A 463,226-nucleotide genomic window follows, 5' to 3' on the forward strand; every position below is an offset into this window, starting at 1 on the left:
AGGATAAAGTATACGTTGATAAATATGTAAAAATCATATAAAATTGTATCATTGCGTCCTATAATAACTTAATATGAGGGTAAAAAAAATCTTTTTATATTGATAAATATTGGTAATAGAATAGAATAATTAAGTAAAAATAGGTAAACTTGAAACATATATTAATGTAATTAAGGTAGCACATAATGTTTATACTTTATACTTTATATTAATCAGGAAATACCATAAAAATAGCTAATATGAACTTACCACTTTTACGCGTCTTTGTTCGTATCACAAGTCCTCGCTGCACGTTCCATAGCATTGTCCATTTTCCATTGTCCCACGATGTTCCATCTCCATACTATTCCATTTTCAGCTCCGCGTCGGCCTGATGTCTCCATCCATTTTACATATACCACACTGTTGTCTAAGGTGGTCTAGGTGCCTGAACATTGACGTGTTTCTTCATACCTGTCCTGTTCACCAGTCCTGAGTTCTTCCCTGGTTCTGGATCGCCATATGACAGCCCTGGGCACTAAGGCTATCTTCTCCCGGTGAGGGTGGTTATCCCTTATCCGAGGGGTGGAATAAGTGATACGCTTTTACTTGTTGAGTTGGTTTATTTACACTCACATGAGTATAAGCTGGTAGCACCGCACCCAAAGAACATCTCGTGTAGAAAGAGACACTATCTTTAATGTGGAAATATTACGTCTGATCACCAAAATAGAATGACGAATGTCTAATATAATAATAAAGAATTCCCTTGTTATAGTTTTGCTGTTTATATATTTAGAAATGCCTATTCAGCATCGACCATGAAAAGTGTTTATAATTGACTCTGCAATTATTAGTGAATCGTGATCTTGGCTAACAATATTTATATAATCGAATGAAGGTTGTAATATTGTTATGATGACATAAATAACTGAAAGTAATTATCGTAGATAATTACAGGGTGTTTTTAAGATATATCTACTGAGTACAGATGAATTCTTGTACATCGGTAAGCTATGAGTAGATCGCTTGTCATTAATGAACTTCCAAAATAATTTAGGGTTATTTTTTAAGCTAATGTCTACTCCACCCATATAGCCACTAAAGCATGTATCAGACAAACGCTTACACTCAGCCCTAAGGCGAGAAAACCTAACATATTCAGCATCAGACTGACTTCTCATGTACATAGAGTGGGCACGTTTTTTCTCCTGCGTTAAATTCCTGAGTTCGTGGGAAAACCATTTAGGGAAGGTAGATGTTCTGAATCTTTTTAATGGTACAAACAATGCTATCCCCGTCAACAGAACATCATAGAACAAACCCACAGAATTATCAACACCCTCAACCAGACAGTTCTGCCAATCTATGGATGCAAGGAAGTTATTGAGTTCAGCGTAGTTTCCATTTACAAAATCATAAAAAAATTCATCATATTTTAAATTTTTTGAATCAGTTAAATCTAAGTTTAAAAAACACTCATAACCCACATGGTGTTGGCTAGGGTCTACCAAAGGATCTTTTGCTTTCAAGACATTTAATTCCCTAACATTTGAAAAAACCAAATCTAAAAATACATTACGATTATTAGGAACATTAATGTGTTGAAAGAATTTTATAAACCCCAACTCTTGAGCAACATCTATTGCAGGATCCCCTCCAGGACACTGAACCATTAATCCATACTCGTCATTGAGCCAAGTTGCATTGGGTAGGTTGTAATCACCAAATATGTATATGTTAAGTGAAGTGTAACGTATGGTAATATCTTCTATAGATTGACAATGCAAACTGTAAGTATCTCGTGAAGATTGTGGAGGAATGTATACTCCACCCACCACAAACCTTGTTGTTTTATATTGGCATAGGATATAGATTTGCTCAACTCTGTCTTCATTAATAGAGATACGTTGAGATTGTATCTTCTTGCTCACAAAAACCAGAACACCACCACCGCTTTGTTTGGGACTCGTCCTTAAAGATCTGTCAAATCTGTAGATATTAAAGCCAACACATGTAATCTCACAATCGGTTATATTATCATTAAGGTTACTTTCAGCAAATATTATAATGTCATACGAACAACATGAAATACTCTTTATCACATCAAATAATTTGGTTCGCAGGCCACCAACATTTTGATAAAATACTGCTAATGGGGATGAAACTAGTTTTTTTGCTTAGTTTCTTTAACTACTGGGGCCCCATTTTGATATATAATGCCCAGATTTACTTCACCAGCAGATTTTCTTTCTTCCAGTTCTCTTTTTGCTGCCTTGTAAGCATCTATTTCCATTCTGGTTTGATCTCTAGAGATGCTGTAGATTGACCCCCTAAGTTTATTGCCTGATTTAAGGGCTAGTTTCACAGTATTAGAGTTACATACTACCTTGACTGGTCTAATTCGATTAGAATCTGATGATTTGCCAATGCGAACTACATGCTCAATGCTGGACTCTTGTTGTTGTATACCGAGTAAACGAAAAATCTCATTAACCTTACCTTTATCATGATTAATACGTTCTGACAGGATATTAGAATTAGATTCAGGCATCTTATAGATTATTAGGTTGTTAGCTCGTTCAATCAAATCAAAGAACATACCTTTTTATAAATGAAATAAACACAATTGATTTGTTTTTATACCAAATTACGATTACGTTTCTGACAACTGTCAGATTTAACTAAAATGTCATGCTATGATTCTCTACATTCTTATCATCATATATTACGTCATTAGTAACACACTGAAAGACTGGGAAGAACTTTAAATAATAGTCTTATATGTATATGTCGTAATAGGTAAATAATGAGTAAATCATTTCTTTTCCGATTATAGCGCCATCTATCAACAAATGTAATAAATGTTATAAAATGTATATGTATCACGGACGTACCTTTTTTCTGTCACTTATGTCGCACTGAAAAAAGCCTCTGAGAAGCACCATCCCTGTTTCTTTATAACACATCCGATACATGTTATTTGTTAATAACTCTAGCCATATGGGTCGTGGCTATTGTGATGTTATTAATTTCTTCCTTTCGTTGTGTAGTTACGAAAGTGCCTTTGTTTTCTACATTTAGTAGTATTCTTTCTTCTTTTGGCATCATAACCTTGGATGGCTATGTCCTTCCATTTGTCATAAATATGTTCCATAACGTCTTTCTGGTCCATATTAATTAAAAGTCTGTTGTTCTACTAACATTATATTTACATCGTATAAACGGTGATTCAACCATAATTGTTTACAAATACAACTCATTACCTAGACCACTACATTTGTACATATTAAGTATCTAATAATAACTCTCCCTCGAATTTACCTACGCTGCATTTTTATACACGACATAATATGTAAACATCACGTATCTAATTCACGGTCAGGAGTCATTGTCTTTGTGCCGGGCTAATACCCTACATTATATTTTGATAAAGTTATTTACAACTTAAAACATATTTTATATAGATTGTCCTAACTACTCGTATATTACACATTCCGATCTCTTTTGTGCCCTTCTTCTCCATTGTCTTATGTTCATGGTTTTCAGGCCGTCTTCCACGTCATCCAACCGTCTCGTTCTGGGCCTTCCTATCGGCTTGCATCGTAATATTTCCTTTGTTGTTTTTGCATCGTCTTGTCTCTGCACATGTCCCAGCCATTACAGTCTTCGACTTTTCACAAATCTTACAATATCATAACCTTCATTCAATTCATTTGTAATGTTTTGTTGTTTATATGGCCGTTTACATTGGTTTTTCTGATGACTGCCTCAATAACTAGGTTGAATAGCATGGTTGATAGAGGTGCCTCCCTGCCTCACTCCTATGCTGATGTCAAATAGGAGGTCAGTTCTCCATCTACTCTGACTGCGGCTTTTGAACCCTGCAACGTCATTTTGGTCAACGTCACCCTGATATATTTCTTAGGTATACCTAGATTACGGAGGTCTTCCAGCATTTTGTCTCTTTTCACACTATCAAAAGCTTGTTTAAAGTCTATACATATACATATTAATATATGTATGTAGTTATATATATAATATATACATATTAATATATGTAGTTCTATGTCGTATTCATACGCTTTTTCTTGTATCGTTCTTAGTATGAATATATTATCTGTAGTGGCTCTATTTGGTCTGAATCCATTTTGATAATCACCAATTTCTACATTTAGTAGTAAACAACATTCAATCATTCGCAATTTTATTTCAGGAATTCCTGAAAACCATTTCCTGGAAATCTCATATTCAGTGAAAAACATGCTACAGGAAAGTATCTGCAGAACCATAAAGAATAGGGCATAAAATAAATAATCTGAATGTTATTTCAAATGACAGTACTTATTTAACGAAAGGTATTTTGATAGTGGCAATGGTTTATGCATTTTGTCTAGACTGATAGACCACAGGCGCGTCAGGCATCTGAACGTTAATACCCGTTTTTATTATTCTCAATATATTGATGGGTACTTAAGAATGTAATTAGGTTAAAATCATTTATTTAATTGAAGAAAATAAAATTGCTGCATAATCTGATGACTCATAATACTATATTGATCGTTAATCGAAAGAGTCCAATGTGTGAATAATTACATTACTTTCTGGAATTGCAATTCTAACAGCTGAGAGCGAGGTTTTAAAAAATGGATTGTAATAAAAATTATTTGTTCGAAACTTATTTTCAAGTAAAGTAACAACTATATAGTTGAAAATAGAATACGGGAGGAACTTGAGACATTAAAACAGGAAAATCAAACAAAAAAATTCTATAAAATTCTGAATAATGCAAGAAAGGAATTCAAACCAAGGCTAAGCCTATGTAAGGATAAGGAGGGGCACATACTCAATACAAAAGAAGAAATATTGAAAAGGTGGGTGGAACACTATAAAGAACTACTTACTATCAAAGTAGAAGATCCAAATCAACCCCCTCCAGGAGCAAGAAACAATACATCATTAGAACCTCCATCAATTCAAGAAGTATGGGATGCAATAAAACACCTAAAAAATAATAAATCTCCAGGAAGTGACGGTATACCCGCGAAACTTATTAAATATGGAGGTGCTACTCTGGCTAATCTAATATATAAAATAATACTGAGAGCCTGAAATGAGGTACAAATCCCGGAAGAGTGGTGTATTGTAATCGTTTGCCCACTACACAAAAATGGTGATCAATTGGAATGTAGAAACTATAGGGGAATAACTCTCCTTAATACAGCCTACACAATATTTTCGAGTATCGTATATAGTTGCCTAAGTGCACATTTAAAAGAGTTTCTTGGAGAATATCAAAGTGGTTTTAGGCCTGGTCGATCAACAACAGACCAGATCTTTGTGCTAAGGCAAATACTGGAAAAAACTAATGAATTCAATATCTACACATACCATCTTTTCGTAATTTTTAAATCGGCCTATGATAGTGTTCTAAGAAATAAATTGTATGAAGCCATTGATCAATTCCACATCCCTGATAAACTAATAAGATTGGTTAAGGCTACAATGCGTAAAGTTGTTTGCAAAGTCGAAATACATGGTGAACAATCACAAGCGTTTAAAACGCATGTTGGGCTGCGACAGGGAGATGCGTTGGCGTGTCTCCTCTCTCCTCTTCAAAATTGCTCTCTAAAAGTCAGTCATAGATCGCCCGAAATAGACAACATAGGAAATATAGTTAATAAATCATCCCAAATTTTGGCATATGCAGACGACGTGGACCTAGTTGCCCGCACAACACGCAAGCTGGAAGAAATGTATACCACCTTCTCAAATGCCTCAAAAAATATGGGCCTGCAAGTAAACGAGGAGAAAACTAAGATGATGGCATCAACACCCAACAATAGAGCCAGAAACATCGGTCACCAATTCACGGTTGATAACTCTGCCTTTGAAGTGGTGGACAAATTCACATACTTAGGCTCCCTGATCACCAATAAGAACGTCATGACAGAAGAAATCAAGCGAAGCGAATGCTAAGCCAAAAACCAAAAATAACAATCTACAAACCCTTATACAACCATATGGATGGGCCATCTCCAATGCAGATGAAAACCTTCTGCTTATATTTGAACGAAGGATCCTGAGAGGAATATTCGGTGGTATCTGTGAAAATGGTGTTTGGAGGAGGAGGTACAACTACGATATATACCACAGATATAAACAAAAATTTGGTGGTAAAGACGTAGTATCTCTTATAAGAATAGGAAACTAAGATGGGCAGGACATCTAGCAAGATCACAGCAGAACAACCCTCCTAGAAGAATCCTTATCTCACAACCTGTGGGAAGTAGAAATAGGGGTAGGGCAAAACTCAGATGGAAGAATGGTGTATATGTAGATGGGAGAAAAATAGGCGCGGCAAACTGGCAACGATTGGCAATGGATAGGACTGACTGGCATAATAGACTTGGGAAGTTCGAGGCTCTTTCATAGGGCTGTAGCACCATTGATGATGATGATAAAGTAGCAACTATAAACTAAAAACCTTAAAAATATAATAAAACAGCTGTATATAATATACATTCACCGGCACAATCCGATTGGAGGATATTGTGCCAATCCTCTACCGCAGCCGTCTTGAGCTCCCCAAAGGACGTAGAGCTGAACTACGGTACGATGCTATCAGACGATTTTGGGAGACAGGTTCATGTACCCCCCGTCCAGGTTAAGGCCGAGATCGATGCATTACAGTTCGAGATGACAGCTTCATTATATCAGCAACGTGTTGAGAAATCGCTTTTGCACCACTCCTGAAGCTAGTGTGAGTGAACGTACCGTTAGAAGAAGACTGACAGAAAGAAATTTCAGGGCTTTTCTTCCAGCTCACGCCTCACAGCTGCTCCCACAACACCGTAGAGCTAGACTTGGGCTTGTGCGAGAATATGCTGACTTGACTGTGGCGGAATGAAAGATCATACTATTCTTATATGAGAGCAGAATAGCTTCAAGAGGTCCAGATGGACGTCAGCGTGTCTACAGCAGTCAAAATGAAAGGTTTGCTCCATGCACTATAACTATAACCGAAACAGAGGCTTATTCTTATTACCGGGGAGGGCCAATTAATGATTTGAGATCTTACGAAGCTTGTACTGATCTTGTTCTGTTCGATAGAGGCAGTTTGGATGCTCAAAGATACGTGAGAGAAGTTCTCCAAGATCATGTCATGTCAAAATTTGTGAAAACTTTCGATTAAAGCATGACAATCCGCGTTGTCACACCGCAAAATTCATCCGTGAGTACCTTAATGAGTTGGGATTCATGTTTTATCATGGCCGGCACGCAGTCCCGATCTTAACCCAATTGAACGCATTTGGGATAACCTCAAAAAACGGGTAAAAGCAAGATACCAGTACCTACATCCTTCTGAGAGCTCAAGGAGGCTGCGGTAGATGATGGCAAAGTTGGAACCATATCCCCCAATCGGATATCGTCCATGGATTGCCGAACCGGCTTCATGAGGGCCAGAGCGGCTTTTCAGTCTTAATGGCCAGAGGTGACAACACCCATTAGTAATACTCATTTTTTTTTATATAGACCATGAGTTTCAAAATATGTTTGTTTGAATTTTCTTGGATTTTAAATATTGAATTTTTGCTCAGCAAAGACTAGAATAATTATGGGCTGGCGTAGCTCAGCGGTAGGATGTCTGACTCGCATGCTGGTAGGCCGGCATGCGGCAGAGAACAACTAGACATTGAGTAAAACCAGGGGCAATAATAGGCGGTTGAAGCGTAACACTGGCCCTGTTACCCTCCTTGTATACCGTAGGCCTTAGATATAGCAGACTACCCAAAGCCACGTCAGCGGTATAAAACGGAAAACTCTTATTAAAGACTAGAATAGTGAAAAAGACTAAGTTTTCACTCTAATGGCATGTAAAACAACATAATGTTACTCTACATCCCACCAGGACTGAAAACAATGGGTTCAACCTTCCTTTCCAACGGAAAACAACCTTCTCTGGTTACACCTCCGAGGTTTCTACAATTTGCAAGCCATACGGATGCTGAGACTAAGGAAGATGAGGGAATTTTACAATTTATAATTCACGTCCCATCTGCTCAGCGCGGTAAAGTTCCAACGAGAATGGTTCACTTCGTACTCCAATCAGAGTAAACATGCAAATAAAAAATGAATACCATTTTCAGTTTCGTTGCAAAACGAAAATACAGCCGCACCATATTCTAGTCCAATCAGGGAGCGCAGCAACCACCTCTACCGGTTTCGAAACTTATTAGTCTCTCATCAGGAGGCGCATATGCTGCTCTCTCTGATCCAACCAAAACAAGCCCCGGCGTGCAGTCCCGGATTGCAACGAACGAAATGGCATAGATGCCCTAGCGGCAACTGCTAGCAAAAGACTAAGTTTTCACTCTAATGGCATGTAAAATAACATAATGTTAATGTTTACTCTGATTGGAGTACGAAGGGAACCATTCTCGTTGGAACTTTACCGCGCTGAGCAGATGGGGCGTGAATTATAAATTGTAAAATTCGCTCATCTTCCTTAGTCTCAGCATCCGTATGGTTTGCAAATTGTAGAAGCCTCGGAGGTGTAACCAGAGAAGGTTCCCATTGTTTTCAGTCTGGTGGGATGTAGAGTAACATTATGTTGTTTATTTACATGCCATTAAAGTGAAAACTTAGTCTTTTGCTAGCAGTTGCCGCTAGGGCATCTTTGCCATTTCCTTCATGCAATCCGGGACTGCACGCCGGAGCTTGTTTTGATTGGATCAGAGAGAGCAGCATATGTGCCTCCTGATGAGAGACTAATAAGTTTCGAAATCGGTAGAGGTGCTTGCTGCGCTCTCTGATTGGACTAGAATATGGTGCAGCTGTATTTTCGTTTTGCAACGAAATTGAAAATGGTATTCATTTTTGACTAGAATAGTGTTTTATATAAAAATATTAGTATTTTATTGTAGTAATTATATGAGTTCAACGTAATAAAAATAATATAATATATTAAACACGGTTTGATTTTATTTAAATATTAAACTATTAACGTTGATTGATGAATAAAGGGGGTATATCCCAAGGTTAATAGATTGGGCGTACCTCCTATCTATGAACCTTGGGTACTTGGGTATATCCAGTATATTCATCAATTATTAACTCTATTAATTTTTATATTTATTAAGTATCATCTCCATCTGTCGTCAAAGTTCCAAGTTTTGCTGTAAGTGTATCGATATATTGTTAACGTACTTATTTGTTAATAAATTAATTTCAAACTGTACTCAAAATTTTATTTTGAAACATCTTTTTGACTATTTGGTTTTTATACTCATTAAATTTAATATCAAAAGATATAAAATTATATTTTATTTTTGATTTAATATTTAGTCTCATACTGCCACCATCTATACGACATATGCTAAAGAAGCCAACTAGTAAAGAAGGAAACTGTAACAGGTACATTTGGGACCATTGAAAATTTATTCTAGGGCTTCCCGATCTACAAAAATATTTGTAGTTAACTACAATACGTCAAAGCACTTACAACAAAACTTTGGACCGTTGATGACAGATGGCGAAAGCAGTTAATACACAAATTAGTTTATTATTGAATTAAAATTACAAATAAAAAAATTTAAAATATATTTTATTACGTTGAAATAATCACTGGCGTAGCCAGGGGGGTGTGGGGGTTCAAACCCCCCCGAAAATTTAAGATCTTTCAAATTTTTATTATGAATATAAAGGTTATTTCATGTAGTTTTAAGTCGTTTTATTTTTTGAACCCCCTCCGAAACTAAAACCTGGCTACGCCTGTGAAAATAATATTATAATTATAATTATATAGTTTATATTTACATAAGTAAAGTAAATTCTCAATAAATAATGTTTATCCATAATTTTTTGACGAACTAACAAATGGAGCGTCCCCGCAATTTCTTTTCTTTTGAGAAATCCTATAAACTCTAAAAAACGTAGTTTTTCGACAAAAAAATCACACTATTATTTTTTTGGGCTATATATAATATAGCCTTTCAATTTTCTGCTGTATTTTCATCAAATTGTGAAATCATTAAAAATGGTAAATTCTCGATAAATAATGCTTATCCGGTATTTTTCGAAGAAACTGGAGTGGCCGCGCAATTTCTATTCTCTTGAGGAATCGAATAAACTCTAAAAAACGAAGTTTTTCGAAAAAGTTTTTGCCTATAATTTTTTCATGGGTTATATATATAGCCTTTGAATTTTCTGCTGTATTTCCATCAAATTTTGAAATCATTAAAAATGGTAAATTCTCGATAAATAATGTTTATCCGTTATTTTTACATTTCGCGTCAGCGTCAATGTATTATTGACTGTTGCTTCTGCCGCGTATTTTCTAACCAGGTCTCCGGGCATTCCTTCCGCTATATACGCTGTTTTCAGTTGTTCTTACCAATTCCTCTATTTCTGTAGCGTATGTTGTTGCGTCCCTATGGGCTTGTTTCTTCCTATTCAGCTTAGCTATTTCACATTTAGGGCTATCTCCTTTTATGTATATAATGATGTTTTCTTGATCACAAAGCACTTTTTAAAAAATTACTTTTATTTATTAATACAAAATAAAACTTTTACAACAAAATATTAACTTTGATACAATGAAAAGTAAATGATGACTAAAACATGAATGCCTGTTTACTAACTAAAATGTCTTTTTATAAGTTTACATTATCTTAATGACCGTGGTCCAAGTCCTCTTGATAAAGGGTTCAGTAGCGTGGTTATGGTAATATCTCTCCTTCCTCCATAAGCGAATCCTTAGTTTGTGAGGATTCAAGAAGTTCTTGTAGAGCTAGAGCTTGCTGGGCTGGAATTTTCGGGCTGAACAGCAATTTGTAGAGTCGTCGTCTTTTTCTTGCTATTATGTACATAATAATCGCTATGGCAAGGACTATTAAGAATGTAGAAAATGAACTAAGTCCTAGCGATACTAATGGTTGAAGGTTAAGTCTCTCGATTGGTTGTATTTGTCCGTGCGTTTTTGGGACTTCTAATTTTTCCAACAATATGGAATATTGTGGCTTTAGTTTGATTGGTACTATACTGGGTATTTGAATCTCTTGGGTTGTTTTCGGTTGTATTTTCTGACCAAGTATGTATAATGTTTCATTGGTTATGACAATGCTGGAGCGGGAAATTCTTCGTTGATTTATTGTTAATGGTTGAACTATTCCCAATAGGGTGGCATCTTTTGTTTCTTGGATAAAGTTTTCGGAGACGTCGACTATCGTGCATGTTTCGACATTTGGTATCTGGCATTTGGATTTTACTTCGTTTTGGCATACAATATGGCTGGATTTCTGCATACAATCTTCGTACCAGGTATTGTTAGAGTAGTATCTCGCAGGTGGAATAATCATCTGATGTTCGTCATTAGGTATTGGATAAATTTTAAAAGTAGGGTAGTATGAAGGATATAGGATAGGTATTTTTAATATTATGAGCATATTATTTTGAGTAATACATACAAAGGCATGTGAAGATTCTAATAATTCGTAAGGATGTTCTTCGTCAATAAGTAATGCATCGTGAGAATAAAGAGGAATTAGCATATTTTGTAAAGTTTTTAATTCTTCAAGAGTAAATAATTCTACATTTGGTATATTTAGTTGAGAAAGAGTGATTGTTCTAATTAATTTTTGAATGTATCCGTTTATTGATTGGATTTCAAATATTTCATTGATAACGGCTAATTGTTGAGATAGGTGATCTAATGCATTCGAAAGAATTTTATTATTGTCGTTTATTTTTCTTAAAAGGTTATCTATTCTAGTATTAAAAGTATCTCCAAAAGATATTTGTTTATTATATTTTGAGATTAATTCGTCTTGTTTTGCTTCAATTGCGTTGATATGTAAATTTAATAATTCCATATCATTATTGTCTGGATTACCAGTGATAAATTTAATTGTTGTCCCTAAAATGTTAAGTAAACCTCTTTTTAATCTTGGTTTACGGGTTATCTTATTTAAATTGTCTTCTGTTTCCGTTAAAAGATGTTTGTATTGATTACTTAGTAAGTTAATGCCTGTGACTTTAGGCAATAAATTTGAAAAGGTTAACGAGCTATTTGTTAATATCTGTTCTATGTTTGATAGATTAATTTGAATAATGTGTTTGTGATAATGGGATATTGTCTTAGAAGGTCCAATTAATTCTTCGTAATAACCATTATTTGGAATTTCTTGTATTAGGGTCATTGCCTGAAGATGTCGAAGCATTGACCTGCAAAGGGAATTTTTTATAAGTTTTTCGTAATCGTTTAGCGTTTTTAAGATGAGCGGTAGTTGTGTTATTCTTATCTGTTAGACCGATAACTTTAGTTTTAATTTGTTTCGTTGGCTTAATAATTTGATAAGGGGCTTTTAACTTTGCTTTATTTTTAGTTTTTCTTACGTAAATATTTTCGTTAATATCTGGGATTGTTTCTGCTGATTTATTTATTTTTGTTAGGGCGTCGTTTCGTTTTTTCTTTTGTCTTTCGTATAAATCGTTTATGAAGGGAAGTAATTCGTCTTTGTGTCTTTGATTATAAGTATCGTATATTGGAAGGTCGAAATCAAAATTAATTTCTTCTGCATAGGGGCCATAAAGTATAGAAAAAGGTGAATAATTTGTTGCTGAATGGATGGATTGATTGTAAATTAAAATGGCATGAGTGAAAGTATCATCGAGTGAGTAATTTGGGTTTTGCGCTTTAAGAGTGCGAAGTTTTTCTAATAGTGTGGAATGAAAACGTTCTATAGGTGAATTTGATGAGGAATTGTTGACTGTGGTAAAATGTACCTCGATTTTATGCATTTTCATGAATTCTTTTATGAGACTAGCGTTGAATTCTTTTCCGCTGTCAAAGATTACTTTTTTCGGATAATTATGGTGACTAAAGAAATGTCTGATTTTATTTAGGACTGAAGTTGATGATTTATCGGGTAATTTATAACATTGTGCATATTTTGAAAATGAGTCAATTATTGTAAGATAATATTTTTTGTCACATTGAAAAATGTCTAGATGTAGGATATCGAAAGGTTTTTTGACCTAGTAGCGGTCCTAACTGGGGTAATTGATATGGGTGTCTTTCATATTTATTTTGCAGGCAAATTTCGCATTTATTGATGTAGTCTGCTATTGTTGTCTGCATTGACGGCCAGTAAAATTTATGTCTAAGGTGTTTATATGTCTCGGTTATACCGTTGTGATTTGATGTATGGTATATTTTTACGCATTCTATTTGTTTATTTTCGTCTTTTATGTCTTGTAGAATTGTATTGCAGAAGTTTGCTTTTACTGTACTATTAATATTGTCTCTAAAATAATTACAAATAAACGGTCTGTATTCGTGCGGGACTTTTATACCGAATTTTTGTTTTGGTCTTAATATTTTTCTAAGAGCGTCTAGGATGCAATCTTCCCAGTTGGCTGTCAGGTTAATTGTGTATATGTGTTTATTGAATATTTTTGTATAATTAACGTCGTACTTGTCGCAATTTGGTAACATTATTATCTGATTTGTAGATAGATTTAAAGGTTCTTCTGAGGTTGGGATTCCGTTTATTGGATTTTCTCTCGAAGTATGTTGAGTTTGTGTATCGTCTGAGTTATCATGTTGTATTTCGTCAAATGTATTTAGAAAATCGTTGGGGTCAAAATCTGTACTGTCAGGAGGTTCGGCGCAAACTGAGGCTCGAGTGAGTGCATTAATTTGCACACGCGAAAGGGCGTCTGCTACCTGATTTTCTTTGGCTCGTTTATACTTAACCTCGAAGTTGTAATCTTCTAATTTTAGGCGCCATCTAGCTAATCTAGATGTCGGATCTTTGATCTTGTATATCCAAACTAAAGGATTGTGATCAGTTTCAATTAAAAATGTTTGTCCGTATAGGTATGGGCGAAAGTGTTTACATGAGTCGATTATAGCTAAAAGTTCTTTTTCTATGGTTGAATAGTTTTGTTCTGCTGTATTTAAAGTACGTGAGTAGTAAGCTATAGGGTGATTGTCTTGTGTTAATACAGATCCTATTGCAATGTTTGAGGCATCTGTAGTTAGCGTGAAACGTTTAGAAAAGTCGGGGTATTGAAGTACAGGGGTATTAGAAAGTAGCTCTTTGCATTTTTCGAAGGCTTCTACGTATATGGCGTTAGTGTGATCGATGATGGAATTTTTTCGTGTGCATCTCGTAAGGGGTGAAGTAATTTTTGCAAAGTTTGGAATGAATCTGCGGTAATATCCAATTAAGCCTAGAAATGACTTAATTTCTTTTAAAGTTTTGGGAATTGGGTAATGTTGAATTGCTTCGAGTTTTGCTGGATTTGGCATGATACCTTGGGGAGTCACGATGTGGCCTAAGAAAGCGACTTCTTTTGTTAGAAATTCTGATTTGTCGAGTTGGACTTTAAGATTATTTTCTTGAAAGGTTTGGAAGATAGTTTTAATATGTATTAGATGTTCTTGAAGGGATTTGGAAAATATTATGACGTCATCCATGTATACGAAACAATATTTGTATAGAAAAGGTCGTAAAATATTGTCCATTAATTTAGAAAAGGTTGATGGGCTGTTTTTCAGACCAAATGGTAATCTAAGGAATTCAAAATGTCCATGGGGGACAGTAAAGGCAGTTTTTTCAATTGAAGAGGGGTGCATTTCAATTTGATGAAATCCTTGGGCAAGATCGAGTGTCGTGAAATAAGTAGCTTTACCTAGATTGTCGAGAATCTCGTCTATTCTCGGAAGTGGGTATTTATCTTCTATTGTGTTTTCGTTGAGTTTTCTATAATCTATAACCATTCTAAATTTTCGCTTTCCGGAAGCGTCTGCTTTTTTGGGGACTACCCACACTGGCGCAGAAAATGGGGATTTACTGGGGCGAATAATTTTATTTTCTAATAATTTATTTATTTGTCTAGTTATCTCTTCTTGCATACTTTTAGGATGTCTAAAACTACGTGCATAAATAGGGTTTTCGTCTTTTGTTCGTATTTCGTGTTTTATAGCTGAAGTGAAACTTAAGTTTGTTTTTTCATCATAAAAAATATCTTTATATTTATGACAAAGATTTAGAATTTTTTGCTTTTCTTCTTCGTTTAAATGTTGGGTGCGAATTTTATTTGGGTCAAAGTTCGACGGTAGGTTAGAATGCAAATCGTAATCATTGATGGGTTCTACTTGTATAGGATCAATTTGAATCGGTTCATCTAACGAAACGTTATTTAAAAATCCGTTTGTTACCGAATGAATTGACTCAGGTATTACTAAATTATTTAATTTCGTTTCAGGTAGTAATATTTCTCCGTTTAAAATACTTACTGGGATCTTATTAAATAGAGTTTGAAATGGTATACTTATTCTAAATAAATTAAATGTTAAATTTTTTGATTTATAATTTAATACCGCTTGAAATTTTTCTAAATCGTGATTTCCTAATAATATGTCAAAATCATGGCTCCAATCTGCAATACGTGCATCGATGAAGTCATTAATTTTAATTTCCTTAAGTAAATTTGTTTTTATGTTTAACAAGTGTTTAGTTGTCTGTTTCATGGAAGTTAAAGTGAAATCTTTTTTATAAACATGTTGTGGATTAAAATATTTTGCGGCATTGGGCGTAATAATTGTATCCGATCCTCCAGTGTCGATTAATACCTTAAGTCGACTTTTTGGTAGGCTGAAAAATGGAAGTTTTGGATAACTTCGTAGATTATTTAATACTACAGAGGAGGGGGGTGTTCGTCTAATGCGAGGTCGTGAAAATTTTGCTCGACGTATTCTGAAGGTTCATCAGACACTGAATTGTCTGTAAATTCTTCGTCTACATTATTATGTTGTGTATGCGGCTCGTTATAATAATCTGTTTCTACATTAAAATTTTGTGTTGAAATTGTCATAGGTCTCGTTTCCGTATTTATAGATTGCACACCACTCATAGGCGTAGGGGTATTAATTTGTTGGTGTCTTAGCATAGGGCTTCTATAAGGGGTTCTATTATTAGCGAAATTATTCCTATAATTATTAGAATTATTCGAAGTAAAAGCAGGTCTTGAATTATTCTGAGTGAAGACGGGTCTTGAATTGTTTTGATTAAAGACAGGTCTTACATTATGAAAATTTGGATTTTGTGGAATAAATTGATTTCTTTGGTTACTAAAATTAGAAATATTTTGTGCATAAGGTCTAAATTGATTATTACTAAAATTATTTGGGGCTCTAGCGTTAAAATTTGATTTGAACGCGGTTGGAAAAGAATTATTTGTTTTTGGTTTTTCCGTTTTTTGTTGGGATTTTAAGAAATTCATATAAGATACTTGATTTTTATGATTGTCTAAAGCTATACATTTTTGTAGGGCCTCGTCTAACGAATCTAACTGAAAGTGCGACAGGTGTTCGCAGTAAGGATTGTTAAGACCAGTACAAAAGGTTTTTAGTGCTAATTTTCTAAAGTAAGGGGTTTTAAAATTTAAATTTTCTGGAGTATTATGTAGCGATATATGCTGTAATAAATCGTTTAAATTATCTATGATTCTATGGTGATAGTCGTCATAACTTTCAGAAGCTTTTTGTACCGTTGTTGTTAATTGGGTAACAAGGATCTCTTCAGATCTCCTGTCGCCGTATTTCGTAAGTAAAGCTGGACGTACATCTGTCCAGTTAGTTTTATTGGAGTAATTTAGATAATCTCGTGGTTCACCTTTAATACGTGATACAATGTGAGCGTTAATAATAAATTCTTGCGGTGCAGTAGTATTCTGTTGTTGCAAAAATATTAATAGATTATCTACGGATTTAATAAAAGTAGAAAGATTTTGTCCAGCAGTAAATTCTGGAAGCGTAGCACAGAGGCTAGAAATGTCGGCATTGGTAATGGGCATTGTTCTTTCAGATCTACTAATAGGACTTCTGTCGCGAAAATTATTTGAAGGTGGCTGAGAGAGAATTGCGTTAATTTCTTCGACCGTATCAAAATATGTGCTCATAAGTGATAAGGAAAATGTAAAAAAGGAAAGACTTACAGTATGATGATCGTAGTTGATAACATCTGTTGTTCTTCTCTAACAGGTGGATACTCTGCTAAACAATTGAGATTGACCAGGAATTGCGGAAGATTCTGTGCAGACTATCCTGTTCGCAGCGCCAATGATGTTTTCTTGATCACAAAGCACTTTTTAAAAAATTACTTTTATTTATTAATACAAAATAAAACTTTTACAACAAAATATTAACTTTGATACAATGAAAAGTAAATGATGACTAAAACATGAATGCCTGTTTACTAACTAAAATGTCTTTTTATAAGTTTACATTATCTTAATGACCGTGGTCCAAGTCCTCTTGATAAAGGGTTCAGTAGCGTGGTTATGGTAATATCTCTATATCTTTCTTTAATGTGTCTATAATTTTCTCGATGGAATCCTCTCTCGTTATTAGACTTCTTGCTTTTCCAATAAGCCTTGATTTTACCAGTGTTATTACTGTATTTTCGTGCCCTTTTTGTATTGATTTTACAAATTCTAATGCATCCACGAATGCTTGCAGCTTCCCGATTTCTCCATCGAATTCTCTGGGCAACACCCTACTCGCTGTAGTTAGAAAGTCATTCATATTTAAGGCCATGTTTTCCTCAGTTTCGCTGTCGCACTGTGCTTCTACTATATCTTCTTTTATATGTTGTGTAATCGTCTCAGGAACTATTATCCTTGAGTCTAGAGCTTGGAAAGTTCTGGTAACCTTATCCCTGATTTTGCAGAAATAATTGCTACAAATAGTAAGCTGAGCGTCGTTAAGGATTCCTTCGTTCTTGCTTACCAGTGCAATAAACGCGTTATATGTAGTGATTAGGTTGCTGATTATGTCCAATTGTACTTCTGTATTTTTGGGTATTGCTTTTTCAATGCTCTTTTGCTCTGTTTATCACTTTCTTTTAACAGGCTATCTAGTTTATTTTCAAAGGTTTCCCAGTTGGCCGACATTTAAATTAAATCTAATCATTGCTCATTATATTAAAAAAATTATACTATATTAAGTTATATCATTAGTAAAATGTCATGTTAATGAATATTAAAGAATAATGTTATATTTTAGATTCCCTATAAATAAATAATGTCAATATCTTATACTCGGGTCCATCATGATAATAAAAATTTGAAAATAATAAAAGTTCGATAAAGGAAGTATAAAAATAGGATAAATTCTTACTTTGTCTCTTTACACCTGGACCGGTTCTTTGGATTGTCCTCTTAAAGTTTCTCCTCAGTATCGACTTTGGTTCGGGTCTCTATTGGACGTTTTGCTTCCCATTTATAGTTTATAACAGCTATTTTCTGCATATTTTTCCTTCGGGTCCAAAAAGGCTAGAGCTTAGCTTGCTTTTCCAATTAGGCAGATCACCATGATGTGGTAATACGTCAGGTGGCTGAGCTATAGCGCCCTAAGTCCTGGATTTATTTGGATGTATAATAAAATACCATTCTCACTACAATTATATTTGAACTTCACAGTGTGCGTTTGAACAATTAAACAACGGTCTATTTGTAAACAATAACTACGGTATTATTGCTTCATCGTGACTAATCGATTGATCTGAATGTCCCGTCGCTTCTCTGGTTGGTTTATATATACAATTCTGAATAATAACATATATAAGTTCAATAGCGGTCAATGCCGATCATATGTACATTAATATAAACAACATTATATTTCATTTCGTAGAAGTTCTGTTCAATGCTAAGGGTTAACATACCATGTTACATCGCACCACGCACCTTTCACCTCGCACATCACACCTTTCACAACGCACCTCACACCTTGCATCTCGCACCTGTCACCTCGCACCACGCACATCGCACCTCGCAGATCGAATCTTACACTTCGCACCTCGTACTTCGCACCTTGCACCTCGCACCTTTCACCTCGCACCACGCACCTCCTACCTCGCACCTTTCACCTCGCACCTCACACCTTGCACCTCGCACCTTTCACCTCGAACCTCGCACCTTTCACCTCGCACATCGCACCAATCACCTCGCACATTGCACCTTTCACCTCGCACCTTGCACCTCGCACCTTGCACCTCGGACCTTTCACCTCGCACCACGTACTTCCTACCTCCCACATAAAAATGATGTTCGTATCATGTTCTAAGCATATACTACCAACATTCGTCGGAGTATATTCTTTTTAGTATATGCGTAGTACAAGCATAGCATGTACCTTAAAAAACATTCTAAATTTCCTGTTCTTTGCATATACTTTAAAGTATATTCTCGTACCGAATATACATTCGTGTACGTAGTAACTCGGAATATTCGTAAAAGTTTATTCTTAGAATATACCTTTATCGAATATTCTTAGCACATACTTATAAGTACATTCTTAACACATACTTATAAGTAGATACTTTTAAAATATCTTAAAAATAATATGTATGTATAGGAAGTATAATATTAGCCTTATAGATTAACAACTTCGTTATATTTTAGAATAATTAATAAAATTTATGTATGTAGGTAGTATTGGACGAATTTCATTTCAAAATTGTTGTATGGCAAAAAAGTTTAAACATTAATTGTATTAATGTTTATTATTAAAAATTCGTTTTCATAATTGAAATAACTTTACCATTTCGAGTTTATCACGAGTATTTTTATGTACATCGTTGGAATTTGAATTTAGGTACATTCAATTCAATACGGGAGGCTGTGATGCGGACCATTCCAGAACCAAAGCGTGCCAAAACCCACAACCAAAGGCTTTGGTGTTGCCAACCATCGAGTAAGCTTTTTCCGTCAACCTTAAAAATTCCCACTTTTATAAAAAAATTCCCTCTTGTTTACAAAATCTGAGAAGATACCTATATGTTTAATTATTTTCAAATAGTTTGATTTTTTTTAATATTTTACAATTTGGACTGGAACAAAAATTCCCTTTTGAGTTAACTTTTCCCTTTATCACCTTTTATGTTGAAAATTCCCGCAAAAAGTGAAATTTCCCTCCGTTTGGCAACACTCACCGGTGCACTGATGTTGTTATTCCACTTCCACAATACATATCCCCATAACCCCGTCTTGTCTTATTCTATTTCTTACCTAAATGGATCAGGGTAGGAAACAACGGTAAAACATGAAATCGAAAATATGTATCTATGCAGTGTGACAGTGTTAAGGATGAAGACGAATGATAATAAAGTATATACTAGGACTAAAGAACATACATAATCTCTTTATTTAAATAACAAATTTGTTTGCGGTGCTTCAAAATATAGGTATAATCTATTTTGGTAACTCAATATTATTTAATAAATATATATAAGTAAGTACATATAAGTATATAAATTTTAGTTACTCATACATAGTTTAGTTTAGCTAAATATTATAATATAATAGTTTATATAGACAACTAAAATTTATAAATATATACTTACTTTTTAAGTAATATTGCAGAATGTAGGTACTAACTACATCCTCATTTGCCATTAAAATATGTAAATATAATAGGTATTTGGTAGAACCAGTAGAACCTAAGATGAGATTAGGTGATGCTGAAAACATACTTCTGAGCAATATAGCACTTGATAGCACTTTCTTAGAATATCCTTAAAAATATATTCTTCTAATACAAAGATGTGCAGTAGTACGTTCTAAGTATATAAATAAAAGGTTTATAGCACTTCCTTGGAATATTCTAAAAAGTACGTTCTTAGTATAAACTAAAAATATGTGCGGTAGTACGTTCTAAGTATATAAATAGAAGGTTTATAGCACGTCCTTGGAATGTTCTAAAAAGTATATTCTTAGTATATACTGAAAAGAAGTGCGGTAGTACATTCTAAGTATATACATAGAACGTTTAAGTACTGCAATGTAGTATATACTCAGTATGTGCTATGCACATTCGCAATGGTAATTACGCATATTCTTAGTATATACTTTTTCTGAAAAATATGTTCTATGAATCTACTAAGAACATGAAATTGTTATGTGGGCTCGCACCTCGCACATTGCACCTTTCACCTTTCACCCGCACCTCGCACCTTTCACCTCGCACCTTGCACCTCGCACACTGCACCTCGCACCTTTCACCTCGCACATTGCACCTCGCACCACGCACCTCGCATCACGCACCTAGCACCACGCACTTCGCTCCTTTCACCCGCACCTCGCACCTTTCACCTCGCACCACGCACCTCCTACCTCGCACCTCGCACCTCTCACATTTCACCTCGCACCTTGCACCTCTCACCTTTCACCTCGCACCTTGCACCCCGCACCTTTCACCTCGCACCTTGCACATCGCACCAATCATCTCGCACCTTGCACTTCGCACCTTTCATCTTGCACCTCGCACCTTGCACCTCGCATCACGCACCTAGCATCCGCACCACGCACCTCGCTCCTTTCACCCGCACCTCGCACCTTTCACCTCGCACCTAACACCACGCACCTTTCACCTCGCACCACGCACATTGCACCACGCACCTCGCACCTTTTACCTCGCACAACGCACTTCGCACCTTGCACCTCGTACTACGTACCTCGCACCACGCACACCGTAATCTCGCCCCTCGCAACTCGAACTTCGCACATGGCACCTCGCAACTCGAACAACGCACTTCGCATTTCGGATCTCGCATTCGTACCCTGCACATTGCACCCGCACATTGCACCTCGCACCTCACACATCGCACCCCGCACCTCGCACGTCGCACATCGCACCTTGCACCTCGCATCTCGCACCTTGCACCTCGCACCTCCCACATCGCACCTTTCACCTCGCACCTCCCACATCGCACCTTTCACCTCGCACCACGCACTTTGCACCTCGTACATCGCACCTTATTTAACTGCTTCACCCTTGATAAATCATAAAAACTAGGAAAAACGTAGATTTTCTTAGCGACGGACCCACAAGGCCTGTTAGACAGTATATTAATTGATTTCATTTATCTTTTTATAATTAACTCTGTCAAAAATCTTTTATTAATTTAGGTATTTCTTTTCATAAGTCTACGAATACGAAGGATACAGAGACAACTAAATAATGGAATTATCACCTCCGTGCAAGAAAGTGTATCTATATGCAAGTTCTTCCTAGCAGTTTTTTTCTATAACTGAAACACTTAATTATAGTTTATCCATAAATATATGACGTAATTGTAATAAGATATTGTATATTTTTGTAATATGTAATAAATAATTTAGTTTAAAATGTCTTGTTTCCCTGTCCTAAAAGTTCCTTTTTGTAACCTAAATTTGCTACTCCCCTACTCGAAGTAGTTGGCACCATCTATTGGTTAGCACCTCTAATTACAGATTAATTTCCGTTTACTACAATTTAGTTTTCGTTTTAAAATTTAGAAACACGTCCTTTGCATATGCCCACCCAGCCTATTCTTGGGTAGGTGGGCATATGCAACATTTTCTAGACATTACTTAACACGTTGACGGACAGAACGTCTATAGACGTCTAATTTCGATTGATGTAATGTGACACATCGTCTATAGACGTTGCATCTTCCCTATTCTACTTTGCAAAATACATATAGTGTCACAACCTCCTCCAACTCGTAAGTGGCACCATCTATTGATAATGTCTCGAACTACAGATTAATTTCCGTTTACAATTTAGTTTTCGTTTTAAAATTTAGAAACACGTCCGCAGCTATGAAGTAAAGATTAAATGTCATTGGGAAAAATAATACCACCAAGTTATTTTATACATTTATTAAAATACTATGAATATTATTTACTACAACGATATTTTACAAATTATTTTTACTTATTTCTATAACTATATCTTAAATTATTTTATTACATTCTATATCTAGCCTTTGGGTAGAAACCTTTCCGCTATACTTGACAGCTTCATAGTTACCTACAAATAAGAAAAGCTATTAATCAGCTGAAAACGAATATGACGATATTTTTGTGATAGTGACTGTTCACAATCACCGATTCTTTTATTCTTCAGCATTCCATGATCTTTTATTCGTTGTTTTTCTCTAAAATACGTAGATTTTCTTCAAAAAATTGTATACCATCATTTTTTCACTTCATTGATTTTCTGCTGCACTTTGGCATAATTTTAAAAACATTAAAAATGGTAAATTCTTGATAAAAAATATTAAACCCTTAGTTTTTGATGAACTGTAGCCTTTGTTCAACTGCTTTTTCCTTAATAAGTTGTACTTGGTTTAAAAAACTTACGATTTTCTCCAAAAAAATGTATACCATCATGTTTTCATGCACTATAAGGCTTTGACTTTCTGCTGCATTGTGGCAAAATTTTAAAAACATTAAAAATGGCAAATTCTCGACAAAAATTGTTAAACCCTTGTTTTTTGATAATCTGTAGCCTTGGTTCAACTACTTTCCTCTTAATAAATCGTACAAAGTTTTAAAAATGTAGATTTTCTCCAAAAAATTTGTACCATAATTTTTTCATGGACACCTTTGATTTTCTCCTGCATTTTGGCAATACATATTTTAAAAACAGTAAAAATGGTAAATTCTTCGATTTTCTGCTGCATTTTCGCAAAATTTTAAAAACAATAAAAATGGTAAATCCTCCATAAAAAATGTTAAACTCTTATTTTTTTAATGAACTGTACCCCTTCTGTAACTGTTTTTCCCTTAAGTCTATAAACTGTAAAAGACATTTTCTTAGCCTTTGTCTTTTTGCTGTATTTGCCAAAATTTTAAAAATAACAAATTCTCGATGAAAAATTGTTAAACCCTCGTTTCAAAGAGTTAAGTTAAAAACAAGGATATAACACAAGTGAAAAAAAAATCTGAGGTAAAAGAATGTGGCGAAATTGAAACATGGGTTAAATAAAAAACAGATGCGACACATTTTTTATTAATGCACAAATACGGTAGGTAACATTTAAATTGTATACATGTGTATTAACATTATTTTAAATGGTAACTTGCTACAAAAAATATGGCCTATGTTTTGTTGAAACTTTTGATCCTGGAGCGATTTTAACAAATAAACATATATGCAACCAACAATGTTGACAAAATGGAACTCCATATTTCAGAACGAGATAATAATCAATTACCTTGATGAAGAGATCAGCAGTATGATAGATAGTTTAGTCTACAGTATGTCTCAACTAAATCACATTAGGTATATCACCGCAACAAAGTTAGCTCCGTGATACTAGAGTCATTCGTGAAAAAAGGAACCCTATACCGTTGAGAAAGATTGCGACTTCTAGGAAAAATCTGGCAACACTGCCTTACACATCAACTATTCCTCTCTCGTACCACATAACCTTCGCCTCATTCCATTACTCAGTGTCGGCCTAGCAGCCTTTGAAGATGGAGTTCACGGTCACAAATGCAAAATGGATTTCACCTGTTGGCAATCATCTTAAACATAAACCTCTAGAAACCTAACAAAACGCCCTGGTTTCGACTCCAACAAGAAATCAAAACAAAGTGTAATGAAAAACAAGAAGCCAACTTAAAGAACAGATCACAACAAGCACCAGAAGCTTACAATAACTACAAAAGAATAAGAAACGAGACTAAAGCATTAGTAAAGAAGACCAAAGACGAATACTGGCGGGTTTTCTCATCAAAAATGGAAGCCGACTACTAGGGACTGCAAAGCAAAATATGGAGATTTATTTGAACACAGAGAAAAGAAATAAGCGAATTAACAGAAACCAACAAATAATAGATGTCGATACCTGGACCTCCTATCTCACTCAATTGTTTAAGACAGGCGAAGATCAGACCTTACCAGAAACGCAAGAGATAACAACCGAAAATGTAATCGTCACAACGGAGGAAATTACTAAAGCATTAGAAAAACCGTAAATCTCCAGGACCGAACAAGATTGCAAACGAAATGCTAAAATACGGTGGAAAAATATTAATTGAACAACTAAGGACACTTTTGTACAAAAAATTCTTTCGGGACATACAATACCTAACAGCTGGCGCACTAAAACAACCATCTTAATGTTTAAAAAGGGTGATAAAACGGTACCCGAAAACAAGACAGGAAACAAGAAAGTTCAACATGATAATATCACTAAATAAAACAAAAATTATGCAATCTCTAAAGATCCAATAAGGTGCAAGCTGGAAGTGGACAGCAAAATAATCCAGCAATAAAGAAGTATCAGCTACCTGGGAGTACTAATGCATAGTTATAGAGATGCAGAAGCGAAAGTTGCCTAACAAATAAACAAAGCCAACACAATAGCAGGATGTCTTAACACACCATCGGGCGCGACACACATCTACGGACAGAAACAAAGGCCAAGATTTATAAGACAGTAGTTAGTAGGCCAATTATGACTTACAGTGCGGAAACCAGACCTGACACCACAAGGACAAAAAGACTGATGAAAACGTGTGAAATGAAAACGAGATATCACAGTAAAATCATTATGGGACAGACAACGTAGCACAGACCTCAGCCAAAGCTGTAATATGAGAACATAGATGACTGGACAATGAAGAAAAAAAAATGGTATAGCCATATAAGCAGAATGGGAGAAGAAAGACTGGTAAAGATAGCACGAGACATCACCGAACGGTCGGAGGAGTATACGAACAGGAAGGCCAAGGAAGAGATGGAGTGACTACCTGGATATCTGATGAGGAGGCATCCGGAGATGGAACAGGCGCGAGCCTATTAAAGAAGCAGGAAGAAGAAGAAGCATTCATCGTCAGCCAATCGAAATTTATGGGTAAAAGTGGATGTCTGTTAAATATGTTCGCAAATGGTGTAAGTGTAGAGAATGCAGTGAAGTCCGCACGGAAATTTACGATGAATCTGAGGGCCTTCCGCCCCATCTTTATCGTGGATTTCTATTCGCTGTGAACATGTTAAACAGATATGCACTTTTACCTACAAACTTCGATTAACTGACGATGAATGTCAATTCATCAGATGTTTTGCTGAAGATGGGGAAGGAATGCGAAGTCATAAAAACCATACAAACGAAAAAACTGGAATATCTAGGCCACATAATGAGAGGAGAAAAGTACTCTCTGCTAAGACTCATAATCCAAGGAAAAATCTCGGGAAAGAGAAATGTGGGACGTAAGAGGATTTCCTGGTTGCGAAATTTAAGGGAGTGGTATGGGAGCAGTTCAATACAGTTGTTCAGAGCTGCGGCCAACAAAGTTAAGATTGCTGTGATGGTAGCCAACCTCCGATAGGAGACGGTACTGCAAGAACAAGAGTGTCAATTGGTGAAATCCATTCAGCATTTAAAAAACGTATCACAGCATCAGGGAGAATTAATGTGTAAGGCAGTGTTGCCAGATTTCTCCCAGCACACTCACACTATTTCTCAGCGGTAAAGGGAACCTTATTTTACAAATGGCCTTCGTAGGTTTACATTATTTGTAGGATTTTCCTGCGACCATACCGGGTGTGACGTCATTTAAAAGAACGTTTATAGTACGAATTTTTGCTTTACTTTATATTTTACTGAGATTTAAATAATCTTATTAATTAATACTGTACCACACCTCAATTTATATTTTTAGATAAAAGTACTGCTTTTATAAATGTTTTTCGAAGTAATGGGTTTATTCAGTTTACAATGGAAAACTTGAAAACAAAAAACAAAGTCCAGTCAATGACCATTTTGCCGCATGATTTTTCTAAGCCTTGAAAGTTTTAAAGAAGTCAATGCATAAATATAAAAATACTTCATGGAAAGTTATATCCATGGAACATTAAAACTGTTCACGAGTGAGAACAAAATTTAAACTAACTTTTAAATTCTTAAACGAATTTTCTGTTTAAACATTCTCATTGAAACAAGAATAGTAAACCGACAATGCAAATTTTATGAACTCATACCTTAAATACAGCTTTATTGAGAAAATAGGAAGATCATTTGCCGAAGTAATCTTTATAGATAAATCAAATAAAAGAGCTATAAACAATAGTTTAATGAATATATATATATGAAAAAATATGGTAGAGCTTAATATACTGATGCTTCAAATGGATGAATTTACAACATTTATGTTGCTAAATATTGTGAAACCAATAATGATGTACCGCCCTTCATGCAGAAATAACAGAAAGATACTGAAATTCTCACAGACTTGTGAAAGACTCATTGGAAAAATAAAGATGGATTATACAAGTAGAAAGAATAAGAAAAGCTTATTCTAATAGTCGAAACAGAAGTTAACATGACATTAAACCACATCATTTTTTTATATACCTACCTAACGTAATAGTTTTCTTACTCTAGACTTAAGTCAACATTCCTTAATATCTAAATGCCCATTTATTCCGCCAAGAAAAGAAATTATATATACAGGGTGATCAACATTTATAACAAAATTCGTTAATAAATAAAACAAACTGTAACAAAAGTTGAGCACCCTGTGTATATATGTTTATATAAGAAAAGGAGTACGGCTGTCAATTTTAATATAAGTTTCGCAAGGTTACTTGTCTAATGATTATCAGTCAGTCAGAAGTGGAGAAGAAAAAAATAATATTGCTACTTCATCCTTTTAATGGAGAATGCTTTGTACATGAATCCAAACACATCACTTCCAATCTGCAATATAAAAGACATAGAAATTACTATAATTAACTATTTAGATGGGAAATAAGCCACAATTAAATTGAAAAAATAATTTTAGTAATGTTTCGACGCCCAAATCGGGAGTCGTTGTCAAAATACAAAATACTACTAGATTAAACAAAAATCTTGTTGCTTAATAAAAAATTCGTCTAATAATTTATTTAATCTGAGGCATTTATATCAGCAATTCAGACATATATTATACATTTTAAAGTAGAAGACTTTAAAATGATATTGCCAATATTTATGAGTTGCGTTCCTGGGACGACTTTACTGAAAGATAGTTCATTCGATTACATGAAATCAACCCCAACCCAAGAATATCCGTCACAAAAATATCATAGCATGTGATCTGTCTTTAAAAAGACCACCAAATGCAACGGTGACAGTAAAATTCTCGCGTTAGAGATTTCATAGTAAATCACGAGGGAAAACCAGGAAAAACCTCGTGATACTATCCCGACATCGTAAGTATTTGGTCTTACATTTAGTTTACTCTCAAAACTAATACCAAATTCCGACTAATATATGGCTGCCTCAGTACTAAACTGTGACATCTCAAAGTAAGTTTGTGATTGTCACTATTATATTAAATCAAAGGTACAGACATGAAAAATAAATAATAGTTCATGAACTAAAGTGATTTGCGTAATATACAGTCATAAAATAGCTTATTATATTTTGAATTATAAAACTAACAAAGAAAAACTAGAACCAAAATTAAAGTCAGAATTTGGTATTAGTTTTGAGAGTAAACTAAATGTAAGACCAAATACTGACGATGTCGGGATAGTATCACGAGGTTTTTCCTGGTTTTCCCTCGTGATTTACTATGGAATCTCTAACGCGAGAATTTTACTGTCACCGTTGCATTTGGTTGTCTTTTTAATGACAGATCACATGCTATGATATTTTTGTGACGGATATTCTTGGGTTGGGGTTGATTTCATGTAATCGAATGAACTATCTTTCAGTAAAGTCGTCCCAGGAACGCAACTCATAAATATTGGCAATATCATTTTAAAGTCTTCTACTTTAAAATGTATAATATATGTCTGAATTGCTGATATAAATGAGTCTTATTAAATAAATTATTAGAAGAATTTTTTACTAAGCAACAAGATTTTTATTTAATCTAGTAGTATTTTGTATATTGACAACGACACCCGATTTGGCCGTCGAAACGTTAATAAAATTATTTTTTCAATTTAATTGTGACTTATTTCCCATCTAAATAGTTAATTACCTAATACGGTACCGAAAGAAGAAAGAGAAAAGCATAACATTTTTATCTTCTTCTTGAGATGTTGATGTCTAGTTGAAGGACTTTACTCACAGAACTACAACTTTCATAACTATCTCAATTAAGTAATCTTTCGCTGATTTTAACACTTAGTATCTCAGTTACCTAATTTTTTAAGTTTATTACCCACATTCTCTATTTCTGGGCCTAACAATTTTAGTTGTAGATTGATACTGATGGTATGTATGGATTCATATATGAAGTGTTTTCCATTCCATTAAGAGGAGGAAGTAGCAAGATCCTTTGTTTCTCTTTTCCATTTCCGTTGATTCGGTAACCCTCTCACAAGTACCCTTGTAGACCTGTGTAAATTTATTCCAGATTAAGTTGAGCCATTCTGTATTTTGTATAACATATTTGACTAATATATGGATACAATGAAAACATTATATTACATACGACTTATACATTATTATGAAATGTTTTCTTAATTTAATTTTATATCTAAAGTATTGTCATGAACCAGATATAAATAAGTACATTTTTATATAGGTTAAGTGTGTTTTATATTAGACAACACTGTCCAAAGGAGCTATTTGCTTCATTTTCGTCTACTAATAAAGTTTAGTAAAATCAACCGATTTCGAAAACGCATTTAAAAATTAAAGATTATTTACAATTATATTACATCATTTTATACATATCTCATTAACAATTCATAAAATTTTTATATTGTAACTTTATTATATTTGAAAATTATTATACAAATAAATACAGAAATAGAGATGCTATGCAACTATGCTCTTTAAAAACTATGGATATAAATATTTGGGATTTCTGATATGAACAATATTGCTCCTTTGCTATTATACACTATGATAGCTCTGTGTCTTTAGAAAAGCATACTTTGATCTAATTTTAAGTTAACAATATTTATTCATTTCCTAGATTCTTGTTTAGAGGAGAGGCACTTTGAGACTAGAATCAGAAAGGTCAACCTAAGTCATATTTTCATGTCTTTTATATAAACTTACGTGCATAGAAATCGGCCCACTTAAAAATTTGGTCATTTTTGATGTCTCATATTTCTTAAACCTGTTTGCCGATTTAAGTGATTTTTTGAACATGTTATAGCCTGATTCTTTATCAATACGACTGTAATAACATTGTTGCTAAACATGTAAATTTTCATTCTATACCGGGTGTACCAATTAAACTGTGTTCTTTTCTCAAAGTTCGCATCACCCTGTGGAATATTCTAGCATTTATAAAATACTGAAATTAAAACCCAACTATAGCCTCAGGTTTTCTTAACATTCTCTTTTTTGATTCATTCGTTTATGTTGGATAATAAAATAGTTATTTACTTTAACAACTAGACATGTTCTTCATCAATACACGGTGTTTCTAAATAAGTATGACAAACTTTAAGGGATAATTCTGCATGAAAAATAATGACAGTTGGCTTTATAAACGTATGTCCGCAAATGTTTCGTTTCCGAGATACGGTATGTTGAATTTTTTCTTACAAACTGACGATTTATTTTATTGCTTTAAAACCGGTTGAGATATGCCAATGAAATTTGGTGGGTTTTAAGACGTAGTTATTGCACATTTCTTGACATATAATTAAGAATTTAATATTCACCATTACCGGCGCATATGTGTAATATGACCGATCATATTACCCGTATGCACGCCAATGGTGAATATAAAATTCTTAATTTTATGTCAAAAAATCCGCAGTAACTATCTCTTAAAACCTAACAAATTTCATTTGCATATCTCAACTGGTTTTAAAGCAATAAATAAATCGTCAGTTTGTATGAAAAAATTCAACATCCCGCATCTCGGAAACGAGACATTTGCGGACATACGTTTATAAAGAAAACTGTCATTATTTTTTCATGCAGAATTACCCCTAACAGTTTGTCGTACTTATTTAAAAACACCGCGTATTGATGAAGAACATGTCTAGTTGTTACAGCACCTAACTTTTTTATTATCCAACATAATCGAATGAATCAAAAAACAAAATATTAAGAAAACCTGAGGCTATAGTTGGGTTTTAATTTCAGTATTTTATAAATGCTAGAATATTCCATAGGGTGATGCGAACTTTGAGAAAAAAACACAGTTTGATTGGTACATCCGATATACAATGAAAATTTACCTGTTTAGCAACAATATTATTACAGAGGTATTGTTAAAGAATCAGGTCATAACATGTTCAAAAAATCACTTAAATCGGCAAACAGGTTTAGGAAATGTGAGACATCAACAATGACCAAATTTTTAAGTGGGCCGATTTCTATGCACGTAAGTTTAGTTCATTCCTTAGAAATAGGCTAGAGACTCCATTGAAATGTTTTTTCGTAAGAAATATGAACTTTTGGACAACTATACTACTTCTACTAAAAATATTGCCACAATATTAATGGGAAAAATTGCAGACGACACAGTACTACTACCTTCTACTCTAGAATATCTGCAAACATTCCTTGACAGTGTCGTTGATATCTATAAGGAAGCAGGTCTGGATCTGAACAGAATATAAAACCGTCTATATATTTAAATAGTACCAAACTTGAGCAAGTTGATCAAATTATTTACCATGGATATCAGTAAAATTGTAACACAGAGAGTCACGGTGAAATTAGATTCAGAACTTAGCATGCCAGAGCTGCTTTTAGAAGGATGTGCAACGTATTTTGTAACAGAGATCTAAAATTGGCATTGAGGATCCATCTACTTCGCTGCTACGTGTTCTCGGTCTTACTTTATGATGTCGAGTCTTGGACTGTGAATAAAAGTGATCTAAATCGCCTTGAGGCTTTTGAAATGTGATGCTATAGAAGAATTTTAAAAGTTTCTTGGTTGGAGAAGATTCGAAACTCCACAATACTAGAACGCCTCAGCAAGACTACTGATATTATAAAAAGCATCAAGAAGCTGAAGTACTTAAAACATGTAATGAGAGGTCCCAAATATAGGTTGCTACAAAATATTATGTCAGAAAAAATAACAGGCTAACTCTAGGACGAATAAATACTTCATGATTGAAGAATTTGTGTTATTGGTATGGCATTGATACAAATACTTAGAGTGGCAGTGAATAAAATTAAGATAGCTATGATGATAACCAACGTTCTGAAAGGGCATGGTACATAAAGAAGAAGGTTTAGAAAGCTTCCAACAAAAGGCCATATAAAGTAATGATATATTTTTACTTGTTTAGTACATCACTTTTCTCGACACCTCACGGTAGAAGAGAACCGGATTTATATATATATATATATATATATATATATATATATATATATATATATATATATATATATATATATATATATAGACAAATAAGAATAAATATAGATAAGATTCAGAAGATTTAGAAGTGGACTGGGAACACGGGAAGCTTTGTTTGGTCTGAATGTGTTAATGCAAAGATGGTTGGATGTAAACCAATAAGACCTGTATGTAGGTTTCATAGATTTTGAGAAGGCCTTCGATAAAGTCAGACACCAAAAGCTGTATGAAATACTAAGAAGCAAAAACATCGAAAGTCGCGACATTAACATCATATCCAAGTTGTACTGGGGACAAACAGCAAAAGTCAAGGTTGATAATGAGTTAACCGAAGAAATTAAGATTCGTCGAGGTGTGCGTCAGGGTTGTGTGCTTTCTCTACTACTGTTCAATATATATAGCGAAACAATATGTCAGGAAGCGCTCCTAGAGCAAAACATTGGTATGAACATTAACGGAGAGTTAATTAACAATATACGATACGCTGATGATACGCTAATAGTAACACATAACCTAGCAAATTTACAGTATTTGATGGAAAACATAAACACTCATATCAGTAAGTATGGTCTAAAACTGAACATCAAAAAGACTAAATTCATGATTGTAACAAAGAAGCTATACACCAGTGTGAATTTAACCATAAATAATCAGCCAGTTGAAAGAGTTACGTCCTACAAATATTTAGGGGTTTGGTTCACTGATACTAATGACCAGACAAGAGAAATTAAGAGGCGAATTCAGATAGCGAGACAATCATTTGTCAAAATTAAAAAGTTCCTATGCAGCCGGGACAGAAATATAAACTTAAGAACGAGAATGTTAAGGTGCTATGTTTTCTCCGTTCTGCTGTACGGCATGGAAGCTTGGACACTGAAAAAGATAAACATCAAAAACATTGAGGCATTCCAGATGTGGTGCTACAGGAGAATGTGGAAAATACCATGGACAGAGAGAGTAACAAATCAAGATGTTTTGCTGAAGATGGAGAAGGAATGCGAAGTCATACAAATGAAAAAACTGGAATATCTAGGCCACATAATGAGAGGAGAAAAGTACTCTCTGCTAAGACTCATAATCCAAGGAAAAATCTCCGGAAAGAGAAATGTGGGACGTAAGAGGATTTCCTGGTTGCGAAATTTAAGGGAGTAGTGGTGCAGTTCAATACAGTTGTTCAGAGCTGCAGCCAACAAAGTTAAGATTGCTGTGATGGCAGCCAACCTCCGATAGGAGACGGTACTGCAAGAAGAAGAAGACAAATAAGACTCCTGATTGACCAAATGTGCATTCTTATAAAATTTAATTCTTATTATAATATATTATGAATGTTTAAAGTTATAGAAAATGACTAAAACCTGAAAACTTTTCTATAAAATATATTACTAAAGACACTAGTGCAGTTTTTACACAATCAATAAATAACAGCACATTATATCCAAATTGAAAGGATTATAAAAATAAGTTTCATTCTATTTATGATATACAGTTGTCTGTAATCAAGTTTATAGGCAGTACCCTATAAGCAATCACTGGTTTAGACAAAACTTTTGGATGTGTTCGAAAGATAATATAAAACACAACGTGAACCGGTAATATCTGGTAGGTATTAAATTCACACAATTATGATACACCTATAGCATGTCGAATGACGAGATTAAACAATTTTCCAATATTTCAGCTAAAACTTTATAAATAGGCTAGGCTAGGGTAATAAGGCAAAAATATACCTTGTTCATACTTCAACAGTCAGGGTGTTCAAACGTTTTTTTCGACAGGTAATACCTATAAGAACAAATTGTAATTATTTCCTGCGTAGGACCTGCCGGCCATTTTTATTTATAAACAATTTAGTGCCAAACAACGACGTTTTTCCTTTTTTTAAATCAATGGAAAACAGTGAAACTTATAGTTTTTTAGTACAATCGTCTTCGAGAGCATGGAAAAAGCTTTAAAATGGCGTATTACAAAGTTTGATATACTCATTTATTGTTAATATAATTGCGAAAAAAGGTCGAAATTGCAAAAAAAATATTTTCGCAATAGCTATTGTAAAAATTAGTGTAAAGCTTTGAAATTTTTGTCGAAATGAGGGTTCTTTGGCTCTTAATATGTGATGAAAAGTTCAAAGCGATTCATTCAATTATTTAAATTTTATTCAAATTGTTTATCCCAGAGAGCTTTTTTTTGCAATAACATAAGTCAGAAAAAAATGATTTTAGAACCATTGTACAGATGTCAAATGACAGAGCATGAGGTAAACTTTCAAATTGGTTTAAAAAAAAGTGAATAAAAAATGCATTTATTAGTAATAAATAATTATGCACAGTTATCGTAAATGTTTCCTTATAAACTTTTTGAATAACTTATTTCAAAAAAATCTATTTTTTACCGTATTTTAGGTGCACAACTACCAAGTAATGTTATGTATATAATAATTGATAAAAAATTGTAATAAATATATATAATTTATTATATAAAAAATAAAAAGTTTATGAGGAAAAATTGATGATACTTTTGTATAATTATTTATTAGTAATAAATGCATTTTTTATTCACTTTTTTAAACCAATTTGAAAATTTAGCTCATGCTCTTTCATTTGACACCTGTAGCATGGTTCTAACATCATTTTTTTCTGACTTATTTTGTTAAGAATCGTTCCTGAAAAATGTTGACTTTACTAATAGCGACAATAGTGCGTAATGATTAAACTGCGTAGAGCTTCGAGATCGCAGCATTTTTAGATGAAAAATATAATGGAGAATCTGAATTAATAATTTTTAAAACTTATTTTATAAAATTATCTCGAAAGCTAGAAAGATTGTGAATGACAGTAGATATCCTGGTAATGCTAATGACAATCAAAGTTTGGTCAGTGACGTATATGGTGGGGGGCTAAGTTTAAGTTACCTCCAATTCCAATAGCAAATTTTGACGGTTCTGTAGAAAATTGGTTAGAGTTCAAATATTGTTTTCAGAGTCTTATCCACAATGATAAAAGTATTCCTGATATTAAAAAATTTCATTTTTTAAAGCGAGCGTTACAGGGTGATGCCGCTAAAGTTTTGCAGAAGCGGCAAACGTCAGCAGTTAGTTATAATATTGTTTGGAAACTTTTGTGTGACAGGTATGACGATACTCCCATGTTGATTGATTATGATTTAGATGCGTTGTTCTTGTTTCCAAATATGGTAAAGGAGTCAGCTGATCATTTGAGAAATATGTTGGATACTATGACAGAAACCCTGTTAACGTTGGAAAAGCTAGATATTTCAGTGGAAAATTGGGATCTAATCGTTATACACTGCCTAACAAAAAATTTTGACATTACATTTAGATGTTGGGAGGAAAAGCGGCCAAAGGGAAAAGTAGCTACTTTGGATGAATTCAAAACGTTTCTAAATGAAAGGGTAGATACTTTAAAAAATATTGAGAGGAATTCAAAAAAGGTTAAAGAAAATAAGGAACATAGCGCTGGTAGCCACAATAACAGTGGACATATTAAATCGCAACGACATAAATCATTTGTGAACACAGAGTCAAACTTAACAGAGACTAATACATTCAATTTGACAACTCAAGATCCGTTTTGTCATTATTGCAAAAATAAACATTACATTAATAACTGTGTGGAATTTGGGAGATTAAGAACTTATGTGAGGTACGAACAAGCAAAAAAGTTGGGCCTTCGTCTAAATTGTTTGAAAAAGGCAAATCATACAAGTAAATACTGTAAAGCAGGTAACTGTAGGAAATGTGGACAAAAACACAACACAATGTTACATCATGATGTAAGACCAAATACAGAGACGGGAGTTGGTCGACCTGGTGGTAATAAAGAATATGATGGAGCGAAAGCTGGAAAAGCTAGTAATGGTGGTGGTTTGCAAGTTGGAACGTCTTCTTCACAGGCGTTAGAGGTTACACAACATGTTGGGTCAGTTGTTTTGGATAATGGAATAGAGGTACCAAGTGAAATACTATTAGCAACCGCATTGATACAGGTGATGGCAAAGGATGGCTCATGGCAAACATGTCGTGTTTTATTGGGTTCTGGGAGTCAGCCAAACCTGATTACTTCTGAGTTAGCTGGTAAGTTGGAACTTCAACAAGATACAGTCATAATGAGAATATTTGGTATCAATCAAAAGTCTTCTGGTGTTAGTGGCAGATGTATGGTGTCATTCAAGTCATTGCATAGTAATTTTCAGAAAACAATTTCATGTTTGGTTGTGGCAAAGATCTGTGGTTTGATACCTAGTCAAAATCTAAATATATCTCAATTAGATATACCCCCTCATTTACCGCTATCTGATGCTGAATTTGGATTTTCGGGTAAAGTGGACATGTTACTAGGTACCGAGATGTTTTATAGTCTTCTTTGTGTGGGACAGATTAAAATATCTGAGTTTCAACCCATATTGCAGAAGACATTGCTGGGATGGATACTGGCTGGACCGATGCAGAATCCACAGACGTATAACTCAACTATGTGTAGTTTCAAGTTTTACAATAGTTATTGCGATATTAATTTTCTGCACTTCTGCAATTATTATGTAATATATCCATTTAAAATGATTTCAGGATTTTTTGTAATTAGCAACAAGGTCAACTTAGATATTTGACGTAGATAATGACGTGCAATGGTATTTATACTGTAAAAACAATACAGTAGTAGCAGCTACAAATTAAATTTGACTAGTTAGACGTTAAATGGATGTCAAAATAATAACAAGAATGAGTTTTACAATGTTCAATAAAACGCGTTATATATTACTAGGATGTTAAAATCTACTGTTTATTTGTATATCTCATAATACAGAGCAAAGGTCGGGAAGGCCGGAAGAAGAGGCCCAGGTACAAAAAAGAATATTAAACCGTAAACTTTCAAGCTGCCGTAAACAAAGTTATGATCGCAAATGTTCGATAATCGATTGGGCACTGGACACAGGGCACTGATAGAAGAAAAGAGAGCACTTAAAAAATTACAGTATTTGGTCTTGTTTCTCTTATATTATGATCACCCTTTATATGTTTAGTCACTTTCAACTGCGAAGTAAACATGCTGCCATATACGAACAAATTGAGACCAAAAAGGTTGGAAAAGTTGGTTAAAGAGGATAGAAGATAATAAAGATGGAATGGAGAACAGAAATAGTGAAAACAATAAAAATTCGAAAGTTACAATATTTCAGTTATGTAATGAGACATTCAGAAAGATATAACCTTCTATACTTCATAATACAGAGCAAGATCGCCGGAAGAAGAGGCCCAGGCCCAAAAAGAACACTCTGGCTCCGAAATCTCAGTGAGTGGTATCAAGAGACATCCGATATCTGTTTCGAGCTGCCGTAAACAAGGTTATGTATGATCGCCAATGTTCGATAATCGACGACTAATATAAGAAGATAGAATACTTAAAAAATTACAGTGTTTGGTCTTGTTTCTCTTATATATTATACATGATCACCCTTTATACGTTTAGTCACTTTAAGTTTTAGTAGCTACTAAAATTTAACATAAAGGAATTTTTAATCTCGCTCGTTACTTTCCAAATAGGCTTCCTATCGGTGACTCTGACGCACCTTGTATATTGTGGTAGGCACTAAAACGTGTCAAAGATAATGGATCGTCTAATCTTCTCAACTTACTTGTGTAATAGTGAGTGATAAAGCTTCTTTCCAGTTATTTTTTATTCATATGAACATACATCCTTTTAGTAGTTAATTTCTGGAAACTTGTTAAGTCTCTATGAAAAGAAATTATAAATCCAACCCTGCTTTTATTAATTTAACACCTTAAAGACACCTTATATAAACACGAATAAGAGATTAAACATTAACACTTCCTATCAATTATTATAAGGGTTGGACTTACAACACAATTGTTTTTGCAAAATAATCACATTAAAGTTAGATTGAATCGTCCTGTTGAGCAATATGTTGCTATAAAAGCTATTCTGACACTTTACTGTTTACAATATTTATACAAACGTTAGATTTACAGAAAAAGTAAGATTATTCATTTTGTATGAGGTTATGTGGCAACATGGCGCAGTGCACATTGTTAAACGACGAACAGTATTTCACATAAAAAGCTGGCCAAAACGAAAATTTCAGAAATTAGCAATTCGGTCCAATTCTTGTCCTTAAAGCAGGTAGCTTTATATAACTTCGTACAGTGCATACAGAAGAAGTTGTTGCTGGTATAGAGCGTAGCATAGAGGAATATGTACCTCAATCATTCTATCCGCCATCTTGCACAGCAGTTGAATATGTGTCCATCCATTTTATGGAAGTATTTGCGGAATGATCTTGGTTTGCGTGCTTACTAAATCGTCTAACTCGTGTGAGAATTGAAGCTATACGATCACCTAGCAAGGCGTAGATTCGGTGAAAGGGCCTAAAACGAGATTACCGTTGATTCCGATTTTTCATAAGCGAATTTTGGTTAGCGATGAAGCTCATTTTTGGTTAAATAGCTACGTCAAACAAAACTGCAATATTTCGAGTGAATATAATTCTCAAGTGTATGTTATGACAACATTACATCCAGAAAAACTGACTGTTTGGAGTGATTTATGTGCTGGTGGAATCAGTGGTCCGTACCAATGATTGACGATGCTGGCCAGAACGTTAACAGTCAATGATGACAACTATAGAGCCATGATTACTGACTTTTTCATTCCTCAATTGACAAAAACATGATGTGCAGGAGCTGTGGTTTCAACAAGACAGCACAACATGTCACACTGCTCGTGCCACAGCTGATTTATTGACGGAAACGTTTGGTAAACGCATAGTTTCACGTTTCGGACCCGTGAATTGGCCTACAAGATCGTGCGATTTGACACCGCTAGACTATTTTCTATGGGATTATGTGAAGTCGCTTGTCTATGCCGATATGCTTGAAACGATTGACCAATTGGAGGACAACATTCGCAGCGTTATTGACGATATACGGCCACAAATGTTGGAAAAGTAGCGGACATATTATGCCAGAAATCATATTTAAATTATAATGCTAAAAAATTGGAGGGTATTGTGACGAATTACCGACCGCAAATAACAGGTTTCATCTCGACAGCACGTCACGTAAGGAGACATCTGGAACAATGACTCACCGAACGAGCGAGGAAACGATTTCTCGTGATTGTTCGACAGTCAAGGCCACGGATTACTAGTGATGAGCGGTTCCGTTTTTCTGGAACGTTCAAGAAAATGTCTGGTATTTTGTATTCAATATATAGGGTGTCCCAAAAGTAGCGGAACGGTCGAATATTTCGCGAACTAAACATCGGATCGAAAAACTGAAAAATACTGTGATACGTGTTCAATCATTTTCAAAAATCTATCCAATGACACCAAACACCAATCCCCTCTACACCCCCTGAAGGTGGGGTGGGGGGTAACTTTAAAATCTCAAATGGAAACTCCCAGTTTTTCTTGCAAATTTGGATTCGTTACGTAAAAGTAGGCAACTTTTATTCAAGACATTTTTTCGAACTGTGGATAGATGGCGCTATAATTAGGAAAAACGATTTATCCTGATACCATAGGTAAATTATAGAAACGGTCTAATATCTCACGAAATAAACTTCTAAATGAGAAACCAGAAAACAGATTTTTAATCTTTTTCGAAAACCTATCGAATAACACCAAACATGACCCTCCAACGCACCCCATGGAGGTTGGGTGGGGGTAACTTTAAAATATTAAATAGCCATCTCTAAAATCCCCCACTTTTTATTTCAGATTCGAATTCGTCATAAAAAATTAAGCAACATTTATTCGAAACATTTTTTAAAATTTCTGATAGATGGCGCTAATAATTCGTATTTCTCCAATTAAAGCGCCATCTATTAACAATTCTAAAAAAATGTTTCGAATAAATGTTGCTAAATTTTTCGTGACGGATCCGAATCTGTAATAAAAAGTGGGGGTTGCTATTTAAGATTTTAAAGTTACCCCCACCCCACATCCAGGGGGTGGGTTGGAGGGTCACGTTTGGTGTTACTCGAAAGGTTTTCGAAAAAGATTAAAAATCTGTTTTTTAGTTTCTCATTTGGAAGTGTATTTCGTGAGACATTAGACCGTTTCTATAATTTACCTATGGTATCAGGATAAATCGTTTTTCCCAATTATAGCGCCATCTATCCACAGTTCGAAAAAATGTCTTAAATAACAGTTGCCTACTTTTCCGTAACGAATCCAAATTTGCAAGAAAAACTGGGGGTTTCCATTTGAGATTTTAAAGTTACCCCCACCCCAACTGTAGGGTGTGTAGTGGGGGTTGGTGTTTGGTGTCATTGAATAGATGTTTGAAAATGATTGAACACCCATTTTTCAGTTTTTCGATCCGATGTTTAGTTCGCGAAATATTCGACCGTTCCACTACTTTTGGGACACCTTGTATAAGGAACGAATTTTGTAAATAGAGACAGTCTGTAAAATAAATTCGACTGTACAGTTATATAAATAAAGTCGTATATAAATAGCGCTAGTTTCATTGTAATTATAAGTTATTACAGTAAAAAACCGCTACAGTATAGTGCTAGATGCCGTCACATCACCTGCTTAGGGACAAGAATTAGTCCGAAATGGCAGTTTTTAAAATTTTCATTTTGGCCAGCTTTTTTTGTAAAGTGTTAATGTTAAATGTAAAAAAGTATTTCACAAATTACCTGCATATTGTTCTTTTCATCGATACGATAAATATTTAGACAATAAAAACAGGATAATAAATAAATCCTGGCAAGGAGAGATGTGTTTATATGTACTCTCAATGAATAACACCAAGGTAAGATAAGTTTGTAATTTTGAAAAATCCAACTTAGCAAATCCGTTATTTTTCCTTTTGATACTTCCTCGATAGAAAAAGTTCTCCGATCTACATATTTATATATTCACACAAGTGTCCTAAATACGTATTAGAACAGCTGGTTTAGTTGATAGTTCATGTATAAAATATAAAGTTTTAGCCGAAATCCTAGCATCTAATTTAAAACATCAACAGAATATTTGGTTACTTTATATTTTTAAACATTAACTTTTTCCATGCAAATAACATTTTGGCAAGTTGTAAAAGGTTGAGACTAGTTTAGTCTTCAAACAAACAGTATTTAGATATATAATTGTCATCAAACGTTCCACAACTTAGAAGAATAAGGCTGCCAGTGCCATACGATTATATTCATTATAAGTAATTTTTGTTTAATTTCTTGGTATATTATTTGAAAAACTATATATTTTAGTAACAAGTCATAATGTATTGGAGCAATATTTTTAATTTTCGACCAATTTTGTGGGGAGAGGATCCCCGCGGACCCCCTCCGCCACAAAAGTGGTCGAAAATTAAAAATATTGGATTGATAATAAAAACAAAGCATAACGAACGACTAAATAAAAGAGACTAACCTAAATTTAGGTACTTAATATTTACAACTAAAATTAATGTTGTCCGCATGATTCGTTCATAATATCACCCTTGTTGAGCTGACCCCCAACTTGGAGGAATTAAAAAACAAATAGCGCTAAATTAAAAATTAAATTAGCTAAAATAATAGCTATTTATGAGTTTTCATATCCCGCAGATTAAAAATTTTGATCTCATTACAAGGGACAGGAATTTAATATTTTTTATGGGGAGCTGAGTCAATGTCAGCTCAGCCCCCCACTACTTAAATTTATTTGTCCCTATTTGCGGCAGAATCGAGATATTTATGCGCTTTCGAAGTGATATACACTCACCGTCACAAAATTCCGACACTCAAAATTATTGATTAAGTTTGACAATTTATAACTTTATTATTTGTGCTCCGATTTTCAAGATTCTTGCATCAGTTTGTAGGTACGTGTATTGATATCGTTTGGTATTATTCCGGCAACACAAAAATTTTGCTTGCATGGTATTATTTGTATTTTCTCCTAATTTTAAAAAATTCTGTGCAAAAAATGGAAGAGCTGATTTTGTTTCATGGTCCTGTCATATTATCCCAGAGGCATCACTAAAATTTTTGTTTTTTGCATAATGAATATCTCTTTTCTTGTAAGAGATGTACCATTCTTTGTAAATAAAAACACTGATGGACTCCTAAAATAGAGGTTGGATTGATAAGATTGAAATGGCCCGCATGCAGCCCAGATCTCAATCCTATTGAGAATTTATGGAACGACTTAAAAAAAAAGGTATTCGCCGTCATCCTAGGCGTCCAGAAAATTTGGTACAGTTATGGCCTTGGTAGAGAAATATCGGGCTATTCCCCAGGCAAGGACAACACATCTTTATTCGATGCCAAACAAATTGCGAGCAGTCGTTGTTGCGAGAGGTGAACATACCCGTCATTGAATTCTTTTGTTTTGTTGTTAATTTTGTTTTGTGTTGTTAATTTTAATGCGTTTGATATTTTAAATTAAATAAACCATTGTGTTTTTAATTACAGCTCTTGCAAGAAAAGAGATATTCGGATAATTCAAAAACAAAAATCTTAGTGATACCTCCAGGATAATACAAAAGGAGTATGAATCAAAATCAGCTCTCCAATTTTCCACATAATTTTTTAAAGTTAGGATAAAATACAATGCTTCCATTCACCCCCCGTATAATGCCATCTAAACAAAAAAAATGTTACCGGAATAATAACAAACAACCTCAATACATATATCTACAACAGGGTGCAAAAATCTTGAAAATCGGAGTACAAATAAGAAAGTTATAGATTGTCAAACTTAATCCAAATTTTTGGGTGGCAGAATTTTGTGCCGGTGAGTGTAGTTTCCATTCTTGAGCTCATCCCTTTAACCCCAAAACAACCCTTTAGTTGATTCAACTCAAGAGAAAATGTTGAGAAAAGTTAAAATATATCGAATCACGGGTAGAATTCGTATAGCGTATAAATTCCAAGAATAAACTCTTAAAAAAATACGAGCATTTCGATCAATGAGAAATCCTTTCGCAAGAAAACCTCCCCATCTTCCCGGCTGAAGAGATAAAAATTGTACTTAAAATGAATAAAATTGATTATTTTGCGACTACATATCGTATAATAATTTATGAGCTCGCAAAATACGCCCATTTCGATTATTTAATTGCAATTTCTTTTAAAAAATATACAGGGAAAATATATTTTAAACACAATTAATTTAATTTTCTTTTAAATTTATGATTTATATAATAAATTTAAATATGAAAAGCTCATAAATAGTTCGTAATTCTGCCACAAATATCGATTCAATATCTCTATTTTTTAGTAGTGGGGAGCTGAGTCAACGTTGACTCCGCCTCCCACAAAAAAATATTAAATTCCTGCCCAGTGTACCGAGCTCAAAATTTTTAATCTGCGGGATATGAAAGGTCATAAATAGCTCGATATTTAGCGCAATTTGTTTTTTAATTTCTGCAAGCTGGGGGCGACAGTTTGACAGGGGTCATAATATCTTTTTTCTTTCAATAAATGACACAATTTCAACTGCACACAACCACACATACATTCTATCGATTTAAAATATTTTTAAAAGTAATTAAAAGTTTTTAATGTACGTTATATACTATATGTACAAAATGGAAAAAAACTTTAATATCAGGAAGATTTTTAACACATTACAAATTCAGTACCTTTTGTTTCTATCTAACTAAATTAAATGCTCTTTTAATCACTAGCATATAATATACATATATGGCCTAATCTCACTTCTTGAAGTGCAGTTGAAGTTAACTATAAACAAAGTATTTTTACAAATGGCAAGTAAAAGAAGAGTAACGTGCACAAAAACATCTAAATAAATATAAGGGGTTGTTCATGATTTCTGTTAACCGGTGATTCATGGAAGTGGGACATCCACTCTTACATAATTTACTGGAAAATAACCTGTACGTCCGTTGACGCTTCCTTCGAACCAGTTCTCGTCGATTTTGTTCATGAGCATTATGACTTCATTTTCCTGAAAAAATAAATTCAATATAAGTGATAAATTTTTTCATGTAATAATTTGTATGTATGAAGCTACTATATTACTGCATTCAACCACGATATGTACGTCTGTTTCATAGATTACAACAAGGCTTTCGATAAAGCGCGCCACAAAGAGCTAATGGACGTCCTCAAAGCAAAACAATTACAATACAATGACCTTCGATTTACAACAAATCTATATTATAAACAGCAGGCACACATACGCATTAACGAACACACATCAGAAGGGTTCTTGAACTGCAGAATATCTACAAGCATACGTTTGGTGGAAAAGATATTATCACTATAATTAAGCGAAACCGCCTGCAGTGGGCAGGACATGTAGCCCGGGCCCTTGAATCGAACATGATAAAAAATATTCTAACAGCGCAACCCGTGGGAATGAGAAGACGGGGTAGACCAAAGCTGAGGTGGATGGACGGGGTAACACAAGATGCCGAGAAGATCGGAGTCGCCAACTGGAAAATGCAAGCAACGGACAGAACCTAATGGCGTAGAAAGCTTGAGAAGGCCGAGGCCCTCTAAGGGCACCAAGATGATGATGACACATCAGAAGGGTTCGAAATTAAAAGAGGAGTGCGACAGGGGTGTGTATTGTCACTACTACTATTCAATGCATACACTGTAGAAATTATTAAAAGAGGAGGGAGAAACAGCAGGAATAAAGCCAATTAACAACATTAGATATGCGGACGATACTATCATAATAGCGGACAACCTCCAAGACCTTCAAAAGCTAATGAACAAGATAGTTGAGTATGGAGAAGAATATGGATTATCAATAAACATCAAGAAAACTAAAATGAGGGTATCAAAAACCAGAATAATGATAAGAAATTAACGGTAAAACTTTAGAACAGGTTGAAAACTACAACTATCTTGGCACAATAATTAATCACACAAACGATTACTCCAAAGAAATCAAAGTTCGAATAGAGCAAGCACGAATAAACTTCAATAAAATAAGAAAGGTACTTTGCGCAAGAGAACTCAAATTAAACTTGGGAGTTGGGCTAGCAAGGTGTTATATTTTCTCGACTCTGCTTTACGGGATAGAAGCATGGACACTTACCGCGTCGACTACTAAAAATATGGAAGGATTTCAACTGTGGGTGTATAGAAAAATCCTGAAATATCATGGACCGAGCATGTAACAAACAACGAATTTATGAGAAGAGTCAACAAAAGAATGGAAATATTGGAAACCATCAAGACACGAAAGCTGCAATACCTGGGGCATGTTGTGTGTGTAGAGAGGGGATTGGCTTCGGACTTAATCCATTAGCCACAGATCGTAGGAACTGGTTCAGGTTTTCCGTAATGAGAGATACAACATACTTCAATTAATTATACAATGGAAAATCCAGGGCAAAAGAAGTGTAGGAAGAAGAATCTCATGGTTGAGTAAATTGAGGGAATGGTACCGATGCACATCAACCGAACTATTCAAAGCAGCAGTCGTGGAGAAGGCAGGTAAGGAAGAAGAAGATAAAGCTACTAAAAGACCGCTCTGAAGGTCCGACCAAATATCCCAAATTGACCAAACAACTACAAGCAAGGATCTAAGCTTCTCCACGGGCGAGTGCGCATGCCCTGTCTGGAATAGGTTGGAACACGCTAAGAAAGTGAACGTGGCCCTATCATGACCCTGACCTAACGAAGCTAAACGAAGCCTGCTGAATAGCAACAGGATGCCTGAAAGCAACGCCTAAAATGCCTATGTTAGCACCATTTCTTTTTCCTTCTTGTACATGTTAAAGATATCATATAATACCTTTTCTGAAGGTTTTAGCACCCGTGACCACCTATATTGGCAATGAAGATCCTTATAGGAAAAGCCAACGAGTACAACATACCCATTTTCATCGCTTTTGTTGACTTTGAAAAAGCCTTTGACATTGTTGAGCACTGGCTATAAAAAGCTCGCTACACAGTAGCATAATATATTACCGATACACAGAATGAATAGACAACATCTACAGAAATGCTACAACCAGAATAAAACGGCGCGAATATACAAATTTTATAGCGATAAAAAGAGGAATAAGACAGGGTGACACTATATCAGCGAAGCTATTTAATCAGGTATTAGAAGACGTATGCAAGAAATACTTGGACACTAACCAAGAAAAATATGGATAAACTTATAAAAACACAGAGAGCAAAGGTAAGACGGATGTCGCAAAAATACACCTGAAGGACAAAAAAAGGAAAGGAGTGGATTCGAAATATTACAAAGTTTGAAGAATGTATGAGAAAAAGTAGCCGAGAAATGAAGACAAGAAGGGGAGGCCTACACGTCCTAAAATGGATAACGTGGGTTACATAGAAATATAGAAGTCAAATAATAGTATATCTGCTATTATAAATAAAACTTTACCTTGAATCCAAGTTCACCAGGATTTTCTGGGTCAAAGTCGTAAAGTGCTGTACAACATGGTTGCCTAGTCATCGGAGTCCTAGCTGGAGACTTCATGGGGGACGGCAATGGTGATGCTAAAAGTATATAATTATAGTAACAATAACGACAATTAATTTTCTTATAAATAAAACAAAATATTTCCTAGGAAAACAGTATCTTGCTTTACTGTAAAGGTGAAAAATAAGGTTCAAATTGCTACTTAGGCTATGAAACCATGTGCAATGACACATAAATAAAAAGCCAAAGCATTCAGTAATTTCCTATAACTAAAAAGGTTAGTAATGCTATAGCAAATGAGCCACTTCCTATTAAAATATAATTTTCTGATCATTTATACCATGTTTACAATTCGACAGATCTTAAAAATACTACCTAATATAATTCAATTATACCTTATAATGACTAAAATAGACGTTTGTTAATGTTTTTAACACGTTGAGTGCTACCATATACATAGATAAAAAGGTTTCAGGCCGTTACACATTTTTGAAAGATCCCACATGGCACTCACAGTGTTAAACATGTTGCTGCACTCTTCATATTAACGTATCTGAAGTCTCATTTTAACCTGTCGATTGAAGGCCTTGGGACCAGAAGGGGACAAGCCACAATTTCGTCAAAAATGAGTTAAAGTAGAAATCGCACACTTTAAGACCACATTAATGTCCCAAACAGAAAATTTCACAATTGGATATAGTAATTGAGTCAATACTCGCAATCTTAAGTTTGTATTTTATTAGTTGTTATATAATCATGGGGCAACCGGTTTCGAGTCTTACAATATATGACTCATCATCAGGCCCAGTACAAAAAGTCTTCACAATACAAACAAGTTTTCTTTGGCTGTAGAACAGTTTCAGTAGCTGTTATGTAAGTACATACCGATTACTACTAACTTTATATTATGTTGTTTGATAGCGTAACATCTTGTCAGGACTCCATCAACCCTTAACTATTTAAGGATTGATGGTAGTATATATTAAATTATATACCAAGCAATTCTCATCATATTGGTCGCTCCCAATGGCAAAATGTCTCAGTTTACATGCTATAGACTATTGAGTTCAATACTATACAGTTGTTTGGCTTTATTGTATGTGATTAAAACCAAGACAAAGTTGTTTTTTATGTTTTATATATGTATATGTACATGTCTCTCGTTTTGTGATTTTAGCTTGTAGTTTGTATTGTGAAGACTTTTTGTACTGGTCCTGATGATGAGTCATATATTGTAAGACTCGAAACAACCGGTTGCCCCATGATTATATAACAACTAATAAAATACAAACTTAAGATTGCGAGTATTGCCTCAATTACTATATTCAATTGTATAATGGACTCGCATTGGCAACCCTTTCATCATTTAGAAAAGTTCAGCTGTTTTTTCATAAATGGCGCCGCTGCAGTAAGTCCCGTTGTGTCACCATTACTTTATATTGCAACAGAAGGAGACAAGCCACAGTAGTATTCAACATGGCGGCGGAACATTCCCGTGCATGTAAACGGAAAATAGATGGTTCTGAATTTGATTCTGAAGACAGTGACCAAGATTCGTTTTTAAATGAAAGCGAAGATCACAGAGACTATACAGTTTACGGAAGTAGCAGCGATTCATAAAATATAAACTTAGGAACGGTAAGTTTATTAAATGTGTGGCTTGTCCCCTTATGTTATATTTTTCGAACCTAAAAATATTAGGATTGTTCTAAAGGTTTTTTGTGGCTTTATTGTAGGAAAATATAGATTTCTCGAGGTGTCTTGCAAACTCCACAAAAGAAGGCGCCTTCTGGATGGAGACACAAGGATACCCAACGACATCAAAAAATTAAGCGCAAGACTAAAAGAAATCTAGGTTACGAACATACAAATACAAAAGGGAAGAAAATGGAACCAAAAAAATTAGGTGCATTTTGCGGTTGCACAAAACAGTGTAGACAGAAATTGGTGCTTGCCAACAGATTCTACCAGATACTGAGAATAATGAACCACTTGAAGACACTGAACATTTGGACCATTTTTCAGCTATTGAAAATATTGACAACTGAAATATTTTATTGTTGCATTTTGTGTTAATTTTTTAGAATATAATTTTTTAGACAAAAGGGGATAAGCCTAATATTTTTTCAAAAAATGTTCAAAAACTCAAAAACCGTTAAATAAACATTTGTGTTACTTTTATTGTGTATTTAATAATATATTTCCAAACGATTATGGGCCTTACTTCTGAGAAAAATGTAGAAATTGGATTTCAGGATTTGAAAATAAATTTAAAATGTTTTCTCCAAAATATTGTTTGGTGGCATGTCCCCTTCTGGTCCCAAGGTCTTCAATTCATTCTTCGCTTTTAAGCGATTTAGTATCCACCTGTCACAGTATTTTTTACAAGGAAAAATCAAGTATCGTATAGTGATTGAATTTTTATTTTTGGAAGGTTTAAAAGCAAAGGAAATTTATGAACGACTGTTGAAAGTGTAAAAGAACTCTTCGCATTCAATTAGTAGAGTAGAAATATGTACTGCTGAATTTAAACGTGGTCCTACAAGCTTCGAAGAAGATCAACGTCAAGGACGCACAAAGACAAGAACACCAGAAATCGTAGAAAAACTACAGGAGTCGCATTGGAAAGTCGAGGAGTGACTGAAAGAGATACAGTAGAAACCCTAGACATCTCATTGGGCAATGTAAGCAATATTTTGACTGAAGTATTGGGTTTCAGAAAGATGTGTTTATAATGGGTGCCGCATTCGCTAAAAATGGAATGAAAACACATTCGAATGCGACTTTCTCAGCAACATTTGGAGCGTCTTCGAAAGGATAAAATGGATTTTGTGCGTCGATTGATCACTATGGATGAGACTGGAGTCTATTACTATGATCCTGAATTAAAACAAGAGGCTAAAGAGTGCTGTGAACATGATTCTTCGCCTCCAAAACTAGTTCGTGTCCAGAAATCGGCCAAGAAAGTGTTTTTTGTGGATTACTTGCAATCTGGTAAAACAATAAGTTTTGAATATTATTGTAACCCTTAACACCAGCTGAAGGAAAAAAAGTTGTGAACAAAGATCCGGGTTGTAGAAGAAAAAAAATTAATTTTTCATGAAGACAATCATGTCACATGAACATTTTGACAATGGCTAAAATTCAACTTCGAATTGTTGGAGCATCCACTGTATTCACCAGATTTGGTCCCTAGCGATTTGCATCTGTTCAAATAAACCAAAAATTTATTATATAACTTGAGGTTTGAAGTTAAAAATATATGAGACGAAACATTAAATACGAAGTTTTTAGAAAACAATCGTGTAATAATAAATCATGTGCTCATAATAATCTTAATATGTTATAAAAATAACACCTTTCATCTTGAACTTAGAGTTCACTGTCAGACTGCAAGGTTGGACTATTAAAAATATAGATCTACAAACATATATATTTTTTATTTTCATATTGTTTTGGTTTATAAAAATAGAAATTGCCTCAATACAATTACAACATCGTTTTTTAAACGTAAACATACAGACTGGGTCAAATTTTGTTGAATATTGTAGGAATATATTTTGTCTATTCTTCTTAATATTCATCATTTACCAATATTATACCAGAACTAGTGAAATGTTCCTAATGCCAGCATTGATTTTAAACCTTTACTAATATTTTATTAGCGGGTAGCGGGTAGGAACTCCTTTGGAGTCCCTTGGATTCTATTGGATAGTCCTATCAGGGAAAGTGAATCAATCCCTGCCCCCTGCAGATTCCAGGAGCTTCCTGACCCGGGAAGCTAGCACCTGCTAAGGGTCCCTTGTCCAGGGTCACGGATGAAGTCCAGAACGGCATCCAAGGCGACGAACAATACTTCCGGTACGGCGAAGATGGAGGAGCTGGCAACCCTTGATTTTAGGGATAGTATAATCTCACAAACCAGTAGCGTCTGTCTCAGAGTGAGCGGCTACAAACAGCGTCTGACCCAGAGTGGGCGGCTGAATAAGAACTCACCAACCCGCATGGCAAGCGTGGTGTTTTAACTGCCATTACCCCCCTCTTTTTATCATGGCGAATAATAAAACAAACGGAAATGGTCCCCAGGTGGGTAAGGAAATTTCTGAATCCCACACCTCAAACGTCTGCCTCACGGATTCTGGGGGAGGCAATAATTCGCTCTTGATAGATAAAAACAAAAACCCACTAAGACGAACACAACAGAAACCAAGAAAATCTATCAATCTGTCAATAGGGACATACAATATTAAATCAATGTCCACGGATGAAAAAGTACATGAACTGGAGGAAGAACTAAAAAATATAAAATGGGATATCATAGGCCTATCGGAAACTCGAAGGAAAGAAGAAAACCGAATACAGCTAAACTCCGGGAATCTACTGTATTATAAAGGAAATGAAAAGAATAGTAATTTTGGAGTAGGATTTATAATAACTAAAACCATAAGTAAGCATGTTCAAATAATCAAAGGTATATCAGATCGTGTCGCCTATGTCATACTCAAAATAAGAAGAACATCAATTAAAATTATCCAGGTATATGCCCCCACGACAGCTTATGATGACGAAGACATCGAACTATTTTATGAAGATATTTCAAAGGCTATGGAAGAACATAAAAATCGTCTCACACTAGTAATAGGAGATTTCAATGCTAAACTGGGTAAGAAACTAAACAAAGAAGAAACTAAAATAGGAAATTTCGGATACGGCCAGAGAAATGATAGAGGTGCTACTTTGATGAACTACCTAGAAGAAAAGCGTCTATACGCAATGAACTCCTTCTACAAAAAAAAGTCCCAAAGAAAATGGACATGGATCAGCCCTAATGGGTCCACAAAAAATGAGATCGACTACATACTGTCCACGGAACGATATATCATTAAAGATGTAACAGTTCTTAACAAATTCACAACAGGTAGCGATCACAGGATGGTCAGAGCAAAAATTAATATCGACGGTAACTATGAGATGAAAAGAAAAATAATAAGAAACTCGGATATAGTAGATAGAAACAAACTAGGGCAATATAAAGAGAAATACAAAGACCTGTTAAAAGAACAATTCACCGAAAAATTAGACAGTGATGATAAAGATATAGACGAAATAAACAACATACTTACAGCAACGATGGTTACATCAGGAAAAGAAATAGCAAAAAAGGATGTTAAAAAGGACAACTATGTATCAGAAGAAACAAAGAAGCTTATGGATAAAAGAAGAAAGCTTGTCGAAGAAGGCAAAAGGAAATCTATAGAATATGTAGAAATCAATAAGACAATAAGCAAAATGATAAAAGAAACTAAGAGAAAAGAACAAGAAATAAAAATAGAAGAAGTAATACAGAACAACAAGAATATGAAATGCTTAAGACCGAAACTCGGCAGATTTGAAATAAACAAAATAAAAGACGTAAACGGAGTAGAAACAAACATTAAAGACGACATCATAAATATAATCCAACATTTCTACTCAGAGTTATATAAAACAAAAAAGGAACCATCAGAAGAAATAAAAACCCAACTTAACTCGAAAATAAAAAATGTCAATTCAGAATTACAGCCAGAAATAAGCAAATCAGAAATAAAGAAGGCATTGAAAGAAATGAAAAACAACAAATCGCCTGGAAAAGATGGAATAACTACAGAGATGCTGAAATATGGTGGAAAAGTGGTAATTAATACTCTCTATTCCCTTTTTAACAAAATATTAAAAGAAAAAAGAATCCCAAACAACTGGAAGGAATCCGTAACCATTATCTTACACAAGAAAGGGGACAAAGCAGATATAAAAAACTACCGTCCTATAACACTCCTCAATGTAATGTATAAACTCCTAACAAAAATTTTAACCAACAGATTGACGACAAAATTCGACGGATACCAATCGAAAGAACAAGCTGGTTTTAGAAAGGGATTTAGCACAAGTGATCATTTGTTGAGTATGAAAATCCTTATAGAACGAGCAAATGAATACAACATCCCTCTATATGTAGCGTTCATAGATTTCGAAAAGGCTTTTGACAGTGTCGAACATTGGGCAGTGAAAAGTTCTTTGATTAACAGCAGAATTGACCACAGATATACAGACCTAATAGCCAATATATATAAAGATGCCACAACAACAATTAAAGTATACGAAGGAACACAATCAATTCAAATAAATAGAGGCGTAAGACAGGGTGACACAATATCACCGAAACTTTTCAATCAGGTTCTGGAAGATATCTTTAAAAGATTAGAATGGGAAGAAAAAGGTATAAAAATTTGTGGACAACGCTTGAACCATCTAAGGTACGCCGATGACATCGTATTGATAACCGACAAAAAAGAAGAATTGTTTGAAATGATGAAAGAACTGGACATAGAAGCCGGAAAGATAGGCCTTAATATGAATTACAGCAAGACCAAAATCATAACAAATACAGATGAGGACATCACAATGAGGATCGGACAAGATGAAATAGAACAAGTTCATGATTATATATATCTGGGTCAAATTATAAAACTTAACAAGGAAAACCAAACAGCAGAGATCAAAAGACGAGTTAGACTGGCATGGGCGGCATTTGGAAAACTAAGCTACATCCTTAAAAACAAAAGATATCCACAACATCTTAAGACCAAGGTATACAATCAATGCGTACTCCCTGTTCTCACTTACGGTTCCCAAACGTGGACGTTTACAAAAGCAAACATGGACAAGATCATAAAGACGCAAAGAGCAATGGAAAGGCAAATGTTGCACATAAAACTATTGGATAAAAAGAGAAACGAGTGGATAAGAGAGAAAACCAAAGTTAGGGATGTTAGACAAGAAGTTGCAAAGTTGAAATGGAGATTTGCCGGACACACTATAAGACAAAAGGAAGACCGATGGAACAAAATTCTCATAAATTGGAGACCGTGGCAATATAAACGAAGCAGAGGAAGACCACAAATGAGATGGGCAGATGATGTCAAGAAGCGCGTGGGCTCTAGGTAGATAACTGTAGCGACAGACAGAGAAGAATGGAAAAGGATTGGGGAGGCCTATGTCCAAAGATGGACCGAAGAAGGCTAATTAGATAGATTAGACTAATATTTTAGTGATACCCCTATATTTAGTGAGACACTGGTATTTAAACATTTCCTTTAATGCCGAAAACCCTCGAAACTCTAGAAGACGACGTCCGTTGAAGGTCAAGGTCAAAGTAAAGGTCGCCATTGGATAGCCAGGAAAAAATCCTAGACTACTAGTATTTTTCTTTGATCCAAACTTCTACATGTTGCCAGATAACCAGTAACTCAGGAAATTGGTATACCCACTAAATCTTATAATTTTCCGAGTTTGTGCCTCTATATCTTGAAAATCCTCCATACGATCGAGTTATGCCTATGAGAACTTTTTATCAGGATGCTTCAAAGGGTATTTTCCCAAAGTATGAACTAAATCCACTGGGACCTAATTTCCATAAGGTTTGTGCGGGGTACTTTACGGAAAAGATCGCCAAGTACAGAGATCTGGAAATTTAAATACGAAGACAATGGAGAATACAAAGTAGCCAGACGACACCTATTATTATATCTACTACTGGAGTCATTCCGAAGAACCTCCTCGAAAACATAAAACAGCTTGGTCTAAATGAATGGTCTATCTGTAAGACCATGCAGAAAGCTGTACTACTCTCGATGGCCAGATGTGTACGAAAATTTTTTGGAGATACAAGTCATTCCAAGTCACCTAGGGCTCGATAACACGGAAAGACTCCCACCAGAGCTCAATCCTTTTAATACCGTAGGTATCTGGGAAATTTTCCCCCTAGAGGGTTATGGTTATGATTATGGTATATCGAGGCAGGGCCAACTTGTGAGCCCTTCAGACACTTAGACCTCCTACGGCGGGTCCATTGTATCACCCCTATCTTATAAACCAGGTCCACCCTAGAGGGAGTGTGAGCTGTATGGCTAATCTGGATATATTTATAATTGGAAATTATCTAACAATAAAAACAATTTTTTTCTGCTTATGTTTTTGTGTCCAGATTCGGACAAACCATTATGTCTCTTAATTAATTTGTTTCAAATCAATACGAAGTTTGTCAAATACGAAGACAATGGAGAATGCAAAGTACCCAGACGAAAACTATTATTATATCTACTACTGGAGTCATTCCGAAGAACCTCCTAGAAAACATAAAACAGCTTGGTCTAAATGAACATCTTTATAAGACCATGCAGAAAGCTGTACTACTCTCGATGGCCAGATGTGTACGAAAATTTTTTGGAGATACACCTGCATTCCAAGTCACCTAGGGCTCGATAACACGGAAAGACTCCCACCAGAGCTGAATCCTTTTAATACCGTAGGTATCTGGGAAATTTTCCCCCTAGAGGGTTATGGTTATGGTTATGGTATATCGAGGCAGGGCCAACTTGTGAGCCCTTCAGACACTTAGACCTCCTACGGCGGGTCCATTGTATCACCCCTATCTTATGGATCAGGTCCACCCTAGAGGGAGTGTGAGCGGTATGGCTAAATCTGGATATATTTATAATTGGAAATTATCTAACAATAAAAACAATTTTTTTCTGCTAATGTTTTTGTGTCCAGATTCGGACAAACAATTATGTCTCTTAATTAATTTGTTTCAAGTTTCAATATACCTGTAATAAATTTCAATTTTCTTTATTTTACGTTATACGTACTTACTACATAAATAAAATACCTTATACTTACTATATAAATATAAATTATATGTACTTTGCTTGATTAATATAATTTTCTAATAAATGGTAAACGATTTTGGATTTCTAAAGCCGTGCATCCATTTCGCGAGGCTGTCACGCGCGACCTGGCTCGCAAAAAAATTGGCATTTGCCTCGCACGAGGCAACGACAACGAACATGCCGCGCGCGGCAACCTCGCAAAATGGATACTTGGCTTAATATTCTACTTGTACACAAACATAGCAAAACATAAAAGAAACACACCAATAAGCTAATCTACAAAGAAAGAAGGCAGTGAAAAGAAAGAGTTTACCATTAGCAGATTGTTGTCCTGGGTGCAACTCAAGGTTGTATGGTTTATGCTGAGGTGAAGACACTTGCGAAGAGCCTAACAACACATCTTTTTCAGAACAGCAAGTCAAGCATTTAAGAAACAACGGAAAACGAGCATTAAGAGACGTCATTCTATCTACTTATATTAAATTATATGTAAAGATTGAGTAAGCTAAAACCAATCCTCTATTATTAACGTTTATAGTTCGTTAAGACCTCAACTGCTTCTTTTCTAGGACAAGATTTAAATTTTTCACAAATTTTCACTAAACTTTACACTACTAAATGTCAGATTGTTCACTCTGAAAGCAGAATACGGCTTGGTTTTTGGTTACTCTTATTATTTCATAGATAACATTTTTTAAAGCCTATTAAAAAATGTTTCCAGGTGTGATCTGTGTTCGAAGTGTTCAAATTTACTAATATTTATACACATAGACATCATCTTCAAGTTCAGTAATATCAAACTTATTGTAAGTTGTGCATAGTGGGGTTATTTTATGGTGATCATAGAACATTAAAGGTGCATTGAAGTAGTAAAACAGCTCACATACCTGAGCGTACAGATAACTGAAGCGAATAGAAGGTAATACGGAAACGGATAATGCTTGCTATCAAATGCTCTGGCTAATGACCAAGAGCAACACATGATGTAGAAACATGAATCATGATAGAAAAGACAATAAGAGAGAAGAGAGAGAGAGAGAGAGAGAGAGAGAGAGAGAGAGAGAGAGAGAGAGAGAGAGAGAGAGAGAGAGAGAGAGAGAGAGAGAGAGAGAGAGAGAGCGACGCTCTACCTGCCTCACAATGTCCAATTATGAGTTCATCCAGGATCAGATCAGATTTACCCCTGAAAGCTGTTTTAATCATATTGAAATTTTGATCGTTTGTTTATTTTTCTACCCTGTATAATTTCTGTTACAGTACATTACTTGTTCCCTTCAAGGCAATTACACCTATCTATATAAGGATTTTTACAGCTGTCACCGCCTTCCTTCTTTCAGCCAACGTCTCCAGTTCTTCCTGTTCTGCCATTCTCCATCTCTAAGGTTTCGTCTTTCCATAGCCTCGTCCACTTCACCCTTCCTTGATCTTCGGGGTCTACCACTTCTTCTCTTTCCTATTGGGCTCAAATCCTAAATCTTTGATATCCACATTGTACGATCTGCTCTTCTCACATGTCCATACCAAATTAAACGTTTTTTCTTCGATGTAGCTGAGTATGTCTTGTTCTACTGCCATTCTTCGTTTTACCTCATTTCTAATGCGATCTATTCTTATCACTCTGCAACTTCTTCTCGTGAATTCCATTTCAGTTGCTGTAATTTTGGACCTATTTCGTTTGTTTATTACCCAATTATCTGCTCCGTAGGTCATTACACTACGTACCAATGTGTTATATATTTTCTTGTTTGTATTTCTGGTAATCTGTCTAGCCCACAGTACCCCGTTCATTTGTTTAATACATCTTCTTGTCTGTGCTATTCTGCTGGTTATCTCTTGTTCGGTGGTTCCATTCTTTAAGAGTATGAATCCTAAATATTTGAATTTTGCAGTGCCGTTAATTTCCCTATCATCGTCCATTTCCACGTTTCTCATTGGTTCTTGTTCTGTTGTTAAGTATTTGCTTTTCTAGGTTTATTTCCAGTCCATTTTTTGTCTATTCCTCTTCTAATTTTCGGAGCATATAGGAGAGAACTTCTTCATGTTGAGCCGTTACCACTTGGTCATCTGCAAAACTTAATGTGTACAAGAGGTGGGATTGGTATTCCCATCCCGTAACATTTCCTTTTCCATGGTTTTAATATTTTTAGGCAATGATATAAATTTATTCCATTTCTTTTAGTCTCATAGCTTCTTAGATAATTGTTTTATCAGTGTTAAAAGTAAACACCCCGCATAAACAACATGTCGTCATGAGCAATAGTTCTATCTATAAAATGGATATGCGTAGGCTGTTTTAAAGTTATTAATACTTTTCGTTATGTTAATTTTATAAATAACGCAAACGCATCTGAAATACGGAAATAAACATAATTTACACCCACATTTCTGTTTGTGGATTATATAAATCTAAGATATATAGGTTCATAATATTACTATTAATATTGTTTTAAATGCCAATTTATATATTAGTTTTCATTGTTCTCTTTACGATAATATTCCTAACCTTCTTCTTAGAGTGGAGGTCTTCGTATGGAGGTCGACAATCATAATTGGACAATCATCGGAAGGTTCCACATCCGCAGAAGTAGAAATTAGGAGGGGAGTTCGACAAGAATGTGTTCTGTCGCCCCTGCTGTTTAATCTTTACTCCGAGTTTTTATTTAAATAGACACTGGACGATACCAAGGATGGAGTCAAGGTGAATGGCATAAATATTAACAGCATCAGATACGCCGATGATACGCTGTTAATTGCGGATTCCGACTTGGCGGGCACGTTAAGAAGAAGAATCATAATGGCTATTTTTATTTTTGTTGTTACGACTGTGAACAAATCAATCGATCAGAATTTATACGAATCCTGCAGATTCTTCAACCAAAAATTCTGTCTTCGACGTACAGATCTTTTTCGTTTAATCTTTCCCTGTATTATGAGTATGAATATTTCATATTTTGACCCCCTCATCACCTTAATATCCACTAATTGTTATAAAACTGTAGTTATCACAAACCTATTGAATGCTTTGCAGACACAGACCAAATGTCTAAGAAAATAGACATACTATAGTTAAACAGAAAAGACATAGCCTTACTGTATCACCTGATTCTTTCAGTAATGGTCAAATGACGAGCCATGTAGAATCACTATTAGTATAAAATACTAATACCGATATACGTTAGATGAGAGTGACACAAAGACACGACTGTTATGGAAAAGGCGTAAAATAGTAGACTACAAACTGGCCTAACTGGCAAATGTAAATATAAACATGAAATGTTTACAAAGCCTAATTTTTTAGCTTACGCCATCTGTTGGAGTACAGAAAAAGTTAGTTGAGCTACTTTGAAATCAAAGATATTATGATGCACAACTTACACCTTACAATAACATAATTTTTTGAAGTTTGTAATACCATATATTTAAAGATGTATACAGTGATGGCCAAAATTATGGAATAAAGTCATTTTTGTCAAGAATAGGCGACTTTGCAGACCAATCCCGAAAGAGGAAAATTTTTATTTTTAAATTATGTTTTTTTGACATATATAGCATACTAGTGAGTGACGTTATCCATCTGGGCATGATGAGGTGACCGATGATTTTTTTAAATGAGAATAAGGGTCAATGCTTGCTCATTTGAATGTTTATTCAATGATCTATTCAGTGATATAAACAATAACGCTAAGAATAGAATTACAGAACCTTTTATCTTCGATGAGCCTTGTACGGAAGAAATATATCTTGATTTTTTACAAAATGAACTTATACCCGCCCTTTCAGACATTTTTGTAATAGAATGAAATGAAAATGATCGTCATTTGATAAATGAAAAAATATAGTTCCAACAAGACGGTGCACCTACACACTTTGCATTTTTTGTTGGTGATTAGAACAGATATTTTCCTAAGAGATGAATTGGTAGACAAGGTCAACAGAGTGGCTTCCAAGATCTCCAGATTTTATACCACTTGATTTTTTCCTATGTTACTTAAAATTAACAGTTTATATCAATCGACTACAAAACTTACAAGATTTAAAAAATGGAAGTAGGCTGAGGATCTGAGAACCTTTCTCAGTATGTCTGCTTTAGTTTCTTTATTTTACAGTTCACCCTGTTTCTCACTTCCTTGTCAATTTCGTATGTCTCCGGGTTTTTATTGCTCATGTATCTTATGTAGAAAGATTCTCAGTAGAAATGGAGCATGACATGGATGTAGGTCAAGTCAAAAGAAGGTATGGAATATGCTAAGAGGAAGAAAGAAGAAAATAAATGAGGAAATTAAAAAACATGAAACCCTGATATATACAGCGAAGAAAAAGACCAAAGTACCATAGATATTGACGAAGATATAACTAGTGAAGAGGTATAACAAATAGCAATCAAGAAAATGAAAAATAGAAAATGGTGGCCAGTGGCCAGGAACTGATTGTACCAATAACGAGCTGATTAGGTACGGTAGCTCACAAATTATGACAGAATTAACAAAAACAATTAGAAAAACAATAACCTACAAGAAGAAGAAATAGACTGAAAATTCGTATTATAACTCCAGAAATGATCCACAATGTTTAAGAAGATTGTGGTAGTCGGTTAAGTTACTGCTAAGAGGCAGGTGGGAGGCATATGAACATTTTATCTAACAATAAAACACTGAAAACCTTTTGTTTTCTATACTTCCACAAAATTTATTACAACTATGTGACTACAGCTGTTTCGGCAAAGTGCCTCTCTCAAGTGATATAGTTTACAATGTGTTTGCCTTTTTAAGTCTTTAACTGAAGAGGTTGAGGAGTGGGGAGCTGTTTTACTCGAGTTGGTCATTCAGAATTATATCTGTATTTTTCAATTTATTAATTTCCATAGATTCTAAAAAAGATAGCCTTTATTTTGAATATGCAGAATTTTGAAACTCTTCATTAAAAGAATGATTATGATCTAGAAGGTGAAGTGCGCATGTAGAAGTGTCTGATTTTCTATTGTTGAAAGCCCTTTTGTGTTCTGCTATCCGTTTGTCAAAGGTTCTGCCAGTTTGACCGATGTAAGTTTTCGGACAGTCACCACAAGTTAGTTTGTACACACCACTCTGTAGTTGCTTTCTCTTTCGGCTTTTATTGTTCTTAATATATTTGCTTAAGTTGTTGTTAGTTCTGGAAGCTGGTGATATTCCTTTCTTTTTTACGTATCTGGCTATTTTAGTTGTTATTTTGCCAGTATATGTGAGAGAGCAGAAGGTACTGGGTTCTTTCTGTGGTGGTGGATAAACTAATTTCAGGGCTTTCTTATGGAGTTTTGGATGAAAATTTTGTTAACTGTTTGTTCGTTATAGCCATTGTTTACTGCTATTTGTTTAATGATGTTTAGTTTTATCTCGAAGTTATTTTTTGTCATGGGAATTTCTGTCAGTCTATGTATCATGCTATGGTAGGCTGCTAATTTGTGTTGTGTAGGATGGGATGATGAATTGTGTATAGTTGTGTCAGTATGGGTTGGTTTATGATATATGGAGAAATCATGTTTGTTGTGTATCATAAACTTACCCATATTGACACAACTATACACAATTCATCATCCCATCCTACACAACACAAATTAGCAGCCTACCATAGCATGATACATAGACTGACAGAAATTCCCATGACAAAAAATAACTTCGAGATAGAACTAAACATCATTAAACAAATAGCAGTAAACAATGGCTATAACGAACAAACAGTTAACAAAATTTTCAACCAAAAACTCCATAAGAAAGCCCTGAAATTAGTGTATCCACCACCACAGAAAGAACCCAGTACCTTCTGCTCTCTCACATATACTGGCAAAATAACAACTAAAATAGCCAGATATGAGAAAAAGAATAGTAAAAGTAGTAAAAGTAAAAGTAGTAAAAAAGAGAGTAAAAAAGAAAGGAATAACACCAGCCTTCAGAACTAACAACAACTTAAGCAAATATATTAAGAACAATAAAAGCCGAAAGAAAAAGCAACTACAGAGTGGTGTGTACAAACTAACTTGTGGTGACTGTCCGAAAACTTACATCGGTCAAACTGGCAGAACCTTTGACAAACGGATAGCAGAACACAAAAGGGCTTCCAACAATAGAAAAAAAGACACTTCTACATACGCACTTCAGCTTCTAGATCATACTCATTCTTTCAATGAAGAGTTTCAAATTCTGCATATTCAAAATAAAGGCCTTAAGCTATCTTTTTTAGAATCTATGGAAATTAATAAATTGAAAAATACAGATATAATTCTGAATGACCAACTCGAGCCAAACAGCTCCCCACTCCTCAACCTCTTCAGTTAAAGACTTAAAAAGGCAAACACATTGTAAACTATATCACTTGAGAAAGGCACTTTGCCGAAACAACTGTAATCACATAGTTGTAATAAATTTTGTGGAAGTAAAGAAACCAAAGGTTTTCAGTGTTTTATTGTTAGATAAAATGAACTTTCATCAAGTAACGGTCGAATCCATCAATTATATGAAGATTTCTTCTTCTTCTTGTTCAGCCTGTTTGCATCAACTCCTGGACAATGATTTCTCCCTTCTTCTGTGTTTTGTGCTATTTTCTCCCCAATTTTGCTTTGATGCCGTCTAGACATCCTTATTGTGGTCTTCCTCTACTACGACTGTGCTCGCGTGGTCTCCAATGTACAATGATTCTCGTCCACATTTCGTTGTTTTGCCGTGCCACGTGTCCTACCCAGTTCCATTTCATTTGCGAAATTCTTCCAATTACATCTTTTACTTTCGTCATGCTTCGCACGTCCTCATTTCGTATATGTTTCCCCAGGATATTCCTAACATAGCTCGTTCGATCGCTCTCTGTGTCATTCTCAATCTATTGGCTGATACCTCTGTAAGTGTCATGGTCTCCATTCCTTAGGACATAACCGGTAGAATACAACTGTTGAATACCCTTTTCTATAGATTTATTGGTATATTTTTGTTTTTCAACACATCACTGAGTCATTGAATATTTAATTTAAACGAAAACCAATTTTTATTTGCCTATTTACATAAGTATGTTTATTATTTAAATTAATTTAAATTTCAAAAAGCCACCCTGCATAAATAATTATGGTAATGTTTTTATCACTGCATATAAAATTGAATAACCTTTCAAATGAGTTAGCACACGATCCCTATTTTCATTTAATCGCACTAGTATGATAAATAAGCCAAAAAAATCACAATTTAAAAATAAACATTGAATTTTGCCTCCAAAGTCGTCTATAATTTTGCTTCGCTGTGTATAAACGTGGTATTAGTAAATAGTAATAACAATAAATAAAGTAAATAGAACTTGAATTTGACAAAAAAACCTCTGAATCCTTGAAAGTTTTGCTTCGTACTTCGAACACTAGTTATCACCCTGCAAACACGACACAGATAGACTACTTTATTCAACACTGTTGGAGATATAAACATGTCTCTTTTTTTAATTGGAAATAACTCCACGCAACATCACACCCCGGTGAGGTATGAGTTTGGAAGCTCGCCAGTTCGGTTTTTTTTTATTTTATCTAAATATATTCTCGATTCACAATAGGTACACGAAGAAACATTCTAGATGAACTGAATGATGTTTGAAATTTGTACGGATTCATTTTAAAATTTTGTATGCATAATATGTTCTTATTGTCATGTAAAATGTATCGAATATACAGATAGTTTATTTTCCATGGTTAAATAAAATATCAAATTTTGAATAGAATGAATTACTCAAGGACGATGTGCAAAAAAAGGGTGAAAGACAATGACAGCAGGTAGCAAGGGACAAATTAAAAGGGCATGTCAAAGGGAGGCTTACGGCCAGAGGTGGACACTCAAGGGTTGTTGAAAGAAGAACAGATAGGAAAAAAATCCAATGAAGGACAAAAACATAATTTTTTCGTGCATCAGAAGTCGATCTGTGACCTCAAAAAAATAATGCCAGAAAATGCTCACAATATTAATTAATTAGCCTGATGAACAACACTCTAAGATTTTCCTAAGAATACTTCAGAGTAGAATTGGATGCAAATAAAAAAAATCTCCACGATGCCCAATTTGATTTAGAAATGCTATGGGAACTAGGGAGTCATATTTTGAGCTAAATATCAAAGAAAAGATGTATTTGCATGCTTCGTAGACTTCGAAGAGGCATTCGATAAAGTACACCATGTAAAATTATTGCAGATGTTAAAAAGTATAGGTATAGATGACAAAGATATTCGTGTCATTAAAAATCTGTGCTGGAATCAAACTGCTATCGTAAAAATTGAAGTTGTTCTGAAGCTATTTCGTTGTGGCATTTTTATAAATAACTATTTAGATGGGAAATAAGCCACAATTAAATTGAAAAAATAATTTTAGTTATGTTTCGACGCCCAAATCGGGTGTCGTTGTCAAAATACAAAATACTACTAGATTAAACAAAAATCTTGTTGCTTAGTAAAAAATTCTTCTAATAATTTATTTAATCTGACTCATTTATATTAGCAATTCAGACATATACTATACATTTTAAAGTAGAAGACTTTAAAATGATATTGCCAATATTTATGAGTTGCGTTCTTGGGACGACTTTACTCAAAGATAGTTAATTCGATTACATGAAATCAACCCCCCCAAGAATATCCGTCACAAAAATATCATAGCTTGTGATCTGTCTTTAAAAAGACAACCAAATGCAACGGTGACAGTAAAATTCTCGCGTTAGAGGTTCCATAGTAAATCACGAGGGAAAACCAGGAAAAACCTCGTGATACTATCCCGACATCGTAAGTATTTGGTCTTACATTTAGTTTACTCTCAAAACTAATACCAAATTCTGACTTTAATATACATATATGGTATTTAAATTATAAATAATATTAATAATACATAGATATACAGGGTGTCCCGAAAAGATTGGTCATAAATTATACCACAGATTCTGGGGTCAAAAATAGGTTGATTGAACCTCACTTACCTATATACAATAGTGCACACAAAAAAAGTTACAGCTCTTTGAAATTACAAAATGAAAATCGATTTTTTTTCATATATCGAAAACTCTCAGAGATTTTTTATTGAAAATGGACATGTGGCATTTTTATGGCAGCAACATCTTACAAAAAGATTAAAGTGAAATTTGTGCACCCCATAAAAAATTTATGGGGGTTTTGTTCCCTTAAACCCCCCAAACTTTTGTGTACGTTCCAATTAAATTATTATTGTGGCACCATTAGTTAAACACAATGTTTTTAAAACTTTTTTTGCCTCTTATTACTTTTTCGATAAGCCAGTGTTTATCGAGATATTTTGAATATTTGTCGAATCCACCACATATTTGTATATGGTTAAGTACGATTATAGAGACCTGTTAATAATCTGAAAATTTATTTATAATTTACATTTTTAGCTATATTTTGAAAAAGAAGCTACATCTCGATAAAAGGTGACTTATGAAAAAAGACTAAAATTTTTAAAAACACTGTGTTTAACTAATGGTACCACAATAATAGTTTAATTGTAACGTACACAAACATTTGGGGTTTAAAGGAACAAAACCCCCATTAAATTTTTAGGTAAATATATTGAAAAAGAAGCCGCATCTCGATAAAAAATGGCTTATCGGAAAAATAATAAAAGGCAAAAAAGTTTTAAAAACATTGTGTTTAACTAATGGTACCACAATAATGAATTAATTGGAACGTACACAAAAGTTTGGGGGGGTTTAAGGGAACAAAATCCCCATAAATTTTTATGGGGTGGACAAATTTCACTATAATTTTGTTTTAAGATGTTCCTGCCACAACAACGATACATGTCCATTTTCAATAAAATCTTTAATAGTTTTCGATATATTGAAAAAAATCGATTTTCATTTTGTAACTTCAAAGGGCTGTAACTTTTTTTATGAGCACATTTGTACTAAGGTAAGTTGGGTTCAATCGAACTATTTTTGACCCCAGAATGTGTGGTATAATTTATGACCAATCTTTTCGGGACACCCTGTATAAGTAATACTAAAATAAAATATGTATGTATGTAAAATAAAGTATGTTACCCATACTGAAACAGGAAGTCAATAGAAAGAAATACCACGATTAGTAAGTCAATAACATATCGAGTTAGTACATATTTTATTTTAGTATTACTTATATAACGAGCGATCCACAATTATTGGGATCAAAGCAATCCGTGGAAAAAATTACGTATGTCTAGTTTTAATCTGAAAGACAGCCGGAGTGTGACGTCACGACCAATTGCGGCTATATTCAGTGTTGTTATGGTCACTTTCACTTTCCAAAATAAAGAATAAAGATTGAAAACACGTTGAAAAGATACCCATCTCAAGACCTTTTAATTCGTATAAAGTTAAAATTTTGCTTCCTCTGCTACTTTTTATGTTCAATTATAGTGTTTTTTAAGTTGACATACGTACACTGACAAGTATCTGTTAAAGTTGACGTAAACTGGAAAGTATATCTGACTTAATAATAGACATGCACTGTATAGCTATCTCTGTCGTTCAGAGCCACCTATGGTGACAATAATTTTGGATCACACGTTATCTATGTATTATTAATATTATTTATAATTTAAACACCATATATATTAAAGTCAGAATTTGGTATTAGTTTTGAGAGTAAACTCAATGTAAGACCAAATACTTACGATGTCGGGATAGTATCACGAGGTTCTTCCTAGTTTTCCTTCGTGATTTACTATGGAATCTCTAACGCGAGAATTTTACTGTCACCGTTGCATTTGGTTGCCTTTTTAAAGACAGATCACATGCTATGATATTTTTGTGACGGATATTCTTAGGTCGGGGTTGATTTCATGTAATCGAATGAACTATCTTTGAGTAAAGTCGTCCCAGGAACGCAACTCATAAATATTGGTAATATCATTTTAAAGTCTTCTACTTTAAAATGTATAGTATATGTCTGAATTGCTGATTTAAATGAGCCAGATTAAATAAATTATTAGAAGAATTTTTTACTAAGCAACAAAATTTTTGTTTAATCTAGTAGTATTTTGTATTTTGACAACGACACCCGATTTGGGCGTCGAAACGTTAATAAAATTATTTTTTCAATTTAATTGTGGCTTATTTCCCATCTAAATAGTTAATTGTTAAAAATTGAAGATAACTACACCGAATAAATGTCAATACAACGGGGAATCAGACAAGACTGTATTTTGTCGCCAACATTCTTCAATGTTTACTCGGACCAGTTCTTTAAAAAGGCACTTGAGAACTACTTAATGCAATTAGATACCCGGACGATACAGTAATTCTGTTAGAGAATATGGAAGATCTCCAAATTCTGCTTGATCGTATTCACGAAGTAGAAGAGGAAATTGACACTAAACTAAACTCAAGTAAATCCAAATTTTTAGTATTTAGTCGTTATCCACATCAAGACAGCAAGACAGCAAGAAAAATCAATTAGGAAGTAATAAGGAGGGCCACCAAAGATGGAGAATTGCTAAACACTGTTCAACACTGGAAATTGTCTTATCGGGTACATACAGGGTGGGGCATTAGTATGACAAAGTCCAATTACTCGTTTGTCGTAAGAGATACGAAAAAAAGCTATTTAGGTAAAAGTTGGGGCACTGATAAGACCATAATTTAAAAATATTTTCAAATATACAGGGGCGTGCGTATTGACAGGGTGACACAAACTTATGTTTTTTTAAACCCTGTATATTTTTACATTTTTGGATTATCCTCAATGTTTCCATTCTTAAAATATATGATTTTGTAATATTATATGAGGTGGTTTAAAAGATAATTACGTTTTTTTGTTAATTTCTTAGCAATTTTTACACCCTGTAGAATTGTAGTGATTTGCCATCAATTTTTATTTTATGTTGAAACGATTTTTAATATATATGCGAAATGTTAAATTTTAGTATACAGGGTTAGTCGAAACTCGGAATGAGTATTTTGTTAGTTTTCTTAAATCGTATTTTAGTATTGTAGTGAAATGACATTTTATGGTACTTTTTTATTTTAAGCATTCCCTATACCTAAGTGCTTTAATTTGTAAGTTATTCGTGATTCTTTAAGCCAAACATTAATTGCAAGAAAAATTACGTGAAATTTTATTATGTGGCCGTGAAACTATTCAATCAAAAATAATTTTTCGAAAAAAATACATCATAATCCTTAATTGCCTGCCTGATCCTTAATTTATTAATATTGAATGAGATATCCAAATAAATTCGTAGTTAAGATTGTTGGTGCGCAAAATATTAATAAAAACATACAATATTCTACATAGTCGGCTATGACACTAAATTTCCTTAAAAATTTGACATTATACTATTTTTATAGTTCCAGTTGCTTTGTTACCATTACTAATATGAATTTTTCTAATGGGAAACTGATAAGATTTTTGTGCTAATGGAGTATAAAAAAATGTGCTACTAGCAATAAGAATTTTTCATCAGAAATTCCCTGATAGACGACGGACGACTAAGAAGAGAAACGTTTAAAAATATACTAGAACGGTTTCAACGGACTAGACACTTAGATTATGATAAATCTGATCGAACAAAAACTATTGTAAGTGAAGAAAACAGGAATTAAATGTAATGCTTAGTGTCACTGAAGATCTGCATATTAGACCTTTCTTACAATCTAAGTATCTAGTCTGTTGAAACCGTTCTAGTATACTTTCAAAAGTTCCTCTTTTTGGTTGTCGTCTATCAGGGAATTGCTGATGATAAATTTTTATTGCAAGTAGCTCATTTTTGTTATACTCTCCTAGCACAAAGCCATTTTAATCAGTTCCTCATTAGAAAAATTAATATTAGTAATGGTAACAAATCAACTGGAACTATATAAATAGTATAATGTCAAATGTTTAAGCAAATTTTGTGTCATAGCCAACTATGGAGAATTTTGTATGTTTGATTAATATTTTAGGCACCAACAACCTTAACTACAAATTTATGTGGATATCTCATCCAATATTAATAAGTTAAGGATCAGGCTAGATTATTATGTATTTTTTTCGAAAAATTATTTTCGATTGGATATTTTCACGGCCACCTAATAAAATTTCACGTAATTTTTGTTGGAATTAATGTTTAGCTTAAATAATCACGAATAACTTACAAATTAAAGCACTTGATATGGGGAATGCTTAAGAAATAAAAAAGTACCCTAATTGCAATACTAAAACTACCCTCATTTAATTGCAATACTAAAATACAGAGTGATCCATTTAAGAAAACTCAGAAAATACTCATTCTGAGTTTCGACCCACCCTGTATACTAAAATTAAACATTTCGCTATACTGTTAATGATTAACAGTAGTAGACTATATTAAAAATCGTTTGAATATAAATAGAAAATTTAATGTCAAATCACTGCAATTCCACAGGGTGGAGATATTGCTACGAAATTAACAAAAAAACGTAATTAACTTTTAAACCACCTCGCATAATATCACAAAACCATATATTTTAAGAAAGGAAACATTGAGGAGAATCCAAAAATGTAAAAATATACAGGGTGTTCCATTTTAAAAAAACATAAGTTTATGTCACCCTGTCAATACGCACGCCCCTGTATATTTGAAAATATTTTTAGATTATGGTACTATATGTGCCCCAACTTTTACCTAAATAACTTTTTTTCGTATCTCTTAGGACAAACGAGTAATTGGACTTTGTCACACTAATGCCCCACCCTGTATAGTGAGAGGAAATCGATATAGGATACTACAACTGATCATTAAAGGCAAAATAGAGGGCCGTAGAAGAGTAGGAAGAAACTTCTTGGTTAAAAAACTTTTCGTGAATGGAGTAAGATGTCAAATGCAGGACAAAAGAACTAATATTATTGTGCAATATTGGACAAAATGAAAGAGGAAATCAATGAGAAACGGTCCTACATGCAGGTTGTTTCTTTAAGACAATGCACCGACTCACAAGATGACAATGGCAAAAATTCATGAGTTGGGCTTTGAATTGCGTTCTTATCCGGCTTATTCCCCTGATTCAAGCCGCTCTGATTATTATGTGTTCCCAAATCTAATGAGATGGCTCGTAAATAAAAAATCAGCTCGAAGGAAGAGATAATTGATGAAACAAGCGTTCTAAAGTAGTTGGACTATCGCTAGGATCGTGGTACTTGACTAAAAGGATACTATCGCATAAAATAACTTAAAAGTACTTTCTCGAAAAACGTGTTTTTCATGTCAAAGGTACTACCTAGTATATACATAGTTTTAGTATTGCATGATTCGCAAAACATATTTACTGTATCCGAAAATTCACATGTTTATGGTCCAAAGAATCCGAATGATACCTTATATTACACACAAAATATTGCCAAAGTCCAAATACACCAAACGGGCAAGTTTACTAATAGGTTTGTTCCAACTCGATACAAAACCGTTCTTGAATCGTTACGCGCATGCGCGATAACGAATAATTATGCGCAGTAACACATGTTTCGTTACTGCGCATACTAGTAACCGTTCAAAAACGGTTTTGTATCGAGTTGGAACAAACCTAATAAATTTTCTAAAATAAGCAACAGTGAACAATGAATCCACAAATGCATTTTACGCATTTCTTTCGAGGTGTTTTTACCTCTACTAGTAAGAGACAATAACTACAGAGTAAGATAAAAATAATTCTGAAAACCGCAGAAAAATATAAATGCTTTGTTAAATGCTAAATTACTGTGATAAACATATAATCGTTGGGCTGAAAAGTTCGTAGGCTAACATAGAAAGAATTTTTTTTAATAAAATTTGATTTTATTATTCAATATAGTGTAGCAAAACAATGAATCACCGGCCGCAAGTAGCACCTCGAAACGTAAGCCGAGAAAATTCTGGTAGACGCGCGGTATGTGGAAGGTCACACCATAGCTAGGTGGCGAAGTCTGGAAATATCGAGTATAACGTTATTTGCTATTTAATGGGAGCGCGCTTTTATTTGAGTTTAGGGTATAATATAAATTCGTCTGTAACTTTTATAAATAAATTCGTATAAATGAACCGAGAGTATTATTTTAACCGTAATCACGTTATATTGATGTCCGGTGTGGGAGTGTAAATAAATTATATTTTTAAAGACTTTTGAACTTTATTCGTCAGGAATAATCGGAGTGCGTTAATTGTTCGGTATTCGGAAAGACTTTTGAACTTTGTTCGTCGGGAATAGTTAAAGTGCGTTGATTGTTCGGTATTCGGAAAGACTTTTAAAAGACATTTTGGAAAGTACGTGTGTGCCGACCAAACATGTTGCTACAAGAATTTTCCGTAAAACAGCTCCGTGAACTGATACAGGAACGGGATGAAGACAGCAGTGGGATCAAGAAAGTTCTACAAGCACGACTCGAGGAAGTCCTCACGAAGAACGGAGATGATCCAGAGACGTTCCACTTCCAGTCAGCAGAACAAGCAATCTTATCGAAATTAAAAACTGTTTCTCAAACGATTGATGAAACTTCTACAAAGAATAATGAGAGATTCGATGAGACTTCTCAAATAATTAAAGACGTATGTAGTCAAAATAATGAGAAATTCGAAATCATTTCTCAAAAGATCGATGAAACTTCTATAAAGAACAACGAACAACTTGAAGAAGTTTGTAGACAGAACAACGAGAAACTTAAAGAAGTTAGTAGATAGAAAAAGCGACGAGAAATTCGAAAACGTTACTAAAAAATTTGACGAGACTTCTCAAGTAATTAAAGAGGTTTGTAGACAGAACAACGAGAAATTCGAAGAAGTTCTGTGAACTGTAAAGATGATGTAAGAAGATGGTGCCGGAAATGTGAACTGTGTGCATCCGGTAATGATCCAGTTGGTAAAAAGAGAGCACCCATGAGAGAGTACAATGTTGGCAGTCCTATGGAGAGAGTAGCAATCGACATTGCAGGTCCATTTCCAGAAACTGATGCTGGAAATAAATACATCCTGGTAGCCATACCGAATCAAGAAGCTGCTACCGTTGCAGAGGTACTTGTTAAAGAATTCTTCAGCCGATTTGGTGTTCCCTTGGAGATCCACTCCGACCAAGGGCGAAACTTTTAGTCAGCTCTTTTCCAAAACGTTTGTAAATTGATTGGTGTCAATAAGACCAGAACAACACCCCTGCATCCTCAATCAGATGGGATGGTCGAGAGGATGAACCGAACGATGGGTAAACACTTGTCCAAAGTTGTATCTGAACATCAGCGGGATTGGGACCAACACATTCATTTATTCCTGATGGCCTACCGCTACTCACTCCCTACGGTAAAACATGGCGGATACGATGCGTATCGAGTGTACGTAATCCGGGCCCCGTAATGCCATATATGTGTCAGCCTACGAACTTTTCATCCCACTTGTTAAGATGTTTTACACGCTAACAATAAAGTAGAAGGAATCTGTGAATGTTTTAATCTCTGTCAAAAGTCATGGACTCCAACAATTGTTAAGCTAGTAAATATTATCTTATTCCATTTATCGTTACAGGGTAAATATATCAAATATATAATTCGAATATCTTAAATACTATTAAATAAAACTGTTTTATATGCTAAAACAATGAGATCATGATACCATCATAGCTACGTCATCTAAAGGAACTTTTATTGGGTCAGGAAAAGGGATAAAATAAACAAAACAAACTAAAGAAGAGAAAAATATGCTGGGTATATCACTACCAGCTATCTAAGACACTTATTAATATTCAGCTCAGTGGGCTCCTATGCTATTGTCTGAGGTGTGAAATTACATAAACAAGGGAAAATTTGACAGGTAGATCCCTTGTTTATGGAATTCCACACCTTGAACAATGGCACTTTATATAAATATACTTACAGTTTATGTAACTATTGATAAAAATATGTTGTACCAAAATGGCAATTTGTTTTAACTATTTAATAAATATGTACCTGTTTTCCATCTGATGAATTAAACGAAATAATAACAGAAAAATATACGTAATAGTTAGTAAGTTAGTGGGATTAGTAAAAAAACTCAAACTTAATAATACCTAGGAGATGCCGATCACTGTTTTAGAAAATATTTTATAAAAATATATTTTATATTGTCAATATTTCAATAATATTGATAATAAATTGCTTTGAATTAAAATAAAAGCAATAACTAATGAACCTGAACATTTTTTGTTACTGAAGTCAAAGCTACCTCTACTCAAGCCGTGTTGTTGTACATTTGGCAATGATGGATGTAATGGAGGCAAATCAGAGGTTCTCAAACTTTTTTTGGTGGGGAACCCTTTTAAAAAACTGATTTTTTAACGGTACCCTAAAGCCCGAAACTAAAAGCAAAATCTGCTTCCTCCTTTGTAGTAATTTGCCTCCAATAATTGGTATATCAGGGACTGATTAAAACCAACACGGTGGATCAATTCCGTGGTATGGAGCTAATCTCTCGATATGAACGACCTCGGGTTTACTGCAAGCTGACAACTTGATGAGGTAGATAAGTTCGTTTATTTTCTGCAGGACTGTGTACTGGCCTTCCCAGTTTCGTTTGAGTTTTGGCAAAATCCTTTCTTACGTTTGGGAATGTATTACTGGGTCACTTCTTTTGAAAGTTGTCCCGGTAGCATGCTTGTCGAGTCTTGAAGCTTCAAACTTTTACGAGCAATTTCGTATACATTTTCCAGTTTTTCTTTCACATTTTCGATGTATGTCAGACACGAACGTTCTTCTTAGCAGGAAGGTAAGAAGGTAAGGTCTTCTTCCAAAAACAAGATATTAAGGAAGCCTCATTTCTTTTCCAGTGATGATCATCGATAGAGAATATCCGGTCGCTTCATGTTTGGAGCACTTATACGTTAGCAGGAATAGAGGATTAAAGTATCCCAATCTTTTTTGATTCACAGTTTTTGAAACAGTTCTAGAGAAGCGTACTCTGAGTTTTCTTAATACCAAGATTTTCATTCAAAATTCGTCATTGATCAGAATGTAGCTCTAAAAGAACTCCACTTCTTTATACGACGTGTGTTATGAATACTTCTGCTACAGTAGGCGCATCTTGATTAGGAAGAGGTGCAATTTCAGACCTTTTTGAAAAATAATCCATTGTTTCCATAGAAGTAATTATTAATTGATAATACAAGATCTGCTGAATTTGATAAAGAAAAATGGGTACGTTCGGATCTCCACATGTTTTCTAAAAATGGAAGACCGAAAGGAGAAGAGTAGGGAGGTAAAAGAGAAGCGTAGACAACAAGAGGAAGGGCTGAAGGCGGAGCGTAGGCAAGAAGAGAAATAGGTTATGGAGTAGCATAAATAAGAAGAGAAAGAGGTGATAGTGAAGCGTGGACAATAACAGAAAGAGGAGGAGAGTCGTAGAAAAGTAGAGGTAGAAATCATAAATAGTTTATCTCAAATTCACGAACATTTAAATTAGAGGTAAGTTAAATTACTAGTAAAATAGGAAAATTATAAGAACAACACGACGAAAAAACTCAATTTAGAAAATAAAACAGTACAACAAACGATTTAGAAAGACAAATAGTTGAAATATAAAGAAAAATTGGTGCCCAAACTTCTGTATCTAATAATGTTTCATTAACTATTGTCGAGCCTGAACAGCCTCATTATATTCCATAGTTACACCAGACACAATCAGAACTAGTTAACTTTTAAAACCACCCACATTCAATAGTCAAATAAAGAGAACTTGAAGCTGCAGCTAGAGCAAATAGCTGGACTGTAAAAGAAATGACAGCTTCCTTGGTAGAGTTGCTTCAAGGGACTTTTTTTTATTTGGAATAAATCTTAGCTGTTGATATTTTCATCCTGTAGTGCATCATAAATATCAACAGCTAAGACCAAATCCCTGGTAGTGTCAAGGGAACCCATAAGATGCAAAATAGTAACTAACAACGAACTAATTAACCAAGACTTGAGATTCGAATATCTGGGAGTCGAAATATGTAGTTATGGAGATGCTAAAGAGAGCATCCGAAAGCAAGTAAATAAAGTCAATTAAGTGTCAGGATGTCTGAGGGATGTCATCCGGAAAAATAAAGATATGAGGCTGGAAGGGAAAGTATGCATAAGGGAAAGTGGGGGAATGGTGCGCACTTAAGCAGTAATCGCTTCTGCTCTAAATTCTTTAAATCTATCATAACGGCCAGAACGTTTAAGTAAGCTCTAATTATTCTACTTTGAAAACGTAAAATTAATTTTAGAGAAATACAAAGCGCAAAAGCATGATATTAAAAAAAGAAAAGAAATGCCTTTGCGCACGATTGCCCATCCATGAGGGTAATCATGCGCACGGATTGGAAAATGGTGTGCACTAAATTAATATTGGAAAAAACCTTTCTTGTTGCTATCTGTTCCTTCTTTTTCTTCAGGTTTTCGTCCCTTAATCGTCTTTTTTCCTGAGCTTCCTCCAATTTTGTCTTCAATGGTGTGCTTGTAAGGATTTCCGATTGTTACTTGTTACGAGATTTTCTTTTAATTTCTGGTTTAACTGTTTTTGCTATTATTGGAGCAAAAGCGAAAAATGAATTTTCCTTAGACCTAGGTTCCTAAGGCTGAACATTTGTAATATCTAACATTAACTCATCAGTAAATGCATTTTGTTTAGACGTTGTAGAAGCCCCTGGTAGAAAAGCGACTTTTACTATAATTTCCTTTGCTGGATTGGCAGGAGCAAAATCATCCTCATTTTTATCGGGATCTAACGGACATATTCCAGATGCACTAAATCCTGACACTATCTGCACCATAATGGCTACTTTCATAAATGCTTTATTTAACAGCTCAGCGACGTCACTTTATGTTATTTTTTGACGGCCTGTTAGACTGATAAAGATCATATTCTCTATAATGGATATTCTTTAAACGACTAAAGAAAGTCATGTCCGGTCCGAAGATGATGATCCTGAAGATGATCTGAGGTGTGTGGTGAAAGTGACATCATATGAATGTTTTTTAACAAAGATTATATGCATCAATAGACATATGGCTGGAGTGGTTATCCAGCACTAAAATGATGGGATCATTTGCTTTGCATGTCTTACAAAATGACACAGCCACTCATAAAAAAGTTCTATATGCATCCATCCGTTTTGGGGACATTTGTATAAAGCATCAAGGAGTCCATTTTTCACAAGTGTTAGAGACATTCTTTTACTAGGATAGATCAACATAGGGGAATATAATTTCCTGCAGCTTTCATGCAGAAAACGGCTAAATGGCTAAAAATGGTAATTTTAATATTTACCATTTCATTGTTTGTGGGGGAATCGTGCGCACTCCTGCGCACTATTACCCCTTTATGTCTGAAACAGCAAACATCATCACAAACAGAAAACTGATGAACCATATAAAGCAACCAATGTATCAAAATGTATGGAAAACAACATGATTTAAATCAATAATAAGTTCAAACCGACTGAATAAAGCATACGAACTTAACGTCTTAATTTTTGAAACAAAAAAACTAGAAGAATTCTTGCAATTTTCAATAATTGGATCTCGCTTAGTTCACATGCATCGATCGACTGAAGATAATGGCGTCAACTGTTCAACAGATCAGCCGAAAGGTGTAGGACTGGCTGGATCCATAAAATCTTCCACGGAATTTGAAATATAATGCAGCGCACGATTACCCGCCGCGCACCATTCCCCCACTTTCATGTGTAAGACCGATCATGACTTAGAAACAAGATGTGGCACAGCAGAAAGCAAGAGGATACTGAGATCATCAGAAACGAGAACGTTGAGGTCAATAGATGGGAAAATACTGAGAGACAGAATACCGAACGACAGAATAAGAGATCTCCGTAACATACAACACATAGTACGGTGGGGAAGACAGAGAAGACAAGAGTGGAATCAGCATGTGAAGACAATAAATAGCGAGATAATAGCTCGTATAGTTAGTGATTCAAAGCCAACAGGCAAGAGACCAATGGGAAGGTCCTTTAAAAGGTGTGGCGAGATAGCTGGCAGTCAACATCACAGCTACGAATACAAGCTCAAAATCGCTTAAGAACAGGTCAAGAAGACTAATATAAGAAGAAGAATTAAGAATAAATCTTACCGAAGAAAGGTAACACTCAAATAATATAACACATAAATTATGTGACCTGAGATAGTTCTGCTGGAAAATTGAAATTTAAGCCCGGTGATCTGACTTTGCGATTGGCCCACAGCAGATTGGCCTACTTAAGTTAACATTGCAACGTTGCCAGTTCTAATAACACGACTTATGAAGTAGAGATGGATGGCATTGGTTAAGTCAATCTTCTTATATTTTATTTTCTTAAAAGTTCCTGTGTTCGAATTGGAGGGAATATCTTAAAGTTTCTAGTATTATATTGGGTATATTTTAATAGTTGATTATTTTTTCTTCTACTATGTCTTTTTTAATTAAAGTTTCTTGAAGTCTTAAGTGTTTTAATACAATGACCAGTTTTGAGCCAACGTGCTATATCTCTCTCTGTTGTCGTGTCCCCATTACTAAGGATCGTGATTTCTTCCAATATTCCTAACAATTCTTTTCCATTGGTCTCTATCTTCAGCTGCTCTAAGAGCTTCGCAGAATGAGTTTCCAGGTAAATTCTTAATTTGGTCGGACCATCTAGTTGGTGAACATCCTCTTGATCTTCTCCTCGAACCGTTTCCAGAAACAATTAATCTCTCCAAACTATCGTCACCTCTGCGAACCACATGACCGAAGAATTGCAGAATTCGTTGCAGACATATTGTGCACAGCCTCTTTTTAATCTCGAGTTGGTTTAGAATGAAAACGTTTGTCCTGTGAGATGTCCAAGGTATGCGCAGCATTCTTCTCCAGCACCACATCTTAAAGGCTTGAATTTTTTGGCGCCCGCATACGCGACGAGTCCAAGTCTCTGCCCCGTACATAAATATTGAAAATACAAGGGCATTCACCAGTACAATCTTGATATTTAGAGAGATAGATCTGTCTTCCTGAACTTTAGTTAGGCGACTCATCACATTTTTTGCCATAACGTGCTATGTACGTTTCGATAAAAACCATTTCTTATTTTACTTCACAACTAATCTACACCTTTATTGTAAAACTAATCTTCTTTAACAAATGTAGCTCTAATCTTGAAAAATGGATACAAAATATTAGTAATCTCTTGTTTTTTGAATGCAACTACAGAATCCATACGTCAATAAGAACAATTTCTGTCGGGATGAATTCTAGATCCAATCCCTTTTGCTTGTTTTTATTCCACAACTCACATCAAAAAATTTCTATGTAAAACCCAATAAATTCGTTTCGTGACACTAGTTTTAATCGTACGATTAATGTGAATCCCTGTGCCAGATACCCAACTGCACTAAATCAGCACGTTTCGTGTTGAATTCATCTCTTTCATATGCATCTATCTTTTGTGCAGTTTGTTTTGAATCCTAAATTTATCTCTGCATCATGTGTACTACCCGAATACTTAAAATTGTTGAAGTAACAATTCGAATATACAGGGTGTTTCAAAAAAAGTTAACACCGTCTCTAGGATAGGTAAAAAACTGAAAAATACTTGGGGTTTGCTTAGTAAAATATTTTTGAAACGCCATTTGTTTTCAAGATAAAGGGAGTTGCAAAATAAATTGCGCATTTTTTATGATTTTTCCGCAACTACTGGCAACATTGTAATTATACGAATATGTTTTGGAATCTGATATATCCCATAAATTTGTTTTTATATCGGGTATTTGATTTGTGTTGTTTTTATATCTGTATTGCCGGATTTATACTCAGCCTTTGCCACTGCTAATGCCGCTGTCGGAAATATTGCCCAAAATACGATATCGACGCGAGTGAAGTGTTCACACCAGGGGCCTGATTCTAAGTCATTTCGACAGTCGCAATTTCATTTCGACACCGCCATGACAGCCACAGAGTATAGCGATTCTTATTCATTTCGATATTAGTTACAACTGGGGATATTAACCTTATCATGTTGACACTGTGTGACACTGCTCAGAATTTGGGTTGGCGCTCCGTTTTATTGGAATTTGTTGATAGTCTGGGAAAATTATCGAAAAAATGCCATTTTTGAGAAAAATTATTTACCAGCTATTTTATTGCTAAAATCGAATCTTAAGATTGCATATATTAGTAATATGGGGTATGACAAGTCCGCAGAAAGTGTGTTATTTTATTTATAAACAAATTAGCACTCCTAAATCTTCTTTTTTTTTCAATTAGTGGTCTGTAACTCCTAAAATTTTTCCTTTGAGCCAAAAACACTCAAATAAAAATTCACCGTAATTTAGTTCTGCACAAAGTTATTTTTTTTTCCGATTTCCTTCAACAAAAATTTTACTCAGAAAATCCGAGTTTTCCCAAAAAATCTGCAATTTTCAATTAAAATTTTAGGGAAGTACCTAATTATTTATCAATAATTAAATAATTGATGACATGAAAGATTTATTATAGTAGATTATACAGAGGGGCTAAATTATGGAATAAATTCATTTCTTTAAAACGGACGATTTTGGAGCAAAATCCCGAAAGAGGTCGATTTTATTTTTAAATTACAATTTTTTGGCATATATTTTATACTAGTGACGTCATCCATCTGAGCGTGATGACGTAATCGATAATTTTGTTAATGGGAATAGGGGTCGTGTGGTAGGTCATTTGAAAGGGCGTTCAATTCTCTATTCAGTAATATAAACATTAATATCATTAGGTATTTATACAGGGTTGCCAAAAATTTTTTTGAATTAAATTAATTGGCGCAAAAAGAAGAATGTATGTAATTTATTTAACTCAAAATACATTGCACTGCTGTCAGAAAATAGAAAAAAAGGTTTATTTCACGAATAAACATTTCTTTTCGCTTAAATTAAATCACAAACAGCCTCCCTCCTACCTATTGGCAGTTTGAACATTTAATTTAAACTAAAAGCAATGTTTATTTGCAAAATAAACTTTTTTTTCTATTTTCTGACAGCAATAGAATGTATTTTGAGTTAAATAAATTACATGCATTCTTCTTCTTGCGTCAATTAATTTAATTCAAAAATTTTTTTGGCCTCCCTGTATAAATAATGATATTAATGTTTATAATACTGAATAGAGAATTGAACGCCTTTGTAAATGAGCTACAACATGAACCCCTATTCCTATTTAAAAAAATAATCAATTACGTCATCACGCTCGGATGGATGACGTCACTAGTTTGAAATATATGCCAAATATATGTCAAGAAATTTAATTTAAAAATAAAAATCGACCTGTTTCGGGATTTTTCTCTAAAATCGTCCATTTTAGAGAAAATGAATTTATTCCATAATTTAGCCCCTCTCTGTATATCAGGAGACCGGCGACAATCTAACCAATAGTTTAGAAATAATAACCAGAAAGATTATGATACACCAGAATAACTATGATTTTCGTATAAAAAAGGATATACCTATTCAACGTACCATACAGGATTGAAATTGGACCATTTGAGCGGTATCAGGAATGTTATAAAGAAACAATTTTTTGGCTTATAAACAAATAGAACCCCTCAGAAAATATTAGATTAAATTAAATTAAGTTAACGCTGTTGAAAAGGGCACGGCTTCTGTGTCCTTTTCGAAGAAAAACAAATTGAATTGCGAGGAGTGATTCCAGGTATAACCGGTCAAATTTGACCGGCATTTGCGACAGAGTTATAAACAACAGGATTTTAATCTTTGAACCATTAGATAAATACCTTTTAATTCCGGTCCTCTTTGTACATACAAATATTCATATCTTCAAGACACTCATAACAAAAAAGATTTATGTCACTGTCGCCAAATTATTTAATTATTGATAAATAATTACTTCCCTCAAATTTTAGTTGAAAATTAAAGATTTTGTTTGGAAAACCCGAATTTTCCGAGGAAAATTTCCGTCGAAGAAATTGGAATAAATTATCAATGTGCAGAATTAAATTACTGTCAATTTTTATGTGAGTGTTTTGGTTTAAAGTTAAAATTTTCGGAGTTATAGAGCAATAATAAAAAAAGAAGATTTCGGAGCGCTAATTTGTTTATAAACAAAATAGCACACTTTCTGTGGACTTTGCACAGCTATATTACTAATATAGGAAATCTTAAGATTTGATTTCAGCATGTCCAGCAATAAAATAACTGGTAATTAATTTTCCTTGTTTTTTACTAATTTTCCCAGAGATTATTACCTTACATCTTTCATTGAGTTGATGATTCATGTTGTGGACATTCTCAATTATTATATTTCTAATTTAATACTATTCTATCTAATTCCTTAAAACAAGCAAATTTCAATTAAACCCAGCTATATTATAATACCTTTTGCTTTACTTTTCCTTGCAAGAAATAAACAAAACACATCTAAACTAAACCTAACCTCGCTTTTGGCCATTCATTCATCTCCGTGTCAAATAATTTCGACAGTCGAAATTATAATATCAACACCCTTTTTAAAGTCGCTATTAATTTCGATAGTCGCTATTTCATGACGTCACATCGTTAGTTCAACTAAAATCCACAAGGCTCGCACAATCGCATTTCAACCGTCGCCATATTGAAAGCGACTTGTTTTTGGTCGAAATTTGATTTAGAATCAGGGCCCAGTCCTCACCAATGTCGGCAATGTTCTCATGACTAATACTCACTCGCATTCGCGCTGCCTCTCCTTTGACGTCCGACCCAAAAACCGACTTTTTGGGGAACGCCGTGCAATGGCAGTGGCATGAACAGCGGCAGCGCGGCGCGAGTGAGCTATTTACACATTCACGCTGCTTAATTCCCTGTCCCACAGGACTGAGTGTAAATCCGGTATATATTGAGAGTTTGGGCAGCCTACGGAGCGCTGAGACACATATTTGGGAGCAGTATACCGATTAGTTTAAAAAGACAAGTGTTTGATCAATGTGTGCTACCGGTATTGACATATGGAGCAGAGACACGGACTCTAACCAAGGCAACAGCGTCGAAAATGAGGGTTGCTTAAAGGCGTATGAAAAGATCCATGCTGGGCGTAACCCTACAGGATAAATTAAGAAATGAAGATCTCAGACAAAGAACTGGTATCACAGATGTTATAGAACGTATCACCAAGCTCAAATGGAACTGGGCCGGACACGTGGCCAGGCTGAAGGATTCAAGATGGATACGAAAGCTAATGAAATGGAGACTAAGAGAAGATAAACGCGGTAGAGGAAGGCCGCCTACACGATGGACATATGATATCAGGCGGATTAGTAAAAACTGGCAACAATCAGCATAAAATCGTAAAGTGTGGAAACAATTGGGGGAGACCTATGTCCAGCAGTGAACGTAAACTGGTTGGATGATGATGATGACCTTTTTGGTGTAAAATTGTATGATGTTTAAGTTCACTTGTAATTTTCATTAATAATTCAAACCTTAAGAAAGTTATGTTGAATAACACTTGGTAAGAACCTTGTACCTAGCGCCCTCTATGAGAGTCAGATGTAAAAACAAATTCATGGGGTGTATCAGCTTTGAAAATAATATAATATTCGTATAAAATTTCATTACAATGTTGCCAGTAGTTCGGGCAACATCGCAAAAATGTGTAAATTTTTATTTCTTCAACGCCCTTTATCTTGAAAACGGATGGCGGTACAAAAATTTTTACTAAGCAAACCCCAATTAATTTTTAGTTTTTTCTATCCTAGAGACGGTGTTACTTGAAACACCCTGTATTTTTAAAACGTTTTTATATACTTCACTTGTTCTTTGTCCATTTGTCCAGGAAAATATTGTAATCTTTTTCAAACGTACTTCCTGACTAGCTAGATATCTGAAATTTTCAGAATAGCTCACAACTCGATGACAATGCAATATTCAACAGCTTTTACATGACTGCATTGAGTTTTATTATTCCAAAAAATCACAGATATTTTAATACTGTTGTACTAGAACTCAAATGCGAAGTATTTATCTCCATACCTAACATCCAATATGGTCTAGTGGCTAGGATACCTGGCTTTCACGCAGAAGGATCGGGTTCTACTCCCGATATCGGAAATCTTTTTTGTTTTTAAAATTGACACTTTGATTTGAAAAACAATTGTATTTATAGTACTGTTTTATGTTATGTTCTATAAATAATAGTAAATAAATAATAAATTATTATTAAATATTTTAATTTGAAATAAATTGTTAATATCGGCATCTCCTTAAAAATAAACAACTAAAAATAAATAAATAAAAATAAAATAAAATACCTTGAGGGTAGCTCCAGGGATCAAAGGGATCTGACAGTTGCTGATGTTGGTAATTTGGTTGTTTGATGGGGATGGTTTTTGGGGCGGGCTTCCTATAAATATAGCCACTGCCATAACTATTGTGATGGTTACTACTGTGATTAAATAAATTAGTGTGATTATTTGTACCATTTAATCCGTCCTGTACTGTTTCTATGTGTAGATCTTGGAGAGTTTTGGGAACAAATTCAACCTTTGGACGATTTGCAGCCTCATCTTTCCTGTAACAAAAAGTAAATTAGTACAGGTTTTGGAAACCATGTATAAGAATATACTTTCCATGCAATATAGTGTGCAAGGAAAGAAGATATTTTCATACATGGTGGTCAATATTTAAGCCATGTTAGTAAATGTAAGTTCAATAGAAGAAAAAGTAAAAATACTTGATGGTTCTTAAAAAAAAAAAAAAAACAAAACAAAACAAAAGAAAAGATCTACTACTACTCCAACTATCTCTCGAGGGTGCACTGATGCCGCATAAGATGCTAAGCGAACTGAGTCTACCAGAAGTGTTCCCTATGAGAAAATTTAAAACATTTCACTCATTTCATCATTCCCCGTTAGAGGACAGTCTAACCATACTCCGGTGCAAATATTTTAATATTTACCTCGAGAAAAGATTATGGCTGTGAAAATTACAAACCTGTTCTAATGGACATTTAGACAGCAGTATCCACAAGAACGAGACGGCCCAAATGGTGTCCCAGAACAAAATAGGTCCCACAAATGATCTCGAAATAAAACTTAAGGGAGAAAATGGTGAAAGAGCTGCTGACGTGAGCCAATATTAACTATGTTAGCAAAGTGGGGACGTCACGATCATTTATTTCATTGATTGGGATTAAGGATATCAGTACAAGAATTCGGAAAATTCGAGTGGAACACTACGTCTTCTGGAATTGGCTCTAACCAAGGAAATTGGTTATATCGCTAGAAGGAAAGAGGTCATAGAAAGACTGGTCATCAAACGAAGAGTCGAGCGCAGAAGATCAAGAGGCAGATCTCTTTCACGCTGATCTGACCAAAATAATTTAGACCACTATATAATGATTCGTAGTAAGTACAAACATTCTCGTAAAATAGTAGTGCACAGAGAATAGAAGACATTAACGACAAAATTGTTGGGATAAAAGTAGAGTCTCTCTGGGAAAGAATAAAGCAAGGAGTAAAATGCAGACGTTAGAGGAACGAGAGAAGATTGGTATGACGAAGAATGTGCACAAATAGTTAACAGGAAGAATCAAGCCTGGAAACCGATACAGACCAGATGCACTAGAACAACAACTGAAGAATACAGAAGATATCTTAGAGCAGCAACAAAATGTATAAAAACAGAGCTTTTAAAAAGAAAAAGACTGAAGAGTTAGACGAACTAAAAGAAGCAAATCAAGCAAGAGACTTCTATAAGTAGGTAAAGAACGAAAGGAGAGAAAAGAACATCATTGGAGATAAAAAGTTATCCTTGAAATATGGACAGAGTTTTGCAGTGACCTACTGAACTATACGAGAGAGAGGTTACAGAGGCCATCAAAGCCTTGAAAACCCTCAAAGCCTCAAAAGCAGATGACTTATAATACCCTCGGAAATTGGTGGGAAAATTTACACCGAAAATAACAAAATTCACATTGGCAACACTGTGTGAATGTTGATATTAATTTCCTTTTAATATAATCCTTTCAAGATAAACAGAAGTGTAATTTAGTCCAGACAAATTAATATATGTATTTTTTTGCCAACAGAAATGAGATGTTTCAACCAAATAATGTTTCAAATACACTAAGCGTCAAAATTAACGCATCACCTTAAAAATGTGACATTTTTAATGTCTCATATTTCCTAAACCTGTTGTCCGATTTTAGTGATTTTTTAATATGTTATAGCTTTATTCTTCAAGAATATTGATGTAATAATATTGTTGCTAAACAGGTAATTGTCATTGTATACCGGGTGTAACAATGATAGTGTGTTTTTCGTCAAAGTTTGGAACACCCTGTGGAATATTCTAGCGTATATAAAATATTGAAATTACAACTCAACTGTAACCTTAGGCTATCTTAACATTTTGCTTTTTAATTAATTCGCTGATGTTGGATAATGAAAAAGTTAGGTACTTTAACAACTAGCAACGTTCTTCATCAATACAGGGTGTTTCTAAATAAGTACGACAAACTTTAAGGGGTAATTCTGCATGAAAAAATAATGACCGTTTGCTTTATTAACATATGTCCGCAAATGCTTCGTTTCCGAGATACGGGATGTTGAATTTTTTTTTACAAATTGACGATTTATTTATTGCTCTAAAACCGTTTGAGTTATGAAATGGAATTTGGTAGGTTTTAAGAGGTAGTTATTGCGCATTTTTTGGCATACAATTAAGAATTTTATATTCACCATTGGAGTACATACGAGTAATATGACCCATATGCACGCCAATGGTGAATATAAAATTCTTAATTGTACGTCAAAAAATGCGCAATAACTACCTTTTAAAACCTACTAAGTTTCATTTGCATATCTCAACCGGTTTTAGAGCAATAAATAAATCGTCAGTTTGAAAGAAAAAATTCAACATCCCGTATCTCGGAAACGAAGCATTTGCGGAAACATGTTTATAAAGTAAACGGTCATTATTTTTTCATGCAGAATTACCCCTTAAAGTTTGTCGCACTTATTTGGAAACACCCTGTGTTGATGAAGAACGTTGCTAGTTGTTAAAGTATCTAACTTTTTTATTATCCAACATAATCAAATAAATCAAAAAGCGAAATGTTAAGAAAGCCTAAGGCTACAGTTGAGTTTTAATTTCAATATTTTATATACGCTAGAATATTCCACAGGGTGTTCCAAACTTTGAGGAAAAAACACACTATCATTGTTACACCCGGTATACAATGACACTTATCTGTTTAGCAACAATATTATTACATAGATATTCTTGAAGAATAAAGCTATAACATATGCGACATTAAAAATGTCTCATTTTAAAGGTGGTGCGTTAATTTTGATGCTTAGTGTATGATGTGCAAAATAATTTTGAATTGGGTTCTGCTAATGAGCTTGCTATTTTTGTCATTAAAATAGAAAAAACTTTAAATTTATCCTTTATATTCATTATCGTCCAGTTCTCGTCTAATTATTTTCACTGTACTAATATCCGTCGACTAATTTACAATGATTAATGCGATGTTAAAACATCTTATCGTTAGCGGCTTCTGGAATGTCTTAGACATATCTAATTTCATTGATAAAATGCGCATTCCCACCGATTTCCACTTCGACTATACCAGCTAAGCTCTTAAACAAAAAGAGGAAGCACTAGACATAATGCATGAGCTGATTAAAGAGTAAATAAGTTAGGGTAGAATTGAAGGGTGGAATTACAGAGACTTAAATTTATGACGGATATTTCATGATTTGCTCATATGAAAAGTTGTTAACTAGCATTTTTTTTAAGAAAAACAGAAGACTTTTTAAGTTAGCTATGATTGTAATTATAATTCCACATTTGAGTCTATATTCCACACATAAAAACACTATATTAATCCACTTTTTATACATAACTTTTGAATTCTCCAAATACAGATTTGTTTTTTGCTGCTGTTTTAATGATCAAACAGTAATAAATCTGATGACATTCACAAACGGTTCATAACTGTACATAAGTTATTTTTGTTAATTTACTTTTCCATATAGAAATTGGAAAGTTCAGAAAGTTATATAAGGCTACCCACACAAACTAATTTATCTTCTCTAATACTTAACCTCATTATAATTTCCAGACCCAAAAAGCTCCAACCTTAATTACTTCTTTACGGTCTGTTTGAAAATACTCAGGAATAGTCGGAAACAGATTTGTTTCAAATATAACTCTATAATACAGAATATAATACAGAATACAACTATAATACAGAATAAGCCAAATAAAAACGGGGCATATGCAGTTAATACAGTGTATCGGAACTATATTTGAAATAGTCAACCAATAGTACTTTTCAACGCATCTCATTTGTTTCGAGCTTCTACAGTATATCCCTGTAAGTTGTATCCATATGGAAAACATTTTTATTATTAATTTTACGAAAAAAAGTTATTCTTCATAAAAAGCTCTGCATGGTCAAAAACCTAAGATTTAACCATCAAATATCAAATTTTTTGAATATTATACGAGGTATGTCAAAAAGTTTGAATTTCACTCAAGAGTAAAGTAGCTTTATTTTTCACAATATTGAAAATTGCTATTATGAAAAGTTGTTTGGAATTAAAAACTATATTCTACTATGCAATTACATCCTTCTAATTTGAAAAAAAATTTTCAGATAACTCTTTTATTATTAATTTTACGAAAAAAAGTGATTCGTAATAAAAAGTTCTGCATGGTCTAAAACATAAAATACAACCATCTTATTTCAAATTTTATCAATTTTATATGAGGTATGCCAAAAAATATGAATTTCGCTCAAGAGTAAAATACGTTTATTTTTCACAATAACGAAAATTGTTATTATCAAAAGTTATTTAGAATTAAAAACTATGTTTCAGTATGTAATTACATCCGTCTAATTGAAATATTCTGAACTATAAAGGTACTTTACTTTTGATCTAAATTTATCTTTTTTGACATACCTCGTATAAAATTGATAAAATTTGATATAAGATGGTTGTATTTTAGGTTTTAGACCATCCAGAACCTTTTAGTAAGAATCACTTTTTTTCGTAATAATAATAATTAATAAAAATCATTAATAATAAAAGAGTTATCAGAATTGAAATAACTGAAAATATTGTTACATTCCACAATTTTTCAAAAAAAAAATGTTTTTCAATTAGAAGGATGTAATTGCATATTAGAATATAGTTTTTAATTTCAAACAACTTTTCATAATAGCAATTTTCAATATTGTGAAAAATAGTATTAAATAAATAAAATAAATACTCTTGAGCGAAATTCAAACTTTTTGACATACCTCGTATAACATTCATAAAATTTGATATCTGATGGTTGAATCTTGGGTTTTGGACCATGCAGAATTTTTTATAAAGAAAAACTTTTTTTCGTAAAATTAATAATAAAAAAGTTTTCCATATGGATACAACTTACAGGGACATACTGTATAATATGTCGTATAATGCGTGTATAATATTAATATACGACATATGACACAAGCTCGAAACAAATGAGAAACGTTGAAAAGTACTATAGAAAAGTTAGACACACATAAATCATAGCCACATTAAGATCGGCATGTCTAAAATATCGTTCAACTACCTGTCTCCTTTTACGAGCAAGCTGCGGTATGCGACACGCAACGTAGTTGAACGATATTTTATACATGCCAATCTTAACATTGCTATGATTTATGTGTGTCGAACTTTTATATTCGTCGACTATTTCAAATGTACCTCCGATATACTGTATAACTGCGTATGTCGTATGTTCCGTTTTTATTTGGCATATTCTATATACATCTCGTAATTCACAGAATCAAAATTAGTATAAATAATTATTTCCACGTATTGATAATTTCTGTCAACATTATTTGTATGGTATAGCTTTGCTTTAAATCACATATCTAAACTTTAATACTAACTAGGGCTCTCTACAAAATTACCACTCATAATGCATACAATAACATATCCTTCATTTGCTATTTATCAAAGGATAAATTGGTGATTAACTATCCAAGGGTTATACATACAGAGAGGATTTAAATTATGGAATAAATTCATTTTCTCTAAAATGGACGACTTTGGAGAAAAATCCTGAAACAGGTCGATTTTTATTTTTAAATTACAATTGTTTGGCATATATTTCATACTAGTGACGTCATCCATCTGAGCATGACGACGTAGATTTTTTTAAATGGGAATAGAGGTCGTGTGGCACCTCATTTGAAAGAGTGTTCAATTCTCTATTCAGTAATATAAACGATAATATCATTATTTATACAGGGTGACCAAAAAAATTATTTTTGAATTAAATTAATTGACGTAAAAAGAAGAATGTATGTAATTTATTTAACTCAAAGTATATTGTACGGCTGTCAGTAAATAGAAAAAATGTTTATTTCACAAATAAACATTTCTTTTCGCTTAAATTAAATCACAAACAGCCTCCCACCTACCTCTTGGCAGTTTGAACATTTAATTTAAGCGAAAAGCAATGTTTATTTGCCAACATTTTTTTCTATTGTTTAACGGCGATAGAATGTATTTTGAGTTAAATAAATTGCATACATTCTTCTTTTTTCGTCAATTAATTTAATTCAAAAATTATTATTTTGGCCACCCTGTATACATAATGATATTATTGTTTATATTGCTGTATAGAGAATTGAACACCCTTTCAAATGAGGTGCCACACGACCCCTATTCCCATTTAAAAAAATTATCGATTAAGTCACCACGCTCAGATGGATGACGTCACTAGTATGAAATATATGCCAAAAATTGTAATTTAAAAATAACAATCGACCTGTTTCGGGATTTTTCTCTAAAGTCGTCCATTTTAGAGAAAATGAATTTATTCCATAATTTAGATCCTCCCTGTATACAGGGTGTTTCATTGGGAAACGGAAATACTTTAATGGTGAATAGAGGTCACCGAGCCGGTTCTAGATATAATTCATTTTTTGCCCTACCGACTTTTATAACCGAGTTACAGGGTGTTTTATCGATTTTGCCCATTTCTTTCCTAAGCCATAACGTTAAAACCACCCTGTATATTTTTTTTGATATTTGGTACACATATGTCTCATTCAAAACCCAAACGACCGACATACCAACCATAAGAAAAATCCAGGTCCGGATTTACAAAAAATTATAAAGTAATTGTGACCTTAAAACAACACCCTGTATATTGAAATTTTGAAAATCTGTTTGCATAGTTGAAAAGAGCACAAAAAAGTAAGTTTAATGGTTCGCTTCAATTTTTCGGCCAGACAATTTTATGACTTTAATTTTGAAATTATATTGAATCTTTTAAGAACTTTGACATTAAAAATCAGATATTATTAACTTTTAGTAATAAATTATTAAAGTTAATGAATAAATACTCATTTTAAAAATAATTAATACTTATTTACCACATTGGAACGACCCAATTACTAATGACAAGAAAAATCCAGGTCTGGATTAAGAAAAAAATACAAAGTAATTGTGACCTTGAACATACACCCTGTATATTGAAATTTTAAAAATTTATCTGCGCATTTTAAAAGAGCATGAAAAATTGTGATTAAAGGCTTATTTTAATTTTTTCGCCGTTGATTTAATTACATCAACTTTGAAATTATATTGAAATTTTAAAGAACTCTGAGATTAAAAACCAGGTGTTGTTAACTTTTAATAATAATTTAATGTTAATGAATCAATACTTATTATAAAAATACTTATACTTATTTACTACGCTGGCTTCATAGATTCTCTGGATTTGTAGCTATATGCACATCATTAAAAATTAGAATTGCGGAAATTGGGATATTTTAATGATTTAGTAAAGAATTAAAAAAACTGCTATATCTAATAAAACAAAAATTCGTTACAATTCAACAATTTAACATAAATTAAAAATATTTGAACTATAACAGTTGCTCAAAATGTCCGCCATTTTGTTCGATGCATTTCCTTGCTCGTTTTAAAATATTTCGAATCGATTTTCTAAGTACATTGGGATTGTTCTTAATTTTTCTGGTAACTTCTTGTCACCTTAACAGAATTAATCAATATGGTTTCAAAATTGCCGTAATTAAATTATCTGCGCAAAAATTTGACATGCACCTTTTAACGTAGTTGTTTATGCTCTTTTAAAATACACAAACTAATTTTCAAAATTTCAATATACAGGGTGTTGTTTCAAGGTCACAATTACTTTATATTTTTTTCTTAATCCGGACCTGGATTTTTCTTGTCATTAGTAATTGGGTCGTTCCAATGTGGTAAATAAGTATTGATTATTTTTAAAATTAGTATTTATTCATTAACTTTAATAATTTATAACTAAAAGTTAATAATATCTGCTTTTTAATGTCAAAGTTCTTAAAAAATTCAATATACATAATTTCAAAATGAAAGTCATAAAATTGTCTGGCCGAAAAATTGAAGCAAACCATTAATTAAACTAACTTTTTTGTGATCTTTTCAAATATGCAAACAGATTTTCAAAATTTCATTCTACAGGGTGTTGTTAAGGTCACAATTTTATAATTTTTTGTTAATCCGGACCTGGATTTTTCTTATGGTTAGTATGTCGGTCGTTTGGGTTTTGAATGAGACATATGTGTACCAAATATCAAAAAAATATACAGGGTGGTTCTAAAGTTATGGCTTAGGAAAGAAATGGGCAAAATCGATAAAACACCCTGTAACCCGGTTATAAAAGTCGGTAGGGCAAAAAATGTACTATATCTAGAACCGGCTCGGTGACCTCTATTCACCATTAAACTATTTCCGTTTCCCAATGAAACACCGTGTATACACTCACCGGCACAAAATTCCGCCACCCAAAATTTTTTATTAGGTTTGACAATTTATAAAATTATTATTTATACTCCGATTTTAAAGATTCTTGCGTCAGTTTGTAGGTACAGGTTTTCATGTCGTCTTTTATTATTCCGGTAACAAAAACATTTTGCTTAGATGGCATTATACGGGGGTGAATGGAAGCGTGGTATTTTTTCCTAACTTTAAAAAATTATGTGGAAAAATTGGAGGGCTGACTTTGTTACATACTCCTTTTGTATTATTCTGGAGGTATCCCGAAGATTTTGGTCTTTGCATTATCTGAATATCCCTTTCCTTTTAAAAGCTGTAAATAAAAAGACTGCTTTGAAGGATTACTTGATTAAAAATATAAAACGCACTAAATTTAACAGCGCAAAACAAAATTAACAACAAAACAAAACAATTCAATAGCGGGTATGTCCATTTCTCGCAGCAACGACTGCTCGAAACCTATTTGGCTTCAAAGAAAGATGTGTTATCCTTGCCTGGGGAATAGCCCGATATTCCTCTACCAGGGTCATAACTGTACCAAATTTTCTGAAGGTCTAGGAGACGGCGAATAGCTATTTTTAATTTATCCCATAAATGCTTAATAGGATTGAGATCTAGGCTGCATGAGGGCCATTCTAATCCCCGCCTTATCAATCAAACTTCCATTTAATATATTTATGTTTATGAGCCAATCAGCGTTTTTTTTTACAAAAAATTGTACAGCTCTTACAAGAAAAGAGATATTCGGATAATTCAAAAAGCAAAATCTTGGGAATATCTCCAGGATAATACAAAATGAGTATGTATCAAAATCAGCCCTCCAATGTTTTCAAGTTAGTGGAAAATACAACGTTCCATTCACTCTCGTATAATGCCATCTAAGCAAAAATTTTTTGTTACCGAAATAATAACAAACGACAACAAAACATGTACCTATAAACTGATGCAAGAATCTTGAAAATCGAAGTACAAAATAATAAAGTTATAAATTGTCAAACTAAATCAAAAATTTTGGGTGGCGAAATTTTGTGCCGGTGAGTGTATAATACATAGATATGTAGTATCTTGTATGACATCTTGTATCTACTATTTTGCCGCAAAAAGATCCCATTTCCTATCTCCCTAATTTAAGAGTTTTCTCGAATTCATTCTTTATAAGACCAATCGATAAATCTGAACTGATCCAAACGATCAATAATAGTATCAAAAGCAAATCATCCTGTAGTACTGATGGACTATCCATCAAAATCTTCTCAAATCTCACAGAAAATGTGTTGGATCTACTCGTCTCACTAATTAATGATTCCTTTGAAAGAGGCAAATTCCCAGAGTGTCTAAAGATAGCCATTATTATTCCTCTTCATAAGGGTGGTGAAAAATCTAATGCTTGCAACTATAGACCTATTGCCTTACTACCGGTACTCTCCAAAATTATTGAGAGACTCATAAAAACTCGACTTATGTCCTTTCTCATTGATAACAACATCTTATCCCAAAATCAGTTCGGCTTTTTAACTAATAAATGTACCACTGATGCCATGTTTTCTGTGTTTCATGAGGTTTACCAAGCACTAAACAATAATCTTTATACAGCCACTGTTTTCTGTGACTATGCCAAAGCTTTTGATTTTGTAAATCACGACATTTTGATTAAAAAACTAAATTTCTATGGAGTTCGAGGTATTTCTTCGAATTGGTTCCAATTTTACTTAAATAATAGGAAACAACTAATTAGAGCAAATGATACTGACTCTAGTCTCAAAAACATTGTACGTGGAGTACCACAAGGTTTAGTATTGGGTCCTCTACTGTTCCTTATCTTTATAAATGACATCACTAATTTAAAAATCGATGGAAAATTTTTTCTTTTTGCTGATGATACCAGTATCACTTGGAGCAACTCAACTATTGCATATCTTCATGCAACTATAACTTCTGATTTGCTTACGATAAAAACCGGGTCTGACTCTAATTTACTCTCTATTAACGTGGATAAGACAGTAGCATTATCCTATAAAAATGCTCTTCAACCCCTGCTAATTAATAACAGCCAGATCTCTACCGTTGATTCCGTAAAATTTCTTGGTATTTTTTTGGACAGCCACCTCAAATGGTCCCTTCATATCGATTTGTTAAGTAAGAAACTCGCCTCAGCCTGCTATGCTATAAGATCTGATTCGAAAGAACTCAATTTAGCATCTTCTAAACTAACATATTTTTCCTTGTTAGAGTCTCATCTTCGATATGGTCTTCCTTTTTGGGGTTCTAGCACAGCTGCCCAATTAGATGTTATTTTTAAATTCCAAAAAAAGCAATAAGGTATCTGTTTGGCCTCAGAAGAACAACACATTGCAGAGGTTACTTCAAAGATCACGGAATTTTAACCCTTCCATCTTTATATATTTTAGAAACTGTTTGCTTAATTCGTAAACACATGCATGTCTTTTCAGCAAGGCCTCATCATGACTACTCCACCAGAAATTTAACTTTTGATGTCTATTTACCGATCCCGTCCTCTGAGTTAGTAAAGAAATCTATATTATATTCCGCAAAAAAACTATACAACCATCTCCCTTTACAACTCAAATCTGCAACATCTTTCCCCAAATTCCGTAAAATGACAAAAGCTCATCTATCTAAAAGACCATATTATTCAGTAGAAGAGTTTCTTAATGACTAAATAAGAAATTAAAGTAATGTACATTGTACAAGTAACCAAACTTATCTATATTTGGGTGTCACATGCAGCAGCTTAAATTTATTAGTTCCTATGTCTGTAGTTTACTTTGTTGTATATTCACTTTGCAATTTCTATTAATTGTTGCAATATATCGATTTTGTTTTTTTTTACTTTATTAACTTGTATTTTTTTTATATTGACGATTTATCAAATTTTAGAAAATTGTATTTGTTATTGTTATTGTTATTATTTATTTATCTTTTCTGACTTTATATTAAGCTTTGTCCATAAAATTTGTATAATTTTCAGCGACAATAAAGCATATTTCTATTCTATTCTATTGACACTACGGAATAATATTGAAATATCGGGATTGCGGTGTGTGGCTTAGATTGAACTAAATTTATTTCTGTTGAATTAGATATTTGGCTGAATATTTAGTTTTTTAACTTAATCAGTTTCACAAACTACAAAATTAACTAATAATTAAATACAAACATAATATTACAATAATATGACTTACGAAATGACGTCCATCAAGTTAGCAGAACAAAGTCAGCAGAACACAGTTTTTTTATACCATATTTAAGTGTAAATAAAATGCAAATTTAATGTTCCAAGAAAAAATTTATTGCTCTTCTTTCTTTAAAGTTATCGCATGTTCTGCTAACTTGATAATCAAGCTAGCAGAACAGTAGTTCAAAAATTTGATAAATCATCTATAATTGACTGCCAAAGTATTCTCTGAATTAAATGCAATTTTAATGTTCCAAGAAAAATTGCTCTTTTTTTTAAAGTTATCGCATGTTCTACTACTAAAATCTACTATATTTTCTACCAGATTCTAAAATATACTAGATTTAAAATTTTCCCACTAAATCACAAGAAATTCTACTAGATCTAATAGAAAGTCTACTAAATTGGCAACCCTGAATATGGTACAAAAACTTCTAGTGTGAAGTGAAGGAGAATGGCTCTAGAGTTTCTAATCGCATCTGCTCTTGGTACTAATTATAGGTAAAAGTCCTACGGTTTATTATCTTCTTAATAAAATTTAATGTTCCAAGAAAAAATTTATTGCTCTTTTTTTTTTAATTTATCGCATGTTCTGCTAACTTCATAATCAAACGGGCAGAACAGTAGTTCAAAAATTGATAAATCATTTATAATTGAATACCAGAGTATTCTCTGAATTAAATGTAAATTTAATGTTCAAAGAAAAACTTCATTGTCGTTTTTTTAAGTTATCGCATGTTCTGCTAACTTGATTTCAAGCTATAATAATAATATAATAATTACTACCAAAAGCAGATGCTATTAGAAACTCTAGAGCCATTCTCCTTCACTGCACAATAGAAGTTTTTGTACCATATTCAGGGTTGCCAATTTAGTAGATTTTCTACAAGATCTAGTAGAATTTCTTGTGATTTAGTAGGAAAATTTTAAATCTAGTAGATTTTAGAATCTGGTAGAAAATATAGTAGATTTTAGTAGCAGAACTGCGATAACTTAAAAAAAGAGCAATCAATTTTTTCTTGGAACATTAAATTTGCATTTAATTCAGAGAATACTTTCGCATTCAATTATATATGATTTATCAAATTTTTGAACTACTGTTCTGCTAGCTTGAATATCAAGTTAGCAGAAAATGCGATAACTAAAAAAAAAAGAGCAATACATTTTTTCTTGGAACATTAAATTTGTATTTAATTCAGAGAATACTTTCGCATTAAATTATAGATGATTTATCAAATGTTTGAACTACTGTTCTGCTAGCTTGATTATCAAGTTAGCAGAATATGCGAAAACTTAAAAAAAAGAGCAATACATTTTTTCTTTGAACATTAAATTTGCATTTTATTTACACTTAATTATGGTATAAGAATAACTGTGTTCTGCTAACTTGATGGACGTTACGAAATGCTGTATTCTATATTATGAAACTATTTAGCTTAAAACCACACCTGTTGTTTTTCACGACCGCCCCAGACGACAACTGATTTCGGTATATTTCTCAGATGTGTTAAGGGCCAATGAGTTCCATTATCGAACCAGTTGTTAAATATTTTGCTTTTTCAGAATTTTAAAATATTGCAATAAATTTCGCTCAACCTGCTGGTATATGTCTTATAATTAATTGACTTTTTATTTTTGTTTATTTAGATTTCGAGAAATAATATTTATTATAATAATTATTTTCTGATCTTGATATCGGATAAATTAAATGTATGGCCTGTTGTGTTGGAATGATGTGTTACAAGAATTTTTCTGTGTACAACGGAAGACAGGAAACAGAAATTAATAATATAATTAAAAAACTATAAACCTATACTATGTAATGAGCACTAAATTCATAAATAAACAAGAAATAACAAGAAAAACAAAAAATAATTTGTTCAAGTCAATATACAGGCCAGTATTAACCTTTGGTTGCGAGTCGTGGGTACTAACAGAACGACAAAAGAGTAAAATACAGGCAGTAGCAATGAAATACCTAAACAGTAAAATAAGAGAAGATTTGGAAATAGAGTCAACCTTAGAATTTATAGAGAGAACGTAACTCAGTTGGTGGGGTCATCTTCAGAGAATGGATCATAGAAAATCGGTGAAAGAACTCTGGCAGGCAAACACGCATAGAAAAAACAAGGAAGGAAAACCACGAAAACATGGGATAGAACCCTAGGACAAAATATTCGAAAAAAGGGAAACAACATGGATAGAAGCAAGGACGCTGGCCAGAAATAAGAAGCAATGGGTCAAATTTGTACATAATGTTAATATATAGCAGAATATTCGTTTAGTTTACGATTAAGTTTGATATTAATATTCAGTTGTTTTTGTAATGTATTATAATTTATTGTCGCCCTACATCACTATGTGGTAACAGGGTTTTTTTTTGAAAATATATACAGTAACCACCAAGCTATTACACACACGGGAACATTGAGCTAATACAGTCCTGGAGCGTTCACTTGCTTCACTGTTTACTTTTATGTCTAGTGACGTTTAGAACGTCAGAAAATGTATAGAAACCGAATATTAACAGAAAGCTGACAGTTAATAGAACAGCTGTATTTGACGTTTATAGTTGTCATTGTGTTAAATATGTAAAAATTTTAAAGTATTGTAATATTTTTGGTGTTCGAATAAAGTTATTTTAAAGCAGAGTAACAATACTATTAATTAATGTATTTTTTGTATGGAAAAACAATCATTTTGAATGGTTTCTTGACAGTAACATGACAGACATTAAAGTCACATCTGAGAACGGACCGGATTAGCCCATAAGCACAGCAATTAAGTACCTACGTACCTACCCATGTGTCTAGTAGCGTAGCCCTTACTGTATAATACTACTCCTGAGTATTTTAAACACACCGTAGTAGTAATTAGACGAAATCTATTGTTGAAATGGTATGCTACTTACTTTTCCAATAAAGTTTCAGTAAGGTGCTTCAAAACTTCTGTACACTGGCTATGGTAATCTAATAATCCCTCGGCGAATGTTGCTAATTGTGAGATCTGCTCGACCTGAAAATTCTTTAATCATTAATTTGTATCTCAAATTAATAATCTGCTTGTATTTGAAACGGGTACTGGCAATTCCTTGCAGTACTTTCGATTGGCTTCGTTCGTGTGTCCACACACCAAAATAAAAATGAAAGAAAAACGAAACTGAAGCTTCGTGAAGATAAGTAAAAAATAAAATAAAATCAAAATTAATAGAAAATAAATAACTGAATTATATAAATGAATAAAATCCTATTCACGTCTAGTTAAGGGAAATAAGTAATAGACGACCATGTAATAATCCAGGGTTTCAGGTAAAATTTAAATATGTTTCCTAGTAAAATGTGTCAATCTTCATTTCTTAATGTTGATTTAATTGCGTACAATCCAAACTCATTATCATTTCATTAATACAGTCAGTGTTAAATGTTAAAAGACCAACTCTGTCTACCTCGTTTGCTTATCGCTCTGGACCGGTCTTAACAATTGGCCAAGTCAGATAAATTTAGTAATCTTTACGACCGCACTAACTGAAGTCAATTACTATGGAATATTACAGACTATGGAATAATCCAGGTATCTAGAAAGTTTTTAGGTAAAGTTTGTTTAGCAGTAAATGGTTGACTTCAATTAGTACCGACTATAAACATCCTGGGTTAACCGATAATAGTATACAAGGCCCGGTTTCAGGTAAAATTTAAATATGTTTCCTGGTAAAATTTGTCAATCTTTATTTCTTAATGTTGATTTAATTGCGTACAATCCAAACTCATTATAATTTCATTAATACAGTCAGTATTAAATGTCAAAAGACCAACTCTGTCTACCATGTTTGCTTATCGCTCCGGACCGGTCTTAACAATGGGCCAAGTCAGATAAATTTAATAATATTTACGACCGCCAGGGCCGTAACTACCATTGGGGCAACCGGGGCAGTGCCCCGGGGCCCCCGACCAAGGGGACCCCGTGCATAGATTTTAACGAGGAAAATAAAAATATGTATTTTAAAAGCCGATCCCATCGAAATATTTTCAAATGACACAATTTTAAAAAGACCACAATATAGTTTTAATTTTTCACTGGGGAAATTAATCTTTTAGACTAAAATGCAATTGGAACAGAACAAGGCCCCTGAGGCCTGAGCTAAGCTGGGGCCCCCGAGACCTTAACATAAAAATTTAAATTATTACTTAAGAAATTAGTTATTTCGGCGTAATAAAACCTAAAATGCCATTGGAAGAGGGGGTACCGGGCTAAGTTGAGGAAATTAGTTATTTTGGCGAAATAAAAACTAAAATGCAACTGGAATAGGGACCCCAGGTCCCAGCTCCGTTGTCTTAATCAATTTACTCCAGACCACATCTTGGTACGTGAAAGGAACCACATATTGAAAAGAAAGGTATACTTAAGATAAAATGAGCACATTAGGATCAGTCCCACCAGTACACTGACCAGCTTCACTGAGTGTGCTTGGCTCACACTGCAGTAGCTTAAGGCACCTTAAGGTGCTTTTAAATCAAAGTGAACACGAACGAAGAAACTAATTCGTAGGTGTTCGCTTGGTTATTCGTTCGGTATAAAGTAAGACCATTTACATTGTAGCGAACGAACGCATTCGTTGATAATCCTTCCGCAATGTCAGATACAGATGAAGCTGTAATTTTATAGTTATTGCAGGACATGCTAAAAAAAAAGAAAGAAGAAAGTGTGGTGATCACATTAGTGATGTAACGAATATTCGTATTCGCATTCGCATTCGCGAATATTCGCATGTTTTTGCATATTCGCATTCGCATTCGCGAAATTTGTGCGAATGTTTTGCGAATATGAAAACCAGAAAAAAAATAATTTTAAGATAATATTAGGTTAATAAAATCAAAATCTATTCACTTTTCATCTTTTTTTATTAAGAAAAGGTAACTACCTCAAACATGTAGCTACTCTCAAATGGAAATATGCAGGACACAACAGCAGACAAAGAGACGGAAGATGGAATGAAGCGATAACTCACTGGAGACCTTGGGACTACAAAAGAGGAAGGGGCAGACCACAGACGAGATGGTCGAATGACCTAAAGAGATACGCAGCGACCAGATCGACAGCATTAGCACTGAACCGAGAAGAGTGGAAAAGTAAGGGGGAGGCCTACGTTCAACTTTGGACAAATGAAGGGCAATATATAGATAGAACTTAACCTTGTATAATCACATTATTAGCCTTCACTTTTTTTATTATTTGGTATTATGTAATAAAGCTTAAGATTCAGATTGATTTACACTAAATATCAATTAACTTTTCATTAAAAATTTAGGAAATATTACAAAAATAGAAACAAATTAAAAAAAACTGGACATTCGCATCCGCATTCGCGAATGTCAGTAGCAGATATTCGCATTTGCATTCGTATTCGCGAATGTTAAAAAAATGACATTCGTTACATCACTATCACATAGGAGGGAAAATGCGCTTTTAAGGGGTTAAATATCAAGCATTTTTCTGGACCCCCTTGCGCTGGGGGTACATTCCCCAGACCTCCCGGTAGGGGGCCCCCAGATCACATTTGCCCCGGGGCCCCCAACATCGTAGTTACGGCCCTGTGCTCCGGACCGGTCTTAACAATGGGCCAAGTCAGATAAATTTAATAATATTTACGACCGCACTAATTGAAGTCAATCATTTTCTGCTAAACAAGCTTTAATAAACATATTAATGTGGACCTGATGATGGGCTGAATTTGTAGAGTCCGAAACCTTTTTTTCTCTTTTAGTTTTTAAAAATTACCTAATTTGCTTTTTTGGATATAAAATAAGCTTATGGTGCAGTAAACTTTATAAGGTATATTACTACCGGTTTACATAAACAAGGGGGATATACAACAATGCATAAACTGCAGGGCCATAAACCTACTTACTCACACCATGAAAATATGGAAAAGACGAATTGATAGAATATGTGAAGAAACCGAAATATCCGATAATCACGGCAGATCAACCACAGATGCAATTTTCGTTGTAAGGCGGTTGATGGAAAAATACAGAAATAAAGAAACAAACGCTCATATGATATTCATTGATCTTGACAAAGCATATGACAGAGTTCCTCTAGAGATTATATCATCATCAACCCGTACACGTCCACTGCTGGACATAGGTCTCACTCAGCTCTTTCCATCTTCCATCCTCTGCTCCGTAGTGCTTCTTCTCGTGGCTTCCACTCGACAATACGTTTTGTCCATCGGTTGTCTGACAATCTGGCGACGTGACTGCCCAATTCCACTTTAGCGACGCGATTTTTTCGACATTGTCTGTTGTTTTTGTTCTACGGCGTATTTCTTCGTTTGGGATTCGGTCTCTCAGGGAGACACCCAACATCTGGCGCTCCATAGCCGTCTGAGTTACGCGAATCTTGTTAACTACCTTTTTTTGTTAGTGTTAATGTTTCGGCTCCATAAGTGAGTACAGGCAACACACACTGGTCAAAGATTTTCCTTTTGAGGCATATGGGCAAGTCCGATTTAAATACATAGTGCAGCTTACCAAACGCTGCTCAGGCTAATCCTAAGCGACGTGGGAGCTCGCACGTCTTGTTATCTCTTCCCAACCGAATTTCATGTCCCAAGTACTTATAAGATGCAGTTTGCTCAATATCCATTCCATCAACAACAATAGTACGATTTAGCACCAGATTAGTCATTATTTGCGTCTTGTTGATGTTAATCTTCAGTCCGACCTCTAAGGAAGCGTGATATAATTTGTTTAACATTATTATTGCATCATCCATATTGAGCTTTTCTCCATTTATGTTGATACCGTAATCGTTTAGATCTGCCTTCTTAAAAGTGTGTTTTAAAAGGGTTGTGAATAGCTTTGGTGAGATGGTGTCTCTCTGCCGTACTCCTCGCTGTATATACTATATGTATTTGTTTGTTGTTCAGACAGTCTTACGCTAGCCATTGCCTTTTGGTAAATATATTTGATCATGTTAGTGTCTCTCTTCAATCCTGACCCCCCGGAGGGAGTGTGTAGTGGTCGACGTGATGTCGTGTATTGTCCGTCTCCAAAGATCTCTGTCTCTGGTCATTTCTTTTAACTCATGCATAGGTCTTTTGAATATTCCTGTAATTTGATCGATCCATCTTGTTGGGGATCTTCCTCGTGATCTTCGGCCTTCCACCTTTCCTTGTATAATGAGTCTATCCATGTTTTCTGTGTTGGCTCTCATAACATGTCCAAAGTATTTTAATTGTTGGAGATGGACTTTACTGGAGAGCCGTTGGCTAACTTTTAGTTCTCTTAAAATCGAATTATTTGTCCTATGGTCGGTCCAAGGAATTCGTAGCATTCGTCTCCAACAGAACATTTCAGTGGCGCCTATCTTTCTTCTTTCCGAATTTCTCAGGGTCCAAGATTTACATCCGTAAGTCAGTATTGGGAATATTAAGCAGTTGATCAACCTCATCTTTAACGCTCTTGAAATTTGACAGTCCTTCCATATTGTGGTCATTTTTGCTGAGGCGACTTTTGCTAGATCACATCTACGTTTTATTTCTTCCTGTAGTGACCCTGTGTTTGTGATTAATGATCCCAGATATAAGTATGAGCTCACAACCTCAAACCGATCAATTGTGGTTATATGTGGATGATTGTTATGTAGTCTATCCACTATCATGATCTTTGTCTTTGATATGTTTAGTTGCAGACCAAATATTTGACTTTCGTTTTCAACCAGTCGTATAAGATCAATCAGCTTTGCTTGACTATTTGCAAGAAGAGCTGTGTCATCTGCGAAACGTAGGTTGTTTATTTTATGGCCATTTATTGAGATGCCTTTTTCCCATCCTTCAAGTGCTCTTGTCATAATATGCTCTCCATATATATTGAATAATTGTGGAGATAGTATACATCCCTGTCTGACACCCCGTTCTGGATGAAATTCGTTTGAAAGTGTGTCAAGCACTTTAACTGATCCAGTAGTGTGTTCGTATAGTTCAGTTCATATAAGCGAAATAAGGTGTTGGGGTACGCCCACTTCTTTCAGTATTTGCCATAAGTGTCTCCACTTGACCCTGTCGAACGCGTTACGATAATCCATAAAGCATATGTACAGTGGAATATTGAATTCCCTAGATTTTTCGATTATCTGTCTGGAGTGTTCTCAAGTACCTCTACCTTTGGTAAACCCAGTTTGCTCTTGTGGAATTTCTCTTTGAAGGAATGTTTTTAGTCTCTCATTGATTATAATATAATGTAGCATAGCTCTCATAATTACATATTATGTAGCATTATTTTGCTGGCATGTGATATAAGAGAAATAGTTCTATAATTGTCGCATTTATGAAAGCTGCCTTTTTTATGGATTGTCGTTATTGTAGATTTTGTCCAGTCTTCAGGCCATTGTTTTGAATGCCATATTTGGCTACAGAGTAGATGAAGTAATTTTACGCCAGTTTCTTCTGTGGCTTTGAGCATTTCTGCTGTTATCATATCTGGACCTGGTGCTTTATTATATTTGAGCTTACTGATCGCAAGTCTTACTTCATTTTCAAGTTTATCAGGTTCTTCTTCCACCTCGTCAGAGATTTGGTTAACAGGTTCTTGGCGTTGATCATCTTTATATAGGTCCCTGCAATACGATCTCCATGTCTCTGCTATATCTTCTCTGTTTGTTCTCAGAGTTCCAGTATTGTCTTCAATGGCCCAAGTTCTGGCTTTAAAGTCTCTTGTTAAGTAGCGTATTTTTCTAAATAGATCTCTCGGCTGATTATTCTGATCATGTCTCTCAATTTCTTTGCAATTTTCAAATGTTGTCGACTAATTTTTCGTCGACGAAGTGTTCTCGACCAACTTTCCTAGACCCGTATAAAGTAGGATAGATTTTGGACGAAAAGTCTGTGGTAGAGGTGGTTTTATTTCCTAGCCTCTACTGCCCGTCCCCAATGTTTTAGGGGGCCGAAAATTTAAAAATTTATTCGAATTTTATTCGTATTTATTTGTTAATCACTACAGTATTATATGCAGGATATAAGTTCTCTTCCTCCAGGTATATATTAACTAAAAAACTTGCTAGATATCTGGTTTATTCTAAAATTCAGAGAATAACTTACATCCCTAGAGTACTTAAACGATTTTGGAAATTTGTAGATACGAGTGCACCGAATTATGATTATTATTAAAGGGCTTAGTAGTTAATTGCGGACTAATTAACAATTGATTAATTAAGATTTATCTATGTATTCAAGTCTATTTGTTTGCAACTGGTAACTCATTATAAATGTAAATCTTCAAATGGAGGTTAAGGGTTACTATCAAGGCCATAAACCGTTGCCGTACGGATGTAATTGAGACCAACAAGGTTTTTTTTGAAAAATTACGAGTTATGCATTAATTTGTATAGTTACATTACTTTAATCAGCGAAAAGATGTGTTTCTCTGTTTTTATCGACAACGAAAAAGCGTTTGATAGATTAAACCACACAGAACTCATAGAAACCCTAACGCAACGTGGTATAGACTATACCGGGTGGTAAATTGGAAAACGGGCTATAGGAAACTCAATGTAATATTTTAAATTGTTGAATTCCTGCTTCCCTAATTATTTTAAATCAAAAGTCATGAGAAACTTACATATTTTATAGAGGATTAAAATCTGTATTAAAAACAAAAGTTAAAATTGTTCTACGATTTAAACACATTCCAAAATTTTGAAAAGTATAATACATTTGCCATATTAAGTAAGTGCGCAAAACTAAGACCACACGTTACTATTTCTGACAGTACGCATACTATTGAGTGAATAAAACATCTTTATTGTTACTACTTTCTCCTCAACTGAGGACATATTTTCAACTTTATTGTTTTTTTAAACAATAAATGATAAAATAAAAATAATGACAGTTCAAAATATTGTTAATATAATAATTTCATTGTGACCGAACGCAACCTTATACACATTTTTGCACTGTGTGCGGCCTAAATTGGGCAAATACTTTGATAAAATTTATTATATTTTACAAAATTTTGGAATGTGTTTAATTCGTAGAACAATTTTAACAATTGTTTTCAATAAAGGTTTCAATCCCCTACAAATAGATTCTCATGTCTTTTGATGTAGAATAATTAGGGAAGCAGGAATTCAACAGTTTAGAATTTTACATTGAATTTCCTATGGCTCGTTTTCCAATTCACCACCCGGTATAGACCATAACAATGTGGTCCTTATTAAAAACCTATATTGGGATAAAATGTGGTCAATCAAAATAGACAATCGTCTGACAGCAGAAATGTAAAAAAAGAGCAATTCGTCAGGGCTGTGTACTTTCCCCACTATTATTTAATATATTATTGTGTATCATTTTATCAATCAAAGATAGAATAAAATTTTTATTTTTTTTAATATAACGCAGGCACATAAATTTGATACACCCTGTATATTGATTTGTAACTATTTATTAGAAGTTAGCTTTTAAGCAGTGGGTTTATCCTTAATGAGTTTTTCCCTGAAGAATTAAACACATTAGTAAATAAAGTGATGTGAATAGACAATTTGTTTCGGGATTATAATTTTTAAAACGGTTGCTTTGTTACGGGAGAGGACAAAAGCCACAGGTAATTATTATACTTAGAAAAGTAATGTAGAGAAAGTTGGAATTTTAAGTCTCTTCGTTTAAGCCCCAAGTAAATTTGTAGAATTCCCGAAAAGTAATCATCATGAGTAGAAGTATTTGTTTGGAAGGATGCATGGGTTTTTCGAATGAAAAAAGAGGAATGGGGAGAGAGAAATGTTTCTGATTGGTTTAGCAATTCGGAATGGGGATGAGAGAAGGTTGAATGTTCAGATAGTTTGAAAAAGGAGATTATTATGTGACCGGCATCGGAGAAGAGCAGTCAAAGTTTTCGTGAACAGTTCAGAAGCAAGTACTAGTGGTTGTTAGATAGTGAAGAGTGTAGCTGAAAAGTGGAACGAGAGACAGATCAAATTGAGAAGAAATACCTCTTTGATTCTGTAAAGTCCAAGGGAGAGAATATTATTGTGAGAAAGAGAGGGGAGAATTTTGGAGTTTTTTTAACGAGTACTGGTTAAAAGAGGCCTGGCTCGTGTTTTGGAGAATTAGTTGCTGGTATGCTGCTGGATTGATGCTGAGAACGGAGAGGGCTTTGATGGGTAGCTTAACATAATCAACAAGGAAGAGCTGTTTGAGTCAAGAGGAGACATCATTGTGTGTGAATCAAAAGGTCAGTCAATAATTTATGTGATAGATTTTCTTTATGTTCAGAAGTTAATTTTTTTTTGAGTAAAAGCATATGAGCTAAGATTCCAATATCTCAAAAATTTAATAGGAAGTATAAGTAGTTTTGCGAATACCTAAATGTGTTTGTTTAGTTTGTTTTATCAATGTTATCAAGAACAAACCGATAAATATTTGTTGAATTAAAATTAATTTATGTGGTAAGAGTTTCATTGGGACAGTTATGCCCACAGGATTTAATTGATACATTTTCAGAGTATTGCTTTTGTTAATAAAAGATATTTGTATGTGCTTATTTATGGTATTTCTATGTATTTGCTTTTCCTATTTTATCCCGATAAGGATCAACTAAGAGATACTGAAGCCACGAGAAAGGATAAGTATAACCTAAGATAATTTAGTTATTTTTTTGTATGATAAAAAGGCACCCTGAGATTTTTCTTAATTTTAATGTATGATTTGCGACAATTGACTAATTAATTAAATAAATACTAACTATTATAAAAGTAAGAGAAAGCAGATCATAACAATATATTCCGCAAATATCTTTCAAAATGTCCTCGAAAATATCGAAGAAGGAATAAAAATCAACGGAGAATACGTAAACAGCTTACGATACGCAGACGACACCGTTATTCTTGCGGACAGTTCTGAGGGTTTGCAACGACTTATTAATGTCATAACCAGAGAGGAAGATAGCTTGGGGCTGAATATAAACACAAATAAAACAAAAGTAATGGCTGTTACACGTGCACCAAATTCCGACATTAATATTCGTATATATAACAAACAGATAGAACCCGTACAAATATTCCAGTATCTTGGTTGCTGGATAACAAACGATATTGACCACAAGGTCGAAATACGTGCTCGTATAAAGTATGTTAGGTCCGCTTTTCAAAGAATGAAAAAATTCCTAATAAACTCTACCTTATCGTTGGATATCCCATATCAATTTGTAAAAACATTCATTTATTCCATATTGCTATACGGAGTGGAAACATGGACTCTCGGAATAATTACAAGTATGAGACGTATAGAAGCCAGTGAGATGTGGGTTTAATATTTTAATCAGGTGGAAGATAAATTAAATTAAAGTTGGTAGGTAGTGTTTTCTCTGAACCGTCGACGTGGACTGCTTGATGCCAACTTTAAATAAAATAAGGTTACGGGTATAATCCCACTCGAATGAAGAATAAAAGGAGCAAACCGGAGTATGATAATTCGTTTGACGAAGAGGAAGCATTTAAGAAAAGTAAGTCCACAACAAGAACATCACCCCAAAAAGACGACAAGAAAAACAAGAAATGGATGAAATAAAGAAAATATTAGCAGAACTGAAGCAGGAGATTAAAACAGAAATAAATAACTTAAAAACAGAAATGAAGGCAGAAAATAAGGAGACCAGGATATAAAAGAACTAAAAGAAGAGATAAAACAAAATAATGAAGAAATAAATAATATAAAACACGAAAAGCCCCAGATACAAAGTTTACTACTTTTTAAACAATTAGAATAATTGAAATAAAAATATAATAAACAATATTTTAAATCTAAGACTTTTCGTTAATAAACTGCTTTCTGGCTGCATCCCATATCTCCGGATTCTACAATATATAATCACGTAGAGACGACGAAAATAGGAGAAAGCAAATAGAGGACACTTAGGCCACGCATTTACCTTCTCTTCGTCTAGGAAAAGGACCGAAAGACAGTTTCTAAATACTTAAAAACTGAGTAAAATGAAAAAGATAAAAAAGGGTTCAAGGCAGGTTTTGTTTATATTCGATTCAGAGTTGGACTACCATCTCCATATAGCAACTATTTCAGCATCCTTATGCATCATCAGTGAAGTTTATGCAGTCACAACTCTGAAGGGAATATAAAGATTCTGCCTCTTTTAAGGCAAACCATCGCGATGCAATGAACCCACCTTTTGAGACGCAATCTAGCGACATCTCTCGTATTACGAGGAAAACAACGAAAAGCCCCAGATACAAAGTTTACTACTTTTTAAACAATTAGAATAATTGAAATAAAAATATAATAAACAATATTTTAAATCTAAGACTTTTCGTTAATAAACTGCTTTCTGGCTGCATCCCATATCTCCGGATTTTACAATATATAATCACGTAAAGACGACGAAAATAGGAGAAAGCAAATAGAGGACACTTAGGCCACGCATTTACCTTCTCTTCGTCTAGGAAAAGGACCGAAAGACAGTTTCTAAATACTCAAAAACTGAGTAAAATGAAAAAGATAAAAAAGGGTTCAAGGCAGGTTTTGTTTATATTCGATTCAGAGTTGGACTACCATCTCCATATAGCAACTATTTCAGCATCCTTATGCATCATCAGTGAAGTTTATGCAGTCACAACTCTGAAGGGAATATAAACATTCTGCCTCTTTTAAGGCAAACCATCGCGATGCAATGAACCCACCTTATGAGACGCAATCTAACGACATCTCTCGTATTACGAGGAAAACAACGAAAAGCCCCAGATACAAAGTTTACTACTTTTTAAACAATTAGAATAATTGAGATAAAAATATAATAAACAATATTTTAAATCTAAGACTTTTCGTTAATAAACTGCTTTCTGGCTGCATCCCATATCTCCGGATTTTACAATATATAATCACGTAGAGACGACGAAAATAGGAGAAAGCAAATAGAGGACACTTAGGCCACGCATTTACCTTCTCTTCGTCTAGGAAAAGGACCGAAAGGCGTGGCCTAAGTGTCCTCTATTTGCTTTCTCCTATTTTTGTCGTCTCTACGTGATTATATATTGTAAAATCCGGAGATATGGGATGCAGCCAGAAAGCAGTTTATTAACGAAAAGTCTTAGATTTAAAATATTGTTTATTATATTTTTATTTCAATTATTCTAATTGTTTAAAAAGTAGTAAATTTTGTATCTTGGGCTTTTCATTGTTTTCCTCGTAATACGAGAGATGTCGCTAGATTGCGTCTCAAAAGGTGGGTTCATTGCATCGCGATGGTTTGCCTTAAAAGAGGCAGAATGTTTATATTCCCTTCAGAGTTGTGACTGCATAAACTTCACTGATGATGCATAAGGATGCTGAAATAGTTGCTATATGGAGATGGTAGTCCAACTCTGAATCGAATATAAACAAAACCTGCCTTGAACCCTTTTTTATCTTTTTCATTTTACTCAGTTTTTGAGTATTTAGAAACTGTCTTTCGGTCCTTTTCCTAGACGAAGAGAAGGTAAATGCGTGGCCTAAGTGTCCTCTATTTGCTTTCTCCTATTTTCGTCGTCTCTACGTGATTATATATTGTAAAATCCGGAGATATTGGATGCAGCCAGAAAGCAGTTTATTAACGAAAAGTCTTAGATTTAAAATATTGTTTATTATATTTTTATTTCAATTATTCTAATTGTTTTAAAAGTAGTAAACTTTGTATCTGGGGCTTTTCGTTGTTTTCCTCGTAATACGAGAGATGTCGCTAGATTGCGTCTCAAAAGGTGGGTTCATTGCATCGCGATGGTTTGCCTTAAAAGAGGCAGAATGTTTATATTCCCTTCAGAGTTGTGACTGCATAAACTTCACTGATGATGCATAAGAATGCTGAAATAGTTGCTATATGGAGATGGTAGTCCAACTCTGAATCGAATATAAACAAAACCTGCCTTGAACCATTTTTTATAAAACAAGAAGTCCAAAAAATGAAAAATGAATGGACTAAGGAAAGACAAGACTTGATAGAAGAAAATGAATTGATTAAAAAAGAAAATAAAAAGATAACAGATGATATAAAAGAACTCCAACGAGCAATAGAAATAACGGATAAAGACAAAAGGAAAAATAATTTAATTATTATCATCATCAGTGGCGTTACAGCTCTTTATGAGCCAAAGCCTTCTTCAGAACAATCCTCCATTCGCCCCTGTCTCTGGCAACTCTTCTCCATGCTCTAATTCCAATAGATTTCAAATCATTTTCTATGTTGTCTTCGTAACTAAGTCTCGGTCTTCCTCTTGCTCGTTGTCCTATCGGCCCTCTTCGGTCAAAAACTTTTCTGACTATGGCATCTTCCTCTCGCCTGATTACATGACCTATCCATCTAAGGCGTGCTACCTTAATGAATTGTACAACGTCACGTTCTCCAAAATTTCTATACAACTCAAAGTTGTAACGCCTGCGCCACAAACCTTGTTCTTTTATGCCACCATATATTCGTCTTAGAATTTTTCGCTCAAAACGTTTGAGAAGTTCTTGGTCATTCTGAGTAAGTGACCAAGTTTCTGAGCCATATGTTAGCACTGGTCTTATTAGTGTTTTGTAGACAGTCAATTTAATTTTTCTAGGTATTTTTGAGGCCATCTGTCTTCTTAAGTCATAGTAGCACTTATTGGCGAGCACTATTCTTCTTTTAATATCTTCACTGACATTGTTATCTTTAGTTAGCAGCGAGCCTAAGTATATGAAGGTGTCGACAACTTCCAGTCCTAGGTCGTCAATTATTATTCTTGTAGGTATCGGGTTGCTTGACCTAGTGCAACACATATATTTGGTCTTTTGAACATTTATATTTAGCCCCATTCTCTGTGCAGATGCTCTTAACGACCGAAATGCTTCAGTCAGAGATTCTTTAGATCTTCCTATGATGTCTATGTCATCTGCGTATCCGACAATTTGTACTGATTTGTTAAAGATAGTACCATTCGTATTAATTTGGGACTCTCGAATTATTTTTTCTAATGCCAGGTTAAATAAGAGACACGATAATCCATCACCCTGTCTTAGTCCATTTTTGCAATGGAAGGGTCTTGAGAAATCGTTCTGGATTTTTACCACGCTCTCTGCTCCTGTGAGCGTAAGTTCAGTTAATTGGACAAGATGAAGCGGTATTTTAAATTCTACCATAGCAAGTAGAAGTTTGCCTCTATTAACTGAGTCGTATGCGGCTTTGAAGTCCACGAATATGTGGTGGGTGTCGACGCCGAACTCTAGGGTTTTTTCAAGGATCTGCCTCACTGTAAATATCTGGTCCGTTGTTGATTTATTAGGACGGAAACCGCACTGATATCCTCCTACTATTTCTTCAGCGTAGGGGAGAAGTCTTTTGTACAGAACGTTGGACAACACTTTATATGCCATATTGAGTAGAGTGATGTCTCTATAATTATCACACACCATCATGTCTCCCTTTTTGTGTAGAGGACATAGTTCACCCAACTTCCAGTCTGTGGGTGTTTCTTTCTGTTGCCAAATTGCAGTTATCAGTTTATGCATGTGTTTCAAGAGGGTGTCGCATGTCGCCGCCGTTTTTGAAGAGTTCAGCAGGGAGATTATCCGAACCGGGGGCTTTGTTATTTTTAAGTGTTAAGATGGCTTCTCTAATTCTTCTTCGGTGGGGAGTGGCTGCCGATCATCTTCAATAATTTGAAGCATGGGATCCTCCATCTCGCCATCTTCATAATTGCCACTAAGCAGTTCTTCAAAATGTTGCGCCCATCTGTTTAGTATCTGTTCCTTGTTACTAATTATAGAGCCTTCCCTATCTTTACAGGCTATTATTCTGGGTTTGAAGTCGTTTCTGCAGCTATTTATCTGTTGGTAGAATTTTCGTATGTCTTTTCCATTGTGGTAGTTAACAATTTCGTTTAGAGCGTTTCGTATTGTTCTTTCTTTTTTCTTCTGAACATTCTCTTTTCTTCCCTTCTAAAATTTTCATAATCTTCGAGAGTTGATCTCGTTCTGCGCTGCTGGAGTCTCTTATATGCTTCATTTTTTTGTTGGTTAATATGTCCACACTCTTCGTCGAACCAATCCACGTTTTTTCTGGTCTTGATAGGTTTTAATACAGTGTCAGCCGCTGTGTGCATGGCTTCTTTACATTTAGTCCAATGCTCTTCTATACTTAAATTTTCACCGATGTTTGGTAATGTTTCGTCTAAGATTTTCATGTAATTAGCTCTAGCAGTTTCAGATTTTAGCACCTCAGTATTATACAGGGTGCGCCAAACCTCTGGTCTTCTTTGATTACGGCTAAACTACGAGATATACAAAAAAATGTTTATAACAAAACTAATGTGTATCAAAGAGGTCTATAATTTAAAATTATTTTCAATTATACAGGGTGAGTCAGAATGACGGTATGAACCAAAGTTGTATTTTTTTAAATGGAACACCCTGTATATTAAATCATTTTTGAATATATTATTTAAAAATATGAAAAATTTGTATAAGGTCTTATAGGCCTAAAGTTAATAATTTTCGAAATATTTACATTTTTATTGAGAAAAATGGTAATATTTATAGGGTTGTGGATTATGTTTCCAAGGAAATAAAAATTTAGGTGATAGGTCAAAGTTTTTAAAATATAGTGTTATTTTTAAATAATTTAATATTTTTTACTTTTAGCCATAAAATATACAGTGTGATCACTATTTGCAAATACAAAATTTTCTCATTTTTTTTAAATGGGACACCCTGTATATTAGTTTTGCGTTTGGTAGTAAATATCACAACCTTTCTTTTGGTATAAGGTTGTATGTACCTAGCATGTTTCGTTTTGTAGATATTTTAAAAAAACTATAGATTTTACGTTTTAGCGGATTTTTTATTTAAAAATTTTTTTGCAAAAAAAAAATTATAATCTGGTTTTAGAAACATACACTAAAATATAAAATATGAAAATAAAAACGTAATTAAAGATTAAAATAAATCGTATGCTAGTACAATTCAATTGAATTTAATAACTTTAAATTATTTTACAAAAAATATTTTACCATATTAATGAATACATAAATTAGTTACTAAATTAAATAAACAACCAAATTTTAAATCAATCGTAGTAATTCTTCTACCGCAGCAACTTTCCTATACCAAATTAATTGTTAGTTATATTGTATTTACGAGTAAGATCAGTTAATAACTTTTTAATTTACCTACATCTTGAGAACGTATAAAGTATGCTTTGAAACAAATGAACGTTATGGAAGTATATTAAGAAGTAAATAGTATCTATGTACCTACTCGTGTCACAAAATCTGGTAATAATTTCTAATGGTTTCGCCCAAAACAAATGTCATATCCAAAAATGTTTCGGTTAAAAAATTAAAATTTAAAATAAAAAAAATTGTTACAAAAATTTCAACTACAAAAGTATTCCCAGTTTTTGTGACACCAGTAAATACTAATTATATTAATAAATAATTTGGATGATACATTTAACATTCATTTGTTTCAAAGCATACTTTATAATAATTTTTATATTTTCAAGATGTATGTAAGTAAATTTAAAAGGTAAATTAAAAGTTTAACTAAATACAATTTAACTAACAATTAATTTGGTACAGGAAAGTTGCTGTAGTAGAAAAATTACTACGGTTGATTTAAAATTTGGTTGTTTATTTAATTTATTAACTAATTTATGCATTCATTAATATGGTAAAATATTTTTTGTAAAATAATTTAAAGTTATTAAATTCAATTGAATTGTACTAGCATACGATTTATTTTAATCTTTAATTACGTTTTTATCTTCATATTTTATATTTTAGTGTATGTTTCTAAAACCAGATTATAATTATTTTTTTTGCAAAAAAATTTTTAAATAAAAATCCGCAAACACGTAAAATCTATAGCTTTTTTTAAATATCTACAAAACGAAACATGCTAGGTACATACAACCTTATACCAAAAGAAAGGTTGTAATATTTACTACAAAACGCAAAAGTAATATACAGGGTGTCCCATTTAAAAAAAATGAGAAAATTTTGTATTTGCAAATAGTGATCACACTGTATATTTTATGGCTAAAAGTAAAAAGTATTAAATTATTTAAAAATAACACTATATTTTAAAAACTTTGACCTATCACCCAAATTTTTATTTCCTTGGAAACATAATCCACAACCCTATAAATATTACCATTTTTCTCAATAAAAATGTAAATATTTCGAAAATTATTAACTTTAGACCTATAAGACCTTATACAAATTTTTCATATTTTTAAATAATATATTCAAAAATGATTTAATATACAGGGTGTTCCATTTAAAAAAATACAACTTTGGTTCATACCGTCGTTCTGACTCACCCTGTATAATTGAAAATAATTTTAAATTATAGACCTCTTTGATACACATTAGTTTTGTTATAAACATTTTTGTGTATATCTCAGCCGTAATCAAAGAAGACCAGAGGTTTGGCGCACCCTGTATTTTGTGGATTTTGTGCTGCGACCTTTTTTTGCGTTAGATATGCGTGCTCTGTGGTAGTGGTCGGAGTCTATATTAGCACCTCTACATGCTCTTATGTCCAGTACATCAGAGAAATGTCGACTATCTATAAGATTCTTGGTCTGGCCGTCTGGTGATTGCCACGTGGCTTTGTGGATGTTTTTGTGTGGAAAGCACGTACTTACTACCACCATTCCTAACGATGCCGCGAGTTCAATCAGCCGTAAACCATTTTGGTTACTGACCGTATGGAGACTATGTTCGCCAATAGTTGGTCTGTAGATTGTTTCTTGGTCAACTTTAGCATTAAGATCGCCGATAATAATTTTTATGTCATTGTCCTGACATTTCCTATAAGTGCTTTCCACTTTCTCATAAAACAGGTCTTTCTCCTCGTCTTCTTTGTCTTCAGTTGGAGCATGAACATTGATAATGCTGTAGTTAAAGAACCTGCCCCTAATTTAATTACCCATTAATTTAATTATTAGTGGGTTAGAAATACTTACTGACGATTCAGCAGCACTGAAAGAAAGAGCAACAAATATGATTGGAAAGCATTTAGGAGTAAATATTAATATTAAAAGAGCATGTAAGATTGGAATTAGAACATGCTTAATAGAACTAGGAAACGGAGAAGAAAAAAACAGCCATTCTACGAAATAGGAACAAACTAAAGAATGTTGAACCCAAAAAAATATGGATAACATATTTTGGACCTTACCAAAAAAGAGAGAGAAAAAAATGAAATCTCTAGACAAAGCAAGGGAGATGAGAGATAAAGGAAAAACAGTGCAAATTGGGTACAACAAAATTACAGTGGATGGTAAGGAATGGAGATGGAACTACAATGAGGAAAAAGTAGTGGAGGTAGCGAGTCCAAAAACTAGCAGAGCGACAGAGAAAAGGCTAAGTAGAGGCCAGACAAGGATCAGAAAACAAGGAAATTACGAATACACTGGACAATGAAAATAAAAGTATAGACTTGATTACGTGATAAAATTAGGTTTAGGAATTCAAATGTTAAACATAATAATATAAATAGGATGGGTGATGGAAATATTGGTAGTATAGGTAGTAGTAGTAATAATAACAATAATGAAAATTCAAATACTAATTTTGTAAATGACGAATTAGAACAAATAGGAATAGCGACATGTAACGTGACCTCTCTAAATGGAAAGGAAATAGATAAAATGTAGCTAAACTAAACCCAAATCCGACACCTGAAAGGGTATAAGGAAGGGGAGAAAGAAAGAAAGAGTGGTGGGATTTTCGAAGGATGCTCAGGATCTCTTGGATAGAGAACGTTACCAACAACACGGTTCTGAGAACAATAGGGACTGAGAGAGAACTCCTAAATATTGTAAAAAACAGAAAAACGAGTCTATCTAGGCCATATTTACAGAGGAGAAAGATACAACTTTTTACGACTCATAATGGAAGGGAAAGTGGAAGGAAGAAGAGATCCAGGAAGAAGAAAATGCTCCTGGCTGAAGAATGTAAGAGACCGGACATGCATGGACACACATTCGATAAGAACAGCTCAAGATAGAGAGTAATTTGCTGTAGTTGTAGCCAACCTCCAGTAATGGAGAAGGCACCTTAAGAAGAAGAAGAAGAACCTGTTGTTCGCAAATTAGTGAAGATTTTCATTTGTAATGAGCTGCCAGTTGCAAAAAAATACAGTACATATATTTATTTGAAAAGTTTGTCCATTCACTTTCGCAGTGAAAATATGTATTTTTCATTTCAGTTGACTATTTCTTTGTTGTTTTTTAATTTCCACCAGAATACCAAACTAAGAAATAACATTTATTAAAATATTCTAAATTCAACAATAATAGAAAGACCGTAACGTATAAAAGTAAGAAATTTCCATGTTGCAATTAAGTTAATAAAGTACCAAAAGCATACTTTTCTGATAATCTTATTTAAAGATATGAAATAACTTTAAAGTCTTTCAAGAGTATTTGTATAACAAGTAGGAAACTACACAGAACTTATTACAATATTGGCTTCGTACTTAAAGTGCCTGGAGTATGTAATAAAAAGTATCCCGATAAGAAACACAAAAGAGTGAATTATGAGAAACAAAGGAAAATATAGTCCAAGCAGACAACCGCAACTGTACTTGAATCTTTATGAAGCTTTCTTTTAAAAAGAAACAACTGAATGAGAAACTGCAACATGCAGCTTTAAACTTGTTATATTCACATGCATTAACATACACTGCCCATAAAGTATTATTTTAGTACATAATAATAAACAGATATAGAGAGTGGTACAGCGAAATGGAATGAATTCGATAATAAATAAATGGGGGTATATTAAAAAAACTTCTAGATGACGACAATGTCTCAGAACTAACAAACAATTCTGTGGCTTGGTTCTAAAAGGGCCAATGTCAAATTTTTGTTTTTTTGTACAGCTTTCTTTTGAATTTAATATTGACCAAACAAAATGCAAAAAAATGACTCTGGCCCTTTTAGCATTAAGCCACATTATGTGACTTGGTGTTAAAATGGCCAATTTAAATTTTTTTGCATTCTGTTTGGTCAATATTAAATTCAAAAGAAAGCTGCACAAAAAAACAAAAATTTCACATTGGCCCTTTTAGAACCAAGCCACAGAATTAAAACTACATATACGAAACTATGCAGATGATACAGTAATAATAGTCGATAGTTAACAAGACCTGGAAAGACTCCTGGGTAAAAGAGTAAGGTGTAGTAGGGAGTACGGACTCTCTCTCTCTCAATATCAAAAAGACGAAGTTTATGAAAATTAGTAAAAAACAACCATAATACTAACGAAATCTTGATAGCAGAGGGCCAGCAGTTCGGAAGAGTAAAAAAGAACACTTACCTAGGAATACTTATAACAGAAAATAATGACTATACTGCAGAAATCAAAGTCAGAATCGAAAAAGCACGTTCTAATTTTATGAAAATGGAAAAGGTTCTATGTAGCAAAGATTTAACCTTAACTCTTAAAGTACGCCTAACAAAATGTTACATATAGAGTGTACTATACTATCAAGTGGAATCATGGACATTGATCTAGAGACAATGAGACAACTAAACGACTTTAAAATGTGGACCTATAGAAGAATTATGAGGGTTTCCTGGGTAGATAGAGTTACGAACAATGAATACTGAGAAGAATAGGTAAAGAGAAGGAAGTTGAACTTACAATTAAAGAAAGAAAGCTACAGTATCTCGGACATGTGATGCGGGGCGAGAAGTATGGCATCCTGCGACTCATTATGCAAGGAAAGATAGATGGTAGAAGAAGCATCGGAAGAAGACGAATTTCATGGCTGAAGAACCTAAGAGAATGATTTTGATGCAGCTCAAAATAACTATTTAGAGCTACTGATTCAAAAATTAAAATAGCTATGATGATTGCCCACCTCCGTAGCAGAGATGGCATCTGAAGAAGAAAAATATTCGAAACTGGACTAATGCCACAAATATGGTTCGAGTCTAAAATCCCACTCCCAAAAAAGTAATGAATTTAGACTAATTATTAGTCTCATAAGTCAATCTCTTCCAAACTGCTTCTCAAGATAATTCTTTATAAATTTAAGCAAAATGAAGAAACAATGGGAAACAAACAACTCCGTTTCAGAGAAATATTGGGAACAATGGAAGCTTTGTTCTCAATGCTAACATTACTTCAAAGATTATGGGAAGTACAGAATCCAATTTACGTCTGGTTTATAGATTTTAAAAAGGCGTTTGATAGTGCCCAACATCATAGGTTGTTTGAGTATCTAGAAATGATTGGAATATATGATAAAGCTCTGAGACGTTTACAACATCTACATTAGAATCAATAAGCTTCTATTATGAAAAGACGGCAAAAAAATAAACAATATTTTCATTCAAAGAGGTGCCAGACAAGGTTGTGTGTTATCCCCAACTTTGTTTACATGTACTCGGAAGTAATATTTTTAACAAAGCCTTGGAAGGGCAATGTGGAGTTCGAATTGGGGGAGAAATTATTAACTAACAACATGAGATATTCAGATGATACCGCGATCATGGCTGAAAGTATCGAAGATCTTCAATTCCTTATAGATCGAGTCACTAGATAATTCGCTTCAATAACGAACTTGGCATAGATACATCAAAGACAACGTTACTTGCGGTTAGTAAACAAGACGTTGGCCCTATGGAACTAATTATCAAAATTGAGCCGATTACAAAAGTTAACCATTTTAAAAACCTAGGTTTGGACAAACTAGACACTAAATCCTGATGAAGTAAATAAATCGCGTAAAAATAAATAAAATAAACTAAACAAAATTTTGTCCAGTAGATCGGATGTTTCAATTCCAACATACAAGCAGATTAGGAACCTTTTTCCTTAATAAAAGTTAGTAAACAGGTCAGAATTGAACACAAAGTTTTGAACATTTTGAAAGTTTATTTAGAGACATTTTTAATGATTGCGAAAAATAACAGGAATAAACACTTAAAATTACATCTTATACTTACTTGCTTTTCTCCAGGTTTGCTTTATACTACCTAACCCTTAGCTGACCGATTTATTGTTAAAGAATGCAAAAAAAAAATGTTATAAAGACATCAAGAGGTTTTATTAGCATTAAAGATCGCACTAAATCCACATTTCCTCATAAATTCCGGTCCATACGTTTCTATCAGAAAATATTTAAAAGCAATTAGTCCTTGGGCTCCCACCATTAAAAAAAATTACCTCCCTTATGAGACTTTTCTACCATTCTCATATATACCATCCTTCCATCTGGGTTTTGTCCTACCCTATTTTTACTTCCCACAGGTTGTGGCATAAGAATTCTTCTAGAAGGGTTGTTCTGCTGTGATCTTGCTAGATGTCCTGCTCATCTTAGTCTTCCTAGTTTTATAAGGGTTTTGTATATGGTTATTTTTGTTTTTTGGCTTAAGTTTGTGCTTTTCATGTATGTCTACTCAGTCCAAAATAGCATTTGTTTGCTAGAATTATCCTTCGCTTGATTTCAACCGTTATGACGTCCTCCTTGGTGATCAGGGAGCCTAAGTATGTGCATTTGTCCATCACTTCAACCGTGAATTGGTGACCGACGTTTCTGGCTCTATTGTTGGGTATTGATATCAGCATCTTAGTTTTCTCCTGACTTACTTGCAGGCCCATATTTTTTTAGGCATTTGAGAAAATGGTATACATTTCTTCTAGCTTGCGTGTTGTGCGGGCAACTAGGTTCACGTCGTCTGCATATGCCAAAATTTGGGATGATTTATTTATAGGTGATAAAACTACATCCTTAGATTTTAAAAGGGAGGTAAGACTGAAGTAGCAACGAACAAAAAAATTGCCAAAAATTATAATTTTTGTTGACACAAAAAAATTCTAATTACAAAATATAAAGTAACACATCAAAAATACCAGACACATATACATAATATATTACATTTGCCACAGTTTACAGTAATTTATAACGTCGGGGTACATACTCAACTATTCACTTTGTGTTCAACCCTTTTATTTTACAAACGATTGTATTGGATTGTATGATAACATTTCTACCAGTATATTGCCAATACTGGTCATTATCGTCACAATCACAATGCAAAGTTTGTTATGTTAAAACGCACAGGTCGATAAAATATAGGCGTATCCAGTGGTAATCAATTTTTCTGCTATACATAATTTATTGTTTATTTAAATTATATATTTATTATTTTCTTTTTATTTTAGAAGGTTAAGTTTGTATTAGGTACTTCTATAGTAACAAATATCTTTGAGAAGTGCAAGAAAAAGGAAAATATATGAGTGTCGATCCCTTTGGTTCACCTCCACTCATGAAAAATAAAAACAATGGCAAAAAGTTCTTATTTTTCACCATAGTCTTCATTCAGGTTAGGTTACACACATTTTTTCACCTATGTTGTAATACAAGGTGATTCGAGGTGCGATAGTGTGTAAAAACTTTATTAAAATTCAGCTAAGTACTTTCAGCATATCAAAATGCCATCATCAGAGCTATCGTCTCGCGATGATGGCATTTTGATATGCTGAAAGTACTTAGCTGAATTTTAATAAAGTTTTTACACACTATCAGTTTTTTGAAAACATACACCAGTTGCCGTTTTGATTTTTAAGGTTTTTTGTTCATAAAACATTCGGATTTTTTATTAAACTTTTTACATACAGTTTCATTACCGAACTGTAAATTTAAAAGGAGAGACGATACTTTTACATGAACAGCTGCTAAGTTGGCAAAGTTATCAACGGGCCCATAAAGTTCCTAAGTAAAAATAAAAACTGATATAAAAGAAATTTTCTATAGATTAAATATTTTCTTTCGCTGCTCCAAGCTTTATATTATATAAGGTTTGTAATATTCGGCCCACAACATAAAAGTGTTGCTTAGAAACAAAAAGTATTCAGTCATATATGAAAATAGGGAGTGTGGCAAAAGTTGCTAGAAACTCTAAATTCACGCTTTCGAATAAACTTTACAAAAATGAGTTTAACTCATGTAGTATATTGGTTGGTCCTAAAATTTGAAAAAAAACAACGATTTAAAAAAAGTTTTTTTGATCTGTGGCAAATTTTTAATTTTGATTTTAAGCTTTTAAGAACTTTTGAACAATAAACAAAGAAAAGAAAGTTTTACCAGAAACTGAATAAAAGCAGAAAATAATTCAAACCGAAAACAACGGTGTATAAGGATGATTAGAAGGGTAATATATTGACAACAGCAAGTAATACTAAGAACGTGGACAGAACATTTTAAGGAAAACTTGAGGGATATAGGAGAGGTGAACCATGATATCCATTAGACCAGGGGTCACCAGTTAGCGGACCGCATCCGGACCGTGAGCTAGTTTTGTGCGGACCGTCAATAAATTACCAGCGGAATATGCGTGCTCAGTTTGGGGCAGATCTGCTGACACCAAAGCAGTTGATACTGCGCTAAACGAGACATGCAGGATAGTAATGGGGTGCATGAAACCAACGCCACTCTGAAATCTATATAAAGCAGCATGTTTTGCAGGAACCTCAACACGCAGAGGTGTTGCAGGGCACATAGGGAAAATTAAACAGATCGCGGACGAGCGGCATGCCCTATACAAAGCTCGAATACCACGGAAGCGACTAAAATCCAGGAAAAGCTTCCTTGGAACAGCGGCTTTCCCAGGTTCAATGCAGCGACCAATCTCTAGACTTTAAAACGTGGAAAAGAATGAATAGGATAAGAACGGGGTAGCTCTAGTAAAATCAAATATGGTAAAATGAGGGAAACAGACTAAGATGATGTGAACTGTGATTGTGGAGGAACACAGAATATGGAATATCTTCTTAAATGCAGAAACTGTCCTTATCGGTGTATCCTCGAAGATGTGTGGCTAGCCAACAAAGATGGAACCGACTTAGCCCTATTCTATAAATGCTAATGATCCGGTGTCCGGTGATGATGTCCGGCAAGGCCGTGCCGTGCTATGATGCGGTGAGGCAGCCGCATCAGGCGGCATCAGAAGGGGGCGGCATAATCAGTAAAATCTAATATAATAATGGATAAAATTCAACATAATTGGAGAGAAGTTTTGAAAAGAATTAGACTTTTGGCCTCACAATATTTAGATGTTCGTGGAACACCTGATCATTTGTTTCAACTTAATATTGGAAACTTTTTTAAGTTAGTACAATTGCTCTCCGAGTTTGATTCAGTAATGGATGAACATATCACATATCAGGATAGTTCAAAGAGAGTCTGATACGTGGTTTTTGACTTATTTAAGCAACAATAGGCAAGATGAATAATTGATAAGTTTAATGGGTAATATTATTTTAAACAAAATTGTCGAAATAGCAAATATCGCTAAATATTTTTCGATAATCGCCGATTGTATACCAGAAGTAAGTCATATTGAACAGCTCGCATTGCCGAAAAGAGTTACCGCTTTTAAATCTTGTTAGAACAAGTGAAGGTTTAACAGAACTTATTTTGACAAATTGGGAAAAGTTAGATCTTGAGTTATAATGGCTTAGAGGACAAGGCTATTGTAACGAAAGAGTTTCGAATCGGCGCAATAAACAGTCCCCGGCTTGGGAGAATTCCAACCGTCGGAATAACAGTAGCCGTGACGTCACAGAAGCGACGGCGCTGTGAGTGAAGATCTCCAGAATATTCATTAGGCCGAGGGATATGTAGACATTTCGAGAACAGGACCTATTGGCTATTTAAGCGGAGCGCGCTGTTATTAGAGTTTAGTCTTAAGCTAAAGTTTGTAAAGTAAACTTGTATAAATATAAATAAAGTCGTATATAAATTACGAACCGCTAGTTTTATTGTAATTAGAAGTAATTACACTAATCACGCTACACTATGATAACGGGACCGATATGAAAGGAATAAAAAAGGGTGTGCAAAATAAAATAACTACTTGAAAGAGCGAGAACTACTACGAGAGCGCTTTACGTGCCCTACGCATGCCACTCTTTAAAATTAGTTATAAATGACGCAGCGTCTTCTTCTACAGAAATAAAAACCTTTTTTTGTATTATACAAGAACTATACACTTTTTTTCTGGTTCTACAAAGCGTTGGGAATTTCTGAAAAAACGTGTTTCACAACAAACTAACTCTAAAACCGTTAAGTGCTACTAGATGGTCAAGTCGAATAGATGCATTGAAATCTTTAAGATTTCAATTTTGTGAAATATATGATGCCTTATTCGAAACAATAGAAGATATCAATAAAGATCCAGAAACTAAAGTCAAAGCACAAGCACGAGTATTAGCAAAAAGTATTAAAAATTATAAATTTATATGCGGTGTAGTTCTTTGGCATGATATTGTATTTCATATAAATTCAGTCTCGAAGATGTAAAATTTAATGTAACTATCAATTTGTCAGATTGTATAAAAATGTTAACAGAAACTAGTGGTAGGGGAGCAAAGTATGTTAAATTTGCAGTCACTCGGTCGCGTTATGGGGACCTATTGGGTTGTGATTATTAGGTCCTAAAACCAAAAAAAGTTAAGTTAAATTTTCCATTTTAGTGGGGACTTTCCATTTTTTAATTTAATTTTCCATTTCCAACAATCTTTTTTTCCGATTATAGCGATTATAGCGCTATCTATCCATAATTCAAAAAAAAGGTCTCGAATAAAAGTTGCTTATTTTTACGTAAAGAATCCAAATCTGCAATAAAAATTTGGGGGTCCCATTTAAGATTTTAAAGTAAACGACCCCCACCCCCCCCCCACCTCCGTGGGGGTCGTGTTTGGTACCATTCGATCGATTTTTCAAAAAACATTTTGAAAGTGTATTTTGCAGTTTTTCGATCTGATGTTCATTTTGCGAAATATCGCGGGGTTTGTATTTAAAATTTTAAATTTACCCCCACCCCTATTCGTGGGGGTCATGTTTAGTATCATTCGATAGATTTTTGAAAAATATTGAAGATGTATTTTTTATTTTTTTGATCTGATGTTCATTTCGCGAAATATTCGCGTTTTTGTGAAACTTTTTGGCTCACCCATTTCCTTACGCCCCGCTCAAATCGTCAGATTTTTGAAATATACACTCTTTTGAATGTACTTAACTTACCTTATCTTAATCTGACAATTTCGAGTATTTTTAAGGATAGATTTTTTTTCGGGCCCTCCTTAACGAACTTCCCTGTGTTAAAGCCAATATGGTAGAGGTACATCTGCAGGATACCAGGTTCCTCCTCATATGATAATCTGACGCACTCGACTAACTGCAAAAATTCCCGCTTGGGCTCCCCTACCATAGGGAAAAAAAATGAAAAGTGACAGACAATCTGGCTAAGACCAAATGAAAATTATAGTTAATGAAATTGCAGAAAATCTTGATATAAGTTCCGAATTTCCAGCTGAAAATGAAATTCGAGCCAGGAGAAAAAACCGCCAACTTGATTACGAAAAATCTGTGGATGAGTTCTTAAAAGAGGAAGATAAATTTAAAATAAATAATGTTTCATCTATACTTTAGACATTACCATTAATTCTTTAATTGGCCGATTTTCTTTTCTTGATATTCATAACACAAATTTTAAATTTTATTTTTAATGGAGGAAAATAGATGATAAAACACTAAAAAAATATTGTATAAATCTTCATTCAATACTTTCAATAGAAAAAGAATAAGAATAGCATATAGAGTCAAATGATCTAGAAAAACTGCGTGATATATCTCAAATTATACCATAACCATATCAATGAAACCTTTTTTTAAGGTTTTGAGATTTTGAACTATTTGTGCCAAGCTAACCTAATTTCTTTATACCTACCAAATATAGTTGTACCACTAAGAATTTTATTAACACTCTCTGTCTCAGTGTCTCGGTAGCTAGTGGGTAAAGTTTTGCAAAATTAAAAATTATAAAAACTATTTACTAAACTCCATAAGACAAACAAAACTAAAATATATAGTACTTATTTCAATAGGGCTTTTCATCGATTGTCATTTGTTTCGAGCTTCTGTCATATGTTGTATAATCTGTGTATAATATTAATATACAGAGGAATTAAACGACATATGACAGAAGCTCGAAACAAATGACTGTGAATGAAAAGCCGTATACAGTCCTCACTACCTTAACCAATCTGATTGACGAGTTTGCCAAAATTAAAGTCAGTAAAGAAGGGCAAAATTGTAATTTTTGTAAATGTTATTTAATGTTAATATTATACATATTTCATTTAATGTAAAGTATGTTTTGCTTTTAAAATAAAAGTTGGCCTTCATTTTGTGTAGGTTCGTTTAATAAAAATAAAAGTTAAGTTTCTATAATACTTAAGGGGCGGCATTTCGAAGACTTGCATCATATTGAAAATATGTACCGCACAGCTCTGATGTCCGGTCACGAAAAAGTAAAAGTAACCAGCGAAATGGAACAGCGATATTAATGTACCATTATATAAAAAAAGCAAATACGCAAATACCAATGTGGCTTCTCCAGGAAGAAGTCAACGATAGACTAAATATTGATCGACACACATCATCTCTTCATAGACTTCGAAAGCGCATATTTATGTTCTCTACCTTTTGTATTGGTTAGTCTTGAACCCAAACAGTGATGCTCCAATGACGAATTTTTCCCAAAGTAAAGTTTTCTCCTTTCACACAAAGTTTTGGTGGAAAACTGCCTGTAGCTTTAGTCTCTATATGTTACCTTTACTTACTATTACTTCAACTAAACAAATGGCTGTATTCCTGCTTGATATATCTGATATCTTCTCTGTTTGAGGATAATACGAGAATTTAAAGTGAAAGAAAATAATTAGGAACATACAATAAATTATTCTTAACTCATTTGGCTGTACAGGAAGACTGAAATAAAACAGCCAATTATGGTTGAGATCAAACAGACAGGAAAAACAAGGCAAATATGGATATGTCAGTCTCAATAACAAATTACAAGAAATAAAAAGGCAACTGAAAACACATTAACAACATGTGAAAACTGTTAATATGATTAAAATAAAATAAACGGACAAGAAATGGTAAATAATGTGTGCATCGGTAACAACGAGAAAAAATAATATTTCCACGCCAATGCATTCGAATAAAAGTACATTTTAGTTGCAAGTGTCGTAAAGAAGGTTAATCTCATATTCGTAATCTCCTATGATGTATTATATAACGGTTTTATTAATTTTTGAAGACTCACGGTAAAATTTCGCAAGGTTATTGCAGTTCTCAGTGGCGTGTTTATGTATGTAGAAGAAAACTTTATTGGTTAAACATTTGTCAATTTTACCACTATATATGGGGAATTTATTAATGACTTTAAAAATTTTATTTAGTTTTATTTTAATTTATTTATACTAAATTATTTACACTAACAAAACTAAAGACGGTAAACTGTAGTGCCTGACAGAATTTCTGAAACTTATGGATGAACAGGGAATAAACTGGATAACAACTATACTTAACAAAAGATATGTATCTGGAAAAATCCTTAAAACTGGTTAAAGTCAACCTTTGTAAGTAGAGCAAAACAAAATGCAAAGACATCAGAAGACTGTAGAATAATTAGCGCAATGAACCACTTAAAACGTTTTTAAAAGTTATTCACAGCAGAATATAATAATTATTATAAATGCGATGAGTAAGTGTCATGGACAGAATTTGGATTCCGCGATGCCTTAAGCATCCGAGAGGTTCTATTCGCTGTGCACGGCACAGGTGCGCGGATGTGACGTATATGTGTGATTTGTCGACTAGAAAAAGGCATTTGATTGAGCCGACTAGCGACTGTGAAATATGATAAGCACAAGAATATTATCATAATTATTATAATTTATATTACGACCCAGCCAACATTAAAGTGGATGATCAGTTGACAGAGACAATCCCCTTATATAGAGGACTTAGACAAGGATGCATTCTGTCCCCGGTGTTTTTTAAGATGTACTCTGAACATGTCTCGAGCAAGCACTGGGAAAACTACAGGAAGACGTCTTAGTAGACGATATTAGATATGTCGACGACACAGTAGTTTTTGTAGATAGCTTAAATGGTTTACAAACAATAATGAAGCACATATCAGATACCTATAAGAAGAGAACATAGAGTGGATCTCAATACGAAAAAAAAAAAACAAGCTACATGGTAGTCAGTAAGTGCGAAATATTAAATATGCGGCTTTTAGTTAACCAACAGCGAATTGACAGGGTAAACGACTAGACATACCTTGGTACCAATATGAACAGACAATGAAACCACTCTATTGAAATAAAACAACGCATAGGAAAAGCAAGATCAGCGTTCGGAATGAAGTCTCTTTTCAGAAGTCACGATTTACAGCTTGGTACCAAAATCTCTACCATCAAATGCTATGTATTTTCTACGATATTATACGGAGTACAGGATTTGAAACTTTCTGCAGCTTCTTTATGAAAGCTCAAAAGGATAGATGGTGTGACTAATGTCGAAGTCCTACGTAGAATGGACAAGGAAATCGAAATTGTTAACACAATCTTCTTCTTCTTAAGGTGCCGAGACCGCTTGTCGATCGTTGGCTCTCATGTTGCGCAGCATATTAACAATCATTGTCTTATTTACAGCCGCACGAAATAGTTCAGTTCTAGTTTTCCCAAACCATTGGCGTAGGTTTTTAAGCCAAGAAGTTGTACGGCGGCCCACACTTCTTTTTCCCATTATTTTACCTTGCATGACAAGGTGAAGTATGTCATATTTTTCTGGGTGACGCATTATATGACCAAAATATTCCAATTTGCGCCTTTTAACCGTGTTCACTACTTCGCAACTTTTATTCAAACGTTGCAAAACCCTTTCGTTTGTGACTCTTTCTACCCAACTGATCTTCAGAATACGGCGGTAGACCCACATTTCAAATGCTTCTAGGTTTTTTAAAAGCGATTCTGTCAGTGTCCATGCTTCAACCCCGTAAAGTAGTACTGGGAATATATAACATCGGACCATTCTTATGCGAAGTTCCAAATTTAGATCATGACTGCACAGGATTTTCTTAAATTTCATAAAACTTGTTCTTGCTTTGGCAATTCTACTTTTTATTTCTGTACTAGGGTTCCAGCTTTCATTAATATGAGTACCCAGATATACAAGATTACTTACTCGTTCAATTGAGTCATTACCGATTGTTACGTTATAGTTATTATTATTTACGGCTGCCTGTTTACTAATAACCATAAACTTTGTTTTTCTTGCGTTGAGTTTGAGTCCATATATCGCGCAGAATGCCACCATTCGATTCAATAACGCTTGAAGATGTTCAATTGATCCAGTCAGCAACAAGGTGTCATCTGCGTATCTGATATTGTTCATAAGCATACCATTAATGAGTATTCCCTCTTTTGCGTTTTCCAAGACTTCATTTAAGATTGTTTCAGCGTAAAGATTAAACAACATTGGTGACAATATACAGCCTTGTTAACACAATCAAAGAGTGCAAATTAGAATATCTTAGCCAGGCACGTAGCCAGGAAATGTGCTTGAGGGGGGGGGGGTCCAAACACAACTCAAATTTTTCGTTCGATTGGGCGGTAAGGTATTGAAAAAATATTCAGAATACATTTTAGATCCATATGCAAAATTTGAAAAAACTATTTTAACCCTAGAATACCAATACTCTTAAAATATACGACGCCGCATTATTTTCTGCGAAATTTTTGAGCAACGGAAAATCCCAATAACTAGGGTTCCAGAGGTCTTTAGTACTAGAGTAAAGTTGGTGTAAAAATGTCAGTTAAATTTTGTGCAGAAGTGTGTGAATTAGGTATCCTGTCGTAAATATTACGACGCTAACGATAGATACATAAGCCGTCTATGTACAAGCATAAAGATTGCTATGCTTTGCGATTCATTCTCCAAATATATGATTGATGCCAGTCCCTATCTTGGCAAAAACTTCGATACCGGAGGATTACCTCTTACTAATTTTTAAGTGAAGGTATTGACAAAATCGGTCCATGGTAGCAACCGTATCATTACCATGGATACTGTGTGTTTTTTAAGGGATAATAAACATAAGTATGTTCTATCAATCATATGTGATATATTTCCATAATTCGCGCAAAGCAAATAGGAAGCCAGTTTTCCACTATCAGTCTATGTTTGATTTGGGCAAAAGCCTTGCTGAGTCATAGATGCGCAAAAGATTAAACATATTAAATTTACGGCGCAATATTCGACAGGACATAAACGAAATCCTAAATAAACAATCAGTTTCTCAACCGAATAATCCTATCGAAAGAAAACGGACAGTATGCTAGTTATGCCCTACTAGCCGTCTAAGAAGAATGACAACAAACTTTTGTGTACAGTGTAAACGAGAAATCTGCGGACAAATATTTCTAAATTTAAAATATTTTAACCATGTAAAACTTACATTTTTAAAATTTTTCAAATTATTTTTACTAAGTGCAAGATAGAATGTACGGAATCGGAATGTAGAACGGAATCCTATATTTTGTTAGTAGCCAATAACATCATCAGGGACGCTAAAATGATATTAAAGCTATAATGGTGAAATTAGGTATTAAAAACAACTTACTAGGGTAAGATATAACATCTACATATGTATATGACGACAATGTCACCCTAGTAAGTTGTTTTTAATACCTACAGATACATTGTATCTTTAATATCATTTTAGCGTCCCTGGTGATGTTAGTGACTACTAACGAAATATAGGATTCCATAGAAAAGAGTAGATACACTTGGTCTTCTATAAAAAGTAAACGGTAAAAAAAATTGAAATGCTGATAGAATACTTTCGTTTTTGGTAAATCTGATGTTTAAATTGGATATAAATTGATACGTATACTGAATAAAAATAGAAATAATCCTAGTAAAAAATAATAATAATTTCGTAAATAATTGATGGATTCGACCGTTACTTGATGGAAGTTCATTTTATCTAACAATAAAAAACTGAAAACGTTTGTTTTCTATACTTCCACAAAATTTATTATATCTAAGTGACTACAGCTGTTTCGGCGGAGTGCCTTTCTCAAGTAATATAGTTTACAATGTGTTTGCCTTTTTAATCTTCAACTGAAGCCGAAACAGCTGTAGTCACTTAGATATAATAAATTTTGTGGAAGTATAGAAAACAAACGTTTTCAGTTTTTTATTGTTAAATAATAATTTCGTTCACTTTTCCAAAAAAAAAATAATAATGACTTGGGATAAACTTGCTGCCTTGGTACCAAAGCCGAGACAGTTTTGGGAGGGGTCCGGACCCCATGAACCCCTCCCTTGGCTACGTGCCTGATCTTAGCCATGTTATCACAAATGAACAGATGTATGGCTTGTTGCAACTCATTCTTCCGAAAAATATACTTGGAAAAAGAGCACCAGCGAGTAGAAGAATATCTTGGTGTGAAAACCTGAGAAAGTGGTTCAATACGTCTACAACCGGATTATTCCGAATAGTTCCAAGCCAAGTTAGGATAGCCATGCTGATTGCCAACATTCGGAACGGATAGACACCTTAAGAAAAAGAAGAGCCATATCTTGTATGGAAGTATTCAGCAATATACTAGAGGGAGAAAAGTGGATAAAAGAGGGTAGAACAAGGAGAAAAAGAAGGAAACTGAAATAAATACAATTCAAATTCAGACCTAGTCTTCAAAATACCCTGTATAAAATTGATTACATTAAGTTTTCTACCTTTTCAACCCAACCTTCCTGGTTTATCTGAATTGTACGTAAAATAAAGATAAATGCAAAACTAACACAGTTTATACCAGTACACAGCTGAGTCAGACAAGGCGACTCGTTAAGACCACTTCTCTTTAATATAATAATGGACGAAATAATAGAAGCAGTACGTAAAGGTCATGGTTACAGAATGAGGAACAAAGAAATCCAAATATTATGTTATGCAGACGACGCCGCATTAATCGCCGAGACAGAAGACGATCTCCAAAGATCACACATATTCAATACAACAACTAAGAAATACAATATGATAATATCAGCAGAAAAAACCAAATGTATGACAACATTTAACTACCCACTACGATGTAAAATCGAAATTGATGGGAAAATAATAAAGCAGGAAGCAAGGTTTAGATATCTGGGAATAGATATAACCAGTTGCGGAGATGTTGAAGAGGAAGTACGACAACAAAGCTTAAAAGCAAGTAAAGCGGGGATCTCTTAATGACACAATCTGGAAGAACAAACACCTAAGACAAGACACAAAAGCAAGAATCTATAAAGCAGCAATTAGACCTATGTATATTGACATACACGGCGGAGACAAGAACTGACACATCTAAAACGAGACGACTACTAGAAACAACAGAGATGAAAATACTTCGACGAATATCAGGGAAAATCTGTTGGATAGGGAGAGAAGCGAAAACATAAGAAGATCACGCAATGTAGAAGACATAAAGGGATGGGTGACAAAACGGAAACAGGAGTAGAACGAACACATTAGTAGAATGGTAGATATGTAGGATAGTACGAATAGCACGAGATAAGTCACCAAATGGACGAAGAAGTATTGGCAGACCAAGAAAAAAATGGTGCGATAATTTAAACAATTTAGGAGGCTAATATTGCAGAAGAAACGGGCTTTAAAGCCTACATACAAGAACGAAGAAAAAGAAGAAGTACAGTGGAACCCCGATAAGTCGGCCCCCGATAACCCGGAAGTCCGGCTAACCCGGACCGATTTTTATCAGACAAACATTTCAACAATAAAAATGTATGTAATATAATATTTGAGAGATAATGGGTATTTGTGTAATTTGAACTACATATACGATAGTAAAAATGACTCATGGCACACGACGTTCATTCTCTGGGGTTATCGGAAACAACAGGCACCTGTAGTATCCTTTATTTATTTCAAACTGTCAGCATTGGTTAAAAAAGACTAAACGACTATTAAAAAATTCTTTTTTAAACAATGGTCTAGTCTTCACTGTTATTAAAAAACATAACATCGTTGCGATTGAGACCGTATTGTGTGTAGTACAGTCGTATTGTTTGCTTTCGTTCTGTAATCGTTCGTAAATCTATTCAGATTTTGTGTTTGCGTGTTTTTTTGTCTACGTAATGGCAACAAAACGTAAAAATATTGTAGTGACGATGGAAAGAAAACTAGAAGCATTAGGTAGAATTGATAAAGGCGAATCTTTAAAAACAATTGCAGCAGCATATGGTGTCGGTACATCTACAGTATCGGATTGGAAGAAAAATAGAACTAAAATTGAAGAATTTTATTTCAAAATGATAACAAAAGACAGTTTGGATAATCCGTGCAAAGTTAATAAAGCTAAAAATGAGACTCTCGATGACGCTTTGTATGTGTGGTTTTGTGCGGAACGCGAACGTGGTTTACCAGTGCCTGGACCAATTATTCAAGAATCAGCACGTCATGGAATACGCCAACTATCTATCACTGGATCACTGCACTTTTATGCATATATATTTCATGTTATTTCAATTATATAACGGAGTTTATCTGTAAGTATACCGTATTTTATTAATTTTTACCATTTTCTCCGGCTAACCCGGATTTTCGATAACCCGGATCGGCCGAGGTCCCGATTAATCCAAGTTATCGGGGTTCCACTGTACGTAAAATATATACCGTTTCATAACAAAAGCTATTACTACCACCTAGTAAAGTTTTTACCACAAATATTAATGATTACATCTGGATACGCCCCTGGCCCCTGGAAACAGATATTAAATATATGACAAAGCAGATATACTTACGTCATTTTCTAGTAAATTGAACATTCCCATTTGAGCAAGTTGTAGGGATTCAGCGAACTTCTCCTCCGCCATTCTAATCTCGTCATCTGGAATATTTGATCCTGTTATGTAGAGTAACAGGCCAAACATGCGGAATTAATTCATGCTCTAAACAAATGCCTTAAAATCTAAAATTCTAATGACAATAACAAGTAATATAAGGGCACAGGATTGGTTTCTACGGCGAAATAAATAGTCCCTGTTGTGAGGCAGATCCCGTATGAAAAATTTCTGATTCGGTTTCTTTGCGGATTCCTGTTCAAACATGTCTTCTTTATACGAATCAGAAGGATGTCGGGCGAAATTTTTTTGCAGAGATTGTTTAAACAATTTTTTTAAACAAATTCAATCGATCACCTTTTTTGCTCCAGAAAATATGTTTTTTAGGTTTGTTGAGTCATTTAGCACAAAGAGGTAAAAGGAAAAGTACAAATAACAGGGGGAAAATCGGAAGAATTTAATTGGAAGAGAGGTAATAAACAAGGAGATAGTCTCAACCCTTTGCTATTCATACTAGGAATGAACGAATTGCTAAGAAATACTAGAGTAAAGAACCAACCAACTACAGGCAATAATAGGATACCATAGATGACAACCGGTAACAATAGAGTCCTTAATGTATGCGGACGACATTGTAGTAACAGCAGATTCCGAGAATAAAATGCAGAAACTAATGGATAATGGATATATGGGTAGAACAAATAGAAGAACTAAAAATAGAAATACACGAGGAAAACAGTAACATAATGATAATCAACGGTAAAGAAGATAATAAGGAAGATCATGAAATAAAGATAAAATGTAAAAACTCAGAATTACTAATGACGGAAAAATAGACTGGGAAATAAACAATAAAGCGCAGAGAAATCAAACAAGTTATACTATGCGTTAGCCCCAAAACTGGGAACAAGATAACTTACAAAAGAGACAAGGATAAAAATATGTAACACAATAGTTGGTAATATTTACTGTGCTAATTGATGTATTCGACCGTTACTTGATGGAAGTTCATCTTATCTAACAATAAAACACTGAAAACCTTTGTTTTCTATACTTCCACAAAATTTATTACAACCATGTGACTACAGCTGTTTCGGCAGAGTGCCTTTCTCAAGTGATTTAGATTACTATGGGTTTGCCTTTTTAAAGTCTTTAACTGATGAGGTTGAGGAGTAGGGAGCTGTTTGTCTCGAGTTGGTCATTCAGAATTATATCTGTATTTTTCAATTTATTAATTTCCATAAATTCTAATAAAGATAACTTAAGACCTTTATTTTGAATATGCAGAATTTGGAACTGTTCATTAAACAGACACTTCTACATATGAACTTCACCTTCTAGATCATAATCATTCTTTTAATGAACAGTTTCAAATTCTGCATATTCAAAATAAAGGCCTTAAGCTATCTTTATTAGAATCTATATAGAAATGAATAAACTGAAAAATACAGATATAATTCTGAATGACCAACTCGAGACAAACAGCTCCCCACTCCTCAACCTCTTCAGTTAAAGACTTAAAAAATGCAAACCCATAGTCACGTATCCATTCTTGTCAATACCGACATACTAATTCCGAAACAACCCAACCCTCCAAAATCTATAAGAGACTATCGTCACGCTAACTGGACTGAATTCCAAAACTTCATCACACAAAATCTTCCTGTGTTAGGCGAACTCGACACTAATGATAGTATCGATACAAGTGCATCTCAAATTGAGAGCCTCATCACCGAGGCTATCACGCACGCAATCCCACTCAAACAAATAACTTATACATCTCCGGTACTTCCACAATACATCATAGCCAAAATCCAACAAAAAAGGCGTCTTCTACGCCAATACAAGGCCAACAGAAATCCGTTAATCAAAACAGAATACAACCGAATCTGTGCCAGGATAAAGAGAGAGATATCCGACCTAACGGCTCGCCGGTGGGAGGATACTACCTCAAAACTGGACTACAGGGACGGAAGTAAATTCTGGAACAAATTCAAAGTCCTAACGAAACAAAAACAATCTCAACCATCCCATCTGTTGGTCAACAATCACATTGTCAATTCCCCAGACGGGAAAGCCGAAGCATTCAGAAACTCGCTTCAAAACAATTTTCAAACTCCTGACAACCCAAACTTTGATCTCTTAGTTAAACTCCACACAGAATACATAGTAAATATTACTCTCAACTACCACATTCCAGTCTATGATCCAATCATGGACCCCCTCAGAAACAGGGAAACGGAGAGCTTTTGCCAACAAGGTAAAAACAGCGCTCCCGAACCTGATGGCATCAACCGAAGGTGCCTCAAGAAACTTCCTGAGAGTATTATCCCTCTTCTCACTAAAATATTCAATGCATGTGTCAAAAACAGCCACTTCCCTACTCCTTGGAAAGTGGCTAACACTATCATGTTTTTGAAAAAAGGCAAACCCCGAACCGACGTGGAATCCTACAGACCTATCTCTCTAATAAACACACTGGGAAAAGTTCTTGAGCTAATCCTAAAAGAAAGGCTCAATAACTTTCTCGAAGCCCACAACATCATTCCAAAATATCAATATGGATTCCAGACCGGTAAATCTACTAAACATGCATTAATCGATTTCACAACTAAAGTTTCTCGAACCATCGACGATGGTTAATTCGCCATAGCCACCTTCCTAGATGTGCAGAAAGCTTTCGACCAGGTCTGGCACGACGGACTTGTTCGGAAGCTTATGGACATCGGGCTACCATTACAATTTACCAAAATTGTACACTCATACCTTCACAACCGAACTGTCAGAGTAAAAGTAAGCGATCACAAGTCTACCCCCTTTACTCCACAAGCTGGAGTCCCCCAGGGTTCAGTCCTAGCACCACTGTTGTACATCATCTACAACAGTGACCTCTCAAATAAAAATATCCCAGGTACTCGTCTGTTCCTGTACGCTGACGACACCGCTCTGCTCACAACAACCTCGCGATATAACCCACCACTTATTCATAGAAGAGCACAGACTCTGTTGAACGTGGTCGAAGAATGGTGCAATAAGTGGAGAGTCACACTAAACGCGAATAAAACAACAACCATTGTGTTTCGCGCTCCCTCTGTGTCACACAAAATCATCAGAAATGATCACGACCAATACCCACTGAGTTTGATGGGAGAAAGGCTCTTGCTCAGCCCGACTGCTAACTACTTGGGAGTCCTGTTCACCAAGACTCTCAACTGGGACGCAGACCTAAAGGCAACTTTAGATAGGGTAAGAAATAGAGCCAGACTCCTTAATCCTCTCGCTGGGGCAATTGGCAAGACACACAGAAAGACTCTCATACACACTTATAAAACCTATATTCGACCCGTCATCGAATACAAATCAGGCCTTTACTGCCTATTCAATCGTATTCAAAATCGCGCGTTGTTGCGAGCGGAACGTAGAATCCTGCGTGCAGTGAACTACAAGCCCTGGAGATATCCCAGCAACGAAATCCATAACATTTCAAACGTCCCCAAAATCACTGAGAGGATACTCTCACTGAACAGGAACTTCACAACAAAAGTTATCAACGGTCCCCAATCCTGACACCCAAAACACTCTAAAATGTTCCTGTTCTTCTTCTGGCCACGTACGCAGCCGAAAGCCCAAACGGAAAAAACTACATCCACCGTCCATTCTAATGCAATCATGCATTGACGATCTCCCGGCTGAGTACGAAGATATCCTCGAGGCTACCCCGCTAGCCTTCCGCACCCTCCACATCTAATTCTCATCCTTCCCCGAACAGGGAGAAGTTGGTTTTTTGCAGTTTCCCAACTTCATTGCATAATTATACCTGTTCGTCCCAAGAAAATAGCCGCAACTATTTTCTACATTCGAACTCACACTGTCCACGCCGCGCTCAAAAGCCACCTCCTGACCGCCGACGAGGGCTGCTGGCTTTGCCAGTTGGCGTACAATGGTTTCTAGGGAGATTGGTCTAGAGCAAAGCACGGACAGTACACACATATGTCAATGGAACCAACACCAACTCCATAATTCTTTCTTCTCTGTTGTCTGATAGTCTCTGGACCACCACCGTCCGGCATAACCCAGGAACACCAGGACCACCACACTTGCCCCAGTGTGTTTTCGGACTGTTTGCTTTTGCGGCCATTGTCTCATGTTTGACTACATATCACATTCACTACAAACCCTGAAGAGGACAAAATCCTAAACGGGGACACTCAATGTAAGCATTTCAACAAAGGATACCAAATCTTTACACGCAAATCTATACATTGATGATGAAACCCATAGTAATCTAAATCACTTGAGAAAGGCAATCTGCCGAAACAACGGTAGTCACATAGTTGTAATAAATTTTGTGCAAGTATAGAAAACAAACGTTTTCAGTGTTTTATTGTTAGACTTACTGTGCTGTATGCAAGTGAAAATCCGACAATTCTGGAGAAACACAAGAGCAGGATAAATGCAATGGAGATGAAACATAATTACAAGAAAAGTCCACGAAGCAAAAAACATCGTAAAAAGAAAAAGAGGCAGACCAAGAACAAAATGGATTCAGCAAGTAGTAGAGGCGGGAAAAGTTAATCAAAAATCGTTCGAGGAATTGAAAATAATGGCCGGAAATAAAAAAGAATAGAAGATATGGGTGAATGGAAATTTAAATAGCTAGCCCAAATCCGACATACTGATAGGGTAAAAAGAAGGGAAGAAAGAAAGGTCATTTTAAACAAAAAAGGTCTGTTGTCATTTTTCTCAAAAGTTGATAGTTTTCGAGTTGTAAGCAATTTAAAATCTGAAAAATGCGCATTCTCGAGGCTTGAAATCTCATATGTAAATTATTATTTTTGAAGTTCAATATTCTGACGAGTAATCGGGGCTTATTTTAATTCAGATCGTTGTTTTTTAATTGTTAATTATGCGCCTCCACCCGACTTAAGCCGCCGCGCGTCGTACTGTATGATGGGTCTCTGTCGCACTATATGATAGGCGTATTTGATTAGCACATTGGCGATAATTAATTGAATAAATAAATACATTATTAACAAACAACTATGTTAATAATAACTAGTAAAATTTTAATAAATGCCAAGTATTTTGTTGGGAATTTGTATAAGTGCGACAAAGATGCGCCAAATAGTGCGACGCACTAACAATTAAAAAACAACGGTCTCTATTAAAATAAGACGATTACTCGTCAAAATCTTGAAATTGAATGTTTAAACTTCAATTTAGGCACTTGTCTACCTCAAAAATAATAATTTACATGAGTTTTCAAGCTTCAAAAAGAGAATACATGCGTATTCTCGCATTTTTCTTCAGACTTTTATATGCGCTTAGAACTCGAAAACTATCAACTTTTGAAAAAAATGAGAAGATACAGTTTTTGTTTACAATGACCCTAAAAAACCTAAAAAAATATTTTTCGGTGCAAAAAGGTGATCCATTGAATTTGTTTAAAAATATTGTTTAAACAATTTCTGTCCAAAAATTTCGTTTGGAACCGAATCAAAATTTTTTATACTGTAGCGCCCTCACAACATCGACTAAAATGTTTTTGATGGTTTGTTTTCAGGCAAAAAACTGATAACATTTCAGGGATTAAAACAACACTGGAAACAAAATCTTCTGGTTCAATTAATATTTTATTATACAAAACCATGTTTTCATATTTACTTTAAAGCAAAAACTAAGCCAAGCTCAAAATGAGGAATAGAGGTTAGAAAGAAGAAAGGATAGAAATTTTTTCAGGTAGTGATAGATTCTATATTTTTTGATCCTCTTCAAGTTTACTATCAGGTTAAATGAAAAAAACTTAATTTTTTATTTAACACTCAACTCTGAATCACTAGAATTTTTGTCTGTCTTGTCTTGTATTTGTCACATGCATGTTGTGTCTTAGTTGACCGTTTTCCTGATCATTTTTATTTCACTTCTGTGCAGAACCATACAGTGCCCTAGGTGGACCTTTTGACACGAAAACCATATTGGCGGTCATTCTTCTTTCTTCTCTTCCAGCTCTCGCTCAAGGCAGCCCTTCAGCAGCAGTTCGTATAGTTTGGATACTGAACTGGGAATACATATCGACCAAAAGCCACATCTCTTCCACATCTTCTCTCCACCTTTCACGACAGACAGCCTTTGCCTCTTTCAACCGAGTTGGAAACTGCTGATGTCCTGCTGATGTTCCAGTAGTTCATTCAATAATTTCAGAAAGACCTGCGGATATCTTGATGCAGCAAGCCTCACCGTCTCAGGCATGACACCGTTTTAACTCAGTAAAGGGTTCTCGTCTAACGTAACCGGTAACCCTTTCACCTCTATCGTCCAACTGAGGAAAGACCTCCCGTATTAAACGAAGTCTCTCCTCCTCAGGCAGAAGGTAGCGTGTTTCTTTTCCCCTTTAATTCGCTACACGCAATCTTGAAGCCCAGTTCCCAGATAATCCCTTTCGAGATTCTGTAGCAGATTACACCTTTTTCTCTTTGATCTTCTGATAGAGGAATATATTTATTCTGCCTCCGTTTTGGCTCATTCACATTATCTTCCAAATATCCTGCTTGTACTCTTCAAAGCCTCTTATACTCCCGACTTATACAATTCATCCTCAGTTGATCAAACCTCTCATTCCATCAATACGGTTGTTTCCTCTCATACCTCTCGTTTTACGCCACCCCTTGCGTTGTGTATTTCCTCTGCCCCATTCTTCTTTTTCATTTACCATGTCTTTTCACAACGTTGGTTACCATCGGAATTATCTTCAATTTTATTCACTGCCACTCTAAATAGCATGTTTGTATCAACAACATCCCAATCTCGCAAGCTCTTCAACCACGAAGTTCTTCTTCCTCCTGGACTGCCTTTGCCTGTTATTTTCCCTTGCATAATATTTTGTAGCAACCTATATTTAGGACCTCTCATTACGTGTCCGAAATACTACAGCTTTCTCTTGATTTTATTGATTTTTATAATCTCAGCAATCTTGCTGAGACGTTCTAGTATTGTGGAGTTTTGAATTTTCTCCACCCAAGAAACTTTTAAAATTCTTCTATAGCACTATCGATTTAGATTGATTTTATTCACAGTCCAAGACTCGATACCATAGCTCTCTGTTAAGCTGGGCATTCATGGTCAATCCATTTGGAGATACGCCAAATGGCGTAAGTCAAATGGATTGACGCCAAAATCATAGCTCATTCTCGATCACTCCAAATTGGTTATGATTTCGTATTTGAAGTGGTTAAGTGAAGAGGCACAATGTCGGATTCCGAGGATTGCCGAAGAAGAACTCAGCGTAGAATGAAGGAAAAATGGACGTGGGTTTGGATATTGACGGGATGGTGGCGCGATGGCATGACGCGGTGTATCGCCACTCACGAGCAGACGGCATTATGGCTTGGTGTCAAGCAACGGCATGACGCGATGGATTACGAGGCGAATGGAAATCCTGATTTTCGCATCAAGCCAAAAAAGCGATCATGATTCAACACTCACGATCAATATTTGGCTGTATATCACCCCATTTGACACGATGGCATGACCGTGAATGTCCACCTTTACATAATACTTTGGACATCCTTCTAAAAGCGGCTCTGACCTGCTCTATCCTGGATCTAATTTCACCGTGACTCCGCCCCATTATTAATTGTAAATAATATAAGAAATACGATTTAATCTAAAGTAAATACAGTAAACAAAATATGTGATGGCTTAGTTACTGCTTTTATATAAATTATTTATAGTTAATTGCCTGATACATTTTTCGAATATTTCGAATATCGTCAATGTAGATGAAAAACAAAAATAAATAAAAATAAATAATGTACGGCAGAGACTAATTATGACAGTGTAAAACGCTAATGACAGGACGGTCGAGAACTGATAAAAATTGACATAAAACAGTTTGGCTCATAAAACACTGCTTGCGTCATATATTTTCTATGAAGCAATTAACTTAGTTGAAAAAGCAATAACCTGAACGCTTTGATGTTAAAATACAAAATGGATTTTTGATTCTTCAAAAAGGAGGTTAAAAGGTAATATAGTGAATCGATTTTTAATAAGTTATCATCATAAACTATATTAACTTGTTATGATACATTTTAGTAACCGTGACAATACTTAATAATTTTTTTATTATTTAACAAAAACTCTTAAAGGATATTTTTTATATTACAATCTGGGTAGGTAGGTTCTATTCTAGGGTAGTCTATACGTCTATTCCCAATCCATCTATAAATCCAAAATTCGTTTCACCTTGATCTTTTTCACACTTATTCGTTATTCTACGGTGAATGATACGTAAGATTCATAAGACTTATAATCTATAGTCGTTACAGTATTTCGGACGTTGTTTTCTTAGTTAAGAATTCAAACTTCGATCTGCCCTGTGAAATTTCACCAGTTGAGTACACGTGACTGAAAAGCTTAACGGACGTTTTAATGTTTTTTTCGTTAATTAGTTTTCGAACCAACAGCTTTCTTGTTCTTTGCCAACTTTACAGCATGCAGTATTTCTACGATTGTCAATTTCGTTTTTTGTCTTATATCAACGCATAATTATATTTATCTTATATACGCAATCTATCGTACCTTGGTAGATATTTATGACTTATGGGATAGTGACGAAAAAAGATAGAAAAAGAATAGAAGTAGTAGAAATGTATTATCTACGGAGAGCGTGCGGTATATCCAAAAATATCACATCAGGAATGAACAATTAGAAGGAGGACAAATACTGTATATTCAACTGTAGATAGAATTGAAACGAGACAACTAGTGTAGTATGGTCACGTGAAACGAATGAATGAAAATAGATGTCCAAAGAAAACTTTAAATTACACACCACAACAAAGAAGAAGAGGAGAACCTTCAGTTGCCTGGGAAGAAAATGTACGGCACATCATGAGAGATAGAGTCATCAAAGAAGACGAATGGATGGACAGAAAACGATGGCGGTCAAAACGCGAGAAGCGGCAGGGGCTGTAGGAACCTCGTTTATGGCCGGGATACACGAGGCTAGTTTTTCAAGCTAGGATAGCAAGCTAGCACTTTTAAACTAGCAAGCTAGTATTACTAGCTTCATGTATACAGAACTAGCTTAGCTTTTAGGCTAGTAAGCTAGTGAGAAAGACAGTAAGCCAGTGTCTTAAGCTAGGATAGTTTAATAGCATGGAGTTCTATTTTGTTAAGCTACTTGCTTCCCCCTCTACTAGTTTTACTATTGTGACATTATTTATAATGCTGCTCACAACCCGGCCTATTTATTTCCGAAGCTTCTCGGCGTTACGAGAAAAGGCCAGTCCTTACCAGGGCGTTCGAGGCGAGCGCTGCCGAAGTATATATAAAGAACCGAAATTCGTCCGCAGGCCAGTCAGTTAATATATTCGACGCGATATATTGTTACGTTGTTGTGAGCGGGTTTGAAATGTATTATGTGTTATTTTTAAAGTAGATAAATAAATATTTGCAAATGAATTAAATAAGTTAGTAAGTGTAAAATAAATTAGATATATTGTTGTTAAATAAGTGTTAATTGTAAGTGTTATAAATAAACAATTTCAAGTAAGTCTTTTATTTATTTAATAATAATTAAAAGTCAATTCGCGTAACACTATCCTGGCTTGTGCACCACCCTCGTCTGGCCGGCGAAGCTAGTGTTTTCGAACTGCAAGTGCGTATTGTCAACCTGTTTTAGTTGTTCAAACAGATAACCCCGTGTCGCTAAAACTAATATGCCAAAATTAAGAGCCGAGATTAATTTAAATTTTGTACAAATGTATTGCAAGGATAAGTGTATTCGTGATTCAGCGTTGTCAAAACGCATTTTTTCGATAAATCTTCTGTTAATTCATCCAATGCAATTTGACACAGTTTCCAAAGTATCTGTTCACTCGAACATTGTTTTTTTAGAAATATTTACCATTTTTAGTGGATTTGTTGCTCTATTGACCTCGCAATAGTACTAGCTACTGGCTGAAACTTTCCTAGCCACATGTAAACCGTTCTAGCATGCGCCAAGCCAGGACAGTAACTCAGGCTAGGATACCGGGATATCTAGCTTGCTATCCTAGCTTGAAAAACTAGCCTCGTGTATCCCGGCCATTATAGATAGATAGACTTTCTGGTCCTTTGGCTTCACCTTCTGGTCTGACGCCGTTAAATAGTTCACTTATGTATGTATATTAAGTTATCATCATTTTCCCTCTCGAGTCTACAATAATTATTATATGATGAGCTTTCTTATAATAAATGCTGTTTCTTTGCTTTTTTGAGCATATTGAGTGAGTCGTCTTAGTATTCTAACTATTTCATTTCTATGCATTTCTCCATTAATATGCCATATAAGAAGAGATTTTTTACATGAATACGGGTTAAACATATTTACAATACTTCCTGCATGGTTCGTCAACTTCAAATCAGTCCTATTCCGAGGCATTTTCCGGAACTGTGAGTATGCCTTCTTTTTACCCCGGGTAACAGGTACAGGAACGATCCTGTAACGATGCAGTTTTTGTCGTCAGGCAAGTCTTGAAAAAATCACTAGAATACAAAGTCCCGGCTTACTGTTGCTTCATAGATCTACAAAAGGCATTCGACCGTGTAGAGCTGAATGACGTAATTCACCTGTTATACAGGGTGTCCAGAAACTCTACCGACAAACGAAGATAGGAGATTCCTTATATAATTTTAAGACAATTTAACCCAATTCGTCTAGTCCGAAAATGCTTCCTAAAGGAGCTAGAGCTATTTTAAGATGGCGTCTGGTAATTAGCTTTTCTTAAATATCTCCACAACGATTTTATTTAGAAAAACGAAAATTGGTACACATATTTATCTTCCAGAGATAAATCGACTCCATCCATTGCACATTTCTAGTACCGGTCGTAGGCGTCCGGTTTGGGTAGGGCAACAGTTATATTATCGCATAACTTTGTTGTTTTTAATTTTTAAGCATTTTTGAGTCTCGATTATTAAAATGTAAGGTATTATAGTACTAAAAGCTACTCTTACTTTAAGTCGATTGGATACACCGTTCTCTAGAAAAATCAATTTGAAAATTTTTCGTTTTTTGAATATCAAAAAAAAAAAATAAAAAAAACTATTTAGGAAAACGAAAACTGGTACGTTATTTATACTCCAGAGATGAACCGATTTCATTAATTGCGAATTTCTAGTACCGGGCATATGCGTCTGTTCTGGGTAGGTGAACAGTTATTTTATCGCATAACTTTTTTGTCTTTAATTTTTAAGAATTTTTGACACTAGAATATTAAATTATGAGGTATTCCAGTACTAAAAGTTACTTTTGCTTTAAGTTGGTAAAATACACCGTTTCTTTTTGAAATTTTTTTTCATTTTTTTTTAAATTCAAGAAACGAAAAATTTTCAAATTGATTTTTCTAGAAAACGGTGTATCCTACCGACTTAAAGCCAGAGTACCTTTTATTACTAGAATACCTCACAATTAAATAATTCAGTATCAAAAATCCTTAAAAGTTAAAGACAAAAAAGATATGCGATAAAATAACCGTTGCCCCACTCAAAACGGACGCCTATGACTGGTACTAGAAATTCACAACGGATGGAATCGATTTATCTCTAGAAGATAAATACGTGTACCAATTTTCGTTTTTCTAACTAGAAGCGTTCTGGAGGTATTTAAGAAAAACTAATTAAAAGACGCCATCTTCAAAGAGCTCTAGCTTCCCTAGTAAGCACTTTCGGACTAGGTGAATTGGGTTAAATTGTCTTAAAATTATCTGAGGAATCTCCTGTCTTCGTTTGTCGGTAGAGTTTCTGGAAACTCCTGTATAAACGAAATATACCATCAGATATTATCAAGAGTATTGAAAACATCTACAGTAGAAACAACATACAGGCCAGAATTAATAACAAACTACACAGCCGATACCAGTGGAAAGAGGCATACGTCAAGGAGACTCGTTGAGCCCGCTGCTGTTTATCCTCATCATGGATGAAATTATTCATAAAGTTAAAAACCTGAGTAAACTGTACAGAATGGGCGAAGAAATCATCTCTATAGTATGCTATGCAGATGATGCCATACTTATTGCAGAGAGTGAAGATAAACTTCAGAGACTTTTATATCAATTTAATATATGTAACAGCAATAAAGTTCAACATGATAACACCAAATAAAACAAAAAGTATGGTAATCTCTAAAGATCCAATAAAGTGCAAGCTGGAAGTGGACAGCAAAATAACCCAGCAATAAAGAAGTATCAGCTACTTGGGAGTACTAATGCACAGTTACGGAGATACAGAAGCGGAAGTTGCCCAACAAATAAATAAAGCCAACAGAATAGCAGGATGTCTTAAACACACTATCTAAACAAAGGCCAAGATTTATAGGACAGTAGTTAGGCCAATTATGACTTACACTGCCGAAACAAGACCTGCCACAAGGACAAAAAGACTGATAGAAACGTGTGAAATGAAAATAGTCCCGAGATATCACAGGAAAATCATTATGGGACAGACAACGTAGCACGGACCTCAGGCAAAGCTATAATGTAGAGAAGATAAATGACTGGACACTGAAAAGAAAAAAAGGGAGAAGGAAGATTGGTAAAGATATCACGAGACAGATCACCAAACGGCCGAATGAGTATAGGAAGGCCAAGGAAGAGATGGAGTGACAACATGGATATCTGATGAGGAGGCATCCGCATCCGAAGATGGAACAGGCGCGAGCCTATTAAGGAAGCAGGAAGAAGAAGAAGAAGACAATACTTCTTAACATTCCAAACATCCGGAATAGAATAAATTCGCATATTAGTTTGTTCTTCTTCGTCTTCTTTTTCTTTTATACAGGGTGAGTCATGAGGAACTGTACATACTCCTACCTCGTATAGAGGCTCCTATGGGGAATAACAAATGACCATTAAAAAGTGTCTGCTCCCATTGTTTAATAATATACAGGGCGAGTTACGCATTTTGACAGAAATTTGTATTCGTCATAATTATTGAACGGTCAGATCGATGTGTCTCTTATTTTGGTCAATCGTTACACTATTACCACCTAATCAACTGATTTATTCAAACTAGAAAAAAATCAGGTCCAGCTTTAAAAAATTAGTTCGTTTGTGTCTTAGAAAAAATTTCACCCTGTATACGCTTTTTGAAAACTCTAATATTAATTTTACAAATTAGACAAATAGACAATTAAAATGACATACTAATTTTTTCCCCGACACGATTACTTAATTTTTTATAAAAAAATCAAATTTGACTATGAATTAAAAATTTGGTAAAGTGAACCATAGATTTAAAAAAAATTAACTTTTATTACAAAAATTAATTTTTTTAAACAAATATTTGATTTATGTTACCACCCTATCAACTGATTTATTCAAACTAGAAAAAAATCAGGTCCGGCTTTAAAAAATTAGTTCGTTTGGGTCTTAGAAAAAAATTCACCCTGTATACGCGTTTTGAAAACTCTAATATGAATTTTACAAATTAGACAAATAGGCAATTAAAATGGCATATTTATTTTTTCCCACACGATTACTTAATTTTTTGTTAAAAAATCAAATTTGTCAAAATCGCAATTTTACCATAAAAATTAAAAAAATTAAACAACGTTTTTCTTAAAATTAAAAGTTTCACCATTTTTTTTTCTATAACACGTCTAGATCTAAAACTCCCCATAACACTTCTCCTTGGACTCTATAGTTTAACATAGACGTGATCAAATAGATAAATTTTAAATTTTTTCACTTAATTTTTGCGATTTTGCAATTCACGAATCTGCACCTGTTATTTTTAAAAATTCATAACTTTTACGAGAAGAAGACTGAAAGTCTACAACAATTGTCATAGTCTTCACAATGGTAAAAGATATGTGCTGTAATAATTTCAGAAAAAAAAATTAAAATGGAACGTTGTAGCGAGTTAAACCGTGATTTCATCTTTTTTTTTTCATTTTTAGGTTAAAATTCCGATTTTGACAAATTTGTTTTTTTAATAAAAAATTAAGTAATCGTGTGGGGACAAAAATAAATATGCCATTTTAATTGTCAATTTGTCTAATTTGTAAAATTCATATTAGAGTTTTCAAAAAGCGTATACAGGGTGAAATTTTTTCTAAGACCCAAACGAAATAATTTTTTAAATCCGGTCCTGATTTTTTTCTAGTTTGAATAAAGCGGTTGATTGGGTGGTAACATAAATTAAATATTTGTTAAAAAAAAATTAATTTTTGTAATAAAAGTAAATTTTTTTAAATCTATGGTTCACTTTACCAAACTTTTAATTATTATTCATAATCAAATTTGAGTTTTTTATAAAAAATTAAGTAATCATGTGGGGAGAAAAATAAGTATGCCATTTTAATTGCCTATTTGTCTAATTTGTAAAATTCATATTAGAGTTTTCAAAAAGCTTATACAGGGTGAAATTTTTTCTAAGACCCAAACGAACTAATTTTTTAAAGCCGGACCTGATTTTTTCTAGTTTGAATAAATCAGTTTATTGGGTGGTAACATAAATCAAATATCTGTTAAAAAAATTAATTTTTGTAATAAAAGTTAATTTTTTAAAATTTATGGTTTCCTTTACCAAACTTTTAATTCAGAGTAAAATTTGATTTTTTTATAAAAAATTAAGTAATCGTGTGGGGAAAAAAATAAATATGCCATTTTAATTGCCTATTTGTCTAATTTGTAAAATTCATATTAGAGTTTTCAAAAAGCGTATACAGGGTGAAATTTTTTCTAAGACCCAAACGAACTAATTTTTTAAAGCCGGACCTGATTTTTTTCTAGTTTGAAAAAATCAGTTGATTAGGTGGTAATAGTGTAACGATTGAGCAAAATAAGAGGCACATCGATCTGACCGTGATATTATGACGAATATAAATTTCTGTCAAAATCCGAAACTCGCCCTGTATATTATTAAACAAGGGGAGCAGACACTTTTTAATTTAATGGTCATTTGTTATTCCCCATAGGGGCCTCTATACGAGGTAGGAGTATGTACAGTTCCTTATGACTCACCCTGTATAGGCAATACTGCCTGTTTTTCTTCAACGGTGCCTTTCATTCTGTCCCTAAGTTGTCAATCCATCTTTTCCTTAGATGTCCTATACTTCTTCTGCCTAACGGTGACTTGTCATTGTATATTAGTTCATTAAAAACTTATTTATCGTATATAGTCACTCTTACTAATGGTTCTTATTTATTAAATTTATTGACAAACTTACAAAAAAAGTTATAAATAACGTGTAAAGGAAAAAATAATAAGAAACGACGAAACAAATAAATATTTAAAAATAAAATCTTTGGATTTCTTAATTCGGAAACAGATTATCTCTTATACCTATTCCCCATCCTTCTAAAACTTGCAAGGAACAAAGGGTGATGAATGCAGAGACATGGGAAGTCTATATAGTTGCACTCCACAACACATCAATTCAACGAGGCAAAGATCAACAAATCTTAAACGACGAAAATCTTAAATCTTAACAAACGAAATAATAATAATTTAATTATATAAAAATTAATTTTCGTTGATTAAAATGAAAAGCGACTTCACTAATTAACTCGTTCTTCCGCTTTCAATTTATACGTTATTAAAAAAAAAAGAGACAAAAATAAATTGAGTTAGGCTCCCTTCGGAAATTACCCTTATTTTTAATTCTCAATGCTGACAACTTTTACGTATTTTACCGTGAAAACTTGTAACATTATTAACGCCAATGTTTTTAATTTTATTTAAATAACTATTTTATTCCAATTTCTATTGATTTTAATTAATTTGTTAACTTTCTGTTTTTTACTATTTTTCTTCTAAAATTAGTTGGCGCTCAACTGCAATTATCAAGTACATAGTCTGTAGTCTGTGTAATCTTTCACTGGAGGTATCCGAATTGCGTCCAAAATTTTGAGGGATTTTCAGGTAATATCGCTAATGTGTTTTGTATGGTCAATTGCGTTCCGTTTCTAACAATAAAATTTAATCCTACACAGTATTACCTGGGTTTACAGGGTTTACCTAATTAGATTCTTAGTAAAAATAAGAGAAAGTGGAGGTTAACTTGATAGGGTGGAATTTTTAAAATTGCAGTTTATTTCCAAACAGTAAAGAGTGAACTTAGACAATCGCACCGCGCAATGGATTTTGAAATGATGTTAAGTGAACGGGGAAAACCACTTACAGTTTTTCAAAAATTCAAATTTAGAAAGTTTCGTGAATTAAAAAAGTTTGGTGAAACTGTGTGGTATTGTACAAATAAGAAGTGTAAAGCAAAACTATACATTAAATAATGTGTTTTCAAAAGTTAGTGGTGAACACAATCATGAGCTTGCTGAAAAGTATTAATTCGCCAGAAAGTTAACAATTCTCTTAAAAGAAAAGCAACAGAAGATATTGCGGAACGACCTGCGAAGTTGTTACACAAGGAAATCGAAAAGCAAAGCGAAGTACTTACCTCTCTGTCAACAAAAGATGTCCAATACATAAAAAAGAACAATAATCGCACGCGATTGAAAACGGTTCCAAAATTGCCAAAATCAGCCAAGGATGTTCCAAGAATTTTTGAAACAAATTGAAATATTTACTATCAAAAATGAACAGTTTTTGTTGATTAATGATGAACAGTTTAATATTGTTGTTTTTTCATGTCGTCTAATCTTTCATTTATGTGTAACAATTCCACTTTATGGATGGAACATTCGATTATTGCACAAAATTTTTTTTTCAAATGTTTACATTACATACATTGATTAATGACACTTATGTTCCGGTTGCATTTTGTTTGTTACATAATAAGCAAAAATTCACTTACAAATCATTATTCGAATTATTAAAGAAAAAATGTCAAGATTTGGGATGCAATTTAAATCCAATGAAAATAGTGATTGGTTACGAATTAGGTATCCACTCCAGCGTGCGAGAAGTTTTTCCGGAAGCAAATGTTGTTGGTTGTCGATTTCATCTTGCTCAAGCTTGGTAAGTAATACGTATAGCAATGTAACTGGCAAATAGTAGATTGTTAAGAAAAACTTGAGTTATGAAGTCATCATATTTTTTTTGCTGTAAAACTAAACATTTCAATATGTTTTTATTTCAAACTTCACTGTAATTTCTTTTTTCAAATATTTATTTTTTCAATTTTTTTTTTACAAAAAACAGCATTTGATATAAGTTAAAACAAGAATTGTAGGTAAAATATCTTCAAAAAAATTTATTTTTTGACATAAAAAAAGATGTCGTCATAACCTCTGTCAAAAAATTGGCTCCTAAATATTCTCATTATTTTTTAAAGATGTATTTTTTTTATAAAATTTGACCTGTTTCAAACTTTTTCTTGAATGCAAGTACTTTCTGAAATAAAGAACTTATTCTATAATTTGTTACAGGTGGCGTAAAGTACAAAATGTGTGGTTGAGTTCTGAGTATAAGAACGAGAACTCAGAAATAGGTAAATGGCTGAAACATATTTTTGGCCTAATGTATCTTCCTCCGAGCCAAGTTGGAGATTGTTTTGTGGAAGATTTGATGCCTGAAAAACCAGATGATCATCGAGTTGACGCATTTGCAAACTATCTAGTTGAAACGTATATCGAAGATGACTCCACATTTCCTCCACAAATTTGGGCAAAGAATAGCGCATCTATATATAGAACAACTAATTCTTGTGAGGGATTTCATTCAAAATTTAAAAATTATTGTTTGCCTCCACATCCTAATATTTTTTTGTTGAAACATTAAAGCGCATTCAAACCGATTCTTATATAAAAATAAATTCTGTTAAACAAAATATTTTTAGAAATGTAGATAAAGCTACACCTCCAGCAAATATATTTTTCTTGAACAGAAAATTAACCAGTATAACAGGGGTGAAATAGACCGTGATAGTCGTGACGTCAAAACGTCAAAAAAAGTTTTCCAAACACGTTGTGTCTAGGTACACGCTAAAATGTACGCAAATAAAAAAAGTTAAACTTCATCAAGCTAGTGACTATTTAGCGTGGGCAGTGACTGTATATTTTGATATACGCTATTTTGATATGTTTAGTGTTTGTTTAATAGAAAAATATTTGTTATGACGTTTAATTCTACCTAACTTTTTTATTTGCGTACACGTTAGCGTACATCTAGACACAACGTGTTTGGAAAAAATTTGACGTTTTGACGTCACACTATCACGGTCCATTTCAAGATACAATTTCGTTAAATGTGTTAGTTATAAATTCGGTGCTTTTTAATATAATATATTATATAAAAATAAACTGTTATTTGATATTACGTTTATTATATTTCCCTGCTTACCTAATATTTATTAAGCTATCCTCTGACCGCAATTGGGTTGGCTAATTAAGAAATGAAACGCAATTCGGACTAGACGTTATCGGTGACCAGGTAAGCAAAATATTTGGGATGCAATTCGACAAGGCCCAAGAAACGGAACGCAATTCGGACTAGACGCTTTCACTTATTTTCTATCCTTATCTTTTAACCGTATTCAAAAGCAATAAAGCTTAATTATAGGCACATTTAAAATGATTGTGGTGTCTACCTAACTCCAAGCAACAAAATATATTTGTCAGCTGACAAATTTTGATTACATAATATATAAGATATAAGCCTTAAAATGTAATTACCTGTTGAATAAAGAATATGTGTTGAAAACTTGTTCCACTAATAATTCCTGATTTCTTCAATTAATGAGTTTGTACCGAACACCCCTGAGGGGTTTCCATTTGCAAGAAGGTGAGCTAGCCGTTACACAATTGGCGCCCAACGTGGCTTAAGGAGTTTTATTATTATACTTACGTTAACTCCCGACTTTCTGTGGAAGTTCGAATGTTACAAACTGAAAAATGTTTTAAGAGCCAAACTGTTAATGTTCCACAAATTGACACTATAGGAAATACCAGGGACAAATAAAATTTACTAAACATACCATGAGATGTTCCTTGCGTTTTTATAGGGCTGGAATAAGGACTTAAAGCCCCTTTAGTTGCTACAAACCATGCTTATTATTGTAACATGCTTTGTGTGTCATATGAATAGTGTTTTTTGTGACGCGATAAAAGAAAAATAATTCTTTGTCTGTAAATAATTCTTTGCCAATTACATCATGTACATGTCTGTGACAATGGAATGTATGAAGAAGAATTGTTATAGACTAATTATATACACCAATCACAAAAAAAAGTTTAAAAATAATTTTTAATTTTTAGCAGAATGTTATAACACTCGTCTATCGTCTTCTTTAGGTGTCTATCAACCCATAACATTTCAAGTTGAAGCGTGTTTTTGCAGAAAAAAACAGTTAACAAAACGTTGTTAAAGGAGAACATTAATTTTGGACATTTGTGTTCGAGAATTTGATCTGTGGACTATGTCTGCTTGAGTTTTCAATGACGAGGTGCGTTCTTACAATAAATGAGTGGAAAAAATTGGAAATCGACGATAGCAGCAATATCTTGCTGATGTTATGAGAATCCACCAATCCAGCGTTTCAACAGCTTTAAGAAGGTATAGAGAAAGTGAAGGGTACACAAGAAGACCAGTTCCAGGACGTTCCAGGTGCACGAACCCCACAGATGGTTATTTACACCTACATACTTTGCGTACACATCATGTTACAGCTATATAACTGCGAAATAATCTTTCCACAGCACGTACTGCTCCACTGTTAACGCCATTCATCGGAATTTCTTCCGATTGCCATATTTCATTTATAAGTTGATGTATTTGTACATGAAGTGGTTCTCCCCCTTTCTTAATCAGTTCCTCATGGATGCAATCAGGGCCCGAGCTTTGTTATTTCTTAGTGCCAATAGTACTGCATTTACATTCTCAAGATTTTGTTGTTTTTTCGATTTTTGTTGTTGTTGACTCATCAGTATTTAACAATTGTTTGAAATTCTCTCTCCACTGTCGGTTTATGTCTGTATTCTCCATAAGAAATTATCCTATTCATCCTATTTACTTTATTGCCCTTTAGTGTTTTTATTTTTTTATAAAGTCCTTTCCGGTCTAGACTGACCGGTTTTGTGGTTACTCTCAACTTGCTTTATCCAATTTTCTAGGTACTGTTTTTCCTTCTTTCTACTTCTTAACTCTTTTATCGTTTCTGTTCGGATTCTATGGTATATTGTCTATGACTTATGTGTATTTAGTATGCATGGTACTTTTTATTAGTTTCAACTGTTTGTTGAATTTTCCGATTGAAGTCATCAATGAAAATTTCAAATACTGCCGAAAATCTTCAGGATGCTGTTTATCAAATGAAGAAGTTATGGGAATTTCAAATGAATGAGTTTCCTATGACATATTTATAGAAAGCAAAAGAGAAACCGATAGCAGTAAGAGTTACTGACCACACAAAAAACAAAAATTGACCGATATTAGCATGTTATTTCCAATCACCAATGAGAAAAAAATCACCAACATTGTTGCTCATGTCTCAATCATAGAAGGAGACAAGACAAGAGCAAAATATTTTTAACAGGTAAAGGCACGTATCCATTACGTTGGTGTTCCGTGTAACTGCTCCAATGGATACAGCATGCGCTCCTCTACATATAAACCGCCACCGATTGGAGCACCGAGGCGGATCGCACACTGTTGCACCAAGGAAGAGCGCCAACGTATCCACTATTAAAGCAGTTAGGCCAGGCGCAAATTGAACCTAAGCGAGATACAACCTGCGCCGACGGGACAGGTGACCCGTGCATTTATTTTTCTAGCGCACCGCATATTGAACACAACCCAACCGTTGGCCATCGACGTGGAGAATAGAGACGGGCAAAATCAGTGCGGACATGTAACGGTTACTTTTGATACCGGTTCTAAGTGGTACTGAGTACAAATACTGATTACAAAATACTGATGTATCTGATCCTTGTACTGAATTGAGTAGACAACTTAAAATCGATATTTCCGTACTTGTAACTAGTAACGTTTTAAAAATATCTTACACGTCCCTAGTAGTCGTAGCGGTATGACTTTCGAAAACATCCAATTTGATCATAAGATGGTGCATAAAAAGATATCTTAGACTGAGTATTTTATTTCTACACATAATACCTACATATTTAAAATACTCTCTCCCCTACTGCTTGGTCATAACTCATATTCCTCAATTTACTGCTCGGATCACAATCATTGACAATTACTGCAGGATCGCAATTATTTACAATTACTGCAGGTCATAATTCATATCCCTCCGCTACTGATCGGTCATAAAAAGTAACACTATATCATATCTCGTTTTTAATTGTTAAACAAAAATGATGTAGATAATAAACAATAATGTAATATGCCGACAAGTTGAATTTGAGGGTAATACGATATTTTTATCGATCACGGGTAACATGAATCATTTTTCAACTTATTTTTCTAATAATGTGATTTTGTAAAGGCATAACTTTGATTATTAATTTCGTATCGTCGCTTATTTAGTCTACCAAAAGTTATCAGAATTTAATGACAAAGACAACGCAGTTTTCACTTGGGGTGTTGACTATGCTAATATTTTTATTTATCATAATAAATAATTGTACTTAGGTATTTACCATCCATATTCATTTCAGATACTTCCATCTCGCAAAGAAAAAAAACACGTAAAAATAAACATCTGGCGGTGAGTCATGCGTCCAACGGCCCAAGAAAACTGTACGCTGATGACAAACGTTCCCAAGCCAGACCTGCGAACGCATGAACTGATAGTAGGATGCGCAATACGGTCTACGCGGTTCGCCGGCACAGGTTGTGTCTCACTTAGGTTCAATTTGCGCCGGACCTTACACGGAGCACCAACTCAATGGATAGTGTCTTAAGATATTTTTCCATTGTCACCAAAATCAGGTTAATTTTGCAAAGAGAATTTGACTTTTGAAAGGATTTTTTATGCATTAACTGTATTTCTTATTTTAATTTTTTTATGCAATTACCAGGAACAGAATAACTGTTAATGGAAAAAATCCAAACGAAAACAAAATACATAATATGCTTATTGATATACATATAATTGATTATTGTTTATCTTGTTATAAATCAATTAGTTGAAAAATAGGATTATTTTTGCTGCATGATATATATACAGTATGTCCCTGTAAGTTGTATTGTTGTAAGTTGTAAGAAAACTTTTTTATTATTAAATTTACGAAAAAAAGTTATTCTTTATAAAAAGCTCTGCATGGTCCAAAACCCAAGATTTAACCATCAAATATCAATTTTTTTTTAATATTATACGAGGTATGTCAAAAAGTTTGAATTTCACTCAAGAGTAAAGTAGCTGTATTTTTCACAATGTTGAAAATTGCTATTATAAAAAGTTGTTTGGAATTAAAAACTATATTCTAGTATGTAATTACTTCCTTCCAATTACAATTTTTTTTTTGAAAAATTATGGAAAACTATCATTATTTTCAGTTATTTTAATTCAAATAGCTCTTTTATTATTAATTTTACGAAAAAAAGTAATTCCTAAAATACAACCATCTTAGGTCAAATTTTATCAATTTTATACGAGGTATGTCAAAAAATATGAATTTCGCTCAAGAGTAAAATACGTTTATTTTTCACAATATCGAAAATTGTTATTATGAAAAGTTATTTAGAATTAAAAAGTATGTTTCAATGTGTAATTACATCCTTCTAATTGAAATATTCTGAACTATAAAGGTACTTTACTTTTGATCTAAATTTATCTTTCTTAACATACCTCGTATAAAATTGATAAAATTTGACATAAGATGGTTGTATTTTAGGTTTTAGATCATGCAGAATTTTTTATTAAGAATCACTTTTTTCGTAAAATTAATAATAAAGAGTTATCTGAATTGAAATAACTAAAAATAATGCTAGTTTTCCACAATTTTTCAAAAAAAAAAAATTTCATTTGGAAGGATGTAATTGCATACTAGAATATAGTTTTTAATTCCAAACAACTTTTCATAATAGCAATTTTCAATATTGTGAAAAATAAAGCTACTTTACTCTTGAGTGAAATACAAACTTTTTGACATACCTCGTATAATATTCAAAAAATTTAATATTTGATGGTTAAATCTTAGGTTTTGGACCATGCAGAGCTTTCTATGAGGAATAATTTTTTTTCGTAAAATTAATAATAAAAAAGTTTTCCATATGGATACAACTTACAGGGACATACTGTATATACTGAAAATATTATTTTCTCTATGCGTTCGCAGGAATTAACTATTTATTTACCAATTTTGATTTTATCTCGCAATATAAAAGCTAAAAACGTATTGTGTGCAAAAAGGGTATCAACAATGTGTATGTATGTACGTATGTTATGTAATTATGCATTATTCGATAATTATGCCTTTGAATGATACATTGCATTTAAATTAAAATATTTGAATTAATTATTAGAAAATAATATCATATATCAACTAGGGAAATTATTTGTCAAAATTTATTTGGAACTAGTTTTAAAAACGTAAAAAAAATAAAATTAGTTATATACAGGGTGATTTATAAGCATTGGAATAGACCAGTATTAGGTTATTTAGACCAATTTATCAAATATGTCTTGACTGAAATGTTACTGTGAAAAAAATACAGTGTGTTTAAGTTTTTATTTCATTTTTGCTAATAATTTCGCTGCATATTTTTATATGGTTGCCAAAATTGACAAAAAGACACAAATTTAGACAAGGAATAATATTTTATGTTTTATTTTACATTTTGTTATATGGGAAGCGTGTTTTATTGACTATAATAAAGCATTCGACAAAGTACGATATGAAGTCACAAAATCAAAGAAGATAGACTACAAACACAGCTCAGCATTATATCGAATTTTTACTATAACAGCGACAAAAAGTACCCGTTAACGAACAGCTGTCGGAGGAAAGTAAAATCAGACGTGGGGTGAGACAGGGATGCGTGTTGTAGCCAATTCTTTTCAATGCCTACTCGAAAGAGATCTCGAAAAAAGCTCTTGAGAGTGAAACAGCTAGAATAAAGATAAATTGAGTTCTCACTAACAACAATCGATATGCGGGTAACACTGTCATCTTAGCTGGAAATATTGAGGATCTTCAGAGGCTGGTGACCAGAATAGCAGAGTATGGACAATAATACGGTCTAACAATGAACGTCACGAAGACAAAATTCATGAGAATATCGAAAACTCACAAGAAATAACAAGAATCATTTCATAAACGGAACCAATGTCGAATGACTAGACCAATATGCATATCTTAGAACAATTATCTTCTTCTTCCTGTTTCCTTAATAGGCTCGCAAGAAACATTAATCTTACACAATCTGTTTAAGGGATAACATTCCGTTTCTCGAAATCAACGGCATATGGTTTGTATATCACATGTGGATTTTAAATGACCAATGCCGTTTCGTTTTGAGAAAAGTTATCAAAAATTAAGAAAATAAAATTAGCAAAAATAGTAATTAAAGCGTACCGCTATACACCCCCGTTCGAGAGAATAAGACGATAGATAATACATATGATGAAAATTGAAAATAACAGGAAATAAAACCACGTAATGTTTATACGAGGAGAAAGAAAAATCACTGAATTCACTGTTAACCGACACTTTCTTGATAACTTCCGGTAAATCTTGCTTTTCGCTTTGGTCTACTGTTTGTTTTGCTGAATACTGTCATGTTTTCTGGTTCGTGATGGCTACTTTCGTGAAGCTCGTACGCCGGCTTCAATATGTCTATGATAATTGTTGTTTCTTTTCCATTTACACGGACGACAAAAGTCTTGTCACCTCGCTTAATAACTGGAAAAGGACCGTGCTATGGGTTTTCTAAGCTGCTTTTGATTGTACCACGTCGGGGTCACCAATATTCCGACCGGGTGAGTTGACGGAATTAATTAAAAATAATAAAAATAAGTGTAACGACGAACAGTAATATATTTAAAAATGTATAAACATTCTCAATTTCTTTGCAACACGAAAATGCAGCAGCTGCATAATACTATGGTCAAATCTGAGAGTGCAGGAAGAGTCTATACCGGTTTCGGGGGTTGTTTCCCCCTCATCAGTAGTCCCATATCCTCTTCTCTCAGATTCTTCCACGTACCACACTTTGGGCCTTTCGGAATTGCAAAGAAAGAAATGTCATGGATGAACTAGGGCCATCTACCGAACAACAAAGTAAGTTATCAATCGAAGTAGCACAGAAAACGACAATAAATATCGTGATTGACAACAGGTGGAATACTTTCTTTGGTTACACCTCCTGAGATTTTCAAAATTTATAAATCATACAGGATGCCGAGGAAATTAAGATGAGAGAATTGTAAATAATTCACAACTCATCTGCTCAGCGTGGTAAAAGCTCCAACAAGAAAGATTCCTTAATACTCAAACAAAAGAGTAAATGAATTAAAAATGTATATACATTCTCAATTTCTTTGCAACACGAAAATTCAGCAGCTGCATAATACTATGGTCAAATCTGAGAGTGCAGGAAGAGTCTATACCGGTTTCGGGGGTTGTTTCCCCCTCATCAGTAGTCCCATATCCACCTGTTGTCAATCTGGTGGTATGGAGACGATATTTATTGTCGTTTTCTGTGCTACTTCGATTGATAACTTACTTTGTTTTTCGGTAGATGACCCTTGTTCATCCGTGAAATTTCTTTCTTTGCAATTCGGAAAGGCCCAAAGTGTGGTACATGGAAGAATCTGAGAGAAGAGGATATGGGACTACTGATGAGGGGGAAACAACCCCCGAAACCGGTATAGACTTTTCCTGCACTCTCAGATTTGAATATAGTATTATGCAGCTGCTGTATTTTCGTGTTGCAAAGAAATTGAGAATGTTTATATATTTTTAATTCATTTACTCTTTTGTTTGAGTATTAAGGAATCTTTCTTGTTGGAGCTTTTACCACGCTGATCAGATGAGTTGTGAATTATTTAAAATTCTCTCATCTTAATTTCCTCGGCATCCTGTATTATTTATAAATTTTGAAAATCTCAGTAGGTGTAACCAAAGAAAGTATTCCACCTGTTGTCAATCTGGTGGTATGGAGACGATATTTATTGTCATTTTCTGTGCTACTTCGATTGACAACTTACTTTGTTAGTAATATATTTATTTATTTTGGGCGAACAAGCGGTGTGTTTGCTTATATCTCGAACGAGGGTTGATTGTCAGCGAGCCGAGGGTTTGTCTGCATCGTTTGCATTCGGTGTAGAGACTGGCCTCCGGACCACCACTTTTATGTCAACTGGTTTTGCGGTTTTGAGATAATGACCAGAAAGGGCCATAAATTCTGCATCTGCCTTATAAGAACCTTTTTGTATTTCAAGAAGTTGACATAACGAGTGTGGCACTCTGGGTGCGTCGCAATCTATTAGGGTTTCCTTGAAAGAAACATTAATCTTACACAATCTGTTTAAGGGCTAACATTCCGTTTCTCGAAATCAACGGCATATGGTTTGTATATCACATGTGGATTTTAAATGACCAATGCCGTTTCGTTTTGAGAAAAGTTATCAAAAATTAAGAAAATACAATTAGCAAAAATAGTAATTAAAGCGTACTGCAATAGGCTAGCGTCTGTTCCATCTTCGGATGCCTCCTCATCAGATATCCAGGTTGTCACTCCATCTCTTCTTTGGCCTTCCTTTACTCCTTCGGCCGTTTAGTGATCTGTCTCGTGCTATCTCTGCCAGGCTTCCTTCTCCCATTCTGCTTATATGGCTATACCTTTTTTTTTCTTTTCAGTGTTCGATCATTTATGTTCTCTATATTACAGCTTTGCCTGAGGTCAGTGCTACGTTGTTTGTCCCATAACGATTTTGCTGTGATATCTCGGACTATTTTCATTTCACACGTTTCCATCAGTCTTTTTGTCCTTGTCTTTAACTCCACAATGATCAACTCCACAAATGATTATTTCCAGGAAATCAAAATCAGAATAGAAAAGGCTAGAGCAACTTTTAACAAAATGAGAAGAGTGCTGTGCACAAGAGATTTGAAGTTGGAGCTAAGAGTTAGGTTGGCTATATGCTTCGTTTTCTGGACTTTGTTTTATTATATAACAGAAGCTTGGACCTTAAATGCGGCATCAATGAAAAAACTGGAATCATTCGAGCCGTTTGTGTACAGAAGAATACTGAAAATATCGTGGACATAAGACATAACACGTCACAAAGAGATTCTGAAAAAGATGAATAAAAAAATGGAAATCTTAAATACCATTAAAACAAGAAAATTGTAATATCTCGTACATATTACACGTAGAGAGAGATATAACTTACTCCAATTGATTATGCAGGGAAATATTCAAGGAAAAAGAAGCATAGGGAGACGCAGAATATCGTGGCTGCGCAACGTGAGAGAATGGTACAGATGTATATCAAATGAAATTTTCAGAGCAGCCGTCTCCAAAGTTCGAATAGCTATGATGATTGCCGACTCCCGTCGCGGAGATGGCACTTGAAGAAGAACGTCACATGTCGAGACTTTTTAGTAATTTTGATTAGAAAATATGACGTAAACATTACTTATATGTAAAATTGGTTCTCTTGTTTAAACACGATAATTTTATCTGTTTTCCAGAAAAACGCATTTGAACAGTGTAAGAGTCTGAGAAGAAGATTTCAAATATTAAGTATTTCTGTTATGGAAAGTGTGCGTTGAATTAGAGATAATCTTGTTAGTATATTCATTTCTTGTAAGAGACTTTTAAGCAATTGAATAGATAGTAGCAGAATGACATTTCCAATAACAAATAATAAACAAATCTTTACCGCAAGGCGTCTATTTTGACGATAACTTAACGTTAGCCAATGTTTCAGTAGTTATAACTCACCCTGTACAACGACAGCGTTCTTTATTCTCATCAACACCTATTTGATATGTAGATACCCCTATTTGATGTATCAGATATCATCATCATTAGTAGCTCGACAACCCTTTTTGGGTCCTGGCTTGTTCTAGGATTTCCCCCATTCTGTTCTGTTCCTTGCTTTGTTCTTCCAGTGGGTAATCCCAAGTGTTTTCAGATCTTGTTCCACTTGTTCCATGTATCTAAGTTTGGGTCTTCCCTTTGACCTTCTCCCTACTGGTGCTTGCCTCATTATATATTTTGGTGTTTCGGTCTCCAACATGCGTTCAACATGGCCCATCCAGCGGAGACGTCCGATTTTTATGGATGTTATGACGTCGGGTTCGTTGTATGCTGCCTATAGTTCAAAATTATATCTTCTGCGCCATACGTCATTTTCTTTCACCCCCTTATATATGTGTCTCGAGGATTTTTCGTTCAAACGTACCTAATAAGTTCTCATCGCTTTTCGACAGTGTCCATGTCTCTGATCCATATATAAGGACCGGTTTTATCAGGGTTTTGTATATTTTGCATTTGGTTTTTCTCGTGATGTTGTTAGATCTTAGATGTTTAATTAGTCCATTATATGTTTTATTAGCAATATGTATTCTTCTCTTCACTTCTTCGCTGACATTGTTATCTGCATTGTTATCTTAGTGAACCTAGATATGTAAAATTGTTTACGCTTTCGATGTTATAGTCTCCTATTGTCAGATTCTGTAGGTTTCTTGGTCTGTCGATTTGCTGGCCTTCATGTATTTGGTTTTTATTTCATTAATATTTAGGCCACTGTTTTGCGCCGCTCTTTCTATCGCATTAAATGCTTCTATCATTTCCCTTTTGCTTGTAGCTATGATATGAACATCATCTGCAAATGCCAATATTTGTGTACTGATGTATCAGATACGTAGATCATCAATATTGATGTATCAGATATACTTATTTGATTTCTACAGAGAACCTATCAGTGTGCAGGATCTGACCACAAATGATTTTGATCAGGAGTTGCCTTAATTTCTCCAACCGGTTCCTCCACTCAACTCTATTCTGCCATTCTTCTTCTCTATGGTTCCGTCAACTTCGTCCATCTAGAGTCTAGAGGATTTACCTTTTTTTTTTTTTTTTAATTAATTTGATGGCTTTGGTAGGGACCAATTAGCCAGACAATTTTTTCTTTAACTATAACAATTCTTTTTGTTTTTTATTTTTTTTTTAATTTAAAACTCATCCTTCCTCACGATTACAATGCTCAAAATATTAGTAAGGTAAGATTAATGTGTGCAAATTTTTCTTTTGTTTTCTTTATAATTTAATTTTTTACTTATCTTTTTATATGTATAATTTATTTTGCTTTTTTTTTTCTTTATATTCTTTTTTACTATTGTTTTTTTTGTTTTTTTTTTATTATTATTTTTTTTTAATTTTTTTTAAATTTTTTTTTTTTTAATTTTTTTTTTATATTTTTTTTTTATATTTTTTCGGTGCACACGTACAAAATATAATTAGTTGCAGAATTGCTAACAAAGATGTGGTTAGTAATTTACAATTTCATTTTGCACCTCTTGGTGTGATTATATAAGAAATACAATATATTATTATTCGTATTGAAAATTATACAATTTAAATTTATGGGTAAAAAAATGTTGTTATTAACTATTTCATTATAGAATTTATCAGTGCTTGCACTATTTAATGAACACCCGAGTATAATATGAGTTAAGTCTCCCAGTTCACCACATAAACATGAAGAATCATCAATTAAACCAATTTTAAATTTATAAGTTGGTGACATTGCATGATTTGCTCTTATTCGGTTAATGGTAATAATAAAGTTTCTGTTGTTTTGGTTGTGGAACCATCTTAGCCTCGGGATCTGGACTTGACATGATTTGTAATTTAGTCCTGTTTGTTTGCTGTTATACAATTCTTGCCATTTGGTTTTGAGCTGAATTTTAAGTATGGAATTCAAATCGGTATAAGGAATACGCTGATTAATACACTCTCTGTCTAAGTCTGACGCAGCCTTTGCAAACTTATCGGCAATTTCATTTCCTTGAATACCCGAATGTCCTTTTATCCAAACTATTATCACCTTTCGTTGTGAGCTACGTATTTCGTAATTGGTCTGTAATATTTCTACTTCTAGATGATTTAAGTTCTTCGACGCACCTATATTCTTTAGTCTCTCCACGACACTTTTGCTATCTGTAAATATAATACTTTTCGATCTATCAGTCCTAAGTATATACTTTAGAGCTTCACTTATTGCAAACATTTCTGCTGTATATATCGTTGCCTCATCTGGTAATCTGATCTCTTCGTGATATTTTGTGGTGTGATCGTAAAAAGTGGCGCCTGTACGAATTTGTTTTGATCCATCGGTGTAAATCTGGTTGTAGTCGGGCCATCGTTGATTAACCGTTTCGAGAAAGTGGTGTTTGTCGATCTGAAATGTCTTGATTTGTTTAGAAAACAGAATATGTGGACGTTCTGAAAATATTGGTTGGATTTTTGATGTGTATAGTGACAACCTGTATTGAGAAAGAGTGGTGTAACTTTCACAGATAAGTGGAGTTTTCTTTTTTAGCCAATACGACTGAGTGAGTACTGAAACTGAAAGTTCATGGATAAGTGTTATATAACTTGCGGATTTGGAAAATGCTTTCGTGATGAACTTGTTACTAATTAGTTGCCTTCTCAGTTGTAATGGTGGTTCTACGGCTTCTGCTTCCATAATATTTATTGGAGTTGACTTGAGATATCCAAGACATATTCTCAAGCTTTTGTTTTTTTGGTTTTCTATTTTATCTAAATGCGTTTGTGCCGCTGATCCATACAAATGGCTACCATAATCCAGGATTGATCTTATCATAGTTCTATAAAACAACAAGGCAATATTTGGGTCAGCTCCCCATTTGGTATAACAGAAAGCTCTCAGTATGTTAATAGCATTCTCAGACTTTTTAGTTATTTGATGTATACAGTCTTTCCATAGCAGTTTCCGATCTAGATATAATCCTAAGTATTTCACTACATTTTTTATTTGGAAATTATAAGGTCCCAGTTTTACATGATCCTGCTCAATGTTTCGTTTTCGGCTAAATACACACACCTCTGTTTTTTGTTCAGAGAGTGTAAAATTATTTTCATTCAGCCACTCATTAAAGATGTCATAGGTTTTGTTCAGTTCATATTCACATGTTTCAAAGTTTTTCCTGGTACAATAAAAAACAATATCATCTACAAATTGTATTGTTCGTATATTTTTGAGTTTAACACTGGCATCCATTGTATATAATATAAACAAAAGTGGACTTAAAATGCTGCCTTGGGGGAGTCCAAGGTTCGTGATTCTAGGTTTGGTGATTTCTTGATTTATTTTTAAATGAATTTTTCTGTTGGTGTACAGGGAAGTTATAAAGTTCGCTAATTGTTTATGAAATCCAATTGAAATCAGTTTGTTCGTTAGAACATTTAGGTTAACGTTATCAAATGCTCCTGTAATATCGTTGAAACCTGCCATAGTCATAAAGTTACTAGAAAATCCAGCTAAAGTGTCTGTTACTATTACTGTTAATGCCTCCAATGCTGACCTAGATTTTCTGAAACCATATTGTGTGTCAGGCAGAATATGTTCTTTCTCTAACCATTGCTCAAGACGATTTTTGATAAGCCTCTCAAAGGTTTTCATTACACATGAAGCTAATGATATGGGTCTATAAGAAGTTGGAATGGAATCCGGTTTATCATATTTTTTTATTGGGATGATAATATACTCCTTCCAGCTTTCAGGGATTGTTGTTTGTCCTGTCCATATTGCATTATATATACTTAAAAGATATTTTTTCTGATTCATTGGCAAATTATAAAGCATGGAATATGAAATATTGTCTATACCAGGAGAGCTATTGTTGGTATGTTTCATACATCGTTCCAGTTCCCACATAAAAAAACTATCGCTTAGATTGGTCATGTTCCTTGGTACTGACGAAATTTGGGGATCATATGCAACTTGGTTGGTTGGTACCCATGGCGGTGAAATTTTGATGTGAAATTCTTCTATCCAATTCACATTTGGGTCTATTGGTAGTCTATTTTGGACTTTCCGATTTTTATATGAGTTTACCTTTTTCCAAATTTGTGAAATTGGTGTATGATGGTTTAAACTTTCACAGTACTCAATCCATTTTTGCCTTTTTGTGAGTTTGAAAGTGCGTTTGGCAAAAGCGTCCATTTTTTTGAATTCTATTAAATTTTCACGATTTGGAGTTCTCTTATATTTGATGAAAGCTATTTTTCTTTGATGAGCAGCGTTGTTACAAGTTTCGTTCCACCAAGGCTTCGGACAGTGATTACGGTGCTTAGTCTGACTAGAGACTTTTCTTGGGATGGAGATTTCTGCAGCTTCATTAATCATAGAAAGGAATTCATCATAATTTTGAGCTATATCTCTGGATTCAAGAATAGCTACATATAGATTCCAGCTTGCATTTTTTAACTGCCATCTGTTGTGCTCCGAGGATACAGCTACTTGATGATCATCTTCCACATCGAGTGTAATTAATATGGGTAGGTGATTTGATCCATGTGGGTCCTCAATTGTGGTCCATGTAAAAAATTGTACAATATCGTGAGAGCATAGAGTTAAGTCGATTGCGCTTTTACAACTTAAAGGAACTAATGTTGGAGATCCGCTGTTTAGATAAACAAGGTTACATTGATTTATTGCATCAGATAAAATATTCCCATATGTGTCATTAAAATCGCAACCCCAAGAAACATGGTGGGCATTAAAATCACCTGCTATTACAAAAGGTTTTGGTACATTATCAAAAAATTCAGTCCACTCTTGCAGCGCTATCTTCTTTCTTGGCTCAATATATAATGAAACTATATGAATTGTTTTTTTATTAGGTAAAAGCTTAAGAGCAATGCATTTATGAGAAAAATTGACTTTAGTATTTATTATTATTTCTTTATATAAAATGTTTGCTTTAATTAATATTGCTACCCCTCCAAATCCGTCTGGGCGATCCTGACGACTAACATTGTAATTTTTAAAGTTATAATACTTTCCTTGTTTGAACCAAGTTTCAGATAACACTGCAAGAGCAGCATCATACTCGTGAAGAAGGAATTCCAAGTTCTCTTTATTTGAAACTGCTGATCGGCAGTTCCATTGAATTATATTTATTTTTTGTATTGTATCTGCGAATTTAATGTGTTTTCTGATGAGTCTATATTTAATTGTTTACTAATTATATATTCTAGTTCCGTTTTTGAAATATCATAATTATTGGTTCTCCTAATTGTTGAGATAATGTTTGCCACTAATTCTAAAATAATTTTGACATTTTCTGAGCCTAACCCTGAATGATGAGTTGAAAAATCTGAGGTGTTTAAATTCTTAACGTAACTGTTATTGGTTAAAATATTAGAATCTGGCCCTAGAGTCCTAGGTTGGGAAACAATATCTCGATGTGCTATTTCTATGGGGTCTGGGCTATTTGGCCTCAGCCTTTTAACTGGTTTGTGAAACGTACCAGTTGATTGTTTATGATGAACTTTACTGTATGTTTGTGTGTGGTGTGAAGGGCTTTCTCCGAAGATGTTATAGTTTGGAGGAGGTCGAGTTGAACATGAGGGTAGAAGCTCAAAACGGGTTGGAGGTGGGATGGACATATTTTGAAAGGTCATGTTTTTATTTGGGATGTTGCTAGTGTTATTTGAACGATTTGCAGTAATAGAAGCGTAGGTGTTTCTAGGGATTTGTTTATTAGCATCATGATAATTTAAATTTGTTGATGACATAGTTTCTTTGATTAATTTTTGTCGGTGAAACTCCGGGCAATCTTTCAAATTAATAGTGAAATGATCTCCCATGCAACTGAAACATTTTGGTGATATTTCTTCTTCCGTACACTCTTTTGAATTATGATCCTTATTGCATTTGAAACAGCGGGGATGAGACTTACAGTGCCCCCCCAGGTGCCCGTAACGCAAACAATTGAAGCAAAGCAATACTTTTTGTTTGTATGTCTCTACCTCTTTAATAACTTTATTGATAATTACATATTTGGGTAATATTTGTGTTTTGAAACTGACAACACACGATTTGGTTGGCACAAATTCTGTCATTTCATCTTTTGTAACCTTACGATTTATTCTCTTAACATTTAAAACCTCGAAAGGCAGATGATTATCATAAGATTTAATTTTATTTTTGAGATACTCTTCAGAAAATTCCGTCGCAATATCTCTTATTACTCCTTGCCTGACAATAATAAATTTAGGAACATAAATATCTAAATTGTTGTCGATAAATACTTTAGCGTTTTTGTTACTGACAAGATAATTAGCATTTTTTGGGTCCTTCATTTTTATTCGAATTCTATTGCGACCTATTGTATCTATACTTAAAATTTTATTGTCAAGTTCAGGAAAATTTGATAAAATTAAATCCCCGACTTTTAATGAATTTAGCCTACCCGAAAAGTTCGTTTGATTATTTTCAACATATAAATGGTAAGGTCCTTGATCGTTTGATTCATACTTAAATACCTGTTTCTCCCTTTGGGGTTGTAATTGGGAGGTGTTTCCGTCTTTCAAAGGATTAGTTTGCTCGATATTTGAAGAAATTGGTGTACTTACGTTTTGATTTCCCTGTGTATTAAATATACCTGAATCCGTAACTTGCATATTAATATCTTGCGGTTCTGTAGAATCGATTGGAGGATGAGTGGGGGGGTCTTTCCCCCCCAAATTGACACTCATTGTGTGTCCCTACACTACCACTATTTCAGTTTGTTTTTTATAGAAATAATTTAACAAGTTTTAATACAAATCTGTTGACTATTAAGCACTCGATATCACCGGCCGATGTAAATAGATACGTGTGGTTCTCTCGAAGATCCGTACGAAACTGGAGGATTTACCTAACAAAAAGTTTCTAAATATACTAAACTTCCTGGTAGGAGTGAGCTGATCTAATATCCTGAGGAAGTATTACAGAAGGTACGAAACGGGGAGCGGCATATAGCGAATTTTTAATAAAGGTATATGCCAGTTAATATAATAAATGTCAACTCAGAAGTACTCCCTAATAAAGAATCCTTCGAAATAAAACAAGTTATGGCACAACTAAAGAGCAATAAGGCTCCGGGCCGCATAATTACAGATGCTCCTATACTACGGCACCAGAGTGCTGAAATCGTTTAGCCTTTGAAATATACTATTACGCTACAAACCCTCATTGATTTAGGCACCTATTAAATTATAAGACATCTATTAAATTATGGTGCCCAAGTTTTTATTGGAATTCATATTATTGTAAGTATTGTATATTTCAATTTATTGTATTCAAATAAAAATGTCGAAACTGCAATAAACCTAGCATACTTAAGAATGTGTTTTTGACCCTAACCCGAGAAACAAATAAAACAAAAATTAAAAAAAAAACGCTAATGTTTATTTCAAATATAAACATTACTTTTTGCTTAAATTCAATGTTTAAGCTGCCACCCACCTGCCTCTTGACAGTTTGAACATTTAATTTAAGAGGAAAGGAACATTTTGACGCCTGTCAAAATTTTCAAAAAAAATCATTGTTTTCGAATTCTGAGAAAACTAATAAGTATTTTTGAAAAATTTAGACGCAGAATGCAAGATTACTTTATTACCGAGGGCCGAAAGTCCCTTAGAATGAATAAAAAGTTTCTTTTGAATGAGATATTTGAATTAAAACTCACACTAAATTTTCTCTTAGTTTTTCACCCCTGTAATTTATTAAAATAAACATAGAAGTTTTCAGGGACTTTCGGCCCTCGGTAATAACGTAATCTTTCATTCTGCGTTTAAATTTTTCAAAAATACTTATTAGTTTTCTCAGGATTCGAAAAAAGATGAATCCCATTTAAATAGCATTGAAGCCGAAAGTTCGTACCCATCCCCTTAAGCGAAATGCAATTTTTATTTATCAAATAAAAATTTTATTTCTGTTTTATGACAGCAGTAAAATTTATTTTAAACTATATAAATTACGCACATTCGTCTTTTTGTGTCAATTAGTTTAATGTAAAAAAAATTGGACACCAAAAGTCGACATTTCGGTAATTTCTAATACTGGGTGCGTTCGGACGACCATAGAGGCTGGCTGGCAGCAGAAATCGGCTGAGTGGTTGCATCCAGCCGTGATAGGGAAAGCTTAGTAAATCTCTCAGCGGCTGGCTTCCAGCGGTGACGTCTGACAGCTAGTGCTGGCTCAGCTGTCCAGCCGCTGTGGTCGTCCGAACGTACCCAATGTTGTTTATTTAGCTAATAATGAATTTATGCGATGCTTTATGGACGCACTGTATACTAGTAATTATATCTGTACTTATAAATAAATAAAAATAAAAAATATTTATTTCTTTTTTATTCAATGGCGTTTTTTTTATAATTTTTGTTTTATTTGTTTCTCGGGTTAGGGTCAAAAAACACATTCTAAGTATGCTAGGTTTATTGCTGTTTAGACATTTCTATTAAAAATTTCGACATTTCTATAAAAAAAAATGAAAGTAAAGCAATAATATGTACTTATGTATCTATAAAAATAATATTGTAGTACGTATGTTATGAAATAAGAAATTTATGACTATGAATCTGCAATCAATCACAAACAGGTCTGGCTAATTGGCTCTGGCTAATTGGCTCTGGCTAATTGGCTCTGGCTAATTGTCTCTGCCAAAGACATTTTTCAGAAAAGAAAAGACATTTCTATTCCTGTTTTTCAAGCAATAAATTGAAATGTAAATATACAATACTTATAATAATACTAATTGCAATAAAAACTTCGACATCATAATTTAATAGATGTCTTATAATTTAATAGGTGGTGCCGAAATCAATGAGGGTTTGTAGCGTAATAGTGTATATCAAAGGTTAATGGATTTCAGCACTCTGGTGCCGTAGTATAGGAGCATTTGTAAATATGCCTCCGGGCCCAGATGCCGAAATTTTGAAGGAGGGAAGTGAAATTATTCTCGAAGAATTGAAAAATCTTTTCAACGAATGCCTTCACAGAGGAGAAGTCCCAGATGATTGGAAAGAAAGTTTGACAATAATTCTCTTCAAAAAAGGAGACAGGGGAGATCTGAAGAACTATAGGCCAATCTCCCTGCTGTCCCAAATGTACAAACTGTTTATGAGAGTAATAACTAAAGTCCGGATTATAAGCATTTTGCTTTTCTTTGCTTTTTTGCTTATTATTAGGATTTTTAGTAAAAATGCTTGTTTTAAAGATATGTTGCTTATCTTTGTTTATTTTGCTTATGATAAACTATAGTTAAATTTCATGTATTACTTCCTGTCTTAAGCAAAATTCTATAAGTATACAGAGCTATAAAACTCTAATAATTCAATAAACCCTAAGAATTTTAATTCCTTAGGCTTAGGATATAAACGGGAAAACCCATCGTTATACCTATCCATGTAATAAACTAATATTTGTCTGCAGAAAGCCCAAATTTATTATATTGTTCTAAAATACTTTTCGGTAGTATCGGTACATTTGTCTAAATTTAAATACCTACGCACCAATCACATTTGCAGATGTTGAAAGAACTTTTTCTACGTATTAATAATATGTCTACAGATAGAAGACACAGCTTTTTATAGGAAAATTTTGAAAAACATATTTTGTTAATTGTTTTTATGCTAATGGCCATGAATAAAAAATATATTAATATGTTAATCATTTTTTGATTTTTTTATTATATTATAGTTTAACACTTTTGTAATTTTTTATTTATTGTTAATAATACGATATATATATACATATATAATGTTCTTGAACTCCTAAGTGGAGCATAGAGCTTCAGTGAAAACGCGCCATCGGGTTCTATTTTGCGCTACGGCCTTCACCTCATTCCAAGACATTCCTTGACTTCTTATCTCGTCCATGATGGATCTTCTACAAGTTTGTGCTGGGCGACCTCTTTTTAATAATAGGATAATTAAAAATAAATGTAATTTAATGTTAATGTCCTTTATTCATATTTATATCATATCCACGTTTACTTACAGGTTTTTTATTTCTTGAACCTTACTTATTTCATAAAAACTTTGCTTATTTTTGCGTCATTTTTTGCTTATATTAGTGCTTATTTTGACCTTTCTTTCATGCTTATAATCCGGGATTTAGTAATAATTAATACATTAACGTCGAAGCTTGATAGCTATCAACCGGTAGAGCAGGCAGGATTCCGAAAGGGTTAGAGCAGCGGTTCTCAACCTTTTTTACTCAGCGACGCACTAACGTACTCCTTACAGATTCGCGACACCCTTATAATATGTACAAATTTTTGCTAGTGGTAGGTAAGTACAGTAAACAAGATCTCCCGCTTTGCGCAACTATTCATAACGCAAGTTATGTCGGTTAAATTTCAAAACCAGTTAGAGAGGAAACAATTACAGATTGGCACTTTATTGATTGGTATAACGTGGTATATACCTAATAGTTACAAAATGGTTGAATGCATGATTGGTATATTATAATAAGTAAAAAAATATAAATAAAAATATCGTATTCGTAAATCTCGCGACACACCTGATAGGTTCTTCCGGCACACCAGTGTGTCGCGACACGGTGGTTGAGAACCGCTGGGTTAGAGTACAGTCAGAACGATAATAGATAAAGCCTATGAATATCACTTGAACTTATACGTTCGCTTCGTTGATTATGAAAAGGACGACTCCATCGTCCTTTGACTTCGACTCCATAGAACTTTGGGCAATAGAAAGAGAGCTATGAACAACTGCAGGATACATTCACGATACAGAATGCTCATACATAAAATTTACAAGAAAGTTACAATGAAAATACAAATAGTAATGACGAATACATTAAACATTAGAAAAATAATATTGAACGACATAAATTTAGAAATAGTAAGCGACAAGGGCGTCGCCAGAGAGGGGCAGGGGGGGGCAGCTGCCCCCCCCTAGAGGTTAACGTGCTCTCCGGTCACCCTGATATTTAAAACGATAACTCTATCGTGCTGTACTACTTATCTATGACTTTGAGCGAAGAACTTCCGAAAGCAGCGGCAACACTGGTTCGCGAATGAAATCCTCTCCACTTCTCGACCTTCAGCGGATGAACGGAACGGGAACGGACCTGTTTTAGTTTTGTTACAGCCGCTTTCGCGTAGATATAAGTGAAGTGTGATTGATTTAAACGTGGTATTTGTGCCTTGTGGGATTTGTCTTACGTTACATTTTTTCAGTTGCAGTTTAACTTAAATACATGGATATCAGGAAGTTTTTTGGTAAGTATGGTATATATGTATATATATGTATTATATATGTATTTGCCGTATTCGGTGTATATGTATGTTGAATATATAGGAGGCAAAAAAATATCCTTCGGTCGGGAGGGAGATAAAAACAGGGGGATGGGTAGGTTTGTGAGAGCCCAAGGTATAAATTCAATTTATTTTTTCTTTGCAGAAACTTTGAAAAGAAAAAAACCTGAAGAAAGAAGTGAGAGTGACAGTAGTGGTAGTGACAGCGATGGACAAACTAGTCATAAAAAAGGGACGACAACAGCAGATTCTAATCTTCAGAATTTTGATAAAATCACCAGCAGTGTGATCAGTGCTAGTGCACGTTCTTGCAATAGTTCTGTGACTTCGCCTAAGCCAAGTTGCTCCAAAGGTATGGTTTTATTGGTCGGAGTTAAAGGATTAACGGTCGCATGAATTTTCACTCTCGGCAAAAAAAGGGGGTTTGGTTTATATGTCTGTCTGTGCATCTGTCCGTATCTAAAGGTACGTTTTTACAGCGTTCATCGCCGAAAGATCGTCGCTGAAGCTAAGCGGTGATTGCGGTGTACTGCTTGTGTGGTACTTGTACTGGCGTGTTTCGTTGTTTCAGAGTTTTTTATTTGAGAGATTTTTAGCAGTTTGTGAAGTGAAGCTTGTTTTTATAAGTATGTCTCATTTAATAATTTCCTAATAAATGGTTGTTTATCACAATATTGTGATATAAGAAGTATCCTTCTTTTTGTTTTCTTTTAAATATTGCATGTTTTTCTAATCTTGGAGCACTTTACATTTCTAACATTTCTTCGTCCTCTATTTCCTCTGCTAGCAGCTATTTTACAAATAATCCAGTAAATTACGCTCCAGTAAAAACGTACCTTAAGCAAGCACAAGACGCAGCTACGTTCTATTCTTATTTCTCTCAGTAAGAAATAAGAAATAATATATGTATTTATTACAGATTTGGATGATGAGGTAGATGTGGATTCAACAATAGATGATAGCAATGAAAATGACGTCGGTCGATTTGTAGGTCGAGTTGCGACTTTATCAACCGAGCGGAAAAAAGAATTACTTGAAAACTGTTGGATACCACCTAAACAGTACGACTTTGCCCAAGATGCCCAGCATCAGCATCTAAAAAGAAAATTCAATCATTCCTGGTTGCAAATGTACTCACCATGGTTAGCATACTCCCGCCAACAAAAAGGAGCTTTTTGTAAATTCTGTACACTATTTCCACCCAATCTGAGCTCCGTTAGAGGTGTTTTAGGTTCATTCATTATAAGGCCGTTTTGTAAATTCAAAGATATTCATGAATATTGCAGAAAACACGCAGATACTCACTTTCATAAGACTGCATTGGAAGCAGCTAGGTTATTTCTTGCGAATATGCCGGTGGATGTGCAAATTAACAAATACTCTCAGGAAAGTCTTGAAAAAAATCGGAAAATTATAAGATCGATTATTTCCTGCATTGCTTTTTGCGGATCCCAAGACCTAGCATTAAGAGGGGCAAACTATGGTGATGGAATTCTGGAAGGTTTGTATAAGATGCGGATTGACGCAGGAGACACGACTTTAAAAAACCATCTTGAGTGTGGAAAAAAGAATGCAAGTTACCGATCAGTGGATATCCAGAATCAGATTATCAGTATTTGTGGAGATGTTATTAAGGCGGCTATAATCAAGAATGTGAAGAAATCGGAAGCATATAGTATCTTAGCAGATGAAACAGCGGATATATCTGGTAAGGAACAGCTCTCAGTTGGCATAAGATATTTTGATGAGGAAACCAGAAACATTGAAGAAGTATTCCTCGGATTTGCTGAGCTTACAGCTTTGGACGCAAAATCGATCGCCACGGCAATAGACGAATTTCTGACAAAAGAGGATCTCGATCCAGATAAATGCGTTGGTTTGGGATTCGACGGTTGTTCTACGATGTCTGGAAAAGAAGGTGGCGTTCAGGCTATTTTGCGTAAAAAATACAATAAAGCACTATTTTTTCATTGCTCGTCACATAAGCTCAACCTGGTTATCAATGACCTGAACGCTCTGCCTGACATCCGGAATACAGTTGGGACCATCAAAGATATAATTACATTTTTTCGTGAATCGGTTCTAAGAAGAAAATTAGTAGCCAATATTGCCAAGTTGTGCGAAACAAGATGGAGCGAGAAATACAAGAGCATCAGAGTTTTTAAAGAGAATTTTTGTGCTATAATGGAGGCACTAGAAACCCTGTCTCGAGATGGCAATAATGCGACAAGGAAACGTGCATATCAGCTCCATGCTGCAGCTTCCAAAGTTTCGTTTGTTTTTAGCCTTGTGTTGATAGCCAAATATTCCGCTCTTTTAGAACCCACTGTAAACGTGCTCCAATCAGTCTCTTTGGATGCGGTTCAGGCATCCCAGCATATTGGTCGTATTTTAAACCTAATCAAAAATCACCGTGAACAACCCGAAAAAGTTACAGAAGAAATTTTCAGAGATGCCACTACTATTGCGGAAAAAATTGGATTGGCGGAAGATATGAATTCAATACCCCGTACTGCTGAAAGACAACAACACCGTAGCAACCACACGGCAAAAAGCCCCTCAGAATTTTGGCGTAGGTCCATAACAATTCCTTATTTGGACTCAATTATAAATTCCCTTCAAATAAGGTTTTCTGAAGAAAATAGACCATCATTTACTTTAACAAAACTACATCCTGCGCAAATGAAAAACATTTCTTTGGAAGAACTTGAAGAAGGTTGCGAGGAATTCAAAAATTTTTACGGTCTTACAAATATTAAAAATGAGATAGAGCTTTGGAAAAAAATATGGGAGGAAAAACCAGAATCTATCAAACTGAGTATGAGTGTTGTGGAAATCCTTAAGGAAACGGAAGATTTTTTTCCTGAAATTAAGAAGGCTTTGAAAATCCTTGTTGCTTTACCTTGTACGACTTGTACAGTTGAAAGGTCATTTAGTAGCCTTAGGAGAATCAAAACCTGGTTGAGGAGCACCATGTCTGAAGCTCGACTCAATGGCCTCGCTATGATGAGTGTACACAGGCAACATATTTTCAAAAACTTAAACGATTTCGTCAACAAAGTGACCAACGAATTCGCAAAGAACCCTAGAAGATTATGTTTTAATTGATTTTATATATAGATATTTTGTTAGTTTTCTATTTTTTTTATTAAAACATTTCTTTTTTGATATTTCTCTTTTATGGTGCCCCCCCTAGCTTACCGGCTGGCGACGCCCTTGGTAAGCGAATACATCTACCTGGGACAGATAATCAAAATTAACAAAGAACATCAAACTGCCGAAATTACCAGAAGAATAAGGTTAGCGTGGGCAGGATTTGGAAAACTAAGTTAGATCTTGAAAAACACTAAAATAGAACAATATTAAAAAAAAACAGTTTAAGATCACTGTATCCTCCCTATACTAACGTATGGTTCACAGACATGGACTCTCACCAAGGCCAATATGGATAAAATTGTAAAAGCACAAAGAGCGATGGAAAGATCAATGCTCGAGGTGAGACTCATAGAGAAAAAAAAACAAATGGATAAGAAGCAAAACCAACGTAAAAGACGCAGGAGAACATGCTGCCAAATTAAAGTGGAGCTTCGCAGGATACAATGCCCGACTGAAGGATAAAAAATGGAACCAAGAAATACAACAATGGACACCATGGTTACGAAGGAGAAGCAGAGGAAGGTCACAAATGAGATTTGCTGATGACATTAAGAAGATTGGAGGACACAAATGGAAGCAAGTTTCGCAACATAGAAAACACGGGATTGAATTGGGGAGGCCTATGTCCAAAGTTGGATGACTTAAGGCTGAAGAAAAAGAAGGTATGCCAGTAAGAACTATTTTTATTTATCTCTTCATCATTTTTTAATTATTTAAAAAAATTATCCTTATATAAACAGTAGCATAATTATCGAAAAATGTTTAAAAACTGTATAAAGAAGATATAAATTAAAAAAGAAATGTTGAAATTTACCTTTTGCTTGTCGTCGTCGTTTGCAGTCAAAGTCTAGCCTTCTTCCCTGTAATTTTTTCCGATGATGCTAAAAAGAAAAAATAAATAAATAAATAAATAAATAAATAATAAAAAATAAGAAAATATATAAATTGTATTTCTGGAATAAATTCTTTAATTTTGAGAGAGAAAGAAAAAACCCTAGAGCATAAAAATAAGTTGTTCCTCTGTTTTATGGACGTGGAAAAAGCCTTTGATCGTGTACCACGAAACAAGATCTGGGAACTATTAAACCGCAGAAATGTGAAACCGAAGCTAGTCCAACCAATGAAGAGTACATATACCGTAAAATGGGGTGAATATGAACGGTTTTCAACTTTCAACTGAAAAAAAATCGCACTAACACATGTTGCCAAACATAAAACTTAGGCATTGTTATTTGGGTCTTACCTTCCTCTTTTGATATTTAGATGTTAAAGTTAATACTTTAATCACAAAAAAATAAAAGCCTGGTGTTCCTATTCACCCCACCAAGCGGGGTGAATGGGAACACCTGTATTAAAAACTATTGTGTTCTTATTCGTACATTTGTAGGGTCAATAGAAACAGGTAAAAAGTGTCTAAGGTATTAAGTAAGATACACATATAAATATGAAGTTTGTATTGTGGAAAAATACATTGTTGAAATGAAAAATATTTTTTAAACTCTGATTTGGCATTTTTCTCTGAAAGACTATTAACCAGTTTCTTTAATAGTCTAAGAAACTTGTTTTTAGCTATTGTGGATTCATTCCTGCCCGGCCCTGTTTTCCATTCCTCAACTATTTTGCGCCACATAATCTTCATGGGTCTTGTTGCGTCTTGACATACATTTAAACTTTTTGGACAGCAGTTCTGATGATTGCAGAAAACCGTATCAATATTTATTTCAAATTTACGGAATCCACATTTGGTCCTTCGAGCCGGATGCTGATAATTAGTGTCCATAATAATTGTAAAAATTGTGTTCATTAATACCACGCGTAGTTGAGAAGTTTGTTTCGGATTGGAGAGGATAGCTAACCGCTAGAAACACGTTTTGCAAGGTATGGTTCTTTCTATTCTCTTTGTGTGGATCAATATAATATGTATAATTTGTCGTTAGATGAGATATTGTTTCGTTTGGTCCTAGTCTATGGAGATATTAGATAAAAAATAATTTCTAATGTGTGGGGTTAATGGCAACACGGTAAATATTATGTTCCTATTCACCCACATATCTCAAATTCATGATGTGAACAGTAATACTTATACAGTGAACAAAATACAATAATGTTATATTGTTGTAAAGGTTAGAATAAACAAAAAAAAAGAGTACTCTTCAATCTATTTTGACAGAGATTTTGTACTTGCTGAGAAAGTTTTATAGGATGAGAAATTTCCTTAAAATTAACGACTTTGTTTTCACGTCGAGAAGATAGGAACCAGTGACGCCAACAACACAAACCTAAATTTCCTAAAGCCATATCACGTTAGCCAACTTGAAAAAAATTAAATAGCCCAACGAAAGTAATATATATGTTTAGGAAGATTATTGTTATTGGTTAGCGAAGTTTTGTTCCTATTCACCCCATTTTACGGTACATGAATCATTTACGTACATGAAAAATCGACTTAACGCGTTTGAAATATGGACATCTAGAAGAGTGGATTTCATGGGTAGATAGAGTCACGAATATAGAAGTGTTACGGAGAATAGGCAGAGAGAGGGAAATTGAAAACACGATAAAAGAAAAGAAATTGCAATATCTCGGTCACGTGATGAGAGGCGAAAGATATAACATCTTGAGACTCATAATTCAAGGAAAAATAGAGGGTAGGAGAAACATAGGAAGGAGACGCGTCTCCTGGTTGAAGAACCTGAGAGAATGATTTGGTTGCAGCTCAAGGCACCTGTTCAGGGCAGCTGCCTCGAAGGTAAAAATAGCCATGATGATTGCCAACCTTCGTCGCGGAGATGCCATTTAAAGATGGCACGAAATGACGATGACGGAAATGTAAGAACGAACAACCGCACATCTCTAGAATTCTAAACAAGGACAGGTGTAAGATAAGGTGGTGTCCTAAGTCCTTTGTTATTCATCACTCTAATGGACAAAACTGCAAAAGAATATAGGGGTAAGGTAAAGAGAACTAGGGTTGGGGTGTATAAACTTCAACAAATATACGCGTCAGAGTTGATGACCTGGTAATTATGGTAAAATCAGAAAAAGACTTGCAAGTGAACGTGAATATTTGGAATGAAGCTTTTAGCAAAAACGGGATGAAAATAAATATTGAAAAAACCTTAGTAAAAAAGAAGCTTTAGTAATATCGAAAATTCAAGAAAATATAAATGTAAAGCTAAATAAACAAACCGTTATAGTCCAGGGCGATTCTGTTTTGAGATGGACGTTGAGAGGTAACTCATATTTTTTTGCAGAAATTGCTTGGAATTAACTCATATAATAATAATTGAGTTATCCCCCCACTCAAAAAGGTCCGAAACATTGTTTAAATACTCAAAATGTCAAAAAATGAAGGAAAAATTCGATATTTTTCTTCGTTTTTTGATTATAACTTTAAAAGTATTCACTTCCGAGAAAAGTTGCACTGACATAAAAGTTGCGCAATTAAATTTCCTACAATATAGGATTGGTTAAAAATTTTAAAAATTCTCTAAAAAACAAGTATTAGCATTTTACGTTTTTCAACCATTTATGCTACACTTAGGACCTTCATATTTTACCCAGAAAAACTTTATGATATAATAAAACAATATTGTAAATTTCATTAAGATCAGATCAATAGATTTTACAAAATAAATTTTGCAATCCAGCTTTCGCAAAAAAAATTCAAAATGTTGCAGGACTGAAAATAAAGCAGATAGAAAGTTGAAAGCAGTTTACATATACAAGAATACTGTACCTTTTATTTGCAATTTGCAAAATTAAAATCGATTAACTATCACGGCGTCAGGAATATTTTTAAATAAACATTAATTTTTGGTGCTACGCGCAGGACAGCGGTGTTCGATTCACACAAGTTGATTTCCACCAAAATTTCTTCCAATATTTATCTAATATAATATTTTCTTACTCTATATTTTGTTGTATTTTAATATTTTAATTCCACAAAAATCAAACTACTCGTAATTTGATTATTGTTTGTGAAATATTGTTTAAACAATTGCATATGTTTAAAAATAATAAATTTTTATTCTCTAAGTTAAAATATACAGCGTGTGTCAGCCAAATGAAATAAATTCAATAGTTCAAATACTAAGAGTTTTTTTGAAAAATGCTCAGATCTGTCAATTAGTATTTTAAATCTAAATTTTTTACATACAATAAAAATGTATACAGAGTGTCCCAATATAGAGATATGACGTCATCGTTAATTTTCTTAAATGGCAACACTGTTATTTTAATGGCTATTTAGATAGAGCGTGTCAAGCTATACATAACTGCAAAATATGAAATTTTTACTTTCTAACATTTCTAACATTACTAAAAAAAGTTATGTCTGTAATGTGGAATAAACTTAATAGATCAAATAATAATTGTTTTTTTTTGAAAAATGCTCAGACCTGTCAATTAGTATTTCAAATCGAAATTTTTTACATACATTAATAATGTATACAGGGTGTCCCAATTTAGAGATTTAATATTATTTTTTATTATCTTGTAAATGGTAAGGAATAAAAATTTGATATTTTGTAGATATGTATATTTTTACACACCCTATCAAAATAACTATCAAAATGACAGTGTTGCCATTTAAGAAAATCCAATGATGACGTTATATCTCTAAATTGGAATACCCTATATACATTATTATTGTATGAAAAAAATTTCCATTTGAAATACTAATCGAAAGATCTAATCATTTTTCAAAAAAAAATTAGTAATTTGAGCTATTGAATTTATTTCAAATTATAGACATGACTTTGTTATTTTTTATTATCTTGTAAATGGTAAGGAATAACAATTTGATATTTTGCAGTTATGTATAACGTTACACACCTATCAAAATTGCTATCAAAATGATAGTGTTGCCATTTAAGAAAATCAATGATGACGTCTTATCTCTAAATTGGGACACCCTGTATGCATTATTATTCTATGAAAAAAATTTCCATTTAAAATACTAATCGACAGGCTTTTTCAAAAAAAAAAAACAATTAGTATTTGAACTATTGAATTTATTCCATTTGGCTGACACACAGTGTATGAACAAAGAAAGTTTTTGCTAAAAAAAGTGTTATTTAAAAGGACAGAGTATGTGTTTTTATTTTGCAATAAACAAATTTATTTATTTATATCGAAATTTACTAAAAATTAAAATTTATCAATCATTATCAAAGGTCATTGAAATGCCCAATCAGAGCAAACGTATCCGCTGCGCTGCGCGTAGCTCCTAAAATTAATGTTTATTTAAAAAAATCCTTACGCCGTGGTAGTAAACCGATTTTAATTTTGCAAATTGCAAATGAAAGGTACAGTATTCTTCTATATGTAAAAAAATTCAACTTGCTTCTTCTTCTTCTTCTTCTTTAAGTACCGTGCCCAAATTTTTAGGCGTGGGTAGCTTCCATAACAATTTGCCGATATCGTTCTCGATCTTGTGCGGTATCAACTTGCTGCCTGCTTTATTTTCAGTCCTGAAACATTTTGACAAAATGAATTTTTTGCGGAAGCTGGATTGCAAAATTTATTTTGCAAAATCTATTGAACCGATCTGAATGAAATTTACAATATTGTTTTACTATATTATAAAGTTTTTCTGGGTAAAATATGAAGGTTCTAAGTGTAGTAAAATGCGAATATTTGTTTTTTTATGGTTTTTTCGCAATCATTGCTATTTTGCAACAAGGGTGACAATTTTTAAAAATTGTATCGAATTTTATATTGTACAAAATTTAATTACGCAACTTTTATGTCAGTGCAACTTTTGTGCAACAGTGCAACAGTTAGTGAGAGTGTTAGTGAACAAATAAACCATCGAATAAGGACGAAAAGTTAAGAAATTTTGTGAATATAAGGTGTTGTGACGTCGATTGGTAGAAATTACTCATCCGCAAGGTTGAATTGTGGGTAATTTTTGGCGCTGGTCGATAGGCACCACATTTTACACTAGACCTGTATAGTAATTGCCTACACATTCCAAAGGCCTCATTTGCGAGTATATTTAGCACCAATTAATAGGCAACATATTATACATTAGACACTAGGAATCCTGGCGCTGCGCGCTGGGTGACGGATAATCCACAAAAACACCAAAAACAACTAATCGATACCCAACAAAATAAAAAGTAAACAATTAGATTTTTAACTACATAATTATTGATAAATAAATTCACAAATTAATATAATCCTTAAAAATGGCCAGTGGTGGAGGTGGAGCAATTAAGAAGACGGGACCGGCAAGAGTGGAGTATGAAAGCAGCAGCGAAGAGAACGGGAATAAGAGAAGTAGGGATGGGTACGATGCGGAAGATTTATTCAGAAAAAGCAAGGTAACGAGGAGAACACCGACTAAGAGTGATAACCAAAATGAACAGATGATACAAATGATGCAGACAATTATGTCAAGAAATGAAGATATGATGATGGAAATAAAAAACTTGCGCAGAGAGCAACAAGAAACATTGGATTGTGTCAGACAGCTGGAGAAAAAGAATAAGGAGTTAGAAAAACGACTCAATGAAGCAAATGACAGAATAGAAAGAATTGAGAAGGATAAAAGAAAAAAGAACATAATAATTAAAGGATTAACTTTCGATAGCAATGATAACAGGTCCACTAAACAAAAACTAGAACAGTTTATTGAAGCAAATCTGCAACTAAAGGTTAAACTGAGGGAAGGAAATAAAATTGGTGATAAATCATTTCTGGCAGAAATGGAAAATATGACGGATAAAATCTCGGTATTAAGGAACAAAAGTAAACTTAGAAACATAACAGGGCAAGGAGTATATATAGAGTCTGACATGACAAAAATGGAAAGAGAGATACAGGCTATAATTAGGAAAATAGCGAAGGAGGAAAAGATAAGGGTAATACAGTAAAAATAGGGTATATGAAGCTAAATATTAATGGAAAAGATATGAAATGGGATAAGGATAATGGTAAACTGACAGAAAGCACACATAACAGCCAGAGAGGACTCCCAAAAAACTAAAAAGGAATGCAGAAAAGACTCCAATAATTATAACGACTAAAGCAACGGACAAGTACATGAGATTGGAAAATGATAATACGAAGTATAAACAAGATAACGAGGCAAAACAAAACCATAAGACAGAAAAGCCAAGAGATCAAAAGTCTGACTCCGTAGAGAATGATGAAAAAGGTAAAGAAATGGGTAAAGAAAAAAGAAGATTTTTTATTTTTTATTATCTTGTAAATGGTAAGGAATAAAAATTTGATATTTTGTAGTTATGTATATTTTTACACACCCTATCAAAATAACTATCAAAATGACAGTGTTGCCATTTAAGAAAATCCAATGATGACGTTATATCTCTAAATTGGAATACCCTGTATACATTATTATTGTATGAAAAAAATTTCCATTTGAAATACTAATCGACAGATCTAATCATTTTTCAAAAAAAAAATTAGTAATTTGAGCTATTGAATTTATTTCAAATTATAGACATGACTTTGTTATTTTTTATTATCTTGTAAATGGTAAGGAATAACAATTTGATATTTTGCAGTTATGTATAACGTTACACACCTATCAAAATAGCTATCAAAATGATAGTGTTGCCATTTAAGAAAATCAATGATGACGTCTTATCTCTAAATTGGGACACCCTGTATGCATTATTATTCTATGAAAAAAATTTCCATTTAAAATACTAATCGACAGGCTTTTTCAAAAAAAAAAACAATTAGTATTTGAACTATTGAATTTATTCCATTTGGCTGACACACAGTGTATGAACAAAGAAAGTTTTTGCTAAAAAAAGTGTTATTTAAAAGGACAGAGTATGTGTTTTTATTTTGCAATAAACAAATTTATTTATTTATATCGAAATTTACTAAAAATTAAAATTTGTCAATCATTATCAAAGGTCATTGAAATGCCCAATCAGAGCAAACGCATCCGCTGCGCTGCGCGTAGCTCCTAAAATTAATGTTTATTTAAAAAAATCCTTACGCCGTGGTAGTAAACCGATTTTAATTTTGCAAATTGCAAATGAAAGGTACAGTATTCTTCTATATGTAAAAAAATTCAACTTGCTTCTTCTTCTTCTTCTTTAAGTACCGTGCCCAAATTTTTAGGCGTGGGTAGCTTCCATAACAATTTGCCGATATCGTTCTCGATCTTGTGCGGTATCAACTTGCTGCCTGCTTTATTTTCAGTCCTGCAACATTTTGACAAAATTAATTTTTTGCGGAAGCTGGATTGCAAAATTTATTTTGCAAAATCTATTGAACCGATCTGAATGAAATTTACAATATTGTTTTACTATATTATAAAGTTTTTCTGGGTAAAATATGAAGGTTCTAAGTGTAGTAAAATGCGAATATTTGTTTTTTTATGGTTTTTTCGCAATCATTGCTATTTTGCAACAAGGGTGACAATTTTTAAAAATTGTATCGAATTTTATATTGTACAAAATTTAATTACGCAACTTTTATGTCAGTGCAACTTTTCTCGTAAATGAAAACTTTTAAAGTTATAATCAAAAAACTAAGAAAAAAATCGAATTTTTCCTTAATTTTTTGACATTTTGATTATTTAAACAATATTCCGGACCTTTTGAGTGGGAGGATAACTCAAATATTATTATATGAATTATTTTCAAGCAATTTCTGCAAAAAAATATGAGTCACCTCTTAACATCCAAATGTACTAATATTTTTACAGATGCGCCCTGGTCTATTACACAAGTGGATGACTTCAAGTATCTAGGATTAACAATGAATGGACAAGTAAATATAGAACCACAAATAAATAGCAGGGTAACAAGTGCAACAAAATTATCCATTAACTATCCATTAAACAAGAGTTTTATTAGAAAAAAGGAAGTAATCCTGAAAACAAAAATGAAAGTATGTATTTAAAACTATATACGAGCCCCTGCTCGTATGGTAATGAAACTTAGACAGTGAATGACAAAATTCGTAGTAAATTCAAGCATATGAAATTCGATATTTGCGAGCGGTAACTGGGGTGAGCAGACGTGATCGTATAAGAAACGAAGAAATACGTGAGAGGTGCGGTATCGGAATAACCTTATGATTTAGTTGAAACGAAACAGTTATCGTGGTTTGGTCATATGGAAGGAGTGAAGGTAAATCTATCAAGAGGGTATGGAAAGCTGCCTCAGATAAAAAACGACGAAGGGACAGCCAGCAAGTACACGGAACGCAGATATTGGAAAGGGTTTCGCAAAAAGAAATATTGGGTGGAGAAAGGCAAAGAGACTAGCTGCAGACCGAAAGGCATGGATATAACTCGATACCTAAGATATAAGAGAACAGCTTAAGTAAGTAAGAAAAAACTTTGAATATTGACCACTTACCATTACTTCTTTTAAGTCTTTAGTCTGGAGGTGATGCAGAGGTTCCAAAAAGTTTTGTTTAATATTATCATCTAATGAGTATTTAACATCGGCCATTTGCTTTAACGACTCTCCCATTTCGATTAAAGCCAATCCAAAAGGGCTATCGTCTCCTAATTTCTTACCATAGGTCAGCATACAGTCTCCTAGTACACCTTCTGGCTGGGGGTAAGTATTCGATTTCGCTTGACCGCTAAGTTTACTGATACCTTTGACGGCAGCCATCTTGGCTCGTGCCGTAGGGTTTGGCTGTAGGAACTCTTTTGTTTTTACTTGTAACTCCTCCACCAGTTCTACCGTCACGTCCGTTTTCTAAAACAAAACATTTTTGCTCAGAAATTTCACTCTACAGGGTGATTGATTCGTGGGGTAAAGCTCAATAGATCCGCTATAGTAATAGATAGCAGTAAAAGTTAATAACAAAAATTGTAGCCAACTTTGAGCTTCACATTTCAAAATTAATTAGAATGTTACAGGATGTTCGATAACATCGTGGCAGACCAAACTTATGTTTTTTTAAAAGGAACACCCTATATTTTATCTTATATTCGAAATCTTCTTAACTTCCCCATTACAAAAATATAAAATTCTGTTATGTTATACGGTGTATTTACAGAGTTATAGCCAATTTTCTATGAAAATTCTTCAATCGTAACAAGTTCAGCTCCCTGTATAAATAAAAATAAGCACAACAGCGATGGTTTATTGATGCCATATTTTTTTATTTATTGTCAAAATTTTTAAAAATTACTGACATTGCTAATTTTCTTTATATCGAATACAGGGTGAGTCCAAACGCAAGAACATTATTTTCTCAGTGATTTTAAATGGAACACGCTGTATTTTATATCACTATTGAAAAGTACCATTATCGTAATTTAATTTATATACAACATTCCCTATGTCTAAGATTATTACATAGTTTTCGAGATATTTTCATTTTTCAATGGACCAGTAGCGTGGCCAGGTGGCCACCCAGATTACCAAAATTTAATAAACTGGACTATTTTTTTGGGGTTACGTTAAGAATGAAGGTTATAAAATGCCTCCAACAACATGGGATGAGATGAAAAATAGAATACAAAGTGTATTTCGAAGTATTAATTTACAAATGCTTCGCAGTGTAAGTAATTCATTCACTCAACTCATTTTGAACACCTTCTGTAATTAAATATATAAAACATTTTACTAAAAGTAGCTTTTAATTTTTTCAAAAATGTTGTATTTTGTGCTCATGTTTTTTTTGGTAAAATTTTTTACTGATAAATTATTTTTCGTTCTTTAATTGTAACATTGATACATTTACATACAAAAGTAGTTTTTAATTGTTTTCACAAAATGTTATATTTTGTGTTTGTGTTTTTTTGTAACATTTATAACTAATAAATTATTTTTCTTTCTTTATTTGTTACATTTACATACAAAAGTAGTTTTTAATTGTTTCAAAAATGTTGTACGTTGTGGTTGTGTTTTTTTTGTAAAATTTATTACTAATAAATTATTTTTCTTTCTTTATTTGCTACATTGTTACATTGATTACCGGATTGATAATCAGTAATCTTAAAGTATCAGTTTTAAAAAATTCAGTCATGGCTTACTTAAAATTTGGAAAGATTTAGATCCCTAATTAATAATTTGCTCTGAAAAATGAAAATATCTCGAAAACTAACAAATTCAGACATAGGGAATACTATACAAAAATTAAAGTACGGTAACGGTACTTTTCGATACTGACATAAAATACGGGGTGTTCCATTTAAAATTACTGAGAAAATAATGTACTTGCGTTTTGACTCATCCTGTATAAAGAAAATTAGCAACATCGACCATTTTTAAAAATTTTCACAATCAACAAAAAAATATGGCACCAATAAACCATTGCTGTTGTGCTTATTTTTATTTATATAGGGAGCTGAACTTGTTACGATTTTCATATAAAATTGGTATTAACTTTGTAAATACCCTGTATAACATAACATACCTTGGAAGCTAAGAAGAATTCGAATATAAGATTAAATATAGGGTGTTCCATTTTAAAAAACATAAGTTTGGTCTGCCACGATGTTATCAAACACCCTGTAACATTCTAATTAATTTTAAAATATGAAGCTCAAAGTTGGCTACAATTTTTGTTATTAACTTTTATTGCTACCTATTACTATAGCGGATCTATTGAGCTTTACCCCACTAATCAATCACCCTGTATTTAAATACTAACATCAAAAAAGGAATAATTTTTTACAACAAAAATAACTTTTTTATTCTGTAAACAAAGATCAGATGACTATTATTCTGAAACGTAATATTTTCAAATCTTTTCCATACGTTCCATAATCCAATTTTTTAGAACTGACAAGGGTTTAAGTATTAATCTCTTAAAAAATATAAAATATATATTTGACTTACCCTTTCCATATCCATAAAATCGAGATCCAGTTTGGTGCCTTCCGCACCTCCCATTTTTTCTGTGACATACTGCAACAAAAAATACTAAATGAACTATCTGCAGTTAATAAATAATAAAAATTAAAAACAAGATAATTAAATGTGTGGCAAGTAATAAAAAAACAATAATATATACGAGTCTATGAAACAAAAAACAGAAAAATGCTGTAAATATTTTTGGAACCAACATTACAATACTCTCAATGTCTGTAGTAAATGATGATGAATCTATACCTACGAAAAATACGTTTTATTAACAACTAAATAATAAGATAATTAACTTCAATAGAACAACAAGAAAAACATAAAATAAACAGACAGCCCTATGGTGGGATGAAGATATTGAAGATAAAAAAAATAAGAAATACGAAAATTTTCAAGGTTAGCACTAAAAAAAATTAAGGGAGGACAGTCGACAGTTAATAGAAATATCGCCTAGAAAAAGATAAAGCATGGCCACGTACAAAGATTTTCCGATACAAGACTTCTCAAACAAATTAAAAAACGGAAACCAAATGGAAGAAGAAAAGCCGCCGATCCGGACGAAACAAATCTTATGGAATATGCTGGGCTTGCGTGGATCACCCTGTACATTAAAATTTATTAACCACGAAATTAAAAAGTAAGTTTCGCAGGGTAGTGTCCTGGGGCCGATTCTCTATTTACAATTCATAAGTGACATATCAGAGTTAGATAACAACACTATAGCCACTTTCGCTAACGACACTGCCATTCTGGTAGTTAGTAAAGATAATAAAGAACTTAACCATTAGTCTACAAAATGCAGTCAATAAATTCCATAACTGGATCAGGAGTGGAAAATCTCCCTAAATGAAGGTAAATCGGTTCGTATGGAATTAACTAACTAACGTGAGGACACTGAAACGGTTCCAAAGAACTCAATCAATTTGCCTTATCCAGAAACCAAAAATCGTAAATGTCATTGTTACATATTTTTGTCTCACCCTGTAGACATAAGAATATCGCTTCATATGCTAAGTAAATTCATTGAATTTATCTCTGTTCCGAATTTGTAGTTTATCTGTCTTGTTAAAGATATACGTTATTATATTTTACGGTCATAGGTATCTATATTCGATTTCCTGTGTTCCGTTTGTGATGTAGAAAAGAGTTACAATGTAGCTAATGATCGTTTTGGCTCCACTAATCCTGGTAGTTAGATACATAAACGTGCTGCTTTGAGTATTAAAAAGCGCAGGTGTAGGAGTGTGCACTCAGCAATATCTTTACTTAGAACTGTAGAACGAAGTGAGTTTTGCTGACTTTTCAAACTAATTTTGGATGATTCCCTACTATGTAGGTTGGGCTTAAAACATGTTTTGTTTTTTTCTATTGGTCGATAAAAAGTGTAGGAAGCTTAGTTATTTTTTTTCATTAGTCAATGATGAAAGAGGGAAGGATTAAACTTTTTTCTTATTGGTTGATTGGATGAGTAGAGTAGAATTAGAGAAATGGAGTGGGTTTTTGGAAGGAAGCGTTTTGGTTTAAGGAAAAAGATTCAAGTGGTGAGATTGAGGATTCAAGTTTGAGGTTTGTCTCAAGAGAGAGGTTTGTTGAGCCTCGGCGGGAACCGCCACGGCGCGGTTTCTGAAGGGTTTAGTTTTCTGAGAAAGTCAAGTTCGAATATTAAGTTCCGGCATAGTTCTTAATCAAGTTTTTTAAGTTCCTGAAAATGGAGTGTGAGAAGCTGTTCTCCTTTCGTGACTTCCTATTCACAAGCCAAATGACGCTGTTAGGAAAAGAGCCAGTTTATTTTAGTGTATACTACACTACCTAAGAAAGCAGTCATGGATAAAGTCATGCATTAGGTGTCAATATTCATAATAAATACTTCAAGAAGTTAATTAAAAGTTATTTAAATATTTTAAAAAGTCAATATGAGCAGATTTGGAAGTTTATTTATTTTTTTTGGCTGAAACTTTTCATAAAAATAAACATTTTTGTACTATTCTTTATCTAAATTCAGTGAAAAGTGCGTGCTTTGGACATCCACAACGTGAAGATAAGGACAGGACTATATGACAAGGTATTGTTTGTAAACCTTTTTATTGTTTTTGTAAACAGAATCTCTTTTATTGTCTACAAGAGATCCATCATTTCATTTTTTATTTTTAAATTTTAATAAAATTTATTTAATTTTGCAATAATGTTTTTTGCTTGATAATATTATTATCTGATCCCTTTCTCTTGTTCATAAGTGAGAAATCAACATGAGAACACTAAGGTAGGTCATGATATATTTATATTTATGTAAATGTGTTTGTATCTTATGATGACTATATATTTTTATTAACTTGTTTTAAGTTTTAAGTATGTTTCGTCTTTTATTTTCTTTTAATTATGGCGCCCCCCGAGCAATTGAGTTTCTATTATATTTCAAATCTATTAAGAATCCACACCCCTAGATCTCTGAAGACTTAGAGCTACCGAGGTACTCCGTAAGGTTACGTAGCACCAAGTATATTTTTATTTTTGTTTAATTTGTCCATTTGTCGAGTTACATATTATTTTTTTTTGCCTTTGTTATCCACGCTGAGGCTGTTACACAAAAATGGCTTCAATTCGTGACGCAGGTGTTACAACACAAACCTGTAAATATAAACGGACATGAGATGACATATGATAATTGTAATCTAATGGCATATTTGGATGTTGAGATTCCAACAGCCAAATAGCTCTCTTTTACCGTAGATAAGACAGTAGCATTATCCTATAAAGGAGCTCTTTAACCTTTGACTCTTAATGACAGCCAGATAAGTACCGTTGATTCTGTAAAATTTCTTGGTATTTTTTTAGACAGCAACCTCGCCTTCAAATTGATTCGTTAAGTAAGAAACTCGCCTCAGCTTGCTATGCAATAAGATCTGTTTCAAGGGAAATCAATTTAGCTTCTCATAAAATAACATATTTTTCGTTGTTCGAGTCTCATCTTCGATATGGTCTTTCTTTTTGGGGCTCTAGTACAGCTGCTCAATCTGATGTTATTTTTAAATTGCAAAAAAGAGCAATAAGATATCTGTTTGGTCTCAGAAGAACTACACATTGCAGAAGTTATTTCAGAGATCACGGAATTTTAACAGTTCCATCTTTATACAGGGTGAGCCACGCTCAACGGGACGGAGCCTACCGAGGAAACGGCTAAATATATTAAAAATTCCTTCCGTAGGAATACGTTGTGAAATATATACAGGGTATCCCAATTTAGCGTAACGATATAAAGTTATATATTTTTAAATATAACAACCTATATTTCACTTTGATTTTGCATTCTACTGAACAAAATAAAGTTATTTTATTCAACATTCCCTATACCTATTTTTGAGAGGTTTCGATTTATTTGGGTTTTTCTGAAAATGTACTATTCGCGAAATTAATTAATTACACATTATCGCATGAATTTTAATTAACGTCTATTTGTCAGTTAATTCTCAACTGTCCATGCTTTACATCATAATAATTACCAATTGAAACTAAGCTACAGAGTGTTCGCAATCTGAAGTGTCAGTGCTGTACAATATTTTGTATAATTACTTTTTTAACTTAAATGGGACACCCTGTATTTTACTTTAATTTTGAAAAAAAATTATATTACTTTATTAAGCAATCCCTATACCTATCTTTAGTGTAGTGCATAGTGCAAGCTAAGTGAAAAAGCTATTGAGATTGGCGCACAAGAAAAAAGTGCTTTAAGAATCAGAACAAGCTAAGAATACACCACTGGATGTGTTAAAAAGTTACTACAGTCGACTTTCGTTAATTCGAAACTCTAGGGACTCTTAAAATATTACGAATTATTGAAAGTTTGAAATATCAAATGGTTCGAAATTTGTTAGAGAAAATAAATAAAACTTCGGATTATTAAGTGTTAATTATGTATTTATTAACTGCTACATATTCTATAACAATGACAAAAGTTTAGAGGTACATTCGTGTACATACATACATGTATGTATTCCTAATGTGAATTAATCAATCTTTCGAAAGAACTGTATTATACTGGTTTGCTTCAAAGCACATTGCTGCTGTTCAGACTGCTCAATAATTTTTTTAAGAGAAAAAGTGCCCGAAATGCTTTTTCATCACTTTCGTTTTGTAGACAGAAGGTTTGTAAGGTATCGAATGAGGATCTTGCTTCCTTAACTGACACCTCTGCCAAAAGTTCTGATGTATCGTATTTATCTTCATCGTTACTCTTTTCATTCGTATCTGTCGCAGATAAAATTTCGCCATCGGTTAGTGAACCTGAGACAGCAACATCTTCATCTACTTGAACAAAGTCAGAAAAACTCACACCGCTGATGTCAACTAATAGTTCTATTGCTGGTTCTTCATCATCCATAAGTACAGGAAGATTTTCCTGATCTTCTTTTAAGAAACAGGATTTTTTGAAGCAGTTGAGAATAGTTATGGGTGTTACACCTCTCCATGCCTTGTCAATCAGTAAAATAGCTGTCAGAACCGTGATAATTGGTCTTTGACTATATTGTAGCATTAACTTTTTCTTCTTCTTAAAGTCCCCTCTCCTCAATAGAGGTTGGCTACTCCAATTGCAAACTCTTAGTTGCAAATGTTCAAAATTTAGCCCTGTCCATTATTGGATGTTTCTTAGCCACGATCGTATTTTCCTTCCTAGCCCTGTCTTTTCCTCGATCTTTCCTTTCAATATTAGTTAAGCATATTGGTACATATTATTTCTCAGTATGTGGCCTAGATATGATGTTTTTCTAACTTTCACTGTGTTGAAAAGTTCTCGTTCCTTGTCTATTCAATGCAGCATTTCTTCGTTTGATGTATTAGTCCAGAGAAATAAGGTTTTTGTCGAGACACTTGAGCAGACAGGCTGCAAATGGATTTTTTGGGTACTATATAATACATTATAAATACAAAAATGCCCGTCACAGTTCGGACGAGACACTTAGTTATTAACAAATAAGGGTCAAAATGGCAGTTTTTTCGTTTAAATCGCTACAGGTAAAAATAGGGTAATTAAATATCTTATTTATAATATTTTTCTTTTAGTAGATGAGCCCAGGTTTAAAATGGCACTTTTTTAATTTTGGTCTGATCATTTTTTGCTTCGGAAATTGCAAAATAAGACTAAAGTTTCAAAAATAAACAATGTGCTATAACTTTTGCGAAAATGGCCTTAAGACTTTATTATTGCATGAAAAGTTGAGTCAAACATTCCGTATAATGCACAAAAAAATTTAAGACGATTCGTCAATTAGTTGAAATTATATTCAATTTGTTTATCGCAAAGAGCTTTTTTTTCGCAATGTTATTGTTCAGAAAATAATAATGATATAGCAATTCTGTGGAAATCAGGTGCAAGAAGAATAGTTATATTTTCAAATTATTGAAAAAAATCATTAAAAAGTCGTTTTTATCACTCCGAAAACAGTTTAGTAAAATAGTCATTTTTGGCTTATAAACAATTTGAATAGCTTTGTTAATATTGACTATAGAGTAAATCTACTTTAGGATTTCAAAAGCTGGTATTTTTACACGAATTTTCAGAAAAAACTTTTTGCCTAGGTTAATTAGGGTCAAAGTTAGCCACTTTTATTATTTAATTCACAGTTACTTCTATACAGGGTGTAACAAAAATACAGGTCATAAATTAAATCACATATTCTGCGACCAAAAATAGTTCGATTGAACCTAACTTACCTTAGTACAAATATGCACACAAAAAAAGTTACAGCCCTTTGAATATGGCTTTGATATATCGAAAACTATTAGAGATTTTTTAATGAAAATGGACATGTGGCATTCTTATGGCATGAACATCCTAAAAAGAAATTATATTGAAATTTGTGCAGCCCATAAAAATTTAATGGGGGTTTTGTACCCTTAAACCCCCCCAAACTTTTATGTGCGTCCCAATTAAATTATTTTTTGTAGTACCATTAGTTAAACACAATGTTTTTAAAACGTTTTTGCCTCTTAGTACTTTATCGATAAACCAGTTTTAATCGAGATGCGGCTTCTTTTTTAATACGTTTACATAAAAAATTTATGGGGGTTTTGTGCCTTTAAACCCTCCAAATATTTGTGTACGTTCCAATTAAACTATTATTGCTGTACCATTAGTTAAACACAGTGTTTTTAAAACTTTTTTGCCTCTTAGTATTTTTCAGATAAGGCACCTTTTATCGAGATGTGGCTTCTTTTTTAATATGGTTCAAAGTATACCTCAAACTGTAATTAATTTATAAATAAATTTTCATATTATGTATTACCAAGTCTCTAAAATCGTACTTAACAGTACACAAATATATGGTGGATTTGACAAAATATTCAAAATATCTCAAAAAAAAACTAACTTTTCGAAAAAGTACTAAGAGGCAAAAAAGTTTTAAAAGCATTGTGTTTAACTAATTGTGCCACAATGATAATTTAATTGGAACGTACACAAAAGTTTGGGGGGGTTTAAGGGAACAAAACCCCCATAAAATTTTTATGGGGTACACAAATTTCACTATAATTGTTTTTTCAGATGCTCCTATCATAAGAATGTCACATGTCCGTTTTCAATAAGAAATCTCAAACAGTGTTCGATCTATTGAAAAAAATCGATTTTTATTTTGTAACTTCAAAGGGCTGTAACTTTTTTTAGGTGCACATTTGTACTAAGGTAAGTTAGGTTCAATCGAACTATTTTTGGTCCCAGAATATGTGATTTACTTTATGACCTTATTTTTGTTACACCCTGTATACATCAAATTCTCCCGTAACAGTGTTAGTTACTACTCCGAAACGGCTTGGCCGATTTTTATGAAATTTTACACGTATATCCTAGAGGACGGAGAATAGGTTTTAATCTATTTTTTATACCCATAAGTTATAAGGGGGGTTGCCGCCCTGACATTTTTTTTATATTTTTTTGGATAAAATTATCTACCTTAATTTTATATGATGTAGAGTTAAAAAATACATACAACCCTTAATTTTCACTCTTCTATCACCAACCCCTATTTGTTAATAGTCATCTACATATTTACATCTATAAAATTCTCCTGTCACAGTGCAGTGTTAGTTTCCATACTCCTCCGAGACCGTTGGACCGATTTTTATGAAATTATATATGTATATTCGGTAGGTCTTAGAATCGGTCGTAATCTATTTTTCATATCCCTGAGTGATAAGCAGAGTTCCCCCTAACATTTTGTAATGTTAGGTGGAGATGTACGTACATAACGTACTCTATAAGATTATCAGTACATACAAATTAAAAAAATTATGATCAAAATCCAAAAACAAGCTCCGGCGACATTAATCGTAGCATATGTTTGAAGAATTAGTTTCATTTTTTGAGTGCACGGATTTTAATTATTCCCCTCCACCGACCACGAATCCGTTCCGTTAGGACGCCATTTTTAAAACTTTATTAACCACTCTATCGAGGTTCAAAGTTTACTCAAACTTTTACACATAAACTATATACATATATATATATATATATATATATATATATATATATATATATATATATATTATATATATAATATATATAAACATTTTCGAAAGCTTGGAACTATTATAAAGAGTTTTCTTTGAGATTGCTGCTACCCCAATATTTCAACCTTGTTTCCTAACTGTTCAGCAAATATTATATACCTGTTATATATATATATATATATATATATATATATATATATATATATATATATATATATATATATATATATATATATATACCTTCAACTTCAAAATGGCTCTAGTTAAGTTGCTTAATTGTTATAAACAAAGTAGCCGTCAATTAAATAAAAAAAAAGTGGCTAACTTTGACCGTAATTAACCTAGGCAAAAAGTTTTATTTTGAAAATTCGTATAAAAATACCAGTTTTTCAAATCCCATTGTAGTTTTAGCCTACAGTCAATATTAACAAAGTTATTCAAATTGTCTATAAGCCAAAAATTACTCTACTTTAGTAAAATGTTTTCGGAGTGATAAAAATGACTTTTTAATGATTTTTTTAAATGCGTTGAAAATATTCTTCTTTCATGTTGTTTCCACAGAATTATATATATATATATATATATATATATATATATATATATATTTATAATCATTATTATTTTCTTAACAATAACATTGCGAAAAAAAAGCTCTTTGGGATAAACAAATTGAATAAAATTTAAACTAATTGACGAATCGTCTTAAAATTTTTTGTGCATTGTGTGAACTGTTTAACTCAAGTTTTCTTGCAATATGAAATTCTTAAATTCATTTTCGCAAAGGTTATAGCAAATTTTTTATTTTCGAAATTTTAGTTTTATTTTGCAATATCCGAAGCAACAAATGATCGGACCAAAATTCAAAAAGTCCCATTTTAAACCTTGGCTCATCTACTAAAAGAAAAATATTATAAATAAGATATTTAATTACCTTATTTTTACCTGTAGCGATTTAAACGAAAAAACTCCCATTTTTGACCTTTATTTGTTAATAACTAAATTTCTCGTCCAAACTGTGATGGGCATTTTTGTATTTATAATGTATTATGTATACAGGGCGAGGCAGATAAAGGGCCTATTAGAAATATCTTGAGAACTAAAGGTAAGAGAATCATGAAAATTGGAATGCAGGGGTTTTGAGTAAAATTTAATGAAAATATTTTAGCCTGTTTGCTACTTCCGGTTATACCGGAAGTTGATTGTAACTTCGTTTTTTAAATGGGACACCCTGTATATTTTTAAATTTTTGGATTCTGCTCGATGTCTTCTTTCTTAAAATATGAGGTTTTGTAATATTATACATGGTAGTTTAAAAGAAAATTACGGTTTTTTATTCTTTTTCTTAAATGGCAACACTGTCATTTTGATAGCTATTTTGATAGGGTGTGTAAAGGTGTACATCACTGCAAAATATCAAATTTTTATTCTCTACCATTTACAAGATAATAAAAAATAAGAAAGTTATGTCTGTAATTTGGAATAAACTCAATAATTCAAATAATAATTGTTTTTTTGAAAAATGCTCAGACCCGTCGATTAGTATTTCAAATTGTCATTTTTGAGATAAAATAATAATGTATACAGGGTGTCCCAATTTAGAGATATGACGGCAACGTTGATTTTTTTTAATGGCAACACTATCATTTTGATAGCTATTTTGACAGGGTGTGTAAAGTTATACATAACTGTAAAATTTCAAAATTTTTATTCCCTACCATTTATAAGATAATAAAAAATAACAGTTATGAAAAACAAGTAATCAAATAATAATGAAATTTAATTATTTCAATTAAGCAAATACTCATAATATTGCCCATTGACCATTTGACAATAATTGAGGGCAACATTATGAGCATTTGCTTAATTGAAATAATTAAATTCAATTATTATTTGATTACTTATTTTTTATTACTTTGTTATTTTTTATTATCTTGTATATGGTAGGGAATAAAAATTTGAAATTTTGCAGTTATGTATCACTTTACACACCCTATCAAAATAGCTATCAAAATAACAGTGTTGCCATTTAAGAAAATAAAAAATGACATCAAATCTCTAAATTGGGACATCCTGTATACATTATTATTATATGTCAAAAATGACAATTTGAAATACTAATCGACGGGTCTGAGCCTGAGCACTTTTCAAAAAAACAAATAGTATTTGAATTATTGAATTTATTCCAAATTACAGACATAACTTTGTTATTTTTTATTATCTTGAATATGGTAGGGAATAAAAATTTGAAATTTTGCAGTTATGTATAACTTTACACACCCAATCAAAATAGCTATCAAAATGAGAGTGTTGCCATTTAAGAAAATCAACGATGACGTCATATCTCTAAATTGGGACACCCTGTATACATTATTATTGTATGTCAGAAAGGACAATTTGAAATACTAATCGACTGGTCTGAGCAATTTTCAAAAAAACAATTAATATTTGAGATATTTAATTTATTCCAAATTACAGACTCTCTCTCTGTATATAAACGTCGACGGATCTCAGCGTTTTTGATAATTTTTTAAAAGAAGGACAGAAATAATTTTACTCCATAAGTACAATAGACGGAATCCAAATAAACGAGGCGTTTTTAAACGAAACTTCTCCTAGCTATCCAGGAGTTTAATTTAAAAATAACTAGCGAGTTATTCAATCTCCTCTATATCCTTTGTGTACTTTTATATCGGGTCAAAGGTGAGCTTTAAATCCATATAATGAAAAAATTTGTGACTTTGACTTGCTTTTTAGCCGTCCACGCAATTTTAGTACGTACTAAAATTTCGTGGTTTGATAGAATTACCATCATTAAGTAACAAAGGGAATAAACAAGAAAAAAGATCTTTCAATCACCATAAAAAAGTGAGGCTAAGAAATTGTATCTGGTATTGGTTTTTATGAAATCTCACAGTACTTTTTCAATATGGCATCGATTATATTTTTAACCGTGATAAATTGGATATACAAAAAAATATACAGGTTGAATAATAAAGTAGAGAAATAATATATAAGAAGGGGTGTTCGACAGGGATGTGTGCTTTCCCCTCATTTATTTAACATTTCTTCGGAAGCCATATTTCAACAGTATTTGGAAGATGCAGAGATGGGAATCAAAGTGAATGGAGTATTAATTGATCAACAACATACGATATGCTCATGATGCTGTCTTAATTTGTGACAACATATCAGATCTTCAACAACTTGTCACTATAATCGGAGAATACAGTAAGCCAATGGGATTAGAGATTAATACAAAAAAGACCAAATTCATGATCATCTCCAGAAACTTGGATGCACTTGAAAACTCCACCGTAACACTGAATACCAAGTCCATTGAAAGAGTGAGCAAACTTAAATACCTGGGAACGTGGCTTTTTGAAGACTGAGCATCGTACAGGGAAGTAAAATGTCGCATTGAGCAAGCTCGACAAGCTTTCGTCAAATTCAGAAGGTACTGACCTGTCCAGAGTTCGATCTTCAACTGAGACTAAGGTTTACTAAGTGCTACGTATGGTCGGTGCTGCTATATGACGTAGAAGACTGGACACTCAAAACGAGGGATATAAACAGATTGGAAGCCTTCGAAATGTGGCTTTAACGCCGTATCCTAAAGATACAAGATATAATCGAGGGCAAAATTAAAAAAAAGAGAGGAATAGCACGCAAGAAAATGTCCTGGTTCCGAAACATAATGCAATGGACAGGGGTTAACGACATACAATATCTTATACACTGTAACGTTGTCGTTGTATTTGATGCTCCAGGTAACACAATTGAGCAGAAGACAAAGGTTCGCTTTTTGAGACATTTATTTAGAATCAAAACATACAAATGATAAGATAATTAGCCTTAATTACTACTCGTTAATTTCGTTAATAAAATATATTTATAACCTACGTATCGAACATTAGGTACGGGTCGATGTGACGATATCTGGTACATGAATCAATACTACCGACGATCGCGTGGATTAGGAATTACATTTATTAATATGAAACGGACATATAAGGATAGGATATCTCGCTCAGCTCGTCAAAGGAAAAGACATGTAGGGAAATACGATCACCGCCCGTATCTTCTTCTTCTTAAGGTGCCGAGACCGCTTGTCGATCGTTGGCTCTCATGTTGCCCAGCATATTAACAATCATTTTCTTATTTACAGCCGCACGAAATAGTTCAGTGCTAGTTTTCCCAAACCATTGGCGTAGGTTTTTAAGCCAAGAAGTTGTACGGCGGCCCACACTTCTTTTTCCCATTATTTTACCTTGCATGACAAGGTGAAGTATGTCATATTTTTCTGGGTGACGCATTATATGACCAAAGTATTCCAATTTGCGCCTTTTAACCGTGTTCACTACTTCGCAACTTTTATTCAAACGTTGCAAAACCCTCTCGTTTGTGACTCTTTCTACCCAACTGATCTTCAGAATACGGCGGTAGACCCACATTTCAAATGCTTCTAGGTTTTTTAAAAGCGATTCTGCCAGTGTCCATGCTTCAAGCCCGTAAAGTAGTACTGGGAATATATAACATCGGACCATTCTTATGCGAAGTTCCAAATTTAGATCATGACTGCACAGGATTTTCTTAAATTTCATAAAACTTGTTTTTGCTTTGGCAAATCTACTTTTTATTTCTGTACTAGGGTTCCAGCTTTCATTAATATGAGTACCCAGATATACAAGATTACTTACTCGTTCAATTGAGTCATTACCGATTGTTACGTTATAGTTATTATTATTTACGGCCGCCTGTTTACTAATAACCATAAACTTTGTTTTTCTTGCGTTGAGTTTGAGTCCATATATCGCGCAGAATGCCACCATTCGATTCAATAACGCTTGAAGATGTTCAATTGATCCAGTCAGCAACAAGGTGTCATCTGCGTATCTGATATTGTTCATAAGCATACCATTAATGATGGTATGGATTATACCGCCCGTATAAGGATAGGTAAAAGGAAATACCGTCGGATTCCTTCAGTGCACCAAAACGACGGCGGAAAATGGTCGGGATAACTTACCTCTTATATCTCGTTGTTGTTTATTATTCTTCGATCAACGCTCCAAGAATAATAATCAACTAGGCTTTTCGTTCCGACTTTTATATCGTCCGAGACGGTACAAAAACACGTTTTACTTAATTCATTGGCGTACTCTAGACTAGACGATAAAATTATATTATCGTCACAACACATTGCAAGAAACAGAGAGTTAATGGAAAATGTGATCGCTAACATCCATTATTGGATTCGCATCTGAAGAAGAAGAAGAATAATAACAATAAGATTTGTTTGGAAAAGTGTACATACTTCTTGTTTTATTTTCTCGAAACTAAAGTTTATATTTTTTAACAAAACTTTCTTGGGAATAAGTTCATTTAAAATTAAATATTATTAAAGCTCTTTATTTTAGTTGACGTTTCGACAGGTATACCATGTCTTTATGAAACCGATGTTGTAAAACGATATTCTATTTTAAATAAAACTGTTTCCAAGAAAGTTTTCTCACAATATATACAGGGTGTTTCATTAATTATTGTCCATATGTAACTTTACAAACGTCACATCTTTGCTATTTTATTTTGAAATAATTATTTTACTTTATTTTCTTTAATATTTCATTAGTAATAATCTTCTTCTATTTGTTTTACCTGTTTTTCTTCGTTAAAAACTCGTTGGCGCCCTCTTTTATTGTCCTCTATTTCATATCTCTCTTTTCATCTAAAATCTAAATCATCATGCGGAACGTACTCTATATATTCTTACTCTGTAAGTATCTGTCTTTTAATATGGAACATGGTTGTCCATCTCCTCATACTTTGCGCTGTCATGTCAATGAGAGTGACAATTAGTAATGGAGGGGAAAAATTTATTTATTTAAAGACATGAAATTTCAATATTAGATTTATTTATCCATCAACACTTATTCTCTTGGGGTGAGTTTTTATTCTTATCATATTAATTACAATCATTATATTCCTACATGTATTTCTATTCCTACCTAGCTTTCTCCCATCTTCTAAAAGCATGTGTTCTGATATTTTAGTTTTAAATATATATTTTTAACTTACATATATCCATGTGAGTAATCAAATTATTTAACTATTCCCCTCATCCTAATTCCATTTAATTTACCCTTGCCATCTACCAGTTTTTGAATACTATTTGGCAAAGGTACAATTTGGTTATTAACTTCTTAATTGTCACTTATACGCATTATATTTTCTAGTTTTTGGGATAAAGATCACCGTCCTCCCTCCGGGAGCTTCAACAATCCTCAATCGCCGGCGATACAAGAACGAGGAACATGTCATCTAGACTGCAACCAAATCATCTGGACTGCAACAACCAACACCTGTAGGCTTGGTGGCCCAGAACATCCACGTCGCCAGCGCCAGTTGCAGAACCAACAGCAGTACCATTCGACATCAAGAAGTTACCATTGAACCAACACCACAAGCCATGCATAAGTATTGGCTGAAAACTGATTTGTTTCCAACCCTGTAAATTTCAACGTGTTCGTGCAATAAAATCTTTCTTCACGTTTTATATATTTTATTGTGTGACGTGAAATTATTAACGTCACAGATCGAGTTCTGCGTTGCTAATGAGTTTATTTATTAACAAAAAATCATATATAAGAAAAAAGTCTGTCATTAGAAAAGACTGAAAAATAGAAAATAGGGTGTAGTGATAGATCGCCTCCACGTGGTGCACCCTGGGTAACGCTAAATGGTCTATCAATTTTTGGACGCCAAACTAGCCGCTAAGCTCTCCTGGCAACCAGTACGATAAAGAAAAGCAAGGAAAGGAATCTCCATATAGGAATATGGAAAACTACAAAGGTGTTTATCAACACCATTTGACGAGACGTATCGGACCAACCCTCCGTATATGTCAAATAAACATAGAGGGAATTAGTAGATCAAAATATGAATTTCTTTCAAAAATACTAATCGAAAATAACGTCGACGTCATAGCCATTCAAGAAACTCACGCATCATCAGAAACCGAGCTTATTAAGAGGGGTAAAATTCCGGGATATAGCATGATTGGAGCCACTTACAGCAATGTTTACGGAACTGCAACTTACGTGAATAACAGTATACAAAATTCCAAGGTGAAGGACTGCAGCTGCGAAAATAGTGTATCCATAATCTCTACAGAAGTGAATGACATAACCATAAAGAACATCTACAAACCACCATTAACTAAATGGCCAATAAATGTAATCAAAACTGAGGGCAACCAACCTACAGTTTACATAGGGGACTTTAACAGTCACCACAACAAATGGGGGTATGAAAACAATGATGAAAATGGGGAAAAACTCCTGGAGTGGGCCGAAGAAAACAATATCCACCTTATCCATAGTCTGAAAGATAAACCTACTTTCTTTTCTAGAAGATGGCGCAAAGGCTACAACCCTGATCTATGCTGGGTTTCGAGTAACTCACAGTTGCAACCACTCCCAAGCTCCCGAACTGTACTGCCTAGTTTCCCTCGCAGCCAACATCGACCTGTCATAATCGAAATAGGCATACAAATTTCTATCGTTGAATCCACGCCGAGACCCCGTTGGACCCAGCGTGGACCCACGCTGAGAAAACTCATACATCGATGGTAAAAAAAAAGCTCTTAAACAACTTAAAGCAAATACCCCCGCATCATCAGAATACTCACGTGCCTTCTCATTGGATGAAATAAACGAAGCGCTTAACCAAACCAAAACGGGAAAAGCAGCTGGATTCGATGGAGTATATCCTGAGTTTATAGTCCACACTGGTACAAAAACAAGACAATGGCTCAAAGAATTCTTTAGCGACATTGTGACTACAGCTATGCTACCCCCAGAATTCAAAAGAACAAAAATTATCGCAATCCAGAAGCCTGGCAAAGACAACAAGCTGCCTGAAAGTTACCGGCCTATCGCCTTACTCAGTTGCTGTTATAAATTACTAGAACGACTCTTATATAATAGAATATGTAACACCATTGAGGACGCTGTACCAATTGAGCAAGCTGGATTTAGAAAAGGACGAAGCTGTTGTGACCAAGTGCTGTCCTTAACTACATTCATCGAAGCTGGCTTTGAAAGACGTGAAAAATCTGCCATAACATTTATAGACCTTACGGCTGCCTATGACACTGTGTGGAGAGAGGGTCTTATTTATAAGTTGATGAAAATCATACCCTGTCTCAAAACTTGCCAGCTGATAAACAATCTACTAACTAACAGACTGTTTCAGGTATATATAAATGATGCACGAAGTAGCGTTAGAAAACTTAACAACGGCTTACCTCAAGGCTCAGTGCTAGCTCCTTTATTATTTAACCTTTATACGGCGGATATACCTGAAACAAAATCGAGAAAATTCGCTTATGCAGACGACCTGGCCATTGGCTTCCAAGATAATAGTAAGGAAGCTGGAGAACGAGCTCTAAACGAGGACCTAACTACACTTAGTAACTACTTTAAGAACTGGCGCTTACGTCCTAACACAAGCAAAACTGAAACCTGTCTCTTTCACCTGTCGAATCAACTTGCGGGCGATACCCTCAATGTAACTCTAAATGATGCAGCTATCAAACATAACAACAACCCCAAATATCTAGGCATCACACTTGATAGAACACTCACCTTCAAAAGCCATCTTACAAACGCAGCCGGTAAACTGAGAACAAGAAACAATATAATAACAAAACTTGCTGGAACAACTTGGGGTGCTTCTGCAGATACTCTTCGGACCTCTGCTCTAGCTTTGGTTTTTTCAGTGGCAGAATATTGTGCACCAGTATGGTTAAATAGTGCACATACAAACAAAATCGATGTCCAACTTAATCAAACCATGAGAATAATCACTGGAACAATAAAATCAACCCGTGAGATGGCTGCCTACTTTGAGCAATATTGCTCCACCAGATCTACGCCGTACAGCAGCATTAGTGAGAGAGTATCAGAAAATTGTAGCCAACATACAATTACCAATCCATCAAGACATCCCAGACATCTCAAAAGAGCACCAGCGACTGAGGTCTAGAAATCCTCCAATCAGAACTGCCCGAACAATTGGTGATTCCTATGATATACAAAGGCAATGGTCCACAAGATGGATGCCAACAATAGCAGCAGACTATATTCAGATATCCATCCCAACCCAGGGTTTCATCGGATCGGGTCTGCCCCGGCCCACCTGGGCGAGGCTTAATCGCATACGTACCGGACATGGTAAATGTGCTGATTCTCTGTTCAAATGGGGTCGTGCAGAAAGTCCACAGTGTGATTGTGGATCGCCTAGACAGACCATAAGTCATTGTGTTTCAGATTGCCTAAATCGTGCCTACCGTGGAAACCTCCAGGACTTTGTGGAATGCTCCCCAGATGCAATTGAATGGCTATGTAAATTGGACATTAATATTTAGATTCATTCATTATGTTTTGGTGTTTGAATAATATATTGTGTACTTATCGTACTGAAAAAGTCCATACGCTAAATAAATAACTGAAAAATATCCTCTCCCTATGAATCTCAAATACTAACTTACAAGAACCAGAATTTGTCACAGCGATTGCGAAAATAATTCAAAATTAGTGTATCAACATATTCGATATTGTCACCCATACCTGTTCCTGTTACCCATAGTGCGTAAAGAAAAAAAAGTTTATATTGTGTTACTCTTATCTTTACGTACTAAGAGAAACTCCCAATAATACAGTCCATTCAATAACCCCAGACAAGACAAGGTGGTTGAAGATTCTCAAGAACGAACTAAACAACTCAATCTCAAGCCGCCTGCCTTTTCTCCAAGTATAATCCAAGAATTATTAGTTTTTGGCAATAATTTGAATATATTTGTTAATGCATTTAATAAGTCACATTTTTATTATATCATTATCGAACAATAAACATGATTGTTTAAAATATTGTTTTGTTTGCTTCCATTCTGAATTTTCATAGTTCATATTTAAGATTAGGACAAGGCGAACACACACTTTAAGAGACTGAGCTAAGGTAGGGTGAACGATAACTATCTTAGTTGGTTGAAATATTATCTTCGGATGGTATTTCGATTAGCTGGGGTAGTCTATCGTTCTTTTCGTTTCACAAAATACGAATATTCAATCTGAAAAATTTAAATAAAATATTCCTCCTTACCGAGATACAGAGTGTTTTATTACAAAAATATTCTAAAACGATTTTAGCCCATTAGGATACTTTAGGATACTTTAACTAGTGATGTAACGAATCTCATTTTTTGAACATTCGCGAATATGAATGCGAATATCTGCTACCGATATTCTTGAGTGCGGATACGAATGCGAATATTGAGTTTTTTTTTTTTAAATTTGTTTCTATTTTTGTAATATTTTCTAAATTTATAATGAGAACTTAATTGATATTTAGTGTAAATCAATTTGAATGTTAAGCTTTATTCTTCTTCCTCTTGATGTGCCTATCTCTTGACGAATGTTGGCGATCATCATGGTAATCGTTATCTTATCTGCAGCATCGCGGAAAAGCTGCACAGATGTTGTGTCGAACCCGGTTATTTAACCAGGACGTTCTTCTTCTTCCTGGACCTTGGTTTCCAAATATTTTTTTGCAGAATGCCTTGTAGGAGGGCATATATGGATTCATTTCGAATAACGTGTCCAAAGTACTCTTACTTTTAAGATTTGATGATGGTGAGTACCCCTCGGTTCTTCTTCTTTCTTCTGAGGACTTCCTCATTTAAGACTCGATCAATCTACGGGATTTTAAGAATTCTACGGTATAGTCTAATCTCAAATGTTTCCAATTTTCTGCACATATCTTCGCTAAAGGTCCACGATTTAACACGATAAAAAAGGACAAAGAAGACGTAGCATTGCAGCATTCTTACCTTATACTTTTAAGCTTTAATACATGATACCAAATAATATAATAAAGTGAAGGCAGATAATGTGATTATAGGAGGTTAAGTTATCTTTTATTAACCTAATATTATCTTTAAAATATTTTTTTATGATATACATATTCGCAAAACATTCGCACACATTTCGCGAATGCGAATATGCAAAAACGTGCGAATATTCGCGAATGCGAATACGAATATTCGTTACATCACTGCCTTTAACTACTGTTCAAAGATAGTTGTTCGCTGTTACCAGAGGCGTGCTGTGGGGATAGATACTTCCTTTTCCCCCCTCACAACCTACGCCACTGTCGTAACCATCATTACAGCATGTTTTTTTATTAGATACCTTTTTCTTAAATATCATCCTTTTGTCTCAATGCGATAGATAAAGTAGTTTTCAAGTTATAAGATTATGTATTTTAAACATTACCTTTACACGCAAATAACTTGAAAACTGCTTACAAATTATCAAACTTCACGAGAATCATATTACGAAGTCGAGTATCCTCCGCTAGATGGCTTTGGACAAAACTTTTAGTGTGCGCCTCGTATTTAAGAGAGCGGATGAACCAGCACTGAAAGTAACTGGCTCTTCTAGTCCCGTAAGACAACCAATATAAGGGAAAAAAACTTACGACACAAAAATAACTTGAGTCTCTAGGTTGGAGGTGAAATCAACGGATCTGCCTTATGTCACTTAGAAAGGACAAATCACAAATTTGAATGAGAAAAGATAAGAATGTTTATAGCTGATTCCAAAGGCGGGAAAATCTATGTTAAACAACGACCTTGGTGAAAACAGTCGAAAACAGTCTCAAACGCTCTACATACTCTACAACAACGCTCGAAACAAAAAATAATTAATCAACTAATTACCAATCAATTATTGTTTACTTTTTATAAAGAATGCACCTTAAAAAGAAGATACTACTTCATATAATCTGTTAACGTTTTATTACACCTTTTTATAGTTGCGTGTATCACATTCATGTAGAGGTATAAAGACAAATGGTATTTTATAATTATTTTAATGTTGGTCATTCAACAATATAGGTCAAACCGGCAAACAGGTGTATGTTCTCAAAGAAATTGAAAGTGTGTAAAAAATTTTTTTAATAATCAGCTAAGTACTTTCAACACATAACGTGCCATCATCAGAGCTTCCTAAAAGGACATTTAAGATAAGAGATTTTTTATAAATAAAAGATTGAAAAAACTTACGTCCTCTTATAAATCCTTTATAGAAGAGCAATTGTTAAAATTCACATGATAAATCATGGATACTGGGCAAAAGCCACAGATATCGGGTATAAAACCCTTAAATTAAAAGTTTATCACATCTAAATTCTTTTTTAGTTTAAAATTACAACATGGCTGCGTCAAACCATTGTGAGTTCACGTGAACAGCTGAGCGCTGTCATTCATTAAAATGATAAAGAAGGAACCACTAATTTATGCGCCCTCTATATTGGTATGTAAATAATAATTAAAATTAATTAAATTGAAAATGGCTAAAAAGCCATGTGTTGGTTAAATGAATTCTAAGTGAAGATACTAAATTTTTAAAGTTACATTTTCAAAATTACAATTATTAATATTGAAGTGAAATGCTAACGTGTATGTAAGTTATCAAAATTCTTTTAAAAAACAAACCGTTATGGGTTGACCAAGTGTGGAAGAAGTTAGATGAAAACAAACCAAGGAGAAGTCTCATTTGTCAAGTTCAGAGTTCGAAAGCTGTTATTTTATAAAATTAACAATTTTACCAATAGATTAAGTCAAATCTCAAATATTCTACTTATATGTAATCAATGAAAGAAAACTCAAGAATACCGAAAAAGTAATGTTCAAAAAACCTACAGCAATTGTTGGGTATACTGTATACTAAACCAAAATTATTAAAGAAATTTCTTAAAGATAGGATCAAATTTACAATTTAATTGAATCTGAGTGTTAACACAGTTTTGAGGATTTCTTTTCATTTCTCTACTTATTTCTAGATCTTCTAGTAGATTCATTTTAGTATAGTTATTATTAGGTATGCTATGTAGGATCCTACTATCTCTTTGGGGACTAAAGCTGTGTTTCGATGCATGCAAATGATGACCAAAGCTAGATTTATCGATCTTTGAAAGATGTTCTTTAATACGTGTATCCAACGGTCGCATCGTTCTACCCACGTAGGTCACAGGGCAGTCACCACATGACAATTTATATATGCCACTTTTAGAAGTTTTTTTAATTCCGTCTTTAGTATGAGAAAAAATAGACCTGATGTTTTCTTTACATTTCAATGAGAGTTTTAAGTTAGGAATGTTATTTAAGATTTTGGCTATATTGTCTGAAGGATAACCTATGTATGATATAGATCTATACATAACTGCTGAATTGGAATTGTCAGGAGCAGCATTATAAGCTAGAGATCTGTTCTTTTTATTCCTTAATTTGTTGAGTATGTTGTCAACCAAAGTAGGGGAGTAACCATTACTATATGCAAGTTGTTTAATAATATCTAATTCAGAAGTAAAATTTGTGTCTGATAATGGTAAGCTAAGTAAACGGTGGATATAGCAATAAAAAGATGCCATCTTCTGTTGAAAAGGATGATTAGAAGATCTAGGGATAGTGTGGTCAGTCTGAGTTGGTTTTCTAAAGACTGAAAAACTTAATTTGTTCTCTATTCTAGTCAATGTTAGGTCTAGAAAATTAATAGAATTGTTAGACTCTGTTTCTAAAGTGAATGTTATGGCTGGATGTAAATTATTGAGTGAAACTAGAATATTTTCTGCATCAGAGGAATTTCCATCAGATGGAAATTCCTCTGATGGTGACTGCCCTGTGACCTACGTGGGTAGAACGATGCGACCGTTGGATACACGTATTAAAGAACATCTTTCAAAGATCGATAAATCTAGCTTTGGTCATCATTTGCATGCGTTGAAACACAGCTTTAGTCCCCAAAGAGATAGTAGGATCCTACATAGCATACCTAATAATAACTATACTAAAATGAATCTACTAGAAGATCTAGAAATAAGTAGAGAAATGAAAAGAAATCCTCAAAACTGTGTTAACACTCAGATTCAATTAAATTGTAAATTTGATCCTATCTTTAAGAAATTTCTTTAATAATTTTGGTTTAGTATACAGTATACCCAACAATTGCTGTAGGTTTTTTGAACATTACTTTTTCGGTATTCTTGAGTTTTCTTTCATTGATTACATATAAGTAGAATATTTGAGATTTGACTTAATCTATTGGTAAAATTGTTAATTTTATAAAATAACAGCTTTCGAACTCTGAACTTGACAAATGAGACTTCTCCTTGGTTTGTTTTCATCTAACTTCTTCCACACTTGGTCAACCCATAACGGTCTGTTTTTTAAAAGAATTTTGATAACTTACATACACGTTAACATTTCACTTCAATATTAATAATTGTAATTTTGAAAATTTAACTTTAAAAATTTAGTATCTTCACTTAGAATTCACTTAACTAACACATGGCTTTTTAGCCAATTTCAATTTAATTAATTTTAATTATTATTTACATACCAATATAGAGGGCGCATAAATTAGTGGCTCCTTCTTTATCATTTTAATGAATGACAGCGCTCAGCTGTTCATGTGAACTCACAATGGTTTGACGCAGCCATGTTGTAATTTTAAACTAAAAAATAATTTAGATGTGATAAACTTTTAATTTTAAGGGTTTTATACCCGATATCTGTGGCTTTTGCCCAGTATCCATGATTTATCATGTGAATTGTAACAATTGCTCTTCTATGAAGGATTTATATGAGGACGTAAGTTTTTTCAATCTTTTGTTTATAAAAAATCTCTTATCTTAAATGTCCTTTTAGGAAGCTCTGATGATGACACGTTACGTGTTGAAAGTACTTAGCTGATTATTAAAAAAAATTTTACACACTTTCAATTTCTTTGAGAATATAAACCTGTTTGCCAGTTTGACCTATTTAGAAGTGTGTACAAGTCACACAGTCTGTTTCAATTCAACAATATGGTTAAATATTTATTGAATATAATTTATGACGATCCGATTTTAGTCCAGGGATATAAAGTTTTTGTCGGGATACTGACCTAGCCAGGTTGCAAATAGGTTTTTGGGTACTATGTACTTAATACATTTAAAATACAAAAATGCCCGTCACAGGTCGGAGGCATACAAAGGTTATTAACAAATAAGGGGCAAAAACGGCAGTTTTTTGTTTAAATCGCTACAGATAAATATAGAGTAAATAAATATATTATTTGGAGAATACATCTTTTAGTAGATGGACAAAGGTTTAAAATGGCAATTTTTGAATTTTGATCCCATAATTTGTTGCTTCAGAAATTGCAAAATAAAGCTAAAATTTCGAAAATCAAAAATTTGCTATAACTTTTACAAAAATGATCTTAAAATTTAAAACTATAGTATGTATTACATGAAAAGTTGAGATAATTACACAAAAAATTTCAAGACGAATCGTTAATTAGTTTAAATTTTATGCAATTTGTTTATCCCACAGAGGTTTTTTTGCAATGTTATTGCTCAGATAATAATAATGACACAGCGACTCTGCGGGCACCCCATGAAAAAAGAAGAGTTATGTTTTCAATATATGTAAAAACATCAATAAAAGTAATTTTTACCATTGCAAAAAAAAATTTACTAATGTAGATTCATTTATTATAAATAATTTGAATAACTTTGTTAATATTGACTGTAGCCTAAATCCACTTTGATATTTGTAAAGCTGGTAATTTTATACGAATTTTCAGAAAAAAATCGCCAAGATCAATTAGGGTCAAAGTTAGCCACTTTTTTTTTATTTAATTCATAGCTACTTTGATTATAACAAGTAAGCAACCTATCTAGCGCCATTTTGAAGTTCAAGGTTTTGTGTGTTATGTGTAAAAGTTTGAGTAAACTTTGAATTTCAACAGAGCAGTCAGTAAAGCTTTAAAAATCCTAACGAAATCTATTAGATTGGCCGATGGAGGGGAATCAAAATCCGTGCTCTCAAAAAATGAAATTCATTCTTCAAATGCATGCTGCTTTTAATATCTTAGGAACTTGTTGATGCATTTTGATCATACTTTTCTTAATTTTTATGTATTCGTAGTACATATTTTTTAGGTACATATTTATATGTCCCCGCCTAAAATTACCAAATTTACGGGAAACCCCTCCCTTATGGTCGTCGTATGAAAAATAGATGACGACCGATTCTGACCTACCGAATTTACATATAAAATTTCAGAAAGGTCGGTCAAGCCGCCTCGGAGGAGTATGGCAAATGGCAACTGACACTGTAACATGAGTTTTATATAAACAAAGTAGCTATGAATTAAATAAAAAAGTGGTTAACTTTGACCTTAACCGACCTACGAGAATATTTTTTGAAAATTCGTGTAAAAATACCAGTTTTAAAAATATCAAAGTGAATTTAGTCTGCAGTTAATAACAAAATTATTAATACGTCAAAAATGACTCTACTTTAATAAAATGTTTTTCCTTCTTTCATGTGGTTTCCGCAGAATAGCTGTATCAATATTATTTTCTGAGCAATAACATTGCAAAAAAGCTTTGTGGGATAAACAAACTGAATAAAATTTAAACAAATAGACGAATCGTAATGAAATCTTTTGTGCATTATAAGGAGTTCTTGACTCAACTTTTCTTGCAATATCAAAGTCCTAAGTTCATTTTGGCAAAAGTTATAGCTAGCTAATTTTTGATTTTAAAAATTTTAGCCTTTATTTTGCAATTTCCGAAGTAACAAATGATCGGATAAAAATTCAAAAATTGCCAGTTTAAACCTTTGCTCATCTACTAAAAGGTGAATATCCTAAATATTATATTAAATTACCCTATTTTTACCTGTTGCGATTTAAACCAAAAAACTGCCATTTTTGACCATTATTTGTTAATAACTATTATATGGCTCAGAACTGTGACGGGTATTTTTGTATTTATGATGTATTACGTCTTTAGACAAGGAGACATGATGTCACTAAAGCTTTTCATGTCTGTCTTAGAATATGCGTTTAAAAAACTGTACTGGGCCAACAAGGGAATACGCATAGACGGAAAGCAACTCAGCAATCTCAACAAAGCAGCTGAAGAGGTTGGTTTGCAAATAAATAAAGAAAAAAAGAATGTGTGTACTTTATACGCACGTAAGAAGTTATACTTCTATTATATGAATTCAACGAAATCAATGTACTTTAAACAGTTTATTTATATTTAATTTAAGTATTAAACTAATTTTAATACTTACTACTTTCCAAAAATTTTTATTAAAACAATACCAAAAATAAAAAAAAATAAAAGAATAAAACACACACAAACACATTGAAAAATGCAACAAAGAAATGATTTCTGAACAATAATGTTGCCAAAAATTTTAACTAAATACGTATTTTCTGAAATAATAATATACTTACAATTATGAAATGTATAAAAAAAATAAAAAAATAGTAACTGGCATTGGGGATCGAACAAACTTCCCGTCGATCCCGCCGATCGAAAATCAAAGTTCTTTCCCATTGCGCCACCTTCGCGTATCTGTCATGTGGGAATATACACCAACTGAACGTTTACACCATAAACTTTTGACAGTTATTTATTATTTATATGAATTTACAGTGGGTGATCATATTATTAGAGCCACCTCAGAAAATTTTACTTTTGTTTAATAATGGTATGTAAGTTTTTTCTTTATACGGTCCACGTTGTCTTTGAAACTTTAGAAATGGATGCTATGTTTCTGTTGGAGTGATTAATATTCAATGTTAAAGTTTTTATTTCTGCTATTTTCCTTGGTGAGATGTCTTTGGATTTTCCATATGTTCTGGTACCACTAATGTAACGAACTCGCAATTTTTACTAAATTCACAAAATATAGTATAGGACTGTCAGAATATCACTAGAGAGCAATGGAAACTCACAAAGTTTATTATAACTCTAAACACCAAGAATACAAAATAATAGGCACACGAGTTGCAAGCTAGGCTGGGCAGCACTGACGAACAACGGCATCTGAGTCACGCATTGCCACACATACGTGTTGCCACTATTGTCAGACTATTTATTGCACTTTCATAAAGTGTAACAAGACAGCCAAATCGAAACAAATGCATTAATATATGATACAGCTCAATTATATACCCTTCCTCTAAAACATTGAATTTTACTAGGTGGCTCTAATAATATTATGATCACCCACTGTAATCAAAATAGTTTGATTTTTGTGGAATTAAAGGAATATTTTGTGAAATAACAATATATTAGGCGAATATTGGTAGAAATTTTTATGGTAATCAAATTATGTAAATCAAAGTATTACATACTATTTTGGTAGGTTTATTTTAAATTTTCCAAATAGGTAGGTACCTATGTAATTTTTTATTAGGATACTGAAACATTTACAATTATTACGTACCTGTCGCTTTTAAAAACTATTTAAAAAGTCACTACAATTATAAACTTGCTTTTTTCTCTGCCATCACAACAATAAAATCTAATATACACAACATTTGTTTATCCATAATCTCCATATTGAACAATTATTGACATGGGTCAGTGTCCCGACAAAAACCTTATTCCCCTGGACTAATAGCCAAATGGTATTTTATAATTAAGTTTTAATGTTGGTCATTCAACAATCTGTTTAAATATTTATTCAATGTAATTTATGATGAGCCGATTTTGTATAAAAACTATTACATATACGATTTTCTTTTTTTGTAAAATAACAGACTTCGTCGAACATAATCGGCTTATTTTCATCAATAGGATACTAATAACGGTATTTAGGTACACAATCATTGATGGACTGACTATATTTAGCATATCGTTCATTATTTTTCCGTAAATACAAGATTGTTTATATGCACTGGAATTATTATGAAACCTACAATCAAATAAATGCACATTGTAAAATAAAGATAAAAATAATTCGTGACGCTATTATTAGCATAAATATAAATAAACCCAACACATGTGCACATTAATAATCTAGTTTCTTATTTTTGTTTACAAGACTTATAGTAGTCTTGTTTTAATGTTCCTCTTCTTCTTTTGGCATCATAACCCTGGATGGGTCTTTGCTTGGATGGCTATTTCCTTCCGTTCAGATCTATATTGTACCCTTTTCAATCGGAATGTAGAAACTATATGGGAATGAATAGCCCTCCTTAATACCGCCTACAAAATATTTTCGAGTATCTTATATAGTCGCCTAAGTGCAGATTCAGAGGAGCTTTTTGGAGAATATCAAAGTGGTTTTAGGCCTGGTCGATCAACAACAGACCAGATCTTTGTGCTAAGGCAAATACTGGAAAAAACCAATGAATTCAATATCGGCACATACCATCTTTTCGTGTGAGCGGCCGTGGGTAACGGCATAAACGCTGGCCTCATACGCCAGTAGACGTGGGTTCGATCCCTGCCAAAGACAAACCATTTTCATTTCCAATAATGACACGAGCCGTCTCACCGTGCCTCGGAGAGTACGTTAAGCCGTCGGTCCCCCTGGGCTAGTGTACATCGACACTAGTTACTTGAAACAGGGTTAAAGATGTAATTGGCGCTGGAACTATCCGAAAGGATCTCCCCGGCAAAAATGCCATACGATATTATTTATTATAATCTTTTCGTAGATTTTAAATCGGCCTATGATAGTGTTCTAAGAAATAAATTGTATGAAGCCATGGATGAATTCCACATCACTGATAAACTGATAAGATTGCTTAAGGCTACAATGCGTAAAGTTGTTTGCAAAGTCAAAATACAGGGCGAAAATCACAGGCGTTTGAAACGCATGTTGGGTTGCGACAAGGAGATGCGCTGGCGTGTCTCCTCTTCAACATAGCTCTGGAAAAGGCGGTCAGAGATGCCCGAATAGACAATAGAGGAAATATTTTTAATATATCATCCCAAATTTTGGCATATGCAGATGACGTGGACCTAGTTGCCCGCACAACACGCAAGCTAGAAGAAATGTATACCACCTTCTCAAATGCCTCAAAAAATATGGGCCTGCAAGTAAACGAGGAGAAAACTAAGATGATGGCATCAACACCCAACAATAGAGCCAGAAACATCGGTCACCAATTCACGGTTGATAACTCTATCTTTGAAGTGGTGGACAAATTCACATACTTAGGCTCCCTGATCACCAAGAAGAACGTCATGACGGAAGAAATCAAGCGAAGGATAATCCTAGCAAACAAATGCTATTTTGGACTGAGTAGACAGACATATGAGAAGCAGAAACCTAAGCCAAAAAACAAAAATAACCATATACAAAACCCTTATACAATCAGTGTTGACATATGGATCAGAGGCATGGACCATTTCCAAGGCAGATGAAAACCTTCTGCTTATATTTGAACGAAGGATCCTGAGAGGAATATTCGGTGGCATCTGTGAAAATGGTGTCTGGAGGAGGAGGAGGTACAACTACGAGGTATACCACAGATATAAACAAAAATTTGGTGGTAAAGACGTAGTATCTCTTATAAGAATGGGCAGACTAAGATGGGCAGAACATCTAGCAAGATCACAGCAGAACAACCCTCCTAGAAGAATCCTTATGTCACAACCTGTGGGAAGTAGAAATAGGGGTAGGCCAAAACTCAGATCGAAGAATGGTGCGGATGAGGCTGGGAGAAAAATAGGCGCAGCAAACTGGCAACGGTTGGCAATGGATAGGACTGACTGGCGTAATAGACTTGGGAAGGACGAGGCTCTTTCATAGGACTGTAGCACCATTGATGATGATCGGTTTCCAATAAAAAATTTTCTTTGCTGTTTTTGCATCTTCTTGTCTCTGGAAATGTCCCAGCCATGACAGTCTTTGACTTTTCACAAATCTCACAATATACCCTTCATTCAGTTCGTTAACCTCGTCGTTTATCCTGATTCTCCATGTGTCTCCAGTATCTTTCTCTCAAGACCAAGCCTTAGGTATGAAGACAGCTTAGAGGACAATTTAAGATCTACTGGATTAGAACAACGTTTATGCAAACATTAATACAGAATTTTTTAGATCAAAGAAAGGATGTTTTTATCTGTTTCATCGATTATGAGAAAGCATTCGATAATGTAAAACACGAACTGATGATAAAATACCTACAAGAGTTAGGATTTGATGCCAAGGACATAAAAATTATCGCCAACCTGTATTGGAACCAGATAGCAAGAGTACGTCTTCAAAATTTCAACGAAACAAAAGACTTCGCAATTAAAAAAGAAGTAAGGCAGGGTTGTATATTGGCTCCAATGTTGTTTAATTTATACGTCGAAAAAGCCTTCGCGGAAACAGTGGCAGACTCTAACAAGGGTATTAAAGATAACGGCTTATTTATTAATAACATCAAGTATGCCGATGACACAGCGATAATGTCAGATAACATCTTAGATCTTCATTACCTTTTGAATGATCTAAATCTAACTCTTTCAAATGAAGCACGGGGTTTGAAAATAAATATCAAGAAGGCAAAAAGAATGATTAGAAGTAAAAATAATTACCTTAACGCAAAGATATGTGTCTCTGGAGAAGAAATTCGAACAAGTCAGGTAATTTAAATAAAAAAAAAAAATAAAAAAAACAGTAAAATCCTGTATAAAAGGTATATTTAAAAACCCTAGTCAAAATTTCAATATCTTTGTATTATTTTATCAGATTATATTCATTTTAGGTAAGCACTGATGATGACTGGTAAACCAGTCGAAAACTAGTTATGTGATTTTGATGTGGCCCTTTTGAGGGTTTTCAAATATACCTTTTATACAAGATTTTACTGTTTTTTGTATTACATGGCATACAGCCAACCACAGGAAAAATTTTTCCTTGTGAATTTTTGTAATTTAAATACTTGGGTTGTCTGTTGAACGAGGGTTTGGACCCTGAGTATAAAATTAAGAGCAGAGTAAAACAAGCCAAAAATGCTTTTTTGAGGCTTCGTAAATCTCTGACCGATCGCAAGGTAGATTTCAACCTCTGATACAAGATGCTAAAGTGTTAACTTTGGCCTGTATTCTTGTACGGAATGGAAGCATTGACGAAAGGCCAGTTCCATTAACAAAATTGAAACCTTTGGAATGTGGTGCCTGCATCGAATGCTTAGAATATCATGGGCGGACAGAGTCAGAAATGAGGAAGTAGGTACTAAGAAGAACGGGCTTACAGGATAGGGAACTTTTTAATTGTTAAAAGTAATAAGACTGCATACTTGGGCATTAGGGTGCATCGAAAAAATAAAAGTTGGAAATGTTATATCTAATAGTGTGAAAAAGTTGCTAGTATCATTTTTCAGCATATTAGTATTTTTAATTTTTTTTTCTAAGCGAATTTTCTGCCCCCCCCCCCCCAACGACCTTGAATTTTATTAAATATCTGATTTTTATGGAAATTTCAATTTATATTATTTGGAATAAAATATGTGCTAACTCGATCTAAGATCAATTAAAGAAAACTTAAAATATTGTCAATTACAAATCTAAACGATATTTATAGTATTATTTGTTTTTTCAGTCTCTCCAACCCCTTTGAAATGTCCCGCTTCGTGAGTCCGTGCGTGTAATTTTCACTTATGTTTGGTGCGATGTCTTACTTTGTTATTATTGTTGTTTGTAAATTAAAGATTTTTAAAATAGATAAACCAGGACCATGGGGAATAAAATCAAGATGTGCTGTTGACCGCCCCATTTTTGGGCAACCACCAAATATACCTGAAAATGTTTTACCGAAATACAAACAAGCGATGAAGTTTTGCGGTTGCAAGAGGATAAAAAACTCAGCAAGAAAGAGCCAGAATTTTCTGGTATTGCCGAACAGGTTGCAATTAAATTGGAGGAAATATGGAAAAAGGCTTTAATTCCAATAATTTAACACACAGGAATTATTCAGCTTTTAAAAGCGTATCATGACAAAAATATGAAACTTATTAAACCATTTAAGAACAGGCAAAAGAGTGAATTTTACAAAAATAAAATTCAATGCTTTAAGAACAAAAGTAAAACTACACGTTTCGATCTTGCAGCATGCAAATATGACACTCTGATTAATTGCCTTTGTAGCAACTCTCAAAAAGTGCCTCTGGATGCGAGCGAATTTCTATTAAATCAAAGAGGTCCCAGAAAAATGGTGATAAGCTTAATTGATAGGGAAAACAAAAACAAATATAATCAGAGAGAACAACGGCAAAAGAAGAAAGTTACCGACGCAAAGGCAAAACTTTAGCTCAAGTAAAAAACAGTACCAAGTTTTATGGTCAATCGATCGTGGAAGAACACATAACACTTGTGCATGAGCCAGGATGCAAATATTTCGGATATGGGTATCCGCTGTCTGGTATATCAGAAAGTATCAAATCCAGCTATTGCATGTGACGAAACAGTCGTAAATACTGGCGTTAAGGGTGATGTAATACGGCTGTTAGAAGAACATCTTAAAAAACCGCTTCAGTGGTTTATATGTCTGCGACATTCAAATGATCTACCTCTTGGACATCAAAAGAAGTTTGCCAGTAACCAAATAAAAAAACGTGAGGGTCTTCCAACATTCTCCTATAAAAATTTTAATTCAAGTGACTACTTTGAGTTAATTAACTAACAAGAATATCACCTTACAGAACCTCCTATATTCTCTAGATTTTCGAGTGACAATCTGCGAGATTTTATTAAGAATCCTAACTTAGACCCTTTTAACATTGAGATTGAGAAATAGCACTGCCACAAACAATGTGTAGAACGATGTGTCAAGCTTGTGACACAAGCTTCTCTAGCAGTTTGTGGAGCGTATTCGAGGGATGGATTTATAAAAACTCGAATTGATTCCAGAAAAACTATGCCTCACTTTAATGCTAAATCAGAAGACATCTTCAAATAGAATGCTTTTAACATATTTTTTTGTAATATTTATATACCTAATTTTGTGCTTTGCTTTATATTTATTTTAGTATTAAAAAACTTGGTTGACGTCAGGGAGACGGATAAGTTATGATATTTTGTTATAAAAATAATGTTTTAGTATACTTTTCTTAAGTAAAATTTTGAATTGCCTTGTGACACCAGAAAATATTTTCCAATTTAAACCGAATTTATTTATTCAAGTTCTATAAGGATAATTTGCCTTACAAAAGAAATTCGCTAAAAAAGAAATAAAAATTTTTTTCGTCTGTTAACATTTTTTCAAAATTTTACCAAAATACTTAACAGTTGATTGGGCAACTTTTGTGAGGTATTACTTTCCATCAAAAAAAAAAATTTTTTTTCGCCTTTTTCGATGCACCCTATTGGGCATATCTTACGAGGAAAACGATACACTTTTCAGCAACTGATACTCGAAGGGCCCATTATATGTATAAAATGTGAAACCAAAAAAAATGAGAATATTAACAAATGGTGTTTAAATATAATTTTGTGGCAGTTGTGTTTTTTTGCAGAGTTTATTTATTTAGTTAATCCTCTGTTTATTTAAAACAAATGACTTTTGTAAGCATAATTAAATGTTTCCATATTTTAAATAGGACAACCATGCGGCAACAATGTTCATGGGATAAAATGTTTTTACTGATTTGAAAATTTTCGAGAATTTGGTGAACGCACTATAAGTGCATTCACCAAAAATTAGAATAAATTTTTTTCAAACAAGTTTAAAAAATATTTTTATAAATTACTATTGCAGTCGTTATTGCAAAATATTGTTAACAAAATTGCATTCGATCGTTTCTAGAATCATTAATCATCCTAAATGGTCCCTCGCTACAGGGAACATACAAGCTCGATTAATTTAATAATATGCTTAAAAAACAACAAAAATCAATATATTTGTACCCCCCTTTCCCCCTTTCGACAGAGCTAGGGCGCTGATACGATCAGTGCCGTGTTAATTTACTATGTAGTGGTATAACTACGTTGTGTTCAGATTTTTATCAATGTTGTGTTACCGGCCAAACCCGGTTTCAGGACAAACTAGTTTGTCTAAGCGCGTTAGGATAAACTAGTATGGTCTAGGCCAAACTAGTTTGTCCTATCTCGCGTAGGCCAAACTAGTTTGTCCTGATATAAATACACACACTTCAGGCCAAACTAGTTTGTCCTAGGCCAAACCAGTTTATCCTGATATAATAAAGACTCACACTTCAGGATAAACTAGTACGGCCTAGTCTAAACCAATTTAGCCAAGTCGGAAGTAATTTAGCGAACATGTAAGGACTTTTACATGCGGGGAATTCCTAAATCACGTCCCAACAGGGATGGCAAAGAAATTATACATCGATATTTTGTATCATATGATACATCGAATTTTATGTACGTAAATAGCAATAGCATTGATACATGCTATAAATCAATATATTCTTGTATAGTTAAATTAAAAAATAATAAATAAAAGGATGAGGTTTTCTCCAAAAATTAAAAGAAAAGATACACTTACGAATAAAATCGAGTACGAATTAATATTGTTTTTACCAATTTTGAAAAAATGTGGAAACGTTGAATTATGCACGTCCGTCTGTCTGTCTGTCCGTGAACTCAACTCCTCCGTCGTTATATCAGGTAGAATGACAAATGAGGTGTCAAACGAAAGCTTATAATCCAAGGATGGTACTAAAGGTGAGAAATTTTACCTAGGCTGTCTGTCCGTCTGTCCGCGAATAAAACTCAATATTATTATTTGTCTACAACATCAATGGGAAAATCTCAGTAGCTGGCTGTATACCATAATTAAAAAATCATACAGAAGTAAAAACTTCGTTTGTATAATACCATTATACAAACGAAGTTTTTACTTCTGTATGATTTATTATTTGTCTGTTACGAATAATTAAAATTTTAATAAAAATTAGTATTTTTCCTAGAACAAAGTATTTTATTTAATTTATTATTTATATTAAGCCGTACAAGTTCGCTGAATTACTTTCTTCTTCTTGGCTTTTTCTCATTATGAGTTTGCCGTTTTCGTCTTCCATAGCACTCTATTCTCCCAGTCGCCATCTCTGAGGTCTCTATCTATCATAATTTCCAATGTGAGTTTTCCATCTCACAGCAGGTCTTCCTCCCAGCGGGTCCCAGTCCAGTAATCTTTTCGGCCACCTGTGCTCCGGCATTCTTTGTACATGCCCGTACCATTTCAGGGCTCACTTTTACTACCACAACTTTTTTGTAATTGAGCATTCTACTTCTATTCTGTTTCATATTTCCTCTGTTCTTATTCTATCCTACCTGGTAATTTGTAGACACCTTCTCATATACTCCAATTCAACTGTTCGTATTTTATTTCGTATTATTGTTGTCACTGCATCATTCTTCCGCTCTTGTAGGGTAATATTCAGCACTATGCCCTGAAAAATCCTTTTTTGTTTTCTTTAGTTAGAGTGTTCTTCCATATCACTCCATGAAGTGCTTTCGTGGCTTGTTTTCCCCGTACTATTTTCATTTCTATATCTTTCCTACAAGTGCCATCTCGGTTTATCATTTACCCTAAATACTTTAAAGTCTTACAACTCTTAATAGTGTCTTCTAAACTTACGTTTAAATCAGCAACCAATCTTTAACTAGTTTATCCTGATATAAAAACATACACTTCAGGATAAACTAGTTTGGCCTGAAGTGTGTATCTTTATATCAGGATAAACTAGTTTGGCCCAGGTGAAACTAGTTTGGCCTGAAGTGTGTGTATTTATATCAGGATAAACTAGTTTGTCTTGAAATCGGGTTTGGCCGGAAACATATGAATTAACCAACTTAATTCTATCGCCCACACTGGCGCACAGTGTGTTGCTTATAACAAGCTAGGTGGACAAAATTATTTTTCATCTTATTTACATTTGTATCGACCAGTTAAGTAATTTGATAATAAAATAAATCATTTTTATTAGTCAAAGACTAAATCAGAGGCGTTCGTCAGGAGAACAAAAAAAATTAAAAGATTTTCTATATTTAATGCATATTTTATGGTAGATACTAAATAAATACAAATATAAAATAATTTTTATATCTATATATACACATATATGTGTAACCATAACAGTACAAAGTAAAAGACGCTATGAAAAAAACTAAATATTAAAATTTTTAATACAAAACTTATTCGTCTGATGACGACGATGATTCAGATGCACTTGTTTCATTTTGTAGTAGACTTGACAGAGATCGCGGCTCTATTGTAGGAGCCACAATTAACTTCAAAACCTCTGGGCACAATTGACCAGCCTTCCTTTTTGGAATTTCTCGAAGGCTATTGATCAGTGGATCAGATGTTACGATCAACATCGATAGTAAATCTGTACTCGTGGCAATACGAGAATACTTTCTGGTGTTGTGCTCCCGGAACCTGCGACAATCTTTGTTTCTTGATTCTTGAGCTTCTTCTGAAAGCTGCTCAATTGAGGCTTTCTTTGCAAAAACCCCAGTAGTCCTTTTTTTTTCCGAAAATGGACTTATGCCATCTATGGATTGTAGGACTAATTACCTACGTTCCTTGCGTAAGAAACTTCCATTAAAGTTACAGTAGTCCAAAATATAAGCGACAAAAGTATAGGCGATTCCGCATAAACCCCATATGTCAAGCGCAATTCCCTTTATTAATGACTATTGGTGTTTTTGCGGGAAACTTTATCGCTTGGCTGTCAGTAGGTTTTTATAGGTTAAAGTTCCTTCGAATAGTTGTGTTGTGTGATTTTATAAGTAAACACCATTTTTCGTTCATTTTTTATTTTGGTTTATTACTATAAATATTGTTTTTCCTATAAATTAATGAAAAATTCCTGCAAAAACCCCATATGTCAAATGAATAAATGTCCTTCATAAATAAACAAAAGGAAAAAATAATGTTATTTATATTGTAAACTGTGTGTAATCATCAAAATAATAAATCACTAATTTGAGAATTTCCGTAAACTTAATAGGGTTCAATTAAATAACTTTTTTTTAAATATCTCCGACGTTGTAAAAAGTGACATATGGGGTTTTTGCAAAGAACGCCTCAATTGGAACTATTGCTGCTTTAATTACTTCCGTGCTATGAATAAGTATTTTATGGACAGTGGCTGGCATATAGTACAATGAATATTGGCTTAGATAAAGTTCTCTGGATTCGAGACAGAAGTTTTCAAATTCTTCTGTATTTATTTCGAAACCAGAGGACAATGTTTTGAATATAACATCAAATTTTTTGATGAGCTGAACATCCAAACCTGTAATTTGTGCACTTAATTCAGGGTTGCTGAAAAAACGGCGAGCGGTATTTCCGTCATTACTTGCTGGCTTTGGTTTGTCCACGATCAGTCCCACTTCTCGTTTAAATCGTTGTTTAATTTCCTCGGAACGTTGTTTTACACTTGCCTTTTCTTGAGCGCTTCTAGCCTGCCATTTTTAATATCTAACTTGTAGCTTCTGTGTAAAAAACATTCGAAACAACGAATCCACGCATGAAGTGTGGACAAACCAAAACCAAAATGGTCTTGATTGCTGTCAAATTGCCTTAATGCATTGTTCATCATTTTTGGAGTTGCACCACAAATGAAACAAGCTTGCGAGGAATGAGTTTCCGTCAAGGCGTTACATACTTTGCCATCTGTCATAGTTAGCAGAAGATTGTGCTTTACGGAAATATGAGACTTACTTGCGTTAAACATTATTGTTGTTGGAAGTAAATTGTTTATTTCTTCCAATACCTTGTTGGTTTCTACTATCGTTAATTCAGAGCTTTCCTTTGCAAAAATGAATTTAATCGGACGACAAAACATTGTAGAGGATGGCCGAGGATTCTGCCAAATGATGGTGTCGTGGCCGGTATCGGTACTGCTACGCAAACAAATGGGAACAAAAGAAAACACAAATAGAAATTCATCATTATCTTCCCTGTTTTTGTTTGTAAGCACTGTGACCGGAACTTCCATCACAACCCCATTTACTTATTAGAGTGAACAACTAATCCGGAAGCACACTATTTACAACATCTTTTTGAGCTTCTATTAACCGCTCAACTGTTTTATCCAGTATGGCTTGTAACTTTATTTCAGCACGGGTTTCTGTAACGAAAATATGTTCCTTTGGTGGATAACAGGCTTGTTTTTGATTTCTTTAAACAGAGATATGACGGCAAGAAGTCATAACCCGCCTTCAAACCCCACTTCCTAGTCTGCTTGTATGAATGCGTTGTAGATTTGGAGTCTATGTAATAGGCTAATGCTTCATCTCCACTTAATAGCCTACCATCCTGCAAGCTATTTGATTTTTTGATAATTAGGAGATGTAGCACCTACTGAGCATTCACGTACGCTCCTAATTGAATTAGCAACGTTTCTTTTCCCTACTGCACGATCTGCTACTTCTGAAGTAGTTACCAACTCCCCCACACTGCGTGATTCAACGAGGTCCTCAACTATACGTTTTTTTGTTTTAAACGATGCCTCGTCAAAAATTTTCCGTTGTCTTCCTATATTACCGGAACCTTGAAATAATATAGACGATCGCGGCACAGTACATTGAGCTTCAAATTTGATGTGCTCATTCAACCAACTTTCATTAGTTGCCAAAAAAACGCTGTTTTGATCATCCCGCAGCAACCTATTTATCAGAAATTTTGGAGGCATAATTTGTATCATCATTCTGATTTTCCTGTCAGAGTCCTCTGTTAGGTCTCTTAAATTAAATTTTGTAGAAAGGAACTCGAATAGAAAACAATTTTTTTCTCCTTCTGTTGAGCATTTTACCCATTCTTCAAAAAATTCCCTCCTCGGAAGACAGTACTCTAAAAAAATGATGTGCTTGAGTATGCAGGTTTATAATAAGTCTTATTATTAATGGGAAAGGTGCAGCTATGACAAATTGCAAATTTAACCCGGATACAAAAGGTACAAGTCATTACCACCCTTCCACACTTTGAAAACGAAGAAAATTTCCTTCGTTCATCATACAAACTTTTTTTAATATTCTTTGATTATCAGATAGAGTTGTTAAATTAGAAAAAATTATCAGTTACTAGCATAAATATTATCCAGCTTCAACAATTAATATTTATAAATTAAGGAAAACTTAAATTTCATGTGATTTATATGATCTACGGAATTCAACTGATTTATTCTATTACAATAAAAACACGAACCTTTGGACGCTATTACTCAAAAAACAAAATGATGTGTAAGCGTGTGCAGTTTATAATAGGCCTTATTATCAATGGGATAGGTGCAGATATGACATATAAAAAATTTAGCCCGGGTACAAAAGGGTACAAGTATTTCCCACCCTTCCAAAGTTTTTTTAATAGTGTTTGGTTATCAGATAGTTTAAATTAATAAAAATTATCACTTACCAATATAAGTATTATCCATATTCAACAATTAATCTTTATAAATTAGGGGAAACGTTAATTTCGTGCGATTTAAATGATGTCAGGAATTCAACTGATTTATTCTATTACATTCAAAATACTTACTTTTGGACGTTATTACTCACACGGTGGATGTTTCACACACAAATAAATATTAGAATAGGATGTTTTGATGTATTCTTTACAATATTCAAATAATAATTCTTTTAGTTTTGAACATGACTTTGTCCAGCTAGCTAGGCTTAACGACACACTGTGATGGCGGTGTACCTTGATATTCTTGGGAACATGATGGCCCGAGAGATTGTATCATAAAAGTAAATATTTATTCATTTTACAGTACTTAGGGGGTGCCGATTGTGTTCTATTTCTTTTGCATTATCATATATATTTTCTATCTCTCTTTCCCGACGTTTAAATAGGTAAAGAGGTGAAGCGCGCTTCAACGCGTCGTTGGTTCGAACCTTAATATATTCTTTTAAAGTCATATCCTTTAACATCGACTTAGTGACATAACCTTTTTATATTATTTGTCATGTTTACATAACGGTTTTTACAACCAAAAATGTGGCTAGTTTCAATTATCTCAGATATTTCACTAATGATGGTTCGACTGGATCGAAAACGTTTTGAAGACGTTTATAATCCATTTGGATAATTTTTAAAAATTTAATAAAAATATACCATTATAAGTAAGAAGTTTTTAATTTATTGTAGGTTTAATTTGAAAATTTTATGTATATTTAATAATATAATATTTGTTACCGGCCAAACCCGATTTCAGGACAAACTAGTTTGGCCTAGGCCAAAGGAGAGACTTCCTGAAGTTGGACTTGTACGAGGACCTAGAAATAGTCAAAGAAAAACAAAAAAGCCCAAATTGTGTCAACCGCCATGTTTCGTTCAACCGGGACTTCCATCCACTTCATCGACAACTTTTTTCTTAACTTCTTTTTTAATTACAATAATAGTACTTTTCACCTCTTTATTACTTCTATCGCTTTCATACAGTCACATTTACAGTTGATTTGACACAATCAATCCATAATGATTTTCTTTCCTTATTCATCTCTATCCATCAACCACTATCATCTATCCAATTATACACACACACACCAACATCTGTTATCATCACCCACATACATACCTTTTCATCTCTAAATTTTCATCAATAATCTTTCTATGACTGTCTCCACCCCATATATTCATACTGTAACTAAATTTAATAGTCTCACTACTCTTTCTGGGTCCCGTTCATGTTACATTTTAATTATAATCTCATAAATTTCTAACACCAACCCTCTCCCCTATGTTTAACTATATCATATACTGATCTGTTTTGTCGAACCCTTAGAGTTCCAGGCGGTATGCAGGGATCTTGAGAAATGGTCGCATGTATCTTAGCTTGTATTATATATTAGGCCGGGCCGAAAAACTTTTTTTTTTTTTTTAATTTTTCTACACGGCTAGTTTCCAAAAGTTGGGACTAGTATTTATATAATCCTAGACCAAATTTGGGCCGGTTTAAAAAATATTTAACCGGGCCCCCTGGCCCTTAAAAATTTTTTTTTGGGTCGAAAATTTTCTTTTAAATTCTTGTACAAGGCTAGTTGCTAAAAGTTGTAACTAGTATTTATATAATCCTATACCAAATTTGGGAAGATTTAGAAAGTAATTAACCAGGCCCCCGGCCTTTAAAGAATTTTTATATTGTTAAAAAAATGTTTGGGGCTATTAAAAAAGCTTCTGTTGTCATATTTTATTATTAAGCAAAAGAAAGATAATACAGTAGACAGAAAAAATACTTAAGCTTTTAAATGCCGTTTTAGACGATCTTAACTAAATTTCAAAGATAATACAGTGCTAGTCATCGACAAAAATAAAATTCGGAGAGGAGTTAGGGGAAAAGTCAATATTGAAGGGCTACACTTTGATGAAAGGAAAGTTCAAACCATGGTATTCGGAAAGGCGAGACGAATTATGAAAACTAAAGACCATATAGCTTTAATTGAAGGACCCGGTAGTTTATATTTTGGGTACTTGGATCTTAGCCAGTCTCATGTCATAGATATTGTCGAAGGAATATTAGACTACTTACAAAGCCATAATATAGATCTAAGCAAATTAGGTGTTATGGGATGTGATGGTTCAAATGTAAATACGGGGCTGGAAGGTGGAATCATACGAATTATAGAAAGGCGAGTAAATAAACCATTACAGTGGAGTGTATGCCCATTGCACGCTAATGAACTTCCCTTGCGATATTTGCTGCAAAAACTAGATGACCACACAAAAGGTCTCTATTCATATTCTGAGCAGATTGGATCCCTTCTTCCCAATTACGAAAAAAAGTCTGTTATTAAATATAACACCATAGAATCTGTCTTTCCTCTTGTAAATGAAAATGATCCAAGTTTAGATCAATAGTATTTGTCCAACCTATCCTAAGCAATAATTGGAGATGGAATATGTTCTCAAAGTTTGGCAGAGAAAAGTCCGGGGAAGATGGCACAAACACGTTGGTTCACGACAGCTAACCGCATTCTTAGAGTTTATGTAGCTACAACTTATCCTTGAGAAGGCTTAAAGATTTTAGCTGAGTTTGTAATACAAGTATATTCACGTATGAGGTTTGAGATAAAAACACAGCCAAAATTGGAATACGGTGCCAGGCATCTATGGAAATCAATGCAGCCTTCGAGAGATTTTCCGAATAATGTCTCATCAATTTATCAATAAAGTTAATTAAGACAATGCTTACTTTGCGCACCCGGAAATCATTCAAATTTGTATGTTAACAGATTAACGTCAACATATTAGAGAGGATGCTCTCAGAAGGATTTTAAAATGTAGGAAGGCCGGTATAAAAATTGTGCTTTCATAGTATCCCAAATCCCTAAATCAATTTCGATGCACAAGATTACATAGATCTCATAGACTGGATGAATAGTATTGTAACAGGTCCTCCTCTAATACAGCGTTTAGCAGACGAAGAATAATTGTGCGACATGGTGAAACAAGTTCCAAAGTTTGACAATTTTCCTTGCCATACTCAAGCGGTGGAGAGGTGTGTGAAGATAATTACTGATGCATCAATAAAAGTGTGTGGTGAAGAATCTAGAGATGGTTATATTCGAGCTAAACTTGATGCCAGAAAAAATTAGGCAATATTTGAAAGTAAATGTCGACACTATGCTTCAAGGAATGAGTAAGTAAAAATGTTGAGCAAAGGAGGGTGGGCGAGTGGAACTCACCGTGCAGCAACCTTATCGTGGTGAGTTCTGGGTTAAATGAATATACGAAATAATGTTAAATATGTGCATAATAGTTCAATATAAAAACCTTTTGTGCCGAATATTCATTCAAGCAAAAAGCTGCACAGTTCACAGCGCAAAAATAGTAAATAAATATGCATTGGTTAACCCTCTTTTATATTTTTGGTCCTGGGGGCCGATTAAATATTTTTAGATCATGATGAAAATTTTCTAACAGGATAGTAGCATTGATAATAATATCTTAGACACTAGCCCGCTCCAAAAATAAAGCAAAAAAATAATTTTTTTAGGCCCCCGGGGGCCCGGTCAAAAATAATTTAATTCGGCCTATGTTTGGTACACAGTATTAGGACTACCATACACAACTTTTTTTTACTAGCCCGTTTAAAATTTCCCAAAAAAATTTTTTTTGTCCTTTTTCGGCCCGGCCTATTATATATCCCTCCCAGATCAGAAAACAGTTCTACACCTCTGTCACCCACACAGTGATCTTTTATGGTACTTCCACATACTATAACAACTTCCAATTATTCTAATATAACTGATAACTTTAAATAAACATACAATTGCTTTTCTAAGCCCTAGATATCACATATAAATAAGGCGCAGAGGAAACCTCTGTTGAACGTAGTCAGTGCCTACAAGACTACGTCTACCACGGCCCTACAAGTGATAGCGGGCGCCCCTCCTATCTACCTGCTAGCCAGGGAAAGAAAATCTCTATACGGGCAACAAAACGGTCACCTACCGGAAGTAAGAGCGGCTACTTATGGACTGGCAGGCAGAATGGGAGGCGGAAATAAGTAAAACCCAATTGGCAAAGCCCAAGCAGCTTATACCGAATGTGGGGACGTGGTACGCTTGCAAGTTTAAGCGGGTTAATTTTTATTTCACCCAATTTTTAACCGGGCACGGGTCCTTCCGGGCGTTCACTTGCAGAATCGGTAAGGCAAACGATGACCTGTGTCGGACCTGCCACGTGGGGGAAGACGCAAAACACTGCGTTTTCCGGTGTAGCGTCTTCGCTTGCGAGCAGGCCAGGCTCAGGAACAGATTCGGCGATATAGGCCCCAATAACATAATTAACGTCGCGGTCGAGAATAAGTCCAACTTTGAATTTATTATAGACGTAGTCACGGGCATTGTAAAGCGCAGAGCGGTCCTAGAACGAGCGGAACAAGATGGGTGAGATAGGCTACACGTAGTTGACAAAAAATAAAAAAAAAAAATAAAAATAATTTTAAAAAATAGAAAAAAAGAGAAAAAGAAAAAAACTCCCTCAACAGACATAAACATTCACAGGCACATTACCCTAAATTTTTTCCAAGGCCTACCTATTTATAATTGATGGATTCGACCATTACTTGATGGAAGTTCATTTTATCTAACAATAAAACACTGAAAACGTTTGTTTTCTACACTTCCACAAAATTTATTACAACTAAGTGACTACAGCTGTTTCGGCAGAGTGCCTTTTTCAAGTGATATAGTTTACAATGTGTTTACCATTTTAGGTCTTTAACTGAAGAGGTTGATGAGTGTGGAGCTGTTTGTCTCGAGTTGGTCATTCAGAATTATATCTGTATTTTTCAATTTATTAATTTCCATAGATTTTAAAAAAGATAGCTTAAGGCCTTTATTTTGGATATGCAGAATTTGATATCCGCAGATATAATTCTGAATGACCAACTCGAGACAAACAGCTCCCCACTCCTCAACCTCTTCAGTTAAAGACCTAAAAAGGCAAACACATTGTAAACTATATCACGTGAGAAAGGGACTCTGCCGAAACAGCTGTAGTCACTTAGTTGTAATAAATTTTGTGGAAGTATAGAAAACAAACGTTTTCAGTGTTTTACTACCTATTTATATTTACCCTTAAGTCTCCCTACACCTTAAGCAAGTATGTTTTTTCTACCATTTGTAGGCAGGCTCCACTGGGCCGATTATCAATTAAGTAATACCCACCTTCAGTAGTAAACTCCCCCTATCCGTGTGTCATTTTCAGGCAGGCGAGAATAGCGTAGCTAATACTATACTACTATTCAACTCACTATCCACAGACCCCCCCTGTCCGTCTGCTGATCTTAGGTAGGCGAGCCTGTCCTTTCATTTCATGAGTTTACCCTCAAAGACCTCCCCGTATCCGCCTCTCCGTTTTTAGGAAGGCGAGAATAGTATAGAAGGGCCTATGCCAATCTTCTCCTTTAGCCCTACTTACATAGACTGCGCGGGATATCCCCATGTATCGTTCACTAATGAACACGTCCAGGGATATTCCGGGTCGGAAGAGGGGGTGGTTTTAGTTGGTAGGCGGCTGGTTATGGGGGGCACGCGGGACGCATGGTCTGTGGGCCCTGGCGTGTTCTCCTCTCCTGTTTGAGTCCAACAGTACTAGGGACACCTTCCCTAGTCTGCTAAGAGCGTTCCACCTCAATCCAAAAAAAAGATATCACATATAAAGGGTTTGATAACGTTTATTAAGTTTTCCGTATTATGTGTAATGTGGTTTGCCTACTTCTTTCATTACAATATTTTAACATTTACATCAAGTCTATTTCCATTTTAATAGACTATTTACCACAGTGGGAACGACTGTTTTTATTGTTATTAATTGAACAAATTTTACAATAAATATCACAAAACAACAGGGAAATTATATCTTCCTGTGGAAATGTCATTCCTGTCATGTCACCATTCAGAATTTCCGTTATCAAAACCACTTGCTTAAATACAGCCATGATGTGAACTTGTCAGATTGAGCTTATTGGTACCTCGGGCGTAAAACATTGGATATTTTATGCATCCATGTTATAAATCACATCTTCTTCATATGTTCCTATGACGGATCAATTATAAAGGGTTTATACCCAAATATTTTTACTTTGGTGGTTAGCATGTAGATTCTAAGTGAGTATAACCTATAACTTTTTATAACCTTAGTCTACATTTTAAATACTTTGCATCATTTTATCTGGTTGTACACATTTTAGGATTACACTGATGATGATCTAGTTATGTCTTTGATGTGGCCCTGTATAGGGATTTTAACAAATATACCTTTTATAAAGGATTTTATGTTTTTGTAATGGTATACAGCAACTACAGGAAATTTTTCCTCGTGGATTTAAAAGATTCAATTTATATGAGTAAAACTGCTTGATCCAGCAAGTTGTGTTTTTGTCGAAGTAAAACTGCTAAGTTGCGTTATATGGGTGTTAATTTATGTTTCTACTCGTCAAGGAGTGTGATTTGATGTTTATTTCACTATTTTGAGTGTCGCTTTAGTTTACAACATAAAATCGATTGGATGGTATGCCAAGCGTAATTCAATCTAGTTCAAAGAAAAAAATTAGGAAGGAACAACAAAATGTAATATATTTTTGACGGAGTAAGTTCAACATTTCAGGACGGCAATAATTATTTTTTCAGTAATAACACAATATTTGATTTTTGAGATTTCTCTAGCTGTTCATGAAATAATTAAAATTGTATATAAAAAATGATTGTCTCATTTAAAATAAATATTTCTGCCCTGAGGCCCTGCGTCCGTCTGTCTGTCAGTGAACTAAACTCCTCCGTCATTATACCAGGTAGAATGACAAATGAGGTGTCAAATGAAAGCTTATAATCCAAGGATGGTACTAAAGGTGAGAAATTTGACCTAAGCTGTCTGCCCGTCCGACCGCGAATATAACTCAATATTATTGTTTGTTTGTTATGAATAATTATAATTTTAATAAAAATGATTTTTCCAAAAACAAAGTGTTTTATTAAATTTATTATTTATATTAAGCCGTACTAGTTCGCTGAATTACTTTCTTCTTCTTGGCTTTTTCCCATTATGAGTTTTCGTCTTCCATAGCACTCTATTCTCCCAGTCGCCATATCTGAGGTCTCTATCTATCATAGCATTTCCTATGTGAGTTTTCCATCTCACAGCAGGTCTTCCTCTCCGTCTTCCTCCCCGCGGGTTCCAGTCCAGTAATTTTTTCGGCCACCTGGCCTCCGGCATTCTTTGTACATGCTCGTACCATTTCAGGGCTCTACTTTTACTACCACATTTTTTTTGTAATTGAGCATTCTACTTCTATTCTGTTTCATATTTCCTCTGTTCTTATTCTATCCTACCTGGTAATTTGTAGACACCTTCTCATAAACTCCAATTCAACTATTCGTATTTTATTTCGTATTATTGTTGTGACTGGCCATTCTTCCGCTCTTGTAGGGTAATATTCAGCATTATGCGCTGAAAAATCCTTTTTTGTTTTCTTTAGTTAGTGTTCTTCTATATCACTTTATGGAGTGCTTTTGTGGCTTGTTTTCCCCGTACTATTTTCATTTCTATATCTTTCATACAAGTGCCATCTCGGTTTATCATTTCTAAATACTTAAAAGTCTTACAACTCTTAATAGTGTCTTCTAAACTTACGTTTAAATCAGCAACCAATCTGTAATCAATTACTTTCAACTAGATTTAATTGGTTTAGACTAGGCTAAACTAGTTTATCCTGATATAAAACATACACTTCAAGATAAACTAGTTTGGCCTAACGTGTGTGTCTTTATATCAGGATAAACTAGTTTGGCCTAGGACAAACTAGTTTGGCCTACGAAATGTGGACCATGCCAAGAATGTTCCGCATACCATGGACCGATAGGGTGAGAAACGAAGAAGTCTTAATAAGAGTAAATACTAGAGAGAATTGCTCAACTTGATCAAGGCACTAAAAATTGGATACCTGGGCGATATCCTGAGAGGGGAAAAATACTCAATCCCTCAACTAATCATCCAAGGAGAGCTCGAGGGCAAGAAAGGAGTAGGCCGCAAACAAACGTCGTGGCTGCGAAATATAAAGAACTGGACAGGCACAATAGGGAACTTGCACTAAAAAATTTTTTTGCATAAAATTGTTAATTTATGTTTTAAAATGTTATATTCAAAATATTACGTCTTAACAATGAATAGTGTACGTACACCATATGGTCAAAGTTCCGAGCCTAAAATTTCCGTTTCAAACAACTTCAAAAGCGAGAGCTAGGCTCTGACGTCACAGGCCACTCGTATCGTTTGCCCGTTCGGTGGGATATTGCATTTAATGCAATTTGATGCAATTTGATGCAGTTTTCACATAGATAAATAATAATATAGTTGAAATATCTTGTTTTACTCTGTGGCAAAAATGATTTTTTCTGTGACAGGCAAAATATTAACATTTTATCTCTGTTGACATGTATCAAAAAGTTCTTTTTATGAAATTACTTTTGTCGTTTCTTGTGTTGAAAAACAAAGAAGAAACAAGTAACTTAAAAATAAACAAAACTTTTAATAATAAAAGTCAGAGTAACTAAAAAGTATTGGTGCTACTATACTATGCGGTCTACAGTCGGGTTTCTACTATAGCTTGCGGTCTACCGAGGGATGCGGTGTAAGTATAAGCTGAGATGATAAAGATATTAATTTGTAAAATTACAATAATGATTATTCTTATTTATGCGGATTATTAACTTTGTAAAGAAGGATTTTGTTGGCTCTGTACACGTTCTATCGGTACGTCTGCTAATCACCATAATCTTTTCTCAGAAGGCTTTGAACACAATAATGAAAGGCTCCAGTAGGTACTAATAAACATTACAATAAAATATAATCTTTATTATAATGCAAATTACACCGTAATCTTTTCCAGGATATACGAAATCCTTCGATTAGAGGTAGGTAGATCAAACCCACGGGGCAAACCGTATACTATAATATAATATGGTACCAAACTATTGTTATAAACGGTTTAAACATGCTTATTAATAATCAAGTATATTCAAATAGGAAATAAGCCACAATTTTACCTAAAAATGATTTTATTAACGTTTCGACGCCCAAAAATCATTATTTTGTATTTTGACAACGACACCCGACTTAGGCGTCGAAACGTTAATAAAATCATTTTTAGGTAAAATTGTGGCTTATTTCCCATTTGAATATACTTGATTATAAAAATGCCACAAGAAAATAGCTTCAGAATAACATGCTTATTAATAACTCTTACTTATTTGCCTTGATACCTCGCATTTCTCCAATAGAATAGCTTTCACTACTTTTTATAAAAGTTGCTGGTTTAACCATGCGGTTTAACCAAAACGGTTTAAACATGCTTATTAATAATCAAGTATATTCAAATAGGAAATAAGCCACAATTTTACCTAAAAATGATTTTATTAACGTTTCGACGCCCAAAAATCATTATTTTGTATTTTGACAACGACACCCGACTTAGGCGTCGAAACGTTAATAAAATCATTTTTAGGTAAAATTGTGGCTTATTTCCCATTTGAATATACTTGATTATAAAAATGCCACAAGAAAATAGCTTCAGAATAACATGCTTATTAATAACTCTTACTTATTTGCCTTGATACCTCGCATTTCTCCAATAGAATAGCTTTCACTACTTTTTATAAAAGTTGCCACCATGAAGACATCAACGGTAGGTAAGTTGTCAGACTTACCCTCGTCCGTCATATTATGCGTTTTAAACTCTTTACAAAGTAGCACTCAACTTTATCAATTTCAGTTTAAAACTAAGCTGATTGGGGAACTACTTATTACAATATATAAGATGAACATAAATAATACCTAGGAATTTTCCATTATTAAAGACGATTAAAATGTAATATACCCGTGATACCTACCCTAATCGCGTTGTTTCCGACTGCTAGGCCCGTGGCCCGTGACGTCGAACCAATAGAAGGACGTTCAAGAGCCTCCTAAGATATTTGAATTTTATAGCATTTTCAAAGTGTCGTAATTAGCGTACGGGTTAAAAATATTTGTTTTTTTCGCATGCAAGCGTTTTAAGATCATGTTACCTTATGTTTTTTAATATCATTTTAATATTTAAAAATTTATGCAAGTTCCCTATTAACACTGGCGAACTTTTGCATGCCGCAAAAGACAGACGTCTGACCTAAAGATAATTCGCCATCAGAAGAAGAAGAAGCGAAAATACTCAAAAAGGCACACAGATGCCTTTATGCCTTTAGTGAAAGATTTACTTTATGCTCTCAAAAAAAAACACTGAATAAAACGTGAAGCTCACTACAAAAAATCGCAAATAAATCGAACAATAAATTATTAATGCAAATTATGAGCTTTCAATAACCAATCAATTGGAGATTTAAATCATATTTTCTTCAAATGCTCTCTCAATATCCAATTTCGCTTCTATATCATGAACCAATCAATATTAAGTTTCCAGTGAATCTAAATATAACAAATCTCCCGGATTCATCAGGTAAAAGGTATTTGATTGTATTGTTAATTTTACAAGAAACAAGAATGAAAAAATACAAAAAAAAGGAACATAAAAATTTAAGGTATACAGGGTGTTAGTAAATAAGTATGAAAAATTTTAAGGGCTTATTCTACATGAAAAATTAATACCAGTTTGCTCTATAAACATATGTCCGCAAATGCTTAGTTTCGGAGATACGGGGTGTTGAAATTTTTATTTCAAACTGCCAATTTATTTATTGCTCTAAGACCAGTTGAGCTATGAAAATGAAATTTGGTGAGTTTTAGGAGGTAGTTATTACGAATTTTTTGACATACAATTTAGAATTTTGTTTTCATCACTGGCGCGCCTACGGGCAATGGTCTGAATTTTTTAAAGAAAAAAATAGTACGCCACTGAGATATTTCGAATTAAAAATTATTTTTAAATTCCACGTCTAATTTATGATAAAATACCTTTCTTGCCTTTTTTTTCATATGTTGCACCGTTTTTATGCAGAAAAATAAAACATCTTGGCGCGTATTTTTCATTTCTTAATACATCATCAAGAACTATCCAATATAATAATACTAAACTAGAACAATAACAGGAAATATTACTAATAAGATTTCAACTAGGTGCAAAGCTGCAAGAAATGTTTAAAATGATCTCCTTTACAGATAACAGAAGAATTTTATATTCATCATTGGCGCGCGTACGGGTAATGGTCTGAATTTTTTGAAGAAAAAAATAGTACGCCACTGAGATATGTCAAACTAAAAATCATTTTTGATTTTCTCGTTCAATTTACGACAAAAAATCTTTCTTTCCTTTTTTTCATATGAGGCGCCGTTTTTATACAAAAAAATAAAACATCTTAACGCTTACCAAGTATTTGAGGTAGTTTCCATATGCATAGAAACTTAGTTCAAATACTTTGTAAACGCGAAGATGTTTAATTTTTTGCATAAAAACGGCGCCGCAGATGAAAAAAAGGCAAGAAAGATTTTTTGTCGTAAATTGAACTAGGAATTCAAAAATGATTTTTAGTTTGACATATCTTAGTGGCGTACTATTTTTTTCTTAAAAAAATTCAGACCATTACCCGTACACGCGCCAATGATGAATATAAAATTCTTCTGTTACCTGTAAAGGAGATCATTTTAAACATTTCTTGCAGCTTTGTACCTAGTTGAAATGGTATTAGTAATATTTTCTGTTATTGTTCTAGTTTAGTATTATTATATTGGATAGTTCTTGATGATGTATTAAGAAATGAAAAATATGCGCCAAGATGTTTTATTTTTCTGCATAAAAACGGTGCATCATATGAAAAAAAGGCAAGAGAGGTTTTTTATCATAAATTAGACGTGGAATTTAAAAATAATTGCTAATTCGAAATATCTCAGTGGCATACTATTTTTTTTCTTTAAAATAATTCAGACCATTGCCCGTAGGCGCGCCAATGATGAATACAAAATTCTTAATTGTATGTCAAAAAATTCGTAATAATTATCTCTTACAACTCACCAAATTTCATTTTCATAGCTCAACTGGTCTTAGAGCAATAAATAAATTGGCAGTTTGAAATTAAAATTTCAACACTCCGTATCTCCGAAACTAAGCATTTGCGGACATATGTTTATAGAGCAAACTGGCATTAGTTTTTCATGTAGAATTAGCCCTTAAAATTTTTCATACTTATTTACTAACACCCTGTATAATTAATTAATAATATATAAACGTACGTGCATAGAAATCGGCCCACTTAAAAATTTGGTCATTTTTGATGTCTCATATTTCCCAAACCTGTCGGCCGATTTAAGTGATTTTTTGAATATGTTATAGCCTGATTCTTTATCAATACCAATGTAATAATATTGTTGCTAAATAGGTAAATCTTCATTGTATACCGGGTGTACCAATCAAACTGTGTTTTTTTCTCAAAGTTCGCATCACCCTGTGGAATATTCTAGCATTTATAAAATACTGAAATTAAAACCCAACTATAGCCTCAGGTTTTCTTAACATTCTGTTTTTTGATTGATTCGGTTAAGTTGGATAATAAAAAAGTTAGGTACTTTAACAACTAAACATGTTCTTCATCAATACACGGTGTTTCTAAATAAGTACGACAAACTTTAAGAGATAATTCTGCATGAAAAAATAATAACAGTTGGCTTTATAAACGTATGTCCGCAAGCAAATGTTTCGTTGCCGAGATACGGGATGTTGAATTTTTTCTTACAAACTGACGATTTATTTTATTGCTATAAAACCGGTTGAGATATGCCAATGAAATATGGTGGGTTTTAAGACGTAGTTATTTCACATTTTTTAACATACAACTAAGAATTTAATATTTACCATTAGCGCGCATACGTGTAATATGCCCGATCATATTCGTAATTCTTTTCGTAATAATTCGTAAAATTTGGCGTAAAATTCTTAATTTTACGCCAAAAAATTCGCAATAACTATCTCTTAAAAACTACCAAATTTCATTTACATATCTCAACTGGTTTTAAAGCAATAAATAAATCGTCAGTTTGTAAGAAAAAATTCAAGACAAAATCAAATTTGCGGACATACGTTTATAAAGCCAACTGTCATTATTTTTTCATGCAGAATTACCCGTTAAAGTTTGTCGCACTTATTTAAAAACACCGTGTATTGATCAAGAACATGTCTAGTTGTTAAAGTACCTAACTTTTTTATTATCCAACATAAACGAATGAATAAAAAAAAAAGAATTTTAAGAAAACCTGAGGCTATAGTTGGGTTTTAATTTCAGTATTTTATAAATGCTAGAATATTCCACAGGGTGAAGCGAACTTTGAGAAAAAAACACAGTTTGATTCTGGTATACCTGGTATATAATGAAAATTTACCTGTGTAGTAACAATATTATTACAGGGGTATTGTTAAATAATCAGGCTCTAACATATTCAAAAAATAACTTAAATCGGCCAACAGGTTTAGGAAATATGAGACATCAAAAATGACCAAATTTTTAAGTGGGCCGATTTCTATGCACGTAAGTTTATAATAAATTAATAATAATCACTGTTGACGTACTACTAAAAAAACATGTTGTTTATTAATTATAATATTTTTACATGCTAAAGTGAATTTTTACAGCAGACAAATTAGCAAAAAAAGTTATCTAAAGTGAAATGAAGCTTAAAAAAAGCTAAAAAAAACAAAGCTAAATCAACTGTATGTCTTCATATTATGACGGATAGCTGATGACAACTATGTGAAAATGTACAGCTAATTTTGCTTTGTTTATTTATTAAATAATCGTAAAAAGTGAAAAAAAAGTTTTTGCCTATAAAACGCTTCTTATACTGACAAACGTGTGACATAAAAAATGTAAAAGTTGTCATAAATGTTTATCAGCTAAAGAGTAAGCTCTTTTTCAAACAGTTTTTTTAATAGCAAATTTAATAACATTTTAAAGATTTTTTTAATGTAGTATCTTAAAAATAAAGTCTCAAAGAATTTATTACCATTTACAAAAGACCTCTAGGACTGTTTGGGTAAGTACAATTGTTTAAATAATTACTCTCTGGTATAAACAAATTTAATTAGTATTTATAAACTATTTGGACGATCTGTTTTAAAAACATACTTTAATAACTAATTATACCTGCACAAATATTGCTGTCACAAATTTGGCAGCAAAACTGCCACATTTGGAGTGGTTATGTTACATGTCATTATATAAAAATAAGGTTATTATGAGAGCCCTGCGGTACATCTTTTCAATATGATGCCAGTCTTCGAAATGCCGCCCCTTAAATATTATTGAAACTTTTATTTTTATTAAAAGAAACTACACAAAATCAACGAAAACTTCTATTTTAAAAACAAAACATATCTACTTTAAATTAAATGAAATATGTATTATAACACTACATTAAGTGGGTAGGCGCAAAATTTGCTTGCAATGCTTTTTAAATGCATTCTTTTTTTCCAATCCTGAGAAAACTATTTAGTATTTTTTTTTAATTTAAATGCAGACTAAAAGATTACATTATTACAGAGGGCAGAATGTCCCTGAAAATCTCTATAATGTTTATTTGAATAAGTTAACTTTATTTGAATAAGTTAAAAGAAACCTTTTGTTTATTCTAAGGGACTTTCGGCCCTCGGTAAAAATGTAATCTTTCAATCTGCGTTTAAATTTTTCAAAAATAATTGTTAGTTTTTTCAGGATTCGAAAAAAAGTAAATCCATTTAAAAAGCATTACAAGCAAATTTTGCGCCTATGCTCTTAAGTAACATTTACAAAAATTATAATGTTACCCTTCTGACTTTAATTTTGGCAAATTAGTCAATCAGATTGGTGAAGTTTAGTTGGGAGAGACAGGTGTAGGAGTTAGTGAGAACTCGATTGAAATACATGTTAAATTTGTTAGTTTTGTTTGTGTTATTGAGCTTTGTAAATAGTTTTTAATTTTGAAAAACTTCTTTCCCCACTGGCTACAGAGACAGGAAGTGTTAATAAAATTGTTAGTTTACAACTACATTTGGGTATAAAGAAATTAGGTCATTTTGGCACAAATAGTTCAAAACCTCTAAAGATTTCATGGAGTATGGAGTATGGTATCATTTGAAATATATCACGCAATTCTTCTAGAAGATCATTATATCATCAGATTTTTTTTCTTTTTCTATTGAAAGTATTGAATGAAGATTTATACAATATTTTTCTAGTGTTTCATCACATATTTCTCTCAATTTAAAAATATCATATAAAAATTTAAAAATTTTATTATGAGTTTCTAGAAGCGAAAATCGATCAATCAAAGAATTAACGGCAATGTTTAAAGTATAGATGAACAAATTTATTTTAAATTTAGCTTCATCTGTTAAGAGCTCCTCCACATATTTTTCGTAGTCAAATAAACGCTTTTTCTACCTACCTCTACCGAAAGTATACTTTTCCTGACCTGATTGTAGGGAGCAAAGCCGTACTTTTCCTCCCTAGGGAGGAAAAGTAAAAGTGATGTCATGGTATGTCAATGATGAAATAACTTATGACGCCGTATACAGTTATCTATAATATCTACTACGTAACATTTTAACACTATACATTTTAACATTTATTTATAGAGCACCCTGTATTTTGCAGAATGGTAAAAACAGTAAAAAGTTATTTTGATTTAACAATGTTTACATTAATAATTTGACTTATATTTGACAGTTGACAGTTATACTGCACTTACTTGTTAGTTTTAGTGCTCTAATAAATTTTGTCAGTTAGTCACATAAATAAATTATTTAAAAATGAAAAAATTGCTTGATATTTGAGGAAGGTGGAAAAATCATATGTATAACATGGGAGTAAAATGCTTTTTCCGCCTACCTCTATCGAAAGTATACTTTTCCGGACCTGATTGTAGGGAGCAAAGTTGTACTTTTCCTCCCTAGGGAGGAAAAGTAAAAGTGACGTCATGGTATTTCATTCATGAAATATAACTTATTGACGCCCTGTACAATATCTATTTTCTATTACGTAAGTATCTATACATTTTAACGTTTATTTATCAAACGCTCTATATTTTGCAGAATGGTAAAAAACAGTAAATTATTATTTTGATTTAACAATGTTTACATTAATAATTTGACTTATATTTGACAGTTGACAGTTATATTGTACCTACTTGTTAGTTTTAGTTCTAATAAATTTTTTTGGTTAGTTACATAAATAAATTAAGTAAAAATGAAAAAATGACTTGTTATTTGAGGAAGGTGGAAAAACCATATGTATAACATGGGAGTAAAGTGCCTTTTCCTCCCTTGAATGATTACTGCCCTCCGCTACGCGTAGGGCAGTGAACTTCATTCTCGGGAGGAAAAGTAGCACTTTCCTCCCTTGTTATACAAATAGCTATTTTCTCCTGGCTCTAATTTCATTTTCAGCTGGAAATTCGGAACTTATATCAAAATTTTCTTCAATTTCATTAAATTTTTATTTGGTCATTGGCCATATTGTCTCTAACTTTTAATTTTATCTATAGTTTCTGACAACATTTTTACACAATCTGACAATTTTTTTTATTTTACTGATTATGCCGCCCCTTGTGATACCGCCTGATGCGACTGCCTCGTCGCATCATAGCACGGCATGGCCCTGGTTATTATCACTATCAACTACTTCGGTTTTTTTGGAATTATCTCGGTCAATTGTTTATGTATTTTAATTTGGAAATTTAAAATGAAAGAACTTCAGAAGCTACTTCAAAGATCACAGGATTGTAACACTTCCTTCTTTATATATATTTTAGAAACTGTTTGCTTAATTCGTTAACATCTACATGTCTTTCCAGCAAGACCTAATCATGACTACTTCACGAGAAATTCTACCTTTGACGACTATGTACCGACGACCCCGTCCTCTGAGTTAGTAAAGAAATCTATATTATATTCATTAAAAACTGTACAACCATCTCCCTCTACAACTTAAATCTGCAACATCTTTCCCCAAATTTCGTAAAATGACAAAAGCCTACCTATCTGAAAGACCGTATTATTCCGGTATACTGTGATTGCGCGCAGCGGTCAAATACCTCCTGGGGTACTCTACACACTAATATTCGAAAGTTAGGTTTGGACCGAAGGGTTAGGTCTTCCTCCTTTGAAAATTGTACTGTATAATATATAATATATATAATATATTAATTTTTTAATTAATTAATTTTTTAAAATTAGCATAATTTCCGTTCAAAACGAATAAGAAGTAAATAAAACTTAGACACCCTGTTGAGAACCCTGACCGCTGCGCGCAATTGCAATCTGCCCTATTATTCAGTAGAAGAATTTCTTAATTAATTACTAAGAATTTTGTACAGGTAGTAGTACCCTTTGTACAAGTAGTACCTATTTTTTATCTATATTTGGGTCTCCTATGCAGCAGCTTAACTTTTACACTTATTAGTTACTAAGGTAGAATAAATTTGCAATTTATTTAAACTTTGCAATTGATTGTTTCCGTTTTACTTCATTATTTTTTTTAATTATATGGACTTTTGTCCATATAATTGTTATTCTCGATTAGTCCCGATTATTTTATTTCTTGTCATACCATACTCTGTAAAGGCGGGTTGACATTACTAGTGAATAACGAACGTGGTTCACGCTTACGTAGTTTGCCCGTGGTATTGTTAGATATTTTATTATCTATTTTCAAACTTGAGCAGTACATTTGTATTTATGCATTGCATATAGTATTTTTACTACAAAAACGTTATTACGTAGGTCAAAATTTTTGACGTAAGAGAACTGTCAAAACATTAGAATGTGACTTTTCATTATTGTCATGTTTATAAAAATATGGCAATAATGAAAAGTCACATTCTAATGTTTTGACAGTTCTCTTACGTCAAAAATTTTGACCTACGTAATAACGTTTTTGTAGTAAAAATACTATATATACAAATGTACTGCACGAGTTTGAAAATAGATAATAAAATATCTAACAATAGCACGAGAAAACTACGTAAGCGTGAGCCACGTTCGTTATTCACTAGTAATGTCAACCCGCCTTAATAGAGTATAAAATGACCACGTTTCATATAAGTAATCTGCGACGCATTATTGGAGTGTTCTCCTAGCGGCGCCGCTGGGTACTATGTACCTCGGTTAACAGATTACTGGATTCGTGGTCGAAATTATTTTTTACTCATTTCATCGTTCCCCGTTAGAGGACAGTCTAACCATACTCCGGTGAAAATATTTTAATATTTGCACCATCTTCTTCGTTTCGTTATGGTCCAATTAACTATTCTTGCAAAGCCTCTTTGACAAGGAATAGATTCCGAAACATCAGGTGTCAGAGGATGGCAAGAGACTCGAATTGAATCAAAACGAAACGATTATTTTCTTTCTTACAAAGATATATGCCACTGGAAAAGAAATCGAACAAGTTAGGCAGTTTAAATACTTGGGTTGTCTGCTGAACGAGTGTTAGGACTCTAAGACTGAAATAAAGAGCAGAGAAAAACAAGCTAGACAATAATGCTTTTTTGACGCTTCGTCATCGGATACATCGCACACATCTGCGGACATCGCACACATCTTATGGAAAATATAATGTCACTCAAATTCAATAAAATTTATACGATTAGATTCGTTTTAAATTAACGATCAATTCTTATCATTGCGCCAACTCTTAATTATGATTAATTACGGCGCAAATTGCCATTAAAGTTTATCGAAATCACATTTTTGGAATCCATAAAATGTTAGTTACAATCATTATTGCTCTGAGTGCTATTCATAACAGCTTAAATCCCGCTGGACCTAAGCGGATTAGTGAAACTAATCCGCTGATTTATGGAGTACCTAAAATCTGGGAATTTTAAAATATTTTTTCTCTCTCTAACTTATGTACCTACCCATTTGATTTCAGATTTATTTATATCAATTTCTGCTCTTATTTTTGAAAATAGAGAGTTGGCGCAATGATAAGATTTTATCGTTAATTTAAAACGAATCTATTGGTATAAATTTTATTGAATTTGAGTGACATTATATTTTCCATAAGATGTGTGCGATGTCCTTTCTGACTAATCGCAAGTTGGATTTCAACCTGAGATATAAGATGTTAAAAGTATTACGTTTGCCCTGTGTTCTTGTATGGAATGGAAGATGGACGTTAAAGGACAATTCCATGAACAAACTTGAACTGCTTGAAATGTGGTGCCTGCGTCGAAAACCTTTAATTACATGTATACCATTTTTTCATGTTTTTTCCTTATTGACTGGTGTAATTTAAATCGTTTGTGCTTTGTGACAGATAGAAGTTGTCTAATGTGATCCTCACACACACAAATGCACAATAATGGCTAAAGCTCAATACCGACACTAATTTAATACTATTCAGGATATTGTTTACTATAACGTACTAGCAGATAAATTATTATTCTATATTGTCATTGCCTTCATTCGTGATCGATTTCTGATTAAGTTCATTCATAACCATCCAGCGCAGCGTATACATTCTACCGATACATCAATGTATTTTTAAACTACACGAAAGTAAAAGCTCATTTAATTCCAGGTAGTAGAGGTGAGTCGGTCCAGAACGAATGGATCACTAGGAACGATTCACTGGGACGGTCAAAGGAACCGATTATATTTCGTTGATTCGAACTCCAGCAAACACGTTCATTTAAGGCCGGGACACACATATCCGCACCGAGCCCGAGCCGACACACGACAGAGTGTGGGACGTGCTACGCCGAGAAAGAAAAAGTAAGGCATTTTATCCATGATACTACGACAACCAGAGATAAAGCCACTTCGAGAACAACTTTTAACCGGTGCGCGCATGACGTCAGCGCCCGACAAACTTGTACGGAGACTTAAGGGAAAGCATAGAGTTTTATACGGTTTTAAACATTCTTGTATTATTAAATAACTGAAATTGCCGTTCGTACATTTATACTTTGATGAACTATTATAATCATACCAGTAAAATAATACAATATATTATGTAGGTACTGTACTAAAAAACGTAATAGTTTTTTCACTGCAAAAATTTAAGAGGTTTCTTGACATGCAGAAAAACTTTAAATAAACCGCGTCAAATAAAAGATGGTTTATTAACAAATAATAAAAAAACTAAAGTTTCAAAAAAGTATTAAAACTGCAAAAACAAAATTAAGTAGATATATTTAGATGGATTTAAAGAGGTGGCCGTTTAGCCTATTCCACTGCTACCTTTTCAGATCTATTGTGGTCCTCTAATTCTAGATTACATTATTTAGTCTGGCCCTTTTTAAAAGGTCCAATAAGCCCCAATTCTCATCGCACATTCTTCTACATTTGCCCAAGGACATAGTAGCTTACTGTGTTGTTTTCAGGATGTGAGTATTCCATTTAAGCCTATGATCAGTATAAACCCCAAGGTATTTTGTTTTTTTGGCAAATGAAATCTCTGTTCCTCCCAGCACCGGTAGTTTTAAGCCTTCTAGTGCTGTACTTTGGGCGGGTGCAGTTGGCGATTTGTTATCTGAGCATTGACTATCAGTCTCTCTTATTTACACCGGTCGTCAACTATATTTGGGGCTGCTTACATTCTCCCAGACACCAGCTGGGCAAATTGCCCCTGATGACGATTGATATATCTCAGTGTATCCTAGACAAAAAAGTCTTCTGTGGAGAGATTTTTGAGATCATCTACCAAGGTTGCTCAAAGTAGAGGTGACAGAACTCCTCCTTGTGGACAGCCTCCACCTAATCTTGCTTTGATGGTTGCTTTAACTAGAGTTGATATTACTATCCTATTCTCCAGGTATAACCTTATCTATCTGCATATTACCGCAGGGATTGTTTATCGACTATCTATGTAGTCTAGATCCGCTAAGTTTAGTTTCAACAGGGTCACCACGAGAAGGGTGCAATCAAAGATTACACACCCCCAATCAACGTTGGGAGCATCCAGCGGTCTTGGGATGGTTTAAGGAGGTGCAAAGTCCTAACACTCTCCAAGCAAAACTCATCCCCTGAGATTAGTTCTTTTCGCGCTCAGCTTTACGCCGACTAGAAAAAGAGCACATCCCTCGGCCCAAAAAAAAAACAAAACAAAAAAACAACAAAAAAAAACAAAACAAAAACAAAAAAAAAAAACAATACATATTACATTTGAATTATTTTACTTAACGATTTTTGCAATTTTTTTTTTTGTATTTTAGACTTTTCTTTCAACTTTTGGTTCAAAACTCGCATTCGAAAATACATCCGATATCTAAAACATAATTTTTTCACATCACCAGATATTTTAACATGAACTGATCTTTCTAATAAAGATTTATGATAATTTTTGATGCCAACTTTAATAGTGTCCCCATTGAATTGGCAAAAAATATTTTGTAGTTCACGACAGTTCGTAAGTAATATTTCTGAAGGCTTCACCAAACCCCCTTCTGAGAGATGATTTACTCACGAGGAAGAAGTGTTACTATTTGTAGAACTGCCCAAACTGTCTTCATGTCGTAGCTTGAAAGCTATGAAACTAGCTAAATTTTCTAGTCCATCATGATACAACCCTTCCATTTCAAAATCTGTTTGATGGTTTTCATTTTCTGAAGTTACTGGAAGGTTTAATTGACTAAAGAGTAATTCGGTTATCATCACTGAATCTACTACGTCAGTGTTGTAACAATCAAGATTCAAAGAGCTTTCTGCTTTCATGTTTTGAAGCGACATGTTTGTTGTTTCTGGTAGGTTACTTACATTAGCTGAGAGTGAAATAACTTCATGGTTCCGATCCATAATAAAATTACGAAGACGGTATTTAAATTGCAAAGGAGACGGATGCTCATGTAAACCTCCAATCGCACGTATTACTGAGAATAGTCCTTCTAAGCAATCTTGATTTAAATTATATATGTTGTTATATAATTGATGTTGATTTTTTTAATCTAGAAAGAGTAGTCGCAAAGATTTAATACTAACAATATTACCATGCTGAAAGGGCAGTAATGACTATTTCTAATTATATTTAAGAATTTTATCCCGAAAATATAGCTTTATGCTTTCCGAAAACTTTCGCAAACTGCATAAAAATAACAAATTCAAGTTAAAAATCGAACATTTGGCCTGGCGTTTGTCGGTCAGTGACGTAGGCGTAGAAGAGAAAGAGAGAGACAGGCTTATTCATGCGCGTGGCTTTATCTCTGGTCGTCGTAGTATCATGATTTTATCTGTGGGGACACATAGTACCGCACCGCGTCAGCACCGTCCACCGTAGCCACGCTCGGTCACCGCATCCATGTCGCTGTCTCTGCTCAGTGCGGATATGTGTGTCCCGGCCTTTATTCTTATCTGGTCTTATGTCATCATTCACTCTTCGCTTGTCCACTGCTGGTCATAAATCTTCCTCATAACTTTCCATCTGTTTAGATCTTGTGTCTCTTGCGTCCAATTCCTATGGCATCGTTTTATATCGTAGGTCCAAGGTATTGGTGGACGACCTCTGCTTCGGTAGGCATCATCTCTTGGTTTCCATTTCAGTATCCGCCTGACATTCGAGTCACGTGACCTGTTCAGTTCCACTTTAGTGTTACTATTCTCTCTACAGCATCAGCAGTGATTGTGTCTCGCAGTGAAACGCTCTATAGCCCTTTGAGCCACACCGATCTTTTGCACTGTTCTCCTGATCATGGTCAAGGTTTCCGCTCCGTAAGCCAACACTGGCAAACATACTGATTAAAGGTTTTCTTTTAAGACATATTGGTATGTCGGACGATTTGAAAATGTGGTTAAACTTGCAGAAGGATAGCTAAGTCAGTCTTATACGATGGAGAAGCTCAACGGTTTGGTTATCTTTTCCTATGCGAATCTCATGACCTAGGTATTTATATGCCATTATCTGGTCTATGGATCTTGTTCCTACGCATATATCTTCGCTGACTACAAGATTTGTCATCACCTGGGTTTTAGATATATTTATTTTCAATCCCCCCTCTAGCGAGGAAGGGTAGAGCTGATCTAAAAGTTCTTTGGCCTCATCTATCCTATCAGCTATTAGTACAATATCATCTGCAAATCTCAGATTGCTAAGCTTTTCTCCGTACTTCACGTTGTATAGGGAATTTCTGAGTTTCACGACCATCCACTCTAACAGTAGCTGTTGCGTTTTGGTATGTGTTTAATTATCTTTATATCTTCTTCTTAAAGTTCCATCTCCTAGCGGAAGTTGGATATCATAACGGCTATGGTCACTTTGTTGGCTGCTGCTCTGAACAGTTGTAATGAACTACAGTTAAACCATTCTCTAAGGTTCCTCAGCCAGGAGATGCGTCTTCTTCCTTGGATCCTTCCTTGCATAATAACTCTCAGCAGCTCATATTTCTCTCCTCTGGTAATGTGACCCACATATTCTAGTTTTCTTGTTTTTATACTGTTCAAAATTTCTAACTCCTTATTTAAACGTCGTAGCACTTCAACATTGGTAATCCTTTGAACCCACTGAATTTTCAACATTCTTCTGTAACACCACATTTCGAACGCTTCTATTTTTCTTTACTATCTTTTCTATCTTTATATACAGATAGTCAATCCGGCATTCTGCCATGACTTTTTTGTTGATTTATGGTGTCAAAGGCCTTTTCATATTCCACAAATATTTAGGCTAGTGGTTTATTATATTCAGTACATTAGTACATTTTTCTATAAGATTTTTTATTGCCAATAGGTGATCGTTTGTTCCGTAGCCTTTTCTGACCCGGCTGTTCTATGGGCTGATAAAGTTACAATTTCTTTTCTAATTGTTTCGTAATTCTTCTTGTAAATAGTTTATAAATATGGGTAAGTAGACTTATGGGCTTGTAGTTTCTGAGATCGGTAGCTCGCCTATTTATGAAATAGGATAATTTCTGCAGATTGCGTTGGTGTTATTGCTTCCTGCAGACATCTAGTGAACAGTTTGACAAGGACCTGCCACTTTGAAGGATTCTGCCACTATCTCATCTCATCCATGGACTCATCGTTTTTCATTTCTTGCACTGACCTTTGATCTTCATTGGGTGTTATGTCTGGTAAAATTTCAAATCCCTGATTAATTATCTTTGGTAATGATCCATTACGGATATATTGCTGTTCTTTGTATAATTCGCTATAAAAACTTTCGATCTCGATTCTCAATGATTTGCCACTGTTCAGGAAAAGGATATCAGGATGTTCTTTCTTCCAATTGACAAGTTCTGTCTAAGAAGCTCTTTTTTTCTTCTATTACTCTGGAAATTTCCATTGTACTGTATCGCCTCGGATCATTTTTTACCTAATTTTTAATTTTTTTAATCAAAATTCTCAGTTTCTTTTTGCTAGGATCCTTGGTTTTCTTACTGTTCCTCTTTCCTCTAGAATAGAAGATGTTTTGCGCAAATTTTTGGCTTACTTTTTTTTTGTTTTTAACAAGAGGCAGTATTTCTTTTCAGGTTCTTTCAATGTTTGAATAATAATATTTTTCATTTCATTGATGCTAAGCCATGTATACAGTATGGTGCAAATGTCTGGAATAAATTAGATATTTCGTAAACCGACGACATTAAGGAAAAATCCCGAAACAGGTTGATTCTTATTTTTCAATTACGATATTTTGGCATATACTTCATACGAGTGACGTCATCCATATGGACACGATGACGTAATCGATGATTTTTTTTAAATGTGACTAGGGGTCGTGTGATAGCTCATTTGAAAGGGTATTCAATTCTGTATTCAGTAATATAAATATTAACATAATTGTCTGTACACAGTGTCAAAAAATTTTTTTTTAAATTAAATTAATTGACAAAAAAGGAAGAATGCATGTAATTTATTTAATTTAAAATACATTTTACTGCTGTCAGAAAACAGAAAAAATGTTTATTTGACAAATAACATTGCTTTTCGCTTAAATTAAATGTTCAAACTTCCAAGAGGCAGGTGATTGACGGGAGCTGGTTTGAACATTGAATGTAACCGAAAAGCGATGCTTATTTGTCAACTAAACATTTTTTCTGTTTTCTGGCAATATTAAAATGTATTTTGAAGTAAATAAATTACATAGGTACATTCTTCTTTTTTGTCAATTTACTTAATTTAATTTTTTTTTTGGATACTGCGTATAAACAATTATGTTAGTATTTATATTACTGAATACAGAATTGAATACCCTTTCAAATGAGCTATCACACGACTCCTACTCTCATTTAAAAAAATTATCGATTACATTATCACGTCCATATGGATGACGTCACTCATATGAAATATATGCCAAAATATCGTAAATAATATTTAAAAATAAAAATCGACCGCTTTCGGGATTTTTCCTTAAAGTCGCCGGTTTACGAAATATCGAATTTATTCCAGACATTTGCACCATACTGTATAGTTAAACTAGTCTAATGTTTTCTTCAAAAAGTGGAAGATGGAATATCCATCTTCAGAGGATCAATTTTGTTTCTTTGTCTTCATGTTAAAAGTGGTTTTTGCTTTTCTTCCAATATTAAAAGTTATTTCTTGCACCCTGAACTATATCTCTTCGATTTGATGAGATCAATCTAACTTTTTGTTCTTTCCTCTGTTCAAAGAAATTCTTCTAATGTAAGAAGTCAAGAATGCTGTAGCCTCTCTCATTTCGATGATTCTGCCTCATCTTGTTTAAATCCCATTTTGGCGTTGAAATCTAAATTGAGCGTCAATTGGGTTTTTGAAGTTTGTATAGTTTGTATAGTAACTTCCTCTTTTGAATGGCTTGTAGTTGATGCGTAAACTTGTATAATTTTAAGTTTGTAGCTTGGATTTAATTGAATAATAAGATGTTATCGAGTACCTCTTGCATAAAAACTTCCGAGTACAAGTTAAATAGTAATGAAGATAGAATACAATCTTGCCGTACACCTCTTTTTCTTGTCTATTTGCTTTTGTTTCAGAATTTTCACGGGTTGGTCGTGCCTTACTCGTGCCATACACAAAGACGAATGACTTTATTCACTAAAAGAAATATTGTGGCTCAACTCTATCGCAGCACCGCCAAGAAAATAGAAAATCAATATACAATCTACCGACATTTCAATGAAACGTAGCATGCCAATAGTACATATTTAAAGAGGTGGATTTTTCATTTTCTAGAAATATTTATAGAATTGATATAATATACATATGATTTATTAAAATGAGATTTTTTTCAAAAAAGCGTTGAATTTGTTTCACTGTTTTGTTAAAATGATTCTTCTTCTTTAAGAAAATATGTATGTACTTAACTTTAACGTATGTCTCGACTATAAAATCTAACCCTAGAAATCCAGCTTTTCACCATGCAGTAGCTAACAGATTCCAGGAAGTATATCAAAAAAGAAATAGGGGTCATGTACCTTTCTATGAACGAGCTAATAGATACTTAAGATTTTAATATTGAACTACCTCCTATTTATCCTACCTGTGAAATAAATTTATATTTTCCTTGGGTTATTTCCTCTCCGCTTTGCAAACTTAAACTTACGGCATATAACAAAAATAATATGATTCCCAATTTCTTTAAAACTCACTTTCTTCATGCCCTCAGGCAATACAAAAAATACCATCTCATATGCACGGACGCCTCTAAGACCATAAATGGAGTAGGAGCATGCTTTTTGACATCACATGAACATTCCATCTGTAAACTGTCCCCTGGACAAGTATTTTTACAGCAGAACTATTTTCAGGTTTATCCCTCTCATCCAACATTACAACAGATTAAATTAACTTTATACCATATATACCAAAACCATTTGACAGTAGAGTTTTTCCGGGTACCGTCACACGTTGGAATAGATGGTAACGAAAAGGCAGATAGTCTAGCTAGGTCTGCAGAAACCAGTACAGCCTCATCAGTGGAAAATCTAACGGTGCATTTAGATTTAAATTAAGAATACTAAGAATTTCCACAGTTTTCACTGTATTCCTTCACTCAACCGTTCTCTCCAGCTCTTTCTGTCTTGCCAGTCCCCTTCCTGTAGATTTCTTCTCTTCATTGCTTCGTCTACTTCATCTCTGAAGGATCTTCGGGGTCTGCCTCTCTTCCTTTTTCCTATCGGGCTCCACTCTGTTATTCGGTTAATCCACCGATTTTGGTCTGCCCTTCTGACATGTCCGTACCAGGTTAATCGCTTCTGTTCGATGTAGTCTATTATGTCTGAGTTCACTCCCATTCTTCTCTTAATCTCTATGTTATTTATTTTATCTCTCCTTGTTACTCTGCAGCCTCTCCTTAGGAATTCCATCTCTGTTGCTCTTATTTTATTTTTGGTTTTCTTATTTATTGTCCAATTTTCACACCCATAAGTGAGGATACTTCTTGTCATGGTATTATATATTCTTCTTTTTGTTTTTATGCTGATGTTCTTATCCCACAGTATCGGGTTAAATTTTCGTATGCAGTCTCTTGTTTGTCCTAGTCTACTTTTTATATCTTCCTCAGTTGTTCCTTTGTTTGATATTATAAAACCTAAATACTTGTACTTATCTGTTCCTCTGATTTGTTTACCTTCGTCTATTTCCAGTTGTTTTATTTCTGTATTCTCCGTTGTTAGGTATTCAGTTTTCTTTAGGTTTATTTCCATCCCATTCTTTGTATATTCCTGTTCCAGTTTCCTCATCATAAAACTGAGGTCATCTTCGTCTTGTGCGATCACTATTTGATCGTCAGCAAAACTTAGGGTATATAAATGCTCATTCCTTACTTTTATACCCATTCCTTCGCACTTTCTTTTCCATGGTTTCAGGGTCTTTTCCAGGAATATCTTGAATAGGGTAGGGGACGTGGAGCAGCCCTGTAGTAGTCCCTTTGTCGTCTTAAATGGACTGCATATTCGATTGCCCATTTTGATAGCTACTGTGTTATTTTTGTAGAGTGCTTTTACTGCTTTTATTAATCTTCGTGGGATTTCGATGTCTTTCATTGCTTCCCATAGCTTGGTTCTAGGTATCGAGTCATACGCCTTCTTAAGATCTACAAATGCCAGATGGGCCGATCTATTTTTTCTATTAGTTTTATTATTTAGATTATCTATTTAGACGGATCTATTATTCGTTTTTCTATTAGTTTTATTATTTAGATTTAAAACCATACCTAAAAGCAAAACTGCACGATATTTGGCAAAACCAATGGAATACAAGCAACACTAAATTGGTAGAAATAAAATCATTCGTCCTTCCCTGGAACTTCTGGCCGCCAAAACGACAACATCAAGCCGTAATATCACGCCTCAGATTAGGACACACGACTGCAACGCACGAACATCTATTGAAAAGAGAAAAGGAACCAGTGTGTTTTGTTTGTGACTGTAAAGTGATTGTGAAGCACATCTTAATTGACTGTCCAACATATGAAGTCGAAAGAGTACATCATCATCTTCCAAAAACATTAAAACAACTATTAGGAGAACCTAAGTACACAACGAATTTGGTAGTTTCTAAAATCAATAAGCCTTTTTAATAAACTTTAATATAATACCTACACCAATAATATTGTTTAAATGTATACTGTATAATGTAATTATTATTTTGTATCTGTTTATTATGTTATGTTTTTCTTTATCACTTTTTGTAATTTTCTTTTCTATACCTACTTTGTTATGCTATACCTTGTTATGCTAATAACCCTAGTGGTTGAAGCAAAAATAAATAAATAAAAAAAATTCTTCTTCTTTACGTGCCATATCAGAATTATCCGACGATGGCGATCACCATTACGAAGGCTTCTCGATATTTTGCAATATATAATAATTGTCATGCATTTGATATCTGTCCATTCACGAATGTTTTTTAACCAAGAAACTTGTTTTCTTCCTACACCTCTACGGCCCTCTATTTTGCCTTTTAAGGATCAGTTGTAATATTTTATATCAATTCCCCCTCAATATTGTATATCAGATAAGACAATTTCCGGTGTTTAACATCGTTAGCAGGTCTCTATCTTTGTGGACCTTTCTTAGTACTTCCTCATGCTGCCTAAGGGTAAGAACAGAACAAGTGGGTCGAGGTGGAGGTGTAGGTCGCGGTGGATGTCACTAGTTAAGTCGCGGTCGATGTCGACAGCACATAGCAAGGAGGTCACCTGCGCTGTCAGTCGAGCTAGAACTACTATCAAGTGAAGTAGTTTATATGAAATTTGAATGACAAAAATACTGTGCTTTTGCCATGTTGTGTCAGTCAAGTGATGATAGCGGTGAAATGTCAGCTGTAAATAATCAGATCCTCCTTCATATTTCAAAAATTTACTGAATTTAATTACTTTAGAAATTCAACAATAAATTGAATACAAAAAAGGGATTATATTATAAAAAGTATCAACTCAGATAGCGCAGTTAATGACAACTTGGCTTCGAACGGACCAATCACAGGGAAACATCCTTGTAGGCCGCGCAGTAGACATCCATGTAAAACAAACTTATTTTATTTTCAAAAGCATCGATGTAAACCTCCTAGATAGCATCGCGCTAAACCTCCACCGCGACTTACCTGCTCTGTTCTTTTCCATTCACTACAATGTGTTTTTTTACATGGATATCGACATCGACCACGACCTATACCTCCACCGCGACCCACTTGTTCTGTTCTTACCCTAAGGTATCTTCAGCATCCGTCTATCCACATTCCCAATGCTTCAATTATGTGCATACTTGATATTTTTAATGTCCACACTTCTGCACAATACAAAAGTACAGATCAAACACTTAACCATTCTTTGTCTTAGTTCTAAAGTGCGATGATTATTGTAAAGAAACGACTTCATTTTCATAAAAGTAGTTTTAGTTATTGCTATTTTGCGTTTTATTTCTGTCTGTATCTAGTTGGTCCATTATGACAGTCCCTAAATATGACATTTTGTGAACTTTTTCAACTTAAACTCCATTTTATTGAAGCTCTGCATCTGGATGTGGGTTATGACTAAAAACTAAAAATTTGGATTTGTTTGAGTTTATTTTAATTGGCCATTTCCTCTTCTACTTCGTGAATAAGATCAAGCAGAATTTGGAGACCTTTAATATTATCTGACAGAATTACTGTATTTTTATTCCATATGACTGCTCTCAAGTACCTTTTTAAATAACTGGTCTAAGTAAATACTGAAGAATGTTGGCGACAAAATGCAACCTTGTCTTACTCCCCGTTGTATGGAGATTTCGTCATCTTCAATTTATACGATATCAGTTTGATTCCAGTATAAATTTTTAATGACACGAATATCTTTGTCATCTATTCATATATTTTTCAGCATCTGCTTTAATTTTATATGCTGTACTTTATCAAATGCCTTTCCGAACTCCACGAAGCATACAAATACATCTTTTCTTTGGTCAGGCATTTTTGTAATAGGATGTTTAGCGCAAAAAGTGCCTCCCTGGTTACCATAGCATTTCTAAAACTAAATTGGGTATAAAGAGACTAAGTTTTCACTCTAATGGCATATAAAACAACATAATACTATTCTACATCTTACCAGAATGAAAACAATGGGAACCTTCTCTGGTTACACCTCCGAGGCTTCTACAATTTGCAAGCCATACGGATGCTGAGACTAAGGAAGATGAGGGAATTCTACAATTTACAATTCATGTCCCATCTGCTCAGCGCGGTAAAGTTCCAACGAGAATGGTTCCCTTTGTACTCCAATCAGAGTAAATGTAAATAAAAAAATGTGCCTCCTGATGAGAGACTAATAAGTTTCGAAACCGGTAGAGGTGCTTGCTGCACTCTCTGATTGGACTAGAATATGGTTCGGCTGTATTTTCGTTTTGCAACGAAATTGAAAATGGTTATTCATTTTTTAAATTGGGTATCTTTAAGATCTTCTTTGCATTTGCGTCTAATTCTGTTGTGAAGTCTTTTATAAAAATCTTAAGAGTGTGGCTCATTAGGCTAATTAATCGATATTCTGAGCATTTTCTAGCATTGTGATTTTTAGGTATTGCGACAAAGGTGGATTTGAGCCAGTCTGAGGGAATCATTCCGGTGTTATATACTGCAGATTGCCCTTCAATGTCCCTGTAAGTTGGTACCATATGGAAAACTTTTTTATTATTAATTTTACGAAAAAAAGTTATTCTTCATAAAAAGCTCTGCATGGTCAAAAACCTAAGATTCAACCATCAGATATCAAATTTTATGAATATTATACGAGGTATGTCAAAAACTATGAATTTCGCTCAAGAGTAAAGTAGATTTATTTTTTACAATATTAAAAATTGTTAAAGAAAAGTTGTTTGGAATTAAGAAATATATTCTAATATTCAATTATATTTTTCTAATTGATTTTTTAAAATTTTTCTTAAATTATGGATAACCAACATTATTTTCAGTTATTTCAATTATGATAACTCTTTTATTATTAATTTTACGAAAAAAAGGTTATTCTTTATAAAATGTTCTGTATGGTCTAAACCTTAATATACTTTATTTTTCACAATATCGAAAATGGTGATTATGAAAAGTTATTTAGAATTAAAATATATGTTCCAGTGTGTAATTACATCCTTCTAATTGAAATTGTCTGAAGTATAAAGGTACTTTCCTCTTGAAATTCATATTTTTTGACATACCTCGTATAAAATTGATAAAATTTGATATGTATATTAGGTTTTAGACCATACAGAACATTTTATAAAGAATAACTTTTTTCATAAAATTAATAATAAAAGAGTTATCATAATTGAAATAACTGAAAATAATGTTGGTTATCCATAATTTAAGAAAAATGTAATTGCATATTAGAATATAGTTCTTAATTCCAAACAACTTTTTATAATAACTATTTTCAATACTAAGAAAAATAATGCTTCTTTACTCTTGAGCGAAATTCAAATTTTTTGATATACCTCGTATAATATTCATAAAATTTGATATCTGATTATTGAATGTTAGATTTTAGACCATGCAGAGCTTTTTATGAAAGATAACTTTTTTCGTAAAATAATAATAAAAAAGTTTTTCATATGGTTCCAACTTACAGACCTAATGTATATTGCAAAATGATTACAAATCTTAAAATCTCACTACCAAGCATATAATGTTCATAATATATCCGCTATATTACTATAACGAGTCTTTCGAGAAAAACCATAATTGTGATAAGCCATCGAAAGCCTTCCTTCTTTTGGATGCTTAGTCACTCCCACACAAAAAATGCTCAATAAATATATATATATGTATAATCTAACTCCTGTAAAGAACGTTCACAAATAAGAATAATCCCCCTTATAAATCTTCTATTGAAAATCTGTAAGTTATCAGGACCGACTAAAATCCCAAATAAATTATTCTGCAAATGTATAAGGTCTAAATTCTAAGAATTTGAACTTGGTAAAATACGTAATTTACAATCTTTACTATATTGTTACTAGCCCTCAACCGTTTGATTTTTAAAATGGTTTAAAATATCTGATAATTTCTAGTTAGGATATTATGAGTGTTAGAATTAATTTCATGTTCTTTTTTTTTAAATATTTATTATAGATTAACATCCAGATAAGAAAGAAGGAAGACCGTCTCTAGACGGTCATAACGGTTTAGGTATAAAAAATTAGAAGATGTGTTATTTGAATAAACTAAAGAAATCATTTATATTGTTAAAATAAAAACAAAATGTAACAAAATATAGAAGAGCAGATGGAGAACCCAAAAACTGGCCTACCTCAAGGAAGCGTTCTGGTGCCGTCCATATTTAACATCCATACCTACCAACGACCAACCAAAGCATCCCCAGACTGAGAGTTTTGTTTACGCTGACGACCTCGGTATCATCGTAAAAGGGAAAACACTCACGCAAGTCTCACGCCAGTGAAACTACTCTAGCTAATTGAAATACTATCCGACAATAATATTTCAACCAACCAATATAGCTATCGTTCACCCTAGCTTAGCTCAGTCTCTCAAGGTGTGTGTTCGTCTTGTCCTAATCTTAGATATGAACTCTGAAAATTTAAAATGAAAGCAAACAAAACAGTATTTTTAACCAATCATGTCTATTGTTCAATAAAGATATAATAAAAATGTGACTTATTAAATGCATTAACAAATATATTCAAATTCTTGCCAAAAACTATGCAAAAAGTTCCAAAATGTTAAATATACCAATATTTGCAACTGTAAATGTAATTTAAATTAATAATATTATACTGAAATATATATTTAAATTATTGAAACTGGTAATACCTACTTCTTTAACCCCACATATGAAAATTAGAGTTTAATGTATAAAAATTAGTCCAAAAAGTACCAAAAAAGTATGCAAAATAAATACATATACAGATTTACTGCAAAAATTGAATCTAAAATGAAATATATGAAAATAGTATTTATTAATGCTTGTATATTTGCACCAAACCAAAAATTCAACGTTCAAATCTTCGAATAAGACAAGTGGCGTTGGAGCGCCAGTGAAACGAAAAGAACCTCACGCAAGTAGAGTCGACAATGGAATAGGCTTTAAACTTACTACAAACAAAACTAATCAAAGCCAAACCCTACTAAACTCTTCAAATATAAACAAAGTATATGCATTCCATCTCAACAACCATTTGGCGCAAGTACCTAAAACTTAATGTATCTTGGGAGGGGCAACGCTTGGAACATACTGATAGGCTCAAATATTTTGGAGTGATACTAGACCGGTCACTAACATATCAATTCCACTGTCAGAGTACGAAACAAAAGGTTTCTACGCGAAACGACCTTCTCCGGAAACTTGTAGGGAGCAAGTGAGGTGCACACCATCATCATAATCATCGGTGACCGCTGACAGTCCATGGAGGGCCATGGTCGCCCGTTGGGGTTTCTAGGCTCTAAAGTTTTACATGGTGTGGAGGCCAGCCACACGCACAACTCCTCAAAAGTTCTAAACGATATTTATCTAAAATATTACTTTCTGGTTTCTTTTTTGAGGAGGTCTTTTCGGCGTTATGTGTGTTTTGCTTGATGGACTATAGCTGCCCATGTTTTTCTTTCCTTTGCTTGTTTTTCCCATTCTCGTATTCCTAGGTCTTTCAAATCCTGATTAATACCATCAATCCATCTCTTTCTAGGCCTACCTCTCGGTCTCTTCCCATTTAATTCCTTTCTAAGTACTTTTTTTGTATTTCTCTTATCATCCATCCTTTCTACGTGTCCTAACCAACTCAGTCGTTTATTTCGTATTTCTTTTATGATAGTCGGTCTGTTAAACATTCTATTTATTTCGTGGTTCATTCTTATACGCCATTCTCCATTCTCCTGTATAGGTCCATATATTTTCCTTAAGATTTTTCTTTCCCATCTAAGAAGTTGTTCCTCTTGTTCACTAGTCAAGGTCCATGTTTCTGATGCATACATTACTACAGGTCTCATTACTGTTGTGTATATTTTTAGTTTTGAATTAATAGATACAGATTTTGACTTTATGATATTTTGTAGGCTGTAGAAGCATTTGTTCCCAAGTGAAATTCTTGCTGTTACCTCATCACTGTTTTTATTTCCTTCTGTTATTGTTGATCCTAAATATTTGAAACGGTCTACTTTTTCAAATATTTGCCCGCTCAGAGATATGTTGCCTTTCGTTTGTACTTTTTCCCGAGTTGTTATCATATACTTTGTCTTTGAGACATTAACTTCTAGACCCATAGTCTGTGCCGCTTCTTTAAAATATGTATAAATTTTTTCTAGGTCTTTTAATGTCCAGCTGATTATGTCTATATCATCTGCGTAGGCAACGACCTGATTGGCCTTTGTAAATATTGTACCATCCCTATCTATAGGAGTTTTCCTGATTACTTGTTATAACGCAAGGTAAGTGTTGTTGACAGTGCATCCCCTTGTGTTAGACCTTCATTAATGTTAAATTCATCGGTTGATTTTGGATCCTTACTTTTGCTTTGGTGTTGGTTAGGCATAGTTTTACTAATCTGATTAGTTTTTTGGCACATTTAACTTTTGCATTGCTCTATATAATTCCTTTCTAATTATTGAGTCATACGCTTGTTTGAAATCTACAAATAGATGATGTAGTTCGGTATTCCGCTCATAGAATTTTTCTAGCGTTTGCCTTACTGTAAATATTTGGTCTATAGTTGACCTGCCTTTCCTGAATCCTCCTTGATAATCCCCTGTTGTTTGTTTCATTATATTATTTAGTCTTCCTTCCAATATCTTGCTAAATATTTTGTATCCAACGTTTAGTAGTGATATTCCCCGGTGATTATTGCAATCTAACTTGTCTCCCTTCTTATGTATAGGGCATATCACTGCAATTTTCCATTGTTCCGGCATTATTTCTGTGGTCCATATTTCTAGTATTAACTTTGATATTTCACTCTGTATTCTATGTCCTCCGTATTTTAACATTTCTACCGTTATTGTATCGCATCCTGGGGCCATGTTATTTTTCATTTTTTTTATTACGTCTTTTATTTCTGCTTCTGTTGGTGCATATTAGTCTACTTCAGCCTCTCCTACTAATATTAGCTCTTTTATTTCGTAACGTTGATTTTGTTTATTCAACAGTTCTTTAAAATGTTCTCTCCACCGTTTTAGCACTCCTTTTTCGTCTGCTATTAAGTCCCCATTTTTGTCTTTGCATAATTTTGTTCTTGGTTGGAAACCTTTTTTTCAAGATTTATTTCCTTATAGAATAGTTCTATTTCATGTTTTTGTTCATGTTCTGCCTTTCAATCTTTTCTTTATTGTGTTTCCTCTTTTTAAATCTCAGATGTTTTTTTAATTGTCGTCTTCTTGTAGTATATTCCTCTTTGGTTTCTTCCGTACTGTTGTTCAGCATTTTAAGCCTAGCTTGGTTTTTTTGTTCCATTAGTCAATGGCAATCTTTGTCATACCATCTTTTTTGGCTAGGTTCTTTGCTTTCCCCCACTACTTCTTTTGCAGCTGTTATCACTGCTTCTTTTAAAACCCTCCATTTATCTTCGATATTTCTGACCTGATTTTCATTTACTTGATTACATTGTTCAATTATGTTCTCTATTTTCGTTTCATATCTTGCTCTCTTTTCCTCATTAGAGGCCAATATATCTGAAGCGTATTTGATCTTTTTTCACCTTTCTCTGTTTCCTTGGCGGTAATTTTTTGTTTATATTTAATTAGCACAATGTGGTAATCGGAGCTGCTGTTTGCCCCTCTATGACTTCTCACATCTGAAATGTCTGAAGCATGTCTTGCTTCTATTAAGACGTGGTCGATCTGGTTTCTTATTTTCATATCAGGGGAAACCCATGTTTCTTTGTGGATATTTTTATGTGCAAATTTTGTACTGCTTATCACCATTTTTTTGTCTGTTGCAAAATCTATGATTCTTTGTCCGTTGTCATTACTTATTTCGTGCAGGCTATGTATACCTATTGTTCTCTGATATAATTCCTCTCTTCCTATTTTTGCGCTTAAATCTCCTAAAATTATTTTAACGCTATAATTGTTTATATTTGACACTTCTTGGTCTAATTTGGCATAAAAATTTTCTTTTTGAGGTCTCTTTAGAGGTGCACACCCCTAGGTCTCAAAGTCAACAGCTGAGGCCTTATGTTTTTCAACAAAGAATATGCTTGTCTGGGGTAGATCTAGACACCCAACAAGTCAGCACGGTGTTAAATGAAACATGTAGATTAGCTACCGGTTGTATGAAGCATGCCCCTCTACTACCCCTACTGTACCGGGCAGCTGAATTCGCATCACCAGAGGACCGTAGATGCGCCTCACAATATGTGGAGAAGTTCAGGCAAACTTTCGATGAAAGGCACCAATTATACGGGTTTGACGAACCGCCTGGAACCAGCCGACTTAAATCAAGGAAAGGTTTATGACAAATGTCAACGTCGAACCACCCGAACTGTTCCCCCTACATCTAGTCTAGAACGACCTAATGGAATGAACCTGGCGGGCACTCGGCCAGATACTCACCGGTGTTGCCCCTGTAAAACAGAACCTCATAAGTGGGGCATCAAGACAGATAACGACGCACGTTGTGAATGTGGGGAACTACAGAACGTGAAGCGCATGAGAATATGCAGACTTTGCCCATCACAGTGCACCCTCCATGATTTATGGCTCGCAAATACAAAGGGTGAAGACGTAGCCCGATACTCGGCAGAAAAACTGTAATCGGATCCAGACTCGAAAAAGTAAAGTAAGTGTCGATCTTATCATTGCTACAAGAACAATTAACTAAAGTTGACTCTGGAACATTACACTTTTTAATTTTATTGACCTTCAAACAAAATCGATACTGTTCATGTGTAATTTGATTGTGATGTTGAAGTGGGAAATTTTCAACGTAATTACATATTTTCAGTTTCCTACTGAGGCGCAAGAAATATCAGATATATTTTTAAACCAATTGCTAAACCAGTAGCAATTACCGACCGATAACAGAACGATAAAATGCTTTTCTTTCTTGTGTTACCAAGAGAAAATCAGTTGTTTGAAAATAAACACCTGACAATAAGTAATCTGAGTAGACGGTTATAAGAAATAAATTAGAAAAATGAAATTAAAATACTTGTTTTATCAATACGATGGAAATAAATTTAAGTTAATATTGTTCTGAAGCTATTTCTTTGTCGCGTTTATGTAATTTAATATTCTAATTGGGAAATAAGTTAACTTGAAACATGATTTTATTGACACTTTGAAGGCCGTTATCGAAATACAAAATATTAATAAATTAAACAAATTTTGTTACTTAGTAACAAAATTCTTTTAATAATTTAATTTAGTCTGACTCATTCATATCGACAATATTACCCTAGGATAATATGACCCTGATGTGCGCCAATGGTGAATCTAAAATTCTTAATTGTATGTCACTAAATGCACAATAACTACCTCTTAACACCCACCAAACCTCAACCGGTTTTAGAGCAATAAATAAATCGTCAGTTTGTAAAAAAATATTAACACCCCCCTATCCCGGAAACGAAGCATTTGCGGACATACGTTTACAAAGCAAACTGTCATTATTTTTTTTTTCATGCAGAATTACCCCTTAAAGTTTGCCATACTTATTTAAAAACACCCTGTATTGACGAATGAGGCCAGTTTTTAAAGTACATAACTTTTTTATTATCCAACATAAGCGAATGAATCAAAAAACAGAATGCTAAGAAAACATGAGGCTATAGTTGGGTTTTAATTTCAGTATTTTATAAATGGTAGAATATTCCACAGGCTATAACATGTTAAAAATATCCCTTAAATCGGACAGCAGGTTTAGGAAATTCGAGACATTAAAAATGACTAATTTTTAAGGTGGTGCGTTAATTTCTTGGAGAAGTGTATTAGTTTAACATCTGTCATGTACTATGAACCAGTTAAATATCTTCCCTTGAACGAACTATATTATTACAATTTGATGTCTAGTAGTAAAATTGTCTGTGGTTCACTAAGTATAAAGCTCCTTAATTTTCGAGCCTCTCTTTTATTAAGTAATTCGTAAGGAAAATCCTACCCCAGAAGTGTAGACAAGATTGTGTTTTGTAGAGGATCTAGAGACACGCAGATCGTATATATGTTATAGGGGTGTATTTAGGTCGCCGCCGACAGTTTTACAAAAGCACGGCAGACGATCGCGATGTGGAGATGGAGGGGATCGATTACTTGTGGCTCATTAGTGGTAGAAGCTCTCAAATAACAGTATCTTGCCAAAACAGCTGAAGCATATGCATTGCATGTAATTTCACTGTTAAATTTAAGTGTGCTGTACACTAGATTATCCTTGATAATTTCTTGTATTATAACTAGAGACCCACATATATGTGTTACCGGCCAAACTCTATTTCAGGGCAAACTAGTTTGTCCTAAGCGCGTTAGGATAAACTAGTATGGCCTAGGCCAAACTAGTTTGTCCTATCGCGCGTAGGCCAAACTAATTTATCCTGATATAAATATACACACTTCAGGCCAAACTAGTTTATCCTGATATAAAGACGCACGCTTCAGGCTAAACTAGTTTATCCTGAAGGGTATGTTTTTATATTTAATCTAGTCGAAAATAATTGATTACAGATTGGTTGCTGATTTAAACGTAAGTTTAGAAGAAACTATTAACGGCCGGTTTCACAGAGTAAAGTTAACTTGTGGTTAAGAGATAACCAGAAGAAACGTCAAAATATGCGTTTTAGTTTCAGGTCAACGGCGAAGTATGGTTAACTCACAGAATTTTTAACCAGAGGTTGGAGTTAGTTACTCTTATGGGTATACCTAGAAGGGTATCAATTATGAAACTGAAACGCATATTTTGGGGTAATTTTGAGGTTATCTCTTAACCACAAGTTAACTTTACCTTGTGAAACTGGCCGTAAGAGTTAAAAGACTTTTAAGAATTTAGGGTAAATGATAAACCGAGATGGCACTCTTGTATAAAAGATATAGAAATGAAAATAGTACGGGGAAAACAAGCCACAAAAGCACTCCATGGAGTGATATGGAAGAACACTCTAACTAAAGAAAACAAAAAAGGATTTTTCAGGGCATAGTGCTGAATATTACCCGACAAGAGCGGAAGAATGGCCAGTGACAACGACAATACGAAATAAAATACGAACAGTTGAATTGGAGTTTATGAGAAGGTGTCTACAAATTACCAGGTAAGATAGAATAAGAACAGAGGAAATATGAAACAGAATAGAAGTAGAATGCTTAATTACAAAAAAATTGTGGTAGTAACAGTAGAGCCCTGAAATGGTACGGGCATGTACAAAGAATGCCGCAGCATAGGTGGCCGAAAAGATTACTGGGCTGGAACCCACGGGGAGGAAGACGGAGACGAAAACCTGCTGTGAGATGGAAAACTCACATAGAAAATGTTATGATAGATAAAGACCTCAGAGATGGCTAGAGTGTTATGGAAGACGAAAACGGCAAACTCATAATGAGAAAAAGCCAAGAAGAAGAAAGTAATTCAGCGAACTAGTACGGCTTAATATAAAGAATAAATTGAATAAAATACTTTGTTCTTGGAAAAATAATCATTTTTATTAAAATTATAATTATTCGTAACAAACAAACAATAATATTGGGTTGTATTCGCGGTCGGACGGACAGACAGCCTAGGTCAAATTTCTCATCTTTAGTAGCATCCTTGGCTTATAAGCTTTCATTTGACACCTCATTTGTCATTCTACCTGGTATAGTGACGGATCAGTTGAGTTCACGGACAGACAGACAGACGGTCGTACGGACGGACAGACAGACAGACGGACGTACGGACGGACAGACGGATGTGGATAACTCAACGTTTTCACATTTTCTCAACATTGGTGAAACACATATTAATTCGTACTCGATTTTATTCGTAAGTGTATCCTTTCTTTTACTTTTTGGAGAAAACCTCATCCTTTTATTTATTATTTTTTATATTATTTAATTATACAAGAATATATTGATTTATAGTATGTATAAATCTTCATTCGATGTATCATATGATACAATATATCGATGTATCATTTTTTTACCATCCCTGTTGGGACGTGATTAGGGAATTCCCCGCATGTAAAAGTCCTTACATGTTCGCTAAATTACTTTCGACTCGGCAACAAATTGTTTTAGACAAGGCCATACTAGTTTATCCTTAAGTGTGACTCTTTACTATATATCAGGATAAACTAGTTTGGCCTAGACTCTAGACCAAACGAGTTTGGCCTGAAGTGTGTGAATTTATATCAGAATAAACTAGTTTGGCCTACGCGCGATAGGACAAACTAGTTTGTCCTGAAATCGGGTTTGGCCGGTAACATATGCACTAAAATTTTTCAAAATATGTGTATATATACGCAGACATTGGGTCCCCTTGTCTAACCCCCCTTGTTTTATTTTTTTAGAGGGGGTTAGACAAGAAGGTCCTTCCCTGGCGTTCTAGACTTCAGAAGCCTAGCGTATATAAGAGAGGATTTGAATGAACCGGATTTAGTTATAATTTCGATGTTAAGTGCGCTGTTATTGATAAATGTAAAATAAATTGTACAAAGTAATTAGATATAAATTATATTTTTTAGTGTGTAAATAAATACTTATTACACAAGAAAGGAGACGATGCGCACCTAGAAAACAATAGACCAATCAGCTTATTGAATCACATCTATAAAATGTTTACCCGAATAATTACGACAAGACTAGAAAAAAGTTGGATTTCTACCAGCCCCGAGGACAAGCTGACTTCCGCTCAAAATTCGGAACAAACGATCACCTACAAACAGTAAAAACCTTGTTAGAAAAATCGATAGAATATAATAGATCACTGGTACTTATCTTCGTAGACTTTCACAATAGTAGAATAGACTATCGGTTTACAAAGTTAGTACAAACATTGTACCAAAACGTCACAATGCGTGTAAAACTACATGATACCACCAGAGAAATTCATATCAAGTGAGGTGTGAGACAGGGCGACACTCAACTAAATCATTTATAACGGTCCTCGGATGCGCCTTTAAAATGCTAAAGTGGGAGAATAGAGGAATAAAAATAGATGGGAAATGCTTAATCATCTGCGTTTTGTCGACGATATAGTCTTATTACCGAAGATCTGGGTGAAGCACAACAAATGCTACAAGAATTAGAAAACGTATCTTCAACAATAGGTCTAAAAATGAACATCCGTAAGACCAAATTTATGACAAATTTAGTTCCCAGCAAACACCTAACCATCCAAAATCAAGTGGTAGAATTGACAGAAAAGTACAGTTACGGTCATTGAATAGTTTACAGGCTTACGCATCTAGGAGCCGATTTTTTAAATTATTACCTTGTTTAAGTGTACCTTTTACGTCAAAGTGACGTTACCAGTGGTGTACCTATAATAGGTTGATTAAAATTAAAAAATAAAAATAATATAAATATGTAGGTATATTTTACAAAGTTTAACAAAATAAATGGAAAGTATAAAAATAAGATTTTTTGAATAGAATGGATTATGACCTTAATAATGAAAACAAGGAAGTCTGGTTTAAAAATACCGATTTAATTTTATATCTATCCCAAATTATCCAATCTTTGTTTGATTTTTCATATGCACATATGGCTCACGTCCAAATCTGCAGCAACTTGTCTTAAAAACCTACCTTCTTCGAGTTTGGCAATTGCTCTTGCTTTTGCGCATCATTCAAATTTATTGTAAGTAACCATTTTGGAGGAGTTTGATATCGTTATTTTATTTTTCAACACTCGCGAAATTTTTGACAAAAACTGACTTTTGAAATTTTTTGACTTTGACATTTATCAAATCCGTACGACACTGCAAATTTACAGTATTACAATATAAAAATTAAGGTGTAAACTATTCAGTGATCGCAACTGTACATATAATCTCGGTCTTTTCAACGACGAATAACACTTCCTTGGGCGGCGCATGGTTCACTAAGAGACATCTTTAAGAGGAACATCCCGATAGCTATGAAACGGAAGACATTTGACCAATGTGTTCTTCCTATTAGGACATACGGAGCAGAAGCTCTCACGCTCACAAAAACAACAGCACTAAAAATGCGAGTGGCACAAAGGCGCATGGAAAGATCGATTCTAGGCGTGACAAAAAAAGACAAAATAAGGAACCAAGACCTAAGAAAAAGAACAGGTATCACTGATGTCGTCGAACGTATAGCCAAGCTGAAATGGAATTGGGCAGGTCACATAGCAAGACTGAAAGACTCAAGATGGACCAGAAAACTAATTGATTGGAGCCCAAGAGAAGACAAACGCAGCAGAGAACGACCACCAACACGCTGGATGGACGACATTAAACGAATATCCAAGAAATGGCAACAAAACGCACATAACCGTGGAGAGTGGCGAAAAATGGGAGAGACCTATGTCCAGCAGTGGACAGAAGATGTTGCATGATGATGATAATGTGTAAATAAATTAAAAATTAAGTGTTTCCAATTAAAATAAAGCCATAATAAAAAAATATGAAAAAAATATTTTTAACAAACGCTTTTCTTTAGTAACGAGTGACTATAAACATATAAAAAATCAACTAAAAAGTAAAAAATAAAAAAAAATTGAACAAATCTAACACATTCGTCAAAGAAAAGCGTGGCGCGTCTTCATCGAGTAAACGGTTTTCGCACCACGCTTTTCTTTCATGAATGTGTTAGATTTTTTCAATTGTTTTTATTTTTTAGTTGATTTTTTATAATGTTTAATTTTAGTCACTCGTAACTAAAGAAAAGCGTTTCTTAAAAATATTTTTTTCATATTTTTTAAACGCTTTTCTTTACTTCAATAGTTTGCATCAAATCTTTAGACGTTAATTTGACTGACTTTTCTTCAATGCAAATGAATGAAAATGTGCAGACACATGCATTCGCGGGAAGAATACACGAATAGTCAATAAAAAAAATTATGTTTATTAATTATTGTTTAAATAAAAAAAACGATATTAATGGAAAATGCTTAAATTCTCTTGTTTTTTACAATGTAGAAACTTGAAACTTTTACGGATTGTAGCTAATGATATGAACTATACATAATTTCACTTTTTACGTTAATTGTTTACGTTATGCTTTATAAATAAACAATAAGTTTAAAATTTTGAACGCTCATATATTTGTTTATATATAAATCGGCGTTTATTCGTGTCAAATTTTTAAACGCTTTTCTTTACTTCAAAAGTTTGCATCAAATCTTTAGAAGTTAATTTGACTGACTTTTGTTCAATGCAAATGAATGAAAATTTTCAGACATATGCATTCGCAGGAACAATACACGAATATTCAATAAATTTTTTTTATGTTTATTAATTGTTTAAATAAAAAAAAACGATTTTAATGGAAAATGCTTAAATTCTCTTGTTTTTTACAATGTAGAAACTTGAAACTTTTACGGATTGTAGCTAATGATATGAACTACAGTGACTGATCATATTATTAGAGCCACCTCAGAAAATTTTACTTTTGTTTAATAATGGTATGTAAGTTTTTTCTTTATACGGTCCACGTTGCCTTTGAAACTTTAGAAATGGATGCTATGTTTCTGTTGGAGTGATTAGTATTGAATATTAAAGTTTTTATTTCTGCTATTTTATTTGGTGAGATGTCTTTGGATTTCCTATGATGTTCTGGTACAACTAGTGTAGCGAACGCGCAATGTTTACTAAATTCACAAAATATAGTACACTGTCAGAATATCACTAGAGAGCAATGGAAACTCACAAAGTTTATTATAACTCTAAACACCAAGAATACAAAATAATAGGCACACGAGTTGCAAGCTAGGCTGGCAGCACTGACAAACAATAGCATCTGAGTCACACATGCGTGTTGCCACTATTGTCAGACTATTTATTAAACTTTCATAAAGTGTAACAAGACAGCCAAATGGAAACAAATGCATTAATGTATAATGCAGCTCAATTATATACCCTTCCTCTAAAACATTGAATTTTACTAGGTGGCTCTAATAATATGATCACCCACTGTATACATAATTTCACTTTTTACGTTAATTGTTTACGTTATGCTTCATAAATAAACAATAAAGTTTCAAATTTTGAACACTCATATATTTGTTTATAAAACTCGAATTCAAAAAAAGTCTTAGAAAAACCACCGGTAGAGACGTTTTGTGCTTTAATTAGAATTCGTTTTGTCGTATTAATTAATTAAACGCTTTTCTTTAGTTCAATCGTATGGGTCAAATTTTTGGACGTTAATTTGACTGCCTTTTCTTCAATGCAAATGACTAAAAAATTGCAGACATATATGCATTCGCGGGAACAACACACGAAAAGTCAATAAACAATTTTTTTGTTTATTAATGTTTAAATAAAAAACGATTTTAACGGAAAATGCTTAAATTCTCTTGTTTTTTGCAATGAAGAGACTTGAAACTTTTACAGATTGTAGCTAATTATATGAACTATACATAATTTCACTTTTTACGTTAATTGTTTACGTTATGCTTCATAAATAAACAATAAAGTTTCAAATTTTTTGCTGATTCCGACTACTTTTCATGTTTGTACATCATATGTTTTATACATATTTTAATAAACATGACGATATATTTTAATGTTTGAAAAGTGTAAGACTATTAAGTAAAAAATAAAAAAAATATTTTTAAGAAACGCTTTTCTTTAGTTACGAGTGACTAAAATTAAACATATAAAAAATTAACTAAAAAGCAAAAAATAAAAAAAATTGAAAAAATCTAACACATTCGTTAAAGAAAAGCGTGGTGCGAAAACTGTTTATCCGATGAAGACGCGCCACGCTTTTCTTTGACGAATGTGTTAGATTTTTTCAATTTTTTTTTATTTTTTGCCTTTTAGTTGATTTTTTATATGTTTAATTTTAGTCACTCGTAACTAAAGAAAAGCGTTTCTTAAAAATATGTTTTTCATATTTTTTTATTTACTTTTTAGTCTTACACTTTTCAAACATTAAAATATATCATCATGTTTATTAAAATATGCAGGGTTGTTTCGTTTTAAACATTTTGTTTTAATCAACTGTTTTAAACATGTTTTAAACATTTGTTTATGTTTAAAACAGTTTTTGTTTAAAACAGTTTAAACATGTTTAAAACACTTAAATTAAACAAGTGTTTTTTTTCATTTTCTTTATTAATATGTATAATGAACATCAAAAAAAATTATTAAATACCTTATATAAACTTTTTAACATACATATTATTTATTAATTAATAATCGGAACACAGCAAAAAAATTGGAAAACTTAAAACATTTTGCATACAAGAGTTAATCAATTTCTCAAAACTGTTTCAGTCTCATAGTAATATTGTAATCTGAATCATCAATCTGATCAGTCAAATTGAAACCAACTTACAAGCTTTGATATTGCCTAGCGGGCGTAGCCGATTACGTAGTTTGGAACGGTAAACCGTATAATGAGAAGAGTCTTTCTATGTTTACTCACGATGCAATAGCTCTGTGAGGCTGTTGAGCAAGTTTCAATGCTGTAGTATTTATATTTTTCTTAGAACGCCACCATGCCAATCGTTTTACGTTCTAAATTAGATGTTTAGAAAACATATGGTTTAAAGGGTACACACTTTGCCTGGTAATAATAATAATAATAATTGAAAATGCTTCTGGATGATAATTTATAAAGGATAGATGATAAGTTTATTTCCACTAAAGCAATGATCAAGCAAATTTGACAAAAAATTAGCTGGGGCCACCACAAAATAACTGACAGTAGACGTTATTGCAATAGCTAACTTGCAATGCGAATTTATAAATAATAAATAGTCTGGGGTTCCCCAGGCAATTTCTTATTTATTATTTAGTAGAATAATAGATCAAAAACCTTCAATTGATGTTATGTTTAAGAAAATATGATTTAAACAATGTTTTCTTCTAAGTTTTATTTCTTTAAAATTTTAAATTTAAAAACAAAAAACATGTTTAAAGCAAAAAAAAGGTTTAAAACAAAAAAACATCTGTTTTAAACAAGTTTTATTTGTTTAAAACATACAATTTAAAAACAAAAAAAAACATGTTTAAAACAAAAAAAAACGTTTAAAACAAAAAAAACATGTGTTTTGTTTAAAATTAAAAAAACGTGTTTTTTTGCAACCCTGAAAATATGTATAAAACATATGATGTACAAATATGAAAAGTAGTCGGAATCGGCAAAAAACTTAAAACTTTATTGTTTATTTATGAAGCATAACGTAAACAATTAACGTAAAAAGTGAAATTATGCATAGTTCATATAATTAGCTACAATCTGTAAAAGTTTCAAGTTTCTTCATTGTAAAAAACAAGAGAATTTAAGCATTTTCCGTTAAAATCGTTTTTTATTTAAACAATTAATAAACAAAAAAATTTTTATTGACTATTCATGTATTGTTCCCGCGAATGCATTTATGTCTGCAAATTTTTAGTCATTTGCATTGAAGAAAAGGCAGTCAAATTAACGTCCAAAGATTTGACCCAAACGATTGAACTAAAGAAAGGCGTTTAAATAATTAATACGACAAAACGAATTATAATGTTAATTGTAGCACAAAACGTCTCTACCGGTGGTTTTTCTAAGACTACGATAAAAACACGAATTTTTTGAATTCGAGTTTTGGTTGAAGTTTGGTTTCGTATCGTATTGAAATTTGACACGAATAAACGCCGATTTATATATAAACAAATATATGGGCGTTCAAAATTTGAAACTTTATTGTTTATTTATGAAGCATAACGTAAACAATTAACGTAACAAGTGAAATTATGTATAGTTCATATCATTAGCTACAATCCGTAAAAGTTTCAAGTTTTTACGTCAAAGAGAATTTAAGCATTTTCCATTAAAATCGTTTTTTTTTTATTTAAACAATTAATAAACATAAACAATTTTTTTTATTGACTATTCGTGTATTCTTCCCGCGAATGCATGTGTCTGCAAATTTTCATTCATTTGCATTGAAGAAAAGTCAGTCAAATTAACGTCTAAAGATTTGATGCAAATAGACCAGGGCGCATCTGTAAAAATATTAGTACATTTGGACGTTGAGAGGTGACTCAAATTTTTTTGCAGAAATTGCTTGAAAATAACTCAAATAATAATATTTGAGTTATCCTCCCTCTCGAAAAGGTCCGGAACATTGTTTAAATAATCAAAATGACAAAAAATGAAGGGAAAATTCGATTTTTTCTTCGTTTTTTGATTATTTAAAAGTATTCATTTCCGAGAAAAGTTGTACTGACATAAAAGTTGCGTAATTAAATTTTCTACAATATAGAATTGGTTAAAAATTTAAAAAATAGTCACCCTTGTTACAAAATAGCAATAATTGCAAAAAAACCATACAAAAACAAGTATTCGCATTTTACGTTTTTTAGCCATTTATGCTACACTTAGGTCCTTCATATTTCACCCAGGAAAACTTTATGATACAGTAAAATAATACTGTAAATTTTATTAAGATCGGTTCAATAGATTTTGCAAAATAAATTTTGCAATCCAGCTTTCGCAAAAAAATTCATTTTTTCAAAATGTTACAGGACTGAAAATAAAGCAGACAGCAAGTTGAATTTTTTTTGCTTATAGAAGTGGACTGTACCTTTCATTTGCAATTTGCAAAATTAAATTCGATTAACTACTACGGCGTCAGGAATTTTTTTAAATAAACATTAACTATTGGTGCTACGCGCAGGACAGCGGATAGTTTGCTATGATTGGCCATTCCAATGACCTTTGATAATGATTGATACACTTTAATTTTTATTACATTTCGATATAAATAAATAAATTTGTTTATTGCAAAATAAAAACGCATACTCTATCCTTTGAAATAACACTTTTTTTAGCAAAAACTTTCTTTGTTCATATATTTTAACTTAAAGAATAAAAGTTTATTATTTTTAAACATATGCAATTGTTTAAACAATATTTCACAAACAATAATAAAATTAATTGAATTTTTGTGGAACTAAAATATGAAAATACAACAAAATATAGAGTAAGAAAATAATATATTAGATAAAGATTGGAAGAAATTTTGGTGGAAATCAACTTGTGTGAATCGAACACGCGCGTAGCACCAAAAATTAATGTTTATTTAAAAAATTTCCCTGACGCCGTGGTAATTAATCGATTTTAATTTTGCAAATTGCAATGAAAGGTACAGTACACTTCTATAAGCAAAAAAAAATCAACTTGCTACCTGCTTTATTTTCAGTCCTGCAACATTTTAAAAAAATGAATTTTTTTTGCGAAAGCTGGATTGCAAAATTTATTTTGCAAAATCTATTAAACCGATCTTAATAAAATTTACAGTGTTATTTAACTATATCATAAAGTTTTTCTGGGTAAAATATGAAGGTCTCAAGTTTAGCATAAATGGTTGAAAAACATAAAATGCGAATACTTGTTTTTCTATGGTTTTTTTCGTAATTATTGCTATTTTGCAACAAGGGTGACTATTTTTTAAATTATTAACCAATTCTATATTGTAGGAAATTTAATTACACAACTTTTATGTCAGTACAGCTCTTCTCAGAAATGAACAGTTTTAAAGTTATAATCAAAAAACCAATTTAAAAATCGAATTTTTCCTTCATATTTTGACATTTTGATTATTTAAACAATGTTCCGGACCATTTTGAGTGGGAGGATAACTCAAATATTATTATTTGAGTTATTTTCAAGCAATTTCTGCAAAAAAATTTGAGTCACCTCTCAACGTCCATCTCAAAACAGATGCGCTCTGGACTAAAACTATTGAAGTAAAGAAAAGCGTTTAAAAATATAATAATAATACGTAGCCCGATATAGGGCCAAAATTTTAAGAATGACATGTCCGGAAACGATAAAGTAAAGTAAATACTTTTAAATTATATTAAGAATTCTCCATCTCATAATTTCCAAGTATCTACATCAATAAGTAAAATATTGGTAATGTTTACTGAACAATAAAATATCCCGCAATTAAGGTGATCCACAAACAAATCCACAACCAAATTTCCATAGCTGACCTACTTAATCTGGAAACAGAATAACAACTGGAACGGTATAATTTTAAGCGGATTCTTCCCTTCCACGACAAGACAGCTCGCACAATAAATCTGACATAGCAATTTTGTGTAATCCATATATCCCGCGAAATAGCTGTAATCAGGACATATATTTCAACCTCGGTGAAAGATATTCTTTGAACTGTAAATAGTTACATGCTTGCCTTGTTTGTCTTAAGGAGTTAAGGGGAATTACGATTTTTAACATGTTATTCCAGTGATGTGTTTAAAGGCGCGTTTACATGTATCCAGTAACTGGCGCCAGTCGCACTGGAACGACAGTGCTGGCGTCATGTAAACGCTTTTTGGTTCCAGTCCAGTGCTGTCTGCCAGCGCTGTCTCGAATAGAAGGCTGGTCTATTTTTCGTGCCAGTGGCACTCGTCCGCGTCCCCTCTAACCCCGTGCCAGTGGTTGTAGACACGTGTAAACACAGCGTTCCAGTCGCTGGCGCTGTCGTACCTGTGGTTTCAGTGGCCGTATTAGGATTTTTAATAAGAGTGCCAGTGAGATTGGCGCCAGTTACTGGATACGTGTAAACGAACCTATCCAGCGCTGTCTTAGTCAAGCACTCGCATTCCAGTGAGACTGGCGCCAGTTACTGGATACGTGTAAACGTTACTTTAACCTATAGAAAGAAAACTGACAGAGTTCGAAGCTGTTTTTTAATTACAGTAAAACCTCCATTAACCGAAATGGCTGACAGTTTCAATAATTTTATCAACAAAAAATAAATTTCACAAGGAAAAAGTTTTCCTGGAGTTGGCTGTATACCATGTAATACAAAAAACAGTAAAATCCTGTATAAAAGGTATATTTAAAATCCCTCAAAAGGGCCACATCAAAATAACATAACTAGTTTTCGACTGGTTTACCAGTCATCATCAGTGCTTACCTAAAATGAATATAACCTGATAAAATAATGCAAAGATATTGAAATTTTGACTACGGTTAAAAAATTATAGGTTAGGTATACTCACGTGCAATGTACATGCTAACCACCAAGATATTATTTAACAAAAATATGTGGGTCAAAGCCCAGTAAAAGTAGTCCATCAAGGAAACATTGGTTTAAAATGCTACATTAAGCGTGGATGTTTAAAATATTTTGCTAATCTGCCCCAGGTAACATCTGAGCTGTGGATTTGACTTGTTCACATGTTGAAAGTATGACGGCAAGTGACAATGAAATGGATAGATACCTCCGAACGATGACAAGACAGAAATGACAGTTCCACAGGAAGTTGAAAATTAACCTGTCATATTTAAAGACTATGGTGTACAGCTTGTTAAAATTAGAAATGATGTAACAACACACTCCATTGTGAAAATTATCATTTAAAATTCGTTAAACTAGTTGTTATAGTTAAAAATGTATTCACATATACTGTAATTGGAGTTAGTTAGGCAAACCATATTACACAAAAGTTTTGTATTCGAGAACTAAATTCAGTAATCAAATCTTATTATCAAGAGATCTAAGAATTAAAAAAGCAATTTGGTGTTGATTTAAAGTTATCGAATTTATTTAACTTATTGGTAGCTGTTGGAATTTGTGTAGGTAAGTGTGTAAGAAATCACAATGGGGGTGACTGAGGTGTAAAAATGTCTTAAATAATCTGGGGGATGTATCATTAAGAAAGCACAAGCTCAAACTTAGACTTACGAGTCCAAAAACCAAAACCGTAATAGGATGATGACAGTAGGGGTTGAGGGGTAAGAGATGTCTGTGAGGAAATTAGTGAGAAAGGAACATGAACGAGACCCAGAATAAATCAAAAAATAAATTAAAAAAAGCTATAAAATTAAGGAAACTGAACATATTTAGAGTGAGTTTTTAACGTAATTTTCTATTTTCTTTTGTGTTTTCCTTTGACAACGATGTTTTGCAGCTATACATCTCCAAGACTATGTAATTTGATACAAGAAGAATTCAAAAAACAATGTTATTTTTAACCGAAATTTTTGTTATCCGAAACGGCCTTCCCCCCAATTATTTCGGTTAACGGAGGTTTTACTGTACTAACAATTTAGTGCAACAAACTGGATTTTTTCGATTATTTGTGCCCCATTAAAAAGCTAAATCGTTGACATAAATTTTCAAAATAAGCTTCAAAATGGCGATTTTTGAAAGTTAAAAAGTCAATTTGTTGCTCCGCAGACTAGAAAAAAAGGCAAAATCGTGACTTGTTAATAACCGTTATAAAAATTAGCCTAGACCTTTGGTATTTCACCCAATGTTAGGTATTGGGGTACGTAACAAACCCCTTAAATTTTGAGACCGATCCATCAATGAGTTCAAAAATTATTCTATTTATTTATCCCAGAGACCTATTTTTTGCAAAAACATACGACAGAAAATAATGAAGATAGGGCAATTCAGCGGGAGTCAAACCAAAGTAGATGACGTAAAATCGTTCTCCGACTGCTAACCGCCATTCTTCTCTGTTTAACCGTAAACCTGGAGGGATTTCTCTTTCCTCTAGTTCTTTTTTAAATCCCTCCATGCAGTTTCTTCTCGGCCTTCCTCTTTTCCTTCTCCCTTGTGGTGTCCACGCCAAATCTCTTTAGTGATCCTGGCATCTGGAATTCTCTATCCAAGACCGTACATTAGTTCATATTAGTAGATATGAAATAAATTCTAATAATAATAATATAACAATAATAATAGTCTCCCGTTTGCATGACGCAGTGGGAAAATCCTTCATCAAGAGATAGCCATCGTCTCTCGAGTGTCTTGCAATGTTCCGCATTATTTCTTCAGCTCTCCTAATGACTTTTCTACTTGGTACTCCTCGTAAATATTCTGTGACTTGGCCAATATCCCTAAACAGTAATTCAATCTTCCCTTGCAGTCTTTTTTCCCAGGGTGCAATTCTGTTACCAGTTCTTCCGTTATTAGTACCCCGTCGTGTTCTGATCTTAATGCCCATTACATTAGCAATTGCTGTTGCTGCACAGTAGATGAGCATATGCAAATATTCTAATGTGTAATGAGCTTCTACGACGTAATTGGGTAGGACTTCAGTGTTCACAATTTGTAACAGCGCACCTAGTTTCTTACAAGAGTTAATTCTTGGTAGCCGTGCTCTGCTAAGTGGGTTTGTTCTATTAAACTCTTCTACAGCGCGAGCCATTTCGTTTACTAGGCTATCACGTAACTCGTTGTTTTCCTGCGGTGTATTATCAGGTTGAGTTGTTTCTGGTATGGGAATCTCAGGAATCTGCTCATCAGGGATTTCATTAGGGACTTGATCTAAAATTAGCCCTTGATTGTTAATCTCCCGTTCGACTTCGCTTTTGATGGTATCGCGTCTAGGCTCTGGGATAAGATTATTTCTGATGATTACCCGGTATTGATCTGATACTCGTTGCCCCGATACTTGAATATCTGGGTACTCTCTGCAAAATTCGGCATACAGTTGTTGTCGGTAGCCGATCGTTTCTTGACCGAGGTTTGTCACCTTGTAGTAGAAGCGCAAAATGTTTTCATTAATGGACGCAGTCCATTTCATGCGCTGCCTCGGTCATCCCGCTTGAGTGAGCGCCGGCTGATGTTCCAGCGCAGCACCTTCAGCGGGTGGAGCTCTTGCTGTTATTTGGCTCACTTGTGGTTGTTGTTGTTGGGCTGTAGCTGATTGTATGACAGGGGCCCGCCTCCTCAACACCCTGCCACCGACGTCCCGCATGCTGTCACGTCCAGCGCCGGCTCCAGACGTGCCCTGGCGATCCCCAGGCAGCGATCCTAAACATAAATCATATTTCTCCATATTAATGGGTTTGCATTTTATACCTACTGCCAGGTGTCAGTTTTTGTTCCACGGCAAGTATCCCTGCTACTCTCTGGGTATTGGCGCTACGAATACCCAGAAAGCATCCCCCATTCGCAGGGGGCCGCGCCTGATAGAAGAACTGACAAAAAACTCCCACAGAATGGTCTCCCGTTTGCATGACGCAGTGGGAAAATCCTTCATCAAGAGATAGCCATCAAGCTGGGACTTCTCCAAACGGACCATCTTCCATATTATCAATACGTCCCTGAGAGTATGCTTGAGGATGGCAACTACAAGCTATACTGGGACCGCACTGTGCTCACACACCAAACAGTGGCACATAATAGACCAGATCTTGTACTAGTTAATAAATTAACAAGGCAAACAACACTAATTGATGTGGTGACACCTAACAACAATAATCTACGTAGTAAATTTACTGAAAAGATCGCCAAGTACAGAGATCTGGAAATTCAAATACGAAGACAATGGAGAATGCCAAATACTCAGACGATACCTATCATTATGTCTACCACTGGAGTCGTTCCGAAGAACCTCCTCGAAAGGATAAAAAAGCTGGGGCTAAATGAACATCTTTCCAAGACCATGCAGAAAGCTGTACTACTCGTAACGGCCAGATGTGTACGAAAATTTTTGGGAGATACACCTGCATACCAAGTCACCTAGAGGGCTCGATAACACGGAAAGAGTCCCACCAGAGCTCAATCCTTTTGATACCGTAGGTATCTGGGATGAGTCAATTTTCCCGTTAGAGGGAGTGTGAGCCGTATGGCTAAATCTGGATGTCTCCCGTTTTATACCGCTAACGCGGCTTTGGGATTATCGCAGGGTAGTCTGTTATCTATATGGCCTACGGTTTACAAGGAAGGCAGCAGGGCCAGTGCTAGGCTTCAACCGCGTATTATTACCTCTGGCTTTAGCCACGGTACTCATTTTTTAGTCTGAGTCGACTTGGGGCCTATAGAGATTTTTTTTAATGTCTAGATGTTCTCGCCGGCACGCGGCGCTGGGTTTCGATCCCCGACCTAGCTGCGTGGAAGTCAGACATCCTACCGCCTGAGCTATCCGGGCCCATTGAAATAAATTCTTCTGAATAATAAGTTTGCGGAAATCTCATTAATACTGTAAACGATATCGGGTTTCGTCCACATTTTCCAGACTGTTTGCACAGTATTTTTAGAGAAATTGGAAAACTTCATCTTTGTCGAAAACATAGTTATCTTGTTGGTCATTTCCAATTAAAATTAGAAAATTTTTACATAGACTGCATACATTGCATAACTCGCTACAAAGAACAGGCAGCTAAAAGGAATTGAGAAATACGGTTTAATTACGAGGTTGTGCAAACAACTTTTATTCAAAGGTATTAAATTTTAAAAGCTTCTAAAACTCGTGCATTAATTAAACTTGGCGATTCCATACCAAACTTTTAGGCCTGGATCACGCGTACCAAATAAAAGTTGATTAACAGCAAGCTGAAAATTTGTTAATAGTTTAACGGTGTCTAGTCGGACAAACTTTGATGTACGGGAACAGTGGAATAGGGGAAGTTTTAATTGTGGAACAGGTTAAAAATGTGGAACGTCAGAATACGAAAACGTCCCATGTATTTTGTCGGACAGAATTTCCAATTGATTTTTATGCTTTCATTAAACTCTAATGCAAAAGTCAGACTGCTATTTATCACCTGTCATAATTCCTGTCATTTGACATGTTCTAAGTGTCGGACTTATTAAACCACCCAGTTGGTGGTTTCTGTCTGACAAAATACACGGGACATTTTCGTAGTCTGACGTTCCAAATTTTTAACCTGTTCCACAATTAAAACTTCCCGTGTTCCAGTGTTCCCGACCATCAAAGTTTGTCCGACTAGACACCATTAAGCTATTAACAAATTTTCAGTTTGCTGTTAATCAACTTTTTTTTGGTACGCGGGATCCAGGCCTATTTGATTTTACGAATAATATTAAAACAATTTTTTTTATAATTTCTATTTATTTTGCATTGTGAAAATGAATACTAAATATGAGAGAATAAATGTTAGCCTTCTTTATGCCATAGGGCGAATTTTTTGACCCAGCTTGATAATTTCCGTTAATATTTTTTTGTTTTTATTGTGCTGACGAGGTTGTACTGGTAGCACATTGTTATTATAAGCTTAAAAACCACAACTCCAAATCTGTTTATTATTTCTAAACATTAAGAGATTACTGTAAAAAAGATAAGAGCATTGCATGTGGGGTGACAAAAAATATTTATTAATGGGGCTTAGGCTTAATACGGAAAAGAAAATGTAATGGCATGGGAATCCTTCTTAATGACGAGACAACACTATACACTTTATGTTATCATGATCACTTGAGTTACATGATGCAGAAGCTAATAGAATAGTATAACAAATGGGGTCTCGAAGTCATCATTAAGAAAACTGAAGCCATGTGTATTGGAGGAACAAAGCAGTCCATTACATTAGAGACGATGGGGTAGAAATTAAACACTGTGATGAATACAAGAACCTTGACATGAAGATAACTCAAGATGAAACACTCGATGCTGCTATAAAGACAGAAACATACAGGGTAGAAAAGCCATATCCATGATGAACGGCATTCTGTGTGACCAAACAATATCTAAAGCAAACAAACAGCTCATAAACAATACCATACTTAAACGTGTACATATTATGGCAGTGAAGTTTGGCAAATGAAACAAAGGAGAGATAAAATGTTACTACGATCAGAAATAAACTTCTGGAGAAGAACAGCACGCAAATCAAGAAGAGATCGGATACCAAATGAGAGAATACGAAAAATGATGGGAGTCACACTTACAATAATGGATGCCATAAAAACAAAACAACTAATATGGTACGCCCATGTACAGAGAATTCCAGATGACAGAATTCCTAAACAGAGAAGGAAAAGAGGAAGGCCGATAAGAAACTGGAGGCAAGGAATTGAAAAAGAACTAGAGGAAAGAGAAATCCCTCCAGGTCTATGGTTAAACCAAGAAGAATGGCGGTTAGGAGTCGGAAGGCGTCGGAGAACGTTGTAAGCCGATAGTAGTAGTAGGTTTAATATGCCCTTTACAAAAAACGGGAACAAACTAGAATGCAATAATTACCGCGGAAATAACCAGATATTGTCAAACATCCTGCATGAGAGACTGAATCGTTATACCGAGGCGTTCCTAGGAGAATAGAATAGGCAGGTTTCAGGAGTAGACGTTCAACTATTATCCAGATCTTCCCACTACAACAAATTTTCGAAAAGGCTCAAGAGTTTAATATAAATCTGAGAATCTGTTTGTCGATTTTAAAGCGGCATGTGACAGTGTCATAAAACCAAGTGTTTAGAATGATATGAATAAGTTAGGAATTACAAAAAACTCGTATGCATGATAAACATGACGATGGTCAAGACCTATCAGCAGTAAAAAGACGACAGAACGACTCGTCAACACCATAGAAAAAATCGTACGAGACGCTAATTTAGATAGCAGGGGAACTATATTTAATAGATCAGCCCAAATCCATGCCAACTAACAAACACAAAATCTGGAAATGTTAACACAGCTCTCATGCCGCACTGAAGGAAGTTTGGTAGGATGGTGGATGGTAGATAACTGCCTGGCGACCATCCAGCTACTTATACCACGAATAACAAAACGACGGTAGCCGCAGTGGCTTCCCACTACCATCTAACCATCCAGTGGTTCGCCAGGCGTCTATCCATCCAAATCAGTCGTGTTTGATATTCCATCCGGGTAGCCTGGCTATGGAGGAAAGCGTAATAAGTGCTGTGTATAAAAGATGGGCAATTTGGGACCCAGCAGACCCACTATGTGATGAACCATGGCTTAAAATATCTGATTTATTTATTCTTTGCAGTTGCATTAAAAAAATCCAATATTCAAGTCAGGTGAATTTAAAAAACAATTTGTACCTTTAAGTCGATTTTTCTCCAGTTTCTGAAAAGTGTAGTTAGTGAGTTTTACGTATAATAGGACAATATGCTAAAAAACAAAACAAATGTAGCGTAACAAATTAAACAAACGATTCCTCAGCAGTCAGTTGGATACTGATTTGTGACTTCATTTCACTCTTTCACTGCGTCCAGGATGCAGCGCCCCTCCACAATCCACCCTCCAAGCGACCATCTTAGCATCCTGCAGTGCGGCATCGGCTTAACTGAAGCAGATTGTCAATGACCAAAACTTCGAAGTGGTCAAAGAGTTCATAAAATATGAGGGTCAAAGCCCTGTATAAATAATCCGTCAAGGAAACATCGGTTAAAAATGGTAACTTAAGCATGGATGTTTAAAGTATTTTTCAATAATATCTGAGCTGTGGTTTGACTTGTTCACATGGTGAAGGTATGGCAGCAAGTGACCAGTGGCCAGCAACGCCATCAAGTCACTTGCTGCCATACCTTCACCATGTGAACAAGTCAAACCACAGCTCAGATATTATTAAAAAATACTTTAAACATCCATGCTTAAGTTAGCATTTTTAACCGATGTTTCCTTGACGGATTACTTATACAGGGCTTTGACCCTCATATTTTTGTAAAACTACATCTTGGTGGTTAGCATGTAAATTTCACGTAAGCACTAGTGATGATTGGTCAACCAATCGAAAACTAGTTCTGTGATGTAGCCCTTTTTAGGGATTTTATATACCTTTTATAAAGGATTTTATTATTTTTTGTATTACATGGTATACAGCCAACTACAGGAAAACTTTTTCCTTGTGAATTTTAATTTAAATATTAAACAATGTTAATTTTCTTTTTACACGTGTATTTATTTACTGTATCAATTTTAACTTGGGAGAACTTTTAACATTTAAATATTGGAGTATAATTACCAAAATAAGTACCTACTTTTAGAAGTGCAATATCTGGAACATACCTGAAACACAAAAAAATATAATTAATTTTGTAAATTAACTAAAAAATTTGTTAAAAAAATTACAATTAATAATTAAGTCACTATGTCTAATATTTAAGAAAGGAGAAGTAACAGACTGTAACAACTATAGAGGAATATCTCTACTGAGTACAACATACAAAATTCTAACAGCTCTCATAAGACAAAAACACACTTAATTCACAGAGAAAAAAATTGAGGACTACCAGCAAGGATTCAGAGAAGGCACATCCACTAAAAATGCGATACATATAATTACACAAACAATCGAGAAATGCCATGAACACATTATAGAACTCCACACCCTCTTCGTAGATTTCAGACAAGCCTTTGACTGTATTGGAAGAAATAAATTATTTATTGAAATGAAAAATCAAGATCAGATTAACAAAAATGACTATGGATGGATCTCGAGCTAAACTAATAACAGAAGATGGTAGCACAAAATTAATTGCAATAGAAACAGAAGTGTGACAAGGCGATTCCCTGTCAACCACACTATTCAACATAGCAGTAGAAGGAACAGTCATGGAACGACTGAATGGAAGGAAAGATGGCCTAGGCCAAACTAGGTTGTCCTATCGCCCGTAGGCCAAACTAGTTTATCCTGATATAAAGACGCACTCTTCAGGCCAAACTAGTTTATCCTAAAGTGTATGTTTTTATATCAGGATAAACTAGTTTAGCCTAGTCTAAACCAATTTAATCTAGTCGAAAGTAATTGATTACAGATTGGTTGCTGATTTAAACGTAAGTTTAGAAGACACTATTAAGAGTTGCAAGACTTTTAAGTCATCATCATCATTCTCTTTGCCTTATCCCTATGCGGGGTTGGCTTCCCTAATTGCATTTCTCCACACAATTCTATCTTAGGTCATATCAATGTTAATCCCCTTTACCAACATGTCCTGCCTTATCGTCTCCCCCCAGGTCTTCTTTGGTCTTCCTCTCCTACTCCTTCCAGGAATCTGCACTTCAGCTATTCTTCGTATTGGGTAATTAACGTCTCGACGTTGAACATGACCAAACCATCTTAACCTATGCTCTCTCATTTTGGCATCAATTGGTGCCACACCTAGACTTCCCCTAATATACTCATTTCTAATTTAATCCTTCTTTGTCACTCCACTCATCCATCTAAGCATTCTCATTTCCGCCACATGCATTCGTTGTTCCTCTTTCTTTTTCACTGCCCAACATTCAGTTCCGTGCATCATAGCCGGTCTTATGGCTGTTTTATAGAATTTTCCCTTCAGCTTCATTGGAATTTTTCTGTCACACAACACACCACTCGCTTCTTTCCACTGCATCCATCCAGCCCTAATTCTACTGCATGCATCTCCATCTATTTCTCCATTACTCTGTAATACCGATCCTAGGTACTTAAAACTATTGCTTTTCACAATCATTTCACCATCCAAAGATACCATTTTATTTGTAGTAACTCCATCTTTAAATGAACATTTAAAATACTCTGTTTTTGTCCTACTAAGTTTTAAACCTTTTTCCTCCAGAGCTTGTCTCCACTGTTCCAGTTTTTGTTCTAAGTCTCTTTCACTATTTCCTATTAACACTACATCATCAGCATACATTAGGCACCATGGAATACTACCCTGTAGTTTCGCTGTTATCTGGTCCAAAACTAATGAGAATAAATAAGGACTAAGCACGGAGCCTTGGTGCAATCCTACTTTCACCTGAAATTTATCAATTACCACACCTGTTCTAACACTAGTCGTTACTCCCTCATACATATCTCTCACAATCTTCACATATTCGCCAGGGACTCCTTTCTTATTGAGTGCCCACCACAGAATCTCTCGAGGAACTCTATCATATGCTTTTTCAAGATCAATGAATACCATATGAGCGTTGGTCTCTTTATTCCTGTATTTTTCCATCAGTTGCCTTACAATGAAAATTGCATCTGTTGTTGAGCCAACTTATTCCTCTCTCCCAATGCTCTCCATACTTCCCCAGGAATATCATCTGGTCCGACTGCTTTTCCTTTCTTTATTTTTTGAAGCGCTTGAGCCACTTCCTAGTTTGTTATTTTGGTAACCATTGCTGTTACTGTCTCCGTTAACTCCACAGGCTGTCTGTCAAATTCTTCATTTAATAAACTGTCAAAATACTTTCTCCATCTCTTTTTGACATCCTTTTCGTGAATTAGTATTTTATTATTTTCATCTCGGATACATCTAATCTGATTAAAATCTCTTGCTTTCTTTGCTCTCTGTTATTTTATATATATATTTTCTTCGCCTTCCCTGGTATCAAGTTGATCGTATAGGTTTGAATACGCTTCTGCTTTAGCTTTTGCTACTGCTACTTTCGCTTCATTTTTGGCGACCATATAGTTTTGAAGATCTATGTCCGATCTGGTTTCTTGCCACTTTTTATATAATTTTCTCTTCTCTTTTATTTTTCCTTGTACTTCATTTGACCACCACCAAGTATCTTTATCCTCAAACTTTTTTCCTGACGTTTTCCCAAGTATTTCAATAGCCGTCTCTCTAATAATATTGGCTATTTTTCTCCAAATTGTGTTAGGGCTTCCTTTCATGTTCCAACATATTTTTTCTACTATTCTTTCCCTGAATAGACCTTCCTTCTCATCTTTTAGCATCCACCACTTGATTTTTTGTGGTCCTCTCTGATATTTTTGTTTAGTTTCGCTTTTTACTTCGATGTCCAGATGTGCATTCACGTATGTCTTCTTTCCTTATCATGAAGTAGTCTATTTGGGATTGATGTTGTCCACTTTTGTAGGTAATAATTTGAGTTTCTCTCTTTTTAAAGAATGTGTTAACAATCGCCATATCCAATGCTGTTGCTAATTCTAGCATGTCATCTCCAGCTTCATTTCTAGTTCCAAAGCCTAATCCCCCATGTATTGTTTCATATCCTGTCTTGGCTTGGCCCACATGTGCATTGAAATCACCTCCTATTATAACTTTCTCCTCTGCTGGAGTATTGCTACTTGCAGTTGCAAGACTTTTAAGTATTTAGGGTAAATGATAAACCGAGATGGCACTTGTATGAAAGATATAGAAATGAAAATAGTACGAGGAAAACAAGCCACGAAAGCACTCCATGGAGTGAAATCGAAGAACACTCTAACTAAAGAAAAACAAAAAAGGTTTTTTCAGGGCATAGTGCTGAATATTACCCTACAAGAGCGGAAGCTGAATATTAACCTACAAAAGCGGAAGAATAGCAAGTGACAACAATAATACGAAATAAAATACGAACAGTTGAATTGGAGTCTATGAGAAGGTGTCTATAAATTACCAGGTAGGATAGAATAAGAACAGAGGAAATATGAAACAGAATAAAAGTAGAATGCTCAATTTCAAAAAAGTTGTGGTAGTTAAAGTAGGGGCGGGCATGTACAAAGAATGCCGGAGCACACGTGGCCGAAAAGATTACTGGACTGGGACACGCGGGGAGGAAGACGGAGAGGACGACCTGCTGTGAGATGGAAAACTCACACAGGAAATGCTATGATAAATAGAGACCTCAGAGATGGCGACTGGGAGAATAGAGTGCTATGGAAGACTAAAACGGCAAACTCATAATGGGAAAAAGCCAAGAAGAAGAAAGTAATTCAGCGAACTGGTACGGCTTAATATAAATAATAAATTGAATAAAATACTTTGTTCATGTAAAAATAATCATTTTTATTAAAATTATAATTATTCGTTACAAACAAACAATAATATTGAATTATATTCGCGGTCGGACGGACAGACAGCCTAGGTCAAATTTGTCAGAAAAAAAAGTCCAAAAAAGTCAAATTTGTCAACTTTAGTACCGTCCTTGGATTATAAGCTTTCATTTGACACCTCATTGGTCATTCTACCGGGTAAAATGCCAGAGGAGTTGAGTTCAAGGACAGACAGACAGACGGACGGAGGGACGGATAGACGGACGTGGATAATTCAACGTTTTCACATTTTTTCAAAATTGGCGAAAACAATATTAATTCGTACTCGATTTTATTCGTAAGTGTATCTTTTCTTTTAATTTTTGGAGAAAACCTCATTCTTTTATTTATTATTTTTTATATTATTTAATTATACAGGAATATATTGAATTATAACACGTATCAATATCTTCATTCGAAATATCATATGATATACAATATATAATTTTTTTGCCATCCCTGTTGGGACGTGATTTGAGAATTCCCCGCATGTAAAAGTCCTTACATGCTCGTTAAATTACTTTCTACTCGGCTAAATTGGTTTAGACTAGGCCGTACTAGTTTATCCTGAAGTGTGAGTCTTTATTATATCAGGATAGACTAGTTTGGCCTAGGCCAAACTAGTTTGGTTTGAAGTGTGTGTATTTATATCAGGATAAACTAGTTTGGCCTAGAACAAACTAGTTTGGCCTAGGCCATACTAGTTTATCCTAACGCGCTTAGGACAAACTAGTTTGGCCTAGGCCAAGCTAGTTTGTCCTGAAATCGGGATTGGCCGGTAACAGATATAATCATAAAACGGTTCAATTATAGAGAAATTAAGTTAGTTGTTTCCAGATGTTGACAGATTTTAGACATACAAAATAAGTTGTTTCCAGTTGTTGATAGATTTTAGACATACAAAATATTTTACATTAATTAAATAATATTAAACTACCCTTTCCAATTAATTCCAAAATAATAACCAAAATATTGAAATATTTAGCGTGGGTTTCAAGTTCAACCCGATACATAATATAACAAAGACATAAAGAAAGGAAACAATAAACAACGTTGTTCATTTAGAGCAACAAGTGAAGATAATTAAATCTACGGTTACATATTCGGTACTCCGGCATATAGTGTAATTACGTTAGCAGCCACAAGTGGGGCGGTTTACCCAATATTTGGAAACATACTCAACCTTTGACAACTACCAAATCATATCAAGGTCCGCTTATTTTACATGTAGGCTGATGTATAATTTAAATTTATACCTCACCATTTTGGTAGCAGATTACAGTTTGGTAACAGTTATTTAAATATACACTTCTATTAAAAATATGGACTAAAAATGGATATAAAAAAGACCAAGTACATGATAATAACAAAGAAAACAAATATACAAACAAACATACATTTGGAAAATGTATCGATAGAAAGGGGTCGATAGAAACAAACCAAAACACGTTGCATGTTACGAGGAGCACTCCCAAATCATGAATTACAAAGTTTATACATTCAGTAAATTATGATTCAGGAATGCTCCTCGTAACATTCAACGTGTCTTGGTTTACCTTCCGTAATCTGTATTTAGTGCTGTTTCTCATTATGTGTCCGAGATATTCTAACTTTCTCCTTTTAATGCAATACATCACCTCTCTTTCTGTCCCTGTATGTAGAATAGAGAAGGCTAGGAGTGCATTCAATAATATGGCCAAACTCTTTAAAGACCACAACCTCAGTCTGAAGATAAAAGTAAGGCTCCTGATGTTATATCTTCTCAATATTATACTACGGAGTTGAATCCTGGACACTCACTTAAGAGATGGAGAAAAAACTTGAAGCCTTCGAGATGTGGCTATACAGGCGAATCCTAAGAATATCATGGACGGACAAGATAACCAAGGAGACGAAATGTAATATTTAATAAGGTTTCATTTTTGCTCATTAGTTCAAACTAAATAAAAAAATATGAAAAGAATAATATTTTTAAGAAACGCTTTTCTTTAGTTACGAGTGACTAAAATTAAACATATAAAAAATCAACCAAAAAGTAAAAAATAAAAAAACTGAAAAAATTTAACACATTCGTTAAAGAAAAGCGTGGGCGGCTTCATCGAATAAACGGTTTTCGCACCATGCTTTTCTTTAACGAATGTGTTAGATTTTTTAAATTTTTTTTATTTTTTACTTTTTGGTTGATTTTTTTATAATATGTTTAATTTTAATCACTCATAACTAAAGAAAAGCGTTTCTTAAAAATATTTTTTTCATATTTTTTATTTTTTACTTTATAGTCTTACACTTTTCAAACATTAAAATATTTCGTCATGTTTATTAAAATATGTATGAAACATATGATGTACAAACATGAAAAGTAGTCGGAATCGGCAAAAAATTTGAAACTTTATTGTTTATTTATGAAGCATAACGTAAACAATTATTAACGTAAATAGTGAAATTATGTATAGTTCATATAATTAGCTAGAATCTGTAAAAGTTTCAAATTTCTTCATTGTAAAAAGCAAGAGAATTTAAGCATTTTCCGTTAAAATCGTTTTTTATTTAAACAATTAATAAACAAAAAAAATTTTTATTGACTATTCGTGTATTGTTCCCGCGAATGCATATTATACCGGGTGTCCACTTATATATTCCCCCATTTTAGCTGCCTATAACTTCTAAACGGCTCAAGATAGAAATATGCGGTTTTCGCTGAAATGTTTTATTTTAGTAAAAGTTTTGTCTGAATGGACTGAATTTTTTATATCGCTTTCAAATACGAAAAGAAAAATGGCGGATTTTTGAAAAAAACGTTGTTGACTTTTTTTAAATGGAACACCCAGTATATTTTTGTGTAAATTGAAAGAAAGGTCATTCACCTATCCAGCGATATAAGGTTTTTCAAAATCGGTTGTCAAATCATTGAGTAATTAATTTTTAAAATGAGAGCTGCAACGTGGATATCACATACCTAAATAACATAACTAAGCAAATTGATATTATTTATGTGATTTCCACATTGCATCTTTAATTTTAAAAATTAATTGCTCAGTCATGTGACCACCGATTTTAAAAAAATTTATATCGTTGGATAGGGAAATGACCGTTTTTTCAAGTTTTTAGGTAAATGACCATTTCTTATGTCGCTTTTAAATAAAAAAATAGCGGATTTTTGGAAAAAAAACGTTGTTGGATTTTTTTATTGAAACACCCAGTATTTTTTTTGTAGCTTGAAAAAACGGTCATTTACCTATCCAGCTATATTAAATTTTTTAAAATCGGTTGTCAAATGACTGAGCCAATAATGTTTAAAATGAAAGATGCAATGTGGAAATCACATAACATAATATCATTTTGCTTAGTTATGTTATTTAGGTATGTGATATCCACGTTGCACCGCTCATTTTAAAAATTAATTACTCAGTGATCTGACAACCGATTTTCAAAAACTTTATATTGCTGGATAGACGAATGACCTTTCTTTCAACTTACAAAAAAATATACTGGGTGTTCCATTAAAAAAAAGTCAACCACGTTTTTTCAAAAATCCGCATTTTTCTTTTCGTATTTGAAAGCGATATAAAAAATTCAATCCATTCAGACAAAACTTTTACTAAAATAAAACATTTCATCGAAAACCGCATATTTCTATCTTTAGCCGTTTACAAGTTATAGGCAGTTAAAATGGGAGAAAATATAAGTGGACACCCGGTATATGTCTGCAAATTTTTAGTCATTTGCATTGAAGAAAAGGCAGTCAAATTAACGTCCAAAGATTTGACCCAAACGATTGAACTAAAGAAAAGCGTTTAAATAATTATTACGACAAAACGAATTCTAATGTTAATTGTAGCACAAAACGTCTCTATCGGTGGTTTTTCTAAGACTACGATAAAAACACGAATTTTTTGAATTCGAGTTTTGGTTGAAGTTTTGTTTCGTATCGTATTGAAATTTGACACTAATAAACGCCGATTTATATAAAAACAAATATATGAGCGTTCAAAATTTGAAACTTTATTGTTTATTTATGAAGCATAACGTAAACAATTAACGTAAAAAGTGAAATTATGTATAGTTCATATCATTAGCTACAATCCGTAAAAGTTTCAAGTTTCTACATTGTAAAAAACAAGAGAATTTAAGCATTTTCCATTAAAATCGTTTTTAATTTAAACAATTAATAAACATAAAAATTTTTTTATTGACTATTCGTGTATTGTTCCCGCGAATGCATATGTCTGCAAATTTTCATTCATTTGCATTGAAGAAAAGTCAGTCAAATTAACGTCTAAAGATTTGATGCAAACTATTGAAGTAAAGAAAAGCGTTTAAAAAAGCGTTTAAAAAATGGGTAGATAATCGTTATTACAAGCATTTTATGAATATTCAATTTACGTTCGAATCACCACAAACGTGTATTTTCATTCATAATATACAAACAAATATATAAACCCAATGTTTAAATAAACAATTTATACATAAACCACTGCCTGTCAAATATGCCGCTGACCTCTTTCTGTTCCGATACAATTATTAATATTTCATACATATAATTGGGTTACCCCAATACCTATTATTTACGTGGGATACGTTATTCCACTTTTTATAACTAGTGACACCCCTAAAAGTCGTCGTGGACCCTTCCGTTTTTATAAATGCACATGTTTAATTATTATAACTAATACTTATTACATGGTGTTTCTTTTAAAATAACATTTTCAGAGTTAAAAATATTTATAGAGCAAGGAAAAATCATGACATGCACCTATTTTTCTTATTAGCAATTAAAGAAGCTGCTAGTGACTTATTAGTAGAGGATCCGATATAAGGTCGATTTGCACCGATCTGTGTAATGGATAAAAATTATTGGATATGTAATTTAACATATTAACAATTACAAAAAACAAGGGTTGCCCGATCCAATCTTGTTCTAACTATAATTAATTAATAATTACAAAATGACATTTTTTTTATGAATTAAAAAATTCGACCCGGGCAGATATTATTTCAGATTTTTTGGATCATTCTAAACAAAAAAGATCTTTTGTAATTTTTCTCTAAAGATGATCGTTTTCTAAACAATTTAAAACTGAAAAAAGAACGAAAGATGACAATTTTCAAGGCTCAAAAACACAAGTAAAAAATATCATTTTTGTAATCATCAAGTACATAAATTCAAGTTAAAAGCTTTTTCTATCAGGCCTCGATAAGAATTTTAGCCACGTTTTATTCTAAAACATATTTTTTTAATTGTTAATGAAGGTTTCTTATACGGAGACGGGCATTAACAACTAAAAAACAATGTTTCAGAATGAAATAAGTCCAAAAGACTTATCAAGAACTGATAGAATAAGGTTTGAACTTAAATTTAGGTACTTCGTAATTTCAAAAATGATATTTTATACTCATGTTTTTGAGCATTGAAAATCGTCATCTTTCGTTCTTTTTTCAGTTTTAAATTGTAACTAGAAAAGGATCAACTTTAGAGAAAAATTACGAAAGACCTTTTTTGTTTAGAATGACCTAAAAAATCTGAAATAGTATCTGCCCGGGTCGACAAATTTTTTTTTAATTTATAAAAAAATTAATTTTTTAATTATTAATTAATTATAGTTAAAACAAGATTAGATCGGGCAACCCTTGTTTTTTGTAATTGTTAACATGCTAAATTACATATCCAATAATTTTTATCCATTAAACGGATCGGTGCAAATCGACCTTATATCGTATCTTAGACTATACAGAGTCGGTATTTTCTTATCGATGGTATGCGCCTTTAATAAGAGCAACAAAGAGACATGCGTTTATTATACATTTAAAACGGGTTGGAAGATATTGGGCGGCCGAAGTAGGAAGGGTCACCAAAAAATTTCGCGTTGTAGGTATGGCTTTGTCAGATAGCGTTGCCGAATTTGGAAATTATCAAAAGAAAATATTAAAGTAGAAAAAATAATATAGTTAACTTTTTGTAAACAGATATAATAAACAAATTATTTAAAAATAACAAAATATTGTTTTCACCCATTTTAAAAAAATGTGAAAACGTTGAATTAAAATTCAACGTTTATTTTTTTACTTATATTTTTCTTTTAAATAATTTGTTTAGTAGATGTACTTATTTGTTCACAAAAAATAATATAGGTACAGTAATGAGTGCGCTATTAAGAACCGGCAAAATAACGCAAAAGATGGAAAGCATAATACGTTGTGAAATAAAAAGAGATGAAACTAATAGAGATGTAAAATTATCGATAGGAACCTATAAATTTACATAACATTACATAGTTTCGCACCTTTAGACATATCTGAGGAGTATAACAAATCTAACCGTGACAGGAGAATTTTATAAAATTCTAAATGTTTTCTGTCACAGACGTCTAAAGGAGGGAAACTATGTGCCTGATGTAATGTAAACTTATAGGTTCCTATCGATAATTTTACACATCTACTAGTTTCATCTCTTTTTATTTCACAACGTATTAAGTTTTCCATCTTTTGCGTTATTTTGCCGGTTATTAGCGCTCTCATCACTGTATTATTTTTTTTCTACTTTTGATGGATAATTACGCATGTCTGTCTCTCTCAGAGACTTTGTAAACACAACTTTTCCGTCATTAGATAAGACAGGACAAATGAGCTGTCGAATGAAAGCTCATTACCCAACGATCTTATTAAGGTGAGAAATTTGACCTTGCACTTCCAGTTTTAGAGTTGAAACTTGAAGTACTATTTTAAAGTCGCCCAATAAATATTATAAACGACTTATTATTGGACGCGCTTTAGCAAGACGAAAACCACTATATTTTTCCGGCTTTGTGCAAGTCTGTCCGTCTATCGAATATAACTCCTACGTTATTAAAACACTCAACTCCGGTAGCGAGATAATATAGCAGGAGACCTGAAAGCTACGGGCGTGGAGAACTGGACAGATATTGTCTAAGACAGAGAAGAGTGAAGGCATGCTGTCGAGTGGGCTAAAACCCACGAAGGGTTGTAACGCCACGTAGTAAGTATGAGGTGTCGAATTAAGGATGGTATTAAAGCTGAGAAATTGGACTTCACACTTCCGGTTGCAGAGTTGAAACTGGAAGTAGTGTTTTAAAGCCGCCGAAATAGTACAAGCGACATATTATTCGATGCGCTTTAGCAATACGAATACAAGGTATCAAATTAGATCTTATAACCCAAAGATGGTATCAGTTGCAACCGGAAGTACTGTTTTAAAATCACCGAAATAGTACAATACATTTGTTTTCGTCTTGCTAAAGCGTGTTAAATAATACATTGCTTGTATTAATTCGGCGTCATTAAAACCGTACTCCCGGTTGTAACTCTATAAACGGAAGTCCGAGGTCAAATTTCTTACTTCTAATGCCATCTTTGGGTTATAAGCTCTCATTCGACACATAATTTGTCATTCTATTTTTTTGTCGGACGGACCGACTTGAATAATACCGGAAGCATCTTGCTACGGCGCGTCGAATAATATGTCGCTTGTACTATTTCGGCGACTTTAAAATAGTACTTCCAATTTTAACGCTCAAACCGGAAGTGCGATCAAGTTTCTCACTTTAATAACATCCTTGGGTTAAGAGCTTTCACTCTTACACCTCATTTGTCCTTCTGTCTGATCTTATGACGGAAAAGTTGTGTTTACAAAGTCTCTGGGACAGAAAAACTTGCATAATTAAAGTAGAAAACATATTATATTAATTTTTGTTAACAAATAGTGTAGGTACTAACCAAATTATTTAAAAGAAAAAACTAATAAAAAAATAAACGTTGAAATATAATTCAACGTTTTCACATTTTTTAAAATTGGCGAAAACAATATTTTTTTACTTAAGTTTTTTTCTTTTAAATAATTTGTTTATTATATCTGTTTACAAAAAGTTAAACATATTATTTTTTCTATTTTAATATTTTCTTTTGATAATTTCCAACTTTGGCAACACTGTCTGACAAAGCCATTACCTACGACCCGAAATTTTTTGGTGACCCTTCCTAGTTCCGCCACGTTCGGCCGTCCCACATCTTCTAACCCGTTTTAAATGTATAATAAATACATGTATCTTTGTTGCTCTTATTAAAGGCCCATACCATCGGTAAGAAAATACCGACTCTGTATGCAGATTTTATTTAAAACAAAAAACTTCTACATTAAACCATTATAACTTCAGTTATAATATCGCAACCCTGAACACAACTTAGTTAATGGTTACTATGATGAAACTACGGACAACATCTTTAATATAACCTTTACCTGTATCGACCGTTCGGTCCCAGGGTTGAATCTAAAATGACGGAAGAACAATTATTCTGAAACTTTATAAAGACAAATAATGTAGTGGAGTAGAAATGACAATTTTAGGAAAAGACCGATGCTGGCCCTGGAAAATGACGCAAAATCTATTGTATACTGTATTCTACGTGATCATTTGCGATGCCAAATAGAGAAAACATCGATTTGGAAAACGTCCAATATTTAAATGAGTTGTTGGAGCCTCTATGTACTAGTTATGATATACTTTTTTAATTTTTTATGTATTTTTCAACACTGGTGCCCATTTTTCTATATTTAAAAATTGTATTTTTTTTACTTTCTGCTAGAGCTCAATTTCTTCCGGAACGAATAATAAAGTAGTATAATAGTTTCCAAAACTAAGTAGTATTATGATTTGAAAATGTATCAACGAATTTCCAGCTGCAATTTAAAACATTCATAAAGTTCATAGTGCTATTATGACTTACGTAAGTCATGTTTGCCACACCACTGATATAATTACTTAACACATAATATTTAATTTTTTAATTAATATTTTGTTTATTACAAACTAGCTACAGTTACAACAAATTAATAATCTATTCAAGGTTAACAATATCGTCATTTATTGTACCTACTCCTCCACCATAATCTAACACAGCATTCGCCATTTTTTTAAATGATCTAGAAAAAATCATTGACACAAAAAGTAAATTTTTAAAAATTTAATGAAAGATCCTTTGTAAAAGGTATACAATTTATTAAAATCCTTTTAAGGGCTACATCACACAACGTTTTCGATATTTAAAAATATCATTATCAGTGTTTAGAACTGGTTGATCGGAAGCTGAGCCACCAAAGAAATATTAGGGTATGACCCTTTAAATAAATGGTATAATAATTTGTTATATTAGCGTATTTAAGACAGACTGAAGACTACTAGAGATGTCATCTAACAGTCTTCGTGTAAAGACATATCTACCTGTTTAGCAACCCACGTAATGGAGGAGTCATTCTGTGTCTGTGTCCAAGGGCCTCATTCTTTTGAAATGTTATCCATCCTATGGAATTTTAAGCAAATATGCTAATATGTATATAGAAATTTTTATAGCAATTAAAGCGCTCATACCCTGGTATTTCTTTGGTGGCTCAGTTTGTGATCAACCAGTTCTACTAAACACTGATGATGATATTTTAAATATCGAAAACGTTGTGTGATGTAGCCCTTAAAGGGATTTTAATAGATGTTATACCTTTACAAAGGATTTTTCATTAAATTTTTGTGATTGATGGTATACAGCCAGCTACAGGAAAAATTATTTCTTTTCCTTATGGATTTTTAGACCAGGGTAATGAGACAAAAATATACCCTGTCCGTGACACTTCAGCAGCCAGGGTACTGAAGCGTTTTTTCGACAAATAATACGTATAGGAACAAATTGTAACTATTTCCTTCGTAGTATCGGGCGGCCATTTTTATTTATAAACAATTAACTGTCAAAAATGCCATATTTCCCTTTTTTTTCAAATCAATGTAAAACAGTAAAACTTATGATTTTTTTAGTACAAATATCTTTGAGATTATGGAAAAAGCTTTAAAATGACGTATTACAAAGTTTGATATACTTATATAATTGCGAAAAAAGGTCGGAATTGCAAAAAAAATATTTTCGCAATAACTGTTGTAAAAATTAGTGTACAGGTTTGAAATTCTTGTCAAATGAGGGTTCTTTGGTGCTTAATATGTTATAAAAATTTCAAAGCGATTAATTTAATTGTTTAAATTTTATTCTAATTGTTTATTTCAGAGAGCATTTTTTTGCAATAACATAAGTCAGAAAAAATGAAGTTAGAACCATTCCACAGGTGTCAAATGGAAGAGCATGAGCTATATTTTCAACTTGGTTTAGAAAAAGCGAATAAAAAATGAATTTATTAGTAATAAATAATTATGCGAAAGTATAGTAAATCATTATAAACTTTTTGACTAACTTTTTCCAAAAAAATTAACCTTTTTACCCTGTTTTAAGTGCATAACTACCAAGTAATCTACCTACATCATAATTGATAAAAAATTGTAATAAATATATATAATTTTCTTTTACATATAACAAAATAAAAAGTTTATAAGGAAAGATTTACGATACTTTTGCATAATTATTTATTACTAATTTTTTATTTAATTTAAAAGTATTTAGCAATCTGTTGAGTGTCAACAATAAACGTTTACAACAAATAAATTACAAAAGTAATGACATTGACTAAGGACAAGAAATATTTTACCCACTGGTAAAATCAAAGTACAATTTTTATAAAGTTTTGTAGAAAATAAGTACATTTTATAACTACTAACTAATTAGTTTAAAAGTTTACTCTAAATGGTAAGTCCAGTGGTTTGAACCTCTTTAACCTACGCTGTTCTTGGGAATTGTCTAGGAGGTTAAGTGCAAACTGGTTTTCATGACCTTCCAACTTGGAAATGTATGCAGCGCTACATTTTGTGATGACTTCTTGTACCATATCCATTTTAAGGTCTCGATGAATAATTCTGTTGTTGATGTACCAAGGTGCATTAGTGATGGTTCTGAGGGTTTTTGATTGGAAGGGTTGGATGACTTCGATGTTGGAGTGACTGGCTGTGCCCCATAGTTCCAACCCATATGTCCAGATTGGCATAAGTATTGCCTTATAGAGCAGCAATTTATTATCCAGAGATAGTCTTGATGAACGGCCCATTAACCAATACATATTTCTGAATTGGAGACCTAGTTGCTTTCTCTTGGTCCAGATATGTTTCCTCCATGTGAGACTTCTGTCCAAATGAACACCAAGATATTTTACCTCGTTGGCTGATGGTAATTGGTGATTGTTTAAAGTTACAGGAGGACAAGTTCCTCTTAGTGTTGTAAATGTAACATGAATAGATTTTCCTTCATTGACTTTAATTTTCCATTCCAAAAACCAATTATTACTAATACCATTTATTACTAATAAATGCATTTTTATTCGCTTTTTTTAAACCAAGTTGAAATTATAACTCATGCTCTTTCATTTGACACATGTGGAATGGTTCTAACGTCATTTTTTTCTGACTTATGTTATTGCAAAAAAAATGCTCTCTGGGATGAACAATTTGAATAAAATTTAAACAATTGAATGAATCGCTTTGAAATTTTTATCACATATTAAGCACCAAAGAACCATTATATGACAAAAATTTCAAAGCTGTACACTAATTTCTACAATAGATATTGCGAAATTAATTTTATTTTGCAATTCCGACCTTTTTTCGAAATTATATTAACAATAAATGAGTATATCAAACTTTGTAATACGCCATTTTAAAGCTTTTTCCATAATCTCAAAGATATTTGTACTAAAAAAACCATAAGTTTCACTGTTTTCCATTGATTTGAAAAAAAAGGGAAAAATGCCATTTTTTACACTTAATTGTTTATAAATAAAAATGGCCGCCAGAACCTACGCAGGAAATAGTTACAAATTGCTCTTATAGGTATTATCTGTCGAAAAAACGCTTCAGTACCCTGGCTGCTCGAGTGTCATGGAAAAAACCTTATTACCCTGGACTATTTGTAAATACATACTTATAGTTCTGCGAAACGGTATGGATGAGAAATTAATAGTATATAACCGCTCAAACGAGAAACTATGTACTGACCTGGTGGTAAACATCAATAATAGAAATGACGAATCCAGAGAAATCTAGAGCAGAATCCATAGCATCTAGAAGTGGAGAGCGCTAAACATATTAAAATCTAAAGCGGACTCAACAAAAATCAACGAAGTGTTCTCTGGGAAAACAGATTCAGAAAAGAAGATTAAAATATGAAAGAGAAAATTAGTAGGCAAGATAGAGAGGATAGAGAGAACCTTTTTTAAATAAAGAACACAACAAGCACAAAAGGCATACAACGACTATAAACGAATCCGAAATAGTCCAGGACGCATCTGTTTTGAGATGGACGTTGAGAGGTGACTCAAATTTTTTTGCAGAAATTGCTTGAAAATAAATCAAATAATAATATTTGAGTTATCCTCCGTCTCAACAAGGTCCGGAACATTGTTTAAATAATCAAAATGTAAAAAAATGAAGGAAAAATTCGACGTTTTTCTTCGTTTTTTGATTATAACTTTAAAAGTATTCATTTCCGAGCAAAGTTGTACTGACATAAAAGTTGCGTAATTGAATTTCCTACAATATAGAATTGGTTAAAAATTAAAAAAATAGTTATCCTAGTTGCAAAATAGCAATAATTGCGAAAAAACCATACAAAAACAAGTATTCGCATTTTACGTTTTTCAACCATTTATGCTAGACTTAGGTCCTTCATATTTCACCCAGGAAAACTTTATGATACAGTAAAATAATACTGTAAATTTCATTAAGATCGGTTTAATAGATTTTGCAATCCAGCTTTCGCAAAAAAAATTCATTTTTTCAAAATGTTGCAGGACTGAAAATAAAGCAGATAGCAAGTTGAATTTTTTTTTGCTTATAGAAGTGTACTGTACCTTTCATTTGCAATTTGCAAACTTAAAATCGATTAATTACCACGGCGTGAGGAAATTTTTTAAATAAACATTAATTTTTGGTGCTACGCGCAGGACAGCGGTGTTTGATTCACACAAGTTGATTTCCACCAAAATTTCTTCCAATCTTTATCTAATATATTATTTTCTTACTCTATATTTTGTTGTATTTTAATATTTTAATTTCACAAAAATCAAACTAATTTTATTATTGTTTGTGAAATATTGTTTAAACAATTGCATATGTTTAAAAATAATAAACTTTTATTATCTAAGTTAAAATATATGAACAAAGAAAGTTCTTGCTAATAAAAGTGTTATTTCAAATGACAAAGTATGTGTTTTTATTTTGCAATAAACAAACTTATTTATTTATATCGAAATGTAATAAAAATTAAAATGTATCAATCATTATCAAAGGTCATTGGAATGCCCAATCAGAGCAAACTATCCGCTGTACTGCGCGTAGCACCAATAATTAATGTTTATTTAAAAAAACTCCTGACACCGTGGTGTTAATTAATTTTAATTTTGCAAAATTTCAAATGAAAGGTACAGTAGATACACTTCTATACGTAAAAAAAATTTCAACTTGCTATCTGCTTTATTTTCAGTCCTGCAACATTTTGAAAAAATGAATTTTTTTTGCGAAAGGTGGATTGCAAAATTTATTTTGCAAAATCTATTAAACCGATCTTAATGAAATTTACAGTATTGTTGTACTGTATCATAAAGTTTTTCTGGATGAAATATGAAGGTCCTAAGTTTAGCATACAGGGTTGAAAAACGTAAAATGCGAATACTTGTTTTTGTATGGTTTTTTCGCAATTATTGCTATTTTGCAACAAGGGTGACTATTTTTTAAATTTTTAACCAATTCGATATTGTAGGAAATTTAATCACGCAACTTTTATCTCAGTGCAACTTTTAAAGTTATAATCAAAAAACGAAGAAAAAAATCGAATTTTTTCTTAATTTTTTGACATTTTGATTATTTAAACAATGTTCGGGACCTTTTTGAGAGGGAGGATAACTCAAATATTATTATTTGATTTATTTCCAAGCAATTTCTGCAAAAAAATTTGAGTCACCTCTCAACGTCCAAATGTACTAATATTTTTACAGATGCGCCCTGGTCTAAAATGAAACAAATACTTTAATCAGAAAAATAAAACTTAGAAAGCTTCTCAAAACGAACCGAGTACGACTTCTACAGAACACAAATAGAAAGAGAAAGAACTAACTAATAAAAACGAGACACATTCAGAAGGAAACATGGGCAGACCACTTTCGATCCGTATTTTCTAAAGGTGGCGATAATGAACCACCAACAGAAGTGACGACAAATGAAGAAGAGGTAACGGTAAAAATAGAAAATCACCACGAGAGGACAGAAACCAAAGGAACTCACTAAATTACGGAGGACCAATTTAGAATTAAAACTATTGAAAAAATAATTGAACAAAACAAAATACCACAAGAATGGAAATCAAGCATCCTAATACTCTCTTCAAAAAGAGAAGAAAAGACAAATCAGATCCCGAAAACTACAGAAGAATTAACCTATTAAGCACAACACTAACATAATTAACAGCCAAAGTGATAACATTATAAACTGAATGATATAACTTTCTATAAATATATAACTACTTTTATGTTTCTTGTGAAATCAATAATATAATCAAATACCGATTTATCTAAGGAAACCAGGAGAGAATGATGTTATATATTTAGAGGTAATGGAAACTTGTTATTGATTAGTTCTTGATATAGAAGTGAAATTGGGTATTGAGAGAGCACTCGAAGAAAATCTGATTTAAATCCCCAGTTGATTCGTTGTCACAAGTACATAAACTAGCGTTGGGAATATCAATTTTATGCAAGTGTGCTGGAAAATAACCATAAACGAGTCTAAATAAAAGAAATATTTTAAGGACGGTAGGGTGAATGAACTAAAAATGAACATGAGAAAACAAAAATAATGAAAAAAAAAAAAGAAAAATAATGACAAACAGAGATGACCCCAAACGAATAACTATAAATGGCAGTGAGATAGAAAAAGTCCAGGAATATATCTACCTAGTCCAAATCCTGAAACTTTTTAAAGAGAACCAAAGTGCGGAAATTACTAGGAGAGCAAGACTAGCTTGGGCAGGATTTGGACAACTTAGTTGGATACTTAAGAACCGCAAAATACCTCAATATTTGAGGAGCAAAGTGTTCAACCAGTGCATCCTTCATATCATGGCATATGGATGTTAAACCTGGACTCTAACCAAGGCAAATATGAATAAACTAACCACAACAGAAAGACCAATGGAAACAGCAATGTTAGGTATACGATTGTCAGATAAAAAGAGGAACGACTGGGTAAGATCAAAAACAAATTTCTTTCTATGACATCTGTCACTCCTTTTCTTCGTCTGATTTCCTTGTTCGTAATTCGATCCCTACGAGAAATGCCTAACATTGCGCGTTCCATGGCTCTTTGGGTAACACAAATTTTATTTCATGAACGGTTATACTTACAAAAATGAATAACCATTTTCAATGTCGTTGCAACACGAAACTACAGCCGCGCGATATTCCAGTCCAATCAGAGAGTGCCGCAAGCACCTCTACCGGTTTCGAAACTTATTAGTCTCTCATCAGGAGGCACATATGCTGCTCTCCCTGATCCAACCAAAACAAAGCCCGGCGTGCAGTCACGGATCGCAACGAACGAAATGGCATAGATGCCCTAGCGGCAACTGCTATTAAAAGTCTAAGTTTTCACTCTAATGGCATATAAAGCAACATAATGCTACTCTAAATCCCACCAGAATGAAAACAATGGGAACCTTCTCTGGTTACACCTCCGAGGCTTCTAAAATTTGCAAGCCATACGGATGCCGAGACTAAGGAAGATGAGGGAATTTTACAATATATAATTCACGTCCCATCTGCTCAGCGCGGTAAAGTTCCAACGAGAATAGTTCCCTTTGTACTCCAAACAGAGTAAAGTAAATCAAAAATGAATAGCCATTTTCAATGTCGTTGCAACACGAAACTACAGCCGCGCGATATTCCAGTCCAATCAGAGAGTGCCGCAAGCACCTCTACCGGTTTAGAAACTTATTAGTCTCTCATCAGGAGGCACATATGCTGCTCTCCCTGATCCAACCAAAACAAACCCCGGCGTGCAGTCACGGATCGCAACGAACGAAATGGCATAGATGCCCTAGCGGCAACTGCTATCAAAAGTCTAAGTTTTCACTCTAATGGCATATAAAGCAACATAATGCTACTCTACATCCCACCAGAATGAAAACAATGGGAACCTTCTCTGGTTACACCTCCGAGGCTTCTACAATTTGCAAGCCATACGGATGCCGAGACTAAGGAAGATGAGGGAATTTTACAATATATAATTCACGTCCCATCTGCTCAGCGCGGTAAAGTTCCAACGAGAATAGTTCCCTTTGTACTCCAAACAGAGTAAAGTAAATCAAAAATGAATAACCATTTTCAATGTCGTTGCAACACGAAACTACAGCCGCGCGATATTCCAGTCCAATCAGAGAGTGCCGCAAGCACCTCTACCGGTTTCGAAACTTATTAGTCTCTCATCAGGAGGCACATATGCTGCTCTTCCTGATCCTACCAAAACAAACCCCGGCGTGCAGTCACGGATCGCAACGAACGAAATGGCATAGATGCCCTAGCGGCAACTGCTATCAAAAGTATAAGTTTTCACTCTAATGGCATATAAAGCAACATAATGCTACTCTACATCCCACCAGAATGAAAACAATGGGAACCTTCTCTGGTTACACCTCCGAGGCTTCTACAATTTGCAAGCCATACGGATGCCGAGACTAAGGATGAATTGTAGAAGGCTCGGATAACTTTTGGTTATACTTACATTTACATGTATATAATAATTACTATTATTATATTATAATAATCGTGAAATTTGGACGCAGGAAATAAACGGACGTGGGCTTCTGAAATAGTCATAACAGGAGACGTAATAGTAACAGTAATAGTGACAGAAGACGTTACAGAGCCACTTCACCGATAATTTTAAACGGGACCTTATGACAAGTGATATCTCGTTTGACAGGTATTGAAAATACCTACTCAATCATACTACTATTGTTTGGGTTTATTTTTTGGGTTTGATTCATAATCTAAATAAAAATAAAATTGTAGTTTCGCATTTAATTAATAAAAATTCAAACATAGCTCTATGGTTACTTGTCAAAAAATTTGACGTTGACGTAAAAACAACTGGAATATTGAAAAACATGTAGACTTGTAGGAGAAGTGTCGAAACCAGACATAACTTATTTTTTAGGAGTATGTTACATAAAAAGTTATCCGTTTACCTGAAAAATATTCTATTAAGCGGTAGTATTTTAATGCCTTTGATAAAATGTATTCTTTTAAACGGATTAATTTATTAATGAACAAATGGAAACATTTCGGGACCTCAAATTTCTATTCCTTAAACCGGGATATTCCTAAAACCGGTATTCTAATAAGCGGGTTCGACTTATTGCCTTATTTCACCTTTTATTAAAATTTTAGGTACATATAGCACCATTTTTTTTATTTGGTTGGGCCGTGTTATCGATTATATCTGACCTGGGTAATTTCATTAATTCTACTAGTTTCTGATGATAGCGGAACTTTCTAAATATACCAAATTTCTGCATTGTCATTGTTAATATCATTGTGATAAATGAACATAACGCAATGGACGGAGTTTATGCGAATATTATAAATTAAAAACAGTTAAAATAGTAAAAAACAAAATTGTTTGCAGATGTATTAAACCATTACATAATTTGATTTTAAGTTTCTATAATTATTTGGTATTTAAAAATACCGTCTACATGATTCACTTATATATCTACTCTCGACAAGTAATGTTAGAGAAATAACTATACTAAATTTACAACTATATATCTAGTCTTATATATATATATATATATACTCTCGACAAGTAATGTTAGAGAAATAACTGTACTAAATTTACAATCAAGATGCAGTAGAAATAAACAAAGCAAGATACGGTAAATGCTACTAGGAGCACTTCCGCATCATAATTTACAATGTATAAACTTTGGAAATCATGATTTGAGATGTAATTGTACATTGTAAATATGTACAATGTACATTGTATATTGTACATATATACACGATAAATATGTACATTGTAAATTATGATTTGGGAGTGCTACTAGTAGTACTTAACGTGTCTTGGTTTGTTTATTTCTACTGCATCTTGATTTTAAATTTAGTGTAGGAGCACTCCCAAATCATAATTTACAATGTATATACATTGTAAATCCCAAATCATGATTTCCAAAGTTTATACATTGTAAATTATGATTCGGGAGTTCTCCTAGTAGCATTTAACGTGTCTTGGTTTGTTTATTTCTACTGCATCTTGATTGTAAATTTAGTATAAATTCAAATACAAATTCACATGTACGTAAACCCAACAAATTTACTGTTTAATAGGTCTAAGCAGATTGTAATGTACGCAGATGATGTAAACTTGATGGGAAAACCGCAAAAGATATCACAGAACTTTATGTTGAACTTGAAAAAAAAATAAAATGAATTAAATGAGAAGAAAAAAAGAAATAGGGCTAGCTGTCAACGTAGACAAAACTAAAGTCCTAATACAAGCAAGGAACAAACAAAATTTTGAATATAAAATTTACGTTAATGGACTCCTTACCTTATTCATGACAAGACATCTCGTAACGCGACAGTTCGTAACCCCACAAATGGTAACGGACAATTCGTAACGATGACAGTTCTTAATGGCGACAATTCGTAACTATACATATTGAAAATTGAATTATTCTGTTATTTTTGTGAAAATTAATTACAGTTAAAATTGAAATTATGTTTATTTAATTAACATTTAGTAAATACATTATTATTAAACTGTTTCTATTTGTTTTATTCATACTTAATTTTACTAATTTAAAATGATAATTCAAGATAAAAAATTTAAAAAAGAATTCTTTAGTTGTCATATTAACAAGAATATATGCAAAAATATATGTGAAATATATTTAAAATGAAGTAGTCTTAAAAAAAGTATCTATACTATTAGTAAAGAAAAAGGGGTGGTCACAAGCTCGAGCTTAGCTCGGCTTGGCTTGGCTTGAGGCTCGGCTTGTTTGACGACCCGAGCTTCGAGCTCAAGCCGGTTTGTGAGCCAATCTTCGAGCCGAATCAAATCTTTTTCGGGCAGAGCCGAGCTGAATTCTAAACGAGCCGAGCTTTCCTTAACGAGCTTGTCAATATTTTAGCTCTAATACTTTTTCTAATTCATTTATTTCTGCTACAGCTGATAATTTTGTTTGAGAATAAGTTATTTAGACTACAAATATGCATTTTCAATATACAGTGTGTCCGTAAAGTATGGAATAAATTGGATATTTCCTAAACTACAAGCCTTTTAAAAAAATCTAAAACACGTTATTATTTTTTGAAGCTCAGCTAGGCTCGAATTATTCGAGCCGAGCCAACAGGAGCCACGAGCTCAACTTGCAGCTCGAAGTTCACGCCGAGCTTCTCTCTAGAGCTCGGCTCGAGTCCATCTCTACAGGCTGATTGATTAGTGGGGTAAAGCTCAATAGATCCGCTATAGTAATATGTAGATCAATAAAAGTTAATAACAAAAATTGTGGTCAATATGTTTTTTTTTTTTAAATGGAACACCCTATATTTTATTTCATATTAGAAATTCTGTTAACATCTCCATCACAAAAATATAAAGGTTTGTTATATTATACAGGGTATTTACAAAGTTATAACCAATTTTGTATGAAAATCGTAACAAGTTCAACTCCCTGTATAAATAAAAATAAGCACAACAGCAATGGTTTATTAATACCATATTTTTTTATTTATTGTCAAAATTTTCAAAAATTATTGACATTGCTAATTTTCTTTATATCAAATACAGGGTGAGTCAAAACGCAAGAACATTATTTTCTCAGTAATTTTAAATGGAACACCCTGTATTTTATATCATTATTGAAAAGTAACATTACCGTACTTTAATTTTTATATAACATTCCCTATGTCCAAATTTATTAGTTTTCGAGATATTTTCATTTTTCAGAGCAAATTATTTTAGGTGTCTAAATTTATCTAAATTTTAAGTAAGCCATGACTGAATTGATAATTGACGATTACTGATTATCAATCCGGTAATCAATGTAACAATATAGCAAATAAAGAAATAGAAATAATTTATTAGTAATACATTTTACAAAAAAAAACCACAACGTGCAACATTTTTGAAACAATTAAAAACTACTTTTTCATGTAAATGTAACAAATAAAGAAAGAAAATTAGTAATACATTATACAAAAGAAACACACAAACTCAAAATACAACATTTTGTGAAGACAATTAAACACTATTTTTGTATGTAAATGTAACAATGTAACAAATAAAGAACGAAAAATAATTTATCAGTAATACATGTTGCAAAAAAACATGTTTGAAAAATTAGAAGCTACTTTTAATAAAATATTTTTAATATTTAATGGCATAAGGTGTTCAAAATTACTTCCTAACACATTTATGCACGCCTAAAAACGATCATTGAATGAGTTACTTACTCTACGAAGCATTTGTAAATTAACACATCGAAATACACTTTGTATTCTATTTTTCATTTCATCCCTTGTTGTTGGAGGTATTTTATAAACTTCACTATTAACGTAACCACCAAAAATAATCAGTCCAGTTTATTAAATTCTGCTGATTTGGGTGGCCACGCTACTGGTCCATTAAAAAAATGAAAATATCTCGAAAACTAATAAATTTAGACATAGGGAATGTTATCTAAAAATTACAGTACAGTAATGGTACTTTTCAATAATGATATAAAATACAGGGTGTTCCATTTAAAATTACTGAGAAAATAATGTACTTGCGTTTTGACTCACCCTGTATTTGATATAAAGAAAATTAGCAACATGAATCATTCTTGAAAATTTTGACAATACGTTTAAAAATATGGCATTAATAAACCATTGCTGTTTTGCTTATTTTTATTTATACAGGGAGTTGAACTTGTTACGATTTTCATATAAAATTGGTTATAACTTTGTAAATACCCTGTATAACATAACAAACCTTATATTTTTGTGATGAAGAAGTTAACAGGATTTCGAATTTAAAATAAAATATAGGGTGTTCCATTAAAAAAAACATAAGTTTGGTCTGCCACTGTGTTATCGAACACCCTGTAACATTCTAACTAATTTTGTAATGTGAAACTCAAAGGTGACTAAAATTTTTGTTATTAACTTTTATTGCTATCTGTTACTATAGCGGATCTATTGAGCTTTACCCCAATAATCAATCACATAGAGGAATGTATGCAGAATACATTTTTGTAGAAACTCAGTAATACTAAATTTGCTACAAAAAAATTAAATGTTAGCGTTACGAAAAGTCGCCGTTACGAACTGACGCCGTTACGAATTGTCCATCACCATTTGTCTGGTTACGAACTGTCGCGTTACGAGACCTCGTGGAACCGAACTATTATCTGTGCCATATTTCTTTTCACCATAATAATTTTCAATTATTCTATTATGAATAAGTATTAGCCGTTAAATATAGGAGTAAAAAATAAAAATGAACTCTTGAAATATATCATAGTTCAGTCATACTAAATCTTTCACCTGGCATAGCACGTATTGTACATTAACAATTACCAAACGAACAGTGTCACAAAAATCGATAAGGCCCTGATTTAAGTCCATTGTTTGGAATCCACTCCATACTAAAAATAGACAGAACAAGCAAGAATTTTATTTTGAAAGGCATTTTGTATCGTTGCTCAAAGTAATTTCCGCAAACGGACTAAACAATATTTAGAATACCTATCATAAACGATAAATAAATTATCGGTGTTTTCCTTTTTCGGTTCACTTTTGTAAAATGAGATACTGAGTCCTCAATTTGGATAAAAATTATTTCAATTAGTTTTTATTGTTCGGTATTGATTATTTAAACAAGCTAAAGTGGTCAATCTCCCGGCCCTGATGAAGTTCCCATTGAATTACTCAAAATTGTGGATATTGAATCTAATGATCTTCTTTTTGATCTATTCAATGCCATTTAAAACACCAATAAAATAAAAATCAAAAGAGGCGTTAGACAGGGCTGTGTCTTGTCGCCATCACTGTTTAATGCATACTCAGAAGAAATATTCAAAAAAGCATTAGAAGATGAAGTAGCAGGCATAAAAATAAATGGCCTACCCATATGTGAAATTAGATACTCTGATGACACAATACTAATAGCAGAAACTATTACAGATCTACAAAAAATTTTAGATAAGGCTGTTGCAACCAATGAAGAATTTGGTCTGTCACTAAACATAAAGAAAACAAAATTCATAATTACATCAAAGAAAAATATTAGAAACATCAATCTACACGTAAATGATAAGACGATAGAACGAGTTCAGAATTATAACTATTTAGGGACAAACATTAGTGAAACAAACGATTATACCAAAGAAATCAGAATTAGAATAGAAAAGGCTATAAGTGCATTCACTAATATGAAACAAATATTATGTAGTAGAGACCTCAGCCTAAATCTTAGAAAGCGAGTACTAAAATGATATATGCATTTTCTGTTCTTTTGTATGGGGTGGAGACATGGACTCTTAATAAACAATGTCTCAATAGATTAAAAGCATTTGAAATGTGGACATATCGAAGAATGCTGAGAATCTCCTGGACAGACAGAATAACCAATGAAGAAGTATGTACTAACAAGAATACAGAACAGTAGGGAGATACTGGATTCCATCAAAATAAGAAAACTTCAATACTTGGGTCATATAACATGAGGTGACAGATGACAGATATGAACTCCTAAAATTAATTATGCAGGGAAAGATTCAAGGAAGGCGTAGCATAGGTAGGAGAAAAATGTCCTGGCTGAGAAATCTCAGAGAATGGTTTGGATGCAGCTCAACTGAACTCTTTCGGGCTGTAGTGTCAAAAGTTAGAATAGCAAATGATGATTGCCAACCTTCGTCACGGAGATGGCACGTAAAGAAGAAGAATGTCATTATGGAACAGGTATACTACCTAAAAAAATGGCTCCAAATGACATTTATATACTGCTTTTCAAAAAAGCAAAAGCAAAGGAATGCAATGAACATCTCACCATAACCTTAATGAGTCATGTCTTGAAATTATTTTTAAAAGTAATTCACAATAGAATACATAACAAACTAGACGAAGGCATACGTAATACACACATGGGATTACGAAAGGTCTGAGAACACGGGATGAACTGGTTGCAGTGAGTGTTCTTTCGCAGAGATGCCTAGATATGATCAAGGAAGTATACGCCGGTTTCATTGATTTTGAGAAGGCATTTGACGGCGTGCAGCATACTCGTCTCAAAGAAATTTTGTTAAATAAAAAGATAGATAGTAGAGACTTTAGTAACCTCTATTGGAATCAAGCAGCGAAAGTAAAAGTTGAAAATTAACTGACTGAAGATATCCATATTTTATTCGCCATGGGCTGCGCCACGGTCATCTTATAATTAGCGTTGGCCGAAATCAGTCCTAATAATAAACGATGAGCCACTTAATACAGAGATATCGCAAACGCAAACGTTAATAGCGTGTCAAGACGTAAATAACGGATAACGGTCTATTTCAACACAGGAATCAACAGAGTTATAGCAACTGTTGTGGGCGGGGTTTAACGTTATTATGACAACCGACGCGCGACGTTTGGGATTAAAATGTAACCTAGAAATTAATGTTGAGGAATACCGTAATTGTTTTTTTATTGAAAAATGAATTTGGATATTGAGCAAGTTGACACGCATTTTAATTTTAATGATTTAACCAAAAACAAATACATACATATAAATAATAAGTATAAAAATAATATAAAATATCTGAATAACTAATATCCTAAGCACAAAAAGTAGTCTGTTTTAGACAAAATAAGAACACACGTGTTTCTCAACACAAGAAACAAGATATTTCACAGTTTTTAGTTTATTAAATTTGTATTCTATAAATTATTTTTATGTTTCATCACAAAAGTCAAATTAGCGTTAACGTTATTACCGTCCCTTATTTCGACCTAAATAGCGGGACACGAAATTTCTCGGTAAATTTTTAACAATGAGAAAATTTGTTTGTGAAGGCAATATCAATATAACGCTCCGGATAAGAATGCTTTGATGTTTTCTGCACCCTTTTGTATGGGGTTGAGGTCTGGACACTCAAATAATACAAAATTAAAAACCTGGAAGCATTGGAAATGTGGTGGTACCAACGTATTCTGAAAATATCATGGATGCGTGACAAAACAAATAGACAAGTTCTCGAACAATTAGGAAAACAATGCGCAGTTTTAAATTCTATAAAAATCAGGAAGTTGGAATATATGGGGCACATTATGAGAGGTGAAAAATACGAAGTATTAAGGACGATAATGCAGAGCAAAATCGAAGAAGCGTAAACAGACGTAAAAACTCGTGACTAAACAATCTCCGTGAATGATTTGGATGCAGTTCAACTGTTCAATTGAACTATTTAGGCGCGTAACCAACAGAACATCAAAGACGTAAAGTAGATTCTACTCAACTTAACACAAATTGGGAGTTTATAAAGACCACGCTGCATAAACCGTAGATGAAGTATTGCGTGAGGTACTCAAAGGGCAGCGATGGATTCCTGGTTTGATCAGGAATGAAAACGGGAGGCAATCAAGAAGAATGACGCGTATCTGAAAATGATCAACACAAGGACTAGAAACAATGATGAAGAATTTGGATTAAAGAGAAGACAGGAAAATCAGAAAAAAAGCGGCAACAAATCAGTAAAGAGTTCAAAGAAATTGAAAACTAGAAGTAGAACATATAAAGGTTTACAAACAAGTTAACATAAAAAGAAAAGTTTTCAAGCCACAAGCAAACCAAGTCAGGGTCATAATAGTCCAGGGTAATAAGGTTTTTTCCATGACACTCGAGCAGCCAGGGCACTGAAGCGTTTTTTCGACAAGTAATACCTATAAGAGCAAATTGTAACTATTTCCTGCGTAGGATCTGGCGGCCATTTTTATTTATAAACAATTAAATGTCAAAAAATGGCATTTTTCCTTTTTTTTCAAATCAATGGAAAACAGTGAAAATTGTGGTTTTTTTAGTACAAATATCTTCGAGATTATGGAAAAAGCTTTAAAATGACGTATTACAAAGTTTGATATACTCATTTATTGTTAATATAATTGAGAAAGAAGGTCGGAATTGCAAAAAAAATTTATTTCGCAATATCTATTATAAAAATTAGTGTACAGCTTTGAAATTTTTGTCATATAAGGGTTCTTTGGTGCTTAATATGTGATAAAAATTTCAAAGCGATTCATTCAATTGTTTAAATTTTATTCAAATTGTTTATCCCAGAGAGCATTTTTTTTGCAATAACATAAGTCAGAAAAAAATGACGTTAGAACCATTCCGCAGGTGTCAAATGAAAGAGCATGAGCTATATTTTCAACTTGGTTTAAAAAAAGCGAATAAAAAATGCATTTATTAGTAATAAATAATTATGCAAAAGTATCGTAAATCTGTCCTTATAAACTTTTTATTTTGTTATATAAGAAATTATTATATATTTATTACAATTTTTAATCAATTATGATATAAATAACATTACTCGTATTTTTTTGGAAAAAGTTATTCAAAAAGTTTATAAGGGAAGATTTACATACTTTTGCATAATTATTTATTACTAATAAATGCATTTTTTATTCGCTTTCTCTAAACCAAGTTGAAAATATAGCTCATGCTCTTCCATTTGACACCTGTGGAATGGTTCTAACGTCATTTTTTCTGACTTATGGTTATTGCAAAAAAAATGCTCTCTGAGATAAACAATTCGAATAAAATTTAAACAATTGAATGAATCGCTTTGAAATTTTTATCACATATTAAGCACCAAAGAAGCCTCATTTGACAAAAATTTCAAACCTGTACACTAATTTTTACAGCAGTTATTGCGAAAAGAATTGTTTCTCAAGACCTTTTTTCTCAATTATATTAACAATAAATGAGTATATCAAACTTTGTAATATGTCATTTTAAAGCTTTTTCCATAATCTCAAAGATATTTGTACTAAAGAAATCATAAGTTTCATTGTTTTCCATTGATTTGAAAAAAAAGGGAAAAATGCCATTTTTGACAGTTAATTGTTTATAAAGAAAAATGGCCGCCAGATCCTACGCAGGAAATAGTTACAATTTGTTCCTATAGGTATTACTTGTCGAAAAAACGCTTCAGTACCCTGGCTGCTAAAGTGTCACGAACAGGGTATATTTTTGTCTTATTACCCTGGCCTATAATGGAATTCTTTTGAAATATAGAATAGAAGTACTGAAAAGGTGGCAGGAACGCTTTGGTATGTTACTTAATGGAAAAAGTAGAGCTGAAGATATAGATGATATAGAAGTAGAACAGGAGGAAACTGAGCTACCAACTTTAGAAGAAATTCCAAATAGGTAATTCTTCAGGTAAAGAAATACATCTAGACCAGGGTAATAAGCTGGAAATAGACCATGTTCGGGACACTCAAAGATCCAGGTAGCTGACTACTTTTTTAGTTATTGTAGACCTATAGGAACAAAACCTACCTGTTTCCTGCCTAAAGTTCGCGTCCGTTTTTTAATGATTAACAATTTAGTGCAAAAATCGCGATTTTTTCGATTTTTTGCACCCCATTCAAAAGCTAAACAGTTGACATAAAACTACAAAATTTAATTTTTTAGAACATTGAAAAACCTTCAAAATGCCGATTTTTGAAAGTTAAAAAGTTAATTTATTGCTACGCAAACTGCAAAATAAGTGAAAATCGTTATTTGTTAATAACTTTTACTAAAACTACTTTAGAACTTTAGGGTTTCACCCAAAGTTGTGTATTGGGGTACTTAACAAACCCTTAAAATTTGAGACCGATCCATTAATTAGTTTAAAAGTTATTCTATTTGTTTTTCCCAGAGACCTTTATTTTGCAATAACATAAGACAGAAAATAACGAAGATAAGACAATTCTGCGTATGTCAAATGAAAGTAGAAAAGTGATACTATCAAAATGTACTAAAAAAAGATAAAAAAATTATCTAATATAGTCAAAAATAGTAATGCCAAATTTTTGAAATTTTGTAGTTTATAAACATTTAGAACAACTTTAAAAATAATGTCCGTAGAAAAAGTCATTTTGCATATATTCGAAAAGTCGGTATTCTACACGAATTTTTAAAAATGTTATTCAGTTGGTGACTAGTCGTGGTAAGCGAAGGGGGAGCTGGGAGCCGGCAAATGAACGAGTTCAAAAACTAAAAAGGGCAACTTAAAACTACTATCATTTTCTATATCTCGGGATCTACTGAATATATTTTGATCTTTCTTTTTTTAATTTGTATGTAATTTTTCTGTATATTACAAATATGTAATTTGTCTATTTGCAATTTGACATTTATTAATTAATAGACAATCTAATTTGTTTAAACAATTTTTGAATAAATAATTTTCCCCCAAAAATCCATGTTTTTAATCAGACTATCATTATTAATCATAGAAAAAGTTAAGTTATACTTGAATAAATAAATTATCTTCAATAAATAATTATCTAATAAAAATCATTTATTTATTAAAGTGAACTTTAACGTTTTGTATGATCATTAATGATACTATGATTAAAAAATAGATTTTTGTAAAAAAATATTTTTTCAAGAGTTGTTTAAACAAATTAGACTGATTGTTAATTAATAAATTTATAAACAAATTGCATATTTGTAATGTACGTAGAAATTACATACAAATTAAAAAAGAAAGATGAAAATCCATTGAGTTGATCCGGAGATAAAGAAAATTGTATTAGTTTGAAATTGCTTTTTCGGTATTTTAACTCAGTGGATTCGTAGGTTCCCCCTAGTAACCGTTTGAACTACAATTTTGAAAAATCGTAGAGGGTGCTGTGAAGATATAATGTTTATGCAAATTTTTTAACAAAAAATACAAATCCCATTATTTAAAATGGCATCAATGAAATTCCTTAATTATTATAAACAAATTAGCTGTGAATTAAAAAAAACAAATGGCTAACTTTGTCCCTAATGAACCCAGGCTAAATTGTTTTATATGAAAATCCGTGTTAAAATACTAGCTTTCCGAATATATAAAAAGATTGTTCCTACGGACAATATTTATCAAGTTATTCTAAATGTTTATAAACCACAAAATTTCAAAAATTTGGCATTAGGATTTTTGATTATATTGATTAATTTTTTCATCTTTTTTTAATACATTTTGATACTATCAGTCTTCTACTTTCGTTTGGCATACTCAGAATTGTCCAATGTTTATTATTTTCTGTCTTATGTTATAGCAAAATAAATGTCTCTGGGATAAACAAATAGAATAACTTTTAAACTAATTAATGGATAAGGTCTCAAATTTTGAGGGTTTGTTAAGTACCAAAATAACCAACTTTGGGTGAAACCCTAAAATTCTAAGTTAAATTTAGTAAAAGGTATTAACAAATATCGATTTTCATTTATTTTGCAATTTGTGAAGCAACAAATTAACTTTTTAACTTTAAAAAATTGGTATTTTGAAGGTTTTTCAATGTTCTAAAAAATTAAATTTTGTAGTTTTATGTCAATTGTTTAGCTTTTGAATAGGGTGCAAAAAATCGAAAAAACCGCGATTTTTGCAATAAATTGTTAACAATTAAAAAACGGACGCGAACTCTAGGCAGGAAACAGGTAGGTTTTCTTCCTATAGGTCTACAATAACTAAAAAAGTAGTCAGCTACCTGGATCTTTGAGTGTCCTGAGAAAATCCTTATTACCCTGGACTAATCTTCAAAATGAGATTCATTTACACCAGAATTTTGCCAGAATTTGGTACAAACTATGTCTAGAAGAATTTTGGATGTTATTAGAAAAAAAGGGGGATGTCACTCAGTTGTAATTTTTCCATTTTTTTTTTTGTTAATATTATCTTCATATTCTATGCGTTTTTTAAATTTGTTGTTATTCTGTTAATTAATCATTTTAATTAATTTAAAAAATATTTTTTTATGTTATATATTTCGATTAATTAAAACTCTTGAGGCCTTTGTTTTTATTCAGTAGATAAAATTTAGTTTTTTTTTTAACCTAACGTTGGGCTAACCGAGATAGGATATGTATTTGAATGAGGGTACAAAAATGTTACACTCTTGTGCAGCTGGTTCCAAAAAAAACTGATACGACTCTTAAAGCGTATTTTGTAGAAAATTGAGCAGTGTATTTTGAAGGATAAATACTTATTATTTACATACTGTCACTGTCACTGCCAAATCTTAAAATTTGTAATAACTTATTCTGTTCAACCTCAAAAAATGGCTGTTTGTTTGTTTATTTTATTATTTGTCTGTCACAATAAATATAATATAATGTCAGATCAATCATACACTGCTCAAAATGATCAAAGTTTACTAAGAGTCGTATCAGTTTTTTTAGGAACCAGCTGTACATCAGCTTAAAAAAAATTATAAAGTACATTAAATACTTAAAAATAAATAAAAAACAATATTACAATTCAGCATTATTAAAAAATATGGTTTTGGTAGAATTAAAAAAATGGAAAACGTGTATTGTCATTTGCGATTAAAGTGTTAAGTTTAAAACTGATTTTATTCGGATCATTTTACAATTTTTGTTTTAATTGTAATAAAATTAAATGGAAATGGATGCAAATTTCATGAAACAAACCACAGGTAAAACCAATGAAAGCCATTAGAGCAGGATTTAAAACTAATAATTGCTATCATCCAATAATAAAATTACAGCATATTGTCAGAACACAATGAAGTTGCGACCGTGGTATAAAATATTTACTCACCTGATTAGCTTTATTTATTTGTTTTTTCAACCCCGCAAAAGCCATTATCAATTTGTTGGTCTACCTGCAACAAAAAAAAATAATGCTTAAATAATTAGCAACATATCAGATAAAAATTTGCTTATCAGATGATTTCATCATCAGGCAATAATTTTTCTGTGTCGGCATTGTCAATATTTTTAAGTAGTTGTAAATAATATATTTGTATAGTCCAGGGCGCATCTGTTTTGACATGGACGTTGAGAGGTGACTCATATTTGTTTGCAGAAATTGCTCGGAATTAACTCATATAATGATAATTGAGTTATCCTCCCACTCAGAAAGGTCCGGAACGTTGTTTAAATAATCAAAATGTCAAAAAATGTGAAAAATTAGATTTTTTTCTTTGTTTTTTGATTATAACTTTAAAAGTATTCACTTCCGAGAAAAGTAGCACTAACATAAAAGTTGCGTAATTAAATTTTCTACAATATAGGATTGGCTAAAAATTTTAAAAAGTGTCACCCGTGTTGCAAAATAGCAATAATTGCGAAAAAACATAGAAAAATAAGTATTCGCATTTTACGTTTTTCAACCATTTATACTACACTTAGGACCTTCATATTTCACCCAGAAAAACTTTATGATATAATAAAACAACATTGTAAATTTCATTAAGATCGGTTCAACAGATTTTGCAAAATAAATTTTGCAATCCAGCTTTCGCAAAAAAAATTCATTTTTTCAAAATATTGCAGGACTGAAAATAAAGCAGATAGCAAGTTAAATTTTTTTTACATATGGAAGAATACTTGTACCTTTCATTTGCAATTTGCAAAATTAAAATCGGTTAACTACCACGGCGTCAGGAATTTTTTTTAAACAAACATTAATTTTTGGTGCTACGCGCAGGACAGTCAAATCTTTATCTAATATAAGTATTATTTTCTTACTCTACATTTTTTTGTATTTAAATATTTTAATTCCACAAAAATCAAACTAATTTGATTATTGTTTCTGAAATATTGTTTAATTAACCAATTGCATATGTTTAAAAATAATAAACTTTTATTCTCTAAGTTAAAATATATGAACAAAGAAAGTTTTTGCTAAAAAAAGTAGTATTTCAAAGGACAGAGTATGTGTTTTTATTTTGCAATAAACAAATTTAATTATTTACATATATCGAAATGTACTAAAAATTAAAATTTATCAATCATTATCAAAGGTCATTGGAATGCCCAATCAGAGCAAACGTATCCATTGTCCTGCGCGTAGCATCAAAAATTAATGTTTCTTTAAAAAAATTCCTGACGCGGAGTAGTTAACCGATTTTAATTTTGCAAATTGCAGATGAAAGGTACAGTATTCCTCTATATGTAAAAAAATTCAACTTGCTGTTATGCTTGCTTGTTATGTTAACTTGCTTATTTTCAGTCCTGCAACATTTTGAAAAAATGAATTTTTTTTTGCGAAAGCTGGATTGCAAAATTTATTTTGCAAAACCTGTTAAACCGATCTTGGAATGATCCGTTGGAAAACGTAAAATGAAAATACTTATTTTTTTATGTTTTTTTCGCAATTATTGCTATTTTGCAACAAGGGTGACAATTTTGATAATTTTTAACCAATTCTATATTGTAGGAAATTTAATTACGAAACTTTTATTTCAGTGCAACTTTTCTCGGAAATAAATACTTTTAAAGTTATAATTAAAAAACGAAGAAAAAAATCGAATTTTTCCTTCATTTTTTGACGTTTTAATTATTTAAACAATGTTCCGGACCTTTTTGAGTGGGAGGATAACTCAAATATTATTATATGAGTTTTTTTTCAAGCAATTTCTACAAAAAATATGAGTCACCTCTCAACATCCAAATGTACTAATATTTTTACAGATGCGCCCTAGTCTATCAACGATTTAACGAACAAGATCCTGTCCATTTTTTTATATTTTATTAATTTATTTTGGTCATGGATGCTGTATACATGAGACCTTAGGTTCAGAACAAGAAGAATGTGGAATATAGAATGTAGAATAGAAGAATGTAGAATAAAACATGAAACAGGGCATATATCAACAGACTGGCGACTGTCAACATTTATAATGATACCGAAGAAAATAAACGCCAAACATTGTAGCGATCATCGCACTATCAGTCTGATGAGTCATGTACTGAACATTTTCTTAAGAATACTGCACTCGAGAATTTACAACAAAATAGAAGACGAATATAAGGAAATGGAGGCAGAAGAACAAGCAGGATTTAGAGCCGGAAGATCTACAATTGATCACCTTTTTGCAATCACACAAGTCATGGAAAAAAAACAGCGGTTAACCAAGAGATTCATTTCGTATATATTGATCTGAAAAAGGCATACGACAGTACACCTTTGGTAAAGTTAGGGGAGGCAATGGAGAATACAAATATAATCATAGAAATCATAAAATTAATTAAAAATTTTTATAACAACACGACCACGAGCATTAAATAAGGAAACAAACTCACCGAAGGATTTCTGACAAATAAAGGGCTCAAACAAGGATGCTGCCTCTCTCCAACACTTTTTAAAATATATTTGGAACAAGCTCTTAAAAATTGGAAACGGAAATGCAAGAACATGGGACTCCCACTAAATGACCATACACTATATACTCTTTGTTTCGCAGACGACCAAATACTAATAGCACAAGACTACGAGGAATACAGGAAATGGGGACTAGAGATCAACATAGGAAAAACCAAACATATGAATATCGGAGGAACGCACCAGGACTTGATACTAGAAGGAGGAGAAACAATCAGTAAATGTAACGAATATAAATACCTGGGTATGAAAATCACGAATGATGGAACACTGGATGGAGCCATTAAAGAACGAAATACTCAGGGCAGGAAAGCAATTACGCTCCTAAACTCAGTACTCTGGGACAAGCAGATAAACAACCAAAACATGAAAAAGATCTATAACGCCGTAGTGAAAAGCATTATAACATACAGCTGCGAAGTATAGCCTATGAAGAAAAAATCAAAGAATGTTAGAGGTCACCGAAATGGATTTCTGGAGAAGAGCTGCAGGAAGATCAAGAAGAGAACATGTCACCAATGAACAGATACAAGAAAAAATAATGAAGGTCACACATACAATAAATGACGAAATCAACAACATACAACTACGATGGTTTGGTCACGTACAAAGAATGCAAGAAGACAGAATCCCAAAACAAGTACAAAACTGGAAACCGCAAGGTACAAGAAGAGGTAGACCGAGGAAAAGTTGGCAGGCAGGAATAAAAAAAGTCATGGATGAAAGAGATCTGCAAGTAGATCAATGTGTGGACAGAGAGGAATGGCGAACGGGTATCGGAAGACGGAGAACGTTGTAAACCGATAATATGTATATAGAAGAACAACTAAGCGAAACACTGTTTGGTTTCAGAAGCAGCCTTGGAACCAGAGAAGCATTATTCAGTTTACAGGTCGCGGTTAAAAGATGTAGAGGTATAGAACAATCGGATTACATGTGTTTTATTGATTTCGAAAAGGCCTTTGACCGAGTCACCCATGAAAAACTGATAGGTGTCTTGCAACAGGTGGGAATTGATGACAAAGACCTCCGTATTATCATAAACTTGTATGGGTTGATCGAATAAGAAATAAAATAGTTTTACATCCAGGGTTGAAAAAAAACATGTTTTTTTATTTTATGCAAAACAAAGTTTTTTTTGTTTTATACAAAACAAACGTTTTTTTTTTGTTTTAAAGGTTTTTTTGTTTTTATATTACATGTTTTAAACAAATAAGACGTAGAAAAAACATTGTTTAAATCATATTTCTTAAAATGAGAAGGATCCGTTTGAGGAATAAAGCAGGCCGCGCACTGAATCGGCATAGAGCGATCGGCTCGGCTAAGAGCAATCGGCAGATTTTGCTATACATGGAAATAAATGAGCCACCGCGCACCGCCTAAGAACGTTTGACTGTCGATACAAGTTTATGATAATATGTTCATCCAACATAAAAAAACTCTTCTCATCATACACTTTAGTCAATTCCAAACTATGTAATCGGCTAGGCAATGTCAAAGCTTCTAAGTTGGTTTCAATTTTTAAAGAGCTTAATTCTACAAGTGATCACGTGGCTGATCAGATTGATGACTTAGATTTTAGATTACAAGATTATTATGAGACTGCAGAATGGGACGTTTCATCGCCGCCGTTTCGATGCCGCCGGTTCATCGCCAGTCCATTTCATCGCCGTCCGTTTCATCGCCAGTTAGTCAGTTGATTTTGTATTATGGGAGATGACACGACACGACGTTAAATTCAGTTCAAAACTTATGACAAATACAAAGATAAAATTTTTTATTATATTAATTTACTGTTCTATTTCTACTTCCCCTAAATTTGATATTAAATAGTTTTAAATTTGTAGTCTTAAATTATATTTTATATTATAAAAGTTTAAAAGTCTATTAAAAGATTAAGTATGGCAACGGGAATGGTCATATCTCGCAATTTCCTAGAATTCCTAATTAATACTAAAAATAAATAATAAATGTAACTGTCGAAAATTCGGAAATATATCAGTTAGCGATAAACTGACTGGCGATGAATCGGCCGGCGATGAACTGGCGGCGATGAACTGGCGGCGATGAAACGTCCTAGACCCTGAGACGGGTTGAAACAGTTTGAGAAATTTATTAACTCTTGTATGTAAAGTGTTTTTAAGTTTTCCAATATTTGTTGTGTTCCGATTATTAATAAATAAATAATATATTTGTTAAAAAGTCTGTATAATAATATGTATGATTTCTTTCATATTTATATATTATATTCTCAAAGAAAATGAAAATAAAAACGCTTGTTTAATTTAAAAACTGTTTTAAACATAAACAAATGTTTAAAACATGTTTAAAACAGTTGTTTAAAACAAAATGTTTAAAACAAAACAACCCTGTTTACATCGAATGAGTAAAAGCACAGAAATAACAAAACAATAAAAATTCGAAAGTTCGGTCATGTAATGAGACTTCAGGAGATGTGTAACCATCTACACTTTATAATACAGGGTGATCGCCGGAATAAGAGGCCCAGGCCACGGAGCTGGAGCATCCTGGCTCCAAAATCTCCGGGAGTCGTATCAAGAGACCACTACTAATATGTTTAGAGCTGCCGTAAATAAGGTTATTATTGCCAATATGATCGCCAACGTTAGATAATCGTACGAATTTGAAGCTGTCACTTTTGCCTTAATAAAACAGTGCTATTGACAAATTAATTTTCATGGCCTTGACTTGTAGAGAGCAAGTTTTCAAATCGAATGGTATGCATTAAAAAGTATTTGTTTTTATTGAAAAAAGTGGAATAAGAGGTTCCTTAGATATTTTTGATGTTAGACCTGGATGTATCGTCGCCCCCGCTAGCGAAATTATTCCGATTCGATTTTTTTGCACAAACGTACTCAAAAGAGGTCCTTTTAACATACAGGGTGCCGGGCGATGCCGTGGTCAAAAAAATGTTTAAACAATTATTTTTAAACAAATTCACAAAAATAATTTTTTCACTTCGGGCATTTTATTAGATTATTTGGGTCATTAGAAGCAAAAAAAGGCCTCTTGTCATTTTTTTCTAAAATGGATTGTTGTCGAGTTATATGCGATTAAAAATTTGAAAAATGCGAAAATAGCCATTTTCAAGGCTTAATAACTCGATTAAAAATTATTATTATGAAATTCAAAAAGTGACCAAATCAAGTTTCAAACCCCTTCTTCAAGGTCCTGAAGAGATTTTTGTCATTACATATTTTATTACAAAGCTGTTATTTTTAAGGAGGTATCCGAACTGCGTCCAAAATTTTGAGGGATTTTCAGGTAATATCGCTAATGTGTTTTGTATGGTTAATTGCGTTCCGTTTCTAACAATAAAATTTAATCCTACACAGTATTACCTGGGTTTACACGGTGTACCTAATTAGTTTCTTAGTAAAAATAAGAAAAAGTGGAGGTTAACTTGATAGGGTTGAATTTTTAAAATTGCAGTTTATTTCCAAACAGTAAAGAGTGAACTTAGACAATCGCACCGCGCAATGGATTTTGAAATGATGTTAAGTGAACGGGGAAAACCACTTACAGTTTTTCCAAAAATTAGAATTTAGAAAGTTTCGTGAATTAAAAAAGTTTGGTGAAACTGTATGGTATTGTACAAATAAAAAGTGTAAAGCAAAACTATATACATTAAATAATGTGTTTTCAAAAGTTAGTGGTGAACACAATCATGAGCTTGCTGAAGAAGTATTAATTCGCCAGAAAGTTAACAATTCTCTTAAAAGAAAAGCAACAGAAGATATTGCGGAACGACCTGCGAAGTTGTTACACAAGGAAATCGAAAAGCAAAGCGAAGTACTTACCTCTCTGTCAACAAAAGATGTCTAATACATAAAAAAGAACATTAATCGCACGCGATTGAAAACGGTTCCATAATTGCCAAAATCAGCCAAGGATGTTCAAGAATTTTTGAAACAAATTGAAATATTTACTATCAAAAATGAACAGTTTTTGTTGGTTAATGATGAACAGTTTAATATTGTTGTTTTTTCATGTCTGTCTAATCTTTCATTTATGTGTAACAATTCCACTTTATTTATGGATGAAACATTCGATTATTGCACAAAATTTTTTTTTCAAATGTTTACATTACATACATTGATTAATGACACTTATGTTCCGGTTGCATTTTGTTTGTTAACTAATAAGCAAAAATTCACTTACAAATCATTATTCGAATTATTAAAGAAAAAATGTCAAGATTTGGGATGCAATTTAAATCCAACGAAAATAGTGATTGATTACGAATTGGGTATCCACTCCAGCGTGCGAGAAGTTTTTCCGGAAGCAAATGTTGTTGGTTGTCGATTTCATCTTGCTCAAGCTTGGTAAGTAATACGTATAGCAATGTAACTGGCAAATAGTAGATTGTTAAGAAAAACTTGAGTTATGACGTCATCATATTTTTTTGCTGTAAAACTAAACATTTCAATATGTTTATTTCAAACTTCACTGTAATTTCTTTTTTCAAATATTTATTTTTTCAATTTTTTTTTACAAAAAACCTCATTTAATATATGTTAAAACAAGAATTGTAGGTAAAATATCTTCAAAAAAATTTATTTTTTGACATAAAAAAAAAGATGTGTCGTCATAACCTCTGTCAAAAAATTGGCTCCTAAATATTCTCATTATTTTTTAAAGATGTATTTTTTTATAAAATTTGACCTGTTTCAAACTTTTTCTTGAATGCAAGTACTTTCTGAAATAAAGAATGTATTCTATAATCTTGTTACAGGTGGCGTAACGTACAAAATGTGGGGTTGAGTTCTGAGTATAAGAACGAGAACTCAGCAATAGGTAAATGGCTGAAGCATATTTTGGCCTAGTGTATCTTCCTCTGAGCCAAGTTGGAGATTGTTTTGTGGAAGATTTTATGCCTGAAAAACCAGATGATCATCGAGTTGACGCATTTGCAAACTATCTAGTTGAAACGTATATCGAAGAGGACTCCACATTTCCTCCACAAATTTGGGCAAAGAATAGCGCATCTATATATAGAACAACTAGTTCTTGTGAGGGATTTCATCCAAAATTTAAAAATTATTGTTTGTCTCCACATCCTAATATTTTTTTGTTTGTTGAAACATTAAAGCGCATTCAAACCGATTCTTATATAAAAATAAATTCTGTTAAACAAAATATTTCTAGAAATGTAGAGAAAGCTACCTCCAGCAAATATATTTTTCTCGAACAGAAAATTAAGCAGTATAACAGGGGTGAAATTTCAAGATACAATTTCTTTAAATGTGTTAGTTATAAATTCGGTGCTTTTTAATATAATATATTATATAAAAATAAACTGTTAGTTGATATTACGTTTATTATATTTCCCTGCTTACCTAATATTTATTAAGCTATCCTCTGACCGCAATTGGGTTGGCTAATTAAGAAATGAAACGCAATTCGGACTAGACGTTATCGGTGACCAGGTAAGCAAAATATTTGGGACGCAATTCGACAAGGCCCAAGAAACGGAACGCAATTCGTACTAGACGATTTTTAATTATTAACAATTACCGCTATAATCCAGGATTTATCGTCGCCCCCGTTAGTGAAATTATTCCGATTCGATTTTTTTGCACAAACTTTCTCAAAAAGAGGTCCTTAAAACACATCCACAGGGTGCCGGGCGGTGCCGTGGTAGAAAGATTGTTTAAACAATTTTTTTCATGTCTACAAATTCGGGTCTAGGACGTTTCATCGCCGCCGTTTCGATGCCGCCAGTTCATCGCCGGCCGATTCATCGCCAGTCAGTTAATCGCTAACTGATATATTTCCGAATTTTCGACAGTTACATTTATTATTTAGTTTTAGTATTAATTAGAAATTCTAGGAAATGCGAGATATGACCATTCCCGTTGCCATACTAAATCTTTTAATAGACTTTTAAACTTTTATAATATAAAATATAATTCAACACTACAACTTTAATACTATTTAGTATCAAATTTAGGGGGAAGTAGAAATAGAACAGTAAATTAATATAATAATATTTTTTATCTTTTTATTTGTCATAAGTTTTGAACTGAATTTAACGTCGTGTCGTGTCATCTCCCATAATACAAAATCAACTGACTAACTGGCGATGAAACGGGCGGCGATGAAACGGACGGCGATGAAATGGACTGGCGATGAAATGGACTGACGATGAACCGGCGGCATCGAAACGGCGGCGATGAACCGGTGGCGATGAAACGTCCCATTCCGACAAATTCACAAAAATAATTTTTTCACAATTTTTTTTTTATTTAGATAATTTAGGATATTCTGTGCAACACAGGCTCTTGTGATTTTTCTCCAAAATTGATTGTTGTCGAGTTATACGCGATTTAAAATTTGAAAATTGCGAAAATGGCCATATAACTAGAGAGTTGGGTCGGATACTGAAAAAAAGTATCCGGATACGGGATACGGATACTCAAAATGTATTCGGATACTTTTTAAAAAAGTACGAATACTTTCATTTAAAAATGTATTCGGGTACTTCCTAGGATACTTTGAAGGATACTTTTTTTAAAAAGGACATAAATTATTAGTATTAGAGCTATGTGATGTGCATGTATTTTTAATGTAATATAATATAATATTAAAAATACATTAAATGATGGAGAAAGAATCAGAAAGTACTCAAAAAATTGTTTATTGCTTATGAATAATAAAACTAGAACATAAACTTATAAGGAAACATTAAATTAAAATAAAAACGTACTAATACAGAAAGTATTCCAATTGCTGACGAAGTCAGAAGTGAAGTGCCTTTGAATTTGGCTTTGTAAGTACCAATACCTCAAAGTGTTCATCGCTTAAAGCTTTTCTTTTAGGCGTATCAATCATAGTTGCAAAAGAGAAAAGTCTTTCAAGTGGTGCTGACGCAAGTAAGCATGTGTTGTACTTTATTGACACCCTTTTTAAGATTGGGTATTCATTTAAGATGTTCAAATTGGTTCTTTTGTCCTCCAAATATCTTAGCAACTCCAACTGTACTTTTGAAGTTTTATTATTGATGCTGGAACCCTGTTCATTCTGTGTATAATTAATAGTACAGCTGTTGTCCACTTGCTGGTCTCGAAAATTGCTAAAATCAAAAAAGTCATCCAAATTTTGATCTCCACTTTCATCTGATTCATTGCAACTTTCCAATTCCATTTTTGTTTTGGCGACAGTTATAATGCATTTTTTTATATCTTGTATAGTTTTTTTGGGATTTTTTACTACATTGTACCAATTAAGCTTAAATTTAGGAAGAAGAACTGCAGCTATAATTGGATCTTCCCATTCCAAATTTAAAATGTTTGCAAAACGAGTATTTAAGCTTTTAATGCACATTTTTGCTAGATGTTCTCCTCCATATTTTAATTTCGTTTGGGCAAGAAGTTTCTCATATTTATTAATTAATGAAATTAAACTGGGTAACAAATATCCAAAAGATACATTGTCTTCACCTTGTAACAAATCTAACGTTGAGGCCAAAGGTTTCATAACTAAACAGTATTCCTCTAGGTATAACAGTTCAATTTCCTTAAAAGGTTCTAACGTTAAATTTTGTTGCAAAATTGGAAGTTTTTCTTTTGCTTTATGAAGATTTATAACTGATTAGGTAAAAACAAAGCTCGATTAGCTATATAATAATATATTATAACGGTGACGAGTACGAAAAATGGGATTTAACATATTAGACACATCTGGATTGAAGGAATGGCAGTGTTGTGCCTACGTTAGGTGCATTACATTATCGGCGGGCGATAAATATTTAAAAGTATCCGAATATCAAAAAAAGTATCCGGATGCCGGATACTTTAAAATTTGATCACGGATACGGATACCGGATACAAAATTTAAAAAGTATCCGGATACAGCTTTCGGATACATAAAAAGTATCCGGATACAGAAGTATCCGGATACTACCCAGCTCTGCTCGGCAACAATCAATTTTAGAGAAAAATCACAAGATACTTTTTTTGCTCAGAATAACCCAAATTATCTAAAAAAAATCGTTCGAAATGAAAAAATTATTTTTGTGAATTTGTTTAAAAAAAACTGTTTAAACAATTTTTCGACCACAGCACCGCCCGGCACCCTGTGGATGTGTTATAAGGACCTCTTTTTGAGTAAGTTTGTGCAAAAAAATCTAATACAGTTGGACTATAGCGCTAATTGTTAATAATTAAAAATAGCAGCTTTGTAATAAAATAATGACCAAAATCTCTTCAGGAGCTTGAATAAGGGGTTTGAAACTTGATTTGGTCACTTTTTGAATTTCATAATAATAATTTCTAATCGAGTTATTAAGCCTTGAAAATGGCCATTTTCGCATTTTTCAAATTTTTAATCGCATATAACTCGACAACAATCAATTTTAGAGAAAAATGACACGTCACCTTTTTTGCTCAGAATGATCCAAATTATCTAAAAAAATATTGTTCGAAATGAAAAAATTATTTTTGTGAATTTGTTTAAAAAAATTGTTTAAACAATGTTTCGACCAAGGCACCGCCCGGTACCCTGTGGATGTGTTATAAGGACCTCTTTTTGAGTAAGTTTGTGCAAAAAAATCGAATCGGAATAATTTCGCTAGCGGGGGCGACGATACAGCCCGGTCTATGTGTGTATTTTGAGGTACACAAACCAAGTTAGCTTTTTTTTATTTAATTTTTTTAATTCCCGAAATTTCCTTTATACTTATATTCCAGATTCGTTTTAAATGAAGAGAGAGACAGAGAAAGACTCTACGTTCTTATTGTGAACTCACATTATTTGTTTGTCATAAACTTTTAAATAAAAAGGTTCTACCCTATTATCATACTCATCAAGTGGTTGTTAGGTATAAAGTTCACATTGTGCTCAAACATTGGTAGCAAGTTATAATTGGTGCATTACGTGCAGAAAAAAGTGTGTTTGAAATTGAATAGAGACTTGCTAAAACTTATCGACAACTTGAGAAATATATTATATCAACTAAATGAGCTTCATTAGAGAGTTTAGGTTCCTTTATGAATATTGACATAGATATACAGGGTGAGTTTTTATTGCGACATCGAGAGGAATTTACTGAGGATTAACAAACAGACTGGAAGATCTAGATTACGTTGATGACATATGCCTCTTACGCATACAAATAAGGCGAAGAGAGTAAGCTTTTATTAAGTTTTTCATAAAAACTTCCCAGATTTTTTCAGGAAAAAATCATTTGAAGAACGATTTCCGTCATGGAACTCGAAACGTCAAATGTTTCCTTAATTAAAAATGTAATTTTTAATAATACTTTAGTTATGATATTAAGGGGGTATGGTTTGTTGTCTTCTTCTTCTTCTTCTATGATTTTCATATTCTATGAGAGGATTTCTTCTTGTTCTTCTTCTTCTTGTAATAGGAATATGTCCTGTTTCTTCTGTTACAGTCTTTGCTGCGATCCGGAGCTCCAACTCTCGTACCATCGCTTTTTGGGTCTTCCTATGGGTCGCTTGGTGTTGGGCTTCTGTGTTTTCGCCCAATGCACCATACGTTCAGGGTTCATCCGATCTTCGTGGTCTCTCCACATGCGTCGTCGCGCTCGTGTCCATCTCACTACGTCTTGAACGCCCAGCTCTCTCAATGTGTCTTCGTTTCGTATTCTATCTCTGAGTGTGTATCTCTTATGGATCTTAGGGTTTTCATCTCTGTTGTTCTCATTATTTGTTTGGTCTTTGTTGTCTCGGCCCTTGTCTCAGCTGCGTATGCCAGTACGGGTCTAACACATGTCTTATAAATGCGGACTTTGCTTTCGGTGCTCATATATTTATTCCGCCAGATTATATCCCTCAGGAAACCAGATATTCTCGCTGCTTTCGTTGCCTGCTGTTTTGATTCTTGCCACAGATGCCTGTCGCTAGATATTTCCACACCTAAGTATCTACAAGCCATTACCTGTTCGATTATATGGTCGTCCACTACTAATTTACATCTAATTGGGTTACATTAGGCCAAAAATATGCTTCAGCCATTTACCTATTTCTGAGTTCTCGTTCTTATATTCAGAACTCAACCCCACATTTTGTACTTTACGCCACCTGTAACAAGATTATAGAATAAATTCTTTATTTCACAAAGTACTTGCATTCAAAGTTTGAAACAGGTCAAATTTTATAAAAAAATACATCTTTAAAAAATAATGAGAATATTTAGGAGCCAATTTTTTCACAGAGGTTATGACGACATCTTTTTTTTATGTCAAAAAATAAATTTTTTTGAAGACGTTTTACCTACAATTCTTGTTTTAACTTATATCAAATTCTGTTTTTTGTAAAAAAAAAATTGAAAAAATAAATATTTGAAAAAAGAAATTACAGTGAAGTTTGAAATAAACATATTGAAATGTTTACTTTTACAGCAAAAAAATATGATGACGTCATAACTCAAGTTTTTCTTAACAATCTACTATTTGCCAGTTACATTGCTATACGTATTACTTACCAAGCTTGAGCAAGATGAAATCGACAACCAACAACATTTGCTTCCGGAAAAACTTCTCGCACGCTGGAGTGGATACCTAATTCGTAATCAATCACTATTTTCGTTGGATTTAAATTGCATCCCCAATCTTGACATTTTTTCTTTAATAATTCGAATAATGATTTGTAAGTGAATTTTTGCTTATTAGGTAACAAACAAAATGCAACCGGAACATAAGTGTCATTATTCAATGTATGTAATGTAAACATTTGAAAAAAAATTTTGTGCAATAATCGAATGTTTCATCCATAAATAAAGTGGAATTGTTACACATAAATGAAAGATTAGACAGAAATGAAAAAACAACAATATTAAACTGTTCATCATTAATCAACAAAAACTGTTCATTTTTGATAGTAAATATTTCAATTTGTTTCAAAAATTCTTGAACATCCTTGGCTGATTTTGGCAATTTTGGAACCGTTTTCAATCGCCTGCGATTAATGTTCTTTTTTATGTATTGGACATCTTTTGTTGACAGAGAGGTAAGTACTTCGCTTTGCTTTTCGATTTCCTTGTTCGCAGGCCGTTCCGCAATATCTTCTGTTGCTTTTCTTTTAAGAGAAGTGTTAAATTTCTGGCGAATTAATGCTTTTCTTTAGCAAGCTCATGATTGTGTTAACCACTAACTTTTGAAAACACATTATTAAATGTATATAGTTTTGCTTTACACTTTTTATTTGTACAATACCACACAGTTTCACCAAACTTTTAATTCACGAAACTTTCTAAATTTGAATTTTTAAAAAACTGTAAGTGGTTTTCCCCGTTCCCCGGGTCACCCCCGGTACATCATTTCAAAATCCATTGCGCGGTGCGATTGTCTAAGTTCACTCTTTACTGTTTGGAAATAAACTGCAATTTTAAAAATTCCACCCTATCAAGTTAACCTCCACTTTCTCTTATTTTTACTAAGAAACTAATTAGGTAAACCCTGTAAACCCAGGTAATACTGTGTAGGATTAAATTTTATTGTTAGAAACGGAACGCAATTGCCCATACAAAACACATTCGCGATATTACCTGAAAATCCCTCAAAATTTTGGAGGAAATTCGGATACCTCCCTTTAAAATAAGTCCGGAAGTGGATAAACTGATTAATTCTAAGCAACGTTTGTTCTATACAGCTTTTTTACTAAGTCAATACTTTTCGAGTTATTTGCGAGTGAATATGTTCGTTTTTTAACAAAAAACCCACGTTTTAGACGGTTCTTCGCAAATAACTCAAAAAGTAAGTATTTTACAAAAAAAAAAAAAAAAATTCTTAGCAAAAATATAGACTACAAAAAAGTGAAACAAATGGTGTATGTGTGAGGTCCGTAGACCCAGTAGAAGCCGAGTTGTAGCTAATGAACCACAGGTTCATATTCGTCAAATTCATTACAACTTTTGCAAATCCTTTAAAAAAACTGTATTCTTGTTTTTTGAAAAAGTACCTAGTATCAAAAACGAGCAAGTTACGCTCAAAATAAAGTTGGTCCCTTTTTTGGCAAAAAAAGGTTGTTGCTTTACTTATGTTGTATTAATGATCTGTAAGTTTCATCAGTTCGAAAGTGCTTATAAAACCATCAAAAACGTGGGTTTTTTTTGTTGAAACATTCACTCGCAAATAACTCAAAAGTATTAACTTAGTGAAAAAACTGTATGGAGCAAAAGTTGCTTAGAATTAATCAGTTTATCCACTTCCGGACTTATTTTAAAGGTTTCTTTTTTCACCCCCGAAAAGGGGTGAAACTCACTCCCAGGGTAAAAGCACACATCATCGGTACAATATCACTTGTTTTGTTTGACATGTTAGCTACGTGTATGTCTTTCATGTCAATTCAAGTGGTTTTTTAAAATTTAGAGTAAAAACCGTGAGTAAACGTACTATAAACCGTTATTTATGCAATAATTTATTATTAACAAGTCGGAACGTGGTTTAAGCTATCACGACTTGTGGCAATCGATTTAGCGTATAAAAATACTATGAAAAAGACAACAAACTTGCTGTAGATAGCGCGTTAGTTCGTGCTTTTCGGCGAATAAACAATTATTTTGTTATTAACAAAAAAAGAACATATCTTGAGTAATCGCGACTAGTCGCATTCGATTCAGCGACCAAATATACACCAGAGAAAACCTTAACACTATTAATTTATTTACAGGGTTTCTAATAATTCCTGAAAAATACCAAATTTTACCATAATTTGTTAATAACAATTAAACGCACTATATTTGGGCTTCCAGACCACTTCCATTGGATTCAGCGACCCAAAAAACCTATAATACCACCATCAAATCACGGCGAACTAGAATTTCCCACGGGACCCCCTATGTTGCGACTAGACTAAAATGCTAGAATATTCCACAGGGTCACGTGAACTTTTAGAAAAAATCACAGTTTGATTGGTACACCCTGAATACAATGACAATTTACCTGTCTAGCAACAATATTATTACAGCGATATTTTGCTAAAGAATAAGGCTATAACATATTAAAAAGTCACTTAAATCAGACAACAGGTTCCGGACCCATTTTAAGTTGGTGCGTTAATTTCTTGGAGAAGTGTAAATTTTGTGAAAATTTAGAAAAAGCAATACTCAGTTTTCTATTTGTACACTGTATATTTTATGTAAAAACACGAGTCCGCGATAGAATTGCAATGGAAACGATTATTTGTTATCACAGGCATAATCAGGTCAAACGGGAGGTCAAATCTGAAGATAAAGTCCATCATTTCAATGTTAATTTTTCATCTCCGGAAGACCACACTTCCTTTTACAGCCAAAGTTGTTTTTCAAACAATACATGCTGACAGAATTCGAAGAGTTTAATCAATATTTTCAATAGACCTGAATTTTACTTTTGATGTTATAATATAACGGAAAGCAAACAAATTAAATGTGACCTAGAAGTAACGGGGTAAACAATGGTTACTCTCCACATTTTGTGCTATACCTGAAAAAACGCTAAAGATTGCAGTAAATACAGAACAATACCATTTAGTCATGTTCTCAAATTATTTTTGGAAATAATACATGGTCGCATAAATAAAAAACTGGAAGAAGGAATAGATGATATTTAGTTTGGAACCTTCTTTTTCTTTTATCGGAGGTTAGCTACCATCACAGCAATCTTAACTTTGTTGGCTGCAGCTCTGAAAAATAATTGTATTGAGCTGCATTCGTACCACTTTCTTAAATTTCGCAACCAGAAAATCATCCTACGTCCCACATTTCTCTTTCCTGGGATTTTTCCTTGAATTATGACCCTTAGCAGGGAATACTTTTGCCCTCTCTTATGTGGCCTAGATATTCCAGTTTTCTCGTTTTTATGGGTTTTATGAATTTGCATTCCTTCCCAATCTTCAGCAAAACATCTTGATTTATTACTCTCTCTCTCTCTCTGTTCATGGTATTTTCCACATTCTCCTGCAGCACCACATCTCGAATGCCTCAATGTTTTTTATGTTTATCTTTTTTAGTGACCAAGCTTCCATGCCGTACATCAGCACGAAGAAAACATAGCACCTCAACATTCTCGTTCTCAATTTGGAACCAGAGAGGCATTATTTGATTTTAATCTGATAATTCAAAGATGCATGGATACGAATGTGGATGTGCATGTTTGTTACGTTAATTTTGAAAAAGCATTTCGACAAAATAAGACATGAAAAATTTGTTCAAATTCTAAAGACAAAAAACAGATAACAGGGACTTAGGAATAATAACAAACCTTTACTAGAATCAAAGAGCACAAATTGTAATAGATAACGAATCCAGTCCAGAAATAGAAATCAGGAGAGGAGTTAGGCAGGAATGTATTATGTCTCCATTACTATTTAATGTATATAGTGAAGCCATTTTTGAAGAAACATTACTATCTCAACGTGAAGAAATATAACGGAAGATCCATTAACAACATAAGATAAACAGATACCGTGATTATGGCAAGCTCTGCTTAACAACTCCAATTACTACTAAACAGTTTCTATGAAAAATATGGACTAAAAATTAATCTACAAAAGACCAAATACATGATAATAATAATTACACTGTTATAAAAAACAACTTTTTTATAATAAAACGTTTTTATTATTTATAGGAGAGAATATAAAATAATTTGACGATATAAAATGCTTAAAATTCCAAAAATTACACTATGTCAAATATATATTAATTAACTTATAAAATATGAATTTTAAGTATATCACGTTTAATTATTTATTAAAAAAAATTAAAAAAAAGATACGCAACAGCAGTGTTCGTACTAGGAAACTCTCGATCTGCAGTCTAATGCCACTGACCCACCATCAATGTGTAGATATCGATTTATTAACGTACTGTAAAATATCATTGCATTAGTCACATTTTTAAAATAGTTTGAAATAAAAAAAATCGATTTATCCATACAGGGTGATTGATTAGTGGGATAAAGCTCCGTAGATCCGTTATAGTAATAGATAGCAATAAAAGTTAATAACAAAAATTGCAGCCAACTTTGATTACCGATTGATAATCAGTAATCGTAAATTGTCAGTTTTAGATAATTCAGTCATGACTTACCTAAAATTTGGAAAGATTTAGACCCGTAATTAATAATTTGCTCTGAAAAATGAAATATCTCGAAAACTAATAAATTTAGACATAGGGAATGTTATATAAAAATTAAAGTACGGTAATGGTACTTTTCGATAGTGATATAAAATATAATGTGTTTAATTTAAAATTACTGAGAAAATAATGTACCTACTTGCGTTTTGACTCACCCTGTATTCAATATAAAGAAAATTAGCAATATTGATCATTTATGAAAATTTTGACAATAAATAAAAAATATGGCATCAATAATCCGTTGCCGTTGTGCTTATTTTTATTTATACAGGAAGTTAAACTTGTTACGATTTTCATATAAAATTGGTTATAACTAGAGAGCGGAATATATGCAACACAACATTACCAAAATATGCGCATATATATGCATTACTTTTACTACAAATATGCAGGTATTTTTTCTAAATTTGTCTAAATATGCAAATGCATATTAAAAATACTCAAAAATAAAACAATATATTAAGTCGTAAGATCTTCAGAAAAGTTGCCTTCAAAAATACGTACAACTTTCCTCGAACAATCGAAGCCCTCATTTTTTTCTAAAACATTTTTTAATTTACATATTTCTAATTGTAATCCCTGTATTTCCGGGAATTCTTTGACAATGAGCAGAAAAAGTGTTAACAAGATTAACCGAATCACTTAATTGTAAATTCCTTTGTTCTAATGACTTTATTAGATCTGGTAAAAAACTAAAATTAACTTTTATGAACAAAGTTCTTTAGCAATTTGTACGTTACTTAAAGAACAAAGTACGTTACTTAAGCTGAAGAACAAAAGCGGAATTTGATGGATTTTTGTATTTTGATGCTTCTCTCTATCTCCGTCTTTATAGAAGTAAAAGCGAATTTGTCGAATAAAAACACTATTTCCAGAAAAATTTCTTTTGTGGGACATGATGCTTTTGTTTGTCAGTTCCTCATTTAAAAATGAAATGTGAAAATGAATGTAACTTACGATTTTGGAACAGGCCTTGCAAAATACTTTGTCTCCACTTAGCTTTAACTCGGGAAAACACTTTATCCAAGCACTTTTTTGAATGGTAGACATATTTAAATTCAATATATACCAATCACTTCAAAAACACTAAATACGATACAACGTTTACTTTAAACAAATGTTGGCCGGAAACTGACAAAATAATTATTAGACCCTTAAAAGCAGGTAGGTACCTACGACTTGCTACGCTAATAAAATAATATTTTTCTGGGAACACCCATAATTGTTAAATTCAGGTAGTAATGGGAAAGTCCAGATGAGCGATAGATAGATAAATAACGAGCTCGTTCATATCGAAGTTATAAAATTCCAACTAAGAGAGGAAAATTTTAAACTTTTATATAATTTATTTTTAAAATATTCAAAATAAATCGTGTTTAGCTTAAATATGCAATGTTGTGTTTGTTGTCTGAAAATATGCAATATATGCATCTATATGCACTTTGCATATATTCCGCTCTCTAGTTATAACTTTGTAAATACCCTGTATAACATACCAAACCTTTATATTTTTGTAATGAAGAAGTTAAGAAGATTTCGAATATAAAATAAAATACGGTCCATTTAAAAAAAAACATTCTAACTAATTTTGTAATATGAAGCTCAAAGTTGGCTTCAATTTTTGTTATTAACTTTTATCGCTAACCATTACTATAACGGATCGACGGAAGTTTACCCCACTAATCAATCACCCTGTAAAATAGCAGTTAAATATTGCATTGTTAGCTAGTTCTAAGCTACTCTAAAAAATTTCAAGCTACCTAGGTAGCCTAGAACTATTTTTAAAATGGATTACAAAATTTGCGGAGACCGTGACACAGACCAAGCCAAGTATATAAAAAAGTTTTAAAAAGAAAACAAATAAACAAACAAACATACATACATTTGGGACATGTACCGATAGAAAGGGTAAATACAAATATCTAGGATTCTGGATTTCAAACGATAATGATCAAACAACAGAAATAAGGGTCAATATAGAAATAGCAAGAAATGCGTTAATAAAAATGAAAACAATCCTCTGCAACAAAGACCTTAGATGAGATCTGAAAGTAAGAGCTCTCAGATTCTCGATCGTGTTTTCGATATTACAATATAGACTTGAAAGCTGGACATTGAAGCAAGAACACATAAGTAAGTTAACAATAAAACACTGAAAACGTTTGTTTTCTATACCTCCACAAAATTTATTATAAATAAGTGACTACAGCTGTTTCGGCAGAGTGCCTTTCTCAAGTGATATAGTTTACAATGTGTTTGCCTTTTTAAGTCTTCAACTGAAGAGGTTGAGGAGTGGGGAGCTGTTTGTCTCGAGTTGGTCATTCAGAATTATATCTGTATTTTTCAGTTTATTAATTTCCATAGATTCTAAAAAAGATAGCTTAAGGCCTTTATTTTGAATATGCAGAATTTGAAACTCTTCATTGAAAGAATGATTATGATCTAGAAGGTGAAGTGCGTATGTAGAAGTGTCTGTTTTTCTATTGTTGAATGCCCTCTTGTGTTCTGCTATCCGTTTGTCAAAAGTTCTGCCAGTTTGACCGATGTACGTTTTCGGACAGTCACCACAAGTTAGTTTGTACACACCACTCTGCAGTGGCTTTCTCTTTCGGCTTTTATTGTTCTTAATATATTTGCTTAAGTTGTTGTTAGTTCTGAAAGCTGGTGTTATTCCTTTCTTTTTTATGTATCTGGCTATTTTTGTTGTTATCTTGCCAGTATATGTGAGAGAGCAGAAGGTACTGGGTTCTTTCTGTGGTGGTGGATACACTAATTTCAGGGCTTTCTTATGGAGTTTTTGGTTTAAAATTTTGTTAACTGTTTGTTCGTTATAGCCGTTGTTTACTGCTATTTGTTTAATGATGTTTAGTTCTATCTCGAAGTTATTTTTTGTCATGGGAATTTCTGTCAGTCTATGTATCATGCTAAGGTAGGCTGCTAATTTGTGTTGTGTAGGGTGGGATGATGAATTGTGTATAGTTGTGTCAGTATGGGTAGGTTTATGATATACGGAGAGCTCATGTTTGTTGTGTAGTCTGGAAATCGTTACATCTAGAAAGTTTATGTAGTTATTCTGTTCTGTTTCTATTGTAAACTCAATATTATTATGAAGTGAATTAATATATGATAGAAATTGGTCAAGTTGTCTGTTAGTTCCTGTAAAGCATACTAGTATATCATCCACGTATCTCCACCAATATAAGAACTGTTTAAATACGGGATGTTTAGAAATTGTTGTTTCAAGTTGGTTCATAAATATATCTGATAGCAATGGGCTTAGAGGATTACCCATAATAAGTCCTGCACTGTTGTTTGTGTATATTTGATTATTGAATTCAAAATAGTCTTGATTTATGCAAATTTCAAGAAGGTGTAAAATTTCAGATGCAATGATCGGATTTGTACTATTATGGTCTAAAATATTCTTAACTAAAACAAAAGTTTCTGTAGGAGGAACACTAGGAAAAAGATTTTTTACGTCAAATGAAATTAGTCTGGAGTTGTTGGGCAATTGAAAATGTTGTATTTTATTAACTAGTTCTAGTGTATTTTTTACGGTGAATTTAGGTGAAAATTTAGTGTATTCTGTAATAATATCTGACAGTTTTTTTGAAAGTTTATATGACGGAGCTGTATAAAAAGAAACTACAGGTCTTATTGGGTGGTCAGGTTTGTGTAGTTTAATAAAAGAGTATAATTTAGGAGGTTGTGGGTTCATAATGTTAAGGTATTTCTGTTCTGTTGGATTTAGTATTGATTTTGAATTTTCAATGGCTAGTTTAATTTGTTTTCGGTATTTTTCTGTGGGGTCTTTGTTTAGTTTTGTACTGTTTTGGTTAGTTAAAAATTCTATTGTTTTGTTATTATAGTCTCGTTTGTCGATAGCAATAGTAGTAAATTTTCACCTAAATTCATCGTAAAAAATACACTAGAACTAGTTAATAAAATACAACATTTTCAATTGCCCAACAACTCCAGACTAATTTCATTTGACGTAAAAAATCTTTTTCCTAGTGTTCCTCCTACAGAAACTTTTGTTTTAGTTAAGAATATTTTAGACCATAATAGTACAAATCCGATCATTGCATCTGAAATTTTACACCTTCTTGAAATTTGCATAAATTAAGACTATTTTGAATTCAATAATCAAATATACACAAACAACATTGCAGGACTTATTATGGGTAATCCTCTAAGCCCATTGCTATCAGATATATTTATGAACCAACTTGAAACAACAATTTCTAAACATCCCGTATTTAAACAGTTCTTATATTGGTGGAGATACTTGGATGATATACTAGTATGCTTTACAGGAACTAACAGACAACTTGACCAATTTCTATCATATATTAATTCACTTCATAATAATATTGAGTTTACAATAGAAACAGAACAGAATAACTTCATAAACTTTCTAGATGTAACGATTTCCAGACTACACAACAAACATGAGTTCTCCGTATATCATAAACCTACCCATACTGACACAACTATACACAATTCATCATCCCACCCTACACAAAACAAATTAGCAGCCTACCATAGCATGATACATAGACTGACAGAAATTCCCATGACAAAAAATAACTTCGAGATAGAACTAAACATCATTAAACAAATAGCAGTAAACAACGGCTATAACGAACAAACAGTTAACAAAATTTTAAACCAAAAACTCCATAAGAAAGCCCTGAAATTAGTGTATCCACCACCACAGAAAGAACTCAGTACCTTCTGCTCTCTCACATATACTGGCAAGATAACAACAAAAATAGCCAGATACATAAAAAAGAAAGGAATAACACCAGCTTTCAGAACTAACAACAACTTAAGCAAATATATTAAGAACAATAAAAGCCGAAAGAGAAAGCAACTACAGAGTGGTGTGTACAAACTAACTTGTGGTGACTGTCCGAAAACGTACATCGGTCAAACTGGCAGAACTTTTGACAAACGGACAGCAGAACACAAGAGGGCATTCAACAATAGAAAAACAGACACTTCTACATACGCACTTCAAGAGTTTCAAATTCTGCATATTCAAAATAAAGGCCTTAAGCTATCTTTTTTAGAATCTATGGAAATTAATAAAATGAAAAATACAGATATAATTCTGAATGACCAACTCGAGACAAACAGCTCCCCACTCCTCAACCTCTTCAGTTGAAGACTTAAAAAGGCAAACACATTGTAAACTATATCACTTGAGAAAGGCACTCTGCCGAAACAGCTGTAGTCACTTAGTTATAATAAATTTTGTGGAGGTATAGAAAACAAACGTTTTCAGTGTTTTATTGTTAGATAAAATGAACTTCCATCAAGTAACGGTCGAATCCATCAATTATTTACATAAATAAGCTACAGTAACTTAAAATGTGGTGTTACAGAAGGATGCTTAAAATAACATGGACACAGAAAAAAACGAACACAGAAGTATTGAGAGAGATGGGCAAATAATGCGAAATAATAAACACAATAAAAATAAGAAAGTTACAATACCTGGGACACGTAATCAAATTACAGCGATATGAAATTCTAATATTGATAATATAGGGAAAGGGAAAGATAAGAGGAGGACGGAGTATAGAAAGAAGGAGAGGCCATGAATTTAAGGGACAGGTTTAAATGCAGTTCTATAGAACTCTTCAGAGAAGAGGTAGATAGAGTAAAGATAGTGATAATGATACCCAACCTCTGATTGGGAGACGGCACTTATAAAAGAAGAAGTAAGGTAAAAGAAGAAGTAAGGCACAATATTATTCATATGTACAGTTACGATCACTGAATAGTTTACATCAGTGATTCCCAAAGTGGTCCAGGTGGACCCCCAGGGGTCCACGAGGGATTCAACGGGGGTTTACGTTGGCGTGAAATAAAAATGGGGGTTCACAAGTTGCAAGTGGGGGTTCACAAAAATTTTATAGCGATTTGGTATTGATTTAAACAAATTTGCATTTTTTTATTGTAAAATATCAATGGAAAAAATAATATTTTAATAGTAGTGACAGTGACTCAAAAATGTTATTATAATGCATCATAACAAGTTATTTTGATTAAAAACAAGTTTTTGATGAAATTTTAGTGTAGAAAACGTTAAAATACCGTTTTTTACATTTTCCTCCATTTCCAAAACACATTTCTTTCGATTTGACTGAAAATTTGCCCACAGATAGCCAAAACACAGGACTTTAAGCGGTTAAAAGAATTTGTATCCTTTTACAATACAAAAAAATACGTGGAATAATATCAGAGTCAAAAATATGGGCGTCTACTGTAAGTACAATTAATTCGGAAAATATCGACCATACGAAAAAAATGGTTAAGAAAATTATAATAATTATTGTAAACACAATTTATTTGGATCAATTTCAGTTCCTACCATTTTTGTCGATAAATTGAGAATTGCGGAGATATTGAACAAAAACCACTGCTATCAAATCAATCAGGGCTTATGCTCGCGCCTTTACCGCATACGTACTACCTGAAATATTGATTTTAGCAAAAACATGAAAGAGATCAAAATTGTATAACATTTAATTCTCTCCATTTTTGTATAGGCACATTTTTGTTATAAAACTAATAATAAACGAGATAATTCAATAATTATGCTGTAACTGTCACTCTTTCCCCCATAACTCGAAAAATATTGACGGCACAAAAAAATTTATAATAGAATAAAACATACGAAATCATATTTTCCACAACTTCAGTCCTTACACTTCTCGAAAAGTTAAATATGGCGGAGATATTTAGCAAAAACGGTTCTCCTTTATTCTCGATTTTAAATTTACACTACTATTGACCCCCTTAAGATTAGAAAAATAGAATCTTGGTTGGGTTGGTCGGCATGCAAGATGAAACGCTAACCTGATTCTATGGTGGGCTATCTGTGGGCAAATTTTCAGCCAAATAGAAGAAAATGTAACTTGTTTTAAAACAAAATACTTGTTATAATGCCTAATAATCACATTTGGATAACCCTTCTATTAAAACACAATTTTTTTCAATTGATAATTTACGATAAAAAAAGCAAATTTGTTAAAATAGATTCCAAATCACTGTAAAATCGCTTAAGAGGAAACAGTAGCGATCAACAGGTAGCAAAAACGCGTTCCAAGATTGCGGCTGTAATTTTGAATATTTTTTCGAGATATTTGGCACAAGTATTCGTAATATAATAAAGAATGGCGGTACAGAGCCCAATTTGAAAAATATATTAATATGTGGAAATTACTCTGTAATTAAATACAATATTAAAAAAACGAGCCTGTACCGCCATTAAGAAGAACAAAAAAATACACTTTCTTCAAATAAACTTTTTTATCCGATGCCTAGATTTTGTGTCATTTTGGATCTACTAAAATTTTTTATTTCATTAGTAGTTCCAAAATGACACAAAATCTAGGCATCGGATAAAAAAGTTTATTTGAAGAAAGTGTATTTTTTTGTTCTTCTTAATGGCGGTACTGGCTCGTTTTTTTAATATTGTATTTAATTACAGAGTAATTTACCCATATTAATATATTTTTCAAATTGGGCTCTGTCCCGCCATTCTTTATTATATTACGAATACGTGTGCCAAATATCTCGAAAAAATATTCAAAATTACAGCCGCAATCTTGGAACGCGTTTTCGCTACCTGTTGATCGCTACTGTGTCACCTTAAAATGATATTTTGAGAAAAGAAAAGAAGACAAAAAAAACCTTCAATGTCTTATTTTTACCCTCCCCCCCCCCCCCATGTTTTTCATTGGAAGTTTGGTAAAAATGTAGCAGCAGGGGGTCCACCGAAACCAGTATATTTTTTAAAGTGGTCTACGAGAAAAAATAGTTTGGGAACCTCTGGTTTACATCTTAATTTTTATATTGTAATACTGTAAAATTACAGTGTCGTACGGATTTGATAAATGTCAAAGTCAAAATATTTCAAAAACACAATGCTTGTCAAACATTTCGCGAGTGTTGAAACATAAAATAAAACCATATCAAACTCTTCCAAAATGGTTAGAATGCATTTGAAGGATGCGAAAAAAGCAAGAGCAATTGCCAAACTCGAATAGGGTTGGTCACTAACGTAAGTTGCTGCAGATTTGAACGTGCGTGGGCCATATGTGCATATGGAAAATCAAACAAAGATGGGATAATTTTCACTCTGTAGCACGGTTGGGCGGTTCAAGAGGACAGAAGATCTCCACAGATCAACAGAATGAGATGTTAGTAGATTATTTGAGAGAATCTCCTTTTGCCACAGCTCAAAAAACTAGCGAAGAGACAACGTTTCCGGGTAGTATTTGCACTGCACGTAGAAGAACAAAAGCAAGTGGACTGATAAATTGTGCAGCTGCAAGTAAATCTTTTTTGGCTGAGGACTACAAGAAGAGATGAGTTGCATTTTGCAATGAATTTGTAAACCGTGAAAATAACTTTTGGTCTAGGGTTGCCTTTTTCGATGAAAAAGTATTTAAGTCATATCCCAATGGTCGAGTAAGAGTTTATAGGCCGAGAAATCATAGGTATGGTGAACAATATACGCAACATTTAAGAAATAGTGGAGGATTCTCGGTCAATGTATGGGGATGGATGAGTGCTAAAGGCCCGGGCTAGGGTGGATCGAAAAATCGAAGTTTCGAAAACTGTTTTGGAATAGTGCGCAAAAGTTGCCAATCAGTATTACAAACCTAATCTTTTTTTGCGATTTTTCAAAAAAATTTCATCTTCTGCCCTCTGCCGGGGGTTGAAAAAATAGAAAAAATAAAAAATACGAACTTATGATTTTAATTGAAAAGTTAAGTAATAAGTACATGCTATTATTATAAAAATGATATCCAATTAAAATATTTTCAAAATACAGTAAAACCTGTCAGTAACAGCCACTAAAAATAAAAGAACTATTGGCCGATATAGAAAGGTGGCCGGTAGTGCCAGTTTTTGTAGTCTACATATAATTGGTTTGGAAAAATTTTAAACTGGCCGTTAGTACAGGTGGCCGATTTTGGCAGGTGGTCGGTAACATAGGTTTTACTGTATGTCATATTTATTCTTCTACCCACTTCCTACCCTCCCCCTTAATTTTGATTATTTATTGTTTATAGTCTTTTTTGGACTCAAATTTTGGCATATCTTTACGCGAATCAATTTTTGCATTGGCAAAAGTGTCTCTTTTTTGTGACCCAATAACCGATGAGGATGCTTCAGTTACGAGCTTTACGATTCTCTCTACAGATTGGGTGTGACAAGGAAATGTAAAGATGTCAATGATTTTCTCAGGAGATCCGGAAATAATATTTTTCAAATCTTCTACTTTCAAACCTTGAAGCAATGGAGGGCAAGTTATTTGATTGTTTTGCCAATCAATAAGATCAATATAGTCATCTGCTTCAAAATTAATTTGTGGTATAATAAAAGGTCGGATATTAGATGAATCATCATTATTGGCCTTAGTTTTTGCATTGAGAATGCGACGAAGAGCAAGCTCTCTTATATGCGGGCGAGTGCCATGCAGCATGCATAGCAGAAGATTTTCCGGATGTACAAAATAGGCATTTCTTTGAATCACAGGATCTATAACACTTTTCAAATTTTGTTCTAAGTATCTACTACGCTTAATTGTTTGTTACACATGCTTTGCACCATTCACACATGATGAATTGCATTTGATCTGAAACCATAAAGGAGCATAAACCGTAACAATAAATTTTGCCAGTTCCTTTAATTCTGATGTTGGATTTTCAGTACTGACATAAAGACGTAGAATGCGATTCGCCAACGTGAGCCATCGAGAATGACTCAACTTTCCAGGGCTTCGGTTTAATAAATCGACAGAATATTCCCCTGTAGAAATTGCGACACAAATTTGAAACAAATATTTCTGATCGGCACTTAAGTCAATTAAATCTACTTCTGGTAACTCACAGTCAATAATGTCATAGTTTACAACCGGCATATTTTCCGCACTGCACTATTTGTTTTCCTATAGTTCCTGCAAAAGCTCTTGGACCTTGAGTTTGACCGTCAAGATTTTGGAAAAGATACCTTAAAGGCAATTCATTTGTGTGAAGCTGACACACAAATCTTTGTAAAGGGCGACCTAACTTTAACTCTAGTTGAGAAATAACACAAGTTTTTCTTCCCGTATTAACTACAGTTCCGTCACATCCTACTACCACTAGTTCTTCTAGATTATACCTATAACTCTCTAAAAAGTTCACAATACTTTGACAAATGCTTAGGGCCGATCCAGAAAGGGGTACTGTGTGAACTAAAAATATGGAGCCTGGCTCTTGAACTAATGAAACATGCTCTTCGAGTGCGGTTCTTCTGTGGAGCTTGCCTTCAATATTTTCGATAAAGAAGGTTTTATCTTTTCTTCCGTAAAAATATATGGCCTTCAAAGTTTAGGGGGAGTTTTGCATAAAACCTTTTCTTGCTCTTCTCAGTTTGTTTCTGTCTATTACGTTTTTCGTGTTAGCGTTGGTAACAATTCCAAGGTCGTGTAGCACTGCAGTTGCCACAGCTACTGCAGATCTGTCCGATATCCATAGCGGTCACAGACTTTGGCCAAGGTAGGAAGTTTAAAATAATTATGTGAACACTGCATTTCTGTACTGATATTGGCATGGGAAGTGGAAGGCAATTCAGGATCTATTTCTGGATCAGTTTCTAGCTTTCGCTTTCTTGATAAGTTATTGCAGCTTTCGTGTTGAACGGATTGTTGTAGCTCTTTTCTTTGCATCTCTTTTTCCACTCTTCCTGCCTTATTTGTCAACTTTAAGGTTTCCTTTAAATCGATATTTCCATTAATCATTTTTCTAGGTCCTCTTTGATCTAGTAAAAACTCCCGTTCATTTTTAGGTACCTTTTTTCCCTTGTCGCAAGAACATTGTTCAAGAATTTCGCATTTGCAAGCGCTGATATCAAACAGGCGAGTGTTCTCAGTTTGAAATTCCTGGACACATATATTGTAACTATCATTTTTCTTAACTTCCGGGTACCTCAAAAGTTTTAAGTACTTGTCGTGATGAGTTTTTATTAATTGTAAAACACTTTTTCTTGTTATGGTAAGAATTGAAGCTTTCTGCCACACACTTAAAATTTTGTCAGACAGTATGTTAGATATCTCAAAAACCGTTGGTTCCTTCCCCGAGTTTGGAGATTTTAAATTATACCTTGTCCATAAATAATACTGTAAAATATGAACTTTTAAAGGAAGTACGTTACCTTTAAAATCTGCAGGAACACCAGCTAACGGACACTCAATGTATTGCCTAGTATAACGTATCTTTGAAGAACTCATATTTTATGACACGATCGCCGAAATCCACAAAACTGTTCAATTTTCACGACTAATTGCAAATTTAAGTGCGCCACGTGCGGAATCATAAACATTACTGAAGTCCAAAGTCGCAGCACCCCGCACCCCGAAGATAGGACTAATAGACTAGCCCGGTACTTTATGTCTCCGTTAACAGCCGGTTAGTTAACCGGGGTTTAATCGGGACAGAAATATATGCATAACATAGACATAAACGCAATTATACTTATTATTATATTCATAAATAATTATAATAATAATTATAATTGCTTTTATTACAACGCAAGAGGCCCTATGAGGTACTTTTCTGTCCCGATTAAACCCCGGTTAGCTAACCGAGGTTTAACCGGGACATAAAGTACCGGCCCTAAACAAACCAGGGCCGCCAGGACCGGGCTTCTGTTAATAATGCCAAAAAAAATTTTTTTCGTTTTTCAAAAGCCTGTAGAGGACAGAAGATGTAATTTTATCCAAAAGTCGTAATAATGCTTTCTTATTGTCGTTACTAAAGGTAAATTTTGGTGGGTATTCCAATTCAATGTGTTATTTTTTTATTTTGTGATTATTACTCCATTTTTTTTTTCGATTTTCAAAGGCCGGTAGAGGGCAGAAGATGTAATTTTATCAAAAAGTTGTAAAAACACTTTTTTATTGTCGTTACTAAAGGTAACTTTTGGTGGGTATTCCAAATCAATATGTCAATTTTATTAAAATTTTGCGATAATCGATCCACCCTAGCCCGGGCGTTTGTAATAATGATATAGAAGAAAAATTAAAAGGATTACATTATTACAAACATATTCTTGAGAACACAACTTTTCCATCTGCATTGGTGATCCAGAGATTACATAACAACGACTTCATCTCCCAACATTACAATTGCCCGGTACATACGAGTAGAATTGTTCGAGAATGGCTGGAAGAAACTAATGTTAATGTTCTTACGTGGCCTTCCCGGAGTGCAGACTTTAACCCCGTCGAAAATATGTGTGCAGAGTTAACAAATAAACTAAATGAAAGAAACATTAGACCACGGAATAGAATTGAATTTTGGGAAGCAATTGAGCAGGCATGGGAAGAGGTTGTTGACTATAACATGAGGGGATTGGTGCTATTTATGAACAGAACACTGCTAAGTTGTATTGACAATAATGGAGCTTCCACCAAATATTAATTATTGTTTAATATTTAGCATTATTTATCATTATTTAATATGAAATAGATTTAAAATAAAATGGATATTTTAAAACCAGACTTCCTTATTTTCGTTATTAAGACCATAATCCATTTTATTCAAAAAAATCTCTTTCGATACATACTTTCCATTTTGTAAAATATATTATTATTTTGATTTTTTAATTTTAATCAACCTATCCTAGGTACACCACTGGTAACGTCACTTTGACGTAAAAGGTGCGTTTAAAACTAGGAAAAAAATTAAAAAATCGGCTCCTAGATACGTAAGCCTGTAAACTATTCAATGACCGTAACTGTACATATTTTATTCGTTCTTTTTAGACTATTGATCATGTACTTTAGAAAGGAACTAAATGTTAAAGATGCTTTATCGTTTCATATGGTCAATGGACCCCCAACTATGAAAAAACCGCGGAGCGCTACCATCTAAAAAGGTACGTTTTTGAGAAAGGGTTGAATTAGTCCCTATCCACTAGCGTAAATTAGGATAATTCTATACAATCTTCGTACATACACACCTGCAGAAAAGTTGTTCAAGATTAAATTTCCTATCGAAAAATACCTTTTTTGACAAAAATATATTCAAGAAACGATGATATTGTTCCACAGGGATATAGGCATAGGCAATGTTTTACAGAAAAACAAACTTCTATCCTTCCTTTTCAAAATGACGTTTGTAGAAATCTTTGGGATTTATAATATCCGATTAAATTTTCCCTATTTTGTCGCTAACATTGTACTACAAGTTTTTTCTACGTAGTTTTAAGTAGGATGTAATTGATGAAATTTCAATCACATTTTTAACACTAAGACCCAAGGTTCCACGCAATATCAAGTTTTTAGGTTCATCTTTACAATAGTTATTAACAGTTATTGAAAATTAAGAATTCTTTGGTTTTTTATATTTTTCTAAGCAACAAATTACTAGCTTTAAGGGGGGGGTATGGTATGAAATCAACATATCAAACACATTTTTGTGAATTTTTATCGAAGCTATGGTAGACATATTTTATTTTTAAATGAAATAAGTATTTTAAGTACAAATCAAAGAATATTTAAAAAAAAATTAAATCCAAAATATTGAAAAATAAGCCATTGGTGACAAATTTTGACATGCAGCTCACAAAAAAATGGATTTTGCGGTAGACATCAGAACTCGTCACTGGATCATACGAAACAAAAAATTCAAAAAGATTTAATTGGCTTATAAGTTTCACGAGGTAACAACGCCGAGTTTGTTTTTGTATTTTTAATGATTTTTGAATTTTTGGTATCACTCAGAAGTCAAAAATCCGAAATTTTTGGTAAAAATTTTGTGAAAATCAACAGATTTATTACTGTTGAACAAAAAAATAAGCACAAAAAGAAAAATATCTCGACCTTGTTACCTCATGAAATGTCTAAAGAAACCTATGTAAAATTTCAGGTAGATCGGTCAAGTAGTTTTTCAGTTACAATGTCCACCGCATTTAAAAAAGCAGTTTTCAGAAAAATGCGTTTAAAGTTCTGACAACTACATCTTCATCTTCTTATTTGTCTGCCAAATCGTAAAGTGATGCACATTGTTTTTTGAATCACGGAGTAATCTACAAGAGAGAAGGCGAACAGTTGTTTAACGTTTCTCACTACGCTCAAGCGTGCTGGCGCGAAGTCGCGGCAAAGCGAGTCGAAAATAGGGATATTCAACACGCTGTATCTCTGATAATTTTACTCCGATCAATCTGAAATGTGCAGAGAGTATTCTTGAAAGTGTGCACTTTTATTCGAAATAATAAAAAAAATTAAACATTTCAAACTATAGGTACACCCCTCCTTAAACTAGTAGCTAAATTACTAGCTTTATTACAAACTTTAAACGTGTTTTATCCAATAATTACATTCAAATTAGTTCAAATTGCTTTACTCTTTACTGGTAGTCGAAAGCTCTAAAAATGGTGCATTTATGGAATTAAATTGTTAATAATTTAAAAAGTCCACCAAACACGTTGCACGAAATATAGAAGGTTTGCCACGGGAATATCTTATTTCTCTGGACTATTGGTCTTCGCAATAATCTGAATCAAAAAGTACATATTTTACCCCTTCAATGTCTCATAAATAAATAATAACCAAAAATTTGCTGTTTCACCATGGGCTGGGGAGTTGTTCCTGACATTGCCCTTTATAACACAGAGGAGGTTTCAAAAATTCACTAATTAATGAATGAAATCGACCTTTTTTACCCACAATTTGGGCGATTACTAAAGATGTCTGGTCTGGAAGATATTTAAATTTTAACAAAAATTCAGCTACATACATAACACAAAAAAGTATTGTAGTCAATGTAACAGACAGCAATAATTAAGTCATCCATTCTATAATACATTCCGAAAATCTGAGAACAATTAAACACGTTTTAGAACAAAATAGTTACCCACCCCAATTTTACAATCCTCTCATTATAAAAAGAAGATCTGAAGCATTAAAAAAATCCTAAAATCAATAGCTTACTGCCATAAATAATCACAATAATCCCATCAATACATATAAATAAGAACTTTATATCATTGCTACACAATAAAGGGTTTTCCTTCAAAAAAAATGTCAAAAATGCTATTAATCTGTAACATAAATTATGGTCATGAATCACCTAAAACACCCAAAAAATATTTATCAAAATTCAAACCTATGGTCAAAAAAAAGTAAATCTGATGTTGCTTAAAAAATATAATAAATAATTGTAAACACTTTGACTCATCGTATATTGGACGAACACATCAATATTTACATACACGAATTATTCCACATAAAAACACTATAACAAATAATAAAATTATATAAAGGTGTTAAGATATAATATAACACCTGCATTGTCAAAACATTCCTTGAAAAATAACCATAAGCAAAGTAACCATGACTAAATAGCTACTTGTATAACAAGGGAGGAAAGTGCTACTTTTCCTCCCGAGAATGAAGTTTACTGCCCGACGCCTAGCGGAGGGCAGTAATCATTCAAGGGAGGAAAAGACACTTTACTCCCATGGTATACATATGGTTTTTCCACCTTCCTCAAATAACAAGTCATTTTTTCATTTTTACTTAATTTATTTATGTAACTAACCAAAAAAATTTATTAGAACTAAAACTAACAAGTAGGTACAATCTAACTGTCAACTGTCAAATTATTATCAAATATAAGTCAAATTACTAATGTAAACATTGTTAAATCAAAATAACAATTTACTGTTTTTTACCATCCTGCAAAATACAGGGTGTTTTATAAATAAACGTTAAAATGTATAGATACTTACGTAATAGAAAATAGATATTGTACAGGGCGTTAATAAATTATATTTCAAGAATGAAATACCATGACGTCACTTTCACTTTTCCTCCCTAGCGAGGAAAAGTACAACTTTGCTCCCTGCAATCAGGTCCGGAAAAGTATGCTTTCGGTAGAGGCAGGTGGAAAAAGATATTACTGTCAATTAGATTAAAAGAATGGAAAGAATACTTGAAAATATTGGATAGAAAAATATTGGACATATTTTCAAGTAGGTAGATCAAGTTTTTTCTAAAGTATTCACTTTGACAGGTACTAAAACCGATAAATATTAATATGGAACTAACTAAACCCATGAAGAATATGTACGGGATGATAGGACTTTATGTATTAAGGGGCTATTCATATATTTTCTTGGGAATCTCTAAAATAAAAAGTACTATACCAATTGTTTTGAAAATGTGCATGAGCATTTATTATGAAAAGAAATACATGTAAAACAATTTTTATAAAAAAATATTGAAAATTAAACGACTTATGCGCCATCTTCTAGCACCTTGCAAAAATACATAGCTCCACTGATGCAGTGATTGGGACTAATAGAGATCCTGAAACATAAAATTTCAAGGTAATTATTGAAATATAAGTTATTTCCTATACCCTCAACTAAGATTTTTGAAAAATATTCAAATTTGGAAAAATGATGAAGTGTTGAAAACAAATTTTAAAATTAGCTAAAACATTCTGTTTCAATTGACATATTTTTATCCAATCAAAAACCTCTAGTTGATGGTATAGAAAATAACATATTTCAATAATAACTTTGAAATTTTATGTTTCAGGATCTCTATTAGCCTAAATCACTGCAGCAATTGGGCTATGTGTTTCTTCGCGTTGCCAGCAGATGGCGCATAAATCGTTTAATTTTCAATATTTTTCTATGAAAATGTTTTTACTCGTACTTCTTTTTATGCAAATGCTCATGCAAATTTTTAAAACAATTGGTACAGTACTATTTATTTTAGAACTTTCCAAAAATGTATATGAATTTCGTACTTTTACGCTAGGACAGCCCCTTAAAGAAGACAGGTTATACTACAAGGAAACTCATAGAAGAATACAACGAACGATTCTTTCTCATTTTAAATGTCAATAAATATCTCTCTGAGCTCCTTTGCTTTTAAATTTAATAGTATAAACATTTCTAAAATCACTACGTACAAAGGCATGCAGAACAGAAAAATAGGTGCATGCAGAACAGCTAAGCACAATTAATAAAAGCAAAGTAAGGGCGTAACTATACAAACAAGTGCAGAATCTCCTCAACCTGGTGTTCACTAGTTGTTAGCAAAAAATCTCAAGCTTCAGTATAAAAATGTTAGAATATAGTACCTACTTTAATATATTTTTATATGACCTAATTCGTCAGTAGACCTGAGCACTTACACAGTTCACGAGATTCTGTACTTTGTTTTCAAGAGTGATTTTAGTGCTCATGTTCATACCTGTCTACTGCTTTATTATCAGGTATTCAAATGTGAATGATAAGCTAGTTCAAAAATGTCAGATGAACAACTGTCAAAAGGTTTAACAGATAGATAATTGCATCATTATGTATGATAATATATTACATATACGATATATTATATGAATGAAAAAGAACTAAAGGAAATGAATAAAGGAATATAAGGGAAATAGGAAAACATACAGAACTGAAAACGATTAAGTATACATGCCATCGAAGAGAATAAAGGGCCTAAAGTTTTAAACGAATGTTCAGATAAGAAAAAAATTATCAGTCTTTTGGAAGACAACGTTATTACACAATACAGACAGGTTCGTGAAGCAAATTTTAATCTCTTGTCTATTAAATATATTAATGTTTATTTCAAGTGATTTTATTCTGGTTTTACAAAAATTTGATGTTCACTAATTGAAGCTGTTCAGATGGGTGCCACACGTCAAACACTCGGGAAATATACGGCACAAAAGAGCAAATTAACTTGCTAGAAGAGGATCAGTTATAAAATACTTTGGTGGATAGCCGGCCTTGGAAGTGCCAACAGACACTATCAGTCACCGGGAAAAAGCCTGGATCCAAACATAACTCCCACTGGAAAAATATTCCCTCTAAACTGGACCGATATGTGCTAACAGGACTGAAGTACTGCGAAACCAGGAAAGTAGGAATCAGGGTTCCTTACTATACAGTCAAGGGATATCTGCATAAAATTACGTTGTTTGATGGATACTTAATGTGCAGCCTCTGTGGTAGAGAACCTCAAACAGACTACCATATTTTGTATGACTGCGAGGCTCTAGATGACTACCTAGTGACTTCACAAACATACGTTACCCACCCCTAGACTTTTACAAATTGGTACATAGTCCAGAGAAATAAGATTTTTCTCGTGACACATCCCCCTCCAGGTTGAAACCAAATTTTTTGAGTAGTATGGACATCTATATTAATAACCTATATGTTTCCTGCAGCCGATTTTGATGATATACATAGTTATAAACCTAAAGCAATGAAGATCAAAAAACGGTAAATTTTCGCTTTTTTCGTTTATTACTAATAAGTGAAACATTCTAAACAAATTTGAGAATAAGGAACTCATAAATCATATAAAAAACTTCAATATGGCGTTCGCTGAATATGTCTATCCTTATTTGTTGCTTAGAAAATTGCAAAATAAGTCATACATTTTGAGATTTTATTAATGTTCATAACTTATGTAAAAATTAAGTTAGAACCTTCTTATTACACAGAATGCTGAGACTTCTTGTGCTTACATTATATTTTAAATTTTAAAGCAGTTGGTCAAATAGTTTAAAAGTTACTTAATTTGTTTATCCCAAATTCATTTTTTTTGCAACACTATAAGTCAGAAAATTATGAGGTTACGGTAATATTTCGGACAGCTTATGAAAGAAGAACATTTATACTATTGTTTTCACCCAATTTTGAAAAAATGTGAAAACTTTGAATTATTCACGTCCCTCTGTCTGTCTGTCCGTCTGTAATCACAACTACTCCGTCAATATACCAGCTATAATGACAAATGAAGTGTCAAATGAAAGCTTATAATCCAAGGATGGTACTAAATGTGAGATATTTGACGTAGGCTGTCTGTCTGTCGGTCTATCCGACCGCGAATATAACTCCTCCGTCATTATACCAGGTAGAATTACAAATCAGGTGTCAAATGAAAGCTTATAATCCAAGGATGGTACTAAAGGTGAGATATTTGACCGAGGCTGTCTGTCCGTCGGTCTGTCCGACCGCGAATATAACTCCTCCGTCATTATACCAGGTAGAATTACAAATGAGGTGTCAAATGAAAGATTATAATCCAAGGATGGTACTAAAGGTGAGATATTTGACCGAGGCTGTCTGTCCGTCGGTCCGTCCGACCGCAAATATAACTCCTCCGTCATTATACCAGGTAGAATGACAAATGAGGTGTCAAATGAAAGCTTATAATCCAAGGATGGTACTAAAGGTGAGATATTTGACCTAAGCTGTCTGTCCGTCGGCCCGCCCGACCGCGAATATAACTCCTCCGTCATTATACCAGGTAAAATGACAAATGAGGTGTCAAATGAAAGCTTATAATCCAAGGATGGTACTACAGGTGAGAAATTTTAACTACTTAATTTTTAATTTGAATTTTAGCAAAAATGACTCAAAATTAGTAAATTCGTATATCAATCCACGCAAAGTTACACGAAGAATTCAAATAACGTCTTCCAGTTCTACTTTCGATTACTTTGGGTGAAAACCTAGGACTTACTTAGTCCAATTACTTGTTAACTTATTTAAAAAAATTACAAAAAGTAATTTTAAACACTGTAAAATTATTTTGCAAAAACATGTTGATTTTTTGCTTACCTACTTATAAACAATTAGAATAACTGTTTAACCGTTACCCGTAGAAAATTGATTTTTTTCATATTTAGAAAGACTGAATTTTTATACACAATTAGAAAGAAAAACAATTGTCCTAGGACAATTAGGTACGAAGTTAGCCCCCCCCCCCCTTTTTTTAATTCACATGTTCTTGCGAAATAATTTTGCAATATTTAGAATTATTTTTTGTCATTTTTTTTAATTAAATTAATAGTGTAAATCTTCTTCTTTCATAAACTATCCTAAGTATTACTGTAACTTCATCATTTTCTGACTTATAGTGTTGCAAAAAAAAATAATTTGGGATAAACAAGTTAAATAACTTTTAAACTATTTGACCAATTACTTTGAAATTTAGGGTATGATTTAAGCAACAGAAGTCTCAGCATTCCGTATAATAAGAAGGTTCTAAGTTAATTTTTACATAAGTTATGAATATTTATAAAAACTCAAAATTTATGAAAAAGATAAAATCAGTTTTTGTTTTCATTTGATTCAGAGTTGGACCACCATCTCCATATCGCTATTTCAGCATCTATGCATCCTCAGTGGAGCTATGCAGTCACAACTCTAAAACAAAATCAAGAAACCCTGCCAATTTAATAGTCCTGTTGCCAGAGGGGGTTCAACGGCCTCCTTTATTCAGATGGACTTACCCAAGTTTTTTTCATGTATTTTGACCCGTAGAATTCGAATTTTTTGGGTAACAGTTGATCTGGATGTCGATAAGATTGTTATAGAAAAAGAACTTGAGGAATTACATAACAGCATTCTAAGCAAAATTCTAAACATTCTAAGCAAAAAATGTTCTGGCAAGTTTTTTCGTAGGATGCATAGTTTTCGAGATAAACGCGGTTGAACTTTCAAAAAATCGAAAAATTGCAATTTTTGAACCCGAATAACTTTTGATTAAAAAATAAAATAGCAATAATTCTGCTTACCGCATTTGAAAGTTCAAGTCAAATTATATCGGTTTTGGTTATTTGCATTGCTAAAAATTAATTTTTTTATTGGTAAACAAAGCTATAAACACCTAGTGCGTGAGTGATGTTTTCAATGATTTCTCATTTAAAATCGAACGAGTAGGTAGAGTAGGTAATACAAGTGCAAGCGAGGCAATATCTACGTAGCATGCATTAAAACGCATGTATTAGGCACGGGAAAAACTATGTGTTTATAGCTTTGTTTAACAATAAAAAAATATATTTTTAGCAATGAAAATAATCGAAACCGATATAATTTGACTTTAACTTTCAAATGCGGTAAACAGAATTTCTATTTTATTTTTTAATCAAAAGTTATTCGTGTTCAAAACTTGCAATTTTTCGATTTTCTGAAATTTCAACAGCGGTTATCTCGAAAACTATGCATCCTACGAAAAAACTTGTAGGAACATTTTTTGCTTAGAATTACCCAAAAAAATACAAAAAATGTTTTGATTTGCGAGAAATCGCTGTTATGTAATTCCTCAAGTTCTTTGTTTATAACAATCTTATCGACATCCGGATCAACTGTTACCCAAAAAATTCGTGTTCTACGGGTCAAAATACATAAAAAAACTTGGGTAAGTCCATCTGAATAAAGGAGGCCGTTGTACCCCCTGGCGACAGGACTATAAGGGAAACATCGCGATGCACAATTTATGATTTATTTTGCAATTTTCTAAGCAACCAATAAGGATAGACATATTCAGCGAACGCCATATTGAAGTTTTTTATACGATTTATGACTTTCTTACTCTCAAATTTGTTTAAAATGCTTAACTTTTTGGTAATAGACGAAAAAAGCGAAAATTTACCGTTTTTTGATCTTCATTTGTTTATAACTATGTATATCATCAAAATCGGCTGCAGGAAACATATGCATATGGGTTATTATTATAGATGTCCATACTACTCAAAAAATTTAGTTTCGGCCTGGAGGGGGTTGTGTCACCAACAGTATATTTTTATTCCTTATTTCTCTGTACTAACAAGGTTCTAGGATTCTCTAATAATCAGTAACTCAAATCTGGTGCAGCTATTTATCTCCGACTGTTCGGTAACAACCCGAAATGTCTTCATGTGACATTCTAATCACTGAATTAGTGACATAATTTTTAAGAATTATTTTAGATAGAGCAATTGGTACTAGAAAATATTGAAGAAATATGTGAAGATGAGTTAAATGGGGTTAGAGCAGAATAATTGATGAAATGTAAAGAAGCGAGTGATGTGTTTTGTGACAGAAAAATTTCAATGAAATTATATAAGACCTCTATTAAAAGATCAGTTAAAAAAGCACAAGAAAAAACCATAGGTGGAGTTATAAGTAAGGTTACAATTAAAAATGAGTAAGTACATTAGGTAAATCCAGGTAGGTATAGCACCAAGCAAAGATAAAATGAGAAAACATAGGTTATAAGAGGGTAACGGCAATTATTAAGATTTGAAACTATTATATCTATACAACAGCACATTTTGTTCCGTACCATAATAATGTAAAAACGGATCTTATGAATGTCACTGTTAGGAAAAGTGATGCCATGGGAATGAAACAGATAACTGTACATTTTATATTTTACGATAAAAGCAAATGTACATTAGATTGCGTGCCACTAAACGATGATTAAATCAAGGAAATTAAAGAGGTAATCAAAGGTAATTAAAAATATTCAAATATTAGACTAGAGAATATCTAAAACTCCACTAACACAATATACATACATATGTATACAGTGCGCTGAAATAAGTGTTACCCCTCCCTATTAACTTTTATATTTTTAGCACACGCTTGGACAGGTCGATTTTTAAAATAATCATAGTATATTATAGCATCAATGTTTCGAACTTTACGCAATCCCTCTTCAGGTGACAGGCATAAATTTGATTTTTTAAATAGGATCAAGTGACACCTCATTTAAAAGCTTTTGAAATACTGATTACAAAAATGTCTAATACTTTAATCCTTTTTGATAGCGTAGGCGCAAAATTTTGGTCGACTTAATCGAATTCTGAGAAAACTAATAAGTATTTTTGAAAAATTTAAACCCAGAATAAAAGATTACATTATTACCGAGGGCCGAAAGTTCCTTAGAATAACCAAAAAGTTTCTTTAGAATGAGATATCTGAAATTAAAAATCACCAAAAAAAAATTTAACCCCTGTAACTTATTAAAATAAACATTATAGAAGTTCTCAGGGACTTTCGACCCTCGATAATACCGTAATCTTTCATTCTGCGTTTAAATTTTTCAAAAATACTTATTAGTTTTCCCAGGATTCGAAAAAAAAAGAATTACATTTTTGTAATCAGTATTTCAAAAACTTTCAAATGATGTGTCACATGATGTACTTTCCTATTTAAAAAAATCAAAGTTAGGACTGTCACCTGAAGAGGGATTGCGTAAAGATCGAAACATTGATACTATAATATACTCCTCCTCCTCCTCATTCGTTTCCTCATTGCTGAGTGTCGTGATTCCCTATAATACGAGCAACTATCTCTTTCCATCGGCTTCTGTCCTGAGCTTCCCTCATGGATTCATAGAATGTTTTTCCACTGGCTTTCTGTACTTGATCTGCCAATCGAGTAGGTGAGCGACCTCTACTTCTGCGCCCTTCAACGTTTCCAGAAATTATAAGTCTCTCAAGATTATCATCACTTCTTCTTGCAATATAGCCGAAAAATTTTAAGACGGTGGAGAGGCAAATAGAGGAAAGTCGAGTCTGAATATTAATCTCTTGGAGGATTGAGTGATTTGTTCTGTGTTCCGTCCATGAGATCCGGAACATTCTTCTCCAGCACCACATTTCAAAAGCATCAATCCTTTTTTTGTCGTCCGATTTCATTGTCCATGTTTCGGATCCGTAATTAAATATGGGAAAAATTAAGGCACGTACTAATCTTATTTTGGTGTTCTTCGACAAGGAGCGATCTTTCCAGATTTTCGATAATCGACTCATAGCGTTTTTGGCCATGCCTATTCTCCTACGTATTTCTGTTTCACAAGATCGTGTATTACCGATGTAGGAACCTAGATAATTGAACTCGTTAACTACTTCAAACTGGTCCAAGGCTCCTGTTGTCTGAAGTGAATTTGAATAATCTACTATCATAATTTTTGTTTTTTGTTTATTGATCTTGAGACCACATCTATTGCTTTCGGCTTCCACTAGCTACAGCAGGCTGGACATTTCTTCTTCGAATGCAGTTATTAATGTTGTATCATCTGCATATCTGAGATTTGAGATCTTCTTTCCCGCGATAGAAATACCGCCATTGCATTTGTTGAGTGCTTTTCTCATTATATATTCCCCATAAAAATTAAAAAGACTTGGAGATAGAATACATCCTTGTCGGACTAATATACTATGATCATTTTAAAAATCGACCTATCCAAGCGTTTTGCTTATATGCTAAAAATAAATAAGTTAATTGGGAGGGGTAACAGTTATTGCAGTGCACTGTACAACAACAACATGCCAGAAATCAGACACAAACTTAAAATAAATCAAGATAAACAGAATCAGATAGAATATAGAATAGGGTATTACTTGTTTCTAAACTACAATGAAGGATAAAATAAAGACACATTTTAAAACAGACAAATTAGCAAAAAAAAGTGAAAAAATCTTATCTAAAGTTGTTTTATTACGGAAAGTGGTAGGTAGCTGTTCTACAAAATGAAAATATATTAAACAGTGAAAAATTTCCGAGGGTTCATTGGGGGGAGGGGGGTTAATTTCCAACTAAATTTAATTTTGCAATGATATAACATTTTTGTAACCTACCTCAAAATTACCGAGAAAAATGAAAAAAATCGTCTTCAAATTTCAATTTTTTTCGATGTTTTTATTTTTATTTTTTTTAAGGGAGTTTCTCGTGGTTGGCTGTAAACCATAGTTACAATTATAGAATACCATGTAAAATGGTCTTTTGATTTATGAATTCAGAATGTTTTCAATCCTATCGGACCATCATCAATGAGAATCGTCTATGTGGTGAGTCTATGGTTCTTTACTCGTGCGTCATTAATACCTGGCGAGATAAAACACATACTTTTTATCTAGCATCATTGTCGTCCACGCATGAAATTAAGACAAACCAGCTACCGCCTGTTATTAAGTAAAGAGACATGTTATTTTTATGAACGCTCTAGACTCAGTACATCGAAAAGAGATAGGTACAAAAAAGACGCTTGGGGGCGTTTTTAGATTTTAAGTACAATTTGTGACGTTTCTGGTTTGTTTACTTGTGGCTGTCAGTTTGTTGGATTTTTTGTCCTGTTTTTGCATTTAAAGTTATTTATATTACATAGACAATTGTTTTCACAACTAATTTTTGTATTGGAGTTTAAAATTTTACGATAAGTGTATTTTATCTTGGTGATAAAACAATGGTGAGACCAAAGGTGTTGTATGAATGTAAACTATGGACAATTAATCGGAAAGAAGAAAGAAAGTTGACTAGGCTGACGAGGAATGGCGTAGAAGAACAAACCAAGAGCTAATGGAGTATAAGAGGCCCAAAATAACACAGAAAATCAGGGTACCGAGACTTAGATGTTTGAGACATATTTTAGGAATGCCAAAAGAAAGAAATGTCCAAAGAGTTCTGCAAGCAGGAGAACAAGGGAAGAAAAGAAGAGGGAGACCACGAAGGAAGTGGTTTGATGCCTCCGGGCTAACATAAAGAAATAGAAGCAAGGGTCTACAAAGAACAAGTAAATAAAGGACCGGAAAAAGTGGAAGAAATTAGTCACTTATAATTTTAAAATTTTAAATAGCAACCCACATTTTTTATTGCAGATTTGGATTTCTCATGAAACAATAAGTTACATTGATTCGAGACAATTTTTAGAATTGTTGATAGATGACGCTATAACCGGAAAAATACGATTTATTAGCGCCATCTATCAACGATTCTAAAACATGTTTCGAATAAATGTTACTTATTTTTTCATGAGGAATTCAAATCTGCATTAAAAAATGGGGATTCCTATTTAAGATTTTAAAGTTACCCCCACCCCACATCCAGAGGTGCAGTGGGGGTCTTTTTTGGTATCATTCCATAAGTTTATAAAAAATATTAAACACGTGATTTTTGGTTTTTCATTTGGTGTATTTTGTAATAAAAGAACAAACTGGGATAGGTATAGAGACGAAATAAAATCATCCATTAACCTAAACTTGCCTCTTAAAAGTGACAGGGACATAGAAAATGCAGTCACTCACTTAACTACAGTTATTCAGCAACCTGCTTGGTCGTCCACTCCAGAAATTAGCTTCACACATAACTCCGAGTCGTATCCTGCTCACATAAATACACTTATACTGGAAAAAAGAAATCTAAGAAAGAGGTGGCAGCTCACTAGGCACTCAGAAGATAAAACAAATTTTAATAGAGTTTGCAGATTACTCAAAAGAAACTTAATCCAACATAAAGACAATGGAATCAACAATTATTTAAAGAACCTCTTACCTTCAGATGATACAAATTATTCTCTGTGGAAACCAACAAAAAAACTTAAAGACAACGAACAAATGAATATGCCAATCAGGAAACCAAATGGCACATGGGCTAAAACTGACAAAGATAAAGCTTATACTTTCGCAAATCATTTATGCGAGGTATTTCAACCGCATCAGAGGGAAGTCTCAGCTGAAGAAGAAGAAGAAGATATGCATGAAGTCATAAACGCACCATATCAAATGGCTCCGCCTATTAAAATTTTCAAGAAATCTGAAGTAGAAGAAATAATTGATAATCTGGAGAATAAGAAGTCACCTGGGTTATGATATAATATCTAGTTTGGTACTAAAAAATCTACCCAACGAAGGTGTAAGCTTAATTACTTATATATTTAATTCAATATTAAAAACAGGTTACTTTCCACTCCAATGGAAAGTAGCTCAAATTGTTCTAATCCCAAAACCTAATAAGGATCACGCGGAAGTATATTTATATCGTCCAATAAGCTTGTTGCCTATTATATCCAAAGTGTTCGAGCGGCTTTTCCTGAGAAGACTAGAGCCTACATTAGACAGCAACAATGTTTTACCTAATTATCAGTTTGGCTTTAGGAAACAACATGGTACCATCGAGCAAATTCATAGGGTAGTAAAAACTATCAGAAATTCGCTCGAACACAAAAATTACTGTACAGCTGCATTCCTAGATGTCTCACAGGCATTCGACAAAGTTTGGCATGTAGGTCTTATCTCCAAGATTAAATCCATATTTCCTTATCCCGTAAGTTTACTATTAAGATCCTATCTGACAGATAGATTTTTTCAAGTCAAAAGAGGAGGGGAATTACTAACCTGTTTCCAATATGTTCTGGAGTTTCACAAGGAAGCATATTAGGACCAACACTTTACTTAATATACACATCGGATCTTCCAACCACCATTAATACAACAATTGCTACATATGTGGATGACACAGTTATAATGGCTTCAAATCCTATAGCAACAGAAGCATCCGAGGTATTGCAAAATCATCTGACTGAACTAGAGAGCGGCTTAAATTGTGGCGAGTACAAGTCAACAGTTTAAAATCCACACAAATAACATTTACTTTAAAAAAAGGTGTCGCGCCTCCGGTTTCTATAAATAACACTCCACTACCAGTCAATACCGCCATAAAATACCTGGGAATTCATTTAGATAGTAAACTTAATTGGGGCACCCACATCTGGAAGAAACGTCTTCAACTCGGCCTAATCTACAGGAAAATGTATTGGTACATGAGTAGGAAATCAAATCTTAGCCTGGAGAACAAAATTATGATTTATAAATGTATTTTAAAACCGGTGTGGCTATATTCAGCACAAATATGGGGAACAGCAAGTAATACCAACATTCAAAAACTTCAACGGTTTCAATCAAAAGTGTTGCGCCAGATCTGCAATGCCCCTTGGTATGTTACGAACCAGAGATTGCACCACGACCTACAGCTAACCAACAGTTAGCGAAGCAATATCTGCTGTAAATTCTAGATACAAGACCAGACTATCCTGCCATCCAAATCCACTCGCCACGGAGCTGCTCAACATTTCTCATGAAAGAGGATTAAAAAGACCTGACCCTTTGGACCTCTAGTACATCTGGACATCAGAGCAACAACAGAGTGCAGTGTCATAGTGCAGTGAAATAATCATGTTTTAGTTTTAGTGATTTTTTAAACTTCTTTCGTATTTTTATTCATATTCCTTAGACTTTTAATAATCATATTTTTATTGTCTGAACTGTCCACTATACTAAATTTTATCTATGTATTATGTTCCAAGTAATTGTTATGTCTTATTTTAAAATTATAATGTTATATGTCTTACTGGGTGCTCGCCACTGGGCGGCTTCCATCTGTGTTATTTTTCAATAATTATATGTATTGCTTATTGTTTGTGATCAGACAGATTGCAATAAACGTTGGATGTTAAAAAAAAAATTGGTGTATTTCTCGAGATATTAGACCATTTCTATAATATACATGTACAGTGTATCACGATAAACCGTTTTTCTGATTATTATTTCTTATATATTTAACCAAAAGTATTTTTTATGAGAAGGATTTAAAGATTTTTATGCAAGGAATCCAAATTTGCAATAAATAATGGGGATTCCTATTTAAGATTTTAAAGTTACCCCCACCTCACCTCTAGGGGTTGGAGTGGGGGGTCGTGTTTGGTGCCATTGAAGAAGGATTTTTCAGTTTTTCGATCCTATGTTCATTTCGCGAAATATAAAGTCACTTTTGAGACACACTGTATAAATCATAAATTCAAGCAACAATGATAGAAACACGACCAGGAAGATACCTTAAATTTAAAGTTTGCGTTAAATATGGAAGTATAACATTAACAGATTACATTCTAGTACATATCTCGTTTTCTACACCAGACACAAAATCAAGGCTAAACTGCAAACCTATTATCAAATCAAATTTCAACACAGAATTTCGTTTTATCAACTAACAGTATATTCTTATCAACAGTAAATACTAGTTGTATTATATTTCTGATCGTTTTATGGAAATTAAAAAATAAATATGTGTTTTAACATTCGAATTTTAAATTAGACCAGGCCATTTAGAACAAAAAACACCCGAATAAATAGATTTTTAAATACAGCACCTAGAGACTTGCAGTTTTTTGCATTGTGTTCAGGATGATGTCAGGAAAAAAATCTACAATACAAAAATGAGTGGACATGCAAATTGCATTTCAAAATGCATCCAAGACTCCATCATGTCAAAATCAGTATATTACGGGCCAGATTTTGTTACTAGAGGGTTTTTGGGGTAGGTGAACATGAATACGCCATCAAAACCGACCCCCGAACCACCTGGTATCCAGGGTTACAACTAAGGCACGTCATCTAGAATTTCGAGAGTTTCCAGCCCTAAATTGATCCAAACGTGTGTCCGTTCCGAACGTTGACGATCATTCTGGCTATGATGATTTTGTTGGTGGCTATACGGAATAGTTGTGTTGAGGTCTTTCTATACCAAGCTCAGATGTTAGCAAGCCAAGATATTCTTCTTCGTCCTGGGGCCCTTTTTCCTTCAACTTTACCTTATAAAATGCATTGGAGTAGCTCTTATCTGCCTTGATTTCTCATTACCTATATGTCCCAAGTACTGAAGCCTACGGCCCTTCACGATATTGACCAAATCTGCAGTTGTGTTAATCCTCCGTAGTCCTTCTTCATGGGTGACTTTGTCTGTCCATGGTATTTTCAGGATCCTTCTATACAACCATAGCTCAAAAGCCTGAAGTTTCGATAGAGTTTCCGCCTTCAATGTCCACGTTTCTACTCCGTATAGGAGCACTGAGTACACGTAACATTTAAGGAGCCTTATATTTGTTTTTAGGGTGATGTCATGACTTTGAACACAGAGCTCATAGTCAAGGATGCACTTTTTGCCTTTCCGATGCGACATCTAACATCTAATCTCTTGAGTATTGTCCCACGACTCATTGACTATAGTTCCCAAGTAGTTGTATTGTGAGACACGTTCAATTCTCATTTGGTTCAAATACAGATTTGCTCCAGTTATGTTTTGCTTGCTGATGATCATTAGCTTGATTTTGCTGGTGTTTATATCTAGTCCATATGTTTTACTTGTTTCCGTTATTTTGTTTATTAAGTTTGGCAGTCCTTCTATGGTGTTGGAAAACACTATTGTATCATCTGCATGCCGCAGGTTATTGAGCTTGACTCCATTTATTGAAATGCCTTTATCAATATCTTTTGGAGCCTCTTCAAAAATGTGCTCTGAGTACAGATTGAATATCAGCGGTGAAATTATGCATTCCTGTCTCACTCTCCTTAAGATTTTGACCTGATCTGTATATTCTCCATCTATTCGGAGCACTGCTGATTGATTCCAATACATAATTGATGGATTCGACCGTTACTTGATGGAAGTTCATTTTATCTAACAATAAACCACTGAAAACGTTTTGTTTTCAGAAACAGAAACTTTTGTTTTAGTTAAAAATCTTTTAGACCATAATAGTACAAATCCGATCATTGCATCTGAAATGTTACACCTTCTTGAAATTTGTATAAATCAAGATATTTTGAATTCAATAATCAAATATACACAAACAACAGTGCAGGTCTTATTATGGGTAATCCTCTAAGCCCACTGCTATCAGATATATTTATGAACCAACTTGAAACAACAATTTCTAACCACCCCGTATTTAAACAGTTCTTATATTGGTGGAGATACGTGGATGATATACTAGTATGCTTTACAGGAACTAACAGACAACTTGACCAATTTATATCATACATTAATTCACTTCATAGTAATATTGAGTTTACAATAGAAACCGAACAGAATAAGTCCATAAACTTTCTAGATGTAACAATTACCAGACTACACAACAAACGTGAGTTCTCCGTATATCATAAACCTACCCATACTGACACAACTATACACACTTCATCATCCCATCCTACACAACACAAATTAGCAGTCTACCATAGCATGATACATAGACTGACAGAAATTCCCATGTCAAAAAATAACTTCGAGATAGAATTGAACATAATTAAACAAATAGCAGTAAACAATGGCTATAACGAACAAACAATTAACAAAATTTTAAACCAAAAACTCCATAAGAAAGCCCTGAAATTAGTCTATCCACCACCACGGAAAGAACCCAGTACTTTTTGCTCTATCACATATACTGGCAAGATAACAACAAAAATAGCCAGATACATAAAAAAGAAAGGAATAACACCAGCTTTCAGAACTAACAACAACTTAAGCAAATATATTAAGAACAATAAGAGCCGAAAGAGAAAACAACTACAGAGTGGTGTTTACAAACTAACTTGTGGTGACTGTCCGAAAACTTACATCGGTCAAACTGGCAGAACCTTTGACAAACGGATAGCAGAACACAAAAGGGCTTTCAACAATAGAAAAACAGACGCTTCTACATACGCACTTCACCTTCTAGATCATACTCATTTTTTTAATGAACAGTTTAAAATTCTACATATTCAAAATAAAGACCTTAAGCTATCTTTATTAGAATCTATGGAAATTAATAAATTGAAAAATACAGATATAATTTTGAATGGCCAACTCGAGACAAACAGCTCCCCACTCCTCAACCTCTTCAGTTAAAGACTTTAAAAAGGCAAACCCATACTAATCTAAATCACTTGAGTAAGGCACTCTGCCGAAACAGCTGTAGTCACATAGTTGTAATAAATTTTGTGGAAGTATAGAAAACAAACGTTTTCAGTGTTTTATTGTTAGATTCCAATACAGGTTAGCTATTATTTTCAGGTCTCTTCCGTCAATCCCTGTACTCTTCAGCACTTCCATCATTTGTTCATGCCTGACTCTATCGAAAGCCTTCTTGTAGTCAATCAGACATGCAAAAACATCACAGCTGACATCTCTACATTTCAACACCTGCACGCAATCCAAACTGATTGGGCGCAATTTGTTGCTGAACTGAATTTTTGGGCTGAACACGAATATGCCACCAGAACCGACCCTCGGATCACCTGGTGAACAGAGTAACTACTAAGATACGTCATCTTCTGAAGGTTCGAGGGTTTCGGCACTAATTTGATGCAAATATATTACTGGGGGGTTTTTGGGGTCGATGAACATGAATACACTATCAGAACCGACCCCCGGAGCACCTGGTATGGGAGTCACTCTGGGCACTAGGTGCTCCAAGGGTCGGTTATGATGTCATATTCGTATTCAGCAACCCCAAAACCCCCGAGTAATTTGTTTGCATCAATCTAGTGGCTAGAACTTTCGAAACTCCAGATGATGAACTGCGACAACAATGACCCTGGGCACCAGTTGCTCCAGGGGTCCGTTCTGATGGCGTATTTATGTTCAGCGACCCCAAAAACCCGTGAATAAGAAAACCTGGCCCTTAATATACTGATTTTGACATGTTTATGCACTTTGGATGGATGTTATGCACTGTAAATGTAATTATGCATTTCTACCCATTTTTCTATTGTAGACTTTTTTCCTGATAACACCCGAAACACTATACAAAAAGTCGATAGGTATTGTATTTAAAAATCGGTTTATTTTTTCCTAAATGCCCTGGTCTAAATACCGTATTGTTTTTTTACGCTCAAATTGACAGAACTGTTTTCACTCTTATGTAAAAGATTATACGATAGATTACAACTATATAAATATTTATAAATGAGTAACGCAACCAGGCAGCAAACATTTTATTACGGTTTTTTATTGTTTTGGAAGTAAACTACAAACAATAAATATGTTATAAATTAGTCATTTCAGGTTCTCAAAAATTGAAGTGAAAAATTCTAATTGTTCCTTAGTGAATCAATTATTGCAAATTAGACCGGACTGTATCGTCGCCCTCGCTAGCGAAATTATTCCGATTCGATTTTTTTGCACAAACTTACTGAAAAAGGGGTCCTTATAACAAAGTCACAGGGTGCCATGCGGTACCTTGGTCGAAAACAATTTTTTTTAAACAAATTCACAAAAATAATTTTTTCATTTCGAACAATATTTTTTTAGATAATTTGGGTCATTCTGAGCAAAAAAGGTTTCTTGTCATTTTTCTCAAAAATTGATTGTTGTCGAGTTATATGCGATTAAAAATTTGAAAAATGCGAAAATCGCCATTTTCAAGGCTTAATAACTCGATTAAAAATAATTATTACAGTTACAGGAATTTTTCCTTGTGATAATTTCCTAATGCTTCCTTTACCTCTCCCTCCTCAATGTTTATTTTTGCGTTGGTTATCACTTCAGGTGTTGTGGTTCGCTATCGTCACCTTTAGCAAATAGGGATCGAAAGCAGTCTGCCCACGTTTCCTTCTGAGTGTGTCTCGTTTTTATTAGTTCGTTCATCTCTTTTCTTTTACTCCTCATCATTCTCCATATTTCTTTTTGTGTTTCGAAGAAGTTGTGATCCAGCTTTTTTGAGAAAAAGTGCTCCCAGTGTTCCCTGTTAGCTTGTCTGACTAAAGTATAATAAGTGTTATGATTAAATTTCTGTTAGTTATTAACTTTAATGGGAATTAACCATAATTTTTACGATCAGAGTCTTTCAGAAGGTTATTTTTGTTAAGTGTGTGTTTTACGTGTGTTACAAAGTTATTCTATTTGCTATTTAGAAAAAAAAACACTTTATTTTATTTAGCAATCGTGCCCTTAGAAAAAATCTCACATTTTATCCTTTTCCGTGATAACTTGATGAAAAATTTTGCAAAATTGCTTTCCACTCGTAAGTGCCTCGAGGAGGATCGTAGTAATGCGTAAATTTATTTTTATTTTTTTTTATTTCTTTATTTTTTTGTGCAATTTATGGCTTTGGTGAGAACCAATTAGCTTTAAAATTGTTAGAAATAGATATTTTTAACATAACAAGTAAATAAAAATATTATAAAATAGAAATTTGTTTTAAATTCGTATTGAGAGATTTTTTCTCTACGCGCGACTACTTACGTGACAGAAGTGAGCGCGACTGGTCCCGGGTTAAAGACATTTTTGCAAAAATAATTTGTTTTTTCTTACTTTTTTTGTAATTTTATTATTCAACAAGCCATTGCTCTTTTGTTAAATATCTGTAGAAGCATACCGTAGGCTGCAACAAGTGCTTAAACTGTTGATACCCTATCTATTTAACAACATTTAATAATAACTCGTTCACTAATTTATTATTAACCGATATATTTGAAATTTTGCATACTTATATACACACAACAGTTTATTATCAAGGTGTTATTTTATGTTATTCACGGTCAACATCGCAAAAGTTAAAATTAACATTTATTAAATAGAGCAAAAAATGGTTTGTTGCACTTTTCTCGGCAAACTATTGATTTATTTAAACTCATAAAAATTCAAATTAACTATCTTTTCATAACATTTACAATACCAAAATTGTTCCTAAAAAAGATAATATATTTTAATATAATCAAAAAATGCTACAGGCAAAAAACTACACTACTCCAAAAAATTAACGCAACACCTTAAAAATTGGTAATTTTTTATGTCTCGAATTTCCTAAACCTGTTGTCCGAGTTAAGTGACTTCTTAATACATATGTTATAGCCTTATTCTTTAACAATGTCGCTGTAATAACATTTTTGCTAGACAGGTAAATTGTCATTGTATACCGGTCGCACCAATCAAACTCTGCTTTTTTTCTCAAAGTTCACCACATCCTGTGGAATATTCTAGCATTTAAATAATACTGAAATTAAAACCTTACTATAGCCTTATGTTTTCTTAACTTTCTGTTTTTTGATTCATTCGCTTATGTTGGATAATAAAAAAGTTACTTACTTTAACAACTAGCCATGTTCTTCATCAATACAGGGTGTTTCTAAATAAGTGCGACAAATTTTAAGGGGCAATTCTGCATGAAAAAATAATGACAGTTTGCTATATAAACATATGTCCGTAAATGCTTCGTTTTCGAGAAATTTTCGGGATGGGGGCGTTTCCTAAATATATAGAGGTTTCTAACTTGCGTCCGACAATGCAGTATCCTTAAAAATTTGTCGGACAATATTACCAATTAATTGTAAATATTTTTTTATCATAGGTAGACTATGCAATTTGCAATTTATTTACATTTTTAAATTTTGCAATTGATTGTTTCTGTTTTACTTCATTATTATTTTTTTAATTATATTGACCATTTATGTAATTTTAGTAAATTGAATTGTTATTGTTTTGTTTTCATGACTATTTATAAGCTTTGTCGATAAAATTGTACAATTTTCCATGACAATAAAGCATAATATTTCTATTCTACTCTATCAAACAATCCTGCAAAAATCATCTTTAGGGGTATAATGGTAAAAATTTTCTTACTCTGTATGATGCGTGCCCCCCCCCCTCCCAAATAGGGCGCAAAATGGAGTCATAAATGATGATTTTTTTTGCAGGATTGTTTGATAAAAATACTTACAATTTACTGGTAATATTGTCCGACAAATTTTTAATGATACTGCAGTGGTCGGACGCACCAAAGTATACAAACCTCTATATTTTCGAAACGCCCCTCCCGAAAATTTTCCTAAATAGAAAAGCTGTCTGGCTCCACATGAATAACTGAATAAAAGGTGTCTCCAGGAGGTAATATTTTTTTAAGTATAGGCGCAAGGTCTACATCAGGAAATGGACAGAAATGATAATTTACTAAACGAAACAAGAAGCCCCATCTTAAGGCGGATCCACATCAATAAAAATTTGTGTGCGTTGTATTTTAAAATACAAAAATAATATTTGCGGCACACATTTAAATCTGGGCAAGTATTTTTACGACGTAAATATTTATTTTGTGTGTTTTACCGCCGAATCCACTTAGCGACAAGTGGATAATCAAGTCCACATTAACACTGCTGTGCGGCGAAAATTTCTTTGAAGTCGACTGAAAAACCGACGGCAGGACGGATAGCGTGCGTTGTATGTCACGAAAATATTTTTGCATAAATCCATGTGGTCCACACAGTCCAGCACAGTCCACATCAACAAAAAATTTAACGCACACGAGCAAATTTGTGTCAAATACAACGTAAAACGTAAATTTTTATTGATGTGGATCCGGCTTTACAAATCGAACCAACGTGTAAGATATCTAACTATTGCTATCTCTACTTTTATATATAAAAAAAGTAGCTATACTCTTACAATATTTTCATTTTACAGCAACTTGCCATTAAAGTGAATTAAAGGATTTAAAGTAAGTTCGCAAGTATATAACAATAATTTTTGTACGCACTCTTCCGTTGTAATCACTACCTTGGATCGTTAACTTTTCCATTTGTGCGAATTGTTTTTGTTTCCTCGTGATTTGAGTCTCTTTTCAGGTTCTGATATAACAACTTGTATTTCACACCGTTTAATGATTTTAAAACGTATTATTTTTTTAATTAACCTTTTAAAATAAAAATTAATCAACTTATGTATATCCACCCAGTAGACTTACACCCATATAGTTTTTAAAAATGAAAGAAAAACAAGTTTCTTATCTCCGTGTTTCTTGTATTCAATAAAAAAGAACGAATAAGAATTAATCATCCCGAAAGCGCAGACTTTATTTCACAGAGATTCAAATTGCTAGGGCAATAACTTTAAGGGGCTATCCTAGTGTAAAAGTACGAAATTCATATACTTTTTTGGGAATTTCTAAAATAAAAAGCACTATACCAATTATTGTTTTGAAAATTTGCACGAACATTTATTATAAAAAGAAGTACCTACATGTAGAAAAATTTTCACTAGTAATACCACTAGAGGTCAAATTATTTCCGGAAATTTTCTAAAAATATTCATGATCAAAAAAAATTTCCGGATATTAATTTGACTTCGCGTGGTATTCGGTAAGAAAATTCCACACCAAATTTGCATTTGAAAATCCAAAGCTGCATGAACAGATTAATAGCGCGCCATAGCTTTGTCAGCAATTATTTAGGCTTTCAAATTCGTAATTTCTACTCATTGTAGTTGCATGGGAATACCATTTCAAGATAGAAAATAGTATATTCTTCAATTTTACATAAGTTTTGAGTAACTACAAGTGATAGAAAATGAATCAAAACTAAATTATGTAAACAAATAAAAACCAGTCTGTCAAAAATGTTCTGTTATTGTAAACGTCAAAAAATTTCCACTATAATTCGCTGTTGGGTACCCCACGAGCAAAAAATTTCCGATAAAATACCTCCGTTGCCATGGTGATCTGTCAAAATAACGTATTTTGATTGGTTCAAAATTACAGGTGTGGAATTTTCATAAAAAAATATTGAAAATTAAACGATGTATGCGCCTTCTGCTGGCACCGTGAAAAAAAAAACATAGCTCCACTGCTGCAGTAATTGGGACTAAAATATAAAATTTCAAAGTAATTATTGAAATATAAGTTGTTTCCTATACCATCAAGTAGGATATTTGAAAAATATTAAAATTTAGAAAAATGATGAAGTGTTGAATTTTTTTTTTAAATTAGCTAAAAAATTGTCAGTTTTAAAAACCGCCAAATTTGTAATTTTTTATTAAATCAAAAAATCCCCAGTTGATGTTTTAGAGCAGGGGTCACCAATTAGCGGACCTCGGTCCGCATCCGCACCGTGAGCTAGTTTTGTGCGGACCGTCAATAAATTCAGAATATACCTAGTGTTTGGCAATTTTGAAAATATTTGGCCATGAAATTGTGTACTATGTTTGGCTCAACTTATGTGTGCGAAGCCGCTTTATCAAGAATGAACTTTATTAAAAATCGGTAGAGATCTCACTTAACAGATGAATATCTCAACTCCCTAATGACACTCAGTTGCACTAAACTCACTCCAAACTTCGGACAGGTTGTACATAAAAAAATATCAATTTTCTCTCTGATAATTTAATTTTGTAAAGAGTTTTCCCCTTATTGTTATACTTTTTATGCATTTTTTTATATTCATTTCCTCTCTACTATATATTAAGTAGGAGTTTCAGATGTGCATTTAATTAAAGTAATTTTCAGATTTAATAAGTTTGCAACAAAAACCTTGCATTGAAACTAATGTAGAAAAGATAACATGTTAATTAGCATTTTGTACTATGATTTTTTATTTTAAATTCCTCAGTTTCCTTTCTACACAATTGCAGATGTCTAAAAACTTCATTAGCATTCAAAATATAAATTCCTAATTTTTAAAATATTCTCAGTAACAATTTACAATACTGCTGTTTTCAAAATATACTGATAATAACATCAAAACAATACACAATGAATTTATATTTTATTTATTTTACCTGGAAAACTTACAGAAAAGTATACAGTAACCAAAAACAATCAAATATTATTAGTTTTCCTTTCCATATTCTGCCGTCCTCAATTAAAACGCGGTATCTGCAAAAATATTGAAAAATCTATTTTTTGCCATATGTGGTTTCCTTGTAACCTTATTTATGATTCTGCAATGTCTGAAAGCCGTATCATTTTATTTACTACCAAAATAAACAAATTGGAATATGCCGTATGTGCATGAGAAAAAAACTTAGAGAGCTGATTTCTCGGTTTTAAGTTGGCTGTACATACCGCGTTTTATTTGAGGACGGCACCTATTAGTCCATGTGTGAGGCCACTTTCGTATGAAAAATGTTTGAAAAAGTGAAACAACTTTTTAAGCCAATTCAAAATTACTTTTTTGCCTCGAAAAATGTATTTTTAGGTTTCTTGGGTAATTATAAACAATAAAGGTCTCTTGTCTCATATTTCTGAGAAGTTGTTAGTTTTCGAGTTATAAGCGATTTAAAATCTGAAAAATGCGAAAATATGCATTTGCGATGCTTGAAAACTAAGTTTTAATAAAATGACAGATCTTTTTTATTTAAGATGACCCAAAAATGCTAAAAACATATTTTCGCGGACAAAAAAGGTGATGTTTTGAATTTGTTAAAAAAATATTAAACAATTTCTGCCCAAAAATTTCGCCCGGCCCCCTTCTGATTTGTTTATAGTCCAGGGCGCATCTGTTCTGAGATGGACGTTGAGAGGTGACTCAAATTTTTTTCCAGAAATTGCTTGAAAATAGCTCAAATAATAATATTTAAGTTATCTTCCCACTCAAAATGATCGAACATTGTTTAAATAATCAAAATGTCAAAATATGAAAGAAAAATTCGATTTTTTTATTGTTTTTTTGATTATAACTTTAGAACTGTCCATTTCTGAGAAAAGTTGTATTGACATAAAAGTTGCGTAATTAAATTTGCTACAATATAGAGTTGGTTAAAAATTTAAAAAATAGTCACCCTTGTTGCAAAATAGCAATAATTGCGAAAAAAGCATACAAAAACAAGTATTTGCATTTTACGTTTTTCAACCATTTATGCTAAACTTAGGACCTTCATATTTTACCCAGAAAAACTTGATGATATAGTAAAACAACACTGTAAATTTCATTAAGATCGGTTTAATAGATTTTGCAAAATAAATTTTGCAATCCAGCTTTCGCAAAAAAAATTCATTTTTTTAAATGTTGTAGGACTGAAAATAAAGCAGATAGCAAGTTGAATTTTTTTTGCTTATAGAAGTGTACTGTACCTTTCCTTTGAAATTTGCAAAATTAAAATCGATTAATTACCACGGCGTCAGGATTTTTTTTAAATAAACATTGATTTTTGGTGCTACGCGCAGGACAGCGGTGTTCGATTCACACAAGTTGATTTCCACCAAAAATTTCTTTCAATCTTTATCTAATATATTATTTTCTTACTCTATATTTTGTTGTATTTTAATATTTTAATTCCACAAAAATCAAACTAATTTTATTATTGTTTGTGAAATATTGTTTAAACAATTGCATATGTTTAGAAATAATAAACTTTTATTCTCTAAGTTAGAATATATGAACAAAAAAAGTTTTTGCTAAAAAAAGTGTTATTTCAAAGGATAGAGTATGTGTTTTTATTTTGCAATAAACAAATTTATTTATTTATATCGAAATGTAATAAAAATTAAAATGCATCAATCATTATCAAAGGTCATTAGATTGCCCAATCAGAGCAAACTATCTGCTGTCCTGCGCGTAGCACCAATAATTAATGTTTATTTAAAAAAAATTCCTGACGCCGTGGTAGTTAATCGATTTTAATTTTGCAAATTGCAAATGAAAGGTACAGTACACTTCTAGACGCAAAAAAAATTTCAACTTGCTATCTGCTTTTTTTCAGTCTTGTAACATTTTGAAAAAATGAATTTTTTTTGCGAAAGCTGGATTGCAAAATTTATTTTGTAAAATCTATTGAACCGATCTTAATGAAATTTACAGTATTGTTTTACTGTATCATAAAGTTTTTGTGGGTGAAATATGAAGGTCCTTAGTTTAGTATACATGGTTGAAAAACGTAAAATACGAATACTTGTTTTTGTATGGTTTTTTCGCAATTATTGCTATTTTGCAACAAGGGTGACTATTTTTTAAACTTTGAACCAATTTTATATTGTAGGAAATTTAATTATGAAACTTTTATGTCAGTACAACTTTTCTCGAAAATGAATAGTTTTAAAGTTATAATCAAAAAACGAAGAAAAAAATCGAATTTTTCCTTCATTTTTTGACATTTTGATTATTTATACAATGTTCCGGACCTTTTTGAGAGGGAGGATAACTCAAATATTATTATTTGAGTTATTTTCAAGCAATTTCTGCAGAAAAATTTGAGTCACCTCTCAACGTCCAAATGTACCAATATTTTTACAGATGCGCCCTGGTCTATTATACGGGATATTTTTTTCTACAAAGAAACCGAATCAGAACAGTCAGACACAGGCAGCATAAATCCGGACGCCGGAAGTGTCATAGGTTTTCCCAACGGACCCTCAGGGAAACTAATTGGTGACCCCTGTAATAGAGTATAGGACATAACTTATATTTCAATAATCACTTTGAAATTTGATGTTTCAGAATCTCTATTAGCTGCAATCTTTTAGCTCAAATTTTTTTCACGGTGCCAGCAGGTGGCTCATAAATCGTTTAATTTTCAATATTTTTTTATGAGGACTTTTTATATGTATTTCTTTTTTATAGTAAATGCTCATGCAAATTTTCAAAAGAATTGGCACATCACTTTTTATTTTAGAAATTGCCAAAACAGTATGTGAATTTCGTACTTTTACACTAGGATAGCCCCTTAATTCAAGAAGGTTACTCAAGACGCCGTACAGCAGAAATGTTAAATGTTAGTCGTGCAGCGATAAATAGAGCCTGGATCAGACATGAAATGTATAGAGTTATTAGAAGACAACCTTATACGAATCGTGCAAGGGTCACAGCATCACAGCTAGAAAGGATCAACTTTTACAACTATGGACAGTCAGAGATCGTCGAAGTACTGCCCGAACACTGCAAAATGAGTTTGTAAAAGCTTAAGATAAAATACTCAAAATATACGTAATCGGCTTCACGAACATGGGTGAATGCAATAAGGCCAGCTAGAGTACTACAGAAGAATACATGAACTGGAACATGGCACAATGGAGTAACGTGATGTTTATTAACGACTCCAGATTTCTTTTAAATCACGTTTATGGGCGTGTTAGAGTGTGGAGGAGACCTGGCCAGTGCTTTGTCGATTACATAATTTAAGATAGGCTTTTGGTGGAGGTTAAATTATGATTTGGGCTAGGATAACTTTAAATGACCGCTCTGACCTGGTAGTTATTCGCTGGTGACGGCAGAGCGGTACATTAACGAAGTTGTTGAACCACATGAAAATATGGGTCCAGAATTTATCCTTCAGCAAGATGATGCAAGACCGCACGTGGCCAGGATAGAGCAAAGTATTTGACTACCAACAATATTCAGATTATGGGGTGCCAAGTGAGGAGTCCAGATTTAAATCACATTGGACACATTTGGGATACACTCGGAAAGCTCTTGAAAGATCGTCAGCCGTTACAACAGGTCGAGGAAGTTCTCGTGGAAGAATGGGAACAACTAGATCAAGAAACTATTCGAAATGTGATTGAAAGCCTACCTGGACGTTGTACAAATGTGCGGCGAGATAGAGGAGCCCATAAACGCTATTAGTGTTGTTTTAAAATAATTTTTGTACACACTGTTCCGCTGCTATCACTACCTTGGATCGTTAACTTTTCCATTTGTGCGAATTGTTTTTGTTTCCTCCTGTTTTCAAGTGATAAGTCTATCAAAAGGTTCTGATATAACAACATCTATTTCACACCTTTTATGATCTTAATACGTATAATTTTTATAATTAAACTTTTAAATTAAAAATTTATCAAAAATGAATAACCATTTTCAATTTCTCGTTGGAACTTTACCGCGCTGAGCAGATGTGACGTGAATTGTAAATTGTAGAATTCCCTCATCTTCCTTAGTCTCAGCATCCGTATGGCTTGCAAATTGTAGAAGCCTCGGAGGTGTAACCAGAGAAGGTTCCCATTGTTTTCATTCTGGTGGGATATGTTATATGCCATTAGAGTGAAAACTTAGTCTTTTAAAAATTTATCAATTAATAAGTTATAATATACCGGGAACATTCCGAAAGAATGGCTAACATCTGAATTCATCCCAATACCCAAAAAACACAACGCAATGAAATATGAGGAATATAGGACGATCAGTTTGATGAACCATAAAGTTTTCTTGCGAGTGATCCATGACCGTGTCTAGAAGAAACTAGACGATAAAATAACAGGAAACCAACTGGGATTTAGAACAGGCTTTGGCACTGGAGAGGAATTATTTACTATACAAACACTCAAAGAACCGTGTCGAGACGTTAACTGTGATGCATTCATGTCTGGTTGACTTTGAGAAAGCTTTCGACAAAATACAAAAAACACAAAAGCATTGCAAAACAGATTACTGAAAATAAAAATAGATGATTGATCAGGATGAGAATCCTTACAAATTTATACCGATATCAGAAAGCTATAATTCGAGTAGACGAACAAAAATCTACAGATATTCCAATAAAAAAAGGAGTACGACAAAGATGTATACTATCCCCTCTACTTTTTAATATGTGCTCAGAAGAGATGTTAAAAGAGGCTCTAGAAGACATTAATGAAGGCATATAAATTAACGGAACACTAGTGAATAATCTCAGATATGCAGACGATACAATACTACTTGCGGACAGAGAAGGGCTGCAAATTTTGGTTCATCGCACTACGCAGTACTGCGGGAGATATGGAATGGCTCTGAATACAAAAATAAAAAAATTATGATCGTCCATAAGAACAAGATTGAAGACGAAACAAACTGCGTTAAAGGAAAAGCTTTAGGCCGTCCGCACATGGGGCGACGCTCGAACTACTCGACTCGATTCCAGTCGCGTAAGTCTCCCCGCCAGTCAAGTTCCTTCGTTTTTTGCAGAAATTGATTGAAAATAACTTAAATAATAATATTTGAGTTATCCTCCCTCTCAAAAAGGTCCGGAACATTGTTTGAATAATCAAAATGTCAAAAAATAAAGGAAAAATTCGATTCTTTTCTTCGTTTTTTGATTATAACTTTAAAAGTATTTATTTTCGAGAAAACTTGTACTAACATAAAAGTTGCGTAATTAAATTTCCTACAATATAGAGTTGGTTAAAAGTTTAAAAAATAGTCACCCTTGTTGCAAAATAGCAATAATTGCGAAAAAAATCATTCAAAAACAAGTACAGTGGAACCTCGATAACTCGGATTAATCGGGACCGCGACCGATCCGGGTTATCGAAAATCCGAGATAGCCGGAGAATATGGTAAAAATTAATAAAATACGGTATACTTACAGATAAACTCCGTTAGAATTGAAATAACATGAAATATATTTATAAATATGCACAGTATTACCTACTCATTAAAATTACTAAAAAAAACACCAAACCCAAACATAAGCAAATGGAAGCGAACAATACAAGACACACAATACTAAAGACCATTGTTTATAAAAGAATTTTTTAAATAGTCTTTCCTAAACAATGCTGACAGTTTGAAATAAAAAGGAATAGATACTACAGACAGGTGGCTGTTGTTTCTGCGGCGTGTGCTATGAGTCATTTTTAATATCGTATAGTTCAAATTACACACATAAGTACACATTATCTCTCAAATATTATATTACATACATTTTCATTGTTAAAAGGTTTGTCTGATAATTAACTATTTTGATTGGAAATAAGCCACAATTAAATTGAAAAATACAAAATATTGAAAATCAAAATGTTTATCTGATGAAAATCGGTCCGGGTTAGCCGGACTTCCGGGTTATCGGGGGCCGACTTATCGGGGTTCCACTGTATTTGCATTTTACGTTTTTCAACCATTTATGCTACACTTAGGACCTTCATATTTCACCCAGAAAAACTTTATGATACTGCAAAACAATACTGTAAATTTCATTAAGATCGGTTCACTAGATTTTGAAAAATAAATTTTGCAATCCAGATTTCGCAAAAAAAATTCATTTTTTCAAAATGTTACAGGACTGAAAATAAAGCAGATAGCAAGTTGAAAATTTTTTTATTTATAGAAGTGTACTGTACCTTTTATTTGCAATTTGCAAAACTAAGATCGATTAACCACTACGACGTCAGGAATTTTTTTAAATAAACATTAATTATTGGTGCTACGCGCAGGACAGCGGATAGTTTGCTCTGATTGGGCATTCCAATGACCTTTAATAATGATTGATACATTTTAATTTTTATTACATTTTGATATAAATAAATAAATTTGTTTATTGCAAAATAAAAACACATACTCTATCCTTTGAAATAACACTTTTTTAGCTTTTTAGCTAGAAAAAACTTTCTTTGTTCATATATTTTAACTTAGAGAATAAAATTTTATTATTCTTAAACATATGCAATTGTTTAAACAATATTTCACAGACAATAATAAAATTAGTTTGATTTTTGTTTAATTAAAATATTAAAATACAACAAAATATAGAGTATAAGAAAATAGTATATTAGATAAAGATTCGAAGAAATTTTGGTGGAAATCAACTTGTGTGAATCGAACACCGCTGTCCTGCGCGTAGCACCAAAAATTAATGTTTATTTAAAAAATTTCCGGACGCCGTGGTAATTAATCGATTTTAATTTTGAAAATTGCAAATGAAAGGTACAGTACACTTCTATAAGCAAAAAAAAATTCAACTTGCTATCTGCTTTATTTTTAGTCCTGCAATATTTAAAAAAAATGGAATTTTTTTTGCGAAAGCTGGATTGCAAAATTTATTTTGCAAAATCTATTAAACCGATCTCAATGAAATGTACAGTGTTGTTTTACTATATCATAAAGTTTTTCTGGGTAAAATATGAAGGTCCTAAGTGTAGCATAAATGGTTGAAAAACGTAAAATGCGAATGCTTGTTTTTGTATGGTTTTTTTCGCAATTATTGCTATTTTGCAACAAGGGTGACTATTTTTTAAAAATTTTACCAATTCTATTTTGTAGGAAATTTAATTATGCAACTTTCATGTCAGTACAACTTTTCTCAGAAATGAATAGTTTTAAAGTTACAATCAAAAAACCAATAAAAAAATCGAATTTTTCCTTCATATTTTGACATTTTGATTATTTAAACAATGTTCCGGACCATTTTGAGTGGGAGGATAACTCAAATATTATTATTTAAGTTATTTTGAAGCAATTTCTGCAAAAAAATTTGAGTCACCTCTCAACGTCCATCTCAAAACAGATGCGCCCTGGACTATAAATGAATAATGGGACCGCATCCTTGAAATAAAACGACGCATTGATATGGCCAGAAGTTCTTTCAATACAGTGAATGTATTGAATCAGTATTATGCAATGGAAACTGGGAATAGAAATTAGAACTAGAGTATTGAAACGTTGCGCATTCTCTGTCCTTTTATATGAAGTTGAAGCCTGGATAATTACGGACGCAACTGAACAAAGACTTGCTAGCTTTGATATGTGGTGTTATCGAAGAATGTAGAAAATATCAAGGACACAATACATAACAAACACGGAAACATTAAGAAAAATTAAGAAATATTCAACACTATGAAGGAAAGAAGAATGAGCTACTTTGGTCACATATTAAGACAAGAGAAACATGAGTTGATGCGATTGGAGGAGATAAAAATCCAGAGTCAATGCTATGGAAATGAGGTTCCTGAGGAAAATAGCAAACAGAAAGAGAACAGACAAAGTACGAAACGAAACAATCAGACAAAACTTAAAACTAGAACCAATCAATTAAAAAATAGTAGAGGGGCAACTAAGATGGTTCGGGCACGTGTGTAGAATGTCGAACGAGAAACTATCAAAACAAGTGTTCGAAACGGGAGTGCATGGGAAAAAAAGAGAGGAAGACCAAGAGCTATGTGGTTAGATGAAATCAGGAAAGAAGTCGAGAAGAAAGGATTGACATTGGAAAGTGCAAGAAACCTAACACATGGACACTACAATGCCAAACTCACCTCCACCAGCCTTACACCTAACGGTGGAAAGGCTTAGAACTGAGTAAGTATGTCTTTTCAAACTGACACACAGTGGTTCCAAATGCCGAAAACGTGGTCATGACGCGAAAAAAAAGTCACTATTTAGGGATTTTCATGTTTACAGTTGTTTTCTCATACTATTGTAGAGTACTAATACGTAGGTATGAGGATCAGACTAGATGTATTCTGGTTCACAGCTCAGTAACAAGTGAGCCATGTCCGAGGTTATTTTGGCCGGCAGGGAAAGTGAAAAAGAACGCGTTTATTGAAAACGGTGTAAAACGTTTTGCAGTTTATCAATTTTATCGCTGTAAAGCAGATTCTTCTTTTTTAAGTATGTAGTAATGTAAGATGTAAGTTAAATCAACATTTATTAACAATAAATGCCTTAAAAATTGTTAATGCATAAATAGTAAAAACATACTTGAAATAATTAAAATTTTGTAAAGATGCATTTAAAAAGTACAAAATTCTGCATAATTCTGCGATTAATGTTTATTAATCTTAAAGTATATAGCAAGGAGATACAGAATAACTTTGGTTTAGCTGCCTATAGCTGCCTATGCATTGCTGGCAGTCGTTTGAATACAAAAGTGGGAAATGACGCATACTACATAATTCTGGCGATTGTTGAGTATGTATGGGCAGTTGTACATAAGTAATAGGTTCTGAATATTGTACTTCATAAATAAAATCTATTGGTAATCCTCAGTTTCAAAAGTCCCTTATAATAAAAAATTTTAAACAAAAATGCGGTTAACATAAAATTTTCGAATTTCTTTCGTCCATATTGGATCCGCCATGTTGTTAAAAAAAAAGTAATGTTAGATTTGTAATTAGGGACCTTAACGTACCAAATTTGACAAAAAATGTTCCTTTTTAAATGCTATTTTCAATTTCTTTCCGCCATGTTGGATCCGCCATTTTGTTTTTCAGAAAAAATAATGTCAGATTCGTAATCAGCGATGCCAAAAACCCTTAAGAACGAAAGTAATTCCGAAATGTATAAACAGTAAGGTTCCTAAGTCCTTTTAAAGGTTCATGACCGCGTTTTCGGCTTTTTTAACCACTGTGTGACATGTGAAAAGATACAGGACTGAAGAGAGTGTTAAAAGATAGCAGACCAAAACATAATAATTTTCTGAGAAGTAAAGAACGAATAGTTTTGCTTATTATATTAACGTGTATACAGGGTGTTTCATTAATAATTGTCCATATAGTAACTGGAGAAACCTTAGCACAAAATACGAAGATTTAACCTAAAACACTTAAATAAAATGTGGTTCCTTACTGAGTTACAGGGTGTTATCTAAAAATTTCAAAACTATTTTTGCTCAGCATTTTAAAACTATTAGACGTATCCTTTTCATACTTGGCAGGAAGTATAGGTACTGTACAAACTACTAAATTGTGTTGAACAAATGTTTCTGGCTATTACCAGAGGCGTACGACAGTGGATGGTAAATGGTTGACCTTTCTCAAATTCTACGCCACTGGAGGAATGACTATTTTAGTGCCACTTTTAGATTCTCCAATATTTTCTACGTAAATAATATACTCTTCATTGGCCATTGGTAACGATAAAGTCTTTAGTTTTCGATATATTTGAAGTTAAATATGAAACGGCACAGTTATTTTGATTAATTTATATGATTCATATGATTAAAATTTACAAATTATTTGTACCCAGTACTTTAAAACCATTTGGCGTATCCTTATCATACTTGGCAGAAAGTGTAGGTACTGTACACTAGTGTACACCCTACTAAATTAAGATAAATAAACGTTTCTAGCTACTACCAGAGGCGTACGACAGGGGATAGTGGCTGGTTGATCCTTCTCAAATTCTACGCCACTGACGAAACTGCTATTTTAGTGTAATTTTTTGATTTTGCAATGCTTTTTATGTAAATAATATACTCTATATTCGTAACGATAAAATGATTAGTTTTCGAGATATTTGAAATTAAAAACGAAGAGACACATTTTTAACTTCAAAGATCTCGAAAACTAATGACTTTATCGTTACGAATGAAGAGTATATTATTTTCATAGAAAGTATTTGAGAATCCAAAAATTGAACTAAAATAGCAATTTCGTCAGTGGTGTAGAATTTGGAAAGGGTCAACCATTCACTTTCCCCCGTCGCGGTCGTATGCCTCTGGTAATATCCAGAAACGTTTGTTTAACATAATTTAGTAGTTTGTACAGTACCTATACTTCCTGCCAAGTATGAAAAGGATACGCTTAATAGTTTTAAAATGCCGAGCAAAAAAAGTTTTTAAATTTTTAGATAAAACACCCTGTAACTCAGTAGTAACTCAGAAGGAACCACATTTTATTTAAGTGTTTTAGGTTAAATCTTCGTATTTTGTGCTAAGGTTTCTCCAGTTACTATATGGACAACTATTAATGAAACACCCTGTATAATAGTGTATATTAACAGAAAAATATCTGACTATCACGATATCCCGAGAAAACTTATTTCTCTGGAATGAAAACCTTTTTCTTTAGTTTACATTGAACAAGAAAAACTTCGACAAAAAACTAGGTACATATTCACTTTTGGACTTGGTGACCAAACTCTTAACAATCAATAAAAGTATTACATAAGTAAAATATTGATTAAAGGTACTACATGAGGTGGACGTCTAATAGAAATATATTATGAAAAGGAATATATTATAATGAAAAGATTAAATTAGTCAAATTATATCGTGACATCCAAAAATAATATTTATCCAGATAGACTGTTTATTTTTTGTAAGTGCACCACATGTTAGCATTCCTGTGAAAAATGTGATTTAAAAATGTAATAGGTAAGTTGGTATGGACGTTTCAAAAGAATATATCAAAGCTATATTGGAAAATTAGCATACAAAACAAGATCGTTTAAGAATATTGGTTAACACAAAACACAGATTTGACAGAATCTATACAATGACTCAAAATTACTAAATTTAGACAAAATTAGGAAGAGATTCCTATATAATAACATAACACTTACAAATTTATTATGTACAACAATCTAAATTACTATTAAGAGATCAAACAAAGTGATTAAAATATAACCTCATATATTGTGAAAAAGTGTAGTCATAAACAGTATTAATTAATAAGGAATAAGGGAAGAAAAGACTGTTCTGTTTGTAATAGCAATAATAAGCATTTACCTGTCGAATATTCATTTGTAACGACACTATCTTTCCATTCATTTGTTACCAATACATTTTACTGTTAGTACATAAAAAAATAAAATAAATTCTCATATCTTTTACATAATATTATAGATTAAATGTTTAAAAACCACAAGAGCGTGGTGTTTATCACGCATTTTTTGGGCAAAGTCAAAGTATGTTGTGTTTTTGAAAATATATTAAAATTAGCTTTAGCTCTGTGTAAAAAGCTTATTGGCAGGAAGCTTATAGGTGTGGAAAAATGACATTTATCGCATTCAAAAACCACTTATAAAACACATGCAATCTTATATAATCCAACTAAATTTTGCCTAAGACAGCCAAAAATATTTGGTTCCTTTAATTTGATTTTAATATCAATATATGTTTAGAAATCCCTTATATTTTGATATTTGAGTTGACTTGCCCTACATTCTATTGCCTTGACACAGATTACCAAATTCAATAAGAGTTAATTTCCTACATACACCCTGACATAGACAAAGATAAAGGTATTCTGATCCTGTAATTTCCATGAAACGTAGATAATAAAAAATATTATCTTAACTTAATATAACAAAAACTTTTTTTGGAATTCACGAAAAGATGAAGTTCACTTATAGTATATCTGTATTTCTTAAAATTTCATTCATTAAAAGTTCCGTAGTGTTGGGAATTTGTTTTTGAATGAAAAAATAAAACTTGCATGTATAGAATTAAATTTAAGTTGGGCGCCAGCATTGGATATCAGAGGTTATACATAAGCGTGGAGGATTCGTATACGTACCGGAGACTTGTAGAGTAGACCGTGATCCGGTAAACGACGGAATGTCAACACCACTGAGTCAGCGTGAAAACTGAAAACGGAGGAAACAGAATTTCGTTCGCCTATGGTCTGACCGAAATATCGACTGAAGATATGTCTGAAGTTTGGCGCAATGCTACTGCGCACTCATCGATACGTATGCCGTATACTACGCGAAAATCGAGACGCAGAGAACGATATGCCAAAAATTTGAAAAGCCAGTAAAAACTTGTTTGAATCGCCAAATGCCAAAAGACGCTTGACGGCCGCGCCAAACACTTCCTGAGACCGTCATTTGTTAGCTAGAAGGCCAGAACTGACTAGAACTAATCAACGGTGATCATGTCGACAAGTGACAGTTTCAAAAACTACCACACTACAACGAGCGATACCGAAAACAAAATATTCATTGGTTGGCGCACTTGAAACTCAAAAATAATCTAACTATAGAGCGATACGAAATTTCAAATAGTAAACAGTCACATTTTTTATGTACGTGTACAGAAATAGACATCAACCGTTTATTTAGACTTATTCAAAAACAGACAAAAAGCATTAATTACTAAATTAATTATACAGGGTGAGTCGTAACTAGTGGAACCGGTGGAACGTATACTAGGGTTAGGATATTTGGACGAATATATACCCAATCTGATCAAATATGCTTTAATAAAATGTTTCCGTGGAAAAACATACAGGGTGTTATAAGTTGATGGTTTGTTTCGTTTTTTTGATAATAATTTCATTGTATATTTACATACTGCTATCAAAATCGACACAAAGGCATAAAGGATACCCCCGTTAGGATATACAGGGTGTTTGGTAAAGAATGAGCCGTAGCTTAACCTTAGATTCCTGAGGTTAAAAAAGGTCGATTTAAGCTAATTTACCTTAGTACGAAAGTTGATAATAACCGAAATACAGGGTGTCAAAGTTAAACTTTTATTTTATTTATTCTTGAATACCTAACAGGCATGGGACAATAACACGAAATTTGGTAAGCGGGGGTTTTTTGGGATGAGAAATTTAAATCGCCACCAAAAATGATGTATTGCCCAGAGGGCGTTACATACGCCTTTCAGCGCTCATTTAATATATTCAATTTTTTTATTACCCACTCTATATACTTTTTGAATCAGAATTTCTATTCTCTTAATATTTTTACTTAAAAAAGGTACACTACATTAATTTCGCTAAACTCAACCGTTTTTTGAGATAAACGCATTTTAAATCTGAGAGGCACCATAATTTTTTGCATAATATCATTGTAGTTACACCCGAAAAATGACTTTACATTTAAACCATGAAAATTTACAAAAATGTATCGAAAATTTCTTCAAATGGAATTTGCGATGCAATGACATAAATATGAGAACTGGCACAATGATCATGGTTTCAAGTTTATTTTTCGGGTCTAACTACAATGATATGCAAAAAATTATGTTGTATTGCAGATTTAAAATGCGTTTATCTCGAAAACTGTTAGTTTAGCGAGATGAATGTAATATACCTTTTTGAAGTAAAAATATTAAGAGAATACAAATTTTAATTTAAAAAGTATGTAAAGTGGGGGATAAAAAAAAATTTAAGTAATACATCATTTTTGGTGGCGAATTTAGATTTCTCACCCCAAAAAGCCCCCGCTTACCAAATTTCGTGTTGTTTTCCCGTGCCTGTCAGGAAATATTAAAAAATAAATAAAATAAAAATTTAACTTTGACACCCTGTATTTCGGTTATTATCAACTTTTGTACTATATTAAGGTAAGTTGGCTTAAATCGACCTATTTTAAGCTCAGGAATCTAAAGTTAAGCTATGACCCATTCTTTACCAAACACCCTGTATGTATAAGTGAGGGCAAAATACCTTCACTTCCAAAATTAAATTTTTTTCATTTTATTCCATTCTATGTGATTAAAAAATGAGACTCAACGTAATTTTAACCCTCCACCCACCTCCAGTAGTCCTATTCCCCAAACCGTCATTTTTTCGTTATTGTTTTTTTTTCGGTGGTTTGCAGTAAATTTAAAAATTTCAAAAAATTTACAGGCATGTTGTTCTGAAGCTATTTCCTTGTGGCATTTTTATGATTAACTATTAAGATGGGAAATAAGCCACAATTAAATTGAAAAAATAAATATTGATTGAAGTTTTAAAGTTATCCAGTATTTTGACAACGAAACCCGATTTGGACTTCGAAACGTTAATAAAATTATTTTTTCAATTTAATTGTGGCTTATTTCCCATCTAAATAGTTAATCATTTACAGGCATAGTTGATGCTTTTATTTATTTTTGTTTTTTCAAGGCGTATAACTTTTTTGAGATTGTTGCAGGTCTTTTTATTTCTTTCTCATTTTTTATTTTGTGTATTTTATCAAAAAATATATTTCTAATTTTTTTCAGACTTTTCCATAAGTTGCGCCACATTCAAAAACCCAAAAAACTGTTTTTTTAGGAGTTTTGAGGAATTTTCCTCATTTTATGGCCTTTAAAATTCATCAAATCAAGGTTTTTAATAGGTTACCACCATATTTTATGGTTACAACCATATTTTTCAAGGTTTTCCAGGGTTTTTGCGAGTTTTTGCGCAGCTTATAGTATTTTTGAAATTGATACAACCTTAATCAATGTGTTTTCAATTCATATTCAACAAATATATGAAAAATAATAGTTCGAGGCCTCAAAGAAGCAAATACAATCAACGTTTGTGCGAGAAACCCGCTTTTCAAGGGTTATTCGGAGGTTTTACGGGATTAACGTTTCTACATCAATAAACAGGATATTTTTTAAAATTTTACAAAATAAAATGAGACGATGTATTTCCCATAATTAGAGGAGCTAGAGATTTTTTAAATATGTATGTGAAAACCCGGTTTTGAAGTGTTTTTGCTAGATTTTTCCATCTTTTATCACCTTTGAGCACCATTTAGCACAGAATTTCAAAAAAAACTGAGTTCCTCTCATGTTATTTTAAAAAATTTTCGAAAACGTGCTGTTTAATGATATAGAAAGCTAAAAAACTTGGGTAAATCCAATAAAAACCCCCCGAGTAAATCTTGAAAACCTGGTTTTTCGCATAAAAAATGGTAGTATCTGGTTCTATGAGGCCTGAAACTATTCTTTTGCATATATCTTTGGAATATGAATCCATTGCTTCAAAAAATATGACTAACCCACAAAAAAAAACTTAAAAACCTTGAAAACATTGTTTTTGAGAGCTTTAAAGATGATTCGCCCAATTTTTGAAAATTCTAAAGAAATCAGTTACTTTAAATTGTATACAACCTTTGATCTATTTTGAAGTCCACAAAATGGGGAAAATCCCCCAAAAACTAGTTTTTCGAGGTTTTGCATGTGGCACACCTCACGGTGTCGCAGAGAACGATATGCCAAAAATTTGAAAAGCCACTAAAAACTTGTTTGAATCGCAAAATGCCACAAGACGCTTGACGGCCGCGCCAAACACTTCCTGAGACCGTCATTTGTTAGCTAGAAGGCCAGAACTGACTAGAACTAATCAACGGTGATCATGTCGACAAGTGACAGTTTCAAAAACTACCACCACACTACAACGCGCGATACCGAAAACAAAATATTCATTGGTTGGCGCACTTGAAACTCAAAAATAATCTAACTATAGAGCGATACGAAATTTCAAATAGTAAACAGTCACATTTTTTATGTACGTGTACACAAATAGACAAAACATCAACCGTTTATTTAGACTTTTTCAAAAACAGACAAAAAGCATTAATTACTAAATTAATTATACAGGGTGAGTCGTAACTAGTGTAACCGGTGGAACGTATACTAGGGTTAGGATATTTGGACGAATATATACCCAATCTGATCAAATATGCTTTAATAAAATGTTTCCGTGGAAAACATACAGGGTGTTATAGTTGATGATTTGTTTCGTTTTTTTGATAATAATTTCGCTGTATATTTACATACTTCTATCAAAATCGGCATAAAGGATACCCCCGTTAGGATAAACAGGGTGTTTGGTAAAGAATGAGCCGTAGCTTAACCTTAGATTCCTAAGGTTAAAATATGTCGATTTAAGCTGAATTACCTTAGTACGAAAGTTAATAATAACCAAAATACAGGGTGTCAAAGTTTTACTTTTATTTTATTTATTCTTGAATATTTCCTAACAAGCATGGGCTAATAACACGAAATTTGGTACACGGGGATTTTTTGGGACGAGAAATCTAAATTCGCCACCAAAAATGATGTATTGCCCAGAGGGCGCTACATACGCCTTTCAGCACTCATTTAATATATTCAATTTTTTTATTACCCACTCTATATACTTTTGAATCAGAATTTCTATTCTCTTAATATTTTTACTTAAAAAAGGTATACTACATTAATTTCGCTAAACTCAACCGTTTTTTGAGATAAACGCATTTTAAATCTGAGGGCACCGTAATTTTTTGCATAATATCATTGTAGTTACACCCGAAAAATAACTTAAAACCATGAAAATTTACAAAAATGTATCGAAAATTTCTTCAAATGGAATTTGCGATGCAATGACATAAATATGAGAACTGGCACAATGATTATGGTTTCAAGTTTATTTTTCGGATCTAACTACAATGATATGCAAAAAATTATGTTGTATTGCAGATTTAAAATGCGTTTATCTCGAAAACTGTTGAGTTTAGCGAGATGAATGTAATATACCTTTTTGAAGTAAAAATATTAAGAGAATACAAATTTTAATTTAAAAAGTATGCAAAGTGAGGGATAAAAAAAATTAAACGTACTAAATGACCGCTGAGACACGTATGTGGCGCCCTCTGAGTAATACATCATTTTTGGTGGCGAATTTAGATTTCTCACCCCAAAAAGCCCCCGCTTACCAAATTTCGTGTTGTTTTCCCGTGCCTGTCAGGAAATATTAAAAAATAAATAAAATAAAAATTTAACTTTGACACCCTGTATTTCGGTTATTATCAACTTTTGTACTATATTAAGGTAAGTTGGCTTAAATCGACCTATTTTAAGCTCAGGAATCTAAAGTTAAGCTATGACCCATTCTTTACCAAACACCCTGTATGTATAAGTGAGGGCAAAATACCTTCACTTCCAAAATTAAATTTTTTTCATTTTATTCCATTCTATGTGATTAAAAAATGAGACTCAACGTAATTTTAACCCTACACCCACCTCCAGTAGTCCTATCCCCCAAACCGTCATTTTTTCGTTATTGTTTTTTTTTCCGGTGCTTTGCAGTGAATTTAAAAATTTCAAAAAATTTACAGGCATGTTGTTCTGAAGCTATTTCCTTGTGGCATTTTTATGATTAACTATTAAGATGGGAAATAAGCCACAATTAAATTGAAAAAATAAATATTGATTGAAGTTTTAAAGTTATCCAGTATTTTGACAACGAAACCCGATTTGGACTTCGAAACGTTAATAAAATTATTTTTTCAATTTAATTGTGGCTTATTTCCCATCTAAATAATTAATCATTTACAGCAGGGGTAGGCAAAAGGCGGCCCGCGGGCCGGATCCGGCCCTTTTGCTTACTTTATCCGGCCCGTTGAAAAATCCCGCAAGCTTTTTTAAGAGCATAGGCGCAATGCTTTTTAAATGCATTAGTTTTTTTAGAATCCTGAGAAAATTATACTGCCGAGGGCCGAAAGTCCCTGAAAACTTCTACAATGCTCATTTTAGTAAGTCGCAGGAGTGAACAAAAAAGAAAAAAATTAGTGTGATTTTTAATTTCAAACATCTCATTCCAAAGAAACTTTTTGTTTATTCTAAGGGACTTTTGGCCCTCGGTAATAATGTAATCTTTCATTATGCGTTTAAATTTTTCAAAAATATTTATTAGTTTACTCACGATTCGAAAAAAAGGAATGCGTTTAAAAAGCATTGGTCAGAAATTTTGCGCCTGCGCTCGTAATCTCTTTTATGCGATCAACAGTATTAGTGTTTGTAGTGTTCATATAAATAATGAATCTCTATCTTCTGCTTTTCTTAAAAGCGTCTGTGTGTTTAACCCGGCCCAGGTGCAAATATTTTTCGGCCAGGGTATTTGTCGTCTACCAGGCTCTTTTTCTTCGATTTTACCCTTCATGATCAGCTGCTGCAACAACTTACAACAACGTACTTATCATTTATTAGTATTTGCCCTTTCTCCTTGCTGTCCTTCTCCCTTTAATGATGGTCAAAGTTCTCTGTTCCTTTTCCATTCTGTGCAACACCATTTTGTTCGTAATGGTCCATGGTATTTTCAAAATTCTCCTAAAAAGCCACATCTCAAAAGCTTCCAGATTTCTCATTAAGTCAGCATTAACAATCCAATAAAGAAGAATATAGTGGACATAACATTTTAATATCATCCCGGTTTTTACAGGGTTCTCCGTCTTCCTGTTCCCAGTTTCCAGCTTCGTCCGTCGTTGCATTCGCCAGGGTGAACGTTCCTTTCCGACATTGTCTTCTGAATGCCACCCAGCCAGGATTGTTTCGGCTTTCCTCTCTTCCTTCTTTCCTTGGCGTTCATTTTAAAATTTGTTTTGTCATCTTGTCGTCGTCCATTTTTTCTATGACCATACTAGATCAGTTGACACCTTTGAATTTCGACTATGATGGTTGACTTGACCTAACATTTTACCATCCGATATCAGATTTGCATATTTAATATTTGGTTGTTCAGCAATTTCCTCATCTTCAAAAAGGCTGCTCTTAAATTTCTGAATTTCATTTTTTATCTGGATCCCTGTTATGGCTTAATATAATGGACCTATTAAAAATTTCGTAATTTTACTGAGAACAAATTGTTCGCATGTACACACAAGTAAGACAATTGATTATTACTATTATTTATTAACAGTCAAATGTGTTTGTCCAAATGCTTCAAAATGATACTTATAGTATTTATGTCAAAAAACTTTCTTGGACGGAGAAAAACCTCCACCAAAAACATTAGCGTGTGCGCAGCGTACATACTGGGTATAGGTCTCCGGCCCGGGAGACATTTTGAAAAGTTCATTTTGGCCCGCGTTTAAAAGTATTTGCCCACCCCTGATTTACAGGCATAGTTGATGCTTTTATTTATTTTTGTTTTTTTTTTTTCGAGGAGTATAACTTTTTTGAGATTGTTGCAGGTCTTTTTATTTCTTTCTCATTTTTTATTTTGTGTATTTTATCAAAAAATATATTTCTGATTTTTTCCAGATTTTTCCCTAAGTTGCGCCACATTCAAAAACCCAAAAAACTGTTTTTTTAGGAGTTTTGGGGAATTTTCCTCATTTTATGGCCTTTAAAATTGATCAAATCAAGGTTTTTAATAGGTTATCACCATATTTTATGGTTACAACCATATTTTCGATCAGATTAGCCAAGCGGACTGAGGCGCACGATTGACAAATCTAGTGGATATGCGGTCGAGACGATCAAGGTTCGTGCCCCAGTCCGGTGAATAGAAAAATAAAAAGGCTGACGTCGTAGTCTAAAATTCTAAAAAGAATCTACGACTTGGTCTGGAATAAGCGGGTGTCTGATCGGCCTATGGAGGAGCGGTACGGCAAGGGATAAGGGCTTGCGGCTCGGTGACACTCCTCCATAGATCCCTACCGGAAGGGCGTTGACGCCTAAAAACGGTGTATATATATACAACCATATTTTTCAAGGTTTTCCAGGGTTTTTGCGAGTTTTTGCGCAGCTTATAGTATTTTTGAAATTGATACAACCTTAATCAATGTGTTTTCAATTCATATTCAACAAATATATGAAAAATAATAGTTCGAGGCCTCAAAGAAGCAAATACAATCAACGTTTGTGCGAGAAACCCGCTTTTCAAGGGTTATTCGGAGGTTTTACGGGATTAACGTTTCTACATCAATAAACAGGATATTTTTTAAAATTTTACAAAATAAAATGAGACGATGTATTTCCCATAATTAGAGGAGCTAGAGATTTTTTAAATATGTATGTGAAAACCCGGTTTTGAAGTGTTTTTGCTAGATTTTTCCATCTTTTATCACCTTTGAGCACCATTTAGCACAGAATTTCAAAGAAAACTGAGTTCCTCTCATGTTATTTTAAAAATTTTTCGAAAACGTGCTGTTTAATGATATAGAAAGCTAAAAAACTTGGGTAAATCCAATAAAAAACCCCCGAGTAAATCTTGAAAACCTGGTTTTTCGCATAAAAAATGGTAGTATCTGGTTGTTTGAGGCCTGAAACTATTCCTTTGCATATTTCTTTGGAATATGAATCCATTGCTTCAAAAATATGACTAACCCACAAAAAAAACTTAAAAACCTTGAAAACATTGTTTTTGAGAGCTTTAAAGATTATTCGCCCAATTTTTGAAAATTCTAAAGAAATCAGTTACTTTAAATTATATACAACCTCTAAAATACCTTATTTGATCTATTTTAAAGTCCACAAAATGGGGAAAATCCCCCAAAAACCAGTTTTTCGAGTTTTGAATGTGGCACACCTCACGGTGTCGCAGAGAACGATATGCCAAAAATTTGAAAAACCACTAAAAACTTGTTTGAATCGCCAAATGCCAAAAGACGCTTGACGGTCGCGCCAAACACTTCCTGAGACCGTCATTTGTTAGCTAGAACTGACTAGAACTGACTAGAACTAATCAACGGTGATCATGTCGACAAGTGACAGTTTCAAAAACTACCACACTACAACGCGCGATACCGAAAACAAAACATTCATTGGTTGGCGGACATGAAACTCAAAAATAATCTAACTATAGAGCGATAAGAAATTTCAAATAAACTTACGTGCATAGAAATCGGCCCACTTAAAAATTTGGTCATTTTTGATGTCTCGTATTTCCTAAACCTGTTGGCCGATTTAAGTGATTTTTTTAATATGTTATAGCCTGATTCTTTAACAATAAAGGTGTAATAATGTTGTTGCTAAACAGGTAAATTTTTATTGTATACCGGGTGTACGAATCAAACTGTGTTTTTTTCTCAAAGTTCGCATCACCCTGTGGAATATTCTAGCATTTATAAAATACTGAAATGAAAACCGAACTATAGCCTCAGGTTTTCTTAACATTCTGTTTTTTTATTCATTCGTTTATGTTGGATAATGAAAAAGTTAGGTACTTTCACAACTAGACATGTTCTTCATCAATACACGGTGTTTTTAAATAAGTGCGACAAACTTTAAGGGGTAATTCTGCATAAAAAAAATAATGACAGTTTGTTTCATAAACTTATGTTTGCAAATGTTTCATTTCCGAGATACGGGATGTTAATTTTTTTCTTACAAACTGATGATTTATTTATTGCTCTAAAACCAGTTGAGATATGCAAATAAAATTTAATAGGTTTCAAGAGATAGTTATTGCGGATTTTTTGACATAAAACTAATAATTTTATATTCACCATTGGCGTGCATACGGATATAAACATTTTAGATCCATCCCGTATGCACACCAATGGTGAATATAAGATTCTTAATTTTATGTCAAAAAATTCACAATAACTACATATCTCTTAAAACCTACCAAATTTCATTTGCCTATCTCAACTGGTTTTAGAGCAATAAATAAATCGTCAGTTTCTAAGAAAAAATTCAACATCCCGTATCTCGGAAATGAAACATTTGCAAACATACGTTTATAAAGCAAACTGTCATTATTTATTCATGCAGAATTACCCCTTAAAGTTTGTCGCACTTATTTAGAAACACCCTGTATTGATGAAGAACATGTCTAGTTTTTAAAGTACCTAACTTTTTTTATTATCCAACATAAACGAATGAATAAGAAAACAGAATGTTAAGAAAACCTGAGGCTATAGTTGGGTTTTAATTTCAGTATTTTATAAATGCTAGAATATTCCACAGGGTGATGCAAACTTTGAGAAAAAAACACAGTTTGATTCGTACACCCGGTATGCAATGAAAATTTACCTGTTTAGCAACAACATTATTACATCGGTATTGTTAAAGAATCAGGCTATAACATGTTAAAAAAATACTTAGATAAATCGGCCAACAGGTTTAGGAAATACGAGACATACAAAATGACCAAATTTTTAAGTGGGACGATTTCTATACACGTAAGTTTAGTAAACAGTCACATTTTTTTATGTGCATGTACAAAAATAGACAAAAAAATCGCCAATTAGACAAAAAGCAATAATTCCTAAATTAATAATACTTACGAGTTAAAACTATTAAACATATCCCAGGATTAGGATCAAGATATTTGGACCAAAATATGCCCAAACTGAACAAATATGGCTTAATAAAATGTTTCCGTGGAAAAAGATACAGGGTGTTATGAGTTGATATTTTTTTTTTTTGGTTTTTTTGCTAATACTTTCATTGAATGTTTACATATTGCTATCAAAACCGGCACAAAAAGGTATAAAGGGTACCTCCGTTAAGACAGGCTAAATAGTAAATACCCTCACTCCCACAATACAATTTTCATTTTTTTACGTTCTATATATTTAAAAAAAATAAGACTCAGCGCAATTTTAGCCCGCAACCCCTCCCCCTAACCCTCCCTCAACCGCTCCCCTATTTCCAGATTAACCCTTAGCATCACATGACATCAACCATATGTGATGCCAGGGGTTAATCTGGAAATATTTTTAACATCCTTTAAAATCGGATAATATAATGTAACCTCAACTGTTTAAAAACAACTCAAGGGATTTTACCCGTATATTTTGGTGGCTTAAAGCATGTAAACCTGTGATAACACTGATGATGGAATATTGATTCCGAAAACGTTTTGTTGTGATATAGCCCTTTTTACGGATTTTAAATATACCTTTTACAAAATAAGGTTATTTTTTGTGATATATGGTATACAGCCAGTTACATGAATTTTTTCCTTGTGATATCTATAATAAAACTTTGATTGTATATATTTTGAAGTCTATAAAATGTGGAAAATCCCCTAAATACAGTTTTTTGTGATTTTGAAGGTGGCGCACCTTACGGAAAAATCTGGAAAAACCTAGAAATATATTTTTTGATAAAATACACAAATAAAAAATAGGCCTGCAGCCATCTTCAAAAGAAAGTTTTTTCAAAAAAAAATATTTTTTGGTTATTTACACTCAACATACGGGTCTATAAAAATAGTCAGTTTTGCAAAAACCTCAACAATGCGTGTGAATTATTGAAATTTTTAAATTGAGTGCAACCCGCCGAGAAAAAAACTAAAAACTGACGAAAAATGATGAATTAAAATGATAAAAAAACATTATCTGCACAGAGAGTAACTATTGGTCGAATTCAATATTCATCTCGTCCCCCTATGCTATCTAAAAACTTGGCTTCGCACAGTGAGGCAGATATAATGGAAAAAATTGACTACTGTTTTTAAACATTAATATTGACTGAAATTTACACTTACCCTCTGATGTGTTGTAATGTGTTGTTTGTCCTGGAAATAAAAAAAATCAATTAGGTAATGTATATTATCGGTTATGAATATCGAACTGGCACCACCATATTAGCTATGGAAAGCTCGCAATAGAAGTGGAAGATCAAGTGAATAGAGCAAACAGAGCTGCAGGTTGTCTGAATGCAACAATATTGAGAAATAAAAATATATGAAAAGAAATGAAAGGCAGAATTTACAAAACAGTCATCAAACCAATAATGACATGCGCGACAGAAACACGAACTGGCAGAGAATGAACAAAAAAATGCTAGAGATAGTAGATATGAGAAACCTGAGAAAAATCGACGGTAAGAAATATAACTAAATATGTACTTAGAAATACAACTAAATGCTATCTACCCTTTCCGGAATGGAATAAACCATCTTTTTTTTGCCCTTGGGAGCTAGCCCATTTAGCCAGCACCGTATCCTAAATTAAAAATTATCTAATCCTAACAAGCACCAAAATTATGACGAACCCAAAAAATATGACCCAGGATGGGAAAAGGAAAAACACTTTTCACACCCAGGGAACGATCAGCGTGACTAACCACTAACCACAGAATAGGTAGACCACGGAGGCAAGGGATATTATAACCAGGAGAAAAACAAAGGTTACTCAAAGCTAATCCTCATCTAAAGTTTTAAGTTACAAGACTTGAGACAATCTAAAAGAATATTAAAAATTGATATTTTATTTAGAGCCAGTAAATTCATGAGATTGTAAGGGAAAAAAGGTTTTCTGCGGCATTAGCTGAGTGTATAGTTTATTTCTATCTATGTTAAACTTGTTACATGCGAAAAAAATGTGATTTAAATCGCTTGGTATATTACACATTTCACATTTATAATCATATTTATAATTTTTAATTCTACTATGAAGGGATTAGTGCTTACAGAATTTGCATCTAGTTGGTTAGAGAAACGTTTTAGGACTGATAAAGAGTCAAACAGTATGTTGAATAAACCATGGTTATAAATTTTAAACTACAGTAAGTAGAGCGTCGATAATCCGAACTAATTGGTACAGGGGTAGTTCGGATTATCAATTTGTTCGGATTATCGAACATATGTTCAAAATACATACAAAGCTCATAAACATAGTACATATGTAAATACGTTTTAGTTAACAAGGAATAAAACACCTGCATAATAAACAAATATATTGTATGTATTTCTGCATAAACAAAACAAAAATCCGCGGTCATATTTCGCCCATATTGTCATATTAAATCCAAAAATTCGGTCCGCGATCATATTTTTTAATTTTATAATTTTTTTGCGTTCGGATTAGCGAACGTTCGGATTACCAGGGTTTGGATTATCGACGCTCTACTGTATATAACTTATAAATTAATGCTTAAAACTGATATTCGTAAGAGAATTCTTAAATTGCGTGCTCTTTATGTGTTTATATCATATCATTTACTTAGTGTGACAAAGGTGATAAAGAATCAAAAGCTGGGCACAGAAAGAAATTAAAATCTAAACATTGGCAGACTAAATCAACAAATTAAGCAGGTAAATACAATTTAAAGTTTAGTAAGTATTTTTAAATAAATATAAATTTTTTAAAATAAATAAAGTATTGGACTGAATTTAAAAATTTAAAGACTAATGTACAGGGAATTGCAAGGTCTTTAAAACAATACCTTATTTGACCCCCATTGCCATTAAAAAATGTTAAGGTGATTCTTATCCTGGCTTGAGTGAAAGTAAAATAATCTAAAATACTGAAAAAATGTGTCCCCGTTTAATCAAAAATTGTCCTGTCACTCGGTTGTTCAAAAATGTTGTCGTAGTTTCTGATAATGCCTGTTTCTTGTTCGTCTAGTAGATATGATATGCTATTAAATTTTGTTTTGTATATTTTTGTTTTATATATCTTGTATATAATCAATTTAAAGTTAATTTACAGTTATATGTGATATGATTCAAGTTGTAATAAATTATACAAATGGCAAATTTTCCTGGCAAAAATACAAATCGCCTTCTATTTTTACTTAAAAATTTTTACCATTTGTTTTTAACTTCTCGGCTTTTGGTTTATATAACTCTATGTCGCATATATATTGGACAATAGTCAAACAATAACAAAAACAAGTAGATGTTTCTAAAAACTTTTCTTAATTTTTTGTAATTTTGAACTGATTCTTAACATAAAACACAATTAATCTCAATAAATATGTTTGTAGACGATTCGTCATACAATTTTATTACTAAACGTTTCTATTATAAACACGAGTGATAATTTTATCGTTAATGATATACAGGGAATTAAAAGTTTGCAATCAAAATTAAAAATTAATTTATAGATCGAAAACATGTATCAACATTTTTTTTTCAAATTTTAAGCCAATATGTTTGAAAAATTATTTAGTATTTACTTAAATATTTTGTTAAAAACAATTACACCCAGGAATAAATGAAAACTGTCAGACGAATAAAGGAGAATTACAATTGGAAGAACTTAACTAAAGATGTCAAAAAATTTATAAAAGCATGTGAAATTTACCAAAAGGTTAAGATTTTGGAATGGTCAAAGAGACCATTTCAAAGAATCAATATGGATATTTTCAAATACCCTACTATAAACTATTCGTGACGAATTAACCATATTCACACAAGCATATCCTTTAGAAGACAAAAAGGCAGTAACAGGAGCAAATCCAGTCCTACTGTTTTTCCAGCATTATGGAACACCCCTAAGTCTACGGCTCCACGGGCGAGAAATTGACGCTAGCAGTAGCCGTAAAACGAACTTAAGGTTCCGCGGAACGGAATAGGAATAGCCGAACTGTACCGACTACAGGACTTGTGCGTAGTCGGTTCAGTTCGGCTATTCCTATTCCGTTCTGTGGAACCTTAAGTTCGTTTTACGGCTACTGCTTGCGTCAATTTCTCGCCCGTGGAGCCGTTCGCTAAGAATGCATTTTGACTGCGGTCGAGAATGATACACTTAAAAATATATGAGAACTATACGACATAAAACAAACATTTTCTAGATTGTAAGTGATCAAGTTTCTGAACCATATGTTAGCACCGGTCTTATAGTCTTATTAGTGTTTTGTAGACAGTCAATTTAATTTTTCTAGGTATTTTTGGGGCCATCTGTCTTCTTAAGCAATAGTAACACTTATTGGCACACTTATTGGTATACTCACAGACAGCCAAGCATCACTGAAGGCACTAATGAGCCCGAAAGTGACGTCAAGGCTGGTATGGGAATGCCGGCAAGAACTGGAAGAACTGGCCGAAAGAAATAGTGTAACTCTATTCTGGGTGCCAGGACACACCGGGATAGACGGTAATGAGAAATCAGATGAGCTGGCAAGGAACGGTTCATCAACTTCATATTTGGGCCCAGAACCTGCTCTAGGAGTACCTAAAACAATAATTAGGGAATGGGTCAAAAACAAACACAAAGAATACTGGGGGAACGTACCTGGTCAGCGACACGGGAGGCCCTTAATAAGGGAACCCTCAAAACGGAGAGCTGAGGAACTAATAAAATTACATAGGAGTCAGCTCCGCATAATTACAGGTCTTCTCACGGGTCACTGTGCCCTGAAAGGACACCTGAATAGAATTGGGCTGTACGAAGGGAACCTTAACTGCAGACTGTGCAATAGGGGAACTGAAACAGCATATCATGTGCTGTACGAGTGTGAGGCTTTGGATCACAAGAGGCAGGCTATTTATGGACAACCAAAATTAAGTCCAGCAGAATATGCCACCCAACCCATGCTAGGGATGTACAATTTGGTACGTGGAATCAAGCTTGTGGATTGGGTGACATAAAAGGTAGGATGGTTGGCACAATAAGCCCATGAGGCTGCAGTGCCATCGGAGACATATGTCAGAGGACCTCAAAAAAAAACTTATTGGCGAGCACTATTCTTCTTTTAATTTCTTCATTGACATTGTTGTCTTTAGTTAGCAGCGAGCCTAAGTATATATGAAGGTCTCGACACCTACCAGTTCATTATTCTTGTAGGTGTCGGGTTGCTTGACCTAGTGCAACGCATATATTTGGTCTTTTGAACATTTATATTTAGTCCCATTCTCTGTGCAGATGCTCTTAACGCCCGAAATGCTACAGTCAGAGATTCTGTGGACCTACCTATGATGTCTGTGTCATCTGCGAATCCACAATTTGTACTGATTTGTTAAAGATAGTACGATTCGTATTAATCTGGGACTCTCGAATTATTTTTTCTAATGCCAGCTTAAATAAGAGACACGATAGCCCATCACTCTGTCTTAGTTTATTTTTGCAATGGAAGGGTCTTGAGAAATCGTTTTGGATTTTTACCATGCTTTTACATATTAGCCAGAGCAAAGGATTTACAAAGTAGCCAGAGCAAAAACAGAACAACAGAAAGAAAAGGCAAAAATAAGATTTGACGAAAATATCTTAGCACAAAGACCTAATTTTAAAATAGGTGAGAAAGTTTATGACTCCCATAATCCCAAGAGTCCATATATCCCAATAAAAGAATCCCAAATTAGATCAAAATCAGAAAATATTTTTAATGGACCAATTATCCTCTAAGCCAAAAAACTAACCAAACTTCCAAAGTAAATTTTGACAGACTAAAACCTTACTTTGAATAATTTTCTTTAGATTATATGGACTCCTTTTCATCTCATTCATTATATATATTAAGATTATTAAGAATATAATTTAAAAAGAAAAGTATAGGTAGTTAAATCCATAAAAACATTATTTTCTATTATTTGTTTTGTAATGCGTTCTTAGAATCATAAACCTATTTTTATACCTCAAGTCGGCTCACACGTGCCAGGCTTCCGTTCTTTGGAAACATTTTCCTACGAATTTTCTTCGTCTGAATAGAGACGTTTACGTATGAATGCTCCCATTGCATTGAAAAGACATGAAGGTCTTTCACTGCAGCACAATAATTGCTTATAAAGACGACGACGTGCGATCTCAGAAATATCCACATTGAATCTGATCTGACAAATTGTAATGCTAGCAGGTATTTAAACAGATTTTTTCCTTATTTTCCAACCGATTTGAACAAATGTTAGCCCGGTTAAGATTGACATTCAAGGATACAAAAATTCCACACGTTTCCACGCCAGCTGTGAGGTAGTGTACTTGGTGCGTTTTTTAACGTGGTTTCCTCGGTAGGTCTATTCACGATCTATTGTGATCCTATTTAATTCAATACTCATCATCAAGTCCTTTCATTCCCGATGGACTGTTTGCCGCTCTTACTTAACGACGTTCTAAACCTTCGGCAAAGAATTAAGGATTTGCATGAAATTTTAGTATGTTAGAGTTTACTTCAAAAAACTAAGACTTGATTTTTTAAAAATTGTTTTACCGTGCCGTTTAATTACTATTAAGGGTCAAAGTTAAGTTTTAACATGGGCTCTTATGGGAATTCTTAAAAAGTTAATAACTTTTGACCAAAATTTACGATTTTTAATTATTTGTGCTTAAATTAAAGGTTTTTTTGTAAGGAACAACATATTAAAAAATGAGGATTGTTTACCGTACCATTTATTTTCAATTTATTTATTATAATTAATTCCGTAATTTATTCCGTAATTTCCGTAATTTATTATAATTTATTTTTATAAAGTACTCAATACTGAAACATATGATTTGAGTATTCTGCTATGAATGCATTGTTACCAACTTTCGCTTGCATATAAGTTTCCCCCCTTTCCTCTGAGAGGCATACCCCGCAACGAAGGTGTAGAACGTCGTTAAGCGGGCCATTCACGGTCTGATTTGTGGTCCCACTGGTGGTATTACTAGTTGGATATTCGGCTCCATTCACGCTCCAACTTTTTATCTTACTAGCGCTTTGAGCGGCCGTAGCGAAACGGCATAATCGCTGGCCTCATACGCCAGAGCACGTGGGTTCGAGCCCTGCCAACGACAAACTATTTTTCATTTCTAAAAATGATACGAGCCGTCTCACCGTGCCTCGGAGGGCACGTTAAGCCGTCGGTCCCCCTGGGCTAGTGTGTACATCCACACTAGTTACTTGAAACAGGGTTAAAGATGTAAATGGCGCCGGAACCTGTCCGAAAGGATGTCCCCGGCAAAAATGCCATACGATATTATTATTTTTACTAGCGCTTTAACTTCAGTCTTAGTCTGTTTTCACGGTGGTGTACACTGCTCGGCCAAAAAATGTATCGAGTAAAGTCTATGCAAAATATAATTCGGAGGATTTGTGTTTTTAAAAATTGGGTTCTTGAGTTGAGGTTATATAATTAAGCATGCCATACGTTTCATTTCTCTATAGCATTTGTCTAGGGCTGATATGAACTAATTAATTTTTACGACTCTTGTAATTTTTACGACTTTTTAAGATGTAGGGTAGTTATATTCTATTTTAGAAAGAAATAAAAACTTGTTTTAAACTGGAGCTGGGATTTACTTTGCTGTTGTGGGTGTATCGTGTATTTTTAATAGTAGCAATTTTTCTTGCCATTAAAAGTTATTTTCTGTTATTTATTTGCGAACCTAGGGATCTTTGCTCAGCGATGTACCAATTGAGATTTTGTTTGGAGCTGATGTTGTAAGCAAATTGTATACACGGAGGAAATACTAGTTACAGTGCGGTCTCGTAGCAAATTTACTATTTTAATTGGGAATAAATGACAATATTAGTTAGAAATTAAATTTATTTGACGTTTGAAATTTAATGTACAACTAATATCGTGGCTTATTCTCAATTCAAATAGTAAATTTGCATAAGATGCCAAAAGAAAATAGCTTCAGATTAATAAGAAACTGGTCTTTATTTACAGAAAGAAAAATGATTGATGTCAACAAAAAGTAGATAATGAAGAATCGTGTATTTTAATAAGGATAATTTGCAAATTAGGAATGTTTGCGTAAAGAAACTTGTAGACATCCCATATGTAATATACTGCGAGGCATAAGTTCTTCTTCTTCTTCTTGTGTCACTCCTATCGGAGATTGGAAATCATCAAGGCTACCCTGACTTTGTTTACAGCTGACCTAAAAAGTTCATTAGTGGTGCAGCCAAACCACTCTCTCAAATTCCGCAACCATGACATTCTTCTACGGCCTGGATTCCGTTTTACTTCTATTTTTCCTTGCATTATATTTTGAAGTAATGCGTATTTATGACCTCTCATCAGGTGACCCAAATACTCGAGTTTTCTTCATTTTATCGTTAACAAAATTTCTGGGTCTCTTCCTATCCTTCGTATTACTTCAAGATTTGTGATTCTTTCAACCCAACTTATCTTCAGCATTCGACGGTAGCACCACATCTCGAAACTTTCAATATTTTTTATGTTGTTCTGTTTGAGAGTCCAGGCCTCCACACCGTATAATAGCGTGTTAAATACGTAGCCTCTTAGCATTCTTAATCGTATAGGGATGCTTATATCTCTGTTGCAGAAGAATTTTCTCATCTTTTTTGAAGGTGCCCCTGGCAATTTCAACACGTGTTTTTATTTCATTGTTTTGGTCTCCAGTTTCGTTTATTATAGTTCCCAAGTATTTGTAACTTGATACTTTTTCAATTTTAATGCCGTTTATACTAAGATGTGCTGGTTGTGTCATGATTTTACTGAAGACCATATACTTGGTTTTTTTTATATTAATGTTTATGCCATAATTGTTGCAAGCAATATTTATGTTTGTAAGTAATCGTTGTAATTCTTCTACTGTTCTTGCAACTAGTACAGTGTCGTCTGCGTATCGAATATTATCTACAACCTCTCCATTGATTACGATTCCTTCATTTGCTTGCAAAAGGGCTTCCTGGCAGATGCTTTCACTATATACATTAAATAGCAGTGGTGACAAAATGCATCCCTGTCTTACTCCTCTACGTATTTCTATTGCTTTTGATATCTCATTTTCTATTTTGATGTTAGCTTTCTGATTCCAATATAAGTTGAGAATTATTCGCAGATCTTTATTATCTATGTCTTTTCTTTCAAGAATGTCTCTTAGCCTATCGTGGCGTACTCTGTCAAACGCTTTTTCAAAATCGATAAAACATGCATGTACTTCTTGATTAACGTCTAGGCATCTTTGTGTAAGAACATTCAAACCGAAGAGAGCTTCTCGAGTACCTAGTCCTTTTCTGAACCCCATCTGTGTATTATACTAATATCTGACTCCAACTTTTGATAAACTCGGTTGTGGATGATTTTTAGAAATATCTTTAGTAGATGGCTCATTAAAGATATTGTTCGATGTTCTGAACATTCTTTTGCATTGGATAAGTTAGGGATATAGAAAATTTGTGCTCATTTTCATAGTTGATTTTTTCGTGAACGGATTATGGATCCCGCTAATTTTTTTTGCTATTTTAGATATTTCTTTAGTATTAACACAGTTGTGCAAAGATTTACTCAAACTTCTTTTTTGTACTTATAACGGGTGGAGGAAAAGAAATGTTTTTCTTATGTTAAGTTTGAAACACCCTGTAGGGAGGACGAGGTACAATAATGAGTATGTATCGGAGTCGTATTGTAGTCTTAAGTAACGTTTACACGTATCCAGTAACTGGCGCCAGTCTCACTGGAATGCGAGTGCTTGACTAAGACAGCGCTGGATATGTTCGTTTACACGTATCCAGTAACTGACGCCAATCTCACTGGCACTCTTATTAAAAATCCTAATACTGCCACTGAAACCACAGGTACGACAGCGCCAGCGACTGGAACCCTGTGTTTAAGGCAGGTTTACATGTATCCAGTAACTGGCGCCAGTCGCACTGGAACGACAGTGCTGGCATGGTAGTGGCATCATGTAAACGCTTTTTTGCTCCAGTCCAGCGCTGCCTGCCAGCGCTGTCTCGAATAGAAAACTGGTCTATTTTTCATGCCAGTGGCCCTCGTCCGCGTCCCCTTTAACCCCGTGCCAGTGGTTGTAGACACGTGTAAACACAGCGTTCCAGTCGCTGGCGCTGTCGTACCTGTGGTTTCAGTGGCAGTATTAGGATTTTTAATAAGAGTGCCAGTGAGATTGGCGCCAGTTACTGGATACGTGCAAACGAACCTATCCAGCGCTATCTTAGTCAAGCACTCGCATTCCAGTGAGACTGGCGCCAGTTACTGGATACGTGTAAACGTTACTTTACACGTGTCTACAACCACTGGCACGGGGTTAAAGGGGACGCGGACGAGGGCCACTGGCATGAAAAATAGACCAGCTTTCTATTCGAGACAGCGCTGGCAGACAGCGCTGGATTACCATGCCAGCACTGTCGTTCCAGTGCGACTGACGCCAGTTACTGGATACATGTAAACCTGCCTTTATGTTTTGTGAACATTTTGTTTTTTGAATGTGCCTGATATCTTTAGAAACAAAGAAAATAGACGGTTTTGTAGTTTAACATGTGTTTTAACCGAAACAAAAGTTTGAGACACCCTTCAGGGAGGAAAAGGTAAAATGGTGGTTATGCATCGATACTATGTTGTAGCCTCATCTTTTGTGAACCATTTATTTTTTTTAATTTCTCTGATATCTTTAATAACAAAGAAACTACTAGACGGTTTTACTCTTTAATATGTGTTTTAACTGACGACTGCGATATGTGAGGAGGTCATGTTTTATCATACCACAAGACGAAATTATTTCCTATATATAGTGCGAAAGAAAAAGAGTGTTAAAAGAAAAAGAATATGTGTAATGTACCTCTCGATATTTAAAGAGCCTCCAGGTAGACACCGAATCCGTATTACTTTCAGGGAAATTCCACCCCAAAACATCATAGAGCCTCCATTAAACCTCGTCTCGTCTCTCTTATGTTGTGCTGTGCATACCGCTTACCTGATCGACAAATACCTCTATAGGTGTCGATAAGAACTGTTTACGTTATGTGCCTTTCTGTTTTTAAAGTTTTGTTAACTGTTATTTTTTAGTGTTAATTTAGTTTTGTTTAAGTTAAAATACATGCTAAGGAGTAATACCACCTATTTTCTTTGTTATTTTCTTTATCTTTAGAAAGCTTAAGATATCAGGGAGATTCAAAAAACAAAATGTTCATAAAACATAAGACTACACTACGATTCCGATCTATACACAGATTTGTACCTCGTTCCCCCTACAGGGTGTTTCAAACTTAACATAAGAAAAACATTACATACTTTTCTTCCATCCGGTATAAGTACAAAAAAGAGGTTTAATTAAATCTTTGTACAACTGTGTAAATACTAAAGAAATATCTAAGATAATAAAAAAATTAGCGAAATCCGTTAATCCGTCCACGAAAACATCAACTATGAAAATGATCATACATTTTCTATATCCTTAACTTATGACTCGCAGTGTAGTAGAAATTTTTAATCCAACATCCAACATCAGCATTCACGCTCCAACTTTCTTAGTAAGATCACTAGTGGTCCCACTAGTGGTCTTACTATCCAACCGGCCCATTCACGGTCTGATTTTAGATCCAACTACGAAAGTTGGACCACTTACCACAAATCAGATCGTGAATGGCCCGCTTTAGAGCCCGGCGTAGCTCAAGCGGTAGTATGCTTGACTCGCATGCTGGTAGACCGGGGTTCGAAACCCAGCGCCGGCGAGAACAGCTAGACATTTTAAAAAATGTCTATAGGCCCGAGGTCGACTCAGCCTGAATAAAATGAGTACCTTGGGTAAAACCAGGGGTAATACTAGGCGAATGAAGCGTAGCACTGGCCCTGTTACCTTCCCTGTATACCGTAGGCCTTAGATATAGCAGACTACCCTGCTATAACCCAAAGCCGCGTCAGCGGTATAAAACGGGAGATTATTCAGGGCCCCGTAACCGGGCGTGCAACGCGTGCGGCGCACGCGGGCATAAACCCAAAAGGGCGCCAAACCGAAGGTTTGGTAAATAAGAAATATTTATTTTAAATGAGACAATCATTTTTTCTATACAATTTTAATTATTTCATGAACAGCTAGAGAAATCTCAAAAATCAAATATTGTGTTATTACTGAAAAAAAATTATTTCCGTCCTGAAATGTTGAACTTACCCCGTCAAAAATATATTATATTTTGTTGTTCGTTCCTTTTTTTCTTTGAAGTAGATTGAATTAGGCTTGGCATACCATCCAATCGATTTTATGTTGTAAACTAAAGCGACACTCAAAATAGTGAAATAAACATCAAATCACACTCCTTGACGAGTAGAAACATAAATTAACACCCATAAAAACCAACTTTTAGCAGTTTTACTCCAACAAAAACACAACTTGCTAGATCAAGCAGTTTTACTCGTAATAAATTGAATCTTTTACTGGAATTTATGATAATTACCCTTAAGTAAACACATACTCTATGAATTATGATTATGTATTTGGCTTAAGTATCTTTTCCCTTCTCGTCTATGCGTTTATTAGGCACAAACATTATTTACTGTTACTGGTGAACGGGTTGTTTCCTGCAGTGAAAGGTTTAAAATTTTATTTTATATTGGTGTTAATAATTACCTGAGACTATTATTGCAATATACGTTGGGTTTGTTCTGCCCTGATTTTAAACTTTTGTTTTCGTGTAAAAAATATTGGAGAATCTTTTTTATTTGCTGTTATTTTAAGTGGTGTGGAAATTAAATTAATTGTGAAAATGGTAAGTATCATAATCATTGCATAGAATAATAATAATTAATTTTAAATAGTTATAATCGGTCATCTATGTATCTATGTAGGTATAATCGCAGATCTATGTGCGTATGCGTGCTTATAGTACCTGTTTCTCATATGTGTGCATACGTATGTACCAGTTTGTTGTTCTAAAATGTCAACAGTTACCTACTTTTCAAATTGTTGGGCATTCTATTTGCATTTTGATACAACCAGACAATGTTCTAACTCTGGCTTTCTTTAATTGTAGCATTTAACTATTTGTAACGCCGACCTGAAAATGATCTGAATATTGTAGAAATCGAAACCGGTCGTCGAAGTAATATTAAATGATTGTGAGTAAGTCTGTGTTTCTTTACTTCATTTAAAATGAACTCACATATGCAACCCATTCAACATTAGTTATAATCGGGTTTCCTCTAATAAAATCCACAATTTACAATTTATTTTGAAAAAAAAAGAAAATAATTAAGACATTGTGTCTGCGTAACTTGGAACCATATGGGAAACTTTTTTATTATTAATTTTAAGGAAAAAAATTTATTCTTCATAAAATGTTTTGCATAAACTAAAAACTAAAATGCAACCAAATATAAAATTGTGTCAATCTTATGAGTATCAAAAATATGAATTTCGATCAAGAGTACCTTCACAATATAGAAAATTATTATTATGAAAAGTTGTTTGGAATTAATTAAAAACTATGATTTAATATATCAAGCATCAATATATTACATCCTTTTAATTGAAATTTTTTTTCTCAAATTACAGATATCCAACGCCCTTTTCATTTATTACGAATAATGCGATAACTCTTTTATTGTTATTGATTAATTTATTAATAATAATATGAGAGTTATCACATTATTTGTAATAACGGAAAAGGGCTAATTATTAATAATAAAAGACATCACATTATTTCTAATAAATGAAAAGGGCGTTGTTGAAAAGTACAATTAATGTACGATAAAAAGTTCTTTCACCATCTTTCACTCAAACCATCAAATCCTATTAATTTTTTTCAATTTTATATACGATATACAATGTAAAAAAATATGAGTTTCGATCAAAAGTAAAAGTGCCTTTCTAGATCACAATATATTTCAATTAGAAGGATGTAATTGCATATAGAAACATAGTTTTTAATGCTGAACAACTTTTCATAATAACTTTTCAATATTGTGAAAACTAAACGTACCTACTTTGTTCTTGACCGAAATTCATATTTTGTGACATACCTCATATAAGATTCATAAAATTTGATGGTTGCATTCTGAGTTCTAGACAATGCAGAACTTTTTATGAAGAATAACTTTTTCTCGTAAAATTAATAATAAAACAGTTTCCCATTAATTAATTTCCCATAAAATTTTATTAAAACGATACCAAAAATATAAAAAAAAAGAATATAAATCGTCCGGGATTTGAACCCGGGACCTCTTGATCTCCGGTCACACGCTCTACCACTGAGCTATATCCCTTTTGCTTTGACAGGTTACAAATTTCTCATACATACTGTAACTGTATAACATACAAACTTAATAGACCAAAAGTGAAGTATACAAAAATACTTTAAATATACATACTTACTATTATTATAAAATATCTTTTTCCTGAGGAAGACAAATCCAAAGACACAAAAATTATAATAAATAATACATTTACTAAGAACACTAGTATATCCTTTTATATGATATAATATGACTTATTTGCGCTGAGAGCGCTGATACATACATATCTTGAAAGATTAGCAACGAAATACATACTGTCTGTGTGCGCATGCGCCCGACATTATAAAATTTCACTCTCGATCGTAAAGAAGTATAACTTCAAAAATGAAATTTTTGGTAAAAATTTTGTGAAAATCAACAGATTTATTATTGTTGAAGAAAAAATAAGCAAAAAAAGAAAAATATCTCGACGTTGTTACCTCATGAAATGTCTCAAGAAAATCTGGGCAAAATATCAGGTAGATCGGCCGAGTAGTTTTTCAGTTACAATGTCCACCGCATTTGAAAAAACAGTTTTGAGAAAAATGAGTTTAAAGTTTTGACAACTGCATCTTCATCTTCTTATTTGTCTCCCAAATCGTAAAGTGATGCACACTGGAATATGTTTTTTGATCCGAGGAGTAATCTACAAAAGAGAAGGCGAACAGTTGTTTAACGTTTCTCACTACGTTCAAGCGTGCTGGCGCGAAGTCTCGGCAAAGCGAGTCGAAGGTAGAGATATTCAACACGCTGTATCTCTGGTAATTTTACTTTGATTATTTTGAAATTTTCAAAGAGTATTCTTGAAAGTATGTACTTTTATTTGAAATAATAAAAAAATTAAATATTTTAAACCATACCCCCCCCCCTTCCTTAACAAATATAGTAGAGAGGAAATGAATATAAAAAACGCACATGACAATAAATTTTATATTACAGTTTACTTAAATTCAAAATTAATGATTATAATAAGTATAACACTAAGGGGAAAACTCTTAAATTATCAGTGAGAAAAATCACATTATTTATTTTGTACAACTTGTCTGAAGTTTGGAGCGAGTTTAGTGAAACTGATTCTCATTAGGGAGTTGAGATACTCATCTGTTAGCTGAGATCTGTACCGATTTTTAATAAAGTTCATTCTTGAAAAGGTGGCTTCGCACATATAAGTTGCGCCAAACATAGTACACAATTTCATGGCCAAACATTTTCAAAATTGCCAAACACTTTATTCTGAATTTAATGGCGGTCCGCTCAAAACTAGCCCACGGTCCGCCAATTGGTGACCCCTGTAGTAGATCACTTAATGCGACATTATCCAGTAGGAAGAGCAAGGAATGAAAACCGATACTAGGGACATATTGAGGGTGGATAACTGGAGGAGAGTAGCCAAGGACAGAGATACTTGGAAGCCGATGCTGGGGGAGACTAGAGCTAGACTTGGACTGTATCGCCATAGGAGAGAGAGAAAGGGATCGATACTATATATTTATGAGATTTGTTGATTACATCGTCCTACTCACGAGCTTCTTCTTCTTCTTTTAGCCCATTTCTATCCAACTTTGGACATAGGCCTTCCCCAAATCTTTCCATTTCCGTCTGTCCTTGGCTGCGTTTTTCCAGTGAGTTCCTGCAGCTTTTACAACATCGTCTTTCCATCGCATCTGAGGTCTTCCTCTGCCTCTTCTTCCTGTCCACGGTCTCCAGTTTTGTATTTCAGCATTCCATCTTTTACCTTCCTGTCTCGCATTGTGGCCCGCAAATCTCCATTTTAATTTTAACCCTGTTATATGTTCAGTTAATTTTTTACTTTTGTTTTGTCTGTTATCCATTTGCTTGATTTTCTGTCTTGTAGTTTTATTCCCAACATGGATCTTTCCATTTTTCTCTGAGTTATTTCAATTTTGTTTATGTTAGCCTTTGTTAATGTCCATGTTTCTGAGCCATATGTCAGGACAGGAAGGATGCACTGGTCAAATACACGGGTTTTTAGGTACTGTTGTATCATTGTGCTTTTTAGTATCCATCTTAACTTTCCAAATGCTGCCCACGCCAATCGGATTCTTCTCTGTACTTCAATTGTTTGGTTCTCTTTATTAGCTTTTATTATTTGACCCAGGTATAGATATTCGTCAACAACCTCAATATTGACATTATTTATATTTACATTTATTCTGTCATTTGTATTTGTCATGATTTTGGTTTTACCGTTGATTGAAATATTAATACGGGTTGATTGAAATAATAATATTAATACCCTTATTAATATTTCAATCAATGGTTTTACTCATGTTCATTTTTAATCATATCTTCTCCGATGCGTGTGCTAGTTGAGTCAGCATTGTGGCTAGTTCTTCTTGGTTAGTTGTAATAAGAGATTGATTGTCTTCTTGGTTATTTGTAATCTGAGGTGATTGGGATTCTTCCCATTTATGTTGATACCCATGTCTTCCCATTCCAGTTCTTTAAAGACGCCTTCCAGAGCTAAGGTGAAGAGTTTTGGGGATATTACATCTCCTTGTCTTACGCCTCTACGTATTTCTATGGGATTAGTTTTGTTTGTTTTATTTACCCATTCGACTGTCATAGTTGCTGTTTTATAGATATTATGTAAGAGTTGCCTGTACCTGGAGTCTATTCTGCTGTTATTTAGAGCTTTTTCTATCGCCCATATCTCGACACTATCGAACGCTTTTTCATAGTCTACAAAGGCTAAACATAAATCTAGGTTGTATTCGTTTGCCTTCTCTATCAATATTTTCATAGTGAGGAGATGATCTATGGTACTAAACCCTTTTCTGAAACCTGCTTGTTCAACTGGCTGATAACTGTCCATTTTATTTGTTAGTCTATTGGTTATAATTTTAATAAAGAGTTTGTACTCACGAGCTAGACACAGGGCCGCGTTTAGGTCAATTGACGCCCTAGGCAATTCTCTAGTAGCCGCCCTTCAAACTTGTACCATTTTTGCGAAAAAAAATTGCAGAAATTTGCAAAAACACTAAAAATGGATTTAAACTACAATGCGTATATACGTATAACAGAAAAAATTGTCATTCCAGTTCGATCATATCAGAGACTTCTTTTCAAAAAAAAAAAAAAATTCTTGACAAAATCAAAAAATTGCACGTTTTTGCGTCATACTTGATGAGAAATTATTTTTAATTCTTGACATTTTCGAAAATCACCTTTCAGCGGACACGTTGGCACCTGGGATGCACAAGTAAAAGTGCAAAGCAATGTCAAAATTAGGGAAAATGTCTTTCAATCCACTTAGTGCAGTCACTGAATATTTTCACCTCCGATATCGTTGAACCTCCATCGATTTTCATGAAAATTGGTCAATTGGTGAGTAGTTAGAGGATACCTCAAGGAACAAAGGTGACATGATGCCAACTTGCGCTTTTACCGTGGTGGTGAATGCCACCCCTTCTCGAGGATGAAAATTATTATTTTTTAATAATTCCATAAATCGATAAAAAGACAAATTCTAAGAAAAATTTGTTATATAAAGTTATTAATATAAATCAATACTTTTTGAGTTATTTAAGATCAAAGATTTAATTTTTTCGTAAAAATGCATATTTTAATTTTAAAGCTGTTTTTCACATAGAACTCAATAACTATAATCTTGTACAAAAAAGTTATTATTATCAAAATTGAAGATAACAAAAAGCTGAATACACTCCTTGCTTAAAGAACGAAACTAATGTTAACTCAAAGTGAGTTACCTAATTTAAGTAATGGTTAATTGAATGTATATTTTTTTCGACGAGTACTCAAATCTAAGTATTCAAGATTAAATACGGGAAAAAGATGCATTTTATAAAATATACCTACTAACCACTTGTCAAAGTACTTCGGAGTACCTATCAAATGAGCTCCAGTAGAAGTCAATATCATCACAATTAAGCAAGTTATGATGAAAATAAGAGAACCCTTTAAAACTTTTTAAGAAAAAGTGAAAAATAAAATATACGCCATTTCCACAAAAATTAAAATTTATAGTAATCCTTGGAAGAACTTCTTTATATTAGCATAAATAATGATTTAAACAATTTTGACTGGTTAGAATGCATATTTTTGAAAAAAAGGTATAATTTAAAAAAATCAGAATTTTTAAAATTATCGTAATTTTCATTTTCTTTTGATAATAACTCCAAAAATACTCGATATACGTAAAAAGTGATATATGTATATGTATAACCAAATTTTAATTTTCTCTGTATCAAATATTTTAAAGAATACTTTAGACTTTAGAAGACCGAAAATAATCATTTTTTTCAAGATTTTTTTTTCAGAACCTTTATTAAAAATGAACATAAAACGTTTTACATGTTAATATCTAACTCTTATAGAGTACAAAAAATATATCTTTTTTCATTTATGCACGTACACTAATATTGTAGAGGGCGCAAAAGTCGAGGCCTCGAAAAATGATGGCGGACAGTTAATCTCGGGATTGGGATATCTGAAACAAAAAAATCGTACTGCATTCGAAAAAGAAAGGATTCTTAAATGACAATAATTTACCACAATTTGACCAAAAAATAGATAATAAATATTTTTTAACCATGAAAAACTGAAGAAAAACGGGCAATTTTGTCACAAATTTTTTTCAAATTTCCGTAAAATCTTTTTTTGCGGAATTTGTCACGTAAGAAACCTTCCTTTGTCAAATGCCGTACGATTTTTTTGTTTCTGGGATCCCAATCCTGAGATAACTCTCCGCCATCGGAACCATTTTTTTTTCGAGGCCTAGACTTTGGCGCCCTCTACAATATTAACGTACGTGCATAAACGAAAAAAGATATATTTTTTGTATTCTCAAAGAGTCAGATATTAATATATAAAAAGTTTTATGTTCATTTTTAATAAAGGTTATGATAAAAAAAAATCTTGAAAAAATGCTTATTTTTGGTCTTCTAAAGTGCACTAGTACCTTAACTTTATATAACTATATAAAACTATAGGGTATATAACTATAGGGGAAAAAATAACCGAGATAGAAACGTCTAAAGCTTAAATTTTGCTGCGAGAACCATATAACCGGGGCCATTTAACCTTTTATTTATAAAAAAGCAAGGGGTTTAAAAGATTAAATTCAACGTGGTTTAATAGTCGATAAAATTAACTTTCAAATGGTGTTAAGGCAAACCTGATATCGTAAAAATTAACGGAGTTATTTAAAAAAAAACAATAACTTTTTTGAAAAAATTATTAAAAGATAAATTTTGAAAAATATTTGGTAAATAAATTTTAATGCTATCAACTTGTTCGGGGGCTCATTTGATAGATATTTCTAAGTACTTTGACAAATTAATGTTTAATAAGGTTATGTTATAAAATGCATAATTTTCCCGTTATTTAAGCTTGAATACTTAGATCTGGGTACTCGCCGAAAAAAAATATACATTCAATTACCTATAACTCACTTTTAGTTAACATTAAAAGGTCTTTTTAGTAAGGAGTTTATTTCATTTTTTATTAGATTCAATTTTGGTAGTAATAACCTTTTTGTAAAATCTTATAGTTTTTGAGTTATTTATGATAAATCGGTTAAAAACATTTTCTCCCAAAAAATAAAAATCTTTGATCCTTAATCTTGAGCTCAAAAAGTTTTGAATTATTTTAATAGCTTTATGTAACAAATTTTGCTTAGAATTTGCCCCTCTATCGAATACTGGGGATATTTTTAATAAAATAATTTTCACGCACGAGATGGGGTGGCATCCACCCCCAGGGTAAAACCGCAAGTTGACACCATGTCACCTTTGTTCCTTGAGATATCCTTTAACCACTCACCAATTTTCATGCAAATCGATGGAGGTTCAACGAAATCGGAGGTAATAGCTCATATCCACCTTCAGTGACTGCACTAACTCTCTATAAATATTAAGATATGTCAATTGGTGATTTTATTGTGGTATCCAAATGCATTCCGAATGCATTCATGCATGAATGATGTATCTTGGTCGTCTTTATTTAGTACCGGATTTTCAGCTTCTTTAATAATTTCTTCATTGCTTAATTTTGGCAAATCTCTTAATAACACGAAAACGTTGATAAATAAGTCGATAAGATTCCAGACGTCTATTCAGGTCTCTTATCAGAGTGTCGATTATAATACAGGGTGTCCAGAAACTCTACCGACTAACGAAGACAGGAGATTCCTCAGATAATTTTAAGACAATTTAACCAAATTCACCTAGTCCGAAAATGCTTCTTAAGGGAGCTAGAGCTCTTTGAAGATGGCGTCATGAAATTAGTTTTTCTTAAATACCTTCAGAACGCTTCTATTTAGAAAAACGAAAACTGGTATGCATATTTACTTTTCAGAGATGAATCGATTTCATCCATTGCAAATTTCTGGTACCGGTCATAGGCGTGCGTTTTGGGTAGAGCAACGGGTATTTTATCGCATAACTTTTTTGTCCTTAACTTTTATGCATTTTTGACACCGAATTATTAAATTTTGAGATATTCTAGTACCAAAAGGTACTCTTGATTTAAGTCGGTAGGACACACCATTTTCTAGAAAAATCGATTTGAAAGTTTTTCGTTTTTGGAATTTGAAAAAAAATTGAAAGAACTTTTTAACAAAAAACGAAGTATTTTACCAACATAAAGTAAGAGTAACTTTTAGTACTCGAATACCTCATAATTTAATAATCTAGTGTCAAAAATGCTCAAAAATTCAAGACAAAAAAGTTATGCTATAAAATAACTGTTGACCTACCCAAAACGAACGCCTATGACCAGTACTAGAAATTCGCAATTAATGAAATCGATTTATATCTGGAATATAAATAAATGTACCAGTTTTCGTCTTTATAAACAGTTTTTTTTTGAATTTTTTTTTTAATTCAAAGAGCGAAAAGTTTTCAAATCGATTTTTCTAGAAAACGGTGTGTCCTACCGATTTAAAACAAGAGTACCTTTTAGTACTAAAATACTTCCCAATTTAATAATCCAGTATCAGAAATGCATAAAAGTTAAAGATAAAAAAGTTATGCGATAAAATAACCGTTGCCCTACCCAAAACGGACGCCTATGATCGGTACTAGAAATTTGCAATGGATGGATTAGATTTATATCTTGAAGATAAATACGCGTACCAATTTTTGTTTTTCTAAATAGAAGAGTTCTGGAGGTATTTAAGAAAAACTAATTACAAGACGCCATTTTCAAAGAGCTCTAGCTCCCTTAGGAAGCATTTTCGGACTAAGTGAATTGGGTTAAATTATCTTAAAATTGTCTGAAGAATCTCCTGTGTTCGTTTGTCTGTAGAGTTTCTGGACACCCTGTATAGAATGTGTGGATTTTCGTCTCATCACTAGCTGAAAAGTTTAGTTCATCGTCGGCCCCCTCGTCAAATTTAATTTTTCTTTTTCTCTTTCTTATTTCTTTATATGTTTTATTTGGGCACAATTTTTTGGCTTCCTTGCGGTAAAGTAATTTGAAAGAGCTTCATACTCTTTAATGACAGAAGCCAGATCCATAATTTTTATATACAAATATTTTTTGTACAGTATTTGTGCCGCCCCCTCATAATGTGCCGCACTAGGCAACTGCCTATATTGCCTAATGGATAAAGCAGCCCTGGCTAGACAGACTAGATTATGACGATATTGGGATAACTTAATCAACTTGTTTACAAAAAAATAGCCTCAACTATGAACCTCAAGGAAAGAAAAAATATTGGTGGACGACAATAAACGTGATGTAATTTTGGACGCCTAGTGACTACCGTCTATATTGGTATAATCATACGGAAAACTATATTAACAGTTGGTTTTCTAAAAATAACTCCCCGATTCCAACATTTGTGTCGCACTTAAACACAAAACATAATAATATTGCTTCGTTTATTTTTTATGAAATATTTCAGAATCTGTTATCATTATCTTATCTTTGAAATGTTAATTGTTCCGTTGATTTGTGTGTGTGTGTGTGTGTGTGTGTGTGTGTGTATAATAATATATGGATAATTTAAGTACTAGTCAGGGCCCCCGCTACCATATGTGCAAAGTGTGCAATTCACACGGGCGCCATCCTTTAGGGGCGCCAAAACAGAGGGTCAAAAATTGCAAAAATATTTACAAAAAAATCAAAAAGCAAAAATTAATTTTAAAATAAAAGTTGAGAAATTAAATAGTTCAGTTTAACTTTATTTGGATGGACTATAGTATTATTAGTCTCTCTATAGATATAAAATAAAAAATCCGGCTATAAAAATAACAAACACCCATTCTGTAGATAACAAATACCTAACTATACCCTGATTTCGTGGAAAAATTCCAGACATAGTGCAATAGTGTGTGGGCGGTAATTCTATCTTATCGATAAGCGAACGATTATGTGGCGCTCAAATGATAATTCCACAAGATTTAAAAATCGCATACCTATTAAATATCTAATTAGACCGAGCTGCATCGTCGCCCTCGTTAGCGAAATTATTCTGATTCGATTTTTTGCACAAACTTACTCAAAAAGAGGTCCTTATAACAAATCCACAGGGTGCCAGTCATTGCCGTGGTTGAAAAATTGTTAAGACGAATTCACAAAAATAATGTTTTCATTTCGAACAATTTTTTTTAGATCACTTGGGCCATTTCGAGTAAAAAAGGTCTCTTGTCCTTTTTCACTAAAATTGATTGTTGTCGAGTTACACGCGATTTACAATTTAAAAAAATGCGAAAATGGCCATTTTCAAGGCTTAATAACTCGATTAAAAATTATAATTATGAAAGTCAAAAAACTGAATTATAAAGTCAAATCAAAGTTTAAAACCACCCATGAAGATCCTGAAGACATTTTTGTCATGATTCTATTACAAAGCTGTCGTTTTTAATTATTAACAATTAGCGCTATAGTCCAGGCTGTATTGTTGCCCACGTTAGCGAAATTATTTCGGTTAGATTTTTTTGCAAAAACATACACATAAAGACGTTCTTATAACAAATTCTGAGGGTTCCAGGCGGTACCTTGGTCGAAAAATTGTTTAAAAAATTTTTTTTAAACAAATTAACAAAAATAATTTTTTCACTTTGAAACAATTTTTTAGATAATTTGGGTCATTCTGAACAAAAAAGGTGTCTTGTGATTTTTCTCTAAAGTTGATTGTTGTCGAGTTATATGGCCAACTCGACAACAATCAATTTTAGAGAAAAATGACAAGGGACCTTTTTTACTCAAAATGACAAAATAGACCTGGATCCCGCATACCAAAAAAAAGTTGATTAAAGCTAAAAATTTGTTAATGGTTTAACGGTGTCTAGTCGGATAAACTTTGATGTATGGGAACACTGAAGCAGGGAAAGTTTAAAATGTGGAACAGGTTAAAAATTTGAAACGTCAGACTACGAAAACGTCACATGTATTTTGTCGGACAGAACTTCCAATTGATTTGTTACCCATTCATTAAATCCTCATGCAAAAATCAGACTGGTATTTATCACCAACTGGGCATTTTAATACGTCCGACACGTAGAACATGTTAAATGACAGGAATTATGTTAGTGATAAATAGCAGTCTGATTTTAGCATGAGAGTTTAATGCAAGGGTAACAAATCAATTGGAAGTTCTGTCCGACAAAATACACGGGACGTTTTCATAGTCTGACGTTCCAAATTTTTAACCTGTTCCACAATTAAAACATCCCCTGTTCCAGTGTTCCCTTACATCAAAGTTTATCCGACCGTTAAGCTATTAACAAACTTTCAGCTTGGTATTGTGTTTACTAACTTCTGGCTGGTGAATACATATTTGCGCATCTGTAACTTTATTCACAAATTGTTTTGTATACTAATTTTTTTTACATTAGGTACCCCAGCTTGCAATTAATCAATTTTCTTTGTAGGTATGCGAGATCCAAGTATACAAGTTGTTCGAAATAAAAAAAATTGTGAATTTGTTTAAAAAAAATTGTTTAAACAATTTTTCGACCACAGCAGCGCCTGGCACCCTGTGGCTTTGTTATAAGGGACCCCTTTTTGAGTAAGTTTGTGCAAAAAATCGAATCGGAATAATTTCGCTAACGGAGGCGACGATACAGTCTCGTCTAAATGGACAAAATTTGAAAATTGCGGTACTCTGGGTTCGTCATCCACAAAAAGGTGGGATGTTGTGGGTGGGGTGAGAAAAAATGTTTTTGAGTTAAGTTTAAACCCTCTAAGTGTGACAAGATGGTCCAGCAGAATTTATTCAATAAAGCCCCTTAAACCCTATTCAATTAAGGTTTGCTATGGTGTTATTTGTACCTATTTTGCTTTCAAAAAAACATTATCAAAATGCCTTAAGGGGCGCCAAAATCGTTTTTTGCACACAGGCGCCAGTAGTTCTTACGGGGGCCCTGGTACTAGTACACTTTAGAAGACCAAAAATATTCATTTTTTTTTCAAAATTTTTTTCTTAGAACCTTTATTAGAAATGAACATAAAACTTTTTACATATTAATACCTAACTCTTACGAGAGTACAATAAATATATATCTTTTTTCATTTATGCACGTACACTAATATTGTAGAGGGCGTAAAAGTCGATGCCTCGAAAAATGATGGCGGACAGTTAATCTCAGGATTGGGATATCTGAAACAAAAAAATCGTGCTGCATTTGAAAAAGGAAGGTTTCTTACGTGACAATTTACCACAATTTGACCAAAAAATAAAAAATAAATATTTTTAACCATGAAAAACTGAAAAAAAACGGGCGATTTTTTGACAAAAAATTTTCAAATTTTTGTAAAATCTTTTTTTGCGGAATTTTTCACTAACGGTGGTAAATTGTCACGTAACAAAACTTCCTTTTTTAAATGCCGTACGATTTTTTTGTTTCAGAGATCCCAATCCTGAGATTAACTGTCCGCCATCGGAACTACTTTTTTTCGAGGCCTCGACTTTGGCGCCCTCTACAATATTAGTGTACGTGCATAAATGAAAAAAGATATTTTTTTTGTATTCTCTAAGAGTTAGATATTAATATGTAAAAAGTTTTATGTTCATTTCTAATAAAGGTTCTGAGAAAAAAAATCTTGAATAAAATGCTTATTTTTGGTCTTCTAAAGTGTACTAGTACCTTAAGTAGAATCGCGGAAAATTGAAGATACGCTTTATATAGAGTCTTTAATTATTAGACGTTTCCATCTTTAATTTTTTTTAGAGAAAAATTTTTAGAAAGATTTTTGGGGCCGTAAATGAAAATGGGCTATGGCCCATGGCGTCGAAGATACAACTTTGAACTGTATCAGTTATACACCGATCCAGATATTGTGAAATTCGTTAAAGCGCAGAGACTTAGATGGGTTGGACACATTGCTAAGATGTCAGATCATGAATTGATTAACACGAAGAGATTAATATTTTCAAAACCAGAGGGTACAAGAAGTAGAAGACGACCACGAAGAAGATGGATTGATGATGTGGAAAAAGACCTAATGATTCTAAGGGTCAGAATATAAAGCGACTTCTTTGCGAGCAGGCACAGATCCACAATGTGTCGAGCCAGTTATGATGATGACTATCTTTAAATGTAAATAAAACAAAGTCTTCTTCTTCTTTTTGTCTAGACATTTCTCTGTCTGATTCTTCAATGTGTCTCCAGTAATTGGTCGTTCCATTGTTTTCTTGGTCTTCCCACTGATCGTCTTCCTATTGGAGAACCGTCTTTCGCCGTCCTTACTACTTTATTTGTTATCATTCGGCTTATGTGGTAATTCAATTCTACTCTTCTGTTTCTTACCCATTTATTATATATATGGACCGTTCACTCTTACTAGAGTATAGGTCGCTCAAATACTATGAGCTCTTTTAATCCAGTTCACGCGGTGGATTAGTCCGCAGTTTCCTTTAGGTCATCGTTCATAGGTTGTGATGTTTTTTTGCCTTCTCTACTATCTTCTTCCACTCACTCCGGTCCTGAATCTTTTCTCTCCAGTTTGCAATGTCCATCTTTGATATATCGTCTAGCAGTTGATCTTCCCATCTTATTTTTGGTCTTTCTCTTGGTCTATTTGTTACTGGTCTCCAGTTCATTATCTTCCTGATCAGTTCTTCTACCCCTCTTCTTTGTGTGTGCCCAAACCATCTGAGTCTTTGTGCTTTAATGAATTTTACTATATCTTCTCCTTCAGTTATATTTATTATTTCATGGTTCATCAGCTTTCTATATTCCCCTGTTTCTGTCTTCACTGGGCCATGTATTCTTCTCAAAATTTTTCTCTCAATTATTCTTAACTTTTCTTCGTCTTTTTTCGTAAGGCACAGTACTTCTGCTCCATAGGCTATCACTGGTCTAATTGCTGCTGTATATATTTTTGATCTTGTTTTTTTGCTCAGGTTTTTGTCCTTGAGTAGTCGGTGATATTTCCAATATACTCTATTACCTGCTTTAATTCTTTCGTTTATCTCTATACTCCTTCTGTTTTTGCCGTCCACCATCACCCCCAGGTATTTGAAGCAATCTACTCTCTGGAATGTATTTTCACCTATCTTTATTTCTGTTATTCTGTTTACATTGTCTCTTGTGCTTATAAGGTATTTTGTTTTATTCTGATTGATTATTAATCCTCTCGTCTTTGCTTCTCTTACAAGGGTTGAAAGTGACTCTTCTAGTCTTTTTTTATCTCGTGCTACCAGTCCTAGGTCATCCGCATATCCTATGATCTGTGTTGAGCTTTGAATAATTGTCTTATTCAGGCCTGTGTCCCTAATTACTCCTTCTAGAGCGATATTAAATAGTGTCGTTGACAGATTGTCTCCTTGTCTTACCCCAAGTTCTATTTTGATGTCGTTTGTATCTCCCTCATTTGTTTTAACTTTTGCCGTTGAGTCTTTCATTGTCATTCTAGTTAGTCTTATTAATTTTGCCGGTATCTCCATTTTTTTCATTTTCTTTAATAATTGTTGTCTGTATATGTTGTCGAAGGCCTGTTGGAAGTCGATGAATAGTATGTGTAATTCTATGTCATGTTCATAGCTTTTTTCAATTGTTTGTGTTAGGACGTGTATTGCATCTGTTGTTGATCTTCCTTTTCTAAAGCCCTGTTGGTATGGTCCTATAATTTTTTCTGTGTATTGATTTAGTCGGTTTCTTATAATTGTGGTTAATATCTTATACGTTGTATTTAGTAGCATAATTGCTCTGTAGTTGCAGCACTTATTTGGATCTCCTTTCTTAAAGATTGGTGCGATATGTCCATTTTTCCATTCTATGGGCATGCTTTCGTCCTTCCAAATTGTAACCATTAACTTGTGCATTCGCTTCGTGAGCTCCTCTCCTCCGTTGATGATCAGTTCGTTGTTGATTTCATCTGGCCCTGGCGTTTTGTTTACTTTTAGTTGTTTTAGTACCTCCATGAATTCCTGATAAGTAGGTGTACCTTGCTCTTCATCTCTGTTATCTCTTATATCCTCATCCTCTGAATCTGCCTTGTTGTTTTTGTATAGGTTCGTGAAATGTTTTTCCCAATCTTTTTTGTTTATTTTTGTGACAGCTTTTTTGGTGTTGTATTGATGTTTTATGTATTCGAACAATTTCTTGTTGTCTTTATTATTCGATTCTAATTCTTGCATTTGTTCAGAGATCCACGTGTTCTTCTTTCTTCTATAGTTTCAATGCTTCTTGTTTTTCTTTTCTATATTGGTCCAGTTGTTCCTGTTCGGCACTCTGTAGCCTTTTGTTTCTTGCGAGGTGCTCCAGTTGACTTTTTTGGTGACATTCGTCATCAAACCATTCTTTCGATTCTTTGTTTTTTTGGAATCCTATTATTTGTTCTGCTGTCTCTATTATGCTGTTCTTAATGTTTTTCCATTCCTCTTCTATTTCTATGTTCTCGTACCAACCCAGTTTCTGTTCCAGTTGTTCTGTATATTGTTGCTTTTTTCTTGCATTTTCAGTTTGGCTATATTCCATTTCCTCCTTTTTCTTTCCTTATGATTATTTGCTTTGATTATTTTCATCTTAAGTTTTGCTATCAACAATATGTGATCGGTGTCCGCATTTGCCCCTCTATATGACCTTACGTCTTGTACTATTTGTGTCCATTTTTTCGAAATTAGAATATGATCTATTTAGTTTCCATCCATTCTTCCTGGTATCATCCATGTTATTTTGTGTTCTTTTTTATGTTTATGCCTAGTACTAACTATATATGTGTTTGTTGCTGCTGCTAGGTTGCAGATTTTTCCTCCATTATCGTTCGTAGTGTCATGAGTGGTTTCTTTGCCCGCTACATTACGATTATAGTCCTCCTTTCCGATCTTTGCATTGAAGTCACCCAATATTATTAATATATCATTCCTCGGAATATTTTCACAGGTTTCTTCCAGGATGTCGTAGAATTCTGTTTTATCTTCTTGGTTTGCTTCTTCTGTGGGTGCATAGCAATTGACTATCGAGATGTTGGCTTGTTTATTTTCTTATGTAAGATATCCTTCCATTAACTGCTTTAAATTGTATCACTTTTTCCCTCATTTTTGTGTTCACCATAAATGCCGTACCATTGGTTCCCTGTTTGTTTTCTCCCGCATAGTATATGCTAAAGTTGTTCTTCTCAATTTTTCCTTCTTTCTTCCATCGTATTTCCTGTAGGGCTAGGATTTCTAGTTCGTATTTTTTCATTTCAAGGGCTATTTCTTGCATCTTACCTACTGCTAGCATGGTTCTAATATTCCAAGATCCCATTCTAATAAGTTTCGTTCTTTTCTTCTTATTGAGATTCTTTCTTTCTTTTGTGTGCGTTATTTTGTTTTCGTTAACCGTTTTCATTGCCGAGTCTGTTTCCAGTGGTACTATCTTTTGATTTTCATCAGCTAGTTTTTTGGGAATGTTTCTACTTTACCGTCTTTTCTACATCTCCATTTTTCATTACCATCCACGGTTGATCCATTGTAGTCCCTTTTAACATTTCTCCCCATGTCTCTTAATTCCTTACACTTTGCTCCTATTTCCTTCTGTTCCCATTTATTAATGTTCTCTAACTTGCATCTCTGTCGTATATCTGTACCTCATATCTGTCCCATAGTGTTTTAATTTTTCGAAGGGATTTCATCTCTACTATTTCTAGCAGTCCTCTATGTGTCAGAGTCAGTTCGTGTTTCTGCCGCGTATGTCATTATTCGACTGGTGATATCCCTGAAGATCGGTTTAAGTCCAAATTCATAACCCTACCAAAAAAACAATGTCCGAAAAACTGTAGCGATTATAGAATAATAAACCTTATGAGGCACACTTTGAAAATATTTCTACAACAATCTGCCGTTGTCTACAAAAATTTCTACGACAGTGAAACACAATGTGGCTTCAGAAATACGACTGGGAACCGGGGACGCACTCTTTGCACTAAATGTATTAGTGCGGAAATGTCGAGATCAAAGGAAAGACGTCTTTGCTGTATTTATTGACAATGAAAAGGCTATGTAGAGTGGGTAATTCGCTCCGAGCGTTAACAAAGTGTCAAAGCAAAATCGACCGACCTGCTCATGGTGGCGGTTTTTTGAAATTTTATCAGGACGCTTTGTGTATGTTTAAATGAGACATTTAAAAAAATGCCGTGTCACGCTAGTGATATTATGTATTAATATAAACAGAAAATAAAAACGCACTTAATCTGATATAAATTCTTCACTTTTCAATATTGATTATCAGTTTGATTTTGTATACATAACCTCACTGTCGCAGTTTATGTCAATAAATCTTTATTAACGAAAAAGAAAATATTTTTGTTGCACCATAAATTACAGTATAAATTAATAACTAATGAATTCTAACAATTGTATTCGGTATTATCACTACAAAATAAAATATTCAAGTTTAACGAAATAATCCCATAAGACTCAATGGGTGCGTTCGGACGACCATAGCGGCTGGCGGTCAGCAGAAATCGGCTGAGTGGTTGTATTCAGCCGTGATAGGGAAAGCTTAGTAAATCTCTCAGCGGCTGGCTTCCAGCGGTGACGTCTGACAGCTACTGCTGGCTCAGCTGTCCAGCCGCTGTGGTCGTCCGAACGCACCCAATGTTAAAACGTCCTTACAAAATCTGACAGCGTGTCACGTGACTGTAGGTAGAGGGGAGACGCACGGAGCCAATAAAAAAATTGAATGTATTAAATGAGCGCCTGGAAGACGTATGTGATACTCTGGGTAATACACTATTTTTGGTGGCGAATTTATCTTTCTTATCCCAAAAAACCCCTGCTTACCAAATTTCGTGTTATTATCCCATCCCTGTCAGGAAATATTCAAAAATAAATAAAATATAAATTTAACTTTGACGCCCTGTATTTCAACTTTCGTACTAAAGTAAGTTAGCTTAAATCGACCTACTTTAAGCTCAGGAATCTAAGGTTAAGCTATGGCCCATTCGTTACCAAACGCCCTGTATATTGTATATACAGGGTAAGTTATTAGTGTGACATTGGTCGAGAATTCCATTATGGTACTCAATATCCAGAAAAGCAATTTAGAAAAAATGTACCTAACCCTACCAAAAAAACAATGTCCTAAAAACTGTAGCGATTATAGAATAATAAACCTTATGGGCCACACTTTGAAAATATTTCTACAACAATTTGCCGTTGTCTACAAAAATTTCTATGACAGTGAAACACAATGTGGCTTCAGAAATACGACTGGGAACCCGGGACGCACTATTTGCACTAAATGTATTATTGGGGAAATGCCGAGATCAAAGGAAAGACGTCTTTGCTGTATTTATTGACTATGAAAAGGCTATGTAGAGTGGGTAATAAAAAAAAATTGAATGTATTACATGAGCGCCTGGAAGACGTATGTGATACTCTGGGTAATACACTAATTTTGGTGGCGAATTTATATTTCTCATCCCAAAAAAAACCCGCTTACAAAATTCCGTGTTGTTATCCCATGCCTGTCAGGAAATATTCAAGAATAAATAATAAAATATAAATTTAACTTTGACGCCCTGTATTTCAACTTTCGTACTAAAGTAAGTTAGCTTAAATCGACCTATTTTAAGCTCAGGAATCTAAGGTTAAGCTATGGCCCATTCGTTACCAAACACCCTGTATATACAGGGTTAGATAATAGTGTGACATTCTCTAGGCATAAATATGCCAAAATATACGAGATCATTAATAACTACGTGGTAAAGAAAACAAACAATCTTTTAAATAGGATGCCCTGAATTCTCATATATTTAGATTCCACCCATAATCCCTGCTCTTACAATATGAGGTTTGACACTCTCTATAGGGTGTTTAACGAGTTTTGACCATTTTTATTTCGAAATCGCTATAAAATTAACACACTGTATATAAAGAAGGAATAAATAAATAATCATATTACATAAAAAGGTAATCAATAACGTTCCAGTTTTCAAATTAAGTTTAACAGAAATACAAAAGAAAATTATCAGTTTCTCATATTTTTTAAAAGTACATCCCTATGTTTTATTTTTTCAAAAAATTGCATTTATTATCTCTTTCACTTTCATGAAGCATTTTCTATACCTAAACTCATTAATTTCTGTGATATTTTTAGTCTGTAAAATAACATAACAAAATTATTGTTATTTAATAAATAACTAATACAAAAGATAAATCAAAATAATATGCAAAAAATGCAACAGTTTTTATTTTATTATCTTGTTATCAGTCTGTGTGTCATTAATTTTAAAAATTAATTTCCTGTAAAAGAATTTTAGAATGCACCATGCGAAAAGGTGCATTTTTATACCGGAGGAAAAAGTATGACTTTGGGCTCTCAAAATTAGAGCTTAAAGTGTCCTAAGTGACTTAAAGGAACTTTATACCCAGTGTGTTAAGGTGAAAAATATGAAGATTGTAAAAAATATTAAAAGGTTGAAGTAAAACTACAATACAAAAAAAATTATCAAAATTATTTTTTTAAGTAATTTTGTTTTGTCCTTTTAAAATTCAACCTAGCAGTGTCTAATAGTTGAGGGGTAAATAATTAATAGCGTGGTAAATGAATTGCAAAATTTTTGCAGAACACAGTGGTTTTTGAAAATAGTTTTTTTATTTCCCTGCATTTAATAATATTATGACATAACAAGGGTTAGTTGAGGGGTGAAAAATTACTGGGGCAGTAATAAATTAGGAAAAACCTAGCAAAACTGTGGTACATTTCAAAAATAATTGTTTTCAATACTGCTGGCTCGAAGATTAAGTTGCAAGAAAGTTTCCAAACAAGAATGGTTTAGGGGTGGAGAACTATCAGGGAGATAAAAGATTAGTAAAAACTTAGCAGCACATTTTATTTCAGTCAGGTATAACGAGATTACAGTAAAATATGTATTCAAATATATGTATTCAAATATATTTTGAACAGTTTCACTGATTATAAAGGATTCTACAATCTACATAATTTTGATGACAACAAAATTTCAAGTGGTAAGAATTTGAAATTGACTGTTGTTCCAAGTTCTTAATCCTGATTACAGCATGATTTTCTATAAATACAAACCCCTCCTCATATGAACACAATACAAGCACATATCAACATAAATATTTATTAATTAATTGCTAATATTGAGTACTTAAATAAATTTTAATTAATCACAGAATCAGTGATAAAAATTAAGATGATCTTCAAAATTGTACAGCGATAGTGATGTATTGGTAAACAAAGGTACAAGGAAATTATGAAACAATGTAGAAAGTGTTTCAATCTAATAAAATATTACAAATAAGCTAGTAAGTCTATTTAAAATTTAAGATCAACTAGTCAGACACAAATCTCTTTTAGAACTCAGAACCTCTTTTAGAATTTATTATTTAAACATTTAGAAGTGTTTATATTTGTTAAACAATATTACCTTCACAAGAGTTTTTACTGGAGAATATTTGTAGTACTAGCAATATAAGCAGAGTAAACCAAAAGTACCTAAGAAGTCTGAACATAGCAGAATAACAGAGCTTAAGATACTCTATTCAGAGATGATTAGAAATATTACAGTAGTGACATAATAAGGAATGCTGATTATATGCACTTTGGAGAGGCCTCACATACACATTGCTACAAAATATGCAAGGGAAAATGAACAATCGCCGTCCAGGACAAAAAAGACTTCATGGTTGAAATACTTGTAAGCAGGGGCGTAACAGAGGCCCCCGCAGCGTGAAGCTTGCGGGGGGGCCCCAATCGCTTAGAGGCCCCTTCTTGTTATCTGATATTATGTAAAAATCTGTTATTGTTATAGTATTTTACGTTGTGTGTGTGTTTAAAATTAAAAACGTAAATTTCTAAATAGACGTATTTGCCAAGTGAATAATCTCATAATATCTAGAAACATAATCCCTTCCGGCCTACCGAAATTTTATGGTAACGACAATAAACTATAATGCTTTGTACGTGACTATTGAAAGATTTGAGAATTGCAATTTGCCGAATTTTACATTATGCAATACATACTTTTTTTAAGCAGTGCAGTATTGAAAAAATGAAGTTGTCCATCTGAATTAATAAAATTGTAGATATATGCGCTGATAGTAGATAGTGCACGAAGAAAGTTGTTCATCTCATAGAATAATACTAATGCCATCATTTAGTAATTTTTGTTCTATTTTATTCTATACCAATAAAGATGAAAAATATAAGTCGTCATAAACAATGCATGAATACACCAATAGCTCAGTAAATGACAGTTTTGGAGTGAAATTATCAGCATCACGACGGACGTTTTTGCTTGACAATTTGGATTTAGGTTCTAGTTACACTCCACTTCAAAGTTGGATTTATGCCGTTGGTTGCTTATACTTCGGGGGTGACACCCCTCCTTGGGGTGAAAAACATACGTATAAGTCCAAAAATGTATAAATTGACTAATTATAAGCAACTTTTGTTCTTCTATAGAGTTTCTTTATCTATGCTTATACTTTTCAAGTCATTTGCGAGTGAAAATGTTTATTTTTCAAAAAAAAAAACGTTTTCAGACGGGTTTTTCGCAAATAATTCAAAAATAACTATTTATCGAATTAAGTATTAGATATCGAAAAAATATTTGTAGCAAATATGTAGCTTATAAGATACTGAAAATGGTGTACCTACTTATTCATGAAGTCTATGGACACAGTAAAAGCACAGTTGAAGCTCATGAAAAATTATTCTTATTTGTCCAATTCCAAATCGAATATTTCAACCTGAAATAACCAAAAAATGAAGCATTTTTCGGGAAAAACTCTTAATAGAACTTTTTTTAAATGTTTCAAAAAAAGCTTTATTTTTATTTTTTATAAAAGCTTCTAGAACCAAAACTATATGAGTTACGCTCAAAATAAAGTTGGCCCCTTTTTTGGTAAAAAAAAATCGTGAAAATCTGCCTCTATTTCGCACCCCAAATAATATATTTATCATTAGCGCTTTACCATTTGCTTTAAATATTTATTGTTTATATGATCTGTAAGTTTGACCGGTTCAAAATTTTTATTTTTGAAAAAATTTAAAAGTTTTTTTTATTTTGGAAAAATGCCTTTTTTTAAAATAACTTAAAAAGTATTAGTGATACGAAAAATCTCAAAGAGTAAAGAAATGTAGGTAGGTCTTGCTTTTATAAATATTTTGGCTTTATTTTGTTTTTCTGTAATACAAAAATTGGTTAAGACATGGCTGTTTAAAATTTGCATATACTCGTGATTAGTGACTCGTTCAAGCTCTTCAACTAGAACCCTTTTAAAAGTAAGCACTTTGAACCGGTGAAACTTACAGGTCGTATAGAAAATTAGGTAATTTGTAAGGTGATAATGATTAGTTTTATTTGGGGTGCTAAATAGGGGGAGATTTTCACAATTTTTTTTCAAAAAATGGGATTTATTGTATTTTAAGCGTAACTGGCTTAGTTTTGATGCTAGAAACTTTTGTAAAAAATAAAGCTTGTTTTAAACACTTTAAAAAAGTTCTAATCAGTTTCCCCGAACAGTATTGCATTGTTTGGTTATTTCACGTTGAAATATTCGGTTTGGAATTTGACGAATAAGAAAAATTTTTCATGAGCTACAAGTTATCTTTTACTGAGTCGATAGACCTCATTTTTGTTTCATTTTTTTATAAGCTAGATACATTTTTGCTAACAATATTCTTTTCGATCGAATACTTACTCTTTGAATTATTTGCGAAAAATCGCCTAAAAACATGGTTTTTTTGTTGAACAATAAACATTTTTACTCATAAATAACTCGAAAAGTCTTGAGTTGACCACTTCGGTGGTGACACTAAAAGTTACACGGTATCGCCATATTTTACGTTGATTTACTGGGCTGTAACACATATAGGTATTTGTTACACATGTCGCATTTAGTAATTTTTTAAAGGGGCCCATTTCCAATTCTGCAGGGGGGCCCCGACGGAGTTTGTTACGCCACTGCTTGTAAGATTGATATCGTATTGATACAAGCATGCTATTTAGGGTGAAAGTGAATAAAATTAAGATAACTAAGATGGTAATCAACGTTCTGAAAGGACATGGTACATGAAGAAGAAGAGAAAATTATTTGCAAGTGGAAAGAATTCATTGAAAGAATGAAGAAACAAGAACAGGAACAATAATGTCAACATATACACTTAATATAACAATGTTAGGTTCTTGTAATTCGTTAACTTTCTAATTATATTGTAAATAGGAGATGTTACAGCAGAAATCAACAACTAATCTACAGTATCAATGTTGTGTGAAACTATTCTCAGTAAAATCAAGACATATTTTTGCAGTTAATTTACCAATATAGAAAATATGTATTCAAATATAATATTTTGAACAGTTTACTGATTAAAATAAATTATACAATCTAGGCAATCTACATAATTTTGGTGACAACAAAATTTCAAGTGGATAAAAATTTGAAATGGACTGTTCCAAATTCTTGATGCTGATTACAGCATGATTTTCTATGAATACAAATACCTCCTCATATTAACACAATACAAGTACAGTAGAACCCCGCAAATCCGAACCCCGCAAATCCGAACTTTCGGCAAATCCGAACCAACAGAAAGCGAAAAAATTTTTAAAAATTCAAAATAAAAATTTAAAAACATGCTTATTATATGTACAGAGAACCAGAAAATTTAACAATGTAAAATTAATAGAAATTTGGACATGTGAAATTTATTAAAAATAAATACGTACTTTATATACTTTACTTTATATACTTTATATGCTTTATACGTAGTACATACTTATAAAAACTTAAACACAATCAATAAAGGAATGTGCATAATCACTATAAACGAAAACATTGAAAAAGATAAGAAACATAGTGTAATCAATATCCAGATTACAAATTAAATGAATCATTTACATGGCCGAATTCCCATGTCCCATGACGAAACAAAACTACTAGCGTTAGCGATTTAATATTTCAGTGATCTATTTCATAAATCTAAATATTTTTAAGCTTTAGAATATTGGAGGCATAAACGTGCGGATAAAGTTTCATAAAGGGATCGGTGGCAGTCCAAATCTTTTAAAAATCATCTTCGTTAGCTTCTTAGGCTAACTTTCGAATAATCCGAACTTTTCCAGAATCCGAACAGGCTGTCCCCCCAATTAGTTCGGATTTGCGGGGTTCTACTGTACATATCAATATAAACATTTATTAATTAATTGATAATATTGAGTACTTAAATAAATTTTAATTAAACATAGATTCAGTAATAAAAATTAAGATGATCTTCAAAATTGTACAGCTGATAATGATGTATTGGTAAACAAAGGTACAAGGAAATTATGAAACATAATGTAGAAAGCGTTTCATTCTAATAAAATATTATAAAAAAAGAATATGTGTGTACTTTGTATGCATGTAAGAAGTTATACTTCTATTATTATGATTTCAACGAAATTAATATACTTAACCTTTGGATGACCAAGCGGGGGAAATTGTGACCCCAGCATATGTTTTTCTTTAATAAATTCAAAAGTATTTTCAATTTTTAACTCATTATTTTTTTATTTGACTTTAATATCACTCTAGATATCCTCATATTTTGAAATAAAAAAAATTCCCTATATTTTATGAATAAAAAATATATTCTGAAGTTGATGTTTAGTAAAATACCGTCTATTTTAAGTAATTCCAAGTAGTTTTACGCTAATGACGTTGACTTTGCAAAGTAACAAGGCACTTACTCAACATACACACTATACATGACACTAATACTCATGTTGTAACTGGCTGAATGACATAAAGTCCATGCCATAAAAATAAAAAAAAAAAATAAAAAATAAAAAAAAAAATTCATTTTTTTTGTTAAAAGTCATTTTTGACATTTTTGACCTGGGGTCATTTTTTCCTCCCCTTGGTCATCCGTGTAACAAAAAAAGGTTGGTCATCGGAAGGTTAACAGGTTATTTGTATTATATTGAAATATTAAACTAACTTTCTTTACCTACCACTTTTAAAAAAATTTTATTAAAATGATACCAAAAATATAAAAAAAAATATGAATCGTCCGGGATTTGAACCCGGGACCTCTTGATCTCCGGTCACATGCTCTACCACTGAGCTATATCCCTTTTGCTTTGACAGGTTACAAGATTTCTTATACATACTGACCAAATGAAGTATACAAAAATACTTTAAAGATACTTAATTATAAAATATCTTATTCCTGAGGAAGACAAATCCAAAGACACAAAAATTATAATAAATAATACATTTACTAAGAACACTAATATATCCTTTTATATGATATAATATGATTTATTCGCGCTGACAGTGCTGATACATACATATCTTGGAAGATTAGCAACGAAATACATACTGTCTGTATGTGCATGCGCCCGGCATGTGATAAAATTTCACTCTCGATCGTAAAGAAGTATAACTTCAATAAACAAGCAAGTCTATAAGAACCTCTTTCAGAATTTATTATTAAAACATGTAGAAGTGTTTGTTTTGTTAAACAATATTACCTTCACATGAGTTTTTACTGGAGAATATTTTTTGCAGTACTAGCAATATAAGCAGAGTAAACCGAAAGTACCAAAGCAGCCTAAACATAGCAGAATAACAGAGCTTATTCAAATATATTTTGAAGTTTACTGATTAAAATAAATTATACAATCTAAGCAATCTACATAATTTTGGTGACAAAAAAATGTCAAGTGCATTAAAATTTGAAATTGACCAAGTATTCCAAATTCTTAATCCTGATAGCAGCATGATTTTCTATAAATACAAATATACCTCTGCATATGAACACAATACAAGCACATATCAATATAAATATTTAGTAATTAATTGATAATGTGGAGTACTTAAATTAATTTTAATTAATCATAGAATCAGTGATAAAGATAAAAATTAAGATGATCTTCAAAATTGTACAGCTGATAATGATGTATTGTATTGGTAAACAAAGGTACAAGGAAATTATGAAACATAATGTAGAAAGTGTTTCACTCTAAATAAAATATTACAAATAAGCTAGTAAGTCTATTTAAAATTCAAGATCAACTAGTCAGACGCAAATCTATGGACAGAAATCAAGAACGTCTTTCAGAATTTATTATTTAAACATTTAGAAGTGTTTATATTTGTTAAACAATATTACATTCACATGAGTTTTTACTGGAGAATATGTATTTACACTGAGGGTCATGATAAAAAATAAAAACATCAACAATATTTATGTTACTAACAATAAATATGTACCTTCCCAGTGATAATCTATTGTCGCAAATTTAGGAAATAGATTTACAAATTAAATAATCAAAGACCTAATAACATAATCGTGCCGTTATAAGATTTAAGACCCACAGGAAGACCTTAAAACTATTAATTAAACCAAACTTACCTCAGTTGCACAAAATCCAAACACTGTCTTCTCAAAACTTTAAAAACTACGATAACTTTTTCGTATTATTTAAATTTTTCATCCACTGAATTTTAAACCAGGTTAGATAACTCAGAAAGACTGAGTGAAAATACGTGCATCAGACAAACTACAGACACTAACTGACACATGTCAAGATTGTCAAGCTTCATTCAAAAAAAAAGCTATTCAAATGACACTATGAACTGTTCGGTTGTCGTAGAAATCTTTATGACAGCCAGACTAGTTCCGTCAATACTTCTTAGAGGGTAGCACGGGAAGAACTAAGTAGGACAGGAAATCAAAATTGTTAGAGTTGAGAGTAAGGATTCGCTCTCGTTATATTTTATTCTTATATTTGGATACATTAGTTCCAAAGTGAAACAAGTCAAAAATCATTAATTAAAAGAAAACAGGGTAACAACTCGAATTGTTACACTTTGGAACTAAATTAATTATTGTTTTTTTTTATTTTTATTGAACAGCATCAACCACTTTGGGTTATTAGCTGTACTGTGTACTGTAATTAATACATTGTTACTTAAACTTAATACATAGTATTTTTGATTATTACATATATTATGTTCACAGTTAAGTAACAATATCATAATTTACAAATTAGCAATGGGATCTACAAAATGTTAACAATGGTTACAGTCTGTTTAAATCATTAATGTTTTTCAAATAATTTGTAAGCTTACAGTGTGGTCTTAAGACTGCTTTTATACTGTTAGGTATTGAGAGTTTTTCTATTTGTTTATCACTTTTCTTTTGAACGATTTATAGTCGGAAAGAGACACTATGTTCACTAACACTGAAAATGCACTGTGTATTGCTTCTCTGGTATGAAAGACTGCTTTTTTCGCCTCCTTGAAATCCAATGTGTGATGGAACCCATATAAAGCCTATTTGCTGCCTCGTGTTCTTTAGGAAATGTAGTTGTTATTTTATTAATGCGTACAGGAATACTTGGATATAACTGTTCTATCGTATGTAATGCCCTAAGAAAATCGGTAATTATGACAGATTTTGGAAATTTTTGAGGACGAGTATGAATAAGGGCTTGCATAATTGAATATAGTTGTCCAGAGTAAATACTGCAAGTAGAAGATAATTTAAATTGTAATATAGTGTTTGAATCTATAACTTCTGATCCCACACCATCAATAGTTTTGGATGAATTTGTATAAATATGACAATGATCTGGGAAAGAAGCAAGTATGTTGAGAAACGATTGAATAATTGTTGCATGGGTGGTATCAAGCTTATTGTATTCAGAAAGAGTTAGATCACATATTGTAGGACGAAAGGTCCAGGGAGAAGTAATTCTGTTTGTCTTATCAAAAAATTTTGGGAATTAAATATTAAGGAGAGAGAGATATCTTCCTAAAGGGAGTTAGAAACCGTTAAAATTCCATTGAAGAATCGGATCGAAGACCTCAGTTCATTTCTTCAGCTGAATTTGTTGTACCATCACTTTCTTGATTATCAGCATCGTCTAGCATTTTGTTGATTTTGTTTAATAATTTAGTGCATTTGGTTTTCATGCTCTTTTCTGTAAGATATGGCTTAATTGTTGTTATCATGCTATAAAAGTTGCCTACATCCGTTGTGTATGTTTGTAGTAAACTCAAGGGATCAGTCGAGCCAGCACAATTTTCAAAAAAGTCAACAGTTTGTTCATATGTTAATTTAAAATTATTTGACATATCGTGAAATATTGTTTTTGTTGGCATCATCATTTCTTGAATTGATGTGGTAGCTTCAGTTTGCTTTTTTTGTTTCTTTTTGGTTTGTGTTGGTATTTTAAATTCTTTACTTAATTATTCACTGCGAGATGGAGTAGTATTAATTTCCGAAATAGTTCTATTATTGGTCGTTGACTGATCCTTAGTTATACAATTAGTTTCCAAAAATAATACGGGAGGTATTAAAATAGTATCTGTTTGTTGGTTAAGTGAAGGTTCGGTACTAGAATTACTAACTAGATGACCTTGTTCCACTTCTAAGGGTGATGGATTAGACTGGGGGATTCTTGCGGTTGTTGTTGTATTGGTTGTTGTGGTTGGTGTTCGATATGAGAGGAATCATTTTGTTGATTATGATTTGGACAATTTGCTGCAATGTGATCTGTTTTCTTAAAGATAAAACACGAAGGTTTATCCAAACTTAAAAATATGCGATACGAAGTTTGTTCATATGTAATTAAGAAAGAAGAAGGAAGGTCTATATCTACAAGTGGTTGAATATAAGTTTGTCTTCTAAAACTGAGGACGTGTTGAAATTCTGGAAGTTGACTGCCGATTCTAAGGAAGGTTAAAGGTGACATTAATTTAAGACCTAATTTGGTTCACACAAGGCCGCGTCCCACCATCAAATAATTTGATCAAACTGGTTTGAGCAAACTGAAAGTGACAGTTAGTGACGTCACATCTGAGTGTTCATTGTGGATAATAATGAAAAATTTTGATTTCAAATAAAGTACTGTTTAAACTACTTTATTTAATGGGTTATAAGTCAAACAATCATAGTATTGAGTAAACTTATATATTTTTATAAAACTTACTAAACATCTTACATACAATAAATCATACAAGTGACAACCATGTTGACTGGCTTGAAGTTAGCCATGTCATGTCTAGCACGCAGCCCCTTGCTACGCTGTTACACAGCTATATATATTAAACACCTTCCCCCTAAGATCGATATCTATAAGGGGTCTTTATATTACGACCAACTCTCGTCTTATAACTGTTAGAAGTCTCAATATTTGGGTTGACTTTATGACTCAATGTAGGTACTGATTTTACATTTGGGCTTGGGCAACTAATGGTTTTATTAACACTATCATTTACGTTAATGTGAGTGGTATCTTTATGAACACTTTGTGACTGAATATCAGGGTACAACTCGGGTTCTAAAATGAGTTCTTTTTCAAGTGTTGTGGTGTATGAATGTTTCATTTGGTGTGAATTCCGTCTAATAATTTTATTGTTATCTTCTTTTTTCACCCAATATGATCTAGGTTCATTGGCCTTTTCTAACACAATTGCTTTACGCCAATAATTATCTTTTGAACTTCTTATTACTACCCTATCTCCCTTTCTAAACTCTACTGGTTTTCTTCGTGCTGTCTTATCATAACGTACTTGTAATTTCTCTTTTTCTTTGCATAAATTCTTATATACTTGTTTCTGGATTGTAGGTTCTAATTTATTAGCTGTAGTTGGTAATTGTCCTCTCAGGATCCTGCTCTGTAAAATTTGAGCTGGAGATGCATCAAGATTTATTATGCAGGTATTATTATATTCCATCACCAAATCTCTAAAATCAACATTTTCCTCATTACTCTTTCTTAAAATTTGTTTGCTTATATTGACTGCTTTTTCTGCAAGTCCATTACTCTGGTGGTAATGTGGAGTGCATGTCATAATTGTAATGTCTTTTTCTCTATAATAATTTTTACATTTTACCGAAGTAAATGGTAGATTATCTGCAATTAAAATTTCTGGATATCCAAATCTACTAAAAGTATCTTGAAATGAGTTGATTACTGAACTGGAGGTTTTATCTTTTAATATTGAAATGTCCAACCAATGCGAAAAATAGTCTACAATTACTAAATATGCTTTTGAACCATACTCTAAAATGTCTGTACCAACTTTATTGAATCTTAGTCTGGGAATGTCATGAGGCATCATTGGTTCTTTAAAATTATTTGGTCTGTATTTCTCACATATCCTGCATTTTTTTATATAGTTTGTCACATCATCATTAAGTCCTGGCCAATAATATATACTCCTGGCTTTGTTTATAGTTTTACTGACTCCTATATGGCCTTTGTGAAGCAATTTTATCATGTCAAGCCTAAGTTTTTTCGGAATAATTATTTTGTCATCAATAAATGCGATGCCAGCTTCAAAATACAGTGAATCTCTTATACCATAGTACTTTTTACACACTTGAGGAACATTTTTTTCTTTTGGCCACCCATTATAATAAAAATCAAAAATTACTGCTAATGCCTCATCCTGGCTAGTAGCTAGTCTTAACTCAGATTGCTTTTCCTGGCTCATAGGTAAATGTTTACTCACTGAGTGGACCATTTCAAACATTTCTGGGTCATGTGTCTCTATATTTAAACTGGACCTAGATAGCATATCAGCAAAATGTATGTCTTTCCCAGGAACAAAATATACATTTAATCTGTACTTGAGAAGTTTAAGCCTTAAACGTTGGAGTCTAACTGATCCAATTTTGGAAATTGGCTTCTTCATAATGGAGATTATAGGTTTGTGATCTGATTGAACGTCAACATCAAAATTATAAATAAAATTGTGAAATTTTTGAGTAGCATAATAAATTGCCAATAGTTCCTTCTCAGTCTGACTATAATTTATTTCACTATCATTCATATTTCGTGATGCACAAGCTACTAATTTTAAAATAGAATCATATTTCTGGAACATACAAACACCTAAACCATTTTTAGATGCATCACATTGTAAAATAATTTTTTGATTAGGATCATAAGAGACTAACGCTGGTGATTTACAAATTATGTTCTTTAAATTATCAAAACATTTTTGATGTGACGGGAGCCACACCCATTCTACATTATTTTTAAGTAATTGACAAAGAGGTTGAATATGTTCAGCCATGTTCGGAATGTACCGTCTAACGTAATTAAATGCGCCCAAAATTCTTTGTAATTCTACTTTACTATTTGGTTTTTCAAGTTTACAAAGTGATTCCACTCTGTCAGGATCTATTTGCATCCCTTTATGTGAAAAAACTTGACCCATAAATCTGACCTCTTCTTGACAATATTGAAATTTGTCCCCATTAAACTTTGCTCCTACTTCTTTAGCCCTTTCTAACACTTTTTTAACAGTTGTATCATGTTCTTCTTTTGTTGTTCCCATAACAATCATATCATCATGACAAATCAATAAATTCTCTATACCTTTAAATTTATCTTCTACTACTTCTTGAAACAGATCTTGGGAATTTGATAATCCATATGGCAATACTTTATATCTGAAAATTCCATAAGAAGTTGCAAAACAGCATTTCCATGATGATGTCTCGTCAAGTTCTAAATGATGATACCCTTCAGAGAGATCAAATACAGAAAATATCTTTTTACCTATCATTTGTGCACAAACATCTTCCAATTTATGTACTACTCTTGGTTTGCGGACTATTTGTTTGTTTAGATCTAATGGGTCTAAGCATAAACGTAACTTACCATTTTGCTTTTCCACAATAACAATGCGGTTTATGCTTGCTCTGGGGTCAATTTCGTTAACTTTGACAATTGCCCCTCTTTTTGTCAACCTATCTAATTCATTTTTTAAATTATCTCTAATTGCGACAGGTACATTTACAGGTGGGTAACTTACTGGCTCAAAATTGTCTACTGTAGTGATCCTATGTTTACCACAAAATTTACCATGACCTCTAAAAACTTCAGGGTTAAGGTTTATAAATTTATCCCTTTCTGCTAATTCTAAAGTACCACAACTCTCAATATTGTTGATTCGTTTAACTAACCCCAAATCAATACATAATTTACCACTTAAAAGAACTCGAGTTGCCCCATTAATAATTGTAAAATCCTCGTAAACATACTTATTTTTATGTTTACAAAATAAATTTACGACACCCATTGTTTTAGCCTGAGTACCCTCAAACCCTTTCAGTACATAATGATTATCCCTAATTTTAAATTGTTTATCAATTTTCTTAAAAATTTTTAATGGAATTATACTTACATCTGCACCTGTGTCAAGTTTTACTTTAATTCTCTTGTTTTCAATTTCTATAATTTCATCCCAAATATTTTGACTACTTACATTTTGGTATACTTTATTGACATTTCCTACAAAACTATCAGCTGATCCATCACTGCTATCTTCATCTATGACATCAATATTCTTCACTCTACACGACTTTGCAAAATGGTTTAAAAGCCCACATTTCTTACATTTCTTTCCATACGCTGGACATTCTCTGGCCCCATGAGTTGATTGACATCTTTTACACTTGAATTTTTCATTGGTATTCGCTTTACTTCTAGAGTTATTATAATTTCTATGGCCCTGGTACCTATCTTTACGAACTTCTCCTATGTCTACATCTTTTCTTTCGGTATGAAATTTCAAATTTTGGTTCTTACTTTGTTCACTAGTTCTACAAAATTCGATGGCTTTTTGTAGGGTAAGTTTGTCCACTCTCAATAGAGCTTCTCTAGTAACTGGATCTCTGATGCCCATTAATATTTTGTCTCTCAGAGCTTTATCTTCGGCTGTTTGTTCTGGATCAATTTCATTATAATTACATGTTCGAATCAAATGTCTACAACTAGTAAGAAACTGCTCAAACGACTCTCCTTCTTTCTGGACCCTCATGATAAAATTGTATCTTTCAAATGATTCATTCATCCTTGGATTAACATACTTATCGATTAGTGATATCATCAAGTCATACTTGTTATTTTCGGCTTCTGGGATCTCGAATGTGGACATAATTTTGGCAGACTCAGCCCCAATTATATTTCTTAAAATTGACATTTTCATTTTATCTGCTGACTGGTCTTGTCCCGTTGCTAGTAAATAATCTTCGAAACTAGTCTTCCAGAACTTCCATTCGCTTGCAGCATTTTGATCCTGCAGGTCAAAATCTGGTGGTAATTTTACATTTATTCCCATCACTGCCATTGTAGGTTATGTATGGTACCTCGTGTACAAGTTGCTATAAATTTAGCTTTTCGACTGTAAACTGTAACCCAACTAGCTGTTTGACTGCGCCATGTTTAAACTACTTTATTTAATGGGTTATAAGTCAAACAATCATAGTATTGAGTAAACTTATATATTTTTATAAAACTTACTAAACATCTTACATACAATAAATCATACAAGTGACAACCATGTTGACTGGCTTGAAGTTAGCCATGTCATGTCTAGCACGCAGCCCCTTGCTACGCTGTTACACAGCTATATATATTAAACAAGTACAAACAAGTTAGACAACTCAATACAAAAAATTTGATCAAACTAGACTGATAGTGAGAGCACAGATTTTTAGAATTTCAAAAAAACTGCAATTGTGACGTCACTTTGACGTACTTCCTGAGTTTGCTCAAACTGTTTGATCAAATTATTTGATGGTGAGACGCGGCCTTCATTCTCTATTAAAATATGTGGAATAGAAGGGCAAACACCCGATAGTAACAGTCTTTCGTTCGGAGTTATCAATTTTTGTGATTTTAGATTTTCGCCTTTAATTGTTATTTCTGCTGGACCGGACATAAATTTTTCCACCAAGGATTCGCTGGAGAGATAATTACATATTTTGTTATTTGATAGTTTTGAAGAAAATAAAATATTCCGTGGATGAACAACTTCGTCAAGTGCTATTCAGTACTCTTCTATTTTAGTATCAGGCAGCGCATTAAATAAAATTGATTGGTGCTTTGAAGGGAATTGAATTGAAGTATTGTTAAGCATAGCGGAATATGTTGTTTTGTTTTGAGGTTGTTGATGGTCGGTCATGATTGTTGACAAATTTGTTAGGTTGGATCTGGTATCATTTGTTAAACTCATTAGTAATTATGAACCAGTTGTAGAACCAAAACTGGTTCTGATAATTGGCCTTTCGGCCGTCACTTAACCTTACAAATGGTATGCTTTGTAATGTTTTGAATAAATAAAATAATATTAACTCACTGTTTTATTCCATAAGGTAACTTCACTATATACTATTACTTTTTGCTTATTTTCAAGTTTATTTGGATATAAATTACTATGAAAAAGACGATTTTTCGGGACTGAAATGTAAACACAGTTTATGTTACCATGTTCAGGACCGGACTACATAACAATTGTTTTATTACAAAATATATGTGTGATATGTTCACCGAACGTTATTATAAAGTTGTTACCCTTTGGAACTCGTAAATATCGGTTATTGAAGCACTTTGCAATACTAACTCCAAATCACTAAAATTCAGATTTGTTACTCTTTGGAACTAATGTATGGATATTCATATAAACCTTCATAATATCATACCTTACCTAGCAGATTTATATTTGTACCATTCAAGTTTAGAGGAACTAATCCTGTAAATTAAAATTCTGGTATATTTCCTAATTGTCAACTGTATCCCCAGTAACTACGCCCTTAAATCGCCCAGTTAAATCGCCCTTAAAACAGATAATCCTGCACAATATGGATATTGTCATGATCACTACATGATCACTAATGTATTTATAGCAGTTCTAGAACATATCTAGAGTCTTCATTCATCATTCAACATCAAAAGTCCACTGCTGAACTTATTAGGTCTCTTCCTCGTATTTCCAACCCCGTTTATTTTGGGCAACTCTCATCCAGTTTTTATTTAATCTTCTTAAATCGCCAGTCCATCGAGAAGGTGCTCGACCAACGCTTCTCTTATCTTCCCTTGGTCTTTAAATGACAGATGGGCGATGGACAAAGAGGTTATTACTGGAAAATAAAGTTTTCAGTACAAGTTACAAAAGACTTATTGGTCTCACAAACTTTGTTCTTTCGTGTCGAGAATTGACAGGTTTTGATGTAAAAAAGAACAACGAATACATGTGGAGGAAATGAGAATACTTAGATGGATGATGGGAGTCATTTATAGTATCATGAGTGGAGTGACAAAAAAGGATAAAATTAAAAATAAGTATATTAGGGGAAGTCTAGGACTGACACCAATTGATGGAAATATCAAAAAGCATGGGTTAAGATGGTTTGGTCATGTTCAACATCTAGACGTAAATCGCGCAATATGGGGGTTCCTGGAAGAAGTAGGAGAGGAAGACTAAAGAAGACCTGGGGAGACGCTTAGGCAGGACATGTCAAAAGGTAAATAATTATAGCCCCTTCCACGTCAATATTGCTTGAAAGACACAACTGACCGTAGATTGGCTGCTATAACTGGCTACTCATATATGTCGGCTGCCTAGTGCGGAAAGACCCTGATGGAGTCTTGACATTTCTATTTTTACGAAATGACTTCTCCAAGATTCTATTTTTTTTTTGGCTGTCTCAGTTCTTGACTATATTCAGTCAGAACTTTGAGGTAATGACTCCATTATCTCCGGACAATTCTCACTTGAACACTGACACCAAGACACATTCTTGGACTCTACAATCAAGTATCTCTCGCACGAGCTTTCCATAGTCCTCATTACATCCACAATCAATTCCTTCGTGTACTCGTTAGCACAGTTCACCCTCAAGGTTCCTATGCTAATTATGGTTTACTCCAATGTCCAATGATTGGATCAAATGGCACCAAATTTCATACCATTTTGTTGTTACAAATAAATAACAAGTACGTTTTTTGAAAATAACTTTACAGTTATATCTTCGCATCTCTAATACATTAATACACTGATTAATACACACACATAACCACAAATATACAAAATTGACACTGACACTTGTAATCCGTTGATAGTAGGAGTGACTTTATCGGTCTATTAAATTATTTGTTTTGCCCCAATTAGTTTATAATTAAAATAATGGGTACATATAAATAGTCCTCGTTCTGAACTATATATTAAACAAAGTATGTTTTAGCCGTGGCCACAGGGACATCCCTAATTTTAGCTTCAATAAGCTCACTGTTAGTATTATCTGGAATGCAAATGTTCAAACCCTGGCTGAATTCATCCCAATTACATACGCTTTTAGGAGGATATTTTGGTTCCGTATTCTTCGTATTAATCCTTACATCCATAGGGAACCTTGAAACCTGTATATTTGGCAAAAATTTCCAAGTTAAAGTATTTCCTGAAGGTAAGTCGTGATTGCCAATGTGGCACTTTCAAAAACCGGCTTAAACTTTTTAATTTAAGTCAAGTATATCCTTTTTAGTTAAACAAAGACCAAAAATACATTCAGTGAAAAATGTACACATAAAAAGTTCCATAAAAACTAGGGGTTTCTTACACTATTTAATTTTTTAATTCAATTTATTTTTTATATTTTAAATACAGCCTACAGAACTATTGGTCATTATATAAAAGTGGCCGTTATGCTCAGGTTTTGCAGCCCACAAATACCTAAAAGATATTTTAAGTATTATATTTATATGGGATTGAGCCACAATTAATAGTGTAATAAAAATTACATTTTTAACATTACGTTGCACAAATAATTGTCATTAGTTAATTAAAAATGTAACTTTTATTACACCAATATTTGTGGCTTAATCCCATATAAACATAGTACATAAATTGACATGCCTCAAGCACCTTATTAGATAAAAGATATTTGGAACTTTGTTTATTTTATTATTTAAAAGATCAACAGGCCTTAAAGGCATAGGGCTAAAAATACAATTAATATAATACCATAATGTTATAAAACTTGTATCAAATCGGGTGGCTTCTTATCCAATCATGCTCGTTGCATACTAAATTGACTTACTATTCTCCTTTATTCGTCCCTGTTTAATCCTCAGGTGTCAGTCTATGAATTATATTATATCCTTTTTTATTTCTTTAGGATAGTCAAAGTCTATTTCTTTTTCTAACAATAACAACTCAATTGTTTTCCACATTTCTCTTAATTCTGTCTTCATTTGTTCATTTTATTCTGCTATTTTCTTATAGTTCTGTAGTTAATTTTTATTACATCCTTTAAATTACCTATTTGACTTCATCCCTCAGCTTCTGCTCTTTTCTTTGTTCTGCAATATCCTACCTCATCTCTTTTATTTAATTTTTTATATCCGTCCTTGTATCCTCCATTAGTTCTAACAATTTATCTAATTTTGCATCCTTATCTTTTTTCGCTGGTGACCTTATCATTCTCGTACTATTTTGGAACGCTTCACCTTCCTTTTCACTTTCGTCTTCACTTTATTCAACTTTATTCACATTTATTCTTTAAAGTTTATCATCATCATCATCAGTGGTATTACAGCTCTTTATGAGCCAAAGCCTTCTTCAGAACAATCCTCCATTCGCCCCCATTCTCTGGCAACTCTTCTCCTTGCTCTAATTCCAATAGATTTTAAATCATTTTGTAGGTTGTCTTGGTACCTAAGTCACTGTCTTCCTCTTGCTCGTTATCCTATCAGCCTTCTTCGGTCAAAAACTTTTCTGACTGGCATCTTCCTCTCATCTGATTACATGACCTATCCATCTAAAATCTAAAGTATGCTGCCTTAATGAATTTTACAATGTCAGGTTCTCCAAAACTTCTATACAACTCAAAGTTGTAACGCCTGCGCCACAAACCTTGATTTTTTATGCCTCGATATATTCGTCTTACGATTTTTCACTTAGAATTCTTTAAAGTTGCATTAAAAAAATCCAATATTCAAGTCAGGCGAATTTAAAAAAAAATGTTCTTTTAAATCGATTTTTCTCCACTTTATGAAAAGTGTAGTTAGCGAGTTCTACCTGTAATAGGACAATGAACTTAAATGTGTTGACTTATACATGAACTTGCATCCATCTCCAAAATCTCTTGACTTATTGCCTTTCCAACAAGTTTCTTGCACACAAATTACACCAATCCTCCTACGGCTGAAATCAGCAAGCTATTTTATTTTACCTTTCATACTTTTGACGGTGAGCTTTGCAATCCTCAGGATTGTTGCTTACTGTTACTAACTATAACTACATACTTACTTAAGCCGTCCTCTTGTACCTTACGGTGTCGACGTACCTTCGACCCTTGGATATAACTTGTATAACTACATATAAGGGTTAAATATATGAGGCGTTCTTTGCAAAAACCCCAGTTGTCCTTTTTTTTCGGAAATGGACTTATGGCTTCTATGGATTGAAGGACTAATTACCTACGTTCCTTGCGTAAGAAACTTGCATTAAAATCACAGTAGTCCAAAATATAAGCGACAAAAATATAGGCGATTCCGCATAAACCCCATATGTCAAGCTCAATTCCCTTCAAAACCATAGTTGTTATTGGTGTTTTTGCGGGAAACTTTATCGCTTGGCTGTCAGAACCGTGGGCTGTCAGTAGGTTTTTATAGGTTAAATATCCTTCGAATAGTTGAAGACATAAGTGGATGAAGGTCATATGTCACAAAATAATGTTTTTGAGTAATGAGCATTTTCGTATCTTTTGTCCCAAGTTAGTTATTTATTTTATAAATTTGCATTGCTACACTTTTTTAAACAGGTATTTGAAGGTACTTTTTTCACACTTTAAATTGAATTTAAAAAAAGTTACTTTAAGCCTAATATTTTAAATTTTGTGGACATATTACCTTTATCCACATAGTAAAAATAATTAAAAAATGTTAGGGTTAAGTGGATAAAAGAGTTAAGTATCAAAAATGGGCATTGATTGTCAAAAAAAATTGCTATACAAACTGTAAAATTAATAAAAACATATTTTTTAGTAGGTTCTTCTTTTCTTTTTGGGATTTTTTTTATTTTCCTCTATCGCCTTTTCATAAAACCATCTATACTCTTCGGGAACAAATTTTATTCGGTCTCTTCAATTTCCTAGTTTTTCCAAACCCACACTACCAGTTTTATTTTCCAGTCTTCTTGGTCTATATTCAGTTGTGGTCAGATGTGCAGTTCTTTTTTTTTTCTTGAATTTTCTTGCTGAAATATCATGTAGTCATTAAGGTATCTATGTCTTATAGAGATAGAAGCCAAATTCGTCCACTCTTATCCATTTTACGTAACACGAAAAATAACCTTTTGATTTGAAGTGTTTGTTTGCTTTTTACATAAATAGAGGTTCGTCAGCAGATCTTCTAAGTAGTAGAAAAAATTCTCCATATTTACACATTTCACATGGATAAAGGTATTATGTCCAAATGCAATCTTGGACATAATACCTTTTTCCACTGGATTTCGAAAATCTAGTGGGACATATTGCTTTAATACCTTCCTGTTATTTTTATTTAGCTAAAAATAGGTTATTTTAAAATTTTAAAAGATAAAACAACATATTAGAAGAACAAAAACCTAATAAAACAATTTTCTCAAAAAATGTGACATATGACCTTTATCCACTTATGTCTTCAGTTGTGTTGCGTGATTTTATAAGTAAACACCATTTTTCGTTCATTTTTTAGTTTGGTTTATTACTATAAATATCGTTTTTCCTATAAATTAATGAAAAATTCCTGCAAAAACCCCATATGTCAAATGAATAAATGTCCTTCATAAATAAACAAAAGGAAAAAATAATGTTATTTATATTGTAAACTGTGTGTAATCATCAAAATAATAAATCACTAATTTGAGAATTTCCGTAAACTTAATAGGGTTCAATTAAATAACTTTTTTTTAAATATCTCCGATGTTGTAAAAAGTGACATATGGGTTTTTTGCAAAGAACGCCTCATATGCTATAACAGGGGTCACCAATTAGTTTGCCTGAGGGTCCGTTTCGAAAACTTATGACACTTCTAATTCGGTTTCTTTGCGGATTGTTGTTAAAAAATATCCCCTATGTATAAACAAATCAGAAGGGTGCTGATCGAAACTTTTGGGCAGAAATTGTTGTAAAAATTTTTTTAACAAATTCAAAACATCACCTTTTTTGCCCCTGAAAATATGTTTTTAGCATTTTTGGGTCATCTTAAACAATAAAGATCTGTCATTTTCTCAAAATTTGACATATTTCGGGTTTTAGGTGATTTAAAATTTGATAAAGGCGAAAATAAGCATTTTTGAAGCTTGAAAACTCATGTTTAAATTATTATTTTTGCGGTTATCAAGTGCCTAAATTGAAGCTTAAACTAAACATTCAATTTGAAGATGCTGATGAGTAATCGGGGCTTATTGCAATTATTTACCCCATTGTTTTTAATTGTTAATTATGCGCGATAATTCACATGAAATAAGCCTCGATTACTCATTAGAATCTTGAAATTGAGGCCTATATAATTAAAAGCTGCTAGATCCATGTGTTGAAATTTGGTTAGGAGGCTAAAAGAACATTAAAATTGTAAATTGTCCAAAAAGCATCCGGCATTTCTCAATAAATATCATAAAATTGAACACTAATTTGTCATTTTTCTGCATACCTCTTACATCGTCAGAAATTTGTACTTTAGTTTGGATTTAGCGAACGAAAAATTTAGGATTTAGTAGGTTTTGATTCTGATGAGCTCAATTGAAAGAATAAACTTTAATTTAGGTACTTGGCCACTTGAAAACTAATAATTTTCATATAAGTTTTCAAGTATCGAAAATGCCTATTTTCCCATTTTTCAGAGTTTAATCGCTTATAACTCGAAAACTATCAACTTTTCAGAAATACGACAAGAGACCTTTTTTGTTTAAAATCACCCTAAAAAATCCAGAAAGGTAATTTTGAATTTGTTTAAAAAAAATTGTTTCGCCCGGAATCTTTCTGATTTGTTTAAAGGGGACATATTATTTGAACAGGAATCCGCAAAAAAAAACGAATCAGAAATAATTTATTTTGAACACAGCAACACAGTACATAATATTTTAAAAGTTAAGAATTTAAATTGTGAATGTCATGTCAATGACGTCTTTCTCAAGTTTTTAGACATGTTATTAACTTTCTTTAATCTTTCTTTCTTTACTGATTATTTTTTAATGATTTTAACTTCCAATCGTATAGTAAGATTTTTGATCACATGTTTAATTCTGTCCAATCAGATTATAATTTCATCGGTAATTTTCTACTGTAGAAAATTACAGTGAGAATTTTTTTTAAGTAGATTGTTTCTGTTTAATTGCAACCAGTTTCCTAGTTTTGACAACTGTCACATTTAAGCAAATATCCATAATATACTTTTAGTTCTGCATCTAATGTCAAATTGTCACGAGAACACAAATAGGCAAATTTAATTGCTCGATTTACTTCAGTAAGATTATTTCATGAATAAAACTGTATTTATAAATAAATTAACTAATATTTTATTAATATCTTCATCTAAATATTTGCTAAACTGTGCTTTTCACTTTGACAAGTTGAAAAATGTGTGTCACATTAATTGGTATCAATGTCACTGACTGTTTTTATACCTATAAAGACTTGAATTTAAATGTAAATATTAAAAAATAATCTTACGAATATCACACGACAGTAAGAATAAATAAGAAAATAATGCTTCATTTTTTCTCAAATTTGTTGTCATTGGGCAATAGCCACTCAAGCCCTGCGGGCTTTCGTGTCGATTGCCAGACAACAAATTTTCGAAAAACTGTCGCATTATTGTCAATTTATTCTCACTCTCTTGTGATAATATAATACACGAAAACTATTTTAATTAAATGCACAGCTGAAAAGTACTCCCACTTAAATCTACATACTTATAGTAGAGAGGAAATGAATATAAAAAACGCACATGACAATTTTATATAGCAGTTTACTTAAATTCAACATTAATGATTATAATAAGTATGTATAACGATAAGGGGAAAACTCTTTACAAAATTAAATTATCATTGAGAAAAATGACATTTTTTATTATGTCTGAAGTTTTGAGTGAGTTTAGTGCAACTAATTCTTATTAGGGAGTTAAGATATTCATCTGTTAGCTGAGATCTGTACCGATTTTTAAAAAAGTCCATTCTTGATAAAGCGGCTTCGCACACATTCCCAAGTTGAGCCAAATGTAGTACACAATTTCATGGCCAAACATTTTCAAAATTGCCAAATACTATATTCTGAATTCAATCGCGGTCCGCACAAAACTAGCCCACGGTCCGCCAATTGGTGACCCCTGTGCTATAATACTAAATTTTATTAATCTTGATATATCTAATATATTTTTATTTTTTTTTTAGTTTTACTTAGTTTGGTAATTGCTCTTGTTGCATCAGCAACCATTCATCGTGTATGTGCTACTTCTTGGTAAGCTTTTTAATATTGTAGAATTAGGTGTTCAAATTTTTTGCTTATTCTTGTTGATCTGCAACACAGATCTTCTAAAAATGGTCTTCTTTTTTATGTTTTGTTGTCAGTGTTTCCGTTTATTTTATTTCTAGTTTTCTCTTGTATATCATTTAAGTCTGAATCATACTGACTTGCGCAACTGATCATCCAGGAGTAGATTAAAGGATAACAGGGTCCCGGTAGGTACCAGATTTCATTCAGAGACTGGACCGGCCTTGATTAATCGTCTTTGTTTAGAGCTACATTGGACAGAGACAGAATCGCTAACCTCCACTAAAGGAGCACAAGAAGAAGATAAGTCCTTACTACAGACAGTTTTAGAATAGCAGACCTTTACTTTCATTTCAGCTTCTTAATTTTTTTTCAGCTTCTTTTTATAAAAAGCAAGGGCAGTGTGTTCACTTTATTAAAAACGGTATTACATACTTTTAATTATTTCCAACTGGTTTCTGTTTTTAGTATTCTTTTCTCATGTATTTTTTATGCTATTTCATTTTGAATATCCTATGTCTCATGCTAGCTTAACTTTTGCCAATATACATTTGGGGAAAACACACATAAAACAAAATGCATAAGAGAACTTATTAGAATACAATAAACTGGCATATTTAAGAAGGCATTTGACAGTGTCAAATTAAAGGATGTTATCCATTTATTGTATGCATGAGAGGTGCCTCTAGGAATAATTAAAATGATTGAAAATATCTACCAGAACAACACAATAAAAGTAAAAGTAAAGGATGAACTATATTCCCTGAGTCCTTTATTGTTCAACTTAATCATGGATGAAATAATAAAAAAAGTAAGAACTAAAAATGGATACCAAATGGGAGAAAAAGAACTTAAGCTAATCTGCTATGCAGACAATGCAATACTAATCTCTCAAAGTGAAGATGATTTACAACGTATGCTGCACCAATTTAATATAACCGCCAGAACATTTAATATTGCAGATATAAGACCGAGATGCAAGGTGGAGAACATATTAATAACTGGGTAAGTAACAGAAGAGTAGAATTGAACAACCACATAAGCCGAATGACAACAAATAGAATAGTAAGAAAAGCTAGAGACAGTTCTCAAATAGGAATTTGAACAGTGTGAAGACCACGAAAACTATGGAACAACAACTTACTGGAGGCATATTGAAAAAACAGACAGTCATTGTAACGGTCCACCCGTTATAATATCATTTTTAGCGCTTTAATTATCTTTATAATTATTTTCTCTTGACCTCCTAATTAATCTCTTTAATTTTCTCGTAAAGGACTCCTTACGTGACGTCACACTTAGGCGTACGGAACCTAGTTGAACCGTTCCTTGTCGTTTAATTCGTGTTCCGTGGGAGTTTGACGTTTTCCTCGTTGAAGTAGCGAGGAAGGTTCCTTACTTGACTTGTGGCTGTTAAAACTTGTTTTTGTAAAACGTGAAGTTGGTTGGTACCATAAAATGGCGGATGATTTTTATTTTATAACATCCAGTTTAATTAAAGTGAAAAAGTTACCACCAAGGGTTTTCTGCAGTAGGGAGACATGTGGGTAACACAACTCCTTCTGGAATTGGAATAAAAATCACCGTTAATAAAATCTTTTTTATAGTAATTTTTTTGTTAGCCTTGAATATTAAAATATTAGTCCCATTGTTAAAATTTCTTAGTCAACTCATTATTTGGATTTTATGTAGATTATTTCGATTATTGAATATTCATTCAAGGAAAATTATACATTAATATATTTTTTGGTTAGACATAACCAAACATATGCAATTCTCAATTAATATTGGAAATAATTATCATTTCTCTGTAGGTTTTAAATTTATTGAACATCCACTATTTTATAAATTCAATATATTTTTACAGATATTTCCTCAGATAAATCATATTCAAATTTCAAATTCAATGTCATTATTTGTTCATGTCTTCACACTCAAAATAGTTCAAGGTTACCTGAGATTAGTTTTTGTTCCATTTAATGGTTGTTTTTTTCTATATTATTGCTTCTAAAAAGATTTCCTCAATTATTTCTTCTTCTCTTTATTTTTGCTCACCGGTTTATATGAGAAATAAAACTGGGAATGTTTTTTAGCCATTTTGGAGAAACCACAACGTGAAGTCGTAGCCCCTTTGACCACCTAGGGAAGCCATTACAGCCACGGTCAAGTCACTCTGGGAGTATGTCATTTGGGAAACACTTGGGGCGTTCCTGCTCCTGATTTTCATTGTACACCTGGACATATAGGAGGTACCGTTTCGTACCACCCAGGTGTTCATTTTGGGATGCGGTAGCGGACTTTTTAGGAGTCATTTGGATTTGTTTGGGAACATTTAAGTTTGTGTGGATTTGAGTAACTATAGTGTTTATATTTCAGACTCTCGGTTTAATGCACTATGTTAATTAATTTTTTTTCCAGATTTAGTTTACCTCTGTTTTTTTTTATATGACATATTTGTGTATTAATTTGGTTCCCAAACTATTGTAGATATGGTAAGTTACTTGTGTGCACAAGGTAATAAGCCTAGAAAATTAGGTTTCTATACGTTATTGGTTTGATATTTATTTTGTAATATTACTTGCTTGTTTCCCAATTATTTTATTGTTATTCGCTTTATTCCATTTGTTCGGTTAATTTAGGTCATCGTTTCAGTATTTATCTCAACTCCATTCCTATTTTATTCATTTGTATATTGAACTTTGCTTATTCATTATTGTATTTTCTCTTAGTGAGGCTTGGGCCTATTTATTTGTATTATTTTCATCTTTGTCGGTTTCAATTTAGTGGTACGTAGCAAGCGTACTATAACCATTTGGTAGAAGACTCATGTGAGTTGTACCCTATATATAAGTAAGAGGTATAATTTTGTAACAGGTAACATTATTGTTGTTATCTTAGAGAGATATAAATTTTTGTATAACTTATGTCATTTTAGAGTCACATGATATGCACTTTGTGTAACTCAGAGATTGTCAAAGATCTAGTAGTTATTTTTAATAAATATTCACTTATTTTGTATATCATTTATTTTTATTATTCCTTTATGTTCATTATTACAGATTTAATATATTTAATATTTGACAGCAGTGTAAGATACCTGGGAGAGTGATCAAAGATCATTTTCTTGGCGCCCATGATTTGTTAGTTTTATTTATTTTGTTCATCTTTAGTAATTATTCATCTTCATTCATGTTCAGTACATTATTCTTATTTTATTATTTCACCTTTTAGTCATCATTACTATCTACTTAGAGCTACTGTTCTTCGACAGGCATGCAAACGAGCCGTATCCATCCTTGAGTGTCAAGTTGTTCTCTTGAATCTCTTGCTAGCCAATTCTATTCAGTTTGCCTCTGTCTCTTCATACTTCTACTTCTATCCCTTTTAATACCCCCTTCCACTTTCCTCCACTAATACTACTGGAAAGTAGCATTTTTCCTACTGCGGCTTCTCCGCGTAGAAGCCACTTCACTCTCTTCTTTACATCCCATCTATTTTCATTCTTGTCCCATTAGCTGACAGTTAGTTTCTTTTTCTTTACTTCTGTTGGAGTTTATCCCCCTCTTTACATTCACTCCAACAGAAGTCCTTTCTTTTTTGTTACATCATGTCTACACAAATAGAAGAATAAGAAGAAGAACGTTTATTAATGACTATAATTCCAGATATATGTACCTACACTAAATTCAAATAAGACATGCAGTGCATGTAAATAAAGATTACAGTTGTTAAAGGTACTTAAAACGTACCTACTCGTTCCATAATAACAGTATATTATTAACATCACGTTATCACTTTGTCTCTTTTCTCGATTATTAGATATTATTGTTAGTGTAGAAACAGAGGTTGAACTTAGCAAACTAGACACAAGTCCGGTTTTATTCTTTTCTGGTATATCAAGGAGTGCTTATTATGAGCCTTACTTCTTAAAAGATTACGCCCCGGAATAACATTTTCATCCCTTTAAAGGGGGTACTTTGTGGTTTTTGCGAAAAGTAGCCCATCCTGTACGTTTTTGCAAAAAATTCCTTAATAGAAATATGAAGAGGACTATATTTCCTACTATTTATTTTCCGACAGCATATGTCTATCACCCACCGTTTAGCAGGGTTGGCGCCCCATTGACAAGTTTTTAAAAAAGATGTTTTAGGGAAAAAATTATGTTTCCCTAACTGTAATAGGAATTATAAAGAAACCCTGCGGCAATTAATCACAAATAAGTGGCTGATTTTTTGGTATAGGTTTCATTTAAGGGCAATTGCCCATTTTTTAATTACAAGCTGTTAAATTTTAAAAACCCCTTTTTATATCATCTGAACTGCTTATGCTATCGTAAAAAAACTTTCAGCGGTTACCCATGTACAAGTGTTATTTACAAATTTGTATAATGAATCCCCATATTTTCCCCGGAACCACCCCAAAAAAAGGAAAATTAATAAAGAGAATATGCACGGGTCATAATCTGTAGCAGACAGTGTGTTCTTTTATTTGCCATAAGTACGTTATCAATAGAATGAATAGTTGGTGAAAAAAAAAAAACAAAAAGTGGAGCCCGCCAAAGCATTTTTGAGGTTTACGGCGCCACTGTGCTGCAATGGTTGCTTATACGAAAAAATGCATAGCACCTTATTTGTAGAGAAAATAGTGGTCTTTAATTTTGTGTAAGTTTTGTTTCAAAAAATGCATAGGTAATGAGGAAATCGTAAAAACATGCTAGCCAAACTTATTTTCAGGGACAGGGGTAGTTTCCGCAGGGATGTGCAATAACCATATTATATATTTATGAAAAACCCTATTGATGATTAGTGATGTAAGAAGAGAATATTCTCAAGAGAATATTCTCGAGAACGAGAATATTCTCGAGAATATTCTCGGCCAGAAAATTCTCAGCGAGAATATTCTCGGGCAGAAAATTATTTTCGAGAATTTTCTATATTGTTTTTGCCAATTCACCTCGTATATTTTTTGCATCCCAACATTATTATTCTTGAAGCTCAAACACCTACTTGCCGCTCCGCTCATGAAATGCTTTTCGCTTTCACGCGATTTTCGATCAAATCCCCGAGAATCTAAGTAGCCGGGGCTGGGGAATCCCATGAACCACTAGCTAGGGTGTTTACAGTGTCAGTATTTATTGTTTTGGTGCTATATTAACGTGAAAATATGTAGAATGGATCGAAGTAAAGCATAATTTACTAAAAAACCTAAAACGCTCACTATACTACTGGCGAAGTCGATCGAAGTTCAGCGAGTACGAGAGTGTAGACAGGTTGTTCATGTGACTTTGCTGCGCCTCGGCCTACTTGCATTCTGTGGCGGTTTTTGAGACCAAGTCAAAGGAACCGAAGTCCTTATCGCCCGGCGTGAATGTGTTCCTCACGAAGTAGAACGAGTGTGTAGTGACGGGTACTTCGGACTTCGGTGAACTTTCCCGAAGTAACTTCGCGAGAGTGTGGTGCTCGCTTTAAAAGGAATATATGGACTTACTGTAAAATTAAAAGTGTACAAGGTAAAACAAGTACTTTTGCAAATTTTGTGATAGTCAATACTTGAAAAATGCAACAAGAATGACAAAACATTTAGTAAAATGTGTTAAATGTCCAGTGGGAGCGAGACAATTATTTGAAAAGGATCAACAGAAACATTCATCAACTGCTTTTCAGCCAACACAGTTGTTAGATTCGTTCAATGACGGTAAGAAAGCCTTCATCCAGTGCATCAACTGAAAGAAATTTCAGTACTTATGGTTTTATCCACCCCTCTAAAATAAACCGGCTTACTGGTGAACTTACGGTGATAAGGTAACTACTGCTCACAATTTAAAATTGTTAGACGTAGACCAATCCAGGACAGAGCTGGCGACTAGTGGAAAACAAAATCCCACAACTTCTCATCAGTACAGTGAAATGCAGAATGTAGATGACCAGGATGAGCTAATGATAGAAATAGATTCTGAATCTGAGGCCTCCTCTTTTTCTGATTAGCTCACCACATCCAGTATTTGCTGTTAAGAAAATTTCATTTTTTTTTTTGTCAAATAAATTTTGTTTTCTGTTATTTTGTATTTTCTTATATATAAAGAACAATGTTGTTTCGGCTCATAATTTTGTATATAATTTAATGATTTTTAATGATTAATTTAATTTCAACTTCAACAATATTCATAAGCGCGTTATAAGGTTCATTCTCAGAAAATTCTCCATATCGAGAATATTCTCCTCCGATTTTTCATTCTCGAGAATTTTTAAACACTATTGATGATGGAGTATAGGCCCATACGGGTCAAAAAACGAAAATTTTTTTTCTTTAACCCCCGTTTTATTTTTTTGGCTACAGCGTTTGCTTTTATGCTTCGGTCCATGCATGGTTAATAAGAACGTGCACAAAATAATATAATGCAGCATTTTAATAAAGGGGTCTGTGTGTGAAAGATTCCAAGAAAACCACTTTTTTTATTAATTCTACTTTTTTGGGGTAGTTTCGGGAAAAAATAGGGGTGCATTATACAAATTTGTAAATAACACTTGCACATGAGTAATCGCTAAAAGTTTTTTTACGCTAGCATAAGCGGTTCAGATGGTATAAAAAGGGGGTTTTCTTAAAATGTAACACCCTGTAATTAAAAAATGGGCAATTGCCATGAAATGAAACCTATACCAAAAAATCAGCCACTTATTTGTGATTAATTGCCGCAGGGTTTCTTCTTGATTCCCTTTACAGTCAGGGAAAAATTTTTTTTTAAAACATCTTTATTAAAAACTTGTCAACTTTGGGGCACCACCCCCGCTAAACGGTGGGTGATAGACATGCTATCGCGGAACAAATTGTATTAAATATAGTCCTCTTCATATTTCTATTAAGGAATTTTTTTAAAAAACGTACAGGAAGGGCTACGCTTCGCAAAACCACAAATTACCCCCTTTAAATATATGAAAATGGGTATTCCGAGGTAACCCGAGGTAAAATCTTTTAAGAAAAAATTAGTCTCATAATAAGCACCCCTTGATATACAAGAAAGAAAAATAATTCAATAAATTAAGCGATTATACAAGTAACTGTTATCCAAAATATTCAAAACCTGAACGGAAATCTCTTATGTTGCCGGTGACGAAATTGCTATCAACTAATGTTTACATCCACTGCATGTCTCATGCGAATAAACTGTAGTTTATAATAATTAAATTAAGCTCTAAAATTCTATGAGCTATATTTTATAGGAATGTCAGAGCAAATTTCTTTCAAGATTATTACTTATGTTTCATTTAATTTAATACATATTGAATTATTTAAAATAATTGGTACTTATGTTGATTTCTCTAATCTTTTTTTTTTTATTTTAGTTTATTGCTCTCGCTATGTGCCCTCTACTATGTAAATAAGTATTCACAAAAAGTGTACAATCTTCAAGCTCCTCCAGTCGTTGTTCAAACAGGAAAGAAGAAAAGACATTAACACAGAGTTTTGTACAAAAATGTGAATTCGAATTATTATTATTCTGTTACTTTTTAAGGTGGACCTTTTGTCAGTTTTGATAATGTATAATTTTTCACACAAACATTTGAAGATCTGATATTATTGTAGTTTTTATATTAATTTTTACAAAATGCTACTAAAATAAATATTTCACTCAAAGCTTGAAAATAGTTTTCATAACCGTATAAAAAAATATGAAGCGCAACTCAGAACATTTGAGAGAAAGATATTGAGAAAAGTATGCAAGAGGAAGACGGCACATGGAGAATCAGGAGAAACGACGAGATTAATGAAGAGCACGATATTATAAAGGTATGTATAGATATGAGCGCCGCGCCCTTCGCGCCGTGTGTACGCCGTGTGCGCACTTATCGTGTGCTACTTGAAAACACGTACTAACGCGTACTAATCTAACGAACCCGCCACGAACGCGTACCGCACACACGGCGCGAAGTGTTCGGCGCGCATATCTACAGGGTGTTTGGTAAAGAATAGGCCATAGCTTAACCTTAGATTCCTGAGCTTAAAATAGGTCGATTTAAGCTAACTTAACTTAGTACAAAAGTTGATAATAGCCTAAATACAGGGTGTCAAAGTTAAACTTTATTTTATTTATTTTTGAATATTTCCTGGCAGGTATGGGAACTACACGAAATTTGATAAGTGGTGCTGGTATTGTACAATCTACTAAATTATGTTAAACAAACGTTTCTGGCTACTACCAGAGGCGTACGACGGGGGAACGTGAATGGTTGACCCTTCCCAAATTCTACGCCAGTGGCGGAATTGCTATTTTAGTGCAATTTTTTTATTCTCCAATACTTTCTATGTAAATAACATACTCTTAATTCGTAACGATAAAGCCATTAGTTTTCGAGATATTTGAAGCTAAAAACGAAGGAGCATAATACATTAATCAAAATAAGTGCCTTTTCAGTTTTAACTTCAAATATCTCGAAAACTAATGACTTTATCGTTACGAATGAAGAGTATATTATATGCATAGAAAGTATTGGAGAATCTAAAAATTATGCTAAAATAGCAGTTTCATCAGTGCCGTAAAATTTGAGAAGGGTCAACAATTCACTTTCCCCTGTCGTACGCCTCTGGTAGTAGCCATAAACGATTATTTAACATAATTTAGTAGGGTGTACAGTGCCTACACTTTCTGCCAAGTATCACACGGATATGTCAAATTATTGTAAAGTACATATTCTTTTTTTTTAATAATTTATTCTTTATTTAAAACGTTAAGAACTATGTGAATATGTGTGCCCGGTACTATAAAACTATTTGACATATCCTTATGGTACTTAGCAGAAAGTGTAGGTACTGTACGTACTACTAAATTATGTTAAATAATCGTTTGTGGTTATTACCAGAGGCGTACGACAGGGGAAAGTGAATGGTTGACCCTTCCCAAATTCTACACCACTGATGAAACTGCTATTTTAGCATAATTTTTAGATTCTCTAATACTTTCTATGCAAATAATATACTCTTCATTCGTAACGATAAATTAATTATAGCATGGTTGATGTCATGTGATGCCAGGGGTTAATCTGGAAATATTTTAAACATCTGTCAAAATCAGATAATATAATGTAACTTCAACTGTTTAAAATCAATTTAAGGGTTTTTACCCGTACATTTTGGTGGCTTAAAGCATGTAAACTTTTGTGATACAGCCCTTTTTAGGGATTTTAAATACATATAGGTACCTTTTACAAAATAGGGTTTTTATTTTTTATAAATTAATTAGTTTTCGAGATATTTGAAGTTAAAAATGAAAAGGCACACTTACTTTGATTAATGCTCCTTCGTTTTTAGCTTCAAATATCTCGAAAACTAATGACTTTATCGTTAAGAATGAAGAGTATGTTTTTTACATAGAAAATATTGGAGAATCAAAAAATTTTACTAAAATAGCAATTCCGCCAGTGGCGTAGAATTTGAGAAGGGTCAACCATTCACGTTCCACCGTCGTGCGCCACTGGTAGTAGCCAGAAACGTTTGTTTAACATAATTTAGTAGATTGTACAATACCAGCACCACTTACCAAATTTCGTGTTGTTGTCCCATGCCTGTCAGGAAATATTCAAAAATAAATAAAATAAAAGTTTAACTTTGACACCCTGTATTTCGGTTATTATCAACTGTTGTACTAAGGTAAGTTAACTTAAATCGACCTATTTTAACCTCAGGAATCTAGGGTTAAGCTATGGCCCATTCTTTACCAAACACCATGTATATGTACCTTTAGATTTCTTAAAACTCAGAGACTATCATGACTGCGGCATGTCCAGAGAAAAGAAGAAACAAAAATAACAAAGAAAATATTACAATGGAAGACGAAAAAAGGAAGATGTAGAATGAGATGGTTGGATGACGTGGAAGCCGATCTGAAAACAATGAATATAAGACCATGGAGGAGAAGGTTAGAATGGAAAGACATCCAGACAGGCAACGATCTATCCAGGTTTATGATGCCAAAAGAAGAAGATACTGTTGTATGCTTGAGTTTTTAATGTGTGAGCACTTACGTCGACATCATGTCACCCTGCACATCCAACTGAGCCTTAGTTTACCCTGTTTTGTCATACTTACACTGCACAGTTGTGATCTTTTATCATACTAGTTTCTTTTACCTACATAGATTAGGCTAGAGGTACATGCCCTATACAGGGTGTTATTAAATAAGTATGAAAAACTTTAAGGGATAATTCTACATGAAAAAATATAATATAATAATACCAAAGTAGAACAATAATAGAAAATATTACTAAAAAGATTTTAACTAGCTGCAAAGCTACAACAAATGTTCAAAATTACCTCCTTTAAAGGTGACAATAATTTTATATTCACCATTGGCGCCCATACAGGTAATGTTCTAAATTTTTTAAAGAAAAGAAAATAGTACGCCACTGAGAAACGTCAAATTAAAAATCATTTTTGAAATCCTCGTTCAATTTACGACAAAAAATCATTCTTGTCTTTTGTCATATGAGGCACCGTTTTGTACAAAAAAATAAAACATCTTAAAGGCCGTGGATCTTCTCACCATCAAATAATTTGAGCAAACTCCGGAAGTACGTCAAAGTGACGTCACAATTGAAGTTTGTTGAAATTCTAAACATCGGTGTTCTCACTATCAGTCTAGTTCTAGTTTGATCAAATTTTATGTATAAAGAGTTGTCTAACTTGTTTGTACCTACTTATTTAAAATTCAAAACTTTCTTATCCCCAATAAAAATTGAAAATGAAAGTAAAAGGCTGAAAGGGAGTTGTGACTTTGTTGTCAAGTAGGGCACCTATTACCACTTTTCGGGCATATCAGGCAGAAAAAAATAGAAAAAAAAGAATGTAGGCTAGATCTTGACTTTTTCCATGAAATGAAAGCCCTAATAATAACTAAATTGTGTACAAGAAGACATTGGGAAAAAATACATCTTTGAGTGAAAGCATCAATAGTGCGAACAGGTATATGATTGAATTAACAGTATTTATATTAATTTAAACAATATTGTTCTTTACAGTTGTTGCTTTACGCTAGATAGGCACAAGGCTCACATTAAAAAGGGTAAGCTTTTCCACGAGAATTGCATATAATTTTTCTAAATTAGCAATAAATTTAATAGCAAATAGCAGTTTCCACATTGTCTAGAAGCTATGGATGGAAAAAATGTGAACTTTCAACCTCTCAGAAGGGATACTATAGAAATAATTATAAAGAAACTGAGAGCCATTACTTTTTGCTGTATTATAATATAATATTATGCAGATGGTCAATTTCTTATTGTAGATATAAGAAGAAATGATCCAAAGATATCAGATTCAAATTTCAGATTTTTTTTTTAATATCAATGGTGCAGTTAGCAGCATTCGCCTGTGAATAAGTTTAGAATGTAAATTATTTGACTGCGTTTTTATTTAAGCCTTACTTTACTTATTCTTATTGTATATTTGAAGATTTACAATTATTATTACTTATTACACTGATAATTAATATAATTAGTTTTATTAATATTATGAGTGACCAAAATAAATAAAAATAAAACAAGTGTTATTTCGACTAACAAACCAGAAACAATCCTACTAGTGCAGTGATGTTAAAAAGGGATTTAAAAATGGTGTGCTGTATTTTTAAACTGGATATCAAGTAAATAATATGTCATATCAACAAAGTTATTTCCTAGTGCTAATAGCACAGCTCAAGATGGACTACCAAGATCAAAATCAACAGATGCCAGGTTTATCCACACAAATGAAACCAATTATTCCACAATATTTATCACAACCAAATTCTTAGCCTTTCAACCCAAACCTAGTAGGTAGTCGGTACATATATATCAAAACCCACAAGCATTCCAACACTTGGACGAATAATAAGCCCCAAATTGTCTCTGAATTGTAGAAGGGAGACAGTAACAAACCAAAAAAAATCCTGATGAGAAAAAATCTAGAAAACAAACAAGAGTAACTATTGGCTACAAAAGCTGCTGTATATAAATAACTTGTTTAGTATGCACGATGAAGAAAGCAAAGAAGGAAATGATCAACAAAATAATTTGAATATGTAGCGAAGCCACCACTGATAAACATATACAGTGTCTCACAGCTTAAATGATGCAGTCACTACTCAAGAGGCTTTTCATCGATTGTCATTTGTTTCGAGCTTCTGTCATATGTTGTATAATCTGTGTATAATAATAATATAAACGGATTATTCAGCATATGACAGGAGCTCGAAACAAATGACTGTGAATGAAAAGCCGTATAAAACTAGCTTGTGTCAGTTGCTCAATATGTATTAGGAAAAAATTACATACTGAAAGTAAGTTAGTATAAGTATTTTAAAATAGCTGTTTTGGGTTTCAAATATACCATACTTAAATAACAATAAACTTTTGAAATAAATTTAATTATTTATTTATTTATTCACAGGCAAGCCCTATTCAGATATAAATGTTACAGTGCTCTAAATTATCATAATATAACATTACAAAGTGGTTTGAGAAAAAAATAATTCCGAGTAGTACAGTTACAAAAAAGAAAAAAGAATAAGATAACATATAGGTCAGTACAATTACAAACAAATGATAACACATAAATCAATTCAGAAATGTTCCAAGATATAACGGTTTTGAGTTATGTAATACATACAGGTCATGTAACACTAATCACAATACAAAAGCTCTGGCCGAAAGTATTAAAAAGTTAGAGAAGAAATATGATTTTTAAAGCGGGAAACTGAATATTAAAAATTTCGAGGTTATTTAATGAGTTAGCTAATCGAAAAGTTCTAGGAATAAATGTGTTGTAAGAATAATTGAATCTATGAAAAGAAACATAAAAGGTTTGCACCTGCCTAGTAGAACGACTAGGGACAAATAGAGATATTTTGGAGAGAAGCTCGGGGCAGTTACACAGTCCGTTGATAATTTTAAATAAAATTATTAAGTCTCTTTGTTTTCTGCGTACCTCAAGAGGAGGTAAGTTCAGTATGCGCTCTAATACAGAATAGTCGTAGCACATGCATCTTAGTGGCAGTATACCTCAGAAAATTGTGTTGGACAGCCTCAAGTTTCAGTTTATGAGTAAAGTAATAGGGGGACCAAATTGTAGAATAGTAATCGAAATGAGAAAATTAACAACCAAAACCAAAATCAGGATATTTAATACAAATGTAAAGAGCATTTTGCTATATGCAGCAGAAACTTGGAAAATAGAGAAAAAGATTATACAAAAGGTTCAAACATTTGTAAATAGATGCCTTAGACGAATATTGCAAATATAATGGCCAAATCGGATAAGTAGGTAACAAGGAACTTTGGAGAAAAACTAATCAAGAGCCGATAGCCAAAACGATAAATAGACGCAAATGGAAGTTTATTGGACACACATTAAGGAAAAATGAAGATGATATAACCAAAAAAGCCCTGGATTACCAACCAACTGGAAAAAGAAAACAAGGCAGACCAATGACATCCTGGAAAAGAAATATTACCAGAGAGCTAGAAAACAATGGGTTAACATGGAAAGAGGTGAAAGCCCTGGCCAGAAACAGAGCTGAATGGAGGGGGACTGTAGAGGCCCTATGTTCCAAATGGAATCAAGAGGAGTAAAGTAAGTAAGTAATCGAAATGAGATCTAACCAGGCAGAAATAAAGGGATTTAATAGTTGAGATGTTAGTAAAGTCTCTGGTGGTTCTTTTTATAAAGCCAAGCATCTTCATAGACTTCTGTATTGTACTGGAAATGTGTGATTTATAGCTAAGGGCGGAGTCAAGGATCACACCTAGATCCTTAGTTTCAGAGGCAGAAATTTGGTACTCGTCATAGTAATGGATATAGCCAAAGATGGTAAATAAATGTTCATCAACAGTAGAGCACATTATTCAGTGTTACCGAAATGAAAATTAAAATGAAGAACTAAAATTAAAAAAATGAAAGCACGTAGGAGGTGGAGTGATGAGATGTGGGGGTGTATGTTGTCTGCAGGAGTACGTAACATGCATTTTATTGACGGTAATATGAGCCAATACATGTATTTGGATATACTAAGACAGCATCTCACTGCTAGTGCTCAAAAATTAGGTATCAATGATAATTATTACCAATTTCATCAGGGCATCGATTCAAAACATGTTATATCGTTTTCGTACTTTGTTGCTTCAAAATTAGGTATCCATGATAATTACCAGTTTTATCAGGACATTGATCCAAAACATCTGTTATATCGTGTTCATATTTGGTTGCTTTATAAGTGCTGAAAAGTCATTAAAACACCAGCCCAGTCACCAGATTTGAATGTTAGTGAAAATGTGCGACATTAAAAAATAATGTAAATATTACTCCAACCATAACTGATAATGAAGAAGGACCTATAAAATATTAGCAATCATAGTTCACTGCCTTGTGTTTATTTTCTTATTTAAAATTATTAATATTCTTATTTAAAAGTTTGCTTTATCATCTTAGCTGACATCAAAATCATACATAAAATAATTCAAGGTTTACTGTTACTTAAGTATGGTATATTTAAAACCCAAAACATAGCTTATGCTATTTTAAAAGAGGTATAGTAACTTACTTTCAGTATGTAATTATTTTCTAATCGATATTGAGCTACTGACACAAGTAGCGACTGCATCATTTCAGAATTTAAGCTGTGAGCCACTCGTTGTAGTAATCAGAATCAGTAATAATAATATTGTTCATAAAATAGGACTTTTCAACGCTTCCCATTTGTTTGAATATTA

General features: G+C 33.3%; 4 protein-coding genes across 12 annotated transcripts; 1 reads left to right on the top strand and 3 right to left on the bottom strand.

The window, feature by feature from the left end:
* Window positions 1-15,687: 15,687 nt before the first annotated feature.
* Window positions 15,688-16,845, bottom strand: LOC126893022 (putative uncharacterized protein DDB_G0279653). The gene is made up of 2 exons (XM_050662962.1): window positions 16,075-16,845; window positions 15,688-16,026 (listed from the first exon to the last, which is right to left on the bottom strand). Exons 1-2 carry the CDS (start codon window positions 16,843-16,845, stop codon window positions 15,688-15,690), a joined length of 1,110 nt encoding a protein of 369 aa, XP_050518919.1.
* Window positions 16,846-22,677: 5,832 nt separating this feature from the next.
* On the bottom strand, window positions 22,678-432,730 carry LOC114334549 (endophilin-A). Of its 9 annotated transcripts, XM_050663602.1 has the most exons (13): window positions 432,571-432,730; window positions 394,646-394,675; window positions 315,472-315,535; window positions 185,964-186,032; window positions 183,519-183,869; window positions 174,980-175,046; window positions 131,810-131,910; window positions 97,031-97,143; window positions 82,563-82,654; window positions 55,513-55,599; window positions 46,453-46,568; window positions 43,968-44,040; window positions 22,678-22,843 (listed from the first exon to the last, which is right to left on the bottom strand). In XM_050663602.1, exons 3-13 carry the CDS (start codon window positions 315,514-315,516, stop codon window positions 22,767-22,769), a joined length of 1,191 nt encoding a protein of 396 aa, XP_050519559.1. In that variant the 5' UTR covers window positions 315,517-315,535; window positions 394,646-394,675; window positions 432,571-432,730; the 3' UTR covers window positions 22,678-22,766. The 9 variants fall into 9 exon arrangements, with proteins under 9 accessions (XP_050519559.1, XP_050519558.1, XP_050519557.1 ...); XM_050663601.1 differs by lacking the exon at window positions 55,513-55,599 and having other exon boundaries at window positions 82,395-82,654; window positions 97,031-97,134; window positions 131,810-131,895; XM_050663600.1 differs by lacking the exon at window positions 55,513-55,599 and having other exon boundaries at window positions 82,395-82,654; window positions 131,810-131,895.
* LOC126893023 (uncharacterized) lies at window positions 343,661-344,440 on the bottom strand. The gene has a single exon (XM_050662963.1). It carries the CDS (start codon window positions 344,438-344,440, stop codon window positions 343,661-343,663), a length of 780 nt encoding a protein of 259 aa, XP_050518920.1.
* Window positions 432,731-442,009: 9,279 nt separating the features above from the next.
* LOC114334550 (protein KRTCAP2 homolog) lies at window positions 442,010-456,132 on the top strand. Its single transcript, XM_028284618.2, has 4 exons — window positions 442,010-442,152; window positions 442,207-442,425; window positions 448,392-448,458; window positions 455,832-456,132. Exons 1-4 carry the CDS (start codon window positions 442,149-442,151, stop codon window positions 455,941-455,943), a joined length of 402 nt encoding a protein of 133 aa, XP_028140419.1. The 5' UTR covers window positions 442,010-442,148; the 3' UTR covers window positions 455,944-456,132.
* The last annotated feature ends 7,094 nt before the right edge of the window (window positions 456,133-463,226 follow it).

The sequence above is a fragment of the Diabrotica virgifera genome, chromosome 10 (assembly GCF_917563875.1).
Source record: "Diabrotica virgifera virgifera chromosome 10, PGI_DIABVI_V3a".
Taxonomy (NCBI): Eukaryota; Metazoa; Arthropoda; class Insecta; order Coleoptera; family Chrysomelidae; genus Diabrotica; species Diabrotica virgifera.

Bases quoted from the DNA above. Each gene is read 5' to 3' on its own strand.
- LOC126893022 (XM_050662962.1), bottom strand. From the start codon at position 16,845: ATGCCCATTACCAATGCCGACATTTCTAGCCTCTGTGCTACGCTTCCA. The intron at 16,027-16,074 runs GTAAGACCTGTC...GTCTTCACTCAG, and splicing joins AAAATCCAAATTTTCATAAT to AATAATTCAAGACCTGCTTT.
- LOC114334549 (XM_050663596.1), bottom strand. From the start codon at position 315,516: ATGGCTTTTGCGGGGTTGAAAAAACAAATAAATAAAGCTAATCAG. The intron at 186,033-315,471 runs GTGAGTAAATAT...TTTTTGTTGCAG, and splicing joins AAATAAATAAAGCTAATCAG to TATGTCACAGAAAAAATGGG. The intron at 46,569-82,394 runs GTATTTTATTTT...ATATACTTTTAG, and splicing joins TCCCTGGAGCTACCCTCAAG to CATCACCATTGCCGTCCCCC.
- LOC126893023 (XM_050662963.1), bottom strand. From the start codon at position 344,440: ATGAGTTCTTCAAAGATACGTTATACTAGGCAATACATTGAGTGTCCG.
- LOC114334550 (XM_028284618.2), top strand. The intron at 442,426-448,391 runs GTAAGTCGTGAT...TTTTTTTTTTAG, and splicing joins AGTTAAAGTATTTCCTGAAG to TTTTACTTAGTTTGGTAATT. The intron at 448,459-455,831 runs GTAAGCTTTTTA...TTTTTATTTTAG, and splicing joins CGTGTATGTGCTACTTCTTG to TTTATTGCTCTCGCTATGTG.